Source organism: Schistocerca nitens, chromosome 1, assembly GCF_023898315.1.
Source record: "Schistocerca nitens isolate TAMUIC-IGC-003100 chromosome 1, iqSchNite1.1, whole genome shotgun sequence".
NCBI lineage: Eukaryota > Metazoa > Arthropoda > Insecta > Orthoptera > Acrididae > Schistocerca > Schistocerca nitens.
Window position 1 is genome coordinate 410,183,659 of NC_064614.1, and position 546,572 is coordinate 410,730,230.

At 42.8% G+C, this 546,572-nt stretch overlaps 1 protein-coding gene and 1 non-coding gene across 2 annotated transcripts; both read left to right on the forward strand.

Annotated features, from left to right (window-relative positions):
- Positions 1-22,232: 22,232 nt before the first annotated feature.
- Positions 22,233-381,766, forward strand: LOC126250519 (facilitated trehalose transporter Tret1-2 homolog). The gene is made up of 7 exons (XM_049951569.1): positions 22,233-22,318; positions 22,454-22,763; positions 332,385-332,474; positions 348,013-348,354; positions 357,119-357,403; positions 369,655-369,969; positions 379,568-381,766. The coding sequence occupies exons 1-7, from the start codon at positions 22,233-22,235 to the stop codon at positions 380,096-380,098; spliced, it is 1,959 nt and encodes a 652-aa protein (XP_049807526.1). The 3' UTR covers positions 380,099-381,766.
- Positions 90,650-90,724, forward strand: Trnat-ugu (transfer RNA threonine (anticodon UGU)). Its single transcript has one exon. It is a non-coding gene; the product is annotated as a tRNA-Thr (tRNA).
- Positions 381,767-546,572: the final 164,806 nt, after the last annotated feature.

Sequence of the window (546,572 nt, forward strand, 5' to 3'; positions counted from 1 at the left end):
TCTGAACTTTAACTCTTCTCGAAATTTTTCTTTATTATGCTATACTGCTTGGTCAATGTATAGAATGAATAACATCGGGGATAGGCTACTGCCCTATTTCACTCTCTTATAAACTACTGCACCCCTTCCATGACCCTCGATTCTTACAACTGCCGTCTTGTTTCTGCTCAAACTGTAAATAACATTGCACTCGGTGTATTTTACCCATGACACGTCCATAATTTCAAAGAGTGTATCCTATTCGACATTGTCATTCGCTTTCTTCAGTCTACAAAAGCCATACACGTAGGTTTGCCTTTCCTTAGCCTATATTGCAAGATAAGTCATAGGGTCAGTATTGCCCACGTTTCTCCAAAATCCAAACTAATCTTTTCCGAGGCTGTCTTTTACGTTTTTCCATTCTTCTGTAAATAATTTGTTATTAGTATTTTGCAACCATAACTTATTAAACTGACGATTTGGTAATATTAACACTTGTCAGTACCTGCTTTCTTTGAAATTGGCATTACTACAGTCTTCTTAAAGTCGGAGGGTATTTCTCTTTTCGCATACTTCTTGCAAGCCAGATGGTTTAATTTTTTCATGTTTGGCTTCCCCAAGGCTATCAGTAGTTCTCATGGAAATTCATTTACTCCAGGGGCTTTTTTCCACTGAGATCTCTTAGTGCTCCGTCAATTTTTTCTCGCGGTATCACAGCTCCTATCTCATCTTCATCTACGTCCTCTTCTCTTTCTATAATATTACCTTGAGATTCATTTCCCTTGTATAACCTCTTCATATACTCCTTCTACCTTTCCGCTCTTCTTTTTTTGTTCGGTACTTGTATTCCATTTGAGATCTTGATATTCGTACAGCTTATTTTCTTTTCTCCAAACGTCTCTTTAATTTTTCTATAGGCGATATCTATCTTGCCGCTGGTTATACATGTTTCTGTATCTTTACGTTTGTCCTCTAGCCGTTACTGCTTAGCCATTTTGCACTTCCTGACACTCTCATTTTTAAGTGATTGTACACTCCTGGAAATTGAAATAAGAACACCGTGAATTCATTGTCCCAGGAAGGGGAAACTTTATTGACACATTCCTGGGGTCAGATACATCACATGATCACACTGACAGAACCACAGGCACATAGACACAGGCAACAGAGCATGCACAATGTCGGCACTAGTACAGTGTATATCCAATATCCACCTTTCGCAGCAATGCAGGCTGCTATTCTCCCATGGAGACGATCGTAGAGATGCTGGATGTAGTCCTGTGGAACGGCTTGCCATGCCATTTCCACCTGGCGCCTCAGCTGGACCAGCGTTCGTGCTGGACGTGCAGACCGCGTGAGACGACGCTTCTTCCAGTCCCAAACATGCTCAATGGGGGACAGATCCGGAGATCTTGCTGGCCAGAGTAGTTGACTTACACCTTCTAGAGCACGTTGGGTGGCACGGGATACATGCGGACGTGCATTGTCCTGTTGGAACAGCAAGTTCCCTTGCCGGTCTAGGAATGGTAGAACGATGGGTTCGATGACGGTTTGGATGTACCGTGCACTATTCAGTGTCCCCTCGACGATCACCAGTGGTGTACGGCCAGTGTAGGAGATCGCTCCCCACACCATGATGCCGGGTGTTGGCCCTGTGTGCCTCGGTCGTATGCAGTCCTGATTGTGGCGCTCACCTGCACGGCGCCAAACACGCATACGACCATCATTGGCACCAAGGCAGAAGCGACTCTCATCGCTGAAGACGACACGTCTCCATTCGTCCCTCCACTCACGCCTGTCGCGACACCACTGGAGGCGGGCTGCACGATGTTGGGGCGTGAGCGGAAGACGGCCTAACGGTGTGCGGGACCGTAGCCCAGCTTCATGGAGACGGTTGCGAATGGTCCTCGCCGATACCCCAGGAGCAACAGTGTCCCTAATTTGCTGGGAAGTGGCGGTGCGGTCCCCTACGGCACTGCGTAGGATCCTACGGTCTTGGCGTGCATCCGTGCGTCGCTGCGGTCTGGTCCCAGGTCGACGGGCACGTGCACCTTCCGCCGACCACTGGCGACAACATCGATGTACTGTGGAGACCTCACGCCCCACGTGTTGAGCAATTCGGCGGTACGTCCACCCGGCCTCCCGCATGCCCACTATACGCCCTCGCTCAAAGTCCGTCAACTGCACATACGGTTCACGTCCACGCTGTCGCGGCATGCTACCAGTGTTAAAGACTGCGATGGAGCTCCGTATGCCACGGCAAACTGGCTGACACTGACGGCGGCGGTGCACAAATGCTGCGCAGCTAGCTCCATTCGACGGCCAACACCGCGGTTCCTGGTGTGTCCGCTAAGCCGTGCGTGTGATCATTGCTTGTACAGCCCTCTGGCAGTGTCCGGAGCAAGTATGGTGGGTCTGACACACCGGTGTCAATGTGTTCTTTTTTCCATTTCCAGGAGTGTATTTCCTTTCTCCTGATTCATTGGCTGCATTTTTATATTTTCTCTTTCCATCATTTAAATTCAATATCTCCTGTGATATTCAAAGATTTCTACTAGGCCTTGTCTTCCTGCCTGTTTTATCCTCTACTGCCTTCACTATTTCATCTCTCAAAGCTACCCATTCGTCGTCTACTGTACTCCTTTCCCCTTTTTCAGTCAGTCGCTGCCTATTGCACACTATGAAACTCTCAGAAACCTCCGGTTCTTTCAACTTATCCAGGTTCCATCCCCTTAATTACTTACTTTTTTCCATCTTTTTCAGTTTTATTGTACAGTTCATAACCAACAAATTATCGACCAAAGTCCACATCTGCCCCTGCAAATCATTTACAATTTAAAACCTGGTTCCGAAATCTCTCTTTATCATTATATAATCAATCTGGTGTCTCCTGGTCTCTTCCAAGTATGCAACCTTCTTTCAGTCATGTTAAGCCAAGTGTTAGCGATGATTAAATTATGCTTCGTGTAAAGTTATACCAAAGTCTCCACCAGACCATATTCAGCCACTACTTCACTTTCTCTTCCTAGTACTGAATTCCAGTCCCCTGTCATAATTAAATTTTGCTCTCCCTTAACAACCTGAATAATATCTTTTATTTCATCGTACGTTCTTTCAATCTCTTCATCATTTGCGGAGCTAGTTGGCATATAAACATGTGCTACTGGGGAGTGTGTTGGCATGGTGTCTATCTTTGCCACGGTAATGCGTTCACTGTGCTGTTCATAGTAGCTCACTCGACTCCTATTTTATTATTCATTATCAGATCTACTCCGGCATTACCCTATTTGATTTTGTATTTATCCCTGTACTCACCTGACCAGAAATCCTGTTCATCCTGCCGTCGAACTTCACTAATCCATCTAACTTCAACTTATCCATTTACCTTCTTAAATTTTCTAACCTACCTGCCCGATTAAGGGAACTAACATTCTGCTGTCGGAGAGAGAGTCATGACATAATACACGATTTGGACATCATTACAACAAAGGCGTTTCTTGTTGCAGCGGGATGTTCTCACGAAATTTCAATCAATAATTTTCTCCTCCGAATGAGAAAATATTTTGTTGACGACGACGACGTACATAAGGAGAAACGCTCACCATAATAAAATAAGGGAAATCAGAGCTCGCACGGAAGGGTGTAGGCCTTCGTTTCTTCGGCGCACTGTTCGAGAGTGGAATAATAGAGAGTTATTGTGTAGGTGGTTCGATGAACTCTCTGCCAGGAACTTAAGTGTAATCAGCAGAGTATCGATGCTGACGTAGATGTAGATGGAAATGGACAAGGTACACGGGACCCCGAGACACTGCCCTGTATTCTTGGGCCTCCAAGATCACCAGACAAGACCCCTGCGATTTTTTCTTGTGGGGATATGTGAAGGAAAGTGTGTTCATCTCTCCTTTATCTCGTGACATAGAAGAAGTGAAGAATAGAGTAACAGCAGATACATTATGTAATTTAGCTGTGCTGGTGGAAACATAGAACGTTTATAATAGCATATCTAAAAAAATAAGATTTTGTCCTTTGCAATTCATCCCATGTGTGTAATATGTTTTTATCAATAAATGCGGTTTTTGAAATAAGGTCATTATTTTGAAACCCCGTGTACAATACACACATGAAATATACAATCAGCTATTTACTTAATACAACAAATCCTCGAGACATTTTCTGTTGGAGTCAATAAAACTATGCGCAAATAGTCGGCACATCGTAATACAAAATTACATGACTCGATTTAACAGAAACAACAAATGTTACAAAAGAAACAGATCGTAAAAACATAACAGTGCATTGATTCACACAGTTAGGGAACTGGTACCAGCTCCAAGTAAGAACGTACATCATGAAATACTTTTCGAAGAAAGATTCGTTTACCACCCCCTATCGGTATATCTGAAAAGTGAAGCATTGGTATTATATTACTATATTGCCGTTATAAACTTGCGGCATGAATACTTTTTTGTACTCTGGGGAAATGATCTTTTGAATACATGTCACATCGTAACGAAGAGAAATGCCAGTTCAAAATAAAATAACTATTCGTGGGTCAAGGCGACGGCAATATGATAGTCTACCATTTCACAGAAGGGCACAGGCAGACATTTTATTGGATGCTTGATGGAATGATGAGGATATTGACTGACAGAACGTACATGTATCTTAGCTGTATTTAATATTATATTTGTGTATAGTAAATAAAGCAAATATAGACATCAGTCTTAAGACATGGTCTCGTAAATGCAATGGGATGGGGCTAGAAATTAAAGATGGAGTTTGTTTACATCACCAACTATTTTCTGATAATCAAGTAGTTACAGCAAAAGACGGGGAGCATGCAAATTATATAAGAAACCAATTAGCATTGGAATCAGAAACTGAGGACTGAAGATCAATTAACAGAAAAAAGAATACGTCAATAATTATCCAGATGACTTATACATAGAGGGAAGAAAATTAAGAAGGTCAATACTTTATTTGGGATCCACTTTAGAGATGGAGGAAAAATCAGAGGTAGAAGTTAATAAAATAATTAGCAGTGGAAAGAAGGTCATTTAGACGCTCAACTCAATCTTATGAAGCAGAAATACAATAAACCGAACCAAAAAAAGCATATATAAATCAATTCTAGAGAGCATAGTTACATATGGAGTGGAGAATTAGACTACTAATCTGAAACACATAAAAAGCTGCAAGCAGTAGAAATGGATTTCTGGAGAAGATCAGCAAGAATTTCTAGAAAAGAGAAAGTAAGAAACGACGAAATAATAAAGAGAATGAAAGTAAGAGAAAGAATACATGACGTGATGGGTAGAAAGAAGTTACAATGGTATGGGCATGTAAGAAGAATGGAGAAAGCCAGAATTCGAAAATCATCCTGGAATGGAACCGCAGGGAAAGAAGAGAAGAGGACGCTCGATGACCACCTGGTTTCAAAATGTACGATTAACAACGAGAAGACATCGAGCCGAGGAAGAAGATATACAAGATCCGAACACCTGGAGGGACATCCTGAGGAGATAAATTAAGATCTTATGCAACAAATGTAATTATTTCCGGGCATTTGTTATGTTGGAGAAAAACCTTTGTATTGAGGAAAATCTCGATAAATAAGTTAATAAAAAATAGCAAACGACATAAGTAAGTTGAAGTTCAGATCACAAATAAACAAATAGAGCGACCTAAAAACAACGCCCCAACTACAGCCATACAAGGTACAATTGGAGCTTTAGTAGGTTTACTCGCTGTTCAAGTGAGCTGCAGCGTAAAACAGTAGGTATGTATGAGGGAAGTATATACACGATAGGCATTTGTACGTACGCACCCGAAATTTGCTTAACGCTATTGTCGAACAGACGTTGTTCTACACGACGGTTTAGACAATGTATCAGACTTGAGATACAAATAGAAAGACAATAAAGCTGTTAAAAACGATAAGATGTATAAACTGTGACAGCACAAGGTTCAAATTCATCGTTTAGGAGCTCACTAAACGTAAATTAAAATAACTACGTTTTACAGAAAGCTGTAACTATTCAACCATCGATATCTCTTATGCAGGACGCTAAAGACAAGGTACTTAAATCTGGCACATTCATGTTAAACGCCGTACATACGACTTTCCTCACATTATAGATAACTAACAAATGGTAAACTACGAAATTTGTAGCAAAGATAAAAGGAATGAAACAACGCATGAATCAAATAATAAAAACAAATCCAGATGTTTATATCTGAGATTACTACTTGCTCGATATTAATGATTCCCAAGGCAGGAGGTGGGGATGATCTTTCTTAGAAAGCTATCAAATAGGACAGCATGCATAAAGTGAAAAATAAATTTGTCCATGAGGAATTCTGTCGGCAGATTCCTTTTATTTTATATAGAATGTGAAAAACTGCGTATATAAATTTTTTGAGTGTTTAGGGCATATAAAAAGAAACAGTGTTTTATGTGCCACAAATATCGCAGGTGCATCACGTAACACTTTTGTAACCCCTACAATGGCTGATTCTCTACGTCTACTACTATGGAAACCAAAACGTACTTCACTGAGGAGGTTATACTTACTTAAGTACCGTAATCCATTAGTACGTGTTTCATAATAGTTTCTACTATTTTCCATAGGGATAGCAGCTGAGAAATGGGTTTGTAGAGTTTCACATGTAGAGACACCCGTTGCCTATTGCAGATGCTTCGAAAAGGTGCCTGAGCTGAAAGATCTATTTATTATGTCAGTTAATGAGTTTTACATTCTACCTATGTATTCTTTAACTTCACAGACTGGCACTTCATTTATGCTGGCTGACGTTCTCTCTTTTAATTTTTGTTCTGTTTTCCTGACTTCATATTCTGGAGGGTAACAGAAGCATTGTGCTCATCACACAAATTTTTACTCGAACATTTGATATTGGAAAATTTTCCATTAATTTCTGTTATACTTCAGTCATATTCATCCACAAAATTTGCTAGCTATTCAGAATAATTTATCGACCTACCTCTGTCTTTTATCTCTATATTAGTCATTATTTTTCTGTTTCATGTTTCACAATCTTCCAGATTGTCTTACTTTTATTTTCAGGGATCAAGTACTGTTTTTTGCTATCTTTTTTCATATTGAGCATCAAGTATTGTTTTATCTTTTGCTAAACTTTTTGCGGCAAGTAATACCTTCCTGTAAATCTGTTTGGAGTCTTGATAATGGCTTAGAAACTATGGTTAACTACGTGTTTTTGTTATGGAACTGAGATGTTTCATAGTTTGTGTGTTCATTACACCTGATGTTATCTACTTGTTTTTGCTGGACATTGTTATGATATGGATACTTTTGGAAATGACTTCTCAAAGCTTGATTTAAATATTGTACAGATCTTGGAGATTTTTGCATCTACACTGTTTTCTCTCTCCACTTCATCCCAGCTCTGGTTAACAATGCCCTCCAAAAATCTTGAACTTTGGTTATGTATTAATTGCATTTACATGTATTAATTGGCAGAAACGGTTACAAAGTCTGTGTACTACACAATGTTCCCTCTCTATATTTGCGATAACGTGATCTATTACTGATGCTGAGGTGTTTGTTACGTTTGTTGTGCTGCCGACCAACTCTGACATGCTAAAACTGTGAAGCACGTTTGAGACTGCTACTAGTTTCGTCCATGATATTTGTGTATATTTTTATGTCTCCACATAAGATTATCTTGTTCTTGGGCACTGAATCTTCGTCCAGAACCTTAGTTATATATAAAAAAAGTCTACATTTTAACTAGTAGATCGGTATATACAAAAAAATGATTATTCTTTTTTGTAACCGCCAGTATGTGTTAGGTGACTGTTAGGTGAATAAATTTGGAAATGACTGTTCAAAGAATGAAGATAATTTAGCATCTACACTGTTTTATGTATACACTTCATCGGAGCCTTCGTTTAACAATACCCTTGAAAAATCTTGAACTTTGTGTTTTGAGCGAAGACTTTTGTAGGCAGATGTCTCTCGTCATTAACTGTGGTAAGATCATATCTGAGTATAAACTGCGTTCCCTCTCGGATAGTTACTTAATTAGGTAGTTAGTTAGTTTCAAGTTCTACAAATGATTTGCATGATAAATGGTAACGATTTGGAACGAGTCATTTTACATACGTATCACAACTTAATTTTTAAATATGGCTACTGCTGAGCATTTATAAAGTATTTTTTAATTACATATGCAGATGTAAGTCAGTAATTATTTCCGACACATTTTACACATTACAGTAATAGAAATTATTCTCCAGAATAGAAGAAATTTTCAAGGAAAAACTCTTTTAGTTTGTTTTCAAGTTTTACTTTGTTATCTGTCAGGCATTTTATATCCCCACGTAATTGATCAAAAATTTATGTTGAAGCATTGTACGCCCGTTTTATGCTAAAGGCAACCTTAATGTGGAGCAATAAATGTCATTTCTCCCTCTCTTATTGCAATTATGTACATCATTGTTCCTTCTGAATTGCAGATGATTTACAACAAACCTCATGAGGGCATAAATATACTGTGAAGCAGTAGTCAGAATGTCCAACTCCTTAACCAGATGGCCACGATATGACTGTGGCTGTCCACCACATATTAGTCTTAAAACACGCTTTTGAACAATAAAGAGTTTCTTTCTTAAAGATGAGTTACTGCAGGAAATTTTTGAAATTTGTGGTAAGGTCTTATGGAACCAAATTGCTAAGGTCATCGTTCCCTAAGCCTACACTCTACTTAATCTATCTCAAACTTACTTACGCTATGGACAACACACACACACATGCCTGAGGGAGGACTCGAACCTCCGACGGGGGGAGCCGCATAGACCGTGTAAGGCGCCCCAGACCGCGCGGCAGTTACTGTAGAATATTATTCCACATAACATTATTGAATGGTCACATGAAAAATATGTCAACTTACTGATTTGTCTCTCCCCAAGACTTGCAATGATTCTAAATGCTAATATGACAGAACTAAGTTGTTTTAGAAGTTCCAGATTTTTTTTCCAGTTTAAATTCCGATCATTAGAACACCTAAGACTTTTGAAGTTTCCATCCTGTTTATTATTTCCCCACCATGTGTCACATTTATCATTGGTGTAGTACCCCTAAATATGCAGAACTGATATGTTGTGCCTTTTTGAAATCGAAATTGAGACCATTCCTAGAAAACCACTCAATGATACTTTTAAGAACATTGTTTACCATTTCTTCTGTTTCTGTACGTATGCTTGGATTGATTACAATACTAGTGTCATCTGCAAAAAGAACTAATTCTGTTTGTTGTATATTGGATGACATATCGTGTACATATATTACGAACAATAGCGCATTCAAGACCGAGCCTTTGGGAATCCCATAGGTGCTTTCTCACCAATCAGACTAATGTCCTCGGACTACATTGGTTGAATAACTAAGTACAACTTTCTGCAATCTTTTCGTTAGATATGACATTGTCCACTGGTTCATTATACCATCAGTCCCATGAAACACCAATTTATGTAGGAGAATATTGTGACTCGCGCGATCAAATGCCTTAGATAGGTCGTAGAAAATACCAATTGGTGCAGTTTTATTATTTATTGCTTGTAAAATTTTAGTGAGTGCATATGAAAATAACACTCTAAGTAGAGAAATTCTTCTGATATCCAAACTGTGATTTACTGAGGATATTATTGTTGCTCAGGAGAGATGCTATTCTAGAATACATCACCTTCTCAAAAACGTCAGCAATGAAGCAGTGAATATTATAAGTTGGAATCCTGTATTTCTATACCAGTTTTCTCTGACGTAAATTACTGTACAGTTTAATAACTTAGATTAAAATTGATGGATTTTATTTTTTATTGACTGAATGTTTTAGTGAAGGACTGTTAGATCTATACGAATTCCAATGTTATTGGCCCTTTCGGACTCTTCTTTATTCTGATGCCTAATAAACAAGCTTTTTGCTGTGATTTTTACTATTTTTTCTGAGCTGACTGGAAACGTTTCTCGAATAATGAGGACATCCTTGAGCAGAGGCACCTTTTATCAGGATTTATTCTGAAAAAGGTCCAATATTCCTACCAAAGAGAATAGTTATTGACCATGTGTAGCCCGAGATCCTCCCACTATGTTTCCACTAATTAGCCCAACCATCCTCCCCTTCAAAAGGCTGTGTCTTGTGAAGCATTATCCGCCAGTACCCCGACTGGTACCAGAGCAATATCCCATAAGCCATCATCAGTATCATCTTCCACCCTGCATCAATAGATTTACAGACATTACTGCATGGTCTGTCATGGACCTAGAACAACTGAACAAATTGCACGTCGGTGCGAGAAGTATGGTAAGCAATCCCGTCTAGGTCACCACCTAATCATATACCCAGTCCCTATCCAAACTTTTTCCTGTCCCATTCACAATTATTACCTCACCCTCACTTGTGACTTCCCTACATAAAGGCCATTAATCTTCTGTCACTTGGCTCAGCCCCGCAGTGAGTTTAAAAATGTTAGTGACCTAGTATTCTGACATTTCCTGTATCTGAGGGCCTCCACCTTGCCCATGATTACTTCCCAGCAGAAATACTTTCTTCTTCCCAACATTTTTCACGCACATAAGCTACCAGATAACTTGTGGAATCTGCTGCATATTTCCTACTTAACTCTTGACAGCTGATGAAATCTTGTTTGGTGTGCACATCAGAACTTTCAGACCTCCTCCTCCTCCCTTTTACCAGTTGTCAGTTCTGAACTATACTCTTCAAAATGGTTCAAATGGCTCTGAGCACTATGGGACTCAACTGCTGAGGTCATTAGTCCCCTAGAACTTAGAACTAGTTAAACCTAACTAACCTAAGGACATCACAAACATCCATGCCCGCGGCAGGATTCGAACCTGCGACCGTAGCGGTCTTGCGGTTCCAGACTGCAGCGCCTTTAACCGCACGGCCACTTCGGCCGGCGTGAACTATACTCTTCCCCTGCCCACCCCCCACCCCCCCACCCCGCCCCCACCGCACCCCACCCCTGCCTCCTTAGGAGTTCTTTTCTTGAGTCCCTTCCTGTTCCTTAATCAAATTATTGCTACTGTACATCATACAGTCCCAGGGGTGGACCTCTCTGGCATTCCCAAAGACCTTCCCCCTCCTCCCAAATCTTGAAGCTATTTCCCACAAGATACTCAGTAAATTCCATTTCTCACGACAACTCCCCCACCTTAAACTCATCGTCAACGATTCTGAAACGAAGAATAAGAAACCGTGTATACGCTATATTACGTAAATCTGCGAGAATGTATGAAGTAAGTGCTTCAGATAGTTGACATTAATAATGATCGTTTATCGCCTTTCCTTTACAAGTTGAGATGCAGTAAGACAGTAGACTGAGTTAGCGTTTGTGTATGATAAAGGGATGTGATGAAATAAGTTTGATTAACAAGATTATTCTAACATTATCGCTCGGAAAATAAAGCCTAGATCGAGCACTGAATATTCAAAATAAACAAGAGACATTTCGTAAAATGCACTTCTCTGACATAACAGGCACTAATACGTGTATTCATTATAAAATTCAAGTACTACTTACCCGTTTTCACAGTACTTATCACTCGGAAAAATCAGGCATAGACTTGAGTATCGACAATTCAAAATAACACGGAATATGTCCTAAAAACATACAGTAAGAAATCAAAACAATCAAAGCTTTACTTGTGTTACAATACCAGATACTGATCAGTGTGTTCGCTACAAAATGTATTCAAGTGAAGCACTAAAAACTTAACTACATTATTTATTTCTTTGTTCGGGATATAGCACTATACATGAAATACAGTCAATGAACACATAAAAAGACATAATTTGACATAAGTACAGATAATGCACTGATCTAAATCCCAACACCAAAAAGGAGTTGTGCGAATAAACGAAAGTTGGTAGGCGTGTCTCTGCATCTGAGAGATGATGTCCATTCAAATTTCGCGCCTGTAACATAAGAGTGGCGCTAGTAGCGGCACAACGAGGATGCAAATCAGATTCCTTTTAAATACACGCTGCCACGGCTGTGAGCGTTTGTTACGTTTGAGACTGGACGGGGTGAACTGGTGTTAGTCAAGAATGTCTTTCAGGCGACAAAGATGCCACTAGCGACACCTATCGAGATCGTGTAATAGGGCTACGGAAAGCTGGATGTTCCTTCCGCGATGTTGCAGAAACACCTGGCGGGAATGTAGCTGCTATACATGATTGGTGGCAGCGGCGGTCAGCAGAACGTACTGTCGTAAGAAGACCGGGCTGCGGTGGCCCCGAGGCACTACCGGGAGGGAAGACCGTCGTGTTCGGCGTACTGTTGAGGCGCATCGTTCTGCATCTGCAGCAGCAATTTGAACAGCGATGTCCACATTCTTTTTTCTCAAGATCTTGGAGAGAATCTCACCTTATGATCTGCTGGATCCTTCTATTCCGAGCTAGCGCATTCGGAGTGTTTGTCCTTTAGCTCTGGAAAGAGCCGTTTAGATGTAAATTTGATATTATCCTTTCATGTACAGTGGCGAGCAACGATCGACCCCCTAAATAACTTCTAATTACGCAAGACAAATACCCATGCGCCTCGTTAGTCGGCTATCTTGAATATTTTGTTGCTCAGATTCAACATGCGTATTCCAGCTTGTATGTGGTAATTAACCTTTTTACACGAGATTACGTACTTTAGCGGCTTACTCCTGTTTTCCGACTGTACCATTCGTCGATAAGTTAGCTGATTGTACTCAGATACGAGAATGTGTAATTTACATATAAATTATTGTTCCTGATTGCCTTATTTCGTAATTTTGGTACAGCTTGTACATAGCCACACTCAATGGCAGGACGCCTCTGTCTTATTTCTTCAGACTTGACGATGGTCATCATAGACGGTTTCAGTTGTATATGAGTGTGATGTGTAACTGGAGTAAAGACATAAACGGTTTAGGGGATCACTGTACATTTTGCTGCTACTGTGTCGCAAGTACTAAAGAATGAAGAGATTAGCTTGTAGTTACTGAGGCTATAGATACTGCCGCAAGGAATAGCTCAATAGGCAGTTCAGTTGAAGAGGAATATACATCTCTTACAGGGGCAAACAAAGAAGTTGGAAGGAATACACACGTACAAGGAAGGTAACTGAGAAGAAGTCGGGGGTAAAAGAAGAAATACTTCAGTTGATCGACGGAAGAAGGAAGTAAAAAAATGTTCAGCGAAATTCAGGAATACAGAAACATAAGTCACTTACGAATTAGATAAATAGGAAGTGTAGGGAAGCTAAGGCAAATTGGCTTTAAGAAATATATGAAGAAATCGAAAAACAAATGATTGTCGGAAGGACTAAATCTGCATATAGAAAAGACAAAACAACTTTCTGTGAAATTAAAATCAAGAGCGGTAACATTGAAAGTGGAATGGGAATTTTACTCCTAAATGCAGAGGAGCAAGTGGATAGGTGAGAAAACTACATTGAAGGTATCTATGATGGGGAACACGTGTCTGATGACGAGACAGAAGAAGAAACAGAGATCGACAGGAAGGTATAGGGGATCAAAAGTCAGACGAAATATATAATATTCCATCAGAATATCTAAAATAATTGGGGGAAGTGGCAACAGAACAACTGAAACTTCCCAGCAGATTAAAACTGTGTGCCAGACCGAGACTCGAACTCGGGACCTTTGCCTTTCGTGGGCAAGTGCTCTCCCAAGTCAGCTACCAGAGCACAAATCACGAGCCTCCCTCACAGCTTCAGTTCTACCAGTACCGCGTCTCCTACCTTCCACACTTCACAGAAGCTCTTTTGCGAACCTAGCAGAAATAGCACTACTGGAAGAAAGGATATTGCAGACAGCAACAGCCTGGGAGTGTTTCCAAAATGAGATTTTCACTTTGCAGCGGAGGCAAAAGACCCGCGTTCCAGTCTCAGTTCGGCACACAGTTTTAATCTGCCGGGAAGTTTCATATCAGTGTACACTTCGCTGAAGAGTGAAAATCTCATCCTGGAAACACTCCCCACGCAGTTGCTAAGCCATGTCTCTGAAATGTCCTTTCTTCCAGGAGTTCTAGTTCTGCTAGGTTCGCAGAAGAGTTTCTGTGAAGTCTGGAAGGCAGGAGATGAGGTATTGGCAGAAAGGAAGATGTGAGGGTGGGTCGTGAATCGTACTTGGGTAGCTCAGTTGGTAGAGCACTTGCCCTCGAAAGGCAAAGGTCCCGAGTTCAGTCTCGGTCTCGCACTCAGTTCCACGGTTTGAGGAGCTGGCTCACAGGGGTAACAATGAGGGGGAATGCTTTCATCTGCTGCGCCTATGCAGATGACGTGGTGTTCTTGGTTCTATCGGAGGATGAAGTGCAAGAGGCACTGGCATGGATCAACCAGTACGGGAGTGCTGCGGGCAGCCGTGTCAACTTTATGAAATCTAGTGCTATGTCCGTAGGTAGAGGTCTTTTAGCAGAGAGTGTGGCTTCATTTCCATTAGCGTACAGGCTCAAATGTTTGGGGATCACCTTCACGCGTGTTATACAGCGCACGATCTCCTTTAACTATAAACGCCTGCTTCAAGCTATCCGCGCTAACGTTAGTGGCAATCTCCTGAGAGCATTGGACATGTTACAAAGGATGGATTTTGTTAACACTCATCTAGTCTGGCGACTGCCCCATTTAGCACAGATTTTACCGATTCCAAAGGCAATGGCACACAGACTTCAGGCGGCGTTCGGATACTTTGTAAGCGCGGGTCTTATCCTCAAAGTCCGCTACGACATGCTGTCACTTCCTCCTCGAGATGGCGGGCTTGGCCTTGTCAACGTCCAAGCGAGAGCAGCTGCCCTTTATGTAAGTACGATGGTTAAGTCGTGGACCCGCCGCCGAACCGGATTATCGGGAAGCCTGATTGACGAACTGGCCTCTCCATCTCGAGTGGCACCTGTTGCAGTAGCCCATATTTCTTCCTCGCTCTCACACGTCAGGATCTTCCTCATCGAATACAGTTATGTCCATGTCGACTTGTCTAGTACCAGAAACCCTACCGCACGTGATATTTACCGCCTAATGATGAGACATCATACTAGGAATGTTGTGGCAAGCCGACATCCTACGGTCGCATGGCCAGTGGTTTGGCGATCTGTGCACCATATCCTCCTCAACGCTAGCGCTCGTGCGACCTGGTATCTGGTCGTTAATGGAAAATATGTGACACAACTTCGTCTGCATGCCATAAAAATTACAGGTTCGCCGCTGTGTCCTCGTTGTCACACGCCTGATACGGACGATCCACTGATGTGTGGCTCTTCTGCAGACGTGTGGCAGCTGATTCAGAAGATACTTGCTTTTCTTCTGCGTACGGCTCCCCATGCCATTACACCGCAATCCCTTCTGTTCCCAGACGAGACATACTTCCCACGTACGAAGACCAATGCTGTGATCTGGATAAAAGGCCTGTCGATCTCTTATTTGTTCCATGAAGGTGATAAGAGTGTTCTTAATTTTTGGACGTTCCTGCAAGATCGCTTTACCTTTCTCGTGCACCATCCGCGATGCCGTCAGTACTACGCCAACCTTTTGGGTAGTGCTTTCTTCGATCCCCCCTGCAGCTAGGATGTCCCAGGTATGAGAAGGTGATTTCAGTGAGATTGTGTAATGCCAGGATTCGATCCAATACATCGGCAGATGCAATATTCTTCGTGAAGACGTGCCTGGAACAGGCATGACTGCCTTGGGAGTCAGTGTGCGTCTACCCTCAAGTTGGCGGGACGCGGATGCCATTTTGTCTGTTGTGCCAGGAGGACGTTTTCTTTTAAATTCTATAATTCCCTTTTTATTTTGTTTGCTATTGATGGTAATTAAACATAATTGTTTTTCGCATGGAGGGCGTCCTATGTGATCTCAACATATTAAAAAAAATGTTGGTAGAGCGCTTGCCCACGAAAGGCAAAGATCCCGAGTTCGAGTCTCGGTCCGGCACACAGTTTTATTCTGTTGGGGAGTTTCATATCAGGGCACACTCCACTGCAGAGTGAAAATCTGATTCTGGAAACACCCCCCCAATCTGTCGCTAAAACATGTCTCTGCAATATCCTTTCTTCCAGGAGTGCTAGTTCTGCTAGGTTCGCAGAAGAGTTTCTGTGAAGTTTGGAAGGTAGGAGATGAGGTACTGGCAGGACTGAAGTTATGAGGGCAGGTCGTGAGTCGTGCTCGGGTAGCTCAGTTGGAAGAGCACTTCCCTGCAAAAGGCAGAGTTCGAGTCTCAGTCCGGCACAGTTTTAATCTGTTGGGAAGTTTCATATCAGTGGACACTCCGCTGCAGAGTAAAAATCTCATTCTGGAATAAAAACAACTATTCACTTTGGGAGTAAAATGTGTGAGACTGGCGATATACCATCTGACTTCCGGAAGAACATCTTCCACACAATTCCAAAGATTGCAAGAGCCGACAAGTGCGAGATTTATCTCACAATCAGCTTAGCAGGTCATGCACCCAAGTTGCTGACAAGAATAATATACAGAAGAAGGGAAAAGAAAGTTGAGGATTTATTGGATGACGATCAGTTTGGCTTTAGGAAAAATAAAAACTCCAGAGAGGCAGTTCTGACATTGCGGTTGATAATGGAAGCAAGACTGAAGAACAGTAAATAAATGTTGATAAGATTTGTCGAACTGGAAAAAGCGTTCGACAGCGTCAAATGGTGCAAGATGTTCTAATTTCTGAGAGTAATAGTTGTAAACTGTAGGGAAAGACAGGTAACACACAGTATGTACAAGAACAAAGAGGGAGCAATAAGACTGGAAGACAAGGAACGAAGTGCTCGGATTAGAGGGGTATAAGAAAGGAAGGTAATCTTTCGCTGCTAGTGTTCAATGTATACGTCGAGAAGCAATTATGGAAATAAGAGGTTTCAGAATGTGATTAAAATTGAAGGTGAGGGTAATCAATGAAAAGCTTCGCTATCCTGCGTGAAAGTAAAGAAGAATTACAGGATGTGTTGAATGGAATGAACAGTCTAATGAGCACACAAAGTAGATGAGAGTAAATCGAAGAAATACGAAAGTAATGAGAACAGCGAGAAACTTAACATCAGGATTGGGGATCACATAGCAAAGTGACCTATGATGGACGGAGCAAGAAGGACATAAGAATCAGACTAGCACTGCCAAAAAGGGCATTCCTCGCCAACAGAAGACTACTAGTATCAAACATAAGCCTTGATTTGAGGAAGACATTTCTTAAAATGTACGTTTGAAGCGCAGCATTGAATGGCAGTGAAACATGAACTGTGGGAAAACCAGAACAGAAGAGAATCGAAGCATTTGAAATGTGACGCTATTGAGGAATGTTGAAAATTAGGTTGACCGATAAGGTAAGAAATAAGGAGATTCTCCACAGAGTCGGCGAGGAAATGCATTCGTGGAAATCACTGACGCGAAGAAGAGACAGGATGATAAGATATCTGTCAAGACAACCAGGGAATAACTTCCTTGGTACCAGAGGGAGCTGTGGAGAGTAAAAACTCAGAGGAAGACAGAGATTGGAATACACCCAGCAAATAATTGAGGACGTAAGTGCTAATCTGGGCTGACGTAAAAAAAAAAAAAAAAAAAAAAAAAAAGGAGAACGTCGGAGCTCGTGAAACGGCTGTTTTCGTAAAAGAAATGTTCGAAAGAATGATAAACAGCAGAATAACGTATAGAGTTATTATACACTATACAAAGAAAGTTGATAGTAATAAAGGAGGAAAATGAATAAAACCCAGTAGTTTATTTTATTATTTATTGACACCTGGTCCATTGAGACGTTGTAATCTACATCTATACTGTGCAAAACACGTCACGGAGTTTGGCGGTGGGACTTACAGTAGCACTACCCTCTCCCACGCTCGCCTTCCATTCGCTGTGCTTGTGAAGAACGACTGTCGACAAATCCTCGAATCAGCTCTGATTTCTGTGTTTTTCGTCATGCTATACTGTCGAGACCTACATGATCCCTGACACTTTCATTTCGAGAAATGCTGTTTACTCGTACACTGCAGGTGAAACGGAGGAAGCGAATGAAAATTCCAGAAAAAAGGTGAGCTTTCCTGTTTTCAATGTTAATGCCGCGACACGTAGCCTACTCCTTTCGAATAGCATCAAGTGGGCCGTCGAGCCCAAAGTCCTCATCCAATGGATGGATCAACATCAACAGTGTCAATACCCTCATTTCATGGAACCCTGCGGAGAGGTTTGGAATTTAATTCAGGACACTGGCGCAAAGGCTGGTGATCAGGAACTTTACGCAACCACCTGTCCTACATTTTCGGCCAATCCCGGCAATGAAAATTTCGTCTACGTTCAGGATTCGATCTGGCTTACCTTCTAGCTGAGCGCCGCCAACGAGCGTTAGCGACCTCGGCCACGGAGGCGGGTTCCAGAGGTGGCGATATTTCACATCACTAATGACCTAATGAAACTATATGGTTCTAGAAACCTTTTCAAGTCTCAAAGATGTATGACATTTCTATGCAGACTGAAGCGGAAAATGAAAATTTGTACCTAGGCCAAGTTTGGAACCCGGGTCAACTGCTCACTATGCGGTTGCGCTAACCACTATGCCACTATGGTACAGTGGCTTTGCATAACTGTACGGACTACCCTAGCACGCCACCCTCCACAATCCAAATTCCCATTCACGCCTCAGCCCACTTGGTATCTCCCATTGAGTCGAACAGCAATGCCTTGTGAGCAGGATATCGAGTTTCGAATCCTGGCCCTGGTACAAATTTTCATTCGTCACTCCAGTCTACATACACACCCCATAGATGTCTGAGTCTTGGAAAGGTCTGTGGATCCATATAGTTTCATTTGATTAAAGCAACTATGGCTGGGTTTCAGTCAGGCTTCCCTATTTCGTTCGATGCTGAGGTATTGTTCCTATACAGTTGGAGAACCTCTGCAATGCTCTTCGAATTTAGTGGTAGTAACAAGTGGGTTGAAGCCTGAATCGGAATTTGGACTGGGGAGAGAGGTGAGCTAGGGTAGTCCGTCAGCACTGCAAAACCACTGTGCCAGAGTGGCGTAGTGGTCAGTGCAACTGCTTAGTGAGCGGGAGACCTGGGCTCGACTCCTAGCGTTGGTACAAATTTTCATTCGTCTCTTCTGTCCACATTTATGTATGACTAATGATTTTTTCACCAACGGCCTTGCCGCAGTGGTTACATCGGTTCCCGTCAGATCACCGAAGTTAAGCGCTTACGGGCTGGGCTAGCACTTGGATGGGTGACCGTCCGGTCTGCCGATCTCTGTTGGCAAGCGGGGTGCACTCAGCCCTTGTGAGGCAAACTGAGGAGCTACTTGAGTGAGAAGTAGCGGCTCCGGTCTCGTAAACTGACATACCGCTGGGAGAGCGGTGTGCTGACCACATGCCCTTCCATATCCGCATCCAGTGACGCCTCTGGTCTGAGGATGACACGGCGGGCGGTCGGTACCGTTGGGCCTTCCAAGGCCTGTTCTGACGGAGTAAATGATTTTGTCAGGGACCGGACGTTAAACATCTCTTCAAACATCCCTTTGGAACGTGCAAGGCTTCACTCCTCCCCATCAGTTTTTCTCTGTACCCTTTCAACTCATTCTTACTGCCCTCCCCCTACCGCCCCCCCCCCTCGGTCTCCTGTTCATATTGCCACATCAGTCATGCCTTAGCACACGGGTGTTCAACCCGCAGCCCAAAGCAGCTGCCAGTGCGGCCCATGAAGTCAGCACCTATTGCACGATAGGTTAAAAAAAAAATGCCGGCCGCGGTGGCCAAGCGGTTAAAGGCGCTACAGTCTGGAACCGCGTGACCGCTACGGTCGCAGGTTCGAATCCTGCCTCGGGCATGGATGTGTGTGATGTCCTTAGGTTAGTTAGGTTTAAGTAGTTCTAGGGGACTGATGACCTTAGAAGTTAAGTCCCATAGTGCTCAGAGCCATTTGAACCATTTGAGCCGGCCAGTGTGGCCGTGCGGTTCTAGGCGCTTCAGTCTGGAACCGCGTGGCCGCTACGGTCGCAGGTTCGAATCCTGCCTCGAACATGGATGTGTGTGATGTCCTTGGGTTAGTTAGGTTTAATTAGTTCTAAGTTCTAGGCGACTGATGACTTCAGAATTTAAGTCGCATAGTGCTCAGAGCCATTTTTTTGAACAATTTGAACCATAAAAAAAATATTCTAGTATGTAAAGTTATGATTAATTTAATAGTTTCAATTTGGAACTCCCCCACACGACACCATTCTCTCATTGGTCCTTCCTTTTCTTCCAGTGGTTACTGCGGCCCGAAAAAAAAAAAAATGGTTCAAATGGCTCTGAGCACTATGGGACTTAACGTCTGAGGTCATCAGTCCCCTAGAACTTAGAACTAATTAAATCTAACTAACCTAAGGGCATCAGACACATCCAAGCCCGAGGCAGTATTCGAACCTGCGGCCGTAGCGGTCACGCGGTTCCAGACTGAAGCGCCCAGAACCGGTCGGCCACTTCGGCCGGCCGCGGCCCGAAAGTTCTTGTCTTCTTCCAATACGGCTAGGGAACGTAGAAGGCTGGACATCCCTGCTCTCAATGTCCCTGAACTTGGTCATGCCGGCCGCTGTGGCCGAGCGGTTCTAGGCGCTTCAATCTGGAACCGCGCTGCTGCTACAGTCGCAGGTTCGAATCCTCCGGTTCTAGGCGCTCCAGTCCAGAACCGCGCTGCTGCTACGGTCGCAGGTTCGAATCCTGCGTCGGGCATGGATGTGGGTGATGTCCTTAGGTTTAAGTAGTTCTAAGTCTAGGGGACTGATGACCTCAGATGTTGAGTCCCATAGTGCTCAGAGCCATTTGAACCATTTCGAATCCTGCCTCGGGCATGAATCACCTCGAAGGGAACGATCTATTGATACGTAATCAGCATGGTTTCAGAAAACATCGTTCTTGTGCAACGCAGCTAGCTCTTTATTCGCACGAAGTAATGGCCGCTATCGACAGGGGATCTAAAGTTGATTCCGTATTTATAGATTTCCGGAAAGCTTTTGACACCGTTCCTCACAAGCGACTTCTAATCAAGCTGCGGGCCAATGGGGTACCGTCTCAGTTGTGCAACTGGATTCGTGATTTCCTGTCAGGAAGGTCGCAGTTCGTAGTAATAGACGGCAAATCATCGAGTAAAACTGAAGTGATATCAGGTGTTCCACAGGGAAGCGTCCTGGGACCTCTGCTGTTCCTGATCTGTATAAATGACCTGGGTGACAATCTGAGCAGTTCTCTTAGGTTGTTCGCAGATGATGCTGTAATTTACCGTCTAGTAAGGTCGTCCGAAGACCACTATCAGTTGCAAAGCGATTTAGAAAAGATTCCTGCATGGTGTGGCAGGTGGCAGTTGACGCTAAATAACGAAAAGTGAGAGGTGATCCACATGAGTTCCAAAAGAAATCCGTTGGAATTCGATTACTCGATAAATAGTACAATTCTCAAGGCTGTCAATTAAACTAAGTACCTGGGTGTTAAAATTACGAACAACTTCAGTTGGAAAGACCACATAGATAATATTGTGGGGAAAGCGAGCCAAAGGTTGCGTTTCATTGGCAGGACACTTAGAAGATGCAACAAGTCCACTAAAGCGACAGCTTACACTAAACTCGTTCGTCCTCTGTTAGAATATTGCTGCGCGGTGTGGGATCCTTACCAGGTGGGATTGACGGAGGACATCGAAAGGGTGCAAAAAAGGGCAGCTCGTTTTGGATTATCACGTAATAGGGGAGAGAGTATGGCAGATATGATACGTGAGTTGGGATGGAAGTCATTAAAGCAAAGACGTTTTTCGTCGCGGCGAGATCTATTTACGAAATTTCAGTCACCAACTTTCTCTTCTGAATGCGAAAATATTTTGTAGAGCCCAACCTACATAGGTAGGAATGATCATCAAAATAAAATTAGAGAAATCAGAGCTCGAACAGAAAGGTTTGGGTGTTCGTTTTTCCCGCGCTGTTCGGGAGTGGAATGGTAGAGAGATAGTATGATTGCGGTTCGATGAACCCTCTGCCAAACACTTAAATGTGAATTGCAGAGTAATCATGTAGCTGTAGATGTAGATGTATGTGATGTCCTTACGTTAGTTAGGTTTAAGTAGTTCTAAGTCTAGTGGACTGATGACCTCAGATGTTAAGTCCCTTAGTGCTTAGAGCCATTTGAACTTGGTCGCAGAGTGCACGAGTTCCTAAGGACAGTTGACCGTATGATTGGAGTTTGAATCGAGAAATGAACAATATTTCCGGCAGAGGGCGGAAGGATGAGAGACAAGGCATGTCCGCGTGTGTTACCGAGTTGCTGGGAATAGCGCGGCTGTGCGTGGGTTCGATCTGACTTCCAAATTCCTTACACGTCGGTGGAGTGCACCGGGAAACGCCGAGGAACGGGCGGGCCAGCCACGAGGAGTGATTCACGGTTCGGGGTGTCGGTGGCCGGTGCGCCTGGTGCAGTTGCAGCCCGCGGCCCGCCATATATATAGCGGTGGTGGAGGGGGCCGACGCTCCGCCACGCCGCCGTAGTGTGCCGCAGGCTGAGTCGCCAGTCGCACGCCGGCCCCTGCCAGGAGTCGCACCGCCGCGCATCGCCACGCTCACGACTGACTACTGTGCGCTCGTCCTCCGACAGACGCCCGGACCGGGATGCCCAGCGCCCGCCAGTGAGCCAGCCGCACACGGACTCGGGATGACGCCTCCGCACGTCGCACGCCAGCTGCCGCTTCCGCCGGCGGCGCCACCGCGTCTGCCTCTGCCGTTGCCTCAGGTCAGTGGCGGCTGCAGCGCCTGGCCGTGCAGTTTCGGATATAGCGCTCATTTGCAACAAGTCACCGATACTCGTGGCAAGCCACTCTGACGGGAGTCGGTCGCCGGATGTTGAAGCTTATGCGGTGCATTTGCCACCACACAGTCTTCGTAGAAATGAGATCCTAGCGCTTTTAACACCCCTGCTTTTATTTGGCTGCTAAAATCTGGAATAATCTGGCAGCATAACCTTTGACCCCTGTTGCCGTGACCTAATGTCATAGAGTATCGATTTTGTCACGGTAACGAGATATGGCTGCTTAATAACATTATATTCAGGAAATACAGCTCTTACGATGATCAAGTTCACTATGAGTTTTAGTTTTGTTAAGTAATGTAATTTCGTGTAACACAATGGGAGACACACTACCCTCGTGTTACCCACATACGCGCGTTTAAATACAGGTTCAGTACACCTAAATAACGTCACACGTTATTGTACAAGGGGACTTAAAAAAAGTTAATTGCACATTGGTATGGCGGGCCAAGGAGCTATTATTGTTACTGCACTACAATTAAAAATGTTCAGATGTGTGTGAAATCTTATGGACTTAACTGATAAGGTCATCAGTCCCTAAGCTTACACACTACTTATCCTAAGGACAAACACACACACCCATGCCCGAGGGAGGACTCGAACCTCCGCCGGGACCAGCCGCACTGTCCATGACTGTAGCGCCTAAGACCGCTCGGCTAATCTCGCGCGGCACACTACACTTAAAAGTGACACAGATACGTGATACTACTTTTCTACATAGTCACCAAGTATCTATAAACTTTCTACCGATCCTTCTGTTCCTCGACGATACGAATGCGCTCCTTGGTCACGGAGGCCTCCGAGAGCAGCTTTGTGAACGTCCTCATTATCTGAAAATTCATGACTGCTGCGAATAGTTCCTCGATTGCGCGAATATTGTCTGTCGTCCATGTTGTGGACCTTCCTTCCCGATAACCATCACCCGCGTTGAAATTACAATTAAATCAATGCCATTAGCTGCTGACAGGCGTTGAAATACACCAACTGGGACAGTTGAAAATGTGTGCCCCGACCGGGAATCGAACCCGCGATCTCCTGCTTACATGGCAGACGCTCTACCTATCTGAACCACCGAGGGCGCAGAGGACAGTGCGGCTGCAGGGATTTATCACCGGCACGCTCCCCGTGATACCCACATTCTCAGCTTATCGTCCACACACTACATTCGTAGTGCCCCTGCCATTATACCCACTACTCGCGGCAGACAATCCACCGAGTCCCGTAAGAGTTCAGGCAATTCATGTGCATCCACGCTGAAGAAGATCATGTCCGAAAGAACAGATGCCATCTTCATATCACCCACGTTTGTGCCTCTCGTTTGAATTGTTGGCTCCTTTCCATGACACTGCATTTGGCCCATACGGCGCCAGAGTTCCGCGGTGAATCTGTATGTCAATACGGACGTTTTTCGCACAAGAATCGCACGGTCACGCGTACATCAGCTGTGGTCCCGTGTACTTCAGCTTCGGAGTACGTTTTCAGTTACCGCGTCACTTCGCTCCACATTGCGATGCACCTGTTATCCACATCGCAGCACAACTGTGCCTGCAGGGAACTTAAAACACGTACTATCTTCTGACGATGCACCTGTCTTGTTGCGCAGTGGCTATAGCGTGGGATGACGTGCGTGATTTACTTTTAGAAATCTCCTCGTAGTACTGTGCACACGTGTTCTTCTTTGCAGTCTATTGGTCGGCGCGGCTGAAGCTAGACTCTACATATTTATATTAACTTCTTAGTAAAAGCAAATACTTTTGTCACTAATTGGTATAATTATAAGATTTACTGAGGGTCGGCCCACAGTGATGGGGATACACTCAGCCGCTGCTTCTTTCCGCTAAGCCGTCACAACAACGACTCGCTACTGTGAGCGACAACAGTATCGGTAATCTGACGATCTCAGCTCTTGAAAATCAGTCCTTCACCTACTCGCGATCTGTGTGAGACAATTATGACTAAGGGATGGTGGATTCCTTACATGCCTCACCCTCTAATCGGCTGCGATCAGACTCAGACTCGTACGGATCTGTCGAGGTGACGCGAAGTCCGTTCGTCAAACACTCCTCTTCCAGTAAAATGATTTACACGTCTGGTAACATCGTTCCTGCAACACTGAAAATCCACCCTAGACATTGTTCATCTCTTAGGATATGGAGAACAAAGGCTACTGCTTTTTTCACTCAATTCCTCTTCCTTCTTTCTTCGTTACGCCAAGTTAAAGAGCTCGCTTGAACTTGTTATCTTGGTCTGATAGCTTCTTTTTCTTCTTCTCTTTCATGATTTCCCTATGTTGTCTCTTCCGTTCCTCTATCCAATGTTCCCCAGTGTATTTTTTTAGCTTGCTCTACGAATGTGTGATTTGTAACTAGGATTCTAAACGCTTTGCGTTTTCTGATGGTATTTTCCGTGGTATTTATTTCTCGTAAGTCCTGCTTAACTTCTTCTAACCAAGTGATTTTTACCTTTTTTGAATGTATTATATTAAGTAGTCATTTTGTTATCTAGTGTCGTCTATTATGGAGAAGTGACCATAGGTCTTAAAGCGTCTTCTACTTATTGGAACAGTGGACTTGTCTGTTGCTGTGTGTAAGTCTGTAGCTTCTTTTTTTTTAAAATCCGTATGCCACTTACGTTAGTGGGACCGCCAATTTTGCTTAGAATTTTTCGCTCTCCCTTTGCAGTTTCAGAAATTTTTGAATGCTCTCCTAGAGGTCTAGTTTCTGAAGCATATAATACAACAGGCAAGACAACCGCCTCCCGCAATGGCGAAGTTTCGCATTATGGAATATCACTCATGTATTGCAGTGATGCCATCTTATTCTGTACACTTTCTGGAGTTTGGTGTTCCGCTCAACTGTGTTTATCGCTTTTCCTCATTTGCAAACGATTTCAACAACAGCTTAATCTTCAGGTGCTTAAGCGCTATTATCGACGTGACGTACAACTGCAAGTACATCCTCTTAATGTATTCTAGCATCCTCTAGCGCAGCAATTATGAGACAGTCTTATTTGTACGACTTAGTCTTATAGTGGGTTATGCCTGGGTCCATAAACAGGTTATACTTGCGGTGGTATTTACTTCGATAACGGCTCTTAAATGCCTGAAGATGAAGCCGTAGTTACTTCGAAGTCGTTTGCAAAGAAATTAAAATATTAAAACAGCTGAGTGGAAAAGCACTCCTTTGTTCTCCATAACAGGATATTTCGCAGCTGATGTCTCCAGTTTCCAGCTCTACGGAAGCAACAACAGTGTTGACGTTGGAAACCTAAAGTATTGTGTAATTCCGGTCCGTTATGGCCCAGACGTCTTGCAGCGATTGTCATTCCGCGTTAATGTCGGCTAACTCGCTACTCGCTGCCATGTTCGCTACTACACACCTGTCTGTGATAAAGAGCTCAGGTAACGTGCCCACATTCGCGCCGTACGTCGCACCTCGCGCAACATTCGGGCGTCATACACGGCATGTATTCAAATGGAACAACCCCTGCCATGCCTCTTGGCGGTCAGTTTGTGCACTTTTCAAAGAGAAACCAACTGAACTAACAATGCTTAGAGTATACGACTGGTCGTAGAGATATGAAATTCGGAGGAAACATTTTCCCAAAGTCAGCCCTTAAGAGCGTAAATTGAGTACAAAATATGCATCAAAAGATCTGTTCCAGAGCTCGCGCTGAGGAGAACTAATCGACTAATTGAGTGGCTTGTGGCACATTAGACGAAAATAATTTACTCAGCAACAGGCGTCAAAAACGGGAAAAGTTGAGACAGGAGGATGGACACAAACGGCATCAACAAATGAAGTGTTCAATGAATGGCTGCCTGAAATTCCCTCAATTTAGCACTTACGCTTCGTAGACACTGTTTTCCTGGCTGACTGTCCTCGTTACACTATCCAGTATTACTCTAACGGTCAGTTACCATCAAACAGCGACGGCGTCGACAGGTTCTCCCTTAATTTTTGTTGCGAAGCATTGGCATAATGCATGGCGTAAGTCCCGTGGCACGGCAGATCCGCATTGAATTGCAATGCACCTTGGAAAGTTTTGCATCCGTAGTTATCTGCGATAGCGTTGGTTATATGCAAGAAACAACAGCAGTGTAAATGTTAGCGACAACTTTTATTATACTTTCCTTTGACGTCAATTGTGTGTTATGTGAGGTACATCTCTCCTGGCCTTGACCATGGTGCGGGTTTTAAATTTTCACTGATGAACTGCAGCTTAGCCACGATGTCTGAGAGGCAAATCAAGTTGATAGTTCCCTATTAATTCATTCATCAGTTTTGGTAATCGCATTTCTGCTTTCCGATCGCTACTGATGGCGAAGCTAAGGGCAAAATACAAATCAGGATTTCTCGGTAAAGTGGGCAGATTTCGCAGGCACTGAAAAATATTCTATCGATGTGGACTTCAAAATTTAAGTATATAACTGAAAGATAAAAAATTACACAAAGTTATTCAGGAAGACGTAAATTCAGGGCATAAGCTTGTCAGCAAATTCTGTAATATACAGCATATCCGTGTTTTTAATGCTTCACTTTGGGTTTCATTTTTAGTGAACGCGGACGACTGAACATCTACCTGTAGCTTTTCGCAGGTTACTTTACTGGCTTCACTTTACGAAACCATTGTAGTTTCACTGTAATATATTATAAATCATGTCACGTCTGCTGGTTGGTAGGCAGCAAGTCGTGACCACATATTACGCTTCTATGTGAAGTACTCATGTATCTCTCTCATGTTCGTTCCTATTTGATCACGGATAAGTTTCAATCGACTTCATTTATTTTATTTGCTTATTTGTTTCACAAGGAGACGAGAAAAAGCAACACTCTGAAAGAAATCTGAATAACGCCTAATGCAAAACGCTACATGCATGTGAACTGCTTTGCGTCTACAGTTACAAACTTTAATGTAATTTTCAATCCGCAGCTATACGGCTAACAATGCTAAAGACGTTTTGGCGAATCAATTGTAACAAACACTAGATATGACTAAACAGAAACAGCTAAATGCTAGACGTAGAGGATTTTGTACCAATGGCGCCGTTAAACGTTGTAAATGTGAACTAGCAAGACATGCAAAGATATTGTTTCACTTCTATTTATTATTTCACGCTTATGTTTCATCAGGTGTAAGAATCGAGAGGAAAAGAAACATTAAATCCGTCTGAATGTTTCGTAGATGCTTATAATAAATGCTCTACAGCTTTTGGGGATACAGAAAACAATTATCAGGTTGTTATCCATCTTTGACAGTAAATATTGAAGGACTATTCCACTATGGCAAATATGGATAACGATTATCGAAGTTGAGTGTGAAATCCCTACACAAACACTCACCTCATCATTTTACACAAGAAATAAGATTCTGAAATGTCATGGCTATCAAGAAGGAAGGAAGGTTAGGAGGGTACAGAGTCTCGTCAGTCTCAAGGTCATTACAGACGAACAGAAACTCAACTGAAGGAAGCGGCCATGGCCTATTTAATGAATCGATTCAGCATTCGCCTGAGCATAGTTTTAGACGTTGGAAACAGACCAGACACCGATCTGAAACAAGTCCAGTGTCTCATTTGTATCATCACTTCGGCCGGTCGGAAACCTGGGATCTATTGGACATATTCCACGCATTGACGTTGCAAACTTCAAGGGCGGATTATGTAGTACGTAAATCTTCGGCCAGAAAATTAATGTTGGGGGAACATTAGATTATGCATCTACACAATTATATTTCTTATTCACATCAAAGTTATTTATTCCTCTTTGTTACTGTATATGTCGAAGTAAGTAGTTCACATTTAGGGAACCATTACTGGAGACCTAGACTGTTTCAGTCTATTGGTGAAGCAAATTTCCATTACTATCACCGTTTGATGTCGTACGCACATACTTCACTACAGTTTCTCAGTCTAACTTTTTCTTTCGTGACCATTCGTGAAATGTGTTACACATATCGGCCAATTGGGCCGATTTAGACCTCACTGTCTTAGTATCTGCTACCATTTTGTCGTTTCACAAACCTACGCATTACCCACCTTTGAAAATCTTTGTTTTACATACTATAATCTTCGTTATTCGTAAAGTTTTACTTATTCTTGCTTCAGGATCAAGTTAGCTTATCTTGATGTTTTATAAATTCTTCTTTCTGGTAAAGGTTCTCATATGTTTATTTCCTCGCCTGGTCTTTCTGGTAGCTGCCTCTTCATTTTATGTCCACTAATATTTGTATCCACTAAACACTTAAAATGCTTCTTTTGTGCGACTACAGGCAAAGCTCCCTCAATTTCTTGACAATAATTGATACAAGCTGTGTTCTTATGTTGAAGAAAATCTGTATTCACCTTCTCTAATCTACTTTTGGTGTCTGCCTTTTTGTCATCTTGTGTTATCTTGCTGCCTAATAGGCAGAATTCTCGAAATGTTAAGTTCTGACAAATAATGCACTATATGTATGAAGTCACGTTAATCCATATTTCACAGTTACTGCAGCTTACTAACAGCACGTTCACTCACGTCATCTACGTAGTGTTCACATGATGTTGCATGACCTCCACTGCTTGAAAAACGACCGAGGCGGCACGGTGATAAGTAACGGTTCAAATCCTCTCCGGCCATCCACATTTAGGTTTTCTGTAGTTTCCTTAAACTTATTAACAAAATGTCGGGATAGTTGAAAAGGACACGGATTCGTGCTTACTCATCCTCTGCCAAGCCGAACTTGTTTACCGTTTGCAACATCTTCTTGGTCTCCCGCTCTTAACTAGATACAGCTGCAACATCAGATGCTTTTAACAGAGTCAGTAATCAGGCAATGTAACAGATACTTAAACTATTACAATACTGTGCATCTGTATTAATAAGGCACCTGCTTCTCTTTCGAAAACTGAACCACCGGGTCTACGTCAGCTTTGATTTCTAGTTAAACAGCAGAACTCTTTGTATGTCCTTCAGCATTTAACCTTGAGGTACTGCCTTCACAGGAGTTATACGGCTACATTCTGCAATAAATTACTTACATAACATGTAATTATGCAGTTTTTACTAAATAAATTAACTAAAAAGATGGATGAAATACGAAACATGGAAAACCTTTGAAACAAAGTAGATAATGAGGCTTCTGAACTTAAAGAATTTTCTTTAAACATGAGGAACGATGCAGATTGAAGGCATTAGAATTATTCGATTCGTTGAAAACAAGATTTCACTATTGAGAGATATTTTTAAAATTCAGCGGTGTCAAGAAACAAGGTCGACTGAAAGTGTAAGAAATATTTTGACACTTTAAATGCAAGATTTGACTATTAAAAGTAATTTTAAAAATTCGACAGTATGGACGATTAATACTTCCCCGAGAGATCAGTATCCTGTAGAGAGTACTGGGTTACAGACAACATTGCAGCAAATATTTCGTTCAAAATACGTACTCCATGTTTTACGGCTTTGCCAGTTCAGAGTTAAATCAACTAGTAGGGTGCTCGTATTTTACGACGTATCGAATGGAAGTTAATGTGAAAATGTAAACTATATTGAAATATCATTCTGTTTTCGCCTTCTCAAAAAAATTAACAATTTGTATGATATGCTTCTTAATGTTTCTGGACCATTTTTGTTCACATTCAATCGAAGCTCTTTCTCTGTGCAGATTGTGGTTCTCTTCAGCCGATTGCTCGCTGATACTGCACTCTTTCACATTTTTGAGACCGAGACTCAAAGATCCAAGGACTCAGAAATGTCCAGCAGCCTGTTTTATTTTTACTTTTCCAATATTGGAAGTCTCCGTGATAGGAGAGACTGTGATAACTGACGTGAGAGAGGCGGTTTGTTGATAGATGAACTCATCGGTGGTATCTGATTTTTTGAGCTTGCTGTAACATTTGAAGCCAGTGATTCATGTTGTATTGCTCTCTGAAAATTTTACGATGCTATAACATTACGCTGATACTTTCTGACGATGAGCAAAAATGGTTCAAATGGCTCTGAGCACCACGGCACTTAACTTCTGAGGTCATCAGTCGCCTAGAACTTAAAACTACTTAAACCTAACTAACCTAAAGATATCACACACATCCATGCCCGAGGCTTCTATGCAAGATGGGTATTACGAGATAGCTTATCGGCCCAACAGGCATCTAAAGGTCCCGCAGATAAGTGAGACCAAAATGTTGCGTCTATAACAATAAATCAGTTACTAGCCAGTGTCGATTCGGGACTGACGACTGGGACACAGGATACCGCACTGGTTACAATTTGTGGTATCATAACAAGAATGCAGTGCTATCGATGAAAGTAACTTACGTGCTAACAAATGACACAGGATAAATTGAGGCACACTTAAAGGGGTGAAGCTAATGATGATCAGGACTGTGTGACAGTAGTAGTTGGGAATATCTATTATCGAATATATGGATCTGTTCGAACCCAGCAAGGGAAGAGAGATATAATCCAGAATGAGATTTTCACTCTGCAGCGGAGTGTGCGCTGATATGAAACTTCCTGGCAGATTAAAACTGTGTGCCCGACGGAGACTCGAACTCGGGACCTTTGCCTTTCGCGGGCAAGTGCTCTACCAACTCAGCTACCGAAGCACGACTCACGCCCGGTACTCACAGCTTTACTTCTGCCAGTATCTCGTCTCCTACCTCCCAAACTTTACAGAAGCTCTCCTGCGAAACTTGCAGAACCAGCACTCCTGAAAGAAAGGATATAGCGGAGACATGGCTTAGCCACAGCCTGGGGGATGTTTCCAGAATGAGATTTTCACTCTGCAGCGGAGTGTGCGCTGATATGAAACTTCCTGGCTGATTAAAACTGTGTGCCCGACGGTGACTCGAACTCGGGACCTTTGCCTTTCGCGGGCAAGTGCTCTACCAACTGAGCTACCGAAGCACGACTCACGCCCGGTACTCACAACTTTACTTCTGCCAGTATCTCGTCTCCTACCTCCCAAACTTTACAGAAGCTCTCCTGCGAAACTTGCAGAACCAGCACTCCTGAAAGAAAGGATATAGCGGAGACATGGCTTAGCCACAGCCTGGGGGATGTTTCCAGAATGGGATTTTCACTCTGCAGCGGAGTGTGCGCTGATATGAAACTTCCTGTCGGGCACACAGTTTTAATCTGCCAGGAAGTTTCAGAGATATAATCATTTTCAATATCATGCCTCTTGAAAGTCGAAATAGCCTCACAGCCCACGTGCTAGAAACTGTTGGTACAAATACAATGGCAGCAGTTGTCAAGAAAGAGGATACGACCACTCGAATGAATACCGGTGACTGTTATCTGCCGGCCGCGGTGGTCTCGCGGTTCTAGGCGCTCAGTCCGCAACCGCGCGACTGCTACGGCTGCAGGTTCGAATCCTGCCTCGGGCATGGATGTGTGTGATGTCCTTAGGTTAGTTAGGTTTAAGTAGTTCTAAGTTCTAGGGGACTGATGACCACAGATGTTAAGTTCCATAGTGCTCAGAGCCATTTGAACCATTTGACTGTTATCTTAATAATCCCTTAATGCCTGCTACACAAAGCAGCAACATATTCAGTGGCACAGTATTTATCCTTCTCAGCAGGCGGTTTTTGTTGTTCCACGATCTTCTGATCTAGCAGGAATAACAAGGACTGAAGTTATCAACGCCAGTAGAGGGAAGCTGCTGCCAAAGGATACTAATGACATTCCCGCTTTTACGTGTTGAGAAGGCCAGAACATTATGGCCACCTACCTAACAGCCGCTACGTCCATCTTTGTCACAAATAACAGCGGCGACGCGTCGTGGCATGGAAGCAATGAAGCCTTGATACGTCACTGGAGGGAGCTGTCAAAACATCTGCACACTCAAGCCACCTAATTCCCGTAAATTCCGGGGAGGGGGACAATGAGCTCTGACGCCACGTTCGATCACATTCGAGATTTGTTCGATTGGGTTCAGATCTGGCGAATTGTCAGGCCACCAGATCAATTGGAACTCGCCATTGTGTTCCTTGACCCTTCCACCATACTACTGGCCCTGTGGCACGGCGTATTACCTTGTTGAAAAATGCAACTGCCGTCGAGAAACATGATCGTCATTAAGAGATGTATGTGGTCTGCAACCAGTCTGCTATACTCCTTGGGCTTTGCACGAGCTACACTGGACCCATGAATGCCCAAGTGAATGTTGATTGGGTTGGGTTGTTTGGGGGAAGAGACCAAGCTGCGAGGTCATCCGTCTCATAGGATTAGGGAAGGACGGGGAAGGAAGTCGGCCGTCCCCTTTCAAAGGAACCATCCCGGCATTTGCCTGGAGCGATTTAGGGAAATCACGGAAAACTGAAATCAAGATGGCCGGACGCGGGATTGAACCGTCGTCCTCCCGAATGCGAGTCCAGTGTGCTAACCACTGCGCCCACTCGCTCGGTAGTGAATGTTCCCCAGAGCATAATGGAGCTGCCGCTAGCTTGTCTTCGTCCGGCAATACAGGTGACAAGGAGATCTTCCCCTGGAACACCACGGATTCGTGCCCTACCATCAGTATGATGAAAAGGTATTGGGATTCATCAGACCACGTTCAGTGCCGATCGTCACGTGCTCGTTTCAGTTGTAGCTTCCGATGTCGTGGTGTTAACATTGGCACATCAACGGTTCGTTGGCTACGGAGACCTGTCGTTTGGACTGTTCGGTGTACTGTGTGTTCCGACTAGAGATGGGTCGAACTCGTTCATTCCCGTGGACTACTTCATTCATTTCACTCTTTGCCGTGAAGCGTTCAAATGAAGTAGTTCATTCATGAAGTACAGAAGCCTGGCGCCGGCCGAAGTGGCCGTGCGGTTAAAGGCGCTGCAGTCTGGAACCGCAAGACCGCTACGGTCGCAGGTTCGAATCCTGCCTCGGGCATGGATGTTTGTGATGTCCTTAGGTTAGTTAGGTTTAACTAGTTCTAAGTTCTAGGGGACTAATGACCTCAGCAGTTGAGTCCCATAGTGCTCAGAACCATTTGAACAGAAGCCTGGCGAAGTTGCCCAGTTCGCCGCTCAGCCGCGGCTGCGCTCCCTTCGCCTCGCTCTTACAATAAAGCTTCGTAATACTTCATAATTTTACCAACAGATGGCCGAACTATGCAGTAACGTGCACGCAACGTTTTACGCTCTTACAGCGTCTGAGTTAACTTAAATAGAGCATGGTCGAGTGGGACAAAGGAAAGATAAACAGAGGAGCCCGTCACATATAAAGAAGGTATTACATTTAATCTTGCTCGACATTTTCTCATGAAGCGCCCAAAAAAGTCTTTATCTGACAAATTAAACATTATTTGTTGTATTCATGGACTGAAAACTAGGACAACCAACGAAATGCAGTCCAATTTTATGTTCCTTTTAAAACTTAATCCAAAATAGAATGAGTATGTTTACCACTGTCTATATACCTATCTTAAGTAATTATTCAGAAGTTTTCCTGTAGATTTTATTTTTGTTGAGAATAATAACCCTCCAGATTCAAAACGTAAACTGTCACCTGTAGTCATTGGTACGATTTCACGTAAAATCCCTCTTTCAGTGTTATTAACAAACCTCTCATTTTCATGTTGGCTGTGCATGCTCACACAGCCAGCCTCTACGTTTGTATCTTTAATATTCATTTGTCTGCAAGCGCTGCCAACGGTAGGCTATCCGTAGACGCGAAGTTTAACTGCACAAATAGTCACGGGTAATTATGTCAGCACTGCAGGAAGCAGCTGACGCTGCATTCTCCTCCCCCCTCACCACCCCATCCCCTCGTAAACCTATCGTTCCCCACAAGCACCGCGCGATTCGTCGACAGGCAGTAGAGGGAGGACTGAAGTGAAGAGAGGATGAGTGACGTAGCGCCGATGTAGTGGGAGAGGGGGAGAGAGTGAGTGAGCTAGAAAAAAGTGTGGAGTGTGCTATCTGTGAAGAGTTTGAAGTACCAGTTCATTGAAATTGAGTGGTTAGTTCACACTTCACTGGAGTGAAGCGTTCATTTGAACGACTCATTCACGAGCTCCCCATCACTAGTTCCGACACACTTGTAATCTTCCCAGCATTAAAGTATGACGCTAATTCCTCCACAGTTCGTCTCCTGTACTGTTTTATGTCCTGTTTTACTAGTCTTACCAGCATACGACGTCGGCATCTATAATGTGGGGTGGCCTCCCAACTCCATGACATGGTTACATATCAGTTTCACCACGTGTTGAAGACAACCACAGCGCTCCTCGAACACCTGACCAGTCATGCAGTTTCAGAAATGCCGTGCCGAGCCTGCGAGCCATCATAAACCGCCCTCGGTCAAACTCAGATAGATCGCACGCCTTCCCCATTCTGCACACTGAGAGCACGCTCACTGATACTACATGCACCGTGCGTGTGTCTGACTAGCAGTCATTCCTCGCCAGGTGACGCTGCTGTCGCCTGGACGGGTCTATGTCGATTGCAGGTCGGTAGTCATAATGTTCTGACTGATCAGTGTATACAACCATTGGTGAAGATCATTTCCAATGTACAGACTGAACTGCTTAAAATGTGTGTGCTTACCTTGTTATCCAGAGATATATTTTCTAATAAAAAGTTGTAAGAGTAGCACTTAAAAAAAATAACCGTTCTGTATGTGGGGGAAGAATTTCCCATGCACAAAGGCATCGGGTGCTTCCCATTGACCATGCATGCAACCATAACACTGTGACGATGCACGAACCGCAGCTGATCAGCAGAGGATGCTTATTCGGCGACGATGAGTACGAGTATTATCCAAGTCCAAGCTGGGTGGATTGGCACACAGTATGGAGAGTCATCTACTGTCATGCAAAGGCAGCATAATAGCCCCTATGGACATTCTCCGAAAGGACACATGACGTGATAAGCGGCACAGACAGACCATATCCGGTCTACCGCTGTACTGTGTATCTGTCTTACGCTGTCACTCGTCATGTTCTTTCATCAGTCTCCAAGATCCTTTACCTGTCGGATATGAGTCTAGCTTCTCCGTTTCCTGCACGGAGTTTGACACAAATTAGCAGACAATCTTTTCGTGGTGTTTACACATATTAGACATTGCTGTGAGCTACGAAACCTTAATGTGAAATCCTTACGGAATATTTTTATAGCGATACTCTTTGTTGATTAGTGTTTTGAGAGATGTGATGCACTCTATGAGCCTTTCAAACAAACCTCACCATCGTAGCTGTTCTCAACATCAAGAAAATCTGGCTCAAAATGGCTCTGAGCACTATGGGACTTAACATCTGTGGTCATCAGTCCCCTATAACTTAGAACTGCTTAAACCTAACTAACCTAAGGACATCACACACATCCATGCCCGAGGCAGGATTCGAACCTGCGACCGTAGCAGTCGCGCGGTTCCGGACTGCGCGCCTAGAACCGCTAGACCACCGCGGCCGGCTCAAGAAAATCTTTCTTAGATTTCCTCATCAGCAAGGTGTTTACTATTCTACACCTTCACTTCAGTCAACATAACAAACTAAACGTAACATCTGTATTTTAACGAAATCTATACTCGCAGGTGATATTACACAGCTGATTTCTCTCAGGGTAATGTTAACTCACGGTAGGTCGACAACATTACTGACAATTTCGAAAAATAAAAAAAATACTTCACTCTCTTAGTAATTAAAAACAAGGCCCAAGGTCAGATGCAACATTATACAGGGTGTTCCAGAAATGATGAGACAAACTTCGAGGGATTGTAGAGGGTGTCTTGAGCAACAAATCAAGGATAGAAACCTATGTCGGGAAACGTCATCCGACGACGCTACAGAGCGTCGAAGTCATAGGCGCCGACGTATGCCACTAGGCCAACCCTTCTGCAGTAAACCAGATTTTGTACGCTGACGGACCGTAGGAAGAACGTCTCACCGTATTGTTTGTTATTCAGTGATTGTGACTCATTGTCACGACCGCTACAGGAGAAGATGGAGCCAGCTGCTGCGTAGACACGTCTTGTCTCCTATGTATGCGATGCTCTGTTGCCTTGGTGGACGACAGTTTCTGACGCGGGTTTCCATCTGCAGTTTATTTTTCTCGTGTATACCGAAGAACAGCGGAGATTTTAGAGGTTCCAGGAGAAAAATAAACTGCGGATGGAAACCCGTGTCCGAAGCCGTCATCAACCGAGGCAACAGAACATCTCATTTATAATAGACAATGCCTGTCTACGCACCATTTTCTCCACTGGCAATCATGGCAATCAATCGCCATAACTGAATACACTCTCTACAGCCTCTCGAAGTTTGTCGCAACATTTCTGGGACACCCTGTATATCATTTGGGAAATCGTTCCGGCATTCACGAGAAACGAGTTTTATGGAAACTGCAGAAGTTCTGAAATGAAGGTGGTACGTATCTTAACCGTGTGATATTGTATTTAAATACTCTACTGGTAGATGTGAAATTAGGGGTAATATCTATCAGTTAGTATGACTGTTTCACATATCAGCTATTATGATCGTTGGTTATAGTAGTCTTCTAAACGCAGAGGAAAGCCACACTTTTTATACTGCCATGCACTTTCACTTTCTTTACCTCTTGAGGAAACAGACGTTTTTGCGACACTTTCCTCCTACGCTGGGCATATGTTCATCGAGAAATGTTTTTGCCTGAAGTGTCGAATAGCTGTGCATTCTCCAACAGCTGGTGTGCAACGTTTATCCTGAAGTCGGTGTAGCAGGTTTTTGTGTTTTCACTGAGCTTGTGATGCGTAGGAAAAAGATAAAAGATGTATTCTTTATGATCATTTATCTCGCGTAGTATGACTGGAAAGAGAGCTGTCGTCTGGTCTTGAAGGTCTACGCAGTCCATCTACGTTTTCACTTTGTTCGCGGAGATAAGCTAGCACGTGACACTCATGACCATTGCTTCGCTTTAGAATACTTTTAAGAGCCATCTGTTACCTAGAAAGTAAATTCCATGCATTCATTTAGCGGAGCGCACATTTGCGAGCACAGCTCGTCTTACGGTTTAAAAGCCATAGCAATTTTATGCGACTACAGCTCGTCGTGTGAGGCGATCCGGTTAAATGTGACGTTCTAGCTACTCTGAGCACTATGGGACTTAACACGTTCCAGCTACTCTACAATTCCGTAATTGACTGCAGGCACGAACAATAGAGTTAACGGGAACATGACCTTGCCGAATGTAAACTGAGATAACATTGTGGCGTGGTTGCCAAACAACTCACACTTGTTTGCTTACACTTTACGATTCCAAACCCGTCAATACAGGCGACCAATGACTAATTGACGGTCGTTTTCACGTTTATGACCCATTCGGAGTCTTTTGAAATGAGCGCAGTACACGTTGTAAAACTTTTACAGGTCCTTCGTGGTCTTTGTTAGCAACCTTTGATGGCAGGAAACACGCAGATGTGTACGTTACGAGCAGTCCTTGCTTATACATTTCTACGATTTGAACTGCAAAGTCGCTGCGAAGCTATGAGAGTTACGTAGACGTCTTGTTCTGAGGAGCTAATGTAAAAGCATATTAACAATCACAGCCCAGTTAAGACTTTATGTTTTTACTAGGAAATACACCCACAGATGTACATTGCATCAAGGGCAAAAATTTCATTTGCTCAGTACGTCTTATTATTACTATTATTAACTCTTCTTCTTCATCTTGTCCTTCACTTCGTGAGTTACATTTTACGCTTAGTTTGTCTTCAGAAAGTATTTGCCTAACTTAATTAGTCTTACTACATTTCTAACAGTTTATAAGCTACTGTTTATTAGTAAGTCGTAAGTCGTCCATCGTTTGAACGTGTTGATTCCAGGTGTTGCGGTATTTGCATCTTCTGATGAAGGTCGAAGTAGAGAGGACATAAAATGTAGACTGGCAATGGCAAGGAAAGCGTTTCTGAAGAAGAAAAATTTGTTAACATCGATTATAGATTTAAATGTCAGGAAGTCGTTTCTGAAAGTATTTGTATGGAGTGTAGCCATGTATGGAAATGAAACGTGGACGATAAATAGTTTAGACAAGAAGAGAATAGAAGCTTTCGAAATGTGGTGCTACAGAAGAATGCTGAAGATTAGATGGGTAGATCACATAACTAATGAGGAGGTATTGAATAGAATTGGGGAGAAGGGGAGCTTGTTGCACAACTTGACTAGAAGAAGGGATCGGTTAGTAGGACATGTTCTGAGACATCGAGGGACCGCCAATTTAGTGTTGGAGGGCAGCGTGGAGGGTAAAAATCGTAGAGGGAGACCAAGAGATGAATACACTAAGCAGATTCAGAAGGATGTAGGTTGCAGTAGGTACTGGGAGATGAAGAAGCTTGCACAGGATAGAGTAGCATGGAGAGCTGCATCAAACCAGTCTCAGGACTGAAGACCACAACAACAACAACAACAACATTCACCTGATCCTACTCCAGTCTCCTGTTTCACTACTCCGTTTCTAATGCAGTCTGTTCTTGAACACGCTCTTGTTCTGCTCAGCAATATCATTTCAGCTGTTACGTAAAGTCCTGGAAGAGACATGGTTTCATAAAACGTTTCTCTTGTTTCTAGGCTTGTATTATTTTTCAACGTGTTGTGGAAGCTGCCGACCATAGTTCCAGTTCCAGGCCGTCCGCAATTGACACATTCGCTTTCCTTCTACTCCGCGTCGGAGAACCGGAGGAATACGTGGCTGGAACCGCGCGGCCGCTACGGTCGCAGGTTCGAATCCTGCCTTGGGCATGGATGTGTGTGATGTCCTTAGGTTAGTTAGGTTTAAGTAGTTCTAAGTTCTAGGGGACTGATGACCTTAGAAGTTAAGTCCCATAGTGCTCAGAGCCATTTGAAACATTGAATACGCGGTGCATCAATCACATCATGGACACCGCTGCAGTAGGAGTCTGCGACGCTGTCCCTACTCACTTCGATCGCTGACCTCGTGGGTACAGAAAGGCGATTTATGCGAGTTGCAGCGTGCGATAACCGACAGCTTTCGGCAACCTGCAATAGTATTTCTGAAAGGATAAATTTTGCCATACTTTCAAGCATCTCCTACGTTGCAGCGTGTTGCGAACATAACATTTCATACCAATAGAAACCATGTAGCATATATATATATATATATATATATATATATATATATATATATATATATATATATATATATATTAAATTGAGGTCAGCTAAGCTGGCGTGTGAAGTGCAAACCAAATGTGTCAGCCCATCGTCCAAATAAATCACGGCGACGATAAGTTATTTCCAAACCTCGTCATTTTCTGGACGTATCCCTTTCACTGCATACAAAAACAAAACGACGCTATTGTTTAATTGGCTTAAATAAAAAAGTATCAACACTTCTGGAACATAAAAACGTGCCTGGATCGAGCTATAACACAGCAGTAACACTGACAATTAATCGTGTCTGAAGACTTCTGAGCAAAGTCAGTGTCCCGCGTAATTTCTGTTGTCTTCGTATTTATCCATATGGCTACATACTTTTCTCTCGTGCGGAAGACACGGATCATCACCTCTTTTCTATATTAAGTTGGAAAAATTTGGAAATTTGTGGTAAGGAGTATAGGACCAAACTGCTGAGGTCATCGGTCCCTAGGCTAATCTAAATTAAACTAACTTACGCTAAGGACAACACACACACTCATGCCCGACGGTAAGGGGGGGACGGGGGGGAGGAGAGTCGCGCGAACCGTGGCAATACGCCCCAGGTCGCACGGCTATACTAAGATCTTAAAGAATATATCGAGTAGAATCGAAAGAACCCATGGCAGACTAATTTTCTCGTAAGTAATAAATCTGAGGCTTCTATCTTTCTGGCGTTTTCTCCTATTAGAGGATTAATTAGAATCACGACTCTTCGCTTTTTGACATTCCTGCATCTAATATTTTCTCTTGGAAACGCTTTCTTGAAGAACTACTGCGGAAAGCTCTTCTTTCATTTTGCTTCTTGCGGCGAGCAGAGATCAGAAATGACACAGGAAAATTACGAGTATGTCTTCATCAAGCATGGGGTAAGTGGAGAGCGTTAGACGATGGAATTATTGTAGTCGAAGGTACTAGTTCTGTAAGCCTAGTTAGAAGTGGCCCATCACTGCTGCATGAATTGCACAAAACTCTTCTGATCAAAAGTCTTACCGGTATTAGTTGGATACTGTGTCGTGGTAGAGGGTTACGGTATTCCGTGAAGCACATTTCGCGTTGATTATCTGTGCCACAAACAATGTGAGTACCGGCTGACAGAACTAGTACACACCTTCAACCACAATGATTCCATATTCTAACTCTACCCAAGCCGGTTGCTCTTGATGAAGATATTCTCCTAATTCTGCCGTCTCATTTCTGATTTATTCCAAACATTTCTCCTCGCCGCAAGAAGAAAAATAAGAAAAGAGCTTTCCTCAGTAGCTTTTCGAAAAGGCGTCCTGCAGTAAAATGTAAATATCATTACTTTACCTTTGATTTGCATTTCTAAGAGTTCATGTTGCAGAAATTTTTCAGATTTACGCATGAAAACGAGTTTTTCCACGTATGATTGTTCCTGGGACAGTATGTAAATTGTGCTACTAAATGAGTCATAAGTAGTGGCTTTAGATAAACGTGACCATTCTTGATCTCTGGGTCGTTGTGACACACGTTTCGTTGGTAGACGTTTCCACTGTCAGCGGCGGCAGGAATCGAACCTAATGCACTTCCTGGATTTATGGTTGAGGCAATAAGCAAACGGACTCTGCCACGAAACGCTGCTTCATGGTCAGGTGGATGTTGGTCCAATCTAGGTGCAGTCACTATGGAGTAAATCAGTTGGAACTCTCCGTAACCGTGTCAATTGAATGCCATAGCAGCTCATTTCAGCACAAGATCTGTAATGATCTTGCTACGAAGGTGACTGAATACCAACAAAAAGAAGCGTGATTCATAAAATTCCTCTGTAGTGGCAAGCTTATTGAAGAAGCTTCATACCTCAAGAAAAATCTTGTTGAAGTTAGCATTCTACGCAAATTTTTCTTAACCGGGTTCGACTGTCGTGGGTAATACTTTCCCGCTCCTTATTGCGGCGATGGGGTCATCACTATATATGAAACGAGGTGTTTGCTTTAACCCATTGTCTGATACAGCCGACAGCAGGTTTCAAGCCCGTTATTACATTGCCGGCTGTGATATGGGCCGAGCAGCTATTGCTTCTTCCTAATGTTTCTTCTGCTCTGTTAATAGACGACATGATACGTTCTATACTATTCGAAAGCTAAGAAATGATCTGTTTGGTGGTATATATCACACCCGCTTTCTTTGACATTTCGTGAGTTATAAGCGATCTTTTCAGATTTTATTAGATTTATCTGCTCCTCCCCTCCTCCGCACTGTGCATAGCAAGGAAGAAGAAAAGCGATACACGCTGCGAGTGTGAGAAATGTCTAGTGGCTTTGCACGTGCCCGTATTTTTTCGGGTATATCACACCAACAAAAACTTCTAAAACAATATTATCTTCATCCTTCGTCATTTCAATAAATAATGAGGATAGGATTATAAAGAATTACTCTCAAAAAGAATACATACTTTTGAGAAAAGTGTGTAAGACAAAATATGCTGATCTTCGTAAGTTTAAATAGTAAATATACGGTCGCCTATGGGGAAAAATATTAATAAGTCAGTATTTTAAACATAGCTGCTCAACAGCAACGGTTCCACGTAATAAGATTAAAAAACAGCCGACCAGTTGCAAAGGATAAAGTAATCTTTACCTAGGTTTCGATAGATTTAAATCTATCGAAACCTAGGTAAAGATTACTTTATCCTTTGCAACTGGTCGGCTGTTTTTTAATCTTATTAATAAGTCAATGAGTTTATGATCTATTAGCAGTGGGAATAACGTGATACCGTAGCAGCAGGTGGAAACGACGTGCGGATGGTGTAAAATCCCGTTGGTGGAAAAGGAAATCGTCTAGTAAGTTACGACGTAAGTTTCGGATCAGAATTTTTTATACCTGCTGAAGTTTTTGGGTGAATACCTATATTCAACTCTACGTGGGGAGAGGGAATGAGACTCTGCTGATGACGGAACCGTTAACGCTTGCGCACCGCGCGTCTCCTGCTATCGCAACTCGTACGACGATTGCTCCAGAAGTATGGCCACCCGCTAGCCCGTTGTTCAGCACACCACACCCAGAGAACAGCTCGTTGAGATACCCAGACACGAGTCACGATCAGCCAATACATCTTTGCATCTGGTAATGTCGCCCGGCTACTCTCCGGTCCGGCATACGGTTTTAATGTGCTAGGAAGTTTCAAGACAGCGCACACTCCACTGCAGAATGAAAGGTACGATCCGAGAACTGCAGTCGAGGAACTGGGTAAGAGGACCTCTGACGGTTGTAATTAATTAGAAACATTTGTAGCATTTCTGAAATATGACAAAGTGCTAGTTGCGGTTCGAGTGCACAGTGCTCAGAAGTGGAGGCAGCGACTTCATACGAAGCTGAATCTGTGTATACAGCGTTAGGCATTTAAAACTGTGTTTGGGAATATCTGGAAAGCTACAAATCGGATTAACAAAACGCTGTGATAAAACACGTTCGTCTCGAAAGGGGACCTCAAGTGACGCCAAATTCGATTACCCCCCCCCCCCCCCCCCCCCCTCGCCTGCTTCACTCCCAGGAGGCGGCAGGTGTAAACTTTGAAGTCTGAAATAGGAATCCTCTTTTTTAACGTTGATTCGGATTCTCGGGGAAAAATACGTAACTCTTGTATTTAACCTTTTTTTTCGTTGCGTGAGAGAATGCGCTACAGTAGACAAATATCAAAATGGGTTAAAAACCTTTGGAAAATGATAGTAGGTCTAAGAATACACATCAGATTACGATACTTCGTCCGTATTCTTTGTGTAATTTTTTAACAGTTTTTAATTCCTTGGTACACAAACCTATGAATTGTTCCAACTGCTTTCCATTACAGCGACATCTGTGAAAGACATTACACCAGTAACGTGGACAAAGTAATGTATTATATTCAGGAGAACGAAGTTTTATGGTGTGAAAACTTGTTATCATTAAAGATTTTAGAATAACTGTCCTTTTAACCTCCTGGATTCCTAATCTAGTGTGTATTTCTTGAGATATTATCATTTGTCACCGGTTTTTTACTCGGTACAACGAAAAACCAGTCCAAAGTTGCAGATTTTACTCTTTTTATTCACTCGACGAGTTTTGCCTACGTTACGATGATTTGAAAATGGGTCCCGGCCCGAAACCAGTCATCGAGTGAATAAAAAGAGTAAAATTTGCAACTTTGGACTGTTTTTTTGTTGTACTAATTTGCAGAAGTTGCAGAACCACAGGTGCTCCAGCAGGCTGGAAGTTCGGTTTTTAACCTGTTTTGAGTTTTGTCTTTTGCAACGCCATATATCCCGCAACGAAAAAAAAATGTTAAATACGAAAGGTATTTATAAAATAATGGGGGTTCATCTTTAAGATTTCAAAGTTGACGCTCCTCATACCTCCAGCGTGTGGGGCAGGGGGACTGAATTGATGTCATTGGATGTACCCCCTCGAGACGAACAACATTTACTACAACCTTCTTTTTAAAGCGATTTGTAGTTTCCAGACATTTCCATAAGTAGTTTTAAATGCCTCATCCTGTATGTCACCGGCATACTGTGAAATCCGAAATTTTGTGGAATGCCTAGGCAAACTACAGAACACCAAAAATCATTGGGCAGTGATTGAAATGCAAGTTGTTTAATTCTTTGCCTATGCATTTAATAGAATACCAGTTACTTTTAAGGCAATGTATGAGAGAAAGGTAGTTTACGTATTCTGACAGCTACAAGTCCAGTTGTACACAAGGTAACAGTTCACAGCGTGAAAGAAATTTGTCCTTAAGTCCAACGATGTGACGACTGACAAAGAAGTACCGGTATCTCTCAGATCAGCTGCAACGCAGCAATCTATGAAATGCAAGTACGAAAATAAATGCCAGAACCTCAGGTGTTGGTGTGTAAAGTTGTCTGCAGTTCATAATGATACTGCAGCTCTGCTTGCTGCAATAAATAAAGTATAAAAGAAGTACATCTTCGACGTACATAAAAATTGAGTTTAAATTCAGGTATTGTTTATTAAAGTTTCTAATAATTTTTTAAAACTGTTTTTTTAAATTTTTATTACTTATTAGCAACTACTAAAACTCATCTACTTCAGGATAAGCCAATTTTCAGACAAACACAATTGTGATAATGTTGATGTTTCAATTTAACCTTCATTAAATACATAAATTTCTAGGTTTAACATGTTATTTCATTGTAATTTATACTTTTCTTATGTGTATTTAGCATTTTATAAAGTACGAAAACGTGTAATAGATTTCCTAAGAAAAGTGTTAAAATAAAATCAAACACGTTGCCAAAAAGTTCTAGGCATTATATATTTTGCCTAGGCGCTCTATACAATACCTTGACCAGACACTTTGCTACTAAAATACACACCATTAACAGATAGCAGACTTGATGGCTTAGTGCCGCTAGTATAGTTAATGTAGAAAGCGTACTGTGTATACTAAACAAAAGCAGGGGAATAGATAATTTCTTTATATTGGGGGGGGGGGGGGGGGAGGGAGGGAGGGAATGTTCAGCTTTATTCAAGCAGATGATGTTCATTCAAATCCGTATTCAAAAATGCAATGTAAGTAGCTGACCTGTCAAGCTGTTTCAACGTTTAAATTTGGAACACAGCTTGCATCTACTGAAAAATCTGATACAAATGAATGAAAATGAGAAGCACTGCGTCGCATACTGATATTGACATAAATTGCTCCGTAAATCGCCCGTATTTAGCGTATATACACTGTATGTTGCACAAAAGTCTACTTCAAATGCTTTCTTTCTCAGCATAGTTGATTCGGAAAGAAAGCACATTACGAAAAATGTCACGCGTCTGAATAAATGGGCAAGTTATTAGTCAGCCTTAGAAGTGGTTTAGGACTAAATACCATATAAGAAACATAGTACGAAGTACTGATGACATACATACCAAGTATATTATTCTACAAATGAATAAATAAATAATAATGAGTTAAAATAATTAAAAGTAAAACAAAGGTCCCAACAAACAATAAGTACCTTGAATGAGATTTTCACTCTGCAGCGGAGTTTGCGCTGATAAACTTCCTGGCATATTAAAACTATGTGCCGGACCGTGACTCGAACTCGGGACCTTTTCCTTGTCCCGAATTTGAGTCTCGGTCCGGCACATAGTTTTAATCTGCCAGGAAGTTTCAATAAGCATCTTCCCTATAATGACTAGAGCCATGATTTGAAAGACAATTCATATTTTTTTTCCTGGATTTCAGGGTGAATTTTACAGCAATTTATGCACGAATCCAGGTTCTGTAGTGTAGACAAATGTGTTTTTATTGTGCATGTGAAGTCATATTTACATTTTTTTTAGTAACAGGTCCTATTTCGGCAAACTTTTGTCAAAAATGTATGTATTTGTATTATCTTTAATGACACAAGAATAAAAACATGAAAATGTTCACATGTTTCAGGTGATATTGTCAAAAATAAACGCAACAGTTACTACAAGTAAACAAGCAGCGTAACACGCTACTCGGTTCGCTGAAGACATTGTTGCGCGGGTTCGACAAAACGCTCTCCAATCCTACTAAGACGAACTCTCTCGTAATAAACACCACACATGTGTTCACATTATTCAGTTAAAACACGAACTCATCTTGGATCAACATACCGAAAGTGAGATAAACGGCATAATTTTGTTGCAGAATAATGCCAGAGCACATGTGCCAAGGTCTTTTCGACTACCGTGCAGAAGTTTCGCTGTGAAGCCCTTACACGTCCTCCATACAGTCCCGACTTTTCCCCACGCTATTTACAAATTTTATGTCTCTGAAAAAAGACACTGGTGGCCGTAGATGTGATTCGGACAAAGAGGTGCACGCCTGCGTACAATCATGGTTCCGTAAGCAACCGTAAACATTTTTCCATGCAAGGGTTGGGGTTGTTTGGGGGAAGAGACCAAACTGCGAGGTCATCGGTCTCATCGGATTAGGGAAGGACAGGGAAGGAAGTCGGCCGTGCCCTTTCAAAGGAACCATCCCGGCATTTGGCTGGAGCGATTTAGGGAAATCACGGAAAACTTAACTCAGGATGACCGGACGCGGGATTGAACCGTCGTTTCCCGAATGCGAGTCCAGTGTGCTAACCACTGCGCCACCTCGCTCGGTTTCCCATGAAAGCACTGACCGTCTTTTCTCGCAGTGGGTTAAATGTATATTTTCAGCTGTGACGGTTACTTTTGAAATAATGAAGAGTTTGTTTACTTTTTTCCCCTCTGTCTTCATTTGACTGCCTTGATTCATGACTATTCTGTAGTTCACACTTAAGTGCCTGTGACAGAGAGTTGATCTAACTACCTTCAGACCATATCTCTATTGTTCCTCTCTCGAACAGCGCGAGGAAAAAATGAACCCTTAAATTTTTCCGTACGAGCTCTGACTTCTCTGATTTTGTTATGATGATCATTTCTTCCTACGCAGGTTGGTGTCAATAAAATATCTGATCGCAACTTCGTGAAAATATCTCACCGCAGTGGAAACTGCCTTTGTTTCAATGATCGCCACCCTGACTTGCTTATCATATCTGAGGCACACATTCCCCTATTTCGCGGTAATACAAAACCAGCTGCCCTTCTTTAGACTTTTTCGATTTTTTTCCGTCTGTCCTGTCTGGTAAGGATGCTATACCGCATGGCAATACTTTATCGGGGGACAGACAAATAAATTACACACGGAAGAAAAATGTTATATGAAAGTATATTATAGAGTTGTTCGTGTGAAACACACTCGTTACGCTATTTGTTTTTCATCTGACACACATAACACGACTTCGCCACGCTACTATAGTGCAACAGCTACTAGGTCACTGAAGTTGGCAGCAGTCGTAAAATAAGACAGCCGACAGAAGTTTATCGACATGTACCGATAACAAGTAGAAAACCAAAACTCAGCTTCGCATCGACAGCTTATAGACATCGTGTGCTGCTATCAAACTTCGCATTCTAACAGACATGCAAGTGCTCAACAGGCAAAATTTACTTGGTTCAAATGGTTCTGAGCACTATGGGACTTAACTGCTGAGGTCATCAGTCCCCTAGAACTTAGAACTACTTAAGCCTAACGTAAGGACATCAAACACGTCCATGCCCGAGGCAGGATTCGAAACTGCGACCGTAGCGGTAGCGCGTTTCCAGACTATTATTCACTCTAAGTTATCAGTGCTATCGACAGGGGATGTCAAATTGATTCGATATTTTTAGATTGGCGGAAGGCTATTGACATCGTTCCCCACAAGCGACTTCTAATCAAACTGTGTGCCTGTGGAGTGTCGTCTCAGTTGCGTGACTGGAGTCGTTATTTCCTATTAGAAAGGTCACCGTTAGTAGTAATAGACAGGAAATCATTCAGTAAAACAATAGTGATATCCGGCATTGTGGAACACAAGGAAGTGTTATAGAATTTCTGAACTACATGAACGATTTAGGAGCAGCTCTCTCAGATTTTTTGTAGATAGATGATGCTGTCATTTACAGTCCTATGAAGTTATTAGATGATCAAAACAAAATGCAAATCAATTTATACAAGATATATGTATGGTGCAAGTAGTGGCAGTTAACTATAAATAATGAAAAATGTAAAGTCGTCCACATGACAGTAAAAGGAGTCTGCTAAATTTCGGTTATAGGATAAAACACACAAATCTAAAGGCTGTAAACTCAGCTAAATACGTAGGGATTACAATTACAAATAGCTTGAGTTGGAACAATCACAGAGATAATGTTGTGAGGAAAACAATCCAAAAACTGTAATTTGTTGCCAGAACACAGAAAACGTAACAGGTCTACGAAAGAGACTGCCTATACTACGCTTGTCTGCTTTGTCCTGGAGTGCTGTTTGGCGGTGTGGGAACCTCATAAGATAACGTTGACGGAGGACATCGAAAAATTTCAAAGAAGGACCTGTTATCCGTATCAATACGTGCAAGATCTAGGTCTACCCATTTCTGAGAAAAAAGGGGTCTTAACTGAAGAACAGATAGGGCGAAAAATGACAAAAAATATTTCTTTTATGTGATATAACCACAAATTAACACTTACCGGATTTTTTCCTTTCCTTGTACTGTGAGACCCTGCTTCTTGTTGAATTTCAGGATTCCAGGTCAATGTGAAGTATCCCACAGGTTTTAATGAGAGAGTTTGCAAGTTTCAAAATTTGTGGCGTAAATGGACGTATCTTTTGATTACACTGACTTAGAAGCTGTTACACCGCTAAGGGCTATAGAGGTTAGAATGTGAAATAATTTTGACTTGAGACGTCTTTTTTTTCTGAGAAAAAGAAGACTTAACGCAAGGACAGACAGTCGGCTTACAAACAACGAAATAATTTTTTCGTGTTATAATTACAAAGTAACAATATTCAAATTTTTTCCCTTTAGTTGTACTGTGAGGCCTCGTTCCTTGACAAATTTCATGATTATAGGTCAACAGGAAGTAACCTATAGGTTTTGATGAGTGAGTTTCCAAGAATCAAAATATGTGACGTAAACAGCCGCATCTTTCGAATGCATTAACTTGGAATCTTCAATTTCGTACGTCATCAAGGGACCGTAGGCCTTAATTGTGACATAAATTTCAACTTGATTCGTCTACCCTTTCCTGAGAAAAGGGGTTTTTGACAGTCTGATAGACAGACGAACGGACAACAAAGTGATCCATTTTCACCGGTTGAGGTACGGAACCCTCAAAATGAGAAATTGATGGCAATATTGAGTTTGCAACATTAACCAGTCACTGTTTAGTAGTTCACCCTCGTTGATTAAAGTTTTGCCAAGAGGCGAGTAGCCTTTCTTACATCGCTGGTTAAAGTGCTTGAGAAATGGTGCAGATTATGGAAAAATGTGAGGCTGTGTAACATAAATGTTTAACTACACACATCAAAAAAAGGTTTTGCATCGTCCCGTTCAAAGAACTCCTGAAGATAGACGTTGACTGTGGATATTGTATCACAGACACAGTCCCTCTGACTGTTCAGAGATGTCACTACATCCGCACAAAGATGTAAACAACCATGCATGAGCAGCGCCTATTAGACGGAGGAGACCCGACTGCCGACCAGTTCCAGTCATTCCACCAGGAAGGAGGTACACGGCTCGTGTTGTCTGTAGTTCAATACCGCTGTTCGATCGCGTCGGCATTGTTACTTTGTGCCAGGAAGGGCTCTCAACAAGGGAAGTGTCCAGGTGTCTCGGAGTCAACCCAAGCGATGTTGTTCGGACATCGAGGAGATACAGAGAGACAGGAACTGTCGATGACATGCCTCTCTCAGGCCGCCCAAGGGCTACTATTGCAGTGGATGACCGCTACCTACGGATTATGGCTCGGAGGAACCCTTACAGCAACGCCACCATTTTGAATAAATGCTCTTCGTGTAGCCACAGGACGTCGTGTTACGACTCAAACTGTGCGCAGTAGGCTGCATGACGCGCAACTTCACTCCCGACGTCCGTGGCGAGGTCTATCTTCGCAACCACGACACCATGCAGCGCGGTACAGATGGGCCCAACAACATGCCGAATGGACCTCTCAGGATTGGCATCACGTTCTCTTCACCGATGAGTGTCGCATACGCCTTCAACCAGACAATCGTCGGAGACGTGTTTGGAGGCAACCCAGTCAGGCTAAAGGCCTTAGACACACTGCCCCCAGCGAGTGCAGCAAGATGGAGGTTCCCTGCTGTTTTGGGGTGGCACTATGCGGGGCCGATGTACGCCACTGGTGGTCATGGAAGGCGCCGAAACGGCTGTACGATACGCGAATGACATCCCCCGACCGATAGTGCAACCATATCGGCAGCATATTGACGAGGCATTCGTCTTCATGGACGACAATTCGCGTCCCCATTGTGCACATCTTGTGAATAACTTCCTTCAGGATAACGACATCAAATGGCTCTGAGCACTATGGGACTTAACATCTGTGGTCATCAGTCTCCTAGAACTTAGAACTATTTGAACCTAACTAAGGACATCACACACATCCATGCCCGAGGCAGGATTCGAACCTGCGACCGTAACGGTCACGCGGTTCTAGAATGAAGCGCCTAGAACCGCACGGCCACACGGGCCGGCGATAACGACATCGCTCGACTATAGTGGCCAACATGTTCTCCAGACTTGAACCCTATCGAACACGCCTGGAATAGCTTGAAATGACTGGGTGTTGTGTGATGTCCTTAGGTTAGTTAGGTTTAAGTCGTTCTAAGTTCTAGAGGACTGATGACAATAGATGTTAAGTCCCATAGTGCTCAGAGCCATTTGAACCAATAGCTTGAAAAGCGTTGTTTATAGACGACGTGACCCACCAACCACTCTGAAGGATCTACGCCGAATCGCCGTTGAGGACCAACTGTGCCTTGATGAACTTGTGGGTAGTATGCCACGACGAATACAGGCATCCATCAATACAAGAGGTATTAGAGATACCGGTATTAGAGATACCGGTGTGTACAGTAATCTGGAACACCACCTCTGAAGGTCTCGCTGTATGGGGGTACAATGTGTGGTTTTCATGAGTAATAAAAAGGGCAGTAATGATGTTTATGTTGATCACTATTCCAATTTTCAGTACAGGTTCCAGATCTCTCCGAAGCGAGGTGATGCAAAACTTTATTTGATGTGTGTATTTCAAAAAGTTCTCCATCATGGAAGGAAATAGGAGGCTACGAAACGCCTCTCGTTGGAACATTTTAACTGCTCAGGAACAGCATCGGTCACTCTTCCGTTTTTCGCCTTTGAATTCTGTTTGTCTCCTACGCTATACGACGTCTGTGTGGCTGCGGACTAGCGTACGTAGGGTTGTCTAGCGCGCGCGCCCTGGAGGGCACCTTCCCAGGAGACGCGGCAGTGGTTCGCGGCCCCGCAGTGCACTAGCGGTGTTTGTAGCAACAGGTGCTTGCGTCAGCGGTCATGTGGAATGTGAGCGAACAGCTGACGAAGCGGCGTGTCCGGCTGTCATCAGTGGTCACGCTCGTAAACACGTCGCCGTCACCAGTTGACAAACAACGGCACGCAGCACGCCTAGAGTGTCCTGGGACAGCTGGTAGTCACGACTGCTTCCGGTCCTAGCTGATAGTTCCGGCGACCACAGTTATTTTACATTGTACTTCGTAATAGTCAATCAAATTGTTGGCTACAACTTCAGCGAAAATGCGTCAAGTGATACTGATGACTCCTTCTGAGATATTTTCTGCTGGAGCAGGATGAAATCTCCATGTCATTATTGTTATTATTATTATAATTAAAGTTCAACTTTCAAACTGCCGTAGAAATAACACCACTGGTCAGAATGACGTCAAATTGCAACGGAGTATTATCGGAGAAAGGGGAAAACGTATGACAGAAGAAAAATAAAGAGTTACAAAATGTAGCTAAAGAAGACAATGTAAGCATCATAATTTAATAGTGGTCGACTATAAATGACAAATGAATCGTACAACAATGTACGTTTGACGCTAAACAAACCGTACTCAAAAAATGGTTCAAATGGCTCTGAGCACTATGCGACAACTTCTGAGGTCATCAGTCACCTAGAGCATAGAACTAATTAAACCTAACTAACCTAAGGACATCACACACATCCATGCCCGAGGTAGGATTCGAACCTGCGACCATAGCGGTCGCTCAGCTCCAGACTGTAGCGCCTAGAACCGCACCGCCACTCCGGCCGGCCAAACCGTACCGCTTAGTGTGCTTAGGTGTACATGAGTGATACTGTTAGTTACGTAAGCCTATCCACCACGCTAGGTCATATCACACCGGATGGGAAAAATCGGTGTTTAATTGCCCTGAGGCCAAAAACCGCATAAAAAGCATCAATGAAAATCAAACAGGATTATTATTTTCAGTGTTACTGGCGTAAAACATGTTCAGTATGCTGTCCACCGGTTTCTGCAACAAGTTGGAATCGAGAAATAGCATGTTCCACAACTGATCGAAGTGTTTCCGGAGTCGTGTTCAGAATGTGTTGCGTAATGCGTGCCTTCAATCCAGTTAAGTTTGCAATCGGAACACTGAACACAACATCTTTCGGGAGCCCCACCGCCAAAAGTCACACGGATTAAGATCTGTTCATGCCAGTGTTCCAAGTACAACGATTGTTTGTTTGTATCATCAGAACCCATTTTCAACTCACGTAATATTATTTTCTGCTGACTAGCAATTATGCAGATTTTCGGCGCTAAATATTAAGAAAAACTTCCACTCCATATGTCCTCGTTATCTGTAGACACATTTGTATAACAGATTGTCTTAATTGATGCTAGAATACTAGTCCGAACACTACTCTATCCCGCGCATGTTTCTTCATTTCTCAATAGCTATTGCAACTTGAGCAAGCACTCATAGCACTCCGTCTCAGGCCACAATTGGCCCATCGGGACCATCCAACTGCCGTGTCATCCTCAGGTGAGGATGCTGGTAGGAGGGGCGTGTGGTTAGCACATCGCTCTCCCGGTCGTTATGATGGTTTTCTTTGACCGGAGCCGCTACTATTCGGTCGAGTAGCTCCTCAATTGGCATCACGAGGCTGAGTGCACCCCGAAAAATGGCAACAGCGCATGGCGGCTGGATGGTCACCCATGCAAGCGCCGGTCACGCCCGACATTGCTTAACTTCGGTGATCTCACGGGAACCGGTGTATCCACCGCGGCAAGGCCGTTGCCTAACTTGAGCAAGAATTACAGCATTTTCGAAGAGTATGTGTGATTCTTTCGGGCTTTGAATAGATAAGCCGACCTCTCGCGTACCTAGAGGAAAATGGAATGCGGCTATGCATGAAGCATGAGTCACTCTGAACTGGAGGTCAACAATCCGCCAAACCTGACAAGGTTTACTTGATCGTGTCAGAAGCATACACTATAATTTACAAAATATGACAATCATTAACAAAAATGCTTCAGAGAAATTGTTACTCTAACGTCCTAGATACAGCATGTAGTTGAACACGACTTTGAGACAAGGAGATGGTTCATTGTGTCTTCTTCACCGCATTCGCATAATGTAGAGTCGCTAGCAAATCCCCACCTTCTCATGTTGATCTTCGTTCCGCCAACTCCAGAGTGCAGTGTTGAGCGCTTTCCTTACAGGACAACATTCTCGTGAACTGAAGGGAGGTTTTCAGAAATCATCATCTATCGTGCAAGGTGGATGCGTCCGGAATGCAATGAATTTATTGTGAAGTGTGAAGATGCGTCAGTAAGGTTTTCTGTCACATGAAAGAATCTCTTTGTTGGCTTGAGCTTTTGGACTGCCAGCTGATACCAATATAAAGTAAGCGTCCTCAAATTCAGTGCCTTCGATTTCACCATTCGGGATGCATACTCGCCGGCCGAAGTGGCCGTGCGGTTAAAGGCGTTGCAGTCTGGAACCGCAAGACCGCTACGGTCGCAGGTTCGAATCCTGCCTCGGGCATGGATGTTTGTGATGTCCTTAGGTTAGTTAGGTTTAAGTAGTTCTAAGTTCTAGGGGACTAATGACCTCAGCAGTTGAGTCCCATAGTGCTCAGAGCCATTTGAACCATTTGATGCATACTCACACGGATGTCTGGAGGTGGAATACCTGCTAGACAGTAAATTTTTTCAAGTGGTGTATGTCTCAAACAACCTGTAATGAATCAGCAGGTCTCGTTTAAGTTGACATCTACTTGATTCGCCTGATTAGATCTGCACCAGACTGGACAGACATATTCCGCAGCAGAGTAGCAGAGGGCTGCATCTGAAGTTCCTAAGATGCTAGGGTGCTCTGTTCCAGATGGTTTCCGGAGAAAATAGTTCCTTGCTGATTTGCTTTTGGTATTCAAGCAGTGTGTTCTGTAGACGAGTGCTCGGTCAAGAGTTACTCGTAGATATTTGGTAATGAACCAGTGTTCTAGTTACCTATCTTCCCAAAAAACCTACACTTGTCTTTGCCGCATGTCTGTTTTTGAGGTGGAAGGCACAGACTTGTGTTTTCAATGGATTTGGTTCCAGATGTTTTCTTGATAGTAGCTACTAGTGCGTAGTTACTCCCTGTTAACAAAACGTAGATCTAGTTTACTTGAAGCAACGCACCGGCAGGAATAGTGGCCCATTTGCCATACAAAGGATACTTATCACGCCAACCATCAAAGACAATAGCTGCATGCAAGACTTTTAATTTAAAAAAAAGGAAAGGAAAGAAGTCGACTACGTTTTGAAGAACATGGAGCGAAATACCTAGAACAAGAAACTTTCTTATTAATAACATGCTTATTGCAATTTTTGTAATCACTTTCAAAGAGAATAGCGCTCAAATGGCCGTCATTTTTAAAGGATCGAGTGATGTTACAAAACTGAAAAAATCGTAGAACATTTCTCTCACATACGAGAGATAGTACAGGCATGGGGGGGGGGTGCAAGCAACAATTTCGTTATACTGAAACCACTCCCTTTCTCTACATCCATCCTTTACGGGTCACAGTAAGTTCTGTTACACGTCTACTATCCATAAGGCGTCGCAGCTATTGTCACATGTTTTACAGCGATGAAATACGGCTCCAGATATCAGTATCGGCTTTAGCGTACTAGACAGTTATGGTGTGTCTAAGCATCGGAGCTTCGTGAAATCCTTGACTGACTACGACCAGCACTCAATGCTTTGTTTCTTTACGGTGTCACACATACACGGAAGTGCTGTTTCCGTCGCTAGCTCAGATTTATTGCTCTTGAAAAACGTTTCGACATTGAAAACACTGTGGCTTGCCAAATCACTGGAAATGACAGTACCTGCCACTGGTACCCAGCGACACAACTCCTGCCGCAGTACTGTCTCAACAGTTCGGACACGAATTTCTCCATACGTAGTATTTATATCAAGGACACACGGTTGTTATTGTTGTGATCTTCAGTCGAGAGACCGGTTTGATGCAGCTCTCCATGCTACTCTTTCCTGGGCAAGCTTCTTCGTCCCCCAGTACCTACCTCAACCTACATCATTCTGAATCTGCTTAGTGTATTCATCTCTTGGTCTCCCTCTACGAAGCGGTTAAAGGCGCTACAGTCTGGAACCGCGCGACCGCTGCGGTCGCAGGTTCGAATCCTGCCTCGGGCATGGATGTGTGTGATGTCCTTAGGTTAGTTAGGTTTAAGTAGTTCTAAGTTCTAGGCGACTGATGACCTTAGAAGATAAGTCCCATAGTGCTCAGAGCCATTTTTTTCTCCCTCTACGATTTTTAGCCTCCACGCTGCCCTCTAATACTAAATTGGTAATCCCATGATGCCTCAGAACATGTCCTACCAACCGATCCCTTCTTCTAGGCAAGTTGTGCCACAAATTTCTCCTCTCCCCAATTCCATTCAACACCTCCTCATTAGTTATGTGGTCTACCTATCTAATCTTCAGCATTCTTCTGTAGCACCACATTTCGAAAGCTTCTATTCTCTTCTTGTCTAAACTATTTATCGTCCATGTTTCACTTTCATACTGGCAGAAGTAAAGCTCCGAGTACCGGGCGTGAGTCGTGCTTCGGTAGCTCAGATGGTAGAGCACTTGCCCGCGAAAGGCAAAGGTCCCGAGTTCGAGTCTCGGTCGGGCACGCAGTTTTAATCTGCCAGGAAGTTTCTTATCAGCGCACACTCCGCTGCAGAGTGGAAATCTCATTCTCTTTCACTTTCATACATTGCTACACTCCACACAAATACTTTCAGAAACAACTTCCATACACTTAAATCTGTACTCGATGTTAACAAATTTCTCTTCTTCAGAAACGCTTTCCTTGCCATGGTGGTGAGAAAAAACTGTTCATTCTGAAGTGACTTTTCACTCGAACTGAGGAAACCTATCATGCACAATCAGCTTTGTAATTTACAACACTGGGTTGATTATACAACTTTCCAACCACAAAGGGAACTGATTCTCTTTGATAATACCCTCTTTAAATTTCTCCTTTTTCTTTATCAGCTACTGCCTTTAGAAACTTCTCAAGTTTTTTGTTTTGAATCTCAGTCTCGGAAGTATGACATCGTATTTTAATCCAAACTTCGTAGCTTCAGGCAGTTGAGTAGCTGCCTATGCAACACAGGAAATGACATGAAAAACTACTCTGCGTACACTTTAAGTTGGGACTCGTTCAGAATACCTCGCAATTGAAGTGAACAAATAGAACACTGAAGATTTTGTACCCAGTTGAATGAAGAGCGTATTGTCAGCAGAAAAGCTGTAATTTGAAAAGAGTATAATTCAGGTCCGTTCCCGGAGAGTCACGCCGGTGTTTACATCCCAAAGTGGCGGCGGAATTATTTCCCACGGGACAGCAAATTATCGGTTACGTGGAGCGACGCCCTCGTTCAGCTCTGTTCATCAACCGCAACGGCTCACGTGTTTGCCTACGTGGATGACAACTCAACTTCAGCCACAGGCAACTTTCTTGACTTGGGCGTACCACTAACTGCCGAAATCTTTCAGTTTTAATCTGGTCACCTCGTCTGCACATCCTTCATCTGAGCATTGCATCACTTTCTACATTACAGGAAACCTATGAAAAATGTTACACGTGTCTCTATCCTCCAAAGAAATATCACCGCGCTGCTAGCTGGTCGAATGATTGTATTCTCGAAATTTCCCATGCCCGCAAAACAGAGTCGTAGTTACTATAGATTTGGCTTCTGTAATAAAAACTACAGGTAGAATAAACGGAACCACAGTAACACAGAACCGAGTGAAAAGTACGTATAGCGATCGGGGAATTTCGTAGTTTAAGTGTGATACAAAGCCGTTCTTATTAAAAGTGAAGTGCAGAATTTCCTATAGTGTAAAACTAAATGAAACTGAAGAAAAAATCAGTGAACGGACAGTGAGTATTTTCTAATTCAGCCTCTGCTAACAAGGAAAAGAAAGACCGATTCTCATCATAACTTGTGAAAGATAACACCTCTGATGGATACAAAACAATTACTAACTCTACAGTAATCTAATTATCAGAAAGGATTATGATTTCGAAATATTCATGGTATCGCCGTTGAGGATACCTTGCTAACAAAGCGAAACGCGTATGGTGAAAAAAATGAGTTAACAGCATAGTTTTAACTGAAAAAAGGCAAAATAATAACTTATTAAGCTTATCCTTTACGGTTATTTTAGAACCTGTGACTGTTAATTGAATGTAAATACATAAAACTGCAACCAAATCAAAAATCAAATGGCTCCAAGCACTATGGGCCTTAACATCTGAGGTCATCAGTCCCCTAGACTTAGAACTACTTAAACCTAACTAACCTAAGGACATCACATACATCCATGCCCGAGGCAGGATTCGAACCTGCGGCCGTAGCAGCAGCGCGGTCCGGACTGAAGCGCCTAGAACCGCTCGGCCACAACGGCCGGCTGCAACCAGTCACTCTTTTGAATAGTTATTTATTATTCCATGAAGCTGTTTTTAACAGTCGTTAGTGAAGATGCCTACTCAGAAAAGTATTGTAGCTGGATATTTAATTAGAGATTAACGTCCATAGATCCCGACTGTATTGCAGAATGAACGCAATTGAACAGGTACGTGAGAGAAATGGCTGGTGTTCTACTTGGAGAAGTCATGTGGACATTGCTATAGAGATATTCAGAAAAATAAAGACAAACCGAAACCAGGATGGGGGTATGATTTTGTGAACACCGTTCTCTAGAATACAGCTGCGATCTCTGAAGTCTTTATACGACCTGCTCGGTTTTTTATATCTTGGGTCAGATCTTTGCCTCTCGCGGGCAAGTGCTCTACCAACTGAGCTACCGAAGCACGACTCATGCCCGGTCTCACAGCTTTACTTCTGCCAGTATCTCGTCTCCTACCTTCCAAACTTTACAGAAGCTCTCCTGCGAACCTTGCAGAACTAGCACTCCTGAAAGAAAGAGCTCTTTGTAATCTGAAAGTCAGTTTGAACTCCATAGTGGTTTATTGGACATTGCCATACTGGAAATGGTTTTCTCTGCCCTTTAAACTGATTTTTCCAGCCAGTTATAGTAGGACCTACAGTTTAATGTGGGATCCTCAGCACAATGCAAATTTTCGAACATTCGGATCGTTGTGAGAAGTTAAAGGAACATGCCTGGGGCCGCTGACTTCGTAATCCGGCACTTGCCTACTTAGCCGCCGAGCTAAGCACGCCACTGTTTCACCAGCCGTATCCTGACTAGCCGCCAGCAGTCACTCGTTCTTTGTGCTCCATTAGACTCGCCGGCGTCTGGTGCAACTCTCCGAGGCCGCCATGGTTGGGTGCATTTACTTTGGGCATTCTGCCGCGTACAGGCGCCACACAGCAGCCAGAGGCGGAAGCCACACAGCAGCTGGATCGAGCACAGGGTGGTGGAAGGCCGGAGCACGGTGACAGGTTTCACTTGGTTTCTACGAAAACCAAGTTATGCTTGTTTCAATGCCAGTCAGTAACAGCGGAGGGATGCTCGTAACTTTAAACAGGGAGCAGCCGGCCGCGTGCGCGTGACTTTATCGCCTCGGCGGGGCACTCGTAAATAGCAGTAAAGTCGGACGGTTAAATGAGACCAGATGCAACCGCTGGACGCTCGTAAATAATAGTACACTCGGAGCGGTTGGGTTCCAAGCTCTCTGACTTAGCCGGCGCCTCTCCTTTCTGTATCTGTGTTTAGTCGTCTTTCTTAACCTGTATGAATTTTCTAGCCGCCTTGTTACCTAATTCTGTAAAAAATTCCAGTCATCTAGCCTCACTTTGCTCCTAATTTGGTCACAGCACGACCAAGCCTCTCGCTGGAAATGACAATCTGTCAGTGGATATCGACGCTCGGGAATCTGCCAGTCGCGGAGCTCCTAGCCACTTCGAACCACACCATACCGCAGGGCAGTTAGTTACATATTCCATAGATCATTTAAACGATTTTTTTTGATCGAAATGATGTGAAACGAGCCAGTTTACGGGCAGGGTATTTATAAACGATTAGTGTTAACATTAATGGACAAATTATTTTTTAGTTCTACTCCAATTACACTCAAAAGCAATTTTTTTTCAGACTACCAGTTGTTAAACAGAATTTCATTCATGGAACAGAAGGAGTTGTCCAGGAGAAACAATTTTAGGTTATATTTGAAACTTGCTCTTTGCTACCTGTCAGGCATTTTATGTTATTATGTAATTGATCAAAAATTTTTGTTAGTCTATATTGAACTTCTTTCTGATCGACGATAGCTTAAATAATGAATAAGAAAGGCATTTTTTCCTCTGCTTTTGTAGATGTGTGCATCATTGTTCTCCTCAGATTGTGGTGGATTGATTATGAAAAATTTCAGTATCGAATATATGTATTGCGACGGTGCATTTACAATGCCTAGTTCCTTGAAGATGTGCCTACACGACGACGCGGGTTGAGCACAACGTATTATACTTACTACTCGCTTTTGTGCAATAAATACATTCCTCCTAATTGGTTAGTCACCCCAGAAATTTATTCCATAACACGTTACCGAGTGAAAATATGCAAAATACGTCAGGAGGTTGATTCGTTTCTTTCCAAGACCAGTAAGAGCAGAAATAGCTGAACTTAATTCTTTGAGAAGCTCAGTAATATGCTTCTTTCACTTCAAGTTTTTATCAGAATGTACACTCAAACATTTGGAGTATTCTACCCTGTTTACTGACTTTAGTTCACATACGACATTATTGGTATGACTAGTTCTCGCACAGAACGAAGAACCGCTATCGAGCTACATCGCGTCTTAGATCTGTAGTCTAGAACTTACCCGCTGAACCACCGAGCACAACTGGTGATGAATATACTCTCAGAAACCACTTTCCCCCATTCGTGATGACAATCTTTCATGAAGAAGATGGAGTTTCCCAGTATGACAGTGCCACCTGATACATGGCCAGAAGCATCGGTGGCCAGAAGAACACGATAAAGACCTCAGAGTACCTCTGTGGCTCGAAAATCTGCAGCATCCCAGCTGAACGGACCTTGTCAGTCACCCTGATCGTTGTGTGTATCTAGCCGCGCGGAGTGGCCGCGCGGTTAGAGGCGCCATGTCACGGACTGCGCGGCCCCTCTCGTCGGAGGTTCGAGTCCTCCCTCGGGACACGGGGGTGTGTGGTGTTCTTAACATAAGTTAGTTTAAGTAGTGTGTAAGTCTAGGGGCCGATGACCTCAGCAGTTTGGTCCCTTAGAATTCACTCAATATTTGTGTGTATCTATGATCGGTTTAAGATCCAAGCGAAGCAATCGACAGTTTGGGGCGCTAAGTGGAGAGGGACGCCAGAGGCTCTGCTGAGTGTATTGTAACTAGTAGTGAAAACTAATGTTGGTGTAAGTATAGGTGGTGGGAGAGAGGGAGAACTATATATCGCTTATGCGGACAAAATGTTGTTAGCATGGATCCAGAGAGCTGTGGAAAGATCTCAGCATCTGAAACTCTTCAGATTGTGCAATTCCATACTGGGGTAATCTAGATAATAAATGGTTCAAATGGCTCTGAGCACTATGGGACTTAACATCTGAGGTCATCAGTCCCCTAGAACTTAGAACTACTTACACCTAACTAACCTGAGGAAATCACACACAACCATGCCCGAGGCAGGATTCGAACCTGCGACCGTAGCGGTCGCGAGGTTCCGGACTGAAGCGCCTAGAACCGCTCGGTCACAGCGGCCGGCAATCTAGATAATAGTAAATAGTTTTAACATACTGATATGACAGTATTACATTTCGTAAATCGAAGTCTTGATGTAACTTTAATACAGATATGGCATACTACAAAAGATATGTGACGCAACATATAGTGAAATAGCGATATCCTTGCACCCGGTACAGTTGCACACGGTACAAAATGGTTCAAATGGCTCTGAGCACTATGGGACTTAACATCTTAGGTCATCAGTCCCCTAGAACTTAGAACTAGTTAAACCTAACTAACCTAAGGACATCACACACTTCCATGCCCGAGGCAGGATTCGAACCTGCGACCGTAGCAGTCGCGCGGTTCCGGACTGCGCGCCTAGAAACGCGAAACCACCGCGGCCGGCTACACACGGTACAGTCTCCTACACTTGGAGTAATGCTGGGTAATCCGAAAATCTAGAACTGAGCACTTCTCGATTCCAACGTGTTCCCGATGACCGGTAGAACTGAAGTCGACTTCTCGAATGCTGTATTCGAGAACGTGCCCTCTCGTTTTACGTAGTGGATCGGCTCGTGTCGATAGCACTCGGGACGAGAACAGGAATAGTTGTTGATTTTTCTCGTAAAAGTTCTCCGTTCTTGGATGTGGTTTCAGTTTGTTTCCAACTGCTTCTTACTACTAGCATTCGGATAACTGCTTTTGCCAGTATTATCAAAACAGTATCATGTACCATACATGCTTTGAATCTACATTAGCATAACCGCTAGAATTACGCTAATAATCCGAAAAAACTAACTTCAGAAACGGATGTAGCTTTGCTTCATTTACATCAAAATAAATTCTTTAGATACTACGCAGATTATATGAAACCCCATATTGTAATCTCATTCACGGTTCTACTACATCTATATTTATACCTCGCCGCGTGGGATTAGCCGAGCGGTCTCAGGCGTTGCAGTCATGGACTGTGCAGCTAGTCCCGGCGGAGGTTCGAGTCCTCCCTCGGGCATGGGTGTATGTGTTCGTCCTTAGGATAATTTAGCTTAAGTAGTGTGTAAGCTTAGGGACTGATGACCTTAGCAGTTAAGTCCCATAAGATTTCACACGCATTTGAACATTTATACCTCGTACAGCGTCGGGTACTCTGTATACCACTTTCAGTTCCCTCCTTCCCTGTACAACTCCGAATGATGCGCGAGAAGAACGGCTTTTCGTAAGCTTCTGTGTTTGTTGGAACATCTCTAATTTTACCTTCACAGTCTCTTCACGAAGTACGCACAATTTTAACAGCTAAACCACACCGTGGTGCACAACGCCTTCCTTGCGCGTCTATCACTTAAGTTCGATGAGCATTTCTGTGAGCCTTTCGCACTTGCTAAAAGGTCCTGCTCTTATTTGGATTTTGTCTATTTCGTCTTTCAGACCTATCCGGTAAGCATCCCAGAGTTACGAGCGATATTCAAGAATTGGTCGAACGAGGGTTTTGTAAGCTATCTCCTCCATGGGTGTACAAAACATGATGTACATTATTTCAGTGAATCTCAGTTCGACCTTTCCTATGATTAGTTTTATGTGATTGTTTATCTTTAAATCGAACCGTACAAATACTCACAGATATTTAATGATTGTGTCTGCTTCCAGTAAGTGTTCTGAAATCGTGTAATCAGCCAGTAACGGGTCTTTCTGCCTAGTAACACGTTAGAGTAGTTTATGTTTAGCGCGGAAACCCAATCCGTTCACCAAGCGCCTTTCTGAATTTCGCTACAGTCTTCTAACGTTGCGGCAGCGCCGGATTAGCCGAGCGGTCTCAGGCGCTGCAGTCGTGGACTGTGCGGCTGGTCCCGACGGAGGTTCGAGTCCTCCCTCGGGCATGGATGTGTGTGTTTGTCCTTAGGAAAATTTAGGTTAAGTAGTGTGTAAGCTTAGGGACTGATGACCTTAGCAGTTAAGTCCCATAAGATTTCCACACACACATTTTTTCTAACGTTGCGACTCCTCCGTATAAAGCAACACCATCCGCGACTAGCCTTTCGTATTAATAAGCGACTATTCCCGAATCCGGAATCCGAAACGTCGTACCAGTTGCAGCTTGCCTGTCTTACAGCTTCCAGCGGCAATGAAACTTTGCTTTTCAGTATTTCACGTAATTAAAGTTAAAATGCTGTCATTATCTACTCATTAATGGGTTCGATATTACGTCAAAAGTTTAACACAATAAGTGAAGTATTAGGTTTAGAAACTATGTGTTTATCTTGGGGTAGCGTACCTGATGGCTCCCAAATGCCCAAACTCATTCACGCAGTATTTGCGAATGACAGCACTTAGCGACTTCAACAAACTTCCACATAATTTTAAACTCTCACAAAACTTGCTTTTCCCTCCCTACACCCTCCAAAAACGATGAAACGAAAAAAGTGTATCGTTTACTACAAAATGGTTCAAATGGCTCTGAGCACTATGGGACTCAACTGCTGTGGTTATCAGTCCCCTAGAACTTAGAACTACTTAAACCTAACTAACCTAAGGACATCACACACATCCATGCCCGAGGCAGGATTCGAACTGCGACCGTAGAAGTCCCACGGTTCCGGACTGCACGCCTAGAACCCCGAGACCACCGCGGCCGGCTCGTTTACTACATTTTCGCTGTTTGTTTTAATTTATTACTTCTGTACCACCGACTCTGTTCATGTTCACAGACAGTATCTACACCATTGAATATACCTGCAAAATTTTATTATTGTACGACGTACAGGGTGTCCGGAAATTCCCGTTATAAACTTCTATGACTTGTTGAGGGGAATGAGTACATTATATTTTCAACAGGTACCTATATCCGGAAACGACGGCTTCAATTCAAATGTTTAACTCATCCACTTCCGCCTGAGGAATGGAATTAAGCGTGACGCAGTACAATTGTTAGGTAACAATTAGAAAGAAAACATCCATTTGTCATTTAAGCACATTTGTTTGTATTAACAGTTAAATATTATTTGTTTACATTATCCCAAAACAAATAAGAACCTAGGATACCGCCCGCACAGACTAGGACTATCACAACAGTAGCTCGATGTGGCGACCACCAGCGTTCTTACAGACATTGTACCTACGAAGCATGTTTCAGTATACACTATTCATTTCACCTGCTGCCTCTTCAGTTTCTAGTGCAGCTTCCAGAGCTTGTAGCAGCAAATCTTCCTCTGTCGCTTCAGGAATCACTTAGCAAGGCAGACGTTGAGTGAGATCAGGTGACGGTCTGATGTAGAACATGTCATCCTAAAAAATGGCTCTAAGCACTATGGGACTTAGCATCTGAGGTCATCAGTCCCTTAGACTTAGAACTACGTAAACCTAACTAACCTAAGGATATCACACACATCCATGCCCGAGGCAGGATTCGAACCTGCCACCGTAGCAGCCGCGTGGTCCCGGACTGAAGCGCTTTTAACCTCTCGGCCGCCGGCCGAAGTGGCCGTGCGGTTAAAGGCGCTGCAGTCTGGAACCGCATGACCGCTACGGTCGCAGGTTCGAATCCTGCCTCGGGCATTGATGTTTGTGATGTCAAAAAAAATGGTTCTGAGCACTATGGGACTCAACTGCTGAGGTCATTAGTCCCCTAGAACTTAGAACTAGTTAAACCTAACTAACCTAAGGACATCACACACATCCATGCCCGAGGCAGGATTCGAACCTGCGACCGTAGCGGTCGCTCGGTTCCAGACTGCAGCGCCAGAACCGCGCGGCCACTTCGGCCGGCGTTTGTGATGTCCTTAGGTTAGTTAGGTTTAACTAGTTCTAAGTTCTAGGGGACTAATGACCTCAGCAGTTGAGTCCCATAGTGCTCAGAGCCATTTGAACCATTTTTGAACCTCTCGGCCACAGCGGCCGGCCCATGTCATCCTGTCTACCCCATTGCATACCACGACAAGCAACTCTGAGACTTTTCTATATCCGTCAGTAGATGTTGAGACGTTACGCATATGGACTGTTCAAAATGGCTCCGAGCACTATGCGACTTAACTTCTGAGGTCATCAGTCGCCTAGAACTTAGAACTAATTAAACCTAACTAACCTAAGGACATCACACACATCCATGCGCGAGGCAGGATTCGAACCTGCGACCGTAGCGGTCGCTCGGTTCCAGACTGTAGCGCCTAGAACCGCACGGCCACTCCGGCCGGCCATATGGACTGTAACCGTCGTAGAACAGAAGCGGTGCGTTTTCGCATATGGGTTCCTGTTCAAAATATTGTGTACTCACTCCCCTCTACAATCCTAGAAGTTTGTAACGGAAATTCCCGAACACCCTGTATAATTGAGGATGTATCACGTCACAGACATTTAGATGTGTCAGAAACTAGCTTCTGCTTAAAATGGGGCGCAGCAAAATTTCAACATTAGATGTGACGCTTTAATTTACCACTTTTTTCTTGGTAACTCTACCCGCAATAATTTTCGCAGACAGTATCTACAGTATATAACTGCATGTACCCGCAAAATTGTATCACTGTAAGACACATCGTTCAAGAGATATGACATCACAAACATTAAAATGCGGCCGGCCGAAGTGGCCGTGCAGTTCTGGGCGCTGCAGTCTGGCACCGCGAGACCGCTACGGTCGCAGGTTCGAATCCTGCCTCGGGCATGGATGTGTGTGGTGTCCTTAGGTTAGTTAGGTTTAACTAGTTCTAAGTTCTAGGGGACTAATGACCTCAGAAGTTGAGTCCCATAGTGCTCAGAGCCATTTGAGCCATTAAAATGCGTGAAAAACTTGCTTTTGCTTAAAATGGATGCAAATTACCGACACTATATTCATCCAATGTTTCATAATGAGAGCATTTAACAGCTCCCAACAGCGTAATCTGAAACCTTTTCTAAACTTTTTCTCGCTTACATGCTTAACGTCAAATATTTAAGGCGCTGACTTAATTGTAGTTAACCGTTTGAAGCTGTTTTAGAGGTGGGACTTTCACCCTTTAAAGAACTGATGGTTTACTGGTTACGCACCAGGTCATTCATGCGATATACAGCCGACGCGTAAAGCCGACTGCTTGACTGAAGCGGACAGCGATCCTAGCAGCTAGGCCGTATTCGCAGTATTTTTCGATTCTCGTATGTGTATTCGATTCGTCTACGAGAACAGCGTTCTCGATTCCTCGAAGTACTCGACTTCATCCAGCACTAACTTGGAGCGTTGCCCCACTGGAACAAAGGCCACTGGTGTCAGAGGACGGTAAGGTCGCGCAGGATCGGGTTGCGTCAGTAGGCGGCACACGGAAGCGCGTGCTAGCGTGCTAGGACACGAACCTGGCAGTGGCGGAGGCCTGCGCCTGGACCGTGTCGTGTCGCGCCGTGACGCTGCCACTCCCCCCCCCCTTCCCCCCCTCTCCACCCGCCCATCCTGCGCAGAGCACAGTGGTGCTGGCAACCTTGTCCGTGACGCCACCGGGACCCTGTTCAGCCTCTGGAGCCCCGTGTCGCAGCAGTGAACCGACTGCGAGTGTCACCCATAAGCGCTCTTTGTCGCTGATCACCAGCCCGTGATAGCCATCTGCTCCTCCTTCGCTGCTCGATGTCGACTGTTGTTGGCGAGGGAACCGCGCCTACTCGTCACCACCGATTTCGTCTGAATTCTTGGTACATGCACGGCTTGGCCAGAAATGAAAGTGACGGATGTGAGACCTCCAAATAAGCAAGCGTATAGGAAACATTTCGTCAAGTGCAAGTAGGATTCGCGCACTAAGTGTTCCGTACAAACTTTATTGTGTATATAAACAGTTCATACATCCCGAAACCGAAGACCTCGACGATTTATGACTCTTAGCGACATTGACAGTGGCAAAATATTGGTCCTGGGAATTCCTAGACTCTTGAGAAAGTTAAATTTGGTGTTCGATAATAAATGAAAATAGAAATATTTTTGTGTGATATAATTACAAATTAACAATTTTCTGAATTTTTACTTTACTTGTACTGTCAAACTTTGCCTCCTGCCAAATTTCATGATTCTAGATCAACGGTAATTACTCTATAAGAAACTTCCTGTCAGATTAAAACTGTGTGCCGGACCGAGACTCAAACTCGGGACCTTTTCCTTTCGCGGGCAAGTGCTCTACCAACTGAGCTTCTGTTAAGTTTGGAAGGTAGGAGACGAGGTACTGACAGAAGTAAAGCTGTGAGGACGGGGCGTGAGTCATGCTTGGGTAGCTCAGTTGGTAAGCCGGCACGGTAGTTCAGCGTGCTCGGTCAGAGGGTTAGCAGCCCTCTGTAATAAAAAAAACTGAGCTAATCGATCAACAACGAACTTAAACGGATGTCTTACGACGTCCGCCCCGAGCAGATGAAGCGAACAAAATGAGATTTTTTTTTTTAAAAAAAGAAAGTTGGTAGAGCACTTGCCGGCGAAAGGCAAAGGTCTCGAGTTCGAGTCTCAGTCCGGCACACAGTTTTAATCTGCCAGGAACTTTCATATCAGCGCACATTCCGCTGCAGAGTGAAAATCTCATTCTGGAATTACTCTATAAGTTTTAAAGTCTCAGGAACATCAACTATATATGATGTTTATGAGTAAGTTTGCGAGTATTAAATTATGAGCCATAAATGGTCGTATCTTTTGATTTCACTGACTTAGAATCTTCAGTTTTATACACCACCGAGGAACGGTAGACCTTGTCTTGTATTGTACTGCATGTTAACCGGATGCCTAGAAACGATGGAGAGGCTCCGTCCCGCCGCAGCCGCAGTGGTCCTCAACCCTACGACGCCTACCGCAGTCCACTTCACCCCTCCGCCGCCCCATACCGAAACCAGGGTTATTGTGCGGTTCGGCACCCGGTTAGCCTGAAACGATTCAAAGTACTTCTACACTCCTGGAAATTGAAATAAGAACACCGTGAATTCATTGTCCCAGGAAGGGGAAACTTTATTGACACATTCCTGGGGTCAGATACATCACATGATCACACTGACAGAACCACAGGCACATAGACTCAGGCAACAGAGCATGCACAATGTCGGCACTAGTACAGTGTATATCCACCTTTCGCAGCAATGCAGGCTGCTATTCTCCCATGGAGACGATCGTAGAGATGCTGGATGTAGTCCTGTGGAACGGCTTGCCATGCCATTTCCACCTGGCGCCTCAGTTGGACCAGCGTTCGTGCTGGACGTGCAGACCGCGTGAGACGACGCTTCATCCAGTCCCAAACATGCTCAATGGGGGACAGATCCGGAGATCTTGCTGGCCAGGGTAGTTGACTTACACCTTCTAGAGCACGTTGGGTGGCACGGGATACATGCGGACGTGCATTGTCCTGTTGGAACAGCAAGTTCCCTTGCCGGTCTAGGAATGGTAGAACGATGGGTTCGATGACGGTTTGGATGTACCGTGCACTATTCAGTGTCCCCTCGACGATCACCAGTGGTGTACGGCCAGTGTAGGAGATCGCTCCCCACACCATGATGCCGGGTGTTGGCCCTGTGTGCCTCGGTCGTATGCAGTCCTGATTGTGGCGCTCACCTGCACGGCGCCAAACACGCATACGACCATCATTGGCACCAAGGCAGAAGCGACTCTCATCGCTGAAGACGACACGTCTCCATTCGTCCCTCCATTCACGCCTGTCGCGACACCACTGGAGGCGGGCTGCACGATGTTGGGGCGTGAGCGGAAGACGGCCTAACGGTGTGCGGGACCGTAGCCCAGCTTCATGGAGACGGTTGCGAATGGTCCTCGCCGATACCCCAGGAGCAACAGTGTCCCTAATTTGCTGGGAAGTGGCGGTGCGGTCCCCTACGGCACTGCGTAGTATCCTACGGTCTTGGCGTGCATCCGTGCGTCGCTGCGGTCTGGTCCCAGGTCGACGGGCACGTGCACCTTCCGCCGACCACTGGCGACAACATCGATGTACTGTGGAGACCTCACGCCCCACGTGTTGAGCAATTCGGCGGTACGTCCACCCGGCCTCCCGCATGCCCACTATACGCCCTCGCTCAAAGTCCGTCAACTGCACATACGGTTCACGTCCACGCTGTCGCGGCATGCTACCAGTGTTAAAGACTGCGATGGAGCTCCGTATGCCACGGCAAACTGGCTGACACTGACGGCGGCGGTGCGCAAATGCTGCGCAGCTAGCTCCATTCGACGGCCAACACCGCGGGTCCTGGTGTGTCCGCTGTGCCGTGCGTGTGATCATTGCTTGTACAGCCGTCTCGCAGTGTCCGGAGCAAGTATGGTGGGTCTGACACGCCGGTGTCAATGTGTTCTTTTTTCCATTTCCAGGAGTGTATATAAAACGTATTCGACTCCACTTATTAACAGGAAAAGGATCAGTATAATCAAGCCTAGTAGTTCGTTCGGCCCATGTACGTAACCTCTCATTAAAGGACAACGCAGAATCATGACACTTAGACAAAGGCTCTGCGTCATATTTAGTTATATAAATCAAAGCTGATTTCTTGCTTTTACAACTTTGAACATCAAATACGCCAGTTATACTACCAAACATAAATTCCAAACCTATACGTACTTGTGACTCTTGAAATTTTCCCGGCGTATCGAATATTCCATAAGATTTCGGGATTGCAGCCGGATCACTCGCCTGAAGATGGCTGTAAGGTTGTCAGCCGAAATATCGTGGAAAGAAGTCGATGAGATCCGGCTGCAATCCCGAAATCTTATGGAACTATACGTACTTCATCTAAATACTTCTTATCTTTCAATTTCAAATAACAATGCAAATAAGTAGCATTACCTTGCGCAAAAGGTTACTCAGAAACACAATACTCCAGAACAGACCAAATACTAAGCAAAGTATCAACAAAGTGTTGTTTGCCACCAACAGAAGAAGCATACCTAAGATGTGCAAATAGGTACTCTGATTTTAGGGTAGGCCGTTATAGGCCATTTTGGTTCTCCGCGCCAGGGAACGTCTCACACCAGACGAGTGTAACCCCTATGTTTGCGTGGTAGAGCAATGATGGTGTACGCGTACGTGGAGAACTTGTTTGCGGATCAATCGCCGACATAGTGTAGCTGAGGCGGAATAAGGGGAACCAGCCCGCATTCGCCGTGGCAGATGGAAAACCGCCTAAAAACCGTCCACAGACTTGCCGGCTCACCGGACCTCGCCACAAGTCCGCCGGGCGGATTCGTGCCGGAGATCAGGCTCTCCTTCCCGCCCGACCATAGACCTTACTATGCAACATAAATTTCAACTTGTTAAGTCTATCTGTTCCTGAGAAAAAGGGGTCTTAACGGACAACAAATGAAAAAGAAATAATTTTTCGTGTGATAAAATTCCAAATTAACACTTTTCAGATTTATTCCTGTACTTTTGCTGTGAAACCTTGTTTCTTGACAAATTTCATGGTTTCAGGTCAAAGGATCCTATACGTTTTGATGAGTGAATTTTGCGGGTATCAGAAAATGTGATATAAATGGCTGTATGTTTTGACTGCGTTGACTTATAAGCTTACATTTTTTACACCGCCAATGGACGGCAGACCTTAACATGTGGTATAAATTACAACTTGATTCGTCTGCCCGTTTCTGAGAAAAAGGTTTTTTAACAGTAAGATAGACAGACGGACAACAAAGTGATCCTATAAGGGTTCTGTTTTTATCGACTGAGGCATTGGTGATAGAGCAGGCTAGCGCAACAAGTCGACGCTCTGCAGCTCAGGTTGGGTTACAACAACGGTATGTGGACGAGCGTTATCCTGTTGGACAATATCTCCTGGAATGCTGTTCATGAATGGCAGCATAAAAGGTCGACTCTCCAGACTGACGTACAAATCTGCATTGAAGATTCGTGGGATAAACACGAGAATGCTCCTACTGTCATACAAAATCGCACCCCAGACCATAACTCCAGGTGTAGGTCAATGTGTCTAGCACGAGACGGATTGGTTGCAAGCCCTCAACTGGCCTCCTTCTAACCACCACACGACCATCACTGGCACCGAGGCAGAACCAGATTTCATCAGAAAACACAACAGACTTCCACCCTGCCCCCCCCCCCCCCCAACGAGCTCTCGCTTGACATCACTGAGGGCGTAAATGGGCGATGGTTTGAGGTCATTGGAATGCACGCTAAAGGGTGTCCTGCTCGAAGCTGTGCTTGAAGTAACCCATTTGTAACAGTTCGTTGTGTCACTCTGGTGCCAACTGCTGATCAGATTTCTGCTGCAGACGCAGTATGGTGCGCCCTAGCTGTACGCCGAACATGATGGTGTTCCCTCTCGGTACTGCCACGTGGCCGTCTGTAGCCCGGTCATCTTGCGACCGTACGTTCCCGTGACCACTACTCGCCAGCAGTCTTGTACAGTGGCTACATTCCAAATGATTCAAACGGCTCTGAGCGCTATTGGGACTTAACTTCGGAGGTCATCAGTTCCCTAGAACTTAGAACTACTTAAACCTAACTAACCTAAGGACCTCACACACATCCATGCCAGAAGCAGGATTCGAACCAGCGACCGTAGCGCCTAGAACCGCTCGGCCACTCCGGCCAGCGCTACATTCCAGCCAAGTCTTTCCGCCATACCGCAGAAGGAACATCCAGCTCCTTGCAGCCTTATTAAGTGACTGACATTAACTCATCACGTCCGATCTCAAAGGAAACTAACGCTCACGACCGCTACAGTGTATATTAATGCAAACCCGATTTTCATCCTCATAGATGGCATTACTAGCGCCAACTCTTATGTGACTCGCACGAAAGTTGAACAGACATCATCTTTCAGATGTAAAAGCACACATACTAACTTTCGTTTATGTCGCACAATTCTTCCTAGGTGTTGCGATTTTTTTCCATCAGACCATATACTCGCGCCGTTCTAGTGGTAAGCAGTGGTATGTACTGACGTGCATTCAGGTGCACTGATGGATGACGATGGAAGTTTGTATGGCCAGCTACAATCACGCCTTGAGCAGTCATTCTCTCATTGTCGGCTGTTGTCTGCAAGACTGCCGTGTGGTCTCGGATAAACGCAGCCTTATCTGCTGGCAATGCCTGACCGACTATCCAATTTGGTAAGTGAAAGAGATGGATAATTATCTACTTTTTTATTTCATAGAGGAGTTAATATTTATTGTTTTTCAAGTAACTTTCTTGAATGTTATAAGAAAGGCACGTGTGTTTCGCGGAACCATTGTGCAATCTCCGCAGAACGCAAATGTTTCGCGGAATAGGCCTACAGTTTAAGAAGCGCTGACCTAATAGGTAGATCCACGAGCCTGACCGTGGACGGTGACCTTTTTATATCTGATAATTATTGGAACTAGATCTTTAAATACGACTGGTTACAGTGTTTCAAAGGAATTTAAGTCAGGGCACACATCTGCAGCTCTCTATGGGCACATTTGTTCAAAGAAGTGGTGAAAGACCGTTTCTTGTCGTTCCTGTTCCATTCACACTGGGAGCATAAGTAAAATGGCTCCTTTTGTGATACCATTGACAGATTATATCGAATGACTGCGGATAGTAACCGGGGTCGTTCAAATGGTTCAAATGGCTCTGAGCACTATGCGACCTAACTTCTGAGGTCATCAGTCGCCTAGAACTTAGAACTAATTAAACCTAACTAACCTAAGGACATCACACACATCCATGCCCGAGGCAGGATTCGAACCTGCGACCGTAGCGTCGCTCGGCTCCAGACTGTAGCGCCTAGAACCGCACGGCCACTCCGGCCGGCATGCGGGGTCGTAAATTATAAAAATAACTGTTGTAAAGTTTTGAAAGTAAACCGCAACCGCTACATTATAACGTGGGCGTAACGGATACAACTCACTCTCATCGAACACTAATATGTTCCTCCTTATGTATCGGCGAAGCTTGATAATCTCACTATTTTTATTTATTTTATTCACAAGCAGCATTGTCATTCACAAGAACCATAGACGAGCATATAACGAAGACTTTTAGGTAAAATATTCAAAACAATGAAAATGAGCAAAATAAACTATAAGATATTTGTTATTCATTTCTCCTAACAGAAAAAATACGGTTTGTCTTTATCCTGTTATGTTTGAATTGCGAATTCTATTGTGAGACAGTGGCATAATGAGGCAGCGCTACAGGAAAATAGATAGTAATAACCGTAATAATACTTATAAATCATTTCTCTGATTGTCTTACAGAGATATAACAAAAAATTGCAAAGCTGCGAATACATTCAACATAATCTTTGGCAGACAGGATGCTGTGTGTCGTTTTATTCAGAACTATAGATAGTGTGACATAAAAGGAGCAACTTTCGCCAGTTTTGTAGCTAGTTCGGAACAAAATTTCAGGAAATTTAGCAGCTCTGAGTCACATCCATAGATAAAACTTCAGTTCACCACCTACGCAGAGACGGTATACTGCACTAAGTTCTTCCTGTAGTCTTTGGAAAGGGCTGGGTGGATCAAAATATGTATTAGATAGGTTAATTACTTCAGCATTAGATATCTTGTTACAAGTAGTGAAACTCGTTTACTATTTCCTAAAGAAAGTGATGTAAGTTAATTTGGTCAATGATAAACTCAATACGGAAAATATTCTCATTGTTTGTTCGGCTATATTTTGTCTCTACTTCGAACTTTGTATGAATTTTAACTCATAGGTGTATCAACGGTTGGGAACTCCTTCTGCTGTTGAAAACAAAGTTGCGCGAAGCATATCATGGAAGTGGAAATATTTACAACAGCGGCTGGTGGCAGTTTTACTGTAATTCGTTGAGAAAACGAAACAAGGTAAGCGATTTTTTAATTGTTGCAGTTTCTTTAGAGACATCGGCGTTAAATTTTATTTACTGCAGCGGCGCGCGTTGTGTGCTGATATTGACAACGACAGTTGAATGCTGGGAATTAAGTCACGTTTCGTCGTAAACTGTTCGCTTTACAAGAATAATTGATTTACTGAACGGACAAGGGCACATACAAGAACCTGTCAACCGTAGAGCAGGAACAGCATTAATTATTTACTTCAAGGCCGGTCATTGCCAAAATCACCCCACTAAGCCGCCGCTGCGGTAAATAAAATTTTACCGAAAGGAGAAGATTGGGAAAACTTTTTACGTTCTTGTAATATTGAAAGTTCATTCAAAGTTAAAATTGGAAAAAATATTACTTGTTAGACTCAGTTAATATTTAACTGTGAACAAGATTGAATGTTGAAATTATTTGGAGGATAAGAAAGGTCTTACAATTAAGTAAAATGAAATGTTGAGTAGGCTATGTATAAAAAAAAATCGTGGGAAAAGTAATAGTGCGCAAAAACAGAGCAACGTGTTCAGCTGCCATAGGCCGCAAAACAGAAATTGGAGCTTAAGGGATGTCGACTCTCATTGGTCGACTGTCAGTAAATTTGGTGAAACAGTTGTGGTTTCTGATGGAGGTATTGCTGTCAGGTTTTATTCAAGTTCTTGCTGTATGCAGCAAAACCGGAAAGAAAACACACAAATCTGCTTAGGACAGAGTTGCAAAATGCGATAGTATGAACCGAAAAAAAACGAGCTCCGAACCCGAACTTAGGCATAATGACTAGTAAGCCGCTTATATCATTTCAATATTTATTTTTCTACATAGACAATAAAGGGCAGCAGTGGTTACATAAAACACCCCTTTCGAAAAACACATGTAACTGCTAAACAAGACGTGCAAAACTCTTTAATAACCCATGTTATAACGTTCTTTTCCTAATCTTGATGTTATGTAATACTCCTTGTTTGTACCCAGTTATTAGCGCTCTTTGTTAACAATTCCTTCCTGCTCTGTAGTCGCTTATAGCAATTACTTTCTTAAATAATGCACTTTCTGACCATGATAGCCGGCCGCGGTGGTCTCGCGGTTCTAGGCGCGCAGTCCGGAACCGTGCGACTGCTACGGTCGCAGGTTCGAATCCTGCCTCGGGCATGGATGTGTGTGATGTCCTTAGGTTAGTTAGGTTTAAGTAGTTCTAAGTTCTAGGGGACTGATGACCACAGCAGTTGAGTCCCATAGTGCTCAGAGCCCATTTGATCATGATTTTATCTGCCTGAATTTTATATTTTGTACGGCATAGTGTGATTTAGAAGACTCTGTTCTCAATATGTGTATTCCTCGCGTAACATTACGTTTTTATCGCGAGTGAAAAATCATATATTTTGCATTTTAGTATAAACATGTAAGGACATTTCATGACACTGTCGCTTGCTATCAGTGGAAGTAAGTTTTCGTGAAATGACTGCAAGCATAATAGTTTACAGGAAGTGGATTTAGACTTTGTTGCCCAGGACGCACGCAATAGGCAATGCTATGGTAATTCATATATTAGTAATAGAATTAAAAGAGTCTGATACGGACTAGCTGGGAACGACAGGTTCGGCACGAGTTGTTTGGACACTGAAGCAGCCGTGTCGAGGACTCTCAGAGATAATCCCACACTTAGGCAATGGTCAAAGTCCTAGTGAAGGAGGTTTACCGCTTCCCCTACCTGTGCGGTATAACGCTGTGTTTGTGTTATGAGTGAGTCTGGAATGGAATCATGGAAGAGGGTATAAACATGTATCAACACATAGCCTGGTGCTGCCGAGCTTAAAGTTCTCATACGACGTCGGATCGCTCACAGTTTCACATCGGCTAACTGCGTGAGGCACTTCGGACGGGCTTGCAAGGGATAATGTTGAGGCATTTCGCGTTTGTACATCATCTCCCACCGTTGCTAAATACTAGTAATGAAAATCATGAAAGTTGCGATCATGAAAAGCTTGCTGTTAGCATAGAGTCTGTTTACGAGACTAGGTCAGTGCTAGAAGAATATCTCAGTTCCTCTGCTGTGTACCTGTGGAAATAACCGACGACGACAGTAAACGTTTACACCGAGCCGTTGGCGAATTACCCTGAGTAGTTGCGACGATAAGAAGTGACACTCCAGCTATCGGACTTTGTGTGCCTGCATTCCCACCATATCTGAAGGGGAAGCAGAGTCACTCACTGTAGCGAAAACAATAAGTTGCTGCACTTCTCACCTACTTACTTTCGTTTCTATTTATCGTCGTGTTCGTGGCTATAAATTCATGTATTTCGGATCTCAAGATCCTGTTATTGATACGAATCAGCAATTGTTACAGTTCGTAGGAAACTGGTCTTCAGTCCTGAGACTGGTTTGATGCAGCTCTCCATGCTACTCTATCCTGTGCAAGCTTCTTCGTCTCCCAGTACCTACTGCAGCCTACATCCTTCTGAATCTGCTTAGTGTATTCATCTCTTGGTCTCCCTCTACGATTTTTACCCTCCACGCTGCCTTCCAATACTAAATTGGTGATCCCTTGATGCCTCAGAACATGTCCTACCAACCGATCCCTTCTAGTCAAGTTGTGCCACGAACTTCTCTTCTTCCCAACGCTATTCAGTACCTCCTCATTAGTTATATGATCTACCCATCTAACCTTCAGCATTCTTCTGTAGCACCACATTTCGAAAGCTTCTATTCTCTTCTTGTCCAAACTATTTATCGTCCATGTTTCACTTCCATACATGGCTACATTCCATACAAATACTTTCAGAAACGACTTCCTGACACTTAAATATATACTCGATATTAACAAATTTCTCTTCTTCAGAAACGCTTTTCTTGCCATTGCCAGTCTACATTTTATATCCTCTCTACTTCGACCATCATCAGTTATTTTGCTCCCCAAATAGCAAAACTCCTTTACTACTTTAAGTGTGTCATTTCCTAATCTAATCACCCGACTTAATTCGACTACATTCCATTATTCTCGTTTTGCTTTTGCTGATGTTCACCTTATGTCCTCCTTTCAAGACACTGTCCATTCCGTTCAACTGCTCTTCCAAGTCCTTTGCTGTCCCTGACAGGATTACAATGTCATTGGCGAACCTCAAAGTTTTATATTACTTCTCCATCGATTTTAATACCTACTCCGTACTTTTCTTTTGTTTCCTTTACTGCTTGCTCAATATACAGATTGAATAGCATCGGGGAGTGGCTACAACCCTGTCTCACTCCCTTCCCAACCACTGCTTCCCTTTCATGCCCCTCGACTCTTATAACTGCCATCTGATTTCTGTACAAATTGTAAATAGCCTTTCGCTCCCTGTATTTTACCCCTGCCACCTTCAGAATTTGACAGAGAGTATTCCAGTCAACATTGTCAAAAGCTTTCTCTAAGTCTACAAATGCTAGAAACGTAAGTTTGCCTTTCCTTAATCTTTCTTCTAAGATAAGTCGTAGGGTCAGTATTGCCTCACGTGTTGCAACATTTCTACGGAATCCAAACTGATCTTCCCCGAGGTCGGCTTCTACCAATTTTTCCATTCGTCTGTAAAGAATTCGCGTTAGTATTTTGCAGCTGTGACTTATTAAACTGATAGTTCGGTAAATTTCACATCTGTCAACACCTGCTTTCTTTGGGATTGGAAAGACTACATGGCTTTTCAAAAAGAGTTATATGTTGTTAACGATTTATATTTATTAATGTTCTTAATGGACGCATGCTGCAAGATAGGGACAAACTACAAAACAAAAAATGAGAAGTTATTTGCTATGTTATTTTACTGTGTTTTGCAATGTTGTTACAACTGCTCTATTAACTGAATTCCAAATTACGACAGAAAGTTTATTTATGATAGTAAATGAGTGCTTATAGGATGAGTACGGCCTTTTTACATAAAAATTAGCCTCTTAACGGGCATGCAGTTCCGCACAGATGGTCCTTCGTTGCTCTTTATGGTCTTCTGTTAGGAGGCGAGGAACCCAACGGGGACACAGCTATGAGCACACCGACTGGTCGACGGGTGTGTCAGCACTACCAACATAGACGTCCAGTTGAGCAGCGAGGTGTTTTACTGTGATAAGTCGATCACCTCAAATCAGAGTGTCCGCACGTTCCAACATTGCAGGAGTCACAGCTGTGTGCGGCAGGCCGGCCCGATGGAGACAGGACAGTTCTGCGTGACCATGTTGCGGTGATGATAGAGGGCTCGCCCAAAGACTCCCCGTGCTTTTATTCACTGCCTGGACTCGGTAGACATTCTGTAAGCGCCTCTGTCTGCGATGCTTTGGTTTTCCACGAAAGGAAACTCAACGAGAGCTCTCTGCCTGGAACGCACCTCCGCTACAGAGGCCATTTTGAAGGCTACGCACAGCACCGCCACCCAACGAAACTTGGTGACACTATAGGGGTTGGAGCGGGAACATTCCACGACGTCCCACAAAAAATTCCGCATTTTTTTCAACAGGAATTAGTGGAGAAAAGATGGGCTTCATTACTTTTTGAACGCTCCTTGTAAATTCTGACGGAATGAAACACACACATCACAAGCATCCACCTTACGTACTGCCGCAATAGCCCTGGTATATCCTGTTGCGTGGTCAAGCGGTTCTAGGCGCTCAGTCCGGAACCGCGTGACTGCTACGGTCGCAGGTTCGAATCCTGCCGCGGGCATGGATGTGTGTGATGTCCTTAGGTTAGTTAGGTTTAAGTAGTTCTAAGTTCTAGGGAACTGATGACCTCAGTAGTTAAGTCCAATAGTGCTCAGAGCCATTTGAACCATTTTTTTATCCTGTTGCCGGATATTGCTCTGCTGTCTGGCATTCGAGCACTCATACTAAGAAAATCGACGTCCAGTTGAACGAGTGTATAATAACGGGTACTATTAAATCCACCCCAGTCCCTTGATTGCATACTCTAAACAATATCCAACCTCCACAATTGAGAAGACAAGAATCAGCAGCAAGAGAGTGGTCAAAAATTCATGACTCAGATTACCCACAGAATCTACCAATCCATGATGTTTTGAACGAAATACCATCGACCCGTTTGAAGTCACGGAAGAGATGTACCTGGACTAAATTAAACCGTATCAGAACGGGCCATGCAAGATGCAATGCATATAAGTACAAGTGGGGTCTATGCTACTCACCAGCCTGTGACTGTGAAGCATCAGAACAGAACGTCCGCCATGTATTGAGGAATGCCCCTTAAGAAGATTCGCCGGACCTGTCTCTGAGGTTATATATGTGAAACCCTCTGCTTTGGATTGGCTGTGCAATCTAGATATTGAGCTTTAAATATATGAATGAGTTTCTAGTCAGGCTCGCCAAGCTTTTAACGTGTAGTTATTTTGTCTTGAGTGTTTGTACTTTATCCTTTAGTGCTATTGCTTGTTTTTTACACATGTACTAGTTACACATTGTTTTGTTTTATACAATTTGTTTACATATTGTTGTACTTATATAAAATATTGTCGCTGTATTGCCATACGCAAAATAAAAAATAAATAAACACATGTCACAGTAACAGATATCAAAACACTCGCATCATTACAGAGAGATCCCACTCCGGCGGCGACGCAGGAGTGTATTGTCGCATGCAAACGATCATAAATGTGCTGAGTGGCATCCGGCAATAGACTTTTCCAAGCAACTAGCGACTTTTGTTTCAATTTGCCAATAGTTCTTGCAAGCCCTGCAGAACATGTAAGTTCCCCCTTCATCATCTCTCATATGTGTCCTATTGGCGAGAGATTTGGCGATCTTTCTGGCCATTGCAATTGTTGTACACCACGAACAGCACATTGCGTCGCAGTAGCTGTGAGTGGACGTGCATTTTCCTGATGAAAAAGCACGCCACCTTCATGTTGAAGAAATGGCAGTGGCACAGGGATGCCTGTGCAGTGTAGCGGGCACTGTTAGCGTATCCTGCAGAAACACCTTAAGTGATCACGAGATGTAAATGATGACTCCAACACCATGAAGTCTGGAATGGAACATGAGCATCGTGGCTAATGCACTCTAGAGTAGGCAGCTCACCAGATCTACTCCATGTATGTGTACGTCCATCACTCGCATATTGACAGAAGATACTCTAATCACTGAGGACGACAGAGCGCCATTCCACCCTCTACTCAACTGTTTCACGACACCAGAGTATCCCTGCTTGAGGGTATCGAGGTTGTCAGTGGTAACCTGGCCAGAGGCGCAAGGAATCTCAATTCTATTTCAAGCAGACGGTTCTTAATGGTTCTTGATGACGCAGCAGGTGTAACAGGTGGCCAGATGTCGTCCCTGGACGATGCTCGGCCGGCCAGCGCTGCTAGCACAATACATCGATACTTAGGTGCGTCTGTATTACACGGATGTCCAGATCCTGGTCTACAGGTGTGGGATGTTCCACAAGCCGCTATTGAAAGTAAGAATCCACCACCAATATATTGCTCCCAGCATGGAACGCAGTCCGTCGATAAGCCCATCCAGCTTCCCGTAATCCCACAATGCGACCCCGTTCAAATGGTGTTATACAGGAGTACACAATGGTCGTTGGGGAATGGTTGTACCCTAGAACGAATGTTGCAGTCACTATTAACCTCTGCACTCAGCACAGTTACTGCCTACAAGTCACGACAGAGGGTGCCTGCTGATCCCCGCCGAGCGTGAAAAATGAATCGCCGGCCGGGGTGGTCAAGCGGTTCTAGGCACTACAGTCTGGAACCGCGCGACCGCTACAGTCGCAGGGTCGAATCCTGCCTCGGGCATGGATGTGTGTGATGTCCTTAGGTTGGTTAGGTTTAAGTAGTTCTAAGTTCTAGGGGACTGATGACCTCAGAAGTGTAAGTCCCATAGTGCTCAGAGCCATTTGAACCATTTTGATAAATGGATCGTCAACACTATAACCCCTCAGTATGCACGTATTATACGCTGATGCCACTGAACACAGTCATTCAGAGTGTTGCTTTTTTATCCCACAGTGTATGTGCAGTATGTAATCAACCACTAATCTATATGCACTTGCAAATCCTCTGATTTAATTCTTTCTTATGGAATTTCTATAAGAAATTTAGCGATAAATCTGTAATGTTGCATCCTGTCGTAAGGCACAAAATCAAAATCTTCGTTTGAGTACACATTTGACTTTTTGTTGTACAGACAGTGTGGTGATATTTCCCTAATCAGTTTCCATCCGTCGTACTCCACGAGTAGGTAATACGGCCAACATAAATTTTATTAATCTCTCTCAATGACAGAAAAACATACAAATTCCTACTTCACTTGCCTAAAAAGTTATTACTATGCCAAATTTAATTTTTCTGTTTCGGATAGCAGGCATTTAATTTTGGGCTGGTAAAAGTTCATTACCATTCTTCAGTCGAGAGCACAAATAAAATGTACGAACATAATCTCTAAATAATTTAAAAATGTTAAATATGGACATGTTTTCAAAGTAGTAAAATAGTAAGTTTTTGGTTGAAGATTTTCAGTAAAAGCGTACGTTTTACAAGTAGTCTGTCGGTGAAAGGCTTTATAACAAAAGAGTATTTCACTTTACTTTACAGAAAATGAGGAGTAAGTGGTGAGAATTGTTGGAGGAAGAGCAGTTTGAAAAGGATGTGGGACGGGAGAGTAGGGGTGTAGGACACCGAACGAAGCATTTGGAAAGGGAGGCAGGAAAATGGGAAAGGCGTGTGTGGGGGAGGGAGGGGGGAGGGAGGGAGGAAAGCACTGATATGGAGAAGAGGACAAATTTTTGACTTATAGCTATAAGGATTTCATGGTCAGGAATTGGGAGCCGGTTAAAGTTCCGTTGGGGTGATATGCGGAGAGTGTGGAGAGGTATGTTTGAAGGGATGTGCTGGTACTAGCGCGGCAGTGGTTACAAATGACCTAAGCAATGTAGGGTGGTTGGTGTCTAGCCTAGAGGAAGTGTAGGATATCCGAAGATGAAAGAAATTAGTAGATTTCAGAAAATAAAACATACGGAATAATTATGGGAAATGGCATCGCAGAATGCATGGCGTTCAAGATTTGGATGGTGTGGTAGAATTTAGTGTACTGGAAACCAGGTTACAACGGTATGAGAGAGAAATTGTAGGATTAAGCAATATGGTGTAGGGATGCAATTCCTATATTCGGTCAATTGGTAGTTTTACTCTATTGCAGATTTTTTATCATATAGTCTCCATGTTAGTATACGATCAAGGGGTAATCCGAAGTATTTTAATGTTTTAGTTAACCGGATGGAACGGCTATGAATGATGAGGTAAAAGTCATGTGAGTGGAAGCTTAAGGGGGTTCATCCTATAGTCATAGTCAGCATCTGGAAAGGGCTGATTTTGAGACTGGTTCACCAAGAGGCAAACTGGTTGAAATGGACTCGTTGAGATTTCCGGAGAGTTGGGTATAGGGATGCATGGAGAGATGCATCAAACCAGTCTCAGGACTGAAGACCACAACAACAACAACGGGTATAGGGATAGGAAGGCGGTGTCTTCGGCGCACTAGAGAAGGCAGAGGCATGCAAAACACGTCAAATGCCTTTCAATTTCTAACTTCAGCAAAGGCAGAGAGCTCAGATAATCTGAGGAAGCAGTAGGCCTGCAAGAAATTAATCCTTGTAACCTAGGAGGCAGAGGAAAATCCTCCACTTGTGTTGGGGGAGGGGACGGAGAGGTCAGAGAGCGGGTCTGCGTTTGCAGTGTGTCACGGGCAGCGCCGACGGCTCATCGGGGTCAAGGCCGGCGTGTGGTGTGCGCATGCGCCGCCACAGAGCGGAAGATGCTCGCCGCCTCCGTCAAACGGAGCGTCGCGGCGCGTGCCGTCCGCTTCCGCCGCTGACGAACCGCGCGCACTGACACACATACCGGCCTAGGTCGCCGCTGGACGCGGGAATACGCCGTATTACTCCACTGAGGTGACAAAAGTCATGGGATAGAGATACGCATATATACAAATGGCTTTAGTACAGCGTACATAAGGTATAAAAGGGCAATGTATTGGCGGAGCAGTGACGTGTACTCATGTGATTCGTGTGAAAATGTGTCCACGACGGGCATTAATAGATTTCAAGCGCGAAATTGTAGTTAGAGCTGGACGAATGGGATATCCCATTTCGGAAATCGTTAGGGAATTCAATATTCCGAGATCCAAATTTCAGGCATTACCTCTCACTTCGGACAACGCAGTGGCCGACGGCCTACACTTAACGACCGAGAGCAGCGGCGTTTGCGTAGAGTTGTCAGTGCTAACAGATAAGCAACACTGCGTGACATTACCGCAGAAATCAATGTGGGACGTACGACGAACGTATCCGTTAGGACAGTGCGGCGAAATTTGGCGTTAATGCGTTATGACTGCAGACGATCAACCCTAGTGCCATTGTCAACAGAACAAAATCGTCTGTAGTGCTTCTCCTGGGCTCCTGGCTATATCGGTTGGATCCTTGCCAACCGTGGCCTAGTCAGATGAATTCCGATTTCAGTTGGTAAGGGCTGATGGTAGGGTAAGAGTATGGCGCAGACTGCACGAAACCATGGACCCAAGTTGTCAAGAAAGCACTTTGTAAGCTGTTGGTGACTTCATAATACTGTGGGCACTGTTTACATGGATCATTGACTGGAAATGGTTGTGTTCAGCTGCTTGGAGACCATTTGCAGCCATTTACGAACTTCGTGTGCGCAAACAACGATGGAATTTTTGTGGATGACAATGCACCATGTCACTGGGCCACAGTTGTTCACGACTAGTTTGAAAAACATTCTGCACAATTCGAGCAAATGATTTGGCTACGCAGGTCGCCCGAAATGAAACCCATCGAACATTTATGGGACATCATCGAGAAGTCAGTTCGTGCACCAAATCCTGCACCGGCAACACTTTCGCAATTATGGACAGCTATAGAGGCAGCATGGCTCATTGTTTCTGAAGGGAATTTCCAACGAGTTGTTGAGTCCAAGTCACGTCGAGTTGCTGCACTACGCCGGGCAAAAAGAGGTTCAAATGGCTCTGAGCAGTATGTGACTTAACTTCTGAGGTCATCAGTCCCCTAGAACTTAGAACTACTTAAACCTAACTAACCTAAGGACATCACACACATCCATGCCCGAGGCAGGATTAGAACCTGCGACCGTAGTGGTCGCTCGGCTCCAGACTGTAGTGCCTAGAACCGCACGGCCTCTCCGGCCGGCAAAAGGAGGTTCAACACGATATTAGAAGGTATCCAATGCCCTTCTGTCATCTCAGTGTATTTTTATCTTACTTACCTATTCATCAGATTCTTTGGGACTTGCGTACCAAAGCTACTGGGTCACGGCAATAGTCAATACAAGGGTTACAGAATTATTGCTGAGAAGAAAATTTATAAGCAAAAGAAACTAAAGAACTGATAAAATAAGGAAAAATGTGAGACAGTATACGAATACTTAACACATCACTGGTAAAAGTTCTCAGCTACTCCGAGGAACACTGGCACAGAATACAAGGAGTGTGCTACAAGGAATCCTTCCAACATTGATTTAAAGACTTGCGAATTATCACTCAGTGTTTTCAGTTGCGCTGGAAGCCTTCTGAAAAGGAAGCCTGCTTATCTCTGTACAGTGCTTAGTAAAGTCCAAAAATTTTCCCATCTAGTTCTTACCATATGAATGTTGGAATTTCTTCTTTATGAGTCTGTATTGCCAGTATCACGAAGTTTGCGAGCTCATACTGCATTTTTGCCTGATAGCCCATTTTTGGGCCAAGCGCATTACTGCTGGGTGCATATATGTGCCTCAAATTGTAGTACCATAGGAGATAACAAAGCGAAACTATGCAATGTGAACAAACCTCCGCGTTTCATTGTCAGAGGCACAAAATATTGAATGTGAGACTTCCAAGAAAGCTTTCCGCCTTCCCTCAGACCAAAGAAAACTATAATGATCGATTTATCTGACTGATTACCGTGGAAAATATGTTTTCCAGTCACATTAATCTGATCACTTGTCAAAAGCGTGACGTGCAGGAAGAGAGGCAATGAGGTTATGTAAGGTACCGACGGCGATGCGAAGCCATTCCGACTCCAGTGCCGTGGGCAGCTGCTCTAGGTTTTTCAGTTGAGGATCCATGACGCGAATAACCCGATAGGGATCGTCTCACATAGTCCTCATTGGGTTTAAATCCGGGGAGTTGAGTGGCCAAGGCAATACAGTAGATTCATCCTGGTGCTCTTTGAAACAAGCACATATTCTGCGAGCTGTGTGACATGCTGCACTCTCTTCCTGGTAGGTGCCATAGTGTCGAAAAAAAATTGCTTGTAGGTGCGACATGGTGCCTAACAACAGAAGCTACCTGCGCTGATCGATTGCGCCTTCAGGACTGAAGAGGTCACCTCGGGAATGCCACAAGAACATTCCTCAGACCATAATGCTCCCTCCTTCGTCCTGGGCCATAAGACGATGGTTGCAGGGCCGTACACGTCAATGGCCATCTGTCCGATGGAGCATAAAACGTGAGTCATCTGAAAAGGCCACCTGCCGCCACTCAGCGAACGTCCAGATGTGGTACTGGCGTGAAAATTCCAGCCTCCGTCGCCGACGAACAGCAGTCAGCATGAAATTTCAATGAAATCTAGACCTTTAGCTGCTTACAGGCGTTGATAAATATCAACGGGGACAGTTCAAAATGTGTGCCCCACCCGGGACTCGAACCCGGGATCTCCTGCTTACATGACAGACGCCCTATCGGACTGAGCCATCGAGGTCGAGAAGATAATGCGAGTGCAGGGACTTATCTCTGGCAAGCTCCCTGTGAGGCCCACACTTCCAACTTACTGTCCACACACTACATATGTAGTGTCCCTGCCCACTATACTCATTACTCGCGGCAATCAATCTACTGATTCCTGTAAAAGTTCGGGCAATGTGAGTGCATCCGTACTGAAGATCATTGGCGGTAAGCATATTCTATATGAAGATGGCATCTGTTCTTTCGGACATGTAAGCTGACATAGAAGACTGCAAACCTTCTTTCCTTCCCGTATGGGCAAGCTGTGCAGTGACTAGAGTACATGTAAAGCTTACTGGGACGGGGAAATGCTAGCTACAATGAAGTTGATAATTCGATCGTAATATTGGCATTTTAATTTGATATTCCCCACAACTGACAAAATTTACAAAAAAAAAAAAAATGTGATTCTCTTTGTCTACCCACACACTCCTGAGAATGGCACATTAACAATTTGCAATTACGCGCCCCTATTACCGGCAGCTGCGTTGATAAATACTCGGCACCTCGCAAGGATAACTTCTAGATTGAGAATATTAGGTAAGTTTTTGGAAGTGGTTAGGCGTTGGTGAAAATCTCGCTTCTGAGCGCACAAAGAGCTCTAACCTCAGAACTCTGCACGGAACACGCGTTGGTGCAATGTTGGGATACAGACCGTATAACTCCCTTCGAAGACGATGGCCAAAACGCCGTCTCCAAGTCCGTACCGCTCGATGGCTGAAGGCGAAGTCTTCTCACAATTCTCTCGTCTCCCACGCGTACGAAAACGCGCCGGAAGAAAATACTCAGTTTCGGCCAATGTCGAATGCTCTATCATCGCCGAAATCCCTCCACTGAGATCTATCCAATGATCGAGTAGATCATAACGCCCCTAGGCAAACGAAATTCCCGTCTTCGCCACGTGTTGCCCAGCACAGGTGGCTCCGGATGCCGGGCTATCCCCAAAAGCTCCGTGTTGTCCCGCGTTTCCGGTGAGCGCTACCTGCCGCCCACGGCGGCCCGGCGAGCTACGGCCATCTGCAGACTTTACATTCCACAATTCTCAACTTCCGACGCTTTTCACCAACGCTTTAAGTTAGTGGCTCAATCCTGCAGACATGCAGGGAGTACTGCTCGAGAGTGCCTCATATTTATCATAATTCAATAGAGTCATGATGTGATGCCCTTGCCAGTCCCTTTATTATTAATACTAATGTTGGTAAGCTAACGTGTAAGTGCCCACGCCCTGGCACCTTACAATATAGCACTCAGCATGGTTGCATGTACCAGGCATTGATGCATGGGCCCATATGCAGCAAAGGTTCGTTGAACGGTCGTTGAGGAGCCACTGTTGGCAGCCCATTGGTTCCTCTGGGCAGTCAGTAGCTCAACAGTCGCACACATCTCCGCAACCGTCATTCAAACCTGTCATCCGTGGCCCGCGGTGCACAACAGTTGCCACAGTGCCGGGTTTGGATAGCAGCATTTTGCCAGGCACTTTATATATTAACCACACCGACACGTGAACAATTCACAAGCTTATCCGTTTTGAATACGCTCCCACACTGGGCCCGATAGCCAGTGATTATGCTCTTTTGGACGTTAGATATATCGCTCCGTTTCCGCTTTACTACGACTGCATTGTTTTCTGCGTGCCCTCGAAACGCCTTATATACCGTCCGCTGCTAATGCTGCCACCTACTGTCTGTGGATGGTTACTGCACGCTGACGTCGAACATGGGCGATGTTCAAAAAAATGTGGCTGGACCGTCAAATATTTCGGCTTTGCCAGAGTTCGGTGTGAGAAAGTGTATACATTGTGTTTTCTTACTGTTAGGCATTAATCTGTTCTCCAAATGTCGCGTATGGATTTTACCGTCTATCCTGTTAGCTACATCATTTATATTTCGTTCACAATATGTTATATGTGTTATGTTAACCGGGGACCTAGAAACGACGGAGAGGCTCCGTCCCCGTCGCAGTCGCAGTGGTCCGCAACCCCACGACGACTACCGAAGTCCACTACACCACTCCGCCGCCCCACACCGAACCCAGGGTTATTGTGCGGTTCGGCCCCCGGTGGACCCCCCAGGGAACGTCTCACACCAGACGAGTGTAACCGCTATGTTTGCGTGGTAGAGTAATGGTGCTGTACGCGTACGTGGAGAACTTGTTTGCGCACCAATCGCCGGCATAGTGCAGCTGAGGCGGAATAAGGGGAACCAGCCCGCATTCGCCGAGGCAGATGGAAAACCGCCTAAAAATCATCCACAAACTGGCCGGCTCACCGGATCTCGACACAAATCCGCAGGGCGGATTCGTGCAGGGGACCGGCGCTCCTTCCCGCCCGGAAATCCGTGCGTTAAACCGCACGGCCAACCGGACGGGCCTGTTCACAATATGAACTGTACGTTACTTCTGACAAATATTATTTTTGCGACAGGTGTAGTTTATTGAGTCTCTTGTTAGAATAACTAACTGCAAAAAATTAGTTTCATTTTCCTTGACAGCGCATAACAGTGCGATCCCTAATGACTTCTCCATTGTCTAGGACGTGGACTGTAGAATGACCTATGTGTAAGAGACATCAGTGGTCAAATCGCACAAGTCAGCCAGACTGCACGTATGATGTCCCCAATGCTACTCCAGGAAAAGACAGAAATTTTCAGAGGGGAAACGAAGATTAGGGCTCGAAATCGCGTCGACGATGAAATCATGGAACAAGTTAAAGGAAACGTAGTATGGGTTGTTTATCATCAGAAGTTCAAAAAAATGGTTCTGAGCACTATGGGACTAAACTTCTGAGGTCATTAGTCTCCTAGAACTTAGAACTACTTAAACCTAACTAACCTAAGGACATCACCACATCCAAGCCCGAGGCAGGATTCGAATCTGCGACCGTAGCGGTCTCGAGGTTCCAGACTGTAGCGCCTCGAACCGCTCGGCCACCCCGGCCGGCTCATCAGAAGTGCTGCCGGAGTTTTCCATATTTACGTTTTAGGTTCTTCACAAGGATGCCAGGGATACACACCAGGATAAGACCATCGTCTGGAAACAAATAAGTCATATAAAAAATAAAGACAGTTATTAAGCAATCTAGACAATTTTATTCACAAAATAATCTGAAAACAAAGTTACATTTATTATCTTGATGCTCTTTAATTAATTATCTCTCAGTTGAATAAATATTCATGATGTAATACTATGTTTCAGCATGCTCCGTGGCGATTTTGTATGGCATGTTGCTTTAAGCGTATTTAACCATAGTCTTATGTCGTTCATGTTTGTAGTATAGTTCGTGCAGTGACAACTTGAATATTTCTCATTTTTGACGTTATGGGGAGCATCGTTTATGCATTAGAAAACGGAGTCTAAAAAGCAGTTAGGTCTAACAATTGGACATAGTGTTCTGTTTGGGTTTAGTAAAAGAGTGAAAGCAGTGGAGGCAATTCGGAACGCCTGTGCCCTGTATGAAGTGAGTACTATCGAGAAAGTGAAGTTGTATCGTTTCAAGTAAGATCATTTTAAGATAAATTAATCACCACATTCAAGAAGACAAACTGGCGTTGATGAAGGACATTTCTGCGATTTACTGCTATGGTCAATGACAGTGTATCCCATAACTGGCAAGAGTGACGATCAATTAACCTTTGAGCGACACTTACCTTCAGTAGTCATACTGTGGTTCGTCATCATTGGTCGTTTTACTCATTGCTGAGTGTAGTGACCTCATTTCCTCATTCATTCTTACGTAGTTGTAAATTCAGACAGATGTCTCCATCCACTGCGATCTTCGGCCGTTCTTAGTGTGATGTGAAGAGGCAGGCTGGTAATCTTGTTCGCTTGATCCAGCCATCTGTTTGCTGCTCTCCCCCGTGGCCTTCTGCCCTCAATTTTTCCCTGCGCGATAGTCTTCTCTAAATTATCCTCTTTCCTTAACAATATGTGCCCAAGGAACTGAAGACATCTTTGGCTGACACGAGAAGACAACCTTCTTGTGAATTTAAGATCTTCTATTACTGAAACATTTGTTCTTTTTGTGTCCACGGTACACGTAGCATCCTCTGCCAACACCACATCTCGAAGGCATCAATGCGGTTCTTATCACTACCTTTCACGGTCCAGGTCTCGTATCCGTATAAGAATACAGGAAACACCAATGCATCTACCAACCACATCTTCGTTGTCTTGGATATTGCCCGATTCTGCCATATCTTAGAGAGTTCGACCATTGCGGCTCGGCCAAGAATGATTCGTTGTCTTATCTCTTTATCACGCTTTCCTGTGCAATTGATCAGAGAGCCTAGATATACATAATCATTCACTATCTCCAGATTCCTTAAGCATCCTGTAATTTGGTTTCGATCGATGCCTTGGCGATTGATAACGATTAGTTTCGTTTTTATTCATGTTTGTCTGTAGGCCAAGGTTTAGAGTAAATGATGACTAACTGACAACCTCAGCTGCCGACAGGTGTTGTTGTTATACCTCGATGTGGACAGCTGAAAGTGTGTGCCCCGACCGGGACTCGAACCCGGGATCTCCTGCTTACATGGCAGACGCTCTATCCATCTGAGCCACCGAGGACACAGATGAACAGCGCGACTGCAGGGACTTATCCCCTGCACGCTTCCCGTGAGTCTCATCTGTGCCCTCGGTGGCTCAGATGGATAGAGCGTCTGCCATGTAAGCAGGAGATCCCGGGTTCGAGTCCCGGTCGGGGCACACATTTTCAGTTGTCCACATCGAGGTATAACAACAACACCTGTCGGCAGCTGGGGTTGTCAGTTAGTCATCATTTATTCCAGGGAAAAGCTGCACGGTCATCAACAGTAACTGTCCTTTCGAGAACAAGTTACTGTCTTCATATATATAAGGTTTAGAGTAATACCTTCCACTCATGACAACAGATTACCAAGTTCTTCGTCACTTCCTGCTACGTAAGTTTTTTATTTTCCTGCCGCCAATTGAAATCCCACCGTCTCAGCCATCCAGCGCTTTCATGATTACACACTCTGCATAGATATTGTGACAGTATGCAGCCTTGTCTGACGTCATTTGTAACATCGAAAAATTCCGAGTATTCACCATCTACTTTTATGGTTGCGGTATGGCTTTTAGTAAGGATACCAGGTGTCTTGGAACCCCAGACTCGTTGACCACATGTCACAACTTGCCCCACATGACACAATCAAATTGTGGTTAAAAGAAAGAAAAGAGGATTACGGTACAACGTCTCGTCAAAAACGAGATTAGACACGCAGCAGAATCTCAAAATGGGAAGGGTGGGATAAGAACTCGTCTGTGCTGTTTAAAAGGACTAACCCTGGCATTTGCCGTAATAGATTTAAGGGGGTCACCGTAAGCCTAAATCAGTGCAGCCTGATGGCGCTTTGAAGTACCGTTTGGTAACTTCATAAGGAGAAAATAATGGGTAAGCCATAACAAACAACATTATCTCAAATTGTTATTGATATACATTTGGTGGCACAAAGAATGTGTTTTGCGTTATGAACTGCTTCACAGGAATGTGTCCTTCGCAGTTGACGTTTGTTGCCAACAAATGAGATGCCTTGCACTTGCAGAGTAACAAGAGCGACCTGGAAGATAGCATCAAGGAGCTTGGTTGGCAGACGCGCCTACTGTACATTTTCTCATCTGGCACGTCATGTGTTCACCTTTCTCGCCCCTTATTGGTCAACCACCAAGAAAGTTATTGTTTTCTTTTGTTCCTTTTGTTTTAGAGATTGCGCTTTAAACATGGATTAACTTCCGAATGCTAATTACGCATTCACGATTCAGTCACAGTTCAATCTGATGAATGCCTGGACTGGCTTCTTGGAAGACCATGAAGAAACGGCAAGAACCACTTGGCCGATAGTTCTAGCAGTCGTTCCGGTTCAAGGCGCCTACCACACCAACCACAGAAACCACGTTCGCATAGTGAAAACATTCTCAGATCATGGGAAGTTTACCTGGATTTTTCAGGATGGATCCCGGCGACGGAATCGACCTCAGAGGTGCATAGTCTTCTGCACTGAGAGCAGCGTAGATGTTCTTGAAACGCAGGAAGTGCGTAAAGCATTGTCATGGAAAATCTAATGAACGGTAATAATGAACGAGTTTGAAGTTGTGATTACTTAGAATAATAGTTCTACCACAACATTCAAAGAACGTCATGAGACTAATTTCACATGGAACAGTCACTTTCACATAGTCTTCCTGAAATGCTTCCCGAGGTCTACGAACCTACTCATATAGGCATAAATGTGATTGATGTGACCAAATAATACGCTTCCAATTCTCCACTGTTGATACGTCTCCTGATGCTGCAATCAGGAAGAAGCGAACAGCGGTTTCTTGCATACAGTACTGAAAAAATACATTAGATGCAATTCACTCTAGACTGCGCATTCGGAAAGTAGTAGGGAATAATTAGTGTTGGTATCTTGAAGTCCTTGTTGCCTGGTAGTGAATCGGTTTTAACCGAGCGCCAAAATAAGCACGTGGTTTTGGCCTGTCATGATCGTCTTTCGGAACGAGTTATGACGTGAATATCTTCTCAGTCACTAAATCTGAAGGATATAAAATGGCAAAGCACATGCGAAATCCACGGCATCATTTACTGTATTGCCTTTTGTATTCTTGAAGGTACTTACACAAACTGGTCACTTCTTCTTGCTGCATAGTGTTATATCTGAGAAACAAAACAGGCGCTGAGCTGTACCACTTCGTGGGGAAACTGAATGCGAAACTGAGTAATTATCCAGACCCCCCTAGCGACCAGCCACCTGCACATTCCTAAAGTTACTATTAGCTTCCAAATGGTAGTCGTCTACTATTTGTCCGGTGTGCTTACTCGCATTACTGTATTTGTTTTCCATAATGTCCCTATGACCTGCGTCTGTGACCGACGTAGCTAAATTACTGTGACTCAGGTAGCCGTTGCCGAAAATAAGCGATTCGTTGCCACTTAGTCATAGGTACGTTTACCAACAAATATGATCGAAAAAGTGATCGTCAGTCTATGTGAAATTCATTGGGTACTTTAAACTCGGGGACTCTTGTGGTATTTTTCACAAAAAAGGAGGGGTGTACCAGTGTATAACTTCATTCTATCTATTAATTTCATTCCATACTCATCCATAAAAACAATGGCAAATAGCCCTTTTAGTTATTCACACGATACAGTTATACATCTTGAACTTCATACACAGAGCTAGAAGCCGCGCGGCCTCAGGCGCCTTGCCACGGTTCGCGCAGCTCCCCGCCTGTCGGAGGTTCGAGTCCTCCCTCGGGCATGGGTGTGTGTGTTGTCCTTAGCGTAAGTTAGTTTAATTTAGATTAAGTAGTGGGTAAGCCAAGGTACTGATGACCTCAGCAGTTTTGTCCCATAGGAACGTACCACAATTTCCAATGTTCCACAGTGCTGAAAGGAAACTCAACCGATCTGCGCTAAGATTAAACCAAGGACAGCAATGCGAGGCTTACATCCTCTATAGGTCTCTCACAATATTTGACTACCTGCACCTTCAGTCAGGATTTCTTCCGTTGCTCCCCAACTGCTATGGCTTTTACAGGAACTTCAACTAAAGTCACAGAGCCGTATACGGATGTCCAGAAGGCTTTACTGATTACAGACTTTTGCACACAGTATGTTCATTGCCAAAACGTTGAGAACGCTGCAAATGCCAGTGTGCATCACCAAAAACATGCACCACAAATATTGCGGAAGCAGAAAGTGCTGTTAATGTGCGGTTTGCACAGAATGAATTGCCAGCTAGGGGCTAGTACTGTTAACCAATCAACAGATTGTAATAATACTTAAAAAGTGTACTTTTGTGCAAATATACACTTTTTTAAAAGTAATAATTCCTATTCACATTAAAAAATTAAAATCAGGTTAAATTAAAATGTCAGTGGTGTTTATTGCAGGATTATAGTGAAGTCGTTTACAAGGTATCATATTTTGGAAACTTTCCACACCGACACTTATTTGTACCATCCAACCTGAGCAGTTGCTAGGTACGATGTTGTTATGTTTGCTTACAGTGTGCCTGTGTGTTCCTTGAATGCATTGCTACTTGCTGGTCAGTTTGCGTGTGACAGTCCAAACAGTAGGTCGTGACTCGACGATGGCATGTACCAATGCAGGAAAGCCGACATGCTCAAGGTGTTTGGAGAGTGTAGGGAGAATGCAGTTCGTTCTTGTACGACGTATACGGCAAGATATCCAAATAGACGTCAAGCATCTCGGCAACTATTTATTAACCTCTTCAACCAGTTTCGTGAAAGTGGTGGTGCATCACCTAGACAACGTAACAGTACGAAGGAAGTGACAACAGAAGAGGAGAAAATTTATGTTGTTACAGTTGATCCGCACGTTAGCTCCCGTGAAATCACACGATGAAGCGGCATTAGTTAGGCAAGTATCCTATGCATTCTCCATCGATATAGGTTCCATCCTCATCACATCTCTCTCCATCAAGAGCTGCATGGGAACGATTATGAGGATCGTGTTAACTTCTGCACATAGGCACTAAGACAGGATATTGTAGATGTATCATTTATCTTGTTTAGTGATGAAGCCACATTTACCGATCATGACCAATCAAACCGTCGAAACACGAACTATTGGTCTGTTCCAGTCAATAACATTTTTCTGGGTTAGTGACCGCATTGTCAGTATGTAAAACTTCTGGCGTTTCGGTCACTGGTGCAAGTGACCTTCTTCAGGGTGTTTTTGTTTACAAAACATCGGTAGTTTTCATACTGACAAAGCGGTCACAAAACCAGAAAAATTTTATTGGCTGTGACAATGGTCGCGAAAGCCTACGTTTATATTGGTTTGTTGACAGTCCCCGTTGGCTTGGTCAGATAAAACGTTAGCGTCCATGGAGTGTAAACGTGTGATGTGCGGTAGTGAGCCATTAACTCATAGGCTTGTTTTTCACAGGCGGAAAGCTGAACGTGCACAAGTATTGCAGCCTCCTAACAGACTATCTTCTATGGATGCTAGAAGACGTTCCTCTGCTGACTAGGAGGAACACGTGGTACCAACATGACGGCTGTCCAGCCCATAGTGCACGAAGTAGTACAGCATTTCTTCACGCATTGTTTCCAAAACATTGGACTGGACGCAGAGGACCAATATCAAGGCCTGTCCGTTCCCCGCCTGTGGGGAAAGCTGAAAGACATTGCCTGTTAGGACATACCAACTATACCCGATGATATGCAACGACGCATTACTGCAGCCTACTCTCGGACATCTCCCCTGAAATGCTAGCACGTGCGCAGCAGTCGTTGCCTAACAGACTGGAAGCGTGTACTGCCACTGCCGGTGGTCCTTTTGAACACATGGTCAGAGGCCATATAACTAGCGTTTGTATCCGTGGTGGCGGGGCCGGGGTGGCCGAGCGGTTCTAGGCGCTACAGTTGGAACCGCGCGACCGCTACGGTCGCAGGTTCGAATCCTGCCTAGGGCATGGATGTGTGTGATGTCCTTAGGTTAGTTAGGTTTAGGTAGTTCTGAGTTCTAGGGGACTGATGATCTCAGAAGTTAAGTCCCACAGTGCTCAGAGCCTTTTTCTTTCTTTCTTTTTTTTTTTTTTGTATCTGTGGTATTCTTCAGTACGTGCTACCACAGGTAATGTACAAGTATCGCTGTGGGAACTTTTCAAAATACGATATATCCTAATCGATTCGCACTAGACTCCTGCAACAAACAGCACTAATATCCTGATTTATCCTACTTTTAGTTTGTTAATGTCATTGTTCCATTTAAAAAGTGTGTGTTTGCACAAAAATATTCGTTTTCCAAGTATTATTACAGTCTGTTTATTGGCTAACAATATGAGCCCCTGACTACCAATCCATTCTGTGGAAACCTCACAACAATAGAACTTTCCATTTCCGCAAATTATGCGGTGCAAGTGCAAGTTGTAGGTGATTCACCCTGTATATGAGTGCTACTTTTTCCAACCTCCGATCTGTCGCGATATGGAAACCACAGTGAAAATCGAAAATGTTTTATTGCAACGTTCAGCTATTTCTCTTTAAGTCCAGTATCATCGTCATAGAAGGCAGCCACCTGTGCCTTCCACCAATTTCCTTTGCGTGTCTGCAGCTCACCCACTGTGCCAAAATGCTGTTCTCACAGCCAGCTGTTCATGTCAGCGATGAGATGAAAATCAGAGGGCGCCAAGTCCGGGCTATATGGGGAGTGGGTGAACAAACGAATCCCATCGGAAACACTGGAGGAGCGTTCTCATTGACCCTGCAGCGTGCGGCCGAGAAACGTCTTGAGGAAGGAAATGCATGACAGGTACATTATATGGGCTGCTTGAAATCAGGCGGAACGCTTCACTAGGCACTTCTCACTTAGCAGGCGACTCTATCGTTCTAGGTGTCATTACATGGTGAGTCAGAACTGAAAAGTGCAATGTGACGCGATCGACAGGAATACTAGAGACACTGCGCCACACATCTCCGCAAAGATTCATGGATTTCCACTGTGCTTTTAATATTTTAATATCGTGACCGATTGGAGGTTGAAAAAACACAATAGCCCTCGTACATATACGAGGCAAGTGCCCGAGAAAAAGTCAGGTGGTTTTGATGCTCATCTTAATGTAGGCCGGAGCTGTACATAACAGTTGTTTATCGCGATGTATTACTTTGCTTATTTTTTATTTATTTATTGCTCAAAGATTTTAAATTTAGGGAGGAGAATCGTTTGTTCACGTACGGTTCCACAAATTCTCTCACATACGCTAATTTTGCACGTACCGGTCGAGAATGGACTAGAAGCGAAACAAGTTGTCGGAAAATAAGAAATTACTATATCGTGAAGCCATCGTGCAATCGTAGTTATATGATCACTTCATAAGCGGAGAGATGTTTTAGTAGTTCAGATATCTTAATACCAATTTTCTTCTGAAAACGTCAAGGCTTCCTACGCATTCAATGCTCTTTCCTTACAAGGTCACAGTATCATCAGAGCTTTGTCTCAACACTTAGACAGTTTTTATATTACCGATAAATTAGTTTTAGATGTGAGAATAAATGTATTAGAATAAATTTTTTGATGAATTATACTTTGAACGAATAGCTTGGCAACTGGCTTCGAGAGAATCACACAGTTCCCGTGTTTGAAAACACGACGCGTATACGACAATACTGAAAAATGCTTCGAAAACATTCTGTCATCATACAGAGCGGATTAAGGCACTCTTGTGTACTCGTTTGCTCCAGTAGGGTACTTGTAAATACAAGAAAAACCAACTCTGTGCTTGAAAGTGGTGTTGGAACTAGTACTGGTGTTATTCGACTCGAAGCACAGCACTACGTCGATAAGTATGCTGGATACATAATATTTTCAAACGCCATCCGTTAATGCCAGCGTACCAGAGAGTGAAAGCAAGGCTTACAGATCCTCGCCCGTGAGCAAGGAGTCCGTTGAGTGTGAGTCTGGCGTGAATATGGCTGTAAGTCACACATTTCCTTTACTCTCCTCCGATTCTTGCCGGTAGTAACAAAGAACTATCGTATGGAAGACAGTAAACTTATAGTAGCGATTCAAAACATTCGGATATGATGAAAGATACGCTTCACATTAAATCTCTAGATGTGATAGAAGCAAGCAACCACAGAAAATTGCTAGCACTAGTGGGGGTCTACTGCTCACCAAACAGTTTGGGAGAAAGTAAGTCAGTGAGTATGTTTTTTTTCCTACTTTCTGGCATCCACAAGAACATAAAAAAGCCGAGAAGTCGTTTAAGCCGGCTTTCCATCAACGTGTTAGACTTCACCAAGAAGAGCACCTCTCTCGTATCCATCGAAACAGAAACGTTCCATTTTTACGTATGGCAACGATTACTGTACGTGGTAGTCGCCAGCATCATACACTTTCTTTACAGCCTTTTCGCTGGAAGATTATTCGTACTAGAAAATCGGCAAATAATCAGTATGTGATGTACTGTTCCCTTAAGGATGAAACACGTAAAACAGTACAAATTAAAAGATCTATACTAGTCATCAAACATAAAAGTTAAATGCAGTACAGTACACGTAAGCCTCACGTGGCAGAAGGGAGAGTACAAAACTTTGCATTTTGACTCTCCTGCGTCCGCGAGTCACTGGTCCTTTAGCCTGTGGGCTATCAGATGTTGACTCTAATAGACTATATTAGGAAACAAAAAGATACGCTAATGGAAAAATGAATTAAAAGACTTGCTGAGAAAGTGACAGTAACGTGGAAATATTTCTGTAGCATCGAATGAACGAATGATAACAGAATCTAATTTCGCATGTGTCGTTGATGCTACTAATTCCAATGCGAAAAATTGGAAACTGCCATAGTGAGGTTTAACAAGTTCAAGTAAATATCGGAGTGGATCTACCGTAAAAATTACTCGCTCATCGCACTTCGACACATAGGATCTTGGAACGTCAAGCTACGTTTTACTGCGAGTGTTCTAAAAACTGAAAGCAAGATCAGATCTCTTGGGACTTAAGAAGATCGAAAGTCAGGTGTATAAGTTCCCATGAAAGTCTTATTTCTTTCGTTCGGCGTCTGTCCCGTCTATATTAGAGCTCATTATAGACATACACTCGCCCATGAATGATTGTGCAGTTGTATTTATTGTAATTCTGTAGCCCGTTCCCCAGTTTACCGCCACATACATATCTGTGCTAGTGGAGGAAAACCATGTGCACGATCTGTCTACGAATCGGGTAAACTTTATTCTTTGTGTATCTGTATTTTGATTTTTTGTGTGTTGTCGTTATGAAGCGAAAATGGGAAAACAGCACAAAATATACATAAACAAGTGTAGAATACTAATTCAAAACTACACACAGGCTCTCTGGTGTACCTTGCCAGTAGTCACTCTTCCGAAACGAAGAAACTGGGACTGCCACATAAGCCAGCGTACTTTGTGTCAGACTATACGAGCAGCAAACGTTCTCAAGACCGTATGTAGAAACAAACTCTCTTAAAACTTCTGTAAGTAGTTTAAATTAGTTTCATTTAAACAGAAAAAGTTACATAATATATCATTATGACAATACAGGAGCGGTAGTGTACTGCATTGTCATGCTAGACGTCGCCTACATGATGCTGTAGATGAAAAAGATCGGGCAGTAAGTTCCTGTACTCTTCACTGGTGAAACGAGGATGGTGCTCTGTTGACAAAGACAGTCTGTCATTTCATTTGGTTTTTTCAGTACTCGAACTCTCCAACTGGCATATATCAACGTGTACAGTTTCGTCAGTTCCGATGCCATTCTCCCCATTCTCTACACTTCAAATCCGCTTCCGGCCATTCAGATTTAGGTTTTCCGTGATTCCCCTATATGGCACCTGGCAAATACCGGCATGATTCCTTTGAGAGGTTTGCTGGTTAGACATTTGTCGTACCTCTGAGATGCTACGAGACCTGAACCCGGAGACCTATAAAGTGAACAGATCGCTGTCGATGAGATCATGTGACATGAAAAAGCAAAGTCCTGCAATGGATAACTAACTAAATATCTGAATTAAACTGTGGTTGTCCAATTGAATATAAAATATGGCTACCGCAACTCACATAGATATATTGTTACAAGTTTTCATCAAGCTACTAAATAAAACTAAAGATCGCTAACAATTCGACTTATTGTTAGATGCATTAATGTGATTCTAGAATAAATAATAGAAATAGTTACACATGGGTACAAAGGTACAAAAATATGTACGAAAAACCTTGGCACAGGTGGGTGGATTTGAAATAGAAATGATACAAAAATTGTTTCCACAGAAATCGCTAATGATTTCTGAATAGGTTGATAGCCTATAGAAGAGACCCAGAAAAGTACATACAAGTAACGTACGTATAAGTATTAGGTCTCTCGTCTAAGCGCATATTGATTGTAGCTGTTTGGATTAACTCCGAAAAAGAAATTTTGACGTGGAACAAATAACTTCGCAGTCCCTTCATCACAACGCATGCGGCCCATGCTTACCACTCTGACCATACTCAGGTGTAGAGGATGGCTGCAGTACTGGCTGACAATTCTGAGTTCAGACGTGGCATCTGTGATCAAATGTAAAGCAAAGACATCTCCCTCTGCAGTAATAAAGTGTTCTGTGTCTGCAGTCCGAAAATGAAGTCTTATCTTTATGAAGATCTGGGATGAAGTCTATCTCCTCCACAAAATGTAGCTGGTTCTGCCAGTGCCAGAACATCGGCAACCAATAGTCGTATATTTTCTGATTTCTAACCAATGAAAAGTTTGTAACAATTGTAATCATTTCCTTTCTTCTAACGAAACATGTGGTTAACCAATACGGGTCAGTCCTATCTTAGAGTGGGAGAGGAGACAGAAATTCCCTCACTGTAAGTGCGTTTTCAAGTTTAATCCAATAGAAACAGCTGCACATCTGCACTCACAATTCCCCAGCACCGCTGCAAAATTAATTATGATGAGCCAACCATGGGCCTCCTTACAAAATTTAAGCATCGACACCTGTGGTCTCCTCCGGCCCCCAACAGCTACGTCTCACGCTGAGTACATTGTGTTTTCTCTTCCCTTCACAAATCTCGTTTTTTCTAGGAGGTGTTCTTTAAGCTCTCTACACACTGAAAGTTTACAACGTGCTGGGCACTCTTGATCTGCCACGCCAACGGCAACCACCCAGGTTCCTAACATCGCTCGAAAAACAGCGCTCATTTCCCAACATGTACCTGACTGAGTCCTGGCTTCCAGCAGAAATATTTTTATTGTGTGCGGACCATCCTCCCTTTTGAGCTCTTGTTTGTCCTCAGCTATCCCAAGTCGGAGAAAAACACAACAATGACCAATCACCATACGTAAATAAAGCAAACAGTACTACAAAGATTTGCAGCAACAGTCGACTTGGGCAGCTTTACAAGGGTTGAAATGTCCCTACTGGATCTGTTACTATGGTGACATCCAGTGACTAGCCCACGTTCGAAGTCACTGAGCCTTCCTGAACGATCCATTCTGTTGTTGCTGCTTCTCTACTGATAACACAATACTTGTTTTGTGCAGGCGGTTCCTCTTCTAATGACATCTAGTGGTCAATTCGGGATTACATAGAGGTGTCCGGATACTTTTGATCAGACAGTGTATATTGCTATATTTTGGACTGCTAATTTGTAGAATGACGATGCTTTTCTAACTCGTTTCCATAGAAATAATTAGCTTGGAAATATTTAGGCTGAATAGGTTAAACAATGTAAGTGTGAAAGATTTTGCTTGTGAGTTCCAGTTAGAGGCGCTGCGCTATACCCAATTATGGTTCCGCAACGAAACAAGGTTAGAGTTGAGCCTTTCATCAACATCGAGGTCGTGAGGACGGTGCGCTTCTTGTGGGGCTGCGGTAGATCTAGAGAACTGGCTGTGTCCTTGTGGACGACCCATACTGACATCTAGGTAGAGGGAAGCAATCTAAACACGGGAAAGTTAAATCTGAATGTCTGTACGGATATTTGAAACGTAGTATGGGTAAAGATTATCGACTACCGTGCCGTCTCATTCAGTCACAACCGTTCCCCTTCCAGCTTACCTCTTGATAACCCATTTCTTACATTTTGTTTTAACCTGCAGCCATCAGCCTCTCGATTGATTTCTTTATATCATGCCATTTTCCAGAAACTACCAAATGATTCACTTTTGTAAACCGACATCACTCGACTTCTGACATGCGATGAATAACGAAGTATAAAAGCATCCCATATTCAGGAAATAAACGAGTACCGAGTTGTCGCAGATGGAAAAAGAGTGTCGTTGTTGATTCCTCACAATTTTGCGACAAAGAACATACAAAATACACTGTAGTTAACAATGTGAGTGTATAAAATGACATAAATGAAAATAGATACTACAGCACAAATGAACGATCACTTATGTTGGACATACGCGTCCTTCTTTGATACCGATTTCAGTCCAATTTGTTTATATATACTTCTCTAGCCCCGTGATCCACCGTTGACGAGGCAACTCAAGTAAATTCCCTTAGGTGGTTCCCTCCAGTGCGCAACGTAATGATGGTATGTAGTTTGATTCTTTCACAGAAGACAGCAATCATCTTCCATTGATAGCGCTATTTTTTTACATTTATATAGTGCCGTAGTCAGTTTCAAACCGACAAGTTTATCTTCAGACGACTGTTCACATCCAGATGCAAATTTATTGAAGTTTCGCTTTTTATACCCCCTTGTGGCGAAAGATTCTTGGGATGACGGTGCCGTAGAACATTATGCTGAACTTTTTTGCAATGTTGTTGGCTTGTATTCACGAAATACTGTAGAGTATGTGCAGCACTTACGTCTGTATAATCACATTGCGTGAAGCACCACACACGCACACCGCACATGCAAACACACACACACACACACACACACACACACACACACACACAAATTGTGTAAGTGCTGCATATACTCTACACAATACCAAGAATCTTTCACCACAGGAGGAATGAAAGCCAAAAACGTGTGTAAACTTAAATGTGCATCTTGATGTGAACAGCAGATTCGAATCTGTTTACGGTGCTGTTTATGTATCTAAATAGCATTATCAATAGTGGCTGTCTCAAAATGTCTTTCGACAAAATAGCATTAACAATGACGTTCTACCAGCAGTTTAAACCATTTATTTCCCATCCGTCTTTCAGATATCAATTAATTTCTTACTTTTTAACATTCCTCTGTAGTGCCACATGTGAAATGTTCCCAATTCCTTTTCTGTCGAGTCCGTACCTTTTTTTTCAGCGCACGTTATTACAGTTTCAGATGAAGATGTGTTCCTTGTTTCAGTCACCTGTAGGTGTCACTCTTGCTCCACTATTTTCCATTGTAGATTCCTCAATGTTCAGGTTAAGTAAGTGACCGTCCACTCTTTTGCTAGTCGTAGTTTAAATTATAGCTATAGATATTGTCAAATTATACTGCAGCATTGGCAGTTCTCTTGCGCCGCAGCAGGTTCTCAGTTAAATATCACTTTTGCAGCTCCTAATGCGTCTCAGATCTGTCACGGTCAGGTAACGCTTTACCTTATAAGACGGTGGTAGAATTTGCTAGTGTGCAAGTTTGAACTATTTAGACGTTGGATATTGTCAAATATTCCTCGACACGCAATTTGACGCAGTGGTAATACTCTGACTGTGATTAAAAATCCAGTTCATTAATACGCATTTATGTCTCAAGGCAAATGCGAAAGTTGTTCCTTTGAGAAGCATACGACCGATTTTCTTTCCCAAACTTCCCCCAATCCAAGAGTGTGTTCTGCCTCTAAAGACCTCGACGGCCGCTGTGGCCGAGCGGTTCCAGGCGCTTCAGTCCGGAAACGCGCTGCTGCTACGGTCGCAGGTTCGAATCCTGCCTCGGGCATGGATGTGTGTGAGGCCCTTAGGTTACTTATGTTTAAGTAGTTCTAAGTCTAGGGGACTGATGACCTCGGATGTTAAATCCCATAGTGCTTAGAGCCATTCGAACCATTTCTAAAGACCTCGTCGTCGACGGGATGTTAAACCCTCATCTTCCTTCTTTCCTTTAAATATTTATTCAATCATTTTTCCCATTTAGATGACTAGGATTTCAATTAGCCTTTAAACTCCGCATTAATACAACTATAGACATATAAATGTCAGGATCAGGGGTTTCATCAACAATGTTTTTCATTGTGCTGCTGCGCGTTGAAGATCTATTCTTGGTTTATCAGTTGACATTATGCGTTCGAAAATTAGTGATGCCATATGTAGTTCATGAAACAATGACTGTCACGAACCTTTTGCGTGTCAACGACACATGTTCCTGGCAGCTGTCTATAAAAGTATAGAATTCAGGCTACAGAAATGATCCAACGATTTATGACGAGCAAACTAAACTACTGAGTATTGACCGAGAAGTAAACGACAGACAGAAACAAATCTCAAAACACGCTATGAACACTTTGAAGTATCAAGCCCCAAACAGTGAACAAATGAAGAGAAGATTAATAGGGTTGATTATGTTGATAATACAGGTTGTTCCCAAACTATTACACTACTGGCCATTAAAATTGCTACACCACGGATGTGTGCTACAGACGCGAAATTTAACCGACAGGAATAAGATGCTGTGATATGCAAATGATTAGCTTTTCAGAGTATTCACACAAGGTTGGCGCCGGTGGCAACACCTACAACGTGCTGACATGAGGAAAGTTTCCAACCGATTTCTCATAAACAAACAGCAGTTGACCGGCGTTGCCTGGTGAAACGTTGTTGTGATGCTTCGTGTAAGGAGGAGAAATGCGTACCATCACGTCTCCGACTTTGATAAAGGTCGGATTGTTGCCTATCGTGATTGCGGTTTATCCTATTGCGACATTGTTGCTCACGTTGGTCGAGATCCAATGACTGTTAGCAGAATATGGAATCGGTGGGTTCAGAAGGGTAATACGGAACGCCGTGCTGGATCCCAACGGCCTCGTATCACTAGCAGTCGAGATGACAGGCATCTTATCCGCATGGCTGTAACGGATCGTGCAGCCACGTCTCGATCCCTGAGTCAACAGATGGGGACGTTTGCAAGACAACAACCATCTGCACGAACAGTTCGCCGACGTTTGCAGCATGGACTATAAGCTCGGATACCATGGCTGCGGTTACCCTTGACGCTGCTTCACAGACAGGAGCGCCTGCGATGGTCTACTCAACGACGAACCTGGGTGCACGAATGGCAAAACGTCATTTTTGCGGATGAATCCAGGTTCTGTTTACAGCATGATGATGGTCACATCCGTGTTTGGCGACATCGCGTTGAACGCACATTGGAAGCGTGTATTCGTCATCACCATACTGGCGTATCACCCGGCGTGATGGTATGGGGTGCCATTGGTTACACGTCTCGGTCACCTCTTGTTTGCATTGAGGGCACTTTGAACCGTGGACGTTACAGTTCAGATGTGTTACGACCCGTGGCTCTACCCTTCATTCGATCCCTGCGAAACCCTACATTTCAGCAGGATAGTGCACGACCGCATGTTGCAGGTCCTGTACGGCATTTCTGGATAAAGAAAATGTTCGACTGCTGCCCTGGCCAGCACATTCTCCAGATCTCTCACTAATGGTGGCCGAGCAACTGGCTCGTCACAATACGCCAGTCACTACTCTTGATGAACTGTGGTATCGTGTTGAAGCTGCATGGGCAGCTGTACCTGTACATGCCATTCAAGCTCTGTTTGATTCAATGCCCAGGCGTATCAAGGCCGTTATTACGGCCAGAGGTGGTGTTCTGGGTACTGATTTCTCAGGATCTATGCACCCAAATTGCGTGAAAATGTAATCATATGTCAGTTCTAGTATAATATATTTGTCCAATGAATACCAGTTTATCATCTTCATTTCTTCTTGGTGTAGCAATTTTAATGGCCAGTAGTTTAGTTCAAATTAATACAGAAGGTAGAGAACATCAAACCAAATATATTTCGATGAGGAACATATGCTCTCTGAAGTCAGTTTGTAATATTAGGGGACATTGTTTTGGTGCTGTTGAAATAAACTGTTGCGGTCGGTGTCACAGACTGTGAATGTGTACTGACGTTTAAATATCCTTTATTCGCATGTTTGAACACTTGTGAATCCACGAGGTACTCGGACTCGTGCTCATCAACAGCGTTTCTATGTTAGTTGGCCAACATTCTCGGTGATAGGTTGAGCGGAACACACATTCTTCCATTCCGCCTCTACGGACAGAGATATCGCATCTTCGCGGAAATTGTGTTGCCTGAACTGCTGGAAAATGTACTTCCAGTACGATGGGCTGCCAGCCCATTACAGCACTGCGAGGGCCCCTATCGGGAATCGATGGATCTGGTGAGGTGGCACTGTGGCCTGGCCACACAGGTCACCTGATCTCACGAGTGTGGATTTCCTGCTCTGATGGCTTTTAAGGCAGCTGGCGTATGAACCGTTGTGGAAGCAGAAGAAGACATTGTCGCTGCAACTGACGTCGCTACTGGTACCACTGCGCACATGCCGGGGATCTCCGAACGAACACGACAGTCAACGGTACGACGATGTACTGCGTGCATATAGGTCAGTGATCGCGCATTCTAGCAGTTTCTGTGTAATTCGTCCCTAGTATCAGAAACTGTCGTCAGGGGCCACATATATCGTAACTAACCATATTTATTTTGATTTCTCTGTCTCTTACATTAATTTGAAAGATTAGATTCGGAGCACCATGTACAAAGAATGAACGAGTAGTGGTGCCGGAAGGAGTGGCGACGGCTACGTCTGTGACATATGTTGATCGCGACAACAGTAGCATCATTTGATTGATAAGCAGGGCGTAACCCTCTTTGATGATAACTTTGATGCTGAGCCACACCTCTGACTCCCCACTTCTCCCCCCCCCCCCCTGCTTTTCCACTTCAAACAAATCGTTTCTGACTTTCTGACGTCCTTATTGTGGCTGCTACCATGATTCGTTGATTATGGTTAAAGTAAAGTAAAACAGTCCTCAATTTTTTTGTCTCCACAGTGCTTTTCTCGAGGTGGTATGCACATGGGATGTCTCGCTTCGCCTCGAAACGTTCCCATTCAGCAAATTTTGGACAGGCGCCTAAATCATTACCGACTTGTTTTTTAAGAGTGAATCAAAAGAGTGCCGACTCCAGCGTCACATGAGCAGTAAACATACACTTATCGACATAGCTTGAGAAAAATAACGAGCTGTCAGTGACCAGTAAGTCTGTAATTGTTGCTCACTGAGCCAATAACGCTACTGAGTATCGTTGCAGTGAGGTCACCACGATCTCCCCCCTCCCTTCTCCCCATCCTCCCGTCTCCAAATAAGACGACTGCTGTTTGTAGCAACAAATAATGCCATGCGAGTTATCGGGAAGATAACATATGATATGAAAAGAAAGGTTACATGTGACTGGTGAATCTCACAGTTATCACGTACCAGTCGTAAGACGAACGAAATTGTTAACATCCAGCCAGCGTAAGCCAAAGTTTTGAACTAATGCTGGGCAAGTGTTTACCTTTTCTGAGAGCTAGAAAGTGTAGCATATAATGTCAGAGACGTTTCTTGTTTGTATGCTTCATTGTTCTTCCATGAACATACATTAGAAAAAATTGTAACCATTACTTGAAGGAGAGGAGATCATGATAACTATATGGGACCTCTGACGGAATATATTATGAGCTTAATTACAAAATAAGATTGAGTCCGACTGCGACAGCTCTCTCTAGTCCATAAACTCATCTATCAGCGCTGCAGGAGATAACTCGTTAAACTCGTTACAATCGACCATAATTTTGTATTTTACTCCAGTTCTTATTATTTTTCCCTTGTTTGCACCTGCTCACCTGTATTTCTTGAAATCAAACCTCTGACTCTGGGCAAGCCAGTATTCCTGTGGAATAAGTGTTTTCGACGAAACGACGTCGTTGTATGCCTTGTTAGAGCAGGTGATGATGCCTTTATAATTCATGGTTCTGCACAGCTTTTATGTAATGTTGTTAAACTTTCGACATTATCCCTGAGTTAGTCCGCCTCAGTAGCTGCGCGATCAGCGCGGCGAATTGCTAAGTGAAGGGGCACGGGTTCGATTTCCGGCCGGGTTGGAGCTTTTCTGCACTTTGAGACCGGGTGTCGCGTTGCCTTTACGTTCGTAACGTCATAATTAACAGTATACTATTGAGATGGCTTTATGTGCACGTCACTAAAGCCAATAATAATAATACCTCTGAATTACAGTACATCGTGAGGATTTCTTTGTTTCCGTACGTTTTGTAAGCGATAGAAATGAACAAAGCACAACAAATTTTACATACTAAGGGAATAAACTGCTACTGGAAATGCAGCTTTGGTGTTTGCATGTATACGACAAAGAAAATAAATACTCAAGCGGCTAAGAACATGTGTTTATTGAGAACTCCATAATTTCATTAAAGGAAAATATAAATTTCAGCATAATAAATGAAAATTACTTGCGTTGAGTTTGGAGATACAGAATGCTGCCGGACTGGTATGTAACGGAACCCAGTATGTTGTCCTCGACGGCGAGTGTTCAGTAGGGACGAGGGTATCGTCAGGAGAGCCCCAGGGAAGTGTGATAGGAGCGCTGTCATTTTCTGTACACACAAATGATCTGGCGGACAGGGCAGGCAGCAATCTGCGGCTGTTTGCTGATGACGCTGTAGTGTATGGAAAGGTGTCGTCTCTGAGTGACTGTAGGACGATACAAGAAGACTTAGACAAAATTTCTAGTTGGTGTGATGAGTGACAGCTAGCTCTGAGCGCAGAAAAATGTAAGTTAATGCACATGCGTAGGAAAAACAAACTCATAATTTTCGAATACAGCATTAGTAGTGTGCTGCCTGACACAGTTAAGTCGATTAAATATCTGGGCGTAACGTTGCAGAGGAATATGAAATGCCATGAGCACATGACGACTGTACTAGGGAAGGCGAATGGTCGTCGTCTGTTTATTGGGTGATTTTTGGGAAAGTGTGGTTCCTCTGTAACGGAAACTGCATATAGGACACTAGAGCGACCCATTGTTGGGTACTGTTCGAGTATTTGGGACTCGCACCGAGGTGTATTAAAGAAGAAATCGAAGCAATTCAGTCGGCTGGTAGATTTGTTACTGGCAGGTTCGAACAATACGCAGGTATTACGGAGATGCTTCGGGAACTAAAATGGGAATCACTGGATGGAAGGCCACGTTCTTTTCGAGGAGCACCATTGGGGAAATTTAGAGAACAGGCATTTTAGGCTGTCTGCAGAACGATTCTACTGTTACCAACTTACATTTCCAGTAAGTACCATGAAGATAATATTAGAGAGATTAGGGTTCGTATGGAGATATATAATTTTTCCCTCGCTCTGTTTGCTGGTGGAACAGGAAATGACTAGTAATGGTACAGCCACACGGTGGCTTGCGGAGCAGGGATGTAGATGTACATGTGGATATAGATGTAGATTCGATGGTGGTTTCACGTCAGTAGGTTTAATTAACAAGTTTGTTTCTGTGGCAATCTTCCGCAGCAAACATATAAATACTTGTTTTGTAAATAAAACTGCCTTTTCCTGCTGCTACTTAGGTTATTTATCCCATATGCGTTTCGCCTTATCTTGTTCTAAGGCATCATCAGTGTGCTCTGCAAAAATACATTGTTGTTAGTTTTAGATTATTAAACAGTTCATGTCTCGATTTTTTTGTAAAAAGTAATTACTTACGATTTGCTGATCAGTGTTTCCTTACATCTGGTCTGGAGGTCGCTCTAGCAATTTTATTACTGTCATATACGCACAACTTTGCGTTCTGACCTTCTTCACGCTGTTCACCATGTTTCTCATTATTTTTCGTGGTGCACTATCGTTTTTTTGCCACTTGATATAACTATTTCGTCGGACACTGCTTTTCACAACGTAAATATTGTGACTCCATTACGTGTTTCCTCCTCTTTGGCATGTTTGCCTACTTGTTGCAAACTTAACGAAGTACAAATATATGTTCAAGGCTAACTTCTATTCGTGTGTGTGTGTGTGTGTGTATGAGAGAGAGAGAGAGAGAGAGAGAGAGAGAGAGAGAGAGAGAGAGAGAGAGAGTGAGACGACGCCGACGACGACGAGTGCTTTCTTTATGTTGGTGGTTTGAATTGTATGGTGTTGTATTAGCTGTTAGCGAGTGGTTGAAAACTTTGGTGCCAACTGACTTCACTTTTCGTTTCAATATTCTGTGGAAGGGTTCATGGATAGGTGTGTGTAAAGATGTTGGGTGGTATTATTATTATTATATTGGCAGTATTATGATATTAATCCTCTTGGGAGCGTTATTCTATTATTTTATGTATTAGTGTAAATAATGAATTGCTTGGCATGTATACTTGGTCATTCAACAGGGTTTTCCTTTCTGATTTGGTTTGAATGACCAAGTATACATGCCAAGCAATTCATTATTTACACTAATAGGTAAAATAATAGAATAAAGCTCCAAAGGATTAATATAATAATACTGTCCGCTGTAATAATAATAATAATACCACCCAACATCTTTACACTCACCTATCCATGAATCCCTCCACAGAATATTGAAAAGAAAAGTGAAATCAGCTGGCACCAAAGTTTTCAACCACTCGCTAACAGCTAATACAACACAAAAAAAGCACTCGTCGTCGTCGTCGTCGTCGTCGTCGTCTCTCTCTCTCTCTCTCTGTCTCTCTCTATCTCTCTCTCTCTCTCACTCTTATACACACACACACGAATAGAAGTTAGCTTTGAACATATACTTTGTACTTCGTTAAGTTGGCAACAAGTAGGCAAACATGCCAAGGAGGAGGAAACACGTAATGGAGTCACAATATTTACGTTGTGAAAGGCAATGTCCGACGAAATAGTTATATCAAGTGGCAAAAGAACAATAGTGCACCACACAAAATAATGAGAAACATGGTGAAGAAGGTTAGAACGCAAAGTTGTGCGTATATGACAGTAATAAAAGTGGTAGTGTGACCTCCAGACCAGATGTGAGGAAACACAGATCAGCAAAACGTAAGTAATTACTTTTTACAAAAAAATCGCGACGCGAACTGTTTAATAATCTAAAACTAACAAAAATGTATTGTTGTAGATCCCAATGATGATGCCTTAGAACAAGATAAGGCGAAACGCGTAAGGGATAAATAACCTAAGTAGCAGCAGGAAACGGCAGTTTTATTTACAAAACAAGGTTTAATTAAGCGGGTCTATCTCCGTCAAATAACGTAGCGCAGTGGAGCATAACTGACATTTAGCCTACGTGATGAAACTGTCCGAAGTGCCGCTTATATAATCTCGAAGATGGACATGAACAAGGTGTATATAATTGGTCCGTGGGAAGTGTTTTTTCACTGAGGACTGCAGTTGCAGGAGTTAGTTGAAATGCGTCTACTGCACAACGTGCAGGGCAACAGCGGGAAAATGGAGGGAGACGTGCTCCAAGACGAGCTACCTGACCGCAGAGCGTGGACGCCGTCGCACGACTGTCATACCAGCTAACAATAGCAGCGCAAATGCAACCACCTGCGGCGCCGCACGCCACATGAGAGGGCAGCTGGTAATCTCTCGCTTACGCGCGGCTTACAATCCCCTCTTGCCACTGATCCCCTGACCTTTTATCATGGGCGTTTAAGTGTGGCCTAGAGTCTGGAAAGGCCGCGCTGTGCCGTCGAATGGCGTAACGTCAATTTCAGTGATGAATCACACGTCAGTCGCGGCTGTACTGATCGTCGTAATCACGTCCGAGGACGCAGCGGTGAGATGGCAGAGCCCATCTCACTGCGATACTTCATGCTTTATGCTTATTGAGTTTGACTTGAAATCACCATTAGTGGTTGTTGAGGATGTTGTTCGGCAGTATGATGTCAGTATTTTCAGTATATCTTTCAGATGGTGAATGCAGAAGATGGAGTGTTTCAGAAGGAGAATAACCATACTTACATTCAAACCAAAGCACCGCTCAGAGACATTCAAGTTTCAAAGACACTTCCCAGGCGTCCATGTGAGGAACATTTTGGGTAAATGAGTGCACCGTACCCGCCAGACTCCCCAAACTGTGAAGGTAGTGGCCCTCGCGGTGCATATAACATGGACCTCAAGTCTCCATGAAATGATCCGTGTCCTATTGACTCAATGGCTCGCAAGATACAACAACGTGTTGGAGCAGATCATATGACGCTCTGCACAGAAGTATGGTCAAATACGGACTCAGACGACTCCTAAAATATTATTAATGCGTCACTTACTGACACATGTTCTACATTTGCACTTACAGCTTGGCGATTTGCAGGTATACCCCTTCCTAGAATTGTAATTTCGGTTTTCTCTATTGTATTAGACCGCTACCGATCAGGTGTTTGGAGTTTCCTACAGTAACATTTGCCGTTAGAGGAACAGTCAAACGCTAGGTACGAGAATAGCGTCTTGGCTACACTTTCTATCTCTGACGAAAAGCGGTGATGCTGAAAATCTGGTAAAAGATGAAGAAGATGGGAGACGAACGATTTTTCACAGCTACATCTGAAACCTAATATAGGGATGTATCGAAGTGGCCCAAGCGATGGCAAAAGATTTCAGTCTGACAACGAGTTAAAATCAAATCTCTCTAATGTAGCACAGTAGACATCTTCAAATGAAATCAGATATTGACGTCGTCTCCTGTCCGCCATGTCTTCCCCTAGGACCCAATATTTTGCCACGAACTTCTGTAAGATCTCTTTCATCAAAAAGTATTAAGTGAAACAGTTGACATTATGGAGCCACACCATTTTTACGGGAATACAGAGTGTTTTGAAATTAGTGGATATTCTCATAAGACTATATTTTCAGCTACGCTGTACTTAAATATGTTATGTTACATGCATCTCAAAGAGAAACAATGACGAGTCTTACATCTGCCATAAGTGTAGGTGGTGGTTGCCCGGGGTAGAATGCGGGAGACATTCAAGAAGCTATGGATTACGTTGTCAGTGGCTGTGGTAAGGCTCTTCTTAGTTCTGGTAACTTCGTTGGAAATTCAGGGATATAACTGCATCTTTATGAAGTGTCACAACGATAGTTCTGCTAAACGGAATGTCATTGTACGGAATGTACTGCGAACAGCCAGTCCACATAACAGTTATCGATTTCTGTCTTTTGACTCGAGGCAAATGGGGAGTACCTGTATCTTCTATAGTACTGCTAGCCGTTGTGTGAAACAATGTTACTCAGTGGCCAGACAGACGTGACTTGCAGTAGATGGCGAATAAAGCTGGGAAAATCATGCATTCGAAACGACATAAAACACGTTTGCATTTGGAGTGTTAGATTCGCGTTCAACGGAAGATCGCGGGGCTTACCGGAGCTCCGCATCCCGCCATTGTGATTATTGACTTCTGCGAACGTTCATCTATAATTACTATGGAATTGTTACAGGATATCCCCTAATATACGATGTCATTATGTTGCAGCTTATGTACCTAGCTTCAGTCTGCGCGCCATCGTTTACAATCGCTTTCGTGGAAACTATCTCGCCGTTGGTTGTGGTAGGTACAGCTGCGGGCTGGCTTTCCACACTGGTTTCTGCTGGCCTGGCTTCGGAGAAAGCGTCAGAATGCGTTGGGACCATTCAACTGGACGAAAAGAAAGGAAGGAAGATTGGGTTATTGGGTTTAACGTCGACATCGTGGTCATTAGAGACGGAGCACAAGTTCGGTATGTGTCAAGGATGGGGAGGGGACCGTCCCTTCATTTGCCTGGAGTTATTTAGGAAAATCACGGAAAACCTAAATCTGGATGGCTGGACGCTGGTTTGAACCGTCGTCCTTTCGAAAGTAAATCCAGCTTGCTATCCACTGCGCCACCTCGCTCGATCGGCTGGACGACTGAACGAAATGGCGCATACTGGAGAAATCACTGGGATCTACAACTATCTAGATTTATGGTTTCCGTGCTTTCTCTAAATCGATGAAGACGAATGTCGGAATCGTTCCTCTTAAAAGGACATGGCCAGTTTTCTTCCCTATTTTTAATCTGTGAGAGCTCATGCTACGTCGCTAACGATCTCGTTGTCGACGAGACGTTAAACCCAAACCTTCCTTCCTTCGTTCGGCTGGAACTTCAGTACGCTCGGCCTTTAAGCACACACTTTACAGTCATTACGATTATAGGTTCTCTCGCGAAAACTGTTCAGTCTTTGGGGCCACATCACAGTGGAATCACGATTCCTAAATAATTTTTTGCAATGATACCCTCTCATTGCGCGATTTCAGTCATTCGTCCACAATTTATTATTAGTCAGTCGTGTCACAGAGGCATCCAGAGAACAACAATGCCAACATTACGCTTCACATAGCACGTAAAATTCAATGTCCATGTCAAAACCGTATTAGTCCGTCTTTGGGATTGCAGCAAGATGTATTTACGCTCAGTTTTGGTGACAGAGCAGGTGATAATCATCTAGTATTTACAGTATTATTATCGTCAGATGCTGCGTTCCTAAATTGCAACAATGCTTTGCTGAAATTCTTGTGTAGGACTTAAAAGTCTTTATTTACCTGTACTAAGTCACAAAACTAGTAGAGTATGATAATTGACACTGAAAAATTCGCGGCGGTGAAAGATTTGTTATAAAGGGTGTAAACCATAAATGTTTACTACGTACCAAACTGCCGTAGTAGAAGTCGAGACAAACTATTCGCTACAGATCACTTCAGGTCTACCAAACCGGTAAACAACCTCAAAAAAATGGTTCAAATGGCCCTGAGCACTATGGGACTTAACATCTGAGGTCATCAGTCCCCTAGAACTTAGAACTACTTAAACCTAACTAACCTAAGAACATCACACACATCCATGCCCGAGGCAGGATTCGAGCCTGTGATCGTAGCGGTCGCGCGGTTCCAGACTGAAGCGCCTAGAACTGCTCGGCCACCACGGCCGGCAAAACAACCTCAATTTGGCATACAAAAACCATCTACACTACAGCGCATGCGCGACGCGCGTGTTTGAGCATCCTCTCGCCCTCTCACGCCACCAGATTAGTCGGTAAGATTTTTTAATTGTTTTTTAGTTCGTTAACATTAGCAATTTAAACTTTCTCATTGGGGTAATGGGAGAAAAAGGACTTTTGTGAGTGTTGTGTGAAAACTAAGTACGTTTTCAACTCGATACAAATTTTTACAAGAACAGCAGCATTGCACTCGAGGAAAAAAAAAATTATTGTTAATTTTGCGCTGTTAAAATTCTCAAAATTTTGAAGTAATATTGACACAAAAAAGTCAGTTTTACAGTTTGTAAGTATAACAGCAATGTGTATTTAATACTGATGGACAGTTTTAGCAAGAAAGAGAAATGAGCGTCAAACGGTTAAGACCAACAACGCTAGCGGTGTAAGAGGACCAGAGGATGTTTACCGCGGCGCGCATACGCTGTAGCTTAGGTGCTTTTGCAGGCCTGTTTTACGATGTTTCCAGACTGGGTAGACCACAAGCGTCCTGTATCAAATTGTTCGTCTTCTCATACTAATTGTGATGCTTTCGAAAACGGTTATCGCTCACGCTCTGTATAGAGTGCTACATAAAAAATACAAAATACCACAAGACACATGGATCTCTGACTCCCGCTGCTTGCCGCCTAGGTCCACTTACAAGCGGCGCTCGATGAGACGACTACCGACGTCAACACAGTTACGATACCTCCGTATCATGTTCCGGTATAGGCGATCAGCTATCGCTGGTCTTGCAACATCTACCTCAGCCACAACCCGTGCCAGTAGGTCTTCCTCGGATGCCAAGGGGACCTTGTAAATCAAGGATTTCATGTGACCTCTCGAATAGTAGCCTAGTCTAGAGGGTTCAAGTCGGGAGCACTTGCAGGCCAAACAAACGGGCCACTAAGCACGAAATACCCCAGCCAGTGGAGCCGAAAATAGCGGGAGATTCGAACGTGTGTTGTGGTATTTTGCTTGTACCGGAAATAAGCACTTTTCCAGACATTAGTTCCAATGCTAAACTTAACCGTCTTGATCTCCATTACAAGTCCTCGACGTCTGTAAAGGGAATTTCGTTACACCCTGTATATATTCTGGTAGAAAACATAATTACAGGGTTGTTATGTCAGCGTGTGAGTGTCACACTAACACTTACCAAATTGCAATGGTGCACTTTACAGGAATATGGCGAAGCGCAAATCCCAAGAGCCCAAGTCTCAGTATTAGTCAAGAAGTATACTACACACATCAAAAAAATGTTTTGCATCACCCCGGTTCCCAGAACTCCTGAAGTTAGACGTTGACTGTGGATATTGTATCACAGACACAGTCCCTCTGACTGTTCAGAGATGTCACTACACCCGCACAAAGATACAAACAACCATGTATGAGTAGCGCCTATTAGACGGATGGGGTCCGACAACCGATCAGTTCCAGTCATTCCACCAGGAAGGGGGTACACGGCTCGTGTTGCCTGTAGTTCAACCATACCGCGGTTCGATAGCGTCCGCATTGTTACTTTGTGCCAGGAAGAACTCTCAACAAGGGAAGTGTCCAGGCGTCTCGGAGTGAACCAAGGTGATGTTCTTCGGACATGGAGGAGATACAGAGAGACAGGAACTGTCGATCACATGCCTCGCTCAGGCCGCCTAAGGGCTACTACTGCAGTTAATGACCGATACCTACGGATTATGGCTCAGAGAAACCCTGACAGCAACGCTACCATGTTGAATAATGCTTTTCGTGCAGCCACAGGACGTCGTGTTACCACTCAAACTATGCGTAATAGGCTGCATGATGCGCAACTTCACTCCCGACGTCCATGGCGAGGTTCATCTTTGCAACCACGACACAACGCAGCGCGGTACAGATGGGCCCAGCAGCAGGCCGAATAGATCGCTCAGGATTGGCATCACGTTCTCGCTACCGTTGAGTGTCGCATATGCCTTCAACCAGGCAATCGTTGGAGATGTGTTTGGAGGCAACCCGGTCAGGCTGAACGCCTTAGACACGCTGCCCAGCGAGTGCAGCAAGGTGGAGGTTCCCTGCTGTTTTGGGTCACATTATGTGGGGCCGACGTACGCCGCTAGCGGTCATGGAAGGCGCCGTAACGGCTGTACGATACATGAATGCCATCCTCCGACCGATAGTGCAACCATATCGGCAGCATATTGGCGAGGCATTCGTCTTCATGGAAGACAATTCGCTCCTCCATCGTGCACGTCTTGTGAATGGTTTCCTTCAGGTTAACGACATCGCTCGATTAGAGTGGCCAGCATGTTCTCCAGACATGAACCCTATCGAACATGCCTGAGATAGACTGAAAAAGGCTGTTTATGGACGATGTGACCCACCGACCACTCTGAGGGATCTACGCTGAATCTCCGTTGAGGAGTGGGACGGTCTGGACCTACAGTGCCTTGATGAACTTGTGGATAGTATACCACGACGAATACAGGCATGCATGAATGCAAGAGGACCTGCAGCTGGGTATTAGAGATACCGGCGTGTACAGCAATCTGGACTACCACCTCTAAAGGTCTCACTGTATGGTAGTACAACATGCAATGTGTAGTTTTCATGAGCAATAAAAAGGGCGGCAATGATGTTTATGTTGATCTCTATTCCAATTTTCTGTACAGGTTCCGGAACTCTCGGAACCGAGGTGATGCAAAACTTTTTTTGACGTGTGTATTTCCTGCAAAATAAACCGATGGGAAAAAATCGCTACACTAAAAAATAATTAATGTACAGTAACGAAATTTCGGTAACATGTTTTAGTGATTAACATTGCAGGATCACAGGTTAATGCACAGGTAAGTGCGAGGTAAGCCATTGCAAATGGGAAATGTTGGTACATGTTAATAACCGGTGTAATCGCCAGAATGCTGAATGTAAGCATGCAGATATGCATGCATCGTGTTGTACAGGTGCCGGAAGTCAGTTTGTGGGATGGAGTTCCATGCCTGTTGCAGTTAGTCGGTCAGTACAGGGACGGTTATGCTATTTGTGGATGAGCTGGTGTTGTCGACCGATGATGTCCCACATGTGCTCAATCGGAGACAGATCTGGTGATCGAGACACCAAGGCAACATTTCGACCTCCGTAGAGCATTTTGAGCTATAATAGCTCCCGCATCTCGTGGTCGTGCGGTAGCGTTCTCGCTTCCCACGCCTGGGTTCCCGGGATCGATTCCCGGCGGGGTCTGGGATTTTCTCTGCCTCGTGATGGCTGGGTGTTGTGTGCTGTCCTTAGGTTAGTTAGGTTTAAGTAGTTCTAAGTTCTAGGGGACTTATGACCACAGCAGTTGAGTCCCATAGTGCTCAGAGCCATTTGAACCCATTTTTGAAGCTATAATAGCGGAATGTGGGCGAGCGTTATCCTGTTGGAAAACACCTCCTTGAATGCTGTTCGTGAATGGAAGCACAACGGGTCGAATCACCAAAGTGACGTACAGATTCCCAGTCAGGGAGTTTGGTTAACCACTACAGTGTTCCTGCGATCATACGAAATCTCACCCCGACCGTAACCCCAGGTGTAGATCCAGTGCGTCTAGGCCACAGACAGGTTGGTTGAAGGCGCTCACCTGTCCTCCTTCTAGCCAACTCACGGCCATCACTGGCACCGAGACGGAAACAGCTTTCGTCAGGACACATAACAGACCTCCACCCTGCCCTCCAACGTGCTCTCGCTCGACACCAATCAAGTCGTAAATGGTGATGGTTTGGGGGTCAGTGGAATACAAACTACAAGGCATCCAGCTCTGAGCTGAAGATGAAGTAACCAATTTGTAACAGTTCGTTGTGTCACTGTGGTGCTAAGCGCTGCTTAAATTGCTGCTTCAAATGCAGAACGATGCGCCAGGGCACATGCCGAACACGATGATCTGCCCTCTCGTGGCCGTGCGGTGCGTAGACTTCTTGCGATCGTACATCCTCGTGACTACTGCCGCCAGCAAACACGTACAAGCCGGCCACTGTGGCCGAGCGCTTCTAGGCGCTTCAATCTGCAACCGCGCGACCACTACGCTCGCAGGTTCGAATCCTGCCTCGGGCATGGATGAGTGTGATGTCCTTAGGTTAATTAGGTTTAAGTAGTTCTAAGTTCAAGGGGACTGATGACATCAGATGTTAAGTCCCATAGTGCTCAGAGCCATTTGAACCATTTGAAACAAGTACATTGGCTACATTCCTGCCAAGTCTTTCTGCCATACCGCAGAAGGAACATCCAGCTTCTAGTAGCCCTATTACGTGACCTCGTTGAAACTCAGTGAGTTGTTGATAATGGCGTGTTGGTCGCCTTAAAGGCATTTTTCACTAGAGTCAACTCACAACGTCCAATCTCGAAGGTAACTAACACTCGCGACAGTTACAGCTTGTATTTAAAGCAAACTGGTTTGCATCCTTATATTGGTGTTACAAGTGCCACTCTTATGCAGCTAGCGCGAAATGTGGATAGACATTACCTTTCAGATGCAGAAACACGTCTACCAATGTTCGTTTATGTCGTACATCTCCTTCTTGGTGTTGCGATTTTTTTTCCGTCAAAGTATATGTACACCACTGGCCATTAAAATTGCTACACCACGAAGATGACGTGTTACAGACGCGAAATTTTACCGACAGGAAGAAGATTCTGTGATATGCAAATGATTAGTTTTTCAGAGTATTCACACAAGGTTGGCGCCGGTGGCGACACCTACAACGTGCTGACATGAGGACAGTTTCCAACCTTTTTTCTCATACACAAACAACAGTTGACCGGCGCTGCCTGGTGAAACGTTGTTGTATTGCCTCGTGTAAGGAGGAGAAATGCGTACCATCACGTTTCCGACTTCGATAAAGGTCGGATTGTAGCCTATCGCGATTGCGGTTTATCGTATCGCGATATTGCTGCTCGCGTTGGTCGAGATCCAATGACTGTTAGCAGAATATGGAATCCGTGCTGGATCCCAACGGCCTCGTATCACTAGCAGTCGAGATGATAGGCATCTTATCCGCATGGCTGTAAGAGATCATGCAGCCACGTCTCGATCCCTGAGTCAACAGATGGGGACGTTTGCAAGACAACAACCATCTGCACGAACAGTGCGACAACGCTTGCAGCAGCATGGACTATCAGCTCGGAGACCATGGCTGCGGTTACCCTTGACGCTGCTTCACAGACAGAAGCGCCTGCGATGGTGTACTCAATGACGAACCTGGGTGCACGAATGGCAAAACGTCATTTTTTTGGATGAATTCAGGTTCTGTTTACAGCATCATGATGGTCGCATCTGTATGGGGTGCCATTGGTTACACGTCTCGGTCACCTCTTGATCGCATTGACGGCACTTTGAACAGTGGACGTTACATTCAGATGTGTTACGACCCGTGGCTCTACCCTTCATTCGATCCCTGCGAAACCTTACATTTCAGCAGGATAATGCACGACGGCATGTTGCAGGTCCTGTACGGGCCTTTCTGGATTCAGAAATTGTTCGACTGCTGCCCTGGCCAGCACAAAATGGTTCAAATGGCTGTGAGCACAATGGGACTTAACATCTATGGTCATCAGTCCCCTAGAACTTAGAACTACTTAAACCTAACTAACCTAAGGACATCACACAACACCCAGTCATCACGAGGCAGAGAAAATCCCTGACCCCGCCAGGAATCGAACCCGGGAACCCGGGTGCGGGAAGCGAGATCGCTACCGCACAACCACGAGCTGCGGACTGGCCAGCACATTCTCCAGATCTCTTACCAATTGGAAACGTCTGGTCAATGGTGGCCGAGCAACTGGCTCGCCACAATACGCCAGTCACTTCTCTTGATGAACTGTGGTATCGTGGTGAAGCTGCATGGGCAGCTGTACCTGTACACGCCATCCAAGCTCTGTTTGACTCAATGCCCAGGCGTATCAAGGCCGCTATTACGGCCAGAGGTGGTTGTTCTGGGTAGTAATTTCTCAGGATCTATGCACCCAAATAGCATGAAAATGTAATCACATGTCAGTTCTAGTATAATATATTTGTCCAATGAATACCCGTTTATCATCTGCATTTCTTATTGGTGTAGCAATTTTAATGGCCAGTAGTGTAATAGAGCCAGACGCCGACTGCATAGAATTCAGGCATATGCAGAAGGATACCAACGAACTTTCTTCCCTGGTACCATCGGCGAATAGATTAGGATGGGAAAAACCGGCAGTGATATGTACCCTCCGCCGTATGCCGTGTAGTGGTTTGCGAAATATAGATGCAGAAGTAACTGTGCTATCAGAAGAGATACTTTTAGCGTGGCGAATTCTGTTGCTTCGCCAGTGGCAGTACAGCTGCACCCGAGGGCGCCGAGAGACGCGGCCGACCCAATTAGTAGCGAGCTCAGCTCGCGCTATGAGCAGGTAATGGAGGTGCGCCCCGCGATGTGAGGCGAGAAGCGAGAGGCGCGCTCCTTGGCCCCGTTCCGCGGCAGCTGGGGGCACGCTGCAGCGCGGAGATGCAGCCGTGAGTAAGCGCGGACGCCGCTCTGCCAGCCGACCTCTTGTGCAACGCCGCTGCTCGAGTCAATGTCCGACGCGCACGCGTCCCACCGCCAATGAGATGGTGGCCCCTAGCTGCTCTTCAGTGTATGTCGTGCTGGGGCCGTACTACCTCATTAGCTTGTGGCCGGTTCCAATCCCGGTGGCGGAAGACCTCAACGTTTACTTGAGTAATGGTAAAAGAACCAGCGACTGTGTTCGAATCCAACGTTGTTCATTCTTTTAAACGCCTGCTACCAGTTTCGACACGAAATGGTGTCTTCTTCAGGCCCCATGCGTAACCTGCCGTCCACAACGGTTTTCATGTGCAATAGACGGAGTCGTACGCAGGGGGCCAAAACTAACTAGATTCCGTACTTTCCGTGGCAACAAAAAGCCCAGAATGGCCAGACAAACAGCCGCTGGTTCTGCTATCATTATTCGAGTACTTCGTATCCGACTGCAGTCCCACTTTCCGTGATCAATTACCAGAGACCTCAACGTTTGGTGAGGCTGGCGAAGGAGGGAGAGCGGACGTCAGTAGTTTCTGACCGAAGAGTGCGCGAGAAGTCCCACTACCCCCTAGTGTTGTATGCTAATTGATTTGAATTGTTTTAGCACAAGTACTTTCTTAGGTGTTAGGTATTCAACGTATCAGTATGTTCCCCATTGAGCTGTAAACACATTTCCATACGCCTCTGTGCTCTTCTTGATATATTTTTAAGCATTTCCGGCCATATAGTGCGAAATACATCCTCAACAGCTTTGCACAGTTCTTCGCTTGTAGCATTATGACGTGCAGATACAGGGTGACAATTATTGAACTACATGAAACAAAATCGTCATAACTTCTGAACGGTTTGCGTTAGGACGTTCAAACTGCACGGTTGGCCGAGGGTATGGGAATTAGTATGCGCTGTGTGGTTTGGTTTAGCGATGAAGCCCACTTTCAATTGGATGTGTTCGTCAACAAACAAAATTGGCGCATTTGGGGGACTGAGAATCCACATTTCACGATCGAGAAGTCTCTTCATCCTCAGTGGTTGCCTGTGTGGTGTCCAACCTCCAGTCACGGAAAAATCGGTACGATATTCCTTATTCCTTGATGGCACCGTGACTATCGAACAGTACCTGAAGGTTTCGGGAGATGATTTCATCCCTATTATCCAAAGTGACTCTGATATCTACGAGATGTGTCTCGCGCAAGGCGGAGCTCAACCCAATCGAAGCAGGAGAGTGTGTTACGTCCTGCAGGAGCACTTTGGGGACCGCATTCTGGCTCTGTGTTACTCAGAGGCCACTGGCAAGGGCCTCGATTAGCCGCAGTATTCTGAACACATGTGACTCATTGTTGTGGGACTATCTTAAAGACAGGATGTACAGCAATAACACCAAAACCATTGCTGAGCTGAAAACAGCAACTGGAGGTCATCGATAGCATCGATGTTCCGACGCTTCAGCGGGTCATGAAGAATGTCTCTATTCGTCTACGCCACGTCACGGACATTTGCATGTCGAATAAAGTGCGTGCACGCCGTAGTTTGTAACTAATTTACGTCTTCTCTCATATAGTTCAATAATTGTCACCTTGTAAGTGCGCCTTAATGACTCCCCATAACGGGTTGTCAAGCGTGGCGAGGTCAAGTCTTCTTGGGGGCCATTTCAAGGGGACTTGTGTTGCTGATGAACCATGACCTATCCATCGTCCTGGAAAGTGTTCATTTTGAAACTCGCGCATTGCAAGAGCGTAGTGACGAGGCGCTCTGTCTTGCTCCATCCGATAACTCGTTCATGACGTCAGTCGAAAAGGTCCGATCTTACAGCCTTTTGTCATGTGATCTCGCATTGCTGTCCTCGGTAAACCGCTTCCCGAAGCACGTTTACGTGTCGACTTCTTAGGAGTTTGATTGCTCAATCGAAGCAGAGACTTCGGCACATGTTTCTTCTCGTGTCTTCTTCCTTCCACTCCGCGGTCTGTCGTTAACACTGCCGACAACAAAACCATGTCTATCCCAGCCCAGAAGTGTTGCCCTTCGCGGTTGAGCCTTATTAAATCTTTCCTCGAATGCTTCCATAAGACGTCTCATTGTATGCCCTGAGTATCATAGTTCGTGCACACACACACACACACACACACACACACACACACACACACACACTTGTCACTAAGCGCTCCTCAACAGTGTAACCACTGAAGAACCAAAGAAACTGGTACATCTGCCTAATATCGTGTGGGGCCCCCGCAAGCACGCTTAAGTTCCGCAACACGACTTGGCATGGACTCGACTAATGTCTGAAGTAGTGTTGGAGGGAACTGACACCACGAATCCTGCAGGGACGTCCATAAATCCGTAGGAGTACGACGGGGTAGAGATCTCTTCTGAACAGCACATTGCAAGGCGTGCCAGATATGCTCAATAATGTTCATCTCTGGGGAGTTTGGTGACCAGCAGAAGTGTTTACACTCGAAGAGTGTTCCTGGAACCACTCTGTAGCAATTGTGGACGTATGGAGTGTCGCATTGTCCTGCTGGAATTTCCCAAGTCCGTCGGAATGCACAATGGACACGAATGGATGCAGGTGATCAGACAGGATTCTTACGTACGTGTAACCTGTCGGAGTCGTATCTAGAAATATCAGAGGCCCCATATCATTCCAACTGCACACACGCCATACCTGTACAGAGCCTTCACCAGCTTGGATGCAGGGTCCATGGATTCATGAGTGTGTCTCCATACCCGTACACGTCCATCCACTCGATATAATTTGAAACTAGACTGGTCCGACCAGGCAACATGCTTCCAGTCATCAACAGTCCAATGTGGGTGTTTATGGACCCAGGTGAGGTGTAAAGCTTTCTGTTGTGCAGTCGTCAAGGGTACACAAGTGGGCCTTCGGCTCCGAAAGCCCCTATCAATGATGTTTCGTTGAATGGTACGCACGCTGACACTTGATGAACCTGCATTGATATCTGCAGCGATTCGCGAAAGGATAGCATTTCTATCACTTTGAACCATTCTTTTCAGTCGCCATTGGTCCCGTTCTTGCAGGATCTTCTTCCAGCCGCAGCGATGTCGGAGATTTGATGTTTTACTGGATTCCTAATATTCACGGTACACTCGTGAAATGGTCTTACGAGGAAACGCCACTTCATCGCTACCTCGGAGGTGCTGTGTCCCATCGCTCGTGCTTCCACAACATCACCACGTTCAAACTCACTTAAATCTTGATAACCTGCCATCGTAGCAGCAGTAACCGACCTAAGAACTGCGCCAGACACTTGTTGTGTTATATAAGCGTTGGTGACCGCAGCGCCGTATTCTGCCTGTTTAGATAACTCTGTATTTGAATACGCATACCTATACCAGTTTCTCTGGCGCTTCAGTGTAAGACCGGTCACATGTGCAACGCCTACAAATGAAAACTCGACTGGGATTGCAAAAACAAATAAATATGAATTCCGACAATCGATCGTAACAAGTGATATGAAGTAACGTAGCTATCACTCTGCATATTAACATTTGATACTATACAGGAGTTACAGGGGTACGGGGACTTGTCTCTCACCCTGTATATCTATACTTCTCAACCACCTTACAGTGTGTCACGGAGGGCAATTTGTGTACCTCAGAGATGGGTTTCTCTGCCTGTTTATGTGCAATACGTTACGTTTACGTTGAGAGCCAGTTAACCCTCCCTACTCCAAGCATCGATTCTCTGGAGATCTTTATTTCGCAACGATTTTCTAGCGTTGCGACTTCTCTGTATACAACATTATCACCCACGAAAAGCCTCGTGGAACTTCCGTCGATATCTATAAGTCGTTTATATGTATTGCGAAAAGTAATTGATTTTTACTACCCTCGTGGAGCACTCGCGAAGTTACTTTTACGTCTCAAGACTTCTTTCCGTTGAGAATGACATGCTGTCTTCTGTTTGCCTGAACCTCTTCAAACCAGTCACACGGTTGGTCTGATATTCCATATGTTAGTATTTTAATCATTAGACAGCAGTGCCGAACTGTATCGAGTACCTTCCAGAAGTCAAGGAACATAGCATCTACCTGGCTGCCTGTATCTACTGCTTTCTGGGTGTCGTGAACCAGCAGAGCGGGGTGGGTTTCACACTGTTGCTATGACCGGAATCCATGTTGATCCCTACAGAGGAGATTTTTGGTCTCCCCATATGTAATAATACGCGAATTCTACTCATTTTCCGTCAGTGGGCACAGTCTAGGTAAAATCTTTGTTATCCTGTCGTCAGATCATCGAGAGAGAGGACCAAGGTGTTAGCAATTTCTATTTATTAGAAGTCATAGCATGATTTTGCTCACTATAGGTGTGGCAAGAACAGTCACCACAACAAAGACAAGAAAGCCAAGGGGACACGACATTACATTGGTCAACAATGTTTCATTGTCAGCTATGTGACAAGTATGAAACGCGTAACAAGCACGAAACTAAAAAAAGCAACCAAAATAGTGTACCAGTACCAGTTTTCACTGGAGACAACCACGATAGAAATGCTAGTAGTACGAGTCCAAATGTTCCAGCGACAGCAGTAATAGCCGTAGTGTACGAGTAGTGTCTGATACTAGATGAAAATTAATTCCCGAGTATGGTAATGATTGTGGTTGTAGTAATATCAACACAGTATAAACAGATGCCACTAGCAGTAATAGCACGAAAGCAATGTCGTATGCGACACGCAACTGTCACAGCGTCTACTATTTCTTCTTTCAGCTTTTTATTGCTTACCGAACTGCGCAAAATGGGCCGTTGTAAATCTCTCGGAATTTTTGAGTCAAATATCAGCGATTTGGAAGTACAGCTTACACACTTAATCCTTTTATTTAATTTACTGGAAATGTAGCACTTAAATGTAATTATTGTATTATTAAGAAATGTAATCAATTTAATTAACTCATCAACATGGATACTAACTTAACCTAACTAAAATGACAAGCCAAAACATTTTGCAAATGCATATACCGCGAAATCGAATGCTGGCTGGTGGTGTTGCGGACATGTGACATGGTAAGGAAAGTGTACAAGCGATGCAAAGACGAGTGGGGAATCATTCTAGTGATGATACAGGTCGAAACAGGAAAACGACCTTCACAAAGGGCAGATTACTTTGGACCGGTCCCTGGGAACGAGCATCTCGGAAATGGCGAAACTGGTCGCCTGATGCCGTGCTACTGTCGTGAACATCTGTGGAAAGTTGTCGAGGGCGGTGAAACCTCGAGTAGGTGACAAGGTGTCGGACGTCGACGTCACGTCACAGAACATGGAAGACAGAGGCTTGTTGCCTCTGTAAAGCAGGACAGGCGGCGACATGCGCCAGATCTGATGATAGACTACAGCGCTGTTTCGGGGACATGTGTTCCGGTGCACACTGCTCAGCGCACATCTATTTAACATGCGGCTCCGCTGCAGGTAATCGCTATGCGTGAGATCTGAGTTTGTCCCGGCGTATACAACGTTCAAATAACCTACGAGAATACAGCCGGGTCGCGTCGTCAACAACCGCCGATATTTCGACTGGAGCACAGCTTGTCATTTTCAAGGTATAACTGCCTCGACGACGTCTCCCGGTTGCATTCCAGTAAGTTATTTAAGATCCTTATTTGTTTCTCGTTCACCCAACGACATCGTCAATTACGACTGCAGTGAGCACGACGAGACGCTGAGACGGGCCATCCGTCAGTGGGAACGTGTCACCTGAGCGGATGAAACACGGTGCTTGTTACACCTATTATATCATCGTATCCGGACATGCCGTAATCCAGGCGAATGGCGCTCGGCACCTAGCGACGGGCGCAGGCCGATGCTGCCAGTATTACGTTATGGGGTACATTCACCTGAGATTCCATAGAACCTGTGGTAATAATCGACAGCACCATGACAGCTGTGTGCTGTATCAACAAAATTGCACTACTGCAACATTTCACACTTCATGTCTTCCTCGTCTGCTGTGTCATCTTCTATCAGGATAACTGAGATCCCCTGCTACACCCGCAGGACAGGACAGATAGTTTAATTTGTCGAAAGGGGCCAAAATGAGTGGCTGTCAATTGCACTCGAACATACTACTTTATTCAAAATGTTCAAATGCCTGTGAAATCTTATAGGACTTAACTGCTAAGGTCATCAGTCCCTAAGCTTACACACTACTTAACCGAAATTATCCTAAGGACAAACACACACACCGACGCCCGAGGGAGGATTCGAACCTCCGCCGGGACCACTACTTTATTCATTTGACAAATATTACAAGAGTAAAAAAAACATTAAAAACAGAGCAAGCCAAACATTAATTTTAGAACTTAATTCCCGGCTAAATGCGCTATTCAGTCTCACGCCTTAAGGGCAAAACACCTTAATTTAAAACCAGCTGAAGGCCAATCACTTAAGACTCAAAACAAGAATTTGAATTTTAAAAGGCGGAAGGCCTTATCCTAAGACATTTCTCTAAACTAGGCTGAAGGCCCAAACAATCTCACGCCTTAAGGGCAAAACAACTTCAACTTAAAATCGGCTGAGGGCGAATAACTTAAGGCTCAAAACAGGAATTTGAATTTTAAAATGCAGAAGGCCTTATCTTAAAAATTTCTTTAAATCAGGCTGAAGGCCCAAACAATTTCACGCTTTAAGAGCAAAACAACTTTAATTTAAAATCGCCTAGAAGCCATACATAAAAAAACAACAAGGACAAATAAGAAGAGGCAGTGGATCAAACGGCGCTCAGAAGTTTGCAAGGGTCAGCCTGGAATTCAAACACTAACGCTCGCTTAGGTGAGGTAGCCAATCGGCCCAACAATTCTCAATCCGACGGCAACCCAACCGACAGATAGTCAACGGACCAAGCGACAGGATAACTTCCGCTCCACCCGACCAGCACACAACAGGGAGTTCAATGGAACAACGCAGAAGGTTCAAATGGCTCTGAGCACTATGGGACTTAGAACTACTTAAACCTAAATAACCTAAGGACATCACTCACGTCCATGCCCGAGGCAGGATTCGAACCTGCGACCATAGCCGTCGCGCGGTTCCAGACTGTAGCGCCTAGGACCGCTTGGCCACCTCGGCCGGCCAACGCAGAAGGTATCGGCGCCCACAACGAATTACACATTCAGCTGTCAAACTACACGCCGTGCTGGACAGCCACAACACGACGAGGAAAATACACTGCCTAAATTTATGGTTCAAATGGCTCTGAGCACTATGGGACTCAACTGCTGAGGTCATTAGTCCCCTAGAACTTAGAACTAGTTAAACCTAACTAACCTAAGGACATCACAAACATCCATGCCCGAGGCAGGATTCGAACCTGCGACCGTAGCGGTCTTGCGGTTCCGGACTGCAGCGCCTTTAACCGCACGGCCACTTCGGCCGGCGCCTAAATTTACGTCAACGGCCAGGGCAGGTAACCGGAACGTTAACGGCCACAAGGCAGAAGATTCCGCTGGTGCACTTCAATTCAAAAATAATCAAGTTAAGTTAAATTCCACAGGAGGGCGGCTAGAATTTCGCCAATTTGAAAACACACGTTGTTGCTCGCGGGAATGTTCCAACAACCCACAACGAAATTCAAACGACACAATGTGAACAGTTGGGGCTGACTGGTAGATTAGGTAACGACTCAACTTTCCTGTCCGGGATCGGTGAGCCACGGACCTCGTAGCAATGGGAACGGCGCCTCACACTCCGACTGCGCGAGGACGCCGGCAGCGGCCCCGGCCAAAGTACGCACCAGGAGACTTCCTCGCTGCTCCACCCCAACTGACCAACTGCCCAGGCCCGGAAACGGTGAAAGGACCAAATATACGCCGGCCTGTGAGACGACCAACCAACGCTCCAGTCTCCCTCCGTCGGACAGTTCATGTGTGTCGCCAGCAGTATGGAGCACTGGCTGTCCGCGCCTCATCGGCGCTCCGTCGCCGACTTCACTGCTGCTGCGGATCGACTACACTGCTGGTCCGTCTCCAGCCGACTACCAGACACACGATGACTCGGAAGTACTATCGGTCCCTCCAGAGATGATACGACAGTGCACTTATCGATACGCTCACGGGCAAGTAATGCAGGAAGTTAGTGACGCCAGTGAACGGAATAAGAAAACGAGGCGACACTACCATAATGGAAGATGACAAACAATGAGCCGTGTACGGCTCAATAACTGTCCGTGATACAAGACTAAAATCGTAGTGTAATGGCTTGAGGGACAGCATAGTCAATTCATGTTGACGTCTTGGCCACCAGAACCGCGTGCTCTGAACCAGATGGAACACATCTGGGACGACATAGGGCGCCATCTCCGCGTCCACAGACCGCCAGCCCGTATTTACGGAAATATCGTGAACGGCGCATACACATCTAGTCGCAGAAGTACCTGTCGAAATCGTGCGACGCACAGTCGCTGCTGTACTGCGCTCCTAAACGTTATTACGCAAGTGGTCATAATGTTGTGCTGCTCATGAGTGTAAATTCCATCAGCATATTGCTGCCTAACGTAGGGCAAATTGAATCACTACAAAACGAAGTTCACAGTTCACATCCGCGTGCTGGTAGACGACGATGTTGACCTTGTGTCGGAGGGAGTACAGCCGCAGGCACACATCTGGCAGTGACCTCACAAAACAAGTAGCTCTAACCAACCCAACATCCGTTTTGGTCGCCGCCCGAAAACTCGGACACGTAGGTCTCATCAGCCTAAATGAAACGTCGCGTAACATTTTTGTTTTCCGCTGCTAACGTATTATCAGGCAACAATGAACTATTATGTAAGGTCACAAGATACGTTCAGTAGTACATCGTAAACGAATGGCTTGAGTCTGTAGCCGCAGACTTTATGGCTGCCAGTCAGTTGTTGGCAGGTGGTGTAATAAGATGTACACGACATAATTGTCTGATTTATAAGGTGGATACTGCCTGTCCGCGATAAGCAGACGATTGGCGCGGTGGCTGTCTGGAGCGCTCGTGGCCCCGCATTACGGCTGCTGAGGGGAGAGGAGCGGTGAGCGGTGAGTGGAAGGCAGCGTCGGCTGTTTGTAGTAGTGCTGGCACCAGCGTTTTGTGTATAACACCAAATCGGAGGCGGCACTCGCGGAAATATTATTTGCCTACAGTATCGAATAACTGAAGCGTTTCACGTGTAATGGCTCTGGACAGTGATATGCAAATTTTATATTTCACATAAATCATTCAACTACTCGTTATGCTATCACGAATGCAAACTGGTGAAGCCATCCTCACATGGTATGTGTTTCTCGTGGTTAAGCGTATCGACTGTAGTTTCCATCGTGGTTGGTGCATGTTAGAAAGGAACTGGCGCATCACAAGGAATGGGCTCTTCATCATGATTTCCGAATGTAGCGCTTGCCAGTCCTGAGTCCAGTAATTGTAAGGAAAGAAGCATTAACAAGAATCTGCAATCTTCCTTCGACATGTCACCAGTGGCATTGTTCTCCCTGAAATTGTGTTTTATTTTGGCCCATGCCAGTTCTATCGAATTTAGGTCGCAGCTGTTTTGCGGTAATCGGACTACTTTGTGGCCTCTGCTCTCAGCGATTTTATCCACGATGTACTCTTTCACGGCTGGTTTGTTTTTCTTTATTTTAGATAATAGTTCAGCCTTTCTCACTGATTCGTTGCAGATTATTTACCGGTCTTGCAACCACTCGCTACATCGTATGGCGGCCAGCAGGGAACTAGGCTCACCTTCCACAAAGGTCATTTTCGACAGACATACTGCCCCATACACACTCTACAGGGTGTTACAAAAAGGTACGGCCAAACTTTCAGGAAACATTCCTCACACACAAAGAAAAAAAATATGTTATGTGGACATGTGTCCGGAAACGCTTACTTTCCATGTTAGAGCTCATTTTATTACTTCTCTTCAAATCACATTAATCATGGAATGGAAACACACAGCAACAGAATGTACCAGCGTGACTTCAAACACTTTGTTACGGGAAATGTTCAAAATGTCCTCCGTTAGCGAGGATACATGCATCCACCCTGCGTCGCATGGAATTCCTGATGCGCTGATGCAGCCCTGAAGAATGGCGTATTGTATCACAGCCGTCCACAATACGAGCACGAAGAGTCTCTACATTTGGTACCGGGGTTGCGTAGACAAGAGCTTTCAAATGCCCCCATAAATGAAAGTCAAGAGGGTTGAGGCGCCCAGCAGTGTTAGTGACGTCACACTAAACGGCCCATAGCCGACGCAGCAGTCCACGGACACCTCCGTACAGACGCGCCTGATGCTAACGATCTTCTGTCCGTCATACAGAAAGAAGCGAACTAATCGATAATTCGAACCAAAGACCAAATTATACACTCCTGGAAATTGAAATAAGAACACCGTGAATTCATTGTCCCAGGAAGGGGAAACTTTATTGACACATTCCTGGGGTCGGATACATCACATGATCACACTGACAGAACCACAGGCACATAGACACAGGCAACAGAGCATGCACAATGTCGGCACTAGTACAGTGTATATCCACCTTTCGCAGCAATGCAGGCTGCTATTCTCCCATGGAGACGATCGTAGAGATGCTGGATGTAGTCCTTTGGAACGGCTTGCCATGCCATTTCCACCTGGCGCCTCAGTTGGACCAGCGTTCGTGCTGGACGTGCAGACCGCGTGAGACGACGCTTCATCCAGTCCCAAACATGCTCAATGGGGGACAGATCCGGAGATCTTGCTGGCCAGGGTAGTTGACTTACACCTTCTAGAGCACGTTGGGTGGCACGGGATACATGCGGACGTGCATTGTCCTGTTGGAACAGCAAGTTCCCTTGCCGGTCTAGGAATGGTAGAACGATGGGTTCAATGACGGTTTGGATGTACCGTGCACTATTCAGTGTCCCCTCGACGATCACCAGTGGTGTACGGCCAGTGTAGGAGATCGCTCCCCACACCATGATGCCGGGTGTTGGCCCTGTGTGCCTCGGTCGTATGCAGTCCTGATTGTGGCGCTCACCTGCACGGCGCCAAACACGCATACGACCATCATTGGCACCAAGGCAGAAGCGACTCTCATCGCTGAAGACGACACGTCTCCATTCGTCCCTCCATTCACGCCTGTCGCGACACCACTGGAGGCGGGCTGCACGATGTTGGGGCGTGAGCGGAAGACGGCCTAACGGTGTGCGGGACCGTAGCCCAGCTTCATGGAGACGGTTGCGAATGGTCCTCGCCGATACCCCAGGAGCAACAGTGTCCCTAATTTGCTGGGAAGTGGCGGTGCGGTCCCCTACGGCACTGCGTAGGATCCTACGGTCTTGGCGTGCATCCGTGCGTCGCTGCGGTCCGGTCCCAGGTCGACGGGCACGTGCACCTTCCGCCGACCACTGGCGACAACATCGATGTACTGTGGAGACCTCACGCCCCACGTGTTGAGCAATTCGGCGGTACGTCCACCCGGCCTCCCGCATGCCCACTATACGCCCTCGCTCAAAGTCCGTCAACTGCACATACGGTTCACGTCCACGCTGTCGCGGCATGCTACCAGTGTTAAAGACTGCGATGGAGCTCCGTATGCCACGGCAAACTGTCTGACACTGACGGCGGCGGTGCACAAATGCTGCGCAGCTAGCGCCATTCGACGGCCAACACCGCGGTTCCTGGTGTGTCCGCTGTGCCGTGCGTGTGATCATTGCTTGTACAGCCCTCTCGCAGTGTCCGGAGCAAGTATGGTGGGTCTGACACACCGGTGTCAATGTGTTCTTTTTTCCATTTCCAGGAGTGTATATATTCTTGTAAACAGCATAAAGGGTCATAACGAAATACCGATTACATATACGGGCAGGAATAAGTTTAATCTATTGAGGAACTTTGCCACTATTTTATAATTGTCAGAACACTATTTCGCTTTAAAACTCGCATACAGGTGGTGACAAATGCCAACTGACAGCTGGACTTAACATTTTCAAGCTATTACACTGAAAGTAAATTATCTTAAACACTGTCATACATAGCAAAACCATCACAACTTTCGTTTACAATAAGGTAACAAGAGTTCGCTTTATCTCATAAAACACATGACTATTTTGAATTTACTCATATGTTAATGGTAACAGCTCTTTTCAAGAATTTTCAAGTGCATCCCCAGTAATAAAGAATGGAAACAAAAGATAGACATCAAATATTCTCCTTTTAACATAGACATCACTGAACACAAGATTCTGTCTTGCACTGTGGTACTAAGGGACTGCTCTTTCCTTTAAGAAAAGCCTGACAATTTGAAGTTCACTCTGCTATTGAAGATACACTTCTTGAAACAATATTAAAAATGTTATGAAAGGTAAGGAAATGAAAAACAACCAAGTGCATTATATGTAAGAATGTGAGCAAAAGGCTGAGGCTCTCTTTACTTACCATTTTCAATCTCTCTACAGCTTATTTCCTTTTCCACGTAGAAATCACCAACTGCAAGTCTCATTATTGCTGTCTGTTACTAAAAAAGTGCTTTTCTATTTAGAAAACCTGACAATTTGATGTTCATTCTGGTACTTTTCAGAGGAGTTCTAGAAGTAGGCATATATCACATATAGTAAGAAACGAACAACCAAGGCCACCACTATTAAGCCTTTCTGTACCTGACATAGCAATGTACTGAAGTAGCAAAACATTGGATGTCAGAATATGACATCTGTGCACTCTAAACGATGGAGTTTTCTTAGCAATCAGTGACAACAGAAACCACCAATGTATGTTAAAACTGGTACGTCTGTTTCAATATTTTTTAAATCATCATCACTGACATATCACAAAATGAAGCACCATCAACATACACATTGCTGGAGTCTCATCGTCACCATTCATCTGTACAATTTTCAGTTTCCAATGTAGGTACACATTTAGCTCTAAGATATTCATAAGTCTTAAATTCTTTTCTGATTCTAACAACTACTTACTTGGTATATGATACTGACATCCACATAATCGCCAGTAAAGTTCAAATCAAGCTACCAGTATCTAGTGAGTGAGTCTGAAATTTATCTTGCAGGATATATGACATATTTAGTTCTCCACAGCAGTAATAATTTATCTTGACTAAGCCATATGTGGTAACCTTAAGTGCTGTATATTTCTCTAGGGGCAATTTACCATTCTGCAATTTTAAACTTCTACATTTGTCCAACCAAGTAATGAACTTATCCAGGAAATTATACCACATATCCCTTACTTTCTTAGTCAGAAGTTTCTGAATTTTTTATTATGGGTTCAGATGGAGGCTAATGACAGGTAGCAATCAATTCATGCTAAGCAATAAAATAACATGTTAAGGCTGTGCCAGAAAGACTCTGTTTTGTTTCTTACAATTTTCAGGAAACTGTAGGGCACTTACATTTTGTTTAACACTTGACAGAGCATAACATCATTCATTTAAAGGGTAAAAGCAGTTTACTTATCTGGAGGTTAGTGACAGGGAGCGAGCAATGTATTTTAAGCAATATTACAAAAATGTTGTGGAATTGTGGCCATTAAGAAGTAGATTTTTGATTCTTAGTACTTTGAAGACACTGTACAGCACTTGCATTTGATTTTACACAAAACACATTTCATCAATGAGCAAAACATTTTGTGTTGGGGACTTCAGGAGTTCAGTAGGAGGTAGCAATAAAATACAGATTAAAGATATTAAATTAAAAAAAAAAGTTTATTTCAAATTGTGGCATAGTGTTTGAAGTTTCCTCTTCTTAGAACTTTGGAGGGACTGCACAGAAGTTTCATCATTTTTCTTTTTACAAAAGTTATTTAGTACTATATTTACAGTGGTCCACATAATTTTCTTACACATATCTGATACAGTGTGCTGAGGACAAGAACTTTCACACAACAGTTCAGCAGCCATAATTATTTTCCAAATTAGTTCAGCTGCTACTGCTCTTTGATTCAGCAGCTTCAGGAATGATGATGTTGCCAACAACTTTTGTAGAGTCAAGTAACTTTACATGACTACTGTCACAGGAAATTCATGTGGGAATTTCAAACTTCCTCTGTCCAATTGTCTAATTAAATTAAACTGTTTCTCAGTTGTCATAGACCTATCCAGTATCAAAAAATCTGTGCAGTCACTGCACTGAAGTTTCCTAATCAATGAGTGGCAACAGAAACCAGCAATGTAAGTTAAAACTGGGAGGTCAGATTCAACATTTTTTAAATCATCTTCACTAATATTGACATTAAAGGTATATTCACTATCATTCACACTGGTCTCGGTACTTTCATCACAACTATGCATCTCTACAATTCTCAGCTTCTCTTGGGGGTGAACATTGAGTTCTAAAACAGTCATGAGTCTTAACTTCTTTTCAGTTTCTAACAACTGCCTAAGTGAGATATGATACTGACATCCTGATAACTGTCTATATAGACCAAACCTTGCTTCCAGAGAATCAGTCTGGAACTTACCTGGCAGAATATATGACTTGTTTAGTTCCTTGCAACAGTATTCAGTTACTTGCATTAAGCCATATGTTGTGAGTCGAAGTGCTGTGTGTGTTTCCACAGACAATTTACCATTCCCCGGCTCTAAACTTCTCCATTTATCTAACCAAGTGAGAAATTTATCAAGATAACTGTAACGAATGTCTGCTGCTTTATTGGTCAGAGGCTTCTGCATTTCTTCCTTATGGTTAAGTCCCTTCAGAGGTGCTTTAACATTGACAATCCCCCACCAAGTCCTACTAAGATTTATAAATTTAGCAGTACCTTCCCAGTTTTCTACATTATGAACCGGCCCCAACTCAACCATGCTACTTTCTACATAATCACTGAATATTTGAGTCACCTGCTTAACATTTTGCTTTCTAAAGATGAAGGCCACAAGGCTTTCACAGACAAACCATAACCATATTTTAACAGTTTTTGGCTTTTTAAGTCATGTACTTCTCTAACTGCAGCAAAAGATGCATACCTAACAATATCAGAATTATCAAAATCTGGATAACAAAATGTTTGCCTGTGGTTCTTCAGATTTATCCAGTTGTTCCTTATGCACGTAAAAATATGGACAGTGTCATACAGAAAAAACATTGGTCTTTTAGCATCTGTAGGAGTTGGGTATACAAAATTGGCTTGTGGTGCATTTGCAAAGTATGTAACACATTTTCTGTTAATGGCATTATTATCTGTAACAAGTGAAACAACCTGAAAGCCAGCTGCTTCTATACCCACTACTAAAGTTCTTACTACATTAAACAAGCTCTCTGCATTCAGTTTTTTCACAGGCAAAACATGTACAACAGTTTTGAAAGGAGAAAGAATACTCTGAATCATGAATACATGTGCACTGGTTGCTATTTCAGCAGTATCCAAAGTCATTCCAGTAATATTCCCCCCTTTATAATCTACATATGGTTTTATGTGGATCTCATCTAGCATAAAGGTAACAAACAGTTCATGTGGTTCCAAACATGAAATTTCATCTTTCAAATTACTTAAAAAATTTGGGTTACTTGGGCTCATGTTTATATTACAACTAAGCTTCCTTAATGTGTTTGGATGTGGTAGAATGACAAAACCAGATGATCGCAAAAACTTGTAAGCATGTGGAGAAATTGTAAACAACACAGAACAAAGAATCAAAACCTCTGGATCAAATTTATGGTGTGTCTTGGATTGAAGACATAATGCACATTGTGACCTCAAGAATGAAACAACCTTCCTCTTACCTTCTTTCACTGGTAATGCTTCAACAAGGGAGTGAATAACTGACATGTGTAAATCACTTTCCCTGCCACTAATATAGTCTGTACACAGCTTAATCACATTTTCTACTTCAGTTACACTGTAAACTTTCTGTGGAAGTGTGCTGGCAACAATCTCAACACCATTTACATACAATTTAACACTGAGGTTTCTACAAACTGTTAAATACACAATATCATGTGGAGTTTTCTCAAAGTTAAGGTAGAGGAACAATATACAGTCTTCTTTCACAACTTTACTCCACTGTTGATTTAATGTAACATTCTCACTTTTTTTCAAAAATTCACTATAATCTTGAAAACTGTCATTTTCCCTTTGCGCAGAAGCTGTTTCTATACTTTCAGATATAGCTTTACTTAAGGCATCTGCTTCTAGCCATTGTCTTCTTTGACTTGGGGGCTCTCGTTGAACATCTTGTCTTGAGCTTAAATAACTGGGACAGTTTGGCAGGAAACATGGCACTGCATTTTCTTTCAGTCTTGGTTTTTCTAGAGGCAATGTCAAAGTTCGCCCTGTTTTCCAGTCAACTACTGTGCTTTGAAGAATCAGGTCACTCTGACTGAAGTGTTCTTGACAAACCTGGAAAGGATATGAAAAGAAAATTGTTCCATAATAATTTCAAAATTAATTAATTGTACTTAAGATATAAACATTTCGCATTAGTAAAAGTATGCTGCACATCTTTGACACAATGTCATATAAGAACTTAACACTACCTTAAAATGTTTTGTTGTTAGTAATGCAAAAATGCTACTCATCAAACGAAAAAACTTTAGGGCCAGGGAATTTAGTAGCCTGACTTGCATTTGTAACTGCTAGCCTAAATCAAATATACTGCTTACATTGTTATCTATAGTTTTACATTAACTTACACACTTTATAGTTAATATATACTGAAACATTCTAAATCGGAACAATAAAAATCGTTTAAACAATACTTTCAATGAAAGTAAACAGTGGAGTCTTTGTAGTTATAATTTATTCTTACGAAATTAGCTTCGGTTTGTTGTTAATAATGTAACTTGTTACTACTTTCCACTGAATGTTCAGAGGGAGTAAAGTTCTGCCGTCGAATAGCATGTGTCCACTTCTTCCTCAGTTCAGCATCCTTTGGAAATCTGAACACAGATATCTTTTTCCCAGTCCGGTAGTTGCCAGTACAGCCCGGTACACAGCACTTATTCATCATAGTGTAACAAACAATTACTTTGCGGTGGTGAAAGAGATGTATCAAAATAACAACAGTTTCAGCAACTCACAGCTCGACACTCGAAAGCAATCCACTCACAGCAATATACTATCGCCATATTGGGCCGCTTGTCGTGACGTCACGGTGACGTAGGAACCCCTGTTGGTTGGCCTTGTTTTCTCGGAGGTGTCGGTTGAGGTCAGGAGAGCGTGGAGGCCATGGAATTGGTCCGCCTCTACCAATCCATCGGTCACCGAATCTGTTGTTGAGAAGCGTACGAACACTCCGACTGAAATTTGCAGGAGCTCCATCGTGCATGAACCACATGTTGTGTCGTACTTGTAAAGGCACATGTTCTAGCAGCACAGGTAGAGTATCCCGTATGAAATCATGATAACGTGCTCCGTTGAGCGTAGGTGGAAGAACACGGGGCCCAATCAAGACATCACCAACAATGCCTGCCCAAACGTTCACAGAAAATCTGTGTTGATGGCGTGATTGCACAATTGCGTGCGGATTCTCGTCAGCCCACACATGTTGATTGTGAAATTTTACAATTTGATCACGTTGGAATGTAACTAAAATGAGCTCTAACATGGAAATTAAGCGTTTCCGGACACATGTCCACATAACATCTTTTCTTTATTTTTGTGTGAGGAATGTTTCCTGAAAGTTTGGCCGTACCTTTTGTAACACCCTGTATATTCTCCAGTAGATGTCTATCGTCGTCTGTCCTTCGGCAGACAAGAAAAGAATAATAGCACGTTGGTTCTGTTTGGACGCATCCGATAATAACGTCGCCTTAGTTCACGTTTCCGCATTTGCTGCACGCTAGTCGGAAAGACGAGAATGTAGTGATCTATATACTACCTGGATGTTGAACTTCAGCTGTCTGATCATGTCAGCCATAGATGGTCATATTTCGTTTCTTGTCAAACTACAACATGGCTGCTTAGATGTGTCACTAGAAGACGAAAAGAAAATACTTTTCGATTCCGCCTCAAAAACCTAACTAACCTAAGCACATCACACACATCCATGCCCGAAGCAGGATTCGAACCTGCGACCGTAGCGGTCGCGCGGTTCCAGACTGTAGCGCCTAGAACCGCTCGGCCACCACGGCCGGCGATTCCGCCTCACATGAGCCTGTTACATCACATGTTGACGTAAAGTTCAAGACAAGAAATAAGTCTCCATTCTTCGTCACGTACAGCCCGATGCAAATTTGTTTTTGCCAAACTACAACATGGCGGACGATGCAGAGAACACGAATCTGCAGACAAGCTGCAGTTCTATACTCAGAGACGACACTTCTAAATTCAGGCTGTATAGAGATCTTTGCGCGAATGCCTGTACGTCGGTGTTTATATAACCGCATCGCAGTCGCGCAACGTTGCGTATATGCTGCTGCAACGCCCACAAACGGAAAATCTTTGATCGACGCTTATAAATTTTATCTTATGTGGAAGATTATTGTGCATTTGTATTGGGACTTTCCTGTTTGCCTTTGCAACATGTTCATAGATATTGAAGTTTTTGTTTATGTTCAAGACAAACAGAACAACATGACTAGAACGCACACAAGGGAGAAAACGTACGTTTTAATAGAGCTAACGTAGAAATTTTACGCTCGTCCATTTTCGTAAACAAACTATCTGATCTGTGCGCCAGATGCAACCAACAACTGCAGCTCGAGAACGATACAGTCGCAAATCATGATGAAGAGCCCATTCCGTGTGATGCGCCAGTCCTTTCTAACATGCAACAACCACGATGGAAACTATATTCGATACGCTTAACCATGAGAAACGCGTACCATATGAGGACGGCTTCACCTCTTTGCAGTAGTGAGAGCATAACGCGTAGCTGAATGATTTATGTGAAACATGAAATTTGCATATCGCTGTCCAGAGCCATTACACGTAAAAAGCTTCACTTATTCGATACTGTTACACATATAAATGTATGTCGGTAGAGTTGATAAATACGTTGTGTTACTCACTTACGATAATGAGAAAACTACCCGAAACATCGAGAGACTTTTCTGCGAACACAATAAATACACTCATGTTCATAGTTGCAGAATGTGGTGCCACACAACGTGGCATTACACAAAACTGGCGCTAATAGCATAGGCACATAGGGAGCATACACGACACAGATCTGTAAGTCCACAGTTTGGTGATAAGTTGAGAAAACCGTCCCGAAACATGTTGTTGTTGTTGTGGTCTTCAGTCCTGAGTCTGGTTTGATGCAGCTCTCCATGCTTCTCTATCCTGTGCAAGCTTCTTCATCTCCCAGTACCTACTGCAACCTACATCCTTCTGAATCTGCTTAGTGCATTCATCTCTTGGTCTCCCTCTACGGTTTTTACCCTCCACACTGCCCTCCAATACTAAACTGGTGATCCCTTGATGCCTCAGAACATGTCCTACCAACCGACCCCTTCTTCTAGTCAAGTTGTGCCAGAAACCTCTCTTCTCCCCAATCCTATTCAATACTTCCTCATTAGTTATGTGATCTACCCATCTAATCTTCAGCATTCTTCTGTAGCACCACATTTCGAAAGCCTCTATTCTCCCCCTGTCCAAACTATTTATCGTCCATGTTTCACTTCCATACATGGCTACGCTTCATACAAATACTTTCAGAAACGACTTCCTGACACTTAAACCTATACTCGATGTTAACAAATTTCTCTTCTTCAGAAATGCTTTCCTTGCCATTACCAGTCTACATTTTATATCCCCTCTACTTCGACCATCATCAGTTATTTTGCTCCCCAAATAGCAAAACTCCTTTACTACTTTAAGTGTCTCATTTCCCAATCTAATTCCCTCAGCATCACCCGACTTAATTCGACTACATTCCATTATCCTCGTTTTGCTTTTGTTGATGTTCACCTTATGTCCTCCTTTCAAGACACTGTCCATTCCGTTCAACTGCTCTTCCAAGTCCTTTGCTGCCCCTGACAGGATTACAATGTCATCGGCGAACCTCAAAGTTTTTATTTCTTCTCCATGGATTTTAATACCTACTTCGAATTTTTCTTTTGTTTCCTTTACTGCTTGCTCAATATACAGATTGAACAACATCGGGGAGAGGCTACAACCCTATCTCACTCCGTTCTCAACCACTGCTTCCCTTTGATGTCCCTCGACTATTATAACAGCCATCTGGTTTCTGTACAAATTGTAAATAGCTTTTCGCTCCCTGTATTTTACCCCTGCCACCTTAAGAATTTGAAAGAGAGTATTCTGGTCAACACTGTCAAAAGCTTTCTCTAAGTCTACAAATGCTAGGAATGTAGGTTTGCCTCCCGAATCATATCCCGAAACATATGTGCTACAAATGGTTCAAATGGCTCTGAGCACTATGCGGCTTAACTACTGAGGGTCATCAGTCGCCTAGAACTTAGACCTAATTAAACCTAACTAACCTAAGGACATCACACACACCCATGCCCAAGGCAGGATTCGAACCTGCGACCGTAGCGGTCGCTCGGCTCCAGACTGTAGCGCCTAGAACTGCAGGCCACTCCGGCCGGCGATGTGCTACAAAACGCCACTGTTTCCTGTGTACGAGGCTTGTTTTTTAAGTAAGGGCCGTTTTTATTTTTTTAAAAAGATACAAATACTTTTGTAAAAAAAACTTTTAGTTTTTGATTCTACACACTTTTACCTAATTTTCTACATAGTTGCCTTGTTTATTTAAGCACTTGTCATACCGTACAACTAAGTTTTTAATTCCCTCTTCAAAGGATTCGTCCGCCTGCTCTGACAGCCAAGAGTTCACGGCCGCTTTCACTTCATTGTCGTCATTGAAGCGCTGCCCGCCAAGATGGTGTTTCAGGTACCGGAAAAGGTGAAAATCGCTAGGAGCAAGGTCGGGGCTGTATGGTGCATGGTTCAAAACTTCCCAGCCAAAAGAATCAATCAAATCCAGAGTCTTTTGAGAGGTGTGAGGCCTAGCGTTGTCGTACAGGAGCAAAACTCCTTTTGTCAGCATGCCGCGCCTTTTGTTTTGAATTGCTCTGCGGAGCTTCTTTAGAGTTGCACAGTAGGCATCTGAGTTGATTGTCGTTCCTCGTGGCATAAAGTCCACTAGCAAAACACCGCGCCGGTCCCAGAACACAGTTGCAATAATCTTGCGCTTTGACAGCGTCTGTTTGGCTTTGACCTTGACGGGTGAGGTTGTGTGTCGCCATTCCATCGATTGTCGCTTGCTTTCGGGAGTGATATGGGATACCCATGTTTCATCTCCAGTGACAATTTGACTCAACATGTCATCCCCTTCTTCCTCGTAACGAATCAAAAAGTCCAATGAAGTGGCAAATCTCTTCCCTTTGTGGTCCTCTGTGAGGAGTCTGGGTACCCACCGAGAACACAGTTTCTTAAAGTTTAGGTTTTCAGACACAATTTTGTACAAAACCGATCTTGAAACTTGTGGAAATTCCAAAGAAAAAGTGGAAATTGTGAATCCTCTGTCCTCACGAATCATTGTTTCGACTGCAGCCACCAAATCATCAGTGATCACAGAGAGCCGGCCTGAGCGTTCTTCGTCATGGACGTTTTGACGGCCATTTTTAAACTCTCTAACCCATTGACGCGCTTTACCTTCACTCATTGCATTCAAGCCATAAACTTCTGTTAACTGACGATAAATTTCTGCAGCTGATAGGCTTCTCGCGATCAAAAAACGTATCACTGACCGTATCTTACACGAGGCGGGCGGTTCAATAATCGTAAACATTATAAAGTAGCACAGCGATGCGTACACGTCAGCTACAGAGCTGCAACTTGCATCAGTGTGAACGGGAAGGATGCCGGCAAGTGGCGCGGTGGCTTGTTGCGGCGTCCGCGCGAACTACGGGACTATACGCGCGAACGGCCCTTACTTAAAAAACAACCCTCGTATGTACCCCGACATCAATGTGGGATATGATCACCATGCACACGTACAAAGGCCGCACAACGGGTTGGCATACTCTGGATCAGGTGGTCGAACAGCTGCTGTGGTATAGCCTCCCATTCTTGCACCAGTGCCTGTCGGGGCTCCTGATGTATCATAGGGGTTTGAAGACGTGCTGGGATACGTCGACCGAGAGCATCCCAGACGTGCTCGATGGGGTTTATGTCTGGAGAACAGGCAGGCCACTCCATTCGCCTGAATGTTTTGTTTCAAGGTACTCCTCCACGATGGCAGCTCGGTGGGGCTGTGCGTTATCATCCATCAGGAGGAAGGTGGGACCCGGTGCACCCCTGAAAAGGCGTACATACTGGTGCAAAATGACGTCACGATACACCTGTCCTGTTACTGTTCCTCTGTCAAAGACATGAAGGGGTGTACGTACACCAGTCATAATCCCACCCCACACCATCAAACCTGCATACAGGTCCCTTTCAAGGACATTAAGGGATTGGTATTTGGTTCCTGGTTCACGCCAGATGAAAAACTGGCGAGAATCACTGTTCAGACTATAATTGGACTCGTCCGTGAACATAACCTTGGGCCACTGTTCCAATGACACCAGGATTAATGGGCTCTCCTGTGACCAGGGGTCAGTGGAATGCACCATGCAAGGCTCCGCGCGAATAAACGATGTCTGTTCAGTCGTCTGTAGACTGTGTGTCTGGAGACAACTGTTCCAGTGGCTGCAGTAATGTCCCGAGCATGGCTACCTGCAGTACTCCGTGGCCGTCTGCGTGCACCAATGATGAGATATCGGTCTTCTAGTGGTGTTGTACTCTGAGGACGTCCCGCACTGTAGCTCCTGGGCACGTTTCCTGTCTGCTGGAATCGTTGCCATAATCTTGAGATCACACTTTGTGGCACACGGAGGGTCCGTGCTACGACCTGCTGTGTTTGACCAGCCTCCAGTCGCCCTACTATTCTACCCCTCATAACGCCATCAATATGTGTTCTTTGAGCCATTTTCAACACACTGTCACCATTAGCACGGTCTGAATACGTGTGCACACTTACTCGCTGCACCGTACTCTGACATACACCAACACACCTCTGCGTATGTGGACTGCAGCCAGCGCCACCGTGCGACGACTGCAGGTCAAATGCACCGCATGGTCATACCCCGAGGTGATATAATCCGCAAACCGACCACCAGAGCGTTGTTTCACCATGTATCAGCATTATCCTTAATTTATGAGCGTAAGTGTATACACACTACTGGCCATTAAAATTGCTACACCAGGAAGAAATGCAGATGATAAACGGGTAACGTTGGACAAATATATTATACTACAACTGACATATGATTACATTTTCACGCAATTTGGGTGCATAGATCCTGAAAAATAAGTACCCATAACTACCACCTCTGGCCGTAATAACGGCCTTGATACGCCTGGGCGTTGAGTCAAACAGAGCTTGGATGGCGTGCAAAGGTACAGCTGCCCATGCAGCTTCAACACGATACCACAGTTCATCAAGAGTAGTGACTGGCTTATTGTGACGAGCCAGTAGCTCGGATACCATTGACCAGACGTTTTCAATTGGTGAGAGATCTGGAGAATGTGCTGGCCAGGGCAGCAGTCGAACATTGTCTGTATCCAGGAAGGCCCGTACAGGACCTGGAATATGCGATCGTGCATTATCGTGCTGAAATGTAGGGTTTCGCAGGGATCGAATGAAGGGTAGAGCCACGGGTCGTAACACATCTGAAATGTAACGTCCACTGTTCAAAGTGCCGTCAATGCGAAGAAGAGCTGACCGAGACGTGTAACCAGTGGCACCCCATACCATCACGCCGGGTGATACGCCAGTATGGCGATGACGAATACACGCTTCCAATCTGCGTTCACCGCGATGTCGCCAAACACGGATGCAACCATCATTATGCTGTAAGCAGAACCTGGTTCAAATGGTTCAGATGGCTCTGAGCACTATGGGACAACTTCTGTAGTCATCAGTCCCCTAGAACTTAGAACTAGGTAAACCTAACTAACCTAATGACATCACACACATCCATGCCCGAGGTAGGATTCGAAACTGCGACCGTAGCAGTCGCGCGGTTCCGGACTGAGCGCCTAGAACCGCTCGGCCACCGAGGCCGGCAAGCAGAACCTGGATTCATTAAAAAAAAAACGACGTTTTGCCATTCGTGAACCCAGGTTCGTCGTTGAGTACACCATCGCAGTCGCTCCTGTCTGTGATGCAGCATCAAGGGTAACCGCAGCCACAATCTCCGAGCTGATAGTCCATGCTGCTGCAAACGTCGTCGAACTGTTCGTGCAGATGGTTGTTGTCTTGCAAACGTCCCCATCTGTTGACTCAGGGATCGAGACGTGGCTGCACGACCCCTTACAGCTATGCGGATAAGATGCCTATCATCTCGACTGCTAGCGATACGAGGCCGTTGGGATCCAGCACGGCGCTCCGTATTACCCTCCTGAACCCACCGATTCCATATTCTACTAACAATCATTGGATCTCGACCAACGCGAGCAGCAATGTCGCCATACGATAAACCGCAATCGCGATAGGCTACAATCCGACCTTTATCAAAGTCTGAAACTTGATGGTACGCATTTCTCCTCCTTACCCGAGGCATCACAATAACGTTTCACCAGGAAACGCCGGTCAACTGCTGTTAATGTGTATGAGAAATCGGTTGGAAACTTTCCTCATGTCAGCACCGGCGCCAACCTTGTGTGAATGCTCTAGAAGCTAATCATTTGCATATCACAGGATCTTCTTCCAGTCGGTTAAATTTCGCGTCTGTAGCACGTCATCTTCGTGGCGTAGCAATTTTAATGGCCAGTAGTGTACAAGTCTTATCTCCATCCCCTTCGTTCTGCCAAGGTCTGTCTCCGCTTTCGAGCCGTAATTGCACTGAGCAGTAAGCAGAGTAGACTGGTACGAATATGGCCGCTCGAACAGGGCAGATGCCTTCCTCCAACAACATATCGACCGGCTGCAGTAGGCTAGTTATGGATGCGTTTCAGCTGACGAGTGAAACAGCGGCGGTCGCCGTGTGCTGTTGCCCTACAGACACAGACACGGTAGGGTGGGTGAGGCGCGAGTACGCTCGCTGTGTCTGGTGACGCCAGGCGCGCCCCATTGAGCTGATGGGACGTAATGGGGACCGCCGCCGCCACAAAGGCGTCTCGTGCGGACTGCCGCCCGCTGGCTCGCGTGACCTCCTGGCCGAGCGCCAGCACGGCGGACACCTACACAGTTGCCTCACTCCGTGTAATGCAGCTTCAGGGATACGTAACGCGTAATGTGGACCCTGATTTAGGCTCACCACTATCAACTCCTTACCACACAGCAGACACTGGTGTTTGGTATTAGATATCGATGTGGTACGGTTGTGGTGTCAGACTGTAAACTGCCACCCACTCTCCATCCTATATTTCTGCACACTATCAATTCCATGACCTTGTTCGATTTTAATTCAACTTTATTACTATTCACTTTTAGGATTCCGTATCACAATCGGTAAAAACGGAACTTTTGGCGGAGTAATAAACGTTAGCTTCTAAATGAGTGCAATACAACCATTTATGTCACATATTTTGATATTCGCAAACTCGCTCATTAAAACCTATAGTATACTTCCTCTTGACGTAGGACCATGTAATCTGGCAAGAAGAAACTTTACACAGTACAATTAAAGGAAAAAATGAGGTAATTATTAATCTATAATTTTACCACAAGGAAAAATATTTTTTGACGTTTTTTATGCGACTTCAGACTTGAAATTAAAACATTCTCGAAAGTTTGGAATCCCTGGGACCGATATCTTGCCAGTACCAATGTCGATAACAGCCAAAAATCGTCGAGATTCTCGTTTCCCAGGAAGGATGAACTCTCTATATACATAATTGCGTTGTACGAACCCTCAGTGACCGAGTCCTAATCCCTCCTAGCCAATTTATAATTCATTTATGTAACAGAATCCGCATGGTTTATATTCAGTATTTCAGAAGAACAAAATGTAATTGTCGTCACTGTTTGTCAGAAAAGTACTTCATCTCCAGTAGCTTTAGTTCGCACTTGCCCGCTATTTTTACAATATTATTTTCACTCAGGTTAGAGCTATCATGGAATATCACAAATCAAAATCTTAAAAAATTAGGAGGAAAAAGCCGTATAAGCCAATTATTGTTTGTCATTATTCACAGTGTCATTTTATATGCGATCACAAGTTGCTTATAACACCTTGCAAACATCTTTTATTTTGTATTACTTATTAATACTCTTTTTTCAACACATTTCCACTGCTTACTTGTCCTGTACATTAATAGCTCATTTTATTTAACGCAGTCTTTCCACTGCTTACTTGTCGTGTACACTAATAGCTCATTTTATTTAACACAGTCTGTTTCGCAAATGATCAAGTTATGCTGGTGGATATCTGTAACAAGTTGTAAGGTCCTTAACATACAGGGTATAACAAAAATGTACTTCACAAATTGCAGGACACATTCCTCACACATAGACGAAGAAATTACGTTATATGAAAATGGGCCTGGAAACGCTTTGTTTCTGTGTTATCATCTATTTTCTCTAACTCATTGATCATGGGAAACACATGCGAACAGAACGCACCAGCGTACCACATGCAACTCTTTGCCACAAGAGATGTTCAGATGTTCAAATGTGTGTGAATTCCTAAAGGACCAAACTGCTTAGGTCATCGGTCCCTAGACCTACAGACTACTTAAACTAACTTAAGCTAAGAACAACATACACACCCACGCCCGAGGGAGGACTCGAACCTTCGGCGGGAGGGGCCGCGCAGCCCGCGACATGACGCCTCAAACCGCGCGGCCACTCCGCGCGGCTAGGAGATGTTCAATATGCCCTCCGTGGCCAATACATGCATCCACCCGCTGTCGTAGTGAATCTCGGGTTCGCCGATGTATCCTGGAGTATTGCGTATGGTTTTTCAGCCTTCCATAACACGGGAACGGAGACTGAATATCTTGTACTGGGGTTCTATACACAAGAGCTTTGAAATGCTCCCACAAATAAAAGTCCAGCGGGCTTAGGTCCGGAGAGCGTGGAGGCGAGGCAAATGGTCCATCTGCCACTGAACCTGTTATTTAGAAGCCGACGGACATTAGCACTAAAATGAGGAGGTGTTACATTGTGCACGAAGTACTTGTTTTGTTGTACAGCTGAAGGCACATCTGCTAAGGGATCAGGTATAACATTCTCTACCAGATTATGATAACTTTGTCCGCTGAGCCTGAGTGGGAGGAAGTGAGGCCCTACCAGACACTCACCAACATTGACAGAGTGTCTTTGTTGATAACTTGCTTCAGCAGTTGCGTGCGGTTTGACATCTTGTAACATCCCCCTCACTTATCGACCTTAATGACAGTGAAAAATTAAACCGCGTGTACCTAATGGAAATTTGGGAAAAGCAATCGTCACCGAAGTTAATCTGTCGGTAAAAAGGGAGGAAAAGGTTACATCTTTATGAAAGGAAAAATGCAAATGAAACTGGTGGAAATTAATTTTGAAAAGGGGTAAAGTTAATAAAGAAAGTAAATGTGCGGCCGTTACGTTAACAATTAACTAGCGGTAATTAGATATTTGAGATTTGGGGGAAATTACGGTCGCCAGTCCTAAGGACAATTACTATAGTAACTGAAAAAGAAAGGTTATTACACATATAATTAGCACTAGAAGCGTGGCAACTGAAGGTTGACACGTGTAGTGTGAAAAACTGAAAGTTTTTCAGAAGTAATATATTTCGCTACACTCTGACTTAAATTAGCAAAAGAATTAATAAAACCGGAAAATCGAAAGTTAATTTAGTGACTGAAGTTAATAGTGAGATATCTTTCTGAAGCACATCGAAATTCAGTAAAATACGGTTAGTCTTGGACTACCTCAACAATCATTTCAAAAGCTACTTGAATCTACGCAATTTAGAAATAAGAGATTTAACTTTGAACTTGAATTAAATGATTATGAACAATTAACAATAGAAAAATTTAGTACGTACCAAGCTGAGCTGCAGTCACAGGTAAGCTAAAATACGGTAACAAAACTCGCACTCTTAATTTGTGCTTGTGTAATCTAAATATTGTAGCCAGCTATGAATACCTTAACTGAACTTTGAAATTAAAGCAGTGAAATAGAATAATGTTGCTTTAATGCTGGCGTTTGAATTTCAACGACACTCGGGTTCATTCCGGAAAAGGAAGGGACCCTGCTTGGTAATGCAATTGGGACAATGAGCAACAAAGGGTCATGCTACGTTGCTGTAATTTTGTGATTTGAACAGTTTTAAAAGCTGAGGTCTGCCATACAGTTCTAAAACTTTACGTGCTTCCAGTCTTCCTTGTTGGTTGATTGAAGGTTTGAAGCCGTCGATCGAGGAGGTGGCGACACTCACTCACTGTCGGCCGTCGCTGTTGCAGAAGCTGGATGTTGGCGCGCCTACTTCTCGACACGGTCTCCAGCCGAAACGGGCTCTTGATGCGTGCCAGCTAATGCTTCCCGTCCGCGACACCGTGCTAGAAACTACTATAGCCAGTCGATCGCAATTACATGCTGCTAAACCCCGAAAGCCCGGCAACTTGCGGGAGCGTCACACAACACACCTGCTCAATCGCACTACTCCAACCAGACTCCCTCTTTGCTCTGCCCGCGCTCCACGAGGCAGAGTTAACACTACCAAAGATCCTCCACACTTTGATTCTCCACACGACCTATCGATGTAATCGTTAGATAGCAGTTTGCCCTAGGCAAGACCGAGCGTAAAAATACAAATAATATTTACGAAACAAACCAATTATACATCGACATAAATGCATAAATATATATATATACAAATAGTAAAACAAGTACAATATGTAAAGACACAGAAATGTCATATATTCAGGTAACAAAATAAGGAAAAAATTATGGTACAATAGATGGAAATAGGAGGATATGCATTTCCGGCGTTACAATCTGCCCATACATGCTGATTGTGAAAACTCACAGTCTGATCCCGTTGACACGACACCTCGTCTGTGAACAGTACCGTTGCACTAAAATTACAGTTGGTACTTTGTTAAATAAATCGTTCGCAGAAGAGTACCCTTGCAGGAAAATCACCTACTGATAGTACCTGCACACACTGAAATGGTATGGATACACCTGGTCCTCGTGCAATACTCGCCAGACAGTCATGTGCTCATTATTCTGTGTTGCAGCTACATGTGTTGTACTGACACAGGATTCGTCGACAACTGTATGAAGAACATGAAGAACTGCCGCCTCCAGCTGCGGTATCCTCAACCTTCTAGGTCTGCACCGGTCGCTAGTATCAGGATTGAGTTCCCTACGTTCCCTAAGACGACGATCAATGACATCAAAAGTTTTCCTATCGTGGCACCTCCGTCCTGTAAATCTCTTCCGGTACAAACGTTGAGCGCGAGCGCCATTACCGTCAGCTAATCCAAACATCAAATGGGCATCAGCCATCTCTGCATTTGAGTACATTGCCACTGCACGAGCCAAGTCTGTGATTCACTCTACGTAGTAACCCGCGTGCTTGCAACGGTCGTACTGATCGTTGGAACAGCTGATGTCACCTGTAAACAAGCAATAACGTACGTCGCATGACAAGAGATACATGTAAAACAAAACACTGGCAGTGCACAACCAGAGGTCACCGAGAGTGCATGCCATCTATGATTGTGATGTTCTGTTCTTGTATGTTTCCCATGATTAATGAGTCGGAGAACATGAGCTGTAACATGGAAACAAAGCGTTTCCAGACCCATGTTTATATAATATAATTTCTTCGACTACGTGTGAGGAATGTGTACTGAAAATTTGTGCCGTACATTTTTGTTACATCATGTATAATGGCTAAGCGATATAATTTAACCATGTGCAAAACGAAAAGTTAAGGCCTTTTATGGAAAAGAGCATCTTTGAACTAAAATCATAATCGTGAATATATCGTGCGTCTCGGTAACTGCGGCGTGAGGACGACAAATTGCTGACCGAAGGGTCCTGGTTCCAATTTCCGGCCGGGTCGGGGATTTCCTCCACTCGGGGTTTGAGTGTTGTGTTGTCTTTATCATCGTACCGTCATAAATGACACAAAAATCGCCTGCATTGCGTCACATGAGAAGTAAAAGAAGAAGCAGCTGTCTTTGCGCCGGTTACACCCATGAACGAATCAAACGAACGTCCACCCACCAAAGAACTTGTCCCATTAGATAAAGTACGCTTACAAGACTACAAATGAAAACCCCCAGAGATATGGTTCAAATGGCTCTGAGCACTATGGGACTTAACACCTGAGGTCATCAGTTCCCTAGAACTGAGAACTACTTAAAACTAACTTTCCTAAGGACATCTTACACATCCATGCCCGAGTCATGATTAGAACCTGCGACCGTAGCGATCCGCATTCCTGTCGCGCGCATTATTCTCAGCTGCCAACGATACACTGACCATTGTGTTGTACCACGTATCAGTTGTTTACTTTTATCAATAACAACTATTTTACTAGGGAATCACACATCGTCAGTTTGGCAAGGCGTATGTTGGTAACTAGCATCCGGCATGTGCATGTCATTTCGCCTGAACGGTAGAAATGGTTCAAATGGCTCTGACAAGGGAACCTCCCCATCGCACCCCCCTCAGATTTAGTTATAAGTTGGCACAGTGGATAGGCCTTGAAAAACTGAACACAGATCAATTGATAAAACAGGAAGAAGTTGTGTGGAACTGTGAAAAAATAAGCAAAATATACAAACTGAGTAGTTCAAGGGAAGATAGGCAACATTAATGACGATAGGAACGCAGGAGCGCCGTGGCCTCGTGGTAACGTGAGCAGCTGCGGAACGAAAGGTCCTTGCAAATCTTCCATCGAGTGAAAAGTTTAATTTTTTATTTTCAGTTTATGTGACAAACTCTTATGTTTTCATCACTTTTTTGGGAGTGATTATCACATCCACAAGAAAACCTAAATCGGGCAAGGTAGAAGAATCTTTTTACCCATTCGCCAAGTGTACAAGTTAGGTGGGTCGACAACATATTCCTGTCATGTGACGCACATGCCGTCACCAGTGTCGTATAGAATATATCAGATGTGTTTTCCTGTGGAGGAATCGGTTGACCTATGACACTGCGATCAAATGTTTTCTGTTCCCATTGGAGAGGCACGTCCTTTCGTCTACTAATCGCACGGTTTTGCGATGCGGTCGCAAAACACAGACACTAAAGTTATTACAGTGAACAGAGATGTCAATGAACGAACGGACAGATAATAACTATGCAAAAACAAATAAAGTAAAATTTTCAGTCAAGGGAAGACTTGAACCAAGGACCTCTCATTCAGCAGCTGCTCACGCTACCACGGGATCACGGCGCTCCTACGCTCACTTTGTCCAATATGTTGCTTATGTGACCCATGGACTACTCAGTTTGTATATTTTGCTTATTTTTTCACAGTTCCACACAACTTCTTCCTGTTTTCTCAGTTGATCTGTGTTCAGTTTATCAAGGCCTATCCACTGTGCCAACTTATAACTAAATCTGAGGGGGGTGCGATGGGGAGGTTCCCTTGTGAGCACTATGGGACTTAACACCTGAGGTCATCAGTCCCCTAGACTTAGAACTACTTAAACCTAACTAACCTAAGGACATCACACACATCCATGCCCGAGGCAGGATTCGAACCTGCGACCGCAGCAGTCGCGCGGTTCCGGACTGAAGCGCCTAGAACCGCTCGGCCACCGCGGCCGGGTCCCAGAGGTATATTCCACCCTTTTATTTCTATTTCTGAGCATGACTCTCATGTCTGGTACTGCCCTGTTGAATCGGTTAACTCCAGGTCGAGAAAGACCATACCACCACAGAGAACCATCTTGATCAGTGGTGCGGGCATGCAGGCTCTCACATGGAAATAACAACTGCCACGTCTGCCCACTCTGACACAGCAGCTTACCTAACAGTCTTGCGTCTCGCATCATTCCCTCGCGCAGATCTAGCTCAAGTTAAAAAGGGGTCACGCTCGAAGATATCTTCGTCAAGGATGTTTACACAAATCTGGAGTGTCGAAGTAGGTCGCCTGAGTCTAGTGGAGGAGCTATTCGAGGGAAGAATGTCTGCTGTGCTTTCCAAAGTGCAAATTTCATAACTGGGAAGCGATGTGACCGCCCAGTACGCCTCATGAAGAGGATCGATTATTCAATTCCGAATTTTAATTCATTAAAAAAAAACAATGATACTATTGGTGACGTACAAAAAGCCTGTGGTGCACATTTTCTTCATCACGCGTAGAAGACAGCGGATTCGTATTCAGGAGTCCGTACGTCGATCCTGATTTATGATTTTCATGGCTTCTATGTAACGCTTATAGCAAATGGCGCAGTAGTTCATGTGGTATATGAACTGCCAGATTTTCTTATCAATCCTTGTCCAGTAAGGACTTGTGCACCGTCTCTATAGCCCCACTTAAAGTAGTTAGATTTGTCAGTTAGCGTGCTGCTACCGCCAGCAATGCGCCAATTGGAGCTTCGCATTGTCGGCTCCCACTGTGTTGCCAGTTTCATTGCGTCAAGATTTCTTCGTAACAGTTCTCAAGCAGGAATTGTTCCGGACGCGAAAGTTTCGCGTAATTCAAGAAGGAAACGTAACTCCGGCTTTATATAGCATTAAGAACACATTTTTGTCATGCTTAGAGACGATATAGATATTATACCACACGTGAAGTTCGAATTTTGTGCCCGAATCTTGCAGGAGATAGAAACATTAAATTTACTGCTCGTTAGGAATTTAATATTAACAACATTACAAAAAAAAGTTTTCCGAAGCATATTCTTCGCAAACACAATGCGTACGCGGCTTTGTAAATCTCCATTGGCAAGTGGTGGTTTTTTGGTAATCAGCGAAAAAAATTGCATTTCAGTGAGTTCAATAGATTTCGCCATATGAACTCTGGCCATAAGAAAAGTTAAGAACAGATTTTAATATGGTCAGAGACGATATGTACGTTACTTTCACATTTTTGCATAGGTTTCTAGAGAGAGCGGAGCGCTATATTAGCTGCCTGCAGACAGCACTTTTCAAGACAACGTCGCAGTTTTGGACATTAAACGCCAAATGCGAATGAATTTAAATCAGACTATGATTACCTCTTCGTCGACGGTACGTAGGGCCCTAATATTCCTTATCCAAACAATGACTCCGTCATCACGCCAACTTGTCGGAAGTGTCATAAATACACCATATACAGTCAGCAGATACTGAAATTAAAGTCTATTTTTACACACGCTATTCTCTTCGCTGACGCTCGTTGTCTCGCACCATATCGGACTGAATGTGCTACACAGATCATACATATCTGACTGGCGTACGAGACTTACTATTGAGGAGAGAGTGGAAAGGAGAAGGGTTTCCTGTGCACCTTCCTGTTTCCGTTAAAGGTGCGTGTCGCGTCCCACACCGCAGTAATTAGAAAACGTGCACGTATCAGCGGCTCTGCCTCATTGATGGAGGTGACGCAACGCTTAAAAGCTAATTGATAATCGCGGACGCCGAGACTTCCCGAAGTTCCCAGGCGGATATGGAGCCCGCCAATTTGTTGCACCATTATTATCTAAACGGAGTGACTGCTCCGTCTCTGCCCCTCCCCTCGCTCCCCCCTCCCCCCTTTTCCCCACATGTACATAAACAGTGAGCCTTAAATTCAGGCGACGCAACACGTGCTCGGCTGTTATCACAAAGAGCGCAGGACCTGGGCAGACAAACAGGCGCGGGTTATCGAGGGTCGCCGGTCGAAAGTGTGACTCCCTACAGCAGGGTCTCCAGTTAGTCAGCTGATTGCAGAGCAAAACTCTTGCTTAGTCTTCCTATCCTTAGACTCATGCCAAGAAACTGATCTACGGATACGATATGCACGTTGGCAAAGCGATCGAGAAAACTGGGAGCTTTTGTTCTTTGGGGCTGTTTGGGACATTCGATACATAGCGCCGTGCGATGAGTGGTTAAGACTTGCAGTCCGAAGAGAGGGTTTCACAGCTTAGCCGGATAGTCCTGAGTAAAGTTTATTTGCGGTTTGCCTAAATCAGTTGTACTGGAGAACTTAGAAACTATTGCAAGATCTTTCATAACGCAAGTCCTTATGGAAAATTCGCAGTTTTGCAGATCATGAACGATTTGGAGTACACTCTACCCGGAGCGGAATTTGAATTCTGTTCCAGCTGACCCTGAACTTCCTGCCTCCTTTCTGTTCCAATTCAGCAATTCTGAACTTGATACCCGTGCTCCGGTTCGTACATAGTCCTCACATGGATTTGTGGCATAAGAACGCATTCGTACATTCTGAACCATTCCCAAAATACATGTTTACACTATGCCTTGTAGTTTTGGTATCTAAATCATTGGAATAATTGATAGAAAGAAATTGACTGTAGTTTCAGTTTTCTTTTTGTGGTTTGGTTTTATTGAACTATATTGACAACAGCTTCATACAAATATAAAATAATATATACATAGAAATCAAAATATAAATAGTCTGAACAATGATTTTAAATTACTTTACAACTTCCATATACATTCAGTACTAATAGCTAGGGAATCTTGACGAATCGACTACAGAAAAAATAGAATAAATAAAAAGAGAACACATCTGGGATTGCAAAGCATAACCCTGGAGATTGGAGCGTTTATGCAGCCACAGACAGAACAAATTTCATACGCACACGTTGCTATGTTGTATGAAACAAAAAAGGGCTTTCGGTATTTGAGGATCCTCATAATACTATTATACAGGAGCACTTGTTCAAAGGGACACCTTCGATTTCATAAGGTTTTGCAATAAACGGTCCTGCTGTGCTTCAATTAAAAAAGCAGGAAAACAACAAGTGATTTACATCTCCTCCTTCTTCCTTCGACAGCCTCAAGAAACGCTTCGCATTCTGGAATGTAATGAATACTGCTGTTGGATAAAATTCCAGCTACAGAAAAAAAGATATAATTTTAATCTGAACTGGAAACTGCAGCAATTTGAAAAAGTGGAATTTTGAACCAGCAATTTAAGTGAATGTATACAACATGAACAAACTGGCGTAGTCAGCGGTTGCATAACTGTGCTTCTGTACTGTCAGAAATCGGATGTCAACAGCGGCTCTCCGAAGTAAATGCAGCAGTGCATACTGAGCTTCAAGTTGGGCTTCGTGAGTCATAAAATCCTCCATCGCAGACAAAGGGATCATCTGACTCTGAACACAATGTGATTGCTGGAACATAATCAACTGTTCTGGTCTTCCCTCGCATTGCCATTCGTACCGAACGACCCAAGCCCGTGCATGTAGACAACGTGGCGCAGCAAACTGAGTCCCTATTGATCGGAGTCTCTTATATAAGATCAGAAAGTGATCCCACACAAAAATAAGACAGATTATTTGGTATGGAGTTCAAACTCGGAGTGAGAAACGACGGGGCAGGAAGCATCCCGGCATTCGCTTTAAGCGCTTTTAGGAAATCTCAGGAAATATAAATCTGGATTGCTGGGTCCACAGCTCGTGGTCTACTGGCTAGCATTGCTGCCTCTGGATCACTGAGTCCCGGGATCGATTCCTGGCCGGATTGGAGATTTTTCTCTGCCCGGTGACTGGGTGTTTGTGTTGACCTCGTCGTTTCATCATCATCATCATCATTCGTGACCGAGGCTACTTTGGATTGTGTAAAAAGTGGACAGTGAAAAAATTGGGACTTTGTACGGGCGTTGATGAGCGCGCAGTTGAGCACCCCACAAACCAAACATCATCATCATCTGGGTTGCTGGTGCGAAATTTGAGCCACCGCCCTCCGGAACACACTTTGCCAAACCGTTCGGTGGCTCCAACGGGAACGGGCTCTATATCCTCTCAAAAACTGTCGACAAAGATGGTTATCAAGCAGTACGGCAAAAACTGGTCCATCGAGGTTGTTCTTTGCCTATCCGTTCAGAGCAAATCATACTTAATGGTTGTGTTCAGACATTTCATTTTCGCAACACCATTGCAGATGAAAGCAGCCCCACCCCTCCAAGCTGCTACCACCACTCCAATGCCACTCTGTATGTGGTGCTGGAGATATTAACGCACATATAGTGTTCAGCTATCTTCTTACGTAGCACGGCTTCCTTTTCTCAATAGAGAATGACAGTACTCCACAACTGTCTGCACGTTCCAGGTCATGATTACAGACAATTAAAACTAAAAACTCTGCCCGAAAGGCTGTGGAAGACCCAACGTCACCGACCGACCGGCCGCCGCGTCATCCTCAGCCCACAGGCGTCACTGGATGCGAATGTAGAGTGGCATGAGGTCAGCACAGCGCTCTCCCGGCCGTACGTCAGTTTACATTATAGGAAATTAGAGGAAATATTATTCACAGAATGTCATTTATGCCGTCGATTACCAAGAGGGGCGGCTATCCTTAGGTATTAACGTATGACAGAATTCCTTTGTTATGTGGAGATACGCAATCAACTTTTTATTTTAAATGAAGTTTGTAATTAATTTCGAGCTCCAAAATATCCGTTGTTGGTCGCAACAAATAGAGCAATGTCTGTATATGTACATGTACACTTACATACATAGTTCAAAGGGCACCACTACTAGTCACTTCCTTCTCTGTTAAACTCGTAAACTGAGGGAGGAATAAACGGCTGCCTATACGTCTCTTAACGAGCTCTAATTTGTCGTATCTTCGTTGTCCTTATGCGAAATGTACTTCGTCGGCAGTAGAATCGATCTGCAGTCTGCTTCAAATTCCGTTCTCTGAATTTTATCAATGTATTTCATGCAATACAAACTCATTTTAAAATTAGGGGCTTACACTGATATTCTGGCCATTAGAATGCTGCCCGGAAGCTTGCGTTAGCCTGGACCGATATGTGTGTCGCCCAGGTACTCTGTCGAGCCTATATTGCACTTCGAGGATTTGACTACTTTTTGTTTCGTTTGTTCCTTCATTCTATTCAGCTAAAAGGTCACAGAGGGAAGTCGTTAATGGTGCAATATGCGCACCGATTATAATCGCGGTCCCGAATGATGCAACTGGGCACTATCTCGACTAATGTGACCTCTGTGAGCCTTTTCTTCTAATCTTAAATCGCGAGTGTGGCAGGCGTGATGCACTGACGACTGAACCCCGGTCGACACGCTCACGTACGTATAACAGCAGAGATAGCCGCAACTTATCGACATATAACCTTAGGGTACTCTGTACAAGCACGTTTAGAATCAAAGTTTTTATTCACCTTTCAAAAATGTTCAATGTCCTGCCCTCCACCGGACGCTCGAAAAACATCCTGACGGTAATTTGACACATCCCATACTTTTACCAGCACGTTTACAGTTACTGATTTCATTTCTGTCTCTATGAAAAATTTCAGAACACTCATAGTAGTTGAAAAATGAAATGAAATGACCGTATGGCATTGTTGGCCGGGAGGCCCCATGCGGGGAAGTTCGGCCGCCGTATTGCAAGTCCTTTTTAGTTGACGCCACTTCGGCGACTTGCGAGTCAATGATGATGAAATGATGATGAACACACAACACCCAGTCATCACGAGGCAGAGAAAAATCCCTGACCCCGCCGGGAATCGAACCCGGGACCCCGTGCGCGAGATGCGAGAATGCTACCGCAAGACCACGAGCTGCGGACATAGTAGTTGAAAAGACAGGCACATAAACGGAGTATTTCAAAAAACCGATGAAAACGTCTATGTGAAGACGGGGATCACGGAGACCGATAGTCTAATGCAAAATCCGCACGTCCGTTACGGTTGGAACAACCATTCAGGCCGCACATTCGATGAAAATGACGTCGCACAGTAGTAACTGAATTGCACCTGTTGAAGCGGAGGACGCAAACGCCCGTTGCTGCTGTGCTATCGCTATTTCGACTTGATGCACCCCGAGTAATGATGGGGCGATCTACCCGCACCATGGACCTTTTCGCCAACTGTAAGATCTCCGCCGTCTCCTCTCTTACTAAACCTCCAGACGTGTTTCAGTTTAGTTAGGGAGTCCGTAGAAGATAGTATAAGAGACGTACAGGATGGCTAGCCATCCGAGACTTACAGAGATTAAGACGACGCATTCTTGGATTATCTTAATCAGTCGTCGCATGCTATTTCCTCCTATCTGTCTCGCCGCAAAGCTCTCGTACTTGATGTCCCTCACAGAAGCAGTATCAACGCCATCGGATTCCTCTGAAAAGTGCAATTCTATATCCTGTAATTTCTAAGTAGCGAAAACAGCAAGCTGTGTTGGTTGAAATGATGTTCTTGGATGCCCTTATGATGTGTTTATTTACGAAAACGCCTTTGTCTTACAACAATGAAACAGTCCATCACTTTTAACCGAAACTTAGCTATTTCCAGAAAGTATGGTCTTACGACAGAACTAAATCGAAAATCATCCTATCGGCGACTGGCGACTATGGCGTGCAGTCTAGATCTCGTACCTACAATCGTGAAACATCGTAACTGTTCGTGCAACTTCGTTATCTTAAGCATTGTTCACTTCTTTCTTGAGAGGACTACTTTGTTGCGATATAATATTGTTGTAAAAATGTTAATGACCAATAGGTTTTTCCTAATACCTGTAGCGGAAAAGATGGTCTTTATTAGTAAATATTTATTAAACAAAATCACTTGCTTCGCGCCAGAATGGTTGTGGTTTCCCTACATATGTACGCTGGTGTAAATGCCTTTCACACAGCTAGCCTCAGCACCTCACCCTATTGTCTATCGGAAATACCAGATGGTCGATCGTCTGCTTCAAGAAGCGTGGCAATCTTATTCCCTGCTATGCGCTCTACAGTGCTGCCAGAGCTTATTGAATGCTACTGATATTTGCAGGCTCGATATAAAATGTAAACCTGGAAAACAGGGAAATAAAATGTAACTGAAAAATAAGGGATACCTTACACGACAACACGAACCGGGAACTTAGTAACTGGTACCAACAACATACGAAGCAACTGTATTGGAGACTGCCGTAATTGAAAAAAATAATCATTTTTTATTTACCGAAATAAATAATCGATTTACTCTGACAAAGAGCGGTTCAAATGTGAGTTACAGCCGCCTTCAGATCACCGTCGTTGCATATGAACCCTTGTAGAACACAGTGCTCAAATGCACATCGCATGGAGAGGGAGGCGGAGGGGAATTGTAGGTACCGAAATCCGTCGATGAATGTTTGGCGGAGAGATGTATGAATAGTGCTCATGCTACTTGCCGAGAAGGTTATTGGAGATAATATTACTGCAGTGGACATACAGTTTCATTGACGTTTTAAGTTACATAGGAATTTGCAAACTTCTCTTTGAAGAATAAATAGTATGAAGTGACAGAATTTTTTTACAGGTGGTAAGAATATTAGAGCCAGCCTGGTAAATGTTTGCTTTATCGATCAAGTTTGCCCGCTTTCGTGACAGAGGATAAGTGGCGGCGACTTTCCGCTCGGAGCTACGAGGCTCTAATAGAACAGGCAAATAAATTTCCATTTCTCGATGGTCGGAACAAAATGATAGGATCCCCTTCTCACCAACATTTTTCCCGTCCAGTAAACTGTGCCTAAAACCTTTATGAAATCTCAAGGTTTGGGCGTTATTCGGTTATATTACGTTGATTAGGGTTACAATGTGATGGTTGGGTTGTGGATAGTTTCTACATCTACATCTACATGATTACTCTGTAATTCACACTTAACTGTCTAGCAGGGGTTCATCCAACCACCTTCAGAGTAATCCTCTATCGCTCCGCCCTTGAACAGCTCGTGGGAGAAACGAACATTTAATTTTTTCGTGCGAGCTCTGATTTCTCTTATTTTATTATGATGATTACTTCTTCCTATGTAGGTTGGCGTCCATGAAATATTTTCGCATTCAGAGAAGAAATTTGGTGATTTAAATTTCCTAAAAAGATCTCGCCGCAACGACAAACGCCTTTGTTTTAATGTTTGGGACCCCAACTCGCTTACCATATACGTGATACTCTCTCCACTATTTCACGATAATACAGAACAAGCTGGCATTCTTTGGACTTTCTCGATGTTCTTTGCACATCCTATCTGGTAAGGATTCCACACCGCATAGCAGTACTATAGCAGGGGACGGACGGCGTAGTGTAGGCAGTCTGTTTGCTGCATTAAGCAGAAGACTATGGACCTCGATTGTTCATAATTTGCTAGACACTATGCTCGCAAATGGACGTCCATTCAGTCATCAGTTATCACGAATCGTTGCACTGATTACTTACGTAATACTTACACACTATTTCGGCAACACTGCAAAATTTAGCTGTACATCAGACGTAAAAACACAACCAAAAATAATTGTTGTATCAGTGACGGTTACGAATCCCAGCTGTCGACGTCAAAGTGTCTAGAGGTGTCGCAGCCGAAGTGTCTCGAACAGTAAGGCTCTCGCGAAACGCCATAAGTATTATGTAGGAGTAAAAGTTTTCTTCTAGCCTCGCCCACAAGTGTGAGAGCGCTGACATTAATATTTTGCTTTCTATTGCCAAGGATGAGTATTACAATGTATTTTTTAAAGTGAAATTGACTATTAAGGTGGAGTATAAACACATTTTCTCCGCTGCAAATAAAAAGACGAAAACTCTACTCATATTCGTTTCTTCAGTGCACAACAACTGGAGTAGTGCATTCACTAAGCTACAACGACTTTTATAACAATCGCCTATAAAGTTGGTTAACGAGGGCGCAACTGGAATATGAATTCTCCGTAACACACAACAGACGTGTTGTTTTTCCTCATTTCTTTCGGTACTAGTGGTCCATAATCTAAGGGCTAAGTTGAGAAAACTTGGGAAACATAAGTGTAATCATAAGAATTCGCAATCAATTTTTCCCTAAAATGAACGTAACAATCATCTGGAGCGCCGTTTCACTTAGTAGTCGTGTCTTTGCGCAGTCCAAACCAAATACCTTTGGACTAGTTGATATTTCCTTCAATGGGGGCCACAGCCTAATAAAGTATTTAAATGATAATGCTGCCACCAGTTGACTGTAGGCTTCTTTATTATTTTCACTACAGAGGTTTCTACTTTCGAGACATTGTAAAGTACAACTGTGAAAGATATCAGTACATGTCAGACATGTCCACATAACAAGCCGAAATCGCGTTAGTGGAAATAAAAAATATACAGTCAAACGTGGCACTGTTGTTTATAAAACCGTTGGTCTAGTAATGTAAAGACGCATGTACTTCGAGACCATTTCAGGCAGAGCGCTAAATATGTTGGGGAAGGACGTAAAGAAGAATCAACCATGAACCATTGAAGAGAGCGCCCCAATCTCGTGTGACGGGATTTGGTAAAATTACGGGGCATCTCAGTCAGAAGGCTTCTTGAACTGTGCCTCTGCCGAATAATCGTTTGCTGTGTTGATCGTAGGCCTAACGACCTGGGTCTCTCTTATCTTCCTCTGTTCAATGTTGCAGCAAGTGGGACAATCTTTAGCGTGACCTTGGAATGTGAAAGTTGAAACTGTGTGTCCTGCTGACGAACGGTCACGGCGTTGTGCAACAGCGGCGGCGGCCCGACCGAGGCCGTGTTGTGTCTGCGACAGGGGGCACCCAAAACACGCCGAGCTGCAGTCCAAAGGGAGCACCCCAAAGTGGACTCTCACTCACACCCAGCGTGGTAAATGAATGGGAGTGACGTCTGAGGCGAGCACCACTGCGAAGTAGTGCTCACCGAAACCAAGAGTGTTAGATAATGGTGGAGAATTCGATTGCCTCTTCATTGCAGAAATTATGCCATTATTTACTTTAACTTATTTGGGGAAAACATTGAAAGCGTAAATCAGAGTATGCAGACATAAATATCAATCCCTCTTTCCCAAATTACTAGCACCTTCGCGTCTGTGGAAATTACGTCTCGAAAATATAGCAAGTAGTAGTTTAAAAGAATTTTTTTGATAGCAAGCAAGTCTTGGAGAAATTCTGATTTTCATTTAAATCTGTAAGATACACCCTTAGATATCGTTCGGTTATCTACCGTCGTTTGTCTCCCACGACAATGTAACATGAAAACATAAAGGATATGGTAGCATCGTAACAGCAGTCAGCTTCTCTTTCATATAAGTATAAAGGCTCATCGTCAACGGAGTCTAACGTCACTTCAATTGCAGAGCGAAAGATTACATTACCGATGACATACACAACAATACTGATAGAGAATGATTATAACAACACTTTACATACTGGAAACTTCCTAACAGATTAAAACTGTGTGTCGGACGAAGTCTCGAACCTGTATGCTTGTCTTTCGCAGAGAATCGTCTCACAAACTGAGTCATTCGGACACGACTCATGACCTGGCCTCAAAGCCTTACTTCTTTCAGCACTACTCTCCTGCTTTCCAAATTCCTCAGAAACTTTCCTTCATACTTTACCGACCTACCACTCGTGGAAGAAAGGATTTCGAGGAAAAATGGACTAGCCACGGCAAAGTGGTTGTTTTCAGAATGAACCGTTCACTATTCAACGGAGTGTGCGTATATACGCTGCCTGACAAAAAAAAGTGAAACAGACAGAAGACATGGTCGTATACTTACATATCATCGGCAGGCATGTTATTTGATAAAGTGCTGTATATAAGCAACCGAAATGTAATACCTGCCGTATCGTCTTAACAGAAATATTTTTAAAAACTGTAGTTTTGAGTGCATTTATGTACAGCATTTTTAAATATGTATTTCAATAACGTATTTTGAAAGATATTTTAAACTTTACAGGGTACTCATATTTTTTTAAAGATAAGCAGATACGTACAGATATGAGATGTCTATACACCCATGACAGAAGCGATTAAAATGTGGCTTTCGTTTTCTGTAGTTGTAATTTATCTTCTGATGGACTATGCCACGGACAGTACAAGTACTGATGTAAAGTCAATTTCGTCTTTGGCGCTGTCAATGTCAATTTCATCATTCACCACTGTACTTTAAAAGTAATTTTAAGTCCTATAGTACAGCCAGATTAATCTTTAGAGCTGTAAACCAACTTGAAATGCAGTCTTTAATGCTGTCCGCCAGCTTTAAACATAAGTCACCATACTGGAAGTAGAATATGAACTTTACGTAATGTCAGTGTCAGTTTTCTGTATTATCTCACCTAGTATCTTTTACAGTGTACTTCCTGATGATGCTTTCGTTCATTTGAAGAGCGAAACCGGTCAATAAAAAAAAATACAAAGTGCGAGTTGTGGCTGCTTTCAAATACTTAGCTTTAACTGTCGCTCCCCCGCAGGTAATGCCTGCTTTTGGTAAATGATTTAAGTTGCAACTCTCTGTGACAGGTTGAGCGGCCACCAGAGTGTATTAGTGTTGTTCGTGTTTAGTTGTGTTACCAGGCCCGGTAAGATATTGATGCGATGTGAACAGAGTCAGATGAGTAATCACTGGGAAGGGTAGCGAGGCGCCACTTACTCGAGTGAGATAGCGTTATCAGCACCAGACAGAGTTTGAAAGACCCTCGTTGTGGGGTCTCCATCTGGCCACTGGTCGAATCGTGCAATATCCAGATTTGTGGAACATTCGGATGTAACAATGGCCCAACGTTGGACGGCATGGGACCGTGAGGGCCAGCATACTAGTCATCAAGGTTCTGGTCGACCTTGTCTGACCACCACAAAGGACAATCGTCAAGCTAAGAACCGAGTACATCGTTACCCCTTAACATCTGAACCTGCCAACTAAAAACAAGTGACATTCTGTGTCATCCGACACCACACCACAGCCCAAACGAGGGAATTACCGTCAAATGCGTAGGCTGCCATTGACGCCACAATACAAATGGGAGCCATCGTGTGTGATTTCAGGTCACAGCTAGTAATGAGTGAGGGGATTCTGATGGCACAATGGTACGCCATGGATATCCTGCTTCTTCGTGTGTTACCTCTGATGCTAAAGCATCGTGGTGCCATTTATGAACAGGACAAACTACTTCTCCGCCATGCACGTGTCCCTATGGACTGTATGATGCTGAGGTACTCTCGTGGCCAGCAAGCACCCCATTTCTGTTCCCAATAGCACATGTGCAGGGCGAGCTGTGACGCCAACTCCATCCCTGTGCCATTAGCCAGGATATTAAGGACGATTACGACAGTTGTCGGCCAGTGTGCCTCAGGAGAGGATATTACTCTCCATACGAAAGAACGCATGCATCCAGGCCAGCGTGGTGCAACGTCATACTGACAAGTGAGCTCATGATGCCAAAGTTCTTTCCAAATGTGACTCGCTTGTATAATCACTAAATCGTCATATACCTTCTCAACCAGTCAGTATCAGTTCGTTTCCTCCTCCCCTTCTTTGTGCTTCACGGGTTTTTGTCAGGCAGTGTATCAGTAAACGCTTAAAAGGGAAGAAGTTACGTCATATGAAGCGTTCAGGTGTACAACCTGGCAAGCGTTTCCTGTAATGCATCTGTATTGATGTATACATTCTGCATATCAGTTCACAGTACCTGGCAGAGTGTACTATGTACCAATATTGACGATTTTTGTTTCATTCAGTATGCCCTCTCATTTCTCCTATCTTCTTCTCACTATTACAATGCGAGGTATAGAGGTAGAAGAATTTTTTCGCTAAAATAACTTCGCCTTTCTTTCAAATATTATGATTTTCTTGCATGGGCATCTGTGTCACACTTTCATACGGGATGTACAGTGACCTATCACGATCTAAGCATCGCGTCTCTGAATTCGTCCGATATTTGCTGTCATATCCACTTAATAAGTACTTCAAAACTTTGGGCAGTTCCCTAAAATTAGTCGCACTAACGTATTGTAACCTGCTCACTTTGTAGATGCACGACACTTTCGCAGAACTCTCCTAACAAATCATAATTTTCTTTTCTATTCGCCTTCCATTCATTGATGTCTCGTCTTCATTTCGCTTCACATCGCTTCATGTTATAGCCCCTAACCATTTAAAAGTCGTGAAATTCTCCTGAAATTTGCTACTGACCTTATAATTAGACATTTTCTTTTTGCTACAGGTGCTATCTTGGATTTATCCAAATTCAGTGAGGGCTTCTATTCAGTTCACCAAGTATAAACGCCGTTTAAGTCGTCTTGACATCCAGCCATTAAACATCTCTGTAGGCAACAACATCGTCAGTGGGCAACCACAGAGGGATGTTGAACTTACCTGATAAATCCTATCCTTTATGTACCTTAAGAACAACTATAACTCAGTTACGCTGCCCTGGGGCACATCAGAGGTTACTGTCGTTTGTGATTAACGTAAGTCGTCCAGTGCAACGTACTTTGTTGTACCAGCCAACATTCTTCGAGTCACCACTTAGTTGGGAGCATATCCCGTATAAACATGGCTTGATAACAGTCCTCTACTCTGAGGTGACAAAAGTCGTGGGATAGCGATATAAGCATATGCAGATGGCGGTAGTATAGCGTACACAATGTATAAAACGGCAGTACATAGGCAGAGCTGTCATTTGCACGCGGGTGAATCACGTGAAAAGCTTTCCGACGTGATTATGTCTGCACGACGGAAATTAACAGACTGGAACATGGAACGGCAGTTGGAGCTAGAAGCATTGTACATTCCATTTCTGAAATCGTTCGGGAATTTCATATTCTGAGAACCCCAGTGTCAAGAGTGTGCCGAGAATACCAAATTTTGGGCATTACCTCTCTCTACGAATTACGCAGTGGCCGACGGGCTTCCACTTAACGACGGAAAGCAGCGTTTGCTTAGAGTTGACAGTGCTATCAGACAGGCAACATTGCATGAAATAACGGCAGAAATCAGTGCGGAACGTACGACGAACGTATACGTTACGACACTACGGCGAAATGTGCCGTTAATGGGCTATGGCAGCAGACGAGCGACGCGAGTGCCTTCGCTAACAGCACGACATCGCCTGCAGCGCCTCTGCTAGGCTCGCGACCATGTCGGTTGGACCTTAGACGGCTGGAAAACCGTGTTCCGGTCAGATGAATTCCTATCGTAATTGGTAAGAGCTGACGGGAGGGTTCGAGTGTGGCGCAGACCCCACGAAGCCATGAACCCAAGTTATCAACAAAGAACTGCGCAAGCTGGTGCTGGCTCCATAATGGTGTGGGCTGTATCTACATGGAATGGACTGGGTCTTCTGATCCAACCGAACTGATCATTGATGGGAAATGGTTATGTCGGCTACTTGGAGATCATTTGCACCCATTCGTGGACTTCACTTTTATGGATGACAATGCGCCACTGGGCCACAGTTGTTCGCGACTGGTTTCAAGAACACCCCGGAAAGTTCGAGCGAACGATTTGGTCACCCAGATCGTCCGACATGAATTCCACCGAACATTTATATGATATAGTCTAGGGGCAGTTCATGTACCGGCAGCGTGCATGGGGGCTTAATTAAATGTAATTAAAATAATTTTATTTTTTTGCTTTAGTAGCTGTCTGTTCGATTACGAAGTCTCGTAAACGGTTGGGCCTGACTAGTATTATTACGCAATCTGACTGCATAGAACAACAACAAAGAATGCAATGGAAATTTTCATTAACACAATTAATTAAGTCCCCAGCAACTATAAAACCTACGAAACCAAAGCACAAGTGTAACTGTTCTGTATGTGGAAGTATGACTCAACGCACATCTGGCACGGTTCTTCTTCAACAAGACAAGAATTTTTAAATACCATTTATACTGAAGTAACTAAAAAAAATAAAAATACCATAATTACTCAAGAAAACCAGAATTACACTCTAATACAAGAACACAAGCCAGATGCTTTGTTGACTGAACCTTTAATGACGCATTATTTAAGACACTGAAATAATGAAAAAAAACACATAATATTTTACCTTCAATATATTGACGAAAAGCACTCTGATCATTACAGTATTTCCATTCGAACCATCTGCTGTCTATCCCATCAAACAACTGCATAAAACATGGAACAACATCTCGACAAACACTGCCCACTAGCACATCTCAACACACACTGACTACTACGAGTCCTCGACAGGCACTGACTACCACGAGCTCTCCCCAAGCACTGCCCACCACGACATCTCAATAATCACTGGCAGTAGAGGCGGCGGAACAATACTCTCTAGCGCGATCTCTGGCGCTGTGGCTCAGTGTAGCCACCTTTCAAGCGCTTTCACAATTATGGACGGCTATAGAGGCAGCATGGCTCAGTATTTCTGCAGGGGACTCCCAACGACTTGTTGAGTCCATGCCACGTCGAGTTACTGCACTATGCCGGGCAAAAGGAGTACCGACACGATATGAGGAGGCATCCCATCACTTTAGCCACCTCAACGTGTATGGCAGAGTGTCCAAATCTTTTCGGATTCCTAGGAAATCCGGCCGGTGTGGCCGTGCGGTTCTAGGCGCTTCAGTCTGGAACCGCGTGACCGCTACGGTCGCAGGTTAGAATCCCGCCTAGGGCATGGATGTGTGTGATGTCCTTAGGTTAGTTAGGTTTAAGTAGTTCTAAGTTCTAGGGGACTGATGACCACAGAGTGCTCAGAGCCATTTGAACCAATCCTAGGAAAAGGAATCTACCTGTTCATTGCGTGTACGATATTCAAAATGTGTTGCGTGGAAAAAGCAATCTGTTTTTCACACAAGGGGTTTTCTCTGATTTAGTGCAGACTATTTTAGAGAAATTTATTTTCTATGACGTATCGTTGCTTCAGTATCCGACAGTGATTCAGATTCCTCGCCTAGCCCTAGTATGGAGATGGAAGGCAACTTTCGCTATACACTGGACTTTGTTTCTGGCTAGCAGTTCAATACTTCACTTAATGAACACCGCCGTCATCGACCACGGGAACCTCATGCTGTTTCACTGTTCTCTTTGTGATTGTTGTTGTACAAGGGTGGGTTGGAGATTAACGCTCCGCCTTTTTTATGTGAAAACTCTTAAGGATTTTTAAACAAAACAAACTTTATTAACATTTTACATCTTTATTCTTCGTGTCTACATATTTACAGCCCTCTGTTGCTAGAGGGCGTCGAATTGTATCGTATAACATGTAACTACACTATATGATCAAAAGTAGTCCGACACCCCAAAAACATACGTTTTTAATATTAGGTGCATTGTGCTGCCACCTACTGCCAGGTACTCCATATCAGCGACCTCAGTAGTCATTAGACATCGTGAGAGAGCAGAATGAGGCGGAACTCACGGACTTCGAACGTGGTCAAGTGATTGGGTATCATTTGTGCCATATGCCTGTACGCGAGGTTTCCACACTCCTAAACATCCCTAGGTCCACTGTTTACGATGTGATAGTGAAGTGGAAACGTGAAGGGTCACGTACAGCACAAAAGCGTACAGGCCGACGTCGTCTGTTGACTGACAGAGAAAGCTGACAGTTGAAGAGTGTCTCAGTGTGTAATAGGTAGACATCTATCCAGATCATCACACAGGAATTCCAAACTGCATCGGGATGCATTGCACGTACTACGACAGTTAAGCGGGAGGTGAGAAAACTTGGATTTCATGGTCGAGCGGCTGCTCATAAGCCACACATCACGCTGGAAAATGCCAAACGACGCCTCGCTTGGTGTAAGGAGCGTAAACATTGGATGATTGCACAGTGGAAAAACACTGTGTGGAGTGACGAATCACGGTACACAATGTGGTGATCCGATGGCAGGGTGTGGGTATGGCGAATGCCTGGTGAGCGTCATCTGCCAGCGTGTGTAGTGACAACAGTAAACTCGGAGGCGGTGGTGTTATGTTGTGGTCGTGTTTTTCATGGAGGGGGCTTGCACCCCTTGTGGGTTTTGCGTGGCACTATCACAGCTCAGCCCTACATTGATGTTTTAAGCACCTTCTTGCTTCCCACTTTTGAAGAGCAATTCGGGAGTGGCGATTGCATCTTTCAACACGTTCGAGTACCTGTTCATAATGCACGACCTGTGGCGGAGCAGTTACACGACAATAACATCCCTGTAATGGACTGGCCTACACAAAGTCCTGACTTGAATCCTACAGAACACATTTGAGATGTTTTGGAACGCCGACTTCGTGCCTGGCCTCAACGACCGACATCGATACCTCTCCTCAGTGCATCACTCCGTGAAGAATGGGCTGCCATTCCCCAAGAAATCTTCCAGCAGCTGATTGAACGTATGCTTGCGAGAGTGGAAGCTGGCATCAAGGCTAAGGGTGTGTCAACACCATGTTGAATTCGAGCATTACCGATGGAGGTCGCCACGAACTTGTAAGTCATTTTCAGTCAGGTGCCCGGAGACTTTAGATCACATAGTGTATGTCGGTGCGCGAGGAACAGCGTGATGTAATAGAGTTTCGAACTGAAAGAGTTCGTCCACATATGGAGCACACTGTTCTCCAGCGTACCAGACAACACACAAGCACTGTGACATCTGCATCAATCCGACGCCTTGTGTTCACTGCCATCGATCATTCTCCATACAATCCCGTTTTGGCCCCGAGTGATGCATTTAATAAAAATATGAAAACGATACATATAAAAGGCGAGAAAAAGGGGGACATAAGAACATTATAAGGGGAGGCAGTGAGGGTTAAAATATACACTTACAAGCAGACGTTCATGTGGGAGAGTTAAAAAGATACCACATAAAAATAAAAAAACACGGTTATCTTCTGTGTCCAAAACTTAAAGAACACTTCGAGGACTTTACTTTGATAGTGATGAAGCGATGTAAGCAGAGGTGGTTTTTCGTTGGGAGAAATGTGTTCGTCGCCAGGGAGAATGTATTGAGAAGTAAGCATATAGACATGAAGAATAAAGACGTAGAATGTTAAAAAAGTTTGTTTTATTTAAAAAGCTTTAAGAGTTTTCACATTAAACATTCGGAAGCATTACTTTTCAGCACGACATCGTAATTGTTCTCGTTCAGAGTTATTATATACTTTGTCCGTAATGCAGTCTTACAATCAGTAATTGAAGTGATGTTCGTGTCCCTTGACGATCAGCCTACGTACTTACGTTACGCCTGTTATGGTGCTACCGTATACGTAAGGTTTCGTGTTATATATTATTTAATTTTGGGCTCTACTTGACCACGCAATGTACGTATTTGGGATTTTAAACGCTTTGTCTTAGCTTTCCTTTGTGCCTATATTACTTTCGTTCTCTCCGAAGGGGCACTTTTCATCTCGTAATATCAAGCTGCTCCAGTAGTTTAGGGTGTTTCTGCCAAGCCAACTGTCAGGTCGTGAATTTTCTACCTAAACATCTTCCTGTCTCGTATATCAATGTCTTGTATATCTATGAAATAGCATTTACATGTCTGAAATAGGAGGATTAATTAATCAATATCTATGCACCGAAGACAATTTTAGTATATCAAACAATGATGCTGGAAATCCTCTGAGAAGCCTTCATGTCTACATGTAAAATTATCGCGATACTAGTATGAATTAAAAAGAAGATGGAAAGCAGATATGACTGTGTTGTGATTCTGACGAGACATCTTTCATGTGATTTACGTTTTCCGCACATCTGCTGGCGGATGTAATCATCTCCGGAATGGCTGCCGCGGTACAGTAGTTGCCTTTTATACTAGTATTACGCATGCTGAACATACAGTAACATTACCGTTACCATCAATATAATTTTTCTGGGCTGTTGATCGCATTGTCAGTATATAAAATTGTCCGACATTTAGGCCACTATCACAAGTGGCTTCCCTCAGGGCTTGTGCTGAGCTGACTGCTGAATGAAATTTTTTTTTCTTCATTGTGATTTCGTTCCCCTGCGCCATATGGGCAGGGGAGGCCTGGCAGCGACACAATCCGCCACTCTTCAGCCGAGTCATGCATTTAATAAAAATATGAAAACGATACATATAAAATGAGATAAAAAGGGGGACATAAGAACATTATAAGGGGAGACAGTAAGGGTTAAAATATACACTTACATGCAGACATTCATATGAGACAGTTAAAAAGATGCCACATAAAGATAAAAAAAACAAGGTCGGCGATTCGTGCAGCACGTAAAATACATTGAAGTCACGCGCACAGGTTAAAAGTTGGCCTCAGTACTAAAACACTCCAAAACTAAGACACTTTAAAACCACTGCACGAGACGGAGCACGCACAACGAAGAAGAAAAGCTGCCCGTAAGGGCCTGCCAAGGGAGGGGAGGCCAGAGAGGAGAGAAAAAGAAGGATGAGGAAGGGGCAGAGGGGAGTGGGGTCTGGAGGGGTTAGGATGAAAAGTAAAGGGGCGCGGGCCGCACCAAGGGGCAGGAGGCGGGCTGGGTGGGAGATGGAGAGGGAAGGCAAATCAGGAGGAAGCGCAGAGTCGCAGAAGGGGTGCAGTGGAAAGGGTCTGAATGAGAGAGACTTTAGATCTTATATAGATCATACATTATTCCCTGTCATTGTTGAAAATAGGCGAATTGGAAACGAGCGTAGCTGTGAACGTAGCGATGCTTACTTGCCGGGTGCAGCTGCGGCGTGTCTGTAGTCTGTGCACGTACGACCACCGCGGTCTCCGCGCGCATCTTTTGAGTTGCTTTGCGCTCGCTTTCCTCCTGTTGCGTTGTAACAGCCAGGACGCCGGAAGCCTGTACCCGTCCTCTCTACTCATTTTGGCGGGTCGCTTGGCCATTTCTACGCCTCTCTGATCTTCCTCCTCACCGTAAACTGTTGTTTCGCCAGTACGCGGGCTTCACGTAATATTACCTCTTTATCGCACTCATTCTGGTGTTCCGCCACCGCTGACCTGGTGTCCCAGACGAATATATCTTTCATGCTCTGCAATTCGTGTGCTGGTCGTCGGCAACGTCTCTCCCACATCACCAGTCCACATTGGCAACCGATTTCGTAGACACCTGTGTTGTTTAGCTTGTCGACAGCATCTTTCGTTGAGCCTAGAACATCTTTTATTTTGCTATTGCTCCGAAAGATTGGCTTAATACCGGCTCGGTATTACATATGGTAACAGAGGTATGTTCTGTGCTTCCTTCTGCTCTTCCCTAATGACTTCATCCTTTGTCGTCATAGTTTTATCTATCATATACTTGCCATAACCATTGGCTCCAAAAATGACTCTGAGGTTTCGTAGATCCGCCTTCTTGTGTTCGTCATCGCTGATCCTGTGGACCCACCTGGTTAAAGTGTGAAGGGCGAACTTGTTCCGCGTATGCGGAAGGAGGCGTGGAGGCACCTGCTCGTGCTGGAGGTTTTTCTGTACACTGTGACCAAGTTCACCATCAGCCTTTTGGTAATCTTTCACGTCGAGAAATGGCAGCACAGCATTCTTCTCCATCTCCATAGTAAACTAAACACCGCAGCAGTTTAAGAAATCGGTTGCGAATATGTACTGGTGATGTAGACGACACGGGGACGCCGATCAGCAGACGAACTGCAGAGCATGAAAGCACAAGCTCTGAGGGAGGCCACTTGTAATAGTGACCGAAACGTTGGACAGTTTTATTTACTGACAACGCGGTCAACAGCCCAGAAGAATTTTATTGTGTGTGACAATGGCCGCGGAAGCCTGCGCTTACGTTACCGTTGCAGTTCCACAAATCAAGGACCAAACGTGGCTCTAGTGCTCTGAGTCGAAGGCACCTTAGAAGTGCAATGGATAAAACACATGCCGAAGACGTGGAAATTTGAGGCAGTATTATAAAATTTCTACCAAATTTATTTCATAATTTAAGCTTTATCTTCTTACAAAACTTCCTATTAATCTGAACTCGAACTCTGCAGAACACGTCTATTGTTGTTTGGACGATTCAATGAAGTGTACTGTCTCAAGAGCCCACCTGTTTAATGTAGATAATTCTGATGGGTATTTGTGTTTTATGTGTATTTGTTCGTTTTGTTATACAGGAATGTGGGAATAAAAACGCAAAGCATGTCACATGTCTCTACTTTATGAGGCACCGAGGAGACAGTCAAAACTTAGACCAGAGCTTTGACGTTCCAACTACTGATCATGAACTGCACGTAAACAGCTCTTCTCTGCTCGACCAGTGATAACATTTTCCTCTGTCTTGTGTTGGAGTCCCAGCACACCAATTAGGAGCGTGTGCGATCATGACTGCGGAGATGGATCAGTCAGTGGAAAAGCTAGCTTAAAAGTAAATGTCGCCTCAGTTAGGCCCTCTTGCGAAGCCTCGTGATGCCAACTAAGGAGCTACTAGACCGAGTGGTAGCAGCTCGGGGACACGAAAACTGGCGAGGGCCGGTAGAGCGCTGTGCTGACCCCATGGCCTCCATACCGCATGCAGTGACGCCAGAGGCAAAGACGACACCGTGGTTGGTCGGTACCGATGGACCTGCCAGGGCATATGGACGGAGTTACTGTTTTTTATACCATGATACGGCATAGACGTTCAGAAATTGTTTTCGAACTTTAAAGAACTGGAAAGTACTATGAGATAAGGTTGTTTCGCCAATTTAAGATTCGCATTATGGAACTGGGATAACGGCCTTGCCGCAGTGGATACACCGGTTCCCGTGAGATCACCGAAGCGCTGTCGGGCGTGGCCGGCACTTAGATGGGTGACCATCCAGCCGCCATGCGCTGTTGCCATTTTTCGGGGTGCACTCAGCCTCGTGATGCCAATTGAGAAGCTACTCGACCGAATGGTAGCGGCTCCGGTCAAAGAAAACCATCGTAACGATCGGGAGAGCGGTGTACTGACCACACACTTCTCCTATCCGCATCCTCAAGGAGGATGATACGGCGGTCGGCTGGTCCCGATGGGCCACTTGTGGCCTGAAGACGGAGTGCTCTATGGAACTGGCTGAGAATGGACTTGCATTGTAGTTCTTATTGTAGCGAATTACTGTATTAAGCGTTTCAATCACTATACTCCTGATAAACGAATTGTAAGCTCCTATGTGTTGTGTTATAATTAACACAATTCTCGTGTAAGTGATTAGTAGTGTATAGGCACGGCAGAAATATTGGGCTTTAAAATCCCGTTGACGAAGGGATCACTAGAGACAGTGAACAAACTCGGATTGGGTAATATTGGGAAGCAAATCGACCGTGTTCTTTTCAATAGAACGCTAAGGTCGCAGGTTCGAATCCTGCCTCGGGCATGGATGTGTGTGATGTCCTTAGGTTGCTTAAGTTTAATTAGTTCTAAGTTATAGGGCACTGATGCCCTCAGATGTTAAGTCCCATAGTGCTCTGAGCCATTTGAACCCATTTTTCAATAGAACCATCATAGTATGGCCTTAAGTGATGTAGCAACACCATGGAAAACCTAAATCTTGACGGTCGGCTTGGGGGTTTGAACCGTCGTCCTCACAAATACGAGTCCAATCTCGTACCACTGCGCCAACTCGTTCAGTGATAAACATAGGAGACCAGAATATTCATCAGTCAAGCTTTTTGTTAAAAACCCCATATATACGGAAATTTCTTAAAAATCTTTATTTATTCGTCAACACCAACTCTGTCCCCTTCAAAGTAATCCCCATCAGATGTAACACACTTGTACCAGCGCTTTTACCACTGTTTGAATCACTTCTGGAGCTCACTTTTCGTTATGGTGCTCAGCTCCTTCAGAGATTCAGTTTTTATCTCATCAGCGATGGTAACACGAAGTCCTTGCGTGGGTCTCTTCAGCCTCGGGAAGAGAGAGATGTCGCAAGGTGCCATGCCCGGCATAGACGGTGGTGAGAGAACATGACTGTTTTGCTTTTTATTAAAAAAAAGATCACGAACTAACATTAAGGTGTAAGAGGAAGCTTTATCGTGATGCAGCACCCACGAGTCGTTTTGCCACAGTTCTGATTATTTTCCTGTGCGCCTGGTCCCGGCGGAGGTTCGAGTCCTCCCTCGGGCATGGGTGTGTGTGTTTGTTCTTAGGATAATGTAGGTTAAGTAGTGTGTAAGCTTAGGGACTGATGACCTTAGCAGGTAAGTCCCATAATATTTCACACACATTTGAACATTTTTTTGAACGTTTTCTTCGGATTGCTTCACGCAGACAACGCACAACTTCCAGGTAGCGTTCCTTATTGACCGTACGGCCATAAGGTAGGAACTCTTGATGCACTGCCCCTTTGTAATCGAAGAAAACAATTAGAAGAACCTTCACATGTGATCGAACTTGTCGAATTGTTTTCGGTCTCGGCTCTTCAGGCAGTTTCCATTGGAATGATTGGGCCTTGGTTTCGACGTCATAATCGTATACCTCATTTCTTCTCCTGTTATAACCTTCTTAAGAAGTTTTGGATCATTGTTGACTTCATTCAGCAATTCCTGAGCAATGTCCACGTGACATCGTCTCTGGTCGAAGTTCAATAATTTCGGAACAAATTTTGCTGCTACGCGTTTCGCGCTCAATACAATTGAAAAAAGAAAAAAAATTATTGGCATGAGCCAAAGGATATGCCGATTCCGTCAGCAATCGCTTTGATGGTTTTACAGCAATTTTCCAGAACGATTTTCTTTACTTGTTCCTCATTGACAAATTCAAATCAAATGGCTCTAAGCACTATGGGACTTAACATCTAAGATCATCAGTCCCCTAGACTTAGAACTACTTAAACCAAACTAACCTAAGGACATCACACACATCCATGCCCGAGGCAGGATTCGAACCTGCGACCATAGCAGCAGCGCGGTTTCGGACTGAAGTGCCTAGAACCGCTCGGCCTCAGCGGCCGGCTTTCCTCATTGTCGTCAGTAATTGATGTGCTATGGTGTCAAGGGCAATCGTCGTCTTCAACGTCTTCTCGACTCTCTTAAAAACGTTTATACCACTCGTAAACTCTTGTCTTATTCATAGTAAACTCGTCAAAAGTCAGTCAACATTTCGAAGACTGCATTTTATTCCGTTTTTCAAGAAAAATTTAATACGGGTTCTTTGATCCATCTTTTTCGAAAGTAAAATAAAAGATTTTTAGTGCTGGTTAACTTCCCATGCCTTGGGTAACGTTCTCCGTCACGACAAAGTAATCAGTCAGCGTAAAAGAGACACGCCCATGAGGAGTGCGCTTTGCACGATTTACATCAATAAAGCTTATGAATATTTTCTGCTGAGCAGGTTGGAAGAGGGGTTTTGATGTGAGAAAACTTTAATAAGAAACTTTTAATTTCCCCAACTCCAAGCAGATTCGACTCCTTAAACTAGCACCATTGAACTTCGAATTTTCCCGCGAAACAGTATGCTAAATAAAGACAGAGAAGGAAGTAGGTTACGGTTTAAGGACAAGATAGTTAAAAGCGAAGCATCGCCAGTCAGCGATTAGAGCAGGCGCCCTCACGAATGGGAGTCCAATGTCTTAACGACTATGCCACGCCTCTCAGTAGAAAGTCCAACTCAGAGAAAATAATGTTTCCATGATTTTTTCACAATAGCGGAGATGAAGCATGTTTCTAGTTCTGAATTATATGTCACGTAAAAGCGAATTAGTGAAGCGGTAAATTCGTGGATGAATGAGATATGAGGTATGAAACTACGAAAATCCACAATAATTACCAAAACCTGAGCAAGGTAGTTTTCATTCTCCTTCGTGCATCGGCATCAAAAGAACATTAAACTCTTCAGAAATGACATATCAAGTTGATAATCGTGTTCCTGTTACGGATGTAGCGAAAAAAATGCATTATAAACGTGGTTAGTGTTCAAAACTAAAATATATCATATCCCTGACGAGAAGTGATAGAGCGGATGTATTGCAGCGTGGTTCACAAACTGCCTGATCCGTCGTCGTCGTCTTCTCTGAGAGCTGTTACTAAGTTCCTGGCAACCTCCTTGGTACGTGACGCAGTAAAAAGTTTACCGCTTTGATGAGTTAATTGGGGCTGAACGTCGCTTGTGCCATTAGATGTTCTACTGCTAATAGAAAAATTTTGTTCCTTTACTGGTCAGAGAAATATACTACAGCCCACATCGCATAGGACAGCGGTTTACTTGGAAAACTTAGCTGCATGGCTTTCTCTTAACTCTGTCCTCCTGTTTTTAAGACTGGTAACTGTGCTAGGCTCAGAAATAATATAAACAAAAAAATCCCAGTCACATAGTGTATTCAGCCATTAAAAGCTACACCTAGATCCAGCATAGCCCGCATCTCGTGGTCGTGCGGTAGCGTTCTCGCTTCCCACGCCCGGGTTCCCGGGTTCGATTCCCGGCGGGGTCAGGGATTTTCTCTGCCTCGTGATGTCTGGGTGTTGTGTGCTGTCCTTAGGTTAGTTAGGTTTAAGTAGTTCTAAGTTCTAGGGGATTTATGACCATAGCAGTTGAGTCCCATAGTGCTCAGAGCCAATCCAGCATAAGTAAGTGGCCAGTTGAAGAGCTGCTTCAATAAAGAAGCAGCAACGCCGTCAGGATTGTCTACTAACAACAATGAGTGGAGGGATTGCCGACACGCTGATCACCATCATTCATCGCACCCCGTATTGCCTTTCGGACAGCAGTCGGCCCATCGGAACGGACCTAAGGCCTAATCCCCATGAGTACTGTTTACTTACTTTAAATAACTTACAAAGATAAATGGTTGAGTTTCTAATGAAATTCTTTTCGACTTAGTATCACGTGATATTCTAAAATGTTATGGAACAAGGGCAATAGCTTGGACCGATTTGCTATAGACTTCTCCAGGTCATTGAGCATGTTTGACGCACGGAAGTGCTCTAGGAGGATGAGGGAATATCGACTCATTATTCAGTGTCTTTTCAGTGTGACGCCCCATTACATCCGAAAGGATATTGATTGAATTTTTGTCGGCCGTTGAAGATTACGTATTTATATTAGTGAGTGATTTTTGCTCAACGCTTTTACGAACTGTGAAGAAAAAAGTATTTTAGTAACTGCTCCACAAAGGCGAATTGCAGTCATTCGTCCGACGCTACACTCGTGAATGGGATAGGGAAGAAACGTTTAAAATTTAATAGTACAGTATAAGAAAAACATCTATCACTCTCTTACACTTATGTGCAGAGAACAGATGTAGATATTGAGAGGAAAACAAAAACTGTTTGCTCAGCTGGGAATTCGACTGATAAGTTACGCAGAGGCGAAACATATCTCAGCTAGTGTAAAGAGATACACCTACCTTTGCGAAAAATGAACTTCGTATCGATATAAATTCGTAAGCTTTCGTCGTGAAACCAAATGTTAAATGTTGCTGCACATAAGTTATAGCTCATTATCATAGTTTAACATTCTGTAAATATCGTGATGGCCAGAATAGTGATGACGATGGTTACGTTAGACGTAGTTGGTTTAGGTACTGTTCATACTTCTCAGTACATTAAACAATGAAAGACAATCGACTACTTATCAATATGACTAGCTGGCATAGCTAATGGATAATGCGAAATTTCTACGGATGCGACTCTGATAATTTAACACTTGAATTATATTTCACTCGTTACTAAAAATAGCATGAACTGATTTGACATGAAATAAGGTGTATGTATTAAAGAAATAGCACTTTAGGATGGCCGAGGGTCGGTAAGCATCAAGGGGACGCTGAACCATAGCATTTCTTCCGTATGTCCTCGATTATTTGCTGGATACATACGTCCTCAATTATTTGCTGGATATATTACAGTCTCTGTCTTCCTCTGCAGTTTTTACCCTCTGCAGCTCCCTGTAGTACCATCGAAGTTATTCCCTGATGCCTCAACATATGTCCTATCATCATGTTCGTTCTTCTTGTCAGTATTTTCTATATATTTCTTTCCTCGCCAGTTTTGCAAAGAACATATTCATTCCTTATCTTATCAGTCCAAATAATTTTAAACATTCTTCTGTAGCACTGCATCTCAAATGCCTCGATTCTCTTCTGTTCCGGTTTTTCCACAGTCTATGTTTCACTAATATACAATGCTGTGCTTTCAACATGCATTCTCAGAAATTTCTTCCTCAAATTAAGACCTAAGTTTGATACTAGCGGATTTATCTTGGCCAGGAATGCCCTTTTTGCCTGTGCTGGTGTGCCTTTTATGTCCTCCTTACTCCGTCCGTCATGGGTTATTTTGCCGACGAGGTAGCCAAATTCCATAACTTCATCTACTTCCTCAGCTTATCTGCGGTGTATTATTTCCGGCAGTTACCACATGTTCTTATAGGAGAGATTCGGCATTCCACCTGTAGAAAAGTAAATTCCCCCACTCTTCAGGCCGTCCCAGCTGTTGAACAACGGAGTTCGTAAGGAAACGTGACGTTTTCACGACTTAGAGCAGTGTACGTGGCTTTCTGGTCATTTGCTGAAGATATCTGGATAGTAGCATGGCCTAAGACAAAGGTAAATGTCGGCACACAGCCGCGTTTGTGATCGTTATCGGCCATGATGGTCTCTTTACTGCACCTACAAACAGCATCCCACACCAACAAACCAGTTGCATGTTTACCTGCGGTTACTCGTACTTTAGGTGCTCGGGCTACTCACGGCTCTGATTAAAAAGAACAACTCGATGTAGACGTAGGGTTAACCCGCGCACGTCTGCTTTCATGCTTCGTATCTATTTGGTTGCAAATAACGTGTAGCTGTGATCGTGCAGTCAAACAGTCTACGCATTGGCTACAATTGCGAGTTAATAAAATACTCAAAAATACAAAATAAAAGGCAAATGAATAATTAAAAATAACGCGGATTCTATTTTAACGTCTATAACTGAGGTAGATGGCAAAGAATTATGTTGAATAATGTTTATTCAAGAAGGTCTTTTCACATAAACGGGAAGCGGTCCTACGATATTCAGTTTAAATACAGACAGGAAATAGCCTTATCAAATGCGGTAAGGTTACGTTTAGGGCGTTATGATAATGGTAGCAAAATCCCCAAACTAAATAGTCATCGAAGATACGCGAAAACTAAGTCCATTTCGTAATAACGATACACGCGATATTCACCATCTCAAAATAGTTCTGAGTCAAACATGACGATTCAAAAAATAGCACTCGCGATCCCAAGGATAGTCGTTAATTGACCACAGGCAGTCGTTAATTATGGTTTAAACAATTATTTAGGCCTGCTTGTCAGAAGCGTTTTTTGGTTCTATTTTCAGTTGTGGTGTCTGGCCATTCACCGCCGAGAATCTTTCACCTATGCAAGTGAATCACACGCTTTACTATAGACAAGTCCGCCTTCTTCCAACACTCGGTATAAAGTGTCCACAAACACTACCTTGAGCTCTTCACTTGAGAAATCCCAGTCTCTACTTGACTCTCGTAGTGTTCCGCTATTATCTGTTTTTCCATCGGCTGAAGACCACCCCCACCAAAAATACATCGTTCTTAAGTTCTACAGATATTATTTAAGTTGACCACATTCCCCTACTAAACTAATATACTATAATAATACACTACTTGCCATTAAAATTGCTACACCACGAAGATGACGTGCTACAGACGCGAAATTTAACCGACAGGAAGAAGATGCTGTGATATGCAAATGATTAGCTTATCAGAGCATTCACACTAGGTTGGCGCCGGAGGCGACACCTACAACGTGCTGACATGAGGAAAGTTTCCAACCGATTTCTCATACACAAACAGCAGTTGCTGTTGCCTGGTGAAACGTTGTTGTGATGCCTCGTGTAAGGAGGAGAAATGCGTACCATCACGTTTCCGACTTCGATAAAGGTCGGATTGTAGCATATCTCGATTGCGGTTTATCGTATCGCGACATTGCTGCTCCCGTTGGTCGAGATACAATGATTGTTAGCAGAATATGGACTCGGTGGGTTCAGGAGGGTAATACGAAACGCCGTGCTGGATCCCAACGGCCTCGTATCACTAGCAGTCGAGATGACAGGCATCTTATCCGCATGACTGTAACGGATCGTGCAGCCACGTCTCGATCCCCGAGTCAACAGATGGGGACGTTTGCAAGACAACAACCATCTGCACGAACAGTTCGACGACGTTTGCAGCAGCATGGACTATCAGCTCGGAGACCATGGCTGCGGTTACCCTTGATGCTGCATCACGGACAGGAGCGTCTGCGATGGTGTACTCAACGACGAACCTGGGTGCACAAATGGCAAAACGTCATTTTTTGGACGAATCCAGGTTCTGTTTACAGCATCCCGATGGTCGCATCCGTGTTTGGCGACATCGCGGTGAACGTACATTGGAAGCGTGTATTCGTCATCGCCATACTGGCGAATCACCAGGCGTGATGGTATGGGGTGCCATTGGTTACACGTCTCGGTCACCTCTTCTTCGCATTGACAGCACTTTGAAGAGTGGACGTTACATTTCAGATGTGTTACGACCCGTGGCTCTACCCTTCATTAGATCCCTGCGAAACCCCACATTTCAGCAGGATAATGCACGACCGCATGTTACAGGTACTGTACGGGCCTTTCTGGATACAGAAAATGTTCGACTGCTGCCCTGGCCAGCACCTTCTCCAGATCTGTCACCAACTGAAAACGTCTGGTCAATGGTGGCCGAGCAACTGGCTCGTCACAATACGCCAGTCACTACTGTTGATGAACTGTGGTATCGTGTTGAAGCTGCATCGGCAGCTGTACCTGCACACGCCATCCAAGCTCCGTTTTACTCAATGCCCAGGCGTATCAAGGCCGTCATTACGGCCAGAGGTGGTTGTTCTGGGTACTGGTTTCTCAAGATCTATGCACCCAAATTGCGTGCAAATGTAATCATATGTCAGTTCTAGTATAATATATTTGTCCAATGAATACCAGTTTATCATCTGCATTTCTTCTTGGTGTAGTTATTTTAATGGCCAGTAGTGTATTTAAATAAAGAAATGTTATGAATATTCAATCAAACTCGGAACGTTCACAGTAAATACAAATAAAGGTTTGGCCATTAACCAGTAATTCAGTGTTCTTGCGCAAATGCGTTCACAATAAATGACCACAGACTGTCGTTAAATTTGGTTAAACAATTATTTAGGCCTGATTGTCAGAAGCGTCTCTTGGTTCTCTTTTCAATTGTGGTGTCTGCTAACACATGCGATTGACCACTTTTAAATTACTACAGTTTTTTAAGCACCTGAAACCGATATTTAAATAACGTTACTGATAAAATAGTAAATTACTCATCATTTGGATTTGCAGCTCCTTGTGTTTACCGTGTTTGTAGTTAAAAATAAAAGTAAAAGTATAGCAAAATACGACGTATTTGTGTTGTATTCGATTGCTGTGTAATTGTGGCGGATACAATGTTCTGACGAACAGTTGCATAATGAAGCAGATACAAAAGACGTCGTAAATAAATAAATAAATAAAATAGATACAGATACCTAGCTTTCAGGGATGATAGCTAGAGCAATCCTATCATCGGAGATATCGTTTGTTGAAGTCGCATGAAGCGATTAAAAGCCGTTAATTTAGAGAGTCACTGTGAATATGTGTATTCGCTGTGAGTTGTTAACTTCTGTAGTTTCAAAAGCATTGAAATATTGTTGTGTCGTCGGTTTCGCCTCATTTTTCTGGGGTCACAAATGTATTCAGATATGCATTAATATTTGATGTGACTTATGGTCGAATCTCAGTGAGTTGTAACCTGGCCATTTTAAGTGTGTCTGACACTCCGCCATTTCCTGTAGCGTATTCTGTACAAAGGTAATGCGAGCACCAGCCGTCCAAATTTCCAATTCTGGAAATAATCCGTTTCCGGCGACATCCTCATTGTCACTGCACCTGAGCTCGCCTCGTCCCGCCGACTTGCACATAGTTAAGCAAGCAAATTCATCTCTCCATAATATCTGTCCTAGGTGGACGAATAACTCACTCTCGTACTCGTAGCGTTAAAATGCCCTTTTACTCTCAGATCCAGCCCTTCAAGCAAAATGCTAGTTAGAAACTCAGTTACGTCGCTTGAGTGATTTGAATGTCCTCTCATCACGAAAGATGTCTTCTTACCTTCTATTCCAACAGTAGGTAAGCCACAGAAGAGTTTATGGCCTTATGCAGGAAGTAAAAGTTTTAATTTGGGCTTTCATTACCTGTCTCCATCTGGGATTATGTGACAGCTGTAAGCAGCCCCGTAGTAACGCCTTTGCTGCGCATCGGAAAAATGGCATACTGCACATTCCGTTTTAAAGCTTATTTCCCTCCTGTGTCAGAGCATTATTGTGTCAAAGATCTTTTTACGATTGGGCATGGCATTTGCTCAATAAGAGGTAATAGATTTCAAAAAGTATTCGCAATGTTACTGGTACTTACTTATTAGCTTGGATGTCCACATAATCGCAGTCGGTTTTTGGCCTCGCCAATCTTCCTCCTCCACCTTCCTCGGTCGGTTGCTATAATGACACAACCGATGTTATCGCCATTATCTCGTAATATTAGCACCGTTAGTAACCAATCACATTCGACGTGAGACCTACACTGTCTACAAAATCAGAATAGCAATTTCAAAGTGATGGTTCTTCTGAGCAAATGTAAAACGTTCGAGCAGAAATTCGTTGTTCGAATTTTCTGAGGAAAATGAGTAGAATCAAACTTTTGTAAGAAAATATTCCCGGTCGACGGTTTGAAATTTCTCACTTGAAGCTTCTTCCACCTCCGCGCAGAATGGTCCTGCAAGTCTATACCTACACCTACATCTAAATACATACATACTCAGCAGGCCATCGTACGGTGCATGGCGGAGGGTACCATGTACCACTACCAGTCATTTCCTTCCTAGTACCTCTCGCAAACAGAGCGAGGGAGAAACGACTGCCTCCAAGCTTCCGTACGAGTGCTAATTTCTCTAATGTGCCTTAATGGTCCGTACGAGAAATGTACTTTGACAGCTGTAGAATCGTTTTGAAGTTGGCTTCAAATGCGGTTATCTAAATTTCTTCAATAGTGATTCGCGAAATGAACGTCGTCTTCCGTCCAGGAATTACCATGTGAGTTCACGAAGCAAGGTCGGGCACACATCGAAAACGAAAGATAGACGATTGAAGAGTTAAAGTTCTATCGGTGACGAGATCACTTGGTCCGGAGCGCGAGCTCGAACAAAGATTGAGAATTATATTTGTAATTTCCTTTTCATTGGGACCATGTCGGGATTAGCCTTGCGCGGTTTAGGAAGTCACAGAAAACCTAAATCTGGATGGTGGAACAGGTGTTTGAGTTTCCGTGCTCCTCAGTACGAGTGCAGAGCCTTGAGCACGGCGCCGCTTCGCTATATTCGAAGATTAGCTGCGTGCCGGCGTCAAATCACAATTGTCACAGAACAAATTGTGCAGCTTGATGATGACAATCCAAACGAACAGAAATGTAAACTACAGACTGTACAACCATTGTTAGATGGCCCACCTCATAGTACGTGATAGTTTGGTGTAAATCGGTGCCCGATGATTGTCCCCACGACACGAAATGCAAAGAATGAGTTTGTAATTACGTCGCTGTCTAGAAAACGACACTCTAAAATTGTAGTAAGATGTGAGATTTATCATCTCCGGGCAGTGAGTCTGGCAACCTTTGTTAACTTGTACAGTAATTCCCATAAACAACTTCGTCAGTCGATTCAGTAGAAGAGGTTTACACTCGTGACCAAACGAGTGTTGTTAGTGCTTGACAAACTTTGTTGGTCGCATTTATATAGGGGAACATTAATAAAACCTTCAAACTGCAGGAACAGAATCCTGACTGGAAATGGAGGAAAAAACATCCTGTTAACATTTGTCCGGAAATGCGCATAGTTGCCACGGTAGACGACGCTGACGAACGACAGTTCCTTGTGTGTCGCAGGCCGTGTGACTGACGCAGCGTACTGTAAGCGGCAGAATAGTCCGGTATTCACGTCGGGAACAAACCGAGATGTTATTCGTGTACGGCCAAGTAGATGGAAACGGTCGAGAGGCAACACGGCTATACCAAAGCAATTACCCGCACAGATACCATCACACAACATTTTCAAGTCTTTCTTCTCGAGTTGTTCCCGACATGAATACCGGATCATTCTGCTGCTTACAGTATGCTGCGTCAGTCACTCAGTCGGCAACACACAAAGGAAACACAGCACGTGGTCAGAGGAATAGTCATTCGTCAGTGCCATCTACCGTGGCAACGAATTATTTCTGGACACATGTTCGTTGGACCTTTTTTCCTCCATTTCCAGTCAGGAATTTGTGACTGCCATCCGTATAACGGGGAGGGAGATTACCAAGGCACACAAACAGCCCCTCTTTTGATTCCATGCTGCGCTGTTTAAGGTCTAACTTCAGCACTAACACTAACACAGCACGCGCACTGAACTCTATTTACAATTTTTTGTGCTGTAGCAGTAACAGAGACACCATTACCGAATTAAAATAACATTTCTGAAGAGTTTTATGATCCCTTGATATTGACAATCAGAGAGAGCGAAAGCTACCTATTTACCTTGTACTGACACATTATGGACTGCCTTAGTTTCATTTGTCGTATGCCAGGTATTGACCCACGATTTTTCTCATAAATCAAATATGATACACAGTTACATAATTCCAATTATTTGTGGATCGTTGTATGTGTAATCTGTGGAACGAAGTTTATTTCAGCCACATGTATTCTTCTTGAAGTTGTAATTTACGTAAGCTTTAGCAAATGTCACTCGCGAGCGCTTCGTTTCCCCGGTTAACGTGTTTGTGTACCTCTTTCCTCTTATGACATCAACGCTAATAGAACGCTTAATTCTACATTCCAATTTCTAATCTTTTTCTCGATCTGAACTAAAGATTAAATAATTGTTAGTTCTTGAAGTGTCTGACACAAAAGCTAATTAAATTAAACTGTCGGTAACATTATTCGTGAAAGAATAAAATGCAGAACCTGCAGCAGAAGAGATGCAAAAGAGATGCTGAAGAGCAAAGACACCAGGAAGAGATGACATACCTGCAGGGGTGCTGATTGAGGGAAGAGATGAAAGATGACTCTTACACAGAAGATTACAGCGACCAACCATTTTTTACAATGCTGTTTATGTACTTTAAACAGTGCCGTTAGCAGTCTCGAACCGATAGGTTCATCTTCAGACGGCTAGTTCACGTTTTACATTAGATTTCGTGTTTTGTTTCCCCACCTCACGAATCTTCCTTGGGGTGGTGATGGCAATGAGGAATCCGCGCCATTACGTTCCAGTGCAGGTCGCTTGTCATCTTGCAAACTGTATAATGCACTTTTTTGTGTATATATTTGCACATAATGTAACGCACCACTCACACACTTAAAAGTGATGAAACTTCTAAGTGAAATCAACTGTCCACGTTTCCTGGTGTACCTAATGTGACATCCAGAGTGATAAATCAAAGCTAGAACACAAATAACAATAAAATAGCATTATACGCTAGTGTGCAGAACTTAAGGGCGAAAGTAACTTTCGCATGATGTGATGTGTCGCTGCCAAGTAACATAGCCCTATGAAATTTGGACTATGCATGGAAAGAACTGCTACGGTATAGTACAAACGGTAACTGAATGAAATATCAATGAGAGAAACGGAGATGACACTTTTACTCAAAGACTAGTGAGTGTACCGTGTTCAAGGATTTAGGAGTCACTACGTCCATGCAACGTTTTGCCTCCCCACACTGTGACACCTGAACCACAAAAAGACCACGTTCGACCATGTTGGACGTAGGGGTAGGAACATGTAATGCACCCAGGAACATTGTCGAACATGATCAATGCAGGTGTTGTGTGAGCAGCCATTATGCTGCGTGGGCTTGCTGACTACCAAATCTTTGAACACGACACACTCACTGATCAACGTTAGTGTCACACTTTACTTCCCAGTGATGCATTCGGCCCTGACTTCGTTTTTATGGATGACAATGCGCGACTGCATCGAACGGCGCAGCTCTTGGAACGAGAGGACATTCAACAAATGGACTAGCCTGCTCGTTCCTCCGACTTGAACTCCATTGAGCATGTGTGGGATGCGTTGGGGAGCCGTACTACAGTACGTTCACATGCACCAAACACGAGCGTTTGCCAACCACGCTGATGGAGGAATGGAATGACCTACCACACGAACTCCTTACCAATCTTGTGGCGAGCGTGGGAACACTGCAGAGCGCGCAGTGCCGCCCGCTGCGATCGCAAACCCTATTAAAAACAATGTCCCACATTTTTTTAATGTCCAGTGGGCCGTCATCAATAGAGATGACTTCAGTGTAATAAATGTCTTTGAATGAAAGTGTCATGTCTTTTCGCCTCATTGTGAACTTCTTTCAATTACCATCTGTACTATGCTGCAACAATTGGTCCAAGTTTCATCGAGCTATGTTACTTGGCAGTGATACACCATGCGAAAGTTACTTTTTTCTTAAGTTTTGCGCACCTGTCTTTTCGTATTGTAACGGAAGTCTATAACAAACGACGCAGTAGTGTAAACGCTGTTGGACAAGAGGAGATGTATCTTTAAATAACTAATATCTACGATAACCACAGCGCGAAGTGCATATTACTTGCCTGCCGGAGTGGTCGAGCGGTTCTAGGCGCTTCAGTGTGGAACCGCGCGACAGCTACGGTCGCAGGTTCGAATCCTGCCTCGGGCATGGATGTGTGTGATGTCCTTAGGTTAGTTAGGTTTAAGTTCTTCTAAGTTCGAGGGGACTGATGACCTCAGATGTTAAGTCCCATAGTGCTCAGAGCATAATACTTGCTGGGTTTGGAAGCTAATGTCAACTAATTTTTCAATGTTGTGAATTAAATTTTGGTTTTCAAACGCCGCCGTCTACAAAAGGACAATGTATTTCTTAGCTATATTCAGATTGAAATAGCATTATAGGTGTCAAAATTATTTTACAAGAAAAATTCTATACAAATAGAACTTACATGACGGTAGACAGCCGACAGTTTACTCGTTGATGCAGTTTAGGCTTCTGTTCCAACAGACGTAAGTATATACGTAAACTGACCTTACAAGCAACTTTTATTACGTTAGTAGACTCACCAAGCGTAACATCGACATGTTTACTTGAGATTGGCGCTATAGCCAACGTTGTAGAAGAGAAGAAACAATTTTAATTTAAGTATTTGCAGCTGACTTGGAATTATTCATTATAAAATGTCATATTATGACGTATCTTACGCTGTCGCGTCCGGCCAAAAAAAAAAAAAAAAAAAAAAAAAAAAACAGTATATGACGATTGCCGGATTTATATTTGAAGCGATGTGAATCCATTACTTTTTCACTAAACATTTTCTGGTCACGACTGAATGAATAAGCCAAAGGCAGCAAAATATATATATATAAACTCGAGGGTCGACAATTTACCCCGATCCTTAAAGCGACTTGGGGCAAACCAAAGGGACGCAGCTAGAAGTTCAGTGTTGGGGATTTTAAATTACATATGCTCCTTCTGCGTAAAAAGAAAGAGATGGACGTTGTTGTTCACTTCTGCCTCCTAATTGGAAATGATTTTGTATTCTTCGCAGTCGTTGAATATGTCTGTAGCACATGTGTGTAGAGCAGTTGAGATGGTGTCTGGAGCAAGCAGAGAGTAGTGTCGAGTTTTTGTTGTTGATGACAAATGGAGTGTTAGTCACCAGTCGACACCCTACACGAAATTTCTCTCGAAGAGCCAAAGTTGTTTGCCTAAATCTCTTTAGGCAAAAGTCTAGAGTTCCTCAAATGAGGTTTCACGTTCTTGTTCATCTAAGATAATGCTCCATCTCTACTGATCTGAAATCGAAAGGACGCTGAATTTTCTGAATATAACCTACGAGGCCGACGAGTCTGGTGTCTCGAATCGGTGAACACAACAATGAGGTCTGGGATCTAATCCTGAATATTGCCACAAAATCTAGCCGTGAAGAAATGTGCGCTTTCAGCTCTCCTACCTTGGATACCAAGTAGTGCTAACTGAACTCGAAACAACTGCCTTTGTCTGGACTAGTGTGACACGAGGGGCGTTGCTACCACGAGCAAGTATGGACTTGGTTTACGTAATGTCTCCCATTGTCCTCTACGTGACGACTACGACATTCATCACGTAACTACAAAGGCACTCTGTTGTTTTAGATTGTAGTGTCCTCCATGATGTCCCTAAAGTACCGCGCGAGATGGAGAATAAACCATAAAAATCCAACATAGAGATAAGAGCAGAGGTAGAGACACGCTGTTGGGAAGGGGGGGGGGGACAGAGAAGGGGGGAAGGGGCGACGTGGCGTGTTGTCAGTCAGAAAGTACGCGCGGAGTGAGCACGCCCGGCTGCATAGCGCAGTGGTCGACTGCGGGGCGCAGCGTTCGCGCGTGAGTCGCGGCCACGTGTGTGACTGCCGGATGCGACTGCTGGTATAGGCGGCGATGACCGGCTGTGAGGCGACGGCGGCGGCGGCGGCGGCGGCGGCAGCCATCAGCGGCCATTGGCGCAATCTCGGCCCAGCGCCTGCTGCCTGGCGTCTGCCTCTCTCACAGGCAATTACGTTGTTCGTTGTTTCACTTAGTCTGTGCAGATAAGGGCGCTGAACGATGTCACTTGCATTGGAGCGGGCTTATACATGTCAAATCATCATACGAAACTATTTCTACGCATTCTTCTTGTTCAATTAGTCACATCTAAAATGTTACCATGGGGATAATTATAGTTACCAACGCAATAGTAATAGTGGATAATCTGTTGTTGTTGTGGTCTTCAGTCCTGAGACTGGTTTGATGCAGCTCTCCATGCTACTCTATCCTGTGCAAGCTGCTTCGTCTCCCAGTACGTACTGAAGCCTACATCCTTCTGAATCTGCTTAGTGTATTCATCTCTAGGTCTCCCTCTGTGATTCTTACCCTCCACGCTGCCCTCCAATACTAAATTGGTGATCCCTTGATGCCTCAGAACATGTCCTACCAACCGATCCCTTCTTCTAGTCAAGTTGTGCCACAAACTTCTCTTCTCCCCAATCCTATTTAATACCTCCTCATTAGTTACGTGATCTACCCACCTTATCTTCAGCATTCTTCTAGAGCACCACATTTCGAACGCTTCTATTCTCTTCTTGTCCAAACTGGTTATCATCCATGTTTCACTTCCATACATGGCTACACTCCATACAAATACTTTCAGAAACGACTTCCTGACACTTAAATCTATACTCGATGTTAACAAATTTCTCTTCTTCAGAAACGATTTCCTTGCCATTGCCAGTCCACATTTTATATCCTCTCTACTTCGACCATCATCAGTTATTTTACTCCCTAAATAGCAAAACTCCTTTACTACTTTAAGTGTCTCATTTCCTAATCTAATCCCCTCAGCATCACCCGATTTAATTCGACTACATTCCATTATCCTCGTTTTGCTTTTGTTGATGTTCATCTTATATCCACTGTCCATTCCGTTCAACTGCTCTTCCAAGTCCTTTGCTGTCTCTGACAGAATTACAATGTCATCGGCGAACCTCAAAGTTTTTATTTCTTCTCCATGGATTTTAATACCTACTCCGAATTTTTCTTTTGTTTCCTTCACTGCTTGCTCAATATACAGATTGAATAACATCGGGGATAGGCTACAACCCTGTCTCACTCCCTTCCCAACCACTGTTTCCCTTTCATGTCCCTCGACTCTTATAACTGCCATCTGGTTTCTGTACAAATTGTAAATAGTCTTTCGCTCCCTGTATTTTATCCCTGCCACCTTAAGAATTTGAAAGAGAGTATTCCAATCAACATTGTCAAAAGCTTTCTCTAAATCTACAAATGCTAGACACGTAACTTTGCCTTTTCTTAATCTTTCTTCTAAGATAAGTCGTAGGGTCAGTGTTGCCTCATGTGTTCCACCATTTCTACGGAATCCAAACTGATCTTCCCCTAGGTCCGCTTCTACCAGTTTTTCCATTCGTGTGTAAAGAATTCGTGATAGTATTTTGCAGCCGTGACTCATTAAACTGATAGTTCGGTAATTTTCACATCTGTCAACACCTGCTTTCTTTAGGATTGGAATTATTATATTCTTCTTGAAGTCTGAGGGTATTTCGCCTGTCTCATAAATTTTGCTCACCAGATGGTAGAGTTTTGTCAGGACTGACTCTCCCAAGTCTGCCAATAGTTCTAATGGAATGTTGTCTACTCCCGGGGCCTTGTTACGACTTAGGTCTTTCAGTGCTCTGTCAAACTCTTCACGCAGTATCATATCTCCCATTTCATCTTCATCTACATCCTATTCCATTTCCATAATATTGCCCTGAAGTACATCGCCCTTGTATAGACAGTCTATATACTCCTTCCACCTTTCTGCTTTCCCTTCTTTGCTTAGAATAATAATCTATAATAATCTATATAATCTATATAGATAATCTATATAATCTATATCTATATAATCTATATAAATAAAAATGTAAATGTTTGTTTCTTCAAAACTATATGTCATTGGAAGTTCTTCACCGATTGCTTTTAAATTTGGACACTAAGTTGCATTCGAATACGCGCTTGTTTTTATGTACCAGCTGTAGTGCCATATAATTATATATAGAGGAGGCGGGACGTACTTGTGTATCCTCATTGAATAACGTGAATCCGTTACCAATCTAGGCGAATCAACTGTATGAATGCCTGGTGTCTGTTTCTTCGAACATGTAATTACTTTTATATATGTTAAACGGACGTGGAAACGTGTGGCCCAAAGTCTTCGGTAAAGGCAACGTGAAGCGCTACATTTAACGATAGCTTATGACTCAAATGCAGCCGGAGTGTGTCAACATCGTAGGACCTTCTCCCAGAATTAGTTCAGAAGAAAGATTTTACTGAGTGTGACGAGTTGTTAACTTAGACGAATACAAGATTTTGCAGGAGACATGTGCTAACGTTTGTCGTTAATTGTGTTGTTGTGTGATGGGAATGCCTACGAATCCTATCCAAATAACTTATATCGATCGCACAATTTTAAACTAGTGGTCGGACAACCTTATCGCCTATTTAGGGGATTTTGGTTGTAGCTCGGATACAGCGATCAGATCTAACACGACCCGTTGAGGGGCGGTAGGATTCAATTTTCACGGTTCTACTGCTCCATAGGAACCGCTGGTCAGAAGAGCGCAGACATGTCATGGCTTAGAATGAAGCAAATAGTGCTTATACTTGTCTAGCACCATTTGGAGAAGTTTAGTACTATAATACCAATTTTATCGCCTAGGCGGTGGAATTTAGTGAAATTCTTTACAGAAAGATTTAAGGGTGGGATAGCGGGAAAAGGAGGGACACAGGCTTGTTGCTAGAAAGCTGTGCACGCAGATTTTACAAAAGATTTAAATTAGAGAATAATATCATAGGGAAGTTTAGTCGCTTTTAGACACAAGAAAGAGGGTTATTGGAAGTCACTTACATAACATCTCTTGGGTATTTGGGCACTTTGTGTTATAAAAAGGCACACGCACACACTTACACACGCACTACTGCTGAATGGACAGTGCGCTTTCAATTTTATCACTCAGCTTACAAATGGCCTTAGTACCTTGCTTAGATGGAAAGTAAAGCTGTCGCTCCAATTACCAAAGTTTTGAGTTTTAACGCAGCCAGTCACATAATGAGTTTCTTCTTTCGCTGTAGATTATTTAGAACTACACATGAATTAATTTTGGCATTAAACTTGAGTTAACTATTTTGATATGCTACATTTAAATATACACGGTGAGTCACCTAACATTACCGCTGGATATATTTCGTAAACCACATCAAATACTGACGGATCGATTCCACAGACCGAACGTGAGGAGAGGGGCTAGTGTAATTGATTAATACAAACCATAAAAAAATGCACGGAAGTATGTTTTTTAACACAAACCTACGTTTTTTTAAATGGAACCCCGTTAGTTTTGTTAGCACATCTGAACATACAGGGTGTTACAAAAAGGTACGGCCAAACTTTCAGGAAACATTCCTCACATACAAAGAAAGAAAATATGTTACGTGGACATGTGTCCGGAAACGCTGACTTTCCATGTTAGAGCTCATTTTATTACTTCTCTTCAAATCACATTAATCATGGAATGGAAACACACAGCAACAGAACGTACCAGCGTGACTTCAAACACTTTGTTACAGGAAATGTTCAAAATGTCCTCCGTTAGCGAGGATACATGCATCCACCCTCCGTCGCATGGAATCCCTGACGCGCTGATGCAGCCCTGGAGAATGGCGTATTGTACCACAGCCGTACATAATACGAGCACGAAGAGTCTCTACATTAGGTACCGGAGTTGCGTAGACTGAAGCTTTCAAATGCCCCCATAAATGAAAGTCAAGAGGGTTGAGGTCAGGAGAGTGTGGAGGCCATGGAATTGGTCCGCCTCTACCAATCCATCGGTCACCGAATCTGTTGGTGAGAAGCGTACGAACACTTCGACTGAAATGTGCAGGAGCTCCATCGTGCATGAACCACATGTTGTGTCGTACTTGTAAAGGCACATGTTCTAGCAGCACAGGTAGAGTATCCCGTATGAAATCATGATAACGTGCTCCATTGAGCGTAGGTGGAAGAACATGGGGTCCAATCAAGACATCACCAACAATGCCTGCCCAGACGTTCACAGATAATCTGTGTTGATGAGGTGATTGCACAATCCTTCCTTCAACTGGGCCAACTGGGGGTGAATCGAGAAAGTACAGTACATACTGACGAAACTAAAATGAGCTCTAACATGGAAATTAAGCGTTTCCGGACACATGTCCACATAACATCTTTTCTTTATTTGTGTGTGAGGAATGTTTCGTGAAAGTTTGGCCGTTCCTTTTTGTAACACCCTGATTAAACAAATACGTAATTAGTGCCGTTTGTTGCATTGTAAAATGTTGATTACATCCGGAGATATTGTAACCTAAAGTTGACGCTTGAGTACCACTCCTCCGCTGTTCGATTGTGTGTATCGGAGAGCACCAAATTACTTAGGGATCCAAAGGGAACGGTGATGGACCTTAGGTACAGAAGAAACTGGAACAGCACATTACGTCCACATGCTAACACCTTTTTATTGGTCTTTTTCACTGACGCACAGGTACATTACCATGAGGGGTGAGGTACACGTACACACGTGGTTTCCGTTTTCAATTACGGTGTGGAATAGAGTGTGTCCCGACATGTCAGGCCAATAGATGTTCAATGTGGTGGCCATCATTTGCTGCACACAATTGCAATCTCTGGCGTCATGAATGTCGTACACGCCGCAGTACATCTGGTGTAATGTCGCCGCAGGCTGCCACAATACGTTGTTTCATATCATCTGGGGTTGTAGGCACATCACGGTACACATTCTCCTTTAACGTACCCCACAGAAAGAAGTCCAGAGGTGTAAGATCAGGAGAACGGGCTGGCCAGTTTATGCGTCCTCCACGTCCTATGAAACGCCCGTCGAACATCCTGTCAAGGGTCAGCCTAGTTTTAATTGCGGAATGTGCAGGTGCACCATCATGCTGATATCACATACGTCGACGCGTTTCCAGTGGGACATTCTCGAGCAACGTTGGAAGATCTGTAGAAACGCGATGTATGTTGCAGCTGTTTGGGCCCCTGCAGTGAAGTGAGGACCAATGAGGTGGTCGCCAATGATTCCGCACCATACATTTACAGTCCACGGTCGCTGTCGCTCTACCTGTCTGAGCCAGCGAGGATTGTCCACGGACCAGTAATGCATGTTCCGTAGATTCACTGCCCCGTGGTTTGTGAAATCCGCTTCATCGGTAAACAGGTAGAACTGCAACGCATTCTCTGTTAATGCCCATTGACAGAATTGCACTCGATGATTGAAGTCATCACCATGTAATTGCTGATGTAACGACACATGAAACGGGTGAAAGCGGTGACGATGCAGTATGCGCATGACACTACTTTGACTCAGTCCACCGGCTCTCGCAATGTCCCGTGTACTCATGTGTGGGTTCCTGGCAACAGCAGCTAACACACCAACTGCAGCCGCTTCTCCTGTGATGGGCCTGTTACGGACCCGTTTGTGTGCTACGACCATACCTGTTGCATACAGTTGGCGGTAGATGTTTTGCAATGTGCGGTACGTTGGATGCTCTCTGCCCGGGTACCGTTCTGCATACACCCGGCAGGCTTCAGCTGCATTTCGTCGACACTCGCCATAGATGAGTATCATCTCCGCCTTTTCAGAGTTCTAATACACCATGGTCACAGTTCCTACGACACTACACTATCACAGACGTCTGGTAACACGGTGTACTACAGTTGGTCTGCGTGCGGAGACGAATGCAGAATAACAATAGCAGCAAGCGCTACATGCGGACACTGCGACAGCTAGACCAAACCACAACAGTGCACTACAGCCACACTCGTAAACACGGTTGTCATCGTAAACATGTCCCTGCAGATGCTGCTCGCCGACCGTGGCCCGTGTTTGTTACAACACGCAACTGAACGTCGGAGGTTTCAAGGGTCAACTTTAGGTTACAATATCTCCGGATGTAATTAACATTTTACAATGCAACAAACGGCACTGATTACGTATTTGTTTATGTGTTCAGATGTGCTAACAAAACTAACGGGGTTCCATTTAAAAAACGTAGGTTTGTGTTAAAAAACTTACTTCCGTGCATTTTTGTATGGTTTGTATTAAACAATTACACTAGCCCCTCTCCTCACGTTCGGTCTGTGTAATCGGTTCGTCAGTATTTGATGTGGTTTACGAAATATATCCAGCGGTAACGTTAGGTGACTCACCCTGTATAATGCAATACAACGGTCAGTGCAGGTACAGGAAAATTTCAATGAAAAACACCTATCATGTGCTATTTAATTCACAATCAGTGTTAAACACTGTTGTGAAACGTAGAATGAAATTTTCGCTCTGGGAACATCCCCCAAGCTGTGGCTAAGCCATGTCGCCGGAGTATCCTTTGTTTCAGGAGTGATAGTTCTGCAAGATTCGCAGAAGAGCTCCTGAGAAGTTTGAAAGGTTGGAGACGAGGTAGTGGCAGAATTGAAATTGTCAGGATGGGTCGTGAGTCGTGGTTGGGTAGCCCTGTTGTGAAACAGGCTCATATCGTTTCGGACTTAGCCTTTTCGTAAACCCTATAAGGGGTCACATCCTAACCTATACCATAATATCGCCTCTACCGTATTTCAAAGTTTCAAAGAGATATGAGATGGAATGAGCAGGTAAGGATTGTACTAGGGATGGAGGATGGTCGACTTCGATTTATTGGGAGAATTTTAAGAAACAGTGGTCCATTTGTAAAGGAGACTGCGTATAGGACGCTAATGCGACTCATTCATGACTACTGCTCGAATGTTTGGGATGCCCACTAGGTCAGAGGTGGGCTGCTAGGCTTGTTACCGGTAGGTTCTAACAGTACGCAAGTGTTACGGCGATGCTTCGAGAACTTAAATGGGAATCCCTGGAGGGAGGGTGACGTTCCCTTTGAGGAACACTACTGAAAAAATTTAGAGGAAGACATTTGAAGTTGAAGTTGACTGCAGAACGATTCTACTGCCGCCAATGTACATTTCGTGTAAGGACCACGAAGATACATCTACATCTACTTGGATACTCTGCAAATCACATTTAAATGCCTGGCAGAGGGTTCATCGAACCACCTTAAGATAAATTAGGGCTCGTATGGAGGTATACAGACAGTCGTTTTTCCCTATTTGCGACTGGAACAGGAAAGAAAATTACTAGTAGTGGCAGTAGGTACCCACCGCCGCGAACCATGGTGGCTTGCGGAGTATGTATGCAGATGTAGATGTAGATACACGTTGGTAAGTAACTCTCACCAGGCATTCGCCAAACCGAATTACTTCGGATTTCCACATGGCACTGCGTGATTCACCACTCCAAACCACTCACTTCCACTCACCCACTGTCCAGTGGAGTCGCTCTTTAAGGCACATCAAGCGACGCATAGCACTGACTACACAAATATGTGGCTAGTGGAGCACTGCACCCCATTCTTTATAACTCCCTACCCGCAGTGTGTTAGCTCGACTGCTGGCAACACTTTGGAACCCACGAGCGATTTCTTCCATTGATTTAATACGATATTTCACAACCACCATCCGCAATGCTCGACGGTCCCTATCCGTCAGCATATGAGATCTACCTGGTCTTGGTTTAGATGTAAGTTGTCCCTTCACGTTTCCATTTCACAATCACATCGCCACCAGTTGACTTTAGAAAGGATTAAATGTCCTTGGCATTTTTTACTCAGGTGACATCCAATGACTACTTCACGGTCGAGTCAGTGAGCAAAACTGACCGATTAGTACTGTTGTTGCTGCTTCTATATTGACAACACAATAATCACCGCCTTCTTTTGTCCCGGCGGGTTAGCCTATGGTGATTTCTAGTGGTCAATTCCACATTACATGGGAGGGTCTTGATATTTTTGAGCAGACAGTACAGATGCCAAAGCTATAATCTGGAAAATACACGGCCACTTCTTACCTCTCTCTCCTGCTTTACAGGAGAATTGTGTTACTGAAGTATCCTTTGTGAATGTCAAAGTCTGTTCGACGACTGCGGTTCTAGGTGTGGTATTAACTGCTAATCTGACACGTTGGCATTAGCATTTTTTTCTGAGAATTAACTGAGTTTGAGCTATAATATTCCTGCTCCTGGTTTGGTGGCTTAGCTGGCCTCTAGACAAGGCCAATACGAGACTGACTCGCAGTTTATTTTTCCAATCTTTAAAAATACGGGCGTGCGTCAATATTTGCGTCAACCCTACTGGACAGCCACATGCGGAGAGTTATTTTTGCACCTTCATTTATTTCATCCTTCGCGATTGCCAAGTGAAAATCACTCATCATCGGCGATACATTTTGCCCTAGAGAACGCCTGACAGATTAGAAAGGAAACGAAAGAATGAACGTGTAGCGCTACTTGAAACCACGACAGTACAAGCATTGCATCGTGACGCGGTCGAGGGAGAAGTGCAATACGCCTAGGAAATCTGTGTGGCGTTTATGGCGGGTTTGTGGCTGGTCTCTAGTTTTCTATACACCTTAATCCCGCACGCTGGTAAAGCGCGGCCGGCAGGTACAGACCGGCAGATGCCTCCACCGTTGTATAACCGCAGCTGGCCGGGCTCACTCCCCGCCGTCTCGAACTTTCTGCGCAAACCGGTCGTAAGCCACCGTCATTTTTTTTTCCTCTGTCGGGATATACCGTTCCCTCTTCACCTTGACCCTTACGTAATGTTGTTGTGCGAGGCTGGTACCTAGCTACCATCTCTCAACCCAAAGCTTGCAAATGAGGTGCGGGTAGAATGTCACCCGATAATCCGTTACATCAACACTTTGGTAAGTGCAACGTCAAACACATTTCTGATTATGGGAAACGTAAATCAACTGATACATTCGCACAAGAGTGCAGTGGCAGTCAACGGTGACGTAGGTGGTCCTGTATCCCGGTTCGGTAGGAAACGTTCAGCAGTGATAATTCACCGGGAGTGATGGAATTGGTGATGGCATACAATTTTCTGTGAACAGACTATGCCCCAATATTGTTGTTTTCCTCAGTGTCTAGTTGAGCATGTCCGTGTGATACTGTTGGTGGTGATTCGCCCGTCGGGAGGGAACATGCTCAAAAGGAGTAAGAATAGGTGAGCAAATCGGTTTTCCTCTACCTCCCCTCCTGCTTCCTTTCATTTCTACAGAAGTAGAAACCAAACACTACACAACAATTCAGAAACAATCATCAAAGCCATCGGGACGAACTAGATTCTAAAGGGAGAAAATGACAGGGGTACTTCACATCAGTTCGGTTTATTTCACGGATAGGCGAGTATCTAGCGTTCGATTCTGTGGCGCTGTGGCGGGATAGGCGTGGGGTGAGGAGTCTATGTTCGTTTCCCGTCCCTCCTCCAGCCTCCCCCCCCCCCCCCCCGACACACTCTTGAGACGTCCGTAGCTCGTGGTCTCGCGGTCACGTTCTCGCTTCCCGAGCATCCGGTCCCGGGTTCGATTCCCGGCGGGCGGCGGGGTCAGGGATTTTCACCTGCCTCGAGATGACTGGGTGTTTGTGTTGTCCTCATTATTTCATCATCATCATGCAAATGGCGAGACTGGACTGAGGCAAGATTGGGCATTTGTATGGGCGCTGATAACCGCGCAGTTGAGCGCCCCACAATCCAAACATCATCATCACTCTTGAGATAATACTTTTAACAGGCGACGACGGACTAAGATTATAAAAACAATTACGCTATATTACGAGGGCTGTCCAGAAAGTAAGTTACGATCGGTCGTGAAATGGAAACCACTGGGAAAATCCGGTAAAGCTTTGCACAGATGTGTTGGGCAGTGTCTCTAGTGTGCCCGTCGATCGTGTCGCGTCACTCTTTTGAGTTTTGAGTGAACAGTGAGCACGTAAAGATGCGTAGGGAATAGCGTCTCCCACCAAGTATGAAGGCCTGGTTAGAGATTTCGCCTGTGTCATGCAGCCCACATAACACAACTGTCGAGCAGTTTCTTCTTCCTGACAATTCTCGGCCGCACACTGCAGGGTAATGAAGACACTCCAGCAGCGTTTCCGATGAGAAGTGTTTGATCGCCCTCAATACAGTCTGTAATTGGCTCCCCCTGAGTCTCATCTCTGCTCACAAGAACCGCTGGCTATGAAGACAAAATTTTCCACAGACAACGAGCTGCAGAACAGTGCAAATAACTGGCCGAAAGCACAGGCGGCTGCTTTCTATGACGAGGATATTGGAAAGTTGATACAACACTACGATAAAACTGGAAGCTGGTGCGGCGACTATGTAGAGAAGTAGGTGGAAGGTGTACCTAACTGTTGCACATACAACGTTTCTGGTTTTCACTGTGGTTTCCATTTCGCGACCGATCGTAACTTACTTTCTGGACAGCCCTCGTATTATTATTATATTGAAACTTTTATAGAATTTGTCACATCAGCGTTTAGTATATCCCTTCAAGACAACTTCCAAGAAATTTCAGTTCAGATAAACACATCATCTGGAGAGCATTTGCGTGAACATTCGAGAAGTACCTGTGTCATGACACAGAACTACACTGTTGTGTAAAACTTTAGAACGAAAATAGGTTTCACATGATGTGTCAGTGCCAGCTAACATTGCTCGATGAAACTTGAACCATACATTTAAAAAAAATGGTTCAAATGGCTCTGAGCTCTATGGGACTTAACTTCTGAGGTCATCAGTCCCCTAGAACTTAGAACTACTTAAACCTAACTAACCTAAGGATATTACACACATCCATGCCCGAGGCAGGATTCGAACCTGCGACCGTAACGGTCGCGCAGTTCCAGACTGTAGCGCCTAGAACCAATCGGCCACCGAAGCCGGCCATTAAAAAACTGCTACAGAATAGCACAGGAGATAACTGAAAAAAAATACGCAATAAGATGAACAGGAACGACACTTCTTTTATTCAAAGATAATAATTACAGTGAAGTCCCTGCAATTTATGAGGGTCACGCGGAAGTTATGAAAAGGTGTAGCGTGTCTCTTAATACAGTATGTGATCACCACGGACGGCATTGTATGCTCTGCAACGTACGCCGATGCTGGCTCCGAGGCTGGAAAGGAGTTCTTGTGGTGGGGCGTTCATTCCTCACCCAGCGCGGTCGACACCTGTGTGATGGCCGTTGGAGCATGTGCACGTGCAGCGATACATCTCCCCAACGCTTCCTAAATGTGCTCGATTCGATTTAAGCTCATGAAAAAAAAAAAGGTTCACATGGCTCTAAGCACTATGGGACTTAACATCTGAGGTCATCAGTCGCCTAGACTTAGAACTACTTAAACCTAACTAACCTAAGGACATCACACACATCCATGCCCGAGGCAGGATTCGAACCTGCGACCGTGGAAATCCGCTAAATTTTGATTACGCGATAAGTCACACTAATCTGAAGGCTGTAAATTCAACTAAATACTTAGGGATTACAATTACAAATAACCTAAATTGGAACGACCACGTAGATAATGTTGTGGGGTAGAGCAAACCAAAGACTGCGAATCATTGGCAGAACACTTAGAAGGTGCAACTGGTCTACCAAAGACACTGCTTACACCACGCTCGTCCGCCCTATTCTGGAGTATTGCTGTGCGGTGTGGGATCCGCATCAGGTGGGACTGACTGATGACATCGAAAAAGTTCGAAGAAGGGCGGCTCGTTTTGTATTATCGCGATATAGGGGAGATAGTGTCACAGACATGATACGTGAATTGCGATGGCAATCATTAAAACAAAGGCGTTTTTTCTTGCGGCCGGTATCTTCTCATGAAATTGCAATCACCAGTTTTATCCTCCGATTGCGAAAACATTCTGTTGGCACCCACCTACATAGGGAGAAATGATAATCACTATAAAACAAGAGAAATCAGGGCTCGCACAGAAAAATTTAAATGCTCGTTTTCCTCACGCGCCGTTGGAGAGTGTAACGGTAGAGAGACAGCTTGAAGGTGGTTCATTGAACCCGCTGCCAGGCACTTTATTGTGAATAGCAGGGTAACAACATAGATTAGATGTAGATGAAGCAGGAGAAACGACCAGACCAATCCATTGCGCAAATATCTGTTTATTACAAGAGCTCGTCCACCTGCGCTGCTCTTTTCGGACGTGCAAAAATCACGGCCGAATGCGCCCCTCAAAAAATGCACATGGTAAAGAAGCACAGTGTCACATTAACTTTCACCAGTGAATGTACCGTGTTTAAAGGAATGGTCAGTACCTTCTGTAACATAATGCCTCCCCACACCATAGTAACTGGACCACCAAAACCATCATGTTCGACAATGCTTGGCGTACCCTCATATGGCGAGATGTAGAAACACGTAATGCACCCAGCGATATTATCGCGTTTTGGTGGTCCAGATACTATGGTGTGGAGAGGCATAATGTTACTGACCAAATCTTTGAACCGGTACACTCGCTGGTCAAAGTTATTCAGTTACCACGTGCATCTTTTGAGGGGTGCATTCGGCCGCGATTCCATTTTTGTAGCTGAAAGTGCGCCATCAAAAAGAACAGCGCAAATGGAGGACCTATTGCAACAAGCGGATATTCGGTGAATGGACTGGCCTGCCGGTCCCCCCCCCCCCCTATTTAAATCCTATCGAGCACGTTTTAGATGCTTTGGGGAGATGTATGGACCACGGTCACTTGCACCAATGTTCATCCAACGGTTGTCAGCCGTGCTAGTAGAGGAGTGGAACGCCCTACCACGAGAAATCCTTTCCAACATTGGAGCCAGCATCGGAGCATGTTGCGGAACATGCCCTGCCGTCCATAGTGATCACACACTGTATTAAGAGTCAGGATCCACCTTTTGTAATGTGCGGGGGAGCTTTGTAAACCGCGGTGACTTCAGTACAATTATTATCTTCGAATAAAACTGTCGTTTCCGTTCGTCTCATTGAGTATTTCTTTTAGTTATCTTCTGTACTATACTGTAGAAGTTCTTTCTATGTACAGTCCATGTTTCATCTAGGTGTGTTAGGGTGTGCACAAGAAGAAAGTGCAGAGGGGCTAGCGCGAGGCGGCTTGACCCAGCGCGGAAAATATCCCCTTGTTACCTATTGAGACAGCACACAATGGCAGCCGGGCGTCGGCGGCGGCCGGCGCAGTCCTGCGCCTGCCGGCAAGCCGGAATGTATGAGATATGCATCGTTTGCCTGCCTGCTTTCGGCGCGACGGTTGGCGTCGTACTGCGCTGACAAAATCGAGGCACATGTCCTGTAATCTCTCTCAAACGATTTTACAGAAATTAATCGGTTGTTGTTGTTGTTGTGGTCTTCAGTCCTGAGACTGGTTTGATGCAGCTCTCCATGCTACTCTATCCTGTGCAAGCTTCTTCATCTCCCAGTACCTACTGCAACCTACATCCATCTGAATCTGCTTAGTGTATTCGTCTCTTGGTCTCCCTCTACGATTTTTACCCTCCACGCTGCCCACCATTGCTAAATTTGAGATCCCTTGATGCCTCAAAACATGTCCTACCAACCGGTCCCTTCTTCTAGTCAAGTTGTGCCACAAACTTCTCTTCTCCCCAATCCTATTCAATACCTCCTCATTAGTTACGTGATCTACCCACCTTATCTTCAGCATTCTTCTGTAGCACCACATTTCGAAAGCTTCTATTCTCTTCTTGTCCAAACTGGTTATCGTCCATGTTTCACTTCCATACATGGCTACACTCCATACAAATACTTTCAGAAACGACTTCCTGACACTTAAATCTATACTCGATGTTAACAAATTTCTCTTCTTCGGAAACGATTTCCTTGCCATTACCAGTCTACATTTTATATCCTCTCTACTTCGACCATCATCAGTTAATCGGTACAAAATTGATTTTCATGTTACTTATGGCTTCGTATGTCGCCCTCATGGTGAAGTACCCAAAATTTTGATAATGGTCATACTTATTGTGTGATTCTCATTTAAGTAAGAAGTTTCTCCAAAGTGTGCAATGAAAAACATGGTTCCCTATGATTTGGCTGGAAATGAAATTTAACTAAGATACTGAATTTTTCTTTAGACTTGGCAGGAGGCCTCTATCAGTACCCAATCTCTAGAAAATGGAATTTACGTAGCACATTCACTTCCGTCCGCACGCGCGACAGAATGAAATATTCATAACACACCTCATGTCTTCTAGACCGTTTGGGATATCGGTACGAGAGTTTGACAGGGGATAGCACATAAAGAAAAAAATAGTTCAAATGGCTCTGAGCACTATGGGACTTAACTGCTGAGGTCATCAGTCTCCTAGAACTTAGAACTACATAAACCTAACTAACCTAAGGACGTCACACACATCCATGCCCGAGGCAGGATTCGAACCTGCGACCGTAGTGGTCGCGCGGTTCCAGACTGAAGCGCCTAGAACCGCTCGGCCACACCGGCCGGCAGCACATAAAGAGGAGAGTATTTTGCTATATGGTTAACATACGGAACTCCCTTACTTACGGCGATATAGCAGAACCTATGTTTTTTATTTTATTCTTTCACTCCAGCACTGTCATTTTATTTAAGAGTCTTCGACAGCTCCCGAAAAGAGAATTTGCTAGAATGAAAATAAACGGGAGATTTCTTATATTATAGCAAACCGACACAGTGAGGTTTTTTATAAGGTATTCATCGCCTATTGCTTGTTTAACAAGACACTCTGTTTCAAGATTATGTTGCAAGGTGAGTTTGTGCAATTTATACTGTGTTTTGACAAAAAAAGCAAAATTAACGTAGCCAATCTTCATAACTAATGAAGCTCCTTCAAATAAGAAATTTTTAGAAATTCAGACAAAAATAAATCGCCAGTTCTGTTGCAATTTTGATGGAATCCTGTAACCCACAGTATTTTTAACAGTAAACGGAGTGGAAACATACCAAAGGATTTTCTCCCTGTTATTCGTTTCAGAACTATGAAAATAATTTGCAGCAAATAGTGTGCCATATTTCTGTTCCTATCCCCATTAAGAGTGAACTAGGTGTAGAAAGCAAATCCTTTAGTAAGTTTCAATCCTAGCTGTTCATAATTAAAGATATGTTGCGTTATAGAATGTCCCTGAAAGTACAACAGAATTGGTGATTTATTTTCATCTGAGTTGTTAAACTTGTTTAGTCAAAATCGCCACTGTTGGTGCTTTTCGGAAAGAGAGAAGGTTAACAAGTCAGGTCAAAATAAATCCTTTCTTTCATTGAAATTTCAGAGTGATCTTGTAACCCAGTGTCTTTTAACAGGTGGTACTGAAACTTAGCAAATGATTTTCTTTCTGCATCTTAAACCTCCTGAATTTATTAATTGGGGAACTGAGGGCAAATCAGGTCAATAGCTTATCAAGTAGTACATCTTCGTTATGTAAATAAACATGTAATTTCTTCATTTATGTTGTTGCAAAAACCCACAGCAAATCACATTTCACCACCTATCGAGGGCCCTTAAAATTACATTGTTTCATTACTTAATGAACTGCTTGATACTGTTCATTAAGGCTAAAATAGATTATAAAGATGTATAACCTATTTTCTACATTAAATGATAATTATGGTGCAGATGTTCACCATTTCACTTTGAATGGGTATAGGAATAGAAATATGGTACACTATTTGCTGCGAATTATTTTCATACTTCTGAGATAATGACAGGGAGAAAATCCTTTTGGAAGTTTCCATTTCAGATCTTAACTGTTAAAAATATCCTAGGCTACAAGATTCTGCCAAAATTGCAACAGAATTGGCGATTTATTTATGTCTGAATTGTTAACAATTTCTCATTTGAAGAAGCATCATCAAATATGAGGGATGGCTACACTTCTCTTGTTGATAGGTTTCATTTTGATTTTTTGCGAAAACACAGTACAAATTGCACAAACTCACCTTGCAATAGCTACTGCAACAGAATCTTTAAACAGACTGTCTTATTAAACAAGCAATAGGTGGTAAATACCACATGGAAAACCGCATTGTGTCGGTTTGCTATAACATAAGAAATTTCACATTTATTTTCGCACTAGCAAATTCTCTTTCCATTAGCTGCCAAAGCCTCTTAAAAGATTACAGTAGTGCACTGAAGAAAAATTAAATAAAAACTGTAGTTTCTGCTATGTCACCACAGATAAAAGTTTTGTGTGTTGACCTTACAGACAAATACTCTCCTCTTTACGTGCTATCACTTGGCAAAATCTCGCTTGATACCTCGAACGGTTTAGGAGTTGTGAGGTATGTTATGAATATTTCATTCTTGCGCGCATGCGGTCGGAATTCGATGTGCTACATAAATCCCATTTTCTCGAGATTGGGGACTGATAGAAACCTCCTTTAAAGTCTAAAGAAAAATGCAGTGTCTTAGCTAAATTTATTTCCAGCAACACATGGTGTACTATCCACCAAACGCAAAATCATAGCGACCTATATCTTTCGTTTCAAACTTTTTCGATTTTCGCGCAGCGAATTACTTAAATGAGAATATCGCAATAAGTATGACGATTATCGAGATGATGGACACTTCACCATGAAGCTGACATTTAAACCTACACGTAACGCAAAAATCAAAATCTTTTGATGAATAGTTTTTGTAAAATCGTATGAGGAAGATTACAGAGTGAACGGAGCGCGCATGACGTTCTGCACGTAATGGTACTGTTGCACTTTGACTAGCAGGCTAACCATCGTCCTCTGCGTGTTCCCATTGGCGCGAACAGTTGCGCTGGACAACGCGTCGAGTTGGCACACGGACTACTGGATTTCTTTCTCTTCTTGCACTTACTTGTCAGTGACACATAATGCGAAGGTCACTTTCGTCTTTCTCAAGTTTTGTACGCCAGTGTGTTTTAGATAATGAACGTTGATGACTGTGCTGTGCACAGATACTAATGGCATGAGAAGATGAAGACGATATGTCCACATATGTTGCTAGAGATGCATTTGAAAGTGGGCCATGCCCAAGACTAGAAGTGCAGAAAATAGTGATATAAAACACAGGACAGTGGAATGATGTGCTCAAAATTTATTGAGGCTTTGGTGGCCATCCAGAAGAAAAAGTCAATAGTGCTTTTCTTATTTAGTGGAACACCTTTCCCTTCTGTTTTGCCTTCTCTAAGCTTGCCGTGGTTTGTTTGTTCCACATCTACTCTCTCTAACTGTGTCAGATTTCTCGTTGGTAGCAGGTACGGTCAGTTCATCAGTAGGTACCGTTTCCTGGCTGGAATGGTTTTAACAGTCAGTCAGATCACAAACCAATTTATGTGGGCTAACCCTGAAGAACACAACTGAAAAGTATCCTTTGTTAGAAGAAGCTTGTAATTTTTTGCAAGATTTCTTGTCTTTTTTAAGGCTTTCTGTACTCATGATACTACGTATTCCAAAAGTTAGCTGAAAAATTGAATATTAGAATATGAAAAAATAGAAACGCTTTCAGTAAAACGTTGTTTGGGGAGCAGTTGGAGCAGGGGGAGTGGGGTGGGGGGTGTTAATCATGAATCCCATGACCCGGTCCCTTGTGCCTGCATCTACTCACGAACAATCACAAAAGTGGGTATTGAATCTGGGATTCATTTAAGAAAGAGGGCTAATAGAAAAAGATCTGAGCCATTAGGCAACTTTTGTGTACAAGAGGCTTAAAAAAGTTACGTTTAAACTTCCCCACTACCACCTGGCAGCATATTATTAACACCACACACAATTCAAAACCACTTATATATTGATGTGCAGTAAATAGATCAGTCATCAAATAATCGTTTGTAGCATCAATTCCACTTCTGAAACCAGTCTGCAGCCACAAGTTGTCAGCAACACAATCACTAAGAATTGCACATGTGTTCAGAGGCAGTGTCCGAATAAAATAAAATTGTTTCACAGATTTTTTCAAGTCTGGAACATCTATCGACCGAAATCCAAATTCCCATTCATGGCTTAGCCCACTTGATATTCCGTTGGATTCAGGAGGGGGCGTGCTACGGTAGTCTGCGCAGATGTGCAAAGCCACTTTGGCAGGGTGGAGTAGAGGTTAGCGTATGTCTAGTGAGCAGGAGACCCGGGTTCAAATACTGGCCTCGGTACAAATTGTCATTCGCCGCTTCAGTCTGCATACATACAGCATAGATATCCTAAGCGCAGTAGTTGCTGTACATGACTCAGCCCGGCGAGTACTTGGTCTGGGGAGCTCGCTAGAAGACGTTGGCCATATGTGAGCCTGGGCTCCCACTGCACACGCCAACATCTCTGAGCACGGCCGAGGCACATGTTGACACGTGCCTTCAGCCTGATATGCTGTCCTCCGGTGGTTTAATATCCCCATTTGCATCGACATTTTTGAAAGTTGCGCATCGACAAGTCCATCAGATACTACAAGCAAATCTGAACTACACGAATCGTTGCTTAGTTCAAACTTGCATTCTGCAACAGACGGAAGAATTACGCTGCCAGAGCCATGCGTTCGAGCGAAGTGACATGGAGGGACTGCCACCGACACACGGACCATGCATTCGAACGTCAATGTTGAGCGTGCTGAGTTGAGCGTGCTGCTGAATGCTCAGGAACGACACGGTTTGGGATACTACACAGTGGGTGTCCAACGTGGTATATGCGATCGCAGCGCGCTCCAGTAGCAGTTGTCGGTTCTATCTGACTCGTAAATCATACAGTTTGTTTACTAAATGGAGGAGCGTAAAGTTTCTTTGTCAGGTTTGTTAAAACGCACATTTACTCCTTTGTCCATATGCTAGTCTGTTTTTCTGTCTGTATCATACATAAATAAAAACTATATCCATGAACTTGTTATAAGGCAAAAACGAAAGTTCCATACACAGTTATTAAGGACAAAAGCTTACTACAAATAGTGCGATACAAATTTACAATAGTCTTTCACATAAGATAAAAATTATTTCGTCATTCTCACTTGTTAGTAAAACCCCAAGTTCATTACTATTTGACCGCTGTTCCAGTTACTTAGAACTTGCGAAATACAAAACTAAATCAGAAAATTCAAAACTAATCGAACACACACACACACACACACACACACACACACACACAAACATATACACTAAACAGAACTTCTGAAAGAGAGCGCACTTATATTTATATAACGTCAGATATTATATAATATAGTTTTATTAAATTAATAAGAAAGTCTCAGAGCCCATTAGAACACACAAAAATTGGATGTAGTGAGACGTGAACTTACAACACGTCACGCACCATTTCGTAACTCTGTGCCCTATTCATTACGCTGTACAGAACTTTTGTAAGATGGACACTATCTTGTATGTGACTCTCTTCTGAATGCTTTAATTGGAAATACGTTATTTACTGACATGTCATTATATAATAAATTGTAACAAGAAAAATTTGCTTTTGATGGATTTCAGTGTGCCCTTGCCTTCAAATGGTATATCTCGTAACAAACTAGTTGCAATTCGAAAATTGTTTAACCACCTATGTGGCGTTTCCTGTCACTTTATCATAATAAATCGCACCAGTAAACGATGACCTTTCGAGAGATCGATTCCCTTGTGTTTTCATAGGACATAAATTATAATTTGGGCTTGAACTGAAAGCCAATATAGCGTCTGCAGAGTCTGTATTGAAGAGAGATGGCGTACGTGTGACGTAGGTGGCATTCTTCCATCTCGTGGTCTACGTTCAAACGCACGTTCCGAATATCTCTCATGTTTGATATTGCTCTACACGTTCTGAAACACCCCTCGACTAGTTTTCTTCACGTTACGTCATTATAAACTCGGTGCACTCAACGCGTTGACGTTCGAATGCAGACTCCATGTACCGAAGGGTCTACTGCGACTGCAGATTTATTGTTCTGGATTGACTAGTCTTTCTCAGTTAGTAAACTGCGTCAAGGAATTTCACATGAACTGCTCGTATAAATAACAATAGACCCTCGCATCCCCTACTTACTCCCTTCAGTACTTTGGACCTGGCGCGTGTGAGGAGCCGAAGTCCCAGTACAGTATAAGTCTGATACAGTGATAGTTGGGAGTGTCTTTTGTTACACGATTACGTGCTCGAGGTAAAAAGATGTGTTGCACATGTGTTTACGTCCAAACATGTTTTTTTGAAGGAGGAGAGGCTGTGCACACGAATTTCTATTACAGTGTTGCCATGAAGGTACACAGTCAATATATACTCATTTAATTTTTGCTGAAGTATAGAATCTCACGGGCTATGTTTTAACAAGAGCGTATGACTAGGACAGTGGCCACTAAATTTTTGTTGAATCTTAAATTTATTTTTACTTATTTACCTTTATACAATGATGACGTTGCTATGAGCCTTGGGTGAAGATATGTCTGAGGAGGTAGGCATGTACCTTCAAAAAGCGTTAAATTTGTGTTTTTGCATTGTGATTGGTTGGGCCTAAATTTAGAAATTGTGCTTCTCAAGGCTTCCCGACAAATTAAATATTCTGCCAAGCTGCAGATCTCCAGTCGGGTCATAAAGTAATTCTTATTCCGTTATTTCGGATAATAGTTATAAGCCTTTCATCTGAACTATAGAAATAATAATAAATTATGACTAAGCTGCGCACCTGAAAATTGACAGAATAATACCCAGCTGTTTTCGTTCTCGCGAAACTGTCATTGTCACAGGTTTAAAATGTTTCTCCGTTATCATCTGTACGATAAAATAAAAAAACCTCCAAAGATAATTTATGGACTGTATTTACGCACGTCCTACGAATGCTTACGCAGGAAATGAACGTATTCTCTTCGTATGAAATACGATATACTTCACTATGTCGAAAGTGAAAAAATCGGAACCTATTGCTCATATACGCACTTGTTAGAGAAGTTTCGTGTTTTCTCTTCACACATTATTGGCATGATAGCGCTGGATGTTAGAAAGCACGTACGATATCCCTTTCCGCAGAAAACAATCTCTAAACAATACCATGAACTCTTTGTCTCCTACTTTTCGTTCGCGGTATTCTTATGTCCGTACTCAACGACGCTGTCCACACATGACAAACACTCCTTCGAGCACTGCCTCGCATCTGAAAATAAATCCTCCTCTCACTCTGACTGAAGGGACACACGTTTGATGTATTTTCTTCTTTTCTTCACTTCTTTCTAATTTTGGATCGCCACATTTATCGACCTGTCACCTCGTCTTCTGGATGGAATCTATCCATATCTTTGTTTATGACATCCTGCCATCTTTGGTCAGGTGATCCGTATGGTCACCTTCCCTTAATTTCGAGGTTGTGCACACATTTTTGATCACAATAAGATATGCTCTTATCGGGAGTGTCCAAAGCAGTGAAGTAAATTTTCCCTCATTTTCAATGTAACGGAAAATATGCCACATCTCTGGCAGATAGTATCATTCAAGACACGATTACGGAGGGAAATGCTCATTATACACCGTAACGTGTGCGTTGTAACAGGATGTAGATGTCTTTCAGCGGTCACTGTTACTGCAAAGCATACCCCGCCATGAGTTGCTACAGAGACAGGAGCGTCTTGTATACCTTGCCCTTCAGATAAATGAGGTTATTTTCACACAAGACCTCAGTGCGCTCCCTTTATTGTATCTAGGCTGCCTTGACAGTGCGAGTAGTTCTTTCATCAATATTTATGCGACCTTCACTTTTTAGTTGAAACGCAAGGTATCGGAATATGTCTGCCGTTTGGACTTCGTTTTTTATATGGTGCGTTTCGGTAAACACCCAGTCTTTTTTTCAGAATTCATTAAGAGTCCAAATTCAATGAGATGGCCACACAATAGCTGCATTTTCTGTGCTGCGGAAGCAGCAACCAAGACTTCAACATGGTAGAAAAAGATCCAAGGCATGTCCTGCTGCAGCTGTCATGTAATGGCGTCCATGCGAAAGGTTAACAAATTACTGACAGCATTGACCGTGTGTAATGGCGTCCATGAAAATGGTTAACAATATTACTGACAGTATTGACTCTCTGTGCATCCAAACATCCATCTAAAAGCTGTTGACTTAGCCTCATGGACACTGCACTCAGCTTTTCGTGTTCTTGTACAAACTTATGCCTACCAGAGACACTGCGATTACGCAGAGCGAACTTATTCAGTTGGTACGGAGCATGGACAAATGCCTTTTCCAAATCTCGGATAGAATTCATAAACCGTTTTTCAGTGAGTTAACGGGCATCATAAATAACGTCAACTATACCACATACCTCGACGAAACAAATTGATAGGCGGGTAGATTGATGATGGTATGGATATGATGTTCCAAGATTTTTTTTACCAAATGCTTCGTTGTGTGTGGCAAGAGATCAAATGAACGATAGCTGGCACATTCTGCTCTGTCACCCTTTTTCTTAAAGTAGGGATGGTTATTCTTCCATAGAATTACTAGATATTATTCCTTCATTAAGGGGTGTGGCTTCTTGGAGCGACAAGGGAGCGAAATCAGTGTTGAAATGCCTCCTTGTGAAAGCTGTAGAGCTTATCCTAGAATTTTTCGCCATCCTTTTCCAGGTTGCAGCTTAAATTTTCGATGACTTAAATTTTCTGTGCCTCAACCAATCGAATCGATGCTCAGCATGTGTCCGTGATGGCGATGTGAAGGGTAATGAAGAAGCACGTATATATCAGGTTGATATAAGAAGCTGTAGATCAGGAACAACATAATGAAACATTGCGAGGTCAAACGTCTTACGGACAAACTCGTCCATTGGAAACTCCATACTGCAGATGGCATGATGTGAACACAGACGAGGTCAGCGCTGATAGAGGTAAAATGTGGTTGAAGCGATTGCCCTATTAAAACGGTATTTCCTGTTACGGAAATCGCAGTAATGAATTTAATGTTCGGGCAAGGGAACGGAAACTGTAAGGAAGCTGCCAGGTTATACTGCCAGAGAATTTCTCTGGCGACAATGGTTGGTTATTAGGCCAGTATCTGCTTCCTTTCCACTTAAATCGCACCAGTGTACAATGTGTTTCTGAGAGGGAAACTCCTCATGTTGTAGGAAGATATCCGCACTTGACTGCGGCTGTGGCCGATCGGTTCTAGGCGCTTCAATCTGGAACAGCGCGACCGCTACGGTCGCAGGTTCGAATCCTGCCTCGGGCATGGCTGTGTGTGATGTCCTTAGGTTAGTTAGGTTTAAGTAGTTCTAAGTTCTAGGGGACTGATGACCTCAAATGTTAAGTCCCATAGTGCTCACAGCCATTTGAACCATTTGAACGCACTTGACTTTTGTGCACGCATGTGGATCCAACTTCTCTGAGCCCCGGCTCGCATCCCATGTCTTGCTCGTGCATGCATGTGGATCCAACGTCTTTGAGCCCCGGCTCGCTTTCCATATCTTACTCGTGCTTGCTTGCATCGGATGTTCCCTGAAATATTGGTAGGAAGGTGAGGTTCTGTTTCGTGACCATCTCGTTCACCTGATCTGACCCCACTAATTTTTTGTTGTGGAATCATCTGATGTGTCTTGTGTACGTGATTGAAGCGTATCTTCTGACGAGAATTCCCGCTACCTGTCCATTGTTCGAACAACAGTAGGTTTCTGCGACAGAGCTTTGTGCGACGAAGTCGTGCATACGAGTAATCTGCGTGACGCAACACTGATGCACTTTTGTCGCTGTAGCACGTAGGGCATGTTATTTACATGCATGAAATTACAACGAAAACCTATCTACATCTAAAGTTATTTTTACCTGATGGATTCAGGTAAACTAAATGTTGGCCACAAAAGGAAGAAAACTAAAGATTTTGCCGGCGTGTTCGCAATTTTTTTCACTTCCTGACACTTGGTTTTAACTGACAGAGCCCTATTAATTTGCCGGATGTAATATCCATTTTTTTCTGAACACTGTCTTTAGGTGGGCGAGCTCTTTAGGCAAAGTATCTAGATCGAAGATAATGTGAGTTCCGTGAAATTGGAATTCGGAAACTTGCGTTAGTTACTGTGAGAAAATCACGTATTCGTAGACGCCTGTATTCCACTTTCGACCCCCACACTTCCCCCCAACAAACCCTCCCACTGTATCCTCTGTAGGTGGTGATTTTGTGTCTCGCTGTTAGGAGATCATTTGCAAAATGAAGTATTCGTACTGTATCGAGGTGGCGTTTCGTCAAACTTGGTTTCTACGACATTGGTATCTTTCTGCGTATTTTTCATGCACTCGTTAACATCGCGGGACGGGTGCATGTAAATGTTATCATGATATAGACAGGAGTGTCTGTGACGAAAGTTTAACTGCAAATGCTTTTGCAGTCCGGTGCACATTCCCACTAGACCAAATTTACGTAACATCCGAAGGGATTGTAAACTAGATGCATTTTGATAGTTAACATCAAATGGTATCGAAGGGTATTAAGAACACTGTCTCCGTCTCATCTGCGGTCTTGAAGCGTAGTTTAGTAAAGGAACGAAGATTAGGAATCTCGTCTAAGACGAGATTATTAGAAACCAGCGCAACCTCGTGCTAGGGGAGGACGAGGCAGGAACAAGGGCCCAGTCTTGATCAAAGGAACCATCCCAACATTTTGCATAAGTGACTTAAGAAAACCACGGTAAACCTAAACCTGGATAGTCTGACGGGGATCTGAAACGCCGTCCTCCCAAATACGAGACTGCTGTCATACTACCGGCCTGTCTCACTAGACCCCAGTTCAATGTCAATTCCTAATACCTACATGTGTATTGACGGAGATGTCTTTCATAAATTGTTCAAACACGTACTTCAGCTGAAGTACCACTCTGTAACATCGATCCCTTGAGAAGAGATAGATCATTAACTCATATCGGTAGGCTAAATCTGCGGAGTATTATTACAACCGCTGTAAATGCTAGTAACAGTACTAAGTGGCTACCAGAATACAGAAGGAGTAACGCAGAAATATTGAAATCAAAGCGTTCTAGAAGAGTGAGGTAGACGTCACTCTCCAATCTGCATTTTTCGTCGTATGTTCAGTTATAATGGGCGAAATTTTAGAGAAATACGTATGATGTATGTTATTAATTATAGCTTAAGTTATCGTAACAGCATAGCAGAGTCTTTACAAAAATTAACTTATTTTACCAGTCCTACTTTCCCTTTGCTTAATTCTTCAACACTAGCGTGAGTTTTAGTTTGGCCAAGTATTACGTTTCGTACATCTCTTGCAGTGATATTTTTGTTTCGCACGTTATGTTCTGTCTCCACGTTCTGTTTGTTTCTTGAGCTTCCCTGAATATACATAAACACATTCCTGAGAATTTCCACTGTTTTTGATGAGCTGGTATATACCAGTGAGTTTTCAATGCATATCTCGACAGATAGACGGTTTACGTTCCTTCATACCAAGAACCAGGCAGATTGGCTGTTGACCCAGAACACTAAAGAAAACGTGACATGCACGCCGAAGAATGCGTGTCAAGTTCTAGAAAAATTGAGTATTCTGTGATGTTTTAACAGCTGAAGACGACAGCTGATCTTGCGACGTGAAAAGTTACGCATGTTGTTATCATGCACCCAGTATCGAGAAAAGAGAGACAGTCTGAATTCTTAGCTTGGAAGTAGAGACCTAAAACAAATGGAAGCTTTCAGCAAAGTATGAAAAGACTAAGCAATAACAGACTGCAATCGAATCTTAGAAAACCCTGACTGTTTCTCAGCAAGCAGAGTTTCTGAAAATAAGAAGTCCGCAAAACATACGTCTGATCCCTCAACGTCTCTTCATAATGTATGAAATTGACATCTTCAGCTTTTGTAGTCTTGTCTTCCTCAGTTACCGTAATATTACTCCGTAATGTATGAAATTGTAATAAATAATACTCTTAAGCGTACTGTCACTGCATCAAGTGAAGGTTATTGAAAAGCGTGTGCCCGCTTTGAACTGAAACTGTCCACGCTTTTGCCGTGGATCAATCAGGACTGCACCGCAGTACACAGCCAGCAGCTCGGATGCTGATTAGACGCTCGTCCGCGGAGCTTTCACGGCAGTAATGCGGGGCGGCCTACATGCAGGGGCTGGCCACCACACGACGTTCTCCATCTTACTATACTGCAGTGCCGTGTTGTTCTAATGTACTTCATAATGTTGTTCAGACATGCATCCATGTCTGAAGGACATTGCGAAGTATATTAGAACAACGCATCCACAGCAATATAGTGTTTAACTCCTAATAAATGGGCTTCGACTTTAATCATATGTCTCTTCCAGTACTGGACTCAAAGTACAGGATGTAGACGAAAGCGGTGACTTATGGAAGTCTGGGTCGGTCCGGGGAGCATGCTCGGATGGTCGCGGCAGTCAAGGCCACCGCTAGCGTTAAGCGGAAGATGCAGGTTCGAGTTCCGGCCCGTGCACAAAGTTTCATTGTCACCAATGCATATTGCAGCCTAAGATTCGTAATACTCGTAAGTGCGAATATGATTCTCGTATTCTTCAACTTACACTGCAGCACGCTGCAGTTGCGTTCTCAGTCATCGCATACTGAACACAAATAACCAACCAATTAATTGACCAGTTAGTTGGGGTTGGGTTGTTTGGGCAAGACCAGACAGCGAGGTCATCGGTCTCATCGGATTAGGGAAGGACGGGGAAGGAAGTCGGCCGTGCCCTTTCAAAGGAACCATCCCGGCATTTGCCTGGAGCCAGTTAGTCCCATGAAGGAAATGGAAATCTCTGTACTAGTGTAGTCTTGAAATTACTGCTGCAAAGAGAGTAATTGCTGTTTTATTTGTTTTCTTTTTCTTTTCTTTTTTTTTTTTTTTTTTTTTTGCTCATTTCCAACTTTTTTCTTTTGTTTATCCACTAAAATGAAATACATTACTATGAAGCCGTATCATCTGTAGCTCCAGTTAATATGGTTAGTTACTAAAATGTCTGCTTTTCTAATCTGTTTCGTCGCTCGTTGACAGAGAGTCATTGTAAGTTCATAGTAAACAAGAATACATTCTTGTGACATAGATGGCTGGAAGATCTGGAAGGGTTTTTGAGCCGCCTAATCGGAAAGCTTCTATTCCTCCGTGCGCAAAGGCCCATTACCATGTGGTGTGTCTTAAATTTATTTGCTGAGTGCTAGTGACTGTAGTGGATGTTTTGTGTTGAGTGACGATAAAAGAAGGGAGAGGATGAAACTCAGTGGTGCCACATAGCCCATTCCTCTCGACGAGCACCGAGCAGACCGCCGATAGAATGATCACCATCAACAGTGTCAGATGACCTCAGTGCTGATAGATTTGTAATTTAGTGTAGAATATTGGCGCAAAGATTGAGTTCTCGGGTGTTAAAACTTTGGCATCAATCTGGTAACTTCAGTAATGGAGAATTACCAGTGTATTGCGTGCTTCCTGTAAAATTACTTTCATTCAAAGTGAAGGTGATATTTCACACCAGTTGATTTAATCCATATCACAGTCACATGTCATTGATCAAATCTCTTACCGTAAATACGCTTTACACTAATTGTACAGCTCTATTTCCAAGATTATTCTGGCCACTCTTTTATGTGAATGAGGCTTAAAGAAAGAAATCTTACTGGCTGTTCGCTTATCACTTTCCTTCGATGAAGACAAGGTTTGGCCATTTACATTAGAGGTAAGACTACTACAGCACTGTTCTCCCTCTAAGGTTATTTTTCTCACTTCTCACTTCATTACATAGTCTGATGAGTAGGGTTGATTGTTCGAGGCCCGACGCATTGTACTGCACAGTTCGTATTTCCCAGTTCGTATTTCCTGCCACTCTCGTCGTTGAAAACTATCGAAACGCCTTCGCACGGATAGGATAATACTTACAGTAACTATACTGAAGAGCCAAAGAAACTGGTATACCTGCCTAATATCGTACACAGCCGGCCGGTGTGGACGAGCGGTTCTATGCGCTTCACTCTGGAACCGCGCGACAGCTACGGTCGCAGATTCGAATCCTACCTCGGGCATGAATGTGTGTGATGTCCTTAGGTTTAATTAGTTCTAAGTTCTATGGGACTGATGACCTCAGATGTTAAGTCCCATAGTGCTCAGAGCCATTTGAACCATATTTTAATATCGTACAGGGGTCTGCGAGCACGCAGAGGTGCCGCAATTCGACGTGGCATGGACTCGACTAATGTCTGAAGGATTGCTGGAGGGAACGGACACCATGAATACTGCAGGACTGTCCATAAATCCGTCAGAGTAAGAGGGAGTGGTGATATATTCTGAACAGCACGTTTCAAGGCATCGCAGGTATGCTCAACAATGTTCGTTCTTGCAGGATCTTTTTCTGGCCGCTGCGATGCCAGAGATTTGTTGTTTTACCGGATTCCTGGTCGTACTGAAAAATCCCCGCTTCATCGCTACTTCTGAGATGCTGCGTCCCATCGCTCGTGCGCCGACTATAACATCACGTTCAAAATCACTTAAATCTTGATAACCTGCCATTATAGCAGCAGTAACCGATCCAACAACTGCGCTGGACACTTGTTGCCTTATATAGGCCTCACCGGCCGCAGCGCAGTATCGTGGCTGTTTACATATCTCTGTATTTGAATACGCATACCTACCAGTTTCTTTGGCGCTTCAGTGTGTTTTAGGCACCAGTTCTCTCATAAGTACAGTAATCGTTTGTAACAGCCTTTGGCGATTGCAGATTAGAAACAGTTACGTCACGCCAGTCATATTGCACCGAAAGTACAGCACAGGCCCATGTATAAATTATAACCAGCTCTAATGCATTTAATCAAGAAACTGTATTACAAAATAGTTGTTATTTAATAAGCGAGCTGTCTTATGACCTTCGTCTAAGTGTTGGGACAGTCTGTGCGGTTAGCAGTGTGCAAATTCCTGGTTTGTTGCGTCATTCGATGAGTGCTAGGTTTTTTCGTGAGCAATCCACAGTCCCCGTCTTCTATTACGTGGATTAGCTGACCTTGGCTATGTTGTGGTTTTGCCATTACGTTACCGCTTTGCAGTCGCGTCATTAGCTATTCCCTTTCATGTAAGCTGAAATATCTCTGACAGGTTCCTGCATAGTGTGCGATTACGAACACTATTTATTTTTTTACGTACTTATTTGTCTCTGTAATATGGGCCGTAATTACTAGTTTATTTAAGTAGAGAGGGACAGTGAACCTAGTGGAGTAGAGCAGGGGTATGACGTTCATGGGGATCAAGAAGGCTGACTTCTAGGTGAGACGTAGCCCCACCCGTTTGAAGGAGAAGACGATAGTCTGAAACGAGGCGAAAGCTCACCCGAAAACGCGCAGTTTCTGAGACGATTTGTTTGTAGCATCCACATGTGGCTTTCTGTGTCAGTTCCGACACATTTTTCTGTCGAAATGCATCTGACAATCGTCACGAGTACACAAGAACGCTCGGCACAGTAATGAAACTACACTGTTTGCAAAACTTAAGGACGAAAGTAATTTTCGCATGATGTGTCACTTCCAAGTAACATAGCTCGATGAAACTTGGACCAAACAAACAAAGAACAGCTCTAGTATAGTGCAGCAGGCAACTGAAGAAAATACGCAATGAGGAGAACAGAAATGACACTTTTTTCAAAGACAATAATTACACTGAAACCACCGCCATATGCGGCGGTCCCCTGACCATTACAAACGGCGGGACTGGTAATTAATAGGATGTGTAATCAGCACAGACGGTAATGCAGGCTCTGCAACGTGCTCCCATACCCCTCACAAGGTTGCCACAAGGTTCCTACACCACCGTGGTTGACAACTGCTAAATGATGGTTGTTGCATGGGGACATGCTGAAGTACGCCTACCTAACGCATCCTAAGCGTACTCGATGAGTTTTAAGCAGAGAGAACGAGCAGGACAGTCCGTTCGTCTAATATTCTCTGGTTCCAAGAGCTGTTCCGCGTGAGCTGTTCGATGTGGTTGCTCATTGTCATCCATGATGACAGCGCCGAATGTACCCCGGAAAAGACGCACATGGAGAAGGAGTGACTCTACTCCGTTCAAAGATTTGGAGATCAGTTTACTCATGCAGCATTATGTCTCTCCACGCTGTAACATCTGGTCCCACGAAGCGATCATGTTCGACAACGCTAGACGTACCCTCATGAGGCAAGATGTCGGGACACGTAATGCACACAGGAACATTCTCGAACATGATCGTTTTGGTGGTCAAGGTGTTCTGGTGTTGGGAAGCATAATGTTGCATATGTGTGTGACGTCCAAATCTTTGAACACGGCACACTCACCGGTCAAAATTATAGTGACACTGTACTCTTTCCCCGTGTACGTCTTTTCAGGGGTACATTCGGTCCTGACTGCATTTTTATGGATTACAATGCGCGACCGCATTGAACTACACAGATAGACGAGCTTTTGGAGCTGCACTCATGCTCATAAATTAAGGATAATGCTGATACATGGTGAAACAACTCTCTGGTGGACTGTTTGCGGGTTTAAATCACCTCGAGGTATGACCATGCGGTGCATTTGACCTCCGGTCGTCGCACGGTGGAACTGGCAGCAGTCCACATACGCAGAGGTGTGTTGGTGCATGTCAGAGTACCGTGCAGCGAGGAAGTGTGCAGACGTTTTCAGACGTGCTAATGGTGACTGTGTGTTGAAAATGGCTCAAAGAGCACATATTGATGACGTTACGAGGGGTAGAATACTAGGACGACTGGAGGCTGGTCAAACAAAGCAGGTCGTAGCACGGGCCTTCCGTGTGCCACAAAGTGTGATCTCAAGATTATGGCAAGGATTCCAGCAGACAGGAAACGTGTCCAGGCGCTATAGTACGGGACGTCCACAGTGTACAACACCTCAAGAAGACCGATATCTCACCCTCAGTGCCCGCAGACGGCCACGGGAGTACTGCAGACAGCCTTACTCGGGACCTTACCGCAGCCGCTGGAACAGTTGTCTCCAGACACACAGTCTACAGACGACTGAACAGAAACGATTTATTCGCCTGGAGACGTGCAAGGTGTATTCCACTGATCCCTGGTCACAGGAGAGCCCGTAAAGCCTGGTGTCAAGAACACAGTATATGGTCATTGGAACAGTGGTCTCAGGTTATGTTCACGGACAAGTGCAGGTATATTCTGAACAGTGATTCTCGGCGGGTTTTCATCTGGCGTGAACCAGGAACCAGATACCAACCCCTTAATGTCCTTGAAAGGGACCCATATAGAGGTACTGGTTTAATAGCGTGGGGTGGGATTTTGATTGGTGCACGTACACCCATGCATGTCTTTGGCAGAGGAACTTTAACAGGTCAGGTGTATCAGGACGTCATTTTACACCAGTATGTCCGCCTTTTCAGGGGTGCAGTGGGTCCCACCTTCCTCCTGATGGATGATAACGCACGGCCCCACCGAGCTGCCATCATGGAGGAGTACCCTGAAATAGAAGATATCATGCGAATGGAGTGACCTGCCTGTTCTCCAGACCTAAACCCAATCGATCATGTCTGGGATGCTCTCGGTCGACGTATCGCTGCATTTCTTCAAACCCCTACGACACTTCAGGAGCTCCGAGAGGCACTGGTGCAAGACTGGGAGGCTATACCCCAGCAGCTGCTCGACCACCTGCTTCAGAGTATGCCAACCCGTTGTACGGCCTGTGTACATGTGCATGGTGATCATATCCCATACGTCGGGGTATATGTGCAGGAAACAGTGGCATTTTGTAGCACTTGTGTTTCGGGACGGTTTTCTCAACTTATCACCAATACCGTGGACTTAAAGATCTGTGTTGCGTGGGTTCCCTATGTGCCTATGCTATTAGCGCCAGTTTTTTGTAGTGCCATGTTGTGTCGCAGCACATTCTACAATTATCCTTAATTTATGAGCATGAGTGTATAATGTAGTAATTCTTTCTATGTATCTTCTAAGTTTAACCAGGCAGTGTTTCTTGTCAGTGATACATCATGCGAAAGTTAATTTCGTCGTTACGTTTTGTACACCAGTGTACAATTGTACGAGAAGTGTCCTCCTCCATAATCCGCAATATGGCTTGCAGAGTACAGCCTAGATGAAACAGAGTGAAATATTTAGCAATGTCTCTCGCCGAATGTCAGTTTGATTGGTTTTGAATAGTTATTTACAATTATATGATTAATCTGGGTTGTCAAGACATTTTGGGTCTTATGGTTCATACAGGCACTAAAATCTCCTGGTGCTGTATGTGTGTGAGGAAATTAAAGACATATTGTCGTTACATTAGTTGTTTCATTAGTTATTCAAATTTAGATTGTTATTTGAATTTTATTGCATGTATCGAGGTACTTACGTCGTCTGCACTAGAACAACCAACGAGGTACTTACGCCGTCTGCACTAGAACAATCACTCTGATATGTGATGTAATCAAAACGATGCGATATGACCTACATCAAACACCACGTATCATTTGTGATGGATTAATATAAAGAAGCAGTCCCACACAAAATATATTATGCCACTCTGAAGTGGGTGTCTTTCTCCTTTCAAATACATACTAACGTAGTATATTGTTTACCCAAAACACAGAACCTCACCTGTATATTGGATTCATTCACAGATATAAAGAAAAGTAAATGTATTTAATGTTCAAATGGCTCTGAGCACTATGAGACTTAACTTCTGAGGTCATCAGTCCCCTAGAACTGAGAACTACAGGGTTATTACAAATGATTGAAGCGATTTCACAGCTCTACAATAACTTTATTATTTGAGATATTTTCACAATGCTTTGCACACACATACAAAAACTCAAAAAGTTTTTTTAGGCATTCACAAATGTTCGATATGCGCCCCTTTAGTAATTCATCAGACATCAAGCCGATAATCAAGTTCCTCCCACACTCGGCGCAGCATGTCCCCATCAATGAGTTCGAAAGCATCGTTGATGCGAGCTCGCAGTTCTGGCACGTTTCTTGGTAGAGGAGGTTTAAACACTGAATCTTTCACATAACCGCACAGAAAGAAATCGCATGGGGTTAAGTCGGGAGAGCGTGGAGGCCATGACATGAATTGCTGATCATGATCTCCACCACGACCGATCCATCGGTTTTCCAGTCTCCTGTTTAAGAAATGCCGAACATCATGATGGAAGTGCGGTGGAGCACCATCCTGTTGAAAGATGAAGTCGGCGCTGTCGGTCTCCAGTTGTGGCATGAGCCAATTTTCCAGCATGTCCAGATAGACGTGTCCTGCAACGTTTTTTTCGCAGAAGAAAAAGGGGCCGTAAACTTTAAACCGTGAGATTGCACAAAACTCGTTAACTTTTGGTGAATTGCGAATTTGCTGCACGAATGCGTGAGGATTCTCTACCGCCCAGATTCGCACATTGTGTCTGTTCACTTCACCATTAAGAAAAAATGTTGCTTCATCACTGAAAACAAGTTTCGCATTGAACGCATCCTCTTCCATGAGCTGTTGCAACCGCGCCGAAAATTCAAAGCGTTTGACTTTGTCATCGGGTGTCAGGGCTTGTAGCAATTGTAAACGGTAAGGCTTCTGCTTTAGCCTTTTCCGTAAGATTTTCCAAACCGTCGTGGTACGTTTAGCTCCCTGCTTGCTTTATTCGTCGACTTCCGCGGGCTACGCGTGAAACTTGCCCGCACGCGTTCAACCGTTTCTTCGCTCACTGCAGGCCGACCCGTTGATTTCCCCTTACAGAGGCATCCAGAAGCTTTAAACTGCGCATACCATCGCCGAATGGAGTTCGCAGTTGGTGGATCTTTGTTGAACTTCGTCCTGAAGTGTCGTTGCACTGTTATGACTGACTGATGTGAGTGCATTTCAAGCACGACATACGCTTTCTCGGCTCCTGTCGCCATTTTGTCTCACTGCGCTCTCGAGCGCTCTGGCGGCAGAAACCTGAAGTGCGGCTTCAGCCGAACAAAACTTTATGAGTTTTTCTACGTATCTGTAGTGTGTCGTGACCATATGTCAATGAATGGAGCTACAGTGAATTTATGAAATCGCTTCAATCATTTGTAATAGCCCTGTACTTAAACCTAACTAATCTAAGGATATCACACACACCCATGCCCGAGGCAGGATTCGAAACTGCGACCTTAGCGGTCGCGCGGTTCCAGACTGTAGCGCCTAGAACGGATCGGCCACCCTGGCCGGCTGTATTTAATGTATCTGGTTACAAATAAATTAGATAGAAAGCTTTGGTACTGTCAGGAATATATTGTCTTTAATCTTAATCCGACGGAAATATTATGGAAATTTAGGTTTTTTATCCAAAGAGATACCAGTCCACCGGATTCAGTTATCTAGTTTTTATAGGCAGTCGTACTATTAAACTTAAGGGACAGAAAAGAAACGCAATGCCAATAAGGAGCGTAGTGGGAAATCGTCACAAATAAACACTTGAATAAACACTTGCCTCTTGCTTTATAGGAACACATTTCGTATTTGTAACGTAAAATCAGGCAGGACTCATAAAAGGCGGCCTAGAGATCGTGCCGTGGATGCAGCAAAGCCGTCGATGTTAGGGTGATGGCAAAAGAGTGGGAAGGAGGGGCGGTAAAGGGGAATAATTCAGTTTTCTTATCAGTCCGTCCTATTATTGCCTCTCCTGTTGAACAATACAGCTCCGACCACTCGTTGATATATGGCACATTGTGCAGCATATAAATGTTACTACTCTATTTATGTTAACAGATTAATTTAGATGCCTCTTATGTTAGACCAAAAATTGCTTACATCAGATCCTGAAAACTAATTTCACGATGATCTTGTTTTATCATGTAATGAAGAAAACTGTCTGTCACACATTAATTTAACTGTTAGTCTAATCCAGGTGAAACCGGCACTGTCTTCAGATTTAAAACTAAAATACTTGACTGCCGCTACCAACGGCTTCAGTAGATGTGCGTCTTTAGAACTAGTGAACAAGTACTAATTAACGTTCCTCCCAGTTGGTTCCCGAGGTTGTTCCAGGAACTCTTCCTCCACCTCTCTCTCCTTCTCCAACTGAGCTACTGCTCTGCAGGAATTACCACCTTGGCTATCCTCCAGTCATCATTTCCGTATCAGTTTGCTCAACCGGTCAGCATTAGATCCGCGATGAGCAGAATACATTTCAATATTTGAAACCTTAGTTCGTCATCAAATGAACCAGTCATAAGGAGTAAAGATAGCAGAGAAGGTATGGAATAGGGATGGTGAGGAAGCTAATCAAGTGGCCACAATAAGTTTTTCGGGTAAAGCTCTGTTTGTTAGCAGGTGCCTAACAACTGTCTTCCGAAACTCTAAAAATGTTACAGAATGGCGTTCCCGCAACAAAGAAAGATTCGGTGCTGGAGCTATGTTAGCGAGTAGAATGAAAATGATTTCGCACCAATCAGAATTTTTTTTCTGAACAGGCAAGAGTGTTGAAATCTGATTTAGATTACATGTAACAAGCTAATCCCAAGTGTCACACCCAGAGTGGTACCAATACGACTGCCTTTCGTGACAATAATCTTCAAATCCAGTCATTCGAGCACTTATATTGCCTGAAACGAACAAAATAACTCCATCTCGAAAGAAAGAGATACAGTGTAGGAAAAGACACTGGGCGCGTACTTGGAGAAGTAAGGTTCGAACGATCGCCCATTCATTCTGATGTAAGCCTTTCCTCACTAACGTGACGTGAATTCTGGATAGTTTCTTAAATAAAATCCCAGACGATATTCTCCATACCGTTGTCCATCCAAGCCTGTGCTGCATCTCCTAAGTCGTCGATACGGATACGACGCTAAACTTTATTCTTCCTTCCGATTCTAATGCCCAAAGTAATCGTATTCGACAGATGAGAAAATATTTCTGAGATCATTGTCGGAAGTTTTGCAGAACATTTTACATAAACATGTAATTATAAAACTTTTAATACCAGAAACTCGGGCCGCGCGGGTAGCCGTGCGGTCTCAGGCGCCTTGCCACGGTTCGCGCTGCTGCCTCCGTCGGAGGTTCGAGTCCTCCCTTGGGTATGGGTGTTTGTGTTGTCCTTAGCGTTAAGTTAGTTTAAGTTAGATTAAGTAGTGTGTAAGCCTAGGGACCGATGACCTCAGAAGTTTGATCCCATTAAAATTACCACAAATTTCCAATTTTCCAGAAACTCGAATTTAAAAATATAAAGTTCCTTCCGCAACGACAAAACAGTTAATAGGGACATCGTTGGCCATAAATTCTCGGTAGGGGCCTGACATGTTGCACCATTCGTAGTAGATCCCGGTCCTGGGAAATAACAGTGCTGACGCCTGGGAGGCTCTTTGTTGGCAGCTAAAGGGTTGCACATCATGTCCCTCGTATATTGCGGTCTTACACAGGATTCGAATTGTAGACCTTGCTGTTCAGCCCAAGCTGTAGATATCTTCATCTGTGGGAAATCAATTCACCAGGATAGCATAATGCGTGTAGGTATAGCTGTTCGTCAAGTCTGGAACGACAACACACCTTAAAAAGTAGTAAACTCGGTTTTAGTACACTATCTATGTACCTCTGACATTAACAGTATTATCCCGGCCTCCAAAGAATTTATGAAGCTCTCCCGACGAATGTACGACGAGACTCCTTCTGAAAACTGAAGAGGGATCCTGTGAAGAGTGTATTCCACCATTTATGAATGAGTAAATGTAGATACGACATTCTCCTCAAGAACGACCGCACCTCTACAAACCCGTGAGAGTGGCGCAGACTGTCGAACGCCTCGTATAAACTACGCTGAGTCCCGAATACAAAGCTCCTAGAGAAACTCCAGATTCTCAGTTTGCATGCTGTATGCTCCGGAAACAACTGTCGAACGCACATCGTTAAATTTTGTCGCTCAGATTTCGCACCCTACATGACTTGAAATGGCGCTTCATCGCATCTTCGACTATGCTCCGGTTGTGTGGTACTTGCTTCAGCGAGGGTTCTACTTCGCAAAATAAAATCCAGATGGCGTCTTTGTGGCAATACGTTCCTTTTCTCTTCAAGAAAATATTCTAAGTTTACGAGTCCAAAGAGAGGGAGGCAGAAAGACTATAATATACAATCTTTTCGTTATTTTTGAATCCAGTGCCCACTCGGAGAGAGGATTATTTCGTATAAGAGAGTAAATTCTAGCTTAAGGGAAAGTACTGAGATTATTTTATGGCATTTAGCGGATTTTTTTCACCATTTTCCTCTTTTCCGATTAGGACCATATTTTGGACACGGTATGCTGCTTCGGAAGCAAAACTACTTTTGTCATTTTAACTCTGTGAGTAAGCCGGACTGGTATCTAGCTCAGTTTTCTGATACACAGAATTAATTCTTGGCTTTGGAATCCTAATCGATGAGGCATCATGAACCATTTCGTAGTGGCAGATTCGGTGTACTAGGATACACGTAATATCTACACCGAAGCGCCAAAGAAACTGGTACAAACATGCGTATTCAAATACAGGATACGTAAAAAGGCAGAAAATTACATAAAACAAGTGTCTGGTGCAGTTGTTAGATCGGTTACTGCTGCTACAATGGCAGGTTATCAAGATTTAAGTGAGTCTGAACGAGGTTTTATAGTCGGCGCACGAGCGAAGGGATACAGAATCTCCGAGGTAGCGATGAAGTGGGGATTTTCCCGTACGACCATTTCACGACTGTACCGTAAATACCAGGAATCTGGTAAAACATCAAATCTCCGATATCACTGCGGCCGGAAGAAGATTCTGCGAAAACGAGACGAACGACGACTGAAGAGAATCGTTCAACATGACAGAAGTACAGCCCTGACACAAATTGTTGTAGATTTCAGTGCTCGGCCATCAACAAGTGTCAGCGATCGAATGATTCAACGACACATCATCGACATGGGCTTTCGGAGCCGAAGGCCCGCTCGTGTACCCTTGATGACTGCACGACACGAAGCTTTACTCCTCGGCTGGACCCGTCAACACCGACATTGGACTGTTGATGACTCGAAACATGTTGCTTGCTCGGACGAGTCTCGTTTCAAATTGTATCACGCAGATGGAAGTGCACGGGTATGGAGACAACCTCATGAATCCATGGATCCTGCTTGTCAGCAGGAAACTGTTCAAGCTGGTGGAGGTTCTGTAATGATGTGGGGCGTGTGCGGTTGGAGTGATATGGGATCCCTGATACGTCTAGATACGACTCTGACATGTGACACGTAAGTAAGCATCCTGTCTGATCACCTGCATCTATGCATGTCCCTTGCGCATTCCGACGGACTTGGGCAATTCCAGTAGGACAATGCGACGCTCCACACGTCAAAATTGCTACAGAGTGGCTCCAGGAACACACTTCTGAGTTTCAACACTTCCGCTGGCCACCAAACTCCCCAGACATGACATCATTGACCATATCTGGGATGTCTTGCAACGTGCTGTTCAGAAGAGATCTCCAACCCCTCGTACTCTTACGGATTTATGGACAGCCCTGCAGGACTCATAGTGTCAGTTCCCTCCAGCACTACTTCAGACAGTAGTCGAGTCCATGCCACGTCGTGTTGCGGCACTTCTGGGTGCTCGCGGGGGCCCTACACCTGCCTACATATTAGGTAGTTGAACCAGTTTCTTTGGCTTTTCAGTCTAATTATATGCAATGATATTAAAGGCACTTATTACGAATATAAAGAAGCACAAAAGTGACGTCAGATTCTACAGATGATCAATATAATGGATTTTCTTTCCTAAAACGAGATCATTATATAGCACGAAAATGCAGGCAAAGGTGTAAATAATTTGGTATGTGAAACATAGATCTGTTCCCATACAGATCAAGATAGTAAAACATGTGAAACACGTGACTGGTCTGCCTCGAGGTCCAATTAAAAAAACCATAGACGATAAGAAGTAGGTAATTCGTGATTTCTAAAAACCGTGGTATCTAGAGAGAAAGCAAACAATCGTCGCTATGAGACGAGAGAAGAAAGACAAGGCCCTGACCGATGCCCTTACGTAGTCTGTTGACTGATGAAACTGCTTGACCCTTGCTTTACTGCAAGAAGAGTCACGAAGATTGGTGGCTTAACGAGACAGGTCGTAACATTAGAGACTGTTAGTTATCTTTAACAGGTTTTTGGTTCGTCGCTAAAATCTTCAACGTTACAGGCCACAATATAATGTCCGACAAAGCGGCACTCACTTAATACCGAACTCAGCTACAAGTACGCTAGTAAAAATTCCGCCAACGAGTGGGCAGAGTCCTTCCACCTGCCAACTTTCTCGAATGTAATACAAACGATGCTGCCTATGAAGTCATTAGGCCGATAACGAAGCAAGTTTTTCTTAATAAGTTGCTGACCCCGCAGAGAGCTACCGGCCGAAACGTTCCTGCGAAAAGCATCATTCACCCTAGAAAGGGGTAAGAAGACCTGGTGAACGGAGAGGTCGTTACAACAGCTTGCAGCTATTTTAACTAGAAGGCGAATTCATTTTCAGGTATTTAAATCTGCCTGAAAATCGACACTTGCAGTAATTAAAGATACGGTGGTAACTCATTAAGTGTGAAGGTATAGTACATTTATACTCCAATGAAAATTAAAGAGTAAAGAAGTGATCAACTAACAAAAAATGTAAATTATACTAAAAAATTCTTGTTATCGGTGCATTACATTCATGTGACAGACTATGTGCAGAATATTACTGCTTTCTTCTAGAGACAATGAAAAATGTTGTCTGACAAAAAACTGAGGAGGAAACGGAATTTCACAGTTTGAGAGGGTGTGCGATGTTATTACAGTGACTACAAAATCGAGTCAGATATACAAAGAACTTGCCAGTGTGATCCTAAGTATGACGTCGTACCCCCTTTCGCGTGAATGCATGCACCGATTCGGTAGGGGAGGCTGTCATAAAGCCATTGTGTGCTCTCCTGAGACAATCTGGCCCACAACTGTCATATCCTGGGTGGTGATACTGGGACAGAGTTGACGTCCGAACTTATTCTATCAGGCATCTTGCTGGTCACGACAGTGCCTCATCATCACGCAGGCAGTTCGTAGAGGCATCTGTCATATATCGACGAGCTTTATATCCTGTTCTAACGTGGCACAACGACACTGTTGCGTGAAAGGTAACACACGGGGACACAAGATATCTGTGACATGCGTTGTGCTATCGAATTCTCTTAACCACTACCGGCTGTGAACATGAAGTCATACCCGATGGCTCCCCACAACATGACTCCAGGAGTAATAGCTTGTGCCTCTCCAAAATAATGGAAGAATGGAATCATTCTATAGGTCGCCGCCATACTCACCGACGATTGGCATCCGGGATAGTGCAGAACCGCGATTGATCGGTGAACGTAATGCGGCGGCATTCGTCATCAGTTCGTTCTTCCCGGTCACATCACCACTCCAGTCACGTCCGTTTGTGCTCTGGTGTTAACGGCAGCCTAAGCATTGGTCGGTGATTCCCTAGTCTGGCTTCTGCTAGTCTTCGACCAATGGTGTGGGATGACAAGGTATGTCGGAGGGAGTCCATTACTTGTTCTCGGATAGCAGGGCAGACAGGGAGGAGTTACGATGTCCTTGATGCACAATACGGCGATCCTCCCTTGTGGCGGTCGACAAATCATCGATCGGAATCTTGACAACGAGTATGCCTGGCCTCACGTTCCTATGCACTACAACATCGGGCCACTGTCACGTCTGAATGCCATAGAAATCTGGATATTACATGATTGGACTTGCAGGCCAAATGGAGACCACAAAGAGCCCCCTTTCGGACTCTGTGAGGTGTTGATAACTCTTGTCTCACAGGAGTATGTGGCAAATCCGTTTACTTCACAACTAACGCTCAACATCCGACGCTGTTGTCTCTGCTTCTGAACCCTACCGTGCTTGGTAACATCACTAAATACGAACAACATTAATGCACTCTGGTGGTGGTTCTACCTGTCTACATCTACATCTACGTGATTGCTCTGCTATTCACAATAAAGTGCCTGGCAGAGGGTTCAATGAACCACCTTCATGCTATCTCTCTACCGTTCCACTCTCGAACGGCACGCGGGAAAAACGAGCACTTAATTTTTTCTGTGCGAACCCTCATGATCATTTCTCCCTATGTAGGTGGCTGCCAACAGAATGTTTTCGCAATCAGAGGAGAAAACAGGTGTTTGAAATTTCATGAGAAGATCCCATCGCAACGAAAAACGTCTTTGTTTTAATGATTGCCACTCCAATTCACGTATCATGTCTGTGACACAATCTCCCCTATTTCGCGATAATACAAAACGAGCTGCCCTTCTTTGTACTTTTTCGATGTCATCCGTCAGTCCCACCTGATGCGGATCCCACACCGCACAGCAACACTCCGGAATAGGGTGGACAAGCGTGGTGTAAGCAGTCTCTTTGATATACCTTTTACACCTTCTAAGTGTTCTGCCAATGAATCGCAGTCTTTGGTTTGCTCTACCCACAATATTATCTATGTGATCGTTCCAGTTTAGGTTATTTGTAATTGTAATCCCTAAGTATTTAGTTGAATTTACAGCCTTCAGATTTGTGTGACTTATCGCATAATCGAAATTTAGCGGATTTCTTGTAGTACTCATGTGAATAACTTCACACTTTTCCTTATTCAGGGCCAATTGCCACTTTTCGCACCATACAGATATCTTATCTAAATCATTTTGCAAGTCGTTTTGGTCATCTGATGACTTTACAAGGCGGTAAATGACAGCATCATCTGCAAACAATCTAAGACGACTACTCAGATTGTCTCCTATGTCGTTAATATAGATCAGGAACAATAGAGGACCTATAATACTTCCTTGGGGAACGCCGGATATTACTTGTGTTTTACTCGATGACTTTCACAGAGAACTGCAACACTAACCGTTTATATACTCTCCGAAAGGGTGTACACGTACGAAGTCACATTGACACCCGACCACGTCTTCCGAGTGGTTCACTTTTTCTTTCAGGTAGTGCACGTTGTTTAGCGCAGAATATCATCCAAACTGTGTAAGACTAGGAATGGAGGAGATATGTGAGGATAAGGTTCATCACGTGGATTACGTCTGTTTAAATCGTGTGAAAATAATTGCGCGAGTTGGTGTCCCTGGTTGCCCTGTTGCTAACAGCGCCACACACCTTCGAAGGCCTCGACTGAGGCGGCGACCTGCTGATCCGCCCTGGAGCTGCGAGCCCGGCGCGTGCGCTGCCTGCTGTCTTTCCAGCAGCTGTACCGCAGTTCCGAGAAGCGTAGATGAAGCGCCGGTGGGCGACCTTTGCGGCGTGACATTTGGCGCACCTCACCTGCGATAACTGGGCCAGATAGCGGCCGCGGTCACACCCCTGCCTCACCGGCTGACGACTGATCCGGGGCGCGACCTCAGACACGCAGCCTGAATGTCTCCAGAGGTCCCGCGCTCAGCATCCAACACGCGAATTGAACAGCGCTCGGTTTCCACCGCCCAGGCACTGCCGTATTTGTAGGTAGTGATGAAACTGCCCCAAAGCGATAACTACTCGCTACTTGTATGCTGCATGACAACAGCTGGTGCACTACTGACCATTAAAATTGCACCACTAACAAGGAAAGGAAATAATAAAACTTTACTTAATTTGCATATACGCAACAGCAGGAAGAACACGTGATTAAATTTGTAGGTGATTTGTGGGTATACAGTGTGCGAAATTTAGTACGTAGATAAACAACATCTGACAGCAACAATTACTCTTACCCGACTGGGCGGCGATCCAAACTGAGCTAGGATGACATATACGGATACCCAATGGCCCCGCACCATCATGTCAGCTACTGCCCCGTTTGATGATGACGCAATCTGGTAACGTTCGTTGTCGTTAGTCTATTAACTCAAGACACTGTTCGTGACTGTGTGATACTGCACGGTCAAGCGAACAGTATGTCTGTCCTCTCTGCCGATAGTCATGTGGGGCCGTTGAGACTGTTTATGGCGTTGACTGTGGCCAGTCTGAGCCCATCAGTTCCATATTCGAATGACAGTTACGGGATCGCGACCAACCCACATCGCAGAACGGTAGACTGCAGTCTCAGTGGGCCACGATCCTGTGTGTGTTGAATTTCTACACGTACTGCTAGACGTTTCACCTTCTTACACGGGGCTTAACACGACATTCTCACAAACAAACAGTATTCAAATGCGTTTTCTGAACAAGAAACCCTGAGTTATTATTTCTTGTTTTACAATATGTAGGTAGCGTTAACCCTACTTGCTTTGTGGAGTTTGGGCTGAAATACTGATCATTTACGTATCCAACCATGTAGCACATCTCATGCCAATTTGACGTTTGTTACGTTCCTTCTTCATGGTATTCCTGTTTTAAAGGTACGCAGTGTACAAATCATACATTGTGTTACAATTTTTACTAACATGGGTACACTGATATTAAATAAATGCATGCGGATTTTCAGAAAATTTTGATAACGGTTTCATGGCCAACGGTATTTCTCGCTCTCTATGTACACAGGGACCAAAAGTTGCAATTCTAAAAAAATGGTTCAAATGGCTCTGAGCACTATGGGACTTAACATCTGAGGTCATCAGTCCCCTAAAACTTAGTACTACTTAAACCTAACTAACCTAAGGACATCACACACATCCATGCCCAAGGCAGGATTCCAACCTGCGACCGTAGCACTCGCGTGGTTCCGGACTGAAGCGCCTAGAACCGCTCGGCCATCGCGGCCGGCTGAAATTCTACAGTTGCACTGTACTGCACTGGCAAGAATTCTCATTATCCAACGCATATGGACTGGCCTGAAGGGGGCCATCACGTACAGCAGGCATGACCTGCACCTATATGTAAAACATTCTCGGTTTTCTTGCCGCGTAAATTCGGGATAAAATCTGAAGCTTTCGACGATAGTCTCCATCGTCATCGTCAGGAGCAACAAAAACAGCTGCGTTTGGGCTGATGCCGTGAATGGGAAGCATGGATTATTGATGAATGGTATCGCATTGTGTTCAGCCATGCACTCACTATCGCGGATGATAATCGTCGCCAAGTATGGCAGCGACCTGGGAAGAGGTCCCATTTTAGCAATGTTTTGGAGAGGCACAGCGGTGTCACTGGCGTGGCGTCATCGTGTGCGGAGCCATCTGGTGTGACTTCAGATGACGGTCGGTAGTTACTGAGAGGGCTCTGATGCCACAAAGCTACGTCGTGGACATTGTGTGTTCTTAAGTGTTACTTTTCATGCGACAATATCGTGATGTCGTTTTTCAAAAGGACTATGCTCCTTTACACATGACACATGTCTCTGTGAAATGTCTGCGTGATGTCCGCGTACTCCTGTGGTCACCAAGAACCCCAGATTTGTTCCCGTTGGAACTTGCGTAGGACAAACTCCATCCCTGTGCCAGTATTCAGGACATCAAAGACCAGTTACAACAGTTGTGGGCCAGCTCGCCTCAGCAGAGGAAACAACAGCTTTATGACATACGTCTCAACCGAACCAGTGTGTGCGTCCAGGCCAGAGGGAATGCTGCGTCATAGTGATGGGCTCAGGGCTCATTTTGTGATCACTGAAATAACATGACACACCCTCTCAGCCCGTGAAGTTTCATTTCGTTTCCATCTGGGAGCTTCACATCCTCTTTGGCAGTCAAGGGTGTGTTCTCTATGCTAGACAGTAAATATTCAACTGCCGGGGACAGATAAACTCTGATTATGCGTTTTTAGTCGTAAAATTTAGCACTAAGTTAACATTCAGGACTGAATCTTGCATAGACATGCCTGAAGGCCAGTTTCGATTAATCATCGCTTCTCCATACGCTAAGAACGTGCCATTTGCCGTTACGTAGGAGTTTTGAAGACGCCACTATGAATTTCGGTTCTCTCGTCACTTTTTTTCCTCGTCGTAAGTGTGGACCGCCCGCGAGTTTGCCTGGTCGGCTTTAGGCGTGCTGCAGGTTCTGAGAACCAACGTCGCGTCGCTCAAGGGCCTGCTTCCTCATCAGCAGCGGCCGCGGCCTGCAGTCTGCACACACCCACGCGCCAGCCGTCACCACACACACGCACGTAATCACGCACTGCTCTACGGATTTGGCAGTAACGCGATCGTTAAGTTCAAAAACGGGTACTTTACTACTCATCAAAACAACAGTGCACGATACCTTTCTCAGAAGTAGCAGCCGACTGGCTAAGAAAGATTACAAAAGACTCAAATCAACAACTTCACCATAAAATCAAATCACATACACTCTCTGATAACCAAGAGGTTTTGGGTCCCGAGTTTCATTCTAGCTACTGCTTCAATTCTGAATAAAAATCATCAGCAATGGCTGCCGAAGACTTTCCGCGTAAGGACTTGTCTTCAAAGACGTCGGAGGAAGGTCAGAGATTCGAGGTGCTTTCTCGTCCCTAACTGCCTTTAACGGTGGAAGAGTCAGCAACTATTAACGGCATGAAGATCAAAAGACAATGGAAACCACTACATTAAAAACACGCCATATGCATCCACAAGCATGTGACCTGTATTTGAAAAAGTGTCATGATGACCTCTCAATCAGAAAAAGATTTCGGCTTAGTGCCCCATTCGAATCTCCAAGAGCCCACTGCCAGCGCGGAGATGACCATGAGCAAAATGAAATGATCGTACGGCATTGTTGGCCGGGAGACCCCTTGCGGGGTGTTCGGCCGCCGAAAGACCATGAGCAAAAGAAGAGAAAACCAACGAAACGTGAATATCCTGGCAATCGGTGCGTATATCTTGAGAATTGGTAGAATGGTATGGCAGATAGTAAATCCGAAAAGGTACATACAAAGATTTAATGTAGATAAAATGGTAGTCAGTAAAGTCATATTTAAAGAAGTTAAGGATTTATGCTCAGAGGAATATACGGTCATTTCAACAGCAACATAAAATGGTTACGGGGAATACGATTCTTTATAAATAGGATGATAGGGCAAAGGGTGAGTTATAACCGTTCAGTTATCAGAACATTATCAGAACTGACAGCAGACAAACGCCAAGACCTATAGTTCACGTATGCGTGCCTATGTCACGATCAGAAGATCAACAGATACAGAGAGTCTGTGAGGACATTTAACGGATAGATCAGTGTGCAGAGGGAGAAAATATAATAATAGGGTCTCTAGGTTGTTGCGTAACTGCCTGCTGAGGTGACAGAAGAATAAATCCATGTCGATTTGGAAGACATAGTGGACCCAATATCAGAGTCACTGTTTGACAGAGCCTTGGAAGATTTGCGATCAAATAAGGCAGAAGCGACAGATAATATTGCTTCGTAATTTCTAAAATCATTGAAGCAAGTGGCAGCCAAACAATTATTCACGTTAGTGTGAAGAACCTATGAAACCGAATACCTACCGACGGACTTCCGGAAGAGTTTCCTCCAGACTATCCCCAAAACATCTAAGAAAGATAAACGCAAGGCCTATCGCACACTGAGCCTAGTAGCTCATGCATATAAATTTGTAGCAAGAAAAATATACAACAGAATAAAAAATAACACGAGGATACCAAAGAGGCAGTTCTGCCGTCAAATTTGATAAAGTAAGAAAAACCGATGATTTATCAACTTACAAACAGCATTCGACAATGTAAGGCGACGCAAGCTGTTTGAAATCCTCAGAAAAATACTTGCTCTCTATCGAGAGAGACATGTAATGTGAAATATGTACGAGAACACGGAAAGAAAAAGAAAAATGGTAGACCAAGAGGGAAGCGATGCATTGCATGTACCCCACGTTATTTTCTTTTAAACCTTACAAGTGCCAGCTGTTTATAATTCAAAAGCAGCTACTCACAAAGGTCCAGTGTGAGCTTAAATTATAGTAAACTTGGCAAATATTTTACACAGGAAAAAATTAGTTCCAATTTTGGCCACCAGGTGCAAATCTGGCCCTGTGAATGCAAGATAGAGTATAGGAATGGTTTATTATGTAATCGACTATGAACAGGACGTGGGCAGAAAAGGTCAAACAAGTGAGAAAGGCATAACGTTGATTTTATTACTAGCCGCCACTTCTACAGTTTGTTCAATATGAGCAAGATGTCAAAGAGATGCTGCACAGCGACTGGTTTTCACCTGGCAACCAAAATTCGAGCTAATTTTTTTCCAGCGTAAATCGGCTCCTCATTAACTCATTAGCATATCTGCCACGTTTCGCTGCCATACGATAATTACAGCCCACACTAGACTTCCATTAGTAGCTACACTGTAGTAATAACCACCCAGTATTTCTGTAGCTGTTAAAAATTCACAATCACAAAATTTCAGAACTATCTGTTTGGAGTTAGGAATCTATGTGGGGCTAGGAGAAATTATGTTAACTTTTTAGCCTTATTTGAAACTGTGGTATAAGCAAAATCCATTTTCATTTAAATAATTATTTTCTATTTTTTACTTTTGTGGCCGGCCGCGGTGGTCTAGCGGTTCTAGGCGCTCAGTCCGGAGCCGCGCGACTGCTACGGTCGCAGGTTCGAATCCTGCCTCGGGCATGGATGTGTGTGATGTCCTTAGTTTAGTTAGGTTTAAGTAGTTCTAAGTTCTAGGGGACTTATGACCTCAGCAGTTGAGTCCCATAGTGCTCAGAGCCATTTTTTTACTTTTGTGTTTGTGAAATTTTTCAATCGATTTCAAACATTTTGATGTGATCGAAACAGAGGCTTGTGGTAAAATTCAGGTTTATTTCAGTTTCTCTTCACTTGACTGAACCAGTATATTGCTTCCTCCAATGTATATCTCTCAAAAAGACCGTGAAGGTAAATATTAGAGAGATCTGACCTCACACGGAAGCTTACCAACAATCGTTCTCCCTATGAACGATTCACACCAAGAACAGGAAAAGAGGGAAATGGGAGTGGTACAGAAAGTACCCTCAACCACACACCAGATAAGGCAACCAGTTAATAAGGCCTTGTCATCCAGTACTGAGCTATGTTGAAAGTTTGAAGTCTGTAGCTCTCACTGGCAAATGTCAGGGGTAAGCAAAGTAGTTTCCACCACACATTATACAATAAAGTGAGTTAACATCACATTGTCATCCAGTCCTGAGCTGTGCTTAGGAGTTCAAGTCACTAACTCATCGGAAAATAGGTTTGAAATAAAGAGCAAAGTTTGCACCGAAGAGAGATACAGACAAAAAAGGTGGTATCCACATCCTCTCCCACCCCACTCTCTGGTCAGCCTTTCCCGTCCGCTTGCATACCTCCTGGAATGCATTCTGACACTACCTGCTCGACATGCTGGTTGTGCAGGGTAGCCTAAATGTCACTCATTACCAAGCTTCTTCGTCCGCATCCCTATCAAACAGACCGGCAAGTAAGAAAATTAATATTGCATTGTCATCCAGCACTGAGCTGTTTAAAATTTTAAGTCCCTAGCTCATCAGGAAGTTAGCTTAAGATCAACTGCAAAATTTTTAATAAACAGACAGAGAGACAAACAAGAAAGCGACCTAAAAACATGGCAGTAACTCATGATGAACGAAGCAAAGCAGATATAAGAAGCTGACTGTCAGAGACAAGGGGGGCATTCCTCGCTTAAAAATACAGAGTATCGGTATCAAATATTTCTGAGAAAGTACATTTGGAGCATAGCATTGTATGGAAGCGAATCATGGACAGTGGGAAAAACCAGAAAAGAGGAGAATCGAAGTGTTTGAGATGTGGTGTTCCAGAATAACACAGAAATAAATGTACTAATAATAAATTAGGAGGCTGTTTGTAAACTGCAAGTATGTGGAAAACACCAACTATAATTGGGGACAGGATGATAGGACATTCGTTAAAGGGTAAGGGAATAACTTCTGTGGTACCTGAGAGAACTGGGAAGAGGAAAAACTGTGAGGGAAGATATTCTACCATATATTTAGGACGTTGGTTGCAAGCTCTATTCTGTCAAAGAGGTTGGCGCTGGAGAGGAGGTAGTGACGAGCCACATAAAAAAGAAAACGATCGGATGGTACATAGTTGCGTGTACTTACAAGCTTAAATTATAAAAAAAAGCGTAAACCCAAATAAGAAAAGCTGATAACTAACAAAAAGTTGTCGAGTTAATTTCCCTGTAACTCTCTAATTTCTTGAGCCTAGAATGTTTGAAGGAGGAATCGTGACTCGACACGGAATTGCGAGTCGGTCGCGTAATTTGGTGTAAGCGGCATTTTGTGAATGAAGCGGCAGTGGGCCAAGTGCGACTGGTAGGGCAAGGCGACTGTGTCCTTCGCCAGGTTTGCCGGGACCCACTTCCGTGACGGGGGCGCCACCCACGGCGCGCCATGCCAGCTCATCAGCGCAGCTCACGGCGCCATTATCGCTTTCTTCCTCCCCATCTGGAAACAGCTAGAAAGCCTTCACCTGGTTCTCTGTAATGGAGAAAATGTTTATCTTGAAAATGGGGGGCGTAGAAATCTCTGTGACAACATCGCACTCCGTTCCCCGTTTCTCTGATAAATCTTTACGCCTTGAGCTAAATGTACAGGGTATTATAGGAAGTTGTACAGTTATATTTCAATCAACTGTAAACACCAATACTCAGTACGTTACCAACACTTATTAATGGTTGTACTATTATAAAGGATATCAAGCAAAATTTGTGAAGGATTGAAGATTTCTTGGTAGGGAGGATGCAGCGTGATATCTTGGATGAAGAGTGATCGACAGTAGCTCCAAGAGTTTTCCATGCAAGCGTACTGGGGCCTTTTGCGTTCACGTTGTGTTAACGTGAGACATTTGGGGATGGAGCTGTTATCTACAATTATATACCACAAAGTGGTGCAAAGACTGGCAACTTGTTTTAAATGTAAAATTGTGCACTTAACAAAAATCGGAAAAATAATACGCTCTTATTACAATATTAATGAGTCGCAACTGGTAACAGTCATCTGATACAAATACTTGGATGTAAGTTTTATGAGGATATGAAATAGAACGATCTCATAGACTCAGTCTTATGTAAAGCAGGTAGCAGTGCCTTGGTTCTATACTGGCTAAATGCAGTCCATCTGCAGTGGAGACTGTTTACAAAACTCTCGTGCGTCTCATCTTAGAATAGTGCTCGGGAGTTTGAACTCATACCATAGAGATCGAGGGATATTGAACGTATACAAAGAAGAGGAGCACGAATGGTCGTAGATGTTTTAGACTCATAGGAGAGCGTCAGAGAAATGCTGAATAACCTGAATTGACAGACGGTTGAAGATAGACACCAATTACGCCACAAAAGCCTAATCACAGAGATACAAGACGAACTACAGCTCGCTATGTATCGTTCCCTTAGGGACCGCGAAGACAAAATTGTACTAACTACAGTGCATAGGGGCATTTCAAAGTCATCGTACCCGCGGTCTGTAAGCGAATGGGACTGGAAGAAATCTCTGCCATGTCCTTCGTAGTCGTTTGCTGAGTACGTATGTAGGTGTAGATATTGCCAAAGCATCAAAGGTATAAATGTGAAGAATTTATTCCGGCCTTACATGGACTCACTCAGATAGCCGCGAGCGTTAACAAGTCGCTTCTGGGATTCGGGGAGGCATGCCAGCCCCAGGTCGCAACCGCACGGCGGATTAACGACGATGGTCGGTGTGCCGGGCAGTCTGTTTGTGGCTTTCAGGTGGTTTCCCTCATCCCACTAGGTCAATACCGGGATGGTACCTAAGTCCTGCCTCAGTTACACGACTATTCTCAAACATTCCGAAAACTTTCTCACGCTTTCCCACGGGTAACACTAGACGCAGACGGCGGACGATGTGTGGAGGGTGTAGCGTTGCACTTGGGGGGGGGCGAAAAAAAAAGAATTGTTATTTTATATTTTTTTTAAATGTCGAAAAAAATGAATATTTTGGTGGGCCACTTGGCAACAGAATCAGGGATTGATTACACTATTATAATAACATACGTTGAGCATTAAATACCTGGTTGGATTATTTGGAACAAGAGCAGCAAATTGATTTATTTGAGATCGTTCGGAAGAAACATTATCATTTCTGTGCATTTTTATAGTCGCGATGTAGTCATACCCGGAACAACACTAAGGGACCAGAAGATTTATAGACTTTAAAATAAATCCAACACTACACAATTAAAAAAAGAGCTGATTCAGAAATAATAGGAAAACGATAATGTTCCTTCTGCCTCATGCTGCGTTGGGCCCATCAGTGTGATCGTGATTTCTGGTGATGAACTAACACAAAATAATTAACATTCAAGTAAATGAGGAGATGGAAATCATCAATGTTAATTTACTAAAATAAGCACACTTATCTTTAACACACTTTTTTAATGCTACGTACGTTTTCATATTAAATTACAATAGATGACCATTGTGGTTAAATACTTAAAATATACATAAAATATAAAATACCGATGCGGAACGCAGCAAGTCCGCGTCCGCCTTTCATGGAATACAAACAAAAAAGGTGAGGCGCCCAATGCCTCATTTGTCTTGAAACAATAGAATTCTTTTTTATATCATTAATCGATACATGTACATAGTGATTTACAGGCACCGTGCAAGAACGGCAAAGATAAAGAATAATAGATTCTGTCGCTGCTATGCGATGGTTCATTTCTTTTACTTTACAATTGTTCGATAACTTTAGGCCATCAGGCGTTTACTATTGAGCGTATATTAACGTTTGTGAGGCGAAAATTACTAATATTACAATCGCGAAGAGGTGGTGACAAGAAGAGCATTCGGCCACCCTCTACCACAGTTCGGTCCACGAACGATGGCGATTTGTGCTGGTCGAGACAAGGACGGGGATAGCATTTTTGACAAATCCAGGACAATTGCTATAGGCACATACATCTGTTTTGCACTTGATGAAAGAGTGCATCCCACAAATTACGTATCTCGCTAGCTTGTGTAGGATTTGTCGTTCACCATCAGCCATGACAACTCGCAACAAGTGCAGAAAAAATTCACTAAATAATTCCCTATGATCGCATATAATGCTCGCATTGCATACAACATTCTTAGCAGAGCGCTCAGAAGACTACTGAAAGCTCATTAACTGTCGGAGAATGTGTGACGTAGGTGCGCAGAACAAGCGTAAACTCGACCGCTTTCGTCCTGACTCCAACAAATGCAGGCCAACAATTAATATGAGGACCCTGAGAAGATACGGGCTACATTCCGAGAAAAAACGAGGATTCTGACCTAATGTGAACTCAGTTGGAGTTACATTACAGAGATTCAAGCGGTATTTCGTTTCTTATCAAAGTTTCTACTGCATGTATGTTATCATGTTATTCGAGACTGTGATAATGTAAGTTTTCAGTTCTGCAAACGTCTATAGAAGTATAGGGTTGGAAGGTTCGTCTTTGATCCTCATAATCTGTTTAGACAAATGCAGTGGTCATATGTACCTGCCATGTGTGGCGAGGAATCGATCTACCTGTCAGGTGTCGACCCAGTCGCTCTCAGACTCTGTATGCAAGGGTGTTCGAGCCTCATATTGATACCAGACCACTGTTGCCACTAGTCGGGTGCAAATATCGGTATTAACCGATGTCCCATAATGTGCATGTACACTTATGCCGCAGTTTTCTCGACAAAGAAAAAACGAATCGAACTCAAACCGTTTAGAAACAGCCGATTTGTGGGTTTCTTGTATCGCTGGATGTGTCTATTGACCTTTTAGGTAAGTGAAATGTTGTTTCATCACTTATTGTGATTAATTCCGGCAAAGCTGGCTCAAATGGTTCAAATGGCTCTGAGCACTATGGGACTTAACATTTATGGTCATCAGTCCCCTAGAACTTAGAACTACTTAAACCTAACTAACCTAAGGACATCATACAACACCCAGTCATCACAAGGCAGAGAAAATCCCTGACCCCGCCGGGAATCGAACCCGGGAACCCGGGCGTGGGAAGCGAGAACGCTACCGCACGACCACGAGCTGCGGACTCCGGCAAAGCTTTATCCTGTTGGGTGGCTACCGTAAAATTCTCGCAAAGCGTATAAAGTCTTACAGTATAATTATATTACAGTTCCTGTACAGTTTTAATTTGTAGGATATACAACAACGTTGCCCTCTAAAAGAAATATGCGGTCCAATGCCAGATTCGAAACTTCTAAGTTCCCTCATGAAATAGTGTAAGATCATGTACTAATGTTTAGTATAAGTGGAAATGTAGCTTTAGCAAATCATCGAACAATTTGTGACACTCTGCATATCGGTCCTTATTTATATTCTGCAGCTACTCTGTCAACATTGAGATAAAAGAAGAAAATCATAAACATAGCCCACGTTCTAAAAACTAATTTCACCTTCAGACATTAAAAAAGAAAACGTGAGTTGAGGAAAATAATATCCATATTAAAAGTGACGACCCGTTCCTTCTCTTATCTATATTTCGCATACAGCTCTAATGCATTGTTTATCACCCATTACCATTGGATAGTAGGAAAACAAACGAAAAAAAAATCCCAGTTTACATTTTCATACCGAGAAGTTCTTAGGTGAGGTGCAGCAGCCGTTGGAACTGGATAAAAACTTCCTTTCCAAATCATAGCTGATACTTTTTTCACCATTACAAATTTTCTCGCGGTATAATGTAGAAACATTTTTATATCAATAGAGGCTGCAGCATGAACTATGCCAAAATACATTTGACAAGGAGTCAATTCTAGTAGCTGAAATGCAATCTTTATTTTCTTTTACTTATAAATTTCTGCACAACAAGCTTGCCTCTTACGGCTTATAGTGTCATTTTCAAGTGCGTCTGTGGGTGTTCTGAATAGTGAGTCTCATTTGCGTCTCACCTATGATCAATAACATCACTTTTATGAATTACGTTTTTACGTATTTATAGGTGGAGTTGATGATCATATAGCATCCAGCGACCAACTGGGAGCTGTCCGTCATGATATAATATTATTATAATAATGCAATTTTTATAACATGAAATTTGTTCCTGATAATTGTTTAACAGCTGTTTGATAGTTGGGATCCTTAGATGCTGTTTATAGGTTTTTCATCTTTGGGAGTCAGTGATGGTATATTTGTTGCATAGATGCTTTTTGTTAAAATTTTTGTATATGTATTACCTGTTATTTCGTATGTTTATCCTTCATCGTGGTCGAAAATTTCAATAAAATTTTTTAAGTAGGGTTTGTGGTTCAGGTCAGTTTTTTCGTTGCGTAAATCGATCGATAAATTTCTCGTATATGTGTATGTCTCTAATTCTTCCAAAATATTCATAGTACATCCTTTAGACATTTTATGTAAAATTTGTACGGTGTTTTCAATGTGATCTACTTTGTGATTTCATTTTTAAGACGTGGTTAGAAAGTTGACTAATTCCAGAACGAGATTTTCACTCTGCAGCGGAGTGTGCACTTTGAACTGACTAATTGTTTTTACATGCTCTTGCGTATTCTTTGAATCTGATGTTAATGTTTCTTCCCGTTTGTTCGATGCATAATTTCGTACACTTTTCACAATAGATTCTGTAGACTCATGGTTACGAAAATTCTGAGACTATGAATTCTTCTGATCGAATTAGTGTTTTCAGATTACTGGGTGCTCAAAATGCTAGTTTGGTCCTAGAGTAGCTTGCAATACAAAAAGAAATTACAACATTACAATATATAGCACAGAAAAACAAGTTCCACCGAATATAGTGCTCAGAAAGTACACCCAATAAACAGAACCTGAAATACAAACCATGCATAAGGATATAACACTGAAAAAAGCATCTACAAGTAAATCAAAAATAACATATGTACCAACAAATTATCTGGACCTCATAACGAATAAAACTTCCATAAGACAGACGTAAAATTAGCATTCCGCACGACCAATAATCTGAAAAAACTAATTCCATCAGCAAAAACCGAAATCTCAGAGTTTTCGAGCCCAGAAGTCTACAATAATTCTGAAATGATAATTAAATCAAGACCCTACGCTGTCGACAGCCGTTGATATACATCAACAGGGACAGTTGTAAATGTGTGCCCCTACCAGGACTCGAACCCGGGATCTCCTGCTTACATGGCAGACGCTTTATCCATCTTTTTCTTATTATTAATCTCATTTTGTTTGTTTTCGTTCGTTGCATCTGCTCGGGGCGGACGTCGTAAACATCCGTTTTAGTTCGTCGTTGATCCATTAACTCAGTTTTTTTTATTATTATTATTACAGAGGGCGGCTAACCCTCTGACCGAACACGCTGAGCTACCGTGTCGGCATCCATCTGAGCCACCGAGGACACAGAGGATAGTGCGACTACAGGGATTTATCCCTTGCACGCTCCCCGTGAGACCCACATTCCCAACTTAATGTCCACACACTACATTCGTGGTGCCCCTGCCCATTGCACTCGTTACTCGGGGCAGACAATCTTACCGAGTCCCGTAAGTGTTCGTGCAATACGTGTGCATCCAGCACAGAAGAAGAAGGGCAATGGCCGGTTAGCCTTAACTATATGAAGATGGTATCTGTTCTTTCGGACATGTCCGAAAGAACAGATGATCATGTCCGAAAGAATAGATACCATCTTCATATACATGTCGGCAGCGTAGAGCCTTGATTTAATTATCATTCATTCTAGAGCGCTGCATGGTCACCGAAGGTATCTTTCGGACATGTTCGAAAGAACAGATATCATCTTCATACAATATTTCTCGTGAAAACTGTACGAAATCCGGCATCGGACATACGGGAAGAAACATGAACATTAGATTCAAAGAACACATAAAACATGTGAAAGCAATTAGTTTTCTACCTACGCCTTATAAATGAAAATAACAAAGCAGAACGCACTGAAAACACTGTACAGACGTTAAATAAAATAGAAAGGACCTACTGTGAATGTTTTGGGAGAATAAGAGATGTACACATATACGAGAAATTTTTCGAACGACTTACTCAGTGAACAGACTGACCTGAAACACAAGCCCTACTTAAAAATTTTACTGAAAGTTTCGACCACGAGAAAGGATAAAGGTACGAAATCACAAATAATACTTAGACAAAAATTTTAACCTAACAATATCTATGCGACATACACTGACTCCCAAAAAAGAAAAATCTGTGAACATACGGCATCTAAGGATCCCAACTATCAAATAGCTGTCAAACACTTTTCACGAAAAAAATTCATATTATTAAAACTACCTAATCATTATAATATTATTCCCTGAATGCCATACGATCGTCAACTTCACCTAGACATAGGTAAAATCTTAATTCATAAAAGGGACGTTATTGGTCATAAGTAAGACGTAAATAACATTCACTGTTCACAACAACCATAGGTACACTTGAAAATGACACCGTAAACCAAAACAGGCAAGCTTCTTGTGCAGAAATTTCTAAGTACAAGCAAAGATTAAATTTCAGCTACGGAAACTGACTACTTATAAATTCTTGAGAAAGATTTTGGAAGACACCTTTCAGGAACTAATACATTTCCTGTCCGAGAAGAGGCCATTAGGACCGTGAGGACATTGTGCCAGGTGTTTGGTCAGCGATCAAAAATAAATAACTGGGTCTGTTGGTATTCGGCTCTAGCGGAGAGTGCTGATGCAATACAGTAGTGAGTTAATTGCTAAATTGCCTCTGAGAAGCTGCATTTAGGTGAATAGAAGGAGATGGCAATGGACGACGCAGCGGCTAATTGGAGACGTTTAGTGTGATACCGCAACACGCTCACGTCAGCTGAAACGCAGATGACTCTAGAAAAAAAAATCCCAGGAAAAGCAATCAGCTCTGATACTTTGTAGCAAGGGCTTCACGTCGCCAGCCAGCAACTCTCGTCTTTGAACTACGTTGGAAGACGAAAAGGATTCAGGTAGTGTGACCAAGAGCCGAGATTGGGCTTCCCGGAATTTCTTTTACTCATCATTCTATCATTCTTTCGAGGAGTGCCTCCGTATCTGAACAATCAGTGAGCCTGTCTGCTAGCGGATGAGCCGGGTTCGATTCCTAGTACTACGAGTGGGTTTTCCTTTGTGGGAGGACCGACTGAGGTGTACTCGCCCTAGTGAGGCCGCAAAGGTCGGCAAGCTGACAATGGCTGGGAGAGCAGTGAGCTGGCCACATGCCCCTCCACACCGCTTCCAACGTTGCCCTTGGAAGAGAGGGCACAGAAGCATGTCGTCATCGCGTACTCTTCAAGGTCTGATCGCGGTGCTAATTTTTGACTGGGTTAATGTTTCAGTGGTTTTCCTAAATCATTTCAAGTTGATGCCGGAATGGTTCCTTTGAAAAGGCCCAGGCCGATTGATGTTTTACCCTGCTTCATTGCGAGTTGGTATTCCGTCTTTAATGACGTCGTCAACGAGATGTTGAATTTTTATATTCCGCCCTTCTAAGAGTCGTCCAACACTCATTTTACATGGAACTTCCTGACAGTTGGAAACTATGAGCTGGACCAGGATTCGAAGCCGTGACCGCACGTTTCGATGGTAGTGCAGCTTTGGTCTGAGGTATCCAGGGGCGTCTAACGACCCACCGTCGCTGCCTTAGCTCTGCCAGTATCTATCTCCTTCCTTGTAAAAGTCACAGAAACTCCCACGTGCTCTTGAAAGACTGACGAGCTTGTAAGAGAGGCTACTGCGGATAAATGGCTTACTCCCATTTTACACGAACGACTTTCTGGTCAAAATCGGCTATTCGTAGTGCGCGCCATCTTCGTCCCTGCATCTGCGGAACGCGGAGACCATGCAACTGGCGCATCACGGCCAAACCATTCACCTGGAAAGCGGTCACTGAAAAAATCCCGGACATCAGCCAGGTAGTGGGGTGGTGCACCATCTTGCGGGAAGTAAACATTTCGTTCTTGGTCGATCTGTGGTACTAAAAATTGTTGTAACATGTCCAGCTACGCTATCCGATTGAGGTTCTCTCACGGAAAAAAAAAATGTGCTGTACACTTTGTTCTTGCTCAGTGCACTAAAAACGTTCAGTTTAGGGCTATCACGAACATGTTGCAATGTTTGATGTGGATTTTCACTGCCCCAAATCCTACAGTTTTGTGTGTTAACCTTGCCACTTAAGTGAAAAGTCGACTCTTCAGAAAAGATGATTATGTCCAAGAAATGTTCATCCTCATGTAATCGATTTAATACATCCGCAATTCTTGCGGGCAATTTTATCAGTGTCTTTTATTGCTTGTACGATCGTCAATCTGTATGGTTTCAAATGCAAACGATTTCTCAACAGACGCCAAACAGTCGAATGTGGGATTTGCGGTACCGGTACGAGAGATTCACGCCGGGTCGATTTCGTAGGACTATTGACAAAACGCTGTCTCACATGCTCAACGACTACGTCAGATTCCCCATGTCTTACCGCCCACCCTGTCTCTACAAAACATTTATGCCACTCATAAATTGTAGGCCTATCAGGAAGATCTTTAGTGTACTTGTTACGGAAATGCGATGAACTGTTGTCGCCGACTTCGATTCTTCGAACCAAAACACACAGGTAGCACGCTCGGGTCCAGTGAAGACAGCCATCTTAACGCTAGGAGCAAATTGAGACGCGTACAGCGCGTGTGGCGCGGTGCAGCGCGCTTTTTTTGTAACTTCACAGGTTCAATTGGGACCGCACAAATTTCGACGCGACACGACTGGGACGCGACACGCGCCTGCGCCAGGTCGCGCTGCGTTGTGGCTGTGGCACGGTTTCTCGCGCCGCACTCGCGAGCACTGTGGGAGGGGTGAGGCGGGGAGCAGGAATGCACTCCTGCCATATGCTCACTTCAGTTTGGCGCATTGGGGCAGCGGAAGTATTGCCCATCCGAAAAATCAGCCTCACGGTAAACTGAATTTTATTGCCACTGAGTAGTGTTTCGTTTTTCGCCGTTTAAGCCCTTCATCTCTTTTTGTTAATACATAACGCTTTTCAGTTACATATATCTGTATATATTCTTTCGTCAAGAACAACGCGCAGTTCAATAACTGGTGAGCATTTAGCCACTGGAATTATATCTTATGCCTCCACAATGTTTTCAGATCGTAAGAAGGGACAGAAGATTCATCGTGAGGGTAGTGAATAAAGAAATAAGAAATATTATAAAATCATGTGATCTAGAAGGAAGGCAGGAAAGCAAAACAAAGTTATGTACTTGCTGCCTGTTATGCTGACGTATCTCTACGATATGTTACAAAAAGTCGAAAAGGCCCTCTGTGCTCCTGGTAAATAGCGTCAGAGATATGAAGTACATAAGTTTCGCTATTATTTTTTGCCGGCCGCGGTGGCCGTGGGTTCTAGGCGCTCCAGTCCGGAGCCGCGCTGCTGCTACGGTCGCAGGTTCGAATCCTGCCTCGGGCATGGGTGTGTGTGATGTCCTTAGGTTAGTTAGGTTTAAGTAGTTCTAAGTTCTAGGGGACTAATGACCACAGCAGTTGAGTCCCATAGTGCTCAGAGCCATTTGAACCATTTTTGCTATTATTTTTTTGGATATGGATGTAATAAGAGACATTAAACTACGTACATGTGGACATCACATTCCAACTGCAGGCTAGAAACAATCGAGAAGCCCTCACGAATAACGATGTTTTAATCGGCTCGTCGCGATGAGAAAAAGAATTTCAATGGTTGCAATACACACTGTCAGCATTAATAAATTAATTATACAATAGGCTACACAAATGAAGTAGTGGTCGGCATTATTCCGAAAGTATGAGTATCCTGAAAGAGTGTATTGATTTAATATATTTAATTTGTGAAATGTATTGCTGACAAAGGCCGATCTACTTTCATGACAATGTTTTACGAACGTCTTGAACTCTTCCTCTCACAAACCAAACTTGGCTAGTTTCCGCACTCCTGTCGCGCGTATTATTCTCAGCTGCCAACGATACACTGACCATTGTGTTCTACCACGTATCAATTGTTTACTTTTCTCAATAAAAACTATTTTATTCGCGAATCACATATTGTCAGTTTGGCTAAGGCGTATGTTGGTAACTAGCATCCGGCATGTGCATATCATTCCGCCTGAAGGGTACGATCGTCATTATTTTAATACTGCTAAGATGAAGAAAAGGAATAAAATCCTTTGGTAAGTTTCCATTCCAGTTGCTCAGAGCTAAAAATAGGATGGGCTATGAGATTCAACCAAAATTCCAACAGAATTGGGGATATATTTTTGTGCGAATTGTTAACCTTTTCTCATTCGAAGAAGCATCACCATTTATGAGTAAGGACCACATTTCTCTTGTTTACAGGTTTAATTTTATTTCTTGCGCCAAAACAAAGTATAATTTGCACAAACTCTTTTTTGCAGCAGCTATTGTGAAAGAATTCTGAAACAGAGTCTCTCCTTAAACAAGTAACTGTCGACCAGAGATCTTAATAGCTTACAAAACACATTATTGTGCCGGTTTTCGATAACATAAGAGAAGAAATTTCATGTTTATTTTCATACTAGGAAATTCTTGTTTCATTAACTCTTAAATAATTACAGTCACTTGAAATAAAAAAAAATAAAATAGAAAGTACAACTTCTGATATATCGTCATAGATAAGTAAGTTCCGTTTGTTCACGAACTGGCAAAGTACTCTTCTTCTTGTGTGCCATCATTCGCCAAAATATGTCTCGAGCGGTTTAGGAGATATGAGGGATGTTGTGAATATTTCATTCCCGCGGGCGTGAGATCGTGAAGGAATGCACTATGTAGGATCCATTTGTTCGAGATCGGAGACAGAGACCTCCTCCCAAGTCCAAACAAAGATGCAGTATGTTAGCTAAATTTCAAACGCAGCAAAACGTAAGGTGTAATATGCACCAAACACAAAATCATAGCGACCCCTATTTTTCATTGCAAACTTTTTGAATTTTGCGTGGAGTCGTACTAAAATGTGTATATCACAATAAGTATGACCATTTGCTAGATGATGGGCACTTTGCCACGAAGCTGACATATAACGGTTCAAGTAACGCAAAAATAAAATATTTTCACTAAATAGTTTCTGTAAAATCGTTTGAGAAAGATTACAGGGTGCTCGCGCTTCGGTTGTATCAGTGCAGAGCGTCGCCAACCGGCGCGTGCCAAGTATGTGTGCGCGTCGCGCTGTAGTGTCGTGTCACGTCACACGTGCTATACGCTTCTCAATTTGCGTTTAGCTTACGCAGCTGCCGCTAGCGCTCCTTACGGTGCCATTCGACACTAACGAACTACGCGAGGCAAAACTTGAAGTACTTCCCTACAACTTGACGCTGCAATCACCTCTGTAGGTATTATGAATTAATTTATATGAATTTTCGAAGTTGCAAAGTCCTTTTTGAAACAACCTGTAGACTGCACCGTATGTCGAGTTCTAAATTACAGAGTATGCTGCACATTGCTCTCACACAGTAACAGGTCCATAGTGGCGTCTGCTACCATCGGAAGTTAACTCATTCTGGATGTACTCACTCCTGCTACAGAAATAGGTGCTTTCCTTTCTTCTTAATCTTTATTGTATTGTTTGCTATGCTTTCGTGACTCATTGAAAAGTTACATAATGTCCTGGTAATTTTTCGTACTACTATCCTCCAACAAGAGACAAAATACGTTAAAGCAAATAGTTATATACGTTTTACAGAGAAGAAGCCTACACTATGCATAAATAAGAACGTAAATGGAGAAACGTGTTTTTATGAACATTATTTCAAGAGCGAAAAAGTCAGCATTTTTTCATGAGAAAAATAATTTTCGATGTTATTTGGCACTTTGCAAGAAAACAACAAACAGCTAAAGCAAAAAGGCGCTATTTACTACATTCCAGATATTGTTTGTAAGTATATATTTTCTCTAGCAAACACATGTATATGTTCTGAAATGTTTGGATGACAGTTTTCTTGTTCTTTCAATTCTCAGTGGTCTAAAGAATTAATGAGATGTTTGGCAAGAACTTCCAGTATGAATTTTGCTTTGGTCGTTAATCAACTCTATTATCATTACTTGCTTCTACCTTTTGAACTTTATTTGGCAAAAAGGTATAGTCCCTCATAACGTCAGTTTCACCATTCAGATGCAAACTGCACAGCAGACAGCTCTCACACCACCGCCAATTTTGGCCCTGGCGTGTAAACGAAAATGGCCAATCCTGACGAGACTCAGTAACGGAATAAAACGCTAGGAGAGCTGCAGTGGACTCACAAGTCTCGAGCAGTCAATTAAGACAAGAGATTCGATCGCGTAAAAGAGGATTTAGACACTCTCCTGAGAATGAATCTCCCACGAAGACTGCTCTGAGCAGTGTTAGGAAAAACCTACTGATTGCAGCAACAACAGATATCATTTTCAGTTTTTTGTTGATTTTCCAAGATTTCTTGGATGATAATATATCTTTCAGATCTAAAACCATACTTCTGTGAAACATCAGATTTGTTAAAGTGGAATCAACAAAAAAAATAGCTCTGAGCACTATGGGACTCAACTGCTGTGGTCATAAGTCCCCTAGAACTTAGAACTACTTAAACCTAACTAACCTAAGGACAGCACACAACACCCGGCCATCACGAGGCAGAGAAAATCCCTGACCCCGCCGGGAATCGAACCCGGGAACCCGGGCGTGTGACGCGAGAACGCTACCGCACGACCACGAGATGCGGGCTGGAATCAACATCCAGCATAAGAAAAGGACGTAATGCGTTACCGATCTAGGCTACGGCCGAGGAAAAGAACATATTCCGACCAGCAGTAAGCTAAAGCTGATAGCTGGCAGATATAAGACAAGCGTCTTTCCCAGGTAGATGCCGTGTTTCTTGACTTCCGCATGGCGTTCGATACAGTTCCCCACAGTCGTTTAATGAACAAAGTAATAGCATATGGGCTATCAGACCAATTGTGAGATTGGGTTGAAGAGTTCCTAGATATCAGAAAGCAGCATGTCATTCTCAATGGAGAGAGGTCTTCTGAAGTAAGAGTGATTTCAGGTGTGCCGCAGGGGAGTGTCGTAGGACCGTTACTATTCACAATGTACATAAATGACCTTGTGGATGACATCGGAAGTTCACTGAGGCTTTTTGCGGATGATGCTGTAGTATATCGAGAGGTTGTAACAATGGAAAATTGTACTGAAATGCAGGAGGATCTGCAACGAATTGACCCATGGTGCAGGGAATGGCAATTGAATCTCAATGTAGACAAGTGTAATGTGCTGCGAATACATAGAAAAAAGATCCTTTAGCTACAATATAGCAGGTCAGCAACTGGAAGCAGTTAATTCCATAAATTATCTGGGAGTAGGCATTAGGAGTGATTTAAAATGGAATGATCATATAAAGTTGATCGTCGGTAAAGCAGATGCCAGACTGAGATTTATTGGAAAAATCCTAAGGAAGTGCAGTCCTAAAACAAAGGAAGTAGGTTACAGTACACTTGTTCGCCCACTGCTTGAATACTGCTCACCAGTGTGGGATCCGTACCATATATGGTTGATCGAAGACATAGAGAAGATCCAACGGAGAGCAGCGCGCTTCGTTACTGGATCATTTAGTAATCGCGAAAGCGTTACGGAGATGATGGATAAACTCCAGTGGAAGACTCTGCAGGAGAGACGCTCGGTAGCTCGGTACGGGCTTTAGTTGAAGTTTCAAGAACATACCTTCACCGAGGAGTCAAGCAGTATATTGCTCCCTCCTACGTATATCTCGCGAAGAGACCATGAGGATAAAATCAGAGAGATTAGAGCCCACACAGAGGCATACCGCCAATCTTTCTTTCCACGAACAATGCGAGACTGGAATAGAAGGGAGATCCGATAGAGGTACTCAAAGTACCCTCCGCCACACACCTTCAGGTGGCTTGAGGAGTATGGCTGTAGATGTAGATGTAGATGCAGGGGAATAAGTCATTTTCACGCTTTCAGGAACTCAGGAACTCCTTACCAATAAGAGGCCATATGACACGAGATGTAGCCTATATCAGATCGTTTTGCTTGCCACTTGCAACGTAAAGAGCGAGAACACGAAGCGTGTTGCCCGCCCTGTGGGTGAGGTGAGTTGCAACCACAGCGGCGGGCTGTGGCGGTGTGGTGAGCCAGCCGCGCCCCGCGATGGCCTCCTTTTGTGGAACGGCCGCTCTTCATACGACGTATTGTCGTTCCGGCGCACGCTAAGGCAGAATATCACGTCTGCTGTTTACGGGGAAGCTGTTGTGGAAATTCTGGAGATTGGACTGATGCCGTTCTCTTCTCGGCTTTCTCGTCTGATACAGCTGTACATAAGCTGTATCGTAATCAATATCGAAAACTTCCACGGGAGAAAATGCACAATACAAACAAAAACATTACGGTAGACATGAGCCCTCAAGCGAGAAGTTTGTTGTTACGACGCGCCACTCAGTTCAATACGGAATGTTGTCTTAGTTAATAGTAATGTATTTGAAATGTAATCTTTTTGACTAGATTTTCGTCTTATTCGGCTCAAATTTTAACTAATACCGGTCTCAGTGCCTATATAGTACATAATCAATATAATTTTTTTTTCAGACAAAGGTTTACATCACATGATCTTCATTTGTTGTTGTTAAGAGTAACATTGCACAGAAAGAGCATATTGGAATCACCACACTTGTTGTTGATTATGTGAAACTAGCGAGTCTAAACGTTATGACCACCTGCTTAATAGCGTTTTAGCCCACCTTCAATACGCAGTACAGCAACGATTCTGCGTGATATGGATTCGACAGGTGTCTGATAGATTTTAGGAGGTATGTGGCACCAGATGTCTCGCACAAGTCAGGCAATTCCCTGATATTACAAGCCGGTAGTTTGTGGGTGTGGACCTGGTGCTCCATCGGGTTCAGTCAGGCAAATTTCCTAGCTAAGACGTCACTATCATGCTCCTCAATCCACTGTTGCACGATTCTCGTCTTGTGTCACGGACAATTATCCTTCCGGAAAATCCCATCTACGTCAGAGATGGAATCTAACATGCAGGGATACAGGCAGTCGTCAATAACATTTACGTATCCCACAGCTATCATAATGCCTTAGATTACTACCACAGGTTCCATGGAAGCCTAGGTGAATGTCCCCCATACCATAATACTACCCGGGACAGCTGATCGCCTTGATATCAGCGTATCTGGACACGACCGTCGACCTTGTGTGGCAAGAAACGTAATTCATCGTACCAGGCGACATTTATTCATCGATCGTAGGTCTAATTTCGATGATCCCGTGCCCACTGCAATCGTAACGGACGATGCTGTTCTCTCAACATGAGAACATGTAGGAGTCGTCTGCTGCGAAACCCCATGTTCGACAATGTGAGTTGAACGGTGGGTTCAGGAACTCTTGTGCCTGATCCAGCATTGTACCCTGTCGTCAGATCTCCCACAGATAGCAGATAGCCGCCTATCTCCCTTTACAGAACAGGAAAACATCCTACCTCCAATGTGTGATAAGGCGTGGACGTGTAACACCTCGTCGCCTATTTGTGATCTGACTGGCCTTCAATGGTTTCTATACATGCTCACGACAGCAGCAAGCGAATAGCAGACCAGCTTCATAGTTTCCGAGATGCTAGTTCCTATGCGCTTGGCAGTAACAGTCTGCACTTGGTTAAAGCAGCTCAGTTCATATCATCGTATCTACACTGGTGTCCAAAATTAAAGCAAAAAACCGCTATTTTCCCGTACCGTCTCTAATTCACGACATAAGCATACAAACTGTCATGAGATGTCCGTACGATCGTGTTTTGCAGGGAAGACGGCATTCCGGTCAACGGACAACCACGCCAACGGTGACGTCAGGGCGCCTGTCAAACGGGGTATTTCTTGTTTGCCTCGTAGTACCACATCCACAATCGGTGTCACAGACGGTGCAGTATGGCACAGAGAAGACGCCTACCAGACTCCCTGCGGTGGAGGACCATAGGAAGAATGGAAGCAAACGGATGTGATTCGATGGCTTAATGTGAATCGTTCTGTTGTTTCTCGCATGTGGCGACAGTTTATAAAGACCGAAACTGTATGCTGAAGACCAGGACGGGGCCGACCATGTGTGACATCAAAAAGAGAGGACCGTTATTTGGCTATAAGGTTCCTCCTTAGTACTGTACGGAAAATGGCATCTGGCCTCGCAGCATCCACTGGACGTGGACTGCGTACATATGGCTTCGCCAGAGTGGCCTTTGTTATCCGAGATCTGCTGTATGAGTACCTGCGACGCGTCTTCGAGTGAAGTCGTGAACAGGCCACTTGTACGGTCGAAGAGTCGGCCAATTTTCTTTTCACAGTCCCTATTTTGTTTGGAGAGTGATTCTCGACAAATTCGCATCTGGAGGGAATGTGTAACACGATTTCGGAATCCAAATGTTGTAGAAAGAGACCGATATCGAGGAGGTTCAAATGGTTCAAATGGCTCTGAGCACTATGGGACTCAACTGCTGAGGTCATAAGTCCCCTAGAACTTAGAACTACTTAAACCTAACTAACCTAAGGACATCACAAACATCAATGCCCGAGGCAGGATTCGAACCTGCGACCGTAGCGGTCGCGTGGTTCCAGACTGTAGCGCCTAGAACCCCTCGGCCACTCCGGCCGGCTATCGAGGAGGATCCCTAATGGTGTAGCAGGGATCATGTTTACCACTGTAACACCACTTCATGAAATTTTACGTATGAATCGGCAGGGTTTAACTGCTGTCAGGTTTCGTGACGAGATCTTGGAATCTCATCTGCCGTTCTCGTGGGTGTTGTGTGATGTCCTTAGGTTAGTTAGGTTTAAGTAGTTCTAAGTTCTAGGGGACTGATGACCATAGATGTTAAGTCCCATAGTGCTCAGAGCCATTTGAGCCATTTTGCCGTTATCGTGATATAATGTGTATCCAGACTTCGTACTGATGGACGATAATACTCGACCACATAGAGCACGGATGGTTGACGGCAAACGGAAGATATTGGACGCAGGGCGTGGCCTACTAGCTCTCCCGAGTTGAATCCCATAGAGCACGTCTGGCATGCGCTATGGAGACGGTTGCATCACGTCAGCATCCACCAACTACTCTCCAAGATTTGCGAGCAGCTCTGCAGGAAGAATAGGCGTTATTGGCTCAACATGGAATTGATGACATCATTCACAGCGTGAACTGTCCTTGTCAGGCCTGTATTGCTGCCAGTGGTGGTCACACCCCATACTGAACACATTACACATTAACTAGTTGTCGGAATGTGTGTGCAAATCAGTCAAGTAGGAAAAAACGAAGAACATTTTTGTCTACCTTTATGCATGTTGCTGTTGTTTACGTTCTGTATTCATCATATTTTTTCTACTTTGTCATCATCTGATCATACTGTTTTGTGAGAAAATAAACTCAGCCTTACCAAATTTCCATTTGTTGCTTTAATATAGGACGCCACTGTACTTACCGCGTCACGTTCCCCCAATGTCACCAGGCAGCATTAGATCTCGTGGTAGGCAGCGGTCATAATGTTCTGGCTCAACAGCGCAGTCTTCTATAAGCGCAGTTTGACGCGGTCACAGTCCATTTCAGTTAGATCCTTATGGGTATATGACCGGGTCATTATCTGATTAAACTACTGACGAATTGGCTGCTATTGTCGACGACGTTCATCACCGAAATGTATTATGACTTGGTCACACAGAAGAATCCAGAAGAATCTTGTCGTAATGGTAGATATATTCCAACACGGCATATTTCAACAAGGGACTGCTTTCAAGCAATTTCGTCGTCAGATGGTGGCGTATGTAGGAATATCAGTTCCTGTGACGATGTCACAAAATTCAGAATACTTGATTACATTTTTTGATCTCGAACGCATAGACGGCATGATAACATCTATCACGAGGCAGACTAAACTTGCCAAAATACTCCTCTATTTGCGTCACAGTTGCAGGAGGACCATAGTGCAGTGGAATAGGCTGGAGGGCAAGCCACCGCACTATGGCCACAGACTCTGAAGTTTCTTCATTTAACAATCCCAGCCGTGCCACACACCCAGTATTTCCGTCTCTTTCATGAGTGCACGCGTTAATTTTTTCTTTAACGTGACTGAGAACTTAAGATCTCTCCAAGAATTTTAATGTTTTCTGAATTTTTCCGCGAATAAAATGGACATGTGATTTCAGCGTGCACAAAACCCTTTTCCTAGCACTGTGCGCTTAATTTTGAGTCGTTATGAGTGTGTGCCTGCTAGTAGCTTGAGAAGTGTTAGCAAGCGTACTGTCATAAGCACGTCCTTATGAATCGAATAGTCACTTGGTGTCCTCCCATGGGCGATTCTTTGTAACTTCGCTCGCTATGGCGGTGGCAGATGAAGCAGAAGTCAAACACTACCGACTTTAATCCTAAAGGTACAAGTGGTCAAAAGAGGAAAAGATAGGTGGTGGCGTGTAGTTTGTGACATCCAGACTATGTGCCAGTCATATGAGCTACATCCCAAAAGCTGTCCGCATTGTTTCAGTGATGAGGAGCCTGATGCACTGTCGGTGGTGATTCGTCAATCGGTGGCGACTTCGAGGTAGGAGGTCGCATTTACGATGTCCAAGAGAAGTAGGCTATGTGCTAATACCTGGCTCCACGCCCTCCCTTCCCTTCCTCCCCATTATAACGTAAAAACGACGCCACGCTGCAACAGCATTGATCAGTCACCCTCGCAATACAATATACGAGGGCAAATCAGAAAGTCTTTGCCCCTATTTTTTTTAGCCAAATTACGGCTGCAAATGATAAGTAAACATATGCATTCCCAGCGTTGGACCTTTCTTGGTTCGTGCCGGCCTTATCTGTAGGCAGGTCCGCCGAACGGCGCTGCTGTCAGTTACTAAAGATGGCTGTTATGCTTCACACGTCCACGCCGTTAGAGCAACGAAGTGTGATTCGTTTTCTATGGGGCAAGGGACGGACACCCATCGAGATTTACAGGGAAATGCAGCTTACATATGCGGAAAACTGTCTCGGTTTGAGAACTGTGAAGTTGTGGTGTGGTGAGTTCGACAAAGGCCATGAAATCTTACAAGACAATGAGCGGTTGGGCAGATCGCGTTGATCACTGACTGACGACATCATTACCCGCGTAGATGCAACGGTGAAAGCAAATTGGCGTGTGCACATCACGGCCATTCCCCGGGAGCTTGGCATATCGTATGAGAGCGCAGCGATTCATAAGTAACGATGAAGCCAAGACAGCAGTCCGACAGTGGTTCCGTAGTCAGCCAGACGAATTCTACCGCAGGGGCATCTCAAATTTAGTGCTGTGATGGGACAAATGTGTGAACCGGTGTGGGGCTATGTGGAAAAATAATGTATGGTAGGTAGAATAGGATGTATATTTGTCATTACCTGTATGTACCTTACTTTGACTAATCAAAAATAGCCGCGCGGTTTAAGGCGCTGCAGTCAGGGATTGTGCGGCTGGCCTCGGCGGAGGCTCGAGTCCTCCCTCGGGCATGGGTGTTTGTGTTTGTCCTTAGAATAATTAAGGTTAAGTAGTGTGTAAGCTTAGGGACTGATGACCTTAGCAGTTAAGTCCCATAAGATTTCACACACTCATATAATCAAAAATAGGGAAAAAGACTTTCTGATTTGCTCTCGTATTTACACTACACTCATGACTCACACCAACATTTCAGAGGAAGTCTAGATCTTGCTGTGTGGGAAGTTCAAAAAAATGGTTCAAATGGCTCTGAGCACTATGGGACTTAACATCTGTGGTCATCAGTCCCCTAGAACTTAGAACTACTTAAACCTAACTAACCTAAGGACATCACACACATCCATGCCCGAGGCAGGATTCGAACCTGCGACCGTAGCAGTCGCGCGGTTCCGGACTGAGCGCCTAGAACCGCTAGACCACCGCGGCTGGGAAGTTCACACTGCGACCATGCTCAGTAATGAGTACAGGGATTGAGTCAGTCAGTCGTCACCCCATATCGCCACGAAATCCCTCCTATTTAATTCGCGTGTTCGCTAGTGGTCATTGAGTTTTTGAGGTGGCATCGGGTGTCCATGCGTGTTAGCGAAGAAATATAGTTCAGTCAAGTATCATAAGTCACGATTTACAAATTCTGAGAACAGCAGTTCGGCATCGGCAATTTTTGTCTCCTTCTCTACTCCTAAGTTTTCGACGATCGCTTGTCTGATCTCTAGTGTCAGCTGTCATTCATCACCCCTCATTAATGTCTGTACTTTCAGCTTCATGGGAAAATAAATAGACTTGCGTTAAACACTGTCGTCCAGTACAGTCGCGTAGAAGAGAATAAAGGGTAAAGGTGCGGCGCACGCGCGGCCGTGGCAGAGACCGCCGCCGCACAGCTTCCGGCGTTGTCCGGCCACTCTCGCCGTGTCCGGCCTTTGTGCCCTCCTAATCGTTTCCCGTGCTTTCAGAGCCGCGGCCTGTTGTCACCACGGCCACGCTGCGTGTCGGGAACCGTCACACTTGTCACGAGAAGTGGTCGAGTGAGACGGCACGTTGCCTCGTATTCTGAGGAACGTGGTTCAAATCATTTTGACGTGTGTCTTTGGTGTTTTCCCAAAATTATTTAAGGGAAATGTGGATGTGCTTCAGCAGGCCCACTGACCCTGTGCAGTCCAAACAAAGGCTCCGTTTCTAACCACATCGATGTCGACGAGACGTTAAATCCGAATCTTCCTTCCTCCGTTCCCCCTGCGAGAGGCTCCAAGTAATAACTGTTGGTGACATTTTCACCCCTCGCGACCGCTACGGTCGCAGGTTCGAATCCTGCCTCGGGCATGGGTATGTGTGATGTCCTTACGTTAGTTAGGTTTAAGTAGTTCTAAGTTCTAGGGGACTGATGACCTCAGAAGTTAAGTCCCATAGTGCTCAGAGCCATTTGAATCATTTTGTCACCCCTCTAAATAGAGTGACACTTCATTGGACAAAATCTGAAATATTTCCAGTCAGCCGTAGGAAAGTTGATTTCAGAATACGAAAGCCTGCTTTTTTCTGTGCTAGCCGTCACATAACAGTCGAGATATGGCATGACATGCCGTCGACACACGTGTCAAGTTTAAGAAAAAGAACAATGATTACAGGGTTTTGTACAAAAATTTACACTAACCTATACTACGCATATGCGTAGGTAGTGTCAAGTTAGCTCAAGTTGTCATCATAATCTGAAGACTTATCGAAGCGCGGACTTTAACATCACGTAAACATAATAAATGTTTGAGAAACGGAGAAGTCTTGGATGACATCAGCAGTGTAATTCCTTTGGCATTTCTTTCGAATAGAAATTTGTCCGATACTCTAGGAGATACCAACAGCTGTTGTTACATTTACGTCTATACACTGCACTGTACAGAGCACGACAGGCGTTAATTTCTGTACTATATGCTAGGGCTTCTTGCCATCCCGTTTAGGAAACAGCGTGGGAAGAATGACTGTGTCGCTGCCTTGGACGTGCTTTGATCAATCGATGGAACCGATGCGTAAGGGCCATGCAAATATTTTCAGATTTCTCGCTGAAAACTAATTATTGGTAGTTACTTGATATTATCAGCATTTCAATTCAACTTTCTCAGGAGGCATTTGAGAGGACGGCGGTTCAAATCCCGGTGCCGACATCCAGTTTTAGTTTTTCCTTGATTTCCCTAAATCAATCCAAGCAGATGCCAGGATGGTCCTTGGAAATGACACGGCCTGTTTACTTCCCTGTCCTTCCCCATTCCGCCCTTGTCTTCCGTGTCTAATGATATCAGTGTCAGCAGGACAAGTATGTTTTCCCTCAGTTTATTGCAGTATAGTTCCTCAAACAAATTATTTAGTAGATAAAGAATGCCTCTCAGCAACTAACCAGTAAGTCGGAGGCTTCCGTTATTCCTTCACATTATAGAGCTTTCTCGAAAGATTTGGGAGAAGCTGTAAAATGATATCAGATCGAAATATAAACTCCGAAGCCATGATTGGTGTAGTATGTCTTCAGAACATCACATGTGTTTCCACAAGGCGTCTGAATAAGGGCATGCAACCATCGCGAGAACATTAGTGCGTCTATGAAATCGTTCGCTAATGCACTCCGTTACTGCCACATGACAGGGACGGAGTGACGAATTGTGTTGGTATTTTGTAATTAGATTTCAGTGACATATCAAGTACCTTTCATCGAACGTCCGTCACTTGATATTATCAGCATTTCCGGTTATAATCGTTTAGCATTGGTATTAGAATCCTTGAGTTCTCCTCTGTGTGGGAAATCCATCACCACACCATGTTTGTCAAAATAGACAGTGGACGTGTAACTTGACTTTTTTACCTTTAATTTCGGACTATATTCACTTTGTAGAAGAAAAAAAAATGTCAAGGTACTTTCAATATTGCAGTACTTTTCGTTCAAATACGTAAGTCTGATTTTGTTGTTGAATAATCTGGTGATATTACGCAGTTTTATGACTCGTGTTTTACAGATATTGTAAACAGCAATAATTCAACAATAAACTCTTGTTACACTAACGAAATTACCAATGAAATTGCTATTGAAAAGGACTGGATACTTTTCGTTCCAGCTGAAGGTACCAACAGTACTGGAAGCGTACCTTTCTTGCAGATTAAAACTGAATTCTGAATCGATACCTGTACCCGAACATTTTGCAGTCCACTTCTCGAACTTTCCGTCTGTCAGCATCTGTCTCCTGCCATCGTGAATTCCACGGAGTTACTCCTGCACTCCTTGCAGGGCGATATTTCTGCCATTTTGTGTAAATATTGTAACACCGCTATATGTAATTGGTAATGCAGCCATACGCAAAGCTAGAAAAATGTGCACAAAGACTGTAGTTCATTGTATTCATTCAACTGTAAATGCAACATTGTAACAGAAGAACAATTATTATAGTTTTGGAAGCGGTTACGATTCTCACTAACACTGGAAATTCTCTCTCTCTCTCTCTCTCTCTCTATCTCTCTCTCTCTCTCTCTCTCTCTCTCTCTCTCTCTCTATGTGTGTGTGTATTAGGTAACGGTTTGTTTTGACAGTAGAGGCCCAGCTTAATAAATAACACAAATTTAAAGGTTGTCGACTCAAATAAATACCTAGCGATTATAGTCAAGAACAACTTAAACTGGAACCATTAGACAGAAAGTGTTATGGGGAAGGCAAATCAAAGACTGCGTTTTATTGGCAGAATACTACGAAGATTCAACAGGTTTACTAAAAAAACTATCTAAACTACGCTTCTTCGGGAGTGTCCGCAGCTCGTGGTCTCGCGGTAGCGTTCTCAGTTCCCGAGCACGGGGTCCCGGGTTCGGTTCCCGGCTGGGTCAGGGATTTTCACCTGCATCGAGATGACTGTTGTGTCGTCTTCATCATCATCATTCATCCCTATTACGGTCGGAGGAAGGCAATGGCAAACTACTAGTGTCTTGCCTAGTACGGCGGTGAGGATCTCCTGCATCGTTCCCCTGCGCTCTGTCAAGGTGTGTGGGACTTCATCTTCTGCGGGAGTATCCCTACGTGGTGTGGGATTCTTAGCAAACAGGATTGACGGAGAACATCGAAAAAGTTCAAGAAGAGAAGCGAAAATCGAGGATAGACTGTTACGAATATGATATGATATGTGAGATGGGATGGTAATCATGTAAATAAAGGCGTTTTTCCTAAGCGGCGAGGTCTTTTCACAGAAATTCAGTTCCACATAGAGGAATGACCATATTAATAAAATAAGAGAAATCAAAGCTCACACTGAAAGATTTAGCTGATCATTTTTCCCAATTCGAGTTTGGAATGGTCGAGAAGTAGTCTGAAAGTGGTTCTTCCAAGCGCTGGCACCGTCAGCGTCTGTGGAGCGCCGCAGGCTGTCCTGTTGTGCAGAGCTTCAGCCCGGGCCTCTTCCGGTAGCTTCCCCACGGCTCACTCTGTTGACCTCTCGTGCTGCGGAGGCGGCCGCGCGACCTTTGGGCGGCTAGATGTCGCCTTCTGTTTGCCTGGCGTCCACAGCCAGTGGCGCCACCGTAAGTTGCGGAGTTCTTTGTTCCTACCGATAGGTGTTGTCTCTGGGCCGCACGGATCAACAAAACTGATGTAGGCACGCCAGAAAGTATGTACAATGAGAATCGTCAAACTTTGTGGACAGTCTTTTACTTCCATGCGTAATGTACACTGCAAGACACAAGATTAAATTATAAGAAAAGGAATTAAAAAGACTGTCGACGTTCTGAGGGTTGCGTGACTTACGTGATGTATCATCCCGAATGGCGTAGAATTAGACACTAGTTGGTAATTCTGTCGCTAGTCTAGTGTGACATGACAGCAGTGTCAATAGTGACAGAGCACTGAACAAAATGGCAGAGCAGCCAACACAACGGCGTCATATAACGCATACAACGAAGCTTCAATCACCTTCCGGCTATCTGAATTAAGAATTAATGTTTCTGGCGAATTTTCCACATTCTTTCAGGCGAGTGCTAGAACAGTTCATACAGAAACCCATGTCCGATTCCTTCTACTAAGAGCATGTCGAGCAAGTCATCGACTTTATTCAGAATACACATGAACAAATACTGACACACATACTCTAAGAATCATATGTTTTAGTCTGGGACATATCGTCCCAGAATTAAATTGAAAATAGTTCCCTGCCCGCAGCCTTCTTTTCCGACCAAGATTTTCGGAAGGTTTTGGGTTTTCCGTTGGTTGTAAGGCAAATACTGGAACTGGACATGCCCTCCCGTATATTACCGATTGTGACTCCCTCTGCCCAACTAAGAAGTCAGACGTTATTTGGCTGAACAGCCCCTGACTCTTCAATGGGTCATTACTCGAACACGTACTGGGCTCTGAGCACTATGGGACTTAACATCTACGGTCATCAGTCCCCTAGAACTTAGAACTACTTAAACCTAACTAACCTAAGGACAGCACACAACACCCAGCCATCACGAGGCAGAGAAAATCCCTGACCCCGCCGGGAATCGAACCCGGGAACCCGGGCGTGGGAAGCGAGAACGCTACCGCACGACCACGGGATGCGGGCGAACACGTACTCTGCCTGTAGGAGTAGAGAACCAAAAACATTAAAAAGAAATTCCCTCCCTCACTATTACCCAAGTGGAATGTTTCTCCATTCCTAATGACTACCTAACTGCCCTGCCTGAACGTAACAGCAACTCTAGCAACTCTACAAGTGAGTACAGTGACTTGTAAGACATGCGGGAATCTAACCAAAGGGATAATACACTGCGATCGGTCTCTGATATCTGATGTTTTATTGCTTATTTAAACTTGTTAGAGGTGCTGTGCTACCTGACGGAAAAGTTTGATGTTTGGAGGCTGTCGTGATACAAAATTATCGCAAAGGAAAGTAGTACCTAGAGTCTGTTCTCCAACAAAACACTATCACACTATACGTATAAATATTTTGTATTCGTGAAAAAAACTGTCGTGCAAACAGTCGTACAAAGAAATATGCATAATGTACAGGTGTGTAAGTAGAGTATCCAAATTGAGAAACACAGTATGCAGAATACTAGTTCCGTGTAGTATTTATTTGATTCAGAACTCGATTACAAACAATATTTCTAGTTACAAAAAATGGTTCAAATGGCTCTGAGCACTATGGGACTTAACATCTGAGGTCATCAGTCCCCTAGAACTTAGAACTACTTAAACTTAACTAACTTAAGGGCATCACACACATCCATGCCCGAGGCAGGATTCGAACCTGCGATCGTAGCGGTCGCGCGGTTCCAGACTGTAGCGCCTAGAACCGCTCGGCCACCCCGGCCGGCCTCTAGTTACATGTCCAGTTTCTGTACAATGGGCGCATCAGCTTCGTCTGTCTACAACGCGATTTTGTAGACGTCTCTATGACAACTCCTCTTCATAGCTCTATAAATGGCTATTTTTCCGCCCATAGTAGTTTTTGATAACCAGTTGAAAGATGTCGAAAGCATTGCCAGGCGCCATGGAGCTCCTAAAGTTGACTCGACTGTAGGAGTGTCTTAGTAGTAAGGAATAAATGTATTAAAACTTCATGCACTATGCGGCAGTTTTTCACGTATCTCAGTGTTTATGACGTCATATCTCCTGATCTGTGAGCCATACAACGATATGATTTGTAGGTACATTCAGCGGCATACGTGGATACTATCTGCAATGTGTGTTGCGAAGAGAGTTAGTAGCGAAGAAGTTATAAATTTAAAAGTCATGCAAAATGCTGCCGTTTTTGACACATCTCGGTGTTTATCATGTCATATCTCCTGAGCTGTGCATGGTACCATGACATAATTTTTAGATGTATTTAGCGGCATATGTGGATACTGTCTGCGAATAGAGTTAGTAGCATATAAGTAATAAATTTAAGCGTCATCCATGATGCGGCCGTTTTTCTCGCATCTCGTTGTTTATGACGCCATATCTCATTAACTACCCTCACAGCGATTGTTGCCTGACAGTAAGGGATGTGTGTACCAAGTGTGGTTGGAACATACATTCATCGATTTTTATCAGTTGCCAGCTATAGTTATTGCTGTGTTTAACATGTTTATCTGCCGTGCACATCGAACTAAAGGAACTTATCATCAGGCACTTCATGCAATCAAAATTTGAGGAAATATGACAACTGTGCGTATAAAATCTGATAGATCAAAATATATTGTTTTGCTTTCTAGGATATCTCTTCACTGTTTATGTTCGTGTAGATGTCTCCTCCTTGTTGTAGGCTCCTGTGTTTATATTCTATTTCGTAGGTCAATGCACCTCGCAGCTAACACCACAAAAATTCCATGCATGAACGCTGTAGATTGGTTCTTGCATGCTCTTACATTCGTTCTGTTTTTATGTGGTCAATTACTCCTACATTTGTCACCACCTAACAACTAACACTACGCAAAATAACCAGTTTTCTATCAGTACAGTGACGAAAGCAGATCGTGAGTAGCATTCAGATTAAGCAACTGACGAAAACTACATTGAAGTTCAAAAATGTTTCAAATGGCTCTAAGCACAATGGGACTTAACATCTGAGGTCATCAGTCCCCTAGATTTAGAACTACTTAAACCTAACTAACCTAAGGACATCACACACATCCATGGCCGAGGCAGGATTCGAACCTGCGACCGTAGCAGCAGCGCGGTTCCGGACTGAAGCGCCTAGAATCGCTCGACCACAGCAGCCGGCTACTTTGAAGTGTGGTTCATTTGTAAAGAAGACTGCATATAGAACGGTAGTGCGACCTATTCTTGAGTACTGCTCGAGTGTTCGGGATTCGCACCAGGTCGGACTGAAGGAAGACATCGAAGCAATTCAGGTGCGAGCTGCTAGATTTGTTACCGGTAGGTTCGACTAGCTTGCATGTGTTACGGATTTGCTTCGGGAGCTCAAGTGGGAATCCATGGAGGGAAGAAGACGTTCATTTCGAAGAACACTACTGAGAAAGTATGAAGAACCGGCATTTGAAGTTGATGGCAGAACGATCCTACAGCCAGCAACCTACATTTCGCGTACATATTTCGCGTAGAGACCACGAAGATAAGATACGAGGAATTAGGGCTCATAAGGAGGCATACCCTCGCTCTGTCTGCGAGTGGAATAGGACGGGAAACGGCTAGTTGTGGTAAAGGGTACCGTACTGCGGCTTGCGGAGTATGTATGTAGATGTAGACGTAGAAACTGAACATGGCGAAGAGACAGGCTTCCTAGAGCAGAGATACCGGCGGTTTCACACAGAGTTGCTTGTGCTGCGTAGGAGTGTAAATGTCGACAGACCTAGACAGAGGCTGTGTTGTGGCATGGAGGAACTTGGCCGACAGGCGAGAGACTGTCTACAACAAGGGCGGCGTTTTGACAGCGGCCGGGCACGTGTGACCTTGGCGTCAGCTGACACGAGCGCTGCTCCAAATACCGAGCTGACGACCAAAATAGCCACGGGCGACGCGGCTGGGCGAAAGCGTCTCTGCACACGTGGACGACGCGTGAGCGGCATAAGTTGGCGCTAGGACTCTGTCTCTGCAATCACAAAACCAACACTATCAGCTGGCAGACCATGTCGCACCGTAGCCTGCCTTTTCTGGATGCAGCCTTCAAGACGTCCCAGCTGTGGTCCGTAATATTTTAGAGTTCAAAAAATGTTCAAATGTGTGTGAAATCTTATGGGACTTAACTGCTAAGGTCATTAGTCCCTAAGCTTACACACTACTTAACCTAAAGTATCCTAAGGACAAACACACACACCCATGCCCGAGGGAGAACTCGAACCTCCGCCGGGACCAGCCACACAGTCCATGACTGCAGCGCCTTAGACCGCTCGGCTAGTTGTAGAATTGGTCTCTCTTTCCTTGTGCGCCTCTCGTCATTAGGGGATCCCTGTATTCATGTTGTGACAAATTTATTTTAGGCCGGTATTGCACTATCAAATTTCTTTGTCAAAGATTTGATCAAAGATGTGATCAAATATTCGTCAAATATATTTGACAAAGATCTTTGACGTGGCGCTAAAAAGGGGTATTACACTGTCATCATATTTTTCGTCAAAGTTCAAGATGGCTGACAACAACAACTTGTTATCAACCGCAGCAGTTGCATGTACATGCGGAAGAGAAGCGGAGGAAAAAAAGGAAACGTACCTGGGTGAAGCCGTGGGTTTTACGACGACACGATAAAAGCATTCAACAAAACTTGTTACGTGATCTTATAGTGGAGGACGTCAAGTCATACATCAATTACTTATGAATGGATGAGCATACATTTCTGTATGTGCTCAGTGAAGTGTATCCTCATATCACAAAGCACAATACTCACTTAAGAACTGCTATATCTGCAGAAGACAGGCTTACTGTAACACTCCGATTGCTTGCCACAGGAGAGAGTTAGGTTAGGTTAGGTCAGGTCTGGTCTCCAATCTTCTTAATCTATTTTTTGTACTCAGGGTGCCTCGTCAGCTTCATACATCTCTATTAATTTTGTAGTTGTCGGTACACATCAATTGTATTTACCGGCAATGTTTATAAAAACACTACAGATGACAGAACGCTGCAGCGATGCTAGCGCTCCACGTGGTAACATGTCACATTGCAATGAACAGATACTTGACAAAGATATTGGACAAAGAAATTTGACAGTGTACTACCGGCCTAAGCTTTATGGCTGGCTACTCTTTTGTCTCCGTAGCCGTCAGTTAACACAAGGGAGGAAAGTAGTGCACCTAGTCTGTCTGAATCGCGTGAACTTTGATCTGTTTGTTACTGTATTTTAACCGCTAGCCTATCGTATTCTCGGAGGCTGTGGTTGGAGACCAGTCCAACATCCGCCTAAAGAACGTGGAAAAGAGCCCAAAAACTACACTCAGGCTGATCGGCATTAGGGATGGGAAGAACCGACCGATTGAAAACGACACCCGTGTTTCAGTTCTGAATAACCGGTATTCTTCGGTATTTGTTTGGTCTCACTTACAAAAGGTCTTATTTTATTTTTTACTAATCCCTGGATAGAAAACCAAATCATACCGGGTGATCAAAAAGTCAGTATAAATTTGAAAACTTAATAAACCACGAAATAATGTAGATAGAGAGGTAAAACTTGACACACATGCTTGGAATGACATGGGGTTTTATTAGAACAAACAAAAAAAAAAACGAAGTTCACAAAATGTCCTACAGATGTACAGATGGCGCTGGACAGCAAAACTGCTACCGTGACGGGCGAGAGGTACGCCGATATGTTACAGAATCGCATCATCCCCAGCCTGGCTGATAAACACCTGCTGGAACGTACGATTTTTATGCAGGATGGCGCTCCACCCCATATTGCTAGACGCGTGGAAGATCTCTTGCGCGCGTCGTTTGGTGATGATCGTGTGCTCAGCCGCCACTTTCGTCATGCTTGGCCTCCCAGGTCCCAGGACCTCAGTCCGTGCGATTATTGGCTTTGAGGTTACCTGAAGTCGCAAGTGTATCGTGATCGACCGACATCTCTAGGGATGCTGAAAGACAACATCCGACGCCAACGCCTCACCATAACTCCGGACATGCTTTACAGTGCTATTCACAACATTATTCCTCGACAACAGCTATTGTTGAGGAATGATGGTGGACATATTGAGCATTTCCTGTAAAGAACATCATCTTTGCTTTGTCTTATTTTGTTATGCTAATTATTGCTATTCTGATCAGATGAAGCGCCATCTGTCGGGCATTTTTTGAACTTTTGTATTTTTTTTTTTTTTTGGTTCTAATAAAACCCCATGTCATTCCAAGCATGTGTGTCAATTTGTACCTCTCAATTTACATTATTCCGTGATTTATTCAGTTTTCAAATTTATACTGACTGTTTGATCACCCGGTATATTAGTCATAGCCGCAGTGCTACAATTTTTAGTATTTAAATGAGCCATTTTTAAAAACGAGTAAATTTTATTCTCAAAATTTTCATTGCTTTGAAATATTGCGATATTACAAAAAATGGGGAAAGCGATCTGTGCTATTTTAATAGCAATGGTGACAGAAACTCACAACAAATACGTGGTATAAGAATTGGTACAGCACTGCTGTGACAATAATGTATTTGTTACAAGAATTGGTACAGGACTGCTGTGACAATAATGTATTTGTTACCAAGTGGCGTGGCCTACTCGATGGTACGCGTGTACATGCACTGTGTTAGACTTGCCCCCTCGGGTTTATGTGGTAGTCTCACGCTGCCTTCCTCGCACATTAGTTGTATTACAGAATGGCACCATCTATAGTCTTCAAGGACTTTACTAAGTGCGGTACCAATGAAGTGTGATGCTCAACTTCCTTTAAAATATTAAAAACATGAGGAGCCACAACAAACTTGCGATATCATGTAAGGAGAAAATTTATAACTCAACAGTTCATTCATAGTTGACAATGCAAACTGAAAGTAGTTGATATGTTACCTGTGAGTGTGTAACATGCCTGTATCTGCTTGTAGCGCTTGAAAATGGACAAATTAACACGAATATAGAGTCAGACAACCTCAGTTTTCATGCTTTAGCAGTGACTATAATGCCCACGTGGTGGCATGATACTCGATTACAACATGATTTTCGAGCGTAGTTTCAAAAAATCAGAAGCAGTAGGACAATACTGGTGATCATATATAATATTCAGCCACTTGTAACTTTGCGAGAAAAGCAAGGAATGATCGACGGACTAAGTGTTCTTTTATTTGTCTGTTTAAGTTAGTAGTTTGAGTCCATGTATATAGAAACTGAGGGAGTCAAATTTTTCAATCTTGCTCGATTTCTGTGTTCACTACAGTAAATAATAGGAATTAAACCCGAAAATCGTCACTTCAGAAACCGGTTATTTTGAGTCGTGAAAGCACTCATGTTAAACTGGCGTTTAAACAACCGATGTAACTGAAAACTGTTTCTTTCAGCGTTAAACCGCCATCCCTAGTCGGCATACGGGACCAGCGGTCGCCAACCCGTCGCGCGTGTCCGATCTGGGTGTGATCTGTCACCCTGACTCACAAACTAGCGCACTGCACATTAAGCTATACTAGTAAGTCAAAATCATTCGTTTCACACATTAATTGAGACTCCAACCGTGGAGACTATCCTACATGTCGTACATCGTTAAATGTTTCTTATGACTTAAGTCCTTCCACAACTGCTCTAATCTTCGCTTGTTTCATAGGCCATCGAAAAATTTGGCGCAGACTGAGTCAGCAGCGATAATAGACTCGTGGTCGAGAGCAGTGAAGTTGTTATCCCTATACGATGAACCACGTTTTCCGTCGATTCCTTAAATCACGTAAGTCGAAAGCTGAGGTAATTCCTTAAATAAGCTGCAGGCGTCCTCTACCGCTATCGTTCTTTACATGAGACAGTACTCAGTCTCCAATGATATCATTATCGGCAAGGAGTTGGTCATGTAGAATTTATTTCTTTATTAGAACTAAAGATCACAACCAGATATATCATTCTGTAAACCAACAGTATAGGGGTTCCCTTCCTATCTGTAAATATAAAATAATTAACTAAATTAGCCTTCTGTAAAAAGTAAATAAAATTTCTGTACCAGCTGGCTTCACGCAGTGGGAGAAATACAACATACGTAAATCTAATGACAATGTTAATACTTTGTAGGCACCGCTCTTCTATGTATCACTTTTGTTAAGCTCTTCGGCATGAAATGAAATAGTTTTTTGGTGGTCTCTGAGGTAATATCCTGCTATTCTTGTTGTAGATATTGTTTCGGAGCAGTTCTAATTCGTATTTCATGTTTTCTCACCATTCTTTCAAGCGTACTCCAAACATTTTCAATTGGATTAGGGTCTGCGCTCTGTACTGCAAACTTGAGAACATGGGAGTACGGTACAGCAACCATGGGCGAACAATTTCCGCTTTATGCTTAGGGTTACTGTCTTGTCGAAAGTAATAATCGGTGCCTAAACACAAGCTATCACTACTTTTTTCCAGATTTGCCTTTAGGATTTTTAAATAGTGAAATCTATAACTCTATCCATATTAGCTTCAACAAAAACAAGTTGCCCAAATCAGATGCAGACGTACACCATCAAAATATAATTTCTCCACCACCGTGCTTTACTGTGGGTCGAATGTGTTTGGGTTCCAGCTCAGTATTTTGTCGTCTCCACTCCAAAATTCTAGTAACATTTATAAATATTTTAAATTCACTTTCATCTGTGAACAGTACCTTCTCCCAGAAACTAGTGTTCTTGCTTATGTGCTCTCGAACAAATTCAAGTCGCGATGTCTTGTTCTTCTTGCTAATGTATGGTTTTCTTCTAAGTACCCTAGTTCCAATAACTTGCACTACTTAAAATATAGCGAACAACCCATGGTGTGATTTCCTTCCCGACTGATCATTAACTTTCGCGAACAAGCTGTCAATTTAGGATCTCTTCTAAGCATCCTAATTAATATATTTAGTTCTCTTTGCTTTAGCTTCTATGGTCGACCTCTTCTTTCACTGTTAGTGACAGTATTTCTTTCTCTAAATTGCGATATAATGGTCTGCGGATTTGCCTGGCATCTTCCAATAATGTCAGCTATTTATGTAAAAGATTTTCCTTTTTGATATTGGAAAATAACTACACTGCCGGAAAAATATTAGTACACCCTCTTGTTGTTGTTGTTGTGGTCTTCAGTCCTGAGACTGGTTTGATGCAGCTCTCCATGCTACTCTATTCTGAGCAAGCTTCTTCATCTCCCAGTACTTACTGCAACCTACATCCTTCTGAATCTGCTTAGCGTATTCATCTCTTGGTCTCCCTCTACGATTTTTACCCTCCACGCTGCCCTCCAATGCTAAATTTGTGATCCCTTGATGCCTCAGAACATGACCTACCAACCGGTCCCTTCTTCTTGTCAAGTTGTGCCACAAACTCCTCTTCTCCCCAATTCTATTCAATACCTCCTCATTAGTTATGTGATCTACCCATCTAATCTTCAGAATTCTTCTGTAGCACCACATTTCGAATGCTTCTATTCTCTTCTTGCCCTAACCATTTATCGTCCATGTTTCACTTCCATACATGGCTACACTCCATACAAATACTTTCAGAAACGACTTCCTGGCACTTAAATCTATACTCGATGTTAACAAATTTCTCTTCTTCGGAAACGCTTTCCTTGCCATTGCCAGTCTACATTTTATATCCTCTCTACTTCGACCATCATCATTTATTTTGCTCCCCAAATAGCAAAACTCCTTTACTACCTTACGTGTCTCATTTCCTAATCTAATTCCCGCAGCATCACCCGACTTAATTCGACTACATTCCATTATCCTCGTTTTGCTTTTGTTGATGTTCATCTTATATCCACTGTCCATTCCGTTCAACTGCTCTTCCAAGTCCTTTGCTGTCTCTGACAGAATTACAATGTCATCGGCGAACCTCAAAGTTTTAATTTCTTCTCCATGGATTTTAATACCTACTCCGAATTTTTCTTTTGTTTCCTTCACTGCTTGCTCAATATACAGATTGAATAACATCGGGGAGAGGCTACAACCCTGTCTCACTCCCTTCCCAACCACTGCTTCCCTTTCGTGCCCCTCTTATAGAGGTCTCCAATTCACTCAAGATTTATTGTTGCAACGCTGCATATGGAGTACGCGAAATGATTACATTTACAGATCAATAGCACAAGCGGTTCCGAGGTATCAGGTATGGACCCCTGATGATACACCCATATTACAAAGTGGTGTAGCCTCCACAGTCGGCAATGCAGACGCTGCCTCGGGCATCCAGCCGATCGTACAGATAGCGATAAGTTATGCCACGCCCGCTCGACATGTTCACGTAGTTCTGTAAGAGTCGTCCTGTCGTATCCCACACGCGCTCGATTGGAGACAAGACCGCCGATAGTGTTGGCCAGGGGAGATGCTGCATGTCTTGCAGAGAATGTTCAGTGACCATGTGGGCGAGTATTATCCTGTTGGCACATCACAGCCAAATGCCTTTTTCAAGGTGTAGGGGCTAATAAACAAGAAAAAGAGAAGAAAAGAAAAGGTTGAAAATGTGGGAAGAAATGGTGAATAAAAAGGGGGTTTTAAAATCGTTAGTGACCGTGAAAAAGGGAAAGAATGAAATGCATATCGGACTTCGTATTACAGAAAAGCTATCGGACTTCGTGATTCGGAAAAGCTATTGTTGGGGTGGTCCTTGTGGCGTTTCTGAGCCAAGGCCAAACCAATTTCTACTACAAAAATTATTTGAAAGAGAACAGAGAATAACAAAATGTGATTAACAGGGGGAAATGGCTTAGATAAGAGTTCATTCATTACCAGGTTAATATGTCTTCTCTCGTGCGGCGTCCAGGTCTTGTTCTCCAACAATCTCCTGGTTCATTTACACATGGAAAAGTCGTAGCTGCTCCAAAATCTTGCAGTAAATTTCATCGTCCAGGAATTACTGATGTCTACGAATTAAAACCATCTTGATATTGAATGCAATGTGTTTTACGGCTGCTTCCATCCTCCAAATTTCATACAAGCTTCCACAATACAATACGTCTGCACATCAATAAGTTTTTACGTCTTAATCAGACCAAGACCAACGAATAAATTTTTACGTCTGAATCATACCAAGACTAGCGAATAAGTGAAGTTAAGCTTCCGCTCTTGAGCGGGTAGTAAAACAAAAAGAGTTACAATTTTTTTTACCTTCATTTTCTTATAAATATTTTCTCTGCCGCCGAGTGCTCATACAGCTGCGACGGTATAATTTATATCTGAGGGAACGAGTGTAGCGCGGCGAAATTCAAAGTCCCGCTACAAAGGGCGGCAAAAGAATGGGTCTAACAACATTCTGCAGGTAGCAAGTGCTGGTTAGCGTTCCGTTCAGAAACACCGGAGGTTCTGGGAGATGTAGCTTTTCGCACCCAGACCATAAGGCCTGGGTTGGGACCAGTGTGTCTTGGATGAATGCACTCTACGAGATTCGCTCATCTGGACTACGTAGTACTCTCGAATGACCAATACTTGTGTGCAGGTAGAATCTCCTTTCATCGCTGAAGACCACGGCGCGCCATCATACCTTCCAAGTGATCCTCTGGCGGCAGCAGTCGTGCCGTGCTCGTCGATGCTGTGGCGGAGGGTTAGAGGTGTGCGTTCCTGTAATCCCACTGCTAATAACCGGTTTGCTACAATTCGTGTTGACACGTCTGGGCTCACCAGTCCTCTGTGCTGTGGTAACTGCACGATCAGCCTGTGCTGCCCTTACAATACTACAATCCTGGCGGACGTCTGTGTTGCGTGGACGTCCAGAGCCCTGTCTACACGTGTTAGAATTTTCACGTGGCGACTGATACCGACATAGTTGCACAACTGATGCAGCATGTCCAACTTGTGGGACAGCTCTGCGAAAGGACTATCCCTCCGCCCGAAAGTCCACAATTTAAGTCCTTTCAAACTCGCTCAGTTGGCTGTAGGAAGCACGAGTGCGTCTCCGTGGCAGGGTTGTCTGCTTGCTTCAAACGTTTCCACCGCACTGAGCTTTCCGACTGTGAGTCTTCCGTATTAAAGAATAGACACAGATGGTGCACTGGTAGCTATGCAACTACGCTATTAGACGACGTTGAAACCATTATCAGTACATTTACTATTACCCAAATGGCAAATGCCGTCATCGGATCAAAATCGACCTCGCCTTTCCAAGTGTACTATTTGTTTCCGGCAGTGTATTTGCGTTTCTTCTACAGTTATTTCCTTCCCTTTGCGGCCCATTTTGCTGTTGCACGGCATTCACCGTCTATAAAAACCATGCACGAGGTACAAATTACCACTGTAGGTGTTCCTTGCTGCAAGCGGTTCGTTAGTCGTTTCTATGTTTACATTTCTAGTAGCGTCTGAATACTTTTTTCGCCACTGTGTGAAGCCAACTGGTAGAGAATTTTTATTTACTTTTTGAAGAAGGCTTTTTAAATTAATCCTTTTATATCTACAGAATAGAAAGGAATCCCCGCACTGTTAGCTTTTCAAATAACACCTCTAGTTGTGATCTTTAGTTCTAATGAATAAAGTTATTCTACATGTACAAGGTGTATGAATACTTTTACCCATTATTGTATGTCGAAGCTGAGGTCTTAACGCCACCGGATGACACCATCGGAAAATCTAACTGCTGGTTCCACAGACGAATGGCCCCTGTGGAAACGGGGTCAGAACTGTGGTTGCAAGATTAGAAGATAGTTTGCACAAATGGAGTAATTCAGTATCATCAGCCCTTTGTGACATTGGTGCTCGACAGACTAGGGAGCACTTACACCAATGTAGACAATATCCTGCAAGATATACCATTGGTGATCTGATGTCCGCAAGCTCTGAAGCCGTTGTAATTGTCAAATACGGGGCTAAAGTATTTCCGTTCTTTTATCATTCCTTTAATGTATACCAGTGTTAAGTATGTCCCGTAAAATATAACATTGTCTTGAGCTTTCTAAATTAGCGATTAGTTTATTGGCGCTGATAAATATGTACATATATATGTGTATCTTGAATTCTGAAGTCTGATGCTTTTGAAATTTATATATCGTGAAACATCGCTCCAAGGGGCGGAAACACATTCCATTTTCTATGCCGAAGAGCACAGCGGGCTGTTTCAGACCTTACCTTCCAGAAAAAGCCAGAAAAAAAGACATGAAAACGTAGCATGTGTTTGATTGACTGATTCTGTAAAACACTTAAAGTGTGACAGGGGAAACTTTTTTTTCATTCTCTAGGTAAAATGGGCTGTTCAAATAGTGACCATTTTACAGTCAGGGACTTTTGGGCAATGTACCAGGCGAACTAACAGAGGAACGCAGAGTGTCTGAATTGGGAATATCTAATATTTCAAAAAAGTGGTTCAAATGGCTCTGAGCACTCTAGGACTTAACATCTGAGGTCATCAGTCCCCTAGAACTTAGAACTCCTTAAACCTAACTAACCTAATGACATCACACACATCCATGCCCGAGGCAGGATTCGAACCTGCGACCGTAGCAGTCGCGCGGTTCCGGCCTGAAGCGCGTAGAACCGCTGGGCCACCATGGCCGGCTCTAATACGAGTATTTCAGAGGAGACTTCCAATTCCGGCATATCCCTTACAACCGAGGCAAACCTCCGGAAAATCTTGGTCAGAACCGAGAAAAGGGAACTATTTTATTTTAATTCTGGGACAACATGTCTCAGACAAAAAAATATCAAAGCCCAGCGTATGCGAAAGTGTACTAATTGATACGTGTAGAGAGTAATGATTACTCGATCGAAATCTGCAGAATACCTGTGTCAATGACACCAAAAATACAGGTTCGAGTAAGTACCGTCGAGGATATGCGGCTACTAAACGGGCAGTAAATCGCGACAAAACGTAGCAACAAGGGGACATCCTGCGTTCGCATCTCCCTGACGAATCTCAGTAGTTATCATGGCGTGGAGTGCTTTCGCTGTTCCGCTGTTTCTAATCACTTCTCCTACAGTCGAAACGTAGGCGAAATCTACAGTGGTGCCAGAAAAAATGGGGAAACCTTGACTGTAGGCACTCTCTCCTTGTGGCAAGGCTGCTCTTTCCTGAGATGAGCAGCGATTTGCCTTCTCCTTTCCCTTTAAGACCGCGAGGCTTCTGCGTAACACACCGTTCTCGTGATCACGAAACTAAACAGTCACTCCGAGCTTTTAACAGTGACATTTATTTTTTGGCGTTACTGCGTTACTACTCATCGAGAGTGGTAGGTCGTATCTCAGTGAAAGCTATATCTCGACATAGTTGTCAGTATTAGAGACATCGTGCCTACTGATGATAGTGAACAGTTAATTGATCAACAATTTTTGCGACAAAAAACTAAGGGAAACAAGAGTCGAGCACCACGTAGTCCCGATGATGGTCACAGAGCCTTACGTAAGCCGACATTCATGCTCTCTTTTACCGACGTACCCTCACAGATTCTCTTGAGACAATTAACTGTCTGTATAAGCTTTTGCATCTCCATTATATTCGTGAAGTATAACGTCCCGTGCATTTTTTTCGTCGTCTATGCCTGTAAGCAGTTTAGTATCTCCAAGACTCAATACCGCCGCTCCGCTATATCAGTTACACAAACATACCGAACAGTCTTATCTGGAGTGTCCTAAGCAAACTTAGCAGGACACGATGATGACATATCAACCCAGGCCTCCCTGTTACCCTAGAAAACTACAAAGATGACCAACGCAGTTTAGTTCTCAGCTTTCTGCTGTGGCACGAAGCATTTGTCTCGCTATTACGAAGCGCTGATCAGTGTTTTGAAGGTATACTGCAATTACGCCTCCTGTTCTGGACTATAAAACTGTTTATCTTTTTATCCTGAATTAGTCCTTCAACTCTTAACAAACAAAATGTGGCGAGAATGCAGCTCTTTCAGTGAGGTAGCGCAATCGAAGCATTATGCAATGTTATATTTATTCATCATCTGTTCCAAATGGCCGATATTTTTTATATCATTTTCTACCAGTTGGCACTCTTCCTCTATCTCTTATTTTTGTGAGCTAATCTTTATGAGTTAGTGTCTATACTAGGCCAAGCGTCTTTAATAATGTCTTGATCTTTGTCTGTCCTTAATTTTTGAATATATTTTTTTTTCTATCGGAATGAAGGGTATTTTTTCTAGGTATTTCAGCACATATCCTACTGTGTGTGAGGTATGATTTGTTTCTTATTCTTAAACAGTGATAGCATGCTACTACTACTACTACTACTACTACTACTACTACAGAGGACGCGTAATCCGTGGACCTCTCCTGTGCCAATGAATCTTGCATACGTCTTCCCGTTTGTCTCAGTTCTCCTTGCTAATGTAATTTATAGTGCTATCATAGCTTTCTGGTTCCTTTTTCTCTCCTAAACCTAAATTAATCTTGTTCTAAACGGTGGTTCATCAGGTTTATTATTTTTCCCGTCGCTTTGTTGTTGATCATGTTGTTCAAACCTTTTTCGATTTTGATTTACTACGAGAATCCATTTGTCACTTGTTCCACTGTACTTACGTAATGTGAAATATTTTTTCCATCATCACATTCTTCAGTATAATAATTTTACCTTTTTCGTCATTAAGTTTATTGCTCGCCATCGCCATGATTTTACCTGCTGAGGGTGCGACTTTGAACTTTTTCTTCGGAGGAGATTTCCGTTTTTTCCCAGTTTGAAGTGATGAACCCATGTTTCATCGCCAGTGACGCTGTCAGGGTCAGCCTTTTCGTGAATCGCTACTGAGGAAATTTAGAGAACCAGCATTTGAGGCTGACTGCAGTACAATTTGACTGCCGCCAACTTACATTTTGCGGAAAGACCACAGAGATACGATAAGAGAGATTAGGGCTCGTACAGAGGCATATAGGCAGTCATTTTCCCTCTTTCTGTTTGGGAGTGGAACAGGGAGAGAAGATGCTAGTTGTGGTACGAGGTACCCTCCGCCACGCACCGTATGGTGAACTGCGGAGTATGTATGGAGATGTAGAGGTAGAAAACGCGCAAGCAGTTCCGCAGTTTCCTTGCTCTTTATGGTCTTCTGTTAGGCGACGGGGAACCCAGCGGCCACACATCTTGAGCTGCCAACTAGTGGACGAGTGTGCCAGCACTACCAACCGTTGTACAGCGAGGAATTTGATTGTGATCCGTCGATCACCTCTAATGAGAGTGTCCACACGTTCCTTCATGCAGGAGTCATAGCTCTGTGCTGACGTCCGCCACACGGGAAATCGACAGGTTTTTGCGACCTTGTTGAGATAATGATAGACGTCTCGCCCAAGGATTCGCCGTGCTTTTGTTCACTGCCAGGTCTCCGCAGCTATTGTGTAAGAACCTATAAATATCTGCGATGCTCTAGTTTTCCGCCAATAGAAACTCAATAATCGCTCTCTTGTTGGAAGGCACCTCCGTCACAGCCGCCATTTTGAAGGCTACGTAAGCGCCGCCACCTACCGGAACTTCAAGAAACTATAAGGGCTGGAGGGGGAATATTCTACGATGTCCCACAACAAATTCCTAATTTTTTCAATAGAAACTGGCTGGGAAAAAATGTGTTGCATTACCTAGTGAACCCTTCTCGTATCTCCTTTCATCAATTTTCTCACGTCTCCACATTGACCCATCTTAATTCACTGATTCTATACAACCGACTGACATACACACATAGTTTCACTTGGCTTACTCCAGCCTTGATGAGTCACATAATATGCTGGTATCAGTTCTACATCACCAACAACACTCCAAAGCAACTAGTGAGTTCATGTAAAGAGATGAGACAAATTTTTGTCCGTTGAGCTTAACTTACAACATAAGTCTCACTGCAAAAGTAATTCAGGAACTCCTACGAATGTTACAATGGCAGATATTAAATCAAAAATAACTGCAAGATTTGCCATTCAGTTTAGAAGAGCATTTTATAGTGAATTCACTGCGTACATCACTAGATACTTTGTATAAGATAAATAGTTGGTAGCTGCCTATATGATGGGATCACATTAGTGATAGCAGCAGTGTTGAACGAATATTGCTTAAAAAAATGAGACTGTTTCAAACGGAACTTGGTGAAAAACTTTAAACCCGTTACTTGTAGGATCCATGACAAACTCGGCCTCCACCCGTCCCGCATAGTTTCTCCTAAACACTTGCGAGTAATGCTCATATTATTCCTGGCTTTCTGAAACGTAGCCAAGACTACCTTTTTGCGATCTTTGTCAAAATTAAGCTAACGTTGTGAGCCAAATAACAATTTTCTGAGATATCGTCAAAGACAAACCAAACAGAATCTGAATTAAGGGACAAGTCGACCAACCCATTCGATGTGAAGAGTCTGCTGCGGGCTCCACCATGGCGAGATGTTTTTACGACCTCCACACGTTCGCTCACGCCGCAGACATCTCCGCCGCCTGGCGCCAGTCCACGGGTGACGCCGAACCCCAGATTCTTGTCGCCTGCCCCTTCCACATTTCTCCTCTTGCAGTTCCCCCCTCCCCCCTCTCGACGTCTTTTCACACTCTAACCTATCTGTTTACAGCCCCTCCACATAAAGTGGCACAAGTTTCAGCCAAGTTTAGCCTGTGGCACAAAGAACGTGTGTGCCGTGCCAATAACTTCCACAAACAAAGCGTGCAGCAACAGTCTGCATCATGCCACGTTCGCAGTTAGGTTATATATATCCCAACGTAGATCTGTGGGGTGAACATTAATAAAAACGACAAACTGCAGGGACGGATTCCTGACTGAAAATGGAGGAAGAAAGGTTCTATGAAAATGTTTTCGCAAATGCATCGTTGCCGACGAATGAAAATCCGTCTTACCATGTACCATGTGTTCCTTTTGTGTTGCAGGCTGTGTGATTTATGCAGTGTGCTACAGGCAGCAGAGTGGTTCGGTATTCATGTTGGGAACAAAACAAGATGGTGTTTGTGTGCGGTCAAGATGATAACGGTCGAGAGGCAGAACCCAGTCCTCAAAATATGGTGTACGCACAGTCCGCCGCCTTCTTGCATGCTCCACTGCCTGAAAGAACCCGTGATCACAGAAAAGGGCTTGAAATGTTTTGTGATGTGGTTGGTGTCACTGAGGGTATAGCCGTGCTGCCTCTCGACCGTTTCCATCTCCTTGGCCGTACACGGTTACCATCTCAGTTTCTTACCGACGTGAATACCGGGCCATTCTGCTGCTTTCAGTACGCTGCGTCTATCACACAACCGTAACACACAAGAAACACACGGCACGTAGTCAGAGGGACTTTGATTCGTCAGTGCCATCGTCCGTGACAACGATTCATTTCCGGACATATGTTCGTACGACCTTTTTTCCTCCATTTGGCAGTCAGGAATGAGTCCCTGGAGTTTGTCAGTATTATTAGTGTTCACATTGTGTATATAGTGCCTGTTCTTTCAGATTACTTGATCCAGCGGCCATACAACTAACTGTTGAAACGTTTCACTGACGTTAGCCGCATTTTGGCTTTGAAATGCACCAATGTTAACAGGTGAAAATTTGTGCCGGACCGGGATTCGAACTATATAAAGTCACAACGACCAAAGATACTTTCTTTCAGTGTGGGTGGACCTCATGGTCAATCTTTACGGGAATCAGGGATTAGCGAGTAAGGTGTTCATGAGTAGGTGTCGCTAAGTCAGTAGTGTGTTACAGACTGGGAATATGGGCTGGAGGGAAAGCGTGCTCGGATGGCCAAGGCGATTACGCGACTGCTCGCGTAAAGGGGGAAATCAGGGTTCGCATCCCGATCCGGTACAAATTTTCGCCTGTTACCATTGGTAAATTTCAATGTCCAAAAGCGGCTAACGTCAATGAAACCTTTGAACAAGTAGATAAAAGTTCCATTAAGTCGAGGTCACATACCTAAACAATGACCTAAACAACGAATGCTTCAGTGTATCCAAGGTGGTGGCGGCAGCCTGAAAACAGGACAGATATATGCTGCCAACATTTTGCAGTTCTGTCCCGCAAAAGAGGCTTCATGCTGCTCTTTTTCAACCAAAATAGCCCCTTCTTTGCCTTTAGGGCTAGCTCTTTTACTAAACTTTTACGCCAGAAAGAACAGTTGTGTGGAGTGTACCGAACCACTGCCTTGCATCTTAGCGACCTACACTCTCTAGCACTACAGTCTCCATCTTCTTTCCCTTAGCGTTTACCGTGTCTAGTATGCGGTCTGGTTTCACAGAATTTGACGAATTTTTTTTCTTAATTTTGTGGCTGGAAATCGTTCCTGACGTCACAGTCGTCAAAAGGAGAGTCGTCTATGAATCGTGTAAACTTTGTTTCATATGTTCCCGCATGTTTAATTATTTGTGTATCGTGTTCTCTGAGACTGAATTTGGGGTCCAGCATAGATTTTCCTAAACTAACGTGGGAACCGCCTAAAAACCCTGTCAGGCTGGCCGATGTACCAGCCCACGGTCGATCAGTACCTGGTGTATGCCCGCGCGCTGCGTGTTATGCTGTACTTCCGGGTCACTAAGGTTGTGTTTTGCAAGGAGCAGGAATTTTGAGCCGCGTGGTGCGTAATGCGACCAGTGTAGTGCGTCTCGACGACAGTGACAAAATAGTGAAGGTGTTTTCCGACAGAGCCAGCTGGTTCTGGACAAGTATAATGCGTTGTAAGCTGAGTACTAATGAAGCAATTTCCCAAATTCATGTAAAGTTCGTGTGCAAAGTGGTTAAGAAGTATGCTAAAAAACTAGAAATGCGTTTCATTGCCGAGGAGGATAAGCTGTTAATTGACACATCACAAACCTATTGCTGACAGATTTTCAGCGCTTTGATAAGTCTGGAGCAAATAATCCTCTTCTTCGTTGTCCATATGTTTAGCTGTGAGCAAACCCAGGAGAACCTTTTTCTGTTCTCCCTCTTAAATAGGGGACGCGTGGTACTTTACACACTACACGTCGATTATTCGCAATGGCAGTATTTTAGCACTTTTCTTAAAGTAACCAGACGCGTCCCAGATAGCACGTGTGGACTGAATAATTAGGCCCTTGCGGTCTTATTTTCTGGGAAAACACAAATGCACAACGTATTTAAGTTTTGCCACCGTGATGACGCAAAACGCACTCTCCTGATCCTAGGAAATCCGGCTTAACTATCAAAACAGTACGTCAAAGAAATGGCTGGCGACAGGTAAAAGTATTAAAGAAAACCATAAACACACACACGTATAATCGGTTCTAGGCGCTCAGTCAGGAACCGCGCGACTGCTACGGTCGCAGGTTCGAATCCTGCCTCGGGCATGGATGTGTGTGATGTCCTTAGGTTAGTTAGGTTTAAGTAGTTCTAAGTTCTAGGGGACTTATGACCACAGATGTTGAGTCCCATAGTGCTCAGAGCCATTTTTGAACACACGTATAAACACAAACACAGCAACAATTTTCCCACAATTCTGCTGCCAGGCGTGTTGCGTTGTTTGTCTGTACACTCGTGAGTACAGAATGGGCGTGTGTCCAGACCTTCCTTGCTTACATGACAAAGAGTTCCTGCTCACTCTGGCGTATCGGTTACCTTGGTAAAGCTAGCTGCCCACGTTGACAGCTTAAGTAAGCGACGCGTGGTACTCTGCATACTACTCGTCGATCATTCGTAATGGATTTGTACCTGACAGGCAATAGTCCATCTTTACAGTAGCATCCATACATTTCTGAAAGTACACTGTTTCACAACTATTGCTACCATTGCCGTCTCACTAGGGCAAAAGAAAAGTTTCATTCATCACTGAAGCGGATAATACGGCCGCAGACCATTATCGCCAACCTCATACAACCGTGACAATACTTCATCACAGTATGTCAAATATACAGCCACCACATCAGATTGCAAAAAAATGGTTCAAATGGCTCTGAGCACTATGGGACTCAACTGCTGTGGTCATAAGTCCCCTAGAACTTAGAACTACGTAAACCTAACTAACCTAAGGACAGCACACAACACCCAGCCATCACGAGGCAGAGAAAATCCCTGACCCCGCCGGGAATCGAACCCGGGAACCCGGGCGTGGGAAGCGAGAACGCTACCGCACGACCACGAGATGCGGGCATCAGATTGCAATGCAACAGATATTTCATAGATGACACGGGTCAGTACTCGTAATCGCGACATACAAATCGATTATTTCATACAAACACTTCAGTGCGCCTCCTCAACTATCGGGAAAGGTTAATTTTAAAAATTATTCCTGGACATACGAGTTCTCTTCAAAAAATTAAGTTTCCCTATTTCTTAATGAAAATGTATTTATCCAGAAATATAGCGCAAATACAACAGAGCTATGACGTAGAAATCATATGACGGGACAAGTCTTGACAGTTCTTAATACTGCTGCAACAGTGAATGAAAATGGCGGCTCTTGTTCTTTCTCCCACCGAGTGCGAGGTTCGGCCTGCTGATTGACTTCCTGCGTAGAGGCGAAACAGTGAACGCTAACGGTTGCTCTGGAACTCTCGGGCAACGACGACTGGCCACTCAAAACAAGAGGCATGGATTGTTAAGTGCAGGTGTTGTGGCAATCCATGACAGTCCTCGCCCACATACAGCTCGGCTCGCAACAAATGTTCTACTGGAAGCTGATCTTGCTCCCAGCGATTTACATTTTTTTCTTGCATCTCAAGAAATTCTTGTCCTCTTGTCGACGGTTTCAAAACGACGAGGACCTGAAGACGACTATCACACACGGATTCCAGTTCTAGATGGCAGACTTCTACTACACAGGAACAGAAAAATTGATTCCACGCTATGGTGATGATTATGTCGAAAAATAGACCAAACATTACTAAATCTGTTGCCAATGAAACTTTTCATGTAACTATGTTTTCTTTTCCTAAAAAAAAAAAAAATAGGGGAACTTAATTTCTGGATGACCTTCGTACTTCCGCTGTTGAAATAGATTTTTCTCTAATATCGTGAACTTTCTTACTGTCACATTATTCTTTAAATTGCTGCAGCGTGATTCACCAGCGTAATGGTGCAGTTACTAAAATTGTGGCCTCATATACTTTTACGGAACGGTGAGATACTGAAGGACACTCATTTGTTTTGGAAGGTACTCTGTCATTACTGAAACATCTCGTTGCTGGTTGCGCCCCTAGATTCCGCGTTGTCAGCAGGTGACTGAGTGTATCCGGCGGGGACAAAAGAACATGGCGAGCTGTCGACGAGAGTGCAGTGAGCGCGCGGCGGCATGCCGTATCTCTCCGCTTCCCGAGCACGGTGAACAGATACCTGACTCGACACTAACCAGCTAATCTACGCGCGGTGATTACTCACCGCTCAGGTTCGGTGATAGCTATCAGAGTCATTCATCGTATTTTGAAATTCCTCTGTTGTTACGACAAAAATCCTAGATGGTCTTCGACAGGTTCTTTTTTTTCCTTTCAAAAGTAACAAGGCTGGTTATTCTCAGTGGTTCGAGAAAGTTGTATATATTTTACAAGCTGTTACAATAATTACTACGTAACTTTACATGTGATCGCTGATTCTAAACGCCTCGTACTTTCTTCGTATGATGTAGTGTCTCTCTCGTCCGCAAGTACACTGTAGCAGATATTATAAAAGCACTGATGAGAGCACGTGTACAGTAAAAATTATTGTTGGTTTCTCCATATAACACGAGAAAATAAAGTGCAGTTGTTTATTTACAAGTTATATCTAGAAAACTGAGAGAAAGGACAGATATCTCAAAGGCAACCAGTGTGTTCAAAAATGTTCAAATGTGTGTGAAATCTTATGGGACTTAACTGCTAAGGTCATCAGTCCTTAAGCTTACACACTACTTAACCTAAATTACCCTAAGGACAAACACACACACCCATGCCCGAGGGAGGACTCGAACCTCCGACGGGATCAGCCGCACAGTCCATGACTGCAGCGCCCTATACCGCTCGGCTAATCCCGCGCGGCCAACCAGTTTGAAAAATGATGCATCTGCGTGGAGAGACTTGCTGAAGGGCAACATGCTATGTAGAAGAAGATTTGTCTGCTGCGCCACAAAAATGTATGATCATCACTTTTTGTTACAAGTTGTTGAAAACTATGACAGAGATGCTTGCGTCGTTGCGTTGCTGATGCAGGTATGTGAAAAAATGTGAGTAGGAAATTTGCATCCAGTGATGTCAAGTGATTTTGGGACAAGGAGGAAGCTGTTGTTAATTCATCATGTCCTGGTCAGCGTCAAGACGCATCAACAAGCATCGAGCAAGGGCAATAGTTGCTGCCGCAAATTTTGGGGCTATCTGAGAAGATTGATACTGGAAGAACTTAGGATCATTAAAAGACGTTTGTAACCAGAAGATCCCGATTTAGATCACACAGTTTTAGCGGCAAAGAGAGGGCAACGTCTATGGGAAGTGCTGAAGATTTCATTGTTACGTGTGACCAATAGCTATCAGTTCTACAAAGAATCGTCACTGGAGGTGACAAGATGTAAGACAGGAATGCTTCGATCGATTCCCAAAGAAATTACCGAAGCGTTTCCTAGTAACCTAACAAACATTGCCGAAAGTTTATTGTGGCCAACCGAAATTACTTGAAAGGTCAATAAAAGTATTTTTTGTGTTGTGTGCTTCATTTATGTCTTACGAAGGCATTTGCAAAGATTTTCAGACACGACTTGCGTTTTGTCTCATAGTACACTGCGATAATTAATGATAAGTTAAATCTTTGTGATCGACCGTAGATTGGAAGATGTGGATGCAAACAAGTAGCAAGCACCAGCGAAAACTAGGTTCTTGGGTTCTATTAAAGATACCTGTTATGGAGGTTACTAGACGGAAAGGTCTGCTACAGAGTCCACCAAACAATGCGAGAACAGCTGAAGAACTGCTTGTACATTCGAGTCCAAGCTCGGTCAGAAATTTTTTTTCTGTTCAAGCACTGGGTGTTGTGTTGTTCTTACGTTCATATCGTCATAACTGACATTCCACAATTGAGACAGCTGACCGAACATGTCCTGAAAGCAAATAAATTGAAAGAAAATACTGTCTGTAGACAGAGGTATGCTACTCACAAGAAATCTCCGTAACTAATGCCACATGGAAGTACTTGCTCAAGTACCTACCAGATAAAATGTAGTCATTCAGTGGCATAGAATTCATCCATTTTATGTTGTCTTTGCAATCTTTATTGGATAGATTTCATAACTGGTCAACTGGCTGAATTACGTTTTTTCAGATGCTGTTGAACTGCAAAAATCATATGTGGTGTTAAGTTTAAGTTGACCTCCAACGAAATTGTGGAGGTCGTACAGAAACATTTCTGTGTATTTTGATATAAAGAGACCCATGGTGTCTGTTGGCGCATAACACAGTAATAATCTGTTACATATACAAAGGAGAGTGTTAGTGTGTCAGGTCCAGCATCTCCTCCCAAACCCTTGCATCGGTTTCAGAAAAATTTGGCACTGATACAGCAAGCTTCACGAGCATCAGCAACATAAGGTTTATAGCTTCCTAGATCCAGTAGGAGTGGAGATACAGGCAAAAAATATTTTTCCAGCCCCCTAGCATATATGCTTTCATGCACAACAGGCATGTTGTGTGGGAACAGTATCAGCCAGGCAAGTCAACCTGTTTTGCAGGGCAGCCTACATTTCAGGAAAAAGAAATGGTTTTCTGGGACCAAAATGTAGACTGTCCTGCATGACAGGCAGTAGTGTCAGCTGGTTTCACTGACATCCTTAGTGTGACAGCCTGCTTGTGAGAGGTAAATAAATGATTTTGAAGCCTCTGATGTGTCGCCTACTGTAGATGATAGGTGAGCTGTGGAATTAGTATTGGCCTTCTTTATTGATCTGTGTTGCAAGGCTGGGGACAGATTGAGATGTATAGAAGGGTGTTTGGACAGAGTGAGGGGCAGGAGGAAATGGACAGAGAGGGGGAAGGAGGGGAATATGCACGAGGCAGATGGAAGGTGAGAAGGGTTACTGGACAGGTGGGGAAGGAAGAGGGGGAGGTGGAGATGGAATGAGAAAGGGGGGTTGAGATATGTTCAGAGGGAGGGAGGAGGAAGATATGGTCAGAGAGATGGGGGTGGAGGAAATGGACAAAGGAAGACATCAAACCAATTCAGAGATGGGCTGCTCGATTTGTTACTGGTAGGTTCAAACAACCTGCATGTACTATGGAGATGCTTCAGGGACACAAATGAGAGTCACTAGAGGGAAGGCGATGTTCTTTTCGAGGAGAAGTACTGAGAAAATTTAGAGAACATACGGTTGAGGCTGATTAGGGAACGATTTTACTGTTGCCAACGTACATGTCGTGTAAGAACCATGAAGATAAGATTAGAGAGATTAGGGCTGATACGGAGACATATAGGCAGTCGTTTTTCCCTCGCTCTATTTGCGAGTGGAACAGAAAAGGAAATTAGTAGCAGTGGTACAGGGTATCCCCCGTCACGAACCATATGGTGGCTTGTGGAGTAAGTATGTATATGTAGAGGAGGATATGAAGAGACAGAGAGAGTGAGGAGTAGACAGAAGGTAGGAGGAAGAGGGGGCGGAAGAGGTGTGTTCAATGTATGTATCGAACGCGTTCGCAGGTAGAGCCGCGGGGAAAAGACTAGTGTAACTATAATTCATTCAGTTTGTTAACCCATTTGGTTTAATTTAATAAAAATACCATCACAAAAATAAAAATTCCTTTAATATGTTAATTATTGTTAACACGGAAACTTGCGGTTCCTCGTACCAGCCAGTCTTCAGATGAAAAATTGCTGTGACATGATTGCCATCGCTTCGGAGATAGGTGAGGATAGCAGTACTGTGTGCTCTTGCAGTGAATTCAGGGATCACGTGCGAGATATCCTTACTGTTCAGTTTTTGGTCACTACACCCATCCACTCTGCTGTGTATTGCTATCACCGTACAACCATCATTGCCCGAAAAACAAACCCAAAACAGAGCCAAGCAACATTGAATCCAAGCCAGGGGGTGAAGAGTAAAGTGAACGTTACTGACAGCAACAGCAAAAATCGCAACTGAAAGGAACAAGTTTGTCTGTGGACAAACATATATATTTGCAATGTAATACAGATACAGAGGTAAACAGAAGTAAGAAAAGAAATGAAATGTAATTAATTTGTAACGAGCCACCACTTGTACCATAATACTCAGAAAATATTCGTCAACAATATCGGAAATTTATCGGTGGATTTCGAGTCCATACAGTAAATACGAAGCAGTGAAACATCGTGAAGAAATGTCCAGTAGACCACGGCCGTTTTGACCGACATGCTGGAACGCTGACGGTGCCATGAGTGCCGGTCGTGTCCTCGGTGTAGCAGGGGGACGTGGGGCAGCCCATGGTTGGCGGCAACGGGACGGCTGCCAGCTGAGTGGGCGCCGCGGCAGAGACGTCACACTTGTTGGCAGGACCGTCTGCTGACCTCAGCAAACACTAAGTGGCCGCCGGCTGGCCCGCTCACTGTGTCCGCTTGTTTTGCCATTCAACTGATAATGCGTAACGAATACTTACCAGAACACTTTTTTGTCTTTCAGCACAGAGTGCGGTCAGAATCTCCCAGAATAGCACAGATCACTGCTCATGTAGATTTGATTACATTCTGAACAACACGATCTTTACCACAATGTTATAGCCATTTGATCAATGTAAGATTTGACAAGTTCGAGTTTTCAAGACTATGCCGAATAATGCAACACATTACTCCTCAGACCACTTCAGGTGAACTCTGATGCGGTACCTACCACAGATGAAGCTTGTCTCCGTCATTACCCAGATCGAGCCAACGCTCCTTCTGTTACGACCAAGGCGTAGGCGGGAGAGGACATCAAACACAATACTTCCTCTTCACTTTCATGGTCACTCAAAGGATCATCCTGTGCTTCATCTGTTATTCGTATCCCATAGCGATTCCACCCTGGTCAAGAAGGGGACTCATTTTTTATGCCTCCCAGGGCTTGACGTGACCTAGATTATCTGGGAGTAGGCATTAGGAGTGATCTAAAATGGAATGACCACATAAAATTAATCGTCGGTAAAGCAGATGCCAGACTGAGATTCATTGGAAGAATCCTAAAGAAATGCATTCCGAAAACAAAGGAAGTAGGTTACAGTACACTTGTTCGCCCACTGCTTGAATACTGCTCAGCGGTGTGGGATCCGTATCAGATAGGGTTGATAGAAGAGATAGAGAAGATCTAACGGAGAGCAGCGCGCTTCGTTACAGGGTCACTTAGTAATCGCGAAAGCGTTACGGAGATGATAGATAAACTCCAGTGGAAGACTCTGCAGGAGAGACGCGCACTAGCTCGGTACGGGCTTTTGTTGAAGTTTCGAGAACATACCTTCACCGAGGAACCAAGCAGTATATTGCTCCCTCCTACGTATATCTCGCGAAGAGACCACGAGGTTAAAGCAGAGAGATTAGAGCCCACACAAAAGCATACCGACAATCTTTCTTTCCACGAACAATACGAGACTGGAATAGGAAGGAGAACCGATAGAGGTACTCAAGGTACCCTCCGCCACACATCGTCAGGTGTCTTGCGGAGTATAGATGCAGATGTAGCTTACTAAAAACATGTGATGAAGAGAAGGTCAAATTGACACAGAAAATGCAGAAACGTTTATATCCCACAAAACATTCAGCACCTGAAATTTATAGTTTTATTCTCTGCGCAACAGGTGTTTGAGGATCAAATCCAGCTCAATTATTGGTTTTTATTTCCTGGCAAGGGTGTCGGAACTTTTTGGCTAAAGTTACCGCTTGAGCAGTTGCTCAGTGCGTAGTTAAATGAATGTATGCACTTGCAAAGCGAGTGTGTTTCTGGAAGCAGAGTGTAATCCACAACTTGCAGAATTTACTCTCTCTAACAGAGAAAAAAATTACGCTTTCAAAATTAGGATCGATTAACACGTCTCCTGAGACAGTAAGTTAGCGTAGTGTCTTTCGGATGATTCGCAATAACAGCACTCTGTAGCTTTTAATCCTGTGGTGCAGTTGTCCACTGCAGTTGGCAGTCGCATCTTTGGCGTTTGGTTCAAATGGTTCAAATGGCTCTGAGCACTATGGGACTTAACTTCTAAGGTCATCAGTCCCCTAGAACTTAGAACTAATTAAACCTAACTAACCTAAGGACATCACACACATCCATGCCCGAGGCAGGATTCGAACCTGCGACCGTAGCGGTCGCACGGTTCCAGACTGTAGCGCCTAGAACTGCTCGGCCACACCGGCCGGCTTTGGCGTTTGGTATCCGTGACTTAAAGAAGGATACTTGAATGGTTCAAATGGCTCTGAGCACTACAGGACAACATCTGAGGTCATCAGTCCCCTAGAACGTAGAACTACTTAAACCTAACTAACCTAAGGACATCACACACATCCATGCCCGAGGCAGGATTCGAACCTGCGACCGCAGCGGTCACGCGGTTCCAGACTGAAGCGCCTAGAACCGCTAGGCCACACCGGTCGGCAAGGATGCTTGACCGAAACTGCTCGTCCATAAATAAAAATACGTCAAAGCAGCCTTTAGTTTTTTCGTGCCGCCGTTCTTCAAGTATACAAAAGCTGTGTATCACTGTTTATAGAAAACACTCTAAGCTTATCTGTGCCAAATTAATGCATTTTAATAACAATGTCGTGACGATTTCCTGGTAGCCCGTTCTTACAAATGCCACGAGAGGACGCTGCGATACGGTATCGTCAGCCACAGTGGCGGGCGGCTTCCGCGTTGCTGGCAGGTGAGGTGGCAGATAGCAGCGCCACGATAACTACCGCTGGCCAGATAAGCGGGGACCGGGGCAGCGCCTGCTCAGCATCGTCCCAGGCGACGAGGTCACTGCCCGCTCTCTATCAGGGCCTTCGGGCTTCCACAAGCGTCACTACCCAAGCCATCAGGAACATTTCATACAAGTAACGGGTTAAACTTTGCGAGGGTGTCGAAATTCTTTATAACAAATAGCTCTAAATGCTTCTATTTCGACATGATAACTGTTTGAACACCTTCGACATGACGTTGATATGCGACACGAAAATTGCGTCAAAATGGGTGTGTGCAGGCATTGCAGTAACTAGAATAGGGCAGCGGTGGCGCGTGCCCACGAAGCGAAAATAATTGTCAAAACTCAAAACAAAAGAGGAACAGGGAGGTCCAAGGAAGGAGGAAAGGAGAGAAAGAGGAAGAAGACGAAGAACGGGAAAGATCAGAGAACACTAAAATTGAAAGGAGGCAGAGATGTATGAAAGGGAATGATGAAGAGATTCGAATTGGACTGTGTTAAGTAACGATTTCATTGGGCGTATTTCTTCCTGCTACGAAGACGTTTGTTTCTCGTTTCGGCTACTTGACGGGACCACTCTCGTTATGCCAAGTGTCCCATTGGAACGGTAGTGCAAATTTTATTTTGCTTTTGTCGTTTGTTACAGCTTTGCATTGATCGGTAATGAAACAATGGAAAAGGAATGGCAGTACTGAGGCAAGCGATGTGACTTTGGACTGTGTGTTTTTTCATATACAACAGAATTCCTCCAACTACGAGCGTCTTCCCGCGCACGCGTATTGCTTGCTCCCGGCACGATAGATTTCGACGCCACTGACAACAGCAGCTACCACCACCTGATGATGTCGAGCAGTTGCAGCGATGAAATATTGTGCGAGTTACACAATGCGAGCCGGCGGCAAACCCGAGAAGTGTATTTGCAACATATCCGTCGGGAAAGCTTGAAAAGTCGTAGAATTATTGAAGTTTGTAACTTTTTCTTAATTGTTCAAGATTCTAACAACTTACAAGTTTAGACAGTTCGGCTGTTTGGAATTTGGAATCGGAATTTGGTAACGTCTTAGAATTTAGTAACGTCTTATTGAAAAACAAGATCATCAAATAGGTCCAGATTTAAAATTATTCTTTTCTAAAATACTCAAAGATTAATGAAAAGCACACACATTGCGGTTCCGTTTTTACTTCGTTGAAGATTCAAATGTAGGAGGACAAGGCGGACTGTTGAAGGGGGTGAATATTTAAAGTTTTTCCTGGAGTGCCAGCAATCGTGGTTAGTCCGCTATTTTCAGGCTAAGTAATGATATTCTTTGTCTCTTCGATATGTGTAATTTAAGGATTACCATTGCGCTAGTCTGAGGTAGAATGAGCTTGGCACACAGCTGATCTGGTCGACAGACCAGATTCACGCTGCGGGCTCGTGACAATGTCACGATCAACAACACGCGGACGAATAACGTAGTTCGCCCATCTCCTCCTCAGTGTCTGGCGATAATCAGACATGTTTCTTAGGGCTCTGTGCCTCAGTCGGTAAAATAGAACCCTTGTAGGGGCCCTTTGTTGTCCGTCTGTCTGTCTGACTGTTCGTACTCCTTTTTCTCAAGAACGGGTGGTATCAAGCGGAAATTTATGTCACATACTGAGGTCTACAGTCTCTTAGCGGTGTTAAAAAATTAAGCTCCTGAGTTAACGAAATCAAAAGATACGGCGTATGTGTTACAAATAGTGATACTCGCAAACTCATTCGTCAAAATCTATAGCTGAACGATCTATGTAGAGGTCTATTTTGGTGGTCTAGAGGTAAAACGCGTGCCTCGAAACGATGAGGTCACGTTATCCAATCTCGGTCGGATCACGGATTCGCTCTTCGTTTTAACTTAGCCTTCTCCTCTCAAAGATGTGAGGAGTCGCCAGAAACGGCAAATGGTTCTGATGGTTCTGATTCCCGTTAAACTGTAGCTTCCCTTTCCGGGTAGATAACTGGTGTAGGTCAGGGACACACAAGTCGTCGAAGTGGCGTCCAATACAAAGAATTATACTACTCCATTTATCTTCGTATTATTGTTATCTATAAACACAATAAAATTTGTACGGAATCCTCAAAGCGCAATTCGTACCCACATTTGTCGTTTTTTTTTATTTTTTTTAATTGGGTCGACATTCACATACGGCTACTGTCTTGACCTATATATCCATACTCCACCTTGTTTATTTTCCTTATACTAGGTTTCTCTCAAATCCTTTAGTTCCTCCTCCACTAGCCGAATAAAGCCTCTGTTTCCCAAGCGGGTGTCTCCGTTACATATAACGCGAAATTTCTGATTGTCAGCATACAATGTCGTCACCTGGCGTTCCGCAATAGATTCTTCTTTCCTTAAGTTGTCTTTGCAACCTGTCGCAGTTTCTGCAGTACACTGAATCAAGCAGACAGATGTTGCAGTGGTCGTCAAACTGCAGCCCGCGGGCCGCATGTGGTCCGGATCAAGTATTTGTGCAGCCCGCGGTTCTCAACTTATTTTATTATAATATACATCTAACAACTAACAGCAGAACCCAAAAACGCAAACTAAGATTAAGAGCTTCTTAAAAGTGCAGTTTTCCCGCCCAGGGACAAACAGAAATGCCTACAGGGACAGTAAAATTTTAAAATATGTTTAATTTTAATTGAAGTTGGTGAATTCGGCCGTGGTGCAAGGTACGTTGAACACTTACCTCGTGGGCAAAGCGGTAAGTGGCGCGGTCACTGTGGAGTTAGATGACGTGAGACGGAGAATGTTTGATCGTTTGTCTTCCAGTACCCACAACTCAGGAGCGTGAGCGACTCGTACCGATCACCTCCTGTGGTATAAATTTTTATACAGTCATCCTCGTATGCGGTACTTATTTGTTGCAAGGAATATGGAATAAAATTAGGGTTGCTGTAATGCAGCGCAATGAGTAGGAGAAAAGTGACATTCACAATATTTAGTAAACTTTTGTCGTCGTGCATCACATAGCGTAATAAAATTATTGTTATTAATCAATCAATCATCAGTTCACACAGACAACATAACAACACTTGTGTCAGGCAATTACAGTATCACAACTTTGGGGTCGCCGAGGATGTTAACAGTCAAGACAGAACTGTAGACACGAAGTTTTCCGATGGTTGCCGACATTTAACGATCAGTATCTGGGACAGATGAGTAGCACATCCCGCTCTTACTATAGCTGGACTGTTGAGGGCCATAACATACTAATTTATCTAGGTTATTAATTAACAATAAGATCGGTACTTAACCGGCCCGAGGTGCCACCCCAAACTGTCAGTATCGACTCTAGAGCAAGGAAGTTTTACGACCACTGGTCTGTCGCATTCAGGGAAGTCTGCATAGTGTGCGAAAGGAGAATCACAACTCGCCAATGAAATTGTACAAGGAGGACCCGAGATTCACCGACAAAATTACTGAGGTTCTTCAGAAATATTTTCTGTTGTTTGTTGTTGTGGTCTTCAGTCCAGAGACTGGTTTGATGCAGCTCTCCATGCTACTCTATCCTATGCAAGTTTCTTCATCTCCCAGTACCTACTGCAACCTACATCCTCTTCGTCTACGATTTTTACCCTCCAAGCTGCCTTCCAATACTACATTGGTGATCCCTTGATGCCTTAGAACATGTCCTACCAACCGATCCCTTCTTCTAGTCAAGCTTCTCTTCTCCCCAATTATATTCAATACCTCCTCATTAGTTATGAGGTCTACCCATCAAATCTTCAGCATTCTTCTGTAGCACCACAGTTGAAAAGCTTCTATTCTCTTCTTGTCTAAACTATTTATCGTTCACGTTTCACTTCCGTACATGGCTACATTCCACACAAATACTTTCAGAAACGACTTCCTGACATTTGAATCTATACTCGATGTTAACAAATTTCTCTTCTTCAGAAACGCTTTCCTTGCCATTGCCAGTCTACATTTTATATCCTCTCTACTTCGACCATCATCAGTTATTTCGCTCCCCAAACAGCAACATTCATTTACTACTTTAAGCGTCTCAATTCCTAATCTAATTCCCTCAGCATCACCCGATTTAATTCGACTACATTCCATTATCCTCGTTTTGCTTTTGTTGATGTTCATCTTATATCCTCCTTTCAAGACACTGTCCATTCCGTTCAACTGCTCTTCCAAGTCCTTTGCTCTCTCGGGCAGAATTACAATGTCATCGGCGAACCTCGAAGTTTTTATTTCTTCTCCATGAATTTTAATTCCTACTCCGAATTTTTCTTTTGTTTCCTTTACTGCTGGCTCAATATACAGATTGAATAACATCGGGGATAGGCTACAACCCTGTCTCACTCCCTTCCCAACCACTGCTTCCCTTTCATGCTCCTCAACTCTTATAACTGCCATCTGGTTTCTGTACAAATTGTAAATAGTCTTTCGCTCCCTGTATTTTACCCGTGCCACCTTGAGAAATATTTTCTAAGAATTTTAATACACGGAGCCCGTGGTATGCGGTGGCTCATTACGGAGTATTAACGTTATTATGATATATTCGGTATGTTACTCCAATAATATTTCTTTCTATGAAAAAGCCTTCACAAAAATGAAAAGCCTGTAATATGCAGTCACCATAACCTCCAACTCAAAACGCAGAGCAATGAAACTACTCTTTCGGCAGACATATCGCGACGTGCTTGGCGTCGCTGCGGGAATACCTCAGCATAGCGCCGTTGTGCCGCTCAGCAGTTGCTTGCAGTGAACCCGTACACGCGGTGCATATTGGCCAATTCGTAAATATATTCATCCAGCTGTGTGTCACAGTTAGACTGCAACTAGTACTGTCGGAAAAACAAACTTGATACTGAAGCAAGGAGTACTGATGTGTGCTTGAGGGCGAAGAGTAAAGTGGACATTACCGCTGTCAACAGCAAATACCCAGAGCACATGCAACAACCTTTTTTTCAGAGAAGACACAGAGCGCATACAGTAGACATTTACATTGCTGTGCAGATATTTTCAGTGCAGGACAGAGACAAAGATAAAGGGGCGTAAGTAATCAAAGGAAACGCAATGACTCTGTGTAGAGCGACAAGAAAGCACAGGTCCATTATACCAAAGTACTCGGTGTATATCCCACAACCATCTCCAACATTTATGTGCAGAACGTGTGGAACTTCCGTGACTCATCACACGCGTTTCTCAGGAGTGCCGCTCCCAAAGTTATACGGCGTGAACGTATTGGACACGCGCGGACACACGGCGGGAATGGATGTGTGCCAGAGTTGGGGGCCGTCCAGAAGACGCCTCCGTGCCCCCGCTGCGAACTGCGTCTTGTTTACGTCTCACACAAAAATAGCGACAGCTCTCCCACCTGCCCAAAACAGCCATCTGTTCGTCAAAGCCGCACATAGCAGAAGCGGAACACATTCTTCCTATTCGTAGGACCAGTGGGTTGTTGACGAAATACCGAGCCAGCACTGCGCGTTGTTTTCAACGTTTCTTTAGGATCGAGTAAAATAACTTAGCTTTTTATCTTCTTATTTTGAAAGTAATAACGTATTCTATCCTCACTACATAGCCTCCTCTCTTCTGTCAGTTCTTCTCTACGAAAACGACCGACCAGGGTGGGGCAGTGGTTAGCACACTGGACAGAGTCGCGTTGGGGAGGGCGGCGGTTCAGTTCCGCGTCCGACGATCCACATTTATGTTCGCCGTGATTTTTGTAAACCGCTCCAGGCAAATGCCAGAATGATTCCTTTGAAAGGGCACGGCCGATTTTCTTCTCCATCCTTGAAACAACTCGAGCTTGTGCTCCGTCTCTAACGACTTCGTTGTCGATGGGACATTAAATCCTAATTTTCCATCCTACGAAAATGGTGCTCTAGAAACTACTTGCCTAAATAAACATTTGTTTAACAGCTTCACATCATTGTCTGCATTATAGGCTTCGACGTCTCTCTGATGAAACGTGTCTTATATAGGTTTAATTACTCCGATGGAACAAATTCCTTTTAGGCTACTGTACAGTATAGCTCTCATTGTTTTCATAGCATCTGTTAGCTTCTTTACTTTCCCTCTCAGCTTCTCAGTATGAAAGCCTTTCGTCTCGGGCTGGACCTTAAGAATCTCCAGTATGATTTTTCTTTCTTTGCCTTCTACTTTAAGCCATTTATTAATTGAGATCATGTCGCGGGGGTGGGTCCGGCTTTCGAGCTGGTGGCAAAGTTCTGCTGGGGACCCAGTATCGCGGGGTATAACGCGTTACCCATGCCCGGGGTTACGGGTGAAGACCACATCGGCAAGGAAGGCGAAGAAGATGGAGTTCGGTACGGCGGGCTTGGCGTAAGTGGCACCTCATTCCCAGAGGAACCCAAGGGAGGGATAGACAGAGTCCCTGAGCCCAGAAAGGCAATCGTCTAGTGGAAGAAAACCATGTATAAAAATCACCCGGTCGTCCAAGTTGGGGTTTAGGCGTTGGACCTGCACTCCACCATAGCAAAAGAAATCAAATGCAAGACCTCCCAATTTAGCCTCGGAACGGAATGGATCAAAACGAAGACGACAACAGGCACAATGAGAATTGCAACATGGAATATACAGGAAATTTCTACAAAGAAAGAGAAACGTGAAGTCTTTAAAGAAATAGTCGGCCTAACAGAAACCAAAGTGAAAGGGCATGGTACAGAAGAGACAAATGATTACATATACATTTATAGTGGCGTACCAAAGGAACAACGAGCCCAAATTGGAGTTGCCATTGCCATAAAGAAACAACTCAAGAAAAACCTAACCACCTGGGAATATGTCAGTGATAGAATTCTGCAAGTACAGATGAAAATAAAGGGCCATCCTGTGGTGATTATTGTGGTCTATTCACCAAACAACGACGCTGATGTAGCGAAGAAAGACTTATTGTACACTCAATTGACAAGATCTCTTGAAAACATAGGGAATCGCAAAGAAGTCATTTTACTAGGAGACCTAAATGCCAGAACAGGATGGAAAGCTAATGACAACATAGTGGGACAATATGGTGAAGAAACCATAAATGATAATGGTGAAAGATTGATAGAATTCTGCATGCAAAATGACTTAGGAATTATGAATGGATGGTTCAAGCATAAGGACATCCACAAATACACATGGACGAAAGCAAGCGTTAACCTCAAGTCTATTATAGACGATGTCATAATAAAGCAAACAACAAAGCTATTAGTACAAGACGTGAGGGCTATGAGTGGTGCACAGTGCGGATCAGACCATGTCTAAGATATTATTCAACTTTATCAAAGACACAGAAATTCAAGTGGAAGCCGAACCAGAGAAAGCCAATAATATTCAATATAATTTACAAAGCATTGACCATAGTTCTACCCGCTTCTTGTACGAGCAAAGGCTAGCAGAAAAACTTGCTGCCATTGAAGAAACCTCTGCAGATAAGATGTATGAGATTGTTAAAGAAGCCATCCATAACGCAGCTTATGAAGCACTGGGAAAAAAATAAATCCAAAAGAGTAATAGAATATGTGATGAGTGGTGGAACCACTCGGTACAAGAGAAGGTAGAAAGTAAGAAGAAAGCTTATAATAAATGGTTGAACTCAAGATCAGACAATTATTGGCTGGAATACAGAGAGCGGAGAAAAGATGCACAGAAAACAATAACTAAGGCAAAAAACGAAGCCTGGCAGAAAACCGGTGAAGAGATAGAAAAAAGTATGGGGAATACACGAGCAAATAAAGGCTGGAAGGTATTAAAACAATGAGAACACAGAATAAAGATAAAGCAAATATAAACCTCATAACGCATGCAGGAATGGGTACAACACTACCAAGGACTACTAACTGAGAACAGAGCTGCATTCACTGAGCGCCCACCAGGCATTGAAATCAGTAATGATAATATACCACCGATAACCCCAAAGGAAGTCCAAAATGCAATTAATGCCATGAAAAACATAAAGTCGCTAGGTCCAGATTAATTTACATAGAACTGGTTAAAGCAGCACCGTCAAAACTCTTTGAGATATTGGCAGTGATTTTTGACAAATGACTTACAGGTGACGAAGCCCCAAAGGAGTGGAAAAAGGCAACAATTACATCAATATTTAAGAAGGGCAACAGGAGGAATTGTGCAAGCTATCGTGGTATTAATGTGATGCCATCCATGGCGAGAGTCTATGGCCGTATCCTAAAAAAGAGGATAGAAGAAGAAATAACTGAATCTGAAGAATAAAATTGATTCAGATCTGGTCGCTCCTGTACTGATGGAGTATTTACCCTAAAAAACCTAGTGGAGAAAAGGACAGTAGGACCAACGTCGGAACAGGTAGTTACGCTTTCTAAAAGCAGAGAGGTTTCTATTCTTAGTATGGTCCTGTCTGTCCCTTGTCATGTTGATATAGGAAGCTGCCTCTCTGGTCACTTCCGTTTGTATCTGTTAGCACGCTCGGTAGGAGCCCAGGTCAGTCTGTTCCGCGGCGAGCGTCTGAAGTGCTAATATCTCCGGCTAAGCGCGTGTCTGCTAAGTCCGTAGGACAATGGATTTCTTAAGTTCAGCCTAACTGAAAATTTAATCACCTTTATTTCAGGTTTAGCTCTAAAATATCTAATGTTATCTTAAATTGCAATGCAGTGTGATTCGAGTGTACAGTTCAGAATATCTTCCAGTAGTTGCTTTGTCACTACTTTGTGAGTAAAGTGGAACCACGTGTTGATCAGTAACGCTAACTAAGATCATCAATCTTAAATTCGAATGTGCGTGAGATTATAACGTCTCATCTTGACAATATTTTTCAATATAGCAACTCTTCTTTATGTTCAACCCACGTGGGGTGTACTTTGTGAGACCAGTACCACGTGCTTATACAATTGTTTGACCCATCAGGTTAATAGTAAGACGTTAGTAACCAGTTCGAGGTTTTCCTTTTGTATATTGCTTTTCGATCTAATTTATTTTAATTATCAAAATTATTGTGGAGTTACACTCTTTGTGTAAACCAAGTTGACCACGTGAAGCATGTGGTGTAATCATCAAAGTAGCCCTCAGCTATTCTTTTCGGGAAGATTTCACAGAGTGTTAGTATGAATTTAGTATACCAGTGTGTGGTAATTACATGACGGACAGGATTGCGCTACGAACGTAACTTCTTTGGGTGAAAATTGAATCGGTTGGTAGTGGTTAATTTCCTCTTGCATATGTTTCAAGTTCTTCGTGCGTTATTTTATGAATGCAGTGTTGTATGCAGTCTCCCAATCTTGGCTCCATATTTGATGTGTTCTGTAAGATTACAAACTCACATTATCACAATCCTAAATAAGGCACCAGTTTAGCTATGAATCAAGTTTAATATGCTGAAATTTCAATGATCAATGTTAAAATAAATTTCCAAATATGAACTGATTTATGTCTTTTTATTTAAATTCTCTTATATATATATATATATATATATATATATATATATATATATATATATATATATATATATATATATACTCCTGGAAATTGAAATAAGAACACCGTGAATTCATTGTCCCAGGAAGGGGAAACTTTATTTACACATTCCTGGGGTCAGATACATCACATGATCACACTGACAGAACCACAAGCACATAGACACAGGCAACAGAGCATGCACAATGTCGGCACTAGCACAGTGTATATCCACCTTTCGCAGCAATGCAAGCTGCTATTCTCCCATGGAGACGATCGTAGAGATGCTGGATGTAGTCCTGTGGAACGGCTTGCCATGCCATTTCCACCTGGCGCCTCAGTTGGACCAGCGTTCGTGCTGGACGTGCAGACCGCGTGAGACGACGCTTCATCCAGTCCCAAACATGCTCAATGGGGGACAGATCCGGAGATCTTGCTGGCCAGGGCAGTTGACTTACACCTTCTAGAGCACGTTGGGTGGCACGGGATACATGGTCCTCGCCGATACCCCAGGAGCAACAGTGTCCCTAATTTGCTGGGAAGTGGCGGTGCGGTCCCCTACGGCACTGCGCAGGATCCTACGGTCTTGGCGTGCATCCGGGCGTCGCTGCGGTCCGGTCCCAGGTCGACGGGCACGTGCACCTTCCGCCGACCACTGGCGACAACATCGATGTACTGTGGAGACCTCACGCCCCACGTGTTGAGCAATTCGGCGGTACGTCCACCCGGCCTCCCGCATGCCCACTATACGCCCTCGCTCAAAGTCCGTCAACTGCACATACGGTTCACGTCCACGCTGTCGCGGCATGCTACCAGTGTTAAAGACTGCGATGGAGCTCCGCATGCCACGGCAAACTCGCTGACACTGACGGCGGCGGTGCACAAATGCTGCGCAGCTAGCGCCATTCGACGGCCAACACCGCGGTTCCTGGTGTGTCCGCTGTGCCGTGCGTGTGATCATTGCTTGTACAGCCCTCTCGCAATGTCCGGAGCAAGTATGGTGGGTCTGACACACCGGTGTCAATGTGTTCTTTTTTCCATTTCCAGGAATATATATATATATATATATATATATATATATATCACCGGTTGTCGTATGACTATTAAAAGATTATAATTAATGGTAGTCTGGTTTGGAATTTGGTAAGCTAGACTGGATACCTGGTGAAACAGTTGCTCAGTAATGCAAGGTTAACTTCCCCAGACAGCTCACAGCTTTGAACCCGCTTTTATTGTCTATCAGCACCGCTTTCAGAAGAAATTAAAGCAACAACATTACACTATTATTGTTTCTACTGGATTGTAAGCTCATTTCCAGTCTTTGATTTGTGTTTCTGTACCTTGCTTTCCATGCGCCCCTCTCTGACACTGGGATTTCTTCACTTATTTATTTTTGCTTATTGCGGCCTTTACTGTTCGCATGTAGCCATAATATTTACGATGTGTTGTGTTTTCTTGAATAATATCTTATGATCATGTTTCCCTAGCTGTTTCGTTGAACCGGTATAACCATTTTGTGGTTGAATCCGTTCTTATTTATTACAAGATGTCATTAGTAACAGGTAAATGGTTCGCGTAATTTATATAATCAGCACATAGTTTTTTCTTACGAAAAAGTAGTACGGTTTTAGTTCGCAGTTCAACTGACAATGATTTTCTCGCTTAAAAATCCTATTTGCAGGCTGTGTCTGCCAGATGAGTGCTCTGACCTAGATCTTCCAAAGACAGCAGCAGTAGCCGCGAAAGCCGGAGATCCGTATTGAAACCTCGATTCGAAACTTACTTTCAGCGTACCACAAAGATCAGGTTTGACACACTATTGGCTCTGGACTGAAAACGCTCATCTAGGCGTGAACCACAGGCCGTAGCGAAGCCATTTCCTCTCGCATTTTCTCCGTGAGGTGTCAGTTCTACTGAATTAACAGTAACGCGCCTGTGGGCCCCTCAGTGTCGGAGGATTAAAGCTTTGCACACAGCCAGTAAGTTTACTGGGACATCTGCGCAGCACGACACCCTGTCCTGTGCCAATTAGAGGTCCGAATGAGCTGCAACTTAAGTAGTGTGTTTCTTCATGTGCAGTATATTTATGCTGTTGCCGATCGTAGTTTACGCTATCGATTCTGAAGCAAAGACGAACAGATCGTTGCTGTCTACATACACGAAAGGAAACTCCATGACGAGATAGTTGCAAGGGGCACTCATTTTTTGTGTATACTTTTCATTCTCTAGATGGAAGTGGCTTTTTAGTAATGACTCTTTGAAGGGTCAGGGACTTCTCAGTCAAATAATAGACGAAGTGGTTGTGGGGCTGAGGGAGTCCCAGTTGGGAATGTTTGAGAGGGGAGTCTAGTTCCGCAGTTGCCTTGCAACCAAGAGAAAACTCCATCCGAACAAGTCTCGGAAGACACAACGGTTCCGACCTACCGCCCTGTCATCTTCAGCCCATGGGCGTGAATAGATGCGGATATGGAGGGGCATGTGGTCAGCACACCGCTCTTCCGCCCGTTGTCATTTTTTGTGGCCGGAGCCGCTACTTCTCACTCAAGTAGTTCCTCAACTGTCCAGCGCTCGGCAGACCTGGACGGTTACCCATCCAAGTGCTTGCCATGGCCGATTAATCTTAACTTTGGAGATATGACGGACAGCGGCGTTACTTCTGCGCTACGCCGTTGGCACGCGAAATTCACGTTGGCAGCAGTGGAATCGTCTTCCAGTACGCCGCAAATGCCGGTTCTCTCTAAATTTTTTCAATAGTGTTTCGCGAAAAGAACTTCGTCTGCCTAACAGGAACTCCCATTTGAGTTCGCGAAACAACACTGTAATACTTGGGTGTTTTTCGAACCTACCAGTAACAAATCCGGCACTACGCCTCTGAATTGTTTCGCCTTCTTCCTTTAATCCAAGGGGGTGGGGATCCTAAACACTCGAACAGCGCTAAAGAACGGTCGCCCCCTTAAAAACTTAGTCACCACCGAGTTATAAAAGCTGCTGGGCAAAAAAAAAAAAAAAAAAAACTGGAAGGCTAGTGTGTGTGAAAATGTATTCGCTCATGTATTTTTGTTGTTATTATTTTTTTGTTTTTGTCTGGTCTGCTGCAGCTCTGCACGCTAGTCTGTCCTCGGCCTCTTCTTCCCTCACTGTAATCAAACATTGGTCTCCCTCTGCAATTTTTGCTCTTGACACTTCCCTCCGTTACCACACACACAATTCGTTGATACTTCGGGATGTGTCCAGTCACCCGATCCCTTCTTTTAGTCAAATTGTGCCATGGATTTCTTTTCTGCCCAATACGATTCAGTACCTCTTTACCTGGTATGTGATCTAGCTATCTAATCCTCAGCATTTTTATGTAGCACTACAGAATGGCTCTGAGCACTATTGGACTTAACTTCTGAGGTCATCAGTCCCCTAGAACTAAGAACTACTTAAACCTAACTAACCTAAGGACATCACACACATCCATGCCTGAGGCAGGATTCGAACCTGCGACCGAACCGATCGCGCGGTTCCAGACTGAAGCGCCTAGAACCGCTCGGCCACCCCGGCCGGCATGTAGCACTACATTTCAAAATGATCTATTCACTTCTTTTCTGAACCGTTTGCCGTACAAGGTTCGGTTTCGTACAACGCAAATCGATGATTTCATGACTGTCGCCATGTCATAGTATCCATGATCAGTTGTATTAATAAATAAAGAAACACCTTCCGGATCACTTTTTCTTTTTATTATTTATTTATTTTACTACTACCGGTTTCGATCAATCCTGCAGATCATCTTCAAGTTTGGTGCTGGAAGGTCCAGTTCATCAACAGTGGTACGAATGGCCAGATCTAATATGGTGGCGGTGTTTTCTCATTTATTAAGGCAAGCCTGAGGATAGCAGGCGATAGGAGCAACGATAAAAGTTGTATATATATATATATATATATATATATATATATATATATATATATATATATATATATATATATGCAGGAGCGGGAGCGTTATAATTGTCGGGTAGAGCTACCTGACTGGAGACGCTTCTGTCATCTGAGTGGAGTGGTCGCGCCGTCCTTGGCCGTGACTGTGGTGGAGGCCGCGGGACTCTCTCCCTGTTACGTAACCCCCCTACCCCGAGCGCTCAGAGCCAGCTTTCGCTCTTCCACTGCTGCGGCAGCGCCTGTCTCGCAGTCGAACGCCTCCATCCAGCTAATTACTTTTCACCAACGTGCAGTAGGTTAACAGAAAGGCTCTTAATGTTTTCGCGAGTATCACAAACCGAGCGAGGTCACGCTGTCGATCCTGCACTCGTAAGTGAGAGGAGCGGGGTTCAAATCCCAGTGAGGTCATTCAGATGTACGCTCCGTGCTTTCCCTATACCGCTTAATGCGAACGTCTATATGTGATGAATAACAGCTTTTTCTAAATGTAGAAAAATTTAAGTTAATGCAGATGGGTAGTAAAAACAATCCTGTTAAGTTCGAATACAGCATTAGATGTGTGTTGCTTGACACCGTCACGTAGATTAAATATCTAGGAGTAACATGCAAAGCGATATGAAATGGAACGAGCAAGTGTGGTGAGCAGTATGGAAGACGAACCGTCGAGTTCGGTTTATTGGGAGAGTTTTGGGAAAGTATGGCTCATCTATAAAGGAGACGGCTTGTAGATCACTAGTGCGACAGTTCTTGAGCCCCGTTCGAGTATTTAGGACCAACGAAACAATTCTGAGGCGTAGTGACGGATTTTTTATTGGTAGGTTCGAACAACACCCAAGTATTACAGAGCTGTTTCGTGAACTCAAATGGGAATTCCTGTAAGGCAGACGAAGTTCTTTTCGCGAAACACTACTGAAAAAATTTAGAGAACCGGCGTTTGCGGCGTACTGGAAGACGATTACACTGCCTCTAACGTGCATTTCGCGTAAGAATCTCGAAGACAATATAACAGAAATTAGGACTTGTAGGGGGCATCTAGATAGTCGTTTTTCCTTCTCTCTGTTTGCTATTGAAACAGGAAAGGAAATGACTAGCAACGGTACAAGGTACCCTCCGCCATGTACCATATGGTGACTTGCGGAATGTGTTATGTAGATGTCGATGTAGATGGTTCCTCTGAAAGAGCAGGGCCAATTTTCTTCCCCCATCCGAGCGTGTTTCCTGTCTCTAATGACTTAATCTTCTACCTCCACTGAAAGGGACGTGTGTGGGCGGTAGAGCTGTTGTGATGTCACTCTCTACGTCTGAATGGAGAGCGATCTGCTACACCATAGAGTTCCTGTGTGCTATTAGAATCCAGGCTATGCTACGGCAACCCCTGGCGATACACCGGCTGAATGAGATGGCAGCGGTTTACCTACGGTCGGATACTCACCGAAGAGAACATAGGGGCTCGTGAAGTTTCTTGAGCACTGTACGAGCCTAGTCCCAGATACGAGTGCCACAAGTTCGCTGCGACCTTGTGCCTCACCCCTCTCAAGTTTTCGCTCCAACAGAACAGTCATCACCTATTCCGAATGGTAGTTTGAATTTAGTTGAAATGTTGCGATGTTTCCAAAATAGAACATTGTATAGCGAAGTCTGTCTTCCAAAACTTATTTATTACCAAATGTCAGCCGTTGGTGTGTGATCAGCCAGCGGCCATTCCTGGTTGCAACTTCTGATTGCTAGGCTGTGATTTGAACTTGTCACCGTCTATGGGCGACTTAAATTAACAGAGATACGTATATTTAAACTTGGCTACCTATAAATTGTTCTTCTCCTTGTGCTCCACAATTGTAATAAAAGAGATTTTTGTGTGTACCATCAAAACCGCTGCTAAAACCTTTATTATGATGCAACTAGTTTAGACACCCTACATGTGCCGACGTATGCCATCATCCAGAAGGCATCAAGTCTTGAAAATTGTTACAACCTAATAAAAGTTATAGCAACTTTTTTGGTGGTGCACATAAAAATATCTGATCACCTACACAGTCCGTTCAAAAAGTCTCGAGACTGATGTTATTCCTGGCATACAAGTGACGTCAGCGCTGTAAATACAGCGACAGCTTGAACTGACAACTGTAAACAACTGGTGTGCGTTCGACCAGTCAGTTGTGAGCAGACACCATTAAACAGGGGACGCCAGACGTAAGCGTGTCAGAAATCGCAATGGAGCAACATCTCTAAATCAAGTGTTTAAAATATTCTCCATTTGCAAATTTGTGGTACGCATATTAACTACCGAAAAAAAACAAAGAAGCGTGGAAGCCTATGTTACTTGACTAAAAAGCAAAACGCGGATATCTATATCTATATCTACATGAATACTCTTCAAATAATATTTAAGTGCCTGACCGAGGGTTCATCGAACCACCTTCACAATAATTTTCTATTATTACAATCCCGTACAGCGCGCGGAAAAGACTTAACACCTATATCTTTCCGTGCGATATCTGATTTCCCTTATTTTATTACGATGTTCGTTTCTCCCTATGTAGATCGGCGTCAACAAAATATTTTCGCTTTCGGAGGAGAAAATTGGTGTTTGAAGTTTCGCGAGAAGATGCTGCCGCACAGAAAAACGCCTTTGTTTTAATGATTTCTACCCAAATCCTGTATCATTTCATGACACTGCCTCCCATATTTCGCGATAATACAAAACTTGCTGCCCTTCTTTGAACTTTCTCGGTGTACTCCTCAATCCTGTCTGGTAAGGATAACACACCGCGCAGCAGTATTCCCAAAGAGGACGAACAAGCGTAGTATATGCAGTGTCTTTAGTAGATCTGTTACATTTTATAAGTATCCTGCCTATAAAACGCAATCTGTGGTTAGCCTTCCCCAGAACATTTTCTGTGTGTTCCTTCCAGTTTAAGTTATTCGTAATTGTAATTCCTAGGTATTTAGTTGAATTTGCGGCCTTTAAATGTGACTGATTTATCATGTAACCGAAGTTTAACGGATTTCTTTTAGCACTCATATGGATGACCCCACACTTTTCGTTAATTAGGGTCAGTTGCCAATTTTTGCACTATGCAGATATCTTTTCTAAATCTTTTTGCAATTTTTTTATCTTCTGGTGACTTTACTAGTCGATAAACGACAGCACCATCTGCAAACAACCTAAGACGGCTGCTCAGATTTTCTCCTAAATCGTTTTAATGGATGAGGAGCAGCAAAGGGCCTATGACACTACCTTGGGGAACGCCAGAAATCACTTCGGTTTTACTCGATGACTTTCCGTAAATTACTACGAACTGTGATCTCTATGACAGCAAATCACGAATCCAGTCACATAACTGAGACGATATTCCACAAGAATGCAATTTCACTACAAGCCACTTGTGTGGTACAGTTCAAAAGCCTTCTGGAGATCTAGAAATACGGAATCAATTTGAAATCCCTATCAATAGCACTCAACACTTGTGTTTCACAAGAACGGTGTTGTCTAAATCCATGTTGACTGTGTGTCAATGGACCGTTCTCGTCGAGATAATTCATAACGTTCCAAAAACCTGCTGCATTTCGATGTTAATGATATGGGCCTGTAACTTAGTAGATTACGCCAACTACCTTTCTTGAATATTGGTGTGACCTGTGCAACTTTACAGTCTTTGGGTACAGATCTTTCGTCAAGCGAACGGTTGTATACGATTGTTACGTACGGAGTTATTGTATCAGGAACCTAACTGGTGTACAGTCTGTACCGAAAGACTTCCTTTTCTGGAAAAGAATCATTATTGGTGACGGGACTTGGAGTTATCAATACGCACCTACCATAAAACGACGCAATGCAGAAATTCACATGAAGGGTCAGCGCTTTGACGACGTAACCAACTTTCAAGGGAATGTGACGAGCGAGTTTTAACAACATCCCAGAGAACGACTTTTATGACAGTTTCACATTGTTTATGAACATTCTGCTCATTGTATTAAAATCACCGTGTTTCCTCTACTTTTGTCAAAATCCAGTCTGGAAACTTTTTGGAGTGACTGGGGTGTACGAGTCTGGTCTTCCTGCAGTCTGTCCTACTCATACGTGCAGTTGCTTCGATGTAAATACAACATAAGCAGATTACAGTTTCAAAATTTAGTGTGTAATAGACCTGAGTCGAAACAAGGCCCCGGGAGTAGACATCATTCCCTTAGAACTACTGACAGCCTTGGGAGAGACAGTCCTGACAAAACTCTACCATTTGGTGAGCAAGATGTATGAGACAGGTGAAATAACCTCAGACTTCAAGAAGAATGTAATAATTCCAATCCCAAAGACAGCAGGTGTTGACAGATGTGAAAATTACCGAACTAACAGTTTAATAAGTCACAGCTGCAAAATACTAACGCGAATTCTTTACAGGCGAATGGAAAAACTAGTAGAAGCCAACCACGGGAAAGATCAGTTTGTATTCCGTAAAAATATTGGAACACGTGACGCAATACTGACCCTACGATATATCTTAGAAGCTAGATTAAGGAAAGGCAAACCTACGTTTATAGCATTTGTAGACTTAGAGAAAGCTTTTGACAATGTTGACTGGAATACTCTCTTTCAAATTCTGAAGGTGGCAGGGGTAAAATACATGGAGCGAAAGGCTATTTACAATTTGTACAGAAACCAGATGGCAGTTATAAGAGTCGAGGGACATGAAAGGGAAGCAGTGGTTGGGAAGGGAGTGAGACAGGGTTGTAACCCATCCCCGATGTTATTCAATCTGTATATTGAGCAAGCAGTAAAGATCACATAACCAATGAGGAAGTGTTAAATAGAATTGGGGAGGAGTTTGTGGCACAACTTGACCAGTAGAAGGGATCGGTTGGTAGGACATGTTCTGAGGCATCAAGGGATCACCAATTTAGTACTGGAGGGCAGCGTGGAGGGTAAAAATCGTAGAGGGAGACAAAGAGATGAATACACTAAGCAGATTCAGAAGGATGTAGGCTACAGTAGGTACTGGGAGATGAAGCAGCTTGCACAGGATAGAGTAGCATGGAGAGCTGCATCAAACCAGTCTCAGGACTGAAGACCACAACAACAACAGATTCCACAGCCCTCTTGTGGTAGCAATGTAGTCAATAGTTTAGTCAAGCGCGCGACCGCTACGGTCGCAGGTTCGAATCCTGCCTCGGGCATGGATGTTTGTGATGTCTTTAGGTTAGTTAGGTTTAAATAGTTTTAAATTCTAGGGGACTGATGACCTCAGATGTCAAGTCCCATAGTGCTCAGAGCCATTTGAACCATTTGAATAGTTTTGTCAGTTGCTTTATATTTTTTTTATATTTTCCTGAAGTATCGCTTTTTTTATGTTTCTCCACCAATACCTATAAGGAAACTAGAATTTTCACATCTGTCATGTCACTAGCGGTACATTGTCGCTACTGCGCAGTGGTGCTGGACTGTGGATGCGGCGCAGCCGCTTTCCCCCACGCAGCGAGGCCGTTGACTCTGCGAGGTAGCTGACACGTCACCCTCCACCTCTCAGCCGATTCCCGGCCGCCCGCTGCTGGGCACAACATCAACACACGCACGTGCACTCGGCGTGCCGCCCCGAAATAGTCGCGCCACCAACAGCCGCCTTGGCCGATCACTGTGCCAAGTGCGAATCTCGCGACGAAGTAACAAGCCATTGGTCAGTCACACTCCGCAGTCACACATTGCTTATAAACTGAGGAATAGCTACATATTATCTAAAAAAAAAAAAATAAAGAAGGCTCGTGTTTGGCGTTCCACTTATTTCACCCCAACAGGAGGCTGAGTACCAGCTCGGCCTGGACGAAATAATGATAGCAATGAAGTGGTGCCCCCACATTCGTCTGAGGTGATTCGAGGCAACGACAGAGAACCTAAATCAACAGTAGTGGATCAGGATTTGGAATCCACGCCTGCGGTTTACGACTTCTGTGTCTTAACTATAGCACTGTCTCGCAGGTTTCATTCCCCTTCTAGTGTTTTTGGAAATCATAAGAAAACTTATATAATTTAGTTGAATCTGGATTTCGCTAATGAGTTAGAAGGCCAGACGTACGAGCAAACTAAGTTGTCTAATCATCATTCAATCTTTCTTTCGTCGTGTAATCAGGGCTGTAGTCTGCTGTTTTTCCCACTGCGCAGTTGCGACGAGGCCGCTACATGCCTTCACCCAACCTTCTTCAGGTAAGCCAGTGTGCTGCCTCTGATTACTCCGTCAGTCCAAAAAGTTTCGGGACTGGATTAATAAAGAATAGAGATACGTTAAGCTGATGGTTTTAATGATTCAAATGTTCTACATTGTCTCCTCCCACTCGAGCGAAATGTACAGAACGTTCATGCAATCATGCTTAAACTGTCAGAAAAGCCCTTCTTTGGGATGTCGTTCAACACACACGGCGCATTGCCTCGAATGTCGGTTACGTCGTCAAAGCGTTGATCCTTTATGTAAATTCCTACGCTTTATCATTTCGTAGTAGGTTCGTATTGGTAACACCAAGTCTCATCACCCGCGATAATTTTTTCCAGAAAAGAACTGTCCGCGTTCTGGCCTCCAAGCATCGTTGTTTTTGTTCATGTGTCAAGGTTTGTAGGATAAAATTTGCACACATTTCTCTTTTCATCACAACTTCCTGTATAATGTCTTCAGCACTTTAGTTAGAGATATTGCTCCACTGCTGTTTGCGGCTCAATAACGACCACAGACTACAGCCCCACGTCCACTACTTAACTGTTAACACCGTCTCTCACAACTGACTGACAGAATGCACATCTGTTATTTACAGTTGTTATTTCAACTGTCACTGTAGTTACCGCTCTGACATCGCTCATACGCCATGAATAAAATCAGTCTCGAAGTCATTTAGACGGACGGTGTGTTTCGAAATTACGGCAGCATTAAACTCCGAACTGCCTTGTCCCAGATCAACCTTGTTGATCTGTTCCTTTTGAGTAGGTGCCCATCTGCGCAGTAGCAGTTTTGTTTAATTTCTTGCGGCCCTCACACGATGTATAGTTTACGTTCATATTGCTCCTCGCATACAACCAACTGAATAAGGTGCGGCCACTCTTAACTGGTGTGCACCTAAACTTCCGGCCTCTTGTATTGGACTCTATCACGGCGGAGGACTTCTCAGTCCTGCTTCTGAGGCTTTGGGCCTCTAAGGATTTACAACGTACTTTCGTGTGACAAAATTATTCACATTCACTTAGACACAGCTCCTAATTATGCCACATTTCTCAGGAAGGCTCTTGTGGTGAGGACTGTAACTTGGATACCCTGTCCTACGTGTAGAGCCACCAGTGATCGGACGCTAGATCTGCTGCTCCAGGCCAACCTAGAAACGGCACGAATACCTGCTCCCTTTCTCATGACTACTGACGCGATTCTTAGCGCTTTCACATGACGCTTTCACCAGCTAGCCCTCATTGACATAACTGTATAATCACCTCTTATTAACAAAAAATTAACAATCGAATATCCCTTCCACACACGTCGCATTTATTGTACTTACAAAACATCGAAGTACCCGAGACAGAAGTCAACAGGCACTTTGTCAACAAGTAGCCAGGAAACCGTTAACAATTTTGTATGTCTACGAGCTCTCTCTAGTGCCCAAGGACGTGACATTACGCCAGTTTATTGCAGTTACAACAATGCTGATTTCCTTCTTGCAGTCCTCCTAACGGACGACGTCAGCACAAAAACGACTTTGAGCTTGGTTTTAGACGCATTGTTCCACACATTCCTTATGCGATCCCTGTAATCATTTGCAAGGATTGCTGATATGTGTGAAACAGGGTTGACGAAAATAAAAGTATACAATTTGACCAGGATCGTAACATATTGGTACAGCACACTCGAGTGCGACAGAGACATCACGGAACTTGCATCGGAGTCTGTGGGAATAGTGTGATGTTACTCTCGCGAAATCCTGTTATGTAAATTCGTTGTTTCAAGTAGTCAGTCGCCAATAATGTGTATTGCATATCTAGATTGCGATCACTATGTAAGCATTGTAGCGTTGCTCTTGGGGGACGAAAATAAAAAGAATTGTTACTTTTTTTTAATGTCGAAAAAGTGAATATTTTGGTGGGCCGCTTGGCAACAGAATCAGGGATTTATTACACTATTATAATAACATACGTTGAGCATTAAATACCTGAATAAGAGCAGCATATTGATATATATTTGAGACCGTTCTGAAGAAACATTATCATTTCTGTGCATTTTTATAGTCATACCCGGAACAACACTAAGGGACCAGAAGATTTATAGACTGTAAAAGAAATGCAACACTACAAAAAAAAAGTTGGTTCAGAAATAATAGGAAAACGATAATGTTCCTTCTGCCTCATGCTGCGTTCAGCCCGTCAGCGTGATCGTAATTTCTGGTGATGAAGTAACACAAAATAATTATCCTTCAGGTAAATAAGGAGATGGAAATCATCAAGGTTAATTTACTAAAATAAGCACACTTATCTTTAACACGCGTTTTTTTTAATGCTACGTACCTTTTCATATTAAATTACAATAGATGACCATTGTGGTTAAATACTTTATATATAACAGTCAAAATGTCCTCTTGATGCTGTCTTTTCGTAATCAGTTACAAGAAACTACATGTTTTCTGATTGGAAAAAATAACAATTAGCATATTCACTCAATATTTTCACATAAAATATAAAATACAGTTGCGGAACGCAGCAAGTCCGCGTCCGCCTTTCATAGAATACAAACAGTAAAAAAGTGAGGCGCCAAAAGCCTCATTTGTCTTGAAACAACAGAATTCTTTTTTATACCATTAATCGATATATGTACATAGAGATTTACAGGGACCGCGCAAGAACGGCAAAGATAAAGAATAATAGACTCTGTCGCTGCTATGCGATGATTCATTTCTTTTACTTTACAATTGTTCGATAACGTTAGGCCATCAGGCGTTTACTATTGAGCGTATATTAATGTTTGTGAGGCGAAAATTACTAGTATTACACCATCTTCAGTGCAGTAAATGTAAGTCAATGTTTCAACTTACAGTTACTGCACTGAAGATGGCCACATAGTGACCGAAACGTAGATGCGCATTAAACATCATTTGCAACTAATTGCTGTACCCTTTGGTGCTTGACATGAATGCAGTCACTGACTGGGTACAACTGTTTCCCTGCGGAATCAAACCTGATAAATTCGTTGTTGTTGTGGTCTTCATTTGAAGACGTCACGCTACTATATCCCGTACAAGCTTCTTCATGTGTGCGTGACCACTGCATCCTACATACAGTTGACCTTGCATATTTTACTCCTGCTTTGCTCTCTGCAATTTTTCCACCTCCCCCCCCCCCCCTCCACACACACACACACACACACACACACACACACACACACTTCCTTCCATTACCAAACTTACGATGTCTTCACGCTTCAGAATGTGTCCTATCAACCAACCCCTTCTCTTAGTCAAGTTATGCCATAAAATTTATTTTCTCCCTAGTTCGACTCAAAACCTCCTTTTTAGTTATCCGATCTACCCATGCAATCTTAAACATTCTCCTGTAGCACCACGTTTCAGAAGCTTCTATTTAATTCTTGACTGAACTGTTAATCTCGCACGTTTCACTTCCGCACAAAGCTACATTCCAGACGAACACATTTCAGAAAAGACTTCCTAACATTGAAATTAATATTCGATGTTAACAAATTTCTGCAGTAGGAAACCAGCTGAAGATGCAAATTTCACTTTCTTATTTACTTCACGGCTGATTAACAGAAGTTGCTGACATGCAATTATTGCAGCATGTTGGAAGTTCGTAAATTTCTCTGTCTCTGAAAAGCTTTTCTTGCGATTACCAGTCGGCATGTTATATTTCCTCTTCTAGACTATCACCAGTTATCTTGCTCTTTTCCTAATCTAATTCTTTCAGCATCTCCTGATTAAATTCGGCAACTATACTTTCCATTGTCCTTGTTTTACAGTTGTTGACGTTCGTTTTGCTATTTCTTCTAAAGACACTATCCAATCCTATCAACCACACTTCCAACTTCTTTGCCGTCTCTGATAGAATTATGCGTAAAACTAACTTTTAAATTCTTCTCGCTGACTTATAATTCCATTTCCGCAGTTTTCCTTGGATTCCTTCAAAACACGCTTAATGTACAAAGTGAATTAGATCGGGGATAGGTAACATACCTATCTCACTTGCTTGTTAACTACTGCTTTACTTTCATCTACATTTCACGACTAATAAACTACGGTCAGCGCCCACAACTGCCCCTAGAATTCTTTTGGAGTTTCAAATTTGGTTTCGAACTCTCTGTTTTACCACTATGTATTCTACCTGAAACATCTCAGTGACCACGGGTCTCTTCCACGTTTACAATCTTCTATCATGATTCTGAAACCAAGTGTTAGCAGTGATTAACTTGTGCTCTGTGCAGAATTCTACCATGCGGGTTTCTCTTTTTTCCTTGCTCCTGTCCACATTCTCCCACTATTTTCGCTTCTCTTCCTTTTCCTACTATAGAATTCCAGTCCCCCGTCACAACTGAACTTTCCCCTTCCGTAACTATGTGAATAATTAATTTTATTTCATCACACATTCTTTCAGTCTCTTCATCATCTGCGGAACTAGCTGGCATATAAACTGTGGCGTGTGTTCGTGACTATACGTTCACTATGTTGTTCATGCTACCTTACCCGCATTCCTATTTTCTTATTCATTATTAGGCGCACTCCTGCATTACCCCAATTTGGTTTTGTGTTTATAGCACTGTACTCACCTTAGCGGAAGGCCTGTTCATCCTGCCACGGGACTTCACTAATTTCCACCATATCTAAATACAGTCTATCCTTCTTCCTTTTTACACTACTGGCCATTAAAATTGCTACACCAAGAAGAAATGCAGATGATAAACAGGTATTCATTGGACAAATATATTATACTAGGACTGACATGTGATTACATTTTCACGCAATTTGGGTGCATAGATCCTGAGAAATCAGTACCCAGAACAAACACCTCTGGCCCTAATAACGGCCTTGATACGCCTGGGCATTGAGTCAAACAGAGCTTAGATGGCGTTTACGGGTACAGCTGCCCATGCAGCTTCATTTTCTGTATCCAGAAAGGCCCGTACAGGACCTGCAACATACGGTCGTGCATTATCCTGCTAAAATGTAGGGTTTCGTCGGGATCGGATGAAGGGTAGTGCCACGGGTCGTAACACATCTGAAATGTAACGTCCACTGTTCAAAATGCCGTCAATGTGAACAAGAGGTGACCGAGACGTGTAACCAATGGCACCCCTTACCATCACGCCGGGTGATACGCCAGTATGACGATGACGAATACACGCTTCCAATGTGCGTTCACCGCGATGTCGCCGAACACGGATGCGATCATCATGATGCTGTAAACAAAACCTGGATTCGTCCGAAAAAATGACGTTTTGCCATTCGTGCACCCAGGTTCGTCGTTGAGTACACCGGCGCTCCTCTCTGTGATGCAGCGTCAAGGGTAACCGCAGCCATGGTCTCCGAGCTGATAGTCCATGCTGCTGCAAACGCCGTCGAACTGTTCGTGCAGATGGTTGTTGTCTTGCAAACGTCCCCATCTGTTGACTCAGGGATGGAGACGTGGCTGCACGATCCGTTACAGCCACGCGGATAAGATGCCTGTCATCTCGACTGCTAGTGATACGAGGCCGTTGGGATCCAGCACGGCGTTCCGTATTACCCTCCTGAACTCACCTATTCCATATTCTGCTAACAGTCATTGTATCTCGACTAACGTGAGCAGCAATGTCACTATACGATAAACCGCAATCGCGATAGGCTACAATCCGACCTTTATCAAAGCCGAAAACGTGATGGTACGCATTTCTCCTCTTTACACGAGGCATCACAACAACGTTTCACCAGGCAACGCTGGTCAACTGCCTTTTCTGTATGAGAAATCGGTCGGAAACTTTCCTCATGTCAGCACGTTGTAGGTGTCGCCACCAGCGCCAACCTTGTGTGAATGCTCTGAAAAGCTAATCATTTGCATATCACAGCATCTTCTTCCTGTCGGTTAAATTTCGCATCTGTAGCACGTTATCTTCGTGGTGTAGCAATTTTAATGGCCAGTAGTGTACCATTCCCTAACGTACCACATCAAGCCGTAGATCACCGTTTTTGTTTCTCCTGATGCCAACATCCTTTTGAGTAGTCCCCGCCCAGAGATTCGAACCTGAGTCAATTTTATCTCTAGAATATTTTACCCAAGAGGGTACCATCATCATTAATACATACAGTATAGGTGCATGTCCTCTTGCGTTAAGCAGTTCGAAGTACAAACGAAGCAAGGCCATGTTGGCTAAAGTTGGAAGGCCAGATCAGTCAGTCATCCAGAATGTTATCCCTGGTATTACTGAAAAGATTGGTGCGCCTCTTCAGTAACCATAGGTTATCACACAGCGTACCTACGACACAAAAAATGATATTAGGAACGTTATATTGTTTCATACAATATTATATTTGACTTATAGACTAATTTTCACCCATGTATGATGACTGTGTTGTGTTGCTGTAAATTTTCTCAAACAGTAGCATAATGTAAAACCGAACCAGCAGACGAAATTCGTCATGATTTGTGCACATTGAGAGAATTAGGTTTCAGAAATTTTTTGCTCTCAGTATGGTAGTCTGCTGTTAGAAGTGACTGGCTACGGGGCAGATGAGAGACTTTGTGAACTAATTCACCAGCGGTACAACAAGCTTACAGATATACCGCAATTAGGTCGATAAGTGGATTTAACGACTGCTGTATTGAGCAGTATCAGCCAGGTCGCTGTCCGAGGAGTGAGAAAGGAAGATTGTGGTTTAACGTTCCGTCCACGACAAGGTCACAGGGAAATATGGGAAGATTAGGGTTATATGTCGCTGCAAAAACGAGGTCATTAAAGACGGCCACAAGCCTTTGCTGGAAACGATGTAGAAAACCACGCAAAACTAAATCTGGTTGTGCAATCAGGAATTTAAATTGGCCTCCTCCTGAGTGCGAGTCCAGTGACTTGAGAACTTCGCCACCTCAACTGGTTAACTACTCGAAGCGACGGTTGTAGACAAAAGTCTTAGAAATTAGAAAATCGCTGACTTGTTACCTGGCATAACAGCAGCTAATATAACATTATCACGAAACTTTACGGTACCTACGAAACGGAGATATTTTTCACTTATAGTAAAGGAAAAAAGTGATTCATAGGTCAAACGGCTGAAATTGCTATCTATGGCGTCTTATCCCGTGACACTCATTTATATTGCGCCATTTTGCGATTTCTAAAACTGCTGACACGGCATTGAACTTCAACATTTGTAGCATGGATCCCTCTGGTAGTTTGCTGTTTTGTGTTCTTTGAACAGTACCGATAAGTTAAATAAAAAAACTTAAAAAAACTATAATGAACAACAGTGGTGATTTTTGTCACCATTTATTTTCATCCATACGATAAGGTGTGGCCTCTGTAGTGTGCGAGGAACACGTGATTGAGTCGGTGTGAAGAAAAGCCGTAACGAAGTCGAAGAATGAGCCAGAAAATATTTGCGACCCCTGTCAAAGTGCAATATAAAGAATAAATAGTAATTATGAAGGTGAGGAGACACTCTTAATAATACCAAAGAAGATAAAAAGCATGGATAGTCGTTCATATTTGTGAATGTGTTTACGAAGGCCACCTGCATCATAGACCTCATGTAGAGCTGTTATGCTTGAAGTGTAGCATATACAGCGGGCGCTCCGTTCTTAGCGGTCCCTGGCGATGAGAGAGTTTCGTGTTTCTGTTGCAAACCTAGATTAGTACTAACGTATGAGGCGTCATATAAGGCAAAGCTATCAATAATTGAGAATTGGTGCAAATACTGCATTGAAATTTCCCTCAGTTTTTTTTAGGAATGTACTGCATACTGTTCAGTTACCATAGCGCGTAATTTGTTTAAACGAAATGAGGTTCGGTGACAGGGTTATGGAAAATAAGACCGAATATTTACTGATTATTTCTATAATTGCATACTGATGTTACAATAACAAGACTTGAAGTTAATTCGGCTACCCCTATACACTGCACAACAGAATTAAAGGATCACTTTTTCAAAAACCCGTAATTGTCTCCCTTCCGTCGCATAAGTTTGAAATTTGGTTCAAAAGTGCCTGCAACCTTCCTCTGGAATCGTGAAAAAGCGTGGCGAGCTGCAATGTGACCCTGGAGCTCAGTGACGTTTCAAACAGCAAGGTGGCGACACATGCAAAAAAGGAGCCAGAGCTCAGAAGTTCATGAGACGTTGCAAAGTGGGTTAATGACGTCACATTGACACCAGATTTCACCAAACTTCTGCCCAACAACACCGTGGACATGTCACACGATGAGAAGATCGTCACATACCCCTCTTACCCACATTTCATCCCTTCATCTGACGCCTCTGCTGTGCAAGTCGTAACCGCGACACCTAGCATTGAAATCACGCGGTTTTCTTATGGGTGGTCGAGGAAAATATTTCAGACCCACAGCCGCTCAGAATCAAAACGGAAAGGACTCAGGGGATGGCATGAAGGGCGTCAGTGAAACCACCCCTTTCCTTTGGATGTTGATTCCCACACAATTCGCCTTCGAAAACGACAGTCCGCAGTTCGATGAGAAACAGGGAGACGTTTTTGACACCCTTTGGCACTGTTGACACCTCTTCGGTGATTCAACCCTTTTTGATGGACATCACGGGGTTGCAACCTCACTGAACGTAATCTCACCCCTTTGGAATGCGATGCGATCGCAATTTTCGCTCTGGTGTACAGGGTGTGATAATTAGGGGCCGTTCAAAACCATTCAGCGAAATTTGGACGTGATTCGAAGCAGCAAAGGGCTTTTTCAGTGCTGCTGTTTCACGCCCTGCTGTGGCTGCAGTGACACAAGTGTGAATAAAACGGAGCAGGGTCGTTCTAAGACCCCTGTCCTCCTCCCCCCAAGTTCGGCAAATTCGTTGGTGGCACACACCCACTTTATTGCGAATTTTAGAAAGGTGCCTTTACAGAGAAAACCTGTGAAGTATTCCTAGGCGCCTGCAGGCAGGCAACTGACCACGGAGGTGTGTCATTGTGGTTGTCCACATGCAGGCGCTTCGGTAAAATGGTTTCCAATCGGGTGAAGTACACATGCAGGTAAGTGAGAATCTACTCACTGATTCAACACGACGCGAGATCCGAAGTCAGCAGGAGTTAAAAGATGAACATTTTTTAATGTTAGTCGTGAAGCCGTTGTTCCCGTATTACTTTACAAGCAGTGCAGTTCGGAATTATCATTAGAGCTGCAGTTCACCGACTGCTGATTGATGGGTCACTCATCCAGGCAAGTAGACACGGCCTCTTCAAAGTCAGAAGACCGTACAACGTGATCTCCTTCATGGTCGTTATACTGTGGACCCAATCGCTCTGCTTTCTCTTTACGCTGGCATAGTCTTCGAAATATAATGCGCACCGGACGTCATCTATTAAGTCACACTGATCGATACAACTTGTCAGCTTCCCTACAGTTTCCAGCAATTTCTCCGTACACGAAAATCAAATCTACTAGTTCCTTAACAAGATATTACACACCGGGCAGCCTGTGTGTGCTTTTCCAGCAGTTTTCCAAGCTCGTTTACGCAAATACTGCGCTGGTCCCCAATCTCCACCTCAGAAAACACGATATTCAGACTGTTAAACTAGAATACCCGCCTCTGTAGCCGAGGTCGTTAACGCACACTTGTACCGTGGTGTTCGATTCAGAGCAAGGTGGTTCGAATCCTAAAAAAAAACACTCCGTCTACAGGCCTCGAGTGGCCCATCGGGACCATCCGACCGCCGTGTCATCCTCAGAGGAGGATGCGGATAGGAGGGGCGTGGGGTCAGTTCACCGCTCTCCCGGCCGTAATGATGGTATTCTTGACCGAAGTCGCTACTATTCGGTCGAGTAGCTCCTCAACTGGCATCACGAGGTTGAATGCACCCCGAAAAATGGCAACAGCGCATGGCGGCCTGGATTAGCTGCCTGGATGGTCACCCATCCAAGCGCCGACCACGCCCAACAGCGCTTAACTTTGGTGATCTCACGGGAACCGGTGTATCCACTGCGGCAAGGCCGTTTGCCCGGTTCGAATCCTGGTGGTGGGAAAATTTTCACTGCTGGCATTGGATTGCCAAGGGGAGGAGAGGTGATGGCATAAAGTTCCTGGTCACCACTGCTGTTGCAAATGTCCTGGATTAAATTCCAAAGCTCTCCGCAGTGTCTCATGAAGTGAGGGTGTGTGTTTCCCCTTATCTATAACAACACAAACCCAGAACTACACTGTGCAAGCACTCATCACACTCATCCACACGAAACAGATATACACTTTACACTTCATATCAGGTCGGACGAAGCCAACGGCAGACCACCTCTACTAGGACCTTGCCTAGAACGGCGATGCAGGATTCCTGCGTCTACTCTACTAGGCTCGTTCCCTAAGTGTGGGGCTACTTTGAAAATACGGTAACACACAGAAAGAAGTTTCCACGGTTCACAGATTGGGTTAACCGACGTCTGTGGTGACATGCTAGGAAGTTAAATGACAATAATTTGCAAGCCATAAAGACAGAGGGTATCTTAAGACGGGGTAAAAGCTAGGAAATAGGGAGACAGTTTCAATGTGAAAGCATTAATTAGCTATACTTTTATTCTGAGAAATCGGAGGAACATTAGGAACACCAGTCCCGTGATTGGCCATATGGAGAACCGACGGTGAAACTGTGATGTCCACCCTGTATTTTTCATGGTAAACAAAAGTTTTTTACCGTACACCTTTTTGTGAGATTTCAACGTTTTGGAGACTGAAGCTGTGAATGAAACTACCAAGACTGAATTCCTTCAACGCTGATCAAATCAGAAATTCCAGTCTTTGAGTTGTAATTCTTAGTTCCGGCCCCGTTTTGGGATAAACCAGGGAATAGGATACCAAGCGTCAGGTTTGACCAATGACGATCCGACGATGAAAACACACAAAATTTCAAGATGGCGACGAGTGCTCATAACCGTTTCCAATACTCACGGAAAATAATCACTAAGTATAATATCGCGAAAAATCTAGATTAGAATTACAGAAACTAATGGGGCAACCGCGGGAAATGTGGTTTCTGGCTAGGAGAAACTAACATCTAACATAACAACGGCAAACCAACATTGATAGAAAAATACACAAAAACAAAAATGAAAGAAATAAAAGAAAACGGTAAAACTCGAAAACGAACAACAGGCGGTGTCGACAACTTGAGTTGAGCTATATAGTTCACTTTGAAAGACCGAAATCCTATTAAGAAACAGCGCTACACACCAGGCGAAAAATCACCAAAAGTAACGAAACGTAGTATTGGCAATCTAAGGTGATCTATACAGCTACAACTTGACACGCTGAAACCAAAACACAAATTCTAAAAGAAGTCGCACATGACACCCAACATAAATTCACGAAAACAAACGAAACGCGATATCGTCCATCTAGGTTGACCTATATAGCTCAGCCGGATACACCTATACTAAAACATTAACTTTAAAATAAATTGCTTTACAGAACCATGCCGAAGATATACCTTCAATGTTTTTCTGTCGTTTCCTCGTTTAGCCGTTGTTCAAAGCGCTCGAGAAAAGAAAATACCATTTTCTGCAAAGGAAGAGAGGAGAAAAGTGTTAAAATTTAAGGTAAGATATACGCTGTCCAGAACTGTGAGCAGAACATAGTGCCACAGGCACCCACAGTAAACTGGGCAGACGATGATTAGTTTGGTGCAGTCATAGGCTACTAAATGTTGATTATACCAGCCAGTCTGATGATGGTTTTGGGAGATTTCCTGCATTCGTCTAATCGTATTTTTGTCCTGGACAAAAGTTTACCTAACAAATCCAAAAAAATGTAGCTTTCAAAACATATTTTGTTCAGTTTTAATTATAACAGTCGACACTAAAGAACATATCATGAGAGCAAAGCAATAAATAAATTATCGTGTACCGATGCAAAGTTTTATAAGCAAACAAAGTTTTAGATGGTAGGCCTTTCTTGAAGTTTATTCCCTGTGTCTCCACTTCAGCGTCATTAAAGTGGCATTTGTACTGATATCCAGGAGTTTTTTTCTCAATCTTTCTAATTTTATCCTACGTCTGATTTTACGTTTTTAATTTCGGTCTAACATTGTAGTAGTATTAATAAATTAGATTTTATAGTAGTTTCTAGATTTGCATCTCCTGGATTTAATCACATATGCATAGAATTGCAGATCGTTGTATCAAACACATGATATCCACTTGCATATTAATAAGATAAAAAAATGTACTTTGCATACACTATTGAAATGTGCTTACTGTACAAGTACCTCAAAAATACTAAGTAGATAACTATCAGTCTTTTGAGATGCAATAAGTTTTACATAGTCCAAGTCACATTTAGTTATTGGGGCACAATACGTCTTCGAACTCACGAAGTGAGTTATATCAAAACTGCAAAGTTCTGAATCTTGCCCCTTCTCGGAAAAATTTCTATGGACGCCCTTGGTGATTGCTAGTGTTTGTCACGATTCCGCACAACCCTGTAACTGACAACCCGGCAGAACCTTGCGGTTGGTGCAGCTAGACACAGGACGGAAGACAGCGGGGCCAGAACAATGGCGCTTTCTGGTGGGGAAGCAGCAACACGGGAGCACTCCGCGTTTACGACGCCCGACGCTGCCGGCAGGTGATTTACGCGTGCCAACACGCCGCCCTGCGCTGTCCTACCAGCTGCTTCCCGCGCCGGCACTCCGCTTGCGCAAAGCTTCGGTACTGCTGTAGCCCAGCCGGAAGCGCGCCGCCGTGTATGTTTTCAGAGGGAACATAGGTGCTCCGGTGTTTGGTAAGCTGTTGTATAAGCGTCATTCAGACAGCGCATAGAACAGTCAGCATCAGGGACGGGATGAGGCGTTGCAATGCTGAAACAGCGGACTCGTGCTCCAGAGAACCTGCAATTCAAGCTTCATCCTCCCATCGTGATTCTGGTTTCCTTGGTAGACACAAATCATGCTTTTCAGATCACTACTGGAATGGTTTCTTCAATCAAGGAATTGGCCAACCCCATCGTAATTTTTGCCTACTAACCTTCGCCGTTAAACTACGCACTAATCAAGCATAGCAAATCAATACCAGATAATACGATCGTCAGAAATGCTCACTGTCTGATCTGTCTTCGTTCTTATATTACTTCCATATATGTATTACAATCCCCGCTATTATTTACGAGGGTCAAAAAAATGGCTCCGAGCACTATGGGACATAACTTCTGAGGTCATCAGTCCCCTAGAACTTAGAACTACTTAAACCTAACTAACCTAAGGACATCACACACATCCACTCCTGAGGCAGGATTCGAACCTGCGACCTTGGCGGTCGCGTGGTTCCAGACTGTAGCGCCTACAAGTCTATTCACCGAGAGCTGGGACGAAACATAAACAGTGTAACGTGAGCGAGTACGCTCGTTTCCAGAGAAGGCATTCGGTGTTCACGTGATACGTAGGGGTGTGGAAAATCCTTGGCGCACGCTTTGCAGCTGGCGGCGTTCGGCTGGCTGCCGAGCTGTCACAGCGGACCGTGAGAAACCTGGGCAACAATGTACGAAATAAATTAAACAATAATGTTAAACTGAGTTCATTCTGTCGAAGCAGACTTATTTTCATTCAGGTTGCTAACAAAACGCTTCATTCAAAAACAATTAATTGTTAATTTTAATAACAATACCAGTAATAATAATGATAAAGGACGAAACAAGGTTCACTCTGTCGAACTTGAACTGTTTTCATTGAGGTTTATAACAAACCGCTCCTCTCTCTCCTCCATAATGCAGTCTAATTTCCACATCTGAGTTTCCACTTTTTCTACAACATGGAGGACGCACTTGTTCCAATCCTCCGCAGTCACTGTTCTCATTGCTTCTTCTAGCAGTACTTTAACTTCCAGCATTTTGTATGTTTTGTTTTTCGCTGCAACATAATCTTTGATTCTAGCCCACACTAACTCGATGGCGTTTAATTCACAGTGGTACGGAGGAATTCTGAGAACAGTTTTCCCTGCATTCTTCGCCATTTCATCTGTTGCGTATTCGTTGTGCGCTGTTCTGTGATTTTTAACTATATCTAAAAGTTCTTTCTTCAACATACCGTCTTCGAAATCGATGTTTTTAGATTTTAGCCACTCTGATATTTCGTGCTTACTGGAATTCGCACTGGGAACTTTTTCTTCTCTCCGAGAATGGTACGGCGCGTTATCAAGAACAATAACTGCATTTTCCTGAAGCCGAGGAAGAACATCTTGAAACCACTTCTCGAAGGTTTCGGCACACATCTCCTCATGATAATCTCCACTTTTCTTGGATTCGAAAGTCCACAAACATCCTTCAACGAACCCTGCTTTGCTGCCAATGTGTGCGATAATCAGACGTTTCCCTTTACCTGATGGGCCCTTGCTTCCGGTGGATAATCCGGACAGAAACGCTTGTTTTGAGGAATTTATAGTGTCATCTACCCAAACGTAACTTCGGGTATGTCCTGCGTTCACCCACGTCTCGTCCAAATAGTAAATGGGTCTGCCTTCATCTCTCAACCGTTTAATGGTTCGAAGATAACGCCGCCTCCATAAAATGTCATCCCTGTCTATTAGCATGCTATCGCGCGGACGCCGGACATATTTGATATTCATTTCTCTCAATAACTTATAAAATGTAGTTCTCCGAAAGTTGCCCAGATCTGCATCTTCGTTCACGACGGTAACCACTTTGTCAATTGTTGGCAATTCGTTACGAAAAAAAAATTCGCGTACTTTCCTTCGTATCGCATTTCTATCGAAGTCATCAACACTTTCAGAAAGTTTCTGTCGTAATTTTTCTTTCTTGGGAGACTTCAAAGAGTATGTGGCCTTGTACTCATTTATCACACGATACACTGAAGAACGTCCAACACCTATAGCTGCGGCTGTTTTCGAAGCAATGTCACTCATCGACTGCTCTGGATGTAACAGTTCCGTTTTATACACATTAAGCACCATGTGCTTCTCAGAAGAACTTAATGATTTCTTCTTTGCTCGCTTCTTTGGTGGACTCAGAACTGACAACCTCGCTCGCTGAATCCGTGGATGACATTAAGAAGACAGCCGTATGTGATGCTATTGAAATAAGTGAATATATAAAATAAGAAACCATGCGATGCTATTGGATGCGCACATAAACAGTGAATGCTCGGCGTGAGTACAAACACATATACTTACTCTAATAATCAACAACTAGTCTTTCAAGTCAGATGAACTTAAGATATCCTGAAATCGCCGCTGTACAACACCCACTGACGAGCTCACACCTGCAACTGAGACGGCCACACTGACTGAGCGCCGCGCCTGCGAACCGCACAATGCATCGCTCATAAAGGACAAACGGTTGCACCCATCGCATTCGAACAGACTACAAAATTAAATTCAAACCTTTCTGAAACTTTTCTCGCTTACACTCCCACAAAAAAATTTAAAGGGGAAAAGTTTGTCGCTTACTATATTTCGGATGATGATTTGGTAAAAGTTCTGCATCAGACGTGAGATTTTAATTTATTACTTCACTATTACTGACTCTATTGGGCAGAAAATTTGCAGACGTCATCAACATATAGTACTGAAGGCAATTATAAAATTATTTTGCTGTGCGACACACAGTTTAGGAGATTGGCGTCATAAATATAGAGTAAAGCGAAAAAACAACTTTTCCTGCAAGCTTAAATATTTGTCTTTTTCAGTAACAATAAATTTTAATGTAATGTAAAAAAAGGTGTCGGAAGGTAGTTCTCGGATCACTTTATCATGTTCAGGTGCCAAAATATAAAAAACACGACTTTAATTTTTTAATTTCTGACGCCCCTGCCTTGTACACCCCTCGACGGCAGCGCTGTGTTCAAGCGCCTTGGCGTGTTTACAGTACGTCTCTTGTTTCGGTGAATGGAGTAATAGAACCGCTCGGCCACGCCGGCCGGATACGAGGGTCACTCCAAAAGAAATGCACACTATTTTTGTAAAAATACAGTTTTCAATCTGCATGTGTGAAAGATTTTACAGTGTGTAGATACATCCTTCCCGCTAGTTTTCAAACTTAGTTCAACCTGTTCCCGTGAGTGGCACCGTCACAGCGTGTCTTCAAGATGGCTGCTACACTTGACGTTCGTCAGAAGCAACATTCTGTCATAGCATTCCTGTGCTGTGAAAACCAGACAGTGGGAAACATCCACAAGAGGTTGAAAAAGACAAAGAGGCAATCAATGGAGTGGCATCATGCAAATTCACCCAAGAAAAAAAAAAATTCAAAACCACACCTTCTGCTGGAAAAGTTATGGCTATGGTGGTTTTCGATTGCTTGTGGACATCATGCCAAGTGGAACCACCATAAATTCTGATGCATATGTGACGACACTGAAGAAACTCCAAGCTCGACTGAATCGTGTTCGACCGCATCGGCAAAAGCAGAATGTTTTGCTGTTGCACGACAATACACGGCCACATGTCAGTCAAATAACCATGGAAGCGGTCACGAAACTCGGATGGACAACACTGAAACACCCGCCTTACAGTCCTGACCTGGCTCCATGTGACTATCATCTCTTTGAGAAACTGTAAGACACTCTTCGTGGAACAAGGTTTGAAGATGACGACTCCCTTGTGCACGCTGCCAAACAGTGACTCCAACAGGTTGGTCCAGAATTTTACCGTGCAGGTATACAGGCGCTGGTTCCAAGATGGCGTAAGGCAGTTGACAGGGATGGAAATTATGTGGAGAAATGACAATATTGTCCCTAAAGGATGTATCTACACACTGTAAAACTTTCAAACATGTAGAATAAAAGATGGATTAAAAAAAAGAAAAGTATGCATTTCTTTTGCAGTGACCCTCGTACTTCCAGTAGTACTTCTTGATACTATTGCACGCTTTTTGTACCCACTCAAATTTTTCACTTTTAATTGCTGTGTCCTTTCGCCCAGAGAATATCCGTGAAAGCTGGTGTGGGCTTTGTGCGGTTGGATTGCGCGTCTCCTGTTGCTTCAGATGTTTTGTGGACGTTACTATAGTATTGCTTTGATGCTGTCTAAGTTCTTGGCGACAAAAGTTTTTAGTCAGTACTGACTGGTAATCTTTTACATTTAGCACTTGAAAGCTGTCAGCTGCCAATTGTCAGTGATCTTCTATCCTCGACTGTAGTATAGTAACAGTACCGTATTTCTTCCTTTTCTTTGTGAGATGTCCAACGACATCAACCAGTTATGGAAATTGAGTATTTTGTTTGACACTGATGATTCATCATTCGTGGGCAAGGCAACGCTTTGGCCCGTATCGAAACCACACCTTTACTTTAATTATTTCAGTGATTGAGTATCACCTAACAATGTACCAGACTTGCAGAACGCACAAAACTGACGACGCGTCCCCTTCTACCACGCTTACTCATATTATGCGTTGTTAACTTTCGCTTTAAAGTATTTTCAGTGGAATCTAGAGTAATACAAAAAAATAAAAACATTTCTCTCTCTATTACACACACACACACACACACACACACACACACACGCACATACAAATCTGCAACTAGTGACAGAATAGTAATAGTGCTCCACAGCAATTAGCGCAAAGAGCATGAAAATTTTGAAGAAAAAAGTTCGTGACATGAAATTCCGCTTATGTTTCATAAGTGAAGTTATAGTGCGACCTCCAGCATGTGACCAGATGAGAGAAAACGCAGATGCCAACCACAAGCTCGAATAACTGTAAGTAATCACTTATTTAGGTAAAAAACAAAACGTAAACTGTTTTAAAATTTAACGATATCACATATCAAAACAAGACCGTATTTTTCTACTGAAGATGCCTTAAAGTAAAAGGCGAAACGCATCTGGACAACAAAACACATTTCTGCAAGAAAAAGGCGGTTGTTATTGACAAAATGAAAATTGCTGCGCTTGCCGCGGATGACGTCCACGCAAACAAGCTTGTAATTCTTTCAAATTTAATTTTCTATATCATCAGGTTGTTACTGATTTTTCTGTGTTAATTCGTACACGAAACACCTCAAGTTATTCAGTGTTTCCTTACTTAGCTAACATTGTAGTTCCTATCTAAAAACAACAAATAATTTTTTAATATGGAATCTAAAAGCAATAGAGACGGCGAGTCTAGCTTCAGTAATTCACTTTCCTGTGCGGCATTATTACAGTGGGCACGCAGTGAACCGATAGAATCCACCTGGAATAATTAACTCATGAAAAAAAGGATTTAATATAGCTGCTGTGTTGATGAGATTGCTCCTGTCCTTAAGGAGGATAGAAGAGTTCGGTACGTGTTGTCAGTGAGTGGACAGAGAGCGATGCAACGGATATTTACACTAATAAAGAGAAGCGATACAGAGTTGCGTATGAACATAGCACATTCATTTGCTGGTTTACAGATAATAAATGCATACTGTTCTCACATTATGTATAACTTTTGTTTGGGTGAAATTCAATAACGAGAATGAATATAATGGAAGCCTGGAGGTTTCATTTATATGCGGTCAGATGAAGAACTAATTTGATTTGATTTGATCTGATTTATTGCTCATTTAGACGCCTATTGCTTTACATTTTATAACAGGTTGTTCATTTTACAGCTTTTCATGTACATTACAGAACATATTCCGCATTACAAAGAGCAATTATTGTTTTCAGCAATTACAATGGAAGTAATAATACATTAAAAATAAATTAGAAGTTGAAAGAAAAAACACAAAAAATATTCAAATTTTAGGAAGATATGACGATAGATGATAGGAAAGACTTGGATAATAAGAGGGGGAAGAGAGAAGCGTTACTCTGAGTCATCCTGGTCTGAAAGCCTCTGAACTACTTTGAGCCTTGCAGTCCCGGTTCGCTACATTTTAATTTACGAATTAATATTTCTAAACACTATTTACAAAAACACTATAACTATTATGTACATTGTGGAGATTGCAGCAGTGTGTGTGTAAAGTATCTTATTTCTTGGGGTTATTAATTAATCTTCAGTTCCTATATTATGTGTCTTGAATTTTACCTGTTATGTTGCTTAGATACTAAGCGTTCAGTTACAAATGTTACATACCAATAGCGGTGTAATGACAGCGGGATGGATATGCCTTTCTCTGCCTCGTGATGACTGGGTGTTGTGTGATGTCCTTAGGTTAGTTAGGTTTAAGTAGTTCTAAGTTCTAGGGGACTGATGACCATAGCTGTTAAGTCCCATAGTGCTCAGAGCCATTTGAACCATTTGAACCATGGATATGCCTGCTGTTTATACTTAAGATGGAACAGGTAGGGTTGATTGCGTTACACTGTTTATTCTGATAGAGTTTAATTGTTTTAGATGTTGTGTAAGAATGTCTGTGGTAGGTGTTGGTGAAAGTGTTTGCTGTTTGAGTGTGTGTTTCGGTACTGCTGTGTGTGTTGATATACGAACTGGAAGTGCTGTCTTACGTGCTTCGTGTGTGTTGCAGTACAGTGTTCTGTTATACCGCCGTGTCTGTGTATATTCGCCATGTAATGTCCTTGAGACATCATCAGCGATTTTATTTACTATTTCCCACTCGTCTTTGTCTCTAAGATGAAGAACTGGACGAGATCTTCTGCAGGTTATCTATAGACTGAAAAATGACCTCTTCAGTCTACTACATCGTAAAAATGAGTACAAAGGAACAACCTGTTATCTCAGATCTCTCACACATGTTCGCTCATCATCTCCAGTTTCTAAACGATGGAGAATTTTTCTCATTTCCTTGTAATGTTTCGTACTAACTGTAATTCATGTATGAGCTGAGGTAAAAAGTGGTGGTAACAATACAAAAAAACTGTTTCCGAAAGAAAATATTTTGTATTTTACAGGTTGTCTCGATAATTATCGCAAAACATAGAACTAATGAGCAACAGCAACATGTGTTTTCGTATTTGTTTCTAATCATACAGTTCTTCGTAAAACATTAAGTGCCAGGGATATTTAGCGCTCCTGTAGCAAATGGCAGTCACGCCATACTGAGTGGAGATGTTTTGTCTACAATCACTTTGACCTTGATATAACATTAACCACTCTATCTAACCACAGCGCTACCGGTTCCGCAAGAAAGATCAGAACTTCCTGCTGCGAATTCACGGTCGCCGAAGGCGAGGCGCGAAATGAAGCCTCCTCGTGCGGTCGCAGCTTCACGAGCGCTAGCGCTGGCATAGGCAGAGTGGGCGCTTGTCCTTTCTGACGTCTGTTTCTCTGTCCGCAGGACGAGGCCAAACAGAAGGAAGCCGGCGCCTGCTGCCCGCAGGATGACGTCCAAGCCAAGCAGGAGGAGCGGCCGCCTCTCAGACCACAGGTCAGTACTCAACAAACCGCCCCACACCGTGGAAGACGCGAGTCCGCGATTTCATGCGCAGTCGAGGTGGTCGGAGAGGGAGCACGAGGATGAGAGAGTACGTCCCGATTGCAGGTATACAGTCGTATCCCTAAATTACGCCATGCGAGTGCCAGGATGGCTCTTTCAAACAGGTCAGATCAGATCATCCTAGAGCTCACTCTGTGTCTAATGACATTTTATAATCGTACTGTTGTGCGAGTAATAAGCACACATACGCACACACACGCACACACACACACACGCACACACACACACACACACACACACACACACACAGAGAGAGAGAGAGAGAGAGAGAGAGAGAGAGAGAGAGAGAGAGAGAGAAAGCAATAACAGGACAGAAACTGTAATCTTCCAATGACGCAATGTGAGACTACAGTTGAGGTTTAAATATACCCTGTGATGCTACCAAGATCTGAACCTGGTGGCCTTTATAGTGAACAGACCCCTCTCCATAAGATCAGTTGGAATATTAACACACATTATTGAATGCCTGACCTTGAATCAGGCTAGCCCAATTGTACATGAAATATGGGTACCATAGCTCGCAAAGAAATAACGAAAAATGTTTAACCAAACTATACAGGGTGAAAAGTATTTAAACCGACTTGTAGGGGACATCAAAACAAATATTTTTCCCTAATGTCATTTTTTCCTATGAGGATTATTTAAACCGGTGGAGGCCGGAATTACGTTCTTCAGTTGTTAGAGGGCGTATTACGCTCTTCAGTTGTAGGGCTATCCACCAGTACAGTAGTGCACTGTCTCTGTTTACGCTGATATGGATGGTGCGTACTACGTAGCGCACCACAACGGACGAGCTGCACAGCAAGTTTATCAAAAACAATATCCTAATCACCGTACCCCGCATAATACGACCTTTGCTGCTGTGTACCAACGTCTGCGTTAGACCGGGTCATTTAGCAGATTACCTGGACAGGGACGCCGTCGCACGGTAAGAACGCTCCAACTTGAGGAAGCTGTCTTGCAGCATGTGGAGCAGGATCCTTCAATCAGCACTCGTGCAATTGCACGTAACATGGGGACGAATCCGACGAATGTAAGAACAGTCTTTCGAGAGCAATTGTTTTGTCCATTTCACTTACAGCATGCCCACAGCCTGGAACCAGTTGACTATCCACACAGAGCACAGTTTTCGCAGTGGTACCTGGAACAGTGTGAAATGCATCCTACATTTCCATCCTCTGTGTTGTTTACCGAGGAAGCAACGTTCGGGCGTGATGGAGTCTTCAACATGCACAATTCGCTTGTTTGGAGTGAGGATAACCCTCATGCCACAGTTACTAGCGCTCATCAGGTGTGGTTCTTCGTTAATGTGTGGGTCGGTGTTGTTGGAGACTGTTTAATTGGGCCGTATCTGCTACCTAGGCCATTAAATGGCAGGCACTATTACAATTTTCTAGTCTGCCCACAAGACAACGCATGTGACTCCAACATGACGGGGCGCTGGCCAATTTCAATCGTCGTGTGCGTCGATTCCTGGAGCGACGGTTCCCAGAAACGTGGATTGGCAGAGGTGGTCCTGTACCATGGCCTGCCCGATCCCCAGATATGTCCCCTCTGGACTTTTTTGTGTGGGGAGAGATGCTCAACCTTGTTTACTCAACTCCTGTTGCATCAGAAGAGGATCTGGTTTCCCAGACAGTAGCAGCAGCAGAAACAATTCAGGATACTCCTGGGGTTTTTGCCCGTCTTAGACATAACATGATCCGACGGTGTAACCTTTGATTACGTGTCAATGGAGGCATTTTTGAAAATCTACTGTAATTTAAATTAGGTTGCGTTAATGTGCTGTCTCTTGGTCATAAAAAATGGAAAAGTGTTTGTTGGTTTAATTAATTTGCCGCCAGAGAAATGTTCCTCTACCGGTTTAAATACTCCTCATAGGAAAAAATTACACTAGAGAAAAATATTTGTTTTGATGTCCCCTACAACCTCCCAGAGTTTGTCGGTTTAAATACTTTTCACCCTGTAGGATGAAACTAAACGTCACGATGAAGTCTTGTTCATTGCTAAAACGCATGAACTTGACTCCAGTCATTGAACAGATAATACAAACAATTATTAAGTGCACAGTTGTTTAAATGGATTATTGAACATACACAATAATATTCTGGTACAGTGGGGTGGAATCTGAATTGAAATGCTAATCATGTCGTACAATTTGCTGTCTCCAAATGCACCGCCAATGATTGCTGAATCAATTAACAGATGAAAGGAAAGACCCACAAAATTACACATGAGCACCAGTATCCTTGCCTAATGTTGAGCCCAGCTAACAGAGTGCGTGAAATAATTCAGGAAAGCAGGAACCTAACTTGAAACAACTAACTTCGCATCTGCTTTGTTACGTCGTGCGCAAACGCTGCACACACTTACCGTCGTTGTAAAACTCAGACACAGAGAATGGCTGCAGTGGTGGTTAAAAGTTACAAGTTCTGGGGCCCAGCCTCTGTGATTGGCCCTGAGACAGAGTCTCAAAACGGCCATCAGTCTTACCGTCGCCAGCTGGAAGTGCACACGGAGACCAGGTCTTCGCTCTCTGGAACTCTAAGACGAAGCGTTCATATCTTCTCCTTCCAAAAATTTCGATGATTCCGCCAGCACCAGATTCTCGTCAGCCAGTCGGTGTGCACCTTCCGAGTCGTGTACAGTGTAAAATTTATAAAAAGTACGAGGCCTGTTCAGAAAGTAAAGCTCCGATTGATTGCCAAATTGAAACCACAGTGAACATCAGAAATGTTTTACTTGTAACAATTAGTTACACCTTTCAGCTACTTCTCTACGTAGTCGCCGTTCTGACTTAGACTTTTGTCATAGCGTTGTACCAACTTTTCAATAGCCTCATCATAGAAGGCAGCCGCCAGTGCTTTCCGCCAATTCTCCACGCTGGCCTACACCTCGTTGTCTGTGTCAAAATGTTGTCTTCAAAGACAGCGGTTCATGTGACCAGAGATGAAACTCAGGGGGAGACAATTGCGGACTGTATTGTGGGTAATCTAACATTTCCATTTGAAAACGATGCAGGAGCATCTTCATTGCCCCTGCAGAATGCGGCTGAGAATTGTCTTGAAGAAGAAACAGCACGACAGTTATGTAATGTTAGCTGCATAGCTTCAGGCGAAATTTCTCACCAGGCCCTCGTACTTGGCGGCAGACACTATTTTCTAGACATCTTTGCGCACTCACTGCGAGCTCAGAACTGAGAAGAGCGACGTGATGCTAACTGGGGTTATACTAGAGACACTACCCAACACATCTGTGCAAAGCTTTATCGGATTTTCATAGTCGTTTCCATTTCGCGACCGATCGGAGCTTACTTTCTGAACGCCCCTCGTAATTGTGCTCTCCACCTCGTAAATTATCTGTTGTGATCAACCAGTAATACACATATCACTCTTATAATTAAGTTAGAAAGCAGTAATTCTCTCCCACTATCAGTTTGATTTCACTTTTTTCCCAATGATAGTGGCTGCACATGGGTCACTCGCAAGGTTTCATTCTCGCTATAAAATTAATTTTGAGCTCCTTACAAAACTCATGCGCCAGTTACCCCTGACCTCCTTTGCGTCCAGCAGATTATTCTCTGTCTGACTGTCTCATGTTTCTCCCACCCACTTGCATCCTATCTTCTTAGAGCGTTATCTCTCAAAATGTCAATTCACAACTTTCCGAGTTTGGCCTGCTGCCTCCTGCTATTGTCGATATTGGGGCGCCATGACCATCCCAAAGAGCGGTCGTCGCCCAGAGAATACCTGACAGCGACTCTGCCTTTTCGCAGAAGAACCGTTTCACGACCTGTTTAGTACTCTACCCCTGCAGCCCTTGCGTTCTCACAGCAGCCAGCTGATTCAGCTCTCACATCTTTCACCACGGCGCAGAAACTAGATGAAGAAGCACTTATTAAATTCTCAATCACCGGTGTTTGTTTCAGTTACTTGCAAATTTTCATGCTCCCCTTGTAATTTGAATTGATTTTGTAGCCTAACTTGGATAGAGTGTTAGTATAAGGTTATGAAGCAGTTTCGGAAAAATCTGATTCTTAACACCATTCTTACTGAATCAGATTCACATTTCGAACAGTGGTATTTTAACATCTGCAAGTTCGTGAATTATATAAGTCTGCAAGGCTTTGTGGCCGTTTTCATTGAGGGCAGAATCTTCCGAGTTGTAAAGTTGTGTCATATTTCTCTTCGATCTTCTAGAATGTTCGACGTTTTGATCCCTCTACTAGGATCTTAAAGATTCTTATGGTGTCGCCAGCTGGCTGAATATTTTCGAAAACCAGTGCAGTGACCACTTACAAAAGCCTATTTGCACGCTCTTTTTGGGAGAACTGGAGATAACGGGTAAAAATCTTCAGCCTGCTATTAGCAAGCCTTCGTCACCGAGTAAATATTGACAGCATATAGTGGAATCGAGAGGTAATGCTATCAAAATATTAATGTTGTTGTGGATCAAATGGTTCAAATGGCTCTGAGCACTATGGGACTCAACTGCTGAGGTCATTAGTCCCCTAGAACTTAGAACTAGTTAAACCTAACTAACCTAAGGACATCACAAACATCCATGCCCGAGGCAGGATTCGAACCTGCGACCGTAGCGGTCTTGCGGTTCCAGACTGCAGCGCCTTTAACCGCACGGCCACTTCGGCCGGCTATGTTGTTGTGTTCTGTCGTACCTTCCTGATAACTGTTCACGTAAAATGCAAGGCATAAGAACGAGTAACGTCCCTCTCACTATTCGAGGTTACCGTTTGTTACTGGAGTAATCGACCGCACAGGCAATAATTTGGAAGAATATTAGGATTACATTTTTCAGTCAACGCAAAATATGGAATTTTTTCCAACCTACAGCGGCCTTGAATAATCGCCTCCAAACTGCAGGAGTATACGAGGTGCGACAATAAAGTAAGGAGTCTCAAGTGAAAAAAAAATATTGCTTACCGTTTTACTCAAGTTTAGTGTTGTCTCCTTCAAAGTAGTTCCCTTCTGATTGCACACACTTTTTCCAGCGCTTCTGGCATTGATGGTAACATTTCTGGAACTCATCTTCTGTAATATCCTCCAAGATCCTCGTCACAGCTTTTTGAACATCTTGTGTTGTTTGAAAATAGTGTCCCTTGACCACCGTTTTGACTCTTGGAAATAGAAGAAAGTCGCACGGAGCGATATCTGGTGAATAAGATGTCTGTGGTAGTACGGAAATTTGTTTTGAGGTTAAAAATTGCTGTACTGACAGAGCAGTATGGGATGACGCATTATCATGATGCAGAATCCAATTGTCAGCAATGCTGTCACGGACACGAAGAAATATTTTACGAAGTCTTTCTAAAATTTCTTTGTAGTAATATTGGTTAACTGTTTGTCCAGGAGGCACCCACTCTTTATGAACAATTCCCTTGGAATCAAAGAAGCATACAAGCATGCATTTCACTTTTGACTTTGACATGCGAGCTATTTTTGGTCTGGGTGATCCCTTTGAGCACCATTGCGAACTTTGGCGTTTTGTCTCTGGATCGTACGGAAAAAACCAACTTTCATCACCAGCAATAACACGGCTCAACAATTCTGGGTTGATTTCCGTTTGCTCTAACAGATCGGCTGCCACATTTTTCCGTGTTTCTCGCTGTTATGGTGTGATATTTTTGAGAAACATTTTTGCACTAATCTTTCTCATATCAAGATCTTCAGTTATTATTAGACGAACCCTTTCTCGATTGATGTTCAGTTCTTCTGCAATCATTTTCACGGATAATCTTCGATCAGATCGTACGAGTTCACATACCCTGGCCAAGTTGACATTCGTCCGTGAGGCTGATGGTCGTCCACTGCGGTCTTCATCTTCAACATTCGTTCTGCCTTCACTAAACATTTCATGCCAACTAAAAACTTGAGCTCTTGACATAACCTCCTCTCCAAAAGCCTTCTGAAGCTTATTGTAAGTTGTCGTCACGTTTTCACCCAATTTAAGGCAAAAAGAACTGGCATACCGTTGCGCAGTATTATGCGGTTCCATTTCCGTGACGAGAGACACAAACATGTGTTAACTTATTATAGCACAACTCACGACTGAGCAATTGCATCGATGTGCCGCTTGGACTAGAAGCAGCTTATAGATCAAGGTCAAAGACATTGTGCCTACGCAAGCCTGCAGGGTTGCCACATCTTGCAAAGAAAAAAATGGCTCTGAGCACTATGGGACTCAACTGCTGTGGTCATAAGTCCCCTAGAACTTAGAACTACTTAAACCTAACTAACCTAAGGACAGCACACAACACCCAGCCATCACGAGGCAGAGAAAATCCCTGACCCCGCCGGGAATCGAACCCGGGAACCCGGGCGTGGGAAGCGAGAACGCTACCGCACGACCACGAGATGCGGGCAATCTTGCAAAGAAAATCAGTCTCATTACTTTATTGTCGCACCTCATATGAACCAACATATATCTATGGCAAAGTATATTTAAACGAAACTGAGGGGATAGTAAGAGAGCGCATTAAAGAGCACGAGCGCCACACAGTTTTAAAACAAAGAGTCATATCTGCGGTAACAGAGCACCAACAAGAATTTTACTAATTCACAGGGTGAACCAGAGCTCGACCATGGAACTTTCAAAGGTCGTTTAGGGATAGCTTTTGAATATTGCATCAACGACCCACGGTCTCCGGTAACTCGTTACAGAGTAATAACGTAATTAAGTTTTATTCGGTTTGTTACCGCAGTCGTCGTTGTTTCTGTGAAAATACCTGCACAGCAGTGAATAAACCTGAAATATGCAATGACCAGTACGTAAAAGCACAATACATAGTAATGCAATAACCTCCCGACGAAACACTGGGTTATGATGTGATTGCCGTCACTGTGTGAACAGTTCGGCATAGCTCCATTGTGATGCTTTCCCATTGCATTCAGTGAACCCATACACGAGTTGCTTATCGGTCAACCCTACATCAGTAAACGTATCCACAATACTGCTGTGTATTGCCGTTAACGCTCAGCTAACACTGCCGGAAGATAAAACCCTAGACAGTACCGAGCAGTACTGAATTCAATCTTGAAGGCAACGAATTGCAGAGGGAATTAATATTGTCAACAGCAGGTACCGTGAGCGAATGGAAACAGGCACACACAGTGCATACCGCCAATGTTTGTGCTGTTGTGCACTAGTTTCAGTGCAATAACAGATACAAAGCTGATTGGCGCAAGAAACCAAACGAATTGCAATAGCTCTGTAACGAGACGACAGAGACCTTGGGTCCCTTACACCAAAAAATTCAGAAGATGTCCCTGAATAACTTCTGAAATTTTGTCAATAGAGTTCTTGTACAGTACAGTCATAGTAAAATTTACACAGGGTGGGCAAGATAGAACTGCTCTAGAAAATCTTTACAGTAACACTGATTCGTTTTGTCTCATCATCAGAGAAGATACAGGAAATGGCCACAGTTGATATCATTGCAGCGCTGTGGTCGATTTATCAAAGTGTGAGACGCGTGTAGTGGCTCTGCCTGAGGGATTTTTCATTGTTCTGGTGTACGTCTCCTAGTGTGTGAGGATTATCTGAGTGCACATGACCATTCATGTGGATCAACCACACGTAAAAATCACGGGGGAAGGGATCCGGCGATCGAGGTGGCCTGAAGAAAGTACTGTCTCTGCTGATTGTTCTCTGCCCACCGAACACCACATGCATTTGTGACAAGCTTGTCAAGACTGTGTGTGCTAGAATGATATTTTCACTCTGAAGCGGAGTGTGCGCTGATATGAAACTTCCTGGCAGATTAAAACTGTGTGCCGGACCGAGACTCGAACTCGGGACCTTTGCCTTTCGCAGGCAAGTGCTCTACCATCTGAGCTACCCAATCACGACTCGCGCCCCTTCCTCACAGCTTCACTTCTGCCAGTACCTCGTCTCCTACCTTCCAAACTTTACAGAAGCAGAGCACTTGCCCGCGAAAGGCAAAGGTCCCCTAGTTCGAGTCTCGGTCTGGCACACAGTTTTAACCTGCCATGAAGTTTCATATCAGCTCACACTCCGCTGCAGAGTGAAAATATCATTCTGGAAACATCCCCCAGGCTGTGGCTAAGCCATGTCTCCGCAATATCCTTTCTTTCAGGAGTGTTAGTTCTGGAAGGTCCGCGGAGAGCTTCTGTAAAGTTTGGAGGGTAGGAGACGAGGTACTGGCAGAAGTGAAGCTGTGAGTAGGGGGCGTGAGTCTTGCTTGGGTAGCTGAGATGGTAGAGCACTTGCCCGCGAAAGGCAAAGGTCTCGTGTTGGAGTCTCGGTCAGTCACAAGTTTTAATCTGCAAGGAAATTTCTGTGTGTGTTGTTGCTCCGTCTTGCTGGAAATATCCGTTCAGTTCTATATCTTTTGTGAGTTAATTCACATATGGATTAAACAGTTTCTGGGCGTACCTCTTAGCATTAACAGTTTGTTGAAAGACTCGTGTTACGATCTGACCACCAGACATTGTGTACCAAACACCGATCTTTCGAGTTTCAAAGTAATGTTGAGAATTTTCTGATACACAATGACGCGTGTGCTGCGAATTCACATACCCTGACAAGCTGGACCAGTCGTCATCTGAAGAAATGAAAAACTGAGCATTCGAAAGTCCTGATTACAATTCCCGATTCCATTTCACTCATAAACCACCTGCAGAATTCAATACGTGACAGTCCGTCTGGACGCTTAACTCATGCACACCAGTAGGTATGTTCATTTACAAGGGTCAGTTCCGCGTCACCCTCATACACTGACGAGCCGAAAGATTTGTGACCACGTGCTTAATAGCTTCTTTGTCCGTCTTTGGGACGAAATACACCACTGACTCTGCGTATCTGGGAACAGACAGTTTGTTGGTAGGTTTGTGCAACTATACGACATTAGATATCGAGTAAATAACGGGCCGCTGATTTGCGTACGCGGTGATAGCGCCGGAGAGCGACCCAGACGGATGCCATAGAATTTACATCAGGCGAATTTGGTCGCCGAAACATCAGCGTGAATGCACTATAATGCTCCTCAAACCACTGTAGCACTGTTCTGGCTCCAAGACACGGACAACAGTATGGCTGAAAGATGGCATCGCCGTGGGGGAAGACATCAAGCATGAAGGAATATAGGTAGTTCGCAGCTGTCAGCGTGTCTCATAACTACAGGTCCCACACAAGCGCAGGAGAATGTCTCCCATACCATAATAGTGCTCCCACCAGCCTGCGCGCCGCTCGTTTCGAGTCGCCTTTCACCTCGATGACGGCGTTTGTGGAGACGACCATTGACCTAGTGTAGCAAAAGTGTGATTCACCCGAAGAGTCGACACGTTTCCATCGATCGACGGTCGAATCCCTATGGTCCTGTGCCCACTGCAATCGTCGTTGGGTCAACATGCGAACACGCAGTGGGGCGGGGGGGGGGGGGGGGAGGTTGTCTGCTGCGGACCTCCATGTAGAACAGTGTACCATGAATGGTAGCTCCGAAACAGTTGTGCGTGCACCACCATTATGCTCTTCCGGCAGAGATGCCACAGACCACCATCAGTCCGACTTTACAGAGCAGACAAGCCTCCGAACACCACGTTCTGTAAAGAGTCGTAGACGTCCAACCATTTAACGCCTAGTGGTAGTTTCACTGTCCTTTTACGTCTTTCCGTAAATGCTTACGACATTAGCACATGAACATTCGATCTGCTTCGCCGTTTTCAAGATACTCATTCATATGCTCTGCATAATAATAATGTTCAAATGTGTGTGAAATCTTACGGGACTTAACTGCCAAGGTCATCAGTCCCTAAGCTTACACACTACTTAACCTAAATTATCCTAAGGACAAACACACACACCCATGCCCGAGGGAGGACTCGAACCTCTGCCGGGATCAGCCGCACAATCCATGGCTGCAGCGCCTGAGACCGCTCGGCTAATCCCGCGCGGCCTGCATAATAATAATGTGCCTTTAGTCAAAGTCGCTTATTTCAATGGATTTCGCCATTTGCAGCCCTCACCTTCGCGAGGATGATACACCGTCCGTGTCTGCTCGGCTTACATACTTTCGTTACCTCGTCAACTTTCAGCAAGGCCACCAGCGTCGCGGTCGGCAGTGGTCGTAATGTTTTGGCTTATCAGTGTAAATATTTTTAGGGCCAGTTTTATTTTGGTCACCTAGCAGAAGGTAAGCTTGCGAATCAGTTACAATCAGATATATTATTTCTTAAGTCAACACCCCTTTTTCTCAACACATACCAACCGTGCAGGGATGAACAAGATTTTGTTAGAAAGATTTTTTAACCGGCTTCTGACATTGCATACCGATTTTGCGCTATGACTTATTGTTTGTGGAAAATTTTAACATAAGAGACTTCTAACTACCATAGGCGAAAGGGTGTCATGGACGCCCAAATATATTTTACGAAGTTGACTTATTAATCGCGAACGAGAGACCTCCTTCTCATATTACCTTTTTACAAAATACCATTTATTTTTTAAATACTTGCATACAGCATTGTCATAGATAGTAACTGTGACGACTGCGGCTATATATTATCTCTGCCTCTCGTACAAGTTGACTTTTCTAAGCGAATACACTTTTCGAAACGACAAAATAATTGTTATTGTCAGTAACTAACATTATCCCAACGATTAAACGTATTCCAGATACCGTCATTATTTACAACTATGAAAGTGTGAAAGTTTCACACGGGTCCCCTGTTTACAATTAATGCTCAGCCGACTGACACCGGAAAAACTGTTGTAATACCACGGTTAATCTTAAAATCATCTGATCCAAGCATGCCTTTTCAATTAGCTATAAAAAAAATTAGAAGCTGTCACAGAGACAAACGCTTCAAAGAGCAGGACCGCATTTTCCAAATCCCGGCTTTACTCACGGGCGATTACATGTAGCCTTTTCAAGGGTAGCTGAATCAACTACCATTTTTGTATCTCATACTGAAAATGAAAAACAAAAAGTACTAGAAGATTACATCCTTATCACAAATATCTTTTACACCGAGGTGTTGTAATGCTCTGTAAAGAATTTTGTTAAAATTATGTGAATGGAAATGTATGTACAAGTATGTATCACAAATTCATGATTATTATTTCACGTCGTTCGGTTCATTTTAAAGATGTTTTCCCTTCATTCCCACAGCCATCCTTACATAAACGACTAGACTTATTCCAAATACTGTCATTGTTTAAAATTGTAGAAGTGTGCACGTTTTGCACGGGTCTCTTGTTTCAATATATTCGTGGCTACTTACCATCAAGAAAGTATACAGCCTACGATCGTGCGCGAGGAACATAAATAACTACGAGGCAGCCACAATGGCGGCACAACAATGACGTTACGATAACATTCTCCCTCTCTTTCACTATCAGTATTGACTCGGTGACGACAGTCTACCAGTGGCAGTCTAAAGATTTTCATTTAATATATCTACATCTATGTGTAATATATCTAGTCCACAAACATTTTCAATGACAGTAAGCACATTAGGTCGTAGTAACAATAGGTGCCGGCCGTTGTGGCCGAGCGGTTCTAGGCGCCTCAGTCCGGAAGCGCGCTGCTTATACGGTCACAGGTTCGAATCCTGCCTCGGGCATGGATGTGTGTGATGTTCTTAGGTTAGTTAGGTTTAAGTAGTTCTAAGTCTAGGGGACTGACGACCTCAGATATTAAGTCCCATAGTGCTTCGAGCCATTTGAGCCATTATTAACAATAGGTAAATCACAGATCAAGGCGAAAAAGACAAATATGTTTGTCGTTTCGGGAAGTACTTTCGCTTAGAAAAGTCAACTTGTATGACGGGTAGAGGTAAAAAACTACAGAAGTGGTCATGGCTATTATCTATGACAATGCTGTATACAAATTATCCAGTTAATAAGTAATTTAAAACAAATAAGTGGTATTTTGTGTAAACTGAAAGTGGAGGGGGAGAAAAGAAAGGGAAAGAATTATCAGGATTTTATGCGGAATCAGCGGCAATGAATGAAAAAGTATGTCGGACCGTGACTCGAACCCGGGACCTCCGGCTGACCAGGGAGTTGCGTTAACCACTGCGCCAACCGGACACACTGTTTACCACCACTGCGAGGAACTACCTCGGAACGTCCCTCGGCCGTCCCACTCCACGCTCGCTACTTTGAAAAGGAAAAAAGGAAGTTTGGGTTTAACGCTACTTTGAGATTCCTGCAGGAGGTCGAAAGAGACTGTGCATTCGTACTGAAGGTGGTGGATTCATGGCCCATCGAGGCGACTCAGTTATATGAATGCGTGGTGCCTGTTCTTCTCGGACACATTCGAAAAGAAGACACACCACGCATTCTTACAAAAACGGGATTTGTAATAAAATAATAGGAAAAAGGAGTATTTTATTCGTGATTAATAAGTTAACTTCCTAAAATATAGATACGAAGCTGGGCATCCTTGATGCATTTTTGCCTATGACAGTTAAGTCTCTTTTATGTTAAAATTACTAATGTTAGCAGCTCATCTTGTTTCGAATTCTGGAATATATTCTTCGATGAAAGAATGCAACAGGCCTACTAAACAGACTGCTTACACTATGTTTGTCCTCTCTCTTGTGTAGTATTGCGGTGCGGTGTTATCGGTAACATTGCCACTGTTATCACGCAGTGAAGGTATCGATTGGGTTTTGCCGCTGGTATACTTCACACACGACCAGAATCTCTTTGGATTTTCCGCCATAACTCTTCGGAAAAGGGTGGGGCAATAGGCTTTATAGCTAGGTGTTGCGCTGTTTTTCGTCAGTTCAGCCTCCATGGGAAACCAAAAGAGTTGGTTAGAGTGGTATAAACGACGAGCATCATGCAAGTTTGAAAATTGATGTGACAGCTCAGACGGTTTTAGCATTGTAAATTATGTTACATACCAAATAGTTTCTACATCCATCTTCCTTGCAGGCTTTTGATCTGAATGAAAGGCTATAAGGCGTTTTAACTAAGGCGTCAAGTTGACAAGATATGAAACTGTGCGAGACGCGCCAAAGTATCCAGTTTTATCGTCTTGTTTTCATGTGAAAGTAATACAAAATTACTAACCGAGTGGGAAAGGAACGTTGAAACAATAACGCTATTGGCGAATATAAAAACTCACATTCCACATACTCAACGCATGTAAACCAGAATACCAGTTTACCATACTGTGCACTCTTTCATTATAATTTTAATTCTATCTAAATAGAAGCAGAAGACCGAGCCGCCGTCGTGGGCCGACTTTATGGCGGAAATCCACCGTATGCGCTCACAAGCAAAGCGGTCACGCTTTGGTAGAAGCCTAGAAGCTTCCTAGAAGAGAGCCTCGGCTGTTTCTTTCACGTCTGCCCTCGTCGGCACGTCTCCCTGCCATCCTCACCGACACAGGAAAATCTAGTGCCACAACTATTATTACTAGCGGCAAACAGTCATTCCCTGTCTTACCTATAATTACTCTCCCTGATGGCTCACCACGTAGCTGCAGGAACTGCGTAATTAACAAGGGGGCGAAAGATGGCATGGCCAAAGGGTCGCAACCTATCAGCCTCATGTGTAGTGTGTCACTGCCAGTCTCGTTTTGGACAACTTCCAAAGATGTCACGTATTTAATCAAGACTGGAAAAAGGTATGGTTAGTCTTCTTGCATCATAAAGAACTGTGATACGTTAGCTACGTTAGGTATGCAGTACTGTATGACCTACAATGCACCAAACGTAAACTGGCCAGTGACTACATTTTTACGGCAAACTTTTCAGAATATGCACTGTGTTTTAATTAGTTTCTAAATAAGGCAACAGCTATGGGCAATAGCGAAAGGTAAACCACTTTGCTATCAGGCAGGGATATCAGAATATAAGAAGTGAAAAAGTAGTTTTTTAAAATAATTTTCGCCATACGGATTGAGAAAGACTGCACAGTGGAGAACACACACAAATCCCGAAACAGTGGTTTTTAATTTTTTTATGGAAAGTAAAAGTTTTACTGAGAAATTACAGTACTGGCCATTAAAATTGCTACACCAAGAAGAAATGCAGATGATAAGCGGGTATTCATTGGACAAATATGTTATACTAGAACTGACATGTGATTACTTTTTCACGCAATTTGGGTGCATAGATCCTGAGAAATCAGTACCCAGAAAACCACTTCTGGCCGTAATAACGGCCTTGATACGCCTGGGCATTGATTCAAAGAGAGGTCGGATGGCGTGTACAGGTACAGCCGCCCATGCAGCTTCAACACGATACCACAGTTTATCAAGAGTAGTGACTGGTGTATTGTGACGAGCCAGTGGCTCGGCCACCATTGACCAGACGTTTTCAATTGGTGAGAGATCTGGAGAATGTGCTGGCCAGGGCAGCAGTTGAACATTTTCTGTATCCAGAAAGGCCCGTACAAGACCTGCAACATGCGGTCGTGCATTATCCTGCTGAAATGTAGGGTTTTGCAGGGTTCTAATGAAGGGTAGAGCCACGGGTCGTAACACATCTGAAATATAACGTCCACTGTTCAAAGTGCCGTCAATGCGAACAAGAGGTGACCGAGACGAGTAACCAATGGCACCCCATACTGTCACGCCGGGTGATACGCCAGTATGACGATGACGAATACACGCTTCCAACGTTCGTTCACTGTGATGTCGCCAAGCACGGATCCGAAAAAATGACGTTTTGCCATTCGCGCACCCAGGTTCGTCGTCGAGTACACCATCTCAGGCACTCCTGTCTGTGATGCAGCGTCAAGGGTAACCACAGCCACCATCTCCGAGCTGATAGTCCACGCTGCTGCAAACGTCGTCGACCTGTTCGTGCACATGGTTGTTGTCTTGCAAACGTCCCCATCTGTTGACTCAGGGATCAGGACGTGGCTGCACGATCCGTTACAGCCATGCGGATAAGATGCCTGTCACCTCGACTGCTAGTGATAGTAGGCTGTTGGGATCCAGCACAGCATTCCGTATTACGATCATGAACCCAACGATTCCACATTCTGCTAACAGTCATTGGATCTCGACCAACGCGTGCAGCAATGTCGTGATACCATAAACCGCAATCGCGATAGGCTACAATCCAACCTTTATCAAAGTCGGAAACGTGACGGTACACATTTCTCCTCCTTACACGAGGCATCACAACAACGTTTCACCAGGCAACGCCGGTGAACTGCTGTTTGTGTATGAGAAATCGGTTGGAAACTTTCCTCATGTCGGCACGTTGTAGGTGTCGCCACCGGCGCCAACCTTGTGTGAATGCTCTGAAAAGCTAATCATTTGCATAGCACAGCATCTTCTTCCTGTCGGTTAAATTTCGCGTCTGTAGCACGTCATCTTCGTGGTGTAGCAATTGTAATGGCCAGTAGCGTAGTATTGCCTCAGTGAGAACCGCGGCTAACGGCGTCCCCTCGATTGCTAGTGTATGCAACCCTCGACACTGCACTCGTGCTCTCGCCGCACAGTAATGCCGTGTTGTCCCGGCAGCTGGTGGCGGCGCTGCTGGCGTGCTGGGTGGCGCTGGCGTCCGGCGCGAGCCTGGGCTACGTGACGCCGGCGCTGCCGTCGCTGCAGGCGGCCGGCTCCGGCCTGCAGGTGAGCGACGAGCAGGGCTCGTGGGTGGCGAGCCTAGCGATGCTGGGCGCGCTGGCGGGCGGCGCGCTGGCCGGGCCGTGCATCGCCGTGGGCCGCCGCGCCGCGCTCTGGGCCGCCGCCGCGCCGCTCGCGCTCGCCTGGCTGCTCGTCGTCGCCGCCACCGCCGTCTCCCACCTCTACGCCGCGCACGTCATCATGGGCGTCTGCCTCGGCGTCATCACCGACGCCGCGCAGGTCGGTCACTCTCCTCTCCGCTCATCTCTCAGTAGCACCTACGCACGGCCACATCGGTTATTTATTGTACGAGGGTAATCCCAAAAGTAAGATCTCCAATTTTTTTGTGTCAGTTGGTCACACTGTTACGAAGAGTGCTTCGCGCGCTGTATGTAAACGTGCGCACAACGCGCTCAGTCTTCGCTTGGCAGGCCTTGAGAATGGAGCTCCCGTCGGATGTTACCGCCAAGGGCGAATTGCGCGCCGTTATTCTGTTTTTGAACGCAACAGGCACTGCGCCGATTGAAATCCATCGACGGAAGTGTATGGTGAGTCGTGCATGGATCTCAAAAATGTTCGTAAGTGGTGTAGAGAGTTTGCAGCTGGTCGGACCGGGATTCACCACGAACAAAGGAGCGGGAGACCGTCAGTTTCTGAGGAGACGGTGTTGAAGGTTCAATGTGTGTGAATTCCTAAGGGACCAAACTGCTGAGGTCATCGGTCCCTAGACTTACACACTACTTAAACTAACTTATGCTAAGAACAACACACACACCCTTGCCCGATCAGTGACATGACGCCTCTAACCGCGCGGCCACTCCGCGCGGCTGTTGAAGGTTGAGCAAAGCATGCGTGAAGATCTGCGGATCTCTGCACGTTGGTTCCTGAGGGTTCACGAAGCACCGCTCACAGAATTTTAACGGAAAAATTGAACTACCGGAAGGTGTGCGCCAGATGGGTGCCACGCATGCTGACTGAGGACCATATGTGGCAACGTGTTGTCGTTTCCCGCGCATTTCTTCACCGCCTTGCAGCCGAACAGGACAACTTTCTGGACTCAATTGTCACGGGTGACGAAACCTGGGCATACTTTTTACACCTGAGACCAAGCAACAATCACGCCAGTCGCTGCATCCTCCTTCAGCGTGGCGGCGAGCTGGTATGATATGGGCATACAAAAACTGCCACAGCGTCTACAAAAATGCATCGACATAAATGGTGATTATGTTGAAAAATAGCTAAATGTTCAAGCTGTATACCGATGTAAATCATTGTAGAAAGAAACAGGTCTATGTACTTATGTACCTTACTTTTGGGATTACCCTCGTATACAAATTGCTTCACAATTACAACCGAAAACTCATGCATGTTACAGCATACTACAATTGAAGCAGAAACGTTCCAGTAAACATGTACCAATTATCAGGTAAGTGACTTCAGTGTGAAGTGCTGACCAGGCTACTACAAATGTACTTTCAATGAAGTCCTAATTTAACTCAGCTCAGTTTTGATTCATGACCTATTTTTCGAGACCTGGAATATGCACGTCGAGACCACGGCACATTTTGTTGCTGATTTAAGATATCTAAAGAAATAACATGGTCCAAGATGGATTGGTCTTGGAAAGCCTGTATCTTTGCGTCCACGATAACATGACCGCGATCATCCGGATTTTTCTGCCTGGATCATCTCAAAAGTTAAGGCTTAGCACGCACACTGAAACAGTTGAACTGGAGCAGCGAATTGTACAGTCTTCTAAAGATCTGGAGGACAGGATTAGCAGTTCACTGTACAGACGAGTGCTATATTGCATGCAAGTGCTAGTACGACACTTGGTACACTTCCTCTAACAGATTCGAATTTGCAGTAAATCGTAACTTTTAGTACTTTCAACATTGCAGTCCTGTCAGCAATCGTGATAATCTAATATATAAGAAACTATCAGCCTCGATTGCAGTAACGAAACCAACCTTTACCTAGGTTTCAGCCTTCTTCTGAAGAAGGCTCAATTACTTGGGCTGAGACCTATGTAAAAGTTGGTTTCATTACCGCAATAGAGGCTGATACTTTCTTATATATTAAATCGTAACTTGTAACATAGTGGGGCAGAGTTGTCTTTCATGTTAAGGTAGGCTATAATTGAAATTTGAGCCCAATTATATGGGGACCTAACCGAAAAGTTTACATTCCAGATAAGACCCATGTTTATTGAAACATTTTTGGTTTCATCATATAGTCTCCCCCGAGTCTGCTTCAGCTTTTAATTAATATACACCCTGTAGATTCCAATGTCTGTCTTCCCCTATAATTCTTCCTTTCTAAGTCTCCCACAAGTATAACAGAACTCATTTCCTGATGTCTCAATACATTCCCTGTGCTCCTGTCCCTGGTTCTACTGAGAATTTTCCATATACTTCCTTTCTCACTGATCCTGCGATCAATCTCTTCATTTCCTATCTTATCAGTCGATCTAACTTTCAACATCCCTCAGTAAAGTCACATCTTCTCCTGTTTTCCAAAAGTCCATGACCCATTTTCATACAAAGCGTGCTCCGGGCAAACATTCTCAGAAATTTCTTCCAGAAATTAAGGATGATGTTTCCTACAGGTAGACGTCTTTTGACGAGAAATGCTCCCTTTTCCTGTGCTCGTCTGCATTTTATGTCATGCTACCTTTCTCTATCAGACGTTCTTTTGCTTCCGAGTTAGTGGAATTGCTTTACTTCGTCTTCTTCGGTTTGTCGCTAATCTCATTTCTGTTGCTCCTTACAACTCTCGTCTTTATTTCATTTACTCTCGATCTGTGTTCTGTGCTCAGTACACTGTCCATATTACTGAGCAGGTCCTGTACTTCAGTTTCACTTCCGCTACCAATCTCATCAAGGAACTTTATCATTGAAAACCTTTCACTCTGAATGTAACTGCCATTCCTGAACCTTTCTTTTATTTACTTCAAAGCCTTTCTGATACACGAGTTAAATGATGTGGGAGAAAGGCTTTACCTCTGCTTTATGATTTATCGGATACGATAGTCAGCATGACTAACAAGGATATAGGTCCAAATACTTCTTTAACGAAACAAACCCCTATTTCTGACAGTTTCACAACTCATACCTGTCGAATTAGAACCTAAATTACTAAGTTTAGTTTTCTGCATCGTCCGTGGATCGTATGTAAGGCCGGTATTACACTATCAAATAAATTTCTTTGTCAAAAATCTTTGTCCAATATCTTTGTCAAAGATATTTGATGGTGTAATAGGGATCTTTGTCAAATGTCGTCCAGTATTTGATCAAATCTAGGGCCTCGCTGTAGATTTGATTAAAGAAGTCGCTTGTCTTCTGTTCACTGCAATGTGACATGTTACCACATGGAGTGCTAGCATCGCTGCATTCTGTCGTCTTTAGTGTTTTTATAAACATTGCCGGTAAATACAATTGGTGTGTGCCGACAACTACAAAATTAATAGAGATGTGTGAAGCTGATGAGGCGCTTTACAACGCGAGGCACGCTGAATACAAAAATAGATTACGAAGATTGGAGACCTGACCTAACCTAACCTAACCTAACCTAACCCTCTCCAGTAATGTGTTACAGTGAGCCTATCTTCTGCAGATGTAGCAGTTCTTAAGTGAATATTGTTCTTTGTGATGTGAGGATACACTTCATTGAGCACATACAGAAATGTATGCTCATCAATTCTTAAGTAATTGATGCACGACTTGACGTCCTCCACTATAAGCTCACGTAACACGTTTTGTTGAATGCTTTTATCGTGTCGTCGTAAAACCCACGGCTTCACCCAGGTATGTTTCCTTTTTTTCCCCCGCTTCTCTTCCGCATGTGCACACAGTGCAATTGTGGTACATGCAACTGCTGCGGTTAATACCAAGTTGTTGTTGTCAGCCATCTAAAACTTTGACGAAAAATATGGTGACAGTGTAATACCCCTTATAGCACTAAGTCAAAGATCTTTGTCAAATATATTTGACGGAATATTTGATCACATCTTTGATCAAATCTTGGACAAAGAAATTTGATAGTGTAATACCAGCCTAAGAGAACCACCAATAAGTAGAATGTGTTAGTAGGTTTAGAAATAAGATTCATCTTCTCTGTGAAAACATGGCTACATCCCGACCATATACATTATTGAGTTTCTTAAAAACCTTAATACAAAATTTGCTAAATATAACCCAACCACATACACATTATCTCCTCGGAAATTCAGCTAAGGAACAGAATGTGTTGACTTTTACTTGTCAGCAACTTTAATTTACAACTGAGTTGGTTACATATATTTATGGCTGCATCCTCTGCTCCTTTTTCTGCAAGAATGGAGCTCAGTTATCGATAGTGGAGGTTAGTTTTGTTACTAGTACTAAATTTAAGAATATTGTCATGATTCTTCAAAGCAAACTTCATAAGACAGTAAATTTATTCTGTTGTTAATACGCCAAATGCTTTAAAACAGTTGATTGCACCAAATCTGAGGATGGGCACCAGATATTATCAATATAACTTGTTTATGTACAATGGATACTTTGTGCCTATGTGTGGAATTGCCGCAGAAAATCATTTCAGATGAGATCAGTGAATGGAAGTACTTGAAATAAGATAATTTGATAATGCCTTCATCACCAAAATCAGAAACTGCGTGCAGAGAAAATGTTAGTGACTGAGGAGTTTGAGAGAACCTGAAATATTTGATTTCTACATCAAGTTATGATCAGTATGCACTGATTAAATTTTTACCAATCAGTTTTAAATATTTCATTTACACTGCGTGGAATTGTCTTTGATAATGATATATCTTGCCTTGTACAGAATTGAATAAGGAGTGTTTTTTTTTCTAAGTTTACTGATAGTTCGTTTATGGAGAACCAATCAATACTTCATTTATTGCTCCTTCTATTACCGCCGCTGTTTTGGGCTTCATGATGATAGTGTCATCGTCAGAATAAAGAACTCTTTCCGAAAAGTCTGTAAAAGATAAAAGGTCATTTATACATGGCGATTCAGCTACCTCTACATAATAGTATTGTCGATAATTTCGTTCTGTAGATGTGAAGCATATTGTCAAAATGTCGCAGAATAACTAGTAAAGTATCCGAAGACTTCTTAGACCTAGTGTAAAAATTTTGTATATGAAACTACTTTAGCACATTAAGACAGCTCGTCCTATATTAATATCCTCATTTGGTTATATACCAGAACGTTGTTACTTCCACGTTTCCCTTTTTGATAGCTTCTGTTAATTTCGTTATTTCCAGTGACGAAACACACTTTACAACGCAACATTTCTGACTTAAGAATGATTAAGTACTATAAACGGAATACACTTACACAGACATAAAAACCCGTAATCACACAAAGAAAGACTGAAGGCCCTTGGATAAGTACAGCAGAAGTAAGGTCTATCTTGGTCCAAAAATACCGTGTAATTGATGGCCAATCCTAACTTGTGTTCTTTTACAGTATGATTCCATTTGCTAACAGTCGTTCAAAGCTCTGAGATGGAACTTAAATCGATTACGGAGCTACAGTCTGGATACTGTTCCTGATACAGACACACTGCCGGTTGCATAAAACGTTATTGGTAGGGGCAGCTGAATGATCCTGTGATAGCAAAAATAGTGTTTGCTGCAGAACTGAACCCTGTGGAGTGGCAGTAATAATTTGTCCTCACTCAGAAGAACATTTATCATGAGAGCTGCATAGGATAGCTAACATGGACCTCCCCTATCTAACAGTTAAAGCCATTAACAATGTGATTTTTACATTCCAATACTTTAGAAACATCACAAAAACTCCTGACTGACGAAATATTGTCATTCGGGTATTTTAGTACATGGCCAGTGACTAGTAGACGGCGCGCTCCAGCCGGCCGAAGTGGCCGTGCGGTTAAAGGCGCTGCAGTCTGGAACCGCAAGACCGCTACGGTCGCAGGTTCGACTCCTGCCTCGGGCATGGATGTTTGTGACGTCCTTAGGTTAGTTAGGTTTAACTAGTTCTAAGTTCTAGGGGACTAATGACCTCAGCAGTTGAGTCCCATAGTGCTCAGAGCCATTTGAACCATTTTGAACGGCGCGCTCCGTGGAGAGGCCCTTCTGAAATCAAAATTGTGGCTGTATCAGTCTCTCATACCTGCAGGTAAACTCAGCCACTGTTAAACACATTACCTCTTCAAAAACGTTTGAAAAACAGATCAGTAGTTATTAATATCTATCCTACTACTTTTTTTAAAGAGGAGTTTAACTGTAGTATACGTTAGTCTGTCTGGAAGGATGCCCTGTGAAAGAGATGCATAAACATATGGCTAAGTAAAACAGCTACAGCAAATGACGCAACACACACCAGTGGAATAGCTATTTCATGTGTTTTTACAATGAAATGAACACCCTTACCTGCTTACAGGCGTTGACATACGTCAACGGGGACAGATGAAAATGTGTGCCCCGACCGGGACTCGAACCCGGGATCTCCTCCTTACATGGCAGACGCTCTAACCATCTGAGCCATTACTCGCGGCGCGTTGCCGATTCCCGTAAGAGTTCGGGCATTGTTTGTGCATTCGCACAGAAAAAGTAGATGGTCAAGTGGCCGGTGAGCCTTAACTATATACAGGGTGTTACAAAAAGGTACGGCCAAACTTTCAGGAAACGTTCCTCACACACAAAGAAAGAAAATATGTTATGTGGACATGTGTCCAGAAACGCTTACTTTCCATGTTAGAGCTCATTTTACTACTTCTCTTCAAATCACATTAATCATGGAATGGAAACACACAGCAACAGAACGTACCAGCGTGACTTCAAACACTTTGTTACAGGAAATGTTCAAAATGTCCTCCGTTAGCGAGGATACCTGCATCCACCCTCCGTCGCATGGAATCCCTGATGATTCGCTGATGCAGCCTTGGAGAATGGCGTATTGTATCACAGCCGTCCACAATACGAGCACGAAGAGTCTCTACATTTGGTACTGGGGTTGCGTAGACTCCGAAAGAACAGATACCATCAGTGACCATGCAACTCGTTAGAATGAAATTACAATGAAATGAACACCCTTAGGTGCTTACAGGCGTTGACATACGTCAGTGGGCCGGGAACTACGAATGAAATGCGGGACCTTACGTTGAGAATGTGGGTTTCGCGGGAGGCGTGCCAGAGATAAATCCCTGCAGTCGCGCTATCCTCTGTGTCCTTGGTGGCTCAGATGGATAGAGCGTCTGCCATGTAAGCAGGAGATCCCGGGTTCGAGTCCCGGTCGGGGCACACTTATCATCTGTCCCCGTTGACGTATGTCAACGCCTGTAAGCAGCTAAGGGTGTTCATTTCATTGTAATTTCATTCTAACGAGCTGCATGGTCACCGATGGTGACTAACATCTTAGTATATATATATATATATATATATATATATATATATATATATATATACTCCTGGAAATGGAAAAAAGAACACATTGACACCGGTGTGTCAGACCCACCATACTTGCTCCGGACACTGCGAGAGGGCTGTACAAGCAATGATCACACGCACGGCACAGCGGACACACCAGGACCCGCGGTGTTGGCCGTCGAATGGCGCTAGCTGCGCAGCATTTGTGCACCGCCGCCGTCAGTGTCAGCCAGTTTGCCGTGGCATACGGAGCTCCATCGCAGTCTTTAACACTGGTAGCATGCCGCGACAGCGTGGACGTGAACCGTATGTGCAGTTGACGGACTTTGAGCGAGGGCGTATAGTGGGCATGCGGGAGGCCGGGTGGACGTACCGCCGAATTGCTCAACACGTGGGGCGTGAGGTCTCCACAGTACATCGATGTTGTCGCCAGTGGTCGGCGGAAGGTGCACGTGCCCGTCGACCTGGGACCGGACCGCAGCGACGCACGGATGCACGCCAAGACCGTAGGATCCTACGCAGTGCCGTAGGGGACCGCACCGCCACTTCCCAGCAAATTAGGGACACTGTTGCTCCTAGGGTATCGGCGAGGACCATTCGCAACCGTCTCCATGAAGCTGGGCTACGGTCCCGCACACCGTTAGGCCGTCTTCCGCTCACGCCCGAACATCGTGCAGCCCGCCTCCAGTGGTGTCGCGACAGGCGTGAATGGAGGGACGAATGGAGACGTGTCGTCTTCAGCGATGAGAGTCGCTTCTGCCTTGGTGCCAATGATGGTCGTATGCGTGTTTGGCGCCGTGCAGGTGAGCACCACAATCAGGACTGCATACGACCGAGGCACACAGGGCCAACACCCGGCATCATGGTGTGGAGAGCGATCTTCTACACTGGCCGTACACCACTGGTGATCGTCGAGGGGACACTGAATAGTGCACGGTACATCCAAACCGTCATCGAATCCATCGTTCTACCATTCCTAGACCGGCAAGGGAACTTGCTGTTCCAACAGGACAATGCACGTCCGCATGTATCCCGTGACACCCAACGTGCTCTAGAAGGTGTAAGTCAACTACCCTGGCCAGCAAGATCTCCGGATCTGTCCCCCATTGAGCATGTTTGGGACTGGATGAAGCGTCGTCTCACGCGGTCTGCACGTCCAGCACGAACGCTGGTCCAACTGAGGCGCCAGGTGGAAATGGCATGGCAAGCCGTTCCACAGGACTACATCCAGCATCTCTACGATCGTCTCCATGGGAGAATAGCAGCCTGCATTGTTGCGAAAGGTGGATATACACTGTACTAGTGCCGACATTGTGCATGCTCTGTTGCCTGTGTCTATGTGCGTATGGTTCTGTCAGTGTGATCATGTGATGTATCTGACCCCAGGAATGTGTCAATAAAGTTTCCCCTTCCTGGGACAATGAATTCACGGTGTTCTTATTTCAATTTCCAGGAGTATATATATATATATATATATATATATATATATATATATATATAATGTGTTTTGATCTTGATAACGTTTCTTCCAGAGTACAAGGACGAGTACAAATAGCAACTCTCAGAGGTTTTCTTACTGAGTGTATGGTGTGGCGCGTCAGGTGTACGTGAGCGAGGCGGCGAGCGCGGAGCGGCGCGGGGCGCTGGGGTGCGTGCCGGTGCTGATGTTCAACGTGGGCATCCTGGCGAGCTACCTGGCGGGCGCGTTCCTGGGCTGGCAGCTGCTGGCGGCGTTCGGCGCCGCGCTCACGGCGCCCGCGCTGCTGCTGCCGCTGCTCTTCCCGGAGTCCCCCGGCTTCCTGGTGGCCAAGGGCCGCCTCGACGAGGCCGCGGCCGCCCTGCGCGCGCTGCGCGGGCCCGTCTGGGACATCCAGCAGGAGCTGCAGGTGCGTCCCGGGTCCGTCTGGCAGTCGTCTTGTCAGCACGTGTCGCTTACACAGAAATGTCCCTCTGTTGTCTCATTTGAAAACCACCACGAAACCTGGAGTGAACTCTGTACCTTCTACACACTTGAACCGTGAATTTAATTTCAAAATCTTTTCTCAAGAATTTACTTTATTTACTAGCGATTCATCAAGAACATTAACACATTTAATCACACTATGTGAGCGTGGAAGTAGTTGCCAACGGGTAACTGATGAAACAAACTAAAATTTTTTTTTTCAATAAATGGAAATTTTATTCCTAAAAGCCCATTTTTTTAAACAGATTTAAAATTATAATCAGAAAGCGACCTGTAAATATCAAGTTACAACTTATTCAGAGGCAGAAATAACAAATTTTTTTATTTTATAGTATGAACTTTCGGGCTGAGAACCTTCCCGCTCCATTTTAACACGGCCGTAGTCACGACCGCTCACAACAACCTGTGAAAGACTACAATGGTGCAAATCTGCAACACACCAGATTACTTTAAACTAAAAATTTTAACAACTCACACAAACACATAAACTATGCACCCCATAAGATGGATGGAGGTGGTACAAAACACTAACATTAAAAATTATTTGCCACCGAAAGTGCAACTTGTTTTTAAAAGAACTCTTACGGTGGAAGGGTGACAACTTTATATACTAAAATGACCATTTAAACAAAATCCATGAAATGCAGTTTTACGTAAAATGTACCAACATGCTCTACATTACACGTATACCACCTCGCAAGATGATAGGCAAGATAAAAACATATTTCAGGAATTCGGCCTTTACACCTTAGCTATAAATTCGTTAACACCGAATCCGACAAACATGACAGAGGCAGCTATTAACTTACGGCAGACCGACAGACAGACAGACATTAACTGCCTAACAAATGCGGACGACAGACAGATGAGCAATCTGGTAATGAGAGACTGACCAAGAACACAAGTAGAATTTAACCAGTAAATGAAACAACATATCACGAATCACTTAACTTTTAATAAACTGCGATGTCTGGCGAAGACCTGGCGCAGTACCCCCAAAACGCTCTCCCGAACCGTCCGCTGCCAACCGCTTCAACGGACGCAGGAAGGCGCGCCGATCTCCGGTCTCACGGCGTCGCAGCTTGCGCCTGCCAGACCGATGACGTGCGTTGACTCCTGTTGCTCTCGTGTCGACCGCGAAGCCACTACCCCTAGCTATACGGCGCGGCCCACTGGACTGACGTGGCATATTATGTCCCAGTGCGCGACCGACCAACCGATCGATCCAACCGCCAATGACCATTGCCTGAACAAACTCGAGCAGACTGGCGGCCTAATACATACTAGCACTCCGGACGACAGACAGACACTGACTGCCCCACACTGACCCGACTGACCAACTGACCAGACTCACCGAGACTGACGTTTGCCGAGCTTATAGCGCTCCTTAAATGCACGTGAACAGGCAACTTTTCCCCCCTCTCCCACCAGAGGGAGACACCAAAGCTGCGATTTCCACAGCGGCACCACCGCCAGAAACGGAAGGCGACTGCTTTACACTACGCGCAGCGGCGGGCTCTTCAAAACAGCAAATTATACCACGGCTCGACACTGCTGACAAAAATTGCATTGGTGACTGAGTGGAATGAAACTAATAGCACGGGTATTTAATACTGCTAGAAATAAACTATCAAGTTGCAAAATGAAACATGTGTTACTGAAAATTTATTAGTGTTTAGCGGAGAAGATAGTTCAGGCCTTGAGATCGAATACAATAGTAAATGGTAACGCCAGCAAGGATATATTCAGTATAGTAACAAGAATACAGGATTAAATTTGTGTTTGGGGATATACAGGGTAAAAAGTATTTAAACCGACAAACTCTGGGAGGTTGCAGGAGACATCAAAACAAATATTTTTCCCTAATGTCATTTTCTCCTGTGAAAAGTATTTAAACCGGTAGAGGAAGATTTCTCTGGCGGCAAATTAACTAAACGAACAAACACTTTTCCATTTTTTGATGACCAAGAGACGACACATTAACACAACCCAATTTCAATTAAAGTAGATTTTCAAAAATGCCTCCATTGATACGTAAACAAAGGTTACACTGTCGGATCATGTTCTGTCTGACACCGGCAAAAACCCCAGGAATATCCTGAATTGTTCCTCCTGCTGCTGCTGCTACTACTATCCGGGAAACCAGATCCTCTTCTGATGCAACAGGAGTTGTGTAAACAAGGTTAAGCATCTCTCCGCCACACAAAAAGTCCAGAGGGGACATATCTGGGGATCGAGCAGGCCATGGTACAGTACCACCTCTGCCAATCCACGCTTCTGGTAACCGTTGGTCCAGGAGCGCTAGTAACTGTGGCATGTGGGTTATCCTCACTCCAAACATGCAAATTGTGCATGGTGAAGACTCCATCACGCCCGAACGTTGCTTCATCGGTAAACAACTCAGAGGATGGAAATGTAGGATGCATTTCACACTGTTGCAGGCACCATTGCGCAAACTGTGCTCTGGATGGATAATCAGCTGTAAGTGAAGTGGACGTAACAATTGCTCTCGAAGGACTGTTCTTACATTCGTCTGATTCGTCCCCATGTTACGTGCAATTGCACGAGTGCTGATTGAAGGATCCCGCTCCACATGCTGCGAGACAGCTTCCTAAAATTGCAGCGTTCTTACCGTGCGACGGTGCTCCTGTCCAGGTAATCTGCCAAATGACCCAGTCTCACGCAGACGTTGGTACACAGCAGCAAAGGTCGTATGATGGGGGATACGGCGATTAAGATATTGTTGTTGATAAACCCGCTGTGCAGCTCGTCCGTTGTGGTGCGCTACGTAGTACGCACCAACCGTATCAGTATACTCACTCCAGGTGTATCGCTCCATTAGTAAACAGAGACAATGCACTACTACACTGGTGGACAGCAATTGCCTACAACTGAAGAACGTAATACGCCCTCTAACAACTGAAGATCGTAATACGGCCTCTAACAGCTGAAGAGCGTAATACGGCCTCCACCGGTTTAAATAATCCTCATAGGAGAAAATGACATTAGGGAGAAATATTTGTTTTGATGACCCCTACAACTTCCCAGAGTTTGTCGGTTTAAATACTTTTCACCCTGTAGAGGGTGCAGAACTGAGTACACGGAACTGCCAACATATGGCAACAATAATTTCTCTGCACGACAAATACATGCATATATCGTTGCATGCTGTTAGTCTGTATGACCTACTTCATCAATCACAGTGGCTGGCGACTGGTGGCATGCCAGTCGTTCAGCAACCCGTGGCAGATTTTTCCAATAAGGAACAGATCTGGAGAACGTGCAGACCAGGGCAAGACTCGAACACCTTCCTGTTCTAAAGTAGATAGAATAGCATAGGCTACATGTAGTCTTGTGTTATCTTACTGAATGATAATGCTGGGGGATACTGTAGATAGGGCACAGCCACCAGCCTTTACATGTCAAGAATGTAACGCCCGCTGTCCAGATTACCAGCTATGAGAACCAGAGGTGATCGTCTTCTGTATCCCATGACCCCCCACACCATCCCAACAGGTGCTGGGCTGTATAATGACGGGGAATGCAATAAGGAAATGTTCTTTCTCCTTGGACATTCCACTCACATACGCATCCAACATGATGCTGTGCTCAGGACTGGGAATTGTCTGAAAAGATGTGTTACCGCTCCTGCGTCAAGTGTTGTCATTAGTCGCTCCTGTGTCAGCTCCCCCTGCTGCTGCATCTGCAAACCGCAGCCATGATTGCTGTGCTGACAGTCGTTGGTACTTCAGATGTCGACAGTCTCTGTCTCCATTTATGTTTTCTTACAAAGAAACGCATTCCTGACTCAAAGTATGTGACATGTAATCAAACAATATGGCTTTCCTTTCGGGCGCTACTCGCGTTGAGTAACGTTCTCCAAATCCATCGAATCTATATGTGTATGAAAGTCGTAGGACACTGCTCCATGCAACCTGCAATATAGCAAAACGATAAACTGCCGTCACAACAGCTACGAGACTGTTTCTGTTGATTTCCGACTCATGCTGGTAGACGTTCCTGCTTCTTCCACAAGGCGCAACACGTTTCTCTCACAAACAAACAACATTCAGTTGTGATTTATGGATGAGAAATCCACTGTGTGATCACGCTGTCCAGCCATATTAATGTGACTACCTGTCAAAAAGCTGAAAAAACTGTTTTTGAAGAACGGACCGCTACGAGACGTGTACTAAGAGTGTCAGTGAGGTTGTGGGACCATGCCGACTCCAGTGCTGTAACCAGCTGTGCTAGGTTTCTCTGTTGAGCATCCATGGCGTGAACAGCCCGATTGAGATGGTCCTATAGGTTCTCGAATGTATTTAAATCCAGGGAGTTTGGTTTCCAGGGGAGTACAGTTAACTCATAATGATGTTCTTCAAACCAGGCACTACATTACGAGCTGTGAGACATGTTACATTGTTCTGCTGGTGTATGCCATCGTGCGGAGGAAACTCAAACCGCATGTAGTGATGGACAAGGTCCCCAAAGATAGCTGCATACTTGTATTGATCCATTGTGCCTTCCAGAATGACGAGATCACTCAGGGAATTCCACGGAAACATTCCCCAGATAATAACGCTCCCTCCCCCGGCCTGGAACATTATGAAGGTTCTTGCAGGGCCGTACACGCTAATAGCCATCTGCCCTATGGAGTACATCTGAAAAGGACACCGGTCGCACATCAGTGCACCTCCATTTACGGTACTGGCGTGCAAATCCAACCTTCGTCGCTAATGAACCAGACACCAACTGTGGAGGCCCATACCCAGCAAAGTTCACTGAACAGTCGTTAATGAGACACTGTTGGTAGCCCTTTGGTTCGTCTGGGTGGTCAATTGCTCAAATTTGCATGTCTATTCGCCTGTCACATCTCCATAGCCGTCGTTCCCTCTGCCGTCTATGGTCAGTGGTGTACCTCAGTTGCCTCAGCGCCAGTTTTGGATAACGCCATTTTGCCAGTTATGTACACTTTAACCTCGACGTCATGCAGGTAGTTTACAAACTTAGCCATTTCGGAAATGTTTCCACACTTGGCTCGGATGCCAATATTCATCCCTTTTGGACGTTTGATAAGTCGCTCCGATTCCGCATTACAACGACCATGTGGTCGTGTTCCCGAATAAGTCGCTCCGATTCCGCATTACAACGACCATGTGGTCGTGTTCCCGACATACACACTTTATATATCCTCCACAGCTAGTGCTGCTACCTGCCATCTGTGAGTGGTTATTGCACAGTGACGTCGAATGTGGGCGATTGTCACATTAATGTGATGGAACGTGCGTGCAGAGAGTAGATAGCGTTACTTCTACCTTCATAATTTTGTTGAGATGAAGTGCCAGTCATTTCCGCATCCAAACAAGTATTGCACAGCAATAATGACCATCTGAGATTGGTTTTGGCGGTTTAAGCCATACATTGAAGAAGACTGCAGAGTTTTAAAAAATATTGACGCTTGTTAAATATATTGTACGGTGCGAGACTGGTTTTGCACGATACACATCAGTTCATGCTGAGCCCAAGGAAAATTTAATTGTCTCTGAACAAATTTCCGCAAGAAACGGAAAAAGTAAACGATGAAAGATAAGGAAGTGAGCTGGAAGATGTATATGAAAATATTATGTGATACATTGAAGACATGAAGTTCTTAGTTGAATAGGGAACGCCAGATACCTCGTTATCCACAGTCGCACAGGAAACTGAGGGTCATTGTGTCACGACAGGGAGAAAAAAATGTTTATTTTACTTGCAGCAGTTCTCAGAATTGACAAACAACATTTGCTCGACTGTTCAAGTAAGGATAGTTGTCTATTTTTCTTGAACAGTTGTCCCAGTACTCACAAACGATGATGTAGCTTTCAGTTACCATAAATGTTTTATTTCATTCCCAACAGTATTTACAGTAGAGAAGTACGTAGAAAACAGCGCATGTACACAGTTAATTACACAGACTACGTGTTTAATTTTTAATTTGTAGTTTTTCTGGTTTAGGAACATATTCTGCGATGAAAAAACCTCTGTCACATTAAAATATTTACAGAAACCTTCTAGCAGCTATTGCGAGTTCCGTTGATCCCAATAACACTGGATTGGTTAGGATATGGAACGACTCTGTAGTTTTACAATATTTACGAATATGAATTTTCATGAAATTTACAGCAATGGATACAGTGGAGTACAATATTGTATAGTCATGATAGTACTCATATAAAGTAAAGTTACATCATAATACAAGAAAATAAATAAGGTAAATAATACAACAAGACACCAGAATTGATATTTACACATATACCACGAGACATTCATATTAGTACTACCTTAATACTTGAAAATCAATGTGATACATTTTCTGTAAATAAAAAAAATCATATTTTTGCTGGTACTAAATGGAACACCTCAGTAATGCAATGAAAATACACACATTCATGTTCATTTATGCTACAAAATACATTAATTGAGTAAACTGAATTTTGCAACAGATATTCTTTCAATTTGCTCTTGATTTAGGTGTTTCCAGAGCAAAACGTCTGTTGTCATTAGGTACAGTATTGAAAACTATCATGTCTGAGTAATATATTTCTTTTTGAACAAGGTTAAAGTTTGTTTGGTTATATGTAAGTCCTGTTTTGATCTCGTACTGTGTGACCATGATATACACTATCGGTTTTGAACAGAGAGCAGTTTATATAAATGAAACATAAATGGTAAAGTTACACTGACACGCCAAAATAAGAACTTTGGAACAGATTCCTGGGATTGTGTTTCAGATTAACACCACTCATAATGTGTATAATTCTGTTCTGAGCAACAAAAATCTTTTTTTTTTTTTTCAGTGTCTTATTACCCCCAAACAAGATGCCATTAGACAACAGTACACTGAAATGTCCAAACTAAGCAACCCTGACTGTAGCTTATTTGTAAATGGCGCAATTATGGGAATTAAGTCTTGTTCTCAGGTCTGGGATATGGCAGGAACAATTGAATTTACTATAAATGACGTCATCCAAGCACTTAGCAGAGTCCATTATATTTTATATTTATGTACTCTCGTTCTTTCTCTGTCACATGACACTGTACATAACGAGGGTTTTTTTACATTGAAAAAGTGTCTACTACAGCTGAGAAATTGAGAATATCATCACATGCATTCCTAGCAGAGGTTTCCAGGTTTTTTCGCGCTGTTTTATCGACTAGAAGATAAGTACCGTCAGCAAAGAGGGTTAATTTGCTCACAGTAGTGGAACCGAATCGGAGATCATTTATAAATAAAGAAACAGCAAAGGCTTCTGCACTGAACCATGTGACACTCAAGTTGACTGTGCCTCACTTAGACAAAGCACAAATTCCACTACTGTCAGCATTAGGCTCTGATTCCTTGCTGTAAGATAAGAACCCATGTCCCAATTATTCCGCTTAAACGATAGATTACTGTTTTATTTAGCAGAATTTCATAACTTAATGAATCGAAAGCCTTCGATAGGCCACATAGGATTCCCATTGGTGCCAACTAACTGTTTAGATACTGCAGAGAAAATAGAATCATCTGTTGACATGCATTGGCAGAAACTAGTCTTATATTGACAGAGAACGTTGTGGCTGTTTAGGTGACCAAAAACTATCCTGAGAGAGCCTGTAGAGCCTTGGCAATACTTGTTAGCAGGGATATTGAGTGGTAATATGTTACATCAGTTTTTTCACCTTTATTGAAAAATGGTTTCACACATGTATATTTTAACCGATGTGGGAGATGTAGAGATTCGTTAAATTCGCTTGTGTCTTCCGCTGTCTGATGCGGGCCACAGGACGCTGCGTGAAACGTTTTCATAGGCGCGCGTTGGTGTGCATCAGAACGTAGAAAATGAAAGTAGTGTTGTTTATAATTTGGCAACTGAACAGATAAAGTGATACAACAACTACCTTCTGACATCTTTTTTTTAATTCAGTGAAAATTTTCTGCTATAGAAGTAGAGAATTATTTAAGCTTCTAAGAAAACTTGATTTTCCACACTACACAGTATTTATCACCCCATACCTCCTAAAATATGTGTCGTAACACAACATAACTTTATATATGAATTGCGTTCGCAGTTGCGAATAAGGACTACAATCAGCTGCATAATGGAATGACGATAGTGAAAATTTGTGCCGAACCGGGACTCTAACCGGGATCTGCCGCTTATTTCGAGTGGTCACCTTACCATTTGACTATGCGAGCACGACTCACGCCCACACCCAACCTCCCACATGGTGCCAATCATGTGTACTGATACATCCATTATGTATATTCCTGTACTGGGAAGACATTTTACTTGAAAGTTGCTTGCCCGGTGGCGGCAGATAAATACAATATTGCAGTGCATGTGTTATTCTGGATTACGATGTAATGTTCCTTACGACATGCATGATCTGGTCTAAAAAAATAACGGTTAATTTTAGCACTCTGGCAGCACATGGAAGTTAGGGAAGAGGAGAAAGAATGTCTATTATTCGGAAAGTACTCAGGAAGCGCAAAGCCGTCAGACAAATGTTCTTATATCGTAAAGAAAAAGGAACATATAACATTACAGTAACAAAACAACTGCTCGACGATGGGGACAAGTTTTAGGTATTCTTCAGATTCACACCAACCAGTTAGTTACATTATCTACTTCCTTTTAACTAAAGAAAAACTGAGAATAATCGCTGTAACTACATTAGGGTAAATTTCTGATCAATAAGTAACGTTGGTATATACATACGTTGTGAGGGAACGTGACATAATTCGTATGTAGGTAGCGAAGGCTGCAGTACTGACGTTATTGTCGTAGTATGTAGAGCATACCTTAATGTTCGATAGGTTCTCTGAGGCAGAGAAATGGTCAGCTGATATTTCTGTTGAATACTCAATAAGCTGCCCATCCTCTGAGGCAGAGAAATGGTCAGCCGACATTTCTGTTGAAAGTTGCCGTAATTGGATTGGAAATTGCGTGCTTATGGAATATCGTCTCAGTTATGTGACTGGATTCGTGATTTCCTGTCAGAGAGGTCACAGTTCGCAGTAAATGACGGAAAGTCATCGAGTAAAACACAAGTGATTTCTGGCGTCCCCAGAGGTACTGTTATAGGCCTTTTGCTGTTCCTTATCTACACTCCTGGAAATGGAAAAAAGAACACATTGACTCCGGTGTGTCAGACCCACCATACTTGCTCCGGACACTGCGAGAGGGCTGTACAAGCAATGATCACACGCACGGCGCAGCGGACACACCAGGAACCGCGGTGTTGGCCGTCGAATGGCGCTAGCTGCGCAGCATTTGTGCACCGCCGCCGTCAGTGTCAGCCAGTTTACCGTGGCATACGGAGCTCCATCGCAGTCTTTAACACTGGTAGCATGCCGCGACAGCGTGGACGTGAACCGTATGTGCAGTTGACGGACTTTGAGCGAGGGCGTATAGTGGGCATGCGGGAGGCCGGGTGGACGTACCGCCGAATTGCTCAACACGTGGGGCGTGAGGTCTCCACAGTACATCGATGTTGTCGCCAGTGGTCGGCAGAAGGTGCCGGTGCCCGTCGACCTGGGACCGGACCGCAGCGACGCACGGATGCACGCCAAGACCGTAGGATCCTACGCAGTGCCGTAGGGGACCGCACCGCCACTTCCCAGCAAATTAGGGACACTGTTGCTCCTGGGGTATCGGCGAGGACCATTCGCAACCGTCTCCATGAAGCTGGGCTACGGTCCCGCACACCGTTAGGCCGTCTTCCGCTCACGCCCCAACATCGTGCAGCCCGCCTCCGGTGGTGTCGCGACAGGCGTGAATGGAGGGACGAATGGAGACGTGTCGTCTTCAGCGATGAGAGTCGCTTCTGCCTTGGTGCCAATGATGGTCGTATGCGTGTTTGGCGCCGTGCAGGTGAGCGCCACAATCAGGACTGCATACGACCGAGGCACACAGGGCCAATACCCGGCATCATGGTGTGGGGAGCGATCTCCTACACTGGCCGTACACCACTGGTGATCGTCGAGGGGACACTGAATAGTGCACGGTACATCCAAACCGTCATCGAACCCATCGTTGTACCATTCCTAGACAGGCAAGGGAACTTGCTGTTCCAACAGGACAATGCACGTCCGCATGTATCCCGTGCCACCCAACGTGCTCTAGAAGGTGTAAGTCAACTACCCTGGCCAGCAAGATCTCCGGATCTGTCCCCCATTGAGCATATTTGGGACTGGATGAAGCGTCGTCTCACGCGGTGTGCACGTCCAGCACGAACGCTGGTCCAACTGAGGCGCCAGGTGGAAATGGCATGGCAAGCCGTTCCACAGGACTACGTCCAGCATCTCTACGATCGTCTCCATGGGAGAATAGCAGCCTGCATTGCTGCGAAAGGTGGATATACACTGTACTAGTGCCGACATTGTGCATGCTCTGTTGCCTGTGTCTATGTGCCTGTGGTTCTGTCAGTGTGATCATGTGATGTATCTGACCCCAGGAATGTGTCAATAAAGTTTCCCCTTCCTGGGACAATGAATTCACGGTGTTGTTATTTCAATTTCCAGGAGTGTATATAAACGAATTGGGAGAAAATCTGAGCAGCCGTCTTACGTTGTTTGCAGATGACGCTGTCGTTTATCGACTGATAAAGACATCAGAAGATCAAAACTAATTGCAGAACGATTTAGAAGAGATATCTTTATGGTGCGAAAATTGGCAATTGACCCTAAATAACGAAAAGTCTGAGGTCATCCACATGAGTGCTAAAAGGAATCCGTTAACCTTCGGCTACACGATAAATCAGTCAAATTTAAAGGCCGTAAATTCAAATAAATAACTAGGAATTACAATTACGAACAACTTTAATTGGAAGGAACACATAGAGAATGTTGTGGGGAAGGGTAACCAAAGACTACGTTTTATTGGCAAGACACTTAGAAAATGTAACAGATCTACTAAGGAGACTGCCTACACTACGCTTGCTCGTCCTCTTTTAGAATACTGCTGCGCGGTGTGGGTCCTTAGCAAATAGGATTGACGGAGTGCATCGAAAGAGTTCAGTGAAGGACGGCACGTTTTGTATTATCGCGAAACGGGGGGGAGAGTGTGAAATGATACAGGATTTGGGCTGGACATCATTAAAAGAAAGGAATTTTTCGTTGCAATGGAATCTTCTCACGAAATTCCAATCACCAACTTTCTCCTCCGAATGCACAAATACTTTATTGACACCGACCTGCACAGGGAGAAACGATCACCATGATAAGGTAAGGGAAATCAGAGCTCGTACGGAAAGATATAGGTGTTCGTCCTTTCCGCACGCTATACGAGATTTGAATCATAGAGAATTGTGAAGGTGGTTCGATGAACCCTATGGCAGTCACTTAAATGAGATTTGCGGAGTATTCATGTAGATGGACATGCAGGTGTAGAAGAATCACATACTCTCTTGCTAGCTGTGCGCGCGAAAAAGTACTGTAGCTGTCGCCTAGTTGCTTTCTGCCGCTTAGTCTGACTTCTCCCACTCCAACCAAGCAAACTGCTGCGACATGTGGAGCAGTCTAGTCCTGAAACACCAAGCGTGTCCCGCAGATAGAGTCCGCACAGAGTCGTTCGCACAGTAGGAAAATGGTCTGGAATATTTGCAATGTACAAGGGGGGAGCGCGGCTCACGTGTTGTACGCAGCACGTTGCGGGAAGTTCCCGCAGCTAGGAAAACATAGCTTAACTGGTGAGTCCCAGGCATAAACACTGCGCAGTAATGGCTGGTTCAAATGGCTCTGAGCACTATGGGACTCAACTGCTGTGGTTATCAGTCCCCTAGAACTTAGAACTACTTAAACCTAACTAACCTAAAGACATCACACACATCCATGCCCGAGGCAGGATTCGAACCTGCGACCGTAGCAGTCGCACGGTTCCGGACTGCGCGCCTAGAACCGCGAGACCACCGCGGCCGGCGCGCAGTAATAATGTGACATTCGTGGACTAGCACGTCACCTAACTGATTGACAAAAAATGTTATCGTGTCAATAATATCGAGCGTGTGAGGGTCTCTTTAGTTGCGTTGTGCTTTTAACGGCCACAAGTTTACATCCGTAGTTTGGTCGGTGAAAAAAGCGCGATATTTGCAGCTCTCGGCGCGATCGTGTAATGTAGTTGAGCTGCAGCTGCGGCGTGGTGTGTGTGGCAGGAGCTGGAGCATTGCGAGCGCGCGCCGCCGCTGTGCGCGCGCCTGCGCAGCCTGTGCTGCCGCGAGCGCGGCAAGAAGCACCAGGGCTCGCTGCTGCGGCCGCTGCTGCTCGTGGCCGCGGTGCGCGCGCTCAGCCGCTTCTGCGGCCTGCGCGCCATCCTCTGCTATACGCAGACCATCCTCGTCGGCTCCAACTCCAGCGTCGACGTGCCGCTCTCCGTCGTCGCCACCGGAGCCGTCCAACTCGTCGCCACGCTCGTCGCCTGCCTCCTGCTCGACAGGGTCGGCCGCCGCCCGCTGCTCATCGTCTCTCAGGTAACTGCTCTGTGCTCTGCCGTCAACAACATTCTCTCCTCACGCTCCACTCGCTCATCCAGCCGGTAACCTACCGTGCGACAACTCTCTCCCCTTTTCTAGGTATTTTATTACACTTAATTACACTAAAGAGCCAAAGAAACTGATACACCTGCTGCAGCACGACGTGGCATGGACTCGACTACTGTCTGACGTAGTGCTGGAGGGAACTGACACCGTGAATCGTGCAGGGCTGTCCATAAATCTGTACGAGTGCGAGAGGGTGGAGATATCCTCTGAACAGCACGTTGCAAGGCATCCCAGATATGCTCAATAATGTTCATGTTGGGGGAGTTTGGTGGCCAGTGGAAGTGTTTAAACTCAAAAGTGTGTTCCTGGAGTGACTCGGTAGAAACTCTGGACGTGTGGGGTGTCGCATTGTCCTGCTGTCCTTCGGAATGCACAATGGGCGTGAATGAATGCAGGTGATCAGACAGGAGTCTTACGTGTCACCTGTCAGAGTCGTACCTAAACGTATCAGGGGTCCCTTATCACTCCAACTGCACACGCCCCACACCATTACAGTGTCTCCACCAGCTTGAACAGTCCCCTGCTGACATGCAGTGTACATGGATTCATGAGTTCATGAGGTTGTCTCCATATCTGTACACGACCATCCGCTCGATACAATTTGAAACGATACTCGGCCGACCAAGCAACATGTTTCCAGTCATCAACAGTCCAATGTTGGGCCCAGACGAGGCGTGAAGCTTTATGTCGTGCAGTCGTCAAGGGTACACGAGTGGGTCTTCGGCTCCGAAAGACCATATTGATTACGTTTCGTTGAATGGTTCACACGCTGACACTTGTTGATGGCCCAGCATTGGAATCTGCAGCAATTTGCGGAAGGGTTGCACCTCTGTCACGTTGAACGATTCTCTTCAGTCGTCGTTGGTCCCGTTCTTGAAGGATCTTTTTCCGGCCCCGCTTCATCGCCACCTCGGAGATGCTGTGTTCCATCGCTCGTACGCCGACTATAACACCACATCACGTCTCACACGAATACGCGGCATCACCATGTCCTACACCGTGTTCACTCAACATCTGACGCTGTTGACGTCCCTTATATAGTAACCAGGACTGGCAACAACACTGAATACGAACGACACCAATGCACTCTGGTGCCCATTCTATATGTCACAGACAATTTCTCTGTATCTTTTGACAATGTCTTTGGTTGCTTCAATTTTTTTGTCAGCTCGAGTGTACTTAACATTGCTACTGTATTACAAACATGGTTACTACCCTACTTTACATACTTTGTACGAAAGTTACATTATTCCACTACTTACGACACCCCCTAAAGGGTCTGTTTCTTGTCCTCATTTCGAGAAGGTGGATAGTTCCTACTATCTTGGAATACTACAGCTTGATTAATTGTCGGCAACTAAATTTCAATTAGCCTCACTTAACAGAGCTTATTTACAATAAAAACTAAAGACCATTCCTGGGGTGTGCTGTCGTATAAACATCATTACATATTTACGGTGTAGCTGGAGGGAGTGGGACGAGTGAGGCACCCTTCAACTTATAATACTGTCTGACCATCCTTATCTGTCTTGCGATAGATAGTGGTGTCACTTTCTCACCTTTCTGGCTATCCAGTATTAAAGTGACGCGCAAATATGAAGACAGACGTGTTCTGCATGGATAGAGTCGAACTACTAACCTGTGTCGCCATTGTGTTCTGTGTGTCTGCACAACGCCAGTGACTCCAAACATTGCCTACCTAGGTTACAGCCAACACTGGGGTAAGCACTAAGATGGGTCACTGTTTTTGCTTGTGCTCCTGTCTCGATCGGTGTTTGTCACTGCTAAGAGGTCTCCCCATTTCTAGAGTGTGCATCTAGGAAGTAGAGCTTATGTCTCCCAGATTTCCATACTCTTGTTGTGCTTATATTCAAGCTGAGCGAATTCGGAGGTCTTGCATACCAGTCGGTAAATAATTGTCATTCAGAACAAATGGCCAAAGTGACGCGGTTGAAAGTGCACGATAGTAGAACCAAAAAGTTCCAGTAAACGTGGGTTCGCAAAAGAGCCATTTCCGAGAAAATTCCGAATGAGTATTTCCCTGACTTCAGTATGAAATATTTATCTATACATGAGTTTGAAATGTAAACGTTTCAATCAAGTCAACATCTAATCGTGTGTAGTATATGTTCTTTCAAAGATGTCAGAAAGAACAGACACTAATGATGGACTTAAGCTGCGCTTGAAAATTTGTGACCGCCTGAGTGGTCAAGGCGAGTGTTCGCAACAAGCGGAGAATCCGGGTCCGCATCCCGATCCGGCAGTAAATTTTCAAGTCCAGCTGTTGAATAATTTCGGCGCCCAAAGCAGCTAAGTCATACAAACTTCCCTCTATTTAATTCACCATCTAATTGGAATCAGATTTCACCCAAGGTCTACCATGACAACAAGTACAATACTGCTTCAGCACGTTACCTGTTACAATTTATTGTACACTCCCACCTGTTAAAAGGGGTGTTGAGGTGTCACCCTCCCATTTGGATGCAATACTGCACCCATCTCTGCAGTGAGCTAATAATTATTGTAAACAACCCTGATCAGCTCTTAAATTATGACGAAACTATACAACCCGTTATTCCAGTTCTTCAACCATATTGATGGGAGTGCTGAACACTTTGTTTCTGAGGTGACTGCAGACAGAAACATCTATGCCCAGGCCCCGTTCGACCCATCCATCTTGTATCATACTGGCATGTTAAATATGATCTTAGGTCACCTGCAAAATTCTCCGGTATCTCTCATGCAGGCGCCACATTCTTGAATATGGACCATCGATAAAATTTGAGTCCAGTTACATTGCATCACAAAAAAACATCCAGAAGACAATCTCGGATGTTATGTAACTTCGTACACATCAGTGGGTAAATAAATGATTAGAGTTGCAATTCTCTGTGGCAGTTACAACGGCTACCAGAGTGCATTAGCGTCGTTCCTGTTTAGTGTTCTTACCAGGACTGGTAGGGTACGTAAGGGGTCTGAGTAGCGTCAGATGTTGAGTTATCACTGAAGGATTGCGCGTACTCGTGTGAGACACCATTATCAGCACCTGACTCACTTTGAAAGAGGAACCCGATGTTGGACTGCAAGGGAATGTGAAGCCAGGCGTACTCGATGTTAAGATTCCAGCTGACTACGTCTGATCATCACAACAGTGAGCACCAAGCATATCTTAACCCCTTTATATCCACACCTGCCATTCGAGAACAAACAATGGAGTCAATTCGACAATGTGTGTCATTCTACATGAATCGTGGGAGAGTGGCAGGAGCCGGACTAGGGAGTAACCGTTGTATGGGTAGACTGCCGTTAATACCACAACACGAACGGCTACGTTTGGTGCTGCGCCGTGACCCGGTAGCATGGGCGTCTGATTAATGGCGTCGCAGTGTGTTCAGCGATAAGTAGTGGTTTTGCACTACGTGAGATGACCGTCGTCGGTGAGTGTGGCGGCGACTTGGGGAGAACTGTTGTTGTGTTTTGGAGAGGTACAGCGGTGTACTCCTGGCGTCATGGTGTGGAAAACAGTGGGGTCTGATCTGAGGTTACGACTGTTAATGACTGGGAAAACTCTGACTGCACAACGATACGTCACGGACATCATGGTTCAAATGGCTCTGAGCACTATGGGACTTAACTTCTGAGGTCATCAGTCCCATAGAACTTAGAACTACTTAAACCTAACTAACCTAAGGACATCACACATATCCATGCCCGAGGCAGGATTCGAACCTGCGACCATAGCGGTCGCGCGGTTCTAGACTGTAGCGCCTAGAACCGCTTGGCCACCCAGGTCGGCACGGACATCATGCTTCCTCGTGTGTTACCTCTCATGAGACAGTGCCGAGGTGCACTTTTTCAACATGTTATGGTCGTCCGCAAGTGGCGCGTGACTCTATGAAGTATCTTCACGATGTTGAGATACTACCGCGGCCAGAGAGATCCCAATATCTGTACCCGATGTAAGATGTGGGAACGAAGTCGGGCATAAACTCCGTCCTAGTATCAGTATCCAGAATACCAAGGACCAGTTACAACAGTTGCGCCCCAATGGAGGATAAAACGGCTTCATGACAGTCTTCCCTGTCGAATAAGCGCATGCACGCAGTCCCGAGGGGGTCGAAGTCATACTGATTATTGGGCTCGTACTGCCAAGTCCTTTAAACAGTGACTCGATACTGTAATACTGAAATAACACGTGATACCCTCTCACTAACTGGGCCAATAGTTCATATTGAACTCAGTGCCGGCTCGTAACCACACACTGGCAAACTGGCTCGTTTGCGGACACATGTTTGCTTTTATTTCACGTTCATTCACCCACGTCTGGGTACGCCTTTACTTATGATATACCCTGTATACAAACTATATCGCTGCTGCTAGTGTCAGATATGAGAAATCAATATGAAGTTTTGGCCCGGGCGGTATCACCATCGCGTTTACGATCGAGGAACGCAGAAGAGAGTTAGTAATAGCGTACATTACAGGACTCTAAAAAGCACAGTCCCACGCTGCCCTACATAACACATCACACACCGACCAGCGCTTTTTGACTATGCTCCACGCACACACTGACAGCACTATTTCGTGTAAATAAACCACCTATGGACAGTGGACGCTTTAATTCTGAAGCTCTATATTTTCGTAAAAATGTAATGTAGTGTGCCTTTTTTTTAAAAAATGTGTTGTCCCGTTCACACAATTATTCTGGCATCTTTTAAAATCAAATCTCATACATGGAACAAGTCTCCTGAAACTTCTCTTTCTAGCCTTGAAGTTCAGTTCCCCGCAAAAAATACAGTGAAATTTCCAAAGGGTCGGTATCTCGTTGTAACAATCACAGCATAGCATAAAATTCTATCTAATAACACAATTATCCTTATCATCAGCGTGATATTGTTTGCTGTTTTGTTCTTCAAAATGGTTCAAATGGCTCTGAGCACTATGGGACTTAACTTCTGAGGTCATCAGTCCCCTACAACTTAGAACTACTTAAACGTAACTAACCTAAGGACATCACACACACCCATCCCCGAGGCAGGATTCGAACCTGCGACCGTAGCGGTCGCGCGGTTCCAGACTGTAGCGCCTACAACCGCTCGGCCACCCCGGCCGGCCTTTTGTTCTTGTTTGGAGTAGATGCTAGAACCCCACATCGCTCAACATCGTGTCGTCGTCGTCCCTCCATAATTTGCGCTTCATGGAGTTGCTCAACTTTGTTTAAGACCGTGCTTGCACGTTCCGTCACCTTCCCTGTCAGGTTGTCACGCTCATCGTCATCCAACTTGAATGACATTAACAGCAACAGCAAGCCGTTGCGTCCGGCAGCGAAGGAAATTTTCAGGATCACTTTTCACTGTTGTACTGCGAAGTCATGACGTGCGCCGCTTTGAAGTAGAGCGTGCTGTACCTAGGCAGGGGTACCAAGTTAGTTTCCGGTGTGAACAGGTCTACGACTCACTGTATCGAGTAAAAGGTAGATCCGGTCATATCCACTGGTAGCGCACGTCTGCCGAGACAGCAGTAAAATATTTAAAAATTGAAGATAAAAATGTGCTGCATATTTTAGGTAATAATGATAGGAGTATTGGATGAAATACCGAGCTGAATTACAGGGAGGTTTACATCAAAAGAAGGTGGTGGCATTTAAGAGTATTATTTGGCTTTCCCTGTCTTAAGCTTACTGCTATTTCAGCATATTCATCAGACGCGTTAGCTTATCAGTAAAACATTATCGATGGTAATTAGAGATTTCGCGAGTTTTGATGGAAACTAACCTTCCCACTCGTTACCATAGCTTACAGCCGAAAAATCTTTGTGCTGCTTTCAATACTCACTCTTTTCGGTTTTCTGAAGTCCACAGTTCATTTAGTTGCTTTTGGTATTTCTGTGCAAGACTGTTTCGATTTGTAAAACTTTTTGTTGTTGCTGACTTAACACAAATTTTAATGCATGTTTATTTACTCTGCATTCAAACTGTGTTGTCGTTCGCGTCCTATAAATTTTTGCGAAATTAGAGTGAAATGAATAACCTCACTGCACATAAAGGAGCAGTGGGCTTCTGAGAAACGGAAAAAGGAAAGTAGTGAAAGTGAAATCAATGTTTTGCAACAACAAGCAGAAAAGCCAATGTCCAACAAAGCACGTGAAAAGCGAGCAAAAAACGCCAATTATAACTGATGAAGCCTTAACACTAAAGCGAAACGCGTATGTGAAAAACTTTCCTAATTTATAGTACGCTTAAGACGAGAAAAGCCAAATAAGACATGTAATGTAACACACGTTGCGAAAGATGCAAAGCTGAATGAATATATTGCAGTATCATTTACTTTATTTAGAACTGCTGAGTTGAAAAGCGATTTATGATAAGCACATCGTAAAATAAATAAAATAGTTATTCCAGGACAAAAGACATTAATATCGGGCTCTACCGCTTATAGCCTAGTTAATGACTTCGTTTCGGCAAGAAAGAGTGTCCGCAAGTTTCTTCAGGTATGCCATATTCATCTGATGCCAATCATTGATGATTAGATCGTGCAGAGCTAGTACACTGCGCAGATGTTGATCGCTTCCTTTCACTAGCCGTTACAAATGTCCATTCCATGCAGTTCCCTTCACGGAGCCCGCTTTAATACTGGTTGAGTTAGATTGTCACTGAGAAGGCATGACAGTCGTTTTGGATTCCTGTCGGTTAGGATGCTTACTACTATTACTATCACCGTGCACCATTTCCTATAGACACGTTGGATAGTCCACCTAGATTTACCAACAGATTGGGCAACTTCACGACTTGGTTATGGACACGGGCAAAGACGATAGCTTCTCTCTATCACTTTGTTACATCTCCATGTCTACTTATCTTACTGCGCTGATTCCATACAAACGACTGACACAAACACACCACTTCACTGCTGTGACTTAACATCACATCACCGCTTGGGACTAGTTCTACACCATTTACAGGGCCCCCGAACGACCAGTGTTCTCTTTTAAAAGGGTGACCACTATTTGGTCTGGTGATATTATTGATACTATATGAGGGATCTGCAGTGTATGGAGTGTGTATGTTCAAGTTTGGCTTCAGGTAAAAAGAAGCTCAGAACTCAAGTATCAATACTACCAAGAATTTCGATGCATCCCTGAAAAATTCTTGAGAAAAATCGATTTTTTAGACTTCTGAAGAACTTAAACTCGCGAAATTTAAGGCGATTGTCACGATATGCCGCGTTGCTCACGCTATTGCATTAGCAAATGGTTATTGAGTAATCAATGGATCGCTGGTTCGAATCTCGTAATAGTCTTTCCTTTTCTTCCTGTTCGATCCTGTGACTCGTTCCATTTGATATCGCTTTGCAACGTTACATCTAAATATGTAATCGATATGACTGTGTCAGACCGCTGATACTGTATTCGAACATTGCAGGACTGTTTTTATTACTCATCTGTATTAACTTAGATTTTTCTACATTTAGAGCAAGCTGCTATTCATCATACTAAATACAAAGTCTCTCTAAGTTATCCTGTATCCTCCTGCAGTTCCTCTACAACACTTTCCAGTCCACTACAGCATCATCAGCAAACAGTCGGAGACCGTTGCTCACCCTACCCATCAGATCGTTTATGTACATAAAGGACAAAAGCGCTGCTACCACACTTCACTGGGGCACTCCTAACGATAGTCTTGCCGCTGAGGAACATCCGCAGTCCAGGTGAAAGTATTGGGTTCTACTATTTAAGAAGTCTGGGAGCCGCTCACATATCTGCGAACCTAATCCGTATGCTTGGACCTCCATTAACAATCTGGACTGCAGCACCGCATCAAATACAGGGTGCGTCAAAAAAATGTATACACACTTTGAAGCGTCATAGAAAATTTATTTCCCGTTCTACAATGTTTAATTTCTGGAAATGTAAAGCTTAAAGTTCAATTGGAAAAATAAATGTACTTTGCAAAGTGATTAATGTTCAAACTGGTGGCCGTCAGCATCAATACATTTCTGAGTACAAGTCACCACTGATTCCGTACATCGTACCAAAGTGTCCAATGAGATTTCTGCGCACACCGCCTGAATCTCATTCCAAAGTGTGTCCGGGTTACGTGGTTTACGTTTGTACACCTCATCTTTTACTGTGCCCCATAAGAAGAAATCCAGCGGCGTGAAGTCTGGAGAGCGTGCATGAAACTCGATTGGTGCCCTGCGTCCTATCCACTGGCCTGGCACATCGTGATCCAGGTATTCTCGTACGTCCCTATGATGGTGCGGCGGGGCGCCATCTTGTTGGAAATAAAACTCATCATTACCGTATAATGCACGAATGGCAGGGAATCTGGAGTAAGCAAGCATTGTTAGGTACGTTTCTCCAGTAACAGTACCTTCAAAGCGGAAAGGCCCAATGAGTCCCCTTGCAGACAAACCACAACACACATTTACACCAGGCAAATTCACCGCCTTTTCAACTGTAATGTGAGGATTATCTTCAGCCCAGTACACACAATTGTGCCTATTGACAGTTCCATTGAGTTTGAACTGGGCTTCATCCGACCAAATTATGGTACCCATAAATCCCGGTTCATGTCTCACCATCTCCTGAACCCATTCACAAAATTCTAACCTTCGATCTGGATTGTCGTCACTTAGCTGTTGCACCAGCCTTGGAATGTACACACGAAACTTGCCTTTCTTCAGAGTGCGTAGCACATTACTAGCACTTACATTACTCTCACGTGCCGCTTGCCTTGAAGATTTTTGAGGAGAACGCTGAAACAGTTCCAAAACCGCAGTTGTGGAATCATCACTTGTAGCTGTACGACGTTGCTCTTATCGACCAATGTGCACATTACACACTTCAATGAATTTCTAATTTGTCTCGTAAACGTGTAATTGTTAACCTTGAAGGTGGTTCTGTACCATACTCACTTCACCACTGTCTTCGAACCGCAGCTACATTCTCAAACTTCCAGTACCACTTAATTGTCTGCTTCCGCGCTTCAAAGCTCAAACGCACGTCCGCCATGTTCAAATGGTTCAAATGGCTCTGAGCACTATGGGACTTAACTTCTAAGGTCATCAGTCCCCTAGAACTTAGAACTACTTAAACCTAACTAACCTAAGGACATCACACACATCCATGCCCGAGGCAGGATTCGAACCTGCGACCGTATCGGTCGCGTGGTTCCAGACTGTAGCGCCTAGAACCGCTCGGCCACCAAAGGCCGGCTCCGCCATGTTGCAGTTACTTCCTTGCCACTGCTGCCATAACATTACTTTCTCACAGATATTGAACCTTGTAGAACGGGAAATAAATTGTCTATGACAGTTCAAAATGTGTATACATTTTTTTGACGCACCCTGTATTTTCCGGAAGTCTAGGCGTATAGAATCTGCTTGTTGCTCCTCGTTTTGGTTTGTAGTATAACGTCTGAGAAAAGGTCAAGCTGAGATCGCACAAGCGATGTTCTCTAAATCTGTCCTGATGTGTGGGCACACGCTTTTCTGTCTCAAGGCTACTTACTGTACGCGTGCTGTTGCAGGCGGTGATGGGGTGCGCGCTGGTGGGTCTGGGGTGCTACCTGTTCTACCGCGACGACGTGGACAACGCGCGGGACACGCTGCTGGGCTGGCTGCCCATGGCGGCCATCCTGGTGTACATCGTGGCCAACTCGATGGGCCTGGGCCCCGTGTCGGGGCTGGCGCTGGGAGAGCTGGCACCGCAGCGCCACCGCAGCGTCGTCAGCTCGTTCACGGGCGCCCTCTCCTGGCTGTCCGCCTTCGTCATCACCAAGACCTTCCTGGACCTGCGCTCCTGCCTGCACCTGCACGGCGCCGTCTGGGCCTACGGCGCCGTCTGCTTCGTCGGCGTCGTCTTCGTCTGGCTCTTCGTCCCCGAGACGCGCGCCATCACACCCTACGAGATAGAGACGCTCTTCCGCTCCAAGGACGACTCGGACTCTTCTGTGGAGAGCGACAGCAGGGGCGTGGCCAACGGCATCTTCGTCATCGAGACCGCCGGGAACCTCCAGACGGTGATCGTCGACGGAGACAAGAAGGCGTCACTCCACTAGACGTCCAGACTGGAAATCTGTCGCGAGTTCAATGCGATGGTCACGATATTTGAAAGTACTGTTCGTGCATCGTGTTTGCATCCGGTGGCAGACATTCCTGCAACTCCGCTGTTACCAGCTGTCAGTGCGAGAGACAATCTCTGACGGTTATAATGTTCCTATGTGTTATTTTAAAAATTAACGTCCGTTTCTGCCTCGTCAGTGCAAGTTGGTTGACGCTAACAAGATAGCGACTCAAGTCCACGATTGGTCACCAGAGAGGATAAAAGCTGCTATTACCTCACTGACAGAGTGTGGAACATCGTGCAGTGTATGTATTCCTTAACTCCACTACACTCCAACATAAATGGAGCTACAGACTCCACTTTAACGTCCATTACACTGTACTAACTAATGAAACTATGCTAGAAAACAGGTATTATACTATGTTCTGAACTATGCAACATGTTGAATTTGCGTATTCAGTGGTCTCAGGCATACAAAACTTACTTTAGATGGAGATATTATAGAAGAACAATCTTGTTCTGTTGACTGATAAGTGATTTATCTTTAAAAGGCTTGTGGAAGGAACAAGGTCTTCATGCGAAACTTAACTTGACGAAGTATTTCTGATCTTCATTTTCGCTGCCTAGTACAATCAAAACTTCTACAGCAAAGCAAACTTCATTTTGTCATAAACAAATGCATTGCATGTGCTTACAAACAGTGTGTATAGTCCTCTGTTTGTATGCGCTGACACGAAATGCATAGTTAACAGTCATCTGTCAGCTTCTGCAGTATTCTGCCGTATTACGGTAGATACCCATTTTCTTTTCTTCAAGTGTAATGTGAGACGTTCCGATTCTGGCCAGAAGCAGCAGATAACTGAGAAATGGCGTTCAAATAAACTCTCCGCTATTGGCGTTCGAATGCCAAGTGTCTCCATCGTCACTGACATCAAACTTGAAACTGTTGCTCATACACCCCAAGCAGCTTCAAATGGAGCACCCATAGCTTCACGGCCCAGGGCTACCTCCGTTTAGAAGCATGAGACGACTAGCCGCTGTTTAGAGGTTTCTATATTCCCTCTAAAATGCCAGCCTCCTTTCTCTTCTTTATAAGTAGCTTGCATCACATGCATCTACTATTCAGTACTCCACAGAATGGTTACTCTCATATTTCAGACATACCTCACACTGATGTGTGATGAAAAGGATAGACGTCAATAGCGAGTTATGAATATGGAAGGAAGGAGTTGGTTTCTCAACATACTTGGCCTTGTGATATTTTGTTCACCGAAGGAAGTTTTATTTATGAAGATCTGCGTAAATTATCACAGCAGCAGGAAGACAAGCGAGGTGATGCTGTGGCATGACAGGTAACAACGTCAATATGATCTCCTCCAAGAGCTGCAGCAGGTGGGACACTGAAAACGATCCTTCCTACGTCTTACAGTGGACTCTGTTTCAGTGTCGGAAACCAGTAGAAGCTGTGATGTTAGCGGATTTAATGTGACGTCACAAAGAGGTGCGCTGTAAGCTCCTTGTGCAAATGATATGTGATACCGGAACTATGAACTCATCTATAACATTGCAGAAATTTTTAATCAGTTAAGAATTTATTCATTATTATACACTGTATTGTTGTGATTTCTATTAAATAAGTCAATTATATTACAGTAAAATTTTTATAGAAATTTATTTTTTTATTGTATCACTGTGGCATCATTAATCCACTAGAAAATATGTACATGGAAATGACTGATATTCAGCGGGACCACCGTAAGATGTCTACCCAGAGGCTAGCAGAAATAAAGACTTGATTTCAGCGTCCAATTGACGACGAGATCAATAGAGACAGGCCGTTTACGTCCAGATTTGTGAAAATGACAGTTGTCACTGTATGAAGCCACTCACAGCTTTTAAATATACTTCATTTGTCCAGAAATATAGTTTACTATGCCTCGACTACGTGCAAAACAAAGATAATCAATCCCCTGCAACGAAATGAGAATCAGCAGCCAAAGTCACAGGGGCACCTTACAGGCTGCCTAGCCTCTACTATTTTTTTAATATTTATAGGATTTCAAAGTCAATGCACAAGCATAAATTCCCTAAAGCTGTTCGACGCAATTCTCAAAAAAAAAAAAAAAGTCGCCTTTGAAAATTATGAGATTTCCGACCGCTGTTGACTACAAAATATTTCGAGCTTATGAACACAATGAAGAGGTAATTGAGTCTTTGTAGTTATCATAGAGTCCTGGTTAAAATCTTAATAGTAGCAATACTTCTGAAACTTTTATTAAAAATCCATAGTCTTTAACAAATGGAAATATTGATTAACAACTATTGAAACATTATTTTTTAAATAAAAATCTTTCTATTTTTAATTACAAAATAAAAATTGTGAACATTCATGACACATTACCATTGGTACAAAAATACGAAACATGAAATATAAAATAAAATAATTTCTTATTTGTAGAGATTGAACAGTGTTACTGATGTACATAAATTTTCATTTCACAGTAAGGTACTTCACATTTCTATCAAATTTTAATTTGCTATGCGATTATTAATTAAAAGTAGAAAGATGTTATTTTATTTAAAAATGTAATTCAATATTACTTAATTAATATTTAAATTGTTAACAGATAAGAAATTTAAGTAAACGTGAAATAAACACTAATTACAATAATTCACCCAGAAACAATTTATTTTAAATCACAAAAAGAAAAATACTAAAGAAATTTTTGGTACCAGTTAAAGAGTTAACGCAATACAAATACGTTGTAGTAACGAACTTCATACATATACTGAAAAAGCTACAGACATGATTGTGAAAAGAAGAATGGTCATTACAAAGGACGAATACTAACAGACTGGCGAAAGACTTCATTTATCTTGGTAAGTGAAAAATGGACAACACATGGTGCAAAAAAATTGTAAGTCACATAGACGAACTCATAATTACTCCACAAGATATAGAGGAACGACTGTCACTCAGAAATAAGTCGCAAATTCCAAAATTTTTCATGAAAAAGCCAAGAAGAAGACTGGAACCACTTGTACAGAAGAAAGAAACATTGAGAAATAATGAGAGAAATGCGGAAGAATAAATATCGTCCCTATTGGCTCATATGTAAAAGAAGAAGGAAAAAAGTTTAATTCCGACAACTTCACATTATTAGGCTTTTAGGCTACGCAATCAGCTACCGGCAACTACGTTGATTGCAAACAGCCTCGCCTAGATGACAGCGACCATACCAAGTCCTTTCTTTTCTGCATGGCCGAGCTCTTAAGGTTTGGTGACCGGTTGTGGAAATGTATGTACGCCATTTAGATGAGGATTTGATAGCATCTGAATTACTGACCGTGAACGAGCATTTCCGTAAATTACACGCCTTTCTCTATCTGTATATGCATACCGAGTGTCGCTCCCAAGAGTCGTCAGTTGCATTTTCTCTGATGTTTCGACAGATATCTGCAATTTCGTTTTTTCAATATGTAACTGAAGTCAGCCCAAATAAATATTGCTCATCACGTCTTTAGTTCGACGCACAATGTCGAGGGAAAGCGTCGCTTTGTTTCTCATTACAAACAAAATTGTTTTTAAAGTGACATTTTAATTGCCCATTCGATAGCGCGGTCCGAAATTAGTCCAGTACGATATTTGTTTTAGCGATAGGTATTAACAGGGACCGTAAAAGACGGAGAATGTCCCGTGTTACAGCGGCGACCGAGCCAGTCCGCTTGTAGCATGCTGCTACATGGCCCTAGCAGACGGTGGTCGAGGGCGGCGCTGTCGCTCGAGTACTGGTTATTCTTCGAGTTTAACTTAATACACATCGGTAAAACGAATATCGCACTAGACTGATTTGCTATTACTATCGAATGTACACGTAAAATTTCAGTTTAAAAATCATGTTGTTTGCAAGAGGAAACAAACTATCGAATGAAAGACTGGATGAGCAGTATTTTTTGGCATGATTCCAGCTACACACTGAAAAAACGAAGTTGCAAATATCTGCCGAAAAACCAGGGAAACTGTGACTCACGAGTCTTAGGAGGGACACCTTCATATATATCCATAATCACTGACGTCCAAATTCGTATGGTCCCTGTGTAAGCTGTAGCCATGTATTTGTAACACTCGCTGTTAATCTGAAGGAGGTAAGTTTTGTAGACTTGGTACTTTGAAATAACCTCTCGCTAGCTACAAATTTACTGCTGTTTTGTAATTTCGACTACCGTTCCCCTGAATGAAAGGTCATAACAGGAATTTCAATCCCCTTTCTTCTAAAAACAAGCTTACTGCCACAGCTTCCTCGTTAACATCTCTGATGTCTTGGAAACAACCAAGAGGATTTCTAAACATATTCAGTTGAGAAATCAAAGACATCGATAACAACAACAAAATATGAACGTCGTAATTTTAGTTTATCTAAAATAAACTTTTATCCATCCTGTGCAAGGAATGAAGGGCGAAAATCGATAAACCATTTTCGATTGTCACCAAGTGTTGCAGAGTAGGTTGCGCTGAGAAATAATTATTGATAAAAAAAATCCGATCCGTTGCGCCATTTCCGAATTAATTAGCATTGAAGTTAAGCAATGAGATCGTTGCAGGCGCAAATTCAAGCGGACTGGCAGATACAATTAGTGTCGGTTGTTCGTATAGCGTAGGTGATTGTATGAGGCTGCTCAGCTCTTGCCTCGGGTTCGTTTCTTACTAGCGTCCCATATCAAGTTTTTGTATCGCTCTTTTGTTCTGTCTTAAGGAACCAAACGTAGAACATTTTTGGCGACACCGTCTCTGGCAGGCCGCTTGAATTTACATGCATAACTGTCTGATTGGATAACTTCAATACCAAATAACTCGGAAACGGCGGCAACGTATCGATTTTTTCCTTAGCAATTATTTCTCAGCACAACCTACACTGCGGCACCCTTACAAACTTTCCAGACTGTTTCTGACCACCCTGTACATACAGACTGATCCCATGATGATGACGCAAACTTTCAGTGATGTTGGAGTAGAGCAAATACATCAGCTGGAGATACGAAATCCTCGTCCGGACATGACTGAATTGAAAGCTACACGTGAAAACGGGAAAATTTCAGATTTTCCGGTCATGTGCTGACGACGACAAAAATCCAAGCAAATATATTGTCATAACAATTCGTTTAGCTGCACTGTGCTATATAATTGCAACAGTCGTTCAGATTGGAAGTCCCTAGCTGACTGACCGACGGAAATGGGGAGTGTTACACCATGGAGCACCAGCACGATGTTTACCACACTCGGTGGAGATGATCGTGTTTACCATGGAGCACAAGCACGATGTTCACCACACTCGGTGGAGATGATCATCACGTAACAGGTACTAAATGGTTAAACTACCATTCCATTTGTATCTGGTGTCCCTCATCATCAGTACGAGGTGTGACCCTTTTTGGAAACCCTTCCGAGCCCGAATACAATCTTGTTGTTAGCTGTTGTGGCGTGGACGTAAGCAGCCTCTGAAGGTCATCCTAAGGAATTTCTTGCCATGCCTGAAACAGCATGCTTTGTCAGCTAGAGGCTGGTAAGAAAGCACAGGACTTTTCATCGTGTCTCAGACATGCTCTGTGGTTGACAAAACAGGGGAGGTGCAGGCAGGTCAATGCTCTGTAAAGTCTCGAAGGCTTTTGTGTTATGAACTGCAGTGTAGGGCTTTGCATCGTGCTGAGATATGACATTTGGCACCCTCGTCATGAAGGGTATGACAACAGGGTTCATCATTCTTGTCACATACCGGCTAGCCTTCAGCCTCCTTTCAGCAGTTACCGAAACAGACCTGCTGTCGTAACCTTAACCCACACTGCGATTCCAGGATTTGGAGAGAAATTGGAGTCTAAGAGTCCCTGCTTCCTGTAATCTTTCACCATGTCGTTTACGGACACGTTGATATCGATCTGACCGCCGCATACAAAAGCGAAACTTTTCTTGATACAGATTCGTTCCGCATCATTACACTACAGCCAACAGTCTGACCAATCTGTCGGTATGACGCTCGCATGGCCGACATATCAATGATCCGACTTCTCTTAAAGTCCTAAAGATGGTAGTAATCTACACGTACATGTCCTCTGGGCATACTGTGTTGAGATCCTCATCCGAGAATTTCCAGGCATGTTGGACGCACTCAAAAACCATAAAGTAATATGCCTGTAGGAATGAAATTTTTTTACTGAAAATACTGTAGCGAAGCACGCGCACGCGCACGGATGAAAGTTTAATCAAGTTATTTGGAGTATCAGTCAAGCTACGTTCGGTAAACGGATTCATGGTGAACTGCATCTCATTTCCGTCATTGTCCATCCCTTCATTTACATCCGTACAGAGTCTAGCAGACGGCACTCAGTTTATTAGCAGCACCTGGGCCCTTCCTGTTCCATTTCCAGATCGTACACGGAAAAAATTGTCATTTGTAAGGGGACGAATAATGTTTTGTCCAGTGAGCTTAAATAACTTTCAAGCAAAGAAACCAATCGGCTTTGTATCCACGCTAACCCTTTTATCCTCCAAGCAACTCCAAAATAGTTTGGTGTTAGAAAGGGATGTAGGTGAACACAATCTCGCCTACAGTCTCTCGTTGAAGGTCTAAATATAAGATGTGTCTGCTCGGTGTAGCACAAGAACTGCCATGACAGAGTCTGATTACCCCTAGCTTCAATGCAACGTCTATAGTAGTATGTGGAGCTATACAGTAGATGGCGTCCATCAGCTCCGTAGGACATGGTCTCATCTCGTAAGGCGATTGCCCAGTCACAGATCCAAGTGGATAGACACGCTGGTGCACGTGCGCGCCTAAAGACATATAACACCACTCTATACACTGACAATACCCTGCCCGAAGGTCTTCCTCTCTCATAGGTTCTACATGTGTGGTAATCGATTCAGTCTCCTCTTCAAATTAAAATGTGCCCGACGTCATTACGCCGACTAAAACGGGACCCGTCTGTGAAAAGAATGGTCGTCATTGATCTGCAGTCTAGTGTAGATATTGTGTGTTCGCTATACACATGCCCTTCTTTTACGAACGGTGAGTGGTAAACGGACGGTTCGTTACTTCGCATACACGGCGTCCTCACGAAACCTGCTAAGCGTAGTATTCCATGGCATCACTTACGTCTATATCTACGTCTACATCTACACTCAGAAAACCACCTTACAAACTGTGGCGGAAGACGCTTTGTGTACCACTGTCGCTTTCCCCTTTCTTGTTTTAATCGAGAATGGTGTGCAGGAAGACAATCAATTGGTAAGCCTCTTCAGTTTTACCTTCACGGTCATTTCGCAAGATGAGAAAGCAATACAGGGTATTTTTAGAAAAAAGGTAGCATTAGTCGAGACTGGAAGAAAAGTTCCTATATGTCTGGAAAAGAAAACCTGTTGAGATATATGAGACCTGAGTTTCTCCTGTCGTATACAATTTTCACACAACTTACGGATATTCGGCAAGGTAATATTTACAGCGACCGCCGGTATTTCGGCGGGAGTACACTCCGCCATTCTCAAGGCACAAACTGCAATGGACAGGCGATGTACAAGTAAATTTAAAACCTCGGTTCTTAGAGTAATTCAGGAAAGATAACACAAACACACACCGAACACTAGTGCCACCGAAGATGACCAAAATCAGAGGTATCGATAGTGAAAGACTACGGACTAGCAGGTGAGGTAACATTGGCTCTGTCTCTCTGTTTTTTGACAAGGGAGAGAGCAGGATTCCAAGCAGAGTTTAAACAAAAACTTCCATCCCCGTTTACAGAGTTGCTCGCTAATTTAATCTCAGCAGCTTCCTTAATAATACTGTCCCAATCGCTGAACGTGCATGCCAATATCTCGGTGTTATTGTATAACATGGGGTGACGAGTATCCAGGCAATGTTCGGCAATAGCAGATCTACTTGGCTGCTGTAATCGTGTGTGCCGTTTATGCTCAGTACACCAGTCCCCCACTATCAGTCTGACCAATGTGCGTCATGCCACAGCTACAAGGAATGCGATGCATACGATGTGAAACACGACGTGAAATGTGTTTTCCGACCTCCATCTAAAATTAGAACTCTTTTGGGTTCTGTTAAGGATGATCTTGGTTTTTTGCATAAGGCGGGTATATATCGCATCCCCCACCCCCTCCCCTCTCCAAGCAAGCTCGCCTGTTCACTATCCTCCAAGTCGAAACGAGATGCACTTTGTCTTACACTTTCTTAACACAGAACTCTCGCTCTTGATTTTCGACCTTTGTTGAGTTCTCGTTGAATGTATTGTGGGTAACTACTTAATATTTTATCTCCTTTTCTATTAAAAAAAGTGTCCAAATTCAGTCTCCGTATCGCTTTCCTTTATTTCAGCATGACCGGTTGCGGGCCAGGTTTTCAGATCTATTACAGATCAGATCTCGTACAAAAAATTATATTATAGTTACAGTTGGCTCAAATTACTAATGGTTTATAACTTAAGTCTGTAAAACTTAAACATTCTTTAAAAATTAGTTATAATATAAATTTGTGCAAGATATCACATGTTCCAATTACAGGGTAACGTGTCGAATATGGAACTGAAAGTTCACCGTCACAATTAGCCACACACCAGTTTGCTGCGGCTTTATAAATAAATGTTTAATAAAGCTGATTGGTGCAACACCTACCGTGCCGGAAAGCGCCCTCTGTTCATAGAGAGCGAATTCATGTCATTAATAAGAAATGCGCCTAAGTACAACGTGAAAAACTTATGTGAAATTAAACAAATTTTTAAAAATATTTTTATATAAGATCCTAAGTGGTGCGAAGTTCGTAGCGCTCGAAAGTGCCCTCTGTGAAGGATATAATATTTAAAAGATGTTCCTAAATGTAACAAATGAAACATCGATAAGGACGTTATTACTCGAATTATTATAAACTATGAAAGAGCCTTTCAAACATTCCAAAAACTCCTCGGCCGGTTTCATTAGGTGCTGGTAGAGCTTGTAGTGCTGAAGAGTAAAACATTAACCCCGTCCACAGGTCCTGGCGGACCCAGCGTACCGATCGGCCACCGTGTCATCCTCAGCCCACAGGCCTCACCGGATGCTGATATGGAGGGGCATGTGGTCAGCACACCGCTTTCCCGTCCGCTTGTCAGCTTCCAAGACCGAAGCCGCTACTTCTCAGTCAAGTAGCTCCTCAGTTTGCCTCACAAGCGCTGAGTGCACCCTGCTTGCCAACAACGCTCGGCAGACAGTATGGTCACCCATGCAAGTGCTAGACCAGCCCGACAGCGCTTAACTTTGTTGATCTGACGGGAACCGGTGTTACCAGTGCGGCAAGGTCGTTGGGCGCTCAAGAGAGTCCTCTTGAAATAATTCACATATAAAAATATTCTTAAGCACAACATATAATAAAAAGGGCTTTAATATCACTAAACATTTTAAAATAAACGTAGAAAATTCCAAAACGATTTTCTCTTCCTCTTATGTGGTGATCGTAGAGTCATTACAGAGCCAGGCCGAACACTTCGCCACACTAGGTTTCCATGTCCAGTTTGCCGCCGCAAGTGTCTGAGGGCCACAGCAGAACTGTCGTTAATGATGAGTCCCGCTTCGAATTGAGCCCCAATGACCAGCGATGACGTGTCTGGATACGCCTCGGACTGTGGTGGGATACCAACCTGACTCTCGCCCGCCATTCGGGCCGACAACAAGGAGTGATGATCTGGGGTGCCATTTCTTTTCATAGCAGGACCCATTTGGTTGCCATCCGCGGCACCCTTGCATCACAAAGGTACGTCGACAATATCCTACGGCCCGTTTTGTTGCCCTTCATGAAAAGTCATCTTGAGTTTACATTGAAGCAAGATAATGCCCGCCCACCCGCACAGAACGAGAGTTCTTACAAATTCCTACCTCGGCGAGAAAGGTAGCTGGATCTGTCCCATATCAGAACGTTTGAAGACTTACGGGCAGGAACTTCCGACCGACTCGGAATTTTGACGATCTAACGCGCAAATTGGACATAATTTGGTACGATATCCCTCAGAAGGACACCAAACAACTTCGTCAATCAAGCCAAGCCGACGATCTAACGCGCAAATTGGACATAATTTGGCACGATATCCATCAGGAGGACACCAAACAACTTTGTCAATCAAGCCAAGCCGACGATCTAACGCGCAAATTGGACACAATTTGGCACGATATCCATCAGGAGGACACCAAACAACTTTGTCAATCAAGCCAAGCCGACGATCTAACGCGCAAATTGGACACAATTTGGCACGATATCCCTCAGGAGGACACCAAACAACTTTGTCAATCAAGCCAAGCCGACGATCTAACGCGCAAATTGGACACAATTTGGCACGATATCCCTCAGGAGGACACCAAACAACTTTGTCAATCAAGCCAAGCCGACGATCTAACGCGCAAATTGGACACAATTTGGCACGATATCCCTCAGGAGGACACCAAACAACTTTGTCAATCAAGCCAAGCCGACGATCTAACGCGCAAATTGGACACAATTTGGCACGATATCCCTCAGGAGGACACCAAACAACTTTGTCAATCAAGCCAAGCCGAATAACTGCTTTAATAAAGGCCAGAGGTGATCCAAATTGTTATTGACTTGTTTGTTCATTCGCCGAATATCCTCTCGTTCCAAGAGCTCCTCCACATGCTCTGTTCGATGCGGTCGCGCATTGTCATCCATAAAAACGAAGTCAGGGCCGAATGCACCTCCTGGAAAGATTCACTTGAAAACGAATAGTGTTACAATCGCTGACCGGTGAGTGTACTGTGTTCAAAGATTTGAAGGTCAGTACACCCATACAACAATATGCCTCCCCACAATATAACAGCTGGACTACCAAAACGATCATGTTCGACAGTACTGAAATTGCCCCCATATGGCGAGAACTGGGAACACGTAATGCACCCAGGAACATTTTCATCGCGTAATGCACCCGGGAACTTTATTTTTATGGATGACAATGCGTAACAGCATCGAACAGCGCACTTGGAGGAGTTTTTGGAAGAAGAGAATATTTGGCGAACGTATTGGCCAGCCCTTTCCCCCGGACTGATTCGTATAGAGCACATGTGGAATGCGTTGGGCTGATGCATTGCACCACGACCATATGTACGAACGTCCGTCCAGCTGTTGATAACAGCTTTGTTCCAGAAATGGAACGCATTACCACATGAACTTTTTACCAACCTTGTGACCAGCATGGGAGCACGTTGGAGAGCATGTATTGCTGTCCATGGTGATCAGGACCCTGTCTCGCCTTTTATAATGTCCAGAGGAGCTCCATGAATCGTGGTCGGTTCGGTGTAATTATTGTCTTTGAATGGAAGTCATCGTCTATACGAGTATTGTATCGTAGCAGTTCTGTCTATGTATGGTCCAAGTTTCATTGAGCTATGCTACTTGGCGGTGACACGTCATGCGAAAGTTACTTTCATCCTTAAGGTCTGCACACCAGTCGACACGCGGTGTCGATTTCCAGTTACTGAGAGCAAACTCGAAAGTAACAGCTTCATCAGGGAGGTTTTAGAGTCCAAATTCTGCCTCTTTTGAAGCACCTCCGCATGGTAAAATAATGTACTGCAGCATATCGAGAGGAATATGCCAGCTTCCTCTGGAGGATGACGTGCATCACTGCGTCGCTAGAGTACACACTTACCTGTATCGCCACTTATACAGCAAGTACCGAGAGAGGTGGCGCAGGGATAGCACACTGGACTTTGGGTAAGAATATTTGGTAAGATGACGGTTCATATCTCCATACGGCCACCCAGATTTACTTTTTAAGTGATTCCCCTAAATCTTTTATAGCAAATGCCGGAATCGTTTCTTCGAAAAGGGCACGGCCAGTTCACTTCCCAGTCCTTTCCTAATCTAAGCTTCTGCTCCGTCTCCAATGACTTCACTGCCGACGGGACGTTAAATTCTAATGTCCTTCCTTTCTTCATGCAACACATCTGGGATGTCCTCGGCCGGTAACATGTTCGTCTCGGTCCTCAGCAGCCATTGTCAGCGCTCTGTGGAATCACGTCGTGAGAGGTTTCGTAAAAATCAACTAGTATCCACGCCCACTTTGATCCTACCCTACTGCATTTAAAGAGGCTCTGAAGCTTTGACTGGTGCCCTCGATGTGATACACAATTCGCAAATTCATTGGTTGTATACTGTTCTGTTAACCTACTTATATGTCAGTTATCATGTCTCTAATGTGAAATCCAAGTCTGTTTCAGTCACATGTGTCTTTCTTGGCGTTGTTTCTTTCCATGAAGGTAAAGTCGGGCAGCAGCAGCCGACCGCAACAAGGAAGTAACCGATTTTGAGACATTTTACGACTGCCTAACCAGAAGTGAATTATATAGTATCATCTGTATGCTTTGGTAGTTTAGTTCTTGAATTTCTGCGGGGTAAGTTAATATTTACCAGACACAGTTCTCGCGTTTTCGTTTGTGTCAGAAAGTAACCGATTTTGCGACATTATACAAGTTCCGAACGAGGAGCAAGTTATTTAGTCTCAAATGGGCGCATTGGTAGTTTAGTTTTCGAGTCTCTGCGTGTTAATCTAATTTACTAGACACAGATAACGCGTTCTCATCAGTAGAGTTTCGTAGAGCGCGTCGACAGTCGCTTGTTCGTTTATGTTGAAAGCTAATGGTCGCTCGTAGGGAGTAATCCGATCAGTGAGGCAGGAGCCGGTAACCAAGCAACAGCAGAGGAGCAACAGAGAAATAACCGATTCTGTGACATTTTACGAGTTCCTAACCAGGAGCGAATTATTTAGTTTCACCTGTGTGATTTGGTAGTTAAGTTTTTAAATATCTGCGTGTTAATTTAATATTTACTACATTCAATTCTCGCGTTTTCGTTAGTGTTTTCAGTAGAGTCCCGCAAAGTTACTGCTCGCATTGAGGTTGACACCTCACCAGCGGTCGAGTGGGAGGTCGCCTTGGCGCGTGACAGGCTGCGAATGAATTCCCAGGGAGCCGAACGTAAGGTCTTCCTGGTTGATATGACAAACAGTTTCCAGGTGCTGTCTCTGGCTGACACTATCAATCAGCCAAATGTTGTCGCTTGCCCTGTTTCAGAGGAAACCCACCAGCCTGCAAGATACAGGCAGTGACAGAGAGTGGGATTATCGTTAATTGGGAGCTCCAATGTTAGGCGCGTTATAAGACCCCTTGGGACGTGGCTAACAAGGAGGGGAAGAAAGCCACCGTGCAATCCATGCGTATACTGGGAGGAGTCATTCCAGACGTGGAACAGATCCTTCCAGGTGCAATGAAGAGCACAGGGTGCAGCCAACTGCAGGTAGTGGCTTACGTTGGTACCAATGATGTGTGTCTCTTCGGATCAGAAGAGATTCTGTTTGGTTTAGAGCGGCTACTTGAAGTGTTAAAGGCTACCAATCGTGTTTGCGAGATGAAAGCAGAGCTCACTATTTGCAGCATAGTCAGCAGCACCGAATGCAGACCTCTGATACAGAGCCGAGTGGAGGGTCTGAATTAGAGGCTCAGACGGTTCTGCGACCTTGTACGCTGCAGAATCCTCGACGTGCGCCATAGTTTGGTGGGGTTTCGGGTTCTGCTAAAAAGGTCAGGAGTCCATTACACGCGGGAGGCGGCTACACGAGTGTGGAAGCTGTATGGCGTGGACTGGGAGTTTTTTTAGGTTAGAGGATCTTGGGGAAACACAAAAAGGGCTGCAGTCTCAAAGGCTGCAGGTCGAACGCAGGAAGAACGTAGACCTAGGAACCATAGGTATAACACTTACACATTGTTGTAGCTGTGTTGGGAAGTACCTTAGCTCCAAGTGCTAATAGAAGGTACCGATGCTGAAATCGTTATAGACACTGGAAGCTAGCTAATGCCAGAGAAATGTTTGTAACGGACCTAACGGTGTTCAGAAAGAAGGGCTACATACGGTTGGCGGTGGCGTGTTTGTTGCTGTTAGAAGTAGCCAAATTGAAGTACATAGTTCCTGTAAATTAGTACAGGTGGAGGTCATTCTGAGGCCTAGAATAAAATAATAAGCCGGCCGTTGTGCCCAGGCGGTTCTAGGAGCTTCAGTCTGGAACCACGTGACCGCTACGGTCGCAGGTTCGAATCCTGCCTCGGGCATGGATGTGTGTGATGTCCTTAGGTTAGTTAGTTTAGTTCTGAGTTCTAGGGGACTGATGACCTCAGATGTTAAGTCCCATAGTGCTCAGAGCCATTTGAACCTTTTGAATAAAATAATAATTGGACCCTTTTATCGACCTCCCACCTCAGATAACACAATTGCTGAAAGGTTCAAAGAAAATTTGAGTCTAATTTCAAACACATACCCGACTCATGTAATTATAGTTGGTGGCGACTTCAACTTACCCTCGATATGTTGGCGAAACTACATTTTTAAATCCGGAATTATGGGAAAAATTGCACCCGAAATTGTGCTAAACGCATTCTCTGAAACTTATTGCGGGTAATTAGTTCATGAGCCCACTCGAATAGTAAACGTTCGTAAGAACACACTTGACCTCTTGCCAACAAATAATTCTGAGATAATAATGAGCATCAATAAGAAATACAGTGTAGTGAATATAGAATTGTCGCAGCAAGACTTAATACCGTAACTCCAAAATCCACCAAAAATAAACAAAAAATTTATCTGTTCGGAAAAGCAGATAAAAATTCACTTGACGTCCTCCGCAGAAACAGTCGCCACTCCTTCCAAATTAACAATGTAAGTGTAGACCACAAGTGGCTTTTATTCAAAGAAATACTATCGACAGCAATTGAGAGATTTATGTCCCATAAATTAACAAAAGACGGAGTTGATGCCCTGCGGTACACAGAAAAGGTCAGAACACTGTTCCAGAAACAACGAAAAAAGGATACCAAATTTTCAACGTGCGCAAACTCCCCAAGATTGGCAGTCTTTGGCAGAAGGTCGAAATTTAACGCGGCAAAAAATCAAGAGTGACTCTGGTCGTATGTAAAGTATACTAGCTGCAAGACACAATCAATGCCTTCTCCGCGCGACAGCAGTGGAAATCCTTTCTATGCTTTAGCAAGCAGAGTTACTAAACATAATCTTCTGAAATTCCTTCGTCATAGAAGACCAACTAAATATTTCAGAATTAGAATCAAGTACCGCTACCAACAGGAGTAACTTAGAAGTAGATAACCTCGGGGTAGTGAAGCAACTTAAACCACTTAATAAAAGCAAGTCCTCCAGTATGCCAATTAGGTTTCATTCAGAGAATGCTGACGCAATAGCTCTATACTTAAAAATCACATAAAACCGTTACCTCAGTACCCAAAGACTGGAAACTTGCACGGGTCACACCAACATTCAAGAGAGGTAGTAGGTTTCATCCACTAAATTACAGGCCCATATCATTAACGTCGATATGCAGCATAAACATATATTGGAACATACATTGTGTTCGAGCATTATGAATTACCTCGAAGAAAATGGTCTATTGACACACAATCGACACGGATATAGAAAACATAGTTCTTAGGAAACACAACTAGCTCTTTACTCACACGAAGTTTTGAGTGCTAATGACAAGGGATTTCAAATTGATTCCGTATTTCTAGATTTCCACAAGGCTTTTTACACTGTACCACAAAAGTAGCTTGTAGTGAAATCGCGTGCTTATGGAATATCGCCTCAGTTACGTGACTGTATTCGTGATTTCCTGTCAGAGAGGTCGCATTTCGTAGTATAATTCACGGGAAGTCATTCGGTAAAACAGAAGTGATTTCTGGTGTTTCCAAAGGTAGTATTATAGGCCGTCTGGTGTTCCTTAACTATATAAACGATTTAGGAGACAATCTAAGCAGCCGTCTTAGATTGTTTGCAGATGACGCTGTCGTTTGTCGTCTAGTGAAGTCACCGGAAGATAAAAACGATTGCAAACGATTTAGGTAATGAATTAGTATGATGCGAAAAATGGCAACTACTCCTAAATAATGAAAAGTGCGAGGTCATCCACATGAGTACTAAAAGGAATCCGTTAAATTTCGGTTACGTGATAAATCAGTCAAATTTAAAGGACATAAATTCAACTAAATACGTGGGAATTACAATTACTAACAACTTAAATTGGAAAGAACACATAAAAAATGTTGTGCTGAAGGCAAACCAAAAACGTTTATTGGCAGAACACTTAGAAGATGCAAATCTACTGAAGAGATCGCCTACACTACGGTTGTCCGTCCTCTTTCGGAGTACTGTTGCGTGGTTTTGGGATCCTTACCAGAGAGGATTAACGGAGTACATGAGAAAGTTCAAAGAAGGGCAGCGCGTTTTGTATTATCGAGAAATAGAGGAGAGAGTGTCACGGACATGATACAGGATTTGGGGTGGAAATCATTAAAACAAAGGGATTTTTCGTTGCGTTCTCACGAAATTTCAGTCAACGACTTTCTCCTCCGAATGCAAAAATATTTTGTTGACGTCGACCTACATAGGGAGAAATTATAATCCTAATAAAAAAAGTGGAAACCAGAGCTCGCACAAAAAGATACAGGTGTTCGTTTTTCCGCGCGCTGTTCATGAGTGGAATAATGGATAATTACTGTGAAGGTGGTTCGATAAACTCTCTGTAAGACACGTTAAGTGTGGTTCGCAGAATAGCCGTTTAGATGTAGATGTAGATGTAGATGTAGAAAGTCTGTGGCGCTCGACCCGTGAACGGGGTTCTGGGCTGCCTACAGGTACCGAGCAGCCTTCCGTTCACCGTGGGACGAGGAGAGGGAGGGTGGCGAGTCCATCGAACCGGCCACTTTTTACCCCCGGGAAAGATTCCCAGCACTCAGTGTGATGACAGGCTGAGTGAGCCATGGGTCGTCCTGGAGGGACTGGAATGAGGAGGAATCCCCACCACTACCGGACTGAACCCGAGACCGCCGCCGGCCGCGGTGGTCTAGAGGTTCTGGCACTGCAGTCCGGAACCGCGGGACTGCTGCGGTCGCAGGTTCGAATCCTGCCTCGGGCATGGGTGTGTGTGATGTCCTTAGGTTAGTTAGGTTTAAGTAGTTCTAAGTTCTAGGGGACTTATGACCTAAGATGTTGAATCCCATAGTGCTCAGAGCCATTTGAACCATTTGAACCGAGACCGCCTGCCGTGATGGCCGAGTGGTTCTAAGCGCTTCAGTCCGGAACTGCGCGACTGCTACGGTCGCATGTTCGAATCCTGCCTCGGGCATGGATGTGTGTGATGTCCTTAGGTTAGTTAGGTTTAAGTAGTTCTACGTTCTAGGGCACTGATGACCTGAGATGTTAAGTCCCATAGTGCTCAGAGCCATTTGAACCATCTGATTTGAACCCGGGACCTCCAAGGACAGAGTCTAGCGCTCTATTCGCTGGGCCACCAGACCACTTTTTCATTTCTTGTGTTTCTAAATGTTAACGTCAAGCATAAACCGAAATTATCTGGACTCTCGCGAGATTGCTTATCTCCTTCCTTCGTGACCGTTCTTATCCTTCCCTGTGATAGGCGGTTCAAGAAGTTTCCTTGTTCTTCTTCCTCTTCTGACTGCCAGGCGATAGCATTTTCCTGTTTCTCTGATAGCTGGGTCAAGCGAGATGGCGCAGTGGTTAGCACACTGGACTCGCATTCGGGAGGAGGACGGTTCAAACTCGCGTCGAGGCATCCATATTTAGGTATCTATGATCGCTCCAAGCAAATGCCGGGATGATTCCTTTGAAAGGACAGGGCCGATTTCCTTCCCCATCCTTGAAACAATCCGCCTTTAATGACCTCGATGTCTACGGGACGTTTAACTCTGACCTTCCTTCTAATACCTGTACGATTGCCACGCATTGGGAGTTCGCACATTCTACTGATATGTTCCTAGCACTGCCTCTACTTTGTCCAGCAAAAGCGATACTTGTTGGGCATGAATTTTAACTCCGTTACATGTCGAACTGCAAGTTGCCTCTGGGCCGTGCCTATCAGTTCAGTAAGGTTATTATTATACCACGTACCTCAATATTTGACTACTTTCACACTATGTTGAATGTTCCAGAATTTTCTGTTCTTAGCAAAATAACTAGTACACATTGCACATTGCAGTTTGGGATTTTTTCTGTGAAATTTTTGTTTCGCCACTCCGTTCCAGCAGTGTTAAACTGACATCGATTAACACCACAGCACATGTCTTCACGATTCTGAAACTGTGATAGCTCTCCGTTACTGCCAGAAATAGTTACCAACGAGAATGCGTCTCATGGACAACGGCGTCGTTAGAGCGGGAGTATTTACTCAGTTGGACAAGGAAGAGGAAAGAATATATCCTAGGGCTATTTGAAGGGCCCTTATGGAAGCGCCATGATGTGCTTCAATAAAGCGAAGATGGCTGGATTTTGACATTGCTTCTCCAGAATTGGGGTCGAGCTCAAAAAAACTGCTCTGTCTTCACTAACGAGTAGGGAGGCACACAAGTTATTGACACATATATATTTCGCTGATAAAAAAGAACAATATACTTTTATTATTGTTCTTTATTGTCGGATTTCTGTCCTGATAGCTCCACATACCAAAGCAACTACAGTTTTCACAAACTATTTTGTCAGTTCAGTTCATGCTCCAATAATACCAGTTTCCTTCGTAGGGAAGTCTGTTGAACGGAATCCACGAGTAATTTCGGTTATTGTTATTAACCTGCTCGATTGTGTCAAGATCAGTCATTGTTAAAAAAAAATGAGATCAGGTAGCGTCAACGACGAGGTCATTATAGTAGATGGTTCAAATGGCTCTGAGCACTATGGGACTTAACATCTATGGTCATCAGTCCCATAGAACTTAGAACTACTTAAACCTAACTAACCTAAGGACATCACACAACATCCAGTCATCACGAGGCAGAGAAAATCCCTGACCCCGCCGGGAATCGAACTCGGGAACCGGGGCGCGGGATGTGAGAACGCTATCGCACGACCACGAGCTGCGGACTTAGAGTAGAGCTCAAGTTCATAATGGACTAGTTGGGGTGGAAATCCATACTAGTTCCTACATTAAATGGGTTTTGGAGACCACAGGAAACCTAAAACTGGATGTCTGCGTAGGACTATGAACGTCGCCCAAATGTGAGTGGGTACATTAACCACACCATCTCTTTGCACTGTCAACTGCGCTCCGACCGAGTGAAATGTCTCCAAAAACCTGATGCAGCTTGTCATATGCATTCCACTATACAGTGTGTGCTCCCTCTTAGCTATTAGGGACACAAAACTCAGCCTGTTGCACCGATGCCGTGCACTTTCTGGCCATGGACTTCGCAACCCGTGCCGTCAACATGATGTTTCCGACCACAAACATTTTAGCCGCTGGTTTTCCGACCTTTTTAGTAATAAGAGCACACCTTCACATTTTCAATAAAAACAATACCAATCGGCGTTGCGTAGTTTTATTTCTAGGCTACCAGTTTCGACGTTACACTACGTCATCTTAAGGCCTAAACTGCTACAATCCAGTAACCTTCGTGTTATAAATATAGCAGTGTCTTTAACAGGTCTCGTAAGAGCGATTACGACATCTGTTGTGGTATTCCACGAACACAATGGTTACGCTGCAAGATCGCTTTGTTGATAAGGATTATGTGACCATTTTGGCCGACCAGGTTCATCCAATGGTGCAATGTTTTTCTCCCTGTGGTCACACTGTGCACAAAGATGACAAGAACCCTGTTCACACAGCATGCATCGCCCGCGACTAGTTTTGTCAGCACGAGGATGAATTGTCACATCTCTCCTCGCCACCACAGGCCCCAAATCCGTATTATTGACTCTTTGTGGTCTACTTTGGAGAGAAACGTTCGTGATCACTACCCACCTCAACCAGCGTTACTTGAACTTGTCACTATTATGCAGGAAGAATGCTATAAGATTCCACTGAAAACCATATAGGCCCTTTATTTATCCATTGTGAGACGCGTGGAAGCTGTTTTTAATGCCAGCGGGTTTCCTAGACCGTATTAGGCATGGTAATCAGTTGCGTGTTTGGTTATCCGTGTTTTTGGTTCAAATGGCTCTGAGCACTATGGGACTCAACTGCTGTGGTCATAAGTCCCCTAGAACTTAGAACCACTTAAACCTAACTAACCTAAGGACATCACACACATCCATGCCCGAGGCAGGATTCGAACCTGCGACCGTAGCAGTCGCACCGCGAGACCACCGCGGCCGGCTATCCGTGTTTTTGTCTACCCCCTGTAGCTACCATGCCGTACAAACAGTTAGACAGATCCAATAAAAGAGAGGGGCTTGGCTAGACCTCACTGACACAACAAATTACATCTACTGGATGGAGGCAGTGTGTTGATGGTTAGTGTGGTAGGTTTTCCAGTCAAAAGGTCGGATTTCGGAACCTTCCTGTACGCAGTTAGACAGCTACAAGGCAATATTAACTGATTTAAGGTCAGACACAAGTATAACCGTGTCTTCGTGTAAACGTGAGGCTGCAGACCCTATTAAGGGCAGTTCTCTACAGTGTAGTTGTGCTGAGATTTAACCCTGGTCCGTCGATAAACGCTTCTTTGTGATTAGCAGAGCAATAAGCCGAGTAATTTTGCCCGCGCGCCGCATGTGACTTAAAGCCGTCCTGATACTGGACGTGTTTCCCATAGTGAAGCACGTCAGATGTGATACCTGCCGTGGTTGCTGCAGGCCCTGAAACGATCTGATACATCAAACGGGACGCGATCCTCATCGTGATTCGCGACCGCAGTGCTCTCCAGCGGCAGTTGTCGGATGTGTCTAGTGTGATAATCACAGTTTGTTTACGAAAGAGGACATGTGTGAAATAGCGGCGTTAACACTGTTAGCGATCGTCGAAGAAGAGCGTAGAAAATCGCGAAGACGATTCTAAACTCGTCATAGCATTGCAAAGCGATTCTCTGGAAGAGGGTCACTACACATGCTGCACAACGACCTGAGATACGTACTGGTGGCGGTTATTCGTTAACTCAATTGAAACGCAATCACATTTTCGGTTTTAAATTGAACATTGTTAAAGAATAGTGTCTAATTTCAGTTACCACTTACATAATATCCAAACTCTCGATGTCAAATTGACTATCATCTCACTGAAGTAAAGTACTTCATCACGTATGTGTCAAGCTCGATATTCGTTTCGTAGTATATATATATATATATATATATATATATATATATATATATATATATATATATATATATATATATATTTGTGTGTGTGTGTGTATGTGTGTGCACAACACATCTTTACACTTGGAGAGTCCTCCAGACATCTCCCTATCCAAAGTTACTCTAACAAATTACCCATAACACCTTGAACCAGCGATCGCTGTCGAGCAGCGACGCTACTACACAGTCGATACTACATTAGACCATCTCTGGCTCAATATAAAATTTTCTTACCTGTGTATATACCTGTCGACAATTTATATAGTAACCATAGACAACCAACAAAAAGTGAAAGTGAAGTGTTCAATTGAAACAGGTTCGAAGATGCGGACAATCGGACTTTCTGGTGTATGCAGGCCAACTAAATACAACTCCAGCTCGACACATATGGAGTAATAATATCATAGAATTTTGAAAGTAGAACGAAGCGTTACAAAACTTGCGGCCCAAAAAATTGTTTCTCATCACACTATAATAGAATAACAAAAAAATGTAACACAGTAAAATATCAGAAATCCTTATATAATGCAGTGTTATACATATAAAACAAGCGTGCAACTCTGGCCACTGAAAATGCTTCATAAATAAAAAGAAGCTAAATATGTATGGCAAAGAACAAAAAACCTTACATTTATTTGTATTGACAAACCACATCTCCAACGAAAATTTATAGCAGGTGTTACAAAGATTTCTCTTCTTCGGAAATTCTTTTCTTGCTACAGCTAATTTATATTTTATACCTTCTCAAGTTTGACCATCATCATTTCCTAATTGAGTTCCCTCAGCATCGTCTGTTAAAACCCATTACTTTTGTTTTCCTTTTGTTGATATTCTCTTATAACTTCCTTTCAGCCATGCTCCATTCTATTCAACTGTTCTTCCAAGTCCATCGCTGTTTCTGATGAATTACAGTGTCATTGGCAAAGCTCAAAATTTTTATTTCATCTCTCTGAACTTTCATTCCCTTTCAGAATTTCTCCTTGATTTCCTTTGTTGCTTGCTCATTGCACAGACTGAATAACACTGGGAATAGACTACAAGTCTGTCTGACTCCCTTCTCAACCACTGCTGCTCTTTCATGTCCGATTGTTATAACAAGGGTCTGGTTTCTCTACAAGTTGTCAATAACCGTTTGTTTCATGCATTTTATCCTTTCTATCCTCAGAATTGCAAATAGTATATTCCGGTTAACAATTAAGAAGCTTTCTGTAAACCTTCAAGAGCTATAAGCGGAAGTTTTCCTCAATTGAACTTATCTTCTAAAAAAAACCATAGAATCAGTGTTGCCTCACGTGATTCTACGGTTCTCCAGATCACAGACTGATCTTTCCCAGGGCTCTACCAGATTTCCCATTTGTCTTTAATTCCTGTCAGTATTTTACTTGGTAGAATTCGCACCTGTCAGCACCTTACTTCTTTGGAATGGAATGATATTCTACTTGATGTCTGAAGGTATATCATCCATCTCGTATATCTTGCTCACCAAGTGGAGTAGGTTGTAGTAATTTACAAGTAAAACACCTTTTGCACTTTAAGATTTATTTTAATTTTTGCACCCAGATGCGTTTCGCCTTTTTAACAAGGCATCTTTAGCGAGTGTCCTGGCATATTATTTGATTTTTTTCGTTGTCACTTATTGGTTGTACATTTAAAAAGTTCATAGACATTTTTTATAATAAAATGAAAAGAAATATACACATCAGAGTCTAACTCATAATTTGAAAACAAAGTAAGTTTCCATCACGTAGAGAACGTGTTGCAAGACTCAAACTTTTCGCATAATTACTGTGTTTTCGTAATTTAACATTGTAAACGCTATTTTCTGTGTCTAGAGTGCCACTTGTTTTTGTAAACGTTGCCAACTTTTTCAGTTTTTGCTTTCAGTTGTTTTTCGTTTGGCTGTATTTTTATGTTCATGTAAGGTTTCCCGTGTGTGTTCGCCCCTTTCTCTCTCTCTCTCTCTCTCTCTCTCTCTCTCTCTCTCTCTCTCTCTGTGTGTGTGTGTGTGTGTGTGTGTGTGTGTGTGTCTATACATTTTTTAATACTTAAGAGACAAATGGGATTTATGACCATGTATTCGGATGTTTGTCTATTGTATAATCAATAAGTGCAAACAATGAGTGATTACTCATATTCACTTGGTTATTTAGTGGTAGCTTCTTTTCTGCCTTTGTTTCGTACTTGTAACAGTCTTTTTTTTCCACAGTTAGCAGATGTCTTCCTCATTATTTATCCTAACTACAATGGTGTGCAAAACTTAAGGATGAAAGTAACCCTCACTTGATGTGTCACTGCAAAGTAATAATTTCAATAGCATATTTGTTCTGGATACTAAACCATGTTGTAGCTTGTAAGATGTTTTTACATCTGGAAAAACCTTAATTTTCCGGAGAGATTTTGTAATTTCAGGAAAAGAGGGCAGCGCGAATGCCATCATTAAAAGTGGAATAAGAAAATGTATTGAAATTCTGTTACAGAGCTGGGTAGATGCCAAAGTTTAAAAGTGTTCCAAGGGTCAACAATCTGCCATTAGTTGAGGAAGCATAATGGTCGCATGGTCTTAATAAAATAATGGTTCCCTAAATGTACGTAATAGAGTTTGCGAGAACTACGTGGTCTTCCTTACAGAGTTTTCTGTTTAAGTTCTCCGAGCTTCCTGTGGGTACACCAACTTCCTACGAATCTAGCTGCATGTTTCTCATTGTATGTTGTCTTGCCCAGTGGTGTATTTAAGGTATTTAAGTAACATATGTGAAATTATAGACATGCTTTCCTTACCATCTTGTACACAAATCGTAGTACCATGGGTAGAGAACGATGGTTAACAACACCTCTGCTTCAGTATGTGAAGAAGTGAGTTTTATGCTGCTTCAATGTGCCAACGACAGACTGTTTCCAACCCAAGCTCCGCAGAAACCAAAATCGCTGATAACTGGCGTGATTGCACGTCATGATTGGTTAATAGTAAACAGATTCTTTTTTGGAGCATCAAAGCTTATTTATTTAAATAACATACTGCGTTACATAGTAACATTACGCGTTTTGGATTTTTTTTTCAATAACACGTCTCAATTCAATATCAATGGTGAATTAAATACAAAGTTTATGAACTCAGTCACAGAATACTACAGTACCTGTAAATGAATGTTAATGAATACAGAAACGTTGGGCATTATACACTAATATCGTGTCGTACCACTAAAATGTGCTGGCGTAGTGCAGCAACTCGACGTGGCATGGATTCAACATGTCATTCGAATTCCTCTGCAGAAATATTGACACGTGCTGCATCTATAGCCGTCTATAATTTGCTACCTTCCTAAAGCGCAAAAAAAACACAAATAGAAAACTTGGCTCAGAAAATGAGTAGTGTGCGTGTCAAGTTCGAATTCACGACGGAAAATGAAGTAGCCGGAAAGAGTAATTTTTTTTAGATTTGACCATAAAAAACCAGCATGTGCGCACGTATTATCAATGCCCACACCCACATCAATCGTCCTCTACGTCAGGAGCACACGTACTTATACTCTATGGTACACAGAATAATACGGATTCCCCTACGTCAAGGGGGAAGTGAAAAAAGAATTAGACACTTTCAGACAGGTCGCCCTTGCAAACGAATATGACCCGAACATAGTGAACACCAAGTATAACAATTTGTTTTATTTATTGAGATTTTCCTCTATACGATGGTTTTTCTCCAAGGTAACAAATACCCGAAATTATTACGTCTCTTACATAAGATCTTAATTTATCTTCTCAGGATGTCCCTCTAGGTTTCTGTCCTGTACAGCTTCTTACTCTGTGCCAATTCTTCTCGTTGTTAATTGTACATTTTGGAGCCAGGTGGTCGTAGGGCGTCCTCTTCTTTTTTTTCCTGCCACTTCCCATTCCTGTATCATTTTCGGTATTCTGGTTTCCTCCATTCTTTTTACATGCCCATACCATCGTAACTTCCTTCTATCCATCACGTCCTATATTTTTCCTCTTACTTCCATTCTCTTTGTTATTTCATCGTTTCTTATTTTCTCTTTTCTATAAATTCTTGCTTATCTTCTCTAGAAGTCCGTTTGAACTGCTTGCAGTTTTTCTACGTGTTTCAGATTATAGTCCATGTATCCACTCCATACTCTAGTATCGATTTATATATGAGTCTTTTGGTTCGGTTTATTACATTTCTGCTCCATAAGATTGAGTTGAGCATCCCAGTGACCTCCCTTCCTCTGCTAATTCTTTCATTAATTTCTACCTATGATTTTCCCTCCATCTCTAAAATGGATCCCAAATAACAGAAAGTATTGACCTTCTTAATTCTCTTTCCCTCTGTGTATAAGTTATCTGGAACATGAGTGATGTATTCTGTCCTCTGATAATTAATCTTCAATCTTCAATTTCTGTACTCCATTGCTGACTGATTACATATATAATTTGCATCCTCCCCGTCTTGCACTATAACTGCTTGATCATCAGCAAATAGATGGCAATGTAAATGAACCCCTCCTTCAATTTCTAGCCCCATCCCATTGCATTAACGAGATCATAATTTAAGACTTATGTCTACTTAGATTTAAATAATTTAGTGACATGGAGCGGCCTTGAAACAGACCATTGCTTGTTCTAAATTTCTGTGAAAGTGTTGCTTTAATTAAAGAACCCTTTATATTCGCCATATGTAATGCTTTCCAAAGTAGTTCTCTCGAGGCAGTGTTATGTGCTTTTTCTAAATCTATGAAAATGATTGCCATGTTTTTTTTAATTTTTCCCTATGTTTCTCTAAGATCTGCCGTAATGTGAAAATATGGTCTACGCGTGATCTACCAGCAATGAAGCCATATTGTAATTCTTGGTATGGAAGTGAAACATGGACGGTAAATAGTTTGGACAAGAAGAGAATAGAATCTTTCGAAATGTGGTGCTACAGAAGAATGCTGAAGATTAGATGGGTAGATCACATAACTAATGAGGAGGTACTGAATAGGAATTGGGGAGAAGAGGAGTTTGTGGCACAACTTGACCAGAAGAAGGGATCGGTTGGTAGGACATGTTCTGAGGCATCAAGGGATCACCAATTTAGTATTGGAGGGCATCGTGGAGGGTAAAAATCGTAGGGGGAGACCAAGAGATGAATACACTAAGCAGATTCAGAAGGATGTAGGTTGCAGTAGGTACTGGGAGATGAAGAAGCTTGCACAGGATAGAGTAGCATGGAGAGCTGCATCAAACCAGTCTCAGGACTGAAGACCACAACAACAAACAACAAGTTCTAGGGGACTGATGACCTCATATGTTAAGTCCCATAGTGCTCAGAGCCGTTTGAACCATTTTGATAAAAGATAGCAAAGGTATAACTGAGGTGGTACTCAGGCTTGCGGAGGTCACACGAGTTCATAACGTTAAGGTGTATCACCTCAAGGAATGAGTACATTGAGCGAAATGCTATATGGAAAGCAATGAAGGCTTCAATGAAAACCTGGACTAGAACATGTTATAGAGGACGAGAAATAACCTTAGCGGTATACGAGAACAGATACGATTTGAGACAGCTTGATAGTGCCAGAGAGAATTCTAGGGCGTCTTTCATAAACAAAGATGATTTGTTCAATCACAATGAGGAGTAAGTAACGAACTAATGAAGTAGTTTGTGATTTTGCTTCAATAATGAAGGAAGTAGACATACAGGGATTTACAATAAAGGCTTTGAGGAAAGGTTTAAAAAGAGGAAGATGAAGGCAGTGGCGGGTAAAGAAAAACCTCGAGGAGGGGGTGCTAAAGATATCTTGAGCTACCTCTACTTTCACCGTAATAAAAAATAATCAAGTCACATGCAAAGTTTAAGAAAGTTTTATTTAAACTGATTATACACATATACAAGGCAATGCCATCTTATGATATAAAAAAGCTACAATTATGGTTCTCTTCCTTAAATGATGAATTCTATGCGCCTTTTTTTCCAGGGAAATTGGTTATTTACATCGTCAACAAGACAATCAATGTCAGGGTGAGTGTTCAATAGCTCTAAGCCATTAAGTCATCCCCTATGTGCCAGACAGATACGTATAAAATACGGTGACGCACACGCATGTGATACATAGCAAAGTACGACTGCTCGATAACTCGATTCAGTCGAGTCGACTGACGAAAGAAACGAACGAATAGCGTGCAGGTTGACTGGCGGGGGAGGCGTGGGTCACAATGCGGGCGGCCCCCCATATGTATCTGCCAATAGATGAAGGTAGTTAAGCCACATAATATAGGACGTGTCCAATAAACACCAGGAGTGATTTTCTTTTAGCCAGTGCTACCGGCAGAGAGCAATCTCTATCTGTGGTATCAGTTGGAGGGTGGGAGGGGGTGGGGGGGGGGGGGAGGGCAGATCATTTCATCTACACTCCAAACATCATAACAGTAAACCTGATGTAGACAAACGCACCCCGTGAACCATAGACCTTGCTGTTGGTGGGGAGGCTTGCGTGCCTCAGCGATACAGATGGCCGTACCGTAGGTGCAACCACAACGGAGGGGTGTCTGTTGAGATGCCAGACAAACGTGTGGTTCCTGAAGAGGGGCAGCAGCCTTTCAGTAGTAGCAGGGGCAGCAGTCTGGATGATTTACTGATCGGGCCTTGTAACACTAACCAAAACGGCCTTGCTGTGCTGGTACTGCGAACGGCTGAAAGCAAGGGGAAACTACAGCCGTAATTTTTCCCGAGAGCATGCAGCTTTACTGTATGGTTAAATGATGATGGCGTCCTCTTGGGTAAAATATTCTGGAGGTAAAATAGTCCCCCATTCGGATCTCCGGGCGGGGAATACTCAAGAGGAGGATGTCGATATTAGGAGAAACAAAACTGGCATTCTTCTAACCGGAGAGTGGAATGTCCGATCCATTAATCGGGCGGGCAGGTTAGAAAATTTAAAAAGGGTAATGGATAGGTTGAAGTTAGATATAGTGGGAATCAGTTCAGTGGCAGGAGGAACAAGACATCTGGTTAGGTGAATACAGGGTTATAAATACAAAATCAAATAGGCGTAATGCAGGAGTAGGTTTAATAATGAATAAAAATAATAGGAGCGCTGGTAAGCTACTACCAACATCATAGTGAACGCATTATTGTAGCCGAGATGGGCACGAAGCCCACGTCTACCACAGTAGTACAAGTTTATATGCCAACTAGCTCCGCAGATGACCAAGAGATTGAAGAAATGTATGATGAGATAAAAGAAATTATTCAGACAGTGAAGTGAGACGAAAATTTAATAGTCGTGGGGGACTGGAATTCGATAGCAGGAAAAGGTAGAAAAGGAAAAGTAGCACGTGAATATGGAATGAGGGTAAAGAATGAAAGACGAAGCCGCCCATTTAATTTTGCACAGAACATAACTTGATAATAGCTAACGCTTGGTCTAATAATCATGTAAGAAGTTGTATCCCTGGAAGAGGCCTGAAAACACTGGAAGATTTCAGATGGATTATATAATAGTAAGGCACAGATTTAGGAATAAGTTTTTAAATTGTGAGACATTTCCAGAGGCAGATGTTGACTCTGACCACTGTCTATTGGTTATGAACTGTAGATTAAAACTGAAGAAACTGCAAAAAGGTGGGATTTTAAGGAGATGGGATCTGGATAAACTGAAAGAACCAGGGATTGTAGAGAGTTCCAGAGAGAGCGTTAGGGAACGAGTCACAAGAACGGATGAAAGAAATACAGTAGAATAAGAATGGGTAGCTTTGAGAGATGAAATAGTGAAGGCAGCAGAGGATCAAGTAGGTAAAAAGACGAGGGCTAGTAGAAATCCTTGGGTAAGAGAAGAGATATTGAATTTAATCGATGAAAGGAGAAAATATAAAACTGCAGTAAATGAAGCAGGCGCAAAGGAATACAAACGACTCAATAATGAGATCAACAGGAAGTGCAAAATGGCTAAGCAGGGATGGCTAGAGGACAAATGTAAGGAGGTAGAGGCATGTATCACCAGGGGTAAGATATATACTGCTTTCAGGAATATTAAGGAGACCTTTGGAGAAAAGAGAACCACTTGTATATCAAGAGCTCAGATGGAAAACCGGTTCTAAGCAAAGAAGGGAAAGCAGAAAGGTGGAAGGAGTATGTAGAGGGTCTGTACAAGGGCGATGTACTCGAGGGCAATATTATGGAAATGGAAGAGGACGTAGGTGAAGATGGAATGGGAAATATGACACTGCGTGAAGAATTTGACAGAGCACTGAAAGACCTAAGTCGAAACAAGGCCCAGGGAGTACACAACATTCCATTAGAACTACTGATAGCCTTGGGAGAACCAGCCATGACAAAACTCTGCCATCTGGTGAGCAAGATGCACGAGACAGACGAAATATCCTCAGAATTTAAGAAAAATATAATAATTCCAGTCCCAAAGAAAGCAAGTGTTGACAGGTGTAAAAATTACCGAACTATCAGTTTAATAAGTCACGGCTGCAAAATACTGACACGAATTCTTTACAGACGAATGGAAAAAACTGGTAGAAGCCAACCTTGGGGAGGATCAGTTTGGATTCCGTAGAAATGTTGGACCACGTGAGGCAATACCGACCCTACGAATTATCTTAGAAGATAGATTAAGGAAAGGCAAACCTACGTTTCTAGCACTTGTAGACTTAGAGAAAGCTTTTGACAGTGTTGACTGGGATACCCTCTTTCAAATTCTGAAGGTTGCAGGGGTCAAATACAGGGAGCGAAAGGCTATTTACAATTTGTACAGAAACCAGGTGGCAGTTATGAGAGTCGCCGGGCCTGAAAGGGAAGCAGTGGTTGGGAAGGGAGTGAGACAGGTTTGTTGCCTATCCCCGATGTCATTCAATCTATATATTGAGCAAGCAGTGAAAGAAACAAAAGAAAAATTCGGAGTAGGAATTAAAATCCATGGAGAAGAAGTAAAAAATTTTAGGTTTGCCGACGACATTGTAATTCTGTCAGAGACAGCAAGGGACCTGGAAGAGCAGTTGAACGGAATGGACAGTGTCTTCAAAGGAGGATGTAAGATGAACATCAACAAAAGCAAAACGAGGGTAATGGAATGTAGTCTAATTAAACCAGGTGATACTGAGGGAATTAGATTAGAAAATGAGACACTTAAAGTAGTAGATGAGTTTTGCTATTTAGGAAGCAAAATAACTGATGATGGTCGAAGGAGAGAGGATCTAAAATGTAGTCTGGCAATGGCAAGAAAAGCGTTTCCGAAGAAGAGAAATTTATTAACGTCGAATATAGATTTAGTGTCAGTAAGTCTTTTCTAAAGGTGTTTGTATGGAGTGTAACCATGTATGGATGTGAAACATGGACGATAAATAGTTTAGACAAGAAGAGAATAGAAGCTTTCGAAATGTGGTGCTACAGAAGAATGTTGAAGATTAGCTGGTTAGTCACGTAACTAATGAGGAAATACTGAATAGAACTGGAGGGAAGGAATTTGTGGCACAACTTGACTAGAAGAAGGGAACGGTTGGTAGGACATGTACGGAGGCATCAAGAGATCACCAAGTTAGTATTGGAGGGTAGCGTGGAGGGCAAAAATCGTAGAGAGAGACCAAGAGATGAATACACTAAGCAGATTCAGAAGGATGTAGATTGCAGTAGTTACTTGGAGATGAAGAAGTTGCACAGGATAGGGTAGCATGGAGAGCTGCATCGAACCAGTCTCTGGACTGAAGACCACAACAACAACAACAAACAATCACAGACGCGATGATTTCTCAAAAGCCACAGCACAGGTACACTAGTATTGTTGCGCTCTTGGAAGTAGGTCCTACTTATGTATTAGATATATTATTGCTAAGTTACATTAAATGAAACTTCAAGATATTCAAATTTATTAGCAGCCATCAACGTTTTTCTTAATCACGCTTTAGTTATGTAGTTTTATTTCAAAAATCGTGTAAAGTCACAGCCTCTGCACTGTTGTGCTCTGACTGAGGCGCTGTTAATACGCAATATGAAAATGGCTGAGGCTGCTTCCCGTTCCGTAGTGAAACACGCGTGTGGAATACGGTTAAAAACTGCCGAGAAATAGGCTGCTCTTAATGTTTGTCATAAATTTACAGAGATAATCGGCTTTGGAGTTTTCCGAGGGACTGTATTAGGTACAGTTGAGACAAAATTATATTTGTGTATAGCGGAATCGTTCGCGTATAATGGTTTGCTGGTCCAAGTCTCGCCCGAATCATATTTTTTTCTCGTTCAATTTGAATTACATACATTTAGTAATTTTAAATTCATCATCATTTTTTTTATGAATAATGCACGTCTTCTTGTTTTTAATTACATACTGCACGCGAAATTCCTGTTTTCATTTCAAATATAAATTCTCATTTATCGATATTTTATGAAAGACTGTTAATAAAGGTAGTTTAAATCAAGAAAACATGACAATTTAATTTGTAAGGCAAAAATGAAAAACTAAAAACTCTTTATTTTGACTATGTCCATTGTTTTATACCACAGATGGAGATACCTGTCGTAAAAACATGAAAAACAATCATTTTCACAGCACCGAGCACTCCATACAAATGCTGCATTTTTACATTTGCCGCTGTGACATGACAACATGAAACCAACAGAACTGATGGAGCCAAGATAGGGGATTTGGCACAAGAAATAACAAACTGTTAAGCTGCCAGACGTACTGGAACTAAAGCACGCAGCTTTTTCACATGTCACTGCCGAACGTTGGCGGGATATACGAGTATAACTCGCACGTCAAAAAAGAAGAGGAGAAAATGCGGCGCCTGGGCGGCTTCGTGGATTCTGTTGTCGATCGACTCGTTATCAACGTAGCAGATGACAGATACAGTACCGAAATGTATTTCTCGGTTTCGGATAAGGAAGGAGCTAAGAGATTAAGTGACGACTGACTGTAATTAATACCTTCGGTGGCTTCAGTATTCAACAGTACAGTGAAATCTCTACAGTATGCTTTTGCATCACTCACAGTTCGCTCAGAAAAATTACCCTGTGTTTAAGTTAGGAGTTTTAATCACCCTTGTTTGTGAGTAAAATACTATGTAAGGTGAGAACGAGAGCATTTTATGCTTTCCGTCTGGTCACTTAAGAAGGGCGCGGTAGTGCTGGAGTTTTGCCGAATACTATTTCATTCTCTTTAAAAATTAAATGACTTTCGAAGCTATATTGTTTCTTTGCCCTTCTCTTTTTACGTCTGAACTGCAACTGCTCACATCACTGCGGCCTAGTTGGACCGCTGGGTGGCCAGTGCTGTCCAAGTTTAATGCGCCGGTAAAGCTTTTGTCCAGTACATTGTCGCTCAGTCTGTGTGGGTGTAACAGAGCATAAAACGTATCTTTATGATCGTACTTGACTTTACTGGTCACAACTTCGCTTCCGCTCCACGTGAAACGAAATCCAATGAGATTCAGGCAAAGGCGGAAGACGACATGGCGTAATGTTTACATCAGGTTTATTCTTATGATGAACAAATTATAGAAGCACGAGGCTCAGTAGTCTTCGAACTTTTGGAGTTTGTTGGTTGTGCTTTTAAGTGAAAATCTCACATGAACTCAAGTCAAGTGTCAAGATGCAGCGACCCACCAAGTAGCAATATGTTGTATAAATGATTTGTGAGATCATTTAGTTGCACTATAATAACACTTACGTCTTGATCGGAGTTTTTATGGTCTCTGTTACACCTTACGCATTTCGGCGTTACACCATTTTCGAAGGATCTACAATGAAATGGGTATACTTAAGAAATATATGATGACATCAAATGATAATAAATACACCGTGACATGTGAATGAAATTTCGTTTTGTGCTTTAAAATTTTCCCTTAAGCTGAACAAATGATAAGACCTAAATTGTAAGAACTCTTGAACTGTGATCACTGGTAAAGTGTTCGTTTACATGTAGTGTAATCCACTGAGTACTCAGTTTTGGATGGTTATTTGAAAATGGGGAAGTGTGAGCATAACCGGTATAGCCGTGCGCGAAAGGAAGTCGCCGATACCTGCGTACTCCATCATGACAATATGTCTGGCCATATGTTGCTATTTCTGAGCGATGCACTAACCAAACACAACGCAGCAACGACTCCCGGAACCCATTTTTGGCTTACCCTGACTTCTACACTTGGCGCCCAAAGAACACGATAGGAGGCTAACAGGATCTACGCAGCTTTGCTAAGGTCCCTGAACAGTCTTGACGTTGCGGTTCGGCAAGTCGTACATGGAAACTGTGGAAGGCACTGGCAGTGGTGTTTTAATACAGGAGCTTTTAATATAGGAGGCTCATCTCCTGAGAATTTTAACTCACTGCATACATGTGTCTTCAGTAAACTGCTCTATATAACTTTGGTCAGAATGCTTGCAGGAGAAATAGTGCAGCATTTGGTGGATTACATTTTGATCTAAGAAAGAAAAAATAGATAAAGTGTTAGGGAAGAAGTTCGCTAGTAAAATGAAGCTGAGATATCGCAATACGTCATCAAAGACTGATTAAAAGCTGAGGAATTAAAGGCTCTTTGTTTTTGGGTTACTCGCTGGTAGGGAATGGGATACTCTGCTAGGAAAGAATTTAGTAAACATGATTAAGAAATAGAGGCATTATAGATTGCAGAAGAAATAAAGAAATGCCATAATTTGTCTCTAGCAGGGAGACTGGGACAGCTAAGGACCTGGCGTACAGAAAGAAAACAAGCTGCAAAGAATGTAGTAGCAGAATAGTAATCAGATCAATGCTTATTTATTAGACGAATGTATCATCTGCATACTAGATATCCAATTACTTTAGTCGGTGTTCCAGGCAGGCAGACTGGAATCCTACAAGACAGCAGCAGACAAATACGTGGGATTTGGCAAGTGTGGTTTTGAATGTTGAAAATGGAGGTTGAAGCTATGCCAGTTTCTGGCTTAAGAAACATTTGAACAACTGGGAAACTGATCCAGGCTATAACGTGGGAAATTCTGTTGACACTTCACTTAGGATGCAGTGTGCTGTAGTAACTTACGTTATATTTTAACACAACTGCTTACTAGTATACAAGTCAGTTCCTTAGCACCACTAAAACTACATCCTCACATCAGAATCCTCACAATCAGGAGCTACTCATAATTGTTTAAGCACATTAAATGTAGAACATAACAGTGTTGTAGAACTAGTCATCATGACAAAACATTGGAATCACATGCTTAACAACCAACGGCTCAGTCCCTTTAACACACGCTCTCTCTGCGTATTTATCTTCCTCCCTCCCTTTTTCCTCTCCCCCACTCTCACTCACTCTCTCTCTCTCTCTCTCTCTCTCGCTCTCGCTCTCTCTCTCTCTTTCTTTATCTCTCTCATCTACACATTCACTTACCCACCCACCCGTACACACACAGACACACACACATACACACCCACACACACACACACACACACACACACGCACATTATCGACATAATAAATAATAATATTTAGAAACGGTAAATAAATGTCGTGTGAATAGGGCCTCCCGTCGGGTAAACCGTTCGTCGGGTGCAAGTCTTTCGATTTAACGCCACTTCGGCGACTTGCGCGTCGATGGGGATAGAATGATGATTATTAGGACAACACATCACCCGGTGCCTGAGCGGAGAAAATCTCCGACCCAGCCAGGAATCGAACCCGGGCCCTTAGGATTGAAATTCTGTCGTACTGACCACTCAGCTGCTGGGGGCTAAAATGTTATATGTATGTGCCATTGTTGGTAGCATTATTATTTTCATGTTCTTTGCACGTGTTAGTTCCTAGTGCATAATCTTTGCTTAGTTTAGACTGCAGGAAGTATTTGTAATGTGAATGTAATCTAAAACACAACGTGCAAGCACTAAAATGTTTTTGTATGTATTTTACTGTTTACGTATCTAATCAAAGCATCCGTATAACTTGAAGTTGTATACCAAACTACTAAAATAGTTTTTTGTCTTCTCACGCCAGAATCTGAAACATCTTGCTCAGAAAAGTCGTATGTACAATAAATACAACTGATAATGGATATATAATCTTTAGAAATGATTAGTGGAAAGATCAATGGGTCTGATTGGTTACAATCATTCATACTTTCAGTTACTACCCAATATCATCAACCATAATGTTTAATGAAAATATCTAGGCGCGGGGGGGGGGGGGGAGTAGACCTGTATGGTATAAAAAGAAGAGATTTATTCTGTTTCATATGGAGTTCTTAACTACAGGCATTTTGAGTATAACATCAGCTGGAAAATTTGGGCTGGAGGTGTCAAGGGGTAGAACATACTGCACTGATTTCATGGAAGTCTCTTAAGGTAAATTGGTAATGGATTTTCAAAAAATATTTATGATGGATATTATCACAGGACTAGTTTCTTAAGTTAGTTAGTGGTGTTAGGAGAATGTATTAAAGAATGTTTAGCCTCCAGAAAACTCACATTTGTTGTGAAGAAGTGTGTGAGACACACTGGATCTCTAACGAGACATGACTTTCCTTTCATAGGCTCATGTTATGGTCATTAGTTAGCCTATGGTCTCTTGGTGTTCTCTCTGTGGCTGAAGAAGAGAAAATATAGCTGTGACAGTACCACGCAGTTAAAAAATAGCAAGTCATAAAAAATATATAATTAAAAGTGCTATGTATTAGAAGAAGACGTAAAATACTTGCAATATCTAGAAATGTATAGCACTGAACATGGCTGAAGTAAATCTAGTACTAAAATGTAGTCGAAAGTAAAGAAAGCCAGGAGGACATGACATGGAACGCCAGTAGGCCTGCTTGTTGATTAAATTTAAACAGTGATATATTTGACGGTTTATGTCGCACAGGAAATGATAAAGCTACATGTACGTTTGAGTATGTAAATAAATAACAATTATCTAACATTGGCTGATATTTGTTTATTATGTGTTGAGATGAATATCGATAGAACTTTGAGTAATTCATAATGGAAGAATTGGTATTAGAATTTCAATAATGGCAGTGATAATGTCTGTGAACCGTACTGCCAACGATATATTTTACGCTCGCGCAGGAAAATCTGGATAAAAATGAAAAATAGTCAGTTGAGGAATCATTTTAAATTTTAGCAGCTCTGTGTCTAGGTGAAGCAAAATTAGGCACTTTGACCTTTTAATTATAACGTTTCCGCCCTCCCTTATCTTAAATACAAATTCAAATTTTAATCGAAGAAAATTTCGTTTCCCCATTCTCCTATTTACGGAAACGTTGTAAGTTCTACTTGAGAGCAACCGGTGTTCATAAATCTACATACAGTCCCGAGGTCTGATAATAGTATCTCGAGCGCCATAAATATCCAACATAAATTCACCGTCTTTGAGTTCTATTATTTTAAGACCAAATTAACGTTTCCCGTGCCAAATACGTTTCACTTTCATTTACGTGAAAAAACTGGTACATTTGTTCATGAGTGGTAATTTTTCACATCACTGGGTCTGACTGGTGACTCGCACAAGTTTGTTAGTAAACTGTTATTGGCTATTTCCCGCCTGCCCGCTCATGACGCATTTTCGTGATAACTCGGCCCTCTCCGTCCATAAACATCGTAGTGATCTAATTCATTTCGCAAGTTAATTTTTAAATGAAATTACAATAATTATGAAGCGTCAGCATGAGCAAAGACTACAACATTATAAGACTGATTTTTCAATAAGTCCACCATTAGATATTATTACTGGACGCTAAACTTCTTGGCATCAATTCTGATACGGGAGTTCCTCCGATCTGCCGTCACTCAAGGGCAAAGTATCCTTCTGTCAGAGCTTTCCCACACTGCGGCTCCAGGCATGGTGTACGTAACCTGACTATACCGGCATGGACAGCTACAGCAAAGAATACACATTTCTATACGTTTTTACAAGAAACCGTGCAGCGTAAACACTAAAAACTCATTCTTAAGAAATGCTCTTACTGTACATGACTCTTCCGTTCTATTGAAAAATGAAATACTCAGCATGTTCTCGTAATTTGTGAAGAGTCAGATTTTAAACATTTCCATAAGCGTGATTCCAGTAATTGTCTTTTTCGTGAAGAGGAAGAGACCGTAAATCTTTTCTCGAGAAATGGCACAGAACACTTGAAGCTTTTAAGACTGTCTCTCCTAAAGATTTACTTCCGAGTGTTCAGCCCAGCTCGTATTTCCATTTTCGCACAATATGACAACTCGTTGCCGGGGGTCCTACCTGTCTGTTAAATATTGTTGGTGCTGCGTCGCTATTTACAGCTGATTATTAGTTCGACCCTTAGATACGTTTCTTCGCTTTTCAGATCACGCGATGTTATTCCGTGAAACTACGTTTTCTCTGCGCTTACCTGCTCCGTTGAATGTGATGGCCAATGAGATTTTAATAAGCTGAGTGCCAGACCATGGGCTTTGTTTAAAAAATGGTTCAAATGGCTCTGAGCACTATGGGACTTAACATCTATGGTCATCAGTCCCCTAGAACTTAGAACTACTTAAACCTAACTAACCTAAGGACATCACACAACACCCAGTCATCACGAGGCAGAGAAAATCCCTGACCCCGCCGGGAATCGAACCCGGGAACCCGGGCGTGTGAAGCGAGAACGCTACCGCACGACCACGAGGTGCGGACGGGCTTTGTTTACATTGAAAAATTGAAACCTCCGTTTTTGATTATTAGGTTTCTAACATCCTTATTTCGACAGATTCCTTAATCACTCTGTCTCAGAAACTTGGAGTTGCACCACGATATTTGTCTAATCATCATATTTTCTCTGATGATTTTGTTCGAGGCAATGTTCGGCGACAGCTGATTTGCCTCAAGGTTGTTTTATCGGGTGTGTCGCTGATGTCCCTTTTTTGATTGTCTGCCTCATTATAAAGCATGCTAGATTTGTTTGAAATGCGCTACCACCCGGCAATCGGTGTCATAGGTCGTCTTTAATATCAAAAGAAGACTTTTTATAATTGTTGACGGGACAGAAGTACGCTGGATGCCTTGTTTCCGTAGGAGTCTACCAATTTTCCGGGGTACTGGGCCAGCATAAGGTAGACATGTGATTGTTGGTATCTCTTCCTTCGTCAGCTTCTTACTCGGGCGCTCTTATTTTTTATTGTAAAGTCTCCGCAATTTGACGATCTGAGCACCCATTCCTTCCTTGGTCACGACAAGTGATAATGGAATACTCATCGCCACTAGTTAATCTAACTTGAACTAACCTACGCTAAGGACAACAAACCGAAGGAGGACTCAAACCTCCGACGGGAGGAGCCACGCAAACCGTGAAAAGACGCCTTATTCCGCACGGCTACCCTGCGCGGCAGGACATGGGTTTGTCCAAAACATTTTTCGTCTAAAAGCAATTAAGTTGACGTAAGAACGTGCCTGAAAAGTTCAGTAAACAATCGCTGAAATTTCCTGCAATTAGTTCCAAGAGTTAAGAAAATGGGACTCTCGTAAAAAGGGAGACTACATCAAAACTGACGGCATTACCCGAACACCGGAGCCGCATTTCACTGAGGTGGTGTACCCGGTGAGTGGAGTCGCGATTGTTATGTTCGCTCTTCTCCGCTGAGAATATTTTCGCTTAAGTATTTTGCCAGCAAATAGGCTAAAAACTAATACTGAAGCCGCTTTTTGAGTTCGAAAACCGAGTGTGTACCGCATTCCATGTGATTCAAATGGCTCTGAGCACTATGGGACTTAACATCTGAGGTCATCAGTCCCCCAGAACTTAGAACTACTTAAACCTAACTAACCTAGGCACATCACACACATCCATGTCCGAGGCAGGATTCGAACCTGCGACCGTAGCAGTCTCGCGGTTCCGGACTGAAGCGCCTAGAACCGCTCGGCCACCACTGCCGGCCCATTCCATGTGAATGTGGAATGTTTTACTTGGGACAGACTATAAGAACGGGCGAGGAGGAACCAAGGAACATGAGAGATACACCCGACTGAAATAATCAAGCATTGCCGCGAATACGATCATCAAACGAAGTATGATGAGACTAACATCGTGGTACAGACCTTAAGTTTTTGGGACAGCGTAGTTAAGGAATCTACCGGAATTTTCAATTTAAACAAAGCTTGCGGTACAGCACTCAAATTGTTACGATCTCGTCGGCCGTCACATTATGGAAACGCTGAGAGAACGTGTGTATCTCTAAATGTCACCTGCGGGGTACGAAAAATAAAAGAGCAAGAAAGGTCGCAATGGACATCGGCAGTCGAACTCACAATCAGCTCTAAATAGCGACGTGACACCAACAATAGTTCACACTGTGATCGGAGTCCAGGTACCGAGTACGCATTAACAACTGCGGCAGTCGTCGAAATATTGTGCGAGAAGTGAAATAAAAATTGGGTTGGACACTAGGAAGTACACCAATAATCTATCTCGCCGAGAGAACTTGAGAGATGTGTGTCTCTTACGTTCGACTATGGCACGTGCTTGTCGCGCTCCCAGTATTGTTACGTTGTGTTGTTCACTTTTCTACCGAAAGGGAACATAGCCTCAGAACTGAACACTAACCATGAAATGAAATTTTTATCTTCCATTAATACGCCAAGAATGAAGTCACAAAAGGTTACACGTTGTTGTTTATCACCACGATGAATGGCCTTGGTCAACTGCATTCTGTGTACTATGAAACACAAATGTCGCCGCAAAGCACGCCAGACAGGTTCGTGAGGAATGGCTAACTTTCGGCTGGCACTACAAGTAGTTTTTTGTGTCTAGATCGACCACGTGAGGGACGACCTGCAAATTTCTCGTAGATAAACAACGTTTGTCTTGAAAGGATGATGCCATCATCGAATGCTTTGAACTGTAGGAGAATCATTTCTGTTCTGTCGGCGAAAGTCACGCTCCACAGTTGTAACTGAATAAGCACATACTGAATTGGAGAATGTGAAACACCTTTTGTTGCTGTGTTGGCGCCATTTCGACACGACCCACACTGGGCAATGAACGAGCTAGCGAGGCGAGACACATGAATCACTGCCGCTAAGGTAAACTTTTGGTTTCCATACTCAAGTTAAAATCCACCCCAAGTTTCTATCTTCTTTCATGTAGAAGATACAGTACTGTTAAGGAGCATTAATCTGTTTGAAACACCCTGCATTTGAAATATGCAATGAGAAGCTATCTTTTACATTGAAAACTTCATTTACTTGGGCCGTCTAGCTTCTTGGCTGTTTCTTCGCGGCTTCGTACACACAAGAGGACGACAGCGAGCTCGACTGGAAAGTAATCAGCCACTGAACCTTTGGCAGACAGATCCTCTGAAGAAAAAACAACACGAAGAAATGACTGCCTATTCAATTAAAACCTGCTTTTCGGAAAGCAAAGCTACTTTGAAATTCTGTATGTTCGCTTCGGAAGTTCAGCACATTCAGCAGGCACGTCTGCCACTCTTCAGATGAAGGCCGTAGGCTGCTTAAATATTTGAACAAGTGTAGCTGTCGAAAGAGAGTCGCTGTTACCAAGGACAAATTCGCGTTACCCCAGTTAGTTCCCCAAATGTATTACAAATCCACAAAAGATAGATTGCTGTAGCACAAGATACCTAAATACGGTCGCGCGGGGTAGACGAGCGGTATAGGGCGCATTGTCACGGTCCGCGCGGTTCCCCCCATCGGAGTTAGAGCCCCCCTCGGCTGTGGGTGTGTGTGTGTGTTGTCCTTAGTGTAAGTTAGTTTAAGTTAGATAAAGTAGTGTGTAAGCTTAGCGACCGATGAGCTCAGCAGTTTGGTCCCATGAGGCCTTACGACAAATTTCCAAACCTAAATACGTAGTTGCAGCAGTAGGCACCATGTTGTGATGTTTGATATAGTTGCAGTCCACTGGAACTATTTTAGAATTTCATAAATCTGAACAACTACCTTCAGCACGCAATCAAAATTTCGGACATATCAAAAAGTAATCCCTTTTAATGCCCAAGTATACCGATAATTTTAATTGATCAAATTAAACAGTTTTAATAATCGTGAAATACCCATTTCTCATATACAATACTCTTACGCACATCACTTTAAAATCTTGCAAAAAACGACATTTAGTTTGCGGAGATTGTGATTTACATATTGTAAGGTATTATTTTTTTTATTTTTGACTGAATCAATCTTTTTATGATAGAACTATAACAGGTTTGCCGGCCGGGGTGGTCGAGCGGTTCTAGGCGCTACAGTCTGGAACCGCGCGACCGTTTCGGTTGCAGGTTCGAAACCTGCCTCGGGCATGGATGTGTGTGATGTCCTTAGGTTAGTTAGGTTTATGTAGTTATAAGTTCTATGGGACTGATGACCTCAGAAGTTAAGTCACATACTGCTCAGAGCCATTTGAACCAATTTTTATAACAGGTTTGGACCTTCAAAGCCCATCTTCAAATGCTACAATATAGACCTCAACACTCTTGACTTTCATTTATGGGGGCATTTGAAAGCTCTTGTCTACGCAACCCCGGTACCAAATGTAGAGACTCGTCGTGCTGGTATTGTGGACGGCTGTGATACAATACGCCATTCTCCAGGGCTGCATCAGCGCATCAGGGATTCCATGCGACGGAGGGTGGATGCATGTATCGTCGCTAACGGAGGACATCTTGAACATTTCCTGTAACAAAGTGTGTTTGAAGTCACGCTGGTACATTCTATTGCTGTGTGTTTCTATACCATAATTAATGTGATTTGAAGAGAAGTAATAAAATGAGCTCTAACATGGAAAGTAAGCGTTTCCGGACACATGTCCACACAACATATTTTCTTTCTTTGTGTGTGAGGAATGTTTCCTGAAAGTTTGGCCGTACCTTTTTGTAACACACTGTATATGATTCGTACCTATGGGCGGCATATGATGAAGTGTTCGCGCGTTATCAACTAAACATAAAATCAGGGAATTATATACATACAACCAAGTGTACTTTCCCTACGCTACTCTTTGCACGCAACATCTAGAAGACAATCTTCAATCATAAAAATCATAAAATATGACAGTTATTACAATAATATTTCGGGCAGTTATTCATCAAACACGAAATTAAATACAAACCGTTAAAATAGTAAAATCTATTTAGAACAAAGAGAGGTCTTTACACTAAAAAGAGACGGAGTAGCGATCCTTATAGTACATTTTTCGGTGCCTGGTGAGGCTGGACGTTAGGTCCTAGACGTTAACGCTACTTCACGTAGTCTTAGGAGACACGACACGGAATGAAATTTGAAATTTGTAGTAAGGACTTATGGGATCAAACTGCTGAGGTAATCGGTCCCTAGGTTTACCCACTACTTACTCTAACTTAAACTAACTTACGCTAAGGACAACACACACACGCCCATGCCCGAGGGAGGACTCGAACCTCCGACAGGCGGGGAGCTGCGCGAACCGTGACATGGCGCCTGAGACCGTGCGGCGCCACGGAATGGACGACCAGGGCAGTTCCTTGTTGCAGCACGCTGGCACCCTTCTTGCTGCTGTGAGGTGTTCATGTTAGCTGGGTAGGTAGATGCTAGGGAGCAGTACAGTGTGGCACTCGATCACAAGGCGGCCCATGTTGAGCTGGAACATTATGAACGAAGCAGAGACTAACTTAGCTGAGTAAACCGTCGCAAATATTAAAGCTTGCATTAGTTGCAAACCCATTTTGTTCACTGAGGAATTTATCTGGTTCTTTGCGTACCCACCTCTTCTAAAATGTCTACCCGTTTACTTTTTTCGACATTACGTAAAATGTTTAGTTGTTGGATAGTGCTACCAATAACATATCCCTCCTTAAAGCATATGAACCTAAAGGTGTATTATTGCTAGCGTAGGTGTGTTCTTTGAACCTTAAGTTAAAGGACCTGCCTGTTGGCCGATATAGTTTTTATCACAATCACGGCATGTTTTGTAGATCCCAGATTTCCATTATTTATTACCCCCATGCGAAAAGTTATGACGAACTCGTATTTTTAAGTTATATGATGTCCTGAACGTAATTTTAGCTCCCTTTTTCCGGAATATGCGCTCTATTCTATCATCTGTTTTGCCTATGTATTTCATGGCTGTGTCTCACTCTGCTACACAATACACACCCTCTTGATCTTTCTTTTGCAGGAATATGTGCTGCTTCATTTCATTTTCATGTTTAGCTTGTGGAACGTGAGGTTTCTAACAGCTGATGTGTATTGCTTTGTTCGTTCTTGTTGCTGGTGAACGCGCTGATACTCCAGAAGCTCTTCAATGACAGACATGCTTAAAGTCTTACAAACTCATTAAATCTCCCGCGTTAGCTCCTATGAATACTAATCTGGACAGATTACAGCTACACCAAGAAAATGCCACATTACGCGGTGCCACTGTTTCACTATAAGTCAGACATGTGATGTACTCTGCGCAAGTAATAATTGTTTTCCAGAATACCGCAATAGTTAACAATCCCCCACGAGTAATGGCTCTGAGCACCATGGGACTTAACATCTGTGGTCATCAGTCCCCTAGAACTTAGAACTACTTAAACCTAACTAACCTAAGGACATCACACACATTCATACCCGAGGCAGGATTCGAACCTGCGACCGTAGCGGTCACGCAGTTCCAGACTGAAGCGCCTAGAACCGCACGGCCACAAAGGCCGGCCCCCACGAGTAATAATTGTTTTCCAGAATATCGCAATAGTTAATAATCCCTGGTTTACCAGTAGGTTTGCGGTGAAATCATATAAAAAAAGTACTGAAAACAACTTTTTTTCTGAAATTACTTGTACTTTTGTTAATTAAACTTGAACCTGTTTGAAACGAATTAAGAAAACAATAATTCTAACAAAGATTTTACTGCTGGTAAATAAATGGATAAGGAACATTTAAGCTACCGGTATCTCCTTTGCTCTGTTTTCCCTGTCACTTAAGGTTACTTTATCCTCTGCTCTAGACAGTCGGTCATCTCATAGTGGCTGAGTGTGTAGGTTCACAGTTCGGAATAAGATGAGAGAACGGCTTCTCGAGTAGCATCATGCCTGGCAGAGCACCGTGCTGTTCGACCCAACTATTGGACAAACAGCTGTTTTAATTGAATCAAGGGGGACGTTATCTCAAGGCAGCTCCCCGTGAAGCTGAAACATGCCAACACCAGATGACCTTTTGCACCACCTCGTACGGTTCTTTTCTTACAACAACATATTGTCAACTGTCTGCGTAATTCTTACGCCATAAACTCGAGAAAGTGCTCTTTAAATGACAATGCAAAGCTGGGAGTCTGCTACAGATTGTATCGTTCTTTCGCGGAATCTCAGTGTGGAGTAAATCAGCTATTACCATAACCGTCTATAGACAAAATCGTAAGCTACAGAGGATGAACCCGAACTACACCGACAAATTTTCAGGCACATTTTCTTAGTACTTTAGTATAGAGGATCCGGGTTCTCGTTAGCTCGCTACAGAGTAATTGTGGCATCATGATTTATTTGTTTTGTTACCTTTGTTTCCGTGAAAATTCCATCACAAGAGTGAAAAGGTCTGTAATATGCGCTCACTAAAACCTGTTATAACATTGACGGATCCAATTTCTGGCAGTGTACAGATTCAAAAGTGTGGTGATGTAATGCGTTCGACGCGGGAGCAGCTCGGCATATCATCGTTGTACTACTGTACCATGTATTCAGTGAGGCCACTCAGGAGGTGCATATCGGCCAACTCTCATCTGTAAACCATCTATACTGCTATGTAATATTGTGAAATAACACGGCTAGAAAAACAAATGCGAAACACAACAAAACAGTACTGAATGCAAGTTTGAGAGCGAAGAGTGACGTGGGCATTACCATTATCAACAGCAAGTTGCGAGAGTGAATGGGACAAGTTCGTTTCCAAACAATAGTCACAATACATACCGTTGACATTTCCATTGTAGGGCAAATATTTTCAGTTAAATATAGATCAATAGATAAATGGACGTAAGAAATCGAACGAAATACAGTTACTTTGTAACGAGCCTACGGAGACCACGGTTCTCTTGTACAAAGTTCTCAAAAAATATCCCTGAACAACTTCCGAAATTTTGTCAGTTGTAGTTCGGGTTCACCCTGTAGGCTGCCTGAAGTCTAGACGTAGTTCAAAGTTAGAAGCCAATACTCAGCTAAACTAAATTTCTCTAAAAGGAAATTTTGCTATCTAAAAATACAGTTATGTTACACCCAAGATTTCGTGTCTTAGATAAATGGATATTAGATAAATCGGATAAGATGGCCGAACAGTGAATTGACTGCGAAGTATACTCTTGATACCAGGAGCTTAATTCACATTCAAACGGTGACTTTCACCCTCCGACGCTTACATAATTTTGACAATGTATACAAATGTGCAAAATATTACAATGACAAAAGTTGCACTGCGAGAAATTACCTTGGAGTAATCATCCACGGAATATAAATAATTCATTTATCTTTGTTTATTGTGCGGAGAAAATCGCAAACAGGAAACACGTCATTGCCTCAAACTCTCTAGCCAGCGCACTGATTGCGCAAAAACAACTCTCAAATAAAATATCTGAAGAGGACGACCGTGTCATTGATCTCGCATGACGAAAACACTCCTCTACGGCGAAAAATGCACGGAGAAGCGACGTACACCGATGTGAAAGATATAAACTCGGACTCTACCGCTCACCTGACAGATCAGGTGTGTATTCGTCCGAAGGAATTCGGAAGGTTGGAGTTTTTGTATTACACGGAAGGAGGCCGGAAGCTAAAGGAATATCAGTAATTTGTTAAATAATTTCACGAGAATCCTTTTCATGATGAATTAATTGAACGTGTTGACATTACAATTCGCCGAATCCCCTTCGTGGTTGCAATAAATGCCACATCTCAAGCAACGTTCTGTTCACATCATGTACCACACTGTTTTTCAATATTTCGGTTTCATGATTTTGTTTTCACTTAGGGTGTCATTATGATCGGAAATTCAGGAAAGGGCTCTGGCTCACATTGCTTAACACTTGAAGATAATGATAAGGATGAACACCGTTTCAGCTGTAAAAGAAACCCTGATACTGAATGAAAATTCTTCCTAAAAAGGAACATACTAAATGGTGACACAACCCCTTGGCTGTACTCTTTGGTAATAATTAATGTCATCTCTTTGCTGCAGGAGAAAGCTACCGGAAAGAAATGCGAGCCCGAAGGAACAAACGATTGTGTCGACAGCGCAGTAACTGTTTGCAGCGATTACACTCGTCTCATTGGAGAACGCGGAGGTTTGACTAGGTGAGTGTTTGCAAGAAATCTTCCCTATCTTCTTTCTGATCGTTATTGACTGATCACGACTCACAGCTTAGCGGGTATACTATTGTTCGTAAGAAAGCGGCTGATATATTTCTTAATCTGTTGTAACCAAATGCTTTTCTCTGAGTATTAATACATTGCGAAGGATCGGTGCGGTCAGTAGATGAGTGTACTTCTTTATGCATAGACCTTTTCTTCCACTATTTCGTAAATAATGTTCTTTGTCATAAGATACAAGATCGTATGTTTGCCCCTTCATCTCATTGTCCTCAGATAATATAAATACCAAGTACTTCTAAAGTTTATCTTTTGCGAAATCGGAAGTCGCAACAGCTATCGATATTTACAGCTCATTGATTAGTATGTCCAAAAGTAAATCTGTCAAACATCCGGTTGTGCTAATATGATAAAGATGCCGCTCCAACTCGCAGACAAAAAGAGCTTGTTAGAAATTCGTTTGTGTTTGATCAGACTCATTTCTCCAGAAATATACCAAAGAAATGCTGTGCGGATACATAGGAAATCATAGTCTACATAACAATCCCATTTACAGTGCAGAGTAGAGAAACATATTTGGTTTTCGTGGTTTCCATTTCCAAAACACCAGTTAATTTTGCTGTTGTTACCAGAAAAGGAAAATTTTGTTTTAAACTGACTAACAAACAATTTAGACTATTTTTTCTGCATGAAATGAACAAAGAAAGTTATAATCGCGTGTAACATCCCTTTCTGCGTACATTAATATAATTAACTAATGTTGTATCTCTGGACGCAAACATATCTCAGTTATGCGTAGCGTAACTTATAATTACCGATATACTGAATTAAAATTCACGAATTACAATAACATTTAACCGCTATTTCGTCTGAATTTTGGTTATTATATAACATATCCCGAAAGGGTTATGCAAAATTTAAACTGCGAAGCGCATCTCGTCAAAGAAAGGTAATGAAAATACTCAGTCTCATCCTACTGTGCGTTTCCAATGAAGCAAATTTTCGCATTATTATTTAAATGATAAAAATATCTCATTTGTTTCTTCTTTATTTTATTTGTAGTAGCATACAGATTTGTATAACGTATCTTGTTCCTCAGCATATAACAGTTGCTGTTAACACAACATTCCATTTAATGAATTCTGAGGCTTATGAACAAGAAAGAGTAAAAAATGCAAAAACGTGAGAAAATATTAATATAAGAGGAAATGCTATTTAACATTTATTGCAAATGAAGTATCCTGAACCCTCATAACAGGAGCAGGATTCATGTCAGCACTTCTCACCCTCCAGACACTGAATTCAGTCTTCTGTTAGTGTATTGATGCACTGTTCATTATAGCCTTACCAGTGAAACTTTTGTATATTTTAGGTCGACGATTTTGAGTTTTACTGTTTTCTTTCTGTGCGCTTGACCAGTCTCAAACAGTTTCCACTCATATTACTTTTCTTTCTCATTCAGTTAATTTAAATTCCACTTGTTTTGTGATTGGGTTCCTAAATTCCATTTCTGACTGCATTCCTTTCTTCTTTCATTTTTTTGGCGATCCTTTCTTCTTGGCAAAGGCATCAACTATTTTACGGTAACGGTTTGTGGTTCATCTGTAGATGCCTATGAACTTTGGCTCGGGAGAGATCCTGCATCAACTGTGGAGGTATGATTAAAACTGTGACTCTGGTCTGTAATAGTTGAAAGCAGGAAATCTTCCTAAGTGAACATGTTGTGACGATCTGTTTGGTAAAGCATCGCATATCTTGAACACTTTCGTTACCTACTTCACTGTGGCGGTCCTCTGATAAAAAGTTCCAATCAATTCGGCGGTAAATTCTTCCGTAATTACATGTCCAATGTGATTAATGACTCATTGGTTGCGTTCTTGTGAATGAAAGTTCTTCAACGACTGAAAAAACAGCGGTTCAATGGATGCATTATATGGCTGCTGTATGGAAGAATGGTAACCACATGAATATTGTGATTCCTCTAATAAAGAATGGCATGTGGTGAGAGACTGTCCAAAAACATCAGAACTCAATATATTTCAACTGGTTTGTATGTTTCTCAAAATGTTGTATCCATGACATATATGGATTTGTGGTGACGTATCCATTGTCCGAAAAAATTATTAGTGATTAGGTGGGGCACTATTCTTCAAACTCTCCTTCATCCTTTTCGGCGGGAACATTATTCTTGGAAACACGTAATCCCCCCCCCCCCAGTTCCTATAAAATATCCAACTACTATCAAATTACTTCTAATCCAGATGCAATTTGGTCTATACACTTCATGTCACATGTTACAACCACTTTCGGAGTTTTGTTAAGAATAGTTGTAGTCCCCGATGTTAATCATTAAAAGTTCTTCCGAGCCTTCCCGTTTTATTTACTTCAATGCCCTGCAAAACACAAGGTAATTTTCATCTTATTTTTTACGTAGGTAATAATCCAGAAAATTAAAAATATGCAAATTATTTTATCTATATTTCTTGAAATAGCATTGTACCTACTTAAGGCGATTTATGAAGGCAGTTTCACTTACTGTGTTCCCTCATTGCTTGTCGTTTACTCTGCTCATTTTCTGGTCCCCTTTTGCAGCTTCCCTCATCTCTGGATTGCATGCCTCCAGATTAGTTTTTCTTTTGTAGACGCTTAAACAGTAATAATTGTCTCTTTGAAGCTCACAATGGCTTTTACAATATTCTTTTGCAACATTCATAAACATTTTTAGCATCATAGCAAAGAAAAAAACGGATAATGATAATGCAAGGGCTAAGATTACGCTCTTCGCAGTTTTTCACCACTTACAACGCGGCAATTTCATCCGTACTACGTGACTGCATGTTTTGTCTGCACCTGGAAACGCTTTGTAGTAACGTCGGTGTTGTAATATATCATAAGAATGGCAATATATTGTACTAGATGAGGGTATAAAGCTAAACTTCGTAAGTTCATTATTACATGAATTATAACTTATTTTCACAACACAAAATTTTATATGAAAGTGAGATGAAATAATTCTTAATGCATTCCGAAGCAGTTAGCGCCAGGACAACAACCAAACTACGGCAACGAAGAGCCAGCCACAGAAGCTGTTCCTTGCCAACTGAGTAAACAACTTCAGGTTGTGATATACAAGCGATGCGCTGTTTTATGCAACGCGCCGACCTACCCCGCTCTGTTCCTAATACGGTTATGCATAAATTTTTAAAATATAAATATATAAGAAGATAAGAAAGATAAAAGTGGGTTCCAGTCCACTTCAATTGGCTAAGCAGGGTGAGTACTGATAACATGAAATAACTTTGTTTTTGTTGCTGTTTTCATTCAACAGAGAGTTCACTACTACCGCTAGCTCTTATTCGACAAAATCGGTTTTGGCAAAGCTAAGGAATACGTTGGCCTTTACGTTGTGCAGCTTATAGACACCACCGAAATTTGATTTAGCACAGATTAAAGAAGTCTAATAGCTGTCCTACTAGCACTTTTTTCTTCCTACGGTACTCAAAAATTAAAACAATGATGAGTGTCTTGTTAATGTTATGGTATGGGCAAAATAAACCATGTTGAAGAAGGACATTTGGGATATAACGTCCCGTCGCTGACGAGGTCATTAGAAACGGAGCACAAGCTCAAATTGGGGAAGAATAGGAAAGGAAATCGGCCGTATCCTTTTCAAAGCAGCCGTCCTGACATATGCCTTAAGCAATTGGGAGAAGTCTTGGAACACTTAAAGCTCGATGGCCGGAGGGAATTTGAGCTGCCATATCCTTGAATGATAGTCCGTTGTCTAGCCATTGCTCCATTTCGCTCTGTAAATCACGCGATGCTAACAAAGTATGAACAATCACCACCGGCAATGGAGGGTGAAGCTTTGACAATGCCAGCCACTCGTGCTGGCGAAACGTCAGAAAAATCATTAGATGAACGTCGGCCGAAGAACCCGAGACAGAAGCCAATAGGCAGTTTGTCAACAAGTGGCCACGAAAGCCTTAACAATTGTGTATGAACAATCAGTTTAACTAAAGTTGGGGAAATTTCACATTTTTTATGTTTTTGTTATGATTTCTAAAAGCTTTAATCTCAACAAATACATTTAATGGAGGAGCATTCTGACAGAAGTAAATGCTTTCTGTCCATTAATGGTGTTTGGGAGACCATTTAACCCGGCCTTTCTTTGAATTTGCTAATATTTCAACTAAGTCTTCGTCATTAAGTCCAGTATCTAAAAATCCATATGTAATTTTATTCTATGTTACGAAATAGTGGGCCAAAATCTGAATATATCTACATAAAATTTGAAACTATTGTTGAAATTGATTTTGTGAAATTAAAAGTTTAAAGCTTACTAGGTATGGCATTATAATTCGTCACTAGTATTTGCTTTTCCAGAAACAGAAAAGAGTTTTCGTAGTAGGCTTGTTGTTATTGTTGTTTGAGGAGGAGGAGGAGATTAGTGTTTAACGTCCCGTCGACAACGAGGTCATTAGAGACGAAGCGCAAGCTCGGGTGAGGGAAGGATGGGGAAGGAAATCGGCCGTACCCTTTCAAAGGAACCATCCCGGCATTTGCCTGAAGCAGTTTAGGGAAATCACGGAAAACCTAAATCAGGATGGCCAGAGACGGGATTGAACCGTCGCCCTCCCGGATGCGAGTCCAGTGTGCTAACCACTGCGCCGCCTCGCTCGGTTTATTGTTGTTTAAGGTTGGATAGCAAGTACTGTACACTGTTTTTGTTCACCTTAAATATGGAATTGTTCTACCAAGAAGTAACGGAAGAATCTATATATAAGGTGATTGTTGTTGTTGTTGCTGTTGTTGTGGTCTACAGTCCGAAGAATAGTTTGATGCAGCTCTCCATGTCACGCCTACAAATTCTACCCTCACACTTCCTTCCACAAATAGACTGATAGTTCCTTGATTCCTTAAGATGCGTCCTATCAACCAATCCCCTCTTTTATTTAATCTTACCGAAAATTTCTGTTTTCCTTAATTCTATTCAGCATCTCCTCATTTGTTGTTCGATCTACCCATGTAGTCATCAGCTCTCTACTACAGCACCACATTCATTCTTGTGTGAAATGCTTATCGTCCATGTTTCACTACCACACAAAGTAACATTCCAGACAAATACGTTCATAAAATACTTCCTAACATAAATTATTATATTAAATATTAACAAATTTCTCTTTTTCAGAAATGCTTTTCTTGCTTGCCAGTCTCCATTTTAAATCTTCCCTACTTTCACCATCATCAGTTATTTTAGTACCCAAACAGCAAAACTCTACTACTTTTAGCGTCTCATCTCCGCCTGATTTAATAAGATTACATTCCATTATCCTTGTTCTGCTTGTATTGATGTTCATCTTATAATCTCTTTTCAAGACACTATTTATTTCATTCATCTGCTCTTCCAAGTCCTTCGCCCTCTGTGGCAGAATTAAAATGTTAACTTCAAACCACATAGCTTTTATTTCTTCTCCTTAAGCTTCACTCCCCTTCCAAATTCCTCCTTGGTTCCCGTTATTGCTTCCTCAACGAATAGCTTGAATAACATCGGAGATAGGCTGCAACCCATTCTCACTCCCTTCTCAACCACTGTTTCTCTTTGATCTCCTTCGACTCTGATAACTGCTGTCTGGTTTCTGTACAAGTTGTAAATAACATTTTTCTTCCTGTGTTCTATTCATGCTGCCTTCAAATTTCAAAGAACTTAGTCCATTTCACATTGCCCAAAGTTTCCTCTAAACCTACAGATGTTATAAAAGTAGGTTTTCCTTTCTTTAACCTATCTTCTAGGATAAGTCGTGGGCTCAGTATTGCATAGCGTGTTCCTACCTTTATCCACAACCCAAGCATATCTTCCCCAAGGTCGACCACTGCCAGCTTTTCCATTATTCTGTAAATAACTCGTGTCAATATTTTGCGACCTGACTTTTTAAACTAATAGTTCGTTAGTATTAAAACATATACGCACTTGCGTTATTTGGAATTATTACACTCTTTCTGAAGTCTGAGTGTATTTCGCCTGCTCATATATCTTGCACACCAAGTGGAATAGTTATGCAATGGCTGGCTCACCCAAGAATCTCAGTAATTCTGAGAGAATGTCGTCTGCTACAGCGGCCTTGTTTCCACTTAGGTCTTTCAGTGCCCTGTTGAATTCTTCCAGCAGTATCATATCTTCCAACTCATCTTCACCTTCTTCCTCTACTGTTTCTACAATGTTGTCTTCAAGTTAGTTTCCCTTATATAGGGTGTTCGAAAATTCCTGTTACAAACTTCTAGGACTTGTAGGAGGGAATAAGTGCATAATATTTTGAGTAGGAACCCTACGACGGTTTCAGTTCAGATGTTTAACTCATCCACTTCTGCCTGAGGAACTGAATTAGGCATGATGCAGCCAAATTATTAGGCAAAAGTTCTAAAGGAAACTGAACGAAATATCCATTTGTCCCTTAAGCACATTTGTTTGTATTAACACTAAAACATCACGTGTTTACATTATTCCAAAACAAAAAAGAACCCAGCACACTGTATACACAGAACAGTACAGACGTGTTATAACAGCGGCTCGATGTGGCGATCATCAACGTTGTTACAGACACTGAACTTGCGAAGTATGTTCTGGTACACACTCTCCATCCCATCTGGTGTCTCTTCAGTTTCTAGTGCAGAGTCCAGAACTCATGCCAGCCGATCTTCAGGGTCTTGTAAATCAAAATTTGCATACGATCCCACAAGACGTGGTCCTCACGAGTCAAAACCGGTGATAGGGGTGGCCACCTGTTTGGACCATCTCGGCCTATCCATCTTTCACCTACCATCTGTTAAGATGTCTCTGAACCGCAAGTGAGAAGTGAAGTGGTGCACCATCATACTGAAACCATGACGAACATTCAGTGGCACAGCTTCCAAGAACGGGTCCAATACGTTTATTAGGAATATCAGGTATGCAGGATCAGTTCGACTGAGTGGAAGGAAGTATGGCCCAATCACATGACCGTTCAGAATGCCTCTCCACACATTGATCCCAAAACCGGTACTGAAATCAGTGAACATGCGTGGCACGAGGGATATAATCTGCCCAGACATTGCTGTTTCGCGAATTCAGCACACAGGCCCTAGCGAAATTCATATGTGAAGTGAACAGAACTCGACGTGGAAACAGGGGTGTGTCGATACAGCGGTAAGGGAACCACGTGCAGTAGGCAACGCGTTGTGGAAAATTGGCTGGACCCAGAGCGCGTACCTTACGTAAGTGGTACGGATGTAATTGTTGTTCACGCAGAATGTCCCAAACGACACTGTCACTAACACCGATTGCGTGCTATGTTGCGCAAAACGTTCGTGATACAGCCGACTAGCAGCTCTTCAGTTACCTTGAGCTTCTCCGTACACAAGGATCACAATTCGAAAACGTGTATTAAACCATGTTTACTTTATCGGAAATGCATTAAATAGGTCTCGCAGCAAGGCAGACGTAAAGTGACATCAAGCGACCGTCTCACATAGTACATGTCAGCCCATCTACCCTATCGCATACCAGGACAAGCAGCTCTGAGACTTTTCTCTTTTTCCTCATCAGATGTGGCCGCAAAACATATCTGAACTGAAACCGCTGAACGCAAACGGCACGTTTCCGGACATGAGTTACTATTCAAAATATTTTGTACAAATCCCCATCTACAAGTCCTAGAGGTTTACAAAGGAAATTTACGAACATCCCTTTACAGACCCGCTATATATTCCTCCTACGCTTTAGTTTTCCCTTCTTTACTCAATACTAGCTTGCCATCCGAGCTCTTGATATTTATACAGTTGCTTCTCTAATCTCCAAAGGCCACTTTAATTTTCCTGCAGGCAGCATCTATTTTTCCCCTATTCAAGTATCATTCGTCCTCTAGCCATTCCTGCCTAGTCATTTTGCACTTACTGTCAATTTCATTTTTAGGTGCATATACTCCCTTCCGTTTACTTCATTTGCTCTGTTTTTATACTTTCATCTTAAATGCAGTATCTCCTGTGCTGTCTAGTGTTTCTACCAGGCCTTGTCCTCTTCCATGCGTGAGCCTCTGCTGCCTTCACTATTTCATCTCCCAAAGCTACCCAATTGTCTTCAATGGCATTTCTTTCCTCAGTTTCGGTCCAATATTGTTTAACTTTCTCTCTAAAACTCTCAAAAAACTCTGGTTCCTTCATTTTATCCAGGTCACATCTACTTAATTTTCTACCTTTTTGCAATTTCTTCAATTTTAGTCTGTAGTTCATAATCAATAAATCATGGTCAGAGTACACATCTGCTCCAATAAATGTTTTACAGCTTATTATCTTGTGTATAAATCACTTTCTCATTGTCATATAATCAATATGAAACATTCCAGTGTCCTCAGGTCTCTTCCACGTATACAACCTTCTTTCATGATTCTTAAACCAAGTGTTAGCGTTGCTTAAATTATACAGAACGTGCAAATTTCTATCAGGCTGTTTCCTCACTCATTTCTGTCTCCCAGTCCCTGTTCTCCTACTGCTCCTACTGCTTTCCCTTCTCATCCTTTTTCTACTACCTAATTCGAATCACAATTAAATTTTCACATTCCTTAACTATCTGTATAATTTCCTTTATTTCGTTACATATTCTTTCAGTATCTTCATCACTGTGGAACTACACTCATGCTCATAAATTAAGGATAATTGCGGAATGTGGTGCCACACAACGTGGCACTACACAAAACTGCCACTAATAGCATAGGCACATAGGGAACACACACGACACAGATCTGTAAGTCCACGGTATTGGTGATAAGTTGAGAAAACATGTGCTACAAAACTCCACTGTTCCCTGCGCATGTACCCCGACATCAATAAGGGATATGATCACCATGCACACGAACACAGGCCGCACAACCGGTTGGCATACTCTGGATCAGGCGATCGAGCAGCTGCTGGGGTATAACCCCCCATTCTTGCACCAGTGCCTGTCGGAGCTCCTGAAGTGTCGGAGGGGTTTGAAGACGTGCAGCGATACGTCGACCGAGAGCATCCCAGACGTGCTCGATAGGGTTTAGGTCTGGAGAGCAAGCAGGCCACTCCATTCGCCTGATATCTTCTGTTTCAAGGTACTCCTCCACGATGGCAGATCAGTGGGGCCGTGCGTTATCATCCATCAGGAGGAAGGTGGGACCCACTGCACCCCTGAAAAGGCGGACATATTGGTGCAAAATGACGTCAAGCTACATCTGACCTGTTGCAGTTCTTGTGTCAAAGACATGCAGGAGCGTGCTTGCGCCAATCATAATCCCACCCCACACCATCAAACCACGACCTCCATACAGGTCCCTTTCAAGGATATTAAGGGGTTGGTATCTGGTTCCTGGTTCACGCCAGATAAAAACCAGGCGAGAATCGCTGTTCAGACTATACCTGGACTCGTCCGTGAACATAGCCTGGGACCACTGTTCCAATGACCATGTACTGTGTTCTTGACACCAGGCTTTACGGGCTCTCCTGTGACCAGCGGTCAGTGGAATGCACTTTGCAGGTCTCTGGGCGAATAAACCACGCCTGTTCAGTGGTCTGTATAGTGTGTGTCTGGAGACAACTGTTCCAGTGGCTGCGGTAAAGTCCCGAGCAAGGCTACCTGTAGTACTTCGTGGCCGTGTGCGGGCACTGATGGAGAGATATCGGCCTTCTTGTGGTGTTGTACACTGTGGACGTCCCGCACTGTAGCGCCTGGACACGTTTCCTGTCTGCTGGAATCGTTGCCATAATCTTGAGATCACACTTTGTGGCACACGGAGGGCCCGTGCTACGACCTGCTGTGTTTGACCAGCTTCCAGTCGCTCTAGTATTCTACCCCTCATAACGTCATCAATATGTGTTCTTCGAGCCATTTTCAACACACAGTCACCATTAGCACGTCTGAAAACGTCTGCACACTTACTCGCTGCACCGTACTCTGACATGCACCAACACACCTCTGCGTATGTGGACTGCTGCCAGCGCCACTATGAGACGACCGCAGGTCAGATGCACCGCATGGTCATACCCCGAGGTGATTTAAATCCGCAAACCGCCCACCAGAACATTGTTTCACCATGTATCAGCATTATCCTTAATTTATGAGCATGAGTGTAGTTGACACATAAACTTGTACTACTGTGATTGATATTGGCTTCGTGTCTATCTTGACTACGATAAAACGTTCACTACGTTATGCATAGTAGTTTACCCGCATTCGTATTTCCTTCTACATTATTAAGCCAACTCCTACATTACGAAAATTTGATTTTGTGTTGATAAACGTGTACTGACCTGACCAGACGTCCTATTCTGCCTATCACAGCACTTCACCAATTCTTGCTATCTCTAACTTCATACAGTCAATTTCCATTTCTAAATTCTCTAGTCTACCTACTCGATTAAGGGATAACAATCCACTCTGTGACTCGCAGAAGGCTAGTTTTTTTTTCCTCATGACATCATCCCCGGCAGTCCCAATCAGGAGATCCAAATGCGCAAGTATTTTAGCTCCGGAATATTTTATCCAGAAGGATACCATCATCATTAAACCACACAGTAGAGCTGCGTTCCCTCCGGTCTGCAGCTTCCCCTCGCTTTCAGCCGTTCGCAGCAGCAATATTGCGAGGCCGTGTTGGCTAATATTGCAAAGCTAAATCAGTGAGTCATGCAGTTGCCCTATAACTACTGAAAAGGTTACTGTCCCTTTTCAGGAGCCACGGGTTAGTCTGGCGTCTCCACAGATACCTGTGTTGTCGTTGGATCTATTATATGGCTATCTGTATCGCTGAGACATGCAAGCCACCCCACCTCGACAAGGAGGTACACTTTGGTAGTCAGAAGAACAGCTATGTCTCCACCCGCTCATGCTTTCCACGGGAGAGAAAGACTCGACCCTTCTCTGGTCAGAGGAATTCGTGATTTTACACCCATTTGTTCAAACAAAAGTAGTGCTATCTACGTGAATTATTACATAAGTAAACTATACCAACTCTCAGTTTGGTTAGATTTTTAGACTATTATAGCTAATATTTTAAAGGCTTGAATTTTTCCAGGTAGCTAGCTGGTATACGTTCAAGAGCAAATTGATAAACTTTAATTAAATCATCGAGCCTTTTTTTCGTTCCCAAAATCAAGACGAAATTATCGAACAGTAATGTATCCTGATAAGGCGATTTCCAGAAAAATTACGTAAAATTTTCCAACGGTTCCGTTATTTACACCCACAAGCATCTCGATTTTTGTGTAGCTAAAATTCATCATTATTTGTTCGAAATTGATAAAAAAGTAAAATAATATGTCCTTCGTTGTTTAACATAGCAAAAAGGAAAGCGCAAAATTCTATAAAAATTGTATTTTGGAGCAAAAATGTGGAACAATTAGCTTCAACTTTCTGCTCCTGGGAATTATCTTAGAGGGTAACTGCTGCAGCGAAAACAAGAAGTCTTAGTAATGGATATTAAAGAAAGGTAGAGCCCGAACCAAAAACTTGCCCATTGATAAAGTAACAGTCACATAGGGCAAATGATTCCACCATGGATAAAGAAAGGATCTTAAAGACAGGTCTTCTGTAATGTGAATGAAACCGTCTTAACAGGATAATGAATCTCTATAAATTGTGTGTTTACGTCTGCTTGTCTCTGATTAACTGACTTTCCTTAGAACTGTAAAAAAAAATTTTAAAAAAATTGCTAGAAAGTTGGTTCCCTAAAGGAGATACCACAACAGACATTACCATTAAATTATTTCCTGCTATAGCCACTAGGTTTCAATACAATTGCGATAAGACTTTTTCTTAGTTTGAGTCTTTTACTGCAATTATGGTCTCGTTGAAAAGCGGGAGGAGGGGAAGCTGTTGCATAAGACGCCAGGGTATTTCATGAGTTTCGCCTCCCTTACATCATCGTTATTAAACAGGATTCCGTTGCAGATTATGTATGCTTTTCAATCAACTTTTTTCTCTCCATCTGTCAACTGGGCTATGAGCTCGCATCTTCATCATATACGATGAATCCGAACTCCACCGACAAAATTTCAGAGGTTGGACAGAGATATTTTCTGAGCTTTTTGGTATGAGGAACCATAGTCTCCGGTAGCTCGATACAAAATAATTGCATTTCGTTTCAGTACCTTTGTACAAATGTCTGTAGTGCAGTAAAATATCTGTACAAAACACAAATGTCGACAGCATGCACTGTCTGTCCTGTTTGGAAACAAACATGTTCCAGTCAGCACGGTACTCGCTGTTCACAAAAGTAATGTCCAGTTTACACTTCGTCCTCAAGTTCGCAATTAAGTGCTGTTCGATTCAGGCTCTGGTCTGTGTTTCCGACGGAGTTAGTTATACTTGAACAGTGATACACAGCAGCAGGAACGTTTTTAATGATGAAGAATTGTTGTATGGGCTCAATGAACGTTGTGGAAGAGCGGAACAAGAACACTGCGCCAAGTTGTTGCCGCAGGCTTTTTCTCTGTTGTGAAGGTAGTTTTACAGAAATGAAGATAACTGGGGTAACAGACAGGATAAATCATTGTCATGTGCAACGAACCACTGAAGACAACTCGTTTCTTATACCAAAACACTCAGAAAATATCATTTAACAACTTCCGAAATTTCGTAGGTAGAATTCGGGTTCATCCTGTACATTAGCTGCGACAAAGTTGAATACGAGGGGCTTTCAATAAACATTGCAACACATTTTTTTCTGCGCCAATTTCGGTTGAAAACAATCAGGAATTTGTCGTGGGACATCATGGGATATTCCCGTTTCAGTCCCTATAGTTACAGGAAATTCCGACAGGTGGCGGTGCTATAAGTAGCCTTCAAATTGGCATCTGTAACGGAGGTGCGTTCCAAGCAGAGAGCTGTCATGGAGTTTCTTTTGCGGAAAACAAGAGCATCACAGATATCCGCCGACCACACAAGGCTGTGAATCTCGCAGTATTAGAATGTCCGGACACTTTCATTCGATGTGATCGACGGCTCACAGTCAAACATCTCGCTGCTCAAATGGACGTCTCTGTTCGTAAGCCGGACAGAGTGGCCGAGCGTTTCTAGGCGCTACGGTCGCAGGTTCGAATCCTGCCTCGGGCATGGATGTGTGTGATGTCCTTAGGTTAGTTAGGTTTAAGTAGTTATAAGTTCTAGGGGACTGATGACCACAGCAGTTAAGTCCCATAGTGCTCAGCGAAGGGACATCTGTGCAGAATTGCTTGCGCGTTACGAGGTTCACTGTGACAGTTTCTGTCGAACTTGACACAGGCTTCGAAACATGGGTTCGTCACTTCGAACCGGAAACAAAACGGGAATCCGTGGAGTGGCGGCACACCACATCTCACCGATGACAAAGTTCAAAGCCGCACCCTCAGCCGGTTAAGTCACGGCGAGTGACTTCTGGGACTCTGAACGGGATGTTCTCCCCCATAGTGCAACTATCAACTCTGAAGTGTGTTGTGCTACCCTCAGGAAATTAAAGAAACGATTTCAAGGTGTTCGTCGCCACAAAAACGCAAACGAACTTCTCCTTGTCTGTAACAAGGCAAGGCTTCCCATCCACCCTAGAGTCCAGATCTCGCACCTTCCGACTTCCATCTGTTTAGCACAATTAAGGACGCACTTCAGAGTAAAGTGGCCCAAGACCGTTGCGTTAACGGAGACTATCTTCAAAAATAGCGTAATGTAGGGAAAAGAGTAGGGAATAATATGGTGTATTGTACTCCTGAATAAAACCAATTTGTTTTCAGAAAAAAATGTGTTGCATTACTTAATCAACGCCTCTCGTACGTATACGAATAGAAAACAATGACGTTATGCTTTTATTTACAGTAATTTTCTTGAAAACAGAAAATCTGAGACGTCTGTATCAAAGACCACAAAGAAGAAACCCTCCGGGAAAAAGAAGCAGAGGCGTTCATGTGAGTTCGTTTATGAACATTTTACATGTAAAATACAGCCATTTAGTTGCAATAAACGGTATTGTAATGAATAAACGTAACACGCTACGCCGTCTCTTCTCACTGGAGACTCGCCGAAATTTCATTAATCACTATAAAGTGTGTGTAGCATTTCACTTTCATACATTGTCGCCTGCTCTCATCTGTGCATAACAAGGCCCAGGTGCAGCACCGATATGTTTCTTTTTAACAGATATTCGCGTCCCAGTGCTACTCCAGGTCTAGGGAAAATAGATGATGTAACGAATTAGTTATAATGTGTTTTAAGAGTAATTATCGAATACGAAATAAAAATGTTCACTAAAAAAGCAAGATAACTTTAAGAGACGTGTCAAACCCATAAATATTTCCGTACTCACCCTATAGAGGAGACGTTGAGTCGCAGACAGACACAACGAAAAGAGCGTTATACATTTTAGTTTTCGGCTAGAAAGCCTTCTTCTGAAGCACAAAGCACACACATTCACACAAGGACAACACACACACACGAACACTGTGTGTGGCCGCACACGCCGAAAGCTGCAATGTACAATGAGATGACAAAAGTCATGGGATATCTACTAATATCGTGTCGGACCTCATTTTGCCCGGCATAATACCCCAGCTCGACGTGGCATGGACTGCACAAGTCGTTGGAAGTCTCCTGCAGAAATGTTTAGCTATGCTGCCTCTATAGGTTTCCATAGTTGCAAAAGTGGTGCAAGTTTTTTGGGGTACGTTCCTATGGAACCAAACTGCAAAGGTCAGCGGTCCATAGGCTTACACACTACTTAATCTAACTTAAACTAACTTACGCTAAGGACAACACACACACCCAATGCCCGAGAGAGGACTCGAATCTCCGACAGGAGAAGCCGCGCGAACCGTGGCGAGGTGCCGCATACCACGCGGCTACCCCGCACGGCAAGTGGTGCCAGTGCAGGATTTTGTGGACGAACTGACCTCTTGATTATGTCGCATAAATGTTCGATGGGATTCAAGTCCGGTGATCTGGGTGGCCATATCATTCGCTCGAAATGTCCAGTATACTCTTCAAACCAATCGCGAAGAGTTGAGTAGGTTAGAAGCATAACTCACATGCTCCAAAAACATAAATTTTCACAAATGACTAAAAACGTGTTTTACATGCGTCGTGCGCATGTCCCATATATTGACATCAGTATGTGCAAGAACAATAGCTATGAATCATTCTGTATATTTGAGATTATGTTTGCTTATTGAGAGATAACAATTATTTAAGGTTATATTATGGATCATGTGAGTTTTGTTAATGAGCTATGGAACATGGGAGTTTTGACAGTCCCCATTTTGGATCTTGTGAGTTTTGGTACTGAGCTGTTTGGACGACGTTGGTTTCGCGGGAACTATCGTGTTGCGACTTGATATGCAACACTTTTTTTTTTTTGCCGGCCGAAGTGGCCGTGCGGTTCTAGGCGCTGAAGTCTGGAACCGCGAGACCGCTACGGTCGCAGGTTCGAATCCTGCCTCGGGCATGGATTTTTGTGATGTCCTTAGGTTAGTTAGGTTTAACTAGTTCTAAGTTCTAGGGGACTAATGACCTGAGAAGTTGAGTCCCATAGTGCTCAGAGCCATTTTTTGCAACACTTTTTGGTTCCGACTGCAAGCCACTTTCTCTTCTACAGTGTATATATATTACATTCCGTTGTTAATCGTGATAATACCAATTAATCATCTTTTATGGACTTTGCTTGTGTTAGTTTACAAAAGATAATCTCTAGTTTGGAATACCGTTTGCAATTTCATAAAAAAATGTCTACCGTGCACATTTCTTCACTTTAATGATCAAAGAAATTTACAAATTTTCCATTCATGAGAACTAATTATTGATCACAAAGAAAAGTAGAATATTATAATCAGGAAAATAATTCAAACTTGTTAAGCATTCTTTCTGGATGCTGTGAACGTTTCCTTCCTGTTTCTCCAACGGGTGAAACGTTTTCTTCCATGACTTGTGTCTCAAATCAGTTTTATTCCAACCCTAACCTAACAACTATATTGAATTATATTCCCCAAAATAACTGAACAGAACAAAAAACACACTCCACTGGCATCAATATTTCTACTACACAAGAAAATGGTGCCGAGTGAGCTAATCGCTGATTGGTCAAGATGAGGTACGGGACAAAACTCACATGAAACTTTTGTAACTAACCTTGAAGTTTAACACTGGTTTTCTCAAGGATCTTGTGCCGAATGTGAATAACTGTTTCGTAAATTGTGTTCTATTTATGGAGCTATATGAGAATATGTCGGCATCTCAATTTTCATTATTTTGGAGCATGTGAGTTATGACTCTAACCTACACAGTTGCGGTCCAGAGAAATGGCGCACTGTCATTCATTCCGTCGTTGCTCACGAACTTGAAGCCCTTGAATGGCTGCAGATAATCTCCAAATAGTCGAACATAACCATTTCCAGTCAATGATCGGTTCAGTTTGACCAGAGAACCCATTTCATTCCATGTAAACACAGCCCACACCATTATGGAGCCAGCAATAAGCTTGAACAGTGCCTTGTTGACAACTTGCGTCCATGGCTTCGTGGGGTCGCTGGCATACTCTAACCTTACCATCACCTCTAACCACCTGAAATCGGGACTCGTCTGACCAGGCCACGGTTTTCCAGTCGTCTAGGGTCCAACCGATATCGTCACGAGCACAGGAGAGGGGCGATGCCGTGCTGTTAGCAAAGGCACTCGCGAAGGTCGTCTGCTGCCTTAGCCCATTAACGCCAATGTTCGCAGTACTGTCGTAACGGATACGTTCGTCGCACGTCCCACATCGATTTCTGCAATTATTTCAAGCAGTTTTGCTTGTCTGTTAGCACTGACTACTCTACGGAACGTCGCTGCTCTCAATCGTTAAGTGGAGGCCGCCACTGCGTTGTCCGTGGTGAGAGGTAACGCCTGAAATTTGGTATTCTCGGCACATCCTTGACACTGTGGATCTCGAAATATTGAACTCCCTAACTATTTCCGAAATAAAATGTCCCATGCGTCTAGCTCCAAGTACCATTCCGCGTTCAAAGTCTGTTCATTCTCGTCGTGTGACTGTAATCATGTCGGAAACCGCTTCACATGAATTACCTGAGTACAAATGACAATGCCGCCAATGCAAAGCCCTTTTATACAAGGTTCATTCAAATGAAATATGGTCAGTGCGTTTACCTTTGTCTTGCACGTAAGGTGGCACCACGTAACTGCGGGTATGGTGGCACCATGTATTGGTAGACAGACTGACGCGTGCGCACCGTTTGAGGTTGCATAGCGCGAGTGTGGTTTCACGCCGAAGAGAAGGTGGTCACACAAGTTATCGTCCACTATCGAACATGCAGGCGAGGGAGCAGGAACAACGAGGAGTGAATCGATTTTTGGCGTCGTATGGAGTTGGAGGTCGTGAAATGTATCGACTAATGAAGACTGTGTATGGTGAGCATAGTCAGAATCGTTCAAGTGTTGTGGAATGGCGCAAACGATTCCTCGAGGGGCGCGAGTCACTGGAAGACAATACTCGTCCTGGAGAGACTCATTATGCCGTCACACCAGAAATGAATTCGGAAGTGTATGCTTTAGTCTTACACAACCGCAGAATCACCGTGGATGAGATCCATCGGTACAAGCTATTCGTGCACATCAATTCGCAACGCACGACGAAGTGTGTAACTGGGTCCAAGCCTGGATCTGACAGCAGCCTACTGGCTTCTTCAAGAATGGAATCGACCGACTAGTGTCACAAAGAGATAAATGTGCCAACAGTTTTGGCGACTATTTTTGAGTATGTGTACTGTTTATAACTACATTTTTGAGTTAATAAAATAGTTACCATTACTTTACACTAATGACCGCGTTGCTTTGAATGCCGTGTACGCGATACTATCGCCATCTTTATATGAGAATATCGCAATCCCACAACTTTTGTCAACTCAGTGTATAGCAGTCTTATCGTTGTGCCTGTCTGCGGGCTCAGTGTCTCCTCTATATGATGAGTAGGAATCTATCCTTTTCATAGTACTGTCTATAACAATTGTGATAGGATTTGCAACGTATTTAATGCAACGATAAAGTGTACATGCGAACGAGGTCAGAGACGGAAAAGAAAGAAAAAAGAATGATTAGAGTTTAATGTGCCATAGAGAGTGTTTAAGACTCTGGATACATATTCTGTATCGTTATTCGTTTCCCTAAATCAACTGAGACGAATGATGGTGGTCCCCTGATCTTCCCTCCTGCAGCCAGCTTTCCACCTCCACAGGCCTCGTCGTCAAATACCGGTTGCTCTGCAACTTTTTCTCTGTTTATTCGCTCAACGTCCTAGTTTACGTTTAACAACACTTGATATTAGCACTTGAAAAGCTTATCGTCCCTACTCAGCGAAGACGCTTTGATCTGGCTGCTCAGAATAGTATTTTGAAAAAAAATTGTGTTGATCATGGACTCTAATTTCTATGAACGAAAACCAGTACTTAATTCTATATTAAGAGAGAAACATTGTAATATTAACCTTGCTGGAGAAACTAATTTTACACAAAACCACAGTGTAGGACTAAGCTACATTGCGTCGTTCTTTCAATATCTGCAAAGGCTAGCTCAGCGAATATGTAGTGATCTACAGTTTAACGTAGAATCAGTACCAGAATGTCTGCCCCGAGAGCTGACTGGTCAGCGTGGCGGACTGCCCATCCTAAGCGCCCGGGTTCGATTCCCGGCTGGGTCGGGGATTTTCTCCGCTCAGGGACTGGGTGTTGTGTTGCCTTCCTCATCATTTCATTCCCATCCGGCGTGCAGGTCGCCCGATGTGGCGTCGAATGTAATTTAAGACCTGCACGAAGGCGGCCACACCTGCCCCGTAAGAAGCCTCCCGGTCAATGACGCCAAACGCTCATTTCTATTCTTCAGTACCAGAATGGTCCTTCGACTTCGCTCAAACAAAACATTTCGAGAAACGGAAGTCACGTTATGTACCAGAAAAAAATAAAATCACGTATTGTTGATTGGTCCTAGCATCTTTGTAACCGTAATCTGACATTCCTTTCGCAACTGAACCATCAGTCTGCATGAGACAGAGGCACTTTACTGCAACGAGAATCGCTACCAGTTGTTCTCAATATCAAAGCCTGATCAAGCTTAATGAGACTCAACTTTTGTTAGTAACAAAGACGCTGTTGCTGTGACATGCAACCCATAGATACAGCCGGTTGGTGATTTCGTGGAAATAAATTTCTATCGTCAGTGCTTCCACTGCAGATGGAAGAGACTTGGAACAGTTCCTACTTATCAGACTGTAAGACAAGATCTTTCGTTGAATACCACACCTTTTCGTAGTTCCTTACGGAGAGTTGGTGATCCGTTCGTTGCAGGACTCTTTAAGTTATAATACAGAAGTGGGCTACGTGTGCACTGGATTTCGCACTATTCATTCTCCATAATAGTTATCAACAACATAAACCGAATATTGTACTGTAGGCGGTCTCATTACAGTCCTCTGTCCTGTTGAGACTAAGCAAGTTAACGCTACTGCTAAGTCCTGAACTTGCTCAAATACCCACACGGTCATCTAGATTTCCTGGCTTCCGTAAGGCGATGAACGCGAGTGCCAGAATGATCTCTCTGGGAAGAACGCGGCCCGTTTCCTTATCCCATCCGGGATTACCGAAGAATGGGATACAACCCGTCGGCTTCGACCTATGACGTCAGAAGTTACCAGAGATGATGTATTGCACAGATTTAACAGGAAAGACAAATGTTGAGAAACAAACGAATAAAGGACAGAGAAAACAGATGGTTGACATATATTACATACATTCATATTTCGAACATAATGTTAAGTATATCGCTTCTTAGAGTCCTAATATCCTATTCTTCAGTTGACCTATGCAGCTCAACTGAAGACTGGGATACTAGTGCAAAAAAGAAAGAAAAAAAGGGACAGATGTAACGTTAGCGTGGAATACCTCAGTTGACATATATGAGTATAGGTTAACAGCTGTGCGGGATACAAACAGCTGTGCGGGATACAAATTTAATGTACGTCGACTTTTTCGCCTTCGCCAGCACTCGTATCGTATTCTTCAGCTGACCTATGTAGGCCAACTGAAGAACGGGATACAAATTTTATCGCCTCAACTACTATTAGCATCCTATTCTTCAGTAGTACTAGCGAAGACAAAAACACCGACATGCGTAACACTTATATGCCATACTTCGGCTGACCTACATAGGACAACTGAAGAATAGTATACTAGTGCTAGCGCAGGCGCAAAATAGCGACATACATAAGATTTGTATCCTGTTCTTCAGTTGACCAATGCAGGTCAACTGAAGAACTAGTATCCTATTTTCAGTTGACCTATATAGGTCAACTGAAGTACGGGATACAAATTTTTTCGTATGTCGGTTTTTTCGCCTTCCATAGTACTAGTGTTGACTGAAAAAATCGTAATAATACTAGTGCTCCAAGGGCGAAAAAAAGCGACAACTGTAAAATTTGTATTCCGTACTGTAGTTGACAAATCCTGCTTCAAGTCTTCCATATTCATAGGAATAGATAAATCCACACCTACAGACGAAAATCAAAAGGTAAAAATTGTCCAGAATGTAAAACAATTCTTCCAAAATATCTGAAAGTCACTAAGAATGAAAATAAGTACCGAATGAATTGGAACAAACAAATGATTCAAATTAATACAAGCGACAAAAGTCGAACACAATGTCTAGCCCTGTCTTTTAAAAATACATTAATTTATTTCAATTTACAATGATGACGCCTCGCCATAGAAGATAACCGATTTATTATCTATGGCTCAAAAATAAAGACATTAATATCTATGAATAAACTATGACAACATGGGTTGTATCCCATTCTTCAGTTGATCCTCTCATCCTCGTTTTACCAGGTTTGTGCTACATCTCTAATGACTCGACACTAACGACACGTTATACCGTTAATCTTCCTTTCTTCAGTTACGCTTAAGACGCACAGCACACACTTGTTTTCATGTGACAAGGTCCCTCACAGACAGTCCATTGAATTTATAACTGCTAATATAGTGCAAACAAACAAACCATGTACAATTTGTTATTTAGTAACTTCACATTAAAGACAGATTTCCGAGTTGACTACGTGCAGGAAAAGAATCATTGTGTCTATAGTAAGAGAAGCTTCCCCTCGATGTTTCCCAGCTACAGATGCCACACTACTTAACCTATCGCTCAACAGAGGAAAGGCCACTGGACCTGGTGGGATACGAATTTGATTCGTCGTAAAGTATACCATGAACTTTTTCCTCTTCTAACAGAAGTGTACCGTAGGTCTCTGGAAGAGCGAAGCGTTCGTAATGATTGGAAAAAAGCACAGTTCATTATGGTTTCCAAAAAGGGTCGTCGACGAGACTCAGAAAGCTTTAGGCCTATATCTCTTACGTAGGCTAGTTGTAGAATTTTGGAATATGTTTCATGCTCTCGTATTATGACATTTCTGCAGATCTAAATCTCCTCTGTAGGAATCAACATGGGTTCCGAAAACAATGGTCGTGTGAAACCCAGGTCGCTCTTTTCGTCCACGTGACCCAGATAGCACTAGATACAAGCGCCCAGGTAGGTGACGTGTTCCTTTACTTGCGGAAGGCGTTCCATACAGTTTCGCACTGCCGCCTAATGAGCAAAATACGAGCGAACGGAATGTCATACCAACCGTGTGACTGGACTGAAGAGTTTCTAGCAACCAGAACACATCATGACATTCACAGTGGAGAAAAGTCTTTAAAAAAAAAAATCTCCGGGCATACCGCAAGGGAATGTAAAACAAGTGCGTTTCACAATATATATAAATGACGTAGTAGCTAAAAAAATTAAAAAATTAAAAAAAACTATAACGTACTTCGTATACACTGACAGATATTCCCGTTTTTATTTGATTACACGATTGCAGAACAGTCACTGGAATCTGTTACTTTGATAAAATATATCGGAGTATGCACACGGAGCGATATGAAGTGGAACAACCACATAAAATAACTGACGGCAAGGCAAATGCCAGACTGAGATTCATTGGAAGAATCCCCAGGAAAAGCAGTCCATCAACAAAGGAGGTAGCTCTCAGAACACTCTCGACCAGTGCTTGAATACTGCTCAGCAGTCTGGGATCTATACCATATAGAATTGAAAGATGAAATAGAGAAGATCCAAAGAAAAGCATCACTTTCTGTTGGAAGTTCATTTAGTAATCTCGAAGCTGGTCCTGAGAGCGTACATTCCTAGAAGGGTCAACAAATATGTTGCTTCTTCCTACATATATCTCGCGAAAATACCATGCAGGTAAAATTAGAGCGCGTCGAGCCCACATGGAGGCTTAGCGGCAGTCGTTCTTCTCCCGATTCATTCGGACTGGAACAGGAAAAACTTGAAGTAATGTACCCTCCGCCACACACCGTAAGGTGGCTTACGGAGTATAGATGTAGATGTAGATGTAGATGTAGGTATAACATTCCGCAGTTGGCCTACGTGTACCATCCTTATGGCGTTCCGCTCATGTATTGCACCCGGTAGTGCAAAATTTACTTCTGAAAACTAATGTACCTAACAAATAAATTAATTTACTGAGAACTTCTGGTACATTTGGAATATGTAGTTGTATTATCTATGGTGATCGTAAATATACCTACATACGTTGTTGAAAATAAAAATTAACCGATATTGCCTAAACTGATTTGTTGGGGGAAGTTGAGTATTTTAATGTTTCGTTTACAAGTTGCGTGATGCAAAATTACATAACATTTTAGGTTTGTAGGTCTAACACCTACAAAAAAAGATTTGACGACGCAGACTAATTTCATTTCGTTTTCACTATTCTCACCAATGAATTCTCATTGCTTGTTGGAGTCACTCCGATCCAGGTATGTAGAATAACAAAGCGTAAGCCATCAGCCGAATATTCATTTCAAAAATTTAAACTTTGAACAAACCCAGCGAAATTTCATCGTTTTGCAACAGATATGAGGTACCACAGCATTTGCTTTTAGAGTGTAGTACCAGCGTCTCTCCTTAAAGCAGGCCCACTTCCTTCATTCATTAGCTACTACCCGCCAAGCATTTTAAAAAAAATTGTGGCTTATGTGCCAAACATACACAAACGTTGGTGTACGATAATTCTACCACTGGCGAAACAATGTGGTCTCTGCCTTTAGGACAGTATTTATCTTTGGTGTCCATCGACAATCGCAGTTTATATAATAGTTGCGCGAAGTGTGTGTCAGTGCAAGAAAACGTGGTATTCCGTAGCAGTTCACAAATGAGCAACGCGAAAGGTATGAAGTAACTTTCATGTACCAACAGTTGGATCACGATGCTCGCAGATTAATATCGTACTGTCATAGTTCACACAAGAATCCAGCTAAAATTTTAAGCAAGAGAGGCTGAGAGCTATTCTCAGAAAACCATCTACCGAAATAAAACGTCTCCTTAGAGAGCGGAGACTTCTCCACTGAGGTTTACAATCATCAAACAAGTTGTTTACATATTAAATTATACTAACTGCCCTCTGACACATGTCACTCTTATTTCTCGCATGCGTTTACTTGTTTAGGAAATCACTTAAGAGATATAATTGTATCTTACGTTTGTTTCATATAATACTAAATACATATATGTATTGATTTTGCGTTCGCTTTACCCGTTGACTCATATCAGATGTTGTCACGAATTAAAACGAAATCTTATTGTGAACTGTTAATGACGAATTAAGTTCACACCGGTATGTGACTTGCGTATTATTAACATTTTTACAATCTCTCCCATAGAAAGGCACACCAAATTTAAGAAAGGAAACATTACACTATTTTCGTTAAAACTGTTGATATAATAAGAAATATTTCTTGTTTTCTTCGGCTCAGATATCTCCAAAATTATACTGTTGTACTTCTCGTAACTGATGGGCTGTAAATCTACATAGTAGACATCAAATTACTAGTCGGAGATTTCTCTATCATTTAATGCGCCATTTCTGAATTTACCCTACAATTTTAGTTAGTTATACAGAAAAGTGCGTTAAATATGGAAAGAATGATGGCAACGGCGTATTTTTCTCGAAATTAGAAATGGTAGAACCAGTCACAAAGCAGGGTTAATATGTCGTCATAATGACGTAATTAAATATGGGGAAAATCGCACCTACATAAATCGCTCGTGCACCTATCTCTGCTGTGCTAAATTTTGAAATCGACTTCAAAAATTACGAGAGGGGTGAAATCAGACCGAGTCCGTATCATTACGCGATATCAGAAGCTGTCACCGAAGGCCTAGGTGTCAAAATATCCGCGCAACGAATGTGCAGAGCTTTGTCTGTCGTTTATCTTAATCGTTCTTTTTTATTTTTCATGGAAAAGATAGAAACACTTCTTCATCAATGGGAAAACTGTACCAATATCCATGATAATTTAAAAGGAAATAAGGTGACATCGCATCGTGGAGACGAAAAGTATTTAATAAATTTCTGATTGCACCAGTCAGCTGATATAGATGTTCATTTCCTCAGTGTAATGACGTCATTGGGTGTCCATCTCGACAAAGAGCCGTTAAGATGGAACATTTGGTTATTATGAATCACACCAGGTTTCCTTCCTAATATCCTCTATATTTAATAATTTAGAGCGCTTTTTATTACGTTTGGAATAATATGAATCCAACCAACTGGAATTTTTACGACCGATTACAATCGTCTTTAACGTAAGGATTATTGGAAATCAGTGTAAGTTACAAATACCACATATCGTCTGTGCTCCTCTACTTCGCCTCCCGACTTCCCAACCCAGAATCGGCAGCAGCGGTAGTGTTTTCTACGTCTACTGTATTCTACGAAAAATAACTTTCTAGTGCGTGGCAGTGAGTGTTTCCCATGGTAACACTTATTAGGGGTTTTCCCACTTTATTCGAGTATGGGGGGCGTGAAAAACGATTGCTTACGCATTATGATTAGTCTAATAAGTGTTCGCGGTCAATACTGAAGCGATATGCAGAGCGTTGTAGTATATACATAGATTCCTAATCTAACAATCGTTGTTTAAACCTTTTCAGTAGCCTCTTTCACTGGGCAGTTTGCGTCTATCGTCAAACGTCGGCAGGTGAGGCTTTTCAGCATCTTCGTGACTCTCTCCCATGAGTCAAACAAACCTGTGACCATATGTGTGGGCTTCTTTGTATATATTCAGTATTCCTTGTTGGTACTCCTTGTTACGAGTTCCACACACTTGAGCAATATTCTAGGACGGGTCGGTCGAGTGCATTGTATGCAGTCTCCTTCTCAGAGTGACTGTATTTTCCCAGCATCCTACCAGCTAATGGAAGTCTGTCATTCGGTTTACCTACATTGACCCTATGTGATCATTTCAGTTTCACTTCGGCAGAAATTACTACGCCTAAGTATTCGTGTGAGTTGACTAATTCCAACTTTGATTTTTTACTACTCTGAAATCTTATCATTGATTGGCTGGATATCTGTGCGGCTTTCTTCAGACAGTACTTCACTGCAGATAACTGTATTATCCGTGAAAAGTCTGAGGTTACTATTGCCGTTGTCCGCCACGTTATTTATTTCCAACATGAACACCAAGGGTACCTGCAAACTTCCCTGGGGTACAGCCGAATTTACTTCTATTTCTGACGATCACTCTTCGTCCAAAATAACTTGCTCCGTCCTCCCTGTCAAAAAATCCTCAATCAAGTCACAAATTTCGCTTGTTGCCCCGTACGATCGTGCTTTTGATAACAAGTGTAAATATGGTACTCAGTCAATTGTCTTTAGTAAATCGAAAAATACTACATGTACCAGACTGCTTTGTACATGGCTGCCAGGATCTCATGTGAGAAAAGTGAAGTTGTGTTTCACATGATTGTTGTTTTTGGAATCCATGGAGGATGGTGTTGAGTCTATCACTCTTTTCGACACACCTCATTGTGTTTAAGCTCAGAATACGCCCTAAGATTTTACAACACATGAATGTCAAAGACACAGCGCGGTAGCTTTGTGAATCACTTGTGTTACAAGTTTTGTAAACATGTGTGCTTTCTTCCAATTGCTGGGCACAGATTTTTGCTAGGGGGATCTGTGGTATGTTATGATTAATGTAGGAGCTTACTCAGCCTCAAATTCTCCATAGAGTCTGATAGGCAGCTTTTTTCAGTTTCAGCGATTTCAGAGGTTTCTCAAAATAGTAACTCTGTCTCACTTTTGCAGTCGTGCGGGAATTAAACTGGGCTGTTGGTATTTCCTTAACGCTCCACCCCGGGCATAAATCATAACCTTACTAAGGCAATTTCATCTTCCATTACTCGGAACTGTTTAGTACTTGCCAGGTCTTTGTGGCATTTTAAACCCGTTTATCGCTTGGTAAGGAGAACAAATGATATCCATTATTAATCTTATTAACAAAACAACAAGAGCAGTGTAAATTATACCCTACCTCTCATCTTACATCTCCATAGCAAATATTTGTAAATTCCTTTTTAAACTCCTAGGAACGTAAATGGTCTCGGCGTAGATAATTTGTCTGAGAATTTATTCAATTATTATATTGAGAGAATTAAATGAAATCATTTCTTTCTTGCGGAGAAAGCACCAGATATACAATAACGAACTTGAAAAACAAAGTTTATATATGAATAACAAGAGTTAGATATAGAATCAGTTAGAGAAAACACCGGATTTCAAAGTTCATGTCAAAAATCACGTAGGCCTATGTCATATCACATCTGTTGACATTTAAACAATAATTGATAAGAAGGTGCTGTTTGTGCATACGACAAAATAGAGAGAACCAAATGAAATCAGTTTTTTTCTCGCGGGTAAAGCACCACTTGTAGAATAATATACTTGAAAAACAAAGTTCATATGTGGATGATAAGATTCAGATATAAATTTAGTTAGAGCTAACGCAGGATTTCAAAGTTAATATCAAAAATAAGTAATCACGCATGTCATATATCATATCCGTTGACATTTAAATAGTAACATACGAAGATGCTGTTTTTGCTTAGGTCAGAATGGTGAGGTCTAGGAAGCTATACGGGTTTGACTTTCCGCTGTTTTTATTAGAAGGATAATGATATCTTCAGCGTCCATTTTTAACTAATTTAGTCCTTTCTCACAGTCATTTTGTACAACGTTCGAAGTAAAATCTCACACATTTGTTACTCATTGTAGTGGTACAAGAAAAAAAAAACTAAATATCAACTTCCGATTCGCGGACACATACACAATTCCGTACTGTGATGCAGACAAAAAGTGATGCATGAACCCACGATATGCCAGCACAGACACAACGCGCTATCGTGACGCAGACGCTCATACACAGCACAGGGCATGCGAGGCAAAAAGATCGAAGCACGAATCCACAATCCGCAGACACAGACACAATCCCCCATGGTGGCGACGCAGATAAAAATTGAAGTATGAACCTACGATACGACCGGCTGTGGTGGCGCAGACGCTCATACACAGCACACGACATGCAAGTTAATGGTAGGTGACACATGCCACCACTGTACAGTTTTAATTTAATGGAACAGTCTTGGAAGCATTTAGTCACACTTGTTAACTAGCGTCAATCACTTAATGATTTTCTTCAGATCTGATTAATCACAAGTTGTGAAATGTAAAAAATGCTGGATACCACTGAATGAACTTCTCACGGGTGTTTTATTAAGCAGTTACTTTAATTTTACAGCTTATGACTGTACTCTTCTTAAAGAAATTTGATTTTTCGGAACTCGTGATTAATCTGATCTGAAGATGATCATTAAGTGATCGAAACTGGTTATCGAGGGTGAGTAATTAGAACTGCGAATGTTATCATAAATGTTTTAAAAAACATGTAAGTCAGATACAGAGAACTTTGACTTTCGAAGGGTATAGTCCCAGAAATAAATTAAAACAGCTCCAATCCCATTGTCTCCACCAAGGCTTTTGGGAGGTTTTCTTTAGGTTGCCAGGTAAATGCCGGGACTGGTGAACCCCTGCAATTTGTTTCTAACTGACAATCTCTCTGTCCCACTATCAGCTCGTCTGGTAATTGTCTGAAAAGAACCACGATCATATCTCAAACAGCCCGCTCTGCTCCTTTGAGTAGTGGATGAAAAGTACAAAAAATGAATAAAAAATTGCGTTTTCAGAGGTACGCTGCTACAAATGAAGTGCAAGTTATTATGTTTATGATTACACTCACAAAAATAGGTACTTATTAACCGCTGGTCCCTACGTTTTCATCTGTGCTGTATTGTTCTAGATACAAATAAGAAATAGTTCCAATTCGTCACTACCCACCAAGGTTTATGGGAGGTTTCCCTTGTTTATGCAATGCTGAAGAGGACTAATAAACACACTGGACAAAAAAGTAGCTGCCCACAGAAGACATCACAACTATACCGAGTAATACTGCCTCTAGCATTGATAATAGCTGCAACTGGTGAATATTCGCACTTACCTTCTGCCCCACAGTCCCACGTCACTGGAGTATTATAGCTATAGTGGCTCTTGCACATTTCTCTGTGCATATATACATATCGTATAATACCTCTGATGTAAGGAAATATTATTATTATTATTTAATTATCAGATTGAGAAGGGGAAGCAACATATATTTGCGTGGCTCCCCTTTAGAAAGTGCCGCGTACCATTGTGGAACAGTGAGGCTTTGTGCGAACAATGTGCGATTAGAGAAGTTTGCTAAGAAATTCCCGGACGTCACTCGCACTGAAAATGCACCTAAGGGCCAATTTAAAACTGAGTTTGAAGAATATTACAAGGAGGGGGGGGGGGATATAAGTAGTATGTTAACGTCGGCCTCGACTGTTCTGTCCGCACAAAGACACATCGGACACAGTTGGCTCTGTAAAAAAAACTTGGCACATAGAAAGTAAATGATTAAGCAAATACAAATTTAGAGTATTTGACACTATAATTACGAACTTGGACGTACATATAACATGTTAACACTTACGTCAATAACAATGACAGAGCTTGAGCGGTTTGAAAACTTTAGAAATTACGTAGAAATGTCCATTCATTAACCACTCTGTGTTTTTCACACATACTAGTATCACTTGCAACACAATAACAGTATTTATCAATAGATTTAAACAAATTACAAATCTTATAATGACGCCTATGTAATGGTGCGTCCGTATTATACAGGAGATAAAAAGAGAGTGATATCGTAAGGCAGTGGACGATGGATTGCGCACTTGTTTAAGGTAATATTCAAATGTCTTCAGAGTCTGTCTTTAATATCGATGTTTCTACATGCGCGCTGAATAAGTCTATACTTTCTTAGGCGCGTCAGTGGCGCTGGATTCATTTCTCCTTGTAAATCGTCAAAATACATCATTACAATGCGTAGTTATTGCATGGGGGCTTAATTAAAATAAAAAATGCAAATAATTTTAATTTCTTGCTTTAGTAACTGTCTGTTCGGTTACGAAGTCTCGTAACGGTTGGCCCTGACTAGTATTATTACGCTATCTGACTGCATAGAACAATAACAAAGAATGAAATGGAAATTTTCATTAACACAATTAATTAATTAAGTCCCCAGCAACTATAAAAACCTACGAAACCAAAGCACAAGTGTAGCTGTTCTGTGTGTGGAAGTATGACTCAACGTACGCATCTGGCACGGTTCTTCTTCAATAACACAAGAAATTTTAAATATCATTTATACTGAATTAATTAAAGGAAATAAAAATACCATAATTACTCAAGAAAACCAGAATTACACTCTAATACAAGAACACAAGCCAGATGCTTTGTTGACTGAACCTGTAATGACGCATTATTTAAAACATGGAAATAATGAAAAATAAATCAAGTTTCGTTACCTTCATATATTGACCAAAATCACTCTAATCATTACAATATATCTCCACACCGACTCGCTATTACCACATCTCAACAAGAACTTTTCAGTATCACATCTCAGCAAGCACTCCCTACTAGCACATCTGAACACGAACTGACTACCACGAGTCCTCGACAAGCACTGCCACTACGAGTTCTCAATAATCACTGCCAGTGGAGGCGGCGGAACAATGCTCTCTAGCGATCTCTGGCGCTGTGGCTCAGTGTAGCCACCTTTCATATGCCCTTCCTCCACGGCTAGAATTTGACGGTATATTTGCCAGCATTGGTGGTGAAAATACCACCAAATTCGTCAAAAAAATACAGACAAAAATAAAAGATAATATTAATACGTAAATATCATATAACTAGATAAAATTTTGGCTTTGCACTGACCTTTCAATAACCTATTATATAGAATACAGTAAGCAATACAAATTCTTTCATACATGTGACTTTACATAATAGTTTACACAAGTATTATGTGGTTAAACAATTCAATCAATAGCGTCGGCAATGACGAATATGTGCAGGTAAGAGTCTCATAACTTTTCACAACCAGTAATACACAAAAAATCAGTTTATACAAATACTCACACAAACGCTTTCCATAGCTCAAGAATAAGCAGTTGACAGTTCCAGCAGTAGCACCCAGCAATGGTCAACAGGTGCAAAAACCAACAAGTAACATTTTTTCAATAGAAACAGTCCATCAGTGGCACCCAGTAATGTTGAATAGGTGCAGACACCAACAAGTAACACCATTTCAGTATAAGCAGTTCCATTAGTGGCACCAGCAATGTTGAGCAGGTGCACACAGCAACAGGTGACATCTTTTCAGTAGAAGCAGTCCATCAGTGGCACCCAGCAATGTTGAGCAGGTGCAGACACCAACAAGTAACACCATTTCAGTATAAGCAGTTCCATTAGTGGCACCAGCAATGTTGAGCAGATTCACACAGCAACAGGTGACATCTTTTCAGTAGAAGCAGTCCATCAGTGGCACCCAGCAATGTTGAGCAGGTGCAGACACCAACAAGTAACACCATTTCAGTAGAAGCAGTCCATCAGTGGCACCCAGCAATGTTGAGCAGGTGCAGACACCAACAAGTAACACCATTTCAGTAGAAGCAGTCCATCAGTGGCACCCAGTAATGTTGACCAGGTGCAGACAGCAAGAAGCAACATCATTTCAGTAGAAGCAGTCCATCAGTGGTACCCAGCAATGTTGAGCAGGTACACACAGCAACAAGTCACATTTCTCAGCAGAAGCAGTTCCATAAAATTCAGTATCACTGATCACACTGTTCATCAGAGTTTATAAGCAGAAATTAAACATGTCCTAGTGGCACCAATCATGTAGAAAAGGTACAAGTAACAGTCCATAATTTTTTACAATCACTGATCACACAGTTCATCAGCAGAAATTAAACATGACTAAATGTCACACATCATGTTGAAAAGTGCAGCACCATCACTAATCAGACAGTTCAGGCATGAACAATAGTTTGAATACACATACAATGCTTTTACACTAAACATACAAATCATAACAAACACACAAATGATATCAGATAATTGTCCTATTAACTATTACAATACACAAATACCAGTAAACCAATAACATTTATGGGTGTCAGTGCAAGCCACTACCAACAAATAAAATAATATTTAGGAGATAGGTGGGTAGGATTAGGAAAGGAAAACACACAAAACACACTCACTCATCTTTCATCCACATTAAGTACTACTGTGTAATTGAATAGTGTTAACTGTGTAAATGTAACTCTGTCCAAGATTTGATGTTCATCATGTGTACCAAGTAGTAGTGGCAGCAATGTATAACAGTCAATAATAGTTAAGTCAACGTCATAGTCATCATGTCAAGACCAATGTTTGCCAAGCCAGATCAAAATGTACGGTTGCTGAACAACTGTCAGTGAGCCAAGATATGCACATGCTTCCTCTCTCAAAAAAAAAAAAAAGTATATACTGCTTAGTGATTTGACAAAGTGTGTGTGTAGACAATCTTCCTTCTATTTGAGTGTTCTAGTCTGCCATCTTCATCCTCCTTGTTCCATATAAACCAACAAAAAGAATATGCTCCTCATTTACTTTACCTCTTATACACCAAAACTCTAATAATCATCAGCATAATCTCAATACTTCAATAATACCTCTTCAATACCGACGATACATATAAACCTTATCATCAATATCATTTACCTTACCTCTTGTCCACGAAAACTCCAATAATCATCACTTAATCTTAATACTTCAATAATACCTCTTCACTACGTCGATATATATAAACCTCAGCACCAATATCATTTCACTTCCATAACAACTCTTTCCTCTAGTCAGTCTCCTCGAACAAGTACAGACAAAATCCTAGTGCAACTTCAATTCATCATCCCATACAATCCGAAGACACAGTGTCCACACACAACCTCTGTGTAATCCATCTGACCCAAATTTTCTACTCATTATAAATTATAAGATACTTTTTGGTTCCTTGTCCATCATTAAATAAAAGAAATGCATACATGACCTCTAACAGACTTTAGTTCGAATAACTCTCAGTAATTAAGTACGATTACGGAGTGTGAATGATCATAATGTTTCACAGTGTGTACACCACTTCAAGAATCATAGCAGAAGCAAACATGTTGAGTATTTTTTGTGTCAAGTGTCACTTCCTATTTCAATTGCTCACGAAGAATGCAGTGTAATGACTGTCAATAGTCTATACCTAGTTTCGGTATGTCATGTCGTTAGCTTCCTTCCTAGTAACATAAATTTATACAGCTTCCCTAAAACCTCCAGCTCATGTGACTTCTATGAAGTTTCTTGTACTAATGTCGTTTATATCGAATTACTGCAGTTCATTTTCTTATCTTAAAAATATAAGGCACTGAGCGTAAGCAAAACATGCAATAGCGAGGAAATATACCAGTAGCGAACAGAATGTCAACAAGTGGATGCAGCACAATTCTTACAACGAGGCTCTGCCAAGCGAACAATCTATAATTAATACCACAGTGTAACCTAAACTTCATGTTCGTACACAGTATATCAACATTTCTATACACCAAATTAAAGAGTAGTTATGACAACAAAACAGAAATGTGTAAATATGCAATCCATACAAAAAGCAGCAAACATATATCTTACGTGATAAACAAGTCATTAGCATCATATCAGCATAAGCAAATAAATGTTTATATGTAATCTTAATAAGTAAACATGAAGGCGCAAGCAGATAAATCACAAAGTGTAACCTACATACATAACAGCACAACTAATCAGGTGGCAATTATAATTTAAATAAATAAGCACAGCAGGCACATAAAAAAAAATGACATCAGTGAAAAAGCATAGCAGCCAAGCGATGCATAATATATACAAATAACAAGCCTGTTCATTAATCAATCATTGTCAAAATCAGTTAATGTGCGCAAGCACGTCGTTTCATAAGTAAATTCATAGAACATGAAATTTAGCACAAAAAATGAATCACGTAATCGCGAGCAGCAAATTACATCTAAAGTACGTACCTAAGTGGAATTATGTTACCTGAAAAATAAACTCAATTAATAGTTACCTTTTTGGTTTTTTACTTCCTTTTTTTTTTTTTTTTTTGAAATTACATTCTTCCTGAAATTTTCTCCATAGCAAGTCCTCTTAACGTCGGACACACATAGAATTTACCTGAAGTTCTTAAATATTTTATACAACCGTATCCTGAAAAATACTGAACGTTAATAACATAATTTATAAAGTCACCATAGCTTTATACTGAATTTAATCCGAGAAATTAGACTGAGTATTTGTTTACGTCTGTCAGTGCATTCGCACTGAGCGCTCGATCAGCTGTAGGCGCGTGACGTAGGAAGCAATTGTTTGCGGTCAACGACAGCCTTGTGCGGCGCGCAGACTTCACTGTTGCTTTGAGTACGCGCCGCCGCCGGAACACGGCGCGGTATCCTTGTATTCTCCGCATGTTTACATGTAGCTGTTAGTTTCTCTAAAGTATGTCATTCCACAAAAATTTTAACGTTAGATATGTGATGTATTCCCTTAGAGCGTCGAGATTTAAGAGTTTCTACTTCAGCAGTGTTATCATGGATAATTTTGCGAATTCTGTATGGACCGTTATAAAGCAGAAAAAATTTGCGACATAAGCCTTTTCCTTTATGAGACAAACGATGAGACTTAATTAACACCTTTTGACCAACTGACAAAATTTTTAAACGACCAGGACGTTTAGCTGATTTCTCTCTTCTTGCAGCCGCAGACGCAATATTTCGTAGAGCCAGGTTGACAACTTCAGAATGCCGCAGTTTCCGTGAAGGCGGAAAAGGGACGATTTCAGAAATGCGATTTGTTGGTACTTTATTTTTTAATATCAGTATAGGCAGTAAAGAAGTTGAGTCATTAGGAAGTTCATTCAGAATGTTTTGAAAAATATGAAGATACTGATCCCACGTTCTGTGATTCTGATGACAATAAAGACGACACAATTTATTAATTTCTTTCATCCATCTTTCTGAAGCGTTAGACTGGGGGTGAAAAAGTGAAATGAAAATTGGTTTAATTTTACGACGCCGTAGAGTACGAAGCCAAATTTTAGAGCGAAACTGTGATCCGTTATCTGATATAACCTTATCAACATGACCAACTTCTTTAAGAAAATGTTTGATGAAAGCATTAGATACTGAACGAGCTGTTGCTTTGCGTAAAGGTGTAAAACACACATATTTTGATGTCAATTCCACTGCTACAAAAATGTACGCAAAACCATTAGTAGATCGAACCACTGGACCGAACAAATCAACTGCAGCCATCTCCTTTAATTTCGCTGGAATGACAGGAAACAGCGGTGCTCTGTGAGAAATTGTTGGCGGCTTAGCCTTTTGACATAATTTGCATTTGGCAAGAACAGATCGAATACGTTTTTCCATATTACTGAAGTAGCAATTTTCTCGTAATTTATGAAAGCATTTTCTGGGACCAAAGTGCGCATAACTGAAATGTGTGTACCAAATCAATTTATTGACCCACTCATCAGGAATACAAACTAACCAAACAGAGTTGTCGACCAATTTCCGTTTAAAAAGAATGTCATTGCGAACTAAATAATGCTGTCTAATCGCTACGCTTTCCTTTCTCCTCCACTTGTCCTTAATGTCCTTCCAGATTGGATCCTTATTTTGCTCCTTAGCGATGTCCTGGAGCGAAGACGAAATAAAGTTCTCAAACGCAACACCTTGAATGTACATCAGACAATAATTGTTTCCCTTGCAGTCCTCTTCAGCACTTTGTTTCAAACCCATAGGTGCACGTGATAAAGCATCAGCAACAATATTTGAAGATCCCTGTATGTAAACAATACTAAAATCAAATTCCTGTAGGTACAACGCCCATCGTGACAATCTGCCATGAGTTAATTTTGTCGACATAAGAAATTCCAGAGCTCGATGATCGGTGTAAACCTTAGTATGTCTGCCAAACAAAAATGTGCGAAATTTTGTGAAAGCCCATACAACAGCCAAAGCTTCAAGTTCCGTTATCGAATAATTCTTTTCTGATTTAGAGAGAACACGACTTCCAAATGCAATAGTTTTCTGTACTACAACGCCGTTTTCTTCTATCTCTTGAAATAAATGTGTACCTAGGCCTTTGTACGATGAGTCCGTCGCCAAACAAAAATCTTTAGATAAATCCGGATGTGAAAGAAGTGGAGCAGCAACTAAAGCATCACGAAGTTGTTCAAATTCTGACTGAGCTTCCTCATCCCAACACCAATTAGAATTCTTTCCAGATAGTTCACATAAACGAGGTGTAGCCAAATTGTCCAATCTAACAAAACGTCTAAGAAAATTACAGACACCAAGGAAACTACGAACATCACGTTTTGTGGTAGGAACAGCATAATTACGAATAGCGTCTAGTTTCTCTGGATCAGGGAGAATACCTTCTGTAGAAATAATGTGACCTAGAAATTTCACCTGAGAACGACCAAATTCAGATTTTTCCAAGTTCACTGTCATGCCAACTCGTGCAAAAATACGTAATAATGAATCCAAAATTTTGTTGTGCTCACTCCAAGAACGTTTAGCAATAAGAATATCGTCAACATATGAAGTAATATTGTCACGAAGATACACAGGTAAAATTTCATTTAAGCTACGAATGAATGCTGCAGAAGATACAGTAAGTCCAAACGGTAATTTCCGAAACTGGTAACAGTTACCAAAGGCTAAAAAGGCAGTATATCTTCTACAATCAGGGTGGAGTTCTATTTGCCAAAAACTTGCGCGCATATCAATCGTGGATAAAACTTTAATTCCATGGAAATGTTGAAGAAGTTCATCTAAATTTTGTGGACGGTCAGTTTCAGGAATAATAATATTATTTATCTGTCTGGAATCCAGAACCAAACGAATTGACCCATCCTTTTTAAGAACAACATGTAATGGGCTGGTATAAGGGCTGACTGCTGGCTCAATAATGCCCTGATCTAACATGTATTGAAGTTCATTCTTAACCTTGTCTCTGTAAGCCAAAGGAATAGCGTACGTTTTCCCGCGAAATGGTGTGTGTTCTTTTACTTTAAATAAATATTGTAAGCCTTGTATAGTTCCTGTGTGATGACTAAACACTGTAGCATGTGAAGTCAAAATATGGTGCAGCTCTTCTCTTGCAACGTCATCTGGCACTTCAGCTTTTTTAACCTTTTCATTAATTAATTCTTCGCTATTAATTATATCCTCCATCGCGTCTCTGTATCTATTGTCATTGTCATGAATAAACACACTGTCGTCATAATGCTCAACGAAAACATCAGAAGTAAGAAACCTTAAACATTTTGTATCTGAATCAGATCTTGCTAAACACTCGAAAAATTTCAAACATTTCGGCATTCCGGCAACAGTCAAATTCACACTTCCTTCTTTAAAGTTCAAAATTGCCTTATGTGTGTTAAGAAACTCCATACCTAATATAATTTGTGTGTTGAGTAATGGAACAATAATAAAATTAGCAGAAAATTCTTATCCTTGACAAATGAAATTTAGATTGGCCTGTTGTTTAACTTCCACACTTTTTCCAGAAATCGCTCCTCGAATTGTAGTTTTAGAAATAGGTAACACAGGACAGGCAATAGTTCTTTCACATATTCGAAAAACTGATTCACTAATGACGTTCAATGGGCTCCCAGAATCTAAAACTGCAGTGAACTTATTCTTACCCACACATACTTCAATAACAGGATGTAAAAATGCGTCTACATTATTTTCCTTTTCGTCTAACAAAATGTCTCTCATGTCTTCCAGGCGTACGTAGTGTAAAGTTGTAGTGTCATTACTTTCTGAACCGTCTATATTGCTGCCAGAAGCCGAAGCTGCTAGTCATTGTCGATTGTTTGCGTCACGTCTTTGATTATTCCCGACATTTCGCGGATCAATTTCTACTATTTCCACTTGTCTCTCTGAATTTCTGTCACGCGGAGGATGCCAATTAGGTCCTTCCTGTCTGTTAGACGCAAATTCTTGGTTGTGTCTGTTATTAAAATTTCTGTTTTCCTGTCTGTCTGCATAACTACTTCTTGTATAATTTCGACTGTCACTTCTGAAATTATTGTTAGACCTACTACCCTGGTTATTTCTGTAGTAAGAGTTTCTATTATTGTATGAATTATTTCTGTCTTGATGATACCGATTACTGTTTCCGTATGATTGATCATTCCGGTAAGAATTACCGTTATTATAATTGTCTGTGTAATCTCTGTTAGAACGTCTGTTATTGTCATAAGGCTGGTATCTATTGTCCTGTCTGTTACGTCTGTCATTCTCAAAATTACCCATATAACGCCCGTTCCGATCACTATCCCTTTTCTCTGAAAATCTATTGTAATTACTGTTACTGAAAAAGTTACAAGAAGTTCCGTCGTCGTTGTCATACTCAAGTTCTTGTAACAAAGTCTTAAAAGTCTCAATGTCATCTTTACATCTTCCAGCTAAAGCAATTTGTCTTATGGATTGTGGCAGCTTAGTTAAACAAATGCGAATTAATTCAGTCGGGCTATAAGGGTTGGAAAGGAACTGATTCTTTCGAATCATGTCTTCAAAATATTCCGCTGGCGTGCGGAACTCAGACTGTTTGAAATTACGCTGCATAATAAGACTGTGTTTGACTCTGTCTTGCGTGTTTTCGGACCAATATGCCGATAGAAATGCATGATAAAAATCATTCACATTATTACAATCTCTAATGAGTGCGCGCATCCGCGTCGCCGGTTCATTTTCTAAATATCCACACATAAATTCCAGTTTGTGACTTAGTGGCCAATTTGGTGGGAGTGCGTACATAAATTGATCTAACCATGCACATGGATGTATGTCATTCTTAGAATTGCGGAAGATCTTAAATTTCCGAACAGTCAAAAAGTGTTTATAGTCAAAGTTTTCGCCTCGTGGCGACAAAGACCTACCGCGTCTGTCCCAGTTTGAATGTCGATCATTGTCAAGTTCGCGCGCCTGGCGCTCTCTTGTTGCGTCCCGTAAATGAAACAAATTATTTTCTTCAAACCCCTCTGGTATCTGCGATTCTAAATTTCCTTTGCCGTCTTTTCCTACGATTTCGCCTTCAATTTGTTTGACTTGCTTTTTTAATGCCTCAAATTCCCTTTTCACGCGTTCATTAAATTTTCCCTGATTTTCAACATGCTTATTTATGTTCTGATACTCTTCGGTTTCTGCAAATGGCAATGGTGCTGTATCATCTGAATCTCTGTCCCCATGTAAACTAAGATTTGTCAATTTATCTGAAATCTCCTCAACTCTTTCCGATAAGTCACCTATTTTTTCTTTCTGTTTATTTACGTCTTCCGTAAGTGTCGCGACTCGGGTTTCAGTGTTGACACATTTGGTAGTTAACTGTTCATATTGTTGTGTTAGATTATTTATTCTGTCATTTGGTACGGATTCCTCGATTCTCTCAAATATTTCTTTCTTATCGTGTGCACGTTGTAAATTTAACTCTGAAAATTTTTGTACTATCACGCGATCTCTTTCTTCCTGTTCTCTATCCTGTTCCCTTTGTCTAATCTCTACTGCAATTAATCTATTATTGTGAGAATTCAAAATCGGTTGTACTTCTTCTCTGATTTCTTTCTTTAACTCATCTTTCATATTTTTGAAACATGTCCCTATTCGTGAGTCTAACCGTGTTTCCATTGTTTCCAACTCTGTTTCTAAACGTGTTGCCACTGTTTTTAATTCAGATCCCAAAGTTCCCATCTCCGTTTTAATTGTTCCAATCTCTGTTTTAAATTCAGATCCTAACCGAGTTTCCATTGTTCCCATCCGTGTTTCCATTGTTCCTATTCGTGAATCTAACCGAGATCCCAAATTTAATATTGCACCCATCAACTGCTCCATATTAAATGATTCAGAATTCTTTTCGCCCCTAACATTTCCCGCAAAACTAACTTCCTTCTGCATAGCCATAAGGCTATCTGTGTTCGATACTATTCCAGAATCTTCTGTCGTTAATCTCGGATTCTGTGAATTTTCTGATTGAGAAAAATTTTGAAATGGTTCCGGACTATTTTCCCGACTTATTACATTGTTTTCCACTTCATTATCCATCATACTGTTTTCCTCTGTTGGCGAGTTCGCCATGTTAACAATTTCGTCATTCTCACTATCCATCATTTTTGCCTTTTTCATCGATCGCGTAATCATTTACAAAACTTACAAAACTCGTCACTGTACGAAAATTACACACAATGACTCTTTATCTCCAACAATACCATTCACACGAAATGTTTCCTTCAAACACGATTCGAACAATTGAAATAATTGCACTAAATTGTCAAACGCGTATACAAGACAACAAATCAAATTCTGAGAAAAAAATACCATTAGAAGAATGACAATTACCAAATCTACACATGCAAAATAGACTACAATTACTAAACTACAAATTACTACAACAATACTACTGTCTACTATTTTTACAATCAGAAGAATTCTAAGGGACGATCCGAAGCAGCGGTCGCCACGTGCATGGGGGCTTAATTAAAATAAAAAATGCAAATAATTTTAATTTCTTGCTTTAGTAACTGTCTGTTCGGTTACGAAGTCTCGTAACGGTTGGCCCTGACTAGTATTATTACGCTATCTGACTGCATAGAACAATAACAAAGAATGAAATGGAAATTTTCATTAACACAATTAATTAATTAAGTCCCCAGCAACTATAAAAACCTACGAAACCAAAGCACAAGTGTAGCTGTTCTGTGTGTGGAAGTATGACTCAACGTACGCATCTGGCACGGTTCTTCTTCAATAACACAAGAAATTTTAAATATCATTTATACTGAATTAATTAAAGGAAATAAAAATACCATAATTACTCAAGAAAACCAGAATTACACTCTAATACAAGAACACAAGCCAGATGCTTTGTTGACTGAACCTGTAATGACGCATTATTTAAAACATGGAAATAATGAAAAATAAATCAAGTTTCGTTACCTTCATATATTGACCAAAATCACTCTAATCATTACAATATATCTCCACACCGACTCGCTATTACCACATCTCAACAAGAACTTTTCAGTATCACATCTCAGCAAGCACTCCCTACTAGCACATCTGAACACGAACTGACTACCACGAGTCCTCGACAAGCACTGCCACTACGAGTTCTCAATAATCACTGCCAGTGGAGGCGGCGGAACAATGCTCTCTAGCGATCTCTGGCGCTGTGGCTCAGTGTAGCCACCTTTCATTATATATTATACATTCGCAAATAAATGGCTCTTGGCCTCTTTTATTACTGAAATCAGTGTTTTATGTGACGAGATGTGGCGGTGTGAAAATACATATTATACCATAAGCCATGACATCATCTTTCACCTCCCCTCTTTTAACCCACAGCCGTTTCCTTGGAGACAGCGAGAAACGGTTTCCGAAATTCGGTTTTCGTCTTTCGGAAGATGTGTCGCATATAAACGTAGTGAACATGAACAGAACCATGCCAGTACAGATTGTTATTAGAAAAACGTACTGTACACAACACAGCAATTTTGTGCTGTCATTAGCTGATCATTCGTGAGCTGTGACTGTCATTTGTTATTACTCTAAAGGAAATTATTTTTGTCAATAATTCTGTCTAGATCACGTATTGTAGATTCTATTCATAACATTATTGACATATTTCAGCTGCTTCAATCAATAGGCTTCATCATATTAGAACTTATGAAACAAAGATCAGAGTCTACGAAATAAATGCAACCCCTTCAAGACTACATTTCCAGCTACTATTGTAGGATATGAGGTCCGCCAGTTATGCAAAACACCGTTTTTTCCAAGTAGTCAAAAATGTTTCAGCACCACTATACCATCGTCAATGGGTTTCCGTTTTATTTAATCTGTGATATGAACATTTTTACTAAATGATTACAAAATTATGTGGATATTCAGTTCAAACAATATTTCGTTGCTTTTTGTTAATACCTTTACACTTGGCGTGCATGATTTTTCAGGACCACTTGTGTATTATTGATTACAGGTAGCTTTTCACCTGTTGTTATTGACTGGTCATTTATTATCAGAATGAAAACTCTTATAGTGGCGGTATATTAACTGTTTTATCAAATAGTATTGGTAATGTTGCCATTTTAATTTGTGCTGCTTGGATGCTAAATTTTGCTAGTTTAAATTATGCTTATTATCATGATTTTATTTTCAGTTCTTTTGAAATAAAACTGTACTATGTTAATTACTTTTAGAGACGTAAATAAAAGACTTCCTTTTTTTCTTTTTGACTGCTCCTGTTCCTGTATGTACTTTGGTTCATTCTTCTACCTGACTGAGTTTTCTCATGTAGAGAAACTGGAAATTGGAAGTAGCGGTCTGTTTTACTTGATAAAAAACGTTCAATAGCCAAGATCGCATAAATTTGTCTTAATTTTTGACAATGGATTTGTTACAAAACTTGTTCATTATGAGTAACAACTTCATGCCATGTCGTCATTATGGTGGATGAAATGTAGCACATTATACAAAGGTTTGTCAAACTGAAGCATTTACAATTAAAAAGCAGCTTGTGCACATGACGATGTCCGTTTACTTAGCACTCACAATTATTGTTAGTTTTTAAAAATAACAGTACACAATAAAATTCCCGTTTTCACGTCTCTTTACCTTTGTGTGAAATGTCTTGTACATTGAGGATTCACCTTAGACGATGCGTATGGCATTTTTACCATTCATCTACTCTTATTATTGCAGGCGTTTATTTATTAATTCGCTTTAATCCAGAACCTGATACTTATAATTTTGGTTGGTTCTTATTCTTATCTAGTTATCAAGTCCACTCCACTACTAGAATTTCATTACCTTTCTGAATTTCGGTCCACTGGCGTAAAGCTAAACTTATCAACACATAGTGCGAAACGATCACGTGGATAGATACTGTGGAAGAACGAAGCATGAACACAAGGTCTTTGGTTGCACACGAATCTATTGCTGTCCACATGCAAATATTATTGAAAATTCATAACTGAACATGAAAGTGCTGATACTTTCAAACCTAACAATACCCTAACTCACGCAACACAACCCGACCTATACTAAGAGCGTGTTCCAAGGGAACAAACATACTCATATGTCGGAGTCTGCATGAAGAGTGTCTCTAGAAACCCAGCCTCTGCTTGTCCGTTGAGGACGGTGCCTCGCTTTTTTACAAGAGCAGGGGATGGCGCCACACGGCTAGCCAACCGAGTGAAACAGAAAAACCGGGAAAGCTGTTTCACTGGGCAAGCAGAAAGACGAGGAGGGCTCAGAATCCGCTACATGTTATTTTACTGGAAATCTCTGAAGCCCAAACTGAGAGGAAAGTAACGTAAATCGGAAGCATGGTATGGTTACTTCTGAGGGAATGAAACTTCTCTGCTCCGCTCCAAACATTCGAAAATACAAACCCTTGCTTCCATGTCCAACAGACAAATAAATAAGGGCCTGGTAATGGAAAAGAAAGAGGCTGCTGATCTCTGAAGAAAATAAGACAAAATGACCCATTCTATTCTTCTCCAAAGCATAGACATATATTCAAGATATGATACCGAGAACAATAAAAGTGTGCCATAAGCAAGTTATGAAATCATAAAATTATCAAAGGGGGAGGAAGACGTATCCATTTCAGCCGCACTAAACTTGTCAGCTTCATATCTGCCTTTAACCAACCCATTTCACTTTTCAAGTATTCACTCTAGAAACATGATTAAGGGCTCCACCATTCCAGCCTCCAACCAGGAGGATGTCAAATTTGTTTTATCTTCTCACAACGTCCGCCTGAGTCGTTCGCACCCTGAGCCCCGAATACCGGAGCGCTTTACTGCCGGAATATGTTACCTTAAGCCATGCAAGGCTATGTTGGCTATTGCTATGAGGCCAGATCAGTCACGTATCTAGCCTTTTGCCCCTGCAACTACTGAAACCCGTATGTTAACCTGGTCTCTCCACATACATGGTTGCACCTACGGTTTGAATATCATCACCACTGAGAACCGCAAGCCTCCCCATTATGGTAAGATCGATGGTTCGTGGAGGATTCTTTGTATTATACTCGGAGGTTTACAAAACCAAGGTCCGGTGACTAATATTTAATTGATCTTAGGCCTGAATGAAGTTTCACGCATGCAGCGCCGTCTATCGACTCTTTAGGAAACTGCTACACTGTTGGTTTGATTCGGTAGCCGTCTGCTAGTCCATGGGAACGGATCGCAATGGCCGAGAAAATCGTAGAACCCACCAGTTGCGAAGTACGCAGTGTGATCAGATTTTTGCTGACAACATGATCTTCAGCTGCTAACCGCCATCGTGAGTTATGCCTAGTCAATGAACCTGAAATAATTAGTGACAAACAAGTCGAAAATGGTGTCGAGAATTTCAAAATTCGGAATGGCAGGCTCAGTATTCGGACTGACGACGTCGCTGAAGAGGTGAACCAAAAACTTCGAAGTGATTGACGATTAGTGGTCTGGCTGTGAATTCCAAAATGTTGCTCGAACCCCAATTTATAGAATTGTCAGAGAACAGCTTGGATATCACGAAGTGTGTGCGAGGTGGGTTTCAAAAATGCTCACTGTTAGCCAAAAGAGAAAAGAATGCGGAGAGCACGACAGTTTTTGGAGCGCTATAGACAAGATGGAAATGATTTGTTTTCCCATGTTGTTAAGGGCGAAGAGACATGGATATCGTACACCAAAGCAGAGTCGAAACAACAGTCAGTACTGTGGGGCCATTCGAGTTCACCCAAACTAAAAAAGTTTAAGCAGTCCGCGTTCTCGAAACGAAAAAGGACAGCTACCGTTTTTTGGGACGGAAAGAGCGCACTTTTGATTGATTTCATGGACCTCGGGTTAACAATCAAAACTGATATTACTGTGAAACGCTAACGAAATTGAGACGCGCGACCCAAAATCGACGCCGCGGGAAAAAATCGTCTGGCATAATCCTCCTTCGCGACAACGCACGCCTTCACACTGCTGCCGAAACCAAGGAGAATATTCAGACTTCCGTTGTGAACTTTTTGATTATCCTCCGTACAAACCCAACCTTGCACCAAGTGACTATTCCCTCTTCTTCCATTTGAAAAAGTGGCTGGGTGGACAACGATTTTAAAATGACGACGAACTCAGGACTGGTGTTACCAACTGGTTCCAATTCCCAGGTGGCAGACTTGCCTGCAGGCCGGTGCAGCGTTGCAGAAAGTCTATAGATGTGAACGGTGATTATGTGGAAAAGTGAAGTAGATATGTAGTAAAATATTAGTTTCAATAAAAACCTTTTCTCGTGAGTTTATCTTTTCTGACCAAATGCAGTTTACTTTTGGAATACTTCTCGCACTATAGCAAAGATATATTCTAAAGCCACGGACTATCTTTGCTGTATCTACTTAGCATAATTTGTGTAGTACTGCTGCGTTCCTATACGCTTATTAGGCGTTTTCTTTTTAGTATTTTAGATATTCTTCGCCCTTCGTCTTCTTCAAGAGAAGACAGAGATCCAAAGACATTAGACGAAATGTCTTTAGAGATAGAGCAAAAGATCGAATTGGGCAAGGAAATAGGCAGTGTCCTTCTTATTTAAACTTCGTTCTTAATGTCTACCTTCACCGCTGTACCGAGTCGTTGAGAGGAAACATTAAATTAAAGAAAAAAGACAAAGATCAGAAGGATTCTGAAAACCTGAAGGGGCGGGGGAGGGGGAGAAATGAGTTTAAAGTCCTGTCGATATGCGTAACTTTCAGAGACGATGCAGTGGAATAGGAATAAACGAAGGAATCAATTATGGCATTGTTCAAGATCAGTCACCTGAAATTGTGTAGAGAAAACACGGAAATCATTCATCAGGATGGTCGTCGGTGACCGGAAACATGAAGTCCTTCACTTCTTTATACGAATAAATTGTCTAAGGCAAAGAGTCATTGTGCAACTTGTATACTAATATTGACAACGCATGCGCTTTGGATCATACGTAGTTTTTATTTTCATTCTGTCGGAGACGGCAAAAGATTTGGAAGAACAGTAGACGGGAATGGATGGCGTCTTGAAAAGAAATTATAAGATGAAATAAAATGATTTTAAGGCATTACTGGTCGGGAGACCCTATCTGGCGTTGTTCGGCTACCTAATGCAGGCCTTTTTATTTGACGCCAGTTCGGCGATTTGCGCGCGATGATGGTGAAATGATGATGAGGACAGCACAACACTCAGTCCCCGAGCGGGGTAAATCTCTGACCCGGCCGGGAATCAAACACAGGCCTCTCGAATGGGAGTCAACCGCGCTGAGCACTCAGTTCGGAGACGGACCAATTGTAAGGTGGACATCACCAAGTAGCAAAACCATGGTGAAGGCGTGTAAGCGAATTAAATCACCCGAAGTTGAGGGAGTTAGATTAGGAAATGAGAAACTAAAAGTAGTAGATCTGTTTTTCTATTTAGACAGTAAAATAACTTATGATGGCCGAAGCAGAGTGAATATAAAAGCCGGCTGCTGTGGTCGAGCGGTTCTAGGCGCTTCAGTCCGGAACCGCGCTGCTGCTACTACGGTCGCAGGTTCGAATCCTGCCTCGGGCATGGATGTGTGTGATGTCCTTAAGCTAGTTAGGTTTAAGTAGTTAAGTCTAGGGGACTGATGACCTCAGATGTTAAGTCCCATAGTGGTTAGAACCATTTTTTTGAATATAAAAGGCAGAATGGCAATAGCAAGAAAAACATTTCTACTAAAGATGAATTTGTTAGCATCTAATATCAATTTAACTGTTAGAAAGTCTTTTCTAGGACTAATTGTCTGGAGCGTAGCCTTTGAGGGAAGTGAGACGTGGATGACAGCAGTTCAGACAAGGAGGGAATGGAAGATTTTGAAACGCGCTTCTGCAGATGAATGCTGAAGAATAGATGGGTAGATCTAATAACAACTGAGGAGGTACTGAATCGATCTACAGAAAAATGAAATTTATGGCACTTGACTAAAAGAAGGAATCGGTTGCTAGAACACACGTTCTGAGTTATCAAGAAATGGTCAGTTGGGTAATGGAAGCAAGCGAAACATGGTAAAGGGAGACCATGATTTGAATACAGCTTACAGTTTCAGATGGATGTCGTTGCGGTAGTTACACAGAAATCGTTTCTACAGTGAAAAATTCAACTGAAGGAGGAAATTTTCGATCGTACTTATTACGGCAGCCTGCTGGGACATTTCCGCTGAAACGCTAGCATGACAGCAGCAGTCATTCCATACCAGACTGGAAACGTGTATTGTCGCTGCCGGTGGTCATTTTGAACACAACCTGTGATGATCAGTTGTCTCATTAATGATCAGAATCCACATAACCACTGTATGCACTTGTGTTGTACAGTGCGTGCTATCACACGTATTGCACAAGTGTCGGTATGGAACATTTTCAAAATACGACATCTCGTGAACGACTCGCAATAGAATCCTGCCACAAACAATACTGAATTCTGATTTACTCTACTTTTAGTCTATTAATGTCAACAGGCGTTTTTACATTTAAAAAGTGTATATTGGCACAAAAAACCCATACTTTCTAAGTGCTATTATCTTTTGATTGGCTAACGATACGAATTCCTGACTACCAACCCATTCTGTAAAAACCGCACATCAACAGCACATTCCATTTCCGAAATATTTTCGGTGCAAGATTTATGTGATTACGCTGTATATATATGTTTTCATGCAACCCTCAGTGCGGGAGTTCTACTTGCACTTGGTCAATTTTTTAGGGTTCAACTGTGTGGAAGATTTAGTGCAAACATTTGTAAAGAACATTTAGGTTTTTGTTATTAATAAACTGTACAATAATTGCAAGTCCTTTAATGATATTACTTATTTCATATTTTTGTAAGACTGGTCCTTCATACGAGATGAGGTATTGGCGAAAGTAAAGCTGTGAGGACGGGTCGTGATTCTTGATTCGGAAGCTCAGTCGGTAGAGCAGTAACCCGCGAAAAGCAAAGGTTTCAAGTTCGAATCTCAGTCCGGAACACAGTTTTAATCTGCTATGAAATGTCACATCCAATTTTGTCGATGAAGACTTACGAGTAAAAAAGAAAAAGAAACTCATGTCTAGGGAGCCACAGTACTGGAATAATACACACATCGGCGCTGCTATAGACAAGCATGGAGAGGTGCATCAAACCAGTCTTCGGACCGAAGACCGTAACAAAAGTTTCTTATGCCATTCTCAAGCTGGAATAACAAAACATACTAGCTGTACAAATATTATCGATTATTTCCTTTGCCCTATTAATTTTTGTTTGCCATATCCTTTTCATAACATCTTGATAACATTCGTAAAAGTTTTAATTGTTCCCACGTATCGCTACCTGTACTTTTAGCTGTGCAGCATTTAATTACACGCACAGTCTTTGCACAGAGCTGCTATTCCAAGTAACAACTAGTGCATTCCTTTACTTACTGTGTAACTCTTTTTCTCAGACCCGGACGAGAGTAGAATGTACTACAACACCTACCAGGAGGTAAGCGGCAAGTCAGCGAGCACATCCTCGAAGCTGTGCGCGGATCAGAGCAGGGACAGGACGGAGAACGCCTCCAGCCGCAGCAGCGAAACGTCGGAGATGAACTACCAGAAAGGAATCGCCATACTCTCTGACCTGTACGGCAGGCTCATCCAGACCGAGAAAGAACGAAAAGACATCCTGAAAAAAATTGAATCGATGCCAATTGAGTAATTTATGTCTACGAATATTTTATAATACACATTCCATTGGTTCTCAAATGTTGTCTGACTTCTTCTCTTTCTCAATACAAATATATTAGCCTGCTCAGTGCAATATTCATTTCTCGTCTGTCTGTCCTTTTGTAGAAAGTAATCTCTTGCATTGTTTTGTACGAACTCTTTTTAAATTTGCTCGAATGAAGGAAACAAACTGAGAACCTGGAGGTTGATGACTAAATGAGAACAATATGTTGCTGCATATATTCTAATTTGCTCTCGGCATTTTACGGCATGGCCAGCATCGTATTTTTAATACTTGACTCATATGTTTGCCCTTTTAATTACATTTGCTAGATAAAGAAGGACTCTCGGATTTAAATACCAAGACACATTCATAATCATCACTGTAAGACAAAGTGACGATGTTGGCATAAGAGATTAACGTGAATGGCAAGCTTTTAGATTTCACACAAGTGTCTGAATGTTATTATGATGTAAACTAACGGGCATTTGGCCGGCCGTTGTGGACGAGCGGTTCTAGGCGCTTCAGTCCGGAACTGCGCCACTGCTACGGTCGCAGGTTCGAATCCTGCCTCGGGCACAGATGTGTGTGAAGTCCTTAGGTTGGTTAGCTTTAAGTAGTTCTACGTCTAGGGGACTGATGACCTCACATGTTAAGTCCCATAGTAATTAGAGCCATTTGAACCATTTAACAGACATTTCTTTATTGTGCGTTTACATATTGCAAAGGATCATCGTATCTGATATTGTTAGGTTGAAATATCTTTTCAAAGAAATTTATCACCAAATAAGGAAAAACACAAGAGAAATTCACTGCAACCAAATGAATCAATTAAACATGTAGTCAACGTGTCTGGCAACAACGGAGATGATCATCAGATGCCCCGGAATCCTCATACTGGCTGCAAAATTCTATCGATACTATCATGTTTCGCCTGGCCATTTCTTTGGTTGTCGTCTATAGTGTTGAAGGAAAAGCACAGCTACGTTGCGAGATTACTCTCGGTATCTCGAGGTCGAAATTGAACAAATGATCTCCAAGCCCAAAAACAAATATCGAAAGAGCATTTTGTTGCACACTGAAAAACCTTTACATCATTTTCCAGTACAAACATTCCAGGTAAATAAATACCTGAAAGTAATTTATAGGCACAAAACATATCACAAGAACCGCACATGGTAAGAGTGGATGGTGCAAAAGAAAGAATACCTTTTGGGCTGTAATGAATTTTTGTAAAATTCAGTTGGCTCACGTTCCTGCCGCTTGCGGTACAAGCAAGGAAGGTGCGTCGACATCTTAGTACGTCTCAGATAAGTCACATGAAGATTTGCAGATTTTCTTTGCAATGAAACGGGTATCCTGTTCCATAACATAAGCAGATATTCCCGCTCAGCAGCCTTAATGACATTTTGTTTTGACAATAAGAAGTTTACTTGTCCATTTTGGTGGTAAACTGTTTCTGGACAAAGCCATTAATGAAGATTTTGCACTCAAGCACATTGAACCCTTTCATATTTATATGTCAGAATGGTAGTGCATAAGCAAACACTGAAGACAGCGAGAGACAAATATGTTTCGGCAGTCAAAATGTGTGTGTGAATTCTTAAGGGACCAAACTGCTGAGGTCATCGGTCCCTAGACTTACACACGACTGAAACTAACTTATGCTAAGAACAACACACACACCCATGCCCAAGGGAGGACTTGAACATCCAGCGGGAGGGGCCGCGCAATCCTTTGTCAGTCATTCTTAGTTAACAAAATCTTTTATGGTGAAACAAGTACGAATCTCTCTATACTCCAAGCATTTTGATATTTCTAAACGACATAAAGAAATTATCAAGTGTAACAAGCAAAACAAGAAGACTATAATGCTCCAAATGCCTCCCTAAGGAGCAGTACTTCAGGTAGCTTCTATTCTACTCCAAAGTTCAAATTTTTTGGATAACGGACATAAGTCACGAACGAATCTCTGCCTGATGAAGTTCAAAAAATGGCTCTGAACACTATGGGACTTAACATCTATGGTCATCAGTCCCCTAGAACTTAGAACTACTTAAACCTAACTAACCTAAGGACATCACACAACAACCAGTCATCACGAGGCAGAGAAAATCCCTGACCCAGCCGGGAATCGAACCCGGGCGCGGGAAGCGAGAACGCTACAACATGACCACGAGCTGCGGACGCCTGATGAAGTCATAGCCATCATAGCCAAATGGGAATGGATATTCCAAGGAAGAAGGTCTATTATCTAGAGGACTTCCACCCTCGTCGCTGCAAAATATCTGACGTAGGCCGTATTTCAGAGCTTCAGAGAGTATCCACGATACTAAACAACGCATCGGACGATTGCTTTAACGTTCAGTATGAAGCTATATAACGCACTTTGGAATATGGCGCTTATTTCCACACCACCTAACACATACTTACACTTCAGTCCAAATTGAAACAAAATTCTGTTGAAAGGATGTTGCGTTGCCGTAGTAGACTGCACTGTTTGCTGTTTGTGTATCGAGCTCATTGTAGCCAGATGTGCCCTTAGTTCAGTTAAAGGATATCGAGCGCACAAGGAAATGTGAATGAAGTCTACAGCACATATGCGATGGTGAACCATGGATGTAACCATTGCCACACTCTTCCACGACTATTGAGTGTAGGCATGTCTCACCTTGTTGTCTCCAACCCTCAGCTTCCACGGATATTTGACCAATACAATCCGTACTTGTGCGATGCGACCTTCACACGTGCCAGCATTCTATCCTTGTTCTAACAACATTAACAGCTCGTGAGTTATGCATGATTGTGAGAGTGCGTAAATCCTCACATGCAACGTTTAACACTAGGAGGTACCGATAGACGAGGTAGACAGTTCTCTACTATCCCCACCCCCAGTTTTTTCTCTTTCACTAACATCATAATACGTCTTCTCCATCGGTTATAAAAGTAATTTTAAGACATTGTGGATTTCTGTTGCTTTAGAAACATATGTTGGCGTGATTTAATACGAACTCCAACTATTCGTAACTGTTTTGATGGCTTACAGAGGTAATTGTGGTGCAATTCCTTATAGGTGTGATTAAAACAGTTAGATTAGTTTGACAGTTTGACACGAAGTGAGAGAAGGGCAGCACTGTCACCCATAAGCATCAGTTGCATCGCTCAGCGGCCGATGGTGTTGACGGCGTGGCGACACGGAAAGTCAGTGGCGGTATCAGAGTTCCTGGAATAAATTTTCTAGCACCTTGCAACACCCGCACAACCCCGTCATCTGGTGAAAACTTAGATTCAAATAGGCGCTCCTTCATGACCTCTTTAGACTTGAGCTTAGATTTCACAAATGAAAAAAATTATATTTGTGGTCAGTGCGTTGTTCTGGGACAAAATAAGACTAAAATATGAAATTAAAAAATTCGTATATTTCATTAAAATTTTATGCCGTGCAGTATTCAAAAACTCAAAACTAAACGCCTAAAAATCATGAAAACAGTGCTACTGGTATGTGAAAATATACGACGCTGTGAATATAGACCCATTGCTATATCGAGAAAAAATACATCGCTGTATTGTTTTGATGAAATAAACAATCACTTATTCGATAGCGTCAGATATACTAGCATGTTGCAGCATATTCTAAACACTTTCTAGTCCAAAATAACTAGAAACAAACAAACTACATTTATTTCTCGAAAACGTATTGTCATCCTTCAATAAACAGCTTTCTTCAAGTTGATGGTGCCATCTACCAGGAACAAGCAAATACGAAAACAAGAGATGCAGCGAAAGCACTTGGTGTGAAGTATATCTCCCAGTCGGGCACAGCGTATTCAGTTTATTCCCTCAGCTAAAAAAAAATAAAAGTTGGATGTAACGTATATGCTACATAAGCAATCAGGAGGAAAGCACCAAAAGAGTGAAAATCACTTGGAGTTAGTTCAGCAGCATACGATGGGTGCTGCAGCAGCTCAAAACTAAGCTCCTGAATGCACTGGGTTGCTTTCTCAGCTGTCTAAGGGCCCGCATTATCCTGAAGAAAAATTACGCCTTGTGAAATCCTCCCGCTCCTCTTCGTTTTGATTTTGGGTTTCAGGTCTCGCAGTAGTTCACAGTAGCTGTCACTCTTCTTTGTTTGACCTTTAGGGTTAATGAATCAGCAGTGGACCTTTCATATCTCAAAACACTGCCATCTTCAACTTTTCTGCAGAATTTTGGCCTTTGGACGTTTTTTCTATTCGTCAAGAGGAATGTTTTCACACTGTACTTTGCAGCTTACTCTACTGTTCTCTTGATGGACTCATGTCTCATTAACGGTTACTATGCGACTCAGAGAGTCTTTTCCTTCCCCTGTCAAATGCCTTAAATGTCATTTCTACTTTTCCCTGCCGTGCTTCGAAGTGCACTTTTTAACGTAGGTCCCATCATTTCCAGTAGAACTATGCCTAGTATAGCTCAGTAGTGTTCATAATAAACTTAGGCTTGCGAACAGCCTTGCGTTACTGACATACTCGTAGTACCGAATCAAATCAGTGTAAAAGCTAGTAACAGCTGCTCCAAAATTGCTGCTTTCAATAGTTGCGTATGTGCTCTCTGTGTGTTTTGATTCAGATAATCGAAGTTTACTACAACCCAGCAGCGGAATTTTCGTTTCACTATTGCTAGAGATCATCTCTGTACGCCTGCCGTTTATGAATAAGTGTTCCATTGAAATAGCTGTTCAGTGCGTCATAAAAAAAATAAATAAATAAAAAAAACTCAAGGCATCCCCCACAAGGGTAGAATGATTATGTAGTACAAGTGAAACATGGCTTTGTTTTATATAATTGGCTTCGCTTGCTTGTCTTGAGCTGAGTATTTCATGTCTCAGTTAAAAGCGAACAGAGGATAATTCTACAGGGTGGGCAAACAAAAGTGGCCCGGAGGTTACAAAGAAGCGCAGCAGAGGAAAGGAAATAAAGTACTAATCTGACTATAGCAGATGTTGAAAGTGACCACCATTCATCTCTTGACACTTCTGGGCCCTGGTCAGCTAGTTACTGAAGGCAGATCGAAGCTGGACTGCTGGAACTGCTGCAGTCTCCTCTGAAATGTTCTGCTGCAGTTCTTGAAGACTGTCAGCTTTGTTGCGATACCCCTTAGACTTGAGGGCTTCCCATACAAAGTAATCGCACAATGAAAGATCAGATGACCTGGATGGCCAGCTTCACTGTGAGTACCATCGTCTCCTTTGCACTGCTCCACTCACACTGACACAGCCGGAACTACACTATAAACCTGCGCGTCACGGGGAGTGGTAATCTACGCGGATGACACTGCCATCCTTGCGCAAGATTGGAAGCCGTCTAACATTAACTCACGACTACAGACCGCACTCAGAACGGCGGAGCCTTGGCTGGTGAAATGGCGTGTTAGAGTAAACGTCGACAAGTGCGAGGCTGTTCTGTTCACTAGAAGACCGAAGCAACTGCGCAAACATCAGCACTGCAACCCAATAACACTACACACACGCCCAATACGTTTCCGCGAGAAGGTCAAATACCTCAGCTTCTGGCTGGACAGGAAACTACTCTGGGGGGACCACATTCAACACGTGACCAACAAAGCTAACGCGAGGCTCAAACAACTCTACCCTATGCTTAACAGGCGTAGCACACTGAACAGGAGGGTGTCTAGGTCCATGTACATGACACTTATTAGACCCCTGATGACGTACGCAGCCCCTGTCTGGGGATACGCTGCGCCAACTCGCCTGCGCCGTCTGCAGCTCATACAGAACAAAGTACTCAAAATCATAAGCAACGCTCCGCACTACACACGCATCGCGGACCTTCACCGGGAATACCGGCTAGATACTATCTTACAGGTATTCCAAAAACTCTCCACACGACTGTACAATAACACGAGACACTCGCGCAACCCGTTTATCCTTTCTCTGAGTAACTACGACCACAACCATAGATGGAAGCATAACAGACCAAAGACATTACTGGCTAGGAACTGAACATCTATGGTCTATAGAACGCTAACACGACAGTACTGGCGAGCCCCTGCAACAGTTATTACTGGAAACCCAGATGTGCGACTAGCCGAAAAACAGGCAACCGCAGGGAAACCGTACTGTACACAGCACGCAAACCAGCCACACACACCCCCTACACCGTCTGTGAGCCGATCTATGACCGATCGCCCACTAATCCACAACGACCTTGAACTGTTGCAGGGACGCAGCAACTGCAGCAAGCGCCGCAACAGGCTCCAACAACGACAAAGGTAACGATGCACGATACCTCGAACTAACACAACCACACCTTGCATGCACCGTCGCAGATAGCAAGCCGCTACTGCCCTTACTACCCGTCCTACTGTCTCAGAGGTTTTTTTTTCCCTTGGCTCTTGCCTTGGCACTTTTTTTCCTGTGCCCTTACAACCGCTACCCTTCAATCGTTTTCGACCACTTCTATCTCCTGATGGACCATGTTAATGAGTAATCTTACCCAGACGCATGGACAACATCACAGCCCGCATTCTGTGACGCCTGATTCAAAAACTAACATGTTTACGGAGGTGACAGTAGAACTTTTGGTTTGGTCACCACGTTGGTGTGGGCGTGGAGGGGCCCCATCCTTGCGGGGAGTGGTGATTCACGTCCAATCGTAACCACTCGTCTGGGCCACTTTAATTTGCCCCACCCAGTAAATTTTAAAGCAGACACATTAGCTATGATATACTGCATGATTCTTAAGAAGCTCCATGCTGAAATGTAAAATCGCTTAGACGACGACAAGGAATTTACGTCAACATAATTTTCAATATGCAAGAAGTTAGTTTCACTCGAAACTTACTGAGAAGTGATGTCAAAATGATGTGTCACTTTATGCAACCACGAAAGTCGATAGTAGTCGACCCAGTAAGCTGGGACTGACAGATAAATATTGGTTACAAGCAAGAACACAAGTTTCATTGCTGCTCGCTTCACTGACAGCGATTTAATCTTTCGGTTTTTAGTCAGATTGAGTCATAAAATGCAACAAACTCACTTCTGAGACAGATCACTCTTACGTGTAAATAACACCGAATACTGCAGGCCATACTAATGTTACATTAATAAGAAAGTTCCTAAGTTTTTGAAAACCTACTTCTTTTGACTCCATCACTCTACCCCTCTAACAGCAACACCACTACGATCATTTACGCTTTTCAGTAGTATTCTCTTTCGCAGGATCGCCTGAAATTCCTTGAGGGGTGGTATTACCCTGCATAGACTCTTTTGTTCTGGAACAAACGCTTTATTTCATGCTTTAACGGTATAACCTAGTTTCACCCCCTTGGGCATTTTCCGGGTGACCCCGACTGTGCGCAGACCCGAAGTTTTATCTGCTCCTGGAGTGGCCAACAGCGCACACGGTCACTTTTGGAAACAAGTCAACTGCACGTGGTAGTCAATTTTTGAGTCAAGTCAACTGTTTGTGGAGGAAAACAAACGTTAACTATTTGTGGAGGAAAAAAAAAGTTAAGTTAACAATTCAGCATTTTCCATCCCATTTTCAGAGACTTGGGACTCTCTAAGACTGCTAACCAGGGCCAGCCATATGTGTGGTTAAAAATGCTTGATAAAATGTTCATGCCCATTGGATTCTCTATGCCTGCTAAACTAGAACAGTCATAAGTGTGGTTAAAAACACCTCATAAAATATTCGTGCCCATAACAGTGCACTCGTCAAGGTATTTAAAGAGACATGCAGACTATTTACGTTCCTTATTATAATAATAAGAAACGCTTTTTAAAAATTAAAACTTATCACAGTTCTATTTTGTACTTTAAACTCAAATCTTGCATATCCTGCATATGTTTTTCATGTTTATTGTTATATCGGTGAGACTATCTGTATCATTCAATTTAAAGTATTTAAGTGAGTGTCTGAGTTTGAACTATAGCGTCAACAAAATGGTATGCATTGAAAATTAAGGCCTAAAGCCCTGCGAAATGCCTCAAGAATTGTTTGTTCTTTCAGAGCTTATAGTATTGGATGCTAAAATTTCAGGTGGAAACCCACATTCTATGAAGTAAGTTGTCAAACAATCTGCAAAACATATCAGATTTTCATTTTCGGGTTTAATTCTCATTAAATCTTCAACAAAGCGCCACAACTTCATCGGAAAGGAGAAAAGCCAAACCAAACACCCAGTGTTACCATTTACCTGTATCAGTATTATTGTGCTTATTATCTGAATTTTTCTGGCCGCTGTGGCCGAGCGGTTCTAGGCGATTCAGTCCGGAACCGCGCTGCTGTTACGGTAGCAGGTTCGAATCTTGCCTCAGGCATGGATATGTGTGATGTCCTTAGATTAGTTAGGTTTAAGTAGTTCTAAGTCTAGGAGACTGATGACCTCAGATGTTAAGTCCCATAGTAGAGCCATTTGAACCATTATCTGAATTTTCCTCTCCAGGTTAGCGTCAAAATCAACATCCTACTATTGACGAAAATGACCACAAGTGAATAACTACTTTGTGTATAGCTACTTGGAAATCAGACAAAAGTGATTGACAGTTGGAACTCAATATCAATATCGTCATTAGCATTTATAATTTCAGTTAATACTTTTTCGTGTGAGGCAACAAACAGAATACTAAGGGCGTGTGCTGACCATGATTTGAAACATGAATTGTAAATATTGATAACAAATTGCAGCAATAGTAGGAGGGACCGTCCACAAAAATTTTGTCACTGTCACAAAGCACTTGCAAATTACTTTCAGCGGAAATGCACACACTATGATAATCGTTGATGAGAAGCATTTTTTTTTTACTCTTAAAATAGACATTTCCTGTAAATACTATGAACTTCATTTAACGTTTTCGGTAAAGATGGCAAAAAGATCATCCGGCCCGATAAATATATGTTTTAATGATAACAACGTCTTGGCTGTAAACGCGCAGCACGGCACAACACTCGGAGAAAGTGATTAAAAGTAAGAGCGCTACCAGTAGTACAGTGCAAACATTTCCAGGTAACAAATAAAACACTTGCGCATAGTCCACCTGTTTATGACGCCATCAAACGCAGTCGAGGTAGAGCTGAAAATGCTCGCGTGCAGCTGGGCAAACGGTAAACCTTTGCAAGTACAGTCAGTACTCAGCCGCATTTTCAGGTTACCTCCAACACAGCGAAAATTGGCTAATAGCGAAAGAGCGTGGAAACAGCTCATGCAGGACAATGGCTTCCCTCAAGAAATTTGCAGCGGATATTAATACACATATACAAAAGAAAACGAAACTTAATATGGTACCTCCTAAGTTCTTCATTTGTGGACTGTTACAGAGTTTCGTTGTCAGCTCGAATTTAGCCCCTTTTCAATACTGAGACAACTATCCCAATAAGTGGCAAAGTGTATTCTCACAACTGTGCAGCCTAGGACAGTGATAGCCTTTAATACACATTCAAGCCATCTCAAAGCCTAGTGTAATTTCCATCGTTAGTAATAGCATAGTTTACGCCACATTCTATATTTACAAGAGAACTATCAGTAGAATAACGTTCACTGACGTACTTGAAAACTTATTAAATCTGCCGATTTATAAGAATAATCAAGAACACTGTTTACACTTCTAACAACATGGCACGCCGCCAAACTTTCTGAAAAACGCCCGGATTTCCTCGGCGGTCCATATTCTCGGCAGTGAGTAAGTCGCGCTAGGTTCGTTATATACCGATTTGATTCAGCAACTTCAGGCTCCTGCATTTTTTCCTTATGAGGACTTTCTCTAAGCACAGCGGTGTTGATTAGCTCGCGACACACATTCGGGAATACCTGGATTCATTCAAATTTAGTTTTTCTGTGCTTTCTCTAAATTATTTAAAGAAGTTCAAAGGTAGTTCCTTCCAACAGGACACAACCCATTTCATTGCCCCTTCCTTTCTCTATGAAAATTTACCAAAGATAGAGTCTTTGTACCTACTCAAATCAGAACAAGTATTTATGCTACACTTGAAAAAATGACGCCTGTTGTGGGGACATCTATCGAATTACTAATGATAGTCGCATTAAAACTTAAGCTATGGAATAAAAACGTTGTAAGAGGTCCGAGCAGATGTAATTTCGATGTATTGCTCATGCGCTGCCTGCGATATGCAAGGTATAAGAAAATCTCTGACCAGAGAGCAGTGTTGACTGCAGTAGGAACTGTGTAGCTGTGGCAGTAAGTTGTTGCTAGTCTGGAGTCTGCTCTGGTCTGGTATTGTGTATTGTGTTGGCTGGCCCGGTCGCGGTGCAGCGATGTCGGAGCCTGAGTATTATTGTATAAGGTAAAAAGCAGCCTCGCGCATATGTAGTAATGTTATCTCAAGTCGCATGTAAATGTTTTAAAACTCTCGTAATAATAATCTTCCTCAGAAAAAGTAACTTTTAACAACCATTCATTTCAATTTAAAGAATTTACTAATTTCTCCCATCCATGATCATCCAGATTATTGCAATAGGAAAATCAGTTGCTTCCTTTCATAAATGACAGATAGGTCGGCCAGCATTGCACAGAGCTGTGCCGGAAAAATTTATTGTAAGAGCAGATATATCCGGCGACTTCATTGAGGTAAGAATTTTTTCTGTTTTTTATTCAGAATGATCTTTCAGGGCCGTGACGCAGCACTGCTGTCGTCCAAAATTTACCAGGTTAAATTCACAGTGAATTATTGAAAAGTCATAAGTGAGCGACAATTTAATTGAGAGGTTAGTAACATTGTTTTATTACCAGGTTACTGAATTCATTTTTTATTGGGACGTTACACTGAATGTGAACGACATAATTATAATTTTTACCGTTGAGAGGTTTAGGAATTTTTCTGTTTTGAGGTTACGCTAAATGTGAATGAATTTTGAGCTTATATTAAATCAGAAAGAATTTTGTGTGGAGGTTAATGTGAAACGAATTTTGTGGGGAGATTAAATGTAAATGAATTTTGCGGGGAGGTTACACTAAATTAGAATCGTATTCATATTACTTAAATATATTTTGTGGGGAGGTTACAACGTGAACTATTTTACTAAAGAGAAATGACATCCAGCTCTGCGAGTATTCAAGAAAAATTCATATTAAACTGCATCATTCAGAAGCCCAATTTGAAAGAACTAGCTGGCCGGGGTGGCCGAGCGGTTCTAGGTGCTACAGTCTGGAACCGCGTGACCGCTACGGTTGCAGGTTCGAATCCTGCCTCGGGCATGGATGCTTGTGATGTCCTTAGGTTAGTTAGGTTTAAGTAGCTCTAAGTTCTAGGGGACTGATGACCTCAGAAGTTAAGTCTCATAGTGCTCAGAGCCATTTGAACCTTTTATTTTTTTTTGAAAGAATTTGAATAATAAAGAAAGACTTATTTTAAATCATTGAAATCATTTAAAATATCGTATGAAATTCTGTAGTTAGTTTAGGTCTAGGGGTTCAGTCTTTGATGAGTAATCAAATCGTCCTGGGTCCCGAGTTCAAGTGGACAGAGATTTAGGGCACTCACTTGCGCTTGGGATAGCAAACTGCCCCTAAAAGGTGGAAGAATCGCCAGTGATCAGCAGCATGAGGATGCAGAAGGCAATGGAAACCACTACATTAAGTACATATAGTGTATTCACAGGAACTGTGGCCTGTAATTGCAAAAGTTTCATGGTGATCTCTTCATTGGCAAAAGATTCCGTGTTTGTCCCATATTCAGATCTTCCGGAGGGGATCCCAAGGAAGAGGTGACTGCGATAAAAGATGCAATAATCAACGAAGGTACAACATTCTACAAATCGGAACTAGGAAAATCAGAAGTGTGAGCGAAGAAAGAAACGCTGAAAGGTAAAAGAATTATACACTCCTAGAAATGGAAAAAAGAACACATTGACACCGGTGTGTCAGACCCACCATACTTGCTCCGGACACTGCGAGAGGGCTGTACAAGCAATGATCACACGCACGGCACAGCGGACACACCAGGAACCGCGGTGTTGGCCGTCGAATGGCGCTAGCTGCGCAGCATTTGTGCACCGCCGCCGTCAGTGTCAGCCAGTTTGCCGTGGCATACGGAGCTCCATCGCAGTCTTTAACACTGGTAGCATGCCGCGACAGCGTGGACGTGAACCGTATGTGCAGTTGACAGACTTTGAGCGAGGGCGTATAGTGGGCATGCGGGAGGCCGGGTGGACGTACCGCCGAATTGCTCAACACGTGGGGCGTGAGGTCTCCACAGTACATCGATGTTGTCGCCAGTGGTCGGCGGAAGGTGCACGTGCCCGTCGACCTGGGACCGGACCGCAGCGACGCACGGATGCACGCCAAGACCGTAGGATCCTACGCAGTGCCGTAGGGGACCGCACCGCCACTTCCCAGCAAATTAGGGACACTGTTGCTCCTGGGGTATCGGCGAGGACCATTCGCAACCGTCTCCATGAAGCTGGGCTACGGTCCCGCACACCGTTAGGCCGTCCTCCGCTCACGCCCCAACATCGTGCAGCCCGCCTCCAGTGGTGTCGCGACAGGCGTGAATGGAGGGACGAATGGAGACGTGTCGTCTTCAGCGATGAGAGTCGCTTCTGCCTTGGTGCCAATGATGGTCGTATGCGTGCTTGGCGCCGTGCAGGTGAGCGCCACAATCAGGACTGCATACGACCGAGGCACACAGGGCCAACACCCGGCATCATGGTGTGGGGAGCGATCTCCTACACTGGCCGTACACCACTGGTGATCGTCGAGGGGACACTGAATAGTGCACGGTACATCCAAACCGTCATCGAACCCATCGTTCTACCATTCCTAGACCGGCAAGGGAACTTGCTGTTCCAACAGGACAATGCACGTCCGCATGTATCCCGTGCCACCCAACGTGCTCTAGAAGGTGTAAGTCAACTACCCTGGCCAGCAAGATCTCCGGATCTGTCCCACATTGAGCATGTTTGGGACTGGATGAAGCGTCGTCTCACGCGGTCTGCACGTCCAGCACGAACGCTGGTCCAACTGAGGCGCCAGGTGGAAATGGCATGGCAAGCCGTTCCACAGGACTACATCCAGCATCTCTACGATCGTCTCCATGGGAGAATAGCAGCCTGCATTGCTGCGAAAGGTGGATATACACTGTACTAGTGCCGACATTGTGCATGCTCTGTTGCCTGTGTCTATGTGCCTGTGGTTCTGTCAGTGTGATCATGTGATGTATCTGACCCCAGGAATGTGTCAATAAAGTTTCCGCTTCCTGGGACAATGAATTCACGGTGTTCTTATTTCAATTTCCAGGAGTGTAGATAGGGGCTATACAAGGATAATGTACTTCAATGCAATTTTGTAGAAATGGAAGAGAACGTATATGAAGATGAGATAGGATACTGTGAAAAGAATTTGACAGAGCACTGAAAGACCTATGTCGAAACAAGGCCCCTGGAGTAGAGACATTCTGTCAGAACTACCTACAGCTTTGGGAGAACCAGCCATGACAAAACTCTTCTATCCGGTATGCAAGATTTATGAGACAGGCGAAATATCCTCAGATTTTATGAAGTATTTAATAAATCCAATTCCAAAGAAAGCAGTTCCTGATGTGAAAAATGCTGAACTATCAGTTTAATAAGTCATAGTTGCAAAATGCTAACACAATTTTTTTACAGAAGAATGGGAAGACCGATAGAAACCGACCTTGGGGAATATCGGTTTGGTTTCCTTACAAATGTAGGAAGATACAAGGTACTACTAACCCTAAGACTTATCTTAGAAAATAGGTTAAGGAAAGGCAAACCTAGATTTATAGCATGTGTATACTTTGATAACGCTTTTGACAATTTTGACTGGTATAGTCTCTTTGAAATTCTGAAGTGACAGCGGTAAAATACAGGAGCGAAAGATTATTTACAACTTGTTTAAAAACCAGACAGCAGTTACAGAAGTCGAGGGGCATGAAAGGGAAGCAGTGGCTGAGAAGGTAGTGGGACAGAGTTGTAGCCTATCCCTGATGTTATTCAATCTGTACATTGAGCAATTACTAAAGGAAACCAAGGAAAATTTTGGAGTAGAGTTAAAGTTCACGGAGAAGAAATAAAAACGTTGAGGTTTGCCGATGACATTGTAATTCCGACAGAGATAGCGAAGGGCTTGGGAGAGCAGCTAAACGGAATGAACAAGGTCTTGAAACGAGGACATAAGATGAACATCAACAAAAACTAAACAAGGGTAGTGGCATGTAGCCAAATTATAACACGTGATGCTGAGGGAATTAGATTAGAAAACAAGAATTTGAAAGTAGTAGACGAGTTTTTCTACATGACAGCAAAATAATCGATGGTAGCCGAAGTATAGAAGATATAAAATGTAAACAGACAATGGCAAGAAAAGCGCTTCTAAAAAAGATAAATTTGCTAACTTCGAATATAGATTTAAGTGTTAGGAAGTCCTTACTGAAAGTATTTGTATGGACTGTAGCCGTGTATGGAAGTCAAACATAGATGATAAATAGTTTAGACAATAAGAGAATAGAAGCTTTTGAAATGTGGTGCTACAGAAGAACGCTGAAGATTAGATGGGTAGATCACATAACTAATGAGGAGGTATTGAGTAGAATTGGGGAGAAGAGGACTTTCTCGCACAACTTGACTAGAAGGAGGGATCGGTTGATAGAACACATTCTGATACATCATGGGATCACCATTTTAGTATTCGAGGGCAGTGTGGTGGGTAAAAATCGTAGAGGGAGACCAGGAGATGAATACAGTAAGCAGAGTCAGAAGGATATAAGTTGCAGTAGTTACTCGGAGATGAAGAGGCTTTCACAGGACAGAGCAGCATGGAGAGCTGCATAAAAACAGTCTTTGGGCTGAAGTCACCAACAACAACGTAGTAGGAAAAACAGAGGTTCAATCTACGTATAGTGGAGGCCACAGAAGTGAAATGGAAAGAAGACGAGGATTTCACATCAGGTGAATGTAGGGTGATATCAACAGCACCAGAAATGGTATAACAGGAATAGAATTATTTATAAGTGGAGCAGTAGGGCAGTGAGTGACAGGACTGTTCTCAGCATGTTCAACAGCAAACCAACAGCGACAATGAGAGTCAGGTACACACATGCTGACGTCCGAAGAAAATAATGAAGCGATAGAGAAAATGTATGAGGATATTGAACGATTGATTCGATATGTAAGGGGAAATGGAAACCTAATAGTCATGAAGGACTGGGATACGATTGTAGGGGAAGGAGCAGAAGAAATGGTTACGGGAGAATATGGGCTTGGAAGTATGAATGAGATAGAAAGACTAATTGAGGACTGCGATAAACTTCAGATGGTAACAACGAATATTCTGTTTAAGTACCACAAGAGGAGGAGGTATACTTGGAAAAGATCAAGGGACACTGAAAGATTCAGCTGGATTCATCATGGCCAGACAGAGATCCCGAAATCAGGCATTATAAGGCGTACCCAGGAGTAGACTCAGATAACAACTTAGTAACGATGAATAGTAGACTGAAATTTAAGAGAATCGTCTAGAAGAATCATTGTGAAAGGAAATGGGATAGTGAAGTACTGGGGAATAATGATAAGCATTTAAAGTTCGCTCAGGATGTGGATATTTCGATAAGGAATATCATAGTAGGTAGTTCTGTTGAAAAGGAGCAGACATCTCTAAAAAAGAACAAGAAAAAAGAGTTAGGGCATTTACAGATGCTGGACATTAAACATAGGTACAAGGAAGGTAACTGCGTGTAACAAAAGAAATATTTCAGTTGATTGAGAAAAGGAGCGGTACAAAAATCTTTGGGAAAAGACTGGAATATTAGTACAGCAGTATAAATTACTTAATAATGAAACAGAAAGTACAGGGTAGCCAAGTCTAAATGACTGCAGGAAAAATGTGAAGAAATCCAGAAAGAAAGTATTGTCGGAAGGACTGAATTCAGGATATAGAAAAATCAAAACAGTCTTCGGTGAAATTAATACCGAGGGTGGTAACATTAAGAGTGCAATGGGAATTCCACTGTTAAATGCAGAGGAAAAAGCAGATAGGTGGAAACACTACATTGAATGCCTCTAAAGGGGGAGCACTTGTCTGATAACTGATAGAATGGGAATTTAGAGTCGATAAGGACGACACAGAGGATGCAGTATCAGGATCAGAATTTAAAAGTGAACCAAATAAGGCAGAAGGGATGGATAATATTCCATCGGAATTTCTAAAATCGTTGAGGTAAATGGCAACCGAACGACTACTTAAGTTGGTGTGTGGAATCACTGAAATTGGAGACATGCCATCAGACGTTCGGAACAATATCATCCACATAATTTCGAAGGTAGCAAGGGAAAACAAGTGTAAAAACTGTTGCACAATCAGCTTAACATCTCATGCATCCAAGCTGCTGACAAGAATAATATGCAGGAGAATGGAAAAGAAAATTGAGACTCTGTTAGATGACGATCTGTTTGGCTTGTTGAAAGACAGTTCGGACGTTGCACTTGATAATGGAAGCAAGACTGTGAGAGGTGGCATGAGCCCCCTCTCATATTTCTATCTTAACCTGAGTAATTCGATTTTCCTTTCTAATTGCATGCGGTGAAAAGTTGCTATTCCTTCACACACGGACTTCCCACGCAGCGTCTCTCGTCACCCGGGTGGTCTGCTGAGCTTGAAAGGGTTAAGCCAACCGGTGTGAGAGAGTCGAGTGGATGCTTTCCAGACGCCGACATTGTCACAAGAGTGGGAGCGACACGCCGAAAGGGGCCAGAAGGGGCGGCTGGGCTAGAGATTCCGTTACTTCGCAGAAACTTAGTGAAAACACCTTCTGGCGGGCTACCAGCGAGGCGTGGGAATGACTTGTGTTCCCAGGCAGTCTTGGCGGGCAAATTCCCGCGTTTTCTGCAAAATCGTAACTGTGATTGGCTTGCTCAGGGCATAGCTCCGTGACGTAGCAAAATCGGCGCATAAATTGGTGCCAAGAATCTCCATTGGTGGACTAGTAGTGCTTCGGCAATAGAGTGGAATTTTCTGCCGGTTTTCGAGTTGCTGATTGGAACATTTAACCACGGCCACTGTCGTGGGGGCGGGAATGTTCTGTGTTTGGTTTGCACAAGTGCTCTTGAGAGAGTCGGCTCTCGCCTTTCGTTCGGAGTAGGTTACAAGTCTGAGCTCTCGCTGCTCTGGACAGCCTGCCTTCCGTTGGCTGTCTAATATACTTTTATTTAATTGAAACTGTTTGACGAAGTTGCTGTAGTTTCGACTTCAACGTAACTTTCCGAGTACAGTTGACAATTGTACGTTCTGCATACAGGTGGCCTATGTTTTTTGTCTTGAGCAGTTTTGGCTAAAGTTGACTGTATTGGAGTTACTGTGTGACTTCACTTCTTAAAATCAATCGCTGTACCGTCAGTGATTGTGTGGCGGGTCTTCTTCGTCTCCCGGGTCATTTGTATTGCTAGGAAGTCTTTAGTCTGGAACAACCAGACCAGGATAATTTGTTTCGGGCTATACTCGCAACATTATCATCACCACGACGGGACGTCGAAGCAACCAGCCATCGCCGCCGGTACGCCAGAACAACACGATCTTGCAGTTAAGTAGACAGTTTGGTAATGTATGTCCGCAGCACCAGCAGCTTAGGGAATTTTGCTAGGTGATAATCAGAGCTCAGCAGAGCGCGCCTGTTCGCCTTTTCTAACTTTGTTCTGTCTTGGGTGTTCATTGTCTGACTTCTCAGTACTGTAGCAACAATTAATGTTGGGTTGGCTGTGTGTTTCTCTTAAGATTTGAGTTGGAAGGAATTGGCTCCACATACCACTTCGTCATAAATGTCACAACCTAGTATATGGACAACTTCACCTTCACAGCATTTACTTGAGTATCCAATTTGATGTATTGTAAATGTTTCATGTGTTTTGTTTCTTATTTTGAGTTTAGTCATAATAAATCAAAATGTTATTTTGGACAGAACTTTCACTCTGTTAATCGGTAGAGCAACCCTTTCATTTCCCACTAGGTTAATGAAACTTTCCTTTATTTAATTAATTTCTATCAGATTAAATTATTGCAGGTGCCAAACTCTTTTTTACTTCACTTGCAGGGTCGATTACAGTCAGTTCGCGTTTCTTCTTAATCCATGTGCAACAGCAAAAGTCGGTGTTAGAATACAGAGGGGGGGGGGGCTTAGATAATCATTTACATATGAAAATTCTAGAAGAATTTAGTGTTAAATACACTGCTAGCCCAGGCACCTCGCAACCGAAAACAAATCAAGGCATGCTCATACGATATGTCTACCTCGAAGAAGCGTTGACTGTGTTAAATGGTACAAGATGTTCGAAATCCTGAGAAAAATAGGAGTAAGCTACAGGGAAAGACGGGTGATATATGATATGTACACGAACCAAGAGGGAACAATAAGAGTGGAAGGCTAAGACCGAAGAGCTCGGTTAAAAAAGGGTGTTAGAAAGGGATGCAGTGTTTCGCCCCTACTGTTCAGTTTATATCTCAAAGAAGCAAAGAGGGAAATAAAAGAAAGGTTCAAGAGTAGTGTTAAAATTCAGGATGATAGGATATCAATGATAAGATTCGTTGATGACATTGCTATCCTGAGAGCATGTGAAGAAGAATTACAGGGTCTGTTGAACTGAAAGAACAGTCTAACGAGTACGAAATATGGACTGATAGTAAACCGGAAAAAGATAAAAGTAATGAGAGGTAGCGTAAATGAGAATAGCCAGAAACTTATCATAATTGGTGGTTACAAAGTAGACGAAGTCAAGGAATTCTGCAACCTTGGAAGCAAAATAACATGCCAGACGAAGCAATGCGGACATGAAAAGCAGACTAGCAAATCCAAACACAGACCTTAATTGGAAGAACAAATTTCTGGGAATGGACGTTTGAAGCGTAGAATCGTATAGTAATGGATCATTGATTGTGGGAAAAACACAACAAAGAGAGTCGAAGTGTTGAGATTTTCGATGGAGGAATGGTGAAAATTAAGTGGACTGACTAGATAAGGAATGAGGTTCTCTGGAGAATCGTCGAAGAAGTGAACTTAGAAAAACACTGACAAAAAAAGGGACAGGGCAGGTGCTAGGACATATTAGGTATTTAGTTAGTTGGTCACATGTTCCATAGATCATTTCAACAATTCTTTTACCGAAATGATGTGGAAATAGCCAATTCTGACGTTGCGCTTGATAAAGGAAGTAAGAATGAAGAGTTTAAAACACTCATAGGATTTCGCTACCCAGAAAAGCGTTTGACAATGTAAAATGGTGCAAGATGTTCTAAATTCTTTTAAGTATCAGGGTATAATCTCCATGGAACTGTAAAGGGTAAAAACTGTAGGGGGAGACACATGATTGAATGATCCAGCAAATAATTGTGTAAGTTGGGTATAAGTGGTATTCTGAGATGAAGAGTTCGGCACAAGAGAGGAATTTGTGGCGGGTGGCATTAAGCTAGTCAGGAGACTGATAGAAAAAAGAAAGATTCTGAACATGAATATTCAATTTTTATTCGCTAAAGGCGAGCGGTCACACACATTCTTTTTGAAATCAAAAAATCCCAACTTCAAACTATGATGAGTAGTTATAATTTATTCACATCACTGCATTAATAATAAGTTTGAGAGAGACAAAATTTAATTATCCAACTTGATCCATTGTCAGCATTCACATAGAAACAGGTCCTATTTAAGGCCCAAGCAACACAACCCTGCACTTGGGACGTCAAGCTGAGAGGGGCGGCGACTGTAAGATTTCTGTACAGTTAGTAGCGGCCATATAATGAATAAAGTCAGTCAGTAAAGAGCTATAATTTCTTTACTCGGCAAATATTTAAGTTATAATTGACGCCATGTCGTAGGAATTGAGGTCTCAGATATCATAGATGGTCCAATCAAATTGATGTGAAGACCTGTCAAACGCATGAATAACCACCTTCTACAGTGCAGGCGTGCAGAAAGACAGTCAATGAAGTTCTTGAAGGTACCGACGGGTGTAATGTCTCTTGCAGCGGTCTCTCCGCGATATTTTTAGAAATTTTATAAATTATATAACTCAGTACATATCTCGAAATATCTCTTCTTATCTTACCGATTATCAATGCAAAGTAGTTTCAAGCCCAATTATTCCTTGGAGCGTCCATTTACTCCATGGAATAGCTTCTCTGCTATCTATGCTTTCTCTTATGAAAAGAATAGGGACTTCTTGCCGATTAGTCGTGAAAGAAGGATGTATATGTATGTATTGTTGGGCTAGTCGCCATCTTGATGAGATTCTGTATGAGAAGGAATTTAATACATGAACTAAACTAAAGTAAGTGTGTTGGCGTATTATTTAACGGATTATTATTATTGACAGTGTCTGCTTACTACGCTGTGTTGCACGGGATCAGTGGGGAACGTCTGATTTACACTGGACGAACCTGCCGTTTTGTATGCTCAAGATATCCAGTTACTTCAAATAAATGGGCTAACACGGTCTTACCAGCAGATCTCCGGTCTTCCCCATGTGATCACCAAAAGTTAATAATTATTACAAATGTTTCCAGGAGATCGACTGACAATTTTCGTCGCACCGAGACTTCGAAATTGCTTCACTGCCTTATGGAATTTAAGTTAAGCTTAATTTAATCAGGATAGAACAGTATTGAACTGTGTGAATGTGATAAGCCTGCTTTGTCAATGAAAATTCCCTTAATATACGCATGTTATTACTATCCTGATCAGTGAAGCTAAATCAGGCCGGTGTGAGAGAGGTTTTTTAAATTTTAGAAATATTAAACGGGGATGCTGAGCCTTGCTGACTCCAGTTCCGTGGCCAGCTGCGCTAGGTTTCTCGGTTGAGGAGCCATGGCACGAACAAACTGATCGAGTTGATCCACAAATTCTCGATTGTGTTTAAATCTGGGAAGTCTGGTAGCCAAGGAAGTGTGGTAAACTCATCCTGATGTTCTTCGAACAACGCACGTACACTGCAAGGGTATGAGGAGGGTCTGTGCTCAAGCAGAATCTTCATAATTGATATGATTATAGAGGAGGCTTTTCATATCTATAAACCATCCTTTGATGATGGAGAGATCAAATCCTTATTGTGACACCGTTCTCTGTCATGGTCTTACCCAAGTTTTCTCATATCCAGCGACATCATGATTAATTGGATGTTAAATATCGGCCTTATTTTTTCCCTCCACCACGATTTATATGAGCACATAAATTTAAAGATTCCAACATAACTAATCCCAAATATAAGTGATAACGTTTTTAATAATCTTCCAGATTACTTTTGGAATATGTGTCTTGTAATACTGGATTAATAATATCCCTTTTGAAAGGCATAATCCAGACTATAATTATCATACTTCTAGTACTAAATAATATTAAAACAAGAAAAGGTAAGGAAATAAACTTACAGCATCTAGAGAATATGGTGTTTCATATCATAATTATAAACACAATCCAGATCATAACTTGTAACAACTGGCTAAGGATGGAAAGCGTAATAAAGGTGCATATCACACCGAAAAAGTTGCATCAGCAACTGTAAGAAGAACTATGTTAAACTTAAACTAACTATTGAACAATGGCCATTTCAATTATATTTTACTGTATCAATCCATGTATTTAGTATTGAATATGTTGCTACTCTCAATAAAAATAAAAAATGAAGACTGAACAGTTAAAGTTGAAAGTCATAAAAATAAAATTTACACATTCTTAAACAATATACAATACATATTCAACTGAAACTGTTGAAAAAGTTTGATTTTTATCAGTAACATTAATACTATTCTTTTAACAAAGATCTTTAAAAATGGGACAAAGAAATTAAATGACTTTGACATAAAAGTGGATGCATGTCATTCCACATGCCAATTTTAATTGTGATTGGTCTAAGTATTGTCAAAAGAATGTAATTATGTAGTTGCAAAAAGAACAGGAAATATACAGAAAGTCAGAAATTTAAAAAAAGACACTGAAAAAGCCTGTCGCCACTTTAAACTCTAATCCATGAATTCATAAAAGAGTATGAGTCCAGTTTTCAATGCCCTGGAACTTTACCCTTTTATGTGAAATATAACTCATATATTAACAAATGCCCTCTGACTAGTTTAGATTTCTTATTAGTAAGGAACATTCTCATGACAAAACGGAATAAGTAAAGTGGTTGGGGAGGGAGGGTAACACAAGCTAAAAAAGACAAAAGTTAATCATCACAATATATCTCATGCAGCTGCTCATTATATGTGCATTTAACTACACCTTATTGATTCAGTTCTTGCAATGCAAATATCTTTGCATTCTGTATTCTGCAACACCTAATAAACTGAAAAGATGTGAGCTAGTGTGGTAGTAAAATATCAAAGTCTTCATCAATGCAACCATGAGCTTTGAAGTTCCACTGCATTACAAACTTACTTGCCCAAATCTCATTTAAAAGTAAGAAAATGCCATTGCTGTTGAAGATGGTTAGTTCTCTCTCTGCCTGAAGTGTAATAAAAGAAAACTGTAGTTTATTTGAGAAAACAATTCTTAAATGAACACATGTAAAGATTCGAATAAAAATCAAAGCAGTGAAAAATAAGTTTGCAAGAATTCCAAGTTATACAAATAGTGAATAAATATTGTCCAGAAAATTAACAGAAAAATGAGGTTCCACAATGGAGAACTTGACTCTCTATGGTCATACACCCTACAAAACACAAGGAAAATCAGCCTATGTTTACATTACTGCCATAACATCATTTAAGGAGTATAAAAGCAATGGAATAAGAAACTTGCAATCCCAAATGACTGATTAGAAATTGGATATCCCTTCCCACATGTTCTATCAATACTGTGAATTCAAACAAAGAATGTATTGCTTGTGCTGAATATGACAGCAAACTATTTTGCATAAATAAATCTGAAGTTTCACAAAACACAATTACACAAAGACAGTGCAAGCGAGCAACCACCTCACCATACTCCAAAAACATGTCGCTTCAAGTGGCAGTTTCTTTATTAAAGACAAAGCATCTATCATAAACAAATCATATGATAAATTAATTCATTATGCTTGAACTTAAGGTCTAAATGCATGAAGCATCTTTGTAAACATGTAACATCCATGTTATATTTTCGATCTTCAGTTTAAATAAAAATAATTAAGGCACATATCGCCTTCTGACTTTTCTCTGTCTCCTGTCATCTTGCATAATGTAAGCACACCATTTTATTCGAGTGTTGTAAATTTGACATAATAACGATACTATATGACTGCACATTGCATGTATTGGAAATGATACGACCATCCTTTAATAATCATCTGTAAAGCTGTTTTTAATGGTAATCACATTGGAAATTGATGGGTTTGGTGACATGTTGATTTGAATGTCATGTACATGCCATTTTAGCCAGACTTACATACAAAATCAAAATGTGACTGGCTGCAGTAATTCCAAGAAATCTTTAAAATATCTTGATATATTCTTGATTTTTTACTTGGTGTTAGTATCCATGTCATGTAACATAATGCAGCATGTCGAGCAAAGTAAATGGTAGATGATGTCATGTCATACAGCATGGAACATGCCATCATATCATCTGCATGGCATTTGTCATATCTTGTAATATGTCCTAAAATGTTATCAACGTTTAGGATGCATGATTTCTCACTCTGGGATACTTCCTATTATATATGGACTCCCACTCTCAGCTTCTTCCTATAGCAGATGTGTCCCACTCTCTAGAGGCACATAAATTTTTGTCTATATGTTCTTACACCCCTCACCATACATGTAACTGGAAGTGGGTTTGGGGGAGATATGGTCCCCTCAGGGAGAAATCGACTCCCACCAAAAAAATCAAAAAACTGTTTTGGCGCCACCCCCCCCTCCCCCCCCAACAACAAATTCACCAACAGAAATTTTATCCCTCGAGAAAAACTTTTTTAGCTATTAAATGTATGCTCTTCACCCATATAATTTTATGTATTGTTTACTATGGCCGGCGAATCTTCTGGGTTTAGTGCACAGGATCAGCGACTGTAGCCTATAAACTGTGGGATGCAGGCTCGCCAATACCTTGCAGCTAACACAGCTCGCAGTGCTGGGGAAATTGATTAACGCATAAAATAGTCTAATATGTAAAGATGTTTTGATTTAAAAATGTTCTTTGACAATGCCAGATAATTCACAAAATTAGTTCCCCTTATTTTATATCCATAATTCTGCCCAGGAAATATTCGCCTTTTCTGTGCTATGATAGGAGCATTTTTCATTCTTATTCCCAATTTTGTCAGCCATAATTTTGACATTAGACCACCATAGCTTGGCAACTGATGTGGATTTTTGTTGACTTGTGCACTACAATGTGATGTGCAAAGGGAGAGGGGCTGCAGGAGAGACAGAGCATTCGTACATCCTCGTAGAGGTCCAGTCAGGAGACCACAGCACCACACCAAGATGAGGGTCAGTCCACAGGATCTAGCAGAGGATGGAAGACACAGGGCAGCAGCTGGACGTCCTGGTTCCTACAATTGGCGTTAGAACTGGTGATGTCAGCACTATTGGAGAACCTCACCTGCAGCAGCACACTAGCTGCCAACAACTTTAGCAGTTGTGACCTGAGTGGCCAACAATCATTAGTGCTTACTGGGGGTGTATTGGTACAGCATATCAGGATAGGGTTTAGGGACTGAAAACCAGCTGAGGCAGTAGAGCTATCGCAATTTGGGGGAATGGTTCTCGGATTAATTTGATACCAACTCACACCATTCCCTTAATAAGTTCATACCCCCTACATGTACCGCCTCTAGGACGTATGGCAATATAGCTGAAGACTGTACAGAGTGTCGCTGGGCTACGGTTAGGCTCGGTAATTAAATTAGATCCTAGTTGTGACTTGCTGTTACAACAGTCGGGGTCAAGGGATGACAAAGTGAAAGCAACTGTTTCTTCTATTCCTCTGGATCCCTCTCCAACAAACCTGATGCTTCCTTTCTCTGATAAAAGGTCTGACGAAGTGAATGTGTTTGTATGTGATGTCTGGGCCATGGCTGGGTTTCATAATTGGTCTGAGAAGGTGTGTTTGCAGATTGCCAAGTTACGTCCCATGGGTCATGCAAAACCCTATGTTTCGTATCATGATGGCTTAAGCAAAGTGTCAACATTTTCGGAATTATCTGAGGGGTTACAGCAGAGGTTAAGGAAACAGAATAGTGCCCAGTTCTTTAGAGAGAACTTGGACAGGTTGGTGCACAAAGCAAATGAAACAGCAGAGGAGTTTTGTTGCAGAATTCGGAGGATAAACATATAGACGTACGAGTTAACATGAAATCCATGGGTGGATAGTCCCACTTAAGGATGCAGAAAGTAAGGCTTTGGATGTGTTCCTGCGGGGAATTTCACATGAATTTCCACGGCGGGTGCAAATAGAGGACCCTGAAGATATAGCTTCAGGCATAATGCTTGAGAGTGTAGGACCAAGTAACAGGAAAAATGGGTAGATGGGAACAAACTGTTAAATGGAAAAGGGGATGTTCCTGCTATTGGGAGGCATTCCCCGTAAATAACGGTCTGAGGCAATGGACGCAGAGATAGATTGATGCTTAATGGTTTGGGTGAAAATAAGGAAGTGCAGATTTTTAGTAGACATGGGGGCACACTTACCATTTGTTTGTCTGAACCTTGTGACATTAGGGGACTGGAAACTCTTAGGGGTAGATCGTGTGCAGTGGGGGATGTCAAATTAAATTAGTTATGGGCAAACAAACCAAGTTTAAGATAGAGGGGGTATAGTTCCATGAGCAGGTGTGAGTGATTACAACTGGTAATAATTTCTCACAGTACTTGGGTTAGACTTTCTAGTTAGGTTGACCTTTCACAACACATGCTTGAACTCAAAGAGAACTTGTTCACGACGGATACAGCATTTGCAAACTTTCTAAATCGCAAGGTGCACACGGTACTAAGGTACCGCCAATTAAACTGCATACAGGTACTTTGAAGGTGGTTTCGTATGACAGAGTACGAGCAGGTACAGGAAATATGATCTAGGTACCGGTGGGTTTGACAAGCCAAAACAGGGTTTATGTTTGGTAGAACCACATCCTTGTAACAATGTGTTAGATGAGAAAAACTGCTTTATTCGAGGATTATAGCAAGTGTGTGGGACATAAATGGACAAGCTTTGATACCGAAAACTTTGGACGACTTCGAGCACAAGGAAATGGATCTCCCAAAGGGGTTTCTAGTTGCCATGGTAGAGGTTGTGGAGGAGGAAGACATCTATAATTCGAGATTACATTGCAATGCTGAACAAACCATTGCTCCGTTGCAGAATAAGGTTGGTTATTTGAAGATGAAGATATTATTATTGAAGTACAAAAATTTCTTTGAAGTGGAAGGACCATGTGCCAATGTATGGCAAGCTGTACAGACTGGCGAAGCAATTGCAACTATTAGTGGAGCAACTAATACATCAAAAGATGGCAGACAGAATAATTCAGCACAGTAATAGTCTATGGTCAGCAAGTATAGTGCTTGTTCTGAAGAAGTCACCAGACAGATTTTATTTATCTATTTACACGTCTAATTCCATAGGACAAAACTGAGAAGCAAATCTCCTGTGTCATGGAACGTTTCAGTACATGAAATGACAACATAAAAGTAATAGCAAATAAAATAAAATGTTTATGAACACAAAAAACGTCAAGCTACAAGTTTAAGTAAACGCTATCAACAATGTAACATAAGAATCAACTTAATTTTTCAAGGAACTCCTCAACAGAATACAAGGAGTTACCCATGAGGAAACTCTCCAGTTTCGATTTCAAAGCGCGTGGATCACTGCTAAGATTTTTGAATTCTTGTGGTAGCTTGTTGAAAATGAATGCAGCACTATACTGCACGTCTTTCTGTACAAGACTTAAGGAAGTGCGATCCAAATGCAGATCCGATTTCAGCCGAGTATTAACTGAGTGAAAGCTGCTAATTCTTGGGAATAAGCTGATATTGTAAAAAAGAAACGACAGTAAAGAATATACATATTGAGAGGCAAATGTCAAAATATCCAGACTAGTGAACGGGGTCGACAGGAGGTTCGTGAACTTACACTACTTATTGCTCGCACTGCCCGTTTCTGAGGCAGAAATATCCTTTTAGAATGGAAAGAGTTACCCCAAAATATAATACCATACGACATAAGCAAATGAAAATAAGCAACGTAGACTAATTTTTGCGTAGTACGATCACTTACTTCAGACACCATTCGAGTAGTAAAAATGGCACCATTAAGTTTCTGAATAAGATCCTGAATCTGGGCTTTCCATGACAGTTTACTATCTATGTGAACACCCAGAAATTTGAAGTGTTCAGTTTCAGTAAGCATGTGCCTTTCTGTGAAATTAAAACCATTTTTGTTGTGACTACAGGTACTTGGATGACTGAACAGTAACAGACGAATACCCAATTCCGAATATTACAGAAACTTTGGACAACTTGGGCAAGGTATGTTTTTTTTCACAATGGCTATGTAGGTCCACCAGTTCAAGGTATTTCCAGAAGATAGACTGAAGACACCATTTACGACCCATCCTGCTCATTGCGAATATCGTCGAATGCCTTTTGGATTGAAGAATGCGCCTGCTACATTCCAAAGGTTATTGCATGAAGTTCTTCATGGTCTAAAACCCAAAACGTGTATGGTCTATTTCGACGATATTATAGTGTTTTCTAAACATTTGGACAAGCACACAGAACGAGAGGAAGAAGAGTTTGACATGTTGAGACCTTCATATCTCACGCTTAGTATTGGCAAGCGTCATTTTCCTCACACACAAGTGAATTACATGGGGCACATTATCTGCCAGGATGGAATGAGGACAGATCTCACTTCCACTGTACATGACGTTTTCAACTCCAGAGGCAGTTAAACAATTGCAATCATTTATTGGGTTGGCTAATTATTATCGAAAATTCATGTAGGGGTTTGCTAAGATGGCAAAACCACTGACTGCACTACTAAAGAATACTGTAACTTTTAATTGGACAACAGAGTGCGAAAAAGCATTTCAGAATTTGAAGGAAATATTGACGTCCTGTGTTAATTTTTCCTGATTTTTCAAAGAAGCTCATGTTCTCAAGTTATGCAAGCAACAGTGCTGTGGGGGTCGTTTTGTGTCACGAGGTAGATGGAAAGAAACATCCACCTTCATTTGAGTCTCTTCATCTCAATAAGGCTGAGAAGAATTTTTGAACAACTGAGAAGGAATTACTAGCTGTGATGTACGGCTTTTCATATATTCATTCTACTTCTACGGACGTAAATTCAAGGTAGTGATGGACCATGTATCCTTGAAGTGTTTACTGGTGTTAAAGGACCATTCATGTCGACTTACTACAAGAGCTTTGAAACTGAGCAAATTTCAATATGAGGTAACTCATAAACTAGGAGTTAAGCATTCAAATGTAGATACCTTAAATGGAAAGTTGTGGTATTACAAGTGTCGGGAATTAGTCAAACTGATTGGAAGAAGGCATACGGAACTGATGAGAAATGTCAGCTGTAGGATAAGCAGTCACAGTTTGTAGTACAGGACAGGTTGCTCTGCAGATCGACAGAGGGTGGTCCATGCACTGTCATTCCTGCTGCGCTTCAGACTGAAGTTTTGCGCCAAGCACATTGTCACGTGGGTCATGAAGACAGATGAGTTTGGTGGAGAACGTAACAACAAGATGTGGAAAGTATGTCTGGAGTTGTATTCCGTGTGTGTAACATGCACACTTCAGTCACATAGTGGTTGATGTTTTAGGACGTTTTAACAGGGGTTATTGAGAATAAAGAAATTGCATGCCAGTCCATTACATCCACAAGCAAATATGGAGACTGAGCAAGTCCATTGCGCAGTAGTGAAGATGGTAAGTCCCTAATGAAACGACCAGTACGTGGACTGGTGCGTCTGTTTAAGGTATGTCACAATTGCCTACAATTCTAAAGTCCATACAGGGCAGGGTTATCGACATATGAGGTAGTGTATGGACGGCAAATGTCATCACCTTTTGATATGCTACAGTTGAAGTTAGGTGCTGAAGGCAAGCGTCTGAAACAATTTGCAACAGCATTAAAGGAAGTCTGGTGGAAGATGAAACAGGCAACTCAGAAAGCATTAGAACATAAAGAGTGCATGGGGTCAGCAACGAGCAAGCTACCACAGTGCAGGTGGCCGCGGTGGACGAGCGGTCCTAGGCACTTCAGTCCGGAACCGCACGACTGCTACGGTCGCAGGTTCGAATCCTGCTTCGGGCATGGATGTGTGTGATGTCCTGAGATTAATTAGGTTTAAGTAGTTCTAAGTTCTAGGGGACTGATGACCTCAGATGTTAAGACCCATAGTGCTCAGAGCCATTTTCACCATTTTTTGAACCACAGTGCATGGTAGGACAATCGGATTGTTAGCGAATCCATATACCCCAAAGGATAAGACTAAGAAATTCCTAAGTAAGTTTCAGGGGCCATACAAGTGCTAGAAATGCTGTCGCCAGTGAATGTCAAGTTGCAGTTGTCTACTTAGAAGTCTGTGGTGCATTTTTCAAAATGTAACTGATGGATTACCGAAAGCATCTTCTTCTACACAATGAGAGGAGGGGCTGCTGCGTAAAGCTGGAGCTAGACTTAATATGCTCTATAATCTTAGGTCTAGGAATGAATGGGGTAGATGTATGCACATACATTCTCTTAATTAGTGTTGTGTTAATTTACTTTGTTGTTCAGGAAGGGGGTGGGGTATTCATTGGCAAATCTTTAACATATTGCAGCGTGTCAGCAACTGTGAAATGTACAGCAAATAAACAATTTTTTTCAGCCTTCAGTTGCAAGGTAATTTTACTCGTTTACCTAGGTTTCGATTCCAGTAATGGAATCTTCTTCAGAACCTATAAATTAACCCACATACGGACATATATTACTCACTAAAATGCATTATCTGTCTAATGATTGAATATTAAAGAAATTGTGATACTTACAAAAAATTAAATTATTTTGTGAGCCAAACACTGGCCATGTCACAGATTAAAAATTAAAACAATAAAGATGCATAATCATAAGATTATGTCAGTCAAAATTAAAACCATTAAGGCGAACGTAGACGGAGCTACGCCGGCCAGAAATCAGGACCACACGAAAGCGGCTCGAAAACTAGGCGTTGTGAGCAGTTACGCGGCGAGGCTCGGCCGCGGCCAAGCGCATGCGCGAGCGCAAGCGCAGGGGCGAGAGACAAACTGTCTCAAAATTACTTAGAGCAAATATACATATCAACAAAATGTGACAAAGTTTTGCATTTCGTTTTATGCTTGGTAATGACACATAGTTGCTAAGGCGTTTTTATGTTAAAGACATTTTATGCTTAGCACGCATGGTTTTGACACTAATTTTTAGTTACTGTAGCGGGGCTACGCCCTCTTACTATAATATCTAAAAAAAAAAAATTAAACCTCGGCTTTGTAGTTTCTCAGGCAAATTATTTAATGTTGCCATACCAATAGATAGGTTAGTCCAATTGTAGGACGGCTTTGTCACATTTTGTTGATATGTATATTTGCTCTAAGTAATTTTGAGACAGTTTGTCTCTCGCCCCTGCGCTTGCGCTCGCGCATGCGCTTGGCCGCGGCCGAGCCTCGCCGCGTAACTGCTCACAACGCCTAGTTTTCGAGCCGCTTTCGTGTGGTCCTGATTTCTGGCCGGCGTAGCTCCGTCTACGTTCGCCTTAATGGTTTTAATTTTGACTGACATAATCTTATGATTATGCATCTTTATTGTTTTAATTTTTAATCTGTGACATGGCCAGTGTTTGGCTCACAAAATAATTTAATTTTTTGTAAGTATCACAATTTCTTTAATATTCAATCATTAGACAGATAATGCATTTTAGTGAGTAATATATGTCCGTATGTGGGTTAATTTATAGGTTCTGAAGAAGATTCCATTACTGGAATCGAAACCTAGGTAAACGAGTAAAATTACCTTGCAACTGAAGGCTGAAAAAAAATTGTTTATTTGCTGTATTCATTGGCAGTTCCTTTTTCCTAGGAGGTGCCAATGATGACAATCAGACAGGTTATAGTGGGTGTAATCCTCATTCAGGAATATGGGACTAGTGGAACACAGAATCTACTGGTGGAAATCAGAATCTGTTCTTAAGGCAACCAGATGTATTCCTCTCAAGCCAGAAGTGGTCACTGAGGCTTACACTCAACATAGGGGAAGTAAGTAACGAAGTACATCGCTTGCAAGACATGTTTTCAAATTTGATTACTGAAGTGAGAGAGAATAAGATGTCAGCAGATATGTAGTGTGAATATCAACAGCTAGAATTTTCTCATATACAGCAACTGACAGAAGTCATTTCGAATACATGAGTAAGGGTGAAGAGAGGTTAATTGAATGCAGGGGGTAAACTGCTCAATACTGTGTTTGGTGCAGCTGATAGGGAATTTGGATATCACCATAGAGGAGTTACAGGAAATGGCGAGTAACACGGGAAAATCAGTGGGTTTGCATCGACACAGGTCAAGGGTATGGGGCAAGAGATCCTAAACATCAGAAAGGAAACACAGAGGTTAACAACAGATTTGAAACCGTACGTGAAGCAAACAAGGGATACGTTAAACAGGGATCTAATACAGATACTGACACACTTCAGTACATTAGATGAGTAGAAATATATTTCTATAGATCAAGCCAGTGTGTACATAGAAATCGACTTTGCCATAACTGAATTTAATATGCAGTACCAATGTTGTAGTATATATCCATACCCCATCAAGTGGGAACGTGGTAATACATGGGTGCAGATTCGAACTCATAAAACATTCTTGGTTTCAGAGAAGAGGAGTGCCCATGCTGTCATGTCAGCAGCAGATTTCACAAAGTGTATCAGGGAGTTAGTTGCCATTTGTCCAGCACAAGTGGTACATACTGACAGACGATCATGTGAGATTCAGTTGTTTCTCGGTCAGATGGAAATACCGGACTGCAAAAGAGTGATATCAATGCCTGGGCCACATTTCCAAAGGGCGGGGAATCATTGAATCTTTCCTGTGTTTTCATCAAAGACAGTGACAATAAATTGTTATGAAAATGGGAATTTTACGGATCTAGCTACTTGGAGTTACAGGGTAACTATTGATTAACAGTATGAGATATGATTGACTGAAAGCCATTTTCATTTTCTTGTTACGATTACCAGAACCACTATGATTATAGATACATAATCAACACTGAATCAGCCAGAAGCGCCTTTCAACATGGAACCTACACAAAATTTAACCTATCTGAATAGTACTTTAGATTTCACACTGATACAATCAATTGACGATCTGATTTAATCAGAAAAAGGAGAGGTATCAATGAAACACATGTTACAACCTGTAGAATGAGTATACAGACGACATAAATCGAACATTACAGCGGTAGGTGTATAAGCCACTTGTTTTAGTGTGTTGATAGCATTTGTTTGTGGAATGTATTGTATTCTTAGAGAAAGAATCAGGTGTACAAATGGAAAGCCGATTCATCAGTTTCCTGAAGAGTGGATTCATGCAAACAAGTAAAAAGACAGAGCGCTGTGCAAGTAAGCTGTGTGAATAAGGTAAACACGACTTAGAGTTCAGTAAGAAAAACTATTGATATAATTAGATAGTACAATAGACTAAGGAATTAAAATTCGGGACAAATTTTCTACAGGGAAGAACAGTTCAGCAGAAATGTACACCAGAACAGTTCAGTGAGGAGACAGAAAACAGTTTGAGAAGAGAGAAAATTTCGAAGTTCACCGACAAAATATGTCTACGAAGTTGGGCCACTGTGTCAGCAGTCATGGCATATGTCAGAAGCGAGTACGCTTGGAGAACAGGCCGGCAGAACAGCAAGCTCATGGCTGTGTATGACTGCAACCAATTCAGCAGGAGGTGTGCGACAATGACTGACGGCGAGTCCGGGGAGACTCTGTAACTTTATGCAAAAGCTTGGTTTGCTTCGTAACTTCACTTACTATGGGTTTGTCAAGAGGGTTAACGCACCAAAACAAATCATTAAGCAAATGTAGCAGTTGCAGGGACTGGAGGAGTAAAGGAGGACAATACGGTCTTTCCAATGACGTCTAACAGCAATACTTCTTCTCCAACTATAAGTAAACCCGCCAACATGCCAATAGGCAGTCATTCTAAATGATCGATGGCGTTCACCTCATTTGCACTCGTTTCTCTGATTACTGTTAGGTAAAATTTTATGCAAGATTGTTCCAGTTCTCTGGTACAGCTCCGCTGCACTGTTGGACAAGGACCTCTGTAAGCTGCCAGGAGGCATCTTCGAGACCGGAATGACAATTGCCACTGATGAGCCACTCAGGAGACTGTCACCACGACACCAAGCTGGGCAATAAGCTGCTGTAACGTCACGATCTCCGATCCACTACCGAGTTGCTGTTGGGCAGATCAGGTTTTGTGAATAGTACGACAATTCGATAATGCAGTCACCTGATGGGCAATGCAGTCGGTTATCATTACAATGGACAACACGGCAATATGCAGAGCTTGGAAGGGCAATAGCGTCAGGTATCATGGCATCCGACAACACCACAATGCAGTGTGGAAAGGGAGAGGAGCCACAGCAGGGAGCGAGCACTCCCGCTTCCTCTAAGATATCCAGTCAGAGTACCACAACAGCAGGCGGGAGGGTCTGCCCTCAGGACATAACGGAGTACGTAAGACGCTGTATGGATTGTATAATTACTAAATAAACTCGTCTTACAATTGATTCTTCTGTTACTGCGTCCGCCGACGCAGCCAGGAACCTTGCACGACCATCCTGAACACAGCCATGCCTGCTTGCCCCTACAACTCGTTGACATTTGCAGCTTAACCTATCAGTTAGATCACTAATGCCAATAAGTGAGCATTGTGTGGTTTGTATTGTTACAGAAAAAAATTCTTTGCCTACTTTGATAAATAATACGGACAGTTTTTTGACTACTTTAAAATGTAATAAAATGATCAAACTATTCTCATCAACAAGTGCATTTTCAAGCTATAATTTAGATTAGCAGTAGTATCAAATGCGTTTTGTTATGTTATTAAACAAACTTTGCATATTTTGATATATAATACAGACAATTTTTTACTTCTTTATAGTGCTTGTAGAAAAATGCAGCTTTACAACAGTACTGGCAATACGCAATACATGTGTATTACTTTTTAATCTTATTGAACAAATAAAATATGACGGTAGCGCCACATGTGTTTTGTACTCGAAACCTTTACGTATGTTGATAAACACAGACATTTTTATTTTGAAGCACTATGGAAATGTCCTTCACAATCAGAGGTCTGTGATGAGTTTTGCATTCGAAATCTTTATGTATTTTTTTCAAGAAACCTTATTTTGGTGCAAATATTATATTTTCAAGGAAGGTGTTGAACCTCCCCCTCTGTGTTGAACTTTGTTCCATGATTGTCTTTTACCATGTTCTGTTCACGTTCTACATTTGGCACATTGAGGCGTTATGCTTGTATATTAAGAAAATATGTACTTTAACTGATTCAATGTATCACATTGTTCATAAAAATGTGTTTCTTAGTATGGTTTATTGGGCTGGAGTATCAGAAAATGTAATTCAGTGACTAAATGTGATACCACAGGTATGTCAAAGAACAAAAGTAATAAATCCATATTAACTATTCAATAAAGTTACTTGTCTTTACTCGATGCATTATTACTTTCTCCCTAAAATAGTACTTTGTCAGCTCATTTTTATACTACTAGGAACATAATTATGTATTTTAGACATGGTGACAACATTGTAATACTTGACATAAACAGTGTGTGTCTATTGTTCACGTATTTTTTACACATATTTTATATGTAAGTTATATCCTTTACATTTTTACACAAATATTTGAAAATTTTTGAACATACCTTAAAATTCATATCGTTTGAATATTTTTGAACATGACATCTCTTGGGCTATATACCGATTGGCTGTTTCGTTTTAATGGGTGGTACAATTCTGGACTTGGTTTGGGAGATTTGGAAGTGTGTCTGTGTGAGAGAGCCAGTGAGTGAGTGAGTGGGTGTGTTTGTGTGTGTGTGTGTGTGTGTGTGTGTGTGTGTGTGTATGTGTGTGTGTGTGTGTCCATTTGTGTGTATGTGAGAGAGAGGGGGCGGGGGTGCATTTTACAGATGAGGAAGAGTATCGTCTTTGTTTACACCATGGACTTATGAAAGTGGGTACATGAGCCAGGGCATGTCCTTGAGTAGTATTTGTCAATATTCACTGGTTGTTGGTTCAACATGTTCCTGTTTTATCTGCTACCTTGTATTATTTGGCTCTCAGTTTACTCAAGCCTGCATAAGACTCTCTTTTATTTAGCTCATCTGGCACTCACTTTATGCCAACATTATTTGATTTCCAGAGCCTCGACAGAATTTATGCATTACAGTTCTGTGAGATATGTTTTAATACACTGATGTGAAAAAATCGCAACACCCAAAAAAAATTAATGTAGAGCAATGAAATTTCAGGATTGAATTTGTCTAGCTAACATATTTAAGTGATTCACATTGCAAGATCATGCAAGATCACAGGTTAATGTGACTGCGAGAAAAGCCATTGTAAATATGAAATACTGGTACATTAATAACCGGTGCAACCGCCAGGGTGATGGATGCAGGTAAGCATACATGCATACATTGCGTTGTACAGGTGCCGGACGTCAGTTTGCGGGATGGAGTTCTATGCTTGATGCACTTGGTCGGTCATTACAGGGATGGTTAATGCTGGTTGTGGATGATGCTGCAATGTTCTTTCGATGACGTCCCATGCATGTTCGATTGGGGACAGATCTGGTGATCGAGCAGGCCAAGGATAAATGTTAACATACTGTACAGCATTTTGAGCTATAACAGCAGTGCGTGAGCTGACATCAACCTGTTGGGAAATACTCTTTGGCATGTAGTTGATGAATGGCAGCGCAACGGGACAAATCATCAGACTGGCGTACAGTTTTGCGGTCATGATGCGTGGGATAACAAGAGTGCTCTTGCCATCATACAAAATCGCATAACATACCATAACTCCTGGTGTAGGTCCAGTAAGTCTAGCACACAAACAGGTTGGTTGCAGGCCCTCAATTGGCCTCCATCTAATCAACACACAGCCACTGAGGCCGAACCAGCTTTCATCAGAAAACATTACAGATCTCCACCCTCCAATGATTCCTCGCTTTACAGCACTGAAGTCGCAAATGGCGGTGGTTTGGGGTCAGTGGAATCCAAAGAAGTTCCCCTACAGGCGAAAGTACTAAAATCCTAGTCATTAACAGTTGTAGCATTCGCAACAATGTGCCAGAGCTTAAAGCACTCATAAAAATCAATGAGTCTTATGTAATACTAACTACAGAAGGCTGGTTAAAACTCGAGGTTGATAACAGTGAGATTTTTGGCAAAAAGAGAAGGTCACATCGAAAGTGCAGACTAATGGTAGAGGGAAGTAGTGTATTTGTCACAGGATACACTGCGACAGAATTTCAGACTGCGTGTGGGATTATCTAGTCAAGACTCAGTATCAACAGTGGGCACAAACTTACAATCAGATCCTTCTAGCGACCGCCATTCTCACCTCCAGGTGCAACCAAAAACTTTAGAGAAAACCTGTGTTCACTAGAACATATAACCCCAGTTATACCATCATCATTGGAGGATACTTTAACCATCCAAGAATCAATTGAGAAAACTTGTGAGGTAATGTGCACGTTGTGGCGACCTGAAAATATTCCAAGTTCAGAGTTGGCGAGGCCACACAGGCCACTCGGCAAGCTGAGGCTCATCAGCAACCATGTGGTGCCGAACATTAGCCGGAGCAAGAGGGGTAGCCCCAGCACATGGTCCAGGCCAACCACGTGGCTGGGAATTCCATGTTGACGCTGTGTTGAGGACTGTGCTTTGTGTCGATGAAGGAGATCGGTATGCCAGGAGTTCCAAAGATGGCGGACTTTGTGAAAACTTAATAACAGACATTTCACAGTTCATGCAGAAATTAATAATAGCTAGAGGAATCATGATACCTTAAAAAGAAACATGTATATTACCATCATTTGCACGACGATTCTGATGGTGTAATCATATTTTCAATGCCTTTATTAGTTTAAAGTTTAGTATCTGACTGTAAATTATACAAGTAAGAACCAGCAACGAATTTCCAAAATCTAAACGGTTCATTCGATTTTGTCTATTGACGTGTCTTTAGAAAGCAATTAGTGTAAACCTAAATTGGTATGAATTACAGGCATGTAATTTGAATAGTACATGAGCTATTGGAGGTCAAAGTGGCGGATTACCATTGATCGTGTCAGGCCATAAGTACTCCACAGTTACACGAAAAAACGGTAGCAGCATTCTTATAAACATATGTATTCGTCTATGTCTTTGTTTTTATCCGATATATACTATTTATGAAGAAATTGGACAAATATTTACTCTGTTGGGGGCTGCATAACACTTTTACTTCGTAGAACAAAAAACTAGCTGAGTGTTATTCAATCCCCAATATGGAAATGTTCTGTCAAGAAGTGATGGAAGAATCCATAAATATTTACTCTGTTTTAGAAAGCACAGAGATATTAAGCTACTGGCCTACACTTGTTTCTTCTCCTTTGATATATGTTTATATTATTTGTTTATGTATTTAATAATGTGTGTGAGAGCGAGTTTATGGTCCAGCTGTAGGAATATTTATTTACTTTCAAGTTATTTAAATATAAATCCAGTATTTCGTATGTGTTTCAATACGTTTGTGAGTGTGCGTTGGCTTGGAGACAAGGCGGGAGCGCTCTAGCCAATCACAGCGCTCGTTGCTACAGTAGGCGACTACCGAAGTCAATGGAGAGACTGTATGGAAGTAGGGGAGGAGCATTGGCTCACAGGGGACAGGGCAGTGCGGGACGGGAAGGCGCGACGGACGGTGGCAGAAAATACTTGGGCAGTGCTGAACAGTTTGCGCATGGTTGCGGGAGATAGAAATATTTCGTAGAGCCGACTTGTACATTTGTGAGATTTCCGTGGCTTCTGCAGTGAAGACATAGTATGCGTTTAGAAGTGAATATCTCGCGAGCTATGTCGTTGTTCATAAATAATTACGTGAAGTAGGAATCTATTGTTTCCCTGTTATTCAACTTATACATCTACATCTACATCTATACTCCGCGAGCCACCTTACGGTGTGTGGCGGAGGGTACTTATTGTACCACTATCTGATCCCCCCTTCCCTGTTCCATTCACGAATTGTGCGTGGGAAGAACGACTGCTTGTAAGTCTCCGTATTTGCTCTAATTTCTCGGATCTTTTCGTTGTGATCATTACGCGAGATATATGTGGGCGGTAGTAATATGTTGCCCATCTCTTCCCGGAATGTGCTCTCTCGTAATTTCGATAATAAACCTCTCCGTATTGCGTAACGCCTTTCTTGAAGTGTCCGCCACTGGAGCTTGTTCAGCATCTCCGTAACGCTCTCGCACTGACTAAATGTCCCCATGACGAATCGCGCTGCTTTTCGGTGGATCATGTCTATCTCTTCTATTAATCCAACCTGGTAAGGGTCCCATACTGATGAGCAATACTCAAGAATCGGACGAACAAGCGATTTGTAAGCTACTTCTTTCGTCGATGAGTCACATTTTCTTAGAATTCTTCCTATGAATCTCAACCTCGCGCCTGCTTTTCCCACTATTTGTTTTATGTGATCATTCCACTTCAGATCGCTCCGGATAGTAACTCCTAAGTATTTTACGGTCGTTACCGCTTCCAATGATTTACCACCTATGGCATAATCGTACTGGAATGGATTTCTGCCCCTATGTATGCGCATTATATTACATTTATCTACGTTTAGGGAAAGCTGCCAGCTGTCGCACCATTCATTAATCCTCTGCAGGTCTTCCTGGAGTACGTACGAGTCTTCTGATGTTGCTACTTTCTTGTAGACAACCGTGTCATCTGCAAATAGCCTCACGGAGCTACCGATGTTGTCAACTAAGTCATTTATGTATATTGTAAACAATAAAGGTCCTATCACGCTTCCTTGCGGTACTCCCGAAATTACCTCTACATCTGCAGATTTTGAACCGTTAAGAATGACATGTTGTGTTCTTTCTTCTAGGAAATCCTGAATCCAATCACAAACCTGGTCCGATATTCCGTAAGCTCGTATTTTTTTCACTAAACGTAAGTGCGGAACCGTATCAAATGCCTTCCTGAAGTCCAGGAATACGGCATCAATCTGCTCGCCAGTGTCTATGGCACTGTGAATTTCTTGGGCAAATAGGGCGAGCTGAGTTTCACATGATCTCTGTTTGCGGAATCCATGTTGGTTATGATGAAGGAGATTTGTATTATCTAAGAACGTCATAATACGAGAGCACAAAACATGTTCCATTATTCTACAACAGATTGACGTAAGCGAAATAGGCCTATAATTATTCGCATCTGATTTATGACCCTTCTTGAAAATGGGAACGACCTGCGCTTTCTTCCAGTCGCTATTTAATTGCTGGGCCATCGACACCAATAGGTGTTTTGCAGTAATAAACGGCTTTCTTAAAGGTACTTCTGCTATCGTACACATCATTCAAAGTTGTTAAAAATAGTACCTGCAGATTTTATTTAATTGCAATCTTTCATTCATAAATTTCTATGTTACATTCATAATTCTCAATTTCCGAGTGATAGGAACCTTCGACCATTTCATTCATGTGTGTATTCATATTGTATACTGTAGACTCAGCAGTATTTGACTTGTAATGCGGCAACTACGTATCCCAGTCCCTAGACAACTAAAGCAGCTAAAACTTCTAATATTTCAACTCTGAGGGTACATAGTTCAGGGCCACCATAAAATTTTTTTGAAAGCCCGCAATTCGAGTTTCCTTGTCTGGGATTTGTGTCCTGCAAAGTGGCAATTCCTTGGCTCTCTGTTATTCAGCGTACTGTGCGAAGTGTAAATACCTTAGCAAAACCAGTAGATATTTCTGTATAGCGGAGCTCTCACAACACACAGTGGGAGATCGGGTTTTTTCCGCAAGTAGGTTTCTGGAAATAGTGAAATTACGCAGTAATTTTCATGAAACATGCTTTCGATAGAGGTCCTAATCTATCACGTTAAAGGCAATTTGCGTGGGGGCTCAGAGTAAATAAGCTGAGTGCAGGGAACGGAAGTGGTTAGCGTGTTTAAACAACAGCGGTATCGGAGACGGCTGGAACACGCAGTAACCGGCAGCAGCTACAGTTACATCAGGCGAATTCTCCAGTGGCAGACACAGTTCAATAGCAGTAAAACGGCAGCGTCTTCGAGTACTTCAGGGCAATCTTCAGTGTCGACTACCACCACAACCGATGTCATCACCATGGCGGAGGGACCCATATCAGATCAAATAAGTGCCTGCGCAAATAGTGAGACAGTGTTTAACTCTGAAGTTCAAGCTCCACTTATAGATCTCGCGAATATAAAACAGTCGCCTAGTATGTGTTATTCTGAAAACGGAAGTGAACCTTTTAGTCCGAAATCAGAGCATGAAGGTGTAACTAGTAGGAATTCAGGCAAGGGGAATGAATGTGGGGGAGATATGATGTTTGAGCTAATGCAAATGATCCAGGTATTGGGAAATAATATGAATACAATGGCAAATAATATCAGTATAATTTGAACAGATATGGGTACATTGCGAACAGATGTGGGCAAATTGCAAACAGTTGCAGATACAATTCGGACTGATATGGGTACAATGCGAGCTGAAATAGGTTCCACTATGAAAAAGGAAGTTGAAAAAATTATGGGTAACCTTGAAAAAGAAATTCATGATAAATTAAAATGAGTCCTAGTGGATATGGAGAAAATTACAGACGAAATTGTAATGGTAAAATCTAAAATCGAACCAGTGGAAAAAGATCTTGGGTAAGGAATGGATAAGATACAGACAGAACGTGGGGGCAAGGTAAGCAAGATGCTCATAAAGGCGATATAAATTTAGCAATTAATGACATTGCCATTTGTGTAGGTGGGGGGGGGGGGGGGGAGAAAGAAGTGGGCAAAACTAAAGATAAAATAGAGTCCAGTATCAATAGTGAAAATGAATTTAAAAAACAAATACAAAAGATAAAAAGTGATTTAAATTCGTTAGCCTCCCAACAGGCCACTGCGGTTATAAATATGCTTTGGGCAAATACTGTATTTGTGAAACGCTATCCAGATGGCGGAAGATATCACCCAGAAAAATTTCTTGGCTGCGTGTAGGAACGCTTTTGTTCACAGCATGTCAGATGAAGGGAAAATAAAATACGTTAAACGGCATTTGGAAGGAGACCCACAGTCTAGGGCAAATGTTAAATGTAGTTCATGCGAATCGTACGAAGAGTTCGAAAAGTTTGTTTTTCTTAATAAATTTTGGAGTGAGGCAAAACAGACGCTGATCCAAAACGAATTTTTAAAGAGTCCGAGTTACACATACGGTAATGGGACGATGAGAGATTTTTGCAAGCGCGAGCTTGGCAAACTTATGCATGTGAAACATCCGTTCTAGGTTTTAACCGAAATCACCACGTTAAAAAGGCTATTACCCGAAAATTTGCTGTGGGATCTTGTCCATAGTCCATGTGATACCGTGGACGAATTTCTAGAATTTGTAGAAAAATTAGAGAGAGCTTTGAGGCGCAAACCTCAGAGCAAACCAGGTGGCAGTTATCAAAATGGGAATCCAAATAATCATCACCAAACTAATAATCGCGAGAGAAATCAAAGGAGTTCTTAGGCAAATAGTAGCTGGAATGAGCAGAATGGTCGGAGAACGAACAGGAGTGATAAATTCCGTGAACGGGACCCAAGTAAAGTACGCAGATTTGACAGGGAAAATTCGCGCAAAGTGCAATCGCATAACAACCAGTCAGGAAACTGATGTTCGCCACATCTCAGGTCCGGGGATGGTGATCTGAACAGGTGATGAAAAGACTGGAGATAATGGTTATTGTAGAAATGTTGATAGGTTTGGAGGAAGGCAACAAATATGTAATATGGAGTATGTTAAAGAGGAAGGCTATATAGGTGGCTCTTTCAATAAAAGCGGTTGTGTACAGCGGATTTGTGAGAGATTTCAGTAAAAGTAATGGGAATAAATTTGTGGGGAATGATGTAAGTTATGAATGTGTAATGAATTAGTGTGTGAATGGTGATGAATGGAAAGATTCAGTGATTCAAAAAGAAGTTAAAGAGGAGATGAATTTTGTGAAAGCAAATTGTGTGGAGAGTTCTGAAGAGCTAATAGAAAATAGTAGTAATTGCAGTAAGGTAGGTGTTGCAGTAGCAAGTATTTGTGAGCCGGCGAAGAGCGTCGATGTTAATGAAGGCGGCATAGATTCGGTCTCGCCAGCTGCAAGTGAGGGTGATTGTGTTTCGGCGGAAAGCGTCAATGTTTCTAAGGGAGGCTTAGCACTGGTCTCGCCAGCAGTTGAAGTTAAAAACGTATCGCCGGAGGTAGACGATTTCTGTTTACCTTTAAAGGAACAGAGTAACGGTAATTTATGTAATGATGTAAAAGCTACTGGTATTGATATTTAGGAGGAAGGAATTTACGCATTTCTAATCACGAATGAAGGCGAAACAAAACTTATTGATGAATGTGTTGATCTAAAGCGTTTGTCAGGGTATGAACGTGAGAATGTATGTAATGTAGGATCGGGGGTTAATCTGGATGAAAAGTGTATACAAATGGCAGTGTGTGCTGATTTTTGTCCAATCACAGCGGAATGTTGCAAGTCTGGAAGTCCCAAAATTGTACGATTAGGTAGCAGCAATTTGTGTACTGTAGCGGCGGAGGATAAAGTTGTGTACGATTCACGTAAAGTTAATTTGTCGACGAAGGAAAGTAAGGTTTCTGATGTGAATTTATGTAGTGATTTAAATGGTGTATCAGCATATAATGTTGCTGAGATGAATATTTATAGTGATGATGGCTTAGGCATCGATGTATTATTTCAGGAAGTGTTTAACAGTGAATTGATGTGTAATTTTGTTGAAGCTGCAAGTGTCGATATTTTGGAGGGGAAAACAGTAAAGTTGTGCATGCTGTGGGTAGTGAATCGCGAAAGATGTGGAAGAGCTAACAGAAAATATAGAGAGGGCTGAAGTAAATAGTGTGGATGGGGATAATTTGTGTAATGAAGTGTGTACGAATTGGTATATGAAGGAGTTGGCACGGGCCACTCGGCAAGCTAGGGTTCATCAGCAACCGCGTGGTGTCGAATATTAGCCGCCCAGACCCAGCGCGTGGTCCAGGCCGACCATGTGGCTGGGAATTCCACGTTTACGCTGTGTCGAGGACTGTGCTTTGTGTCAATGAGGGAGATTTGTACGCCGGGAGTGCCAGATGGCGGACATTGTGAAACCATAATGGCAAACCTTTCACAGTTCATGTAGATATTAATAATAGCCAGAGGAATCATGATACCTTAAAAAGAAACATGTAATTACCATTATTTGCACGACGATTCTGTTGGTGTAATCAGATTTTCAATACCTTTATTAGTTTAAAGTTTAGTATCTGACTGTAAATTATACAAGTAACAACCAGCAACGAATTTCCAAAATCTAAACGGTTCATCCGAATTCGACGATCTACGTGCCTTTAGAAAGCTATTAGTGTAAACCTAAATTGGTATGAATTACAGACATGGAATTTGCATAGTACATGAGTTATTGGAGGTCAAAGTGGCCAATTACATTTGATCGCGTCAGGTCATAAGTACTCCACAGTTACACAAAAAACGGTAGCAGCATGCTTAAAAATATACTTATTCGTCTATGTCATTGTTTATATCCTATATATATTATTCATAAAGAAACTGGTCAAATATTTACTGTGTTTTAGAAAGCACAGAGACATTAAGCTGCTGGTCTACTTTTGTTTCTATCCCTTTGATATCTGTTTGTTTGATTTGTTTATGTATTTAATAACGTGTGTTAGAGTGTGTTTATGGTCCAGCTGTAGGAATATTTATTTACTTTCAAGTTATTTAAATATAAATCCAGTATTTCGTATGTGTTCAATACGTTTGTGAGCGTGCCTTGGCTTGGAGACATGGCGGGAGCACTCTAGCCAATCACAGCGCTCGTTGCTACAGTAGGCGACTACCGAAGTCAATGGAGAGACTGTATGGAAGTAGGGGAGGAGCATTGGCTCACAGGGGATAGGGCAGTGCAGGACGGGAAGGCGCGACGGACGGTCACAGGAAATACTTGGGGAGTGCTGAACAGTTTGCGCATCGTTGCGGGAGATAGAAATATTTCGTAGAGCCGACTTGTACATTTGTGAGATTTCCGTGGCTTCTGCAGTGAAGACATAGTACGCGTTTAGAAGTGAATATCTCGCGAGCTATGTTGTTGTTCATAACTAATTACATGAAGAAGGAATCTATTGTTTCCCTGTTATTCAACTTATATTTTATTTAACACCAACACCAATAAGTGTTTTGCAGTAATAAACGGCTTTCTTAAAGGTACTTCTGCTATTGTATGCATCATTCAAAATTGTTAAAAATACTACCTGCAGATTTCCTTTAGTTACAATCTTTCATTCCTAAATTTCTATGTTACATTCATAATTCGAAATTGCTGAGACAGTTAAGGGCCACCATTAATTTTTTTTTAATTCCTCAAACTGAAGTTTTGTAAGTGGTAGTCACGACAATACCTCCTGAGAAACATTACTAAATGCTGTCTTTGAGAACTCCCTCTAAACCCACTCGTGTTGGAATAATGGATCTAACACCAACAAATATACTTGGCTGATTTGAGGATATCTATACTGAAACTGCCATCGGCGACCAATAGGTAGTTGCAGCAACAATGAACACCAAAGTACACAGGACAGCTAAAAAAAATTAGGAAGATTTATATGTTCAGTTAACTACTAGGGTTATATCAAATGTTCTGCATACTGTAAGATAGAATTGAAGAAAATTATTTATTATACAAAATAGCTTTATAGGATTTCAATACAATTTCCATTCTTGCTTATGACAGCTTCCCAACGTTTGGGCAACTTCCATATTCCAGGCACGGCATCTTCATTGTTGAGCTGTGTGATTACTTGGGTCACCTCACTGGAAGATTCATCAACTGTATCAAAACTTTTCCCAAGAAGTCGTTCCTTCAGTTTCCAAAATCTAAACGGTTCATTCGATTTTGTCGATTGACGTGTCTTTAGAAAGCTATTAGTGTAAATCTAAATTGGTATGAATTACAGGCATGTAACTTGAATAGTACATGAGTTATTGGAGGTCAAAGTGGCGGATTACCATTGATCGTGTCAGGCCATAAGTACTCCACAGTTACACGAAAAAACGGTAACAGCATGCTTATCATTATATTTATTCGTTTATGTCTTTGTTTTTATCCGATATATACTATTTATGAAAAAACTGGTCAAATATTTACTCTGTTGGGGGTTGAATAACACTTCTACTTTGTAGAACAAAAAACTGCCTGAGTGTTATTCAATCCCCAATATGGAAATGTTCTATCAAGAAGCGATGGAAGAATCCATAAATATTTACTCTGTTTTAGAAAGCACAGAGATATTAGGCTACTGACCTACTTTTGTTTCTACTCCTTTTATACATGTTTATTCTATTTGTTTATGTATTTATTAATGTGTGTTAGAGCGAGTTTATGGTCCAACTGTAGGAATATTTCTTTAATTTCAAGTATTTAAATGTAAATTCAGTATTTCGTATATGTTTCATTATGTTTGTGAGTGTGCGTTGCTTTGAAGACATGGCGAGGGCGCTCTAGCCAATCACAACGACCGTTGCAAAAAGGACACGTGGAGTGACTGTATGGAAGTGGGGAGGAGCATCGTTTCTGGAGAGGACACGAGGCAGTTCTGAGCAGTGCGGCACGGGGGAGAGTCGCACAGGACACGGGGAGTGCTGGACGTGAAGGCCACGGACGCACGGCCTCGAGAAAGTCTTGGAGAGTGGAGCGGTTTGCGCGTGGTCGCGAGAGATAGAAATAGTTCGCAGTGCCGACTTGTGAACTTGTGAGATATCTGTGGTTTCTACAGTGAAGACGTAGTATGCGTTTAGAAGTGAATATCTCGCGAGCTGTGTTGTTGTTCATAACTAATTACGTGAAGTAGGAATCTATTGTTTCCCTGTTATTCAACTTATGTTTTATTTAATTACTGGACCATCGAAACCAATAAGTGTTTTGCAGAAATATACGGTATTCTCAAAAGTACTTCTGCTATCGTACTCATCATTTAAACTCGTTAAAATAGTACCTGCAGTTTTTATTTAATTGCAGTCTTTCATTTATAAATTCCTGTATTAATTCGCAATTGCCGAGCGATTGGAACCTTCGACCACTCGATTCATGTGTGTATTTATATTGTATACTGTAAACTGAGCAGTATTTGGCTTGTAATGCAGTAACTACGTATCGCAGCCCCTAGACAATGAAACCAGCCAAAACTTTTAATATTTCAACTCTGAGTCTGAGGGTACGTAGTTAAGGGCCACATCACATCATTTCATCTTTCGTGAAAGCCAGCACACTGTTCAATCGTCCAATGTTTACGCTTCTTACACCAAGCGAAGTGACGTGTTACCCAAGGGTTTCTACTAGCCCTCATCTTTTTACCTACTTGATCCTCTGCTGCCTTCACTATTTCATCCGTCAAAGCTACCCATTCTTCTTCTACTGCATTCCTTTCAACCGTTCCCTAATGCTCCCTCTGAAACTTTCTATGACCTCTGGTTCTTTCAGTCTATCCAAATCCCATCTCCTTAAATTCCTACCTTTTTGCAGTTGCTTCAGTTGTAATGTACAGTTCATAATTTATAAATTGTGGTCGGAGTCCATACTTTCCCCTGGAAATGTCTTATGATTTACAGTCTGGTTCCCAACTCTCTCTCTCTTACCATTATATAGTAAATCTGAAACCTTCTGGTGTCTCCAGGTCTCTTCCACGTATGCAGCCTTCTCTCATGTTTCTTAAACCAAGTTTAGCTACGATTCAATTATGCTCCGCAAAATTTTACTAGGTTGCTTCCTCTTTCGTTCCATTCGTCCACTCCTTATTCACCTACTATTTTTCCTGCTCTACTGTCAAATTCCAGTCCCCCGTCACTATTAAATTGTCTGAATAATTTCTGATATCTCATCACACATTTCTTCAGTCCCTTCATCATCTGCGGAAATGGTTGTCATATATACTTCTACTTCTGTGGTGGGTTAATATCTATCTTGGCTACGATAATGTGTTCATTATGCTGTTCTAAGTTGCTTACCTGCATTCCTATTTCTTTATTCATTATTAAACCTACTCCTCCATTACCCCTCGTTTGATTTTGTATTTATAACCCGGTATTCACCTGACCAGTACTCCTGTTCCTCCTGCCACCGAACTTCACCAATTCCCAGTATATCTAACTTCAACCTATTCATTTCTTTCTTTAAATTTTCTAACCTGCCTGCCCGATTAAGGGATCGGACATTCCACTCCCCGATCCGAAGAATGCCAGTTTTGTTTCTCCTGATAATGACATCCTCCTGAGTAGTCCTGGCCCGGAAATCCGAATGAGGAACTTTTTTACCTCCGGAACATTTTACCCAAGCGGATGCCATCATCATTTAACCACACAGTAGAGCTGGATGCCCTCGGGAAAAATTACAGCTGTAGTTACCCTTTGCTTTCAGCTGTTCGCAGTTCCTACACAGCAAGGCCGTTCAGGTTGATGTCACAAGGCCAGATCAGTCAGTCATTCAGACTGTTGCTCCTGCAACTATTGAAAAGGCTGCTGCCCCTCATCAAGAACCATACTTTTGTCTGGCCTCTCAAAAAATAAGCCTCCGTTGTGGTTACACCTACGGTACGTTTGTCTGTCTAGCTGAGGCACGCAAGCCTCCCCACCAACAGCAAGGTCCATGGTTCATGGGGGGCGGGGGGGGGGGGGGGGCGGAAGGCGGGGGTTGGCAAGACATATCGAGTGAAAGTTGTGGATTTCTTTGTAGTGAGGATGCAACATGTTATCTTGGATAAGAAGTTATCAGCGAATCTAGAAGTAACTTCAGGTGTCCCCCACGGAAGTGTGTTGGGATCCTTCCCATTCATATAGTATATTAATGACATTGCAGACAATATTAATGGTAACCTCGGCCTTCTCGGAGATGTTGCAGCTATCTGTAATGAAGCACTGTTTGAAAAAACTGCACAAATATTGATATGGATCTTAATAAGATTTGAAATAGGTGCAAAGATTGGCAACTTGCTTTAAATGTTCAGAAACATAAAATTGTACTCTTCACAAAACAAAACAAAACGTAGTTACGGCTATAATATCAATGAGTCACAATTGGAAACCGTCAACTCATACAAATACCTGGGTGTAACAATTTGTAGGAATATGAAATGGAAAAATCAATCACTTAGGCTTAGTCGTGGGTAAAGTAGGTGGCAGATTGCGGCTCATTGGTAGAGAAGTGAAATGAGTCTGCAAAGGAGATTGTTTACCAAACATTCACACAACCCCTATTAGAATATTGCTCAAGTGAACGGGTCCTGTACCATATACGTCTGACACAATATATCTGAAAGTATACAGAGAAGAGCATCAAAAATGGTCACAGTTGTGTTCGATCCTTGGGTGAGTGTACGGAGCTGCTGAAGAAACTGAACTGGCGGATACTTGAAGATAGACATAAACTACCCAGAGAAAGCCACAGTGCGGACGGATGTTTCAAAAATGTTTCTATATTGAGTTATACGAAGTGAATGATACAATTCAGAGGAAAGCAATGAAACTGGAATGTTTTAATTATAATTCCTATTTTTTGTATGATTTTCATGTGAACATAAGCCGAATCAGTGCTGATTTTGTGAGAGATGTTCAAAACATTACGACTCTTTTCCAAAGTCTGATAATCAGTAAATAGTTAACTGCTGTAGACCATAAATTCCTCATTACAGGGCATAGTATCCTATTACGTGATGGAGATCTTGCTCTTATAGAGAGCAACAAAATACCCTTTCACCCAGAACAGTGAATCGCAGTCATTAACAACGCCAGGACAACGGATTCCTTCTATGCAAGATGGAACTAGAGGATTTCAGGGATCTTAGTGTACTGGACCACGGATTAATACAGGCTCATTCAAAACAAGTGATTGTATCTGGCTAAACATTTTATCTGACAATCCTACAACACTAAGGATAAGGAAAATTCATAACATCCAGCAACCATGGATTTGTCGAAGCATTGCAAAGAAACCGAAAGGTGCTGAGAAAAGAAATCTGCCGCTTGATAACATTACAGTTTTCCCTGTCTCGTGTGATAAAATACTGCAAGTAAAAAATGCCAAGAAGAAAACCTTACTTGGCATTTGACACTACATTCCAGCTGAAAAACGGAATTTCTATGAGCAAGTTCTGTACAAATGGATCTGCCGTCTGTTTGGCAGAACCCACTGATTGAGTACAGAAAATATAAAGCCCACTGTACATGTTTAGGGTAATTGCAGGGGGCATAACGTTACATTTTTCCGTATCTCCTCCTGCTGCTTGTGCAGATTTGTATTGCAGTTCTCAAAATAAGGTTTCTATTTCTGGAATAAGTAACACAGAAAAACGAGAGTGTTTCAGCAGCATACCGCTGCAAGATAGAATGTTGTTCGTCTAGAAAAATTAAAAATTAGTGCTATTTTTTCAAAGATTACGTAAGTAATTTGTAATACCTGTTACAAAAATATGCAAAAAAGCGTTTTACCTCATATACACTGCATGCATCAAGAAAGCTCAAATATGTTAGCGTAAAATAGGTAAACAAATAGGTAAGCATAAAACATCCAGAACACAGAATAAGTTAGTTACATCAAAAGCAAAATCCTATTTCTTATTCATTGCTCGCTGGACCGCACGCTATTTGTTCGACATTACGGGAATTAAAACAGTTACTGAATGTTTCGTGAATGAAACTGTTAGTGTACACAAGAAAAATTTTAAATGTGATTTTAACTGATTTCATAAACCACATACGAGAAAAAAAACACGAGCGACAAGTCCGCTTAGTGCGCGGCCGTAAACGACCGAGTGTTGGGCGTTGTAGCTCTCCGCACACAGACGTCAAAATATACTGACGGAAAAAATTCGCAACACCAAAAATGCAGGGAACTTAAATTTCGGGAATACATTTGTCTGGGTAACATATTTAAGTGATTAATACTGCAATATTACTGGTTAATGTAAGCACGAGATAAGTTATTGCAAATGTGAGAAGCTGGTACATTAGTAACCGGTGTAACAGCAGGAATACGGAATTCAAGAATGCAAACGTGCATGCATTGTGTTGTACAGGTGCCAGATGTCAGTTTTTGGGGTGAAGTTCCATGCCTGTTTACTTGGTCGGTCAATATACGAGTAGGTGTCGCTAATGCTGTTTGTGGATCACGCTGCAGTTGTCCTCCGATGATGTCCCATACATGCTCGACTGGAGACAGATCTGGTGACCGAACTGGCCAAGGCAACATGTCGACACTCTGCAGACCATGTTGGGTTACAACAGCAGTATGTGGGCGAGCGTTATTCTGTTAGAAAACACCCCATGCAATGCTTTTCATGAATGGCAGCACAGCAGGTCGGATCACCTGATTCACATGCAAATTTGCAGTCAGGATGTTCGGGATAACCACGAGGGTGCTCCTGCTGTCATACGAAATCGCAGACCAGACCACTCCAGGGGAAGGCCCAATGTATCTAGCAAGCAAACTGGTTGGTTGCAGGCCCTCAACTGCCCCCCCCCCCCCCCTTCCTGGCCAACACAAGGCCATCAATGGCACCCAGGCAGAAACAGCAATCATTAGAAAACACAAGAGACCTCCATCCTGCCCTCCAATGAGCTCTCACCTGACATCACTGAAGTCACAAACGGCCGTGGTTTGGAATCAGTGGAATGCACGCACGCTAAAGGGCGTATGGATCGGAGCTGCCCTTGAAGTAAGCGATTTGTAACAGTTCGTTGTGTCACTGTGATGCCAACTGCTACTCATATTGCTGCTGCAGATGTAGTTATGGAGCACCAGACCCATACGCCGAACACGGTAGTGCCACGTGACCGTCTGGGACCGGTCTTCTTGCAACCAAACATTTTCGTGATCACCGTTGCCAGCAGTCAGGTGCAGTGATACATTACTGGACGTCTTTCTGCATTATTGCAGAAGGAACATGCAGCTTCTCGTAGCCCTGCTACAAAATCTCGTTCAAACACAGTGAGGTGTTGATAATGGCATCTTTGTCGCCGTTGAAGTCGTTCTTGCGTAACGTCAGCTCACCATGTCCACTCTCAAAGCTAACTGTTCAGCGAGTATTTGAATCAAACCTGATTTGCATCTTCATAGTGGCGCTACTAGCAGCAATATTATGCGACTGGTGCGAAATCTGAATAGACATCACCAACTATCATTTATATCGTACAACTCCCTCTTGGTGTTGCGACTTTTTCCGTCATTGTACATCAGTTATAGAGATTGGAAAGAAATATCTCTCCGCTTTCACCGTTAAGACCAATTTCGATATTTTATCTATATTTCTTACGCGGCAGCCTATGTTCTAAAAGCCATCGAACGTAAACTAGCCAGCAACTGCATTCTTCAATGTAAACTTTTCAATATACGTCTGGTGGTTTATTTATTAGGGAAGTATCACAATAACTGTGGAAAATAAAGAAAATAAAATCAGTTCACTATCAGGCTGTGATGTCAGACCATAAGATGTCGAAAAATCAATTTTTTGCCGATTAGTTTCGTCAAAATCGAGTGAGAAAGACTGCATAGCCGTGAACATGTCTGAATTCCAAAACAGTGCTTTTTAACTTTTTACCAAAAAAGTAAGTTTTACTCAGAAACTTATCTTCAGAGACGAATGCAACTTTACTTCATCTACATAAAGCAATTTTTTTAGGCACACCGAATGACTTTAGATTAATGAAAACAGCAGCGCTCCACTTGGACGTCCTTCGGTGCTCCTCTCGTGGTGACAAGCGTACATGGCGCGCACTACGAAGCGACGCACCCTCACCACGCCATCTCGGCATCTATCTGGACTGCGCCGTTTGTTACTGTGGAGGTGGCGCGATATAGCCCACGACGCATCAGTCGCCTGCGCCATGTCATTTTCTGTGTGATCTGGGCCCAAGAGCACAGCTTCTGTCTGTGGTTTTCATAAGTACGAGGGTGAGTCAAATGATAACCTTAAATTTGTAATAACAAATCGAAATTTCGCGCCGTTATCCTGTAAGTTGGTAAGCGTGCTACAAACAGCGTGCAGAATGGCCTGTAGGTGGCAGCATAGTGCAGATGAACACATACCGTCGCAGTATCAGTATAAAGATGGCCGCCCCACTTGCGACTTGCACCAGGGAAGAACAGCGTTCTGTTATTCGGTTTTTGCGTAGTGAAGGTGTCAAAGCTATTGAAATTCATCGACGAATGAAAGTTCAGTACGGTGATGCATATTTGTCACAGCAGCAAATCTACAAATGGAGTAGGAAGTTCGCAAATGGTGTGACTTCAGTGGAAGATGCTCCTCGTCCAGGTCAGGCACAAACAGTTGTGACTCCACAGAACATTGCAGCAGTTGAAGCCATAGTGATGGAAAACCGCCGAGTGACACTGAATGACACTGCAGCATGTTTACAAATTGGTCATATTGTGCATGATGTGCTCCAGTTTCACAAAGTGTCTGCAAGACAGGTGCCACGGCAGCTGACTCCTGAAATGAGAGAATGACGTGTTGCTGCTTGTGAAGAACTTCTTCGGTGCTTTGCACGAGAAGGTGATGGCTTCCTTACCAGAATCTTTACTAGGGACGAAACCTGGGTTCACTTCCTCCAACCGGAAACGAAGAGAGTGAGCAAGGAATGGCGCCATTCCTCATCACCAAAACCAAAGAAGTTTCGAACAGAACCATCACCAGGGAAGGTTATGCTGACTCTCTTTTGGGACGAAAAAGGCGTCATTTTGGAGCATTACATGCCTAGAGGGACCGTTGTCACCAGTGCATCATACACAGATATCCTAAAAAATCATCTGCGGCGTGCAATCAAATCAAAGCGACGTGGATTGTTGTCAGTAGGTGTCCTTTTACAACATGACAATGCAAGGCCCTCACTGCCCGTACAACAGTTGCAACAATCACAGACCTGCATTTAGAATGTCTTCCTCATCCACCATACTCACCAGACCTTGCCCAAAGCGATTTCCATGTGTTTCGACCACTCAAAGACGCAATGGGAAGAAAGAAGTTCCATTCTCATGAAGAGATACGCCACGAGGTGCAAGAATTTTTTCTAAAGGAACTTATGCACTTTGTAAGCGCTAGAGGACTTGCATTGAGCGTGGTGGAGATTATGTTGAAAAGTGATACAGCTTTGTAGCACTTCCGCGCAATAAAAAATATTTAAGGTTTTCATTTGACTCACCCTCGTATTTGGCTGTTTTTCACGAATGTGGCATGTTTCCGTGAGTGAAGCTACTTAGGAACCTAAGAGTACAGCTTACATTATTAAAATCTCGATTCTCTCAAGTATTTGTCTGTTTTGTTTCCGAATGTGACGCGATTTTCGAGAATGAGGCGAGGCAGGAACCAAAGAAGATATTTAACAAAATAGAAAGGAAAATCCTAAACAAAAGCTCAGTACACACCTACCGCACAAACGCGAAAAATAGGAAACCTTGGAATCGGCAACTGGAATTGAGCTATATAAGTGAATTCAGGTTGTCGATTCTACTGTTCGCTATTTTTCGTTAATTTTCGTTACGAGTATCGTGCGATATCTGACGATTTCTGTGTTGATTTTCCGCTGTTTCCTGTTACTGTCTTTCTTGCGTTTTGTGTACGTTACTGTTTATTTGTCTTTGCGATTTTTGTGTTAGATTTTGATTTGTCCCTGCCGAAATCCTCACTTTCCGGTGGCCGCCCCATTAGGTACATGTATTGTTAAGAGTTACCGCGATTCTACACTGAGGTGACAAAAGTCACGTGATAGCAGTTTGCACATATGCAGATGGCTGTAGTGTCGCGTACACAAGGTACAAAAGGGCAGTACATTGGCGGAGCTGTCATTTGTACCCAGGTGATTTATGTGAAAAGCTTTCCGACGCGATTATGGCCAGGCGAAAGGAATTAACAGACTTTGAACCCGGAATGTTAGTTGGAGCTAGACGCACGGGACATTCATCATCACCGTCATCGTTTTCCAACACCAGTTTCCCAGGAGTGGTGTACAAGCGCTCGCCATCTCTTTCTGTCTTCATAGATCTTCTGTTCCAGGATAGCTTCCCATTTTTGCCCTTTCTCCTCCACATCTGATCTTTCAGTCTCTATCCAGCGATGTCTTAGTCTTTCCCGTAATCTTCTTCCTACAAGGGAGGATTCGAACCTGCATTCGAACCTGCGACAATGCTCAGGTTGAAATACCTTTTGGCAGGTCTTTGGCTGTTCATTGTCAGTATGTATCCGTACCACTGAAGCTTGTGTTTCTTTCTGACACTGATAACAGGGACCTCAATACCAGCTACTTTTGTGTTCACCTCATTCCTGGTTTTGTCCTTTTCTAGTTGTTTGATTCATAGATCTAATGAATCTCATTGCCGGCCGGAGTGGCCGAGCGGTTCTAGGCGCTACAGTCTGAGGTCATCAGTCCCCTAGAACTTAGAACTACTTAAACCTAACTAACCTAAGGACATCACACACATCCATGCCCAAGGGAGGATTCGAACCTTGGGCGTGGATGTGTGTGATGTCCTTAGGTTAGTTAGTTTTAAGTAGTTCTAAGTTCTAGGGGACTGATGACCTCAGAAGTTAAGTGCCATGGTGCTCAGAGCTATTTGAACCATTATAATTTGAATCTCATTTCTGTTGCCTGAATTATGCTGAGGTCTTTGTTTAGTAGGGTACATTTTTCTGAAACATATGTTAGGATTGGTACAAAATAGGTGTGGTGTGTGGGTGCTTTTGCTTTTCATGGCATTTTTCCATCCCAGAGATGTCTGATTTGACTGTAAAAATTGGATGCTTTTTGTATCCTGCTGAGTATTTCTTGCTTAATGGTGTTTATTTTTCGAGATCATGCTTCCTAGGTAATTGAAATGTGCAACAGATTCTACTTTGACTCTGTCTAGAAATATATTTGAGGTTGTTCCTTTCCTGTTGATGGTCATTTCTACAGTCTTTGTTTTGCTTATTTTTAGTCCAAAATTTTTGAATGTGTTGTTCCAATCATTAAGTTCCTTCTGTGCTGCAGCTTCTGTCTCCTATGGGACATTCCGTTTCGGAAGTCTTTAGGGAATTCAGTATTCCGAGATCCCCAGAGTCAAGAGAGTGCCGAGAACACCAAATTGCAGGCATTACCTCCCACCACAGCCAACGCAGTGGTTGACAGGCTTCATTTAACGACCGAGAGCAGCGACGTTTACGTAGAGTTGACTGTGCTAACAGACAAGCAACACTGCGTTTAATAACCGCAGAAATCAATGTGGGACGTACGACCAACATATTCGTTAGGAGTGTGCGGCGAAATTTGGCGTTAATGGGCTATGGCACCAGATGATCGATCTGAGTGCCTTTGTTATCAGCTCGGCATCAGATCCTATATTGGACTTGGTTGAATCATGTGAACTTGATACCCGACTTTCGAGAAATATACATTTCTTCAGAGTTCTTCATAAGTATGCCTTAATTCTAGAGTTCTCTGTACTATATTTGAATAGCTCTACAGAACTTCGCGAAGAAAACACTAGTAATGGAACATTTTAATGTTGTAAAAAAATTATTTGCCGATTTGCGGAAATAAATTTGTGATCACAATTCTTAATAGCTTCTGAAGAGTTCTACAGAGAACTTTATTTACACTTTTATGCAGCTACTAGTTTAGTAAATATTTGCAATAATGGGGGACCCATTTTCACTACAGAAAATATACGAAACTGCGCTGGAGTTCTGATGACAGCTCCAATCACTGTTCTGGACAAAACCCCAAGAGTTTTATCGAAAAACCTAATGTTATTTCTTGTGAAGGTAATCGTTTATAACTGCAATAACGTTGGACACACTTCACCAACATACAGTTTTTCGTCTGGAGGCTAAGCTTCGCAGCCCTAGTTGTGGTCGGTACGTGTAGGTGCAAGTCAGCACATACCGTGTCGACTGTCACTGCGTATCTGACATCTGTCAACCTCACCAATCTAACAATAGCTGCTATATCAAGATACCAGTTAACGAGGCGAAACGAGAAACTCTCTGAAGACATATCTCTGCAACTGGAGGACCTTGTTAATTCTTGTACTCTCTTCTCTCTAGCTTTGGATGGATCAACAGGCATACACGATGTTGTCCAGTATATCATTTTTATAACTGGCATTGATGTTAATTTTAATGGCTTTGAAGATTTTGACGGTCTGGAGATACTGTTTTCAAGAACAATAGAATCATAAACATTTGAAAAAATAAAATTATGCCTGCAAAAATTGAAAGTATATTGTAGTAAAGTCATCAATGTGTATACTGATGGAGAGCTGCCAATAATAAACAGAATCAATGGCGCTGCAGCTTTCCTCAAAAACTTTTTAAATCATCCTGTACTACAATATTACCGCACTATACACCAAGAATCACTGTGTGAAGAAACCTTAAAACCTTAAATAGATAGCATGTTATGCCACCATATCTGAAATGCATGAATAAACCTAGAGCTACAGCATTAACTACATGATAATTCCGAGGCTACTGTGAATTGTTAGATTTGGAGTATGGTGAACTTGTCCTACATCATGAGACACTTAATTTCTAAAGAAAAGCTTGTGAATATGTTTTGGAAATTAAAAATTCTGTTTCTGATATTTTAGAACAGGAAAATATACTAACTGAAAATGAAACCTGTGATGCATCAACAAGCAATTGGATTTGACGTTTTTAGCTGAAGTTAGTTCCCATATCAAAGCCCAAATTTAAAACTAGAAGGCAAAAGCATCAATCAATTTAAAATTATATTGAAACTGATCACCTCTCATTTATAAAATGACGATTTGCATCAATTTCCACACCTGAAACAGCAGAGTGGATGTGCTGCGGACAAAAGGAATTTGTCGAGACATATTTAAAAACGAAAATATTGAAAGATAAGAGATTAGATTAGATTAGTACTTGTTCCATAGATCACGAATACGACACTTCGTAATGATGTGGAATGTGTCAGGTTAATAAAAGGTGTCTATACAAGATACTACATTACACAAAATATTACATGACACTTTTTTTTGGGGGGGGGGGGGGAATTACCCACTACTGTATCCAAAAATTCATCTAATGAGTAGAAGGAGTTGCCATTCAGAAATTCTTTTAATTTCCTTTTAAATGCTAAAGTCATTTGGAAACCGTTTACATAAGTTTTAAACTCGTTTTTAATTAATGAACAAAATATTATGCATATTCCAAGTGGGACAGAAATAGAGCTGATTAGATTAAAACCAATGTCATTGTCAAAAATGAAATAATCTATCTCAATGTCGAAATTATTCTCCCATAGTTAATTTTGGGCATTCATTACGAAGTGAACATTTCCTACAGGTAAGAACATTTGCACATAGTTATATAGTCCTATGTCTCTTTGAGATGACATACAGATGAATACAAGGCATTCCACCCATGACATTTACTGGAGGTAAAACGTCGCAGATAAAGGAATCAAATTACTGGTATGTAGGATCCTGAGCTGAAACTAATGTTGTTTAAATACATTAATTAAGCCATCTAATAATGTTAATTAAGTCCACAATCAACGTTTATTTAAGGCTATTAAGCATCGGCTGGGACTCCTAGTGAGCAGAGACAACAGACAATTATAATTTGCCAGCTGTCACTGCACCCACCCGCTCTCACTCTTCGCATCCAGATATCTGGCCTGGAGTTATCTTCACCAAACGACACTCTCTAGGAACTGTAGCACAATAAGCAAGATCCACAATTGCACTCACCATCTCATCGAAGAGATGATTTCAGACTACTGATGACCGGTGCTCCAATAAGCGTGTGCCTTTCGAGCTGACGTAAATTAACGGATTTAATTGCGTAAGTCAATTGTTCTTTTACCTCCTCTAAGCGAACAAGCTTACCCCTGTCCCTGTTTTTCAACCCTGACAATGACTGAATACTCACACAACTTTGAGAGACAGATCCTCTCCGACTCGTGATACAAAAACTCTGTGGATATACTCGTAATGTGGAACATTACGTGTACAGTGGTCTGACAACTTCGGATCTAGAATTGTAGAGAGTAGAATCGTAGTGGAGCTGTAATTATCGGCATTGTTATGTGCTGCCATCTTGTATACAGAATGGTTCAAATGGTTCAAATAGCTCTGAGCACTATGGGACTTAACATCTGTGGTCATCAGTCCCCTAGAACTTAGAACTACTTAAACCTAACTAACCTAAGGACATCACACACTTCCATGCCCGAGGCAGGATTCGAACCTGCGACCGTAGCAGTCGCGCGGTTCCGGACTGAGCGCCTAGAACCGCTAGACCACCGCGGCCGGTGTATACAGAATGAAATTTGATTAACTGTGATGACATTTCATCTCATACAAGAGAATGATGTATACCGGAATGTAGCTAGGAAAATAGTTTATGGAAAATTATGATTTCATGAATGGAAAAAGCACATTCAGTTCTTTGGTTATTTCAACTTCTCCCTTGTCTGTGACTTGCAACATTATGTAGTGGTGACGTAACTCAAAGAGAACTTTGCGTCCTGGGAAATCAGTAGCGCCTGCACCATGGGTGTTTATGCTCTATTTTAAGAGATTAAATTCTGGTCTTTATCGAAACTGATACACGACTTGTACACTGATTCCCATGCTGCAGACTGAGTACGTCATAGCACCCAAGACTGCTTCCCCATGGCTATGACTGTGCCTCTGATTAATGTAAGAATTTTCAGAGTTGACGATCGCCGGAATTGTAAAGAGCCACAGAGATTTTATTCCAGGTTCTAACTTCATTGATGAGAGTCAAACAAGAGTATGAGTCTGAACTTTAACTTCTAATCATTTTGTTTTATAAACATAAGGATTCAACAGAGTAACAAAATTTCTATCTGCAAGTGTGGGAGATAGTTGTGTAAACATATTGGGGAAGCGACTTCCCTCCTCCAAAAGTTTCCATTCAAGCTACTACATATTATTCAGCCATAATAATTTAACTTCCTCTTCGAAGGTCGAGGGAAGTTAAATCGCCGACCATGACAGGTCTCTGTGTATAATATTTGTGTGTATCTGTTTCATGCCACAACGGAACGAGTACTGCTGTTGCGACATTGGGTGCGGTCTACGCAGGCCCGTCACATGCGAATTTCAGACCAGAAACTCGTAAAACGTCATATAAAGGCAGGACCTGTAACCACATGTCTTTCTACATCTTTTATCCCATCGATTTGATTCTGGTAGAGAGTAGAAGTGGAAAAGACTCTGTTGCTGTCCTACGCAAAGAATAGTTCTCCATTTTCGCTATCATTATGTAGACAAACTTCTGGAGCGGTAGTTTGTGAAGTGCTGCGACATTTTAATTACGTGTGAAATAGTTACTCAATTAACTGTGTGAGTTAATCAGAAAAGTAGAATTTACGGAACTGTTGGCAGCATTTCATGCTTTTAACTAGCGAGCAGTCTAAAAGCAGGCAGAACAAGAAAGCGAAATGTAGTCAGCTAACGGGCGCTATAGCCGACCCCACAGCTGCTGCGCATTATCTAGTTAGATCCTCAGCACCCACGATTGATGTCCTCGCCGTAATTGTGCAAAAGCTTGGTTTGCTATCTGATAATATGTCTCATATGTGGCAAACGCAGTCAACCATGGCACAAGTGCAGTCTTTTATGGCACAAGAGCAAAAAGATTCAAGACTATCAGATGGCACAAGCGCAGTCTAAAATCCAGACACAGGATTACTTAATTCCGACGATCGTGCAAAATCAAAACGAAATGCAAGAGACGATAGCTGATCTTATCATAAAGCAAGAGAACTTGTCGAATAAGTTACAAGAGTTGCGATAGGTTCAGAACAAATTTCTGGAAGAGATCGAAAAGACAGGTGATACTGTCCATGAAATTATGGATCGACAGAATCAGCTAGAAGAAATAGTCGCTAGCCTCAGCAAAACAGTGCAAGATATTTCCTTACTACAGGGAGATAAAATCAAAGTAAATTTTGAGGTACATAAGCGTTACCTTTCGCAGGACACCGATCACTAGGCAAAGGCGAAGGAATAGCAAATGAATCAGGCGATAACAGATGGTGTAAAATCTGTTGTCTCATCCTTATCTCCAGATGAATTGCCAGAAGAGAGTTTCTTTAAGAAAGGATTAGAAGACTAGGCTCCGATTTTGTGAAATGGAAGAAGCAAGTCGAGGGCTCTATTACGATGACCAAAGGAAAGCTAGACGAGATTTGAGGGGCGGTGAATAGTGGCAGAAAGGAACACCCAGCTCCTCGACCACTAACTTCGGGCGACGTATCCAATTACGGAAATCCAAACGCGTATTCGCCACACTATAGTACCCCATATATCCTACAATAAGCCGCTACGGGCCAGTACATGTATTCTACACCTAATATCGAAGAGAAAATGCTCAAATATCGACAGTTTCAGATATGTAATCCCGATAAGAGGACGGTATATCCCGTAGTGTTCGTGAGAAGTTTCAGAGGAGCTTTGCCAATGAACTGAACTGATGCACAGAAGATAAGCTTTGTATCAGGTTATATGGGCAACCGACGCAAGCGAATTTCGTAGGACTTTCGATGAATGTGAACAGGCATTCTTAGCAAAATTCTGAACGCGCGGGATTCAACAAAGGTTGCGCCAAGAAGTATTTTATACTGCACAATTCTCATTCAAGCAAGGGACGTTAAGAAAGTACTTCGAAAAATATCCCAATACATATTACTACTGGTGTAACCTCCCTCTTACTAATCAGCCTATCCTGCTTGCGATATAAAAAATGACCATGGATCGAGTGTATGCCTAATGGATTTTTTCTAATTGGATAAGGCTATCTTTCCCGAAGAAGCGATACCGATAAGTAGGAGGAAAGTGTACAACCGACCTTTCTGAAAATTAAAAAGTAATTAAACCAAACAGTGTTATAATTTAGAAAATGAAAGTTATTTTGTGCATTTGTTCACTCACGAACAACACGAGACAGAACGGGGTACCACTGATCATGAATCCAAAAGTTACATTAATACACAAAAAGGAAATAACTAATGGTCACCAGCCCACTAGGGCAATTTACATCCAAAATCCTGTACAAGATGATGGGAAAGAAAAACGTATTATTAAACACTGACACGGCAACTGGAAGTCGTCACGTTTTTTGACACCAATTTTAAGTGAGTATGTAATGATAAAGAAAACTGAGAAGTCACTCTTTCATTATGTTTGGCATTAAACTTTGAAAAAGGCAATCGACTAATGATTTGAAAATATGTAATTAAACTGTGTTAGTATTTAACTTCGTTACGTGAACAATGATTTTCAGTGACCTCAACATAATGTCAGCAAAGAAATTTAGGGAAAAAACCAAGCAGTTTTTACTTTGCCGTTCCTTATTTCGCAAATTGGATTTCATATTATTGTCTAAACAACTGAGCCTTTTTTCTGACTTGAACAGAATTAAACGCTAGAATACGTACCAAACCAAACAGCCACGTGCTCCAAGCTATATGTAAAATAAATTAAACTTCTGCACTCTTAATTTGTGCATTTCTTTAGATTTGAATTTTTTCCAGTAATAGATTCTCAAACTTTAGAAATGAAATTGCTTTACTTTAGTCTTATACTGAAGCCTCTGCTGTACAATAGTTAATTGAAAGTAGACTGAGGCTAAAATTTTTAAAAGTGACATTATTCATTAATAAACTGGCTGTAACTATTCAATTTGTTTCCTATGACACTTGGTTAACATATAAGGGAAAAAAAGGAACAAGGACCCTGCTTGGTAACAATGTCTGGGGGCAATGAGGACACAATCGCCTGAGTTTAATTGATCATTATTTAAATAAATTATATCAATCAAATCACATTCAGTTGTGCTGCTGGGTTAGCTGTTAATACTTTATACCAATGAACAGTCTTATTTCAGTGCTGTGCATACAAAAAACTCGGAGTAGACGACAAAACAATGTTGCTGGAACTGCTGCTGTTGTTGAAGACAGTAGCATCTTGTGTAGCCACAGCTAACTACAGGGATGGGCAATCGTAACTAATACAGCCTCTTCTGCCCGCCCACTGTCCGTACTCCTTCTACTAGACATCTGGCCGGCACGCGTACATGATACCACCGAAAATGGTACTCTCTACTGTGAGAGCGTTAACACAACACTTCCACACACTACAAGCGCTGGAAGCCGTCTCCCTCTCTCTGCGTGCTCCGTGCAGCAACTCCGTAACCACAGATTTTACAACACTGCTATTGTCGTTGCTAGTCGACGCAAATAACAATTCCTTTGGCTTTTTCCCAGAGCTTATCAGTTTCACACTAAGACACAGATAAATACAATGAAATATCAACAGACTTCTACCTAAATTTACACATGCAGTGATGCCAAGTCCTTAATTATTAAAAGAAAGCATTTAAATTACAAATATTTCCATACAATTAAGCAAAAAAAATTATATATCGTTAGCAGGTGAAATGCATCCTGCATTTTCGGTGTTACACTGGAACAATCCGTTACCACAACAGGATATACTGAGAATATTAAAAGCTAGAGTACCAGTCGGTGTCAGTAATCAGCTAGTTAGTGTGTCATACGAAAATTTGGATGAATTTTTGTCTTCGATCGATCTGATTCAAGAAAACCTGAAGTCCACGCCAGGATCAAATAACGGTTATAATAATGTGAACACTGGTGTGTATCACTCAACAAGTGGCTATGGAACCAACCAAATATATAAAGCAAATCCAAGCACTGTACCAAATGGTATTCCAAACAATAGTTGGAAGAACAACAGTTGGAATGGTAATAGTAGTGGCTTCCAACCGGCCAGAAACATATTTAATAGCAGCATCTGATCTCCTTCATCAATTTTTGATGAGATCAAGGAGATGACGTTAGGTAAGTTGCCACAATCCCTCTATGTTGTGAGATGAGTGCTGCATTGTGACTCTAGCTGCTAAAACGATGTTGAAGCTATATTTGTCTCAAAAAGAACATGGCGTGTACTCCATTCCTCAGTTGTTAGTATAACCAGAGAAGTTTTATGAGTATATGAGATGAAGAGAGAAACAGTCTATTACATGTTATAGTACATTGTTAATTTTTGCTAGTTGAACATCTAACTACAACTCAATGAAACACAATTTACGTGGCATACGCATCTCACCTATATTCTCTGCAAGGCATCTTCAGTGGTCTTGAATTTGTACACATTTTTACTATTTGGTATACATTTTTGGACAATTAAACAGTCGCACAAAAGTCGAAATCAACTGCAGAACGATACTGGCTACTGAATGAAATTAAGATGCTATATTCGAAAAAACAGTACCTAAGCATGATACTGTATGAGACTCATCTGGAATTGGCACAGAACATAGAAAATCCCACAGTTCTCATGACAACGTCAGAAAAAACTTAATACAATACATAAAAAGCAGTGAAACATTTACAAAACGTGTATAAACAGGAAATAATGAAACTAACAATAAAAAAGACACAAAAATACATTATATTTGGAATGTGAACCACATGAACACCAACACACATTCCACCCACGTTTAGTTAACCTGATACAGACAAAACTACACGAAAAAGAACAAAATGCTTTTGGAAAAAGAGTTGAAACACTGTACCAACCTCAAGTTAAATAACAAATACATAGAAAATCTCATAGTAGAAACAGAAAACATCCTCAAACGTGAATAACAGCGAAATAATTGAGAAGTATACATAGGACTAACAAGAGAATTAGTAAAAAAGAAATAAAAGGCATAATAAAATGAACACAGAATACATATAATAGGAACAATCAAACAGAAGGAGCCACTACAAAAACATTAAAACAAAAGTTAATGAACAATAACATGTTAATAACAAGAGCACACAAAATAAATTTAACTGTACTTATGGACAAAGAACAATACCTCACAAAACCAAGGAATACATAAATATCAACACCATACAAACACTGAAGCAGGTCCAACTACACGATTTCAAGCAATCTTGAAACAAACACTGGAAAACGTTGAACATGTACTCACAGGTAAACAGAAATAATACATAACACAGAAAAACCCACAAGCACCAACACTCTGCAGCCAACCAAAGATGGTACACCAATGAGAGCCATTATTAACTAAATGAAATTAAGTTGTTATATTCGAAAAAACGGTACCTAAACCTGATACTCTCTGAGACTCATATAGAATTGGCACACGACATAGAAAACTCCACAGTTCTCATGGCATCCATATTCTGCAAACCACTGCGAAGCATTTGGCAGAGGGTACCTCCCACTGTATCAGTTATTAGGGCTTCTTCTTCTTCCATTTACGTATGGAGTGAGGAAGAATCACTGTTTAAACTCCAGGAAAGCCCCAACATACCACATAGCCAAACATCTTCGCAAGTTAATCACAAAACACTATAAAACAGAAAACAACAGAACAGTGATGAACACAGAAAACCAAATAGAACACATCCAGAACATACTGTACCACACACAGCATCACTGATTTCATTCGACATAGAAAACGTGTATACCTCCATCCCTATCACAGAAACAATAGAAATCATAGAACAAAATCTCACATCCCACAGCAATCTCACTACACAAGCAATAACAGAAATAACAAATTCGCTCAGAATGACAACCAAACGAAACTATTTCCAGTTCAGGACTGAATATTATTTGCAAAGTGATAGACTGCCTGTGGGATCCCCATTATCAGGAACATTACTAAACATTTTTATCAGTCATCTAAAAAATCAAATACAGTATTTGAAAAGATAACCACTAATGAAAGATTTAAAATCATATATTGGTACATATATGTGGATGACATTATTTGTCTAACAGATGAGCCAAATGAAAAAAAATAAATGACTTCACCCTGAAAACAACAGAGCACATCAGAACATAAAATTCACACTTGAAAAAGAAAATCAAATAACTTTCTTGACATAACAAGAATAAAATAAATTGCAAATGTATATATGTTTTGATACATAGGCATGACATGCAGGAGCTTTAAAATATGATACAAAGAACACATCAGGTGTTGGAAGTACTGAACAAACCATTGCATTTTCGCAGAACACTTAAAACACCATAACCACCATTCTACAAATATGGAACAAGATACGAAAATATTGAGAACAAACAACCATGACGAATACTTTATATAAATGCAAGAAAACTTTCACATACTGGAAGCCATTGCTGAAAGCAAACATGTGATAAATGAGCAAACACATATCAATACAGACTTCCTACTACACTTAATAAAAGAAATGCTAAGATAAAATGCATCCCTTTTGCACATGCAGCCACATTAAAACAAATACATACCTTGCTCTCTCTCTCTCTCTCTCTCTCTCTCTCTCTCTCTCTCTCTCTCTCTCTCTTCTGCTCCCCTCCCACTTTCTGATCACCCACCCACCCACACCCACCAACCGACCCCCCCCCCCCCCACACACACACCCAAAAGAATATGTACCAAAACAAATACCATTTCACACATCACCCTGTCCCACTCCTGTCCTAATTTGAAAAGGTTAAGAAACTTCTTCCATGAAGTTTACTTTTGAGGTTGTGTCTGTAAAGTCTGCCTAATTAATGAAGTAGTTTTGTTATTTACACCATATTCACGAAGTGTATTGAACAGACTGGTTTGATGAATCGAGTCGTATGCTTTCCTGAAATCTACAAAGCTGATTACTGTGTGGTTCGACTGACAGTGTTGCAGTATCATCTTCAGGTTCCAGATCTGTTCTGCACTGGATCGATGTGGGTGGAAGCGTGCCTGATATTCACCGATCATATGTTCTGTCTGTTGTTCTAATCTGGTGAGAAGAGCACATGAGAGCACTTTGTAAGCGACTGGTAGAAGTGAAATGTCTCGATGGTTGTTGGGATCAGTCTGGTCGCCATTTTTGCGTAGAGGGTGAATCAAAGCAGTTTTCCAATCCGCTGGTATCACTCCACTTTCCCATGTATTTCCAATGATAGTTTTTAGTCCGTCAATCAAGAGTTCACCTCCGATCGTGACCATTTAGGCAATTACACCGTCTTCCCCTGGTGCTTTGTTGTTTTTCAGATGTGATACAATGTTTTGTATCTCCTCATGCGTAGGTGAAGTTGCATCCTGGTTTGGGACTGCAACATGGAAGTCAAGTTTGTCTGCTGGTGGTTCATTGTTGTGTAACTTCTCGAAATGCTGTTTCAGGATTTCACAGTTGGCCTTGGTGTCCGTCTCAAGTATTCCATCAGGGTGCCGAAAAAAACAGTGGGTGACTTGAAGGTTGCTAGTTCTTCCCTAAATGTCCTATAAAAGTTTTAAAATCATTATTAATTTCCTCTAATCGTTTGTGATGGTACGGGCACTTAATTTGTCTGGTGGTTTTGGATGTTTTCTTCTTTGTTTCCAAAAAGTCCTGCCAATTCTTCAGTGTTATATGGCTGTGGCAAATCTTCCAGGCTGGAATATGTGATTCAAGTGCTCTGTCGCAATCTATTGTACATCATCTGTGTTTCCTTTTCCGTGGTGGTTGACTGCGTTTTCTTGGTGACTGCTGGATGGTTCCAAGAAGCTCTTCCCTTGTTTCTGTGTTAATATCTAGTGAGTGTGCAAACTCCTCTGCATGTTCTTTTAGGTATTATGGATCAATGCACAGCAGTTTAGATTTTCGGCACTTCTTTTGACTAGGTATGAAGTGGATTTTGACTTGTGAGCGATGATGATCGGACTCCATAAAACCTTTGCATACCCTCACGTTCATGATTTCTGGAGAGAATTTTCTAGTTGTCGCTACATGGTCAATTTGATATTCCCCAATGTGGTTGTTTGGAGATTTCCAAGTAGTCATTTTCCTAGGTGGTTTCTTAGAGTTAGTGGACATTATTTGGAGGTTGGCTATCCCACATATGTTGATTAAGCGATGTCTATTGGTGTTCGTCTTTTTTGTGCTGAAAAATTTCCAGTTATATGTCTGTGTTCACGTTCTCTGCCATTTTGTGCATTGAAATCTCCCAACATGACTTTGACAAGGTGTTGAGGGTTCTTCGTGAGTACACGTTCGAATTTTGACCAGAACTTCCCACTTTTTGTCAGGACCGTTATTGACTGGAGCATGTGCATTTAGAGGTTGACGAGAAGTCTACCACAGAGTCGTGGATACTGTTATGCACGAGGAATGCCGTTCCCAACAAGTTTATGTTACTATTTTTCAGTTTGATTGCAGGCTTTCCCTTGTAGATACGATAGCCACTTGAATCAAAGTGATCACAATCACGAAAACGCGTTTCTTGTTCTGCAAGTATATGAATCCCAAATCTATCACAAGTATCTGTCAGTATCTTGAGTTTTCCTGTTTTAGTCAGTGTCTGTACGTCCAGTGTACCAATGAATTGCTTTCGCTTTGGTTTGAGGAATTTTGGGAAGCTGTGACTCTTCCCTATATGATGTCCTGGTGCCCCAGAATCTGAATGACCAGGTTCGTCTTCGCTCTTCTGAGTTACGGCCTGAGGTAGTTGCTTTGTTGTTTATGTTTCCATCATGCTAAGTTCGTGGTTGGTTTCAGCTGGTGGACGTCTACCCAGAACGAGTGGCTGATTGTGGATTCAATTCACTCTCATCGTATAGCTTGTTAATCCGTACGGCAGCGGATACATATGCATATTCAACTTGATCACAGACATCTAAAAAAATACACTCGAAAACTGGCAATAACATTCGATCTTTGGCAATAACATCCGACAGCCAGCGACACAAACCAAAACATAGCATCAAAGCAAGTGTTCAGTTTCTAGTGCTGTGACGTGTGGGGAACGAAACCCCAAATGGTAATTATAACAAGAAAAACAGTGCCAAAAACGGAACTAATACACAACATATAGAAAATCATCCATGGAACCTGTCAGCAGGACTTAAAATATTACTATGCCATAGAGAAACCAACCACCAAAGCTGTTTATAACCTATATATACATTGTTCCAAAATGTAAACCAAACAGCAAAAATATGCACATATTCCAGGCCACTGAAAATGCCTTGCAGAGAATAAGGCAAAATGCCTATGGCACGAAAATTGTGTTTCATTCAGTTGTAGTTACACAGTCAACAAGTAAAAATTTACAATATACTGTAACATTACATGCAACTGACGAAGACAGAACTACAAAAGTTGAAGATATTCTACTATATACATGAAATAATTTGTAGTGACATTGGAAAGCAAGATTACAAAGTTTCTGTGCAACTTAAAAGTAAATTTAAGAAAACAGACATACATCAACTAACCTTTAATGATTGTCATTCAGTTTGTGTGTGAAAGGCAAACATAAATTACAGTAATAGGAAATAATATTCATAGCGAATTTTTATTTTTTACTTCAAAATTTGTTACTTTTGGCCTGATGATCATACTACTATGTCTCAGTGTGTAGGAATTTTACAGGGTAAACTTCCATTCATCTAAAAATTTTATAATTTTTTTAAAAATTTTATATTATTTTGATGAAGGAATGTTGTAATACAAAGAATTGTAATACAAAGAACAAGCCATCTTGCACTTTCATCTCAGCAAGATAATGCCCACCCGCTCATAGTGAGAATTTCTACTGATTGTCTTTGTGATTTCCAAACCCTAACTTGGCCAACAAGGTCGTCGGATCTCTCCCCAACTGAGAATATTTGAAGTATTATGGATAGGGCCCTCCAGTCATCGCAGGATTATGATTATCTAACATGCCAATTGGACAGAATTTGGCATGCATCCATTGGGAGGACATCCAACAAGTCTATCAATCAATGCTAAGTCGAATAACTGTTTGCCTAAGAGCTAGAGATGGGCCAATGCATTATTGACTTGCTCAACTTGTGAAGCTTTTCTCTTGAATAAATAATCCAGTTTTTCTTATATTGTAGTCATTTTTTGTCTTTATATGTATATCACATCTACCGATTTCCGCCCGATTCGGATAGTTGCTTCATGGTGCATCTCTTTTTTGTCTTCTAGTGTAGTTGGTAATGATTAATGAGATATGATTAACTGTTGTGTGAAATGAGCTTGCTGCTATGCATGGTTTATACTAAAAAAATGTGACTTGTATCTTCCACTGTTGTTTCACTACTCTCACAGTAAGTATTATCTCAAATATACGTTCTGTGAAGATGGTTAGGGAATGATCCACTATTACAAAAATGAGTTACACACAACAACTCAATAAAATGAGGATAGTTTTACTTATGCTGAAGGACAGACTTGCTGACAGTTGTGAGAATGGAAACAACTGTATGAGCTCAAGAAAAATTTTTAAATCTGAAATTAGAGCAGCAAAAATCAAATCAAATGAAGAGTACATATTAAATTCTAAAAATAAATGTAAAGCAGCTTGGAATGTAGTGAAAAGTGAGACAAACATGGGAAAGGAAGAAATCAATATTCCAATTAACTGTACCAGCCTCAACGAATATTTTGCAAATGCTACAAGAACCCTTGCATCACCAAGTGATAATACATCAGTTCTGAGGCCTTCCTTTTGGTATCACAGAATACACCAAATGAAAGATATGTTTGGAGAAGAATTACTGCTACAGACATTACTAATGTCGTAAACAAGCTGAACAGTTTCAGAACAGTGGACTAATATAGGCTCAGTAACTATGTTCTAAAATCTATAATTAAGGAAATCAGAAAGCCTCTGCTCGATCTTGTAAACAAAATTCTTGATATAGTACTTTCCCTGAATGCCTTAAAATTATAGTTACACTTCCGGTATACAAACTGGGTGACAAAGCCTTACCAAATAGCTATGGATCGGTATCAGTTGTCCCAGAGGCACACACACATACAGATCTATAAAATGTTGAAAATAACAAGTTACTAAATGAAAGCCAGTTTGGCTTCAGGTCAACTTAGTCAGCTGTAAGAGATTTTGAAAGTCTGTTAATTGCAATTCACAATGGTTATGAAATGAAAATAATCACCTGTACTACACTTATAGACTTCAGCAAAGCTTTCGATTCTGAATCACAAGAAATTATTGCAAAAAGGCCAGAATACAATGGTTTTGTAGATAAAGTACTAAATTTAGTAAAATCCTACCTAAGCAACTGGCAACAATTACTGCATGTCAACAAAGAGATATTAAAACTAATGAAAGTTAAGAGAGGAATCCCACAAAACTATGTTCTCCGGCCATTTCTTTTTATTGTCCATGTTAATGACATTTCAAACTACATGGCGTGCAAAAATGTTCTATAGGCTGATGATACGACTATGATCTCATCTGCTGAGAATATGCAGGCAGTTATAGACAAAAAACTATTTGAAAAAGCAGTCAGTGCTGTTAAGCTAACCAGTAATATACAAACAGAAAAAATACAGAGGATGTATATTTTAATCTAAAGGCACTAAAAGAAGAGAATAAAAGTGTCAAACTGTTGGGCCTCATAATAGGCCAAAGAATCTCTTACAATGAGTATATAAAATATCTGACAGATAAACTTGTAAATATTATTTTTCTACTTTAGAAACTAGCAGTCATATATACTCAAGGATTGGGTCTTAGAGAATCCTGTAAGAAACATGTCTGTCAACTCAATATAATGTGTGTGTGTGTGTGTGTGTGTGTGTGTGTGTGTGTCAGAGAAAATATACAGAAATTTACTCCAAGAATGAATGTAATGACCACTGACTACTTTTTTTCAGCTAATTTTGTATTTTTGTCTACAACTATTTGTATATTCTCAAAAGATGAGATCAAAGTCATTTCATTCGCTTACAGAACATTTTTGCACACCATATAGTATACATTACCAGAAACAACTGCATGCTAGACATACCACATTCAAGGTTGTCACTGATACATAATAGTCACAAACACCTTTGGCTGAATATATGTAATAAACTGCCAGGATTAGTAAAAATCCTCACTCTAACTCAATTTCAAGTAGTGTTAGGGATGTGGTTTAAAAATGTAGCATATTATTCTACGGAAGAATACCTTCAAAGTGACATGAAGGCCATTATACAATGAAGGAGAAAACCCTATTTACTATAAATTAAGTGTGTCGTAGATGTATAAACATAACATACTGTCTCATTTATGTAAAATGTAGCTATACCATACACAATATGAAACTGGAAGTACATGTATGTACTTCTGTAATTAATATGCACATAATGTATAAAGGAAGAGATAATATATTTATTTATGTATGATTATGTAGATATGTAATGAGGTACACTAGAATGTAAATTATCTCATGACAATCATCATTTTGTAAATGTGTTAAAAACTGTATGTTTTTAACTAAAAAATACATCTACAAGTATAACTTCAATTGAAGAACCCAATTTCGTGGTAAACATGCTGAAATGCAAATAAACAAACAACTAAATGTCTATTAAATCATATGCGAATTACGAAACTTGTAAACCTTTTATTTGTTCTTATTGTGTCGGACCAGGTCTTCGAGGAATGTTTTCTTGTCTTCATCCATCGTATTCCCCCTTATGAGCATCGATGATTGATATTCGTTTTCGCATTGGTATCTTGTTCTGCTATA

Coding starts and splice junctions, on each gene's coding strand:
- LOC126250519 (XM_049951569.1), top strand. CDS start 22,233: ATGAACAATATTTCCGGCAGAGGGCGGAAGGATGAGAGACAAGGCATG. Junction 332,475..348,012: donor GGCCGCCTCTCAGACCACAG/GTCAGTACTCAA, acceptor TTGTCCCGGCAG/CTGGTGGCGGCGCTGCTGGC. Junction 357,404..369,654: donor ACATCCAGCAGGAGCTGCAG/GTGCGTCCCGGG, acceptor TGTGTGTGGCAG/GAGCTGGAGCATTGCGAGCG.